The 497391-nt window shown below is 42.4% G+C and overlaps 2 protein-coding genes, 2 long non-coding RNA genes and 1 other non-coding gene across 9 annotated transcripts; 2 read left to right on the top strand and 3 right to left on the bottom strand.

The window, feature by feature from the left end:
• The first annotated feature begins 32460 nt into the window (after positions 1-32460).
• LOC122496323 lies at positions 32461-32567 on the top strand. The gene has a single exon (XR_006300767.1). It is a non-coding gene; the product is annotated as a U6 spliceosomal RNA (small nuclear RNA).
• Positions 32568-34220: 1653 nt separating this feature from the next.
• Positions 34221-34876, bottom strand: LOC122479896 (apolipoprotein C-I-like). The gene is given in 3 exon segments (XM_043573707.1): positions 34221-34337; positions 34566-34724; positions 34726-34876. Coding segments are annotated over 3 exon segments (375 nt in total). The 5' UTR covers positions 34825-34876.
• Positions 34877-60010: 25134 nt separating this feature from the next.
• Positions 60011-489497, top strand: MCC (MCC regulator of WNT signaling pathway). 2 transcript variants are annotated; one of them, XM_043588824.1, is made up of 19 exons: positions 60011-61159; positions 146451-146698; positions 176114-176328; positions 378688-378801; positions 391904-392046; positions 401257-401399; positions 417741-417904; positions 420770-420976; positions 438160-438306; positions 439246-439335; positions 440437-440585; positions 444949-445089; positions 447902-448005; positions 451329-451512; positions 461592-461826; positions 466623-466829; positions 471309-471409; positions 485192-485314; positions 487085-489497. In XM_043588824.1, the coding sequence occupies exons 1-19, from the start codon at positions 60675-60677 to the stop codon at positions 487263-487265; spliced, it is 3381 nt and encodes a 1126-aa protein (XP_043444759.1). In that variant the 5' UTR covers positions 60011-60674; the 3' UTR covers positions 487266-489497. The 2 variants fall into 2 exon arrangements, with proteins under 2 accessions (XP_043444759.1, XP_043444851.1); XM_043588916.1 differs by lacking the exons at positions 60011-61159; positions 146451-146698; positions 176114-176328 and adding an exon at positions 216126-216501.
• On the bottom strand, positions 177978-194338 carry LOC122488121. Its single transcript, XR_006298581.1, has 3 exons — positions 194135-194338; positions 192856-192979; positions 177978-178172 (listed from the first exon to the last, which is right to left on the bottom strand). It is a non-coding gene; the product is annotated as an uncharacterized LOC122488121 (long non-coding RNA).
• LOC122488010 lies at positions 201765-216001 on the bottom strand. 4 transcript variants are annotated; one of them, XR_006298549.1, is made up of 3 exons: positions 215891-216001; positions 213585-213837; positions 201765-201860 (listed from the first exon to the last, which is right to left on the bottom strand). It is a non-coding gene; the product is annotated as an uncharacterized LOC122488010 (long non-coding RNA). The 4 variants fall into 4 exon arrangements; XR_006298576.1 differs by lacking the exon at positions 201765-201860 and adding an exon at positions 205219-205323; XR_006298538.1 differs by lacking the exon at positions 201765-201860 and adding an exon at positions 211453-211683.
• Positions 489498-497391: the final 7894 nt, after the last annotated feature.

Here is a 497391-nt window from a genome sequence, read left to right as displayed (position 1 = left end):
ATCACTAAGAAGACGGAATAATGACATTAGCCTAATTAATGGGAGCAAGGGCTATTTTGAGAAGCAGTGCTACATGGCCTTGGAGCTTTCCTTAAGTGCCAGGAACCTAAACGAAAAATACTTCATCTTAGGTGGCCAGGTGGCTCATTTGAGCATCTGACTCTTGATTTCTGCTCAGGTCACAGTCCCAGGGTCTGGATCAAGCCCCTGCCTCGTGCTCTGCGCTGAACGTGGAGCCTGCTTGGGATTCTCTTTTTCTCTCCTTCTGCCCTTCTCCCTCACTCTCTGCCCCAAAAAAATGAAAAAGAAAAAAGAAAAATACTTCATCTCATTATGGGGATTAGTGCCATCATCAAAGATTTGAAGAATTTCAGGGTGATTCCCACTACATCAACATGACCTCTTAGTTTGGACAGAATAGAAGCTAGATACTCTTTTTCCCCCCCATTTATTTATTTTTATTGTGGCAAAATATGCCCAACATAAAACTTAACGATCTTAGCCATTAAATTTTTTTTAAAGTGTTTTATTTTATTTTTGAGAGAGAGAGAGAGTGAGCAGGGGAGGGGCAGAGAGAGGGAGACATAGAATCTGAGGCATGCCACAGGCTCTGAGCTGTCAGCCCAGTGCCAGACACAGGGCTCGAACTCACTGATGGTGAGATCATGACCTGAACTGAAGTTGGACACTTAACCAACTGAGCCACCCAGACACCCCCTAATCTTAGCCATTTTTAAGCATATAGTTCGGTGGTATTAAGTACATTCATATTGTATGCAACCATTACCACCATCCATCTCCAGAACTCTTTTCATCTTGCAAAACTGAAACTCCATACTTGTTTAATAATTACTCCTTATTCTCCCCTCCCACAGCAGCCCCTGGAAACCACCATTCCACCTTAAAAAAAAAAATCCCTTTTTCTCCACACCCCAGCCTCTGGTAACCACTATCCTACTTTCTGTTATGAGTTCAGCTTTTTTTTTTTTTTTAAATACTCCACATATAAGTAAGATCATGCAATATTTGTCTTTTTGTGACTGGCTTATTTCACTTTGCAAAACGTCCTTCAGGTTCATCCATGTTGTTGTAAATGGTAGGATTTTCTCCTCTTCATCCTCCTCCTTCTTCTTTTTAAAGTTTATTTATTGACAGAGAGAGAGAGAGAGGGAGAGAGAGAGAGAGAGAGAGAGCACAGAGCCCGCTCTGGGGCTGGAACTCAGGAACCATGAGATCATGACCTGAGCCAAAATCAAGAGTTGGGTGCTTAATTGACTCAGACACCCCAGGATGTTTTTCTTTTTTAAGGTTGAATAATGTTCCTTTATATATGTATATGTGTATATATATACATATATATATATACACACATATATATGTATATATATATACATTTCTGTACATATATGTATATGTATATATATACATATATATGTGTGTGTATATATATGTATATATATACATATACATATGTGTATATATGTATATATACATATACATATACATATGTGTATATATATATGTATATATATACATATACATATGTGTATATATATACACACACATATATATGTATGTATGTCTTTTTATACTTTTTTACATGTATTTTTCATGTGCCACATTTTCCTTATTGATGGAGAAGATAGATTGTCTTGAAGAATTACAGAGCATTATGGCAAACTTATTCTGGTAAGGACTCCAGTTGCAGGCACTTTTTCAGAGTGGTCATTCTTGGATCATGTGGGTGCAGTTGTTGGCCTCTAATAGACAACTGTAGGTCTAGTAAGTGCTTTTTCTTCTATACCAAACCTCAGGAATAGTTTGTGTTCCTCTGGCAGGGGCAGCAGTAAACCTTTACTGTTTTGCTTCAGGAATATGTCACTTTCTGAACACACTTACTTTACAGGAATTTTTGACCAAATCACCATTCCATTGGCTATCAGGGTAATCTACTGTGACACTGATGACATCATTCTGATGGGCCTTGAGAACAGGAGGTAGGAGATACCCTAGATAACTTGGTAAGCATGATGTGTGTGCTAGAAGGCAGATAATAAATCTCACAAATATACAGTGGTCTGTCCACTCAGTGTACTATCCAGGGGTCTGGGGTGTGTTGAGATATTCCCTATAAAATTAAGGACAAGTTGCTGTACATCACACTCCCTATCACTAATAAAAGAGGTACTATACTTGGTGGGCTTCTTTAGACTTGTGTGGCAAAATATACTGTATTTAGGTATATTACTTTTACTTATTACTGGGTCACTTGAAAGCTGTCAACTTTAGGGGGGAACCATACGAAGAGAGAAGGTTTTACTGGATCAGGTTGCAGAGTAAGTAGTTCTGCCTTTGGTCTTTATATTCAGGCATTGAATTTTGGAACAAAGTTATGCCCTCCTTTGGCAAGTAGCATCTCCTTTTGAGATGCTCCTGACTTGCTCCAGGAGTCTGGTGAAACTGGTTGTCTGACCGTGGCATACCAGGTTACCAGGTGACCTAAGGTACCATGTTATCTGACCTACCCAGGCATAAAGTCAGGGGTGGCCAGCAGTACTCTATTACCAAGAGGAGTGGCATATATGGCCTGGGTCCAAGCAAGCCCTAAAGGCACAAGTGCAGTAGGTTGTCTGAGCAAGTTGTTTACATTCCTCTCCTGTTACTGATATTCATGTCTCATGGGGAATTGTTTACGATATAAGTTGACTGAGGAAGAAAAATCTAAAGCCCATTTTATAGATGGCTCTGCACAGTGTGCTGGCTTCACCCAGACTTCCTCCAAGAGAGCCTAAGGGACCTAGGAAAGGGAAATGTGCCCGGAAGCCCTGAAGTACAGACACACTGGTTCCTGGGCATTGGATAATGGTTTAGTCTATTGGTCAGAAACTTGAATGGAAACAGACTGAAGGTTAGTGATAGTAAGTTTTGAGCAAGACAAATGTGCATAAACTACCCAGAGTGGCTTCAGAGCATTAAGTGATTTGTGTCTCAGGTGGACATTCACCAAAAGGGTCTCACTATGGAAGAACCTCTTTTACCTGGTGGGCAGTATGACACCTTCTGTGACTATCAGGCAGTTCCCCTTCCTAGCCATTTTGGGATTTTCTCAGTGGGTTTATGACAAAATTGGCCCAGCAACATGGACTGCTCCCTCCCACAGCTAGCCTCGCCACTATCAGTGCTGAGTCTGCCAGTCAAGAAACCAGCCTAAGCCCCTGGGGTGGAACCTTACTTTGAGAAGACTGGCTAGCTATCTTCTGGTAGAGATTGCGTTGGATTGTGTGTTAGTTAGGGTTGGCCTCTGGCTGTAACCAACAATCCCAACGTGTTAGGGGTTTAACACCATAATAGTTTAGTTATTTTTCATGTTATAGTCCAATGCCAGTCAAAGGGGATTTGCTTCATGCACTTATTCAGGAATCCAGTCTCCTCCTATCTTGTGGCTGTCCCTTCATCTAGGTTCTCTCCATTCAACTAGAGGATGGGGAAGAAGACAGAGTGAGGGTTGCATGGGATGTTTTTATGAGCAACACCCAGAAATGACTATACATCATTTTCACTTCACGTTCCCTTGGTGAGATGTTAGCCATATGGCTCCACCTGATTCTAATCCATCCCCTCTTCCCAGGCAACCGCTGATCTGCTTTCTGTTTCTATGGATATTTTACATTTCATATAGTATGAATTGTTTTGCCTGAGTTCTCTTCCTCAGCATAATTACTTTGTGACTCATCTATGTTGTGGTGTGTAACCATAGCCCATCCATTCTTACTGCTGAGTGGTAGTCCACTGAGTGGAAGTACCATAGTTTGTTTATCCATTCAACAGAGATGAGCTGTCAGGACAAACATTTCTCATACATTAAATTAACTTTTTTGCCGGGCGCCTGGGTGGCTCAGTCAGTTAAGCATCCGACTTCGGCTCAGGTCATGATCTCGCAGTCCGTGAGTTCGAGCCCCGCGTCAGGCTCTGTGCTGACAGTTCAGAGCCTGGATCCTGTTTCAGATTCTGTGTCTCCCTCTCTCTCTGACCTTCCCCCATTCATGCTGTCTCTCCCTGTCTCAAAATTAAATAAACGTTAAAAAAAATTTAAATTAACTTTTTTGCTGCTCTGAGAACTGGAAGAAAATATTTTTTATGTCATATTATATTATATTATGTTATGTTATTTATTTATTTTTAATATAATTTATTGTCAAATTGGTTTCCATACAACACCCAGTGCTCATCCCAACAAGTGCCCTCCTCAATGCCCATCATGCACTTTCCCCTCTCCCCCAACCCCCATCAACCCTCAGTTTGTTCTCTGTATTTAAGAGTCTCTTATGGTTTGTCTCCCTCCCTCTCTGTAACTTTTTTTCCCCCTTCCCCTTCCCCATGGTCTTCTGTTAAGTTTCTCAAGATCCACATGAGTGAAAACATATGGTACCTGTCTTTCTCTGACTGACTTATTTCACTTAGCATAATACCCTCCAGTTCCATCCATGTTGCTGCAAATGGCCAGATTTCATTCTTTCTCATTGCCAGGTAGCATTCTATTGTATATATAAACCACATCTTCTTTATCCATTCATCAGTTGATGGACATTTAGGCTCTTGCCATAATTTGGCTATTGTTGAGAGTGCTGCTATAAACATTGGGGTACAAGTGCCCCTATGCATCAGCACTCTTGTATCCCTTGGGTAAATTCCTAGCAGTGCTATTGCTGGGTCATAGGGTAGGTCTATTTTTAATTTGTTGAGGAACATCTACTCTGTTTTCCACATCGGCTGCACCAGTTTGCATTCCCCCATCAGTGTAAGAGGGTTCCCGTTTCCTCACATCCTCGCCAGCATCTATAGTCCTGATTTGTTCATTTTAGCCACTCTAACTGGCATGAGGTGGTGTCTCAGTGTGGCTTTGATTTGTGTTTGCTTGATGATGAGTGACGTTGAGCATCATTTCATGTGTCTGTTGGCCACCTGGATGTCTTCTTTGGAGAAGTATCTATTCATGTCTTTTGCCCATTTTGGAAGAAAATATTTTTAAATCAAGTATACAGTATACTGGAGCTACACCTTCTGCAACTGTGTATTTATATGTATATTTTTACATGCTAACTCAAAAGTGTATGAAAGCAGGACTAGCTTCCTAGATGCACAGCCTGTGTAGCCACTCAGGGCACCACCTTGAGAAGGGCTGTGAGCTTGGCTTAATGCCTTGCCTTTGTCTTCTTAAAATTTTTTAAAAATTAAGATTTTTAATTCCAGTATAGTTAACATACAATGTTATATTAGTTTCAGTGTACAATATAGTGACTCAACAATTCTGTACATTACTCAGTGCTCATCATGGTAAGTATACTCTTTAATTCCCTTGAACATCTTTTTTTCTTTTTAATGATTATTCATTTTTGAGAGACAGACAGAGCCATGAGTGGGGGAGGGGTAGAGAGAAGGGGAGACACAGAATCCGAAGCAGGCTCCAGGCTCTGAGCTGTCAGCACAAGAGCCTGATGCAGGGCTCAAACCCATGAACCATGAGATCATGACCTGGGCTGAAGTCAGACGCTTAACCAACTGAACCACCCAGACACCCCAATCCTCTTGAAATTCTTAATAAGATTTGAGTAAGGTACCTATGTTTTCATTTTGTGCTGGGTGTTACAATTTATTTTGCAGGTCCCATGGGGCGCCTGGGTGGCGCAGTCGGTTAAGCGTCCGACTTCAGCCAGGTCACGATCTCGCGGTCCGTGAGTTCGAGCCCCGCATTGGGCTCTGGGCTGATGGCTCAGAGCCTGGAGCCTGTTTCTGATTCTGTGTCTCCCTCTCTCTCTGCCCCTCCCCCGTTCATGCTCTGTCTCTCTCTGTCCCAAAAAATAAATAAACGTTGAAAAAAAAAATTTTATTTTGCAGGTCCCATGCAAGAGAGTGTGTAATTTTTCAAACTGCTTTCAAACAGTCAAAAGTTTGAAGACCACTGGCTTCATCACTTAGGTCTGTAAGCGCTTGGGCATGGAATACAAAATCCAGGATAGTTTGCCAGTTTTACCTTGACTTACTTTCCTTCCCACCCAATGTGGTGGGTACAGAACTAACTAATTGCTTGAGTGGAGAGGGGGACAGGGGAAATTCTAAAGGCAGTGCAAAGTGGATTACCACCTTGGCATTGTTTCCATCTGCACAGGTCATGTTGGACATCAGTGGGCCTTCCACAGATGGGAAGCCAGCTTCAGCTTCATCCAGCCCCAATGCAGTTACTGAGCCTCACCAAGCACACCACCCTCATCCTGGCCAGCTTCTGGGAAGAAGTGATTCTACCAGAGGAAAGCGGATCAGGGCCCCTTCCTCCCCTTGAGTCCTGTAGTTGTACCTCAGGCTAACTAAGGACTTTCTTAGCACTTTTTGATGGAGGTAGCCAATTTTCCTTCCCTCTCCTTCAATCCAACTCCCTCTAAACTTGAGAATGGGCTTGCACCTTTGGGCAGGAGGGCCTGAGGCTGACTCTCCCCACTTCCCCCAAGAGGGAGAGGGGGGTTAGAGGAGAAGAAATAAGGTTGGAGCGGATGAGAGCTAGGGTCCAGTGTGAAAGGTCTTGAAACCCAGGGTGAGATTTGGACCTTCTATGAGGGTGGTGGGGTCTAGGCACAAGGGAAGAATGAAAAAGGGCATCTAGATGAGGTGCTCTGGAAGGGGAAGTGTGTTGCTCTAACCTTTCTCAAGCCCTACAAGCCCCACTGGTTTGTTTTTTTTTTAACGTTTCATTTATTTTTGAGACAGGGAGAGACAGAGCATGAACAGGGGAGGGTCAGAGAGAGGGAGACACAGAATCTTAAACAAGCTCCAGGCTCTGAACTGTCAGCACAGAGCCCAACACGGGGCTTGAACTCACAGACCGCGAGATCATGACCTGAGCTGAAGTCGGCTGCTTAACCGACTGAGCCACCCAGGCACCCCTACAAGCCCCACTGTTACAGTGACTCTAGTACAGTCTGAATGGTACAATTCTAATATGTTTTTTTCTAGGTAGTAAATAGAAAAAGTCTTTAAGTAGGTTGCTTTATTAGAGCAATTGGTTATTGTTCCTAATCATTAATTGAGTGGGTAAGAACAGTTGAATCTATGTTACAGGGCCATGAGAGGAGACCATTGGGGGGAGGCAGGAGAACTTTGCAGACAGTATTGAAGAACCTGAACTAGCCTGGGGTGTTCAGGAAATAAATCTCTTAAATGGAGGAGAGACTTTCTCCTCCTCACCACCCCATCATCCATCTGACTTCCAAGTCTTGTTGATTCTGCCTTCAAAACATCTACTCCAGCAAGGAGGAATCTGTCCATAAATTCATCTGTGTAAGAAATATAATTAAAGTTTTCTTTTAACTCAACTTAATTTCTATTTTGAACTCCCATTCTGTTGGAGTGGCAGAAACTTAATCTCAGCTAATTGAGGGTTTTACCCCTTCCCTGGAGGTTGTTTTGGGGCCCTGGAGCCTTATCTAATGTGTGTGTGTGTGTGTGTGTGTGTGTGTGTGTGTGTGTGTGTTGGGGATCTAGTTCTCAATGTCATCTGTCTACATAGACATTCATGGAGATGTCATTGGTGCTGCTGGTTGCTGCTGAGACCTGCCTGTTCCCCAGCTGTCTTCCAGCTGCAGGCCACTCTTGCCTGTGGGATTAGCTAGGTACTTTTTTGCCTAGATGTGCCTCGGAGCCATCTCTATGATAGGTGTTGCTGCTTCCCAGGGCAATGTTCCTCTCTGCCCCTGGGTTTTCTGCCCTGTACTCCAGCCCCTGTGTACTCTCATCACTTCCCTCCATCCTCCTCTTTTGCACTCCCTTTTCTCCAGACCTCAGAAGCCCTCGTTTTGGGGTCTCTGAAGGACCCTCAGTAGATGGCACTGTCTTCCTGACTAGGGTTCTAAACATACTACAAAATGAAGCAAAGGAGAGGTGGGTGAAGGCCGGGACATTGCCTAATTGCTGACAAAGACCAAGGTGGAGCATTTGCTCGGTGTGGGCAACTGAACCCCTGAGCTAGGCAGACACCTTCCTGTCCTCCAGTCATGGCAGTGCTCAACTGGGTGGGCCTCCCTCCCAGAGTCCCTGAAGGGGCAGTGGATGTGGCAGATCCTAAGAGGAAGAAAAGCAGAGCTGAGCAGAGCATGCACTGTATTCTTCCCAAATACATAAATCAGATGAGTTCTTCTCTCCCTCAGGCACAGAAGTATCCTATAGGCAGAGCCTCTTCTCCTGGGCCAGTTCTCCCCACCTCCTCTTACTCATGAATTTCGCAGAACTTTTCAGCTGGGTCTGAGATTTCTCTCCTTGTCCCTAAGTCCTTTTTGAAACCAAATCCAGTAATACTTGAAAATTTTCAAATAAAACTAAAAAAAAAAATGTAGACAGATTTCTATAATGAATCCCTTGCAGCCATCATTCAGCTTCCACAGTTATTAACTCATGGCCAGTCTTGATTCATCTAAAACTGTCACCCCCACCCTCAACTCCTGTATTATTTGGAACATGTCCAATACATCATACCAGAAAGATTTGTTTCTGTCCTGTCACATCCCACTCCCGAGGGGCAATGATCACATCATGGACTAGCTATTTGAAAGGAGCTGGGGGATGAATTACCAGAAAAAAGAAAAACAAAGGGTCACATTATAAAAACATTATCCTGCCATAGCAGTAAGGCTGTTTTCATTTTTCTTACCACTGTTGGAGTCCAGGACTCATCATTTGTCTCTGGCAACAACCTCATAATTAGCCTCCTTGTTGCTTCTCTCCCTCTGGATTACTGGTGTTTCTTCAAGTGATGATTCACATCAGAATCACTTGGAAAATGTTAAAATGCAGATCCCTGGGCCTCTTTCCAGCCCTGTTGAATCACACTTTTTGAGTGTGGGTTCCAGGTGTGTTTTACAAGCAGCCTGGATGATTCTGATCCACACCCATGCTGAGAACTGCTGTTCCAATTCAGCCTCCATGCTGTCCCCAGATTGTCTTGAAATACCAAGTCTGACTATGTCTCCCCAGCTTAGGACCACCCAGGAGGCCCTGCCCCCCCTGCCACCCAGGGTAAGTTTCAAGTCCCCAAGCCTGGTATTTAAGGGCCCTCATGAGCTGGACTTTGCTTGTAGCAGCCTCTATCCTCAGCACTGTTTTCCTTGAACCCTGGGTTTCAACCTTTCAACCCCATCTTACAACCTTGTTGTGCTCAAACACTGTATTCTCTCCTTTACTCCTCCTGGGTCTGATAAACTTATACTGACCATTCAACGGCCAGTCCAAGGGTGTCTTTTTCTTTGAAGCCATCTGTGACTCACTCCTCTGTACATTGTAGGCTTGGGACTAAATCAAACATTTAGATTTAAGTCCAAGCTCGACCACTTAATGGCTATGTGACCTCAGGAAAGGGCTTGATTTCTCTGGGACTCAGTCTTATCATATAGAGAATGGGGATAAAAGTAGTGTCCCATGGGATTGTGACATATAAACCAAGAACTTAGTACTCTAGGGAGGCAAAACTTTACCTCCATCCTCTTAGGGTCTCCAGCTGAGCCAGAGAACTAAATTGACATGGGACAGATTAATAGGAGAAAGCATATAGATTTTCACATGTGCATGGGAATCACCACAGGAAATTGAAGACCCACAGAGGTGGCCAGGCCTAAGTGTTTATATAGTAGGTTGAACAAAGAGAGGCAATTGTGGAAAAGTAACTAAAATGGCAAGACTAAAGATAAGAATTATTTTAACAAAATCTATTTGTACAGATTTCTCTTGGCCTCAGTTCCCTGTTTCTGGTGATAATAACATTTCTCTACTCCTGGTATAGGCAGACCATCTTTCACATGGGAGTTTTATCTCCTGCTTTCAGGAAGTAAAAGGGAGGTCAGAGTTCCTTTCTTGTACCTGCTGTTTTTCAAGGGACTATAGCTCAATAATCCTTATGCCAAAGAGGCATATTTTTGGGGTGGCATATTCTGCTCCCTTCAGCACAGAGCCTGGCACATATAGTAAGATATTTGTAAACAAAAGTGTCCTAACAAGATCTTGGCCAAGAGAGAGTTAAAGGCCAGAGTATTCTGAAATACTGTGATAACTAATATAGCCTGCCCTGTCAGAAGTCAGCTAATACAGTGATTTATCATGGAAACAACAATGAAGTCATCACCATTATGTTGGCCAAAAATAGCTCCACTGCAGTGCATTCTGACTCTTAAGTTTGTCCCTCCAGCCCCCTGCCACCCACTGCTCTAGAGAGAATTTTCTAATAGTATGATAATGTTGTAACTCCAGGTTTTAGTAATTTTTCCTAAGTGGCATTCCATGTCTGCACTTTTGACCAGTGTCACGGTTTTTAAATTCTCTGCAGACAGAAATAGTCAAACTGAAGTAATAAGAAGAATTCTTCTACCTCACCGGAAATGAGGAAGAGTCTCATCTGCACTCCTGAGAATACATAGTTGTGGTAGGAAATCATTCAGATTAGGGCAGAGTATGGATGGGGAGTCTTCAGGGGGCAGCCCACTCTCACACTCCCCAGTCCCACTATTATCTCTTGGCTTCAAGTGGGGCCAGTAGATGAGAGGACTAATAGTCTGCAAGAGATGTGAGCTCCAATGGGCTTGGAGCCCACACCCAGGGACCTGAATCTGTGGGGAGTAGGGATCCTACATTGCTCATATCCACAATGCCCATTACATTGGCTTCTTGACAAGTAGTTAATTCAGGGTGGCTTCTGTGTAGCCACACATTGGGTATGTGATGAAAGCTTCTATTCAGGATGCAGGCAATAAGGGGTGTGTCTGCAGAGAATTTAAAAATAATAACACCAGGGGCGCCTGGGTGGCACAGTTGGTTAAGCGTCCGACTTCAGCCAGGTCACGATCTCGCGGTCCATGAGTTCGGGCCTGGCGTCGGGCTCTGGGCTGATGGCTCGGAGCCTGGAGCCTGTTTCCGATTCTGTGTCTCCCTCTCTCTCTGCCCCTCCCCCGTTCATGCTCTGTCTCTCTCTGTCCCAAAAATAAAATAAAAACGTTGAAAAAAAATTTATAAAAAAAAAAATTTATAAAAAAAAAAATAACACCAGTTAAAAGTTGGCCTGTAAGAAGGTGGCTTCTTCAGAGTAGTTAATTGGCAAGAGGGACTGTTTTAGTAACAAATTACACTAAAACTTAGTGGCTTAAAACAAAAATAGACATTATCTCACATCATTTCTCTGTGGGTCAGGAATTTGGAGCAGCTTATCTGGGTGTTCTGGCCCAGGGTCTATCATGAGGTGTAGTCAAGATGTCACTCAGGGCCACATCATATGAAGGCTTTGATGGGGCTGGAGGATCTTCTCCCAGGATGGAGCCAAGATAGCTCATCACATGGCTATTGGAAGGAGCTTTGGTTCCTCACCATGTGGGCCTCTCCATGAGGCTAGTGGAATGTCCTCCTGACTTGGTGGCTGGTTTCCCTCAAGTAAGTGATCCAAGTGATAGCAAGGCAGAAATGCAATGCCTTTATGACCCAGCCTTGGAAGTCACATGTTCTCATTTCTGCAGCATCCTATTGGTTGCACAGATCAATACTGTTCAGTGTGAGAAGGGACTACACGGGACCATGGATACCAGTAAGGAAGAACCATTAGGGGTCATCTTGGAAGCTGGCTGCCACAGGGCTGCTGTTTCATGCATCCTTGGATTATCAAGATGGAGGAGAAAAGAAGAGGTCCCCCCACTCCAAACACAAAGTATTATATGAAATGTAGATACATTGTTCAGCTTGAGAAAAAGGAAAGTGCATCTTCAGGGTCAGGAGAAAGAGGCACATCATTGTAGCAAGTGAGCCTTGAAAGCCTGTGAGCAACAATGAGTAAATGAACTTTAGGAGATGGAGTGCACACATAACCTCATGATGCCATAAGATATATCCAGTCTCTGGGCAACAACTTAGTGCACAGCAACCTTCACCCACATGGTGTCATTATGATCTATTAAATGGATGACATCATGGTGATAGGAATAGCTTAGATTCCTCCCCATTCAAAAAAAAACCCCAACACATTGCATGTCTTTTAATGTTCCTGTTAACTGGGTTGGGGCCCTACTTACCATTCCAAGAATGTCTTCCTTCCCATGGTGGGTCCACAACTTTGTTGCCCTGGTCAGTCCTGGGTGAAGGTGTTTACAGGATAGGACCCTGGAAAGCTTGAAGAATCTCCAGAAGCACGTTGATTTCTCTGGATGTTGCTGCTTCCAGAACCCCACTGTATGGTGTGGGGAAGTCTGTTCTGGTGTAGCTGGAATGCCCTTAGGCCCTTAGGAAGCTGGGTCTCTGCCACCATCGCTCAGACTGTTATCGCTTCTGTATATCAGCGGCTCTGGGAGGAAGAGAGCAGTGGGTCCAGGAATCTGGCTCACCCTGGCCATCTCCTTGAAGAAGGAAGCAGTTCTCTGTTAGAGCCTCCAGAGACTCTGATTTGGGCTGAACCACACTGGTGGCCTTGAATTTGAGGCACTTCTTTTCCTCTGTTCCAAAGCCCACTCTCATTTTCTATCCAAGAGGTGGTACATCCCCTGGGGAGATGAGAGGAAGCTAATGTGGCTACATTCTTTTCTGTAGATAAGTCTTTGCAGTTAGTTACAAGGATGACACCCTCCCTTCAGAAATCTTCTTGGAGAGCACCTTGTGTTAGAAATGTCCTATGCTTCTAGCCTGGTCCTCCAGGGCTGAGGATTTCCACATCCAAGGTAGCTTTTCACAGAGCTTGGGTTATGGAGGGGGCATTTTCTTTCTTTCTTTCTTTCTTTCTTTCTTTCTTTCTTTCTTTCTTTCTTTCTTTCTTTCTTTCTTCTTCTTCTTCTTCTTCTTCTTCTTCTTTTTAAAATGTTTATTTATTTTTAGAGAGGGAGGGAGAGAGAGAGAGAGAGAGAGCAGGTCAGAGAGAGAGGGAGGGAGAGAATCCCAAGCAGGCTCTGCACTGACAGCACAGGGCTTGAACCCATGAACTGTGAGATCATGACCTGAGCCAAAATCAAGAGTTGGATGCTCAACCAACTGAGCCATGCAGGCACCCCTATAGATAATTTTTTAAATTTATTTTTTAATTTACATCCAAGCTAGTTAGCATATAGTGCAACAATGATTTCAGGAGTAGATTCCTTAATGCCCCTTGCCCATTTAGTCCATCCCCCCTCCCACAACTCTCCAGTAACCCTCTGTTTGTTCTCCATATTTAAGAGTCTCTTATGCTTTGTCCCCTTCCCTGTTTGTATTTTTGTTTCCCTTATGTTCATCTGTTTTGTCTCTTAAAGTCCTCATATGAGTAAAATTATATGATTTTTGTCTTTCTCTGACTAATTTCACTTAGCATAATACCTTCCAGTTCCATCCACATAGTTGCAAATGGCAAGATTTCATTCTTTTTGATTGCCGAGTAATACTCCATTGTATATATATACCACATCTTCTTTATCCATTCATCCATCGATGGACATTGGGCTCTTTCCATACTTTGGCTGTTGTTGATAGTGCTGCTATAAACATTGGGGTGCATATGTCCCTTCAAAACAGCATACCTGTATCCCGTGGATAAATACCTAGTAGTGCAGTTGGTGGGTCATAAGGTAGTTCTATTCTTAATTTTTTTGAGGAACCTCCATACTGTTTTCCAGAGTGGCTGCACCAGCTTGCATTGCCACCAACAATGCAAAAGAGATCCTCTCTCTCCGCAGCCTCATCTACATCTGTTGTTGCCTGAGTTGTTAATGTTAGCCATTCTTACTGGTGTGAGGTTATATCTCATTGTGGTTTTGATTTGTATTTCTCTGATGTCGAGTGATGTTGAGCATTTTTCCATGTGTCACTTGGCCATCTGGATGTCTTCTTTGGAGAAGTGTCTATTCATGTCTTTTGCCCATTTCTTCACTGGATTATTTGTTTTTTGGGTGTTGAGTTTGATAAGTTCTTTATAGATTTTGGATACCAACCCTTTATCTGATATGTCGTTTGCAATATATTCTCCCATTCTGTCAGTTGCATTTTAGTTTTGCTGATTGTTTCCTTCACTGTGCAGAAGCTTTTTATTTTGATGAGGTCCCAGTAGTTCATTTTTGCTTTTGTTTCCCTTGCCTCTGGAGACGTGTTGAGTAAGAATTTGCTCTGTCCAGGATCAGAGAGGTTTTTGCCTGCTTTCTCCTTGAGGATTTGGATGGCTTCCTGTCTTACATTGAGGTCTTTCATCCATTTTGAGTTTATTTCTGTTTATGGTGTAAGAAGGTGGTCCAGGTTCATTCTTCTGCATGTTGCTGTCCAGTTTTCCCAGCACCACTTGCTGAAGAGACTGTCTTCATTCCATTGGATATTCTTTCCTGCTTTGTCAAAGATTAGTTGGCCATATGTTTGTGGATCCATTTCTGGGTTCTCTATTCTGTTCCATTGATCTGAGTGTCTGTTCTTGTGCCAGTACCATACTGTCTTGTTGATTACAGCTTTGTAGTATAGCTTGAAGTCCAGGATTGTGATGCCTCCTGTTTTGGTTTTCTTTTTCAAGATCGCTTTGGCTATTCAGGGTCTTTTCTGGTTCCATACAAATCTTAGGATTCTTTGTTCTAGCTCTGTGAAGAATGATGGTGTTATTTTGATAGGAATTGCATTGAATATGTAGATTGCTTTGAGTAGTATGGGCATTGTAACAATATTTGTTCTTCCCATCCAGGAGCATGGAATATTTTTCCATTTTTTTGTGTCTTCTTTAATTTCTTTCATAAGCTGTCTATAATTTTCAGTGTATAGATTTTTCACCTCTTTGGTTAGATTTATTCCTAGGTATTTTATGTTTTTTGGTGCAATTGTAAATGGGATCGATTCCTTGATTTCTCTTTCTGTTGCTTTATTGTTGGTGAGTAGGAATGCAACTGATTTCTGTGCATGGATTTTATATCCTGCCACTTTTCTGAATTCATGAATCAGTTCTAGAAGTTTTTTGGTGGAATCTTTAGGGCTTTCCATATAGAGTATCATGTCATCTGCGAAGAGTGAAAGTTTGACTTCCTCCTGGCCAATTTGGATGTCTTTTATTTCTTTGTGTTGTCTGATTGATTGCAGAGGCTAAGACTTCCAATACTATGTTGAATAACAGTGGCGAGACTGGACATCCCTGTCTTCTTCCTGATCTTAGGGGGAAAGTTTTCAGTTTTTCCCCATTGAGGATAATATTAGCATTGGGTCTTTCATATATGGCTTTTATGATCTCGAGGTATGATCCTTCTAGCCCTACTTTCTTGAGGGTTTTTATCAAGAAAGAATGCTGTATTTTGTCAAATGCCTTCTCTGCATCTACTGAGAGGATCATATGGTTCTTGTCCTTTCTTTTATTGATGTGATGAATCACATTAATTGTTTTGTGGCTATTGAACCAGTCCTGCATCCCAGGTATAAATCCCACTTGGTCGTGGTGAATAATTTTTTCAATGTATTGTTGGATTCAGTTGGCTAATATCTTGTTGAGGATTTTTACATCCATGTTCATCAGGGAAATTGGTCTATAGTTCACCTTTTTAGTGGGGTCTCTGTTGGTTTTGGAATCAAGGTAATTCTGGCCTCATAGAAATAGTTTGGAACTTTTCCTCCATTTCTGTTTTTTGGAACACCTTTAAGAGAATAGGTATTAACTCTTCCTTAAATGTTTGGTAGAATTCTCCTGGAAAGCCATCTGGCCCTGGACTCTTGTTTTTTGGGAGATTTATGATTACTAATTTGATTTCTTTACTGGTTATAGGTCTGTTCAAATTTTCTATTTCTTCCTGTTTCAGTTTTGGTAATGTATATGTTTCTAGGAATTTGTCCATTTCTTCCAGATTGCCCATTTTATTGGCATATAATTGCTCATAATATTCTCTTATTTTTGTTTTTATTTCTGCTATGATGGTTGTGATCTCTCCTCTTTCATTCTTGATTTTATTTATTTGGGTCCTTTCCTTTTTCTTTTTGATCAAACTGGGTAGTGGTTTATCAATTTTGTTAATTCTTTCAAAGAATCAGCTTCTGGTTTCATTGATCTGTTCTACTGTTTTTTGTTTGTTTGTTTCAATAGCATTAATTTCTGCTCTAATCTTTATTATTTCCTGTCTTCTGCTGGTTTTGGGTTTTATTTGCTTTTCTTTTTCCAGCTTTTTAAGGCATAAGGTTAGGTTGTGTATCTGAGATCCTTCTTCCTTCTTTAGGAAGGCCTGGATTGCTATATACTTTCCTCTTATGACTGCCTTTGCTGTGTCCCAGAGGTTTTGGGTTGTGGTGCTATCATTTTCATTAGCTTCCATATACTTTTTAATTTTCTCTTTAACTTCTTTGTTGGTCCATTAATTCTTTAGTGGTCCATTAATTCTTTAGTAGGATGCTCTTTAGTCTCCAAGTATTTGTTACCTTTCCGATTTTTTTCTTGTTGATTTCTAGTTTCATAGAGTTGTGGTCTGAAAATATGCATGATATGATCTCTATCTTTTTGTACTTGTTGAGGGCTTATTTGTGTCCCAGTATGTGGTATATTCTGGAGAATGTTCCATGTGCACTGGAGAAGAATGTATATTCTGCTGCTTTAGGATGAAATGTTCTGAGTATATTTGTTAAGACCATCTGGCCTAGTGTGTCATTCAAAGCCATTTTTTCCTGTTGATTTTTTGATCAGATAATCTGTCCATTGCTGTGAGTGGGATGTTGAAATCTCCTACTATTATGGTATTACTATCAATGAGCTTCTTTATGTTTGTGATTAGTTGACTTATATATTTGGGTTCTTCCACATTTGGTGCATAAATGTTTACAATTGTTAGGTCTTCTTGGTGGATAGACCCCTTCTTCATCTCTTGATACAGGCTTTATTTTAAAGTCTAGAAAGTTTGATATAAATATGGCTACTCTGGCTTTCTTTTGTTGACCATTAGCGTGATAGATGGTTCTCCATCCCCTTACTTTCAATCTGAAGGTGTCTTTAGGTCTACAGTGGGTCTCTTATAAACAGCATATAGATGGATCTTGTTTTCTTACCCATTCTGTTACCCTATGTCTTTTTATTGGAGCACTGAGTCCATTGACGTTTAGAGTGAGTACTGAAAGATATGAATTTATTGCCATTATGTTGCTTGTAGAGTTGGAGTTTCTGGTGGTATTCTCTGGTCTTTCTAATCTTTGTTGCTTTGGTATCTATCTATCTATCTATCTATCTATCTATCTATCTATCTATCTCTTCTCCCCTCGGAGAGTCCCCCTTAAAATTTCTTGCAGGGATGGTTTAGTGGTCACAAACTCCTTTAATTTTTGTTTTCCGGGAAAACTTTTTATCTTTCCTTCTATTTTGAATGACAGCCTTGCTGGATAAAGAATTCTTGGCTGCATATTTTTCTGATTCAGCACATTGAATATATCCTGCCACTCCTTTCTTGCCTGCCAAGTTTCTGTGGATAGGTCTGCTGCAAACTTGATCTGTCTTCCCTTGTAGGTTAAGAACTTTTTTTCCCTTGCTGCTTTCATGATTCTCTCCTTGCCTGAGTATTTTGTGAATTTGACTATGATATGCCTGGTGATGGTTGGTTTTTGTTGAATCTAATGGGAGTCCTCTGTGCTTCCTGGATTTTGATGTCTGTGTCTTTCCCCAGGTTAGGAAAGTTTTCCACTATGATTTGCTCATATAACCCTTCTACCCCTATTTCTCTCTCTTCCTCTCTCTTCTGGGACCCCTATGGTTCTGATGTTGTTCCTTTTTAATGAGTCACTGGTTTCTCTAATTCTTAAATCATGCTCTCTTGCCTTAATCTCCCTCTTTTTTTCTGCTTCATTATTCTCCATAAGTTTGTCCTCTATATCACTGATTCTCTGTTCTGCCTCATCCATCCTTGCCACCACGGCATCCATTCGAGATTGCAGCTCAGTTATAGCATTTTTTATTTAATTCTGACTAGTTTTTACTTCTTTCATCTCTGCAGAAAGGAATTCTAATCTATTTTCAACACCAGCTAGTATTCTTATTATCGTGATTCTAAATTCTTGTTCAGACATCTTGCTTGTATCTGTGTTGGTTAAGTCCCTGGCTGTATTTCTTCCTGCTCTTTCTTTTGGGGTGAATTCCTTTGTTTTGTCATTTTGAATGGAGAAAAGGAATAAATGAGGTATAAAAAATTAAAAAAATTTTTAAAAATATTAAAGTTAAAAAATTAAAAACAAACACACAAAATAAAATAAATGATGCTAGATCCTAGGTGTGTTTTGGTCTGGGTGTTGAAAGTGGCTTGATAGATTAGAGAAAAAAGGGGGAAAAAAGAAAAAAAAAGGAAATCGTTTGAAAATTTGAAAAAATGAATACACTGAAGTAGACTAAAATGAAATGATGGAAGCAAAATAGACTTTTAAAAAATTTATACAAAAGTAAAACATATGGTAAAAAAAACAAAGAAAAATATTTTTAATAAAAATTGAAAATAAATTGAATTTTTTCTCTTTCTGTATTCAAGAAAAAGAAACAAAAAAGAGAAAAAGAAGAAAGAAAGAAAGAAAATTGAATAGTTGGACCAGCTAACAGACTGAAATACAACTGAAATTACTTTGTTTCCCCTAGAAGTCAAACTATAAAGTGCTTTATAGTCCATAAACTAAGCAGGCGGTGAGACTTGTGTTCTTGAAGAGTGAGGTTGGCCCAGTTGGGCGGGGCTTAGTGTAATGGCTCCGTTCTCCACTAGATGGCACTGCTAGCCTACTGGGGTGAATTGTTGTGGCGCTTGTAGGTGCATATGCACATGCGTGGCAGTGGTGAAATGGTGTCACCCAGCTACCCAGCCTCTAGTTTCAGAACTCTGTTCTCCCTGATCGGCAATCACGCACCCATCCATCTTCGGCTTCTGTCCACTCCCTGCTTCCACACTGTCTGTGACCACGCCTCAGGCAGCACCTCCCTCCTGAGTTTTGTCTCAGATGTGGCTGACTTCCCCGGCCCCCCATTTCTGAGGCACTGCGGCTTTGACCTGCTCTGCCCCCTGCGGAGGATCTCACCAAGCAATGGCCCGGTGCCTGCCGCACTCAGGAACACTTGTGGGACCATGATGCTGCTGATGCCCAGAGACTGCAGCCAGGTGCCAGCCCACCCCAGAAAAAGTTCGCGAGACAGTGTAGCAGCAGCACCTCAGGGATTATGGAAAATCACAACACACATCTGGCACCAGGCTTAACCCCCAACAATCTTGTTCCAGCACCAGCGAATGTGGCCATTCTCTGGGGTCTGCTGGGCCCAGGTGGCCTCACAGCCTCTACCAAATGTCCTTCCAGCAGTGGAACCGCTTCTCCCCGTGTGGCCCAAGAACGTCCCGGACCCCACTCTGCTCCTGGGGATTCGCCCTTTCCACCAGAGCACTGCCAGGTATCGAGCTGCGAAGTTTCAGACTCTGCGTTCCCACTGATTACAGTCTTAATGGAATTTAAACCCTCTCCTTTCTCCTTTGTCCTTTTTGCCTTTTTAGTTCAGTCCCTGTGGCTGTTTCCAATTTTCTGCTTTCTCTCCAGCTGCTTTTGGGGATGGGTGCTTTTCCCATATTCTCCCCCAGTCTCCATCCTCTCTCTGCATGCAAAAGCGGCTCCCCACCCTCTGTGCCTTCTCTCTCCCCAAGTTCACCTCTCCATGCCACATACCTGCTGAATTCTGTGGTTCAGGTTGTGTAGATTGTTGTTAATTGTCAGATCAGTTTTCTAGGTGTGCAGGATGGTTTAGTGTATGGTATGGCTGTATTTCATTGACGGGAGACACACAAAAAACTTCTGTACTGTTCCACCATCTTGGCTCCTTCCCTCTACACTAAAATATTTTGGAGAGATGTTCTTCACTTGCTCCTTTATTTATCCTCTGTCTACGTCCCTGCCACCATGTTCTCCCCCCCTCCCCCCCCCCCGTAGATTCTTTGCCTATTCATTTTGTGGTCAAATTCTTCTTGGATTAGCTGTTTTCACAAGGATGGGGTTGGGGAGAAGCCAAGGTATTTGTACTGTCTCATGGGGAAGACAGGTACTTGTGCCTAAGGCTGCCAACCTCTTTTTTGCTGAGCTGATCAAGAGCTTCAGCTTTGGGGCTGTTACCTCCCCCAGACCCCTTTTCTGTTCCCCATGTTAGCCAATGTAGTGGTTTGCTGCTGTATGCAGTCTCTTATCTCTCTGAACACCGTGTCTCCTTCCACTCTACTGTATCAAATGTGATTGTTTTGTTGTCCCCCCACCCCTGCCTCTGCTCCTAGGTGGGCCATCGACCTGTATGGGTTTGTCCTGTTCTGCCCCTGCCTTGAAGGTCTCCCTGGATGGCCTGGTGTTCTCTGCCCTTATCAGTCTTTCTAATTTATTTTAGAGTTTGGAGTTACAGGTTTTCCCTCTAACTCCACTTAATCAAAGATAGGGAGTTGCTGTTTCTTATTTGCTTTGCTGCTTTTGGTGGGTTTGGGGACGAGGCAGAAAGGAAATGATGAGGAGTCTTTTCTCATATGTTCTTCTGATGCGAGAACTCCCAAGAGCAAACACTTAAGAAGAAGAAATGAAAATTTGGACCTTCCAATCCGTCCCTGATTATAAAATGAAGGCAAAATTAAATACATGTAAATTTCTTGGATGCCTGGCTGACTTGGTTGAATGTCCGACTTTTGATTGCAGCTCAGGTCATGAACTCATGGTTGTGGGATTTAGCCCCATGTTGTGCTCAGCACAGCACAAAGCCTGCTTGGGATTCTCTCTCTCCCTTGCTCTCTGCCCTTCCCCAGCTTGTGTGCATGCTTTCTCTCAAAATAAATAAATAAACTTAAAAAAATAAATACACATAAATTTCTGAATTTAGCTCAAAATCTGTACAGGAGTACATACCTCTCCCATACATACTTCAGTTTATTATAGTAAAAATATATGAAATGCTCCAATGCCTTTAAAACTAAATTTCAAGTGTATTATATAGTTCATATTTTAAGTCAAACTATGCCAAACATTGCTTCTGAATGTGGAGAAAATCCAGCCATCTCCATAATGTGGTAGCAAATAGTTGCCTTATAGGAAGGCAGAAAAACCACTTTATATAAAGGAACAATTGGTGTAAAATACTTGGCTAACTGTTGCTCCCATTTGAAATCAACACTGGGGTTTTCTCTCTGCCTCATCTTCTCAAATCATATCACAAACCTGTCCAGGTTGGATCTCTCTGGGGAAATGGAGATCTCCAACAGGACTGGGTCCTTAGAGGGTAACTGGGCCTCTTTCACCTGGTGCTGTGTTGGGCCCTTGCAGGGTCTGTGTCCACTTGCCTGTGATTTGGGCCTCTCTGGAGCATTATGACCTGGAAGGGTCCAGACTTCTTTATGAGGATACTGGAGGCTCATAATCCTTGAAGTCATGATCACCCAGGGCTCTCAGCCTTGGTGTTTTCCAACTGATCCTCTAAAGCCAGTTCACCAGGTCATCTGGCCTGTCTCCACTGGGCTTGGTGTTCTCCACCTCTCCCTACAGGCTACTGCTATCCTAAGGGCAGTCTTCACAGTCTTCCCTGGCCTAACTAAAACCTGGCTCCCTCCCTTGTTGACCCCCCAGTGTCCCTTGCCTAAGCCTGTAAAAGCCTGTAAAAGCTTCTGCCTGTAAAAGCCTTCCATTTTTGTGTAGCTCCCTAGAATTCCTTTCTGACTGCTAGATGGGATGCTGTCCTATTCATGAATTGTTGAATAAAGCCAATTAGATTTTCAAATTTACTCAGGTGTTTAAAACAGCCTAAGCTGAGATTGGAGTGTCTCGATGTTGCAGCCTCCTCCCTGCAATTTTGCCCTGATGTCCCTTTGAAATTCTCACTGTTTGGGCTCAGTACCCTCCCATGAGTGTATATCATGAGGATATTTCTCATCACTACCCTGGAAGCTCTGGATCTATGGCTCTTGGCTTCTGCTGTAGGTACAGGAGATTTCCAGAGCCTACTCTACTGTGAAGGGTTATCCCTGCACTTCCCCTGGATGCCCACAGCACATCATTTGCCCCCAGGCCCATATGGCCCTGATCTCTGGGCATAGTTCTGTTTATGCAAGTGTCTTTCCCACCCACTGGAAGTTCCTCTCCTAAAAGAGGGTCTTACTCATCTGTGTCCCATTGTCAAAGTTAGAGTCATGCCCTTGATCAGCTCTAGGTCTGTTTTAAGAATAAACACAAGACTGGAAGGCAGAGAAACAATCTCTGCTCTCCTCTGCTGTGCATCATGTCCCTGCCCCCACCTGGAAGTCTTTCTCCGTCTGCCAGTTCCACAGGGCACTTCCTTCCTCCTCCTTCCTTTCTCTGTAGCCCTCAACCACCAGGCCAAGTCCTCCTGGGCCTGCTTCCTGTTCTTTTTTCTGCTTAGATTAGGGGAGGTAGCTGGAGGCCTGAGCGACTGGTGGCCAGTAGAGGGCAGGCATCCTCCCATTTGGGCAAATTGTCCTTTCCCAGTGCCTGGCAAGCCAGGGAGGCACAGGTGAGATTAAGTAAGTGTGTGCTGCCTGCCTAAATAACCCAGAAAACTGCCAGAGGATTAGCAGAACGGAGTCGCCGGAGCCAAACGCAGACGAGAGGCCCACGGAAGAGGGTAGGAAGGGCGGCGAGGCGGTGCGCGCTCCACGAACTAGCGGGAGGGAGCCAGGGCGGAGGGGCGGCTCGCCGGCCAAGCAGAGCCCCCGAGTCTGGCTTGCAAAAGCGGAGGGGCCTGACGGACTGTGTTCCCACAACAAGCGCGACTTAGCGTCTGGGAGGTCATAAGTTAACAGCTCTGCTCGGAAAGCGGGAAGGCTGGAGGACAAAGGGAGGGAGAGCTGCTGAGCCCCCTGACGACAGAGCTCAGTTTGGTGGGGAACAAAGGCGCTCGCCAGCGCCATCTCCCCCGCCCATCCCCCAGCCAAAATCCCAAAGGGAACTGGTTCCTGCCAGGGAACTTGCTTGCTCTGCGCAAACACCCAACTCTGTGCTTCTGCGGAGCCAAACCTCCGGCAGCGGATCTGACTCCCTCCCGCTGCCACAGGGCCCCTCCTGAAGTGGATCACCTAAGGAGAAGCGATCTAAGCCTGCCCCTCCTGCCCCGGTGCAACTTGCCTACCCACCCCAGCTAATACGCCAGATCCCCAGCATCACAAGCCTGGCAGGGTGCAAGTAGCCCAGACGAGCCACACCACCCCACAGTGAATCCCGCCCCTAGGAGAAGGGAAGAGAAGGCACACACCAGTCTGACTGTGGCCCCAGCGGTGGGCTGGGGGCAGACATCAGGTCTGACTGCGGCTCCGCCCACCAACTCCAGTTATACACCACAGCACAGGGGAAGTGCCCTGCAGGTCCTCACCACGCCAGGGACTATCCAAAATGACCAAGCGGAAGAATTCCCCTCAGAAGAATCTCCAGGAAATAACAACAGCTAATGAGCTGATCAAAAAGGATTTAAATAATATAACAGAAAGTGAATTTAGAATAATAGTCATAAAATTAATCGCTGGGCTTGAAAACAGTATAGAGGACAGCAGAGAATCTCTTGCTACAGAGATCAAGGGACTAAGGAGCAGTCACGAGGAGCTGAAAAACGCTTTAAACGAAATGCATAACAAAATGGAAACCACCACGGCTCGGCTTGAAGAGGCAGAGGAGAGAATAGGTGAACTAGAAGATAAAGTTATGGAAAAAGAGGAAGCTGAGAAAAAGAGAGATAAAAAAATCCAGGAGTATGAGGGGAAAATTAGAGAACTAAGTGATACACTAAAAAGAAATAATATACGCATAATTGGTATCCCAGAGGAGGAAGAGAGAGGGAAAGGTGCTGAAGGGGTACTTGAAGAAATCATAGCTGAGAACTTCCCTGAACTGGGGAAGGAAAAAGGCATTGAAATCCAAGAGGCACAGAGAACTCCCTTCAGACGTAACTTGAATCGATCTTCTGCACGACATATCATAGTGAAACTGGCAAAATACAAGGACAAAGAGAAAATTCTGAAAGCAGCAAGGGGTAAACGTGCCCTCACATATAAAGGGAGACCTATAAGACTCGTGACTGATCTCTCTTTTGAAACTTGGCAGGCCAGAAAGAATTGGCACGAGATTTTCAGGGTGCTAGACAGAAAAAATATGCAGCCGAGAATCCTTTATCCAGCAAGTCTGTCATTTAGAATAGAAGGAGAGATAAAGGTCTTCCCAAACAAACAAAAACTGAAGGAATTTGTCACCACTAAACCAGCCCTACAAGAGATCCTAAGGGGGACCCTGTGAGACAAAGTCCCAGAGACATCACTACAAGCATAAAACATACAGACATCACAATGACTCTAAACCCGTATCTTTCTATAATAACACTGAATGTAAATGGATTAAATGCGCCAACCAAAAGACATAGGGTATCAGAATGGATAAAAAAACAAGACCCATCTATTTGCTGTCTACAAGAGACTCATTTTAGAGCTGAGGACACCTTCAGATTGAGAGTGAGGGGATGGAGAACTATTTATCATGCTACTGGAAGCCAAAAGAAAGCTGGAGTAGCCATACTTATATCAGACAAACTAGACTTTAAATTAAAGGCTGTAACAAGAGATGAAGAAGGACATTATATAGTAGTTACAGGGTCTATCCATCAGGAAGAGCTAACAATTATAAATGTCTATGCGCCGAATACCGGAGCCCCCAAATATATAAAACAATTACTCATAAACATAAGCAACCTTATTGATAAGAATGTGGTAATTGCAGGGGACTTTAACACCCCACTTACAGAAATGGATAGATCATCTAGACACACGGTCAATAAAGAAACAAGGGCTCTGAATGAGACATTGGATCAGATGGACTTGACAGATATATTTAGAACTCTGCATCCCAAAGCAACAGAATATACTTTCTTCTCGAGTGCACATGGAACATTCTCCAAGATAGATCATATACTGGGTCACAAAACAGCCCTTCATACGTTTACAAGAATTGAAATTATACCATGCTTACTTTCAGACCACAATGCTATGAAGCTTGAAATCAACCACAGAAAAAAGTCTGGAAAACCTCCAAAAGCATGGAGGTTAAAGAACACCCTATTAACGAATGAGTGGGTCAACCAGGCAATTAGAGAAGAAATTAAAAAATATATGGAAACAAACGAAAATGAAAATACAACAATCCAAACGCTTTGGGACGCAGCAAAGGCAGTCCTGAGAGGAAAATACATTGCAATCCAGGCCTATCTCAAGAAACAAGAAAAATCCCAAATACAAAATCTAACAGCACACCTAAAGGAACTAGAAGCAGAACAGCAAAGGCAGCCTAAACCCAGCAGAAGAAGAGAAATAATAAAGATCAGAGCAGAAATAAACAATATAGAAACTAAAAAAACTGTAGAGCAGATCAACGAAACCAAGAGTTGGTTTTTTGAAAAAATAAACAAAATTGACAAACCTCTAGCCAGGCTTCTCAAAAAGAAAAGGGAGATGACCCAAATAGATAAAATCATGATTGAAAATGGAATGATTACAACCAATCCCTCAGAGATACAAACAATTATCAGGGAATACTATGAAAACTTATATGCCAACAAATTGGACAACCTGGAAGAAATGGACAAATTCCTGAACACCCACACTCTTCCAAAACTCAATCAGGAGGAAATAGAAAGCTTGAACAGACCCATAACCAGCGAAGAAATTGAATCGGTTATCAAAAATCTCCCAACAAATAAGAGTCCAGGACCAGATGGCTTCCCAGGGGAGTTCTACCAGACGTTTAAAGCAGAGATAATACCTATCCTTCTCAAGCTATTCCAAGAAATAGAAAGGGAAGGAAAACTTCCAGACTCATTCTATGAAGCCAGTATTACTTTGATTCCTAAACCAGACAGAGACCCAGTAAAAAAAGAGAACTACAGGCCAATATCCCTGATGAATATGGATGCAAAAACTCTCAATAAGATACTAGCAAATCGAATTCAACGGCATATAAAAAGAATTATTCACCATGATCAAGTGGGATTCATTCCTGGGATGCAGGGCTGGTTCAACATTCGCAAATCAATCAACGTGATACATCACATTAACAAAAAAAAAGAGAAGAGCCATATGATCCTGTCAATCGATGCAGAAAAGGCCTTTGACAAAATCCAGCACCCTTTCTTAATAAAAACCCTTGAGAAAGTCGGGATAGAAGGAACATACTTAAAGATCATAAAAGCCATTTATGAAAAGCCCACAGCTAACATCATCCTCAACGGGGAAAAACTGAGAGCTTTCTCCCTGAGATCAGGAACACGACAGGGATGCCCACTCTCACTGCTGTTGTTTAACATAGTGCTGGAAGTTCTAGCATCAGCAATCAGACAACAAAAGGAAATCAAAGGCATCAAAATTGGCAAAGATGAAGTCAAGCTTTCGCTTTTTGCAGATGACATGATATTATACATGGAAAATCCGATAGACTCCACCAAAAGTCTGCTAGAACTGATACAGGAATTCAGCAAAGTTGCAGGATACAAAATCAATGTACAGAAATCAGTTGCATTCTTATACACTAACAATGAAGCAACAGAAAGACAAATAAAGAAACTGATCCCATTCACAATTGCACCAAGAAGCATAAAATACCTAGGAATAAATCTAACCAAAGATGTAAAGGATCTGTATGCTGAAAACTATAGAAAGCTTATGAAGGTAATTGAAGATTTAAAGAAATGGAAAGACATTCCCTGCTCATGGATTGGAAGAATAAATATTGTCAAAATGTCAATACTACCCAAAGCTATCTACACATTCAATGCAATCCCAATCAAAATTGCACCAGCATTCTTCTCGAAACTAGAACAAGCAATCCTAAAATTCATATGGAACCACAAAAGGCCCCGAATAGCCAAAGGAATTTTGAAGAAGAAGACCAAAGCAGGAGGCATCACAATCCCAGACTTTAGCCTCTACTACAAAGCTGTCATCATCAAGACAGCATGGTATTGGCACAAAAACAGACACATAGACCAATGGAATAGAATAGAAACCCCAGAACTAGACCCACAAACGTATGGCCAACTCATCTTTGACAAAGCAGGAAAGAACATCCAATGGAAAAAAGACAGCCTCTTTAACAAATGGTGCTGGGAGAACTGGACAGCAACATGCAGAAGGTTGAAACTAGACCACTTTCTCACACCATTCACAAAAATAAACTCAAAATGGATAAAGGACCTGAATGTGAGACAGGAAACCATCAAAACCTTAGAGGAGAAAGCAGGAAAAGACCTCTCTGACCTCAGCCGTAGCAATCTCTTACTCGACACATCCCCAAAGGCAAGGGAATTAAAAGCAAAAGTGAATTACTGGGACCTTATGAAGATAAAAAGCTTCTGCACAGCAAAGGAAACAACCAACAAAACTAAAAGGCAACCAACGGAATGGGAAAAGATATTCACAAATGACATATCGGACAAAGGGCTAGTATCCAAAATCTATAAAGAGCTCACCAAACTCCACACCCGCAAAACAAATAACCCAGTGAAGAAATGGGCAGAAAACATGAATAGACACTTCTCTAAAGAAGACATCCGGATGGCCAACAGGCACTGAAAAGATGTTCAGCGTCGCTCCTTTTCAGGGAAATACAAATCAAAACCACACTCAGGTATCACCTCACGCCAGTCAGAGTGGCCAAAATGAACAAATCAGGAGACTATAGATGCTGGAGAGGATGTGGAGAAACGGGAACCCTCTTGCACTGTTGGTGGGAATGCAAATTGGTGCAGCCGCTCTGGAAAGCAGTGTGGAGGTTCCTCAGAAAATTAAAAATAGACCTACCCTATGACCCAGCAATAGCACTGCTAGGAATTTATCCAAGGGATACAGGAGTACTTATGCATAGGGCCACTTGTACCCCAATGTGCATAGCAGCACTCTCAACAATAGCCAAATTATGGCAAGAGCCTAAATGTCCATCAACTGATGAATGGGTAAAGAAATTGTGGTTTATATACACAATGGAATACTATGTGGCAATGAGAAAAAATGAAATATGGCCTTTTGTAGCAACGTGGATGGAACTGGAGAGTGTGATGCTAAGTGAAATAAGCCATACAGAGAAAGACAGATACCATATGGTTTCACTCTTATGTGGATCCTGAGAAACTTAACAGGAACCCATGGGGGAGGGGAAGGAAAAAAAAAAAAGAGGTTAGAGTGGGAGAGAGCCAAAGCATAAGAGACTGTTAAAAACTGAGAACAAACTAAGGGTTGATGGGGGGTGGGAGGGAGGGGAGGGTGGGTGATGGGTATTGAGGAGGGCACCTTTTGGGATGAGCACTGGGTGTTGTATGGAAACCAATTTGACAATAAATTTCATATATTAAAAAAAAAGTCTGAAAAAAAAATAAAACAACGTCTGTAAGAAGAGATAAAGAAAGACACTGTATAATAATAAAGGTAATAATCCAACAAGAAGATATAACAATTGTAAATATATATACACCCAACATGAAAGCACTCAAATACATAAAACAGTTAATAACAAACATAGAGGAACTTATCCATAATAGTATAGGACTTTAACATCCTATCCAAACAGAAAATCAACAAGGAAAGAGTAGCTTTGAATGACACACTGGACTAGATGGATTTAACAGATATATTCAGAACATTCTATCCTAAAACAGCAGAATACACATTCTTTTCAAGTGCACATGGAACTTTCTCCAAAATATATCACATATTAGGCCACAAACCAAGCCTCAACAAATTCAAAAAGACTGAAGTCATACCATGCATCCACCAAGCTATGAAACTAGAAATCAACCACAAGAAAAAAATCTGGGAAGACCACAAATACATGGAGGTTAAATAACATGCTTCTAAACAATGAATGGGTCAACCAAGAAATCAAAGAACAAAAAGTACATGAAAACAAACAAAAACAAAACACAAGGGTACAAAACCTTTGGGATGCAGCAAAAGCAGTTCTAAGAGTGAAGTTTATAGCAATACAGACTTACCACAAGAAGAAGAAATATCTCAAATAAACAACCTAACTTTACACCTAAAGGATCTAGAAAAAGAATAACAAACAAAACCCCAAACCAGAAGAAGGAATGAAATAATAAAGATTAGAGCAGAAATAAATGATATAGAAACTAAAAAACAATAGATCAATGAAACCAGGAGTTTTTTCTTTGAAAAGATCAACCAAATTGATAAACCTATAGCCAGACTCAGTAGAGAGAGAGAGAAAGAGAGAGAAATGACTCAAATAAACAAAATCACAAATGAAAGAGGAAAAATAACAACAAACACCACAGAAATACAAGCAATCGTAAGAGAATATTATGAAAAACTATATGGCAACAAATTAGACAACCTTGAAGAAATGGATAAATTCCTAGAAACATATAACCTACCAAAACTGAAGCAGGAAGAAATAGAAAATTTGAACAGGAGGATTATCAGCAAGGAGATTGAATCAGTAATCAAAAAACTCACAAACAACAGTCCAGGACCAGATAGCTTCCCAGGTGAATTCTATCAAACATTTATTTTTTTTAAGTTTTTATTTATTTATTTTGAGAAAGAGAGGGAGAGAGAGAAAGAGGAGAAAGCAGGTGAGGGACAAAGAGAGAGAAAGAATCCCAAGCAGGCTCCAGAGCTGTCAGCACAGACTCTATGGAGGGCTCAAACTCACAAACCATGAGATCATGACCTGAGCCAAAACAAAGAGTCAGACGCTTAACCAACTGAACCACCCAGGCACCCCTATCAAATATTTAAAGAAGAATTAATACCTACCCTATTCAAACTATTCCAAAAATAGAAGAAGAAGGAAAACTTCCAAATTCACTCTATGAGGCCAACATCACCCTGATACCAAAACCAGATAAAGACACCACACACACACACACACACACACAAGAGAGAGAGAAAGAGAACTACATACAGGCTAATATCTCTGATGAACATAGATGCAAAAATCCTCAACAAAATACTAGCAAACAGAATCCAACAATACTCTAAAAAAATCATTCACCACATCAAGTGGGATTTATTCCCAGAAAGCAAGGGTGGTTCAATATTTGCAAATCAATCAACATGGCATATCATATCAGTAAAAGAAAAGATAAAAACCATACGATCATTTCAATAAATGCAGAAAAAGGATTTAACAAAGTACAACAACCATTCATGATAAAAAAAAAAAAAACCCTCCACAGTGTAGGTTTAGAGGAAACATGCCTCAACATAAAAAAAGCCATATATTAAAAACCCACAGCTAACATCATACTCAGTGAGAAAAAACTGAGAGCTTTCCTCCTAAGGTCAGGAACAAGGTCTCACGACTATTATTCAACATAGTACAGTAAGTTCTAGGGAAAGCAATTAGACAACAAAAGAAATAAAATGTATCCAAATTGGTAAGGAAGAAATAAAACTTTCACTGTTTGTAGATGACATGATATTATATATAGAAAACCCAAGGACTCCACCAAAAAACTAGAACTGATAAATGAATTCTCAGTAAAATCACAGGATACAAAATCAATGTGCAGAAACCTGTTGCATTTCTATACACTAATAATGAAGCAGCAGAGAGAGATTAGGAAAACAATTCCATTTACAATTGCATCAAAAATAAGATACCTAAGAATAAATCCAACTAAAGAGGTAAAAGACCTTTACTCCAAAAACTATAAAACACTGATGAAAGAAGCTAAAGACAACACAAAGAAATGAAAAGACACTGCGTGTTCATGAACTGAAAGAACATTGTTAAAATGTCTTTACTACACACTTAATGCAACCTCTATCAAAATACCAACAGCATTTTTCACAAAACTAGAACCAAAACACCCTAAAATTTAATGGAATCACAAAAGACTCCAAATAGCCAAAGCAAATTTGAAAAAGAAAAGCAAAGCTGGAGGGCATCTGGGTGGCTCAGTCAACTAGGCGTCCAACTCTTGATCTTGGCTCAGGTCATGATCTCGTGGTTCACGGGTTCAAGCCACACATTGGGCTCTGCACTGACAGTGCAGGACCTGCTTGTGATTCTGTCTCTCCTTCTCTCTGCCCCTCCCTTGCTAGTTCTCTCTCTCTCTCTCTCTCTCTCTCTCTCTCTCTTTCAAAATAAAAATAAATAAACTTAGAAAGAAAAGAAAAGAAAAGAAAAGAAAAGAAAAGAAAAGAAAAGAAAAAAGAAAAGAAAAGCTGGAGATATCACAATTCCAGACCTCAAGTTATATTACAAAGCTGTAGTAATGAAAACAGTATGGTACTGGCATAAAAATAGACATACAGATCAATAGAACAAAAGAACATAATAGAAAACCCAGAAATGAACCCACAATTATATGGTCAATTAATCTTTGATGAGGCAAGAAAGAATATCCAATGGGAAAAAGACAGTCTCTTCAATAAATGATGTTGGGAAAACTGGTCAGCTACATGCAAAAGAATGAAACTAGAACTCTTTCTTACACCATACACAAAGATAAATTCAAAATGTATTAAAGACCTAAACGTGAGACCTGACACCATTAAAATCCTAGAAGAGAGCACAGGCAGTAATGTCTCTGACATGGGACGTAGCAACACTTCTAGATATGTCTCCCAAAGCAAGGAAAATTAAAGCTAAAATAAACTATTGAGACTACATGACCTTTCCATCCTCACCACAGCCTCAGGATCTCCATGGTACCTTCTTCCCTACCCCAATACAATCCAGCACCTGTCCCTTCCCCACCCTGATCCAATCTCCTTCAGCTGCTCTCCACATCAACCTCTCAACTGTGCCTCTGGATTCCCTGGTTCATGGGAAACAAATCTCTGCATTCTCAGCCTCTTCAATGCATTTCCCTCCACCCCTGCCTGAACCACAACATGGAACTCCTCTAATGCCCCTTCTTCCCTGTGTCTTCTCAAGCTAGGCTTTCCCATCCCCCAACATCCATGGATTCCCAGGCCTAGAGAGGGATGTGCATTCTCCCTGATCCCCAGAGGTAAAAGCCTCTTCCCTTTAAGACCCATAGCACATGGCTCCACCATCTTCCCACACTCCTACTGTGGCTCTTGCTTCCCCCCAACAAAGGGCATACACAGGGCCTGGACTCTGGGTTCCCTGATTTTCTGTCCTCATCAGGCTCTGCTTTAATCCTGGAGGACTCTACTGTTCACTCTCATATTAATCCTTCCCTAGGGGCATCTAGGTGGCTCAGTCAGTTAAGTGTCTGACTCTTGATCTTGGCTTAGGTCATGATCTTACGGTTCAGTTAGTGAAATTCAGCCCTGCATTGGGCTCTGCACTGACAGCACGAAGCCTGCTTGGGATTCCCTCTCTCTGTCCTCCCCATCTCCCCTCCCCTTCCCCTTCCCCCACTCATACACATGTGCACATGCATTCTCTCTCTCAAAATTAAACATGAAAAAAATCCCTCCCTGATCACCCCTTCCCATCCTACACTTATCTTAATGCATCTAAATTCTGATTTCTGTGCTCACTTCGGCAGCATGTATACTAAAATTGGAACAATACAGAGAAGATTAGCATGGCCTCTGTGCAAGAATGACATGTAAATTCATGAAGCCTTCCAAATTTTATGCAGCTCTCCAGCAAACTGCCACCCTTTGTGGATTAACTTAGAGGAAACAATGTGAGTCAAAGCACAACGTGCAACACTGAATAATGAAATTGTGACATTTCATTAGAAAAACAAATAAATAAATAAATAATTCTGATTTCACACTCATATGCCCTTACTCACTTCCATATTCCCAGATCCCAGCACAGGCCTAGGTCACCAGTAGACACTCTTATATTTCATGAATGAATGAATGAATGAATGAATGACCACAGGGAGGAGCAAGGCAGAGAGGGATGGACACAGGTTTCTCCCACCATCTTGCTGCTCCAGCCAGACTCCCTTCTATAGCTGGACTGTTAGCTGAATGTAGGGCCTATGCTACTTTCTCTTGTCATCAGCCACATAGGCAGCCTCACCAACTTCCACTACCCATCCAGCAGGAACTCCCAAATTCCACTCTGACCTGGGGTGAGATGGGAGGCTATGATCAGCCCAGGGCAGTAAAAGGCAGAATTATCTAGAGACTGGACCTTCCCCAGCCCATCCCCATGCCAGGCCCTGAGGAGCCTTGGCCCCACCCAGAACAGGGCAGAGAAGGCTTTAGTGCAAACAGGTGAGCTGCCCTGCAGATAAGATTCTCCTTCTTTCCTATTACTAGATTTGTCACACTCAGTGACTCCAGTTTCAGCCACAGAGTCTGCTCTGAAGAAATGACTCCACCAGTCTAAACTGGGTACGTGATTACCAGTCTGAGGGCCAGCCTTGAACTAGGCATTTCTCCTTGCCCCATCCCTTGTGCCTGCAGGAAATCTTGGGGAAAGGACAAGGTACTTGGTGCTAAGGTGGCCTCTAAAGTTTAATAGGAAAAAGCAGATTATTTCCCCCCCTCTTCTGAGGTTGATGTACAATTCTGCCCTCACCTTAATCCCTGGGAAGCAACATGGGGCACAGAAGAGGGCTTACAGTGACATCAGCAACATAGTCCAGCATAGTCCAGTACAATATCCCTCACTGATATCTATGACTAACCAACAACTTGACATCCATCCACAGATGAAAATGCCTTTATGGGAGCTGTGGGGTCCAGCACCACATGCCAGGAGACCCAAGAGGAGTCTCAAACACTCATGTGTCAAGTAACAGACCTCAGTCCCACCTGTAACCCTGAAATGGCCCATGAATCAGCTCTAGCCCCAGTCAGCCATGGTTCAAGAGACCTTGGAGAGCACTGTCTTAGACAATCACTCTTAGAGAAGAGAGCCTTTATAGAAGTCCAGGTTTCCAGAGAACTTCCAGCACATAGTTGCAGCAAAAAGTGTGTGTGTGTGTGCACATCAAAGAAGGTAAGAGGTATAATTTGACTTTGCCCACATCACCTGTCCCCCAAGCAGCATGACTCAGGGCCAAGAAATCACCTTCTCAGCCCATGACTTCTCTAGCAGGGGGAAAGTGAGGGCATGCAAGTGAGCACCTGGCTTCCCAGGCTATGCAGAAATCTGGAAAACCGGCTTATTTCTCTGTTGCCCCATTCAGGGTACTGAGTTGTGTGCTGCATGACTGGGGCTGGGAGGAGCAAGTAGGACTCTTGGAGGGCATTAAAGGAACATGGATTCTATTAACTATATCATAAATTCTAATCAAAGGGCATAGAGTGGACTTACCACCACATTTACACTGACAGGAGCTCGATTTCCTCAGGAAATCCCATCAGGGAGGCATCACCCTGGCTGTGGTACAACTTGGAAACATGTCCACACTGACAGCAGCTGGGTTTCCTCAGGACCCTCTGTGGGAAGAGAAGGAAGTGGCTGGGAATCAATGTACCAGAGTTATAATCCAAAACAAAGATTTTCCTTCAGAAAACATCATCAATAGCCACTACTAAAATGACCCTGATCTATTGGGCAGCCATGGAACTTGAAATGTTGCCTACCCCAGTTCATTAACAATGAGCTCTGCATGTTTGTATATCTGAGAGCTGGTGTGTTTGAGGTTGGCTGTAGAGCTAAATCACCCTCATGAAAGACACAGGACCCTGACCCCAGTCATCCTGCAGATGAAAGAGCTGATCAACATTACCAATGTCACTCTGTTTGATGCTTTCAGTGGATTCCAGGCCCTTCTCCTCCAAGGTGTTTCCAAATTCCTTCAGCTTATCCAGGATGTGTCCACAAGGTGTTGGAGAGATCTGGGGCTGCCCAGGCTAGGGCTGGGCCTTCCAAAACCATTGACAGAACCACCAGCAGGACTGGAGGCAATAAGATGAGCCTCATGGCAGTGCCAGAGGGGCACTCTGGATCAGTTGTAGGACAGCATGGGTGAGCCTGTACATTTTACAGCTACCTTCTTCCCAGAAGACTCTTCAAGTTGAACATATTGCACCTTTGTCTGGGAAGATAAAGGTATTAAATTACTGTCATGCTATTAGCAGGAGCAAGACTGCACTTATTCTTCTTGTGGCCAGACTCCTCCCATCCTTCCATTCCAAAGATGTCTTCCTCTGCATCCCCTGGGGTGAGATTTATGGCAGTTTACCCACATCCTTTGGGTTGATTGAGGTTTGGGGTATACCACTTGCCTAGTTCTGGTGATTCTGGGACAAAGACACTTCTGAAACTTGAGAAGGATGGAAATCAGCTTTCTTTTTTTATTGAATTATGTTTCACATAAAACATTATGTGGTTGAAGTACAAAACATGTTGATTTGATGCATATATGTATTGTAATATGATTATCATTGTGGTTATAGTTGGTACCTCTATCATGTCACATAATTGTTATTTTGTTTTTGTGGTGGGAACAACCAAAGTCTAATCTCTTATCATTTTGGGTGAATATAATGCAATTTTATTGTCTATATGCTATATGCTATGCGTTGGATTTCCAGGATTTATCTGACTACTGGTTGAAGATTTGGACCCTTAAACAAAATCTCTCCTGCTTCCCCATACCCCAGCCCATGGTAACCACTATTTTATTCTTGGTTTTTATAAGTTTGGCTCTTTCGGATTCCACATGTAGGTGATATTATATAGTATTTGTCTTTCATGGTCTGACTTATCTCACTTAGTATAATGCCTTCAAGTTCCATCCATGTTATCACAGATTGCAGGATTTCCTTCTGTCTCATGGCTGATTAATATTCCATTGTATCATGGCACCTGGGTGACTCAGTCGGCTGAGCATCCGACCCTTAGTTTTGGCTCAGGTCATGATCTCAAAGTCGTGGGATTAAGCCCCACATGGGTCTCTGTGCTGAGCGTGGAGTCTGCTTAAGATCTCTCTCTCTCTCTCTTTCTTTCCCTCTGCCCTCTACCCCCACTCACATTCTCTTCCTCTTTCTATCTACCTCTCTCTCTACAATAAAATAAATAAATAAAAATTTAAAATATTCCATTGTATCTATATACCACAACTTCTTTGTCCATTTATCTGTTGATGGACACTTGGGTTTTTCCCATGTCTTGGCTATTATGAATGGTGCACTAAGCATAGGAGTGTATTCTTAAAAAGGCATAGAATGGCTGGATGGATTAAAAAAAAAAAACAACAAGATCTGACTATATCCTGCCTACAAGAGATTCACCTCAGCTTTAAGGACACACATAGGCTCAAGGTGAAGGAACAGAAAAAGATATTCCATGTAAGTGGAAACCAAAAGAGAACAAGATTAACTATGTTTATAGCAAACAAAATAGACTTAAGCCAAAACTGTAACAAGAGACAAAGAAGGTCATTATATAATGATAAAAAGATCAATTCTTCAGGAACATATAACAGTTGCAAATATATATGTACTCAACATCAGGGCACTTAAATATATTAGGCAAATGCCAACTGATCCGAAAGGAGAAATAGACACTACCCCACTTTCAACAAAAGGTAGCTTATTCAGACAGAAAATCAAGAAGGAAACGCTGGATTTGAACTATACTTTAGTACAAATGTACCTAACAAATACATATAGAACATGCCATCCAACAGCAGCAGATGCACATTCTTCTCAAGCACATATGGGACATTCTTCATGATAGAGCATGGTAAGTCACAAACAAGTCTTAGAAAATTTAAGAATACTGAATTGTACCAAGTATCTTTTCCAACTACAATGGCATGAAGCTAGGAATCAGTAACAGGAGGAAAATGAGAAAATTCACAAATATGTGGAAAGGAAACAACACTCCTGAACAAACAATGGATCAAGAAGAAATCAAAAGTAAATAAAAAATAACTTGAAACAAATGAAAATGGAAACAAAATAACCAAAATGTATGGGATGCATTGAAACAAACTCAAAGAGATCACAACCAAATGTTGAAGCTTACATGCAAAACAATAGTAAAAATACACTAAAAAATTCATCTATGAATTGATATCAGTTGACACCAAGGAAGCACTGTTAACTTTGTTAAATATAACAATGGCATTACAGTTATTTTTTTTAAAGATCATATTTTTAAAAGATGTATATATATCAAAGTATTTAAAGGTGAAATGGCAAAAATATCTGAGATTGCCTTAAAACACAAAGAAAAAGTGACAAAGCAAATACAATTTTGGTAATTATTCAGTCTAAAGAATGGGGATATGCAAGTCCACTGTTGAATTTCTGTACTTGCTTATGTTTGTAGATTTTCATAATAAAAGGAATAAATGGGTGGAAAAATTAGACCTGGTCAAACACAACTCTTTGACCCACCACCTACCCACTCTTTTCCAGTTCCAGGGAAGTTCCTAGACAGCTTTTTCCATCTGTGATACTTGGGAACAGAAAAGTGGACAGCAGGCAGCAACAAGCACCTGCACAGAGGGAACTACCAACCTGGGCCTCCCACCTCTCTGTCTGTAGCTCTTCCCATGCTCCTGCTTGGCCTCCATCAGCCCCCAAAGCCTTTCATCAATGGAGAGTCAAGTCACCCCACCTTCTCTGGAGCCTCATCCCTTCCCTGTCCTACCTGAGGCTTCCTCAGGATGTCAGTTGTCAAACCCTTCCCTGCGGAGGCTGTTAAGTAGGGCACCGGCTACAGACAGCAAGAGGGCTAAGGGCTCAGCACCAGCACACACGTACTTTTTTGTTGTTGTTGTTGTTGACTTTTTTTTTTAATTTTTTTTTATTTTATGAAATTTATTGACAAATTGGTTTCCATACAACACCCAGTGCTCATCCCAAAAGGTGCCCTCCTCAATACCCATCACCCACCCACTCCTCCCTCCCAACCCCCATCAACTCTCAGTTTGTTCTCAGTTTTTAACAGTCTCTTATGCTTTGGCTCTCTCCCACTCTAACCTCTTTTTTTTTTTTCCTTCCCCTCCCCCATGGGTTCCTGTTAAGTTTCTCAGGATCCACATAAGAGTGAAACCATATGGTATCTGTCTTTCTCTGTATGGCTTATTTCACTTAGCATCACACTCTCCAGTTCCATCCACGTTGCTACAAAAGGCCATATTTCATTTTTTCTCATTGCCACGTAGTATTCCATTGTGTATATAAACCACAATTTCTTTATCCATTCATCAGTTGATGGACATTTAGGCTCTTGCCATAATTTGGCTATTGTTGAGAGTGCTGCTATGCACATTGGGGTACAAGTGGCCCTATGCATCAGTACTCCTGTATCCCTTGGATAAATTCCTAGCAGTGCTATTGCTGGGTCATAGGGTAGGTCTATTTTTAATTTTCTGAGGAACCTCCACACTGCTTTCCAGAGCGGCTGCACCAATTTGCATTCCCACCAACAGTGCAAGAGGGTTCCCGTTTCTCCACATCCTCTCCAGCATCTATAGTCTCCTGATTTGTTCATTTTGGCCACTCTGACTGGCGTGAGGTGATACCTGAGTGTGGTTTTGATTTGTATTTCCCTGAAAAGGAGCGACGCTGAACATCTTTTCATGTGCCTGTTGGCCATCCGGATGTCTTCTTTAGAGAAGTGTCTATTCATGTTTTCTGCCCATTTCTTCACTGGGTTATTTGTTTTGCGGGTGTGGAGTTTGGTGAGCTCTTTATAGATTTTGGATACTAGCCCTTTGTCCGATATGTCATTTGTGAATATCTTTTCCCATTCCGTTGGTTGCCTTTTAGTTTTGTTGGTTGTTTCCTTTGCTGTGCAGAAGCTTTTTATCTTCATAAGGTCCCAGTAATTCACTTTTGCTTTTAATTCCCTTGCCTTTGGGGATGTGTCGAGTAAGAGATTGCTACGGCTGAGGTCAGAGAGGTCTTTTCCTGCTTTCTCCTCTAAGGTTTTGATGGTTTCCTGTCTCACATTCAGGTCCTTTATCCATTTTGAGTTTATTTTTGTGAATGGTGTGAGAAAGTGGTCTAGTTTCAACCTTCTGCATGTTGCTGTCCAGTTCTCCCAGCACCATTTGTTAAAGAGGCTGTCTTTTTTCCATTGGATGTTCTTTCCTGCTTTGTCAAAGATGAGTTGGCCATACGTTTGTGGGTCTAGTTCTGGGGTTTCTATTCTATTCCATTGGTCTATGTGTCTGTTTTTGTGCCAATACCATGCTGTCTTGATGATGACAGCTTTGTAGTAGAGGCTAAAGTCTGGGATTGTGATGCCTCCTGCTTTGGTCTTCTTCTTCAAAATTCCTTTGGCTATTCGGGGCCTTTTGTGGTTCCATATGAATTTTAGGATTGCTTGTTCTAGTTTCGAGAAGAATGCTGGTGCAATTTTGATTGGGATTGCATTGAATGTGTAGATAGCTTTGGGTAGTATTGACATTTTGACAATATTTATTCTTCCAATCCATGAGCAGGGAATGTCTTTCCATTTCTTTAAATCTTCTTCAATTACCTTCATAAGCTTTCTATAGTTTTCAGCATACAGATCCTTTACATCTTTGGTTAGATTTATTCCTAGGTATTTTATGCTTCTTGGTGCAATTGTGAATGGGATCAGTTTCTTTATTTGTCTTTCTGTTGCTTCATTGTTAGTGTATAAGAATGCAACTGATTTCTGTACATTGATTTTGTATCCTGCAACTTTGCTGAATTCCTGTATCAGTTCTAGCAGACTTTTGGTGGAGTCTATCGGATTTTCCATGTATAATATCATGTCATCTGCAAAAAGCGAAAGCTTGACTTCATCTTTGCCAATTTTGATGCCTTTGATTTCCTTTTGTTGTCTGATTGCTGATGCTAGAACTTCCAGCACTATGTTAAACAACAGCGGTGAGAGTGGGCATCCCTGTCGTGTTCCTGATCTCAGGGAGAAAGCTCTCAGTTTTTCCCCGTTGAGGATGATGTTAGCTGTGGGCTTTTCATAAATGGCTTTTATGATCTTTAAGTATGTTCCTTCTATCCCGACTTTCTCAAGGGTTTTTATTAAGAAAGGGTGCTGGATTTTGTCAAAGGCCTTTTCTGCATCGATTGACAGGATCATATGGTTCTTCTCTTTTTTTTTGTTAATGTGATGTATCACGTTGATTGATTTGCGAATGTTGAACCAGCCCTGCATCCCAGGAATGAATCCCACTTGATCATGGTGAATAATTCTTTTTATATGCCGTTGAATTCGATTTGCTAGTATCTTATTGAGAATTTTTGCATCCATATTCATCAGGGATATTGGCCTGTAGTTCTCTTTTTTTACTGGGTCTCTGTCTGGTTTAGGAATCAAAGTAATACTGGCTTCATAGAATGAGTCTGGAAGTTTTCCTTCCCTTTCTATTTCTTGGAATAGCTTGAGAAGGATAGGTATTATCTCTGCTTTAAACGTCTGGTAGAACTCCCCTGGGAAGCCATCTGGTCCTGGACTCTTATTTGTTGGGAGATTTTTGATAACCGATTCAATTTCTTCGCTGGTTATGGGTCTGTTCAAGCTTTCTATTTCCTCCTGATTGAGTTTTGGAAGAGTGTGGGTGTTCAGGAATTTGTCCATTTCTTCCAGGTTGTCCAATTTGTTGGCATATAAGTTTTCATAGTATTCCCTGATAATTGTTTGTATCTCTGAGGGATTGGTTGTAATCATTCCATTTTCATTCATGATTTTATCTATTTGGGTCATCTCCCTTTTCTTTTTGAGAAGCCTGGCTAGAGGTTTGTCAATTTTGTTTATTTTTTCAAAAAACCAACTCTTGGTTTCGTTGATCTGCTCTACAGTTTTTTTAGATTCTATATTGTTTATTTCTGCTCTGATCTTTATTATTTCTCTTCTTCTGCTGGGTTTAGGCTGCCTTTGCTGTTCTGCTTCTAGTTCCTTTAGGTGTGCTGTTAGATTTTGTATTTGGGATTTTTCTTGTTTCTTGAGATAGGCCTGGATTGCAATGTATTTTCCTCTCAGGACTGCCTTTGCTGCGTCCCAAAGCGTTTGGATTGTTGTATTTTCATTTTCGTTTGTTTCCATATATTTTTTAATTTCTTCTCTAATTGCCTGGTTGACCCACTCATTCGTTAGTAGGGTGTTCTTTAACCTCCATGCTTTTGGAGGTTTTCCAGACTTTTTTCTGTGGTTGATTTCAAGCTTCATAGCATTGTGGTCTGAAAGTAAGCATGGTATAATTTCAATTCTTGTAAACTTATGAAGGGCTGTTTTGTGACCCAGTATATGATCTATCTTGGAGAATGTTCCATGTGCACTCGAGAAGAAAGTATATTCTGTTGCTTTGGGATGCAGAGTTCTAAATATATCTGTCAAGTCCATCTGATCCAATGTCTCATTCAGGGCCCTTGTTTCTTTATTGACCGTGTGTCTAGATGATCTATCCATTTCTGTAAGTGGGGTGTTAAAGTCCCCTGCAATTACCACATTCTTATCAATAAGGTTGCTTATGTTTATGAGTAATTGTTTTATATATTTGGGGGCTCCGGTATTCGGCGCATAGACATTTATAATTGTTAGCTCTTCCTGATGGATAGACCCTGTAACTACTATATAATGTCCTTCTTCATCTCTTGTTACAGCCTTTAATTTAAAGTCTAGTTTGTCTGATATAAGTATGGCTACTCCAGCTTTCTTTTGGCTTCCAGTAGCATGATAAATAGTTCTCCATCCCCTCACTCTCAATCTGAAGGTGTCCTCAGCTCTAAAATGAGTCTCTTGTAGACAGCAAATAGATGGGTCTTGTTTTTTTATCCATTCTGATACCCTATGTCTTTTGGTTGGCGCATTTAATCCATTTACATTCAGTGTTATTATAGAAAGATACGGGTTTAGAGTCATTGTGATGTCTGTATGTTTTATGCTTGTAGTGATGTCTCTGGGACTTTGTCTCACAGGGTCCCCCTTAGGATCTCTTGTAGGGCTGGTTTAGTGGTGACAAATTCCTTCAGTTTTTGTTTGTTTGGGAAGACCTTTATCTCTCCTTCTATTCTAAATGACAGACTTGCTGGATAAAGGATTCTCGGCTGCATATTTTTTCTGTCTAGCACCCTGAAAATCTCGTGCCAATTCTTTCTGGCCTGCCAAGTTTCAAAAGAGAGATCAGTCACGAGTCTTATAGGTCTCCCTTTATATGTGAGGGCACGTTTACCCCTTGCTGCTTTCAGAATTTTCTCTTTGTCCTTGTATTTTGCCAGTTTCACTATGATATGTCGTGCAGAAGATCGATTCAAGTTACGTCTGAAGGGAGTTCTCTGTGCCTCTTGGATTTCAATGCCTTTTTCCTTCCCCAGTTCAGGGAAGTTCTCAGCTATGATTTCTTCAAGTACCCCTTCAGCACCTTTCCCTCTCTCTTCCTCCTCTGGGATACCAATTATGCGTATATTATTTCTTTTTAGTGTATCACTTAGTTCTCTAATTTTCCTCTCATACTCCTGGATTTTTTTATCTCTCTTTTTCTCAGCTTCCTCTTTTTCCATAACTTTATCTTCTAGTTCACCTATTCTCTCCTCTGCCTCTTCAAGCTGAGCCGTGGTGGTTTCCATTTTGTTATGCATTTCGTTTAAAGCGTTTTTCAGCTCCTCGTGACTGCTCCTTAGTCCCTTGATCTCTGTAGCAAGAGATTCTCTGCTGTCCTCTATACTGTTTTCAAGCCCAGCGATTAATTTTATGACTATTATTCTAAATTCACTTTCTGTTATATTATTTAAATCCTTTTTGATCAGCTCATTAGCTGTTGTTATTTCCTGGAGATTCTTCTGAGGGGAATTCTTCCGCTTGGTCATTTTGGATAGTCCCTGGCGTGGTGAGGACCTGCAGGGCACTTCCCCTGTGCTGTGGTGTATAACTGGAGTTGGTGGGCGGAGCCGCAGTCAGACCTGATGTCTGCCCCCAGCCCACCGCTGGGGCCACAGTCAGACTGGTGTGTGCCTTCTCTTCCCCTCTCCTAGGGGTGGGATTCACTGTGGGGTGGCGTGGCCCGTCTGGGCTACTTGCACCCTGCCAGGCTTGTGATGCTGGGGATCTGGCGTATTAGCTGGGGTGGGTAGGCAAGTTGCACGGGGGCAGGAGGGGCAGGCTTAGATCGCTTCTCCTTAGGTGATCCACTTCAGGAGGGGCCCTGTGGCAGCGGGAGGGAGTCAGATCCGCTGCCGGAGGTTTGGCTTCGCAGAAGCGCAGAGTTGGGTGTTTGCGCAGAGCGAGCAAGTTCCCTGGCAGGAACCGGTTCCCTTTGGGATTTTGGCTGGGGGATGGGCGGGGGAGATGGCGCTGGCGAGCGCCTTTGTTCCCCACCAAACTGAGCTCTGTCGTCAGGGGGCTCAGCAGCTCTCCCTCCCTTTGTCCTCCAGCCTTCCCACTTTCTGAGCAGAGCTGTTCACTTATGACCTCCCAGACGCTAAGTCTCGCTTGCTGTCGGAACACAGTCCGTCAGGCCCCTCCGCTTTTGCAAGCCAGACTCGGGGGCTCTGCTTGGCCTGCAAGCCGCCCCTCCGCCCGGCTCCCTCCCACCAGTCTGTGGAGCGCGTACCACCTCTCCGCCCTTCCTACCCTCTTCCGTGGGCCTCTCGTCTGCGCTTGGCTCCGGAGACTCCGTTCTGCTACTCCTCTGGCGGTTGTCTGGGTTATTTAGGCAGGTGTAGGTGGAATCTAAGTGATCAGCAGGACACGCGGTGAGCCCAGCGTCCTCCTACGCTGCCATCTTCCCTCCTCCTCAGACTTTGTTTTAAAGTCTTTCTTGTCTGATAAAAATATTGCTACTCTAGCTCTCTTTTGACATCCATTTGCATTATAAATGTTTCTCTATCCCCTCACTTTCGATCTGCAAGTGTCTTTAGATCTGAAATGATTCTCTTGTAGTAAGCATATAGAGGGGTTTTGCTTTTTTATCTACTTTGTCACCCTATGTCTTTTGATTGGAGCATTTAGTCTATTTACATTCAAAGTAATTGTTGATGTATATATATATTTATTGCCATCTTGTAACTTGTTTTGTGTCTTGTTTTGTGGTTGTTTTGTAGTTTTTCTGTGATCCTTCTCTTTTTCTCTTTTCTGGTTTGCTGGTTTTCTTTGGTGATATACTTGGATTCCTTACTCCTTATTTTTTTGTGTATCTATTACTGTTTTTTTTTTTTTAATTTGTGGTTACCATTCAGTTTATATATACAATCTTCTGCATATAGCAGTTTATATTAAGCTGATCACTTACTTTTGAACCCATTCTTTACTTCTCTCCACTCCCTCCATGTTTGAGATATTTGCTATCATTTTTTACATTCTTTTATTCTGTGCTCATCTTGGTGGATTTTTACAGATACACTTACTAACACTGTTTTTGTGCTTCCTATTTTTCTTACTCTTATGGTTTTTGTTTTCCACTCACAGAGTCCCCCTTAACATTTCTTGTAGGGCTGGTTCAGTATTCATGAATTCTTTTAACTTTCGTTTGTCTGGGAAACCCTTTACCTCTCCTATTCTGAAGATAGCCTTGCTGGATAGAGTATTATTGGCTACAGACTTTTCCCTTTCAGCACTTTGAATACATCATGCCATTTACTTCTGGCCTGCAAAGTTTCTGCTGAAAAATCATCTTGCTTTAGGGCTTCTTTATGTGCTCTTTCTTCTGGCCAGAATAGTCTTCCTTCAGCTAACTCCTATTATTAGTCAAAGTTCTAAAAAAGCAGCTTTCTCTGACCATCTAGATTAGGCTAGGACTCCTGTCATGTCACCCCTGGCTTCTGCCCTTCTCAGAAATATGATCACCCTTATGTCTTGTTCAACCTCCTGCCTCATTTGGTGTCAGACCTCACGCTCTGTGGGCAAGAATGTGCCTATCTGGGTCACTGTGTTTCCCCAGTAGTGGAGAGTAGAGCACCCCAATTTCAGCTTTAGGTGAAGGAAATGGACCCTAAGTTCATATTCTCTGATCAGAGTTTACTTTCCCATGGTTTCCACCACTCTATTCCACCCAGCTTCAATTAAATCCCATTGATACTTTCAGAGACCAATTGTAGCCAGACCCACAAATAAGCAGCATCCCCGAGGTTTGCAGTCATCCCTCAATAGTATCCCAGGGGAAGGTGAGTCTATTTCAGGAGCCAAGAGGTGAGGGATGTCATGGCTCACCCTCTTCATGTGGAGTCTCCCTTTAATGACATCCTTGGCTTTGACAATTTGGACTTGATTTTGTTGAAGATGCCAACCAGTGAATTTCCTTATAACATAAAATGTCAAATTCAAATAAGAGATGATTATATTCCAAAAGGGCAACCAGCACAAGGCTTGGTAACATGTGGATGAGATCAGGCAGAAGCAATGGGGGCATGGGTGCCTGGTTATCACCTGTGTGCACATGTAAAGATTGAGTTACTGGGCATGCTGAATATGATGGAAACAGTGACTTAGAACCATATAAAAGCAAACATCTCCTGAAAAAATTTAACCAATGACATCATAGAGACCCAGATTGACTGAAAAATAGGAGGAAAACCAACGTGCTCATGTGATCTCCTGGAAAAACCCAGACGTCAGGGTGATTGGAATGGAATAGCACATGAACCTGACTGGAACTCAGAGAGAGGCATAAGATCATCACAAGCACTCAGGTTATCCAAAATATGAGCCCAAAGTGGACTTTTCTGGAAAGAGCTCTCCACATGTTGCGAAGGCTTCTGGGGTGCATCTCTTCACCCCAACCAATTTGAGATCAGTCCCCCGCCAATGCATGCAGGGTTTCATGTTAATATCTGGTTAGACACAGAAAACACCAGAATGAATTGCAGAGTAGGAGGCAATAAACGTTTAGGTTAGAAAGTCTGCAGTTTATTTTCACTCTTATTTCTCCTTCTTGGGATAGTTCATCCATCCTGTTTAACCCCTTCCTGCTTAGCATGATGAATCACAAAGGAGTCTACATCTTCTCTTATCCAAGCATCTCCAACTGGAAACCCATTCTCTCCCCAGTGCTGGCCAAGAAATGAGTTCTGTTCCCCTCCAAATAGCAAGGAAACCTTGTGGGGTTGGGAGCGGTGGGGAAAGCCAGGAGATAGACCAGGCCAGGCCATTTCCCACCAACCAGCAGAGGGTAGTGAGTGGATGCTAGGTCTCTTGGACCCATCTACACAAGCTTCTTGGCTTTAAGGAAGCTCTTGAGGTACTGTATCTGCCAGATGCCAATGGCCACAAGGATTAAGGTCCATAGAATGGACTACAATGGCACCCACTGATTGGTGCTCTTGCTGGCCTGCCAGAAGCGCTCCTCTTGCCTGTGGTAAGGGAGAAGGGAGAAGGTGCCTGGCTAGACTGAATTTCTCCCCTCTCTCAAGAGGTGGAAGACTTACTCCCTGGGAGGTTACACATCCCTCCTCCCAACTGGGCCAGCTGAGCCCCTCACCCTCCAGTAGTCCTGCTCCTTCTTGATCTGCTTCATCTACTCCACCTGCTCCACCAGCTGCTGCATGCACAGATGCTGCCAGGTTAGCTTGTTGTTGGCCCCAAATTCTGCAAAGTCATTTGTATGTCCACCCAACTGCATGTCCAAGTGAGTGACCTGGGGAACAGGGAAGCCGAAGGTGGGGGTCAGGGACCTTGCCTCTACATAGAGCCTGAATGGAGCTTGCCAGAAACCCAGCTCCCATGCCCCAATGTTGGCCTAAACAGGCAGTTCAGTTCCTTACACTCACTGACTTAGGGACTGGCCCTGCTCCGGGTGCTGAACACCAGATCAGGACTTGCCTGCATAGAGTTCCATGTTCAAATGACAGAAGGGATGGGACAACATATTCAGAGAAATAGAGGTATGACTCAAGTGTTTGAGACAGACTGTTACTAGAAGTACTGTGTTGGTGAGAGGTGACCACGGAGAGCCCGGGAGCGCTGAGATACAGAACAGCTCTGAGTTTCACATTATGAAGCTTGGTCTTTACCCTAGGGATGGCAGGGAAACAAGGGATGATTTTAGGTCGCAGTGATTCCCTCACAGGGTATCCTCTCATCTTCATCCCCTCTCTGTATGCTTACTTTCTGTATCCCCTTACTTCCTGTATCCCCTTGTTTCCCCAGCCCCCATCCAGGCACCACCTGCTGCACCCTTCTTACCCCAGGGATAGAGATGTTGAGCCCATGAAATGGTCAGCCTCTTGCCTGCTGCACTCACCAGCTTGCCAACATAGAGGAGGGTGAAGTGGATGGACTGAAGATGAAGGCAGATTTGGTGCTCTTGGGGAGGCTGGGAGGTAGGTGATGGTGAAGCTTCCCTGAAGGCCATACTGATGGACCAGGAATTTCTAGAGGACTCAGCTTCCAGTGAGCATATGTACCTGCTTCCAGGAGAGGAAATCTGAGGGTCTAGGTCCTAGACCCCCATCGGCCAGACCAGAGGGGAAGGTATGAGGGAAATGGCATTAGTTTGGGCTGGAAAGTCTCAGATCCCAGCATCTCCAATACACAGTATTCTGCAGTTTGCAAAGAGCATGATCCTCCTTGAGCTTTCCTGCCTGTGAGGAGACAGGCCCTCCTCTGAGAAATGGAGGACTAGGCATTGATGCTGAAGGCCGGTGTGGCTTCAAGGAGTCAAAGCCCACTTTACCCTGTTCTCAGTGTCCTTCACAAACATGAACAAATTGATCTACTGTGAAGAGGGCTGCTACTTTTCTATAAGGGATCTTATAGTTACTTAATGGAAAAACAGTATGGAGGCTCCTCAAGAAATTAAAAATAGAACTACCATATGATCCAGCTTTCTCTCTTCTGGGTATATATTAAAAGGAAATGGAACCATTATCTGTACTTCCATGTTGATTGCAGCAATATTCACGATAGACAAGGTATGGAAGAAGCTAAGTGCCTGTCAATGGATGAATAGATCAAGAAAATGTGATACATATATTATCTCTCTATATAATAGAATATTATTCATCCTTAAAAAAGAAGTAAATCCTGTAATTTGCTACAACGTGGATGAAACTGGAGGGCATTATACTAAGTGAAATAAGCCAGACAGAGAAAGACAAATACTGCATAGTAAAAAAAAAAAAGGTCAAACTTATTGAAACAGAGTAGAAGAATTGTTGCTAGAGGCTGTGGGGTGGGAGAAACAGGAATACTTGGGAGAGGAAGAAGTCAGGTACTAATATGCCTTTGAGTTGCTAAAAAGAAGCCCTGAGTCCTGCTGTCCTAGAAGAGAAAAAAACACAAACTCTGCATGGTTTGGGAGATCCTAGAACAGAATGACATGTACTGCTTCCCCAGGTGGAGCTCCAGAGAGGCAGCCCAGGAAAAATGGTGGTGTTATGTGCCTAGGCAGGTGGGGCTCAGTGTGGTGTAGAGCAGCAGGAGAGATCCAGAATCAGCACTTATATACCAGACCTGAAGCTGCCTTGAAGCTGGGAACAAGCAACGAAAGACTCAGATATGACCTATGTTATTTGACAGCCAAAGATCAGAAACTCTTTCCCACACTTCCTGATGACTTGACACCCTTTAAATCCCCGAGAATTTAGAAGCAAGCCTAGGGATGGACTAGGGGACCCCTAAATTAATGGAGATTAGGTTAATTAGAGAGAAATTAAGTCCACGCATCTGTGGAATGAAATCTGTTCTTACCACCTGAGGTTTAAGTAATTGTAAAATTTCTTCCAGCTCTATCATTTGTTATATACAGAATTATACATACATCCAAAAATACATATTTTGCTAATACTCTATGTATCTAGTTAGTGATCAGCTTAAAATGTGTATTAATATGTTAGCCACAAGGTGGTACCAGAAAGCTATCTTTGGCTTTCGGTCCTCGGCTTTGAAAGTCGCTGATTTTACTATACAACTGTAAACTACTGTAATAATGGCACGAATCATAATAAAAGTTGAGATGGAAGCAGTTGGGTTCATGTGACGCAGTGTTTGTATTTAAAAATCATAAAAACAGGCTCTCTAGAAGATGCTGCCAACTAGTTTGTACTCTTCCTCTTCCTTACCCACTGTCATGTCATCATAGAATAACCCGATCATTACCCAAAGCACCAATCACTAATATATTCAGTAGTCATACAGAAAATGTAAATAGACACACTCTCTTAAGACTTAGAGTTTAACATTTAAATGGATATTTTTATAAGATGTGCCTCAAAACCATCTGGAACACCCTTTAGCCGTCTTCCAAACAATAAAAAGCTCAGCCCCCAAATGTGAACACAATAGGTTGGCAAATGCATCCTGTAACTTCTGGAGCCCTTGCTCTCATACTATGAATGACTAAGAGGAGGGAAAGCTCCTTTTCCTGGTTTATCTCTCTTTCTCTTTTTTTGGTCTTTGTTTGCTATTTTTTTTTCTTAAATTCCTCACATTAGTGAAATCATATGGTATTTGTCTTTCTCTGCTTGGCTTATTTCCCTTAACATTGTACTCTCTAGATCCATCCATGGTGTTGCAAATGCAAGATTTCATTCTTTTTTTATGGCTGACTAATATTCCATTGTATATATACATATACTACATCTTCTTTATCGGGCTCCTAACTATAGAAAACAAACAGGTGGTTACCAGAGGGGAGGTGGGAGGGAGAATGGGTGAAATAGGTGAAGAGGATTAAGAGTACACTTATCTTGATGAGCACTGAGTAACATATGGAACTGCTGAACCACTGCATTGTACACCTGAAACTAATATAAACTATATGCTGACTACACTGGAATTAAAGTAAAAAAAAAAAAAAAAGTAAAATATACCTCTTTCAGGCAGTCTTGCTAAGTTCCCTTCTCCTATCCAGTAAATGTAATTTGTTTTTTTTTTTAAGTTTATTTATTTATTTTGAGAGAGAGCACAAGCAGGGAAGGGGCAGAGAGAGGGAGAGACAGGATCCCAAGCAGGCTCTGCGCTGTTACTGCAGAGCCTGATGTGGGGCTCAAACTCACAAACCATGAGATCATGACCTGAGCAGAGAGCAAGAGTCGGACGCTTAACCGACTGAACCACCCAGGTGCCCCACCAGTAAGTGTAGTTTTAAAGGGATGTACAGTAAAGGGGAAAGAAGAAGTTTGGAAAAGGTCACAGGAATAACTTTCTGATTATAGGGTTGGTAAAGAAGAGCAAGTACCATGTCACAACACTGAAGATCACTCACTGGGAACATGAAGAGGTATCTGGAAGGAAGCAAGAAATAAAGCAGTGACCCAATGTAAGCCATGGGAGTCTAGTCTGTGGTCTGGTAGCAGAGAAAATTTACTTTCCTTGGAATTGGAACCACTTTATGGATTTAAAGATGGAAGTGACATACATATGTCCTTGTAGAATGTCAAGGAAACCATGCTGTTAGGATGCTAGTCAAAGGTAGGCTCTAAAAATCAAGTGTGGAAATTATGACACTTTAGGGATTTAACTGTGTTTGTAAAAAGAATCAGATGGGGATCTATAAGAGGATGCAGTAGGGTTGGAGGAGTGATGTCCCTAGGTTTCTCTTTCAGGAGACTGCTAAGATGGACTTGGATATGAAAAAGGGAAGTCTGTCTGTCCATGGATCCTTCTCCTGGGAATCCCTTCCTGGGGCCCTCTGAAGAGAAGAAAACATAAAAAACCTGCTGAAAGAAAAAAGGTTTATCCCTGAATATTGAATGTTTCCATTTTATTAAACACTCTAGTTTTTATTTTTTATTGAGTTTTTAATTTTACTTCTAGTATAGGTAAACATACAGTGCTATATTACTTTCATGTGTGCAATGTAGTGGTTCAGTACTTCCGTACATCATCCAGTGCTCATCATGAGGAGTACACTCCTTAATCCCCATCATCTATTTAACACGTGCCCCCACCCGCCTCTCCTCTGGTAACCATCAGTTTGTTCTCTACAGTTAAGAATCTGTTTCTTGGTTTCTCTCTTTCTTTTTTCCTCTGCTCATTTGTTGTTAAAGAATCCAGTTTTATTTATTTATGTATTTATTTTAAAAAGTTTATTTCTCGGGGCGCCTGGGTGGCTCAGTCGGTTAAGCATCCGACTTCAGCTCAGGTCACGATCTCGCGGTCCGCAAGTTCGAGCCCCGCGTCGGGCTCTGGGCTAATGGCTCAGAGCCTGGAGCCTGCTTCTGATTCTGTGTCTCCCTCTCTCTCTGCCCCTCTCCCATTCATGCTCTGTCTCTCTCTGTCTCAAAAATAAATAAACGTTAAAAAAAAAGTTTATTTCCCTTTTTTTTTGAGAGAGAGAGAGAGAGAGAGAAAGGGAGCGAGTGAGGGGCAGAGAGAGAGAGAGAGAGAGAGAGAGAGATAATCCCACACAGGCTCTGCACTTCCAGTGTGGAGCCCAAATCAGTGCTTGAGCTCACCCGATGCGGGACTTGAACTCACAAAGAGTGAGATCATGACCTGAGCAGAAATTGGATGCTTAACCGAGTCACCCAGGTGCCCCAAGGATCCAGTTTTTAAAGCTTAGGTCAGATTTACCCTTGCATGTGGTTGAGGAAGAATTAGACACTTTCTCCTGTAGCTCAATAGTGTATTTATATCCCACAAAATAATGAGTTTATTTCCCCCATGGCACATTTAGTACTTTGTAGATATAATGCTTTGTCTCTCACTGGCATTTTCCTTTAAAATCTTCACAGGCAATCACTGAATCTGAGTGGTGAATATATGGATGCTCTTTGTACTGCTCTCTTTTTACTTTGGAGTATGTTTGAAACTTGATAATTAAAAAATAAATCATTAAAAGTCTTTCCAACTTTTTCAATACCTAGCACGTTGGTAAACCTATTTCTCATGTGGGATAGGTCAAGAGGGAGGTTCCTTTAGGAAATGCAACCACCTTGTCTGGTTGGGTCTTCTAAAAGTAGTCAGAAAACTTCTTGGGGTCTGAGAAGTGCTCTGGATTCATGTAAAAATAGCACCAGCCTGGTAGTCTCTGGGAGAGGAATAATGTTTAAGAATATTCCCTTGCCAGGGACATTTCTTTCATGCCTGATTTGGCAAATTGACTCATGGCTAACACTGGAAGGGAAGGGGGCCATGTGATTAAAAGGGGATTGTATTAGTCAGCTCAGGCTGCTGTGCCAAAATACCCACCGGCTGGGTGGCTTAAACAACCAAAGTTTATTTTCTCACAGTTCTGGAGGTTGGAAAGTCCCAGATCAATGGCTGGCAGCATCCAGTTCTGGAGAGAGCTCTCTTCTTGGCTTACAGATGGCTGCCTTCTTGCTGTGTGTTCATATGAACTTTCTTTGGAGTGTGTGTGTGGCCAAGGGGGAGAGAGCAAGCTCTTTTGTGTCTCCTCTAATAAGGCACTAATCCCATCATGGGGACTCTCATAGCCTCATCTAGCCCTAATTACCTCTCAAAGGCCCCGTCTCCAAATACTATCACATTGGGGCTTAGGGTTTCAACATGTAGATTTTTGTTGGTGGTGTGGAGACACAAACATTCAGTACTTAACATAGATGTAAGGAACTTTGGAATCATGTGCTAAAATTCACGTGGACTGCTACTGATTCAAGTCCCCTCAAACTATTCCCCAACTTTAATCCTTTTGTATTTCATTTCCTGCAACAACTGGTCTATTCCTTGGGGTGGTGGAGTCCAAGTGCACTAGACTCACATCAGTGCCTTCACACTCTTCTTCAGTCCCTTCTCCTACTGCCCACAAGACCTATTTATCTAATGGACTATTTCTACAAAGTTTTAAATGAGTGCTAAGGGCTGAGTAGTCTTCCAGGGGCATTTCCATTTTAATAGGGATTCTTAAAAAGAACCTCCAAAATTCAAAGAAAAAAAATCTCTTCTAGTGTAGTTTCAGGAAATGCTATAGCTAGTGAGGAGTTTGCAAACTTGGGATTTCATCTCCTTATGCTCTAAATCACCACAAAGTAGTCACTATTCTCTCTGCTTGTGAGACTGACCCTTGTCAAGAAATAGGCGACACATGAGCCAAGGGCAATTCTACCTTACTGATAACTTGCCAATAATGGATGAATGAAACCTTTCGGCAAATAAATAATGGAATTTTAGAAATACCAGCCAGATCATGTTACAGATGAGGAAATGAAAGTATAGCTTAGCTGGGTGGATTGCCCAATATTGCATAGTAACTTGAAGATCCAAGATTAGAACACCTTTCTACTATACCATTTCATGTTAGTGCTCCAGTTCTGTCTCAGATCATTAGACATCAAGACCAGCCTCTGGCAGCACACCCTCTCTCTGGGCCTGTTAATGAGGAGGTAGATGAGGGGGCCATTTCCTCATCAGCAAGCCTTTAATTTCATAGCCCTGAGCACGTAATTCTGTGAGTTTCATGCTGTGTTAGGCCTCAAAGATTAGTTTGCGATTTCCTGTTAAAGCAAACCACACATGTTGAATTGCCAGCTGTTGCCACCTCACCTACTCTATTCATAATTCAGAACGTCTGGCACTTTCCAGGTAGACACAAGTCTTGTTGCCTTAATTATCAGTGCAGTGAAATAACAAGCATGAGTCTCTTCTATCTTTACAGGTTCCTGGGAAGATCTGACATCACAGAGCCCTGTGGGTTGGAGACGTACTGGATTTAATACATGTTTCAGACACAAAGCCACCATCTCTATCTCTTATATTCCTTCTAAATCTGGCATGACTATAACCTGGTGTGACTATGGCAGATAGGCTGCTCCTGGACCATCTGGTCTATAGCAACTTCAGGACTTGGCTGTTGGGAGCAGCCAGAAATGTGGAAACAGTCAATTCATTGCTTCCATGTTGGTGAGAGGTTATGGAGAAAAGGCAATATTAGCCTTTGGATAGATTAATAACAAGGAGGAGTGTTAAAGACATTTTGAGGCCTTGTGGAAAAATTTCACATACAAAGTAAATAGAGTATAATGAATCCCCATGTACCCATCACACAGCTTCATTCTTTTTTTTTTTTTTTTTAGGGATTTTTAATGTTTATTTATTTATTTTGAGAAAGAGAGAGAGAGAGAGAGAGAGAGAGAGAGAGAGAGAGAGAATATCCCAAGCAGGCTTCATCCTCAGCATGAGGCCTGATGTGGGGCTTGAACTCATGAACTATGAGAATGTGATCTAATGGACTGAGTCACCCAGGTGCCCCAACAATCTGCCATTCTTGATCCATCTGTACCTTTACACACTTCCTACTCTTAATTATTGTCATTTTTAAAATTAAAATATATGTACATTGAAATGCACAATTTTTAGCTATATAATTTGGAAATGGACATACTCATGTAATCCATACCCCTGTCATCTTCTTTTGGCACATTTAAAATATATAAGTTGGTAGATAAGGTAATAGTTGGTATGTTTTAGCTTTTCTCATTTTCAAATCATGAAACATTGCTGTGGATGTTCCTCATTCTGGGGATTCTTCCCTTTGCTCCTGCCCTCCCATTTCAACACTGCAAGATCAACCCTTCCTCCTTCACCCTTATGTCTCACACTGTTTGCCTCTGCACATTGGCTTTGGATTTCTGCCTCATTCCTTGGATTTGAAGATCCAAATGATATTTCTAGTAATTTCTTCATTGGCTCCACCTATCTCAGATAAGAAGACTGTTCCAATCCCTTCCCAGAACCCAACAGCCTAGCTCACTCTTGATTATTTTGCCTGCTAGGAGAGAGAAATGGAGGAGTCCAGCCTTCTTAGCCCACCCATGTCACCAACTGGAAGGGAAAAGGGGCATAGAAGGAACAGAAATAAGGTGCGTTCTTCTTGATCACCCCAAGTCTAATGAATACAGGATGAATGAAATGGAAAGGAGTAAGAGAGATGCCTCAAGCTATTCATGATCAAAAGAAAGGAAAGCAAAAGTAAGGCTTCTAGGCTGAGTGTCAGGGTGATAATTCTAAATTTAAGTATATTCCCCCTAAGGCAGTATATTTTAGCCAGATACACAACCAGATACACACTCACTTTATGCTATACCCCAGAAAAACATACATTCACAAATGAAAAAGTTTTCTGAAGCTATATATATATATGTATGTATATATATGTATATATGTGTATATATATGTATATATATGTATATATGTATATATATATATACATATAGCTTATATATATATAGCTTATATATATATAGCTTATATATATATAGCTTGTATATATATATAGCTTATATATATATATATATATATATATATATATAGCTTCAGAAAACTTATGTAATATATTTCTCTAGCTCATTAAAAAAAAAAAGCTTGTCACCATCCACTAAAATGATTTTGTAACCCTTAGATAGGATATAGACCTGCAGTTTTAAAACTATGCCTAAAGTCTTTGAGATGTTGGGTTGATGCCCCTCTCTCTGGGGTTCTTGGACTCACCATTTCCTTCACTGGCGGCCAGTTTGATCCCTCACAGAGTATGGTTGCTCAGCTTGAATCCAGGATACCCAGACTCCTTACAGGAAATGATATTTAGCTAGGGATTATTTAAATCCAATCAATACTGAGTACCTGCTACATAGAAGGCTCCTCTTCACAGCCTGCCAAAGTTACCACAGTTGGAGTGGAGGCAGCTGCGGAGTCAGCCATCATCTGAGGTAGCCATGCAAATGCTCAGCCTGCCCCTCAATTTCCTGTTGTGTTTGCCACACCCTTCAGCTGCAAGAAGAAATGCAAGCCTCTCACTGTGTGCTGTGTGTGCAAAGAAAGTACCAGGCCCATTTTAGAGAAATCTGAATCTAAATCCTATATAGCTGACTTCCTATATCTGAACCCAGAAGGAAAAATATGAAAAAGAAAAGGTCTGATATCAGCTATCCAACAATAAATTTTTTTAATTTTTTTTATTATTGAAGTATAGTTGACATACGATGTTAAATTAGATTCAGGTGTACAACATAGTGATTTGACAATTCTATACATTACATTATTACATTACATTATTCAATATTCACCACGAGAAGTATAGTCACCATCTGTCACCATACAACATTATCACGATATTGTTGACTATATTCTCTGTACTTTCCATCTCTGTGCCTTACTTATTTTATAACTGGACTTGTGTACCTCTTAATTACCTTTACCTATTTCATGCATTCCTCTACTGTCTCCTCTGGCAACTACCAATTTGTTTTCCGAATTTATGAGTCTAATCTAAAAAACAAAATCAATGAACAAACAGAAATAGTTCTTTGATTTTTAGATTACACATATAAGTGAAATCAATTTATCCTTCTCTGTCTGACTTATTTCACTTAGCATAATACCCTCTAGGTCCATCCATGTTGTCACAAATGTCAAGATCTCATTCTTTGTTGTGGTTGAGTAATATTCTATTGTGTATATACACCACATCTTCTTTATCCATTCATCTATCAATAAACACTTGGTTTGCTTCCATATCTTGGCTATTGCAAACAATGCTGCAATAAACATAGAAGTACATATATCTTTTTTGAATTAGTGTTTTTATTTTCCACCCACTGGTCATACTACATACTGCACCACAAGAAGCTGCTGGAAAGAGTAGAACAGCCCCCTAGAAGCACAGCTAATTTGTCATCTTGAAGATGATACTTTATGAGGATGGTGAACCACCTTCCAGGGCTCAGTATATATGTTGAATCAAAGACTTCATATAGTGCTGCATCCCCAATAAGAGGTTTCCATGGGTCTAGAAACCAAAAGGTAGAAGCAGGAATGACCACACTTGCCTCAACTCACTATTGGGAAATTATCCAATTGGGAAATTTGTGCCTCTTGTCCCCAAAGCTCTTGCCTCTGCAGGGTTACGAGGTCTGTTCTCCAATGGAAGACCACTTCCATCAAGGGATACAGACAGCAGCAGGCAAGAAGAGTCATTATCTTGGCTGAGGTAATTGACACTGATCATCAAGAAGAGGCAGTGCTACAATTACATAATAGAGGCAAAGAGGAATAGGTTTATACCTCTTTGTTCTCCCGTCAGTTTAACAGTAAATGAACAAGTGCAGCAATCAGAGATGAGAATCTGGGTTGTGTCACCCAGTAAACAGCCTAGGCCAGCTCTTGAGGGTGAGGAGATCTGACTTGCTAGTGGAGGAAGGGGACAATGAGTAGCATTTGGGACCCTAGGACCTAAAGCAGTGGTGGCTATTATAATTTTCCCACTAAACTTCCTCTTCTAAGATTCCCCCTGAAAGAGAGGCTCACCAGAATCTTGGAGGAGAGGCTCCCCAAATATATATGAAGGAGTAGATCCAATGGCTCAAGAAGTGACCTGTGATGAAAAAGGGAATGTACCACACAGTTCTCCCTTCAAGAAAGGACTTGTTGGGGCACCTGGGTGGCTCAGTCAGGTAAGTGTCTGACTCTGAATCTTGGCTTGGGTCATGATCTCACAGTTCATGAGTTCGAGCCCCGTGTCGGGCTCTGTGCTGGCAGTGCAGATCCTGCTTGGGATTCTGTCTCTCCCTCTCCCTCTTCCCCTCCCCCTACCAAACAAACAAATAAATAAATAATAAATAAATAAATAAATAAATAAATAAATAAATAAAAATTAAAAAAAAAAAAGAAAGAAAGGACTTATTGCCCAGCTTCTAAGAGTACTGTCAGAAAACAACCTTCAGCTGTCAGTCCATCGGGAACTGACTCTTTACTTGGGCACACTGCTATTAATTTTTTGGATTTACTCCTCTTCACTTACCTCCCTCCACCCCATAAATAGGGATGATAAGTACTTTCCCCCACTCTATAGCATTAAATAAGGTATTTAAACATTTATTTTTTTTTTTAATTTTTTTTTCAACGTTTATTTTTGGGACAGAGAGAGACAGAGCATGAACGGGGGAGGGGCAGAGAGAGAGGGAGACACAGAATCAGAAACAGGCTCCAGGCTGTGAGCCATCAGCCCAGAGCCCGACGCGGGGCTCGAACCCACGGACCGCGAGATAGTGACCTGGCTGAAGTCGGACGCTTAACCGACTGCGCCACCCAGGCGCCCCAAGGTATTTAAACATTTAAATCAGTACTTACTGATTTGTGATAAGGGCTCAATAAATGTTCATTGAGCTCCCTCAACTCTACCTTACTGTTTTCTCATTTATTTCTCATTTACAACCTCATTTATTAATAAATAATTGGTAATGTGGGTAGGGAAGGCAAATCACCATTAAACTATATGATTCTGTCCTCAAAATGTGTGCTTCAAGCTAAGAGAGCTCTGGGACATCATTGTGACCTGGGGAAGTAAAGGAAGGCTTTTTGAGGGATATAGGAACTTAGCTGGGCTTATAAAAACACCTTAGAGAGAGAAGGGTGGGTAGAGGGCACCAGGGCAGGTGTGTGAGTGTGTCCTCATTCCAACTCTAACATGTGGTCCTAGTTTAGGTAAAGAGAATTTGGAATGGCAAGCACCAGGTAATCAAGTTTTCACAACTCTGCAATGGTTTTATTTGTTATAACTGGTAACTTTGGACATAAAGGACAGTATGTCTTATAATATACATGGTGTATTTTGAAATGTATGACATAAATGTGAAGTGTTATTATAACCAAAAGGAATCCGAGAAGAAAAAAAAAACTGGATAAGGACGATGTTGAGCTATGTACTCATCTTGGATAAATACATAAAACCTTTGGAATTATGACATAACCAGTACTGTTAGATTTATGACCATGGGTATTGCTCTCATTCCAAGCTCCTACTTTACATTTATCATCTTTATATTCATCTGGCATCTCTATTTTCAATGTCTTACAAATTTCTACCTCTCCTAGTAACCTTTTCAGCTGAAATTTCATATGCTTCATATTAGCTCAGAAGCAAATTCTTTTCTGGAAGGTTGAACCTATCTGTTCAGCCATTTCTGAATTACCCAAGCATGAGCATAATGTTGCTTAAGAAATTTGTCAAGATCCACTTTTTTGTATGTTCGGATTTAATTCAAGATGGTTTAAATTTAAACCTCCAGAGCTGTCATGCACATATTCTCCCAGGAGAAAAACATTCTTTGCTTTGAAATATAATTGGTTGAGGTTTACACTCTACTTTCTGTAAAAATGAAGTGTGGTTATAAAGAGATCTACTCAAATCCTGGAAAATCCTTTGGTTTCCAGACCCTCCATACATGTGTATTTAGAAAAATGCCCTTTTTTTTTTCCTTTTCTTTGTGTGTTTTTTTTTTTTTTTTCTGGCCCCAAACCATCAATTGTCTAGGAGGATTTGAGGGTAACAACTCCTGTCTGGCTGTATTCTCAGACAGTAATAAAAGTTTTATTCTGTGAAAAATGAGAAAAAGATTCTAAATATTCATTTATTTTTTAGAAACTTGAACATTGGTCCTTGCTCTATTGTAGACAGGAGTATTTGTGTTGAGAGTAGCATCTTTTAGCAAATACTGTTGGATATACTGACAGAATTTTTCTAAGATGACATTTTATTCAATGTACAAATTATAAGTGCCCTGGAGTCCTGGGAACATAACAGAATTAAAAAGAACTGAAGTCGGATGGAGTGGATGGGGCACAGAAGGGCGAAAAGAGAGCAAAAACAGTTTCCTTCTGACCTGGTAGACAATTCCAAGACATATGGATATCTTCTGGTTTTATTGCTGCATGACAAATGACCTCAAAACTTAGTGGCTTAAAACCACAACAATCCTTTAATTATTGCCATCTTATCTCTGGGGGCTGTCAGGGCTCAGTTGGACAGTGTTTGCTCAGGGTCTCTAATGCAGTTTCAGTGTCTAGGTCTAGCATCATCTGAAGGCTCTCTCATTCACTTGTGTCTGGCACCTGGGCTGAGAAGACTGGAACGTCCTAGGCTCCTTGGACATCTCTTTCTGTCTTTACACGGTCTCTCCAGCATGGAAGCTTAGTGTGGACAAATTTCTTTCAGGGCAGTTCAGGGCTTCCAAGGTCCCTGTCCCAAGTGAGGGAGCCAAATGGAATCTGTAGTGTCTTTTCTAAACCAGCCTCAGAAGTCAAGAGAATCACAAAGGCCCACTCAGGTTCAAGGGAAGGCAAACAGTCTCCACCTCCTGATGAGAGGTGCACCAAAGAATCTGCAGATGTGTTTTAAAACTACCACAGGAATTCTCAGACCTCTGGCAGAAAGTCTGGGACAGAATAATGAGTCATTCCCTAAACCACAAATTGGTTCATTGTGGTTCCTTTTCTGCTGTGGTGGAAGGATACTGTTGTGTTTAAGGCCTCCTGCTCTGGAGTTAGACTGCCTGCCTGGGCTTGCCTCTGCCCTGACACTTACTAAGCCTGGAACCTTAAAGCAAGTCTGGGTGCCTTGGTTTTCTTATCTGTAAATTGGGGATAATGAGAGCTAACAGTTATTAAGTGCTTAGTAGGTATCAAAATATACTATCTTATTTTGTAATCAAGATACTATATGAAGTAGTTACCTACCTCCTAAAACACAGGGTTGATAATAAAGAGATATCTTTCAGGTGTGTAGTGTGGGTCAAATGAGACCATCTATTATGTTCGCTCTTGATGGTATTAAAACTGTTGGGGCAAATTCTAGTGACGTCAGGTCAGGAGCTGTTTCCAGAAATGGACCAAACGTTCACAATGCCACACAGGAGAGCAGATTATTTCCAGTATAGTGTTGACGATCAGCCGGAGTTAAGGAGGGTCAGATTTCTTGACAGGTGTTAAAAATGCACAAAACCCTAGACATTAAAGGGTCTCATCTGGGGCTATGGGTTCAGAATCCAGCGCAGTCTTGCAGCCTGGGACTAGAAGAGCCGCTCTGAGTTGGCAAAACGGGAGTGTTTATCTTTTTCCTGAAAAGAAATCCACGACTCTGGGCGGTTGGAGGAGTTCCGCCGGGAGCACACTCCCTTCTGCTTGAGTCCCCAAGTGTCAAGGGCCCGCGTCGAGGTTGGATGCACGGAGTTGACACCCTTCCAGGAGACCTCCTGTGTACTCTGCCCCCCCTCGCGTCCCCTCGCGTCCCCTCGCCATCCCTGGCTCCCCGACTCCACGATCCACCTTCCCCTCCTCCCTCTCCGCTGAGGTGCCTACTCCCGCGATTGCAGGGCGCCCATCTTCCCAGCCCGGGCAAAACCCGGAGAGCTGGAATCCCGCGCCGGGAGCGCCCCGGCGGCCACTGGGCATGCTCCGTTGTCAGGCAGGTTCGGGGCTGCGAGCCGCTTTTGCGCCTCGCGGATTCCTCCCGCGGCCGCGCGTCCTCCTCTTCCCGAGCAGGCAGCGGGCGCATGATGGCGGCGGCGGGGAGCGCCAGCGGCGGTGGCAGCAGCGGCGGAGGCGGCGGCAGCAGCAGCAGCGACACATCCAGCACTGGCGAGGAGGAGCGGATGCGGCGCCTCTTCCAGACTTGCGACGGCGACGGCGACGGATACATTAGCAGGTACTCGGGGAGGTACGCGGAACGGGCTGGGGCGCGCGACCAGCCTCTCCGACCCTTCCTCTGCCCCCTCTCCCCAACTTCCAGCAAGTTGCTCAGAAGCTCACGGGGAAAGTTGGCGGCGACTCTGAGAGCGCATCGCTGGCTCGGCCACTGAAGCCTAGGGGCTGATCCGCTCGCCTTCTGGTGGTGCTAGTTGGTCCAACTTTTCCCAGCGCTGTCTTTGTCTGGGCGTCGGGAGACATCTCTTTAGGATGCAAGCCCTTCCCGGGTCGTGGAGCGTTCGTGCCTGTGGGGAGAGGAGTTCTGGCCGCCTGTCCCAGGTCAGAGGGGTTGCTCGGCAGTCTCGGGCTCCTGGGTGTCAAGATGCTTTGGCACCAGGGAGCGATCAGTCCGGCTCCTCAGTGGACAGCCCTGGGGCCAGACCAGGATAGGGATGTGCTCCCAGTGACAGCTTTGGACGTGAAAACAAGCTGCGAAGAACTTTCGGGTGGTGCAGAGCCTCTGTGTTCCAAACTGGGGAACCCACAGAATGGACATAGCTTGCCACCCAGTACTGATTTAAACCTGTTAGCCTGAGGGGAACCAAGTGCGTAGGCACCAATTGGGGGTTTAGAGGTGAGTCTGTAATATAGACCCGACTCCGTACCTCAGCTCCAGAAGCTAACCAGGTGAGTGGGGTGTCAGGACACCTCTGAGTGACCACTCATAACCCTCCCTGTGTTTGCTTCTAGATTCCGTATAGAAGCTGTGTTGAGGCTTCAAGCCGCAGGGCTTGGCGAAATGATTACTTCTGCCCACATTTTTTATCACTTATCATACAATGATGGTGAAGAAGGCAGTGTAATGTCTTGTGGTATGCTTCTTTGAAAGGTTGACATAAGGCACTGAAGACCTTTCATGCTGAAATTTGAATTGCCTTCTAGGAAGAAGTCCACCTAAGTTGTATATGACATGTTAATTTAGCCTTTGTCTTGGAATAGTAAAGATCTCTAAAAAGCCCGGCTGCCTCCTGCTGATTATCCTTGCCTACTTAGAGAAAAAAAGAGTGGGGAATTTCCGCCCCCACCCCCCAATTTTTATAAGATCTCTGAATCAGGTAATTTGACATGTAAGATTTTGGCAATTAAAAACATAGTTTATTTGGGACTCCATTCAATTATGATAATTCTTGGCTGAATTTTATTACTTTTCTAGAGTTTCATTAGGAACCATTGAGAAAGATACCAGAAAACTTTGTGGAGTAATTCTATTCTGAAATGGGGGAAAAAATGTAATTCCAGTTAACCCCACATAGATTTTCATCTGGAAGTCTTTCCCTGTTTTGGTTCTGTGATAAAAAAATTTCATCATATAGTGTAGATTTTTTTCCTACTTGAAAAGCCTACGTGAATTTCCTACTCGAATGGCCATTGTGTTATTTACAATAATAAAAAACAGTCTACATTCTTCACATTAGGATGCACAAAGAGTTTAATTTCACATGGGCAAGGGTGTATGTAGAACACTAGTAGAATTCTCTCCTTCCCTTCCTTAGATTTGGCCTATTAGTATGTTGCTTTATCTGAACTACGCTTTTTGTACAAATGTTCATTTTTTAAAAAAAAATTTTAATGTTTGATTTTGAGGGGGGTGGGGTACAGAGAGAAAGGGAGACACAGAATCTGAAGCAGGCTCCAGGCTCTGAGCTGTCAGCACAGAGCCCAATGCAGGGCTTGAACCCACAAACTGTGAGTTCATGACCTAAGCCGAAGTCGGTCGCTTAACCGACTGAGCCACCCAGGTGCCCCTGTTCATATTATTTTAAATGGTGGCTGTCTCTACCCCAAAAGATAATGAATTCTGGAGGCATAATTTGAGGATTTTGTTTTGGAGGCTGAGGCATTGTATGTAAGGGGGTAGTAAAGAGGAGATTTCATATTAAAGTAGAAACCTACTAAGGCAAAAGTGGAAAAAACTGTATCATTCCTTGAGTCATATCATTTTAATATATCTGCTTGAAAGATGAAAGGTGCGTGCAATAATGAACCCTAAGCCATAATTTTGCCTGTGGGCAGAGTTGCTCTTGAAGTTATTTTATGCTATGACCAAATTCCCATTTAAGAGGAGTTCAGGGATAGCAATCTCATTGAAACGAGGCACCAAGGATCTTCTCTAGAAGTATGTTTACATAGCAAGCACAGTTTTACCTGGAATATATGTTTATTTGATGTGGCATGGGAAATGGGGTTAATGAAGTTAGGTGGCATTAAATGACTCCCTCTCTGAAGTTGCTCCTTTGTGCTCCCTTTGTTTAATGACCTTTACTGACCACTCAACAGTAGGTGATAAGGAGTGGAATGCTGTGAATTTTCTCTTTTATAAACATGAGAGTTGGACTTTCTACATTAAGACCTTAAAAATCTTGGATTCTTTAAAAGATGTTAAGTTTATGTTCGTAGTACACCACTGTATCTGTTAGGATTTCAGTTGGCTGTATATAATGGAAAACGAACTATAGTCAAATAAGTACAGACTTTCTTACCTAGAGGTCCGGAGGTGGTTCATTCAGGCTGGGACAGCCATTCCACAATGGCATTAATGCCCAGCTTCCTTCTATCTCTCTACATCGCTATTCTTGATATAAAATATTCATCCTCATGGTTATCTCATAGTCTTAAAAAATGATTGCCCTGTCTCCAGCCTCATGTCCAGGTTCCAGGCAGGAAGGTACAAAAAGAAGATGAAATGAGTAGAGCATATATCATTAAGGCAGAGCTTTCTCAAATCCCTTAATTGAAATCTTATTGGTCAAACTATATCACCTTACCATGGTGACTTTCAGTAGAGTTCAAGGAAGCATCTAATTTGATTAGTCACATTGCCTCCTAAACAAAATCTGAGTTCTGTTACTAAGAGCAGGGAATGGATATTGAGTAGGCAAGAAGCAACCAAAACATATAATAAAACTTCCATGGTAACCCTCATTCAACTATATTGGCTTTGGTCCTTTGCTTAACTCTCATTCTCAAACAGGAGTGGGCTGGAGGTCTCATGTTTAGAGGAAGGCTAGTGGAAGATAGATTGAGACCAGGAGGGGAAATGTCAGGGCACACCACTTCAGGAAGAGGGAAGTAAAGGTTAGGGCTTTGAATCTTCAATATTCTCTTGGCCCAAGCTTCCTTAGCTGGCTGACAAAAAAGGCACCAGCTAACTGGAGATTCCTGGACTTGCTGCCTCTGCCCAGGAACTTCCAGCCTGCTACCAGGACCCAGAATAATCCCCATGGATAGTTAAGCTGGAACTGACAACTACTGTTAGGTGGAGCCAAATTGCAGCTTGGACAGGGTAGGATTGGGACTGTATAGTGTCATTTCATTAACTACGATGACTTAACCCCACATTTTATGGTATTGAATTTTTTGGACCCTATTTATCATGGTATAGGAGGTGGTAGGGTTACTCTATTTGTTGAGATTAATTTCCCTTTGGAATTGTAAAGCTTCTTATTTTTACCTTTAAGTTTTAAGAAACCATCTTGAACATTTGACAAATATTAAAAACCACCATTTACCTTTGTATCTAGTTGCCAAGCCTCAGCTGAAATGTTGGTGTCTTAGAGAGAGCTTTCCTGACCACTGTATCAAAGGTTAGCTCTTCCCCACCAATATCCTCTGTCATAGTACCAAGGGCTTTCTTCCAAAGTACTCTTTACAACTTGTAATTGCATTTCTATTTCCTACTTGTTTGCCTGTTCATTGTCAGTCTCCCACTAGTTGTAGCTTCATGAGGGTAGGAATTATGCTTATTTTGTTTAAACAGTACAGTCAGGGGGTGCCTGGGTGGTTCAGTCGGTTGAGTGTCTGACTTCAGCTCAGGTCATGATCTTACAGTTCGTGAGTTCAAGCCCCGTGTCAGGCTCTGTGCTGACAGCTCAGAGCCTGGAGCCTGCTTCAGATTCTGTGTGTGTGTGTCTCTCTCTCTGCCCCATCCCACTCATGCTCCGTCTCTCTCTCTCTCTCTCAAAAAGAAATAAACTTTGAAAAAAAAACCAGTACACTCAGGATCTAGTGCAGTATTTGCCATACAGCATACAATCAGTAAATTCTGATGAAGAAATGACCAAGAATAAAGATTGGTATGTTCATGAATTTTGAAAAATCTTCCAAGCATTTTCATTTCCAAGCATATTCCATGTTTATAAAGTACTTTAAATGTAAGTGTATTTTATTAAAGAATATTTTCCTTTAAAAATAACTTCTTTCTGGTTATATAAAAGATATTCTTTGTTGACAAATGGGAAAATACAGAAATGTTTAAAAATAAAATAAAAATTATCCATTATCCCATAGCCAAGGAATATCATTTCTATTTTCCTGGTGACATAGCTACATCATATTATTCCTCTAGTACATTAAAAAGGATTGGATAAAAGGAAAGACATCCCATGTTCACAGATAGGAAGATTTAATATTGTTATGATGTCAGTGCTTCCTCAAGCTGATCTACAGATTTAATGCAACCGTTTTCAAAATCCAAGCTGCCATTTTATGCAGAAATTGACAATTTGATCCTAAAATTCATATGGAAATTCAAGTAACCCAGAATAGTCAAAACAACCTTGAAAAAGAAGAACCAAGGTGGAGGATTCACACTTCTCAATTTCAAAACTTACTGCAAAGCAACAATAATCAAGACAGTGTGGTAGTAGCAAAAGGATAAACCTATAGATCAATGAAATAGAACTGGGAGTCCAGAAACAAACCATGTGTCTATAATGAATTTATTTTTATTTTATTTTATTTTTTTAAAGTAGACTCCATGTCCAGGATAGAGCTGAATGTGGGGCTTGAACTCATGACCCTGAGATCAAGACTTGAGCTGAGATCAAGAGTTGGATGCCTAACCAATTGGGCCACCCAGGCACCCCACTATAGTGAATTTATTTTTAACAGGAGTGTGAAGATAAGGGTTTCAAATTCAGGGGTGAAATAGGGAAAGAATAGACTTTTTGACAAATGGTGCTGGGGCAACTGGTAGCCACATGTGAAAGAATGAGCTTGGACACTTTCTTCACATACAAAAGTGTATATATTCCTCATATACAAAATGTATATAGTCCTCACATACCTCACATGCAAAAATGAACTCAAAATGGATCAAAAACAAATGCTAAGAGCTAAAACTATTAAACTCTTTGAAGAAAACATAGAACAAAATCTTTGTCACCTTGGATTTGGTAATGGATTCTTATATATGACACCAAAACACAGGCTACAAAAGAAAAAAATAGATAAATTGGGGTTAATTAAAATTTTTAAAACTGGTGCTTTACAAGGCACTCTCAGAAAAGTGAAAGATAACCCAAGGAATGGGAGAAAATATTTACAAATCATATATTTGGCAAGGAATTTGTATATAGATTATATAAAGAACTCTTATAACTCAATAATAAAAAGATAAATAACCCAATTAAAAATGGACAAAGGGTCTGAATAGACTTTCTCCAAAGAAGATATGCAGATGGACAATAAACACATGAAAAGGTGCTCAACATCATTAGCCACTCGGGAAATGCAAATCAAAGCTACAATGAGTCACTACTCTGTATCCAGTAGGATGGCCATATCAAAAAGTCAGATAATAATATGTGTTAGCAAGGATGTGGAGAAACCAGAATGCTCATACACTGTTGGTAGGAATGTAAAAAGGTGCAGTCACTTTGGAAAATAGTCTAGTAGTTCCTCATAAACTTAAACATAGAATTCCCATATATATATTCCAGCAATTCTACTCCTAGGTATATATGCAAGAGAACTGAAGACATATGTCCTCACACAAACTTACGCATGAATGTTCACAGAAACATTATTCATAATAGTCAAAAGATGTAATCAGCCCAAATGCCTATCAACTGATGAATGAACAGGCAAGATGTGATCTATCCATATAGTGGAATATTACACCGTCATAAAAAGGAATGAACTACTGACACCTGCTACAACATGGATGAACCTTTTTTCTAAATTTTTTTAAAATTTATTTTTGAGAGAGAAAGGGAGAGACAGAGGGTGAACTGGGGAGGGGCAGAGAGAGAGGGAGACACAGAATCTGAAGCAGGTTCCAGGCTCTGAGCTATCAGCACAGAGCCTGATGTGGGGCTCAAACTCACAGACTGCAAGAGCACGACCTGAGCTGAAGTCGGATGCTTAACCGACTGAGCCATCATGGTGCCCCAACATGGATGAACTTTGAAAGTGTTACGCTAAGTGAAAGGGTCCATTCCCAAAGACCATATAATATATGATTCCATTTATATGAAATGTCCAGAATATACAAATTTATAGAGACAGAAAGTAGATTAGTGATTGCTTTAGGGCTGGGGGAGGACGATAGCTAAAGAGTGCGGGATTTCTTTTTGAAATGATGAAAATCTTCTGAAGTTGGTTGTAGTGATAGTTCCACAATTCTATGAATATACTAAAAACGATTGGATTGTACACTTTACATGGGTGACTTTTATGGTAAGTGGATTATATCTCAATGACGCTATCATCAAAATAAAAAAGATTGGAAAATGTGATTTGTAATGATAATATCCCATTATTTATTCAATTTATTTGATTATCCTTCAATTGTTGGACATTTAGATTGTTTCCAGTTATTTGCTTTGGAATTTTGTTAAATCTAAGATGATACAGGTTGGAACACACATTGTTTTCTGTATCAGTCACACTATGATAAGATACAGATCATTGAATAGATTTTTAATTTTATTTATATTGGAAGTTCTGCCTTAAACTTCTTTAGTCATAGATTTTATATTTTACTCTTGTGCATACATAAAAAAAGGAGAATAGGCTATCATATTGTTCAAAATGATCCTAAAACTTCTTCACAATTAAAGTGCAAGTCTTCCAAATCACTTTTTGGTTCAGAGTATTGATGTTGGGTTTTAATATCCAGTATCAGCCTCAGCGGCATCAAAACATTCAGGGATGCAGCATTTCTTTAAAGGAGGCCCCACTGTTTGCTACAGGATTGTCATTTAAGATGCTGACACCTTTTGGGGCACCTGGATGGCTCAGTCAGTTAAGTGTCCGACTTTGGCTCGGGTCATGATCTCGTTGGTCATGAGTTTGAGCCCCACATTGGGCCTGTGCTGACACCTCAAAGCCTGGAGCCTGCTTCTGATTCTGTGTCTCCCTCTCTCTCTGCCCCTCGCCTGCTCACACTCTTTCTCTTTCTCAAAAATAAACATTAAAAAAAAAAGGTGCTGACACCTTTTTGCAATTACTGACATTGGTATTTCTGGACTTACCAGAAGGTGTCAATGGAAGTAGCCAGGACTTGAATTCTTAAGGAAGCATGAGAGTTATGCTTCCTTAAGAATTCTTACTGACTTATGCTACTCATGTTACCGGGAATAACAACATGATTCACACTACACAAGCAATTATAACTGTGTCAGCGCCAGGCCAACAGAATTATAAGAAACATTCAGATTTCACAATATTAAACTATGCATCTTAGAAGTTTGAAATACAGTATTTTATATAATGCTAGAATAAACACCTTCATGGTTCCATGTACTGTATTACTAAAGAATGAGTCAAAAGTGGAATTATCAGTGAAATGTATGAACTAGAATTGCTTTGCAAACATTTTGCTTCATCTTCTGTGAACAATAACAGCAACTACAACAAGAGGATTTCAGGTCAAATGGAGACTACTGTAATGTTTAAAGAACCACAGACTTGCAAATAAACAGACTCTATTATTCTTTCCCCGGACAGTTAGCAGAAATATGGTTTAGGGAGGGTAGAGAGAGGAGTCATTTGGCTTTAAAAGTTACAGGAGACACTTAAACAGATGGTAAATGGAGTAGAAAGACTATGCCTTATAGATTCCTTGTGTCATGGCCAGGTAGATCCCATGATATAAGGATTATTCTTAAAGGTGATAACTCTGGAACACAATTTTTTAAAAGTTTTATTTATTTATTTATTTTGAGAGAGAGAGAGAGAGAGGGAGCGAGCGCCAAGTAGGCGGGCAGGGGAAGAGAGAGGGAGAGGGAGAGAATCCCAAGCAGACTCCAAGCTCAGCAGGTAGCCTGAGGCAGGGCTTGATCCCACAACCGTGAGATTCTGACCTGAGCCCATATCAAGTCAGACGCTCCACCAGGTGACCCGTTCCCACAATTTTAAAAAGAGAGTCTTTGGTGATATTCAAAGAACAGTATAACCAAAGCCAAACTTTGAAGAAACTGAATAATATTGAAAGCTTTAAAACTATAATCAAACCATAACATCACTCGGAAAGGCACAAACTGAACCTAAGTGAGGGGAAAAAAGGAAATCCATTATAATTAATATGAGGGAGAAAATTTTGAGTGGGACAAATTTTGTACCCAGTCATCCAGAAGAACAAACTCTGATACACAGTATTTCCTGAATCACAATTTTTTTCACATGTAAAGATTCTTAAGAATCATGTCACCTAGAACTTCCCAAACTTGAGTCATTTGTCTACCACATTTATGATCTTTCCATATCACTGGCCACAACCTCTTCCTTGAATTTAAGAAAGGAATATGCAGTAACAGCATATTTGACTTACATGTCTGAAGACATCTCAAACGCAGCATGTACAAAACAAAATTCCTGACTCCCCTCCCCAACTCTTCCTCCCTCTGTTTTCTTGATTACAGTAAATGTCTTTTCCCTTGCTAGTTGCTCAAATCAGAAAATAAAGTCATCCTGCATTCTTCTCTTTTCTATCAGTACATTCAGTCCATCAACTAACCCACCAATTCTGCTTTTAAAATATAGCTTCTTGGGGGCACCTGGGTGGTTCAGTTGGTTAAGTGTCTGACTTTGGCTCAGGTCATGATCTCACAGTTTTTGAGCTTGAGCCCTGCATTGGGCTCTGTGCTGACAGTGTGGAGCCTCCTTGGGATTCTCTCTTTCCCTCTCTTTCTGCCCCTCCCCTTTCTCTCTCTCTCTCAAGAATAAATATATAAAAAATATATGTATAGCTTCACCATGACAGTTTTTCATCACCTTCCTACTTAGGTACAAAATATCACCCATCTCACACTGAGATTAGTACAACAGGCTCCTCCTTCTGCCCTTGCCCCCTCCACCCTCCACACACTCAGATTATGCATACTGCAGCCAGGTGACTTATTGTCAGTCAGATGATGTTATTCATCTGCAACATAGTGGAAAGGGCCCTGGATCTGAGTCAGGAAAGTTGGGTTCACCCCAGGCTCTGCTACTAAGTAATTATGTGACTTAGTACGAGTCCCTGCCTCTGTCTTAGTTTCCTTACCTATAAAGTGAGATGATAAAACACTCATCTGTGTTTTCTCTTGCTTGGGGTTTGTTGAAATTCTTGAGTCTGTAGATTTAATTTTCATCTAACTTGGAAATTAACCAGCCATTATTTTTTTCAAACATCTTTTCTGTCCCTTCTCTAATTTCTTTTTAGGACTCCAATTATGCACATATCAGATTGCTTGATATTTGCCCACTTCTCATTGAGGTTCTGTTAATTTTTTCCCCTATCTTTTTTCTTTCTGTGCTTCCTTTCGGATAGTGTCTATTGTTATATCTTCAAATTTTCTGATCTTTTCTTCTGCAGTGTCTAAGCTGCTATTAATCCCATTCATATTTCATTGTATTTTTCATTTCTAGGAGTCCCATTTAAATATATGGAGAGTATTTAATAGCTACTTTAACTTCCTTATCTATTAATTCCATCATTTCTGTCATTTCTGGGTCTGTTTTTTTTTTAAATAATTTATTTATTCTTTGGGAGAGCACAAGCCAGGGAGGGACAGAGAGAGGGGGACAGAGGATCTGAAGTGGGCTCTGCGCTGACAGGCTGACAGCAGTGAGCCCATGTGGGTCTTGAACCCATGAACCACAAGATCATGACCTGAGCTGAAGTCAGACGCTCAACCGACTAAGCCACCCAAGTGCCCCTCTGGGTCTATTTCTATTGATTAATTTTTTTTACTGCCTATGGGACATATTTCTGTTTCTTTGTATACCTGATAATTTTTGGTTGGAGATAGGACATTATAACTTGTTGAGTTCTGGCTTTTGTTGTGTTCCTTTACCTTGTTCTGGCATGCTGTTGACTTTGGATCTTTTGGGAGCTTACCTTTAAGCTTTGTTAGGCAGTATCAGAATAGCCTTTAGTCTAGGATTAATTTGGCCTCTCCAGATCTCTGGAGCTCTCTTTCTGAGACATTCCCTCATCTTCCCTCTGTACCACAAGTTCTATCCACCTTGGATTTCCTGAACTTTGTTCTTTATCTTCTCAACTCAGTGGGACCACTGGGTGATGGTTTCCCTCTCCTATTCTGCAGCCTGTAAATTGCCCCCAGGCAGTAAGTTGGTATAATTGTAGACTCATCTTGCTGGTTTACCTTTACTCAGGGATTGTAGTCTTGTGCTGTTATATAATGTCTGGAAATTATTATTTCTTATATTTTGTCTGGATTTCCAGTTGTTTAGGTAGGAAAGTAAGTCTAGTCTCTGTAATTATCTAAAGACCTGAAGTGGAGTTGTGATTTTTCTTTTTGAGTGTCTTAAAGTGGGCTTGCCTATTTGGAAGCACTCTGTTTATTAAGTTTACATATAAATAATTTTATATAACATTTACAACAATATGTTACTATTTTTAAGTTACTACCTACAGGCCCACATATCTTTTTTTTTTTTTTTAAACAGCTAACATTATTGAGTGCTTACCATGTGCTAGGCTGTACGCTAAGTCAGCACTTTGTATATGTGACCTCAATTACTATTCATAATAGCCCCTTTGAAAAAAGAATTATTATTACATGCAATTTAAAGATGAGAAAAACAGGCTCAGGGATATATATTACTATTTGCTCAAGATTCCACACTAGCAAGACCCGAAATTCAACTGATATCTCTGGTTCTCAAATGAGGGCTTTGACCACTATTTGGTGCTGCTTTTCACATGTGTGTCTTTCAGATATTTTCTAACAGCTTTATTGAGCTATACCTTGCATGCTATACAATTTGCCCATTTAAAGTGTACAATTCAAGGGGCGCCTGGGTGGCTCAGTCCATTGAGCGTCTGACTTCAGCTCAGGTCATGATCTCGCAGTCCGTGAGTTTGAGCCCCGCATCGGACTCTGTTCTGACTGCTCGGAGCCTTGGATTCTGTGTCTCCCTCTCTCTCGGCCCCTCCCCCACTCATGCTCTGTCTGTCTGTCTGTCTCTCTCTGTCAAAAATAAATAAACATTAAAATTTTTAAGTGTACAATTCAAGTGGTTTTTGGTATATTGATAGTTATACAACCATCATCATAATCAATTTTAGAAGATTTTTATCACTCCGAAAGAAGCCCTGTATCGTTTAGCGGTATTCCTCCATCTTCCCCCTGATCTTCCCAGCCCTAAGCAACCATTAATCTACTTTCTGCCTCTAAAGATTTGCCTACTATGGACATTTCATACAAATGGAATCATACATTATGTGACCTTTTGTTGCTTGGGTTTTGGTGACATATCCAAGGAGACTTTGCAATCCCAGGTAACCTATGTTTTCTTCTAAGAGTTTTATAGTTTTAGTTCCCACATTTAGGTCTATGATCCATTTGAGTTAATATTTGTAGGTGGTGTGAAAAGATGTCCAGGTTCATTCTTTTGCATGTGGATATCCAACTGTCCCAGCACCATTTGTTGAAAAGACTACTCTTTTCTCGTTTTCTTGACACTCTTGTCAAAAATCAATTGACCATATATGTAACAGTTTATTTCTGCACTTTCAGTTCTTTTTGATTGATATTGATACCTATTCTTGTACCAGTACTACACTGTCTTGGTTACTGTTGCTCTGTCATTAAGTTCTGAAATCAGAAAGTTTGAATCCTTCCAACTGTTTATTCTGTTTTTCTGGATTGTTTGGCTATTCTTAGGCCTTTGAGTTCCCACACAAATTTTAGGAGCAGCTTGTCAATTTCTTCAACCCAAGCAGCTAGGATTTTTTATAGAGATTGTATTGAATCTATAGATCAAATCTGTTCACATGCATTTTTAGCAACTTTATCTTTTCAGGGTATTTTTGGTTTTTTCCCTCTAGCCCACATTTTTATTTTACAGTCTTTTTATTTTGGTCAGTCAGTATATTAGTGAATGTCTAAATAACAGGGGCGCCTGGGTGGCTCGGTCGGTTGAGCGTCCGACTTCGGCTCAGGTCATGATCTCGCAGTCCATGAGTTCGAGCCCCATGTCGGGCTCTGTGCTGACAGCTCAGAGCCTGGAGCCTGTTTCAGATTCTGTGTCTCCCTCTCTCTCTGCCCCTCCCCTGTTCATGCTCTGTCTCTCTCTGTCTCAAAAACAAATAAAACATTAAATAATAGCATACATTTATGGAAGACTTTATAGTTTATAATCAGTTAGTCCACACTTTATCTCATGTAATCCCTGCAATAGGAAGTCACATCTCTATTTTAAGACAAGGGGCTATGATAACAAAGCCTCTGGGGGAAGGATGAATCTGTGGCCCTACTTGAGGGCTTTTCCATCATACATGCTGCCAGGCTAACACAAGAAAATGTATTTTCCCCAAAGCTTTAAATTTCTTTACTGTTTAATTTACCCAAGATCTATGGTGAGGATGAATTTTCATTTTATAACTGGCTTCTTAGCATAAGTGGGAATGGCATTTAAATACTTGGTACAGAAGGTGAGACATTTGCATGCTAAATGAAGTTCCATGGGAGTCTCAGCTGGGGAGACTCTCTGTTGTTCCGCAGATTGAAAAACCCCTTGAAGTGTTAGTCCCAGAGTAGAAACCATATGGAGAGAAAGGGCATTTCCTCAGAGAACGGTTAATTGTCAGCTTCTCATTGTCATTTCAAAATGTCAGTTTAAATATGCAAATGAGTAATTACTCAGTTCATGCCATTGATTATTGCTGACTTTACCTGATGGGAGAAAAAAAGTTGGGTAAGCATGCCTGGGTAAAGAATCCTGGACCTAGTCATTTTTCAAACATTTGGATTCCTAATGAGGTGACAATGTAAATGGAACACGTTTTGGGATTGATCAATAAGCGTTACATGTGTCTGTCTGATGGGACAGGTGTTAGTTGAGTTTAAGTGTAGCCTCAGTTGAATATGTAGTTGTGAAATTTGTGCTCCAAAAATTCTAGATAGATGAACTTTGTGTTCATTACTATTATTATTTTTATATTCACAACAGCTAATATAAATGTAGAAAATACTTGAAAACACATTTTATTTTAGACTTGGTGTTAATTAAGCATCTCTTCAACATAATGGCAAGTGCCTTTGGTTATACATGTTGTCTATTGTTTAAAACATCAGCGTATGCAAATATGAAAGAATGATACAGATGAAAGAATTAAGAAAATAGGTGGGGTAAAGGGCGGTATTTTTGTAAAAATGTGGCTGCGTTTCCTTAAAATGTCAGATTTTTTGACTTATTTACAAAAATTTAGAACTTCTGCCCGGGAAATAACAAGCGTAACAGAACATTCTACATTTGAGGTTAATGCCTTTAGGTAATGGCATTACCATGACAATTTTATGTATTATAGATTCTTAACCTGAGTTTATTTTATGATATTAAATAGGATGAAAATCAATGTGAGAATATTGTTGGGAAAGTATTTATTCTTCTAAAAAATGTGTTGGCAGTTTTATATGTATTATAAGCAAAATGCCACTCAAAGTGACATCAGTGCCACTCATCCTCCTCCACCTTCTTGGTTCCCAAGTTCCTTCATTCCTAATCACAGTTATTGTCCTAGTGTTCTAACCTGTAGGCTCAGCCTGTCCAGGCCTCTCTATATGGACACGAAAGTCATTTTTCTCTAACATTTTTCTATAACTGAGCAGGAAGCCCTTCTTAAAATCCCTCAACAGTTGCCCATTCCTTATGGATGAGTTCAGACTCCTTCTAGGGGCATTTAATTTAAGGCCCTTGGCCATCTGGCACAGTGACTATATCTCTGTTCAGCATGACCTGCCACAGTCCACCTTCCAGCATGCCTGCCCAGCTGTTCCAAGGATCATGCTTAGCGCACACAGCTCCTTCTGTAAGTGTCCTTCTCTCTTCCTTGTCTACTTAATGAGCACCTTCTTATTTTTTTCTAGACTCAGTTTTTGTGTAGCTCTTTCTCTGGAAAGTTCCCTGATGCCTCAGGATCTTACACACATTACTAGGCCAGCACTGCTCACATTTCATATTTTCACTGTTTCCATTTCCTTCCTCTCGATACTTAACATGCTTAAGGCAGAGACTGTATTTTTCTTGTCTTTTGTCTTTGTAACCATAGTGCCCAACATTTAATAGAAACTTACTAAATAAATAAATAAAAGTGTTCATTGGGTAATAGTAATTATAAACACTTAAGACTTTTTAGAAAAAAGATTAAAAAATTTTTTAAATGTTTATTTATTATTGAGAGACAGAGAGAGAGAGACAGAGCATGAGCATGGGAGGGGCAGAGACAGGAGAAGACACAGAATCCGAAGCAGGCTCCAGGCTCTGAGCTGTCAGCACAGAGCCTGACGCAGGACTCAAACTCACAAACTGCGAGATCATGACCTGAGCTGAAGTCAGATGCTTAACTGACTGAGCCACCCAGACTACCCTAGAAAAAGATTTTTCAGGATTTGTCCAGTTCAGAAGAAGCTGAGGAATTTATATTTGAAAATGCATATCATGTGCATTTTACCATACATATTCTTGCATTAATCTAACATACCAGTGTGATGGGAATTCAGCACCCCTGCCTCTAACTAGTTATGAGATGTTAGGCAAGTCACACAATCAGTTTCTAATCAGTTTCTTCTTCTGTAAAATAATTTTAACATCTTTTCCAGGACAGAAACATATTCATTTTGTAGACTAAAGGTCCCAGTTAATAGAATTTTAGTGGTAGCATATTCATGTTGCTTAAATTCGTCTCTGTTGGGCAACTGGTGTTTGCTTATCAACTAGCCCTGATGAATCCATAGTTTCTCTACATTAATAGATGTTTTCATCCAATAGCCTTTAATACCATCTAGTAAGTAGTATTTTCAAAAGAAATGAACTGTTGGTTAGGTTTTTTTGTCCATCCCTAAGTACAGGTTATGAGATGAAGTGAACCTAAAAGCTATTCTTACTTTTGTTTCCTAGCTACTAAAAAGTTGATGGATAGTTGTCCTATGGTACTATCCTGACTCTTTCAGGGTATATAAATGCTTAGAAAGAGAAGATTTTCAAATTAATATTTATATCTCACTTTTCTTAGGCTATTCCTCTCTGGTTACTGGGTATTCACAGTAAACTAACATTTTAAAATAATGATAGAGGGGCACCTGGGTGGCTCAGTTGGTTAAGCGTCCATCTTTGGCTCAGGTCATGATCTCATGGTTTGTGAGTTTGAGCCCCGCATTGGGCTCCGGGCTGACAGCTCAGAGCCTGGAGCCTGCTTCGGATTCTGTCTGTCTGTCTGTCTGTCTGTCTCTGAACCCACCCCCCCTAACTTGCACTCTGTGTTTCTCTCTTTCAAAAATAAACATTAAAGTAATGATAGAATAAAAATAAGGGAATTTGCCCAATCCTAACTTGTATTATAGTAATTGCAATTTAACTCTGCTTGCCTACCAGATTGTAAGCTTCATGAATATAGCAACCGAGCCTTTGTATCTCTCACACCACCCAACACCATCCCTTTGTACATAGATGCCATATGTACATAGATGCTAAGTCAATGTTGAATGAATGAACTGATGGATTATTACTACTTTAAGATAAAAATATGTTGCTGCTGCCACACTCACAAGATAGGATTTTGGTTTTTGTCATTCCTAAAATAGAGAAACGCTCCTATGCCCATGTTAACCTAACTGTATGCTTCCATGCTTCCAGTGTTACCATCTGTGAAATAACATGGGATAAGAAAATCACAGAAGATTTTGTCTTTTGATCTTGTAAGCTAATTTGTTACAGCCCCCTCCCTGTTTTGATATAAAACACAGGTTTCCTTAAAGGAATGATTACTATTCACAATGGTTTGTCACTTTCTAGATTTCCTTGTGACTCTTCAGTACTCATAGTCTCTGAGAACTAGCATAGGAGAGTGAATTTAAGAATAGTGATTTTTAGGGGCTCCTGGGTGGCTCAGTTGGTTGAGTGTCTGACTCTTGATTTTGGCTCAGGTCAGATCCCAGGGTGGTGGGATTGAGTCCTGCGCCGGGCTCATGCTGAGTGTGGAGACTGCTTAAGATCCTCTCTCTCTAGGGTGCCTGGGTGGCTCAGTCAGTTAAGCATACAACTCTTGATTTCGGCTCAGGTCATGATCTCATGGTTGGTGAGTTGGATGTCCGCCCCCTCAACCTTGTGCACATGCAGGTGCACTCTCTCTCAAAATACATAAATAGGCTTTAAAAAAAAAGATTCTCTGCCCCCTCCCCCGTTTGTGCTCTCTCTCTCTCTCTCTAAAATATATCATATATATAATATATATGATATATGATATATAATAATATATATATATTTTCATTTTTAGACATTCATTGAATGCCTGCTGTATGCATGGAGGAATACAAAGATGGGTGTGTTATAATTCCTGCCCTTAAGGAGTATTTGGTCTCATGTAGTAAGTACACACATGACCAGAAACAAGGAAAAGTACAATGTGCTTAGGAAGTTTCCAGAAAGGAGAAAAACAACCAATTGGGCTTTATAGGAGGATAATGTTCTAGTCAAGGCTGAGTTTGTTGCAAAGAATATGGAGAAGGCCCTGAATGGTCACTTACCTTCATTTTCCCTTCTAGATCATGGCCCCTTTCTTTACTTCAGCCAGGGTGGCTCTAGTGATTGCTCACATTGTTCCCTGCTTCCCTTCTCCCTCTGCAGACCAAAGAGCCCTCTGCAGCACTGACATGAGGGGAGACCACCATGCAGAGGCCCTGGCTTCCTCTGTGCTGCCTGGAAGAGTCAGGTGCACATCCCTGTATTATGGAGGTCACACCCTGAGGGGCAGCAATGATGAGAGAGAGGAGATGGGAGGAACCAGTTGATAAGTTACTCCTCCTTCTCCCTGAGAAACTATTCTGAAAGCAGTAGCTTTCTCTGGCCTCTCTGGAGACATTGTGTAAGACCAAATAACCAGCTGTTTCAAAGCTATGGCCAACTTGGTTGTGCACCCTCATGTGTTGGTTCTCCCAGCTTTGTTTCCTCACTTACCGAAATTTTCCCCTCACTCTTGCTTCCCTGCGATTGCATCCCCAGTAAAATATAAGCACGTAAGCTTAACATAGAACTCATATAAAGAGCTCATGGAAAGGAGATTATTGTTTAAATACATTGGGCTGCATATGCCCTGAGCCTAACTGAAAAAAAAAAATTCAGGGGCACCTGGGTGGCTCGGTTAAGCATCCGACTTCAGCTCAGGTCTTGATCTCATAGTTCGTGGGTTCGAGCCCCGAATCGGGCTCTGTGCTGAAAGCTCAGAGCCTGGACCCTGTTTCAGATTCTGTGTCTCCCTCTCTCTCTGCCTCTACCCTGCTCACGCTCTGTCTCTGTCTCAAAAATAAATACACATTAAAAAAATTAAAAAAACTTATTCACTAAGGAAAAATAAAAAGAAAATGAGATTATTCTTAATTTCATCCACTCAAAATAGTAAACACATAAAGAGATACACACACAAATGTGATGTAGTGCCCATTAATAGCTGCCCCCATGCCTTCTATCCTCACTTTTCTTCTTCCCAACAGATCCCTAATATAAGTTCAGGCAGCCACTCCCCCTACAAGAAACCCTGGTGTTGCAGGGTTCCACTTCCAAATGTAAGGGGAAGCCTGATTGATCTAAGGTGATCCCAGCCTCTTAGCAACAGTTGTGTTAGGATTGGGCATCTGATGCGACTTGGACTAATGAGTCTCTAGAAAGTTTGCTGGAGATTTCTGGAAAAGTTTTCCACATCCTTCTGGTAGAGTTTCTGGAAGCAACTCCTTTTCTCCCTCCCTTCCAAGTGGGACATGGACATGAAGAGGGTACAAGTGCCCTTGATTGTTGGTAGCAGCCACCCACAAATCCAAAGGGAAGTTAATACTAGGATGAAAACCACACTTTGAAAGGAGAGAACAGCATAGAAAAAGCTAGAGCCTTGATTGTGATTGAACCACTGAAACCCACCCTGAGTCTAGCTTCCCTATTGTATAAGCCAATACATTTCTTTAACATTTTAATGTTTATCTATTTTTGAGAGAGAGAGACAGAGTGTGAGCGGGGTAGGGGCAGAAACAGAGAGGGAGACATAGAATCCGAAGCAGGCTCCAGGCTCTGAGCTGTCAGCATAGACCCTGGTGCGGAACTCGAACTCATGAACGGTAAGATCATGACCTGAGCCGAAGTCGGACGCTTAACCGACTGAGCCACCCAGGCGCCCCTCAATACATTTCTTTATTAAAGACTGCGTGAGTTATGTCGTTTTGACTTAAACCCCAAAGCATCCTAGAACACTCATGTGTTTATGTAAATGGGATTTTACTATGCATGCTATTTCTTAATCTGTTTTTTTCATAAACTATATCATATAAACTTTCTATGTAAATATAGATATATCACCATTTTAAATTAATTATTCTATGGTGTGTGTGTTGTGTATATAAAACTTGATATATTATGCTAGTTATCTCTCTATAGAAATTTAATTTTACTTTCTGTCTTAGTTATTTGCTGCTTACCCCAAAACTCAGTGGCTTAAAACAACACGTATTTATCATCTCAGTTTCATGGGTCTTGAATCCAAGCACAGCGTAGCCGGGTCCTTTGTTTTAGGGACTCTCATGAGGCCGCAGTCAAGGTTTGAAGAGCCAGACTTCTCTAGGCATTTGTGCCTCATCTCTCCTGTTCCGGCTTCAGCTGTCATTGTAGATGCCAGTGATTCCTCCAGTAAAAGTCCAGCTCAGACTTCCCTTCTGAGTCTCAGACCTACATAACCAAGGAACTCAACTGCGTATCTCAACTGCCTGTATATCATCTCCCACCAGGTATTTCTAAAACATCTCGAATTCTACAGATCCACTATTGGATTCATGGTCTCTCACCACAAAATCTAACCTTCCAGTTTTGCTGTCTCAGTGAATGAGACCACTGTACACTTATATACACAAACCAGAAGAAATCTTGGCATCACTCTTGACATCCTTTTCATCTCCCATATTCATTTCATTACCAAGTCCTATTATTTTCCATCTTTATTATTACCACCCTAATTCTCTCACTTACAGTACTGAAATACCGCTTGCTGACGTCTTGTGTCTCCTTAGGAACTCCTCCAATCCAGTCTCCACACTGTAGCCAGAGAGTTCTTCCTGAAATGCCAGTCTGCTCGTATAGCCCCTGCTTATATCCCTCCAAATGAGGCAAAATCCTCAACTTGGCCAACAAAGGCCCTAAGAGGTTCCACCTCTTCCCTCCTCTCCTGCCTTATCTTGTTCTGTCTCCTCCTGGCTCTCCGTCCATGAACCACCCTAGTTGTTGAATGTCAGTTTCTCCAGTGTGTTCTGGTCTCAATTCCCAGCAGATTCCCATGCAGCTGGATATATCCAGCTATTCCTGAACTTGTGTGCTCAGCTTGAGGGGCTGTCTTTCAGCCTTCTTTGGGCCTCTCATCTTCTTTGCCTTCAGAGCACTTATTTCAGTTTGTAATGGTATGTTTATTTGTGGGAATTCTTTTTAAAAAAAATTTTTTTTTCAACGTTTATTTATTTTTGGGACAGAGAGAGACAGAGCACGAACGGGGGAGGGGCAGAGAGAGAGGGAGACACAGAATCGGAAACAGGCTCCAGGCTCTGAGCCATCAGCCCAGAGCCTGACGCGGGGCTCGAACTCACAGACCGTGAGATCGTGACCTGGCTGAAGTCGGATGCTTAACCGACTGCGCCACCCAGGCGCCCCAATTTGTGGGAATTCTTGATTAACGTCTTTCTGGCCCTCTCAACCACGAGCTCTGCGAGAACAGGGACCGTGTCTGTTTTTGTTCACCACTGAATGCTCAGTCCTAGCTCAGTAACCTGGCACATTGTAGGTATTTAGTAAATATTTGTGGAAAGAAATCAATGTAACCCCTTTTGCTTAGAATTATACCCAAAAGGTACATGTTTTGTATAACTGGCCACCAGTACATTTATTTTTATTTGCATAAGCAATTTATTTCCATAAACATAAAAAGTACCCTTTTTGAGAAGTTTCTCAAAACTCTAGCAACTCTGGAGCTGCTAGAGAAGAAGATCTGCTGTAACTGCCCTTTATCCTCTGTGTGTACCGCCTAGGCTCAGGATTGAGTAAATGCAAAGAGTCTGTGCTGATAGTTATCCAATACTGTTAATGCTATTTCCAGATATGTTAAAGATATTGTTTTGACTCAGGTGAAATCCACTTTCTGGAGACTTCAGGAAATGATTCCAGCTCCGTGGATGGTCCACAACTAGTTTTAAAGTATTTTGACCTGACTTTGACAAGCCAAGAAAACTACCAATTTTTAAATCTTATTTACTTCTCTCAGTTTCTAATGCCTTGTGTAGGCATTAGCAGGGGAAGGTTCTCATGCATGTGGGTTAAACTTTTTTACTTTACTGTTCAGACTGAACTTCGTTATAAAAAATATTTTTAAATGTATCACTAAAGTGTAATCATTTTTGTTATTTAATTGTATGCCCTCTGTTTAGTAAGCTGTCACTCCTGCTTATCTTGGATGCCTGATTGTCTTTTTTTTTTTTTAGAAGGGAAAAGTAAAACTATATTATTCTTAGATGACATGATCATTTAGGGTAGAAATTCCAAAATAATTGACAAAGAAAATTTGAAATTAGTATGCATTTACAGCAAAGTTGTAGGATATGTGTTTAATATATATTCATCAAGTGCTTCCATATGAACTATTATTGAACAAGTGGGATGTGAAATAAATAACACTATATCATTTACATTAGCACCTAAAAATGGAAATACTTAGGTATAAATTGAATGTAATACATGTAAGATATATATAAGGAAAACTACAACACTCTAATGAATGAGCTCAAGGAAAAAGTAAATCAAGAGTTATTCCATATTTATGAACAAGAAGACTCTCTCCCTCTCTTCTTTTTTAAATTTAAATTCAAGGGGCGCCTGGGTGGTTCAGTCGGTTAGGTGTTTGACTTTGGCTCAGGTCATGATTTCGCTTTGTGGGTTTGAGCCCCATGTGGTGCTCTTTGCTGACAGCTCAGAGCCTACAGCCTGCTTCGGATTCTGTGTCTCCCTCTCTCTCTGCCCCTCGCCCCCACCTCTCTCTCTCAAAAATAAATAGACATTAAAAAAATTAAAAAAAATTAAATTTAAGTTAGTTAATGTGTAGTGTAGTATTGGTGGATGCCTGATTGTCTAATGGAAAGAAGCTTTTTCTTCTTGCAGCCCTTCCTGAATTAAAAATCCTTTTGGAGCAAAGAATCTTTCTGGGATTCTAGTATAATTTGTAGCTTCCAGAATAGTTGCTATTTTAAACACCTGTGGGCATTTTTTTTCTGATGCAAAGTGTTTATTCTTTAATATCTGTTCTAATTATTTCTTGTATGTCTCCAAGAGGCAGGCAGCCTATGTCATAGGATTATGACATACAGAGTGGATTCTGGAGTTCTAATCCCAACTCCATCATATACCAGCTGTGTGACCTTAGGCAAATACTTAACACTTTCATGCCCAGGCTTCCTGATCTGTAAAATGGGGGTATAATAGTACCTATCTAGTTTACTATTATAAATGGAGTTGTTCAGAATGGAAAATGAGTTACTTTTCAAAAGAGTGAGTTACTGTTTTTAAGAGTGCTTGGCTTAATTATGGAAAGAGCCTAAATGTCCATCAACTGATGAGTGGATAACGAAATTGTGATTTATATATACAATGGAATACTACTTGGCAATGAGAAAGAATGAAATATGGCCTTTTGTAGCAATGTGGATGGAACTGGAGAGTGTTACGCTAAGTGAAATAAGTCATACAGAGAAAGACAGATACCATATGTTTTCACTCTTATGTGGATCCTGAGAAACTTAACAGAAGACCATGGGGGAGGGGAAGGGGGAAAAAAAGTTAGAGAGGGAGGGAGGCAAACCATAAGAGACTCCTAAAAACTGAGAATAAACTGAGGGTTGATGGGGGGTGGGGGGGAGGGGAAAGTGGGTGATGGGCATTGAGGAGGGCACCTGTTGGGATGAGCACTGGGTGTTGTATGGAAGCCAATTTGACAATAACTTTCATATTAAAAAAAAAAAGTGCTTGGCTTGCAATAATTACTATGTTTCTTAAATAGGATAAATGTGCTAAAGTTCCAGAAACCAGTACTTGTTAAATTTCAGTGTGCATAGAAATCATTTGGGGAGATTGTTAAACTTCAGACTCTGGCTCTGCAGTTCTGGTGTGGGACCTGAGATTTGGCATTTCTTTCTTTTATTAAGTTTATTTATTTATTTTGAGAGAAAGAGCGCGCGCACGCGCATACATGCACAAATGGGGGGGGGGGGCGGGGAGAGGCAGAGAAAGAATCCCAAGCAGGCTCTGGGCTATCCATGCGGAGCCCAATGCGGGGCTCAATCTCACAAACCGGGAGATCATGATCTGAGCGGAAATCGAGAGTCTGCCGTTTAACCCACTGAGCCGTGCAGGAGCCTCGCAGGCGCCCCAAGATTTGGCATTTCTAACAAGCTCCCGGGTGTTGCAGATGCTTCAGGTCCAGAAGCCCCACGTGTGGGGTAGCAGCAGCCAAATGTAAGGCATCGAGCTCTGTCTCCAAAATTTTGCTCGGAGGTGACAAGCTACATTTATAAGAAGCAGGGGCTTAAAAAAGGATCCTTTCTTTTGCAGCTCTGGGCACACTGCACACAGTGTAGAGCGGGGGGGCTGTTAGAGGGGCCTGGAGCAGCGTGCAGCCTCCCACAGTCCTCCCGCAGGTCTTAATGGGGTGAAGCCATCATCCTTGGTGCTGGAAGTTAGCTCTGCGAACCACTAGGGGTGACCTGCTGACACAGTGTGTGTGTTATGTGTTTCAGGGGGAAGAGAAGGAAAAGAGGAAAGAATGCTGATGAGAAAATTCACAGGAAAAGAGACTCCGATGCAAATATTAGTTGATTCAAAAATGAGCACACCCCCGTAGAGTTCCTGTGCCTCTTCCCTTGGGGGAACCACACTGACAGGTGCCTCGGACGATGTGTCAGAGGCCTCAGTCTTGCCTCTTACCTGCCTCCAGATTGTAAGAATTTCCAATGGAAAGAAGGTTCCCTTCCCTGAAGATACTTCTCAAATCTACCTGTGGCAATAATGAAAGGCTAGAAATAACTTAAGCTACAAACACTTGGGAGGCTTCTTTTTTTTCCCCTTTTATCCTTTCTTTATCATTGAGGTATAAACACTATGTCTGGTTTCATGCAAAGGACTCTTAGGTAACTTGGTTAATCTCTCTGGCTTTAGTTATTTTCCCTTTTTTTCTCAGCCTTCCCAAATATCCTGTGAACAGGAGCACATGTTTACAATCCAGTTCCCTGGCCCAGGATGTGTAGCTCTGCTTTGTCTGTACCCACAGATTAGAACCAAGGTGGATGTGTGCTTGTGTGTGTGCGTGTACAGGCGTGTTTCCCGTAGTGATTCTGAGTTTTGTTTTGTTTTGTTTTGTTTTTTTGAGTAGATGTCTGAGTCCTCCAGTTTTGTTTGAAGCACGTCTGCCTTTTGACTTCCAGATTAGTGATTGCCTTGCGGTAGCTAAGGTTGAATGGTCAACAGCAACACAGGTTTCTGAGGTAGCCCATGATTACCAGATACTTCTACAAAAGGTGCTTCAAAATCCTCCCCACCAGAGAGCAGAAGAATGTAGGTCAAACAAGTTTCTGCGAACACAGAATTCTGATTTTTTTCAAAAGATTTATTTTTCTGGAATCTTCATTCATACACACACACACACACACACACACACACACACACACACACAAACAGACACAACACAGCACACACAGCCCTGGTCTTGGACCTCTCAGCTTGCCCGAATCTTCTTGAGCAAGCTATCTGGGACCCGCTGGTATCTGACAACTTTGGGATGTTTGTTTTCAGGATGAGGGTCCGTGAATCAGTAATTTTCTCACAAAGGCAGTTCCACTTTGCTGAAATGAAAGCTCTGTCATCCTCTAAACTTTGATGTAGGTGAGTTGAAGATTCCTCTGGTCAATTCCTGTGCACAGGCCCCTGAAAGTGAGATCTTATTAAGCCGGGCCACTTTGGGTTTGTCTGTGGATAACCACACCAGGCCCTCACTGGTCAGGGCTGGGGCACTCTTTCTTTGGGTAACCCCTAGAGCCTTCCTCTCTAATTCCTTCTAATTGGCCCAGCAGCTTAGATCAAGGAACAGTCCTGGCTCCCAGTATGCTGGCCTACTTGAGCAGCACATATCAATCTGTTCTGGTCTCACAAATCGTTAGATATTTACCTGCGGTGCCTTGTAAAAACCCTCGTTCATTTATACCTCAAATTGCATCATTTTTACATCTTGGAAGCAGTATGATTTTGTTCCCTCCCTTCTTCATGGGTCCCTTGATATTATAAAAAGGACTTAATTTCCCTGTTGTGATCTCCTGGCCCCACCCGAGAACATGACATTCAAAACCATTAAAATTCAGCCTGTGTAACAGCTGTATAAATAACTCAGCCTTAGGTTGCCCAGGGGTGCTGTGCCCAAGGGAGGTGGTAGTTAAGATCAGGATTCATCTCTGTAAGTTGGGTAGCAGGTTAATTTTCATTTTGTTATTTTAATTATTAGGCATTAATTTACATGTATCACTTGTATTATTTTGTGTGTATCAAATACCACATCATTTAACCTTTTTACAAATTTTAAGTGTAGGGTTCTGGAGTTGGGCATTGAATTCTAGTTTATTAGCTGTATGATTTGGGACAAGTTATTTAACCCTTCTGTGGCCGTTTCTTCATTTCTAAAATATGTAGAGACCATTGAGCAGCTCCTACTCCTCTATTAGTATTTCTGAAATCTAAAAAGCTCTAAAACTGACGACTTTTTCATAAGGTTACTGCAAACTCACTAGGAAGCAAAACTTAACCTGAACTGACCAGAGTCTATTTATTGTCCTTATTTATATCACTTAGTGTGATTATTCATATGTGTATGAATATGATTCTGATTGTTTGTAGGTGATTATATATGTATGAGTATCAGTGCTGGCCAAATCTCTGGGGCTATTATATATACTCTTCAACACAACATACTGCCTTTCTAAAATTCAAAACTTTCTGAAATTCAAACCATATCTAACTCTAAGAGATTTGGAAAAAGGCCTTCAGAGTTGTACTTTCTGCCTCAGAGGGCTGCTGTGAGGATTAAATGTATTGTAAATGCCTATCATATACATTATGTTAGTTGTAACAGACCCCTGACATATGACCTTATTTGCTAAATAATATCTATCTATCTATCTATCTATCTATCTATCTATCTATCTATCTTTTATTAATGGTTACTTATTTCTGAGAGAGAGACAGAGCATGAGCAGGAGAGGGACAGAGAGAGAGGGAGACACAGAATCTGAAACAGGCTCCAGGCTCTGAGCTGTCTGCACAGAGCTCGATGCGAGGCTTCAACCCATGAACTATGAGATCATGACCTGACCTGAAGTCGGACACTTAACCAACTGAACCACCCAGTCACTCTTGCTAAATAATATTTATTGAATTCTTACCATGTGCCAAGTGTGGGTGGAGGGTGATGGTGATGGCAAGGCAGGATAAAAGATGCCACCTCTGTCCTCGAGGAGTCTGGTCCACTGAAGGACAAACATGCAGGGTGAGGAAAGCGAGGCAGGATGGCAGGTGGCCTTGCAGGGTTGGCTTGTTAAGGAGGGACCTGGAGCCTTCTAGCATGGGGTGTCAGCTGAGCCAAGTGCTGGGCACAAAGAAGGCTTTTCTGAGTAGAGGATAAAGGATACCAGAGAGTGGGGTTGCGGTGCTCTTGGGGACTGCAAGAAGTCATGTAGGACTGGAGCCGTGGCAGTGTGGAGAGGAGGCAAATGGGTGGAAAGCAGGGGGCAACATGAAATACTTGGTTTGTCTAGTGAAAAGGGTTTGGATTTTACTCTGGAGGCCATGGACACATAGTGAAGGATGAGTGACAACTCTGAGTGTGTATATGTCTACATCCTCAGGATGTAATTTATTTCAGTCAGTTATTATTTGCTTCATATTATTCAGTGTATAAATCTATGTGTGTGTGCATATTATTTCCTCTCCCAGATTAATACTTTTCATATATTCTGTGTAACAGCATATCTATCCCTCTCATACAGCAAATTTCAGTATTTCCAGTTGATGAGGATGGTGTAGGAGCATCTTTTGAATTTATATGCTCTTATAATTTTGTTGATGATCCTCCCTTTGAAGTCAGTTGATATAGTTAAAGTAAATTAAAATGTTGGGGCACCTGGGTGGCTCAGTCAGTTAAGTGTCTGACTTCGGCTCAGGTCATGATCTCACGGTTTTTGGGTTTGGGCCCCACGTTGGGCTCTGCGCTGGCGGCTCAGAGCCTGGAGCTTGCTTAGGATTTGGTGTCTCCCTCTCTCTCTGCCCCTCCCCTGCTCACACTCTGTCTCACTCTGTCTCTCAAAAAGAAATAAATGTAAAAAAAATTTTTTTAATTTTATTTTTTATTTTTTTAAATTTATATCCAAATTAGTTAGCATATAGTGCAACAATGATTTCAGGAGTAGATTCCTTAGTGCCCCTTACCCATTTAGCCCATCCCCCCTCCCACAACCCCTCCAGTAACCCTCAGTTTGTTCTCCATATTTATGCGTTTCTTCTGTTTTGTCCCCCCCTCCCTGTTTTTATATCACTTTGTTTCCCTTCCCTTATGTTCATCTGTTTTGTCTCTTAAAGTCCTCATATGAGTGAAGTCATATGATTTTTGTCTTTCTCTGACTAATTTCCCTTAGCATAATACCCTCCAGTTCCATCCACGTAGTTGCAAACGGCAAGATTTCATTCTTTTTGATTGCCAAGTAATATTCCATTGTATATATATATACCACATCTTCTTTATCCATTCATCCATTGGTGGACATTGGGGCTCTTTCCATACTTTGGCTATTGTTGATAGTGCTGCTATAAACATGGGGGTGCATGTGTCCCTTCGAAACAGCACACCTGTATCCCATGGATAAATACCTAGTAGTGCAATGGCTGGGTTGTAGGGTAGTTCTATTTTTAGTTTTTTGAGGAACCTCCATACTGTTTTCCAGAGTGGCTGCACCAGCTTGCATTCCCCCCCACCAAATTTTTAAAAAATGTTTAGCTCAGTTAGTCTTCCTTAAGGTTTTATTATGACTGATATCTAGCTAGAAGAATGACGTATTATCAAGGAAACCACCCATCTGCCTTGGGCCCTGGATTCTGCTACAAAATCTATTGAATTACATGAAAACAAAAACAAACAAAGCAATCCTTTTTATTTATTTATTTGTTTGTTTGTTTGTTCGTTTGTTTATTTTTGTAATCCTTTTTAAGTAAGGAGGGATATGAACAGCTTTTTAGGTTGTTCTTTAAAAAATATTCTTCATTTTATATTTGGTGCTTACTGCTTTAATAATTCTTAAATTAGTCCCTGCACCACCCCTACCCCAGAGATCGTCTCTTCTGTGTCTTTCTTCTTGTCCCATCCAGTTTAACTGTGGAGACACATAAAACACCTGGGAGGCAACTGTAAATTTCAGTATATATATATATATATATATATATATATATATATATATAATTTTTTTAAATTTTTAAATGCTTTTGAAAATTTATTTATTTTGAGAGAGAGAGCATGTGAGTAGAGGAGGGACAGAGAGAGACACACACACACACAGAATCTGAAGTAAGCACCAGGCTCTGAGCTGTCAGCACAGAGCCTGATGTGGGGCTTGAACCCACGAACCATGAGATCATAACCTGAGCTGAAGTCAGTCACTTAACTGACTGAACCACCTAGGTGCCCCTGTAAATTCCCTTATAAATCAGGCCTGCTTTCACACAAGAGGAAAACACCTTTTGTGATGGTTCATAAAAACAGAAAGGGCATCGTCAGGATTGCCCTTGGCTAAGGAGGTGGAAGAACCACAACCACCGTTGCTTGGTGACTGCTTGTGAAGCACCAGTTGTGACAGACTGTGGAACTCCATGGTGGCTCTGGTTACTTCCCAAGCTTTGTGAAAATCTTAGGGAAAAAGTGTCAACTTTAATTTTCACCTATTTAAACTAGCTGTTCTATAGCATTTTTAATAATTGAACTGTGTGCATTGTGTGTGTGTGTGTGTGTGTGTGTGTGTGTGCACGGGTGCGTGCAGGACTGGGACAAGTGGGTGTGTTAGGTGAGTTAGACACTGGAGGAGTGTCATGCCTAAAAGAATCTCAGCTGTGACAGTGTGTCTGTCAAAGGAGAGGGTTTGATGGGATGACTGCTAAATGTGTCTAGAAGCTAGAAAATTCAATAAGGCCATGAGTCAGTCACATAGACAACCTTCTTCCCTTGATTTGTGCTGCCAAGTGGCTCTTTGTCATTAACATTCATCAGCGAGTAGCCATTGTTCGGCCAGTTGTTCGTCACTGAGAACATTAGCATTTGGCACATTAAGTCAAATCAACAGACAATTACATATGGGCCTTGTTTAATCTCTGCCTTCCAGATAAATGACATATAAAGGCATAGTTGCAATGATGCCAGGACCACCTGAGAGCAAGTGGGGAACTACTCCCCTGCACGTGTGTATGGGTCTGTAATGAAACCATAACCCTAGACTTGAACATAATGGCATCCTTACTGATCTTTCTGAGTCCCAGCTATGCCCCTCACAGTGTGGTAAGTTGTCTGCAAACATAGCTGCCCATGATTCTTCCCATTCCTGTGCATGCATGTGGCTTCTGTCTCAACAGACTGAGTCTACTTCCTTCCCCTTGAATCTGGTTGGCCGTGGCTTGCTTTGACCAGTAGAAGGCAGTGGCAGTGATTCTGTGTGACTTCTAAGCCTACCTTTAAGGGACCTGACAGGTTCCATTTTTGTCCCTCTTGAGTCCTGCCATGTAAAGAAGTCTGGGCTATCCTGTTAGAGAGACTATGAAAAAAGAGATCTTGGAAGAGAAGAGGCCAAGTGGAAGAGAACTGGGGTGCCCTGCCAATGGCCAGCCATGACAGTGAGGCCATCTCAATTTTTCCAGCCTCAGCCAACCTCCCAGTTGATGCTTTGTGGAGCAGAAGAACTGCCAAGCCAACCTGGTTGACCCACGGAGTCATGAGTAATTATAAATTGACTTTTTAAGCCACGACATTCTGGGGTAGTTTGTCACATAGTAGTAGATAACTGAAACACTTGGTATGTAGCTTGAGCAAATGCTTTGACAGTTACAAACCTCAATTTTCTTAATCTGTAAAATGGACATTACATAGGTGATACCTGCCTCACAGGGTTGTCACAGTGACTGGTAAGATAACATAAGTAAATGTTCTGGATAAATTATAAATTGAATTTAAAAAGCTAGTTGTTGAATTGTTACTCTTTTTCATCTCCTGAAGAATCCCTTGTTTTACCTTAGGGCCTTTTGTTATAGTACAGAGGGAAGGAAAGACCCTGTGGAGGGTCTACATGTAAAGAAATACAACCTCAGTTAAGATATTTAAAACATTTTTCTTGGTGTTACTTTTCTCTACCTTTAGCCTTTTTTCTTTTGACATTTTGATATGTATATATGTCTGTATGTGTTTACTTATTTGAAAATATAGGAACATGTCAGTGTTTGGTTGGGAAGAGGCTTGCCTCTAAATTTCTTCATGCAGGTCATACAAATGACAGGGTTTGGACGTGGAGCACAGTCAGTTTTCTGCTTTGAAGTATGCAGCTGAAAAAGTATTAAAGTATGGAACTTTACATAAATGGAAAGCATGTAGAACAGTGTTTGGAACACAGTAAGTGTTTCATAAGTGTTAGCTGTTGTTATTATAATAAATGCATATTCCCTCACTCTAATCTCTCCACCCACACTCGAAGCCCTCCACAGACACTGGCTTCATCTCAGGGGTCTGTAGAAGAGGTGGAAGGGCATCAGATGGTCAGAAGAATGCCACCAGCTAGGAGTTCTTATTTTACTTCCTCTGTGGCAGCATGTGCTGGCCTACGTCATAGGTAGGAAAGAAGAATATACAATTGTGGACAAGGAAAGATGCACGAGAATAAAAACGGCAGAGAGGATGTAGAGCAGAGAGAATGGAGGAGAAAAAACAAAAAAAAAAGCTTAAGTGCTGTCCTCAGAAAGGATGAATCACAACCTACAAGGCCCTTCTGTTAATACATTTTGATTGCTAAGAATAAAGACGAACTGTCCTCCTGAAGAGAAAGATGAGTGTTTGTAAAAGTACTTCAGGAATTTGCATTGTGTAGACTTCATCAAAGATGCTGATGGTGCATTACGGAAATGCTGCCTCTCGAGGCTGACATTCTCTCTGGCGTGTGTGTAGAGGTGTACTATGGGTCAGTTTAAGGGGAATGTGTTTCAAAATGCTTAGGAAAAGAATTTCAAAATCATCTTTAGAGAGAGTTGTGGAAATTCTGAACCACCTTATAAGCACTTCTTAATGTAGCATATGCTATGAGAACATCTGTTAAGTGGCTTCAGAAGCAGTGCTAGGTCCCATATGGGTCATGATAAGTAAATGATCCTAGCCAAAGTGCTTTATCTCCTGGGGTTTGCAGACATCTCTGTTCATGATGTTGCCGGTTTGGGGGCACCATGTCAGTCAAAGACCATTTGTTATATTTGCCAAAAGAACTGTCTCAGGCTGCGGGGTCCCCAGCAGGGCCAGGCCCACACCTGACCCCATGGTAGCATGGAGTCATGCTACCTCCATGGAGGCCTCCTCCCAGAGACCCCTCAGGACCCTGAACACCTCTGTGGCCTCTCAAGTTCTTAGAGGCAGTTTTTCAGGCTTAAATTAATAAACTAATTCAAAGTAAGGTATTAATAACAGGGTAATATTTAATGTTATTTCTTCCTGACCCAGTATTTGATTTTAACTATGAACTTTAACTCAAGGAAAGAGTCTAATGAAAGAATTTCATTCTTGGGGACTTGTGGGAGGGTGTATACAGGGAGAGACCCTTCTAATGTGTGTAAAATCGTATTTTAAACAAATTCACTAAAATATTGGCAGTGCATTCCTTAAATTGTACATAATGAGCATGTGCTCCTTTTATGAAGGAAAAAGTAAACTTTTCTGTAATAGAAATAAGTCATACTCCAAAGGCAGCCATATTCTCTACCTACATGTGAGACCACCCAGGCCTCCCCATCCAAACAAAGGTGATCTTTTTTTTTTTTGTCCCATGCAGGACTATAAATTTTTAAAAGTTTCTAATCTGGAAATACATACATTTTAATATCATAATTTATTTGTTGTGATTTGCAGATACTTCTTGGATCAGTTTAGACGTATGTGACCAAAGAGATAAGCTCATGGCTAGTTTTTGTCTTCTTCCATCTCCCAGATCCACATGTATCCTGTCCTGGGGCTTAGCACTTGTAACCCATGGGCAGTTTCACCTCAGAGCCTACTCACTGACTGTTCCAAGCTTGAATACTGCTCTTTTCCTATTTCACTTTACCCTGCTCTGCTTCCCTTAAAAAGAAAATACGAATCTTAAATAAGCTAACTCCCATTTTGTCTTTAAAGTCCAGAGAAATCATCACAGGAAAGAGGGCTACTGGCCTCTGCTGAGGCAGGTATCTTGTTGACAGTACATACCTAGTGCACACTGTGGAAGGAAGTGGGGGAGGGTGGGGAAGGGAGGAAGGGAAGAAAGAAAGAAGAGAGGAAGGAAGGAAGGCAGGGAAGAAGGAAACAACTCTTTCTCAGTTTCTGGTTACAGTGTTGAATCCCTGACATCATTATATTGGTCTCATTTTACTCTTGTTCTTTCTTCCTTGCCTCAATCATCTTTTCTACTTTTCACATATGCAGGAATATCTTTATTAGAACATTTTTCAGCTGTGTCTTTTCCAGGCTAAGTAACTTGTTTCTTTTAGCTTTCCTCATAGGTCCTATTCTCTAGCTTTTACAATTATCTGTTTTTCTCTCACTTAAATCCCTGGTGCTGAGGGATATCAAACTGGCTTTTTGTTAAGTATCCTCCCTGACCTGAAAGTAATTACACAATTTATTAGTTCATGAACCATTTGTGCTATTTCATTCCCAGTAAGCAGGCGAGCTGGCCCTTTGTAGGATTTTCCTGGTGATTGTTAGAGATCAGGCTGGCAGTGATGAATGGTTGGACATTAATAGCAAATTAGAGCATGGGACAAACAGTATTAACTTTTATTTGTTACATGCAATATATGTGACATACTATATATAATATATATATATTTAATCTATATTGCAAGCCTTCTTCATTTTTTTTCAAGTTTATTTATTTTGAGAGAGAGAGTGAGTGTACAGGCATGTGTGAGCTGGGGAGGGGCAAAGAGAGAAGGAGAGAGAGAAACCCAAGCAGACTCCGTGCTTTCAGCATGGGGCTTGAGAGATCATGACTTGAGCTGAAATCAAGAATTGGACACTTAACCAACTGAGCTGGCCAGGTACCCCAAACCTTCTTTATTGGAGAGGAAAAAATCAAATATGAGTGACAAGATCAGAATCAAATGTTATACCTTTATTTGTGTAGTTGCATTGGAGAATTCTTTGAAGATCATCCCTCCTTGTTTTAAAATACCTTCTCTTTCCCCATTGACATTGAAATCTCAGGACTTTATAGTACTGACGGTTTTGTTTTTGTTTTTGTTTTGAGAGAGAGAGAGAGAGAGTGAGAGAGAGAGAGAGAGAGAGAGAGAGAGAGTGCACACGTGAGCTGGGGAGAGGGGCAGAGGTAGAGGGAGAGAGAATACTAAGCAGGCTCCATGCTCAGCATGGAGCCCAGTGCAGGGTTCAATTCCATGACCCTGGGATCATGACCTGGGCTGAAATCAAGAGTCAGCTGCTCCACTGACTGAGTTACCCAGGCACCCCAGTACTGATGTTTTTAAGGTGACAATTTTATAATGCTAGGGAAAAAAATATTAAAGAAGAAATTCTTAATATACAAAAACAGAGTATTTATTCCTAATATCAGTATAAAGGCTATTTTTTTAATGTTTATTTATTTTTGAGAGAGAGAGAGAAGAGGGGAAGGGCAGAGAGGGGCAGGGAAAGAGGATCTGAAGCAAGCTCTGTGCTGACAGCAGAGAGCCCAATATTGGACTCAAACTCACGAATCATGAGATCATGACCTGAGCCAAAGTCGAATGCTTAACCGACTCAGCCACCCAGGTGCCCCTAATGGCTAATTAAAAAAAAAGGGGGGCGCCTGGGTGGCTCAGTTGGTTGAGTGTCTGACTTCGGCTCAGGTCATGATCTCGCAGCTTGTGAGTTCGAGCCCCGCATCAGGCTCTGTACTGACAGCTCGGAGCCTGGAGCCTGCTTCGGATTCTGTGTCTCCCTCTCTCTCTCTGCCCCTCCCCCTCTCACACTCTGTCTCTCTCTCTCTCTCAAAAATAAATAAATAAACATTAAAAAAAATTAAAAAAAAAGCTGGGTCTGTATGCATTACAGATGAAGGCAGTGTATCAAATCTGAAAACCAAAAGACCATAGGGGGTCCCTGGACCTAAAGCTGCCATTCTGTGTCAGTAGGGTTTGTCAGTCTGGTGAAACATGTATTAATTCCCTTTCACTTGAGGACTTTGCTGCCTTTCTTTGTTATTAAGACTGTATTCTTGTGTCTGGCTTTACTTAAGATTAATATTTAAACAAAATGTTTACCCTGGAACGATTGTTCTGATGTAAAGCCAGTTGTGTCTGGAACTATGATATTTTCACGAGTTATGTGTCCTTACCAGACTCAAAGCTCTTCCACATATGTTCCTCCTTCAGAGATTATGGACCAAGAGGAAAGGAGAGGCAAGACTGACTGACTGACTGACCGCACTGATAGAACAGCCCCCACCCCTGCCCCGGGGGTGCTCCGTCTCTCAAAAAAGGGCTCTCTGTCTTGGCATAATTAAAAAATTTTGGAAACTGAAAAGAGGCAGATGATGGAAATGGGATGTAATTCTGTTCTATTGTGAGATGTCATACGTGTTCCTTATTTTATTTATGGTGGTGGTAACATTCACATTTCGAGTGTATTGTTTTCAAGACAGATTTCATTTTCCTTTTTCCTCCTCCTATTCCCTTTGAATAGGCCCTGCCATCTCTCCCCAAATAATGGCCAGATTCCAGCCCCATAAGACTCCTGAAGAAGGTCCACAAAGCCACAACTATTTGCTGGCTCTCTTCCAGAGATTCCCCCGGAATGAGGCAGCTGGCCCTCTGTCTCAAAATGCTCTCCCTCGGTGGGCTGCCCCTTGGCAGTTCCAGACACTGCTGGACTTTTGGCATGAGCACAGAGGCCCCATGTGTTGAACAGTCTCAGAGGTAGCGCCTTCCATCTCTGAGAAAGCCGATCTGGAGAGAGAGAATGTGGGGAGGACGTGTTTATTTGAACTCTAGCCAATTTAATAGTGTCTCCAGTTAAAAAAGAAAGATATATCTTTTAAAAAAATCCTTGGGGGATGAGCCAACTATAAATGAATGTCAAAATGTATTCACATTGAACATGTGTTCTTCCTCATCTGTCAAAGGAGGTGGTTGGACTAGGTATTTCTAAGACCTCTTCTAGCTCTAAATTCAGCTGTTGAAAAATCAAAGTGGGATCTTAATGTACACAGATACCTGCAAACCCCCAGGGAGAGAGGTTTAATCAGAGCTGAGGAAAGGTGGATGCAGAGAGGGCTGGACCAGTTACTACAAATTATAGGAATGTCATGTTCCCAAGACTCTCCAGACTTGGTACCTGGAAACCGATTTAGCTCTCAGACAAAGAAAGCTGCTCCAGCCTTCCTGGAAAGTGGAGATGGAAAGTCAGACAGGGGACCATATTCCATGATAAAGAGAGTTGAAGTGCCTGGGCTGGATCTGAGGTACAGATTTGTGATCATTCAGGGAGACTGAATGATCTAAGATGAAGAGACTGTATTGTATTATGTTTAAGCATACAGCTCGGCCCTTCGCTGGCTCTGAGCTTGAATAAGTTACTTATATTCTTTTAACCTCAGCTTTCTCCTCTACAGCAGTTACTTCCTTCATAGGGTTATTTTAGGGATAAGTGACCTAAAACAATGTAAAGCCCATTTTACATTACTATTGTTATTATCATTGGGTCATTGGCCCAGAAACTGATTCAATACAGAGAATTAGAATACTAAATGAGCCACTAACCTAAAAGAGCTGTAATAATTGATGAACAATAGAAGCCTTTTCCATTAACATAACCAACAGAGCCAGGAGTCAGTAGCAGCAGTAAGAAGGAGACAGATGGCCTTTTAATCCCAGTAATGAAACCAGACATTGGCTTGAGGGCCAAACCCCATCCTTCCTTGATTGTCTTCAAGGACAATGGCTACCCACCCTTCGCTTGGTTGTCTTCAGGGTTGTATGGTCTGGATCTGGACTATACAATTGTTACCCAAATAAATGTGGTGTCCACATGACCCAGTCTTGCTTCCTTCTTGCTTGCTTCAAAGAAAACTCAATCCAGTAACTCTTGAGAATAGCAACGGACATCCAATTCATAACCTACAAATGTAATTTTAATAATCCCAATATCTCTTTATCTTTTTCCTTGTAGCTACCTAGTATCTCTCTTCTCATCTCTTGCTTTCAACTTTCAACTGAAACCTTTTCCAGATTTTCAAGCTGTTTTGGTTTTTTTTACCCTGCTTTCCAGGGATGGGCAAACTATGGCCTGCCAGCCAAATTTGTTCTATAACCTACTTTTGTATAGTTCTCAAGCTAAAAGTGGTTTTTGTTTTTAAAGTGTACAACAACTAAAGAATTTGCGACAGAGACCACATTCAAACCTCAGAGCATAAAATATTTACTATCTGTCTCTTTATAAAAAATGTTATGAACACCTGTTCTACACCATTCTCTACTGCAAATATAACTTTTTTTTTTCTAATTCCCTCTCTATCTTTGTTGGCTATTCATCTGCCCTATTAACCTAATCTGCAAATACACAGTGGGGATTGAGGTAGAGAGGAGAAGAAGTTATGAACTCTTATACATTAACAATTAACAGTTTTTGTCCCAGTCACACCGTGGTTGCAGAAGTAATCTAAAAAATCAGGTGGTGTCTTTCATTATCAACCAGAGCAGTTATATGTCATTTTCTAACTTCTGATATAATCTCCTATTTCTTTCTTCCTCTTTTCTCTTTCCTGTTCCCTCTTGTTCCTCCTCTGTCTTCATTTGCTGATTTACTGAAAAATTTACTATAAATGAGTTTCTTACAGTTCTCTTAAAGGATCTAGGCTTCATCCATTTCTTCCTTCCTTCCTTCCTTCCCCCCTTCCTTCCCTTCCTTCCTTTCCTTCCCTCCTCCCTTCCTCCCTTCCTCCCTCCCTCCCTTCCTTCCTTCCTTCCTTCCTTCCTTCCTTCCTCCCTCCCTCCCTCCTTCCCTCCCTTTCTCTTTCTTTCTTTCCATTTCTTTCCTACTTTCTTGCTTCTTTCCTTCTTTTCATTATACAAGTCTCTATCGAGGACCTATAAACCACTGCACTGGGACTCCAGGGACAAATAAGATGTGATATTTGCCATGGAAACACTTTGTTGGGGAGACAGATAAGTAAATGAACAACTACACCGCAGAGTGTTATGTGCCCATGGTAAAAATGAGATCAAGGTGTTGTGGTCTGATTGGGGATGAGGTAAAGAGGGAAGCCAGGGAAGGCTGAAATGAAGACACAGCCAGGCAGAAAAGGGGGGACGAGGCAATCTAGACAGTGTTGACAACACATGCAAAGTCTCAGAGATGAGAGACGTGGAGAATGTAGTTAAAATATAATATCTGAGAGTCAGGAGAGAATAGCAAGAACCAGATGCTGAAGGGCTGGAGGTTCCAAAGAAATCTGTGGGAATCTATTTAGGAATTTGAAGCAGAGGAATAAAATATCCAGACTTGGGAGCACCTGGCTGGCTCAGTCAGTTGGGCATCCAACTCTTGATTTCAGCTTAGATCATGATCTCAAGTTCCATGGGATAGAGCCCCTGTTGGGCCCTGTGCTGGCAGTGCAGAACCTGCTTGGGATTCTCTCCCTCTCCCTCTCTCTCTCTCTGCCCCTCTCCCTACTTGTACTTTCTCTCTCTCAAAAATAAATAAACATTAAAAAATAAAATTCATTCAAAGTAAAATTTTTTAAATATTTATTTTTGAGAGAGAGACAGAGTATGAGTGGGGAAGGGGCAGAGAGAGGGAGACACAGAATCTGAAGCATTAAACATTAAAAAATTATTTTAAAAATATTCAGATTTGTCTTTAAATTAAAAAAAATTTGGGGCGCCTGGGTGGCTCAGTCAGTTAGGCGTCTGGCTTCGGCTCAGGTCATGATCTCACGGTTCGTGAGTTTAAGCCCTGCATCGGGCTCTGTACTAGTATCTCAGAGCCTGGAGCCTGCTTTGGATTCTGTGTCTCCTTCTCTCTCTGCCCCTCCTCCGCACGCGCTCTCTCTCTCTCTCTCTCTCAAAAATAAATAAACATTAATTAATTTATTAATTAATAATAATTAATAATATTAATAATAAATAATTAATAATAAATTAATTAATTAATATTAATTAATTAATTAATAAGGGGAGCGCCTGGGTGGCTCAGTTGGTTAAACGTCCAACTTCGGTTCAGGTCATGATCTCACAGTTTGTGAGTTCGAGCCCCGCATCGGGCTCTGTGCTGACAGCTCAGAGCCTGGAGCCTGCTTCGGATTCTGTGTCTCCCTCTCTCTGCTCCTTCCCCACTCATTAAAAATGTTTCTTTATTTCTGAGAGAGAGAGAGAGAGAGACAGAGAGAGAGAGACAGAGCACAAACAGGGGAGGGAAGAGAAAGAGGGAGACACAGAATCAGAAGCAGGCTCTAGACTCTGATCTGTCTGCACAGAGCCTGACACGGGACTCGAACTCACAAACCGTGAGATCATGACCTGAGCCCAAGTTGGATGCTTAACTGACTGAGCCCCTCAAGTGCCCCCAGATTTGTCTTTAATAAAAGAACACCAAGGCTCCATTGAGGAGAAGTGCCAGACTGGAGATAAAGAGACCAGTCAGGGGGCTGTCACAGCAACAGTGTGAGGAAAGATGAGGGGATACATGAAGGCAGCATCAGCAGCTAAGGCCCAGAGGTAATAAAATGACCATTAATAATAATAACAACAGCCAGCACTAGTTAAGCACCTACTGTGTGCTAGCCTTTTGCTCAGCATTATCCATCATTGTTTATTGAGTCCTTGCAATAATCCTATGGGATAGATATGTCACTGGCCCTATATTACAAATGTGGATACTGAGGCTCAAGGAGATTGAATGAGATGATTGATTACCTGTGGCCCCAGCGTGGGATTTTGCTTCTGCATCTATCATCAATGGCAGGGATCTCTAACAGAAAATTTGTTACTGACCATTGGATTTTTCTTCCTAGTCCTGTCAGTTTGCGAGGTGTCCAGGGCACTGAGAGACCTTGTGAGGGTACCTGCCATGTTATATTCACCCCTATCTCCCCTGGGGTAATTTTCATATAATAAGGGTTTGTTCTTTACTATATCTCACTGTGATTTATTCAGACACTGTTTCTCTTTCCTATTCGATCTATATACGGCTACCTGACTCCTCCCCTTATTTCAAGCCTGCTGTCTCCTCATCTCCATACGAGCCTCCATCTGCCCCTTGTCAGCCACTTTCAATGCATCAGCATGCCTTCACAGTCAAGTCTAGGACTTGGCCAAAATTTTACTCTGAGCCTGTTATTTACCGCCAGTCTCACACCTGCACCCCCTGGGTCTGGTCTGCTCTTTACGACTTCTCCAAATTGAACTTTGGTTTCCATTTTTCCATCTGATCCTTTGTGTTTTTCAACTTGCTTTTTTTACTGTTTCCTTAGCTCAGACCTTGGCCCTGCATTGCGGAATGTCTACCCAGAGTGATCCTTGACCCCTAACAATTATGTCTGTGGTATCTGTTCCTTGGTTTCAGGAACTGTGTTCTGAGAAGACACTGCCCCCACACTCAGGGGATGAAGCAGCTCTTACACCTTCCTGGGCAACCCCTGCTCTCTGATTCCTGTCTTCTCTCCTTAAGATTAAGGAAATTTGTTATAAAATTAGCACTTCTCCATCTACTTAAGTTTAATGTTTTCATATTATAACATTCATATATATTCTAGTGATTTCCCCACCTAAATGTAAAAATTTCTTAAAAGATTAGGCCATACCTCATCTTTTTTTTTTTTTTAGCTTCCCCACAGTGCCTAATAGTGTTGAGAAAAGTGCTCAATAGATACTTGAAACTTACTAGTTTACCTGGTCCCTTCTAAAATGCTCTTAAGGTGTATATAAATGTCATTTTGTACATAACTTGGGCCCAATATAGTCTAATAGCTCTGGTTTAGACCATTATGACATAATGCAGTCCCAGGATAATAAGAGGTAATTTTCTGGGAGTTACCATATGTAACCCTCACAATAACTGTGTGAAGTGCATCCCCATTTCACAGATGATATCCAGAGAAGGATGTAAGTTACTTTCCAAACATCATCCTGCTAATAAGAAGGAGCCACTGGGGTTTAAAACCAGATTTATCTGCTCCATATCTGGTGTTCTTAACCTAACTCAGCTCATGGGCCTTACCATGTGGCAGATGGGGCCCTGAGAATGCACCTCTTTAGATATGGAATCACAAAGTGTTAGATGTGGAAAGAACATTAAGAATTTCTAGTGAAAATACTTTTTTTCCCCCTAAGGGAGAAGAGGTACAAATCTCTTGCTTAAGATCACAAAATAAGTTGTCAGAGCTCTTGGAATAGGAGTCAGGTCTCCTTTTATGCATTCCACATAGGATACCTGTCTTCCTGTCCAGATCCTGAGAGTTCTGCTTTCTCTGTCACTAGGTTTTATGGACTGGTGATGGCCAACAGCTTTCGTGTTGATTTTAGGACACCTTCATCAACTGTGGGATGGTTTCCACAGGGAATCCCACAAGGCACTGAAGGATGAGACGTTCAGCATGAAAGCAGCAAAAGTTGAGGGGTTTCTTGTCCCTCGCTGCCCCCGACTCCACCACACCAAAATTTACAGAGTATATTTACCCATTTGTTCTATACCCAAGAGCAACCTAATCAATAATAAAATGCCTTAGTCAGGGTTCTGGAATAGTTCTATTACTCTGGAAAGTAGATAAGGAACCCTTTGTACTGAAAGCATCTAAAGAATCAAAGCAGGACAAAAATGGGGTGGGGGAGACTGGGGAGTTGAATTTTGAAGTTTGGCTCAGGGAATTTTGAGCAAAAACAGATATCATCTGAGTGCTGAACTATTTCTGCTTTATCTCCAAGTGTTGTGAGTGTATATGTCTACATGCAAGCCTGTGTGTGTGTCATCTGTTGCCCAGATTTTTGTGAAATGCAAATATTCAATGATCCCATCAATTTAGAATTTTAGAGGTGATGTTCCTGCATAATCTTAAGGAAATTACTTGTATTCTGTGTGACTACCTCATACCTCCCTGCCTTTATCCTTGGACCACATAGAACACAAAGAAGATAAAGGAGTAATAACAAAGAATGGGCTTCCCCCTCTCCCCTCCTGGGCCACAGTTGGTTGGTTCAGCCAGTGTTTATTCAGCACACGGCTGTGTGAGGCTCTGTGCTGAGGGCAGCCAGGGGACACAGATGAGAAAGCCCAGTTTGCAAGAAGCTGGCGTCCTTGATGCTCTCTTTTGTTTGCCTCTGCTTGTCTTTCCCTATTTCCTCTGTAAGATAACAGCATTGGGACCAAAATAAAATTGTCTTAGCTGTTTTATTCCTAAGGGTAAACATAACATTGGATGTTTGTCATTGTAGACAGCAATAAAGATAAACTTTTAAAGAAGGCTTGAAAAATATTTTTAAAGCATTAAGCTGACAGAAAGGCTGGAAATATCTTACCCCATATATGCTTCTTTCAATATTATCTTGGATTCTCAGGGGTAGCACAGAGACTGGAGAAAGTGGGAGGGAAGAGAAGAAGAAATAGAAGCCAACCTAACCTCTGGTTTATTCAATTTTTATTTTCTTATCTCAGTACTCTCTCTCCTATTGAAACTCTAGTGGTAATGTTTTAGGAAGAGAATATGGAAATTTTATTTCCATTTCTAATTCTTCTGTATTCTTGATCCTTCTTTTTGTAACTGATATTACAACTACTTCTTCTCTGTCATACTCCCCAGAAAAAAACTTGCTAAACTAAGGGAAGGGTTTTCTTTTTCTTTTTCGTTCATATACTTTTTATTTAAATGCTAATATCAACTCAATGGGAAGCAATAGGACAGAATTGTTATGAGCATGAAGTTTTGATTTCTGTACGTTGTTATTACATGCGTGATCCTGGGCAAGTTAGTCAACCAGGATGTGTCTCGGTTTCTTCATCTATAAAATGAGAATAATAATGTTAGATGTGCTATTTATTAATGCGTTTAGTTCTCAACCCTATGGGATAGGTCTTTTATAAATAGGAGATTGGGAAAAAGTCAGTTTTAACATCTTGCCTCCCCCTGGTCACATGGTAAATAAGTGGCAGAGTTGAGCTTAAAACCGTCATGCTCCAGAGCTCACATTCTTAATTTCTGAGCTGTTGCTTCCAAGTGTACCCCTTGAAGGCCATATCGTCATGGATTGTTGCTGCTGAGTGCAGGAAGAATTCAGAGTCAGTGCCCAGGTGTCTTCGAATAGCACCTCTGTTTCCAGCTTTCCAGTGCCTCAGAAAGCCCTTCATCCACTGTCATGACTTGAATTGTTGCCCTCCCTCCCAAGTTTATATGTTGAAGTTCTAACCCCCAGTACTTCAGAACATGACCTTATTTGGAAATAGGGTCATTGCACCTGTAATTATTTAGGACAAGATCATGTTGGAGTAGGCTGAGCACCTAATCCACTAACACTGGTGTCCTTGTAAAAAGGAGAAATTTGGACCCAGACACACACACAGGAGAGACTGCCATGTGAAGTTAAGAGTTACACAGCTGTGAGTCAAGTAACTATTAGCAGCAAAGACAGAGGCCTGGAACAGGTCCTTCTCTAGAGCCTTTAAAGGGAGCATGGTCCTGGGGCATCTAGGTGGCTCAGTCGGTTAAGCATCCAACTCTTGGTTTCAGCTCTGGTCCTATCTCACAGTTTGTGAGTTTGAGCCCTGCATCGGGCTCTGCCCTGACAGCATGGAGCCTGCTTGGGATTCTCTCTCTCTCCCTCTCTCTATGCCCCTCCCCTGCTCGCTCATGCTCACATGCTCGCTCAATCTCTCTCAAAAATAAATAAACTTAAAAAAATATTATAAAGAGAGCACAGTCCTGTCTACACCTTGATTTTGGACTTCTAGCCCCTAGAACAGTGAGGCAATAAATTTCCATTGTTGAAGCCATTCTGTTTGTGGTACTTTGTTACAGTGGCCCCAGCAAGCACCAACAAATATCGCTGCCGTGGTTGGTCCCTTACCACCACTCAGTCAGCCTGCTTTTCACCTCTTCTCAACTCTGCATCTTAACCCGCTGCACTGCTTTCCCCCATCCTTTCACCACCTTGGACTCATCCCCTTCCTTCATGTGTCCACAGAAGATTGCACTTTCTACTCCCTTGAGGCCGTAGCTGCCTCTTGTGAGACCTTCCCCCTTCCCTCATCCTCCTTGGGCTGTTGCGCTTCCCACCACACACATGTTAGCTTTCCATGGCTTGGTTGCTGTCCTTCTCTCTCTCCGCGTGTTCCGCTCATATTCATTTCCATAATTTCCAATATCAGCCTTGCGCCCTTAACTCCGAAGCTTATTCCTGTAACCCAGCTTGTCTCCAGAGCCCATGGCTCTCGTTTGCAGCTGCCTGGTGGTCAGCCCCACCTGCAGCCTCTTCTGTCCCGACTGCCCTCGCCCTGTAAACATGGCAAGTCATCTGACCTCTGTGGCAGCTTCTCTCTTCTCTCGTTTCCACAATCAACCAGACCCCAAACGTTCTTTCCCATGCCCTCCTGCCAACAAAGTTGCCAAGACATGGCCAAGACATGTTGATTCTCTTTGCAGTGTCTTCCATGGGCATGCTTCCAATTTCACTTGACTGTTTTACATCCCCCCCCCCCCCCGAGCAAGTGCACCAGCTTGCCTACTGTCCTTCTTGTCTACTCGCGCTAGCTTCCAGCCTGTCATTCATACGCTGCCAGACATACAGTTATGCTCACATCACTGCCGTACAGGGTTAGGCCCTGGCTGCATACAAAAGTAAGGCCTATCTTAAATTTGTCATTCAAGGCACTTTTTTTTTTTTTAACCGTTATTTATTTTTGAGAGAGAGACAGCATGTGAGCAGGGGAAGAGCAGAGAGAGGGAAACACAGAATCCGAGGCAGGCTCCAGGCTCTGAGTTGTCAGCACAGAGCCTGATGTGGGGCTCAAACTCACAGACTGTGAGATCATGACCTGAGCCGAAGTCGGACCGACTGAGCCACCCAGGTGCCCCACTTCTTTTTTTTTTTTTTAACTTTTTTTTTAATGTTTATTTTTGAGAGAGAGAGAGGGAGAGAGAGAGAAACAGAGCATGAGAAGGGGAGGGGCAAGACAGAGAGCAAGACACAGAATCTGAAGCAGGTTCCAGGTTCTGAGCTGTCAGCACAGAGCCCGATACGGGGCTCAAATTCACGGACTGCAAAATCATGACCTGAGCTGAAGTCAGATGCTTAACCGACTGAGCCACCCAGGCGCCCCAAGGCCCTTCTTTAATAGGGTCCCAGCTTACCTCAATATTGTCCCCTAAAATAACCAACGAAGACCAATAGCCCAACAGGAAGAGCTTTACTTGGACCATCTGTTAATGGAAACTTATGGTGTGAAACTAGATTGTATCATTCTGTCAGAGGTGACCTGGCTCAGCTGAGTTAGTTCACATTGACAAAATTCATGAAGGACATAGCATCTGTTGTGATTGTGTTTCATATCTGAGTATACAAAGATGTGGCCTTGATTGGATTTTAGTGTTTCCCTAACCACATGATTGTCTCACAATCCTGTTACTTTTGTAGGTTGCTAACCTCATTTATAGTGTTGGTTCCTTTGTTCATTCATTTGTTTATGTTTCCTAATTTAGAAAAGAAGCAGTCTTATCTTCAAATTCTAAGGGCTGCTTACTATTGAGCTCCTCAGAATTTCTCTGAATAAGTTTTAGGCTACCACTTAGCAGTCTCTGAAATCCTGAAAAGAACAACACCAGCTGGTCCAGCCAGGGCAAGAAAATAAAAATGTATGGTATTATTGGGGCACCTGGGTGGCTCAGTCTGTTAAGCCGCCTACTCTTGATTTTGGCTCAGGTCATGATCTCATGGGTCATGAGTTCAACCCCCGTGTTGGACTCTGCACTGACAGTTTGGAGCCTGCTTGGGATTCTCTCTCCCCCTGCCCTCTCTCTGTTCCTCCCCCACTCACTCTTTCAAAATAAATAAACTTAAAAAAATGTACAGCATTCATGAGTTAAGGGCACTGACACTGAATGAGAAGGGGAAAAAAGGAACTGAAGAAAGGAAGTTGAGAGAAAGGAGAGAAGCAGAGCTGAAAGGGAAAACAAGTGGTGCCTTTGTGAGGACTAGCACCATGCTGTAGTTTACTCATCTTACATACCCCTCACCCCCTGGAGAATCTTCACCATAACAAAAGACCATAGGTTGAGTAGCTTAAATAACAGAAATTCACTTTCTCACACTTCTGGATGCCAGCAAATCCAAGATCAAGGTGCCAGCTGATTTGGTTCCTGGTGAGAGCTCCCTTCCTGGCTTGCAGATGGCCACCTTCTTGGTGTGCTCTCATATGGCAGAGAAAGAAATGTCTCTCCTTCTCCCTCTTCTTAGAAGGCCTATTGGATTAAGCCCCCACTTTTATGGCCTTATTTAACCTTAATTACCTCCTAAAGACCCTCTTTCCAGATACAATTACATTGGGGGTTAGGGCTTTGACATATGAATTTGTTGGGGGGGCGGGAGACAATTCAGTCCATAGCACTCTCCCTCACAAAAAGTATGTGTAAAGGTTTTTGTCCCCCCATTGCTTTAGTGAGGGAGAGCAACTGGATAGTGGGATACTCAGGTATTGTGTGATTAGGGATACAATAAGTTCTGACCAACAGAACTGCCTAAGGGATCTAGGTTATTAGCCAGACCGGGAAGCAACTCAGCTTGATACCGCCTGTTATGTTAAGATAAGTGAGCCTGGGGGCTTCAAAGGCAGTTCTTCTATTGGGAGGTCTAAATTGTATTTAATATATTTTCGACTATGAAGGATCAAACCCGTAATCTAGAAAGTTCAACTGAGTTTGGTTGGAATTAATTTATTTCTTTACAGAAAGCCAAACTATGCAGATAGATTCCTCTTAAGTCCTTCTTTGAGCTTGGGTTCTTCAGGTAAGGATATCATAGTTCTGGTTTCCCAGGAAACAGACTTGGATGGGGATTTGGGTGCAGAAGGCTTGCTGGGGAGCACTCTGGGGTCAACACCTGTGAGGGAGTCCCAGGAAGCAGGATTAGGCAGATAGAAAAGTTGAACTGTGACACATTTACAAGAGATGTCTCAGCTGATCTTATGGGAAGCTCTGGAAGTAAGATGGCCCTTTAGCACCTCTATGAGTTGAAGAAAGGGGGTCAGGCCTTTGCACCTCCTTGTCAACCAGTCATGAGCTGGTTGACATAGGTTGGCTGCCTCTGGGGAAGGGGTGTAACTTTGGGCAAGGTGACCGCCTTTTGCAGAGGGCATTTCCCAGAAAAGGACTTGGTCATGAGCCTTCAGCAGGTAACATTCCTCACAGCTTTAGCCCATAAAGAGGGCATCTGGTACTGTATCACTGCATCCACTCCACAGGATAGGAGCTAAGGCCAAGGAGCCCTTAGTTATGCATTAAAACTGTTGATAGGGGCACCTGGGTAGTTCAGTCGGTTAAGTGTCCGACTCTTGATCTCGGTTCAGGTCATGATCTCACAGTTCATGGGATTGAGCTTGGCATTGGCCCCTGCACTGACGGAGCAGAGCCTGCTTGGGATTCGCTCTCTCCCTCTGTCTCTCTCTGCCTCTCCCCTACTTGCACAGGTGCTTTCTTTCTCTCAATATAAATAAACTTTAAAAAATCTTAAAAAAAAATCTGTTGAATATTCCTGTAGTTGGGATTCAATGTGTGTGTGTGTGTGTGTGTGTGTGTGTGTGTGTGTGTGTTCGCACGCATGTGTGGTTAAAAGATCACCCTTATGCTAGAGGCTACAGATTTTGTATGTAGAAGCCCTCTGAAAATGCTGGTTCTGGCCAGCTAAGAGTAGTAATTAATTGTAAAACTAAAATGCACAATAATTCCAGTCATGTCATTACAAGCATAAGGGAGGGAGGAGCTAGAACTAGTTGTGCACTTAACTGAAAATAACCAATAGAGGATGTGACGAGGAGCAAGTTCTAGACAAGCCTGAACATTTATTTTGAAGGAGCTCATTTCTGCAGAGGTACATGTGGTTTCAGTAACCTTCCTGGACTTTTTTTTTTTTTCTGAGAGTGTTTATGTTCATTTGCTAGAATTAGCAGAGGAGTTATGAATATGGAATATGGCTCAGTGCTGTATAAGTGTTCCTCAACACTTGACTGTTAATTAGTGTGGTTAGGTCTAATGAACTCATTTAATAACAATATTCCTGCTGAGAATTTTATTGGGTACTAAATTCTTAAATTTAATAATGCAAAACATATTTGTGGAGTGTTAATAATGGTTGCAGGACTTTCAGAGAATGAAATAATGGAAGGTTAAGTGTAATGGATTAATTAAATAAGAAAGCCCAAACTACCTTTCAAAGTGACTCCATAATGCTATTCGCTTTGTTTTAATGAATAAAGCAGGCCATATCAAATGCCATTTGTGTGCATTTATTTCAAAGCAGCATTCAAAGCTAGCAAGTTTAGATCAGAGGAAATTCAAACACAGCAAAATATTCTGCTTGGCAAACAGAGTTTTGTTTTCTGTACTGATCCATTAAATTGAATAACTTGATTTTCTTGCAAGATGGCAACAATATGTTTCTTCCATGTAGAGAAATCAGTGGGAACTTTCCAACCAACTCCTCAACAGCAGCAGCTTGTATCAGTGGTGGTCCACATAAGCATTTGGGAAATGTTTTTAATTGCTTTAATTGCATTTCAGTGAAGTGACACAAACTTCTTATACCCCTTTCAAAATCAGCAATACATTTAAATTGCCTAAGAAGTTTTAAACTGGTTATAAATGCCCTTCATGTGATATATTCAAGATTATTTTTAGCAAACATTTCAGGATAAGTGTCTTTTGTAATTCATTATCCTAATGAATTGTTTGGACCTGGAGAAGGTGTGCCCCTCAGTTTTCCCATCTGCACAAAATAATGCCAATTAGGATGTGATAAGGCAATGTGTGATTAAGTGTGCACACTTTGAGTTCTTCATAGTCCTCAAGGGCAATTTTATTTGAGGATGAGTTTTGTGGATTTTGTTTGTGGAAAGGTAATTACTCCAGATAGGAGTCCTGGGGGGAGAATATTGAACTCATTTTCTACTCCTAGTAGATCATACAGGAGTAAATTTTGAGTTTCTGAAATATTACAAAAGCCTAAAAATTGTGGTTTCCAGTCAAATCCATTCCCATCATATTGGGAAGGCACACCAGTTAGGAATGTGTTCAGGCGCCAAGAATTTTGGGGTAGGTGGCTCAATTATGCCTTTGTTGACTTCCTTCCTTTCTCTTTCTCCCTTCCTTCCTTCCTTCCTTCCTTCCATCCTTCCTTCCTTCCTTCCTTTTCTTATCTATCTATCTATCTATCTATCTACCTACCTACCTACCTACCTACCTAATCTGTCTTTCTGCCTGCCATCCTCAGAATGCTTGTTGCTGCAGGGTTGCAAGATTCCCTGCCCATTTTCAGGTACCATATTGCAGGCATCAAGAGGATAGAAAGAGGAATAGGACATGGTGGCACCTATATCAAGAAAGAAAAGCTTAGCCTGGAAATTTTAACATTTGTTTCATTGGCTGCATACCATTTCATTGTATGGATGAAGCACAATTTAACTAGTCCTGAGGTTAGGTTTTGGGGGTGCTTTGTATGGCACCCAGTTGGGGAATAACAGACATTTTAAAGGAAGACAATGATCTGTAGCTCTCAGATCTAGTAGCTGTTGTTGACTTTGTATTTGTCAGGCCACACAGGGTTCTAGTTTTGCTTTCTTTGTTGCTCTCATCTTCCACTCAGCCTGATCCCAGTTCTGAGCTCAGGCAAGATGGAGATAAAGAGTGAGCCCCGAGTACTCTGGGCCTCAGCATCTGCTCACGTTGGCTGCCAGACAGGCTCCAATGTGGTGTCCCAGTTCTGATACCCAAGTCCCCACATTACCTTGTTTCCTGGGCCTGACTCGCTGCCTTGAAAACCCAGCAACTCTCAGTCCTCTCACTGGAGGACCTGGCCTGCCTAGATCTCACTTGTTTCCCTCTAGGGAGAGATATTCTATCTTTGAGCTTCTGCCTAATGGCTAGGGATCTGCCCCTGCTGACAAACTCACTTAATGATGCCTCGGGCTTCAGAACATTGCCAGGCTCCCATGACACCACATCCCTGGCTTGGCCTCCACCTACCAGTCCACCACCACCACCACCACACATGTATGCATATACACATATTTGATCGAAGTTATCATGGTTTAAAAAGTCAGATAGACATTGGGGGCACCTGGGTGGCTCAGTCGGTTAAACATCTGACTCTTGATTTCAGCTCAGGTCATGATTTCAGTTCATGAGATTGAGCCCTGAGTCAGACTCTGTGACAACAGTATGGGTTTCTGTCTCTGCCTCTCTCTCCGCCCCTCCTCCACTTGTGCTCACTCTCTCTTTCTAAAAATAAATAAACACTTTAAAAAAAGAAAAAGAAAAAAGAAAAAATCAGATAGATATTCAAGATTCATAATGAGAAACGGCACTGTTTTGTCCACCCCTTCCTACTTCTAGTTCCTTTCTGTTTAACAATGTAACACTTTTAGCTGTTTCTTCTCATTTCCCTCTATAATTATGATTTGTTTATATTGCTTTTCTTCCATTGTTATATTGCTATTTACTTCAATTTTAGATATTATGTACTGATTTTCTACAAGGAATATGTGAATCTGGTGCCCTCTCCAAATACACACCCACTTCCACTTTGCCTGTTCTCCTAATAATAAATTTTGGTTAGGTCAATATTCAGATTTCTTGTTACATAAGAGGAGAATCAACTGTCTTGCTTATGCCGCTTTTACTTGGTCATTGCTTCTGTGCAACCAAAGCCATATACCACGTTTCTGTCTTTCTTGTGAACAGCCTGTTTTTGGTGTATCCTTCCTCTAGTAGCTTCCTGAGAAAGCATCCATGACAGCTCAGTGTTTTGAGAAACATCTTAGTTCTGCCTTTGCATTTTATTGATAGTTTGGGCATAGAATTTGAAGCTGGAAAGTATTTTTCTCTAGGGATTTTGAAATGATTGTCCCAGTATCTTTCAGTACCCAGAACTGCTAGTGAAAAAGTAAGTGCTATTACAATTCCCAGTCTCTTGCATGAGACCTGTTGTTGTTTCTCTTTTTCTTTCCTGCAAGCTTTTAGACTCCTCTTTGCTTGTGTTCTGAAATTTCATGTTGATGTGTCTTGTATAGGTGTAGGTCTTTCTTTTATGATTTTTTTAATTTTATCTTTTTAAATTTACATCCAAATTAGTTGGCATATAGTGCAACAATGATTTCAGGAGTAGATTCCTTAGTGCCCCTTACCCATTAAGCTCATCCCCCTTCCCACAACCCCTCCAGCAATCCTCAGTTTGTTCTCCATATTTATGAGTTTCTTCTGTTTTGTCCCCCTCCCTGTTTGTATATTATTTTTGTTTCCCTTCCCTTATGTTCATCTGTTTTGTCTCTTAAAGTCCTCATATGAGTGAAGTCATATGATTTTTGTCTTTCTCTGACTGACTAATTTCCCTTAGCATAATACCCTCCAGTTCCATCCACGTAGTTGCAAATGGCAAGATTTCATTCTTTTTGATTGCCGAGTAATGCTCCATTGTATATATATATACCACATTTTCTTTATCCATTCATCCATCAATGGACATTGGGGCTCTTTCCATACTTTGTTGTTGATAGTGCTGCTATAAACGTGGGGGTGCATGTGTCTCTTCAAAACAGCACACCTGTATCCTGTGGATAAATACCTAGTAGTGCAATTGCTGGGTCATAGGGTAGTTCTATTTTTAGTTCTATTGAGGTAGTTCTATTGAGGAGCCTCCATACTGTTTTCCAGAATGGCTGCACCGGCTTGCATTGCCACCAACAATGCAAAAGAGATCCTCTTTCTCCGCATCCTCTCAACATCTGTTGTTGCCTGAATTGTTCATGTTAGCCATTCTGACAGGTGTAAAGTGGTATCTCATTGTGATTTTGATTTGTATTTCCCTGATGATGAGTGATGTTGAGCATTTTTTCATGTGTCGGTTGGCCATCTGGATGTTTTCCATGGAGAAGTGTCTATTCATGTCTTTTGCCCATTTCTTCACTGGATTGTTTGTTTTTTGGGTGTTGAGTTTGATAAGTTCTTTATAGATTTTGGATGCTAACCCTTTATCTGATATGTCATTTGCAAACATCTTCTCTAAGGGGCGCCTGGGTGGCGCAGTTGGTTAAGCGTCCGACTTCAGCCAGGTCACGATCTCGCGGTCCGTGAGTTCGAGCCCCGCGTCAGGCTCTGGGCTGATGGCTCGGAGCCTGGAGACTGTTTCTGATTCTGTGTCTCCCTCTCTCTCTGCCCCTCCCCCGTTCATGCTCTGTCTCTCTCTGTCCCAAAAATAAATTAAAAAAAAAAAGTTGAAAAAAAAATATCTTCTCTCATTCTGTCAGTTGCTTTTAGCTTTGCTGATTGTTTCCTTCACTGTGCAGAAGTTTTTATTTTGATGAGGTCCCAGTAGTTCACTTTTGCTTTTGTTTCCTTTGCCTCTGGAGACGTGGTGAGTAAGAAGTTGCTGCGGGCAAGATCAAAGAGGTTTTTGCCTGCTTTCTCCTCAAGGATTTTGATGGCTTCCTGTCTTACATTGCAGTCTTTCATCCATTTTGAGTTTATTTTTGTGTATGGTGTAAGAAAGTGGTCCAGGTTCATTCTTCTGCATGTCGCTGTCCAGTTTTCCCAGCACCACTTGCTGAAGAGACTGTCTTTATTCCATTGGATATTCTTTCCTGATTTGTCAAAGATTAGTTGGCCATACGTTTGTGGGTCCATTTCTGGGTTCTCTATTCTGTTCCATTGACCTGAATATCTGTTCTTGTACCATTTTTTAAAAATCTGTTATGTTGGTACCATGAAGGACCCTCTCCTATGGAAACAGATAACCTTAAGTTCTAGGAAATTTTTAAAAAATGTATATCAATGATAGTTTCCTCCCACCCATCTTTTCTGTCATATTTTGGGAACTCCTATAATTTGGATATTAAATATCTCCTCATAATTTTACTTTATCTCTCATATTCTCTACTTCTTTTTACTGTTAATGTTGCTATTCTATTTTCTGGGAGATTTACTCAACTTTACCTTTTAATTTTTTAATTAAAATTTAATTTCTGCTTTTAATTTCCCAAGGTTTTTTATGTTGTTAGTCTCTGAGTGTTCTTTTTTTTTTTTAATGTTTATTTTTGACACAGAGAGAGAGACAGAACGTGAGTGGGGGAGGGGCAGAGACAAAGGGAGACAGAATCCAAAGCAGGCTCCTGGGTCTGAGCCGTCAGCACTGAGCCCAACATGGGGCTTGAACCACCCCCCATGAGATAATGGCCTGAGCTGAAGTCGGATGCCCATCCGACTGAGCCACCCAGGCGCCCCTCTGAGTGTTCTTTTAAAAATTTTCCTGTTTTGAGGAGAGCACCTGTTGGGATGAGCACTGGGTGTTGTATGGAAACCAATTTGACAATAAATTTCATATAAAAAAAAAGACATTTATCCATACATTAAAAAAAATTTCCTGTTCTTGTTCCATGAATATTATACCATTGTTTAACTCTCTGTGGGTACCCATGGTAATTTTGTAGAAATTTTCTTGAGGCCTCTAGGTGGCTAAGTCAATTAAATGTCTGACTCTTGGTCTCAGCTCAGATTATGATCTTGTGGTTTGTGAGATTGAGCCCCACGGTCCAGCTTTGCTCTGACAGCACAAAGTCTGCTTGGGATTCTGCCTTTCCCTTTCTCTGTCCCTCTCCCCTCCCCCAACCCCTCAAAATAAATAAATAAACTTAAAAAAAAATTAGGAAATTTTGTTTTCTTATGTTCCAGCATTTTTTCTCTGTTTCATCTGAGTTGTTTTTCCCTTCTTTGTTATTTGTTTTTGTCTCTCCCTTTTATGTTAGATACTCTTTTCAAATATGTAGTTGTTATTATATATCTCTTCATATTTAAGAGTAAGGCACAACAAAACTAATTAGAAGGTATGGGAGTGTGTGTGTGTGTGTGTGTGTGTGTGTGTGTGTGTGTTTAGGTGAGGAGGACTGTTTGGTCAGTGGGCTTCACTATAGGATGATCTTAGAGGGCTGTTTCATTCGGTGATCCATACCTCCCCTGCCCAATATATACAGGTATTTTCCTTTGGCCCAGGTAGTATCTCTAGAGAGACATCCTTCAGTCTCCTGCCTGGATGTTATAAAGCTAGTAGCAAGGGTTCTCAGAGCTGAGTGGGGGAAAAGGAGCCAATGGTTTTATCATTCAACATGTGGGCTTTCCCTTAACTCCCCAATTTCAGGCCCAGAATCGAGAATCAATTTGGAATCAACTACTGTAGAGGATAAACCTCTGGTTTTCTTCCTGGGTTGGGAAGACTTGACTGTGCTGGGTTGGGGAAGGGAACTGGGGATCCAATGATCCTTACACACTTTCAACTAATCCACCGTTTTGAGCTGAATGTGTACTCTCTGGCTCCCTAGTTTTTGAGCCGGTCCAAGGTGTTGCTTCACTCTTTCTCTGCTGTGCTAAATCTACTCATTTGTATGCTTTGCAGCTTCTGAAATTTCGTTCTGATCTTCCCTTCTGTTCTTGCCATTATAGAATAGCTGTCATTATTTGCAATAATTATGTTCTATGAAGTTGCTTCAAATACTAATTAATTAACACTGAACCATTGCTCCAAGGAAATGCAGGGTTAGGTACCTGCAAGCCTCATCAACTAATCAATACATAACCTGTTATTATGTGTATTTCTTTCAAGAAACCTTATGTAAAACACATTATTGATTCATTAATATCAAAGGCATGGCCCACAGTACTGGAGCTCACGCCTGAGTGAAGCTTATCCAGCACATACATTTTCTCCATAAGGTGCCTCACAGCTTTCTTGCGCTCAGGAACACTAGACTGTGCTTCTGCACTGTGCTCAGGGAACGGTTTTAACAGCAAAATCACCAGCAAAAAGCACAAAAATACAAAAAACATGCCACTAAGTAGACTATGAAAAGGATGTTTGTTTACAGTGTGAGAGCTGAAACAAGAAGTTAGAGGGTGGCCACGTTCAACCTCAGGAACAGGAGCATCAGGAGTCTCAAATTTTTCACCGCTTTGAGCATGTCCACAATGACTGTGGAAACACTGTCAGTATTGATTTTGGAATAGAAATGAGTTTTAGAGAATAGGTAATTTCACAGACATAGAATGTGTAGGTAATGAAGATCAACTGTAGTTTTATGCTTTTTAAAATTCCTTTATCTGTTTAGGATGGCTTCAGGAAGGATCGAAAAGAAACGAAATAAATAAGCATATTAAATCCACCATATTTAGCTAGAAGTCTCTGTCATCCTCCTTATTTTGTATAGGACCCACTGATACCTACTTGTCTACAGTGACCTCTCAGATTTCTTCTGGCTCAGTCTGTCTCTTCCATCCTTATGTATCCCCACTGGGCTCATCTAGGCCTGGACCCCAATGCTCCTCAGGTGATACAGGCCTCTCCAACAAGCCTGGCTGTGCCCAACCATGCCACAACATATTGATATAATGTATAGGTTTTTAAAATATCCCAGGATCGGTGGTGTGCTGGAGCTGGCTCATACTGGCTAACAAAAACCAACTGCGAAATTTTTAGGAATTTTGTCAGGCCATTGTTAAACATAAGCACGGTTAAAAACTAAATCACATAAACTTGCAATCAAATATATTACATTAACAGCATAGGTAATGAATACTCAAAACGTGTCACTTCCTAGTGACTATACCCATGTTCTTGAGGTTATTTGTGTCTCTTGGATCTTGGTGTGTTATTGCGTGCCTCTCTTCCAAATTCACATTCGGTGATATGACAGTGATGGTTTAAAATCAGCAGTGGCAGAGGTATTTATACTATGGAAATCAGCAAATGCTTCAAATCTGGGCTTCTTCTCCCCAGAGAGCCCATTGTGAAACATTCACCAGCACACCCCTGTAGCCTGAAAATTTGTGTGAAACTGAGTAAAAATAGAGATTAACTGACAGAGGCAATGGGGAAGGAGAGAGTAGTTAGAACCAAAGACCCAAAGGTATGTATTAGCTACCTGGATTTTATTAGGCAGAAATAAAGAAGGAAATGAAATTAAGATAGAACTGAGTCACAGAAAAAAAAATCTGGGCCCTTCTAGCAATGTATTATGAAGGGTATGACCAAGCTGAGCCAAAGGATCTTGTATATGTAAGCTTGAAAAAGCTAAAGCTTCTATAATTAAGAGATGGAGATTAAAAATTATTGATACCAAGTTGGAATAATACTGCGCAGGAAATCTTTAATATGTTTGAATAAGAGATGATCGACCTGTATGACATGTTCTTTCTCTGACCAGTTACTACTGTTGTGAAATTAAAGAGTTGTGTTTGCCCTGAGCAGTAGCTCAAGGGCAGTTTGTTGAAATAATTACTCCAGAAAAACCCGGGAGTAGAAAAAAATCATATTTAAAATTCTTTTACAAAATTTCTACTAATTGTAGATCTTTGGAAGTTCAGGTTACTGACTTATAATGGAAAGTCAGTAATTATTTTTAGGAGACTTAAAATGTGTTAGATTTAACTCTAGTGCTTAGATGGTGCTTTAACTTTAGGTGGATTCCCAAAGAACAAAAAGATCTGACTGATATATGTCTGGAAAGACAGTGGAGGGAGAAAACCTCGACATAGGAGGTAAAAATAGAAAATAGTAGGCTACTGTCCCCCATGGGTATCATTGCCATGAAAAAACTGCTTATATTTAAAAAATAAAACATTCCTCTTCAGAGTCACAGGAATATTAGTGTGCAGTGGAAGGTGCACCTCTAGGCCTCACATCACACTCATTCTTTGTTTTTGTTCCAAACTCTGGTTTGGGGACCCTGTAGTGTCCTGTCTTTGGTGGAGGAAGAATTGCTGTCCGGTTTATATATTAAAATTTGCTTCACAGAGAAGTGTTAGCCCTTGAAATGAACTGAAAGACTTCATAAAGTTGCTCAGGAGATGAGGCAAAAATGTTTTCCAGGGTTGTTGGGTATAATCTTAATATAACAGAGACTTTACAAGTAGTCCCATCAGATGACTTTTTTCCTTTCTTTTCACTGTTACTAGTTTGTGTTTAACTTGGTTTTGGTGGTGTTGTTTCCTCTGCTTTCTTCCCTTTCATGGACAACATGAAATCATTCTTTTAGTTAAAAAAAAAATTTTTTTTTTTCCAACCTTTATTTATTTTTGGGACAGAGAGAGACAGAGCATGAACGGGGGAGGGGCAGACAGAGAGGGAGACACGGAATCAGAAACAGCCTCCAGGCTCTGAGCCATCAGCCCAGAGCCCGACGCGGGGCTCGAACTCACGGACCGCGAGATCGTGACCTGGCTGAAGTCGGACGCTTAACCGACTGCGCCACCCAGGCGCCCCAAATCATTCTTTTATTTATTTTAAGTTTATTTATTTATTTTGAGAGAGAGAGCACACAAGCCGGGGAGAGACAGAGAAAAGGAGAGACAGAATCTGAAGCAGGCTCCACGCCATCAGCGCAGAGCTGGATTCGGGGCTTGAACTCATGAACTGTGAGATCCTGACCTCAGCCGAAACCAAGAATCAGATGCTTAATGGACTGAGCCCATGAAATCATTCTTTGAATCTTAAATATGGGTAGCCTGTGGCACAATCCACGACTTTTCCCCACTTTTCCCCAATTGAGATATAATTCATATAATGTACAATTTACTATTTTAAAGTGTACAATTCAGTGGTTTTTAATATATTCACTCTGTTGTGCACCTATCACCGTTATCTAATTCTGGAACATTTATTTCCATCACCCCCAAAAGAATCCCCATACCTCTTAGCAGGTATGTTTTCAGTTCTCGTGGACATACACCTAGGGTGGAATTGCTGGCTCACGTGGTAATTCTGTGTTTGACGTTTTGGGGAAATGCCAAACGGCTTCCCAGTGGCTTCATTTCGGTTAGTCGCTTACTCTTATGACCTTCATTGTTCAGTTCTCCGACAATGTGCATCCCTCTCTGGTCAGTTGTGCCAGCTGGGATGTTCTGTGGGAGACGTGATACAGCTGACTTCCGTGATGAGGTGCTGCCTGGTGTCACTTGCAGAATAGCTGCGTTCATTTTGCTCTGTTTGCTACTTGTAGGGAAATATTTATTTAAAGACCCTCATAGTCCCAGGACCGTGGCGTGTAGATTCCTTTGTGGTTTCTGTGTCTATTCTGCCTTCACCTTGATAAATGGCTGCATTCTTGTGTTCATCTGCTCGAGGAGGATGATGGTGGTGGTGATGGTGATGACATCACAGCTTATTGGGTGCTTGCCCTGTGTAAGGCCAGTACCAAGAGCTTTAGGGACATTACTTTATTTAGACCTCACAATACACCTCCGAGATGGATATTTCAAATCCCCTTTTCACTTACCCAGACCAACATTTAAATTGATAATGATGTTTCATGTGACTGGAGCTTGGCAGATGGGCGAGAAGGTGCTGCTGTGCCGGGGCCTCCCACTTCTTGGAAGGGTTAACATGTGTCTGCTCAAATGTGGTTCTTTTGATTCTAGTTTGCCCTACTGTACTTGCAACAGACATCACACCTGAAGCCTATATCAAATAGAAAAGAAAACGGAAGGCCCTAGACAAAACCACCATGTGGTGGGGTCCCTGGGTGATTCAGTTGGTTCAGTGTCTGACTTTGGCTCAGGTCATGACCTCATGGTTCATGAATTCGAGTGAGTTCTTCACTGTCAGTGAGGAGCCTACCTCAGATCCTCTGTCTCCCTCTCTTCCCCTCCCCCACTTGTCCTCTCTCCCTCTCTCCCTCCTTTTCTCTCTCTCTCTCTCTCTCTCTCAAAAAAAAAAAAAAAAATTAGAAAAAAAAACCTGACAACCCACCATGTGGTTTCAAATCCTGTATCTGAAAAAATACGTGAGAGATGGAATGACCACAGAAGCAGCATGCAATCACCTTGTAAATTCTGTATTTTTTTTTAATGTTTATTTATTTTTGACAGAGAGAGAGACAGAGACAGAGCATGAGCGGGGGAGGGGCAGAAAGAGAGGGAGACACAGAATCCAAAGCAGGCTCCAGGCGCTGAGCTGGCAGCACAGAGTCTGACACGGGGCTCGAACTCATGAAGCGTGAGATCATGACCTGAACTGAAGTCGGCCGAGCCACCCAGGCGCCCCGGTAAATCTTGTAATTTTTAAGTCTACTATCCTTCGTAAGTGTCACTAGGGAGATTATTTCTTATTTTCACTTTGGTGTGGTATTTTACACATACACATCATAAACCTAGAAAAGTGTACACTAATCATTATTGGCTTTTGATCCCCAAGATGAAAGTTCTTTCTTCCCAACATTCATCATGGTTGTAGCTTTTCATATGTGGAAACTGTCTTGTGCCTCAGTGGACCTGCCTTACTGTACTGGTGCTGAGGGAAATCACTGCTTTCTTAGTGAAGCACAGTACGAGCTGTAACAGCATTTCCCTAAATGAGAGCGTGGCCCCTCATAGTGTCGTAACAAACAGCTCTGCTTTATGAAATCTAGATGTTCCTAAAATGCTTGTAGATTTAAAATCTGTTACCGGATTTTAGAAAGCATCTTAGGCAAGAGTGTATAAAGGTAATTCACTAGATAAGAGATAGAAATGGCCAATAGGTGAATAAAAATCTAGCCAACCTCTAGTTCAATAAAATATAAATCAAAATGAGGTATAAGTTCTACCTATGTACTTATTCATTATTGAACAGGAATATCCACATGGTAAAAAATCCTAGAATACAAAATTATGTGCAACAAAAAGTAAATTTTTCCTCCCATGCTGTTCTCCAGCTACCACATTCTCCTCCCCAAAGACAATTACCATTACCATTTTGGGGGGCCTCCTTTGTGGTTGTCTGGGAACACTGGTATACACACATATATTTTTGTATCTGTATATATATGTGTGTGTATATATGTATATATATATATATACATATATACACACACACACATATTTATATAACACTACAACACTGTTTTTCTACACCTTTCTTTCTTCTTATAACAGTTATTTTTGAAAGTATTTCCATATAATACATATAAGCAGTCTTTTCTTTATTCTCCTAACACATTTATTTATTTATTTATTTATTTAAAAAAAATTGTAATGTTTATTCATTTTGAGAGACAGAGAGAGACAGAGTGTGAGCAGGGGAGGGGCAGAGAGGGAGACACAGTATCCAAAGCAGGCTCCAGGCTCCCAGCTGTCAGCACAGAATCTGACGCAGGGCTCGAACTCATGAATTGCATGATCATGACCTGAGCCGAAGTCGGATGCTTAACCGACTGAGCTACTCAGGCCCCCCTATTTATTTATTTTTAAATGTTTATTTATTTTTGAGAAAGACAGAGAGTGTGAGCAAGGGAGGGGCAGAGAGAAGGGGACAGAGGATCTAAAGCAGGCTCCACGCTGACATCAGCGAGCCTAATACAGGGCCCGAAATCAGGAACCCCAAGATCATGACCTGAGCTGAAGTCAAATACTCAACTGACTGAGCCACCCAGACGTCCCTCCCCTAACATTTTTAAAGTAAAAATTTCCAAGCATACAGTAAAGTTGGGACATGACTCTTTTGAACAGTTTCATAGTATTTCATTATGTAGACACCACAATTTCTTTTTACCGCTCCTGTAATGACAAATATCTAAATTGTTTCCTATCATTTGTCTTTAGAAAATAATGCTGCATTTAAATCTTTATGCATAGGTAATTTGGCATATCTGAGAATATATCAGCAGAGGAATGCTCTAAAAGCAGAATTGTTAGGTCAGGGGAGTGTGTATTTTTTAATTTCATAGATATTGCCAAATTTTCTCCATAGAGATTGTAGCAATTTACACTTACACTACCAATGTATGAAATTGGCTGTTACTCCACAGTCACCAAAAATGTTATCAGAAGTTTGATTTTTGTCAACAGTAATGGATGAAAACCAAGAGACTACCTTTTTCCTATTGTTTTGGAAAATATTTTAGAATATGAGAATACTCAGTGTTGGTGTAGGTGTGATTTTTTTACATATTGGTAAAAGTAGTATCAATTCAGCTTTTCCTTAGGGCTGTGAAAGTCCTTACTAAGTATACTTTTTTTTGAGCCCATCCCATTTCTACCAGTCCTACCTATAACCTAAGGAAGTAATCAAATACTCAAGGATGTCCATCACAGCATTTTTATAAGAGAAAAATTATGGAAACAACCGATGAAATAGATTTTTAAAACATATTATGCTATATCTATACAATGGATACCAGGCAGGTAGGTATTTAATTTAAAATTTATTTTTTTAATAAAGTTTATTTATTTATTTTTGAGAGAGAGAGAGACAGAGATAGCATGAGTGGGGCACGGGCAGAGAGAGGGAGAGAGAGAATCTCAAGCAGGCACCACACTGCCAGAACAGAATCCGATGTGGGACTCGTACTCACAAACTGCAAGATCATGACTTAAGCTGAAACCGAGAGCTGGACACTTAATCAACTGAGCCACCCAAGCGCCCCCATGCAGGTACTTTAAAGGTATGTTGTGCCACATATATATTATCATGGAAAGATGTTCCTGATTTTTTGTTTCATGAATACACAGATTATAAAACAGTACATCTAGCATTATTCCATTTAGTGGGAAGATATGGGGAGGTAGAAACATAGATGTGTAATTTGAGAAATAAATATCATTGCATAGATGATACAATCACATAAATGAAGATCTACATATCTATATCTATGTGTAGATACACCTGAGCAATGTCTGTAAGAATGCACAAATTTGTAATGGGAAGTATGATCATAGCATACTACCAAAAATACAGATAATTTTTCTTTGCTTTTATTATTTTCCATATTAAAACACTGTATGTAGCAAGCATATTGTTTATTTTTTATGACAAAATAATAGAATGGAAAGAAACTTTCATGTGCAATCCATAGCACCAAATATAACTGTTAAATATGTTAAAATAATTTATTCAGGTGACATTTATTAAGTGCCTGCTCCATGTGAATCTTTGGTCTAAGTGTTGGGGAAGGGACAGAGACCAGTTAAATATCCCTATCCTCCCAATATGATGTACACATTTTGAGTTTTGGAGTGGGGCAGAATTGAGTGAGTAGCACAGGATTCTTATGTTTCTTTAAAATTACTGAATCTCAATTGGTAAGAATTATCTTAATGATTTAGATGTAATGCTCAAGTATTTAACTGTGTTAATAGAATTTGGGTTTTGCATTTCCATTGTCCCTGAAAAGAGGGCTTTGTGGCAAGACTTAACTTATCTTGGGGCACCTGGCTGACTCAGTCAGTGCAGCATGTGACTCTTGATCCCAGGATTGTGAGTTTGAGCCCCACATTGGTTGTAGAGATTACTTAAAACTAAAATCTTAAAAAAAAAAAAAAAAAGACTTATAAGGAGGCTTGGAAATGAAGATCAGAGCCCAGGTCCAGAAATGCCTCTTCTAGTTAGCCACATTCCAGACAAGTGCAAATACACATTTTTAAATTCTCAAGTGCAGAAGAAGGGTAACTACAGGGTTATGCGGTGAGAATTTCGATCCCTGTTTTGCTGTGCGGACTCCATGTGCTGCCATTCCAGCCTAAGCCATCAAAGGACCCCTTGACTAATTAGCAGGCACTACAATTGATCTAGGTCCTGAACTCCTTAAAATCCTGAAGCTCCTTAATAGTGAGCTTCAAACTTTTGTTTAAGCTGTGAAAACTTGCATTCAAATAAAGTCTTAATCTGTAGCCTAATATACAAAACAGACAAGCACAGTGATGACAGGGTGGATATCTGCCCTGAAACCTGGCACACTTTCATCCATCTCTTGCTCCCTTGTTCCTTCAGGTGAGAGGAGAGGTTTGAAGGCACTGGCCCAAGGGAACCCCCCCAAAACAACCAGTATTCATGATAAAACAGCCTTCATGGTTTGCCTAGATTAGTGGTTATCAAACTTCAGCTCTCACCAGAATCCCCTGGCAGAATTGGTAAGACACCCCAAGAGCTTCTAATTCCATGGGTCTGGGTTTGGACCTGGCAGTTCACATTTCTAACCAGGTCCCAGGTGATGCTGGTGGTCTGGGGACCACATTTTGAGAACCTCAGGTCTGGGTATATGGTATGGAACATTTGTTTCATACCTAGTGGGCCATTGTCAGGTTAAGATTGGAAAATGTTAGGTTAAGAAGATTAAACAGGTTTCTTCTAAATTTGCAGTGTTTAGTGATACAGTACATTTTATATCCCTAAGAGAAAGATTTAGTATTCTTACCACAGAACACCCTCCCTCTTTTTTCTTTTAAAAATAGAGTAAACATGGTAAATAATATAGTATGTCAAAGGTGGAATTTAGAAAAATTGGAACACAATCAGGGCAAAACTATACTTGAGGTTTACTTTTGTTGCCCCAGAATTTGCCTTCTATGTCTTAGACCACTGTCCTAGGTATAACTTTTACGTTAAGAAACCAACCTAATGGAAGAGTTGGGAGTGAGCATTTCTCTGTCCAAGGCATATTTCTTTCAGATGGACCTGAGGTTGTTTGCTAGAGTCATGTTAGGAGTTTGTGTTACTACATCTCCATTTCCTTTTCCTCTGCTCCCCTCTCCTAGCCAGGCCTCTTGATGAACTGGAAAGGGCACTGGACTGGGAGTTAGGAGACCTACTTAAGATCTGCCTTTAGCCACAAACTCAGCTCTGGCCTCAGATTTCTAATCTGTTAACTGAGGAGGTTTAACCAGTTGTATGCAGCGCTCACAATCCTCATATTCTATAGCTTGCAGGTGATGTTGGCCAAGTGAATAATGGAATGTGCAGAATGGATCGAATGTAAGGACCCTGCTGCAGGGGAGGCCCTGGACTCACCACTTTCTCAGATTTTATCCTGAATAGAAAGTGGCTATAGAGATTTGACAGAGTTCCTTAACAAAGTCACACAGCTAGTATTAGTAGGATCTCAATCTATCTCTGAGTCTAAAGAATGCTTTTCACTCTGTTTGCTGCCATAATACTCGTATTGCTTAGCTTTTCCTTAAACAGTTTTCTTTTTAAACATTTCCTGTGTGTCCTTTGAAACCAGGTAGATTTTGGCCAAAATCCCAGCTAACAAGTTACTCAACCTGCATGATCCTTAGTCTCCTTCAGTTTAAAAAGAAGATAATAATATCTTCTTTGCACCTTTATCATGAGGATTATGTCAAGTGCTGAGCACAAAGTATGGCTCAATACTTAATAATTATATTAATTTATTCTGGAGTTATAGTACTTGTGGGTAAACTTTTGTATTCTGCCTTTTTCTCTTGTACAGTTTATTATAAGCATTTCTTACGTTGCCCAGGATCTCCATATTTGTATTTCGAGGCTGCATCTGTTTTCACTAAGTGGAGAAGTAGTATTTACTCATCTATTCTGCTGCAGTTGATATTTAGGTCCTATTGCTTGTTTTATTACAGTGGATGAATACAGACCTTAAGAATCAGATGTAGCTGAATTAAAAAAATTTTTAAGTTTATTTATTTTGAGAGAGAGTGTGTGTGTGCACAAGTTGGGGAGGAGCAGAGAGAAGGAGAGACAGAATCTCAAGCAGGCTCTGCACTGTCAACCAAGAGCCCAACGTGGGGCTCCAACTCACAAACCGTGAAATCAAGACCTGAACCCAAATCAAAAGTCAGACACTTAATTGAATGAACCACCCAGGTGTCCCCAAGTTTCTTTATTTTTTAAAAGTTTATTTATTTATTTATTTATTTTGAGATAGAGAAGGAGAGAGAATTCCAAGCAGGCTCCGCACTGTCAGCACAGAGCTAAAGCGGGGCTCGATCCCATGAACCATGAGATTATGACCTAACGTGAAACCAAGAGTCAGACACTTAACTGAATGAGCCACCCAGGGGACCCTGAGTTAAAATTTCTAATTCTACTGCTCTTTGGTTTTGGATTAGTTGCTTGAATTTTCTGGCAATAATAAAACTTACTTTGCAGCATTGTTGTGAAGATTAAGTAAGGCAAGCAAGAGCTATAAAACTCTTAACACTTTGCCAGGTGCATCATGCACTCTCAAGAAATGCTAGTTCTTTCTCCCCTTCACCAGATGGGCAAGGTTCAAGGTGGCTTTTCAGCAGACCTAATGATGGCATTTGCCCCCATCTGTGGAAGCTCTATTCATGGATCCATGCAAACCTCACTGAGATTCCCTGCAGGCAGGTCATCTCCTTGAACCTGCTGGTAGGATAGCAGGGATACTCAATTCTCTATGTAAGATGCATGACCTCAAATTTAAAAATAATCTTTACTTCTTTGGGTGCCTGGATGGCTCAGTCGGTTAAGCATCTGACTTTGGCTCAGGTCATGATCTGACGGCTGGTGGGTTCGTGCCCCACGTTGGACTCTGTGCTGACAACTCAGAGCCTGGAGCCTCCTTTGGATTCTGTGTCTCCCTCTCTCTCTCTGCTCCACCCCCTCACACTCTGTCTCTTGCTCTCTCTCAAAAATAAATAAACATTAAAAATTTTTTTTTAATAAAAATAATCTTTACTTCTTAATTTCTTTCTTATTTTCTTTTCTGTGAATGAGTTATTTTCAAATATTATTCTGAATGAATATCCAGCTATATGTAGACGATTTAAAAAATGTGGTTTAATTATGCTTTCACTAGTGGGTACAGATGTAGACTACCAATGAGATTGTAGAGGATTATTTTTATTACTGGTTCAGAAGAGAGGTCAAAGGACCATGATAGAGTTTCAGCTTGAGGAGACTTTACATTACATTTACATAGGCAAGGGTTTATTATGTCCTAGCAGAATGGGTCTGATTTGGGTAGTTTTAGAAAATTCCCCAGTGAGACTAGAGTCATCACTCCATGGTGCAAGTGAATTTGTGATTCCTCTGATTTTTTTGATGAAAATCAGATATGCACATGCAGAATGATCTTAAGGTGGCAACTCCTTTCCTTCCTTTGGAAGGAAAAAAAAAACGGCCTAGAGCTGGATTCTAAAATGTAAATTGCAGGGAAGATATCTGTAATTAACTTAGAAAGTACTGTTTGTGTTTAACTTCACCATAATTTTTCAGGATGAACAAATTGCACATTAGTGCAGGCAAGAAGTAAGGCTTTTAACAAGTGTAAATGTTTTTTTTTTTTCCAGTCTCAATTTCTAAGATGAACCTGTGAACTTTTAATTTATACATTGGTTTGGAGTAATTAGCCCATGAATTGTCTAGCTTTTGAGACATAATTGTTTAGAAAAGAGGTGGACCATGAAAGCATCCTGATTTTCTGGAATCTTCAGAAGAAAAATGATACCCTTCACTGAAAATCATACAATGATGCTTAAAAGGAAAATATAGCATAGTCATGTAGACTTTGCTATATACTTGAAATATTTATACTTTTTTTTTTTTTTTGCAAAATTTTGTATGGCTCTTTTCCCCCTAAATCACTTTGCCTGGTAGGTTTTGAGCACTTTTTTGTTTTTATCTTTACAAAGTTTGGAGAGTGAGAAGAATTCAAATCCTCCCCAACTCCCAAGTAATTAAATCTTTTAAAAATATCTTATATATTGTTGTCCATATTACATAAGTCACCTACCAAAGATTAACTAATGAGTTTTGGACAATCGAAGTGAACTATTGTCAAGGCCAAGTGTGAATTGCAAGCCGCTAAAATCTCTTGGCAGGATAATAACTGGAATAACCTGTAAGCTGATACATCACAAGGAGGCATCTGATTTTCCCCTTGGCAAGGCGCTGGATGCCAAAGCTAATCTTGGCTCACTTTTCTCTGACACTGCTCTTCAGATACCAGGATTCTGTCATTGTAGACCTGTTATGTAGCTTGAAAAAGAAAAGCCTTGTATGTGTACATGAATAAAAATTCACAATGTGCCAAAAAAGGGCAGGTGGCAGAATCAGTTTCTGTCCCACCCCTGTTCTCCAGATAACGGTGCCACCTGCCAGATGCAGTCCCTGGTAACAGTTTCTTAGATGTCCTTCCAGAGATAAGCTGTGCATATCATGGGCACACGGACACACATTCTACTTCTTCTTTTAAACATGTGGTCATATAACATACAGACTGATCTGCATCTGCCCTTTTTAAAACTTGATATATTTTGGAGATTATGCCATCATTATATAGAGCTGCCTCATTCTTTTTATTTTTATTTATTTTTAATCAATTAATTTGTTTTGAAAGAGAGACAGAGAGAGAGCACGGAGGAGAGGCAGGAGAGAGGGAAAGAGAAAATCTCAAGCAGGTTCTGTGCTGACAGCACAGAGCTCAACATGGGTCTTGATCCCACAAACTATGAGGTCATGATCTGAGCCGAAATCAGGAGTCAGATGCTTAACTGACTGAGCCACCCAAGCACCCCTTTAAAGGCTGTTTAGTATTAATTTAATTGTATGATGGACTTTATTTTATTTACCACACCCCCACTGGTGGATGTTTATATGATTTTCAGTCTTTTGCAAATACAAACGGTGCTGCATTGAATGACTCTGTACATTCATTGCTTTGTGTACATCAGCATATCTGTGGGGTGGATATTTCTAGAAGTAAAATTGCTGGTCAAATGATATATGCATTTTTTATTTTGACAGATGCTGCTAAACTGCAGTACACCTTGTATAAGTTATACACCCACTGGCAGAGTATGAGAGGGGTATGCTCTTTTTAAATCCTAAACCTGACCTTTGTCACTGAAGGTTGTATTTTTCTGAACCTGGTCACAGTCCAGAGCTTCTGGCCTTACTCATGTTACATTAGTGACTTTCTGTCTGTGATCAGTGCTCATTTTCCAACACTCCAAGACACTGTATTTTTTTCCAACCATTTGAGGGCATTGCTTACGGCCTTAATAGGAAATAGACATATTTCTCTATGTTTCCTCATAGATGAGGGAATTAGGGAAGGTGCTGATGCTTGAGAACCCCTGAGTTTTGGTAATGTGGAGGCATTGGAGAGGTTGGTTTCTTTTTCTTGATTTGAAAATCACCCTAGGAGGTGAATCAGCCCAACCTTCAGTAAAAGAAACAAACAAGTTTTCACCTTTAAAACTAAAGTGTTGGTTTTACAGTTACCACTTCACCACTGAGCCACTGTCTCTGCTAACCAGACATCACATGCTCACTCCAGGGTCTGCCTCCCTACCACCTCAGGGAGTGGGGTGTTGGGGGCTATATCCTTGTCCCTCTGCTACTTCCTTCCTTCCTCTTCCTCACCTGCCCATCTCCTCTCCTCTTTCTTATCCAAACAACTTTCTATGACTCCTGTTGGGACTTTAGCACCTCACCCTAAGCCATTATCATTACATAGCAGGTCCAGGCACAAACCAGGAGGAGCTCTCTTTGATTTTTAGATCTATAGATCTCCCTCCTGGGCTTGCTATTTTATAATCTGTGATATAGTTTGTATGCCAAACTTCTAAAACATAAAGAACCTTTTTGTACAGTTCACAGCACTATATTTTAATATTTATATTTTTAAATATAAATATAAATGTTTTTTAGAACTGTGGTTCTGTACACAATTTGAGTAAATTTAATTCAACAAACCAACCCTAAATGCTTGAATTCAGTCGAGTAAGTATAGTTTTTTTCTTCTTTTCCTTTTTTTTAAATGTTTATTTATTTTTGACAGAGAGACAGACAGAGCATGAGTGGGGGGGGTGGGCAGGGGGGCACAGAGAGAGAGGGAGACACAGAATCCGAAGCAGGCTCCAGGCTCTGAGCTCTGAGCTGCCAGCACAGAGCCCGACACAGGGCTCAAACTCACGGACCATGAGATCATGACCTGAGCCCAAGTCGGACGCTCAACCGACTGAGCCACCCAGACGCCCCTCTTCTTTTCTTTTTTTAAATCTACCTTCTGATTCCAAGCAGCAAAAAAAAAAAAAAAAGTATTTTAACCTAAATATATTATAACTATAAGATTATGATGGCTTTTCTGTGGGTTATTTCCCCAATATGGTGTTCACTAAACCTGAATATAAACTTACATGTTGTTGCACTGTATACTTGCTTTCCTTAGAATGATCTGTCCAAGTGAACAAAATGGAGAGCTATGAAGGATCCTGGTGTTATTGCTGTTTGGTACCATTGCTTCCGACATCCATTTCTAGGGACTAAGGAATTGCTTTAGCCACATGCACAATACCTTGGACAGTGTTACTCAAAGAATGGCCCACAGACTAAGTGTTTTTCTTACCTGACTGCAATAAAGTAAGTACAAGAATTGGAAATAAGTACAGGAATTGGAAATTTTTAAAAGTTCAGAAACTTTTAGATCAATTTGGAAGAATTGAATCTCATTTTTAAAATTGAGCTTATATTTTTTATAGGTCCTTTTAAAATCTTTTTTTTTCCTGAAAACTCATTTTATTTTATTCTACCAAATGTCAATCTATCACAGATTAGATTTTCTACAATAGTCTAGAAAATTCCTCAAATTTCCATGACTCTCTCGCTTATAAGGCAGATGCATTGCTCTAAAAGTCGTTGACTTGGCTTGCTTTCATAGTGTGACAAGTGATATATACCGTGTAAAACTTCAGGAAATGAGACACAATGACAAAATTCCTCGCCTGCGGCTGCCGCGCACACCAAGATTAAATCTTTCCCTTCTCATTTCTGTCATCAGACTACAAGGCCTCATCTGCTTTTCATGTTAAGATATTTTAATTAGAATCTGAGAGAGTGAGTGGAATAAGAGAAAATTAGTCATGAAAAGAACATTGCATTTTTTTTTACCCTTCAAAGAAAAGTGTAATAACATTTCCTCCCATATTATTTCTACTTTAGTGCCATTTTCTAAAAGTAAAGTACTCTGGAAGATATTTAGGAGAACTTTAACATGATGGGTTTGCACTCAGAAATGTTTTTAAATGCTGGTGAAGAGTATATAAATAATAAAATTTGGGGACATTAGCAAGAGTCACAGTGTCAGCCTCAGGGAGAGGTTTGGGTTTCTGTCCCAGCCAAAGTACAACCACAGAGCCAGAGTAAACATTGACAACACCACCTTGTTCTGAGTGGCAACATTTGTCTAGGCAGCAGGCATTAGTAGTGAGAGCAGGGTTGATAGGGATTAGGGGGTCAGGCGTACAGGTCTAAGTTACGGGTGAAGCAAGAAGAACTGAGAGGGATATTATATGGTAGAAAGAAAGAGACCAAAAGAGAACTGAAAAGGATGGGGATAGGTGGGAGGCTTCCAGGCTGGCTGGGCTTTGAGGCTCCTGGTGACAGGCTCGGTGGTGCACCACTTACATTTATAAAGGCCAGGGATCAAGTATACATTTGGAGCCTAGCATAAAAAATTTTATTAGCCTTTGTTATTCAACTGAAGAGCACTTGATGAAAATTTCTGCTTTATCTTCTGTTATCGCTTCTAGCTACTCCTCTTTTACATTGGAAAAAATAAATACAATTACAAGTTTATCATTCACAGTAGGTTATGAGGTCTTTTATATGTCAAAAACATGTTGTAATATGAATCTTTTTGCCTTGGTGAAAAAATGTGGGTGCAATTATCTTTTTATAATTATGGTGTTATGTGTGTGCTGTAATTTCCCCATAAAAGTGTGACCTAAAATGATCTGAAAGGATAACTATTCTGGAAGTGTTGTTAAAATACACTTAAAATCATCTTTAAAAAGTGGAACATTTCCCCAAATCGTTTTTGCCTCCACACTGAAATCCCTCCAGTCTTTTCCCAGTACCCTTTCATTCTATTATCTTTCAGATATGATTGCCTTGCATAATTTTGGGGTCTGGGAGGACCATTTATATATTAGGAACCACTTATCTATTTGTCATACTGACCATTATTGCTGAGTGCTTACTGCAAGGTTCTAGGTCTATTGCTGGGATTACAAAAGAGGTGCCCTCTGTTCCTTCATTCATCCACCAACCTGTTTAAATACCTGCTGTGCCAGGAATTTGGGACAGGTACCTCTTATAAGGAACTGATATACTCTGTAAAATGGAGAGAATACCTTTTAAAGGTATTATGAGGATTAAATGAAATCATATTTCTAAAGCACCTGAAATAGGTACTCTGAATGAGTATTTTCCCCCAGGAATGGCAGAGATTGAATGGCAGTTTTTGCAGGTCATTGAGAAGATAAGCTGAATCTTGCATAATATCTAATGTTAGGGGCACCTGGGTGGCACAGTCGGTTGAGTGTCCAACTTGGGCTCAGGTCATGATCTTGCAGTCTGTGGGTTCAAGCCCCGCATTGGGCTCTGTGCTGATAGCACAGAGCCTGGAGCCTGCTTCAGATTCTGTCTCCCTCTCTATCTGCCCCTCCCCTGCTCACGCTCTGTCTCTCTCTCTCTCAAAAATAAATAAACATTAAAAAAAATTTGAATGTTAATTTACTGATCGGGGCACCTGTGTGACTCAGTCAGTTAAGCCTCTGACTTTTGATTTCAGCTCAGGTCATGATCTCATGGTTCATGGGACTGAACCCCCATGTGGGGCTCTGCGTTGACAGTGTGGAGCCTGCTTGGGATTCTCTCTTTCTCTGTCTCTACCCCTCCCCTGCTCACTACACACACGTGCTTGCTCTCTCTCTCTTAAAATAAATAAATTAACATTAAAAAAAATAATCCAAGGAAAAAATACATTAAAATATTTTCTTCTATTGGGGTGCCTGAGTGGCTCGTTCATTTAAGCATCTGACTCTTGATTTCGGCTCAGGTGTGACCTCACAGTTCATGGGATCAAGCCCCATGTAGGGCTCTGCACTGGCAGTGAGGAGCCTGCTTGGGATTCTTCATTCTCTCTTTCCCTCTCTCTGCTCCTTCCCCCCTCTCTTTTTCTCTCTTTCAAAATAAATAAATATAAAAAGTATATTATAAAAAAATTTTAAAGTATATTTTCTTCTTTTGGAATATCAATAGGAAACACCAAATTGATAGATTGCCAAAACATTGAAGAGTAAAAGTATTAGAAAACAGTCACGTGTAAAGGAATTATAGAAGAGCTTTTTAAAAATATGTAAAAGTAATACTTCAGTTGTCTGCAGATGCTTTCTTCTTGAATGTTGACTTTTAGTCACTCTTGACATTTTACCTGGAGAAAGGGAGACCATCGTGTCAGTGACTGATCTTGGCTATTCATCATTTCCGTGAACTCTCAGGAAGTTCAGTCTGAACATCAGAAAGAATTAATATCACAGTAACTCAAGTCTAAGAAGACAAAGCTGGTGCTTCCTCTGGAAACACATCCTTCCACCTGCCCCCTGAAGTCTGATAAATCTTTCAACTCCAGTTTTGTGTGTGTGTGTGTGTGTGTGTGTGTGTGTGTGTGTGTGAGTGGTAGTGTATTGGACATGAATTTGAATCTGATCAGATTTCCTTATGTAAAAAGTGGGCATTTTTGTGTGTGTCTTCCAAATAGGGGTAATTCCAAAATTGGAAAATCAGCTGCAAAGAAAACCAACAGATTTGTGATACGATGGTTTTTTTCCCCCCTATATTCAGGGGAAATGCCTCCAGTTTCATTGTTCTTTCTTTACCTAGAAGTAATAACTGACATTTGTAACAATTTCCTTGCTTGACTAATACTATTGCCTGAAGCTTTTTAAGAATATTGTACTCTATTTTTTTTCCTAATGCAATTCAATAGAACTTTTTGCTATGACAGAAATGTTCTATATCTGTACAGGGCAGGGTGGTAACCACTAGACACATGTGGCTTTTGAACATTTGAAATGTGGCCATTAAGCTTGCACAACTGAGAAAATGAATTTTTAATTGTATTTAATTTTAATTAATTTAAATGTAAACTTAAACAGCCACCTGTGTGTAGTGACTACCCTATTGAACAGCACAATGCAAGACCATAAGTATTAATTCACAAGAGTTAAAACAGGTTTCAGCATAGACAATATTGAGAAGGTTAGTAGTTGGAGATTCTGGTTTTACCAAAAGTTTTATCTCAATGTTCCACTGGGTGTGGAATTTATAAAAAATGATCTCTATAATATAAATTAGATAATAAAGTGTTGTTTCTTCTTTCAATCTCAACTTTTATGTTGTCTTCCCTATTTTTCCATATTTATTTTCAATTTGGTAACCTCAACCAAAAGCATTTTTCAGATATAATAAAAATTAGGTCAACAGCTTTATCATTTCTAGCTGTATGTTTTTATGAGAGAGAGAGACAGGCAGACAGACAAGGAGAGGGAGAGAGAGTGAATATGTTAAACTTTGAGCCAGTCTCAGATATTTATTACTTTTGCTGACTTGGCTTTAAGACCATAGTGGGAGGTCCAAGATGATTTCAGTTAATTTCTTAGGATGCGTGTCATATGGTGTTTTGTTTGTTATGGCATTTCTCTTTCTTTCATGGCTTTTCATAATCTCATTCCATGTGTTTGCGAACTACAGCTGACCTTTCCAAAAAAATTTTTTTTTTAATTTTTTTTTCAACGTTTATTTATTTTTGGGACAGAGAGAGACAGAGCATGAACAGGGGAGGGGCAGAGAGAGAGGGAGACACAGAATCGGAAACAGGCTCCAGGCTCTGAGCTATCAGCCCAGAGCCTGACACGGGGCTCGAACTCACGGACCGCGAGATCATGACCTGGCTGAAGTCGGACGCTTAACCGACTGCGCCACCCAGGCGCCCCACCAAAATTTTTAATTAAAACCGTATTTTTTAATTAAAATTTTTTTATTTTAAAGAGAGAGAAAGAGAGAGATTTCATGAATGGGGGAGAGGGGCAGAGGGAGATAGAGAGAACTTCAAGCAGGCTCCACGCTCAGTGTGGAGCCCAACACGGGGCTCGATCCCACAACCATGGGATCATGACCTGAGCCAAAATCAAGAGTCAGATGCTCAACTGACTGAGCCACCCAGGCACTCCCCCAAAATATTTTTAATTGAAATGTAATTAACATACAGTGTTATATTAGTTTCAGGTGTAAAATATAGTGATTCAACAATTCTGTGCGTTACTCAGTGTTATCACAATAAATGTACTCTTAATCCTCTTCACCTATTTCACCCATTCCCCTCCCACCTCCCCTCTGGAAATCACCAGTATGTTCTCTGTATTTAAGTCTGTTTTTGTCTGTTTGTCTTTTTTCCCTTAGTTTGTTCATTTGTTTTATTTCTTAAATTCCACGTATGAGTGAAATCATATGGTATTTGTCTTTCTCTGTCTATTTCACTTAGCATTATATATTTTAGGTCCATCCATGTTGTTGCAAATAGCAAGATCTCATTCCTTCTTATGGCCAAGTAATAGCCATATGCATGTGGTATATATATCTATAATGGAATACCGTTCAGCCATGCAAAAGAAGGAATCCTGCCATTTGTGACAACATCATCTTCTTTATCCATTCATCTATCAGTGGATACTTGGGTTGCTTCCATAATTTGGCTATTGTAAGTAATGCTGCAGAAAACATAGGGGTACATATATCTTTTCAGATTAGTGTTTTTGTTTTCGTTGTGTAAATACCTAGTAATGGAATTACTGGATCATATGGTATTTCTATTTCTATTTCTATTTCTATTTCTATTTCTATTTCTATTTCTATTTTATTAATTAATTAATTAATTAATTAATTTAAGATTTTATTTTTAAGTAATTGCTACACCCAACATGAGGCTCAAACTTACAACCCCAAGATCAAGAGTCATATTCTCTTCCAACTGAGCCAGGCAGATGCCCCTGATATTTCTTTCTTTCTTTCTTTTTTTCTCTCTTTCTTTTTCTTTCTTTCTTTCTTTCTTTCTTTCTTTCTTCTTTCTTTCTTTCTTTCTTTCTTTTCCTTTCTCTCTCTCTCTTTCTTTCTTTCTTTCTTTCTTTCTTTCTTTCTTTCATTCTTTCTTTTTTAATGTTTATTATTTGAGAGAGAGGGAGAGAGAGACAGAGAAACAGAGAGCAAGCAGGGGAGGGGTAGAGAGAGAGGGAGACACAGAATCAGAAACACGCTCCAGGCTCTGAGCTGCCAACACAGAGCCTGACGCGAGGCTCGAACCCATAGACCACGAGATCATGAGCTGAGCTGAAGCTGGCCGTTCAACCAAGTGAGCCACCCAGGAACCCCTGGATGCCCCTGATATTTCTATTTTTAATTGTTTGAGGAACCTCCATACTGTTTTCCACAGTGGCTCCCCCAATTTACATTCCCACTAACCGTGTACAAGGGTTCCTTTTTCTCCACATCCTCACCAACACTTGTTATTTCTTGTCTTTTTGATTCTAGTCGTTCTGACAGGTATAAGGTCATATGTCATTGTGGTTTTGATTTGCATTTCCATTTCCCTAATGATTAGTGATGTTGAGCATCATTTCCCATATCTGCTGGCCATCTGTATGTCTTCTTTGAAAAAATGTCTATTCAGGTCCTCTGCCCATTTTTTAATTGGATTGCTTGTATTACTGACCTTTTTTAAAAAATAAGGATTGAATTTTTAAAAGGAGCTGGGATACATTTATCCATAGCAGTTTGTCTTTGCCTTCCCCAAAGCACCATTTTAAATTGTAGAACATTGGGGCACCTGGCTAGCTCAGTTGGAAGAGTGTGTGGCTCTTGATCATCAGGGTTGTGAGTTCAAGCCCCACATTGGGTATAGAGATTATTTGAATAAATAAACTTTAAAAAATTATAGAATGTGATTGTGACTCTAAAGAAAGTTGTCTGTTGAATAACTGGAGACTATTTGCTAATTTGCCTTCATATGTGTGTGTGTGTGTGTATATATATATATATATATGTAATTTATATGTATGCAATATATGTAATATTATATGTAATACATATTATATGTACGTATACATATTATATATTGTATATATACATATACATATATGTATATATACATATTATATATTGTATATATACATATACATATATGTATATATGTTGTACATATACATATATGTATATATGTTGTATATATACATATGCATATTATATATAATACATATAAAATATGTAATATATGTATAAAATATATGTAATATATATATAATTTCAATTAAGTGGAATATTTCCAACTAGGGGCTTCTGGTTGATCAAAAGCAAAATGAAAAAATCATTCATACACTTATCATTTATTTATGATAACCTGTTATATCCCAGGTAATGTTCTCGATATTGGGAATACAACAGTGAACAAAACAGATAAAATTCTCCATCCTCATGGAGCTTAAATTCTAGCAGAATCCTTTTTGTTCCACTCCCATAGATAATCTTTTGAAAATATCTATTTCCCTTCATCCTGCAAGTACATGAATTATCACAACCTAGTGTGTTTGGTTGATTTCGATTACTAAGATTTCTGGGTTGCCTTAAAGCCCTCATTCCTTAGTACTATTGGTATAGAACCAAAGTTCTACTCTGAATCACTTAGGAAGCCTTTTAGCAAATACTGATGCTGCCCAAACCTGCCCCATTCTGATTTAGTTTGTCATGGGGCACGAGTATCAATATGTTTTAATCACTCCAGGTAATTATGCATGCTGCCAGAGTTGAGTGCTACTAGCATAGAAAGGCTTAAGGGATATGGAGCCAGCATATATACAAGAAGATACTTTTAAATCTAATGATATCAACTTATTTTGTTTTGATTTGTGATTGCAAATTGAGATTTACAAGAAGCAAAGGAGAAATGGGATTGAAGCTTCTTTTTACTTAAAATTTAACATTTTATTTATCTACTTATTTATTTATTTAGCACTTATTATATTCCAGGTGTTAGGGATTGGAAGATGAACAAAGAATGAGCCCTATCCTCTACAAATTTATAATCTAGTAGGGGAGTTCACAAACTTTTTCTGGAAAGTAAATATTTTTGGTTTTATGAGACATATAGTCTCTGTTGTAACTATTCAATTCTGTTGTAGTGAGAGAGTAGCCATAGGCAATATCTAGACAAATGGGTATAACTACATTCCAATAAACTTGATTTACAAAAACAGGCAATGGTCTGGATTCGGCTGCAGGCCTTAGTTGCCAACCTCTGGTCTGGTAGAAGAAAGAGAAAATAAATAATTACTGTAGAGTAGAGTATGTGATCAAAGTGAGCACAGGTGACACAAGATAAGGGCCATCAGTACCTGAGAGACTTAGGGAAGATTCTGAAGGAGATGCTGTTCAAGTGGATTATGAAGCACGGGTTGGGGTTTGGAGAAAGGAAAAGGAAAGGATGCTCTAAGCAGAGGGACAAACGTGCAAAGCATGGGCATGTAAAACAACACTGCCTCTTCTAGAAACTAAAAGCAATCCAGTGGGGCTAGAATGCAGGTTGCCTACTTGGGCAGAAGGATGGGGCTAGAGAGGCTGGGCCATATTCTGATGGGCCTTGGTTAGGAAGTGAGAAGCATGGGTGTGGAGCTAACAGTCTTGGGAGGAGCAAATAAAGGATTTTAAGCAGGGAAGAGTAATTCATTGGCTGCCCGTTGGAGAGGAGGAGATGCAGTCATTGTACTACTGTGGTAAACCAGACGGAAAATGGTTGAGTGGCAAGCATGACCAGGATGGGATGCATGTGAGCACTGTTTAGACTACAGAATCTCTCGTCTTGGTGACTGCTTGCACATGAGGATAAATGAGAATGAAACATCTTAGACACCTTCTAGATTTCTGGCTTGGGTGAATGGGTGATGTAATTTATGTAGACAGGAGAAATAAACCTGGGGAGGGGTAGACGATGATGAATTTGTTCAGGAGTTTGAGTTCAGGATAAATACATGGCACCGAAGTGTAGCTCCCCAATAGAAAACGGATTGCTACTAAAGTGGACGTGGAGATTCGGGAGTCAGTGTGCCCAGTGATAGATAAGGCCACACATTTAGATTAGGTCACCCATAGAGAGCCTGTAAGGTGTCAAAATAGACAGGACAGCAGTGGAGAAAACCTTGGGTAATATGCATATATGGAACCAGAATTCTGAAGGAGCAGTTAAATCGAGGTGGGAGGGAACTGGAAGACAGGGCTGTTACCCAGGCTGAAGGGAGGAGTTTCAAGACGGCAGCAGTCAGTGCTGAGAAAAGTGTCTCTGGGGTTCTGTGGTATGGATGCCTTTGCAGAGAAGAGAAGCAAGGCCTTAGAGATCGGAATGAGACTATGCTCCCCAGAAACTTAGCTGAAGTATGGGCAGCTCAGACACTGCTCGTGGGGCTATAAATTGGTAGATGTTTCTCAACGGATGTTTGGAAAACTGTATTGAGAGATACCACCATTTAACAACAAGTAATTTCACTCTTAGAAAATCGTGCCAGGAACATAATCATATGCTCTGTAGTAGGTAACAGTGAACAAAAGTTCCAAAATGACATTTTGGATCATTTAATTTGATCAATTCCAGGAAACATGCCCTGTAAGTGCTTACTGATACGAATGACATAGTAACTGTTTTACCCTTTAACCATGGCCTCAGACCAAATTTGTCTTGTTTGCATTAGCTTTTATATATTAGAGCTTTTAAATTAAGAAATATTTAAAATACTGACCATTACAGAGTATACAAGGAACATGCATGTACCCATTACCCAGATTGAAAAGATGTTAACATTGTACCATATCTGCCTGTGATTTTTTAATATATTACAAATCCATGTTAAATCCCCTTTATACCCTTCCCCAATCCTATTCTCCTCCCTCCCTCCCCACTTTACAGTTGTTATTTATGCTTCCTGGCTTTTTTTTTTTTTAATGACTTGCTTGTGTGTAAACCCATATATAATTTATAGTGTTGTTTTGCATATTTTTAAACTTTAAATAAGTGCTATCCTACTATTCATATTATTCTTCAATTTGAGGTTTTTACTCATCACTGTTTTTGAGATTTATTTATGATCATATATGGTACCTATATTTCTTTCAAAAATTTCATTCTGTAGTATTCTGTTACCTGACAAAACCTCAATTTATATATTCATTCTCTGTTGGCAGGCACCTAGACTAGTTCCTGCACACCTCTGTTCTTTGAACTCCTCAGTTATTAAATGGAGCTAGTAATAGTATCAATCTTGTAGGAGGTTTGAGGATCACAGTAATTAATATATGTAAAACACTAGTCAGGCCTTGAAACACAATAATCATCCAATGCACATTAGCTCTTCTTATCAGTATGACCAATAATATTATTATTAAGTTCTTTCCAAATCTTTGCTGTCACATTCTGATATGACATGCTCACATATTGTGAAATGTTGTGTTTCTTTCCTTATATCTATGCATAAGTTTCTTTATCATATCTAACTAAAAGTCAAATTTCTGGTGTGTTTAACACCAGAACACCAAATGTGTGTTTAACCCTACCATTATAAATGTTGCATACATCCTTTCTAAAGATGTGGTACCAATCCTTCTTCCACCTACGACACATGAAAGTTTCTGCTTCCTTGTCAACACTTGTTATTGTCAGACAATCATTTTTGCCAATCCTTGGTGTTGAAATGGTATCCCATTTTTTAATATTTATTTGTTTGTTTGTTTGTTTATTTATTTATTTATTTATTTATTTATTTATTTAAGAGAATGAGCAGGGGAGAGGGACAGAGAGAGAGAGAGAGAGAGAATCCCAAGCAAGCTCCATACTCAGTGTGGAGCCCAACATGGGGGTTGATCCCATGACCCTGGGATCATGACTTGGGATCATGACACTCAAACAACTGAGCCACTCAGGCACTCTAGCCCCCATTGTTTGCTTTAATTTGCATTTTCCTTGTGTGTAGTGAGGTTGAGAATCTTTGCACATCTTTTTTGACCATTCAGGTTTTCTTTTATGTTAATTTTCTGCCCATTTTTCAGTGGGGTTGTTATCTTTTTCTTATTCCGTTGTAGGAATTCATTTTATATTTAAATACTAATCTTTTAGGGGCGCCTGGGTGGCGCAGTCGGTTAAGCGTCCGACTTCAGCCAGGTCACAATCTCGCACTCCGTGAGTTCGAGCCCCGCGTCAGGCTCTGGGCTGATGGCTCAGAGCCTGGAGCCTGTTTCCGATTCTGTGTCTCCCTCTCTCTCTGCCCCTCCCCCGTTCATGCTCTGTCTCTCTCTGTCCCAAAAAAAATAAATAAACGTTGAAAAAAATTTTTTTTAAATACTAATCTTTTGTCTCTCATATCTCAAATTAAATTAATGACTTATTTGTTTTTTTTTAAATTTGAAAACATGACTTATCAAAGCACTTCATGCACGTGGTAAAAAAAACAAAATAAAATGGTACAGAAGAGCTTGTGACAAAATGCAAGTCTTCTGCCCTCCCTCCCTCCCCACGCCCACACCACTCCCTAGGGTAGTTTCTTTCTACCAATTGTGCTTTTAGTTCTCCTGATCATTTTTTCCACAAGTACTTATACCTTGTATCCTGATATATCAACGTGAACAATATCTCTGTATTCCATGCTATGAAAGGTAAGGCCACCCCGCTGTACACAGCTCTAAATATTACCATTCATCATCCTGGCTAGCTGCTCCCATCTCTCTTACATGTTGCTGGAATTTGTTGAAATCCCTTATCTTTGATAAGCTCTTCTCTTTTTATCTTAACTATGGGTTTGTTTCCTTATTTCCCTATTTGTTTTGTTCATCACTTTAATTATTTCACTTGGGAGCAATGATGAAAGGCAGATGTATTCATTCCATCCAACAGCTATCCCCAGAAATTACCAACAGTAGCCCAGAGCCTGGCTTTTTTAATGTCTTATTTATGATTTTTCACACTTTGAATATTTATAGAACTGAAATTAGAGTCTTGTAAATTACATTTTTTTGTGTGGCTCCAATTGAACAGTTAGGGGCAAAGTGAACTTTCAGACTTTTTTTGAGTTCTTTCATAAGCAACTCTTTCTGGCCTACCTACAAAGGTGTCTGCTGAGAATTATGAATAGAGGCATCTACCTCTTACTCAAAGTAATGATTGCTTTTGCTCAGCCTTCAATCCAACTGGGTTTGGGATTTAGTATCATTGTGGGGAAGAATAATGTTTTTCTCTGCCTCTGAGCCTCTGTAGATGTAAGCCCATCTTTTCCATTAGCTATTCCTGATGTTAGGCTGTGAATTTCCCTGAATGATAAATAGCTTCATTGAATTTCCACTTCCTACTCAATTTCTTTATAAGTTAAAGGAAGAAGAATAGCCAAGAGACAAAAAGGCTTTTATATATAAAGTAATAGCTGTACATTGCAAAAACATGCAGTTTTGAGCTAGAGTCATCGGTCTTCAGTCATATTTTAATTTTGCTGCCTGGTGACTGGTGTTCTCTACAGAACTAAATATTATCTGACTTGCCAGTTCCTCTTTTATAAACTGGAATCCTTTCTTGCTTATGGTAACATCTTCTGAAGATAAGATATGCATACATGAATATGAATAAATATGAAAAACCTTGTAGAAATGATGAAAGTAAAAAACGGGTTTAGAGGACATTTATTTATTTAGAAGAACTTTAGAGGTAGAAATGTTCACCAAAATTTTGTGAAATTAACCAAAATGTTCACTGTGGTTATTGCTGGGTAGAGTGACTGCATGTAATTCGTATTTTCTTCTTTTTGTTTGTCTACATTTTCTATAATGAATGAATGTATTTTCTGAAATAATGTACAAAATTTTGGTTGAGTTTTGGATTGAATGCAAGTGTCTTCTGTGAGATGTTGCTGCTACTGAAATAGTACTTCACTAAATGATCTTGGTCTGGGACAACTGCTGTTTAGTATCTCTTCCTCTGAGAGATGTTCCTGGCCTAGAGCAAAGAAACTGTCATGCTGCTCTGTCACTAAGGCTACAGGGCTGTTGTTTTTATGGTGCCCATTGGTCATTCATACTTACTGAGCATCCGTGTGCTGCCTTATGTGAGAAAATACCAGGAGAGGTATATGTGGGGAAATATCAAATAAATTGGGAACTCCCTTCCAAAGAGTGATCATTTTTAACTTCTGAGAATTTTATAAATCAGTCCATCAAAACAAATGTCATGGAGCTCTGCTATGTATAGGGCAATGTCCTAGGTGCGGCACAGATCTTAAGGGAGATTGATGCATGGCCCACACTGGCGTCCAGGACCTTGTGGTCACATTGGGAAGGTTAGACTCGAGCATGTGAAAATAATAACAAGAGAGGGAGAGAAATGCAAGTTTCCAAAATTGCATCCAAAAGTTGTCATGCAACTGTGTATAGGCCCTGATTGAATGGTGCAGGGGCTAACTGCTGTCAGAAGGAAGAGCTCACCTGTGGGCCTGAGTGGGCTACAGGATTGCCTGGATTGGACGGACTTGTGCTGAAAGTGGAAGGTACAAGGCTTCCTAAGGCCTGTATTCAGCAATCCTGAAATATTCTTTCTGGCACATGCCATTGGTCCAAGTAAGTCACAAAGCCAACGCAGATTCAAGGGCAGGGAAATCGCCTCTGCCTGTTGAAGGGAGGGATAGTCAAGGCACATTGTAGAGGCGCACAGTCACAGGAGAGTATAATTCACCGAGAGCCATTTTAAACAACCTAGCACAATGGCTCATGGTAAAACTCTGTGATCCAAGTTCTGTAGGCTTAGCTCCTGGTATGTAAAGGAGAGCTTTGGGAATTTTTTTTCTTCTCGTGTAACTTAGTTTTCTCATCATGTTGATAACAAAAAGTAATTTATTATTCCATCCATATTTAACATAGTAGGTAATAATGTATAGGTATATATAGTCTTTCTGGTTTAATATAAAAGTATTATTAATTAATGATATTGAATCAAGCTGTCCTCACTTGTGTTCACCTGCCAAAATTTAGGTATCGCTGACATTCAAGATGGTGGATGATAGAAGGGAAAGGGTAAGAGCGTTGGAATCAGACTGATTCCAGATTTAGGTTCTTGGCTCTGCCACATAATAGTGCTGTGCCTCTTTCAGCCTTCACATCCTTACCTGTGAAATGGGGATAATAGCACTGCCTCTGCAGGCATGTCGGCTGTTATTGCTAGTTCTGAAGAACTAGCTGAAAGAATTTAACTTTCATTTAGTTTTTAGAAACTCATACTTCTGGGGCTCCTGGGTGGCTCAGTCGGTTGAGCCTCTGACTTCGGCTCAGGGCATAATCTTGGAGTCTATGAGTTCGAGCCCCACATCGGGCTCTGTGCTGACAGCTCAGAGCCTGGAGCCTGCTTCAGATTCTGTGTCTCCCTCTCTCTCTGCCCCTCCCCTATTCACGCTCTGTCTTCTCTCTGTCTCAAAAATAAATAAAAACATTTTTAAAAATTTTAAAAAAAGAAAGAAACTCGTATTTCTATTTAAAGATTACAATTTGACTATATTTAGTTGAGGGCAATGTATTTTGTTTTTGATCTATCTTTATTTAAGCCACTTTTTGTAGACTGGAGCTTCACAAGTCTGGACAGAGTTGGGTTTCTCACCAGGTGCGCCCATTAAGTGTGCCACAGGCAGAGGAAAGGCATCCTCTGCAGACAGATGTCTCCTCTTAGTGAGGTAGTCAGTTAGCACTTGTTTTCCCCTGAGAAGTTTGTGCTTAATTACTAAAGACTTAATCATGAAACTGGGGCATTGTGAAAGATGTACGATCAATAGTTATAACGTAATCATTAATGGATACTATTTATTGAGTACTTAATATATGCCAGGAACTGTTAAGTGCTTTACATGCATTATGCCATTTATTCTCAGAAAACTGCTCTGAGATAGGTGCTTTTATTATTCTCAGGTTTTTTTAATGTTTATTTATTTTGAGAGAGAGAGAGAGACAGAGTGTGAGTGGGGGGAGGGGCCGAGAGACAGGGAGACACAGAATCTGAAGCAGGCTCCAGGCCCTGAGCTGTCAGCACAGAGCCCAACACAGGGCTCTAACCCACGAACCGTGGGATGGTGACCTGAGCTGAAGTTGACTCTTAACCGACTGAGCCACCCAGGTGCCCCTATTATTCTCATTTTTAAAACCTGAAAAATGACATAGGAATTTATGAAAGTGGTGGAGTATGTTATAGAAAGTTACAAAATACAGATAGGCAAACGTAAAAGTGAAGACACCATTTTCCTACCATTCAGAAAATGTTAGTGACATCTTTTTACATGAACTTCTGGAATTTAGAAAACCTCTTTATTTCCTACCAAGCCTAACTGTTAAGACTATTATCTGAAAATATAAAAAAGAAATTTCTATATTAGAATATAAAATTTTTATATTAGAACATTGACCCTTGCCTTCTATTTGGATTACTGCTTTAGCGATCCTAACATCCTGAAGTCTTGGATGAATCCAGCTGAGTATTAGGTTGTATTCAGGGAAGGGAAAAAAAGATAAGCATATGAATGCACTAAAACAAAACAAAACACTGTTCCAGTGTTAGTTATTGCTGGGGAGGAATCACAAAATCTCACTGGCAGAAACAAGAACTTATCCTTGATCATACATCTTGGGGTCAGCTGAAGTGGCTCTTTTTAGGCTACGGGTCTACAGGTTGGCTGAAGTGAGGCCCAAATTAGAGGGTTAATGGCTACTGTGGTTTGTTCTTTTCACAATGAAGGGAAAAGTGGCTGGGGACAAGCCCAACTGCATAAATATATATATGCTAACATCCCAGGGAACCAAAGCAAGTTTGATGTCAAGCCTAAAGTTAAGGGAAGAGGAAAGACATACCTACCATGAGTGTCCTTAGCCCTGAGGTCAAGGCAAGGGTATGGATGTATAGCACTACTCCAGGGGAATGAAAAATTAAGACTAATAATTTAATCTGCCATTCCTACTTTTATGTGTATGTTTATTTATTCATCTACCCATCCATCTACCCTCCAAATAGATACAATTAAATGTACATAGGCATATACATGATACACATATGTACACACACATACACACAAGATAAAATAAAACATGTAGCTATGTGTAAAAATATTTCTAAAACATGAAGATGGAATGACATATGGGAGCAGGGTGATTGGCTAGAGAAACTAGTGTAATATAGCAGAAAACCCCAATTAAGAGTAAATATAAAAGCATTCCAAGGACAGGAGCAACAGAAATTTGACAATAAACTGGACACTGGGAACCAGGGAGGGGGAAATTAAGGGTAAGACGGAGTGAAGGAGAAGAAATTAAAATTATCTATCATTCCGTGAGCGTCGGGAAGGTGGGGAAACTGTAGTAGTACTGACCAGGAGCAGCAGTGGTGAAGGGTGGCTGGAAGACAGCAATTGGTCTTACTTTGCATGGTTAGGTTTCAGATATCAGCAAACATCAAATTGGCCATGTCCTCAAAATAATTGAACTTTGGTGGTGTGTTGAGACAGGAGCACAAGTTAGCTTTGTTTGTGACCATGGACGAGTTTCTTATGTCTCTTCCAGCTCTTAAATTCTGTAATCCTTTGACCTTCATTGAGACTTCTAGTTGGAGCAATATGAACAATATGTTTCCCCAAGGAATGCAGATAGAAAAGAACAAGACTTATGTGTCAGGGGTCAAATGATGTCCTCTAGATAAGTGCTCTTGGCCAGCATCATGTTGTTGTTCTTATTGTTCCTTTTTAATTAGTTTTATTTTTGATTTTTAAATTTGAGGACATACAGGCTGGGTATCCTTCTCTAGTCCAGCCCCAGACTCGACCAGCCCCTCCTGTCTTAGATCCATCCACTTCTCACATTTACATAATGTCCTAGTCCTGGAAGATGTGTGGGATTTTGACTCCTGCTCTAAGTCTTAGGGCTAGTTGATGGTGAGAAGATGGAAAATACTCAAAGAAGATTAAGAAAAACCAGAGGTAGGCCAGGAGTGAGTCATGCAAGTTGAGATTAAATAGTCTTTGAAAGAAGTGCTGAAGTTTGCTGATTGGTTCAGAACAAGCTTGTTAAAATCTTTGTTGTTCTTTTACAACTGGACTAGATTTTAAACTCTGCCAAAGGGAGAAACAATGTCTTTTCTATGTTCTGAAACTTTATCTTGTAGTGAGATTACAGGGCTGCACTCTACAGGTGCTCCATCAATTTCAAAAGAAAGACAGGGAGGAAGAGGCCTGGAGACAGGAGGGAAAAGAGAACCAAAAGATTCTAAGTTGCTCTACTCTTCCAAATAATTTTTTGGGTTTTTTTGAGGAGAGAGAGAGAGCAAGTGAACACAAGTGAGTGAAGGGCAGAGAGAGAGAGAGAGAGAGAGGCAGAGAGAGAGAGAGAGAGAGAGAGAGAGAGAGAGAGAGAGAGAAAAGCAGGGCTCACCTGAAGCAGGGCTTGTGTTTTTACCCAAAGCAGGGGTTGTGCTCACCTGATGTGGGACTGAACTCATGAACTGTGAGATCATGACCTGAGCTGAAGTCAGATGCTTAACAACTGAGCTACCCAGGCACCACACTCTTCCAAATAATTAGAGTTCTTGCCTAGAATCACCCAGATGAAACAGATCTTTTTGCACACTTACCACTTTTCTAGAAGCAATGAGGAAGTTGGAAATAGGTTTCCTGTGTGTGGATATGTTCAAGAAATGCTCTTTCCACCCCTCCCCCACCCCCATTGACCACGTTCTCCAGCTCAAATGTCTCTCCTAATGAGTTTTCTTCTGTCCAACCCTCCTGTAGAAATGACTTATTGATGGTCTGCCGCCAACTGAATATGGAAGAGTCTGTGGCTGAGATCATGAACCAGTTGGGCGCAGATGAACATGGGAAGATTTCCTTTCAGGATTTTACAAGGTGCCGCATGCAGCTCGTTCGAGAAATTAGGAAGGAGGAAGTAGGTCTTTCTGAGAAGTCAGACAACTCCTGTAAAAAGAAGAAGCTGAGGGATAGAATTGCGTCCTGGCCCACGAGCAGCGACAACAGTTTGGGTAGGTACAACCAGGTGACAGTTTGGTAGTGCTCCACTAGCCCTGCTTGGTGACCTCTGTAGATGAGAGTGGCCTGCCCAGCCTGCTGCTGGCTCATCCGCAGGCTGTCTTCTTGGCCACACTTTCCCTGGGTGAATGTTCCCTACTTCCCCCAATTCTGTCTTACAGTTTCAGTTCTGAGCTTAGTGCATTCTTTATTTTAGTTCTTCCATTTTCCAAGCGTAATAATGCATAGCTATTTAGCTGTTGGAGAAGAAGGGGGCACATTGGATGGGAGAGGTGGTGACTGCACCAGTAGGCCTCAGAAGCTATTTGGGGACTCCTTCAAAGTTTAGTGCAGCTCTGTGCAGTGTGGTTTTAAAAAACCCATCTCTTGTTTGCTTAATCTTTAAAATTTTTTCTACAGAGTTTTCCTGTTCATAAGTATTATTGTTTCCTACTAGTGCAAGATAAGCAAGTAGAAAAAAAGGCCCCACAAATGTTGATAATTATTGAAGCTGGGTGATGGGAGCATGGGGTTTATAGTACATTTTTTGAGCACTCAAATGTTTATATATTGTTAGTATATTTATAATTTTTCACAATTTTTACAAGATTTAAAGGGAAAAACAAGAGGCATCTGAAAGGGTAGCCTGAACAAAGGGCCAGATGAAAGTATCTGAATTTTCTATTATATTTAAAGGAATTAAAAAAAATTTTTTCCTTGAAAATGTCTCCTGGATCTCTCTCTTTCTCTGTTTCTTTTTCTCCGAGGTAGATCTAGTGGCAGGAAACAAAGCTCCATGTTAATTGTCCATCATTTGTTAAATATATACTAATTAGCATAGATAATTATGTAGTGCCCCACAACACACACACACACACACACACACACACACACACACACACACACCCTGAACAGTGCTCTTGGCAGTGAAATCATTTGGAGCATTATTATTGAGTAATTGAAATAATAAACGTGTCCTCATATCCCCTATGCCTTACTATCTTAATGGATTCCATTTTAGCTTCAAATCAGATGTCTGGTAATGCATGTGCTCTCAGCATAATAGGTAGAAATATTTAATTTTTAAAGTAACATTTTTCCGAGTATTAAAGTAATATATGTTCATTATAGAAAAATAAGGGGGGAAAGGCAATCAGAAGAAAATAAAAATCATCCTTAATATCTCACATCCAGAAATAATAGCTACTGTTTAGATTTCTCTCTCTTTCTCATGTGTGTATATGTGATTTAATTGTTTTTTACTATTTTTTTCACATACTTTCTATAGTTTTGTATCCTGAAATTCTTCCTTTGCATTTTCCTCATGCTTTTTAAAATGTTTATTTATTTATTTTGAGAGAGAGAGAGAGAGAGTGAGAGAGAGAGAATCCCAAGCAGGCTCTGTGCTATCAGCACAGAGCCCCACATGGGGCTCGATCCTATGAACATGAGATCACGACCTGAGTTGAAATCAAGAGTCAGACACTTAACCAACTGAGCCACCCACGTGCCCTTCCTCATGCTTTTAAATAGCATTTGAAAGTATGATTTGTAATACTTGCATGACCTAAAATGCACACACAGTAATGTGTATTAAATGAAAGAATGAGTGGAATTCTTTTTGTAAGCTGTATTTTCTAATTTTTCTGCCAAGAACATGGCCATCTTACATAAATTAATAAGCACACACACAGACACATTTGAAGTAAACTGTGGTATATCCCAACGAGTGAATCCCATGTGGTCACTGAAGTAATATTTACTGTGTATATAGGAGGAATGCTTGTATGGAAAACAACCTATACAGTCAAAATTTTTATTTTAATGTGTAGTTTATAAATATTCTAAAAGGGACAGTTTTGATAGAATTGCTGCCCACATCTAATTGAACGGTCCATTTCATAGGATTGCCCTAACTAGAGAAAGAGTTGAAAAACAATTCCTTTCAACCTTTGTAACTGTATGACTTGGAGAAAAAAGAGGTAATTGAGGGCTGGTGAGTCATAAAACAGTTTGTGAACTGAGGAAATGCCAGCAGATGTGCAACCCTGTGCCAGTTTATCCTGGTAGTTAAAGCTTCAAAGTCAGGTTATTTGAGTGTGAATCCTGGTTCTGTCACTTCCTGCCTCCATGACATCAGACAAGTTACTTAACTCTCCATATCTCAGTTTCCTCATCAAGTGTAGCGTGAGAACAATAATTGTTATTTAGAGGAATTTAGATGTTAAATATACATATGAAAAGCACATAAAACAGTGCCTATCACATAATTAGCCCTATATACAAGTTAATATTATCGTTACTGCCACTCAGTTTCATTTCCTATTGATTGTCACAGTTGCAACTTGTATGTTGGAAAACAGTCTCCTATTCAATCCAATGTGAGACAAATACATTTAAAACTCTACAATAATTAAACAATGAGTTATGAGTCCCTCTCTTTTCCACATTGCAATCTTCCCTTCTGACTCCATGTAGGTAGAGTCTAGTACTTCCCATCTTGGGATCAGGGGAGCCCTTTCCTGGCTCCGCGATCCTTCTGGCTCCTGTCCCACTTCTATGCTCCTCTTCTCAGCAGAACTTTATGAAGAGTTTGTCTACACTGAGTGTTTACCAGCCCTCACTCTGCCTTCAACCCACTCTTCCCAGCTTTGGTCATCACTGCTCCAATGGACCCGCTCTGATTGCCTCCATGTTGACCAACTTGGTCCTCTTCTGGATCTTTGCCAGCCATTTTACTCAGCTGACTACTCCCTCACTCCAGCTGCACTTTATTCTTTTGGACTTCTCAACACCACATTCTCCTGGGTTTCTGCCTGCCATTTTGGCTTCCCTTTCTCAGTCTTGATCTCTAGGGTGCCTTGGAGTTACGATCTCTCCCAGGATGATTTAGTGCCCATGACTTCAAATAATGTTTTTTGTACCAGCGACTTCAATGTATGTATCTAGCCCTGCTTTTTCCCATGAGCTGCCAAATCAGGTAAAAATGACACGTATTCCTGGATGTCTTATAGACCTCTCACGTTTAACACGGTCAAAAGGATTCTTGACCCCCTTCCTTAGTCTTCCTCTCAGGGTCACTGATCTCCCAGATATCCCCATATTGACAATATCACCACCCTCTCATTTGCTCAAGCCAGCAAGTCCTGTTGTCTCTTTTGTCAAAATACACCCAGATTCTGTCTACTCTCCTTTGCTCCCTTGCCACCACCCTTGCCTAAATCACCATCATGTCTTGCCTTAATTACTAAGATAGCCTATAACTGGCATCCCTGATGCCTACCTTGACCCCCTGTATTCCATTATTTATCCTGCAGTCAGAGTGGTCTTCTTAACATTATGGAAACATGCTTAGCTCATTCCCATGTCTGCAGCATTCCATGGCTTCCATATCATCTAAAATGACGTCCAAATTCCATACTGCAGTCTGGCTCATAACCACCACTGTAAGTGTTATCATGCTGATTGCCCTGACCTATTATGCTTGTTCTAGCCACACTGACCTTCCTGTTTTCCTCTAACTTAGAAAATTGAGCCAGACTTCAGCCTTTGCCCTGGCCCTTTCCTCTTGTCTAGAACACTCTTCTTTTTGACTTCATTTTCGGTTATTCAGATTTCATCTTAAATATTCCTTCATTAGAGGCCTTTTCTTTTTTTAAAAAAAATTTTTAACATTTATTTTTGAGAGACAGAGTGAGCAGGGGAGGGATAGAGAGAGAGGGAGACACAGAGTCTGAAGTAGGCTCCAGGGTCTGAGCTGTTGGCACAGAGCCCGATGCGGGGCTCAAACTCATGAACCGTGAGATCATGACCTGAGCCAAAGTCGGACGCTTAACCGGCTGAGCCACCCAGGCGCCCCTAGAGGCCTTTTCACATGCCCTGTTGCTTCATACCACTTATTCTTATCTGACATTACATTATGTACTTATTCTAAGACTCATTTATGTATCTCCCCTAGTACAATGAAAGTTCCACTAAAGTACTGACAGCCTTACAGGGGTACTACTATACCCCAGCATCTGGAACAGAGCTTGGCATATTAGAGATGTTTAGTGTATATTTGTTGCATTTGTTGAATGGGCAGTGCACAGTGTTCATGCTTTTTCAGGGATAAATGGCAGCACAATGCATGGTTCCAGACACCAAGGAACTTATAATTTAAATGTGAAGTTATAATCACATGGCAATTTAAGTAGCAATAAAATTTATGTTAGAGTCAACAGAGGTTTAGAAGCAACTGAATGGTGCAGAAGATAAGAAAGACTGTGAGCAGGAGTTTCAGGCAAGTTTTACCTGTGGTTGCAATATGGACAGAAGTAGAAACAATGTTGTACTGCTGTAAGAAAAGCCTGAGAAAAAGTTAGGTTTAACAGTAAAGTGTCAGAAAGATTTTATTGTCAGTCCTGACATTCCACACCACATCCACAGCAGGGAGTTGAGTTGGCAGAAAAAGAAGAGTTATCAAAACATTACATGCTCAAGTTGGAAGAGGAATTTCGAAAGATTGATTTTTCTCAAATGTTTTCCACAGAACACCGATTTCAAAGGGTAGTCATAAATATTTTGTGAAGAAAGAATTACTTTTTTAAATACATTTGAAAGCTTTGGGTTAAACTAGATTAATAGTTTTCTTTATTGCAAGACATCTCTGAGTCTTTAATATGCTAATATTTCTTGCGACTCTCCAGGAGAAGAATAAAATATATAACATTTCACACATTTAATTGACCATAACTTTTATTTACAAATCTTCTCTTTGTCCTTACATTCTCTGCTGAAATATACTTTGGGGAAAAATTAAGATATCTGAACAACTAGATCATAATAGATTTTTATATCTCTTTTATGTCCACTTAGAAATGATATTAAAAATTTTTAATGTCTTTCAGACAACAGTTATATAAAACTTAAGTTATAGAAATAACAATATTAAAAATGGTTAAAAATTACTAATATTTACTGTGCACAAGGCAATTTGGTAGGCACTTTACTTGTATTATATGCTTAGAAAGAAATTCCAGGTTTACCACTGAGTGGCTATGGGATTTAGGTTGCATTCTTGATTATTCTCAGCTTCAGTTTTCGTATCTGTAAAGATAAAGTGGTAATACCTGCATTAGAGGATAATTGGAAGGACTTAGTGAGATATCATTTGTAAAGTTCCTACACAGTGCCTATTCACATTAGGTTTTCAATAAATAATAGTGTTCTTATAGTAATTATCATTATCATCTCTAATCCTTGTGACTACCTTCCCAGTTTAGAATAGAATCCTCCATAGACAGTGGAAGACACTGAGACTTGAAGAAGTTACTTGCCTTGCTCTAAGCCACAGAGCTAATAAGGAGTTGAGAACACTAAAACGTTGATTATTGAAAAAGATGATTCTCGAAGATGCCAACTAAAAGAATACTGCCATCCAGAGGCCACTCCCAGAAATTGTCGGCACATGGTCCCCAGGGTCTTGAGAAGGGATCTGAGAGGACAATTCCTGCTAGGTAAACCCATCCCTTTGACAGTGAAGTGATGGCATACATTACATCAAAATAGTTATGAGGTTTAATGTGTGCTCCCTAATTTCCCAGTGGAAAACAAGTGATTTAGGTTTATTATAATCACTTGTAATTTTCATTTAAAATTTTGTGATTTAATTTTTTTCATTTTGAAATGTAAATTTTAAAAATTAAATCACATTTTAAAAACCATGATTTAATTTTTTTCTATTTTCTTTGTGATTAGGAAAGACTGGAGTTAAAAAAAAAATCCTAACTTTAGATATTTATACATGTTCACCATTCCATTGAAGCCTTTATTTAAACACGCCCTTTTAAATAAATAGTTTTTTACTTCAACCAACCTGTAAACTTTACACATGATTTCCACATATTTTTGTCAAATGTGTGAATTTTGTGAAAGAGATAGTGCTTCAGGGTGAGGACCACTGAAAAACACCACTGAATTGCCTGAGGAGAATTGATAAAACCCTTCAAGTTTGCCTAATGAGGTTGTTACAAGCCTATGCTTTTCAGATCTTTGAGGGCACTTGTTTTTCTTCCTTTGGTCAGACCTCGGAGAGCCCAAGAACTTATTTGAATCAAATCCCTATAGTTTTTTTTTTTTTTTAATTTTTTTTTTTTCCAACGTTTTTATTTATTTTTGGGACAGAGAGAGACAGAGCATGAACGGGCGAGGGGCAGAGAGAGAGGGAGACACAGAATCGGAAACAGGCTCCAGGCTCTGAGCCATCAGCCCAGAGCCCGACGCGGGGCTCGAACTCACTGACCGTGAGATCGTGACCTGGCTGAAGTCGGACGCTTAACCGACTGCGCCACCCAGGCACCCCCAAATCCCTATAGTTTTAAAACATTGTTTAAGACAGCAGACATTAAAACCTGTTAATTAATACAACTAAGTTTAATTTATGCTAAGATTAGAACACTGGGCACATTTTCCAATAACCTATATCTTCAAAGATACTTTATTGGTCTGGCCTTAAGTTATATTCCCACCTGATGTTTCAGACTTCATTACTGCTCTGGTAATGCCCCTGTGGTCCAGCAGGAACATACAAAGTACTGAAGTGTCTCAGAGAAACCAAAATAGCAAGGCTTTTACTTAACAGGAACTCAAAGTAAAAAAAATAGATCAAAGAACATATAGTTTAGGCAGAAAGGTCTCCAAACCCCACATGTAAGGAGATACTGATTGCTTATCAGATTTAAAGAAATAAATAAGCAGCTCCCTGAATGTTGGTTTAGTATCTTGCTTTCAAAAAATTAAAACCACAATTAGTTAATATACATAAAACCTGTCTAGTCCTGACACATCCCAATTTTTTCCAGAATGAATGTTACTCTTAAATATTGTTGGAGTTTTTTTCTGTGTATATAAAAATTCTTCTAAACTCTTGAAACAGGTTAAATTAAGTGAGACAAGAAGGCATTTTCCAATTCAGCTCGGTTATCCCTAGTATGTAGGTTTCTGGCTGGTGAATTAAGAAAATAAAAAAATGTTTTAAATCCCCTATGGGTTCTGTGTGAGCAATTAATAATTAACACAGAGCCTTTTAAATAAAATCACTCATGAGAGTGATTCAGTGTTAAAAGTACTGCCCAACTAGCATAAAACTAGACTGAAATCACAGTAGATTTTGGTCCCACTTGAAGGTTCTGGAAGTTTGTTTTTTTACTGGCGGTAGTGGTAGTTTTTTTTTTTGCAAACTCTAAGCTCTATGTCACAGAGTGAACAATATGTTTATTTAATTTATTCTACTCCTAAATCAGGAGTTAGAATAGGCTTTTAAAGTCTTTAAGTAATAGATACCATTTCACATTTTTTTTTTTTTATGATTCCAACAAGTACAACATAGTTTTGTTGCATTACAAGGTCCTATATTGGTTTGCCAAAATTTTGCAGTTTGGAGAAGGAATTGCCTTCTTTCTTTTTTTTTTTTTTAAGTTTTTATTTAAATTCCAGTTAGTTAACATACAGTGTCATGTTAGCTTCAGGTGTACAATACAGTGATTCAACCCTCCATACATCACCTGGTGTTCATCACAAGTACACTTCTTAATCCCCATGGCCTATTTAACCCATCCTCCCACCCACTTCCCTTCCAGTAGCCCTTAGTTTGTTCTTTATAGTTAAGTGTCTGTTTCTTGGTTTCTCTCTTTTTTCCTCTTTGCTTATTTATTTTGTTTCTTAAATTCCACATATGAGTGAAATCATATGGTATTTATCTTTCTCTCATTGACTTACTTCACTTAGCATTATTCTCTCTAGCTCCATCCATGTCCTTTCAAATGGCAAGATTTTATTCTTTTTTATGGCTGAGTAATATTCCATTATATATATGGAATATATATATTCTATTATATGTATATATATATATATATATATAATCTCACATCTTCTTTATCCACTCATCAATTGATGGACACTTGGAAAGAATATCCAATGGGAAAAAGAATGTCTCTTCAACAAACGATGTTGTGGAAAGCTAGACAGCAACATGAAAAAGAATGAAACTGAACCACTTTCTTACACCGTACACAAAAATAAATTGAAAATGGATTAAGGAGCTAAATGTGAGACCTGAAACCATAAAAATCCTAGAAGAGAACACAGGCAGTAACTTCTTTGACATTGCCATATCAACTTCTTTCTAGATATGTCTCCTGAGACAAGGGAAACAAAATAAAAAATAAACTGTTGGGACCACATCAAAATAAAAAGCTTCTGCACAGTGAAGGAAACAATCAACAAAACTAAAAAGACGACTTATAGAATGGGAGAAGATATTTGCAAATGACATATCTGATAAAGGGTTAATATCCAAAATATATACAGCAATTATACAACTCAACACCCAAAAGGTGAATAATCCAATTAAAAAAAAAGCAGAAGACATGAATAGACATTTTCCCAAAGAAGACATACAGATGGCCAACAGACACATGAAAAGATGCTCAACATCACTCATCATCAGGGAAATGTAAGTCAAAACTACAATGAGAATCACCTCACAACTGTCAGAATGGCTAAAATAAAAAACACAAAAAATAACAGGTGTTGGTGTACTGTTGATGGGGAATGCAAACTGGTGCAGGCACTCTAGAAAACAGTATGGAGGTTCCTCAAAAAATTAAAAATAGAATTACCCTCTGATCCAGCAATTGCGCTACTAGGTATGTACACAAAGAATACAAAAGTGCTAATTCAAAGGGATACATGTATCCTTATGTTTATAGCAGTATTATCTACAATAGCCAAATTATGGGAACAGTCATTTCACATTCTTGTGTTGCATAATAATAATACTGTCAAGCAACTGTCTGTAGTTTGATTGGTCTTTAGACTTAGTTTGGGTAGATTTGGTCAGTTCTCTGATTAATTTAGTTGACTTATATCACTTTTTATTAATCATTGCCTTTGCTATTTTTGAGCAGTTCCTAAACCCTCCTGATTTGTCTGCTCATACTTCTCAGAGCCTAGGCTTCGAAATGCTTTGTAGCTTCCTGCTTCACTCCTTGGAACATTTTTTTTTTCTTTTAATTTTATTATTATTATTTTTTTAGTAAGCTTTATGACCAATGTGGGGCTTGAACTCACGACCCGGAGAGCAAGAGTCACATGCTCTACCAACTGAGCCACTAGGCACCCCCACTTCTTGGAACATTCTTGCAACCATGAAAAGAAGTCTGGGCTAGACTAACAACGGTGAGGGACCACACAGAGAGGCCTAGGCAATAGGTAGCATCATGGCCCAGGCACATATGTGTGCATGTCTTAGTTCTTCCATCCCCAGTCGAGCTACCAGATGACTGCAAGTTATGTTAGTGAGTCTAGATGAGATAAGATGGAGAACTGCCCATGTAAGCCCCGCCCAAATTATTGACCAATTATTGACAGAATCACAAGAAACAATGAGTTATTGCTGTTTCAAGTCACTAAGTTTTGTAATGGCTTGTTATGTGTCAGTAGATAAGTGATACACATAAAGAATTACCCTTAAGTTTGTGAAATTATTATGAATATGAATGAAAACAAAAGGCCCAAAGCCATCTGTAGATTCAATGCAATCCCTATCAAAATTCAATGCATTTGGGGTGCCTGGGTGGCTCAGTCTGTTGAGCGTCCGACTTCAGCTCAGGTCATGATCTCGCGGTCTGTGAGTTCGAGCCCCGCATCGGGCTCTGTGCTGACAGCTCAGAGCCTGGAGCCTGCTTCGGATTCTGTGTCTCCCTCTGTCTCTGCCCCTCCCCTGCTCATGCTCTGTCTCTCTCTCTCTCTCTCTCTCTCTCTCTCTCTCTGTCAAAAATAAATAAACATTAAAAATTTTTAAAAATTCAATGCATTTTTTTCACAGAAATAGAACAAACAATCCTAAAATTTGTATGGAACCACAAAAGACCCAAATAGCCAAAGCAATCCTGAGAATGAAGAACAAAGCTGGAGGCATCACACTTGCTGATTTCAAGCTATATTATAAAACTATAGTAATCAAAACCATATGGCATTGGCATAAAAACAGACTCTAGACCACAGGAATAGAATCAAGAGCCCAGAAAAAAAGCCCATGCATATAGTATCAGCTGATATTTGACAAGGGAGCTAGGAATCCTGAATAGGGAAAGGATTGTCTCCTCAATAAATAGTATTGAGAAAACTGGATATTCACATGCAAAAGAATGAAATTGGACCCCTGTCTAACACCATTCACAAAAATTAACTTGAAATGGATTAAAGACTTAAATATAAGACCTGAAACTGAAACTGTAAAACTAATAGAAGAAAATATAGGAAAAAGCTCCCTGACATTGGCCTTGGCAGCAATTTTCTGAATATGACCCTAAAAGCACAAGCAACAAAAGCAAAAATAAGTAAGTGGGACTACATCAAACTAAAAGTCTTCTGCACAGCAAAATAAACAATTAGCAAAGTGAAAGGAAACCTATAGAATGGGAGAAAATATTTGTAAACCATCCATCTGATTAAAGACTAATATCCAAAATATATGAGGCACTCCTGTAACCCAATAACAGGGAAAAAAATGCAAATTGAAAATGGGTGGAGGACTTGAATGGACTTTTTTCCAAAGAAGACTTACAAACGGCCAGCAGGTACATGAAAAGATACTCAACATTACTAATTATCAGGGAAATGCAAATCAAAGCAGCAATGAGATATCACCTCACACCTGTTAGAATGTCTACCATCAAAAAGACAAGAGATAACAAGTACTGGCAAGGATGTGGAGAAAGGAAACCCTTGTACACTGTTGGTGTAGATATTAATTGGTGCAGCCACTGTGGATAGTAGTAGAGGTTCCTTAAAAAATTAAAAATGGAATTACCAAATGATACAGGAATCCCACTTCTGGGTGTATATCTGAAGGAAATGAAATTATTATATTGAAGAGGTATCTGCACTCCCATGTTCATTGCAATATCATTCACAATACCTAAGACATGGAGACAACCTGAGTGTCCACTGATGGATGAATGGATAAAGAAGATATGGCATATATATCTATACCAGAGTACTAGTCAGCCATGACAAAGAAGGAATCCTGCCATTTGTGACAACATGGATGGAACCATGAGGGCATTATGCTAAGCAAATATGTCAGAGAAATACAGGTACTGTATGTTCTCATTTATATGTGGAAGGTAAAAACGTTGATTTCAAAGAAATAGAGTAGAATGGTGGTTGCCAGGGGTTTGGAGGCAGGAGAAATGGGGACATGTCAGTCAAAGGGTATAAGCTTAGTTATAAGATGAGTAAGTTCTAGGGATCCAATGTACAGCATGGTGACTATAATTAATTACATTGTATTATATACTTGAAAGTTTTTAAGAGTAGATCTTCAATGTTATCACCACACATAAACACAAATAATAATCATGTGAGGGGATGGACGTGTTACCTAACCTTCCTGCAGTAATCGTTTTGCAATATATATGGTGTGTCAAATGATCACTTTACACTCCTTAAACTTACATGTGTTATATATATGTCAGTAACATGTCAATAAAGCTGGAAAAAAACACAAATATATAAATAGAACTAGTTCAGAGTTCTATATAATCAAATAAAACACATGTGAGGTGAACAAGGTATGCAAAGGAGATGAGAAAGGAAAATCATTGTTGGACAGAGAAACAAGACAAGACTCTTGTAAAAAATAAATAAATAAATAAAGCCCAAGCTGATCTTGGAGAATTGGAAAGAAGTAAAAGGATGTAGAAATAAGAAAACATACCTAGGTGGTGATGAGGTAGAGAAGAGTTCATTAGAGAGTATTTAACCTGTAATTGAGTTAAATGTCCTTGTACCTCACACTGAGTTCTGTGAACATTTGGGAAGCACATGGAAGTGGTTGGGGGTGCTGGGAAGGTTATTAAATGCCCCCAAACAAACATGGTGCATAATCTCAAGCATCAGTGTAATTGATTATTTGGAGGAAAAGTTGTACAACTTGATAAGTTTTAAAAAATTGTATTTAAGGAAATGCTGATATATGAGTAGTAGAATTCAAAATAAATATTTCTTTTCTTTCTTTTTTAAATGTTTTGTTTATTTTTGAAAGAGAGAACGCGAGCATGGAAGGGGAAGTGGGGGCAGGGGATCTGGAGCAGGCTCCATGCTGACAACAGCGAGCCCAATGCGGGGCTTGAACCCATGAACCATGAGACCATGATCTGAGCTGAAGTCAGAATTTCAACCGACTGAGCTACCCAGGCGCCCCTGAATTTTCAATGTAAAACATGAGACTTGAAAGAAATCTCTGGCTTGGGGTAATTACACACTTCTTTGCCCACTGCCTTTGGAGTACTTGGGTGAAGACTGAGAGAAGCACTGTATTAAAGGATTCTTTCACGTACAAACCTTAGAGCTTTTTTCCTCTTCTAGTTTGTCTTCTTGGGCTGTTTAGGGCTCTTGACATTTAAGCTGATGATCACTCTGTTATCAGACAGTAACTTACAGAGCCCATCAGGGTCAGGGGGTAAAAAGGATATAAGGTTGCCCAAACACTGTTAAGATTACCAGCAAAGACATTTTCTAGAATGACTATTCCAATGGCTTTGCTATTTAGAAGGAGGAGGAGGAGAAGAAGGAGGAGGAGGGGGAGAAGGAGAAGGAGAAGAAGGGGGGGAAGGAGTGGAGGAAGGGGAGAAGGTGAGGAGGAGGAGAAGAAGAAGGCTCAAGGGAGCCTTGTCACAGGGACATAATCCTACAATGAAAGTGTATTAATGCAGAAAAATCTTGGTTATTACAGCAGCTTATATGTGGCATATCTTGCTTTCAAATTATGAGCATAATTAAGGATATAATATGATAATCTCCTTAATATATCTCAGATCTAGTAACCTACAGATCAGCAGCATCCACTAAAACTAAATATTTTCCTTTTTTCTAACTCAGGGAAAATAGAAAATATTGAAATAGAAAGAAAATCTGTTTGCGTTTAGCCTGAGAAATCATGTCATTTGCCATGAAGAGGCCAAAAGATCTTCTGAACAAGGGAATAGGAGAGGATATTGTAAATCACTTCACCTCAAACCCCTACCAAGTTATGACCTCACTGGTTATTTGAAGTGTTGTGGGATCTCAGATAACTGAGCCCGTATATTAGAATGTAAGTGCTAAACAGCTAATGAAATCAAAGATAACAAATGACCTTGACACCATCTGAGAAAGTGAAAATAATCAAGAATCAGATGTATATTATTTATCAGGCTGAAAATGTTTCTGTATTGGATATATTTGGACTTTGATTCTTTGTGTTTATTTGGCTTTTCATAGTCTGAACTCTGAATTCTGCACTTAAAGATGTCAAATCTATTTGTAGTACATTGACTATCATCTGTCCATTTTGCAGTCACTGCAGGCAAAAGGAAACAATAAAGGACAATGTAAGAAGGAAAGAACAGGGTGCATTCTTTTTTTTTTTTTAATGTTTATTTATTTTTGAGAGAGAAAGAGAAGCGAGCGGCAGAGGGGCAGAGAGAGGGAGAGAGACACAATCTGAAGCAGGCTCCAGGCTCCAAGCCATCAGCACAGAGACCGACGCGGGGCTCAAACTCACGAACCATGAGATCGTGACCTGAGCCAAAGTCAGATGCTCAACCAACTGAGCCACCCAGGCACCCCTGGTGTATTCGTTTTTAAACTTTTAAGCAAGCATATATAAGATCACCAGATTCTCAGGTATTTTTTGAGATATTTTTTTAAATGTTTATATTTGAGAGAAAGAGCGAGAGCAGGAAGGGGCAGAGAGAGGGAACAGAGGATCTGAAGCAGGCTCTGTGCTGACAGCAGAGAGCCCAATATGGGGCTGGAACTCAAAAACCATGACATCATGACCTGAGCCAAAGTCGGATGTTCAACCGAGTCACCCAGGCACCCTTATTTCTTGAGATATTAAATAGTTTATATTTCTTTTGCAGGTCATTACCTCCTATAAGTCACTATGCTGTTCTGTGGTGGTCGAAATTCTTGGAAAATGATGTTTCAAGTATTACACACTGGTCCTTCTTACTTTCTGATTTAATTTTTTGCTGTTTTTTCTGGCTATTTGGTGCTGCTCTTTTTGAATATATTATTTTAACTCACTTCCCAATGGTATAAATTACTTCATTTTAGTCAGCAAAAAATAAAAAGTTCATGGGAATCCAGATGTGCCTATCTCAAGGGTAATCCTGGCATGAAGGGCGCCCCTGATTACCTGTGTTGATTGTATCTTTTGAACGACATATAACACAATAAGATTGTTCATCTATTTTCCCTCCAGCATGATTTAACTGAAGCAATTCATTAAGTGTCACTGTATTTATGGGATGTTGAAGCCATTCCAATTTCAGTGGCAGTGGTACAACTTGGCAAGATTTTAGATATTTTTCATGGAGTAAAAATGATTTCTTGGCTGAGATAAAGGCTCGGTCTGCTCACAGAAAGTGTTTAGTTTGGCCAGACTCTTTCATTGTCCATTGTTCATTCTAGAGAATCTGTCACTCAACCTTAAAATCACAAAAGACTCAGGAAGGCTTATTTTGCTTCCTGTTTTATCTCTCTCAAGGCTACTGCAAGTTCATTGGAGAATATTAATAAAAGAACATTAGTAAGTGACTGTTTAAATCAGTTAAATTTTTATGGTTGTTTTGGAAGCGTTTTGTATGGTTTCCAGTGGATCCATTTATGTTTGCTATCTACAAGAAAAACATTCTCACTTCTAGTTGAAGCAGAATTTAATCTGATATGTTGTGTATTTATTTAGCTTTCATTTTATGGATGTGTATAAGTCAGTTCTAGATAAATTTTAATGCAAACTAATTATCATGTCAGATTTGTCTCTTGGTATTTGTAGTGTTTTCTTTGATTTATCTGACTTAAGATTTAGAGTATTTTGATAAAAGTTTGCCCTTGAATTATAGTACAGCCCAGAGGGTTTGTTACATATCATCTAGTTTTACTCTACATAGTATAGATGAGGAAATGGAGAGGAAGTGTTAAATAATAATAATTCTCATGTCACAGAGTTAGCTGGTGACATGGCTGGGGCTAGACTATACCTCTCCTGACTCCTGACTTAATTGTTTTTCTAACAGTTCACACCGCTGTATTCTTTTCTATTTTTCTCCTGCTGTATTAACAAAAACTTAGAATTCCAATTTCCAAGATGGTTTTCATTTTCTTGTTAAGAATTTCTTCATCGAGATTTAGGTGTGAAAATGCCACCCTGGACTCCTAAAGAGTTAATTTAATTACCATTGCCACCTATTTCAGTTGCTTTCATGCCAAAACCAAAACACTCATAATGTTTAGATTTTTCTAGCACTTACACAATGCCTTTTTCTTTTTACTTAGTTTGTATTATCTTTCAAAGGATTTTTCACATATATCTCATTTGGGTAACAGTAACTAGACCCAGAATCTCAGGGATGTAAACATCAACATTTTCACCTTGCTGTGTATATGTCAACACAGTACTTAGTGAGATTTAATCTCACTAAGGGTGTGTTAGTGTTTAGTGAGATGGTACTGGCTTTTGGGCAAAAGCCCTCTTCATAACAAAAGCACCCCATTTTAAGTGTATGCCTCTTATATGACTATCGGGACTATAATATGGTGCATACTTAGGTCTATGAAGCCACAGCCCTGAGAAGGGTGGGGTGTCCTCTGAAGGGGAAGGTGATTGCTAGTAGTTCCTCCCAGTCTGTCACCTGAGAAAGAGAAGGTCATCAGACGCAGACCTGCAGTTCATGAGGGTTGCAAATGTTTACCGAAGGCAGGTAGACAATGTGAGCAAGCAAAGTTGACTAGATGGAGGCTCCAGCAAACTGGAAGGCATGTGCCTATTTGCCAAGGGTAGCTAATGCTCAACTGTAGCCAAATGTTGCCCTGTGGGACAAGGGGCCACATGTTTCCAGATCTTGTGTGTGTGTTTCATGCCTGTATGTGTGTGTGTGTGTGTGTGTGTGTGTGTTCAATGCCAGAACATATTTGCCTTTATTAAATATGATTTCTCCATATTCTCAATGTTGATGGCTAAAATTTTAAAAGAGGATTCTTTTTTTTTTTTTAATTTTTTAACGTTTATTTATTTTTGAGACAGAGAGAGACAGGGCATGAACGGAGGAGGGTCAGAGAGAGAGGGAGACACAGAATCCGAAACAGGCTTCAGGCTCTGAGCGGTCGGCACAGAGCCCGACGCGGGGCTCGAACTAACGGATCGCAAGATCGTGACCTGAGCCAAAGTCGGACGCCTAACTGACTGAGCCACCCAGGCGCCCCTAAAAGAGGATTCTTAAGTAGAGCAGAACTGACAAAATATATCTGTGAGCTAGATATAGTTCATAGCCCACCAGTCTGCTACTTGTGCAGGAGATAGCTTCTTTCTCAGTCTTCATTACCTTGCTTTTGGGATGAGAGGAATTAGATTATCTGGTCTTATGCTTGTAAATATTGGGAACTGTGATAATACCCGATAGATAGGGCTGTACTGGGAATTACGATGGGGTAGGGCTAGTACCCACGAATGGTAAGTCACCTCAGATATGCCGTAGTAGTTTCTTGCCACTCCTATGTTGATTCTCTTTAGACATTTGCAAAATCTTCTATGAATGCTGCCACTTTGCTTTGTTTGGGGTATTAAGGAATTAAGAGTTGTCCATTCTTGGGCCACCATACCAAAGGGAACTAGTTCTACCTCTTTATGGCCTGGGAATGGATTCAGGCATAATTAGATGGAAATCCTAAAGGGGAAGGTGAATCATAGAGGACAACAGTTAAGGTTATGAGGTTCTTCTTCATCATCCATTGTGGAGATTCTCCATCCATTGCCGGTCTTGTAGAATAAGAGGTTTGTTTTTATTAAGGGAGTTGGCTATTTTCATACACCTTTCTGCTGATTTGCTTTGATGTTGGCTAATTTATATCCTGAGAGTCTATTCCTTTGGTATATCCCCAAGAAATGCTTTGTCCCCATTTTCTAAAAACCAAATACCAGACAACATATTTAGTCTTATCAGTCATTCATACTGTATATTAATAATATAACCAGATTTTTACTTGAAGTGATTCTATTGAGGGAGGAGCCACAGGAAAGGTCTTGAAGGACAACAGTAGATGAAGGAAAATTTGAGTTGTGGAGAAAAATCTGAGGAAGGAAGGGGGGTGAGGCTTATGAAAACCATTTTGTCTGTGTTACTCCTGCCTATGCCTGGTCTGATAAAGTTCCCGTTCATCTAAGATGGCAGAGATCAGTGTTTCCTGAACTGGACCCAATAAACTATAGTCATTTTGGGAATGTTGATCTGAAATCTGGAATACGTCATATGGCCTAATGGGGCAAACAACCAAGGAGCACCAGATGTCTGAGAAATTCCTCTAAAATGAGAAATAGAGACCAAAACAAGAAGAAAAACTTAATTTAAATGGAATGGAGACTCTGCAAGTAGAACACTCAAAATAATCCCACTTCATGGGTGCCTAGGTAGCTCAGTCGGTTGAATGTCTAACTCTTGATTTTAGCTTAGGTCCTGATCTCAGGGTTGTGGGTTTGAGCCCCACATTGGGCTCCACGCTGGGCTTGGAGCCAGTTTGAGATTCTCCCTCTCCCTCTCCCTCTGCCTGCCCCCAAATTTAAAAAATGGAAAAAAATCCCTCTTTAATATATTATGAAATACAGGAGAAAATACGTACACACACACACACACACACACACACACAGAAACACACACAAAGAATAGGATAAAAAGAAACATTAAAATGGGGCGCCTAGGTGGCTCAGTCGGTTAAGCGTCCAACTTTGGCTCAGGTCATGATCTTGCGGTTTGTGAGTTCGAGCCCTGCGTCGGTCTCTGTGTTGACAGCTCAGAGCCTAGAGCCTGATTCAGATTCTGTGTCTCCCTCTCTCTCTGCCCCTATCCCTCTCTTCATTAAGATAAGTTGTAAAGATATATGTCAAGCAAAATGGTAGTGGTTCCAGACAGAAGTTCTGAGTTGCAAGAGAAAAAGAAGAATAAAGAAAGTAGTGAACATGTGGATAAACATAAATAAGCAGAGTAAAACAATAATACTGTGTTCTGGAGATTTTAGGGAAAATAAATATAAAACAATAGTAGCCTATATGTTGGGAGTGGGATGGATAGATTTCAAATTTTCTAAGGTCCTAATATGGTCCAGAGATAGGTAAATAAATTCATAAGCTTTAGATTTTAATAAATTAAGGATGCGTGTTGTAATTTCTAGCATAATCACTAAAATAGAAAATATTTTTGTTTGTTTTTGTTTGTTTTGTTTTTGTTTTTAATTTAAAAAATTTTTTTTTATTTTTTAAATTTACATCCAAATTTGTTAGCATATAGTGCAACAATGATTTCAGGAGTAGATTCCTTAGTGCCCCTTACCCATTTAGCCCATCTCCCCTTCCACAACCCCTCCAGCAACCCTCAGTTTGTTCTCCATATTTATGAGTCTCTTCTGTTTTGTCCCCCTCCCTATTTTTATATTATTTTTGTTTCCCTTCCCTTATGTTCATCTGTTTTGTCTCTTAAAGTCCTCATATGAGTGAAGTCATATGATTTTTGTCTTTCTCTGACTGACTAATTTCACTTAGCATGATGCCCTCCAGTTCCATCCACGTAGTTGCAAATGGCAAGATTTCATTCTTTTTGATTGCCGAGTAATACTCCATTGCATATATATACCACATCTTCTTTATCCATTCATCCACCGATGGACATTGGGGCTCTTTCCATACTTTGGCTATTGTTGATAGTGCTGCTATAAACATGGGGATGCATGTGTCCCTTCGAAACAGCACGCCTATATCCCATGGATAAATGCCTAGTAGTGCAATGGCTGGGTCATAGGGTAGTTCTATTTTTAGTTTTTTGAGGAACCTTCATACTGTTTTTCAGAGTGGCTGCACCAGCTTGCATTCCCAGAAAGAAAATATTTTTTTAAATTTTTATTTATTTTCAAAAGTTTATTTATTTATTTAGTTAGTTAGTTACTTATTTAACTAATCTCTACACCCAAAATGGGGCTCGAAGTCATGACCATGAGATCAAGAGTCTCATGTTCTTCTGACTGAGCCAGCCGGGCACCCCTAGAAAGAAAATGTTTAACAGTCAAACCTATAGATTTAAAAAGTGAAATGAGAACATTTTTCAAAGGGCAAGAAAAGAGAAATAAATATAGAACAAATTAGATGTATAGGAAGAAGAAAATGAGGTGAAAGAAATTAATCCTTGTATTAGTAATTCAATTGAAAATAAATAGATTAAATTCTATAGTTTAAAAACAAATGGCAAGAATGGATTGTAAAAATCTGCCTGACAGGGATGTCTGGGCGGCTCAATCAGTTAAGCATCCAACTCTTGATTTTGGCTCAGGTCATGATCTCATGGTTTATGAGATTGAGCCCCATGTTGAGTTCTGTGTTCAGAGTGCAGAGCCTGCTTGGGATTCTGTCTCTCCCCCTCTCTCTACCTCTCTCCCCACCTCTCAGAATAAATAAACATTACAAACATCTCCTTGGCAGTGTTATTGATCTATAGGTTCATTGCCCTGCGTTCTACATATATTGGAATGAACCTATAAATCAATAACACTGCCCAAACCCCATATGATGGGAAATTAAGCAACATACTCTGAAATAGCCCATGGAGCTAAGACAAAATTATGACCACTTAAAAATAATTTGAATTGAAGGATTATGAAAATATTAATTGAAATGCAGCACTTAGAGGAAATGTGATGGCTTTATAAGAAAATAAAAAAGGGCTGAGTTGAGCATCCATTCCAAGAATTTAGAAAAAGAACGGCAAAATAAACACAAAATAGAAAAAGGGATATAATAAAAACAAGAAATATTAATGAAATGCAAAACAAGCACACAATATGGAGGCACAATAAAAACAAAAGATGAGTTTTTAAAAAGATTTATGAAATTGATAACTTCTTGGCAAGAATGCTAAAGTAAAAAAAGAGAAGGCACAAATAATTGTTAAGGACAACAAATAGAGCCCATTAGAGACCTAGGACTGATTGCTGAGTGGGGAAACCAGCAACTCAATCAAGCATGGAGTCCAGGAAAGTTCTCTAGGTTGCAGTTTGGGGGAAAAGAAGACCACAAACTGTCTAGGTCCTTATCAGAAATGCGAAGCCCCTGGGCACTGTTGATTGGCAATATCTGGGTTTGTTGGTTGGCTACACACTGGGCTGGCCGAAGGTAATATGCTATGTAGGTGAGGCATGTATGTAGCAGGAATAGGACATCCAGGGGCCTCTGATACGCACCCATAGCAACTAAGTCAAGACTGTGTCATCCAGCCAAGCCTAGCTGTTGGCAGGTTAGGTGGCCAAGTGAGGGTTTGTTATAACTGATATCAAGAGTACAAAGATACTGCAGAAATGAACAAAAAGAAAACACTATGAACAGCTCTGCCAATATATTTTAAAAATTTAAAAGAAATAAGGAGCAGTGCCTGGGTGGCTCAGTCTGTTAAGCATCTGACTCTTGATTTGGCCCAGGTCATGATCTCAGTGTTTGTGGGATCAAGGCCCATGTGGGGCTCTGTACTGACGGCACAGAGCCTGATTGGAGTTCTCTCTCTCCCTTGCTCTCTGCCCCTCCCCCCGCTTGCACTCACTGTCTCTCTCTCTCAAAATAAATAAATAAACTTAAAAAAAATTTTTTTAAGGAAAAAGGAAACTTCCAGGAAAATGTAACTTTCTAAAACTAATTTATTAAGGAGTATAACATCTGAATAGTTCTATAACTAAGAATAAAATCAAAACAGTAATTTTCAAAATGTCCACAAGGCCCAGATAGCTTCACTGTGAGGCCTACTTAACATTCAAAAACAAATCATTAGACTCACATATAAACTTAATACCAAAATGTGACAAGGACAGTATATGAAGAAAAAGTTATAAGGCCAATTATGCTTTTGAACAGAGATGCAAAAATAGTAGACAAAATACTAGCAAACCAAAATCAATAATAAATAAGATATCACATATTTTGACTATGTTGGGTTTGTCTCTTGAATGCAAGTTTGGTTTAACATTAGAAAATTAATATGATCCAACACATTAAAAAACTTAAGTGAAAAGTAGCAACTTTTTAGGAATAAAGCATAATATAATTCTATTTTTTGCTAAGAAGCTGGAATCAGAATCATTTTTTAAATTCCTGTTTGTGTATTTTTCCTGCCTGGCATTTTCCATTTTTTAAAAAAAAATTTTTTTTTCAACATTTATTTATTTTTGGGACAGAGAGAGACAGGGCATGAACGGGGGAGGGGCAGAGAGAGAGGGAGACACAGAATCGGAAACAGGCTCCAGGCTCTGAGCCATCAGCCCAGAGCCCGACGCGGGGCTCGAACCCACGGACCGCGAGATTGTGACCTGGCTGAAGTCAGACGCTTAACCGACTGCGCCACCCAGGCGCCCCAAGCATTTTCCATTTTGATTAGGCTAATCTTCAGCCAAGAAATATGACAAACCCTATGGCCATGCCAATCAAAGGATCTGTGTGATGCTTCTCATTACAGAGCATAGGCCCAGATTAGCATTATCCTCATTCAGTCTGGTACTTAAAAATTAGTGACTAACAAGGGCTTACTGAATACATGGCCCATTAATATGCCTTGTAAGAGGAAGTTGATCCAAAATACAGTCTCTGCCTTCTAACCAAGAGAGACAAGTCTTAAAAAAAAAATCTTAGAGACACCTGGGTGGCTCCGTTGGTTGAGAGTCTGACTTCGTCTCAGGTCATGATCTCCCATTCATGAGTTTGAGCCCTGCATTGGGCACTCAGCTGTCATCACAGAGTCTGCTTCTGATCCTCTGGCCCCATTCTCTCTGCTTCTCCCCCTCTTGTGCTCTTTCTCTCTCTCTCAAAAATAAATAAACATTAAAAAAAATCTAATAAAATCTTAAACTTTGTGGACCATGAACATTAGCCCCTTTAACCCCAAGCCAGCCTCAGGTTCAAGTGAAATTCAATTAATACTTCTTTGCTCTAATGTTCATTTTAACACTTTGCCTAAACAATCCTTTGAATTCTTTAGCCCTAAATCAACCCTCTTGCTTATCTCCTTCATATATCTAGTTTAGACAAGCCAAGATAATAAGCTGCCAAATATTATTTTTAATTGTCTTTTTAGAGTTAAAGATGCTTGCCTCAGCTGTGCTTTCATAACTAAATTATTAACTGCCTAAGGGCAGACAGTTTCTCCTTTATATTAAATTTAACCAGGACAATAGAATCTGGGAATAATCTAGAGCTGGAGAAGAATTTTAAAGGTTATTCATTCTTGCTTCCTTTTGGTTGTCTCTGAACTACCTTCCATTAGACGTTCTCAAGCCTGTGCTTAAATACACCAAGGATCATTGAACTTCCTTGTAAAGAGTGCAGCATTAAGAAATAGCCAGTAGGGGTGCCTCAGTGGCTCAGTCGGTTGAGCGCCTGGCTTCAGCTCAGGTCATGATCCCACGGTTTGTGAGTTCAAGCCCTGCATCGGGCTCTGTGCTGACAGCTCAGAGCCTGGACCCTGTTTTGGATTCTGTGTCTCCCTTTCTCTCTGCTCTTTCCCCGCTTGTGCTCTGTCTGTCTCTGTCTCTGTCTCTGTCTCTGTCTCTGTCTCTCTCCCTCTCTCAAAAATAAATAAACATTTTAAAAAATAAAAAAAAAAAAAGAAATAGCCAGTGATGATGATGTTGGTAAGCACACTTCAGTAAGAAAAATGCATTTTTTCATTTCTTTGCTTCTTGCCACCTATCAACAGTCTTAAGGCAGGGAAAGGGAATTGCATTTCAAAATACATCTTCCTCTCTATTCCCAAAGTTTCATTGAAATTCAGTACATTATCCCTAGATAGGACACATGTGACATATATTCAAAATAGGACACTAAAAGGCTCACTTCCTGAAGATAGCCAAAGGCCAAAGAATTGAATTTTATCATTGGGAGCTAATATTATTTATCTTCCCTTGGTAGGTAGGACATGTGCTTTGAATTGCTCTTGGTTTTTGTTTTTCCCAGAAAGATCGGTAGGCTCTATTTATCAATCCTTTACCACCCAGTTTTCCTTGTGATCACAGACCAGATTCTTAAGACAATTGGCCTGCATTTGCAATGTAATCTGTGCTAGAGGAAGCTAGAGGTCCTCATGGGAGTTGCGCTCCTGAATTTTGTACCAAGCATTGACATTAATAAATGACTAAAGACTCAAACAGTGCTTCCCTTCTGGACTAAACGATTTACTGCTGCTTCTGTTGATGTCACTATTATCTGGGAATAGTAAATGTGCTATGACAGGGAAGGCTGACACCTGGAAGCTGATTTGTTCAAATTCTCCCATGCTTCTTTCTATCGGTGTGGTATGTCTAAATTCAGAAAGGTAGCTGCCCCTGGTGTTTTGAAAGGAGTATTTTCTCTCTTGCCATTGAGGGAATAAATTAGGTAATGTTGTCTAAATAATCCACAGAAATGAAAAATTAACGATCACTAGATACAGACAGTATCATAGGACGCTATTAATACAGGTCTCGGGACCCCCTAACCACTCTGCATTATCATCTGCCCATAATGTGATGTGAGACCCCAACATTCAAATGAAGAATAGAAAAGAAGGAAATGCAGGTAGAAAACAGAGGAGTAGTGAGAGCAGCCAGAGCACAGATCTGATGAATAACTCATACTTGTTCTGCTTTTGAGCTGCTGCCACCAGTTTTAGGAAGGTGGGTTGTCCTCTGGAGATAAGAGTAGGCCAAGTAGAATAGGGAAGCAAAGTCTTTCAAACCCAATAACCAAAGACTTTGAGTTACTAATGGAGTATTCTTTACTCAGAGAAATATAACTTTGGCTCTGACTTAATTGGCTCTTTTCTTTACAATAGCCCTATTATTAAGTATAAAATCATTGATGAAATTTTAGCCACTGGTTAGGTGCCAAAGGTTTGTTTTTCAACAGGTAACCTTTAAAAGCTGGGAGAGAGTATATATTTCTCCCTTATGTTTGTCCCTATGGAGTTATTCAAAATGGATTCCAAATAACTAAAATTGTGAGATGTGACCAGATGATTGCTAACATTCATTGATCAGTTTACTGTGTGCCAGGGATTGTCTAAATTTTCTACATATTTTTATCTTGTTTAATTCTCACAACACCTCTGTGAAGAACGTGTTATGATCCCCATTTTAAAGATGAAGAAACCTGGGCTTAGTTTAAATAATTTGCTTGAGGTCACGTAGCTAGCTGGTCATGGTGAGTCTTATCTGACCCCAAGCAACTTGACTACAAAACCCCAGCTCTTAACCGCTATCCTATGCAAAAGGGCAATGTCTACAAAATGAAGCTGAAAGAGAGAAAACATCCTCTTCTAAAACTGGGAAAAATGATTTTGTCATTCATAGGCTGTGGGTAGAACTAAATGAGATAATATATGGAAACTACTTAGAACAGTGCCCAGCTCCTAGTGGCTTTGTGTAGATGTTAGGTATCTTGATTATTGTTGCTTTTTAAAAAAATTTTTAAATGTTTATTTATTTTTGGGACAGACAGAGCATCAACGGGGGTGGGTCAGAGAGAGAGGGAGACACAGAATCTGAAGCAGGCTCCAGGCTCTGAGCTGTCAGCACAGAGCCTGACACGGGGCTCGAACTCACAAACCATAAGATCATGACCTGAGCTGAGCTGAAGTCGGAGGCTCAACCGACTGAGCCACCCAGGCGCCCCAAATTGTTACTATCTTTAAGGTGACTTCTAGGTGTTTTTTTCTTAATTTTTTAAAAGAAGTTTATTTATTTATTTTGAGAGAGAGAGAGAGAGCAAGCAGGGGAGGGGCAGAGAGAGAGAGAGAGAGAGAGAGGGAGAGGGAGAGAGAAAGAATCCCAAGCAGGCTCAAACCCAGGAACTGCAAGATCATGACCTGAGCCCAAATCATGAGTCAGATGCTTAACCTACTGAGCCACCCAGGCACCCAACTTCTAGATGTTTTAAATGCTTTGTCCTGCCTTATCCTCATGGGGGGTTTGGCCTACTAGGAAGGTCTCATAATGCCTTTGGTGAATAGGCACAGTATTTGCAGGCCTCGGACCCGAAGCTGGGTGACACTTTGAAGGTGGGATTAGAGCACTGGCTCATAGCTGCCATGTACCCAGCAGAATAAAGGTCTCATGTGTGGCAGGTTTTCTGTTTCATCATTTCTCTGAGATCAGGGTTTCTGCAATGATGTATTTTATAAACATGTTAAAATGCCACTTGTTTTCTGTGCTTTTCTGATCAGGGAAACATTTAGAATATGTGCCTGCTGCCTTTAAACATTTAAAATAAAAGAATACACCTCATCCCTTACTTCAGATTGCCCTAAAGAATTATCATGGCAGGGGCGCCTGGGTGGCTCAGTCGGTTGAGCATCCGACTTCGGCTCAGGTCATGATCTTGCGGTTTGTGAGTTCGAGCCCTGCATCGGGCTCTGTGCTGACAGCTCAGAGCCTGGAGCCTTCTTTGGATTCTGTGTCCCCCTCTCTCTCTGCCCCTCCTCCACTCATGCTCTGTCTCAGAAATAAATAAACATTAAAAAAAATTTTAAAGAATTATCATGGCAGAAATGATGGCATTCTTTGATTCTGTGTGTGCAGAGACTTCTAGGCCCAGGCTGTGGTTTGGCCTTTGGTCTTTAAAGGGATGCCATGCCGTCGGTTTCCTAAGTGACCCAGCCAGCAGCTCATCATTGGTTGTTGTGGACTGACTCTTTGTGTTCCCCTGGAATTCATAGGTTGAAGCCCTAACTCCTCAGTGTAATGGGGTTTGGAGATGTTTCTTTTTGGAGGTAATTAGGGTCAGACGAGGCCATGAATGATGGTGCCCTCATGATGACATCAGTGTCCTTATTAGAAGAGACCAGAGAGCATGGTGAGCACAGGGAGACAGTAGAATTGTAATGGTATCCATGTGAAGGAAAAGAAGCACAGCCATCTCCCTGAGGTCAACAGGCTTTTCTTGAGGTTAGCAAAGGAGTGAAGTGGGGCCAACAAGAGGCTGAGTGTGAGCCTGGAAACATCAGGCATCATGATATTTCAAAGGGCAAAAGGAAGATGAGGGTGCCTGGGTGGCTCAGTTTGTTAAGCATCTGACTTCAGCTCAGGTCATGATCTCACAGTTTGTGAGTTTGAGCCCCACATCGGGCTCTCTGCTATGAGTGCAGAGCCTTGCTTTGGATCCTCTCTCCCCCTCTCTCCCACTCTCTCCCCTTTCTCCCCCTCTCAAAAATAAATGAATTTTTAAAAAGGGAGGGAAGGAAGACAGTTATCAGACCTACACTGTTGATGGTTTTCAGTGAGATCATCCCAATTTACTAATTTTGTCTCCAGAATGTTGGTTTTATATCCAGAAAAATCAGGTTGAAAGAGAATAATGGGAATAGTGTACTGTATTTTATTTAAAAAAATTTTTTTTAATGTTTATTTTTGAGACATAGAGAAAGCATGAATGGGGGAGGGGCAGAAAGAGAGGGAGACACAGAATCTGAAGCAGGCTCCAGGCTCTGAGCTGTCAGCACAGAGCCCGACGTGGGGCTTGAACTCACAGACCATGAGATCATGACCTGAGCCGAAGTCAGAAGCTCAACCGACTGAGACACCCAGACGCCCTGTGTACTGTATTTTAAATGTGCGCTTCCTTTTCTGGGGTCCATTTATGTGGATGCTAATGTGATTGACTTGACTTCTTAGCAGAAGACCTGAGTTCCTCAGCATCACTTCAGCAAAAATTGTTATGGTAATAGTGTGAGGGCCTTTTGATCTTGCTGATTAACATGGAGCTTGGCTAACCTGATTATATGACTCTGTCAGAAACTGGGTTTAGGTCTGTTAGTACAGCATCATAAATTCAAATGAAGCTTCCTTGGGCCGTCTTATCCCACAACTGCTGTATTTTATTATTTGAAAACGAGGCTCCCTGTTTGCATAGAGATAAAGTTTAAGTGTATAATTTATTTTGATTTTAAAAATTAATCTTCATGTTGCTTTTCCTGTTAATAAGTGAAACCCTATGGTACCACAACCATGGATAATTCAGCCATCCACTCACTAAATGTATATTAAATGCCTGCTGTCTCAGGCTGTGTGTGTGCAAGGTACTGGGTCCTGTGGTGGAACATAAAGGCAAGGGTCCATGCCCATGCTTGTTTATATAGGAGATAGAAGGCCCTCTGTGATTCAACCCACTTTTCAGCTCTGACCTCTGTCAGTCCTCTTGCCACATGCTGCTGGGCTGGGACAGAGAATGAGAGGCGCTAGACAAATGGCAGCAATCACTCAGAGGAGCAGGCGGAGGGAGGGCAGGCCTATTGCAGTCTATGTTGAAGGAAAACAAAACTGTCCTTGCAATACAGCTGATAGAGTTTAATATTAAAAGAAACTTTAAACAATTGCAAACGTAGTGATTGCTTTGATGGTCTGCTTTGATACAAAGACTGTCGCTCCAGCCATACAGCACTGTACAAAAGAAGTGTTGGGTCTGGGGCGTCTGGGTCAGTGTCCATGCTGGGCATGGAGCCTACTTAAAAAAGAGAGAGAGAGAGAGAGAGAGAGAGAGAGAAAGAGAGAGTGTGTGTGTTGGGTCAAACTGACTGAAGAAGATCAGAACATGAACCATAGGGGTGGTTCCAGACAAAGACAGTTTACCCAATCACATTGATTAAACTCACCAATACCTATTAAGGGAAGATTGGATGTTCATATCAGAAACCAATGAACATAATTTGTAGTTTGCTATATGTAATTACACTCAAATAAATTATAGAGTAATCTGTATATGTTCTCATTTCATAGTACAAATTAAATCATTTTAATGAGTCCCCCTCTTTTTGCCATTAAAAGTCATGTATTGAAGATGCACCAATATGAAAACTTTACGGGCAGGAACAACAGTTTGTTGCGCTCACTGCTTCATCCCCAGTACTGGGCACAGTGCCTGTGTATAGACCTTTGTCATGTTTTCTATCTGCCCAGGCATTTTGAATCACTCCTATGTTTAGGAAAGGTCTCACCTTACAAACCCTGCCTCCCCAGAGTAGAAGCCAGGAAACAAATTTCCCAGCCTCCCTTGCAGCTGAGACAGAGGCACGTGACCCAGACTCCACCAGCCAGCTGCACCCAAGGGTCTTCTGTTCAGAAGTGAGCAACACAAAGAAGAGCGCTTTGCCCCAAATCTAATTTTTCTAGCCAAGGTGACAATTGAAGCATCAGGCTTTCTCCTCCAGAAAGCTTTCCCTGAACATCCCCACCCCTTTCCAGGTCTACTTTGTCATTCTATCTTAATTATTAGTATCTTTTATTAGGTTTAAATCTGTTGTAACAGTTAAGGTCACACTAACTGTTCTGAGAAACAAATAAAAAATATGCCGTGACTCAAACACCAAAGGAATTTCCCTTTCCTAATCACATGAAGTCGAAGCAGGGTGCCTGAGACGGGCAGCCAGCCCTGCTGCCAGAGATAATTCAGGGACTCGGGCATCGTCCATCTTACGGCCTCACCATCTGTACCACATGGCTTCCAAGGGTGTCTGGCCATTTGCACCAGGCCGGAAGGCAAAGGGCATGGAGAGTCGCATGCCGGTGGTTTTGGGAGCCGGGCCCTGAAGCGATGCTTGTCACTTCTGCTCACCTTCTGCTCAGGACTCAGCTGCATGGCCACACCTAACTGGCAAACATGGTTCAGCTTCCTGTAGCTACTTCCAGGAGAGAGAAAATCATGATAAAGTGCCATATCTTAACTTTTTGTCTTCTCACTTGCTCCCTTCTTCCTCAACCAGGAGAAAAGGTTTACAGTAAGAAGGCTGATCACAGAGGGGCACCAGGGTGGCTCAGTCGGTTAAGCGTCTGACTTCAGCTCAGGTCATGATCTCACAGTTCGTGAGTTCAAGCCCCACATCGGGCTCTGTGCTGACAGCCCAGAGCCTGGAGCTTGCTTCAGATTCAGTGTCTCCCTCTCTCTCTGCCCCTTCCCTGCTCACACTCTGCATCTCTCTCTGTCTCTCAACAATAAATAAATGCTCAAAAAATATTTTTTTTTAAAAAAGAAGGCTGATCACAGACAGAGGTGGCTTTGCTCCGGATTCCCTTTTCTTGGCTCTCTGGTGCTTTTTTGCTAAGTAATTCTGTTTGGGGGGCACAAAGTCATTGGATAGTTATTTCTGAATGATTTGCCTAAAACCACTTTTATCTCCAGGCTCCCTGGGTGTCAATTTGAAAGAGAAAGCACTTAGCCTGCAGTCTGGGCACCGCGTGTGTTCTGACATGCTGGCACGTGGAAGGCTTAGGGGGTTCCAAATCATTGCTTATTGGCCACCCAGAGACTAATGAAGGAAATATCTTTTTATTTCCCCTGCCTCTCCTGGACGTAGGTGCCCTGTCAGCAGCCAGGGAGAGCTGGGAGTATGACTCCGGTGCCAGGGACCTCCAGAGCCCGGACTTGCAAAGTCAGTGGGCCCTGCAGAAGCTTCTCGAGTGTGGCGGACGCTCTTTGCATCAGCAGGCTGCTGCCCTCCACAAACTGCTCACACAGTCACGGCATTTTGGCAGCTCTGTAGGAGGAAGCTATCTGGAGCTGGCCAACACAGTGAGTACTTTCTGGTTCATAAAACACATCTTTAGGCCTGAATGTATTCCAATACAGGTATTTTAATTTTGACCTCTGGTATTATCTTTCTTATGAAGCTAAACAACCATATACTGTTTACAGCATTGCCAATAATGTTAAGTGCTCCACAAACACTTGTGATCAGTGACTTCACTCTTGTCAAAGGCTTTTCAATGAAGTCTGTAACTTGCATGGATTTAATTACTAGAGTATTGACAACAGCTTTTCCATGACCAGAGTGCAAATTGATAGGATGTAATCCTTTCTGCTCCCTAATTTGGATGTTAATCCTTTAAAATGCAAAGAGGGAAATATTTCATTGAAAGTTTGATTATTGTTTCTGCTTGTACTTTAAAAGCATTTTCTGTTGGGGCACCTGGGTGGCTCAGTGAGTTCAGCGTCTGACTTCGGGACATCTTCCATGTGATGTTAGAGCAGGGGAATGCAGGTGGGTGGCTGATAGTCTGGGCTGTTTTGGGTGACAGGCAGACGGCTTATAAATTAAGATTACTAACCAAACACTGCGAGAATGGTCTGCAAACCTACATTGCTTTTTGAAATTGAAGTTTGAATGGTAGAATAGACATCTTGACAACTTTACTTATGTATACTTATAGTCTGCTTTGATGTAGACAACTGATTTTCAAACTTTTTGTGTTTGAGATACTTTTCTGATTCCGACACTTTTGGTGACATGTTCAAAGGAGCTAACAATTCTAAATATTCCAGCAATAATTAAAATACAGTTCTTAGATCCCAATTAAAAGGGCATTGTATAAAATACCTGACCAGTACTCCTCAAAACTGTCAAGGATATCAGAGGCAAGGAAAGTCTCAGAAAAAGAAACTCTCACAGCTCAGAGGAGCCTGAGAAGATATGGCAATTAAATGTAATATGGCACCCTGATGGGACATTAGGTAAAACACTAAGGAACCTGTATAAATTATGGGTTTTAGTTAATAATAGTGTGTCCATATTTGTTCATTAATTGTGACATCTATACCATAATAATGTAAGGTGTTAATAATGGCAGAAACAGGGTATGAGGTATATGAGAACTATCTTTGCAACTTTTCTGTAAGCCTATAACATACAGAAGTGTTCATTTTACTAAAATTCATGAAGTATACCCTTACAGTTTGTACACTTCTCATATACATGTTTTATGTGTATAAAAGCTTGTGACAGGGGTGCCTGGGTGGCTCAGTTGAGCATCCGACTCTTGATTTCTGCACAGGTCATCTTCTTGAGGTTCATGAGTTCGAGCCCCACATTGGGCTCTGCGCTGAGGGTGAAGAGTCTGCTTGGGATTCTCTCTCTCCATCTCTGCCCCTCCCTGCCATTCTCTCTCTCTCTCTCTCTCTCTCTCTCTCTCTCTCTCTCTCTCAAAATAAATAAACTTAAAAATTTTTTTCAATAAAAAGCTTATGAAAAACATAATAAAAATGGTGACTGTTCATTGGACTACAGTGAATAAGTAAAAAAAGAAGGGGAGAGAGAAACAGAGAGAAAGAAAGAAAGAAAGAAAGAAAGAAAGAAAGAAACTATAACTCCACAAACAAAGAGGTACACGCTCCCTTAAGGCGATTCCTTGGTGAGAATAGGACCATAATGCAAATGCAGGCACTGAAGTTCTGTGACTTCATTATCACAATGTGATCACATTATTTATTTTCTCACTGAATTGCAAATTTCAAAATACCGTTTAAACTTGCAGACCTTTGGTAATATCCCTGGACCCTGTGGTAGGGTGCATTTTTGAGCCTTGATTCTTCACCCTTTCCTGTATCTTCACCATTTGTTGTGTGACTTTGGAGTCTTCCTGACAAACATGAGAAATAATAAATGATTATGGTTTTAACCATTATTTTTAGGGTGGTTTGCTTCACAGCAATAGTGGACTTGGGGTCTGTTCACAGGGAACCATGGATCCCATTTTGAGGATCACCTCGTAGAGGTGGCCAGAGAAAGCAAATAGCTTTTCTAAACTGCACACCTGGGTGATCCCTTCTCTTATGCACTCACATTACACATAATTTATGTTCCTTCTAAAACAAATCCTGAACTAATAAGATTAAGTTTTATTTCTCTAATAGCTACTAAGAGCAAAAGACATTTTATCAAGCATCCAAAAAGCACACAGTAATTCACACGGGGGAAGTCTGACATAAAAATTATTAACTAGTAGCAGATTACCTACTAAGGAGTAAAGAAAATTCTAATGAACACACGAGTAGCACGTGTAAACAGTACCCACTCCCTCTAAGGCTGAGGCGTGGTGCTCAAGGAAGAAACAAATTTAGAAGAGGGCCCTCTCTTCACCTGTCTCCATTGAAAGGGAGTGGCTGGGGACCACTGGATGGCAGAGAAATTCCCTGAGATGCTACAGGAGGGGGCTAGTAAGTAGGAAACTTGCTGGAAGCTACCCATTTGGGCATCTGCCAGACTCACTGAGCATCACTAAGAAGGTGCCCCTCAAGGTGCTAGAGGAATTCATTGGGAAGCTGCCTGCTGCAGTGGTGGCAAAACCCACTGGAAAGTCCCCCAAATGGTGCCATCAAACTTATTAGGGGTGAGCACCACTGGATGTCCGTCCACTTCTGGCCTCCATCCACCCCAAGAGCAAGCAGGGGAGAAGAGTACCACAAAACCAGGATGAGAATTCCCTTCTTCCTCCAGTGTCCCTCCAGTGCTTCTTATGGAATAAATGTTTACAGGGTCAGGTTCAGCATCACAAAGCAAGGCAAGGAAAGGTGGATTTGGAGATGAGAGGAAATCAGTAACTGGAACAGGCATTTTTAGTGTTGAAAAGCTTCTGGGAGCTTACTCTACAAACTTTTACCATTCTAAGCATCCCTTCCTTTTCTCCTACAACCAAATACCACCTGTCTTTGCCTTCTACCGAAGACAGTGGATGTTATGAGTTTGAGGCTCAACACACTATTCAAAATGCAAAGGCAACAAGATGGTGATGTACATAGAAGCTTATAGCAGTTAAGAGTTTCATCTGAGAAGCAGATGGCTGCACTTGACATAGAATAAGGGATTTATTACAAGGGGTAGATTTTACACAAATGTGGGAGCTGGTGGAGTGATCTGTGCAGGCTGTTGACTCTATGTCTAGGGTTGAGCCTGAAGTTACTCTAAGTCTGTCAGATCAGCACACCAGAAGGAAAGCTGGGTGTAGAGGAGGCAAAGACAAGCCAGCATGCATGAGGACAACTTGGAACCCATAAGGAGACACTGGAACCCACTTCTATCTCTTACTATGACCAACCCCAATGCTGTGGGTGACCCTGCAGGGGAAGTTGGCACCCATTATCATGGAGCTGCACACATACCTGGCCCAGGACTCAGAGAAGCAGGAAGAGAAGACCCGGGGGACCTGGAGCTGCTACAAGCCTGATACACCAGTAAGTTAGCGGCAGATTAACAATAATGTCCAGGGCATAAAAAATATGACTTCTTCACTTCTACCTTCTGGATTTCACACAGAATGTCTCTCGTGGCCATAAAGAATCACACAGGAAAAAAAAAACAAACTCTGGGAAACATTCCAGGTTAGCTAAATTGACTTAGCACCAAGCTACCACAGGCCAGCGGCGAAACTCCCAGTACCGTGTAAACCTAATTCATATGGCTATCAGCAAAGCAAGATGAGACCCTTGGGGAGTTTAGTAAAGAAGAGAGGCAATGGGAAAGGGGTACCATCTGTTCTCTGATGGATTTTCTCTCCAAAGATTTGTATTTCAGGGAAGAGGGTATTAATCGTGATGCTTTAGGTTCTGAGTAGTGACATATTTAAGTATAGGACATAGAACAGGAGCACCTGCCTGGCTCACTTGGTAGAGCGTGTGACTCTTGATCTCAGAGTCGTGAGCTCAAGCCCCATGTGGGGCATGGTGCCTACTTAAAATAAAAAACATAACTGAAGTTTTATTTTCTAGCTACAATACTGATAAACCTCTCAAGAAAATACCAATTTCTTGATAGATTCTTTCAGCCACGCTACTTGTTTCAAATATTCATTATCAGCTTTATTAATTTTTACTAATAAAGACATTAACTAATTGATGTTAATGAAAAGTAATTATACTATAAAAGAAGTCATGCACAAGATATAAAGTGTTTGAATCAATACAGAAATTTAATGAAAAGTTAAAGTCATCATTTGTCTCCCCATATTCCCTCATTTAAAAGGTCTTCAGGGGTGCTTGAGTGTCTCCATCAGTTAAGTGTCCAACTTTGGCTCAGGTCATGATCTCATGGTTCATGGGTTAGGGCCCCATGTCAGGCTCTGTGATGACAGTACAGAACCTGCTTGGGATTCTCTCTCTCTCTCTTTCTCTGCCCCTCCCCAACTCATGCTTTCTCTCTCTTTCAAAATAAATGAACAAACTTTAAAAAAATTAAAAAAATAGAAGGTCTTCACCAGTTTTGTTTATGTATCCCTGAATTGCTTTTAATTTAGGGAACTTTCCATTTCTCCTTTTGTAATTTTAAGATGCTATGATCATTATGGTTCTTGCCTAATTTGGGATTACCATATTGAAACCTTTGGTCGAGAGGATGTATCCTGGCTGTGGTTAAAGCAAGCAGATTGTTCTGTGAGCACCCTCTTCTGGGCTCTGAGTGATTGCTCAGAATCAAAGAATAAGAGATTCTTCAGCACAGGGCAAGCTTATCACCCTTTAGGTTTTCAGAGAATTGGGACAGTACAAATAAAATATTGGATTTCTGAGAGGAGCTACAGAAGTGTCTAGAATATAGGGTTGATAGAAACTTATCAGAATCTTGAGCCATTTACTTCCAAATGATTGAAGCTGAATTAGAGTAAATAAACAAATTAGTGGGTTATATGGAGAGGCAAATAATCCAGTTGACTTTGTGTTGTTTGTTATTTGAAAAGCCAGCTATCGCTGTTTCATGAGTTTTCCCTAATATTTCAAATGATGACATTATAAGCAGAGTTGCCTCATTTTGATGCAGATGGAGTAATTCTGTGCATCCTGTTGTCCAAGGCCAGCTTCCTTTAGAATCCTTTGGACAATTTGGCTTCAAATTTGCCCGTTTTAAAGATTTAATTTCATGCTTAAAGTCTTTTTGCAAAAGTGGTTTACATTTTCCCCTGTGTTAGAAGTCTAGTGAGCTATGCATTGTGCCAGTGTCTGCTGTGATTTACATTTTTAAAGGAGAAAAAAAAAAGACAGTTATGAGTTGTGCAAATACAATTAGTGAATTTAAAAAAACGGGAGTAACGGGTCTCCTGGGTGGCTCAGTCAGTTAAGCATCTGACTCTGGATTCCCGCCCAGGTCGTGATCTCACGGTTCATGAGTTTGAGTTTGAGCCGAGAGTCAGGATTCTCTCCCTCCCTCTCTCTGCCACTCCCCCACTCATGCGAGTGTGTGCGTGCATGACCACTCTCTCTCTCTCTCTCTCAAAATAAATAAATAAACATTAAAAAAATGGACATAACAAGTTTTGCTACTCTGTTTATCCAACAGTCCAAGCAGCTTTTTTTTTCTTTGGTGATAACATACAGGTGTTGGAAGTTGAGTTAAAATGCTGTCCATTATCATGCAAATCTTCTATATGGTCATAATTATTAATATAATTCACTATTAACTCAACTTTATTTGATGTAGAGTTCAGAGTCATATTACTTTGAGGAATACTCCAAATCCACTTATTTCAGCCAATACAGAAAAATTTTCAAAATGTATGTAAATAAATAAGGAATTTATCAGTAAATAAGGAAATAATAAGTAGTGGTGAGACAGATAAGAGTTGCCTTTTTGGTTTAACCACTTGACCAACGTCTCATGTTTCATGCTAACTTTTGATTTGTTTCCCTTTTCTTTATTCCAAGTATGGGATACTGACGTTTTTTGATACTTTTCAGCTGCCACCATCCATATCCTATCTCCCTCTTGTTTGGATCAGCTGCCTTGGTGTTTTAGAATCAAGGGGTGTGAAAACTGTCAAGACGTTGTCAACATTTTGGAACAGAAAGATTACTGGTGGCCCTTTCAAAGTCCTATTAGAGCCCCTTACAAGCCATCTCATGCTACAGGAGATGGAGCTTTGTTGGGCTTACTGTTTACAAATGAAGGAGAATAGAAAATGCCACCCCAAAATATGAGTGTCAGAGTTAAGGACATGTCACCTCCAGATGTGCCACTTTGGTATTTTGATTATTTTGAGCTTTAGGCCTTGAAAAAACAGCAAGTTCAGGGAGAGACTTTCTCTGAACTCCCTTTATCTGACTAAAGGAGTTTCTCCAAAAGGAACTCAAATTGATCCCCTCCCGGAAGTTCATCAACTAGAGCAAATTGACTCCTATTACAGGAGAGAAGACTAGAATTTGACCCCACACCCAAACTTGATCACAAACTGCCATTCTTTCATCTATTCTTCTAAGAGCCCATTCATCTTTCCTAAAAGTCGTTTACTCTCCCCCTGAGAGTCCTATATCCCCCTACCCTTTCCCTATTAAGATAGTACTTAATCCTGAATTCTAAGCCACCTCAGGGAGGTATTCATTTTTTCTGGGCATCTCCATTTTATACATGTTAATAAACTTTTGGTTCTTTTCCTCTTGTTAATTTATTTATTATAGACGTCTCCACTAAGAACTCAGAAGGGTAGAGGGAAGGGGCACCTGGCTGATTCAGTCAATGGAGCATGTGACTCTTCATCTCTAGGTTGTGAGTTCAAGCCTCACATTGGGTGTAGAGATTACTTAAAAATAAAATCTAAAAAAAAGAAGGGTAGAGGGGAAAATTATTTTTCCCCCACTACACTATTAATTAGGATCTAGACTCTATAAATCTGGATATGAATTTGCAGAAGATTGGTAAATTATCAAATGATTTTTGTCTAGGTAAAGATGCAAATTATTTTTTTTCCAAGCAGAAAATATAACCTCAAATGTCACATTTTATTTGCTCTAATAAGACATTAACCAGTTTTTTTTAAAGTAATCTCTATACCCAATGTGGGGCTCAAACTCATGAGCCCGATATCAAGAGTCATATGCTGAGTCATAATGGCGACTGAGCGAGCCAGGCGTCCCCATTAACCAGTTTCGTAACTAACTTTGACGTCTTATTCCAGCATTTTTCCCATTGTTTATATAGCTTCTCCTATCCTTTGTGTTTGTTTTTGTTTTAATTTTAATGTTTATTTATTTATTTATTTATTTATTTATTTTTTAATATTTATTTTTGAGAGACAGAGTGAGACAAAGTGAGACTGGGGGAGGGGCAGAGAGAGAGGGAGACACAGGATTGGAAACAGGCTCCAGGCTCTGAGCTGTCAGCACAGAGCCTGACGTGGGGCTCGAACTCACAGACTGTGAGATCGTAACCTGAGCCAAAGTCGGACGCTCAACTGACTGAGCCACCCAGGGGCCCCTAATGTTCATTTATTTTTGAGAGAGGGAGAGACAGAACGCAAGCGGGGGAGGGGCAGAGAGAGAGGGAGGAACAGAATCCAAAGCAGGCTCCAGGCTCTGAGCTGTCAGCACAGAGCCCGACATGGGGTTTGAATTCACAAACCATGAGTTCATGACCTGAGCTGAAGTCGGATGCTCAACCGACTGAGCATGGTGACTCCTGTCCTTTGAATCAGCATTACCATCCTGCTAGGTTCTTCAATAAATTAAATAAATCTTAGAAAAATATAGAATGTTCATTCTATATTTATATGAATGTCATGGTTTTTCCTTTTATTGAAAATTATACTTTGACACTTTAATCTTTTTTTTTTTTAAGTTATTTACTGCTGGATAGGATAGGATAAGGTAGGAGTTAACAAATGCAGCACTTACTGGTTGCCATGTAAATTACCCCGTCATTACCTTTAGATTAGGCTAGACCCAGTCAGCCTCGTACTAGCTTTTTCCTTTCTTATTTCTTATAGGACTTTGAATCATTTTCTTCAGGGGAAACCTCTTGCACTGGGGTAGAAATTCAAACTGGTGCAGTCACTTTGGAAAACAATGTGGAGGTTCCTCAGAAAATTAAAAATAGAATTACCCTACAACCCAGCAATAGCACTACTAGGAATTTATCCAGAGGACACAGGAGTGCTGATTTGTAAAGGCACATGTACCCCAATATTTATAGCAGCACTATCAACAATATCCAAATTATGGAAAGAGCCCAAATGTCTATCAACTGATGAATGGATAAAGAAGATGTGGTTTATACATACAATGGAATACTACTCGCCAATGAAAAAGAATGAACTCTTGCCATTTGCAACAATGTGGTTGGAACTGGAGGGTATTATGCTAAGGGAAATAAGTCGATCAGAGAAAGACTAACATCATATGATTTCACTCATATGTGGAATTTGAGAAACTTAACAGAAGACCATAGGGGAAGGGAAGGAAAAATAACATACAGAGAGGGAAGCAAACCATAAGAGACTTTTAAATACAGAGAACAAACTGAAGGTTGATGGGGGTGGGGAAAATTGGTGGAGGGATTGAGAAGGGCACTTGTTGGGATGAGCACTGGGTGTTTTATGTAAGTGATGAATCATGGTTATCTACTCCTGAAGCCAAGACTACACTGTTTGTTAGCTGACTTCACAAGAAATAAACACACAGACACCTACACACACACACACACACACACACACACACACACACACACCCTTTTATTCTTTGTCTATTATACCTACCTCCACCCCACCACCCTCAACTCTCTTCTTGAGAAAAATCTCCCTATGTGTTTTAGGTCCTGAAGCTGGTGCTTCCTGGAAGGGAATAGAAAGAAATATAGAGTCCTGTAAATCCCTTAGTCCCAAAGAAATTCTTTACATCTCCAGGAAAACTTGGAACCAGTGGTGGCAAGCTCTGCCAGGTTTTACAAACGAGTCACCTTAGCTCAATCCTTGGTCAGTATAAAAGATAACATGGATGTATACACAAACTATCATTGCAGTTCATGCTTTTCATAGCATGGAAGCATACAGAAGTTGCCACAAAAAAAAAAAGGCACTAGAGTGGAAGAGTTATTTCTCTGGATATTTATTTGCCTTTTGGGAGATCTCCATAATTGTACAGAGATTATTTATTCTGGTGTATACTAATTCTTCGTAAAGACTGAGTTATTAAAAAGCCCTCAAAGTACTTTTTAATCTCTGAAGTACTCCACAGTGATAAATTTAAGATTAAGTTCTAACATCCTATTGAAATTACAATACTTGTTATAGGAAGAATTTTAAATTTGACAAAGGCCTTTATTTGTGAAAATGAAGATGCTCTCAAAGGATGCTTCACTATTATTGCTATTGTTAGCATAAAATCTACAAATACAGGAGCAGTGGTGTAAGTTATTGGTTTTCTCTGGGGAGGTTCTCTGTTCTTATTTAGCAGAATCTGAACTTATTCTTACTTTCCCCCCTCTGCTCTTAGTTTAGCTTCTGTTTCCACGTCTTTGTCACAAATGGAATGACTGACCAACTTATAGGGTGGCCGAGGAATCCTCTTCTTTCTCCCCTCTAGTTTATTTGGATTGTGAAGAAATGATAACCTGACTCTCCCTATCAACAAATTATCACCAGTAAGATGCACAAAAGACAGGCATACCATCCTTTTGAAGATTTTACTCTTGGGAATGAACAGAGTCCCTGCATAACACATGTTCATTCTAGTGGAGAACAATTACTCCCAGATATTGCAAATCCATGGACCAGTAACATTTCAAAAACTTGAGACTTGCCAACTTTGTATGTTGCCAAAAATCAAAAGCCACTCTAAACTACCATCTAATACCACCATCATTCCATAAACGAGAGGACTTTTTTGGCACAAAGGTAGGTAGGCATCTCTAAATAATACATGGAAAAGGTAAATTTAACTTCATGGAGGAATTCACAGTTGTTCTTGTTTTTCCCATTTCTCCATTTACCAGTGGGAACTTCGGCATGGATGACGTTCTCTAGCAGAGTAACTGTGGATGTGGACTTCAGCCACATATACTGTGCTTGTATGTCTGACATTGGGCAAGTCATTTAGCCTCTGCCAGTATCTGTGTTCTCACAAAATAGGAATAATGATACCCTCCTCATATGGTGGTCCTGGAAATAGGACAAGGTAATGCATAGAAAGGGCTTAATACAATGTCTCATGCAAATAGGTGCTCAGTAAATATTCGTGGTTGTTATTGCTGTTTTCCCCACCTAATTATCAGAAATAAGCCTCAAGAGTTACTTACAAGTGGACAAGTTTGGGGTGGAATTTGGAAACAAAAACTTAAAACATTCTGAAGAAATGACATCTCTCAAGATTTTGAGATTTCCAGATATCGAGCACTTTTTTATGAGCCACGAGCTGTCTCAAAGATGTTGTTAAAAATTATGCCGAGTAATCTTGTATGTAGAATTCACTTGAAAATATCAGATCATGCAAAAAGGTAATAACTCCTGCCTTTGTCCAAACCCTCCATTTAAAAAATGGAGGTGTAGGGGCACCTGGGTGGCTCAGTCGGTTAAGCGGCCAACTTCGGCTCAGGTCATGATTTCACGGTCCGTGAGTTCGAGCCCCGCGTTGGGCTCTGTGCTGACAGCTCAGAGCCTGGAGCCTGTTTCAGATTCTGTGTCTCCCTCTCTCTGACCCTCCCCCATTCATGCTCTCTCTCTGTCTCAAAAATAAATTTTTTTTAATAAAAAATGGAGGTGTAGAGGCCCAGATCAAAATATCCTTTTAATGTCACATAGAGAGAAGTAGTAAAACCTAGACTAGAAGGTGGGTTTCCTCACACCCCACCATGCCCTCCCTAGGACTAGGAGATGTCCCTCACCACTGGCAAGACAAGGGACAGCTGCCGGTGGGTAACGAGGGACCCCTGCGTCCTCTCCTTCGGATCTTTGCTACTGGGCTCTGGGTCACTCTTCTGCTCTGCTGTGTGGTGCTGGGTTGTTCTTATGTCCTCTACTCTCCTTTATAGAGCTAACATTCAGCCAGAACTCCCTAGTACAGACAACCAGTTATTAAAATATTGGCATACTTCTGTATCAGGCCCCCACTGTCCTTGCTACCTGGTGCTGTCTCCCAGGACCCCGCAACCCCCCCCCCCCCCATGATTCAGCCTGTAAGGGGTAAGGACTGCCCTGCAGGCGCCCGGCACTGCTGCCACCTGGCATCTTGCAGGCATGTGTTCTAGATTCTGCTGACTGTGCCACACCAGTTGTTAAATATTTTTAGTATCTCTTCTGCCCTTTGGCAACCTGTTGGACTGAAACAATAAATCCACTTTTAGGGCCTGATAAGAGTGTGGATATCAACAGATAGCGAGGTGACAGGCAGCCATTGGATCTTACTCTCTCAGTAATTTTTAAAAATGATTCTGTGGGAGGGGCGCCTGGGTGGCTCAGTCAGTTAAGTGTCTGACTTCGACTCAGGTCGTGATCTCACGGTTCATGAGTTCAAGCCCCATGTCAGGCTCTGTGCTGACAGCTCACAGCCTGAAGCCTGCTTCAGCTTCTGTGTCTCCCTTTCTCTCTGCCCCTTCCCTGCTTGCGCGCTCTCTCTCTCTCTCTCTCTCTCTTACACACACACACACAAATAAGTAAACATTTAAACAAAAATGTTTTAAATGATTTTGTGGGAGGGGGTATTTGGCTGGCTCAGTGTGTGAAGCGTGTGACTCTTGATCTTGTGGTTGTGAGTTCGAGCCCCATATAGGGTGTAGAGATTACTTAAAAATAAAATCTAGGGGCGCCTGGGTGGCTCAGTCGGTTAAGCGTCCGACTTCGGTTCAGGTCATGATCTCGCAGTTCATGGGTTCGAGCCCCGCGTCAGGCTCTGTGCTGACAGCTCAGAGCCTGGAGCCTGCTTCACATTCTGTGTCTCCCTCTGTCTCTGCCCCTTCCCTCCTCATGCTGTGTCTCTCTCTGTCTCAAAAACAAATAAACATTTTTTAAAAATTAAAAAAAAATAATAAAATCTTAAAAAATGATTCTGCGGAATAGTTCAACAGGGGTTCATGTTTTATTCTGTTTTCTACTGCCTTTGGGGTAAGACCTCTCTGGTTTGCCAGGATAAAGGAATTTTGTGAATTTTAAAGTGTACACTAGAGGGCAGTGGCCCCATATGTACACACCCGACAATTACCACTGTCTCCACATCTCTCTGCCCTTCTTTTGTGTAGGGGAGGAAGGGAGGAGTCTTCTCCACATCAGACAAACCATTTATGTCTGAAGTGTTTTATGAATACAAATCAGCTGCTTGGCAAGCATCCTGTCTGTCATTCCGTGTAGTTTCTTTTCCATCCTTCTTCCTATCACTTCTCAGTGGGGCTCTAACAATAGAGTTAGTTGTTCACATCTTAATGTCCTCTTTCTTTTTTAAAGACAAGGTTAAGGAAAGGTGGGAAATATACACCCCTAATTTGGGGGGAATAATGTTTCCTAGCTTTGCATCTTTCCATTTGCAAATGAAGTCATGAGTTAAGAATGAGGGAGAAAGGGCTCCTGGATGGCTCAGTTGGTTAAGCGTCTGACTCTTGATTTCAGCTCAGGTCATGACCTCAGGGTTTGTGGGATTGAACCCACGTCAGGCTCTGCACTGACAGCAGGGAGCCTGCTTGGAATTCTCTCTCTCTCTCTCTCTCTCTCTCTCTCTGCCCCTCCACCTCTCTCTTTCTCTCTCACAATAAAAAAACTTTTAAAAAAAGAATGAGGAAGAAGAAAAGTACAGTGAGTGAAGGGTTCTTGTATTCTGCATATGCAGAGGCAAAAATCATTTACCCAAGTCTACAGAGCTGCCCCCTGGGCCATGATCACTAAGGAGAATCATGTTTCAACTAACTCTGTTTACCTCTCTTTCAGCTCCTAAGTAGTAGGAGCCCTGCTTGCTGACAGAAGTGGAGCAGGTCTGTATGATAAAGAGAGGGGGCTGGGGGAGCAGCTTTAGAGACCATGCAGCCATGAGACTATGTGTTTGCAGAGTTCTGGAGTATTGAAGACAGAAGTTCCAATGACACTGAATCATGGCATGGAGTTCAAGAGGAAAGCAAAGGGACGCTGAGAAGTACATCAGTGTATTATTTATGAATCTACTTAAGACGGAATCTGAGGAACCTAAATAAAGAGTTTGATTTACTTTAAATTACTTCTAGTCATCGTTTCTTTGAAAGGGATAACCTTGTGAACCTGGATTACGTGAGTCCCTAGATTTATAAAAGGGACATAGAATAAACATCCGGGGCTTGTTTCTGAATTAGTGAGATCTATAGCAGTTGTGTTCGTATACATACATATATATATTTTTTAAGCATTTGAAGTGTTTGTTCACTATGTTTATTTTTAAGTACTTGTGGGAGATAAGATGCTTTTTTCGGATTCACCCAACCAGAGGCCTGGGTGGGAGAAAGGATACCCGGACCCTCATGACAGCCTGTGCTTTGCCCCACGGGGACGGGGGTTCCCTCTGCATTTCTCCTGCTGTTGCTAATATTTATTTAGCACTTACTGGACACCTTGTATTGTGTTCAGTACTATGCATAGGTTATCTTGCTTAATCCTCACAATAACCTTATGCCTTATGTATGGTTATGATCCCCGTTTACAGATGAGGAATTTGAGGGTTAGAGAGGTTGCCTGCGGTGAAACAGTGAGGATGCAGTGGACTGAGATTGGAACCCAGGTCTTCTGACTCTGCAGCATGAATTTGTGACCATCATTTATGTGCCCCAGAGGAAGGAAGGATGCTGCAGGTGGTGCCATCACAAAATCCTCCCTTCTCCTGGCCAGACCTACAGGGCGTGCTGCTGTCTCACATACCCTGAACTGGGTAAAGGTTTCTGACCTTCTTCCTTCCAAGTACAGCACAGATAATCTGGCTGTTCTAGGGATAGACTGCACCATCTCTTTCTCTCTCTCTCTTTCTCTCTCTCTCTCTCTCTTACACACACACACACATACACACACACACGCGAACACGCACATGCACACACACACATTCATTGGTTAGGTTTTCATGTGTCTGATTTTGTATAAGACATTGTCACTGGAGAGTAATTAAAACCCCTGGTGGATTTATGGTGGGGCCTCCTGACATGGTTGTGTAGTTATTTATACCTAGATGACAGGGAAGATTAGCATTAAATGCTGAGAGAAATGCACCTGCCACTGTGATGCAGTTACAGGCATCTATCAAAGATGCATTTGGAACGCAGGGGCCTCAGTCTAATTGCTGGGAATGGCACAGGCTTTCTTCAGCTAAACTTAAAGGCGGAGAGAAGAGGTAGTAGTGAGAGAGGTGGACCCTCACTTTAACTTGTCAGTAGATTCTTCGGGGGCAAAGGAGAATCTCTTCCCCAGTCCTGTGTCTCTTGGGTCTTTGAGGTAATTATCCTTGTGCCATGGATAAGGGCCAAACTTGTCGCTAGAGACAGAAGCAGGCAGAAGGACTAATGGCTCCTACTATTGCTACTACTACTAATCGGTCACATTTGTTAAGTGTGTATGATGTGCTGGATATTTCTGTGCTGGATCTTGCCTGGATCATCTCCTCTAAACCTTAGATGGCCAGCCCCTCCCCCTGACCCTCTCCAGCCCTCCCCCAACTTGTTATCACTTATTGTGCCATTTGTTTCTCTGAAGGTTGGGGGAAGGCACTGCCTGCTTGTAAGAGTGGCATTCATATACACTCAAGAGGAAATAAACACTGCCAATGAATGAGGCAGAAAAGGATTAGCGGGTCCATGAAGTATGCATCAGTTTTACTTCTAAGAAGAATCATTTTGTTGTTAGATTGTATTCTGTGTTTACAGATGTCAGTGTAATGTGTTTCATGTTAAATATAATAATAATTAGTAGTAGTAGGGTTATAATAACCCAAATGTCAACTGCCTCTTTGTCCTTCAGTTTCAGGATCTGTCTGTGCTGTCTCTAATTTTGTCCTCATTGAAACTCTGAATTGGAACTCAGAGAAGAGGAATCTATGTTCACAAATGAGTAGGTGAGCCGGCCCCCTGCCTGGCTCAGTCAGTAGAGCATGGGACTCTTGATCTTGGGGTTGTGGGTTTGAGCCCCAAGTTGAGTATAGAAATTGCTTAAAAATAAAATCTTACAAACAACAACAACAAATGAACTGGTGAGCAACATAGATTCTGTAAAGGATGAGGACATGGAGAGATTTGTGTCACATGTAAATCTCTCTTTCTCTCTCTCTCTCTCTCTCTCTCTCTCTCACAAACACACACACACACTCTGCCCATACACACCTCTTCTTAAGCAAGGAGTTTAAGAGTCCATATTAGATACTTATGTCCTCTGGAGACCATCTCCATCCCAGATCTGAGGCTTTTCTCTCTATGTTCTACACCCTTTTCCCCAGCAGAACCCTTGCCCACTCTTCTCTATGTCCTTCTTTCACAGGAGGGATGCAAATTCTGCTCCTAATACTATATGTTGTAGTGTAGAAACCATCCTTTGTTACTAAACAGGTCCTTAGCATCTTACATTTCCACCCTTTGTGGTTTGTCAAAGTATTCTTTTCAAAGAAACTCTGCAGGAAATTATATGTGAATAAAATTGTTTCATTATAGAAATAGGCCTTATTAAGGCAGAATTCTGAAATGAGGGACCATTTACAGAATCTTGACTCTAAATGGTCTGACATCCCCCACCCCAATTCAGATATCTTATGTTTAACAATAATTGAAGGGGTTCATTAACACGGGAATTTATGAAGATGATAGTATCGGAGATGACTGAATCCATACTCTCTAGTGAGAACCACAGAAAATTCATTGTAAACTTAATGTAGCACCATGGGGTGCCTGGCTGGCTCAGTCAGTAGAGCATGAAACTTTTGATCTTAGGGTCATGAGTTCAAGCCCCACATTGGGCATAGAACTTACTTAAAACAAAACAAAACAAAACAAAACAAAACTTAATATAGCACCAAAACTATACATCAGTTATATATATTGACTTTTTTGAGAGACAGGGAGAGACAGAGAGAGAGAGAGAGAGAGAGAGAGAGAGAAAGTGAGCAAGTGTGGGGCAGAGGGAGAGGGAGAGAGAGAATCTTAAGCGGGCTCCATATCCAGCGTGAAGCCCAGCGTGGGGCTCAGTCTCACAATGGTGAGATCATGACCTGACCTGAACCGAAATCAAGAGTCAGATGCTTAACCAACTGAGCTACCCGGGTACTCCACATATAGTGATTTCTGTTGTGTGTCCTAATTTCCCCTTTACCATGAAACCATATATAACCTTTAACCAGACAGTCCTGGTTCTGTTTCAGTTCTTCCGTGTGCCTCATATTACTCTTATCCCTAGTTCTGATTCATAGTTAGATGTGAAAAATTCAAACCATATCACATTCAAACACATTTTCTCCAATTGTAACCACTAATGGCTTTAATCTAGACAAAACATCTAATTTACAACCAAAGGTGTAAATGAAACCCTAATTCCTGTATTTGCTCATTGCCTTCCCCCTTCCCCCACGCCCCCACCTAGAATCATCTCAGGTTACCTTTTTACAATGCAGTCCAAATTCCTGGCTTTCACCATGGCTTTCTAGAGTTCAGGTACATTAAGATTATGTCTCTGTCAGAGCTTGTTGGCTAAAACCGTTTCCAGTGAATCCAAAAAGGTAACTGTAGTAACAGAGGGGTAAAACTATATCAGGGTTGGCTATGGTTGGATAGTTTAAAATTCCTATGAAATTTAACTTTGGATTGGCTCCTTTTATAAGCAAATACAGGTTTACACTCTTGAAATTCTGCCTTCAAATGAATTAAACCCTGATTGGAATGGCATCATGTATTGTAATACTTTCCATCAAGTAAATGGCTTTTAGTTGTTCAATAAAATATGCAAGATTATCACTGAGATTTAAGTTTCTCTGAGCCCACAGCACTTGTGATTCTGGGCGATTGCCTAAGACAGCAACAAAAGACTTTGCAAAGGATGTCCAGGGAATCATATGAAAATAAGAATGGCTAATGTCTAGGAGGGGAAGAATTTTTATTTCAAACTTGAATTCAGGTGATTAAAAATATGTTTTGAAATATGTTTTGAGAGAAACTTAGACAACCAGGACAACCAGAATTTAATATACCAGATAGATTACTGCCCTTACAACATGACAAAGGGGAGTTGTTCTTTAGAATTTGTAGCAAGAAGAAACCTCTTTTCTCTACCCACCCCCAACTTATTTATTTCAATGGGAGGTACAAAAAATGGTGCCAAAATCCTGTATGTAATAAACAGTCCTCAACTTTCATTTTCCTTTACTAATAAGCTAAGGAGGGAGGCTGAAATTAGGGAATTGAATATTTGTAAAATGGCAGTGCTGAATGACAGCTGCAGATTTGAATGGATTATATCAGCTGCCTTTAGATTCTCAGAAAGAAACAGAGGTAACACTATTGGTGCTACTTATTTTCTTCATTATATTTTCTGTATCTTCTGAACTACCTAAAATCAGTACTTATGGCTTTTATAGTAGAGAAGGAAAAAAACTTAAAAATCTTAGTAGTAACCAGTATATGTTACATATAAGCTTGGAGTTACTAGAAGGACACTTACAACATGAAAACAGTGTCTATCTTGGAGTAATTGGGGTGACTGGAAGTTTTGAGGTTTCTTTCTCTTTTGCACATTTGCATTTCTTAATTATTCTACAGTTCACATTACCTGCATAATAAATGAGCATTTTTCTATAGTAAGCATTATCCATATAATAAAACATTCAGTTTATATTTAAAAAAAAAACATGCCCATACCAAAATGCAAATATTTGTACTTACTGTAAATTTGTTCTTGTTCCACATCAACATTTTAGGCTTAGCAAGTAGATAACTCTCTCCTGTGTTTGGAATTGGGTTCAGTGAGGTTCAGAGACTGCTTCAGAAAAGGCCCAGAGGGGGCACCTGGCTGGCTCAGTCAGTAGTGACTCTTGATCTCAGGGTCTTGTGAGTTCAAGCCCCACATTGGGTGTGGAGCCCACTCAAAAAAAAAAAAAAAAAAAAAAAAAGAAAGAAAAGAAAAGAAAAGAAATGCCCTGAGGTCCTGCAGAAACCAGCAGAGACCCCTGTTGCTCTCTCCCCTGCAACAGCCCAGAGGCCACACCAGGCCAGAGTCTGGAATAATGGCGTCAGTAATAGTGACAGTAATTAGGTCTTTTCATCATTCCTAATGCTTTCAAACCATTCCTGATCATTCTTGTTTGAGCTTCTGAATAACTCAAGAGTAGATGGCAGATGAGGCATCAGTATTCCTCACCCATACTACAGCCCCATGGAGGTTTTTAAAACAGAGCAGATCACATTAATCTTCTGGTAAAGACTCATCAAAGGATCCCCAATGCATTAAGAATATGATTTAAACTCTTTACAAGAGGCCCTTCCGATTTGGCTAAGACGGCCTCTGTGACCTCATCTTTCCCACTTCCCTGTAGGAATAAGCTCTGGCCACACGGCCTCCACATACAGCTCAGGATCCTCACTTGGTGCCCTTGTTCTGCAATGCTATTTATTCTTCATCCTGCTACCACTACTGCCACCTTCTACTCAGTGCTGACTCCATTTTATCTATCTCAGCCTAGCTATCTCCTTCTCAAGGAGGCCTTACCTGACTGCCCTGTTTAAATCAGCATGTTCTGCCTCTCACCTGGTCTCTTCTGTAGTAGTTACCTGTGGCTGCATGGTAAATCACCCCAAACTTTAATGGCTTAAAACAACAAGCATTTGTTGTCTCACACAACTTCTGTGGGTCACTAATCCAAGTGTGGCAGGGCTGGGTGGGTCACCCTGGGCTGGGGTCATCTGAAGGCTCGACTGGGGCTGTGGGCTCTGCTTCCAGAGTGGCTCACTCACCTGTCTGCCAAGGCAGTGCTGGATGTTTTCTATTTCCAATTAATTGTTTATTTGCTTGTTTGTCTCTCCCTACTCATTTACTCTCTGTCCTCTGCACCAGACCGGTGCCTACTGCATTGTTGGTTCACAATAAGTATTTATTGAATGAATGGGAAACCTCTACCTTCTATCTCAGCTGATTGCTTAAAACAGGAGGTATAAATTGGGATTAAATGAACCTTGCTGGTTAATGTTGACTTCATCCAAGAAATTTTAATTGAATAATTGGATAGAGGCAAGAGGAGGTGATTTCCTCTTTACTTACTGAAACATTCTCATTTATTTCAGTTGGGAAACTTGTACAATTAAAATTCTTTTTCATAAATGATTTCCTTGATTTTTTTTTAAGTGAAACTGTTCACAACAGATTTGTTATTTGTGTCCTTTTCTGTGGGATCATTTTACTTACAGTTGACTCTACAAAAACACAAGGTTGAACTACATGGGTTCATTTATACACAGATCGGTTTTGTTTTTTTTTTTTTTTTTGGTAAATACAGTATTACAGATGTATTTTCTCTTCCTCATGATTTTCTTAATAGCAATTTCTTTTCTCTAGCTTTATTTCTTTCTTCTTTTTTTAAATGTTTATTTATTTTTGAGAGACAGAACATGAGCAGGGGAGGGGCAGAGAGAGGGGGAGACACAGAATCAGAAGCAGGCAGGCTCCAGGCTTTGAGCTGTCAGCACAGAGCCTGACGTGGGGCTCAAACCCACAAGTCGTGAGATCATGACCTGAGCCGAAGTCAGACGCTTAACCGACTGAGCCACCCAGGTGCCCCAGTCTAGCTTGCTTTCTTATAAAAATACAGTATATAATACATATAACATGCAAATATGTGTTTTCTGTAGGGCTCCCCATCAACATTAGGCTATTAGTAGTTAAGTTTTTGGAGAGTCAAAAGTTATCTACAGATTTTTAACTGTGTGAGGGTCAGTGCCCCTAACCCCAGGGTTGTTCAAGGGTCAGCTGTAGTTTTTTCAATCCCATCCATGAAAAGAAGTTTTAATGCAGAAATAATTCAAAAAATTACGACCATCATGTGAGAATCAGTAGGTAGAAGTGATTTAAAGGCAAACTACAATGGTTACTTGTTTACTTATGGGTTTTCTCCACTAGATGGTAAAGTTGGGTTTTATGTTCTCTATATCCTTGCACTCACATATGGTGGCTAAATCAGTAGCATCCACATCACCTATTTTGTTAGAAATGCAAATCTTGGGCTTCACTCCAAACCCTAGTGAATCAAAACCTACATTTTAACAAGTTCTCAGGTGATTCATATGCACATTAAAGTTTGAGAAGCACTGCTCTTTAATACATAACCTGGGGCTTCACATTTAAGAAAGCCTTTTTACTTAACAAAAATGGAGCATATGCTTTTCTGGAATCAAGTCCAGGAATAAAAGTCCCCATCTTCTAATAATTGAGATGCTTCTAATTAAGAAGATATTTTTATGTGTTCTAGGCGTCAACTACAAAACATCACTGTCCTTGGGTTTCCTAATGTGGCCTCAGCACCTGCCTGGTGCAGTTCCTCCCTACATCCAGAAGGCTGAGCTCTGACTTAGGTTTTTACCTCACATTAGTAAACCGGTTTCGGTTCCCAAAACCAAAGTTTGATAATTGAGGTCAAAGTTATTAAAATTATGTGACCCTGAGAATAATTCTTTTCCATATTGTTTTTTTTTTTGGAAAAAATTTCATGTTTGCTTTATTTTAGAAAGAAACATTGGTTTTTAGAACTCGGCTATGAAAAGACATATTCTAGTTTAGTGTCTAGACTTCAGATTAAAAATAGACATTCTGTATTTTCAGATTTCAGTAGAAATGAGAATTGCTTATCATTCTTATTTTCTTTCCTTTATATTTTGCAGTTTCAGTTGCTCTGAGGGTTTTTCATGAAAACAGAGCAAAATGACCACTGAGCCACAAGTGTACGATCAAATATTGTTTCATGTCTGTGTGTGTGTGTGTGTGTGTGTGTGTGTGTGTGTGTGTTTTATTACGTGAGCTTTATGCCCAATGTGGGGCCTAAACTCACAACCCTGAGATCAAAAGTTGCATGCTTCTGCTGACTGAGCTAGCCAGGCGCCCCTGTGCTTTTTCTCTTAAATAAAAATTTAGCTTTAGAAAATGAGAGCAGTTGAATTTCCTAAAGCTGTTTATATAATTGTGTCAACTATGAAAGTACAGGATATTACATCAAAAATATTTGAGAAAGTGTCATTAGTGCTATATTCACACCCCACAGAGAAGCAAAAGGACTGACGTTCACGTCAAGCTTCCTGTCACGTTTTCAAAATCTGGCCAAATTATATTTAAGAGCGAGATCTCATCCATATACTGATTTGACCACTGAGGTTTCATTCAGCAATAACCGCATGCCAGTGACTGGGTCCAGCCTTGGACTGCAAAGAGAAGGGTGTAATCTGTGAGGGAACTACCTTTTTTGAAGCAATAGTTTGGTCAGGGAACTCTGTTAATAATCAAACTAGTTACTGACTAGTGGAAAGTTTAAGATGTAAGCAGTATGCTTTCCTAATGCTAAAATAAACATGTATTTCTCCAGAAATATAAATATTTGGACCGAGTAGAGGCTTATAGGTTATCAGGCTTCTTTGCCAGTAAGTACTCTGTTCCTCCCAGACATTTACTTTTTTTCTTTTTCTTTTTTTTTTTTGCAGTGACTCTGGTGCATTTTCTTAAATAGTCTTGTCTCGTGTACAATTTTATCACCATTGGAAAATCTGTTTCCTGACATGATTCTGAATTTGCATTTCTTTCATTTTCAATGTATTTCTCACTTAGGATCTATTGCCATATCTGCTATTGACATTCAGTTTTTTAAAGACAGCTTATGTGTGTATGTGCATGTGTGTGTATGTGTATATATATTATTATATATTAAGTTTGGTCCACTTATGAATGTGGGTTTTTCTGGGAAGACAAGTACATGCATATAAAAATACAGAAAGCCAAGATATTGTGGGGGGGTTTTTTGTATGTTTGTTTGTTTTTGAGAGAGAGGAGAGAGAGAGAGAGAGAGACAGAGACAGAGAGAGACAGAGAGAGTGCACAAGCATGGGAGGGACAGAGAGACAGCAGGACAGAGGATCTGAAGTGGGCTCCACACTGACAGCAGAGAGCCTGATGCCAGGCTCGAACTCATGAACAATGAGATCTTACCCAAAGATAAGAGCCAAAGTCACATGCTTAACTGACTGAGGCACCCAGGCACCCCTGTGTTTTTGCAGAAGTTTATATGCCTTGTTAAACATGCTAGTGAGTCAAATTACAGAAGATTAGGAAACAAAATACTTAAGAAACAAGGATGTAGATATCTTCTGTTGGACATATGGAAGTGATGATGGTGATAATCTTGGTACTTTAATAGCCATGCTGCCATTCTGTACTGTTTAGAAAAGAAATGGGAAGGTCAGGACAAAATGATGCTGAGAAATGACTTTTGGGCCCCAAGTGGCCACTCTTTGAGTCAGGTTTGCCCTGGAATAGGCAAGGTATGAGGAACTTCTAGCCTGACTTCTCCAAGTTTTGTAAGACGGAGGGGCCTGGTGATGCCTTTTATCATGATGTCCTGCAGTAGTTTAACCAGGAACCATGGTAAAGGATACTCAATAGTTCCTAGATCCAATGTGCTTGAAGCCTGTTGAATATCAGTATTTTGAAAGAATTCAGCCCTATGTTTAATTTTGAGTTTGGTCTCAGATTTGTTACATATAAAATTTAATTGAGGGGTGCCTGGGTGGCTCGGTCGGTTAAGTATCCGATTTCAGCTTAGGTCATGATCTCACCATTCCCGAGTTCGAGCCCTGCATCAGGCTCTGTACTGACAGCTCAGAGCCTGGAGCCTGTTTCAGATTCTGTGTCTCCTTCTCTGTCTGTCCCTCCCCTGCTCGTGCTCTGTCTCTCTCTCTTTCTCAAAAATAAATAAAGAAAAAAATTTTAATAAAAACTTTTTAAAAATTTAATCAAATTGTATATGGAAGCAGAGATTAGTTTATTTCAAGTTGAATTTTGATTTGAAAAAGATAAGATGCAATCAACTCCCTTCTATCTTCCCTTGCTCCAACGCAAAAAATGCTCATCCAATGACGCATCATTCCCCAAAGTGTGGCTAGCATGCCACAGGTAGTAGGTAGGGTAATTCCAGTTGGTACCTCCACATGTTGCACATACGGTCATCAAATAAAACTATACCACAGTAGAAAAATAGAATTTCATTTTAGTGCTCTTTCAGTCCTTCTGTTTATCTCAAGAGAAAAGCCTCATTTTGGTGCATGGAGGTCTTTAATACCTCCCTAATTTTGCAAGCCCTCCTTATTTAAAATTTTTTTTAAATGTTTATTTACTTTTGAGAGAGAGAGAGAGAGAGAGAGAGAGAGAAGTAAGGGTAGAGAGAGAGGGAGACACAGAATCTGAAGCAGGCTCCAGGCTCTGAGCTGTCAGCACAGAGCCAGACGTGGGCCTCGAACTCATGAACTGCCAGATCATGACCTGAGCCAAAGGCAGACACTTCACCAACTGAGCCACCCAGGCACCCCTATAAGCCCTCCTTATAAGAAAAAGGCAGGCCCCAGGTTCAGAGCTTTGGATGGGTAACACTGTTTAGATAGAATTTATTTTTATAGTTGCCTTCTGCAAATGATAATTATTTTCTATCAATAATAGTATTATACAATTTTAATTTTATTATTTTTAAAGTAAGCTCTACACCCAACATGGGGGTTGAACTCATGACTGGGAGATCAGGAATTGCATGCTCTACTGAATGAGCCAGCCAGGCGCCCCATAAATTTTTTATTTTATTTTTTTTTCAACATTTATTTATTTTTGGGACAGAGAGAGACAGAGCATGAACGGGGGAGGAGCAGAGAGAGAGGGAGACACAGAATCGGAAACAGGCTCCAGGCTCTGAGCCATCAGCCCAGAGCCTGACGCGGGGCTCGAACTCACGGACCGCGAGATCGTGACCTGGCTGAAGTCGGACGCTTAACCGACTGCGCCACCCAGGCGCCCCAAATTTTTTATTTTAAATAAATATTTAAAAATATAAATCTATGAATTAGAGAAAAGTATTAAATATAATATAACACAGATGGTCCATGGTATGGCAAAAGTTACAAAGGTGATACATGGAAGACAGCCTTGTAAATACTTGTGTTCACATATCTATTGGGGTACTTACTTTGTGATTTTGCAGAAATTATTTCATCTTTGAGTTTTTGTCATCTTTATCTCAAAATGGCAGTAACTTACCATTTATGTAAAGTACGTAGTCTAGTGCTTTAAAAAAATCAATGTACTAAAAACGTAGTCCCTCCCCAGCTAACTAAACTCTTCAGGACTTCATCATTTATATCTGATTTCCTTCACAGATCAATCTTGAGCCATCTCCCTACAGTGCGGTATCAATAATTGGAAATCATCTGGCCTCCACCTCTTCATAATTGATTTGCTTCCCTTTTGTCCTTGTATGATTTATAAAGCACTTAAGTCTCCTGATGCATCTGATGATATTTAAGCGATGTAACATCTGAAGTCTGTAAGACTGTAAAGATCAAAGCTGAAATTGTATTCTGATCAGGTTTTTCCTTTTGATATTCACAAAATGGCTCTGGAATTTCTGGGACATCTGGGTATTGTGAGGTCGCCAACTCCATAGTATGCCCTTCCCCGTTTGCATCTTCATGAGCCCATCGGCACTGGCATTGTTGAAGACATGTGGATTGCATGTACAATTTACATGGCCATATGCTACAATTCCATTTTTTTAATTCTATTTGTGGAATGAAGTTTTTATGGAAAACATTTTGCTACAGAGTTGTGAATGTATTTAGGAAGATCCATGTCGTACATCATGACAGCTCTTTCCCTATCATCACCACATGCACTCGCCTCCTTATTTGAAGTGCCTTCTTTAGCATCTGGCCATCTACATCCCTTTTTGGTGTGATCACTCATTAAACAACTGCCGGTACACCTGTATATATTTGAGTGATGGCACATCTGATTAAGTAGACATCCCTATTAGAGTGTCATATGCTCAAATAAATCTCCCAGTGTCCATTTTAATACAATGTAATAAACTCACTTTCCCAGCAAACTCAGAAATTGCAACCCAAGTCCCATGTGGACCCAAGAGTCTGTTAATTCCACATATGGCCAGTTCCCTGAAGGGAGATGTTAAATACAGTTGTTTTTTGTTTTTTGTTTTTTTTTTTTTAAGTGAGTTAGCTAACAGAAAATTTAATTCATATGCTAAAGTGTGTCAGGCAGCTGAGTTCCAGCATTCGGTTCATCATCATCTTGAATTGTGGGCTTAATCAAGTTCCTTCACTTAATGTGAATGTTTGTGTTCAAAACCTAGCATCCTGCTTTAAGGAAAATGCTCACCTTTTATTTCTTTTGGATAGTCCTCAGTGTTGTGAAACCTGATGAAAACAGCCAATGAAGTGAATCTAATTTGGGTGGTTGAACACGAGGAGGAATCAGGGAGGTTGCACAGAATGTCGCTTTCATTAAAATAGCTTTGTCCGAGAAGACGTTCTTATTAGACTTCTGCATCTGTTCCAGTGTTGTTTCCATTTTGCTTTGCTTAAGTTATAAAAGAATGTTATTAAAATGAAAACTTGGTTTTAGAAATACAGATATACATAGGACCAAGTCAGTGGGTTGGACTGAGTGTTGTGTTAGCTGAAGGATTTTGTATGTCTGCCCCAGGATGGGAGAGCAGTTTGGTTTCCCCTCTTAGATACAAAGCCAGCACATAAAACGGAGTTTATTTGTGCAGAGCTGGGCAGCAGGTGTAATAAGATGATGCACTGTGTTTGTGTGACCCTGCCTTTAATGTCCCTGTAGTGGCTCATTCATTCATTTTCCAGATGTAAATTAAAAGTGGAGGTTGCAGATTAGATGTGCCAGGGCTCACGTGGGCTGTGTGAAATGTAGTTTCTCTCACTCCAGAACTTACTGGATCATGACAGAAATATTAACGAGCTCTAGGAGAACATGCAACTCTTATGAGAATTCATTTCCGTCAAGAATAGGTAGTTGGCTTTGCTAGCAGATGTGGCCTTTAAATTTATTTTTCCCTTGTTCTTATTATTTGTAATAGTTATTTTAATTCAGTTAGCAATACAAAGGAGTTTAAGCAATATTCTCAAGTTATCTGTATAGTCTTTCAATTTTGAATATGATTAATGTGAAGTAGATTCTCCTACTTATTAAAAGAAACATCTCTTGAGAGTCTACTTTGTGTCCAGCAGCGTCTGGGTACTTTGTAAGGAGAAATAATCCATTCATCCCAATCTTTTGCTGTCATTAAAAAAAAAAAAAAAAAAAAGGTCAAATGAAGAGCATTTGACCTCTCTGGATGCTATTAAGATTATTTACATAACAATTCAAACTAGACTTTCTAAACTGGCTTTGTGCCACAGAACTTAGTATTAAGTTGAACTGTTTAAAAATCATGCTGTTTACCATTTATGTTCTATGAACATTGTCAGTCCCATCAGGTTCAATCTAATACCTGCAAGTTGTTGAGCCCCCACTAGATAAATGACTGTGCTCAGTATATGGAGACTATGCAAATTCTATCAATAAAAGAGACAGAGCTTTGGGAACTACTGTTGAAGAAGAGCTCACTGATGTGGCTGTTGTTAGGAATTTGGGGATTTCCTAGCAGGCATGAGGATATGTGCATGAGAGCACGGCACTAAATTTGGGATTTATAATTTAACATCTTATAATCCTCACCTTAAAAGAACCTCATCCAGTAGTAAAAAATCACCAACTTTATTTGCGGAGAACATGAATACTAAATAGAGCTTATAATGCATTTCCTTAAAAAAATCCTTTCTTGTTGCTTGAGAACAAAGCTCCCGGGCAGATTAAATCTGCAAACAGAGTATGCAAATCAGAGGCCAGAGTCCAAGGCCCTGAATGATCCAGATCCTTGGACGAGAAATGAGAAGGTCCTGCTGAACCTCAGCTGACCTGCCGAAATGAACATTGTGGCCCAGTGGAGCCCCAGCAAGGCTCTTTCTTGGTCCATATCACACTGGCTGCATGCTGTGCGGAGTTGAGCAAAACACCTCTCTCAGGTGAGACCGCAGTAATGGTGCTCGTGTGCCCCCTTTCTAGTACAAACACCTCAGGACTGGCAGGAAAATAGCATCCCCATAAAAATCTCTAAAACAGAGGGCTAAGTTCTCCAACCCTGACTCACAAGTCCAACCATATTGTAATTGGAAAAATGAGCTTTTGTATGCCTATCATTTTTTTTTTTAAATTTTTTTTTCAACGTTTATTTATTTTTGGGACAGAGAGAGACAGAGCATGAACGGGGGAGGGGCAGACAGAGAGGGAGACACAGAATTAGAAGCAGGCTCCAGGCTCTGAGCCATCAGCCCAGAGCCTGACACGGGGCTTGAACTCGCGGACCGCGAGATCGTGACCTGGCTGAAGTCGGATGCTTAACCGACTGCGCCACCCAGGTGCCCCATGTATGCCTATCATTTTTAAAGGCCAATAAAGGCAAAGTGAAACCCCATGACCTTTTGATTTTATTCTACCATTTTGCCTATAAAATGGCAGATTCTTATATGGCCTCTCCAGGAGCTTTGAGAGAGCGTACAATATCTATTTTGAATTCAGATATCTTCTCGGACTATGATTTCCACTAAAGGATGCACGAAAAACACCCCAAAACAACAGGAACCTAAGAAAATAGCTGAGTGCTGATACTGACCTGTGACTTCTGGATTAGGAGACACACTTCCACAGAGGAAGGTGCCCTGGGACATTCCTGTTATTTGCCTATTTCTCCTATGTCTCCAGCCCAGCTGCACACTCACCCACCAGGGTCAGATAGGACAAAAACTCTTACGCCGGAATAGGAGCTCTAATTTCCCCAAACCCATTTTTCTTCCAGTGTGTAATTTGGCCCTCGCAGACTTTGATGTTCCTTCTCTATGCTTTTATTTTTCATTTTTCATTATTGAGAGAGAGAAAGAGAGAGAGTGAGTGGGGGAGAGGCAGAGAGGAGGGAGAGAGAGAATCCCAATGAGGCATGATGCTGTTAGCTGAGAGCCCAACTCGGGCTCAGTCCCATAAACTGTGAGATCATGACCTGAGCTGAAATCAAGAGTCGGATGTTTAGTCGACTGAGCCACCCAGGCACCCCAACACTGGCCTTTTTTTTAATTATTATTTTTTTAATGTTTATTTATTTTTGAGAGAGAGACAAAGTGTGAGCAGGGGAGGGGCAGAGAGAGAGGGAGACACAGGATCTGAAGCAGGCTCCAAGCTCTGAGCTGTCAGCACAGGTTCTAACTCACCTGAGCCAAAGTCAGACACTTAACCGACTGAGCCACCTAGGCGCCCCTGCTGGCCTTATTAGTAACTCACTGCCTGTATTCCTTCCCTACAAAGCCTTTGCACATGCTGTTCCAGTGACCTAAATAACTCTTTCTCCCGTTTTTTACCTAGTTAACTTCTGTACATCCTTTAGATCTTAGCCCACACATCTCTTCCTTAAAGAAGTGTTCTTTGACCTTCCCCTCTCCACTATTGTAGGCTAGATGTAGCTTTCATGTACTCTCGTGTTTCTATACTCCTGCCCTTCAGAGCACACACTGCAGCTTCTAATTTTGTGTTTCCTTTTTATGGTTAAGTAATGTAGCAGTAATCTGTTGCCACATATGCTGTGTGATAAAACACCACAAAATCTCAGTAGCACTCAACAGTAAGTGTTTATGGCTCATGTATTTGGGGTCAGCTGCAGGTTGGCAGGGCAACTGTTGATCTTGGTTGGAGAGGCTGGGCTAACCCATATATCTGAGGATGAGCTGGCTGACTGCTGATTGAAGACTGGGGCATCGGCTCCCTGTGTCTCTCATCCTCTAGAATGGCCCAGGCACGCTCTCATGTTAGTGGCAGATGTTCAGGAGGACACATGAAAGGCTCTTGAGGCAGCACAGGTACACCATTACCTCTGGCTCATTCTACTGGCCAAAGTAAGTCACGCGGACAAGTCCAGAATCAGAGTGGGAGGGCACTGCAAAGTTACAGACAAGGACATGTTGACAAGGAGTTGTGAAGGTTGGGGGCATCTTGGTGTCCTCCCACAATATGATTCTAGGATCAGTGGAAGGCAATGATGGTATGTCTTTTTATTCATCATTACATCCCTAGTCCCTAACAAGATGCTTGGCACATAGTAGTTGATAAATATTTCTTGAATGAAGGAAGGCAAGGCTACATCTGAAAAGGCATCAATCTGATACTGTTGTCTCAAAAATCTGGAGGAATGATCACTTTTGAGGAGGTTCCTACCTTAAGAAAAGTAAAAGAAATTAGTTCAAAATTGTTTTCCATTTCTTGTTCTTCAAATTTCCAAATTCACCTAAATGACAGCTGTTTGCCTCTTGGGGCTAGCTTTTATTTCCCATGAGATACATTTCTCTCTCTTTATCCTTGTTGCCAGTAATGGAAGGTGTTTGAAAAATAATTTCAAATGAAAAGATTTAAACATGAGTTGTATGAAGAAAGAGGGCGAAAACTTAATATTTGGGATATGAAGGAAAAACAGGGTAGCTTTTGTTAGTTTGGATAGTGGCCTGTGCACACTTCCTCATATGCCACAGACTTTCACAAAACAGACTCTGAAGGGCCAAGAGGAGGCTGACGGTGCATTCAAATGGCTTTGTTCCTAATAACTGAGAAAATAAGCCAAATATTTTGGTTAATTCAGGAATATGAAACCTAAAAAGATCCTGGGGGTATGAGACACAAACAGAAAGGAACTTGAGCTGGAAAGCAAAGATGGATTGGCATTGTAAAGAATATGGAACCTTAAAAGGGTTTCATATTTGGAGAGTGGTAAAGGCGCTGGGGAAGATGGGTTCACATGCTGTAAGGAAATTCTGTGCGAGTATGAGGATGATTTAACCGAACCATGTAACTGCGTACCTTTAATAAAGAAAAGCATTCCTTGATTCTGTCTTCATGTAAGAAATAATACCTCTTTTCTCCGGGGGTGATTTACGAAATACTTGATACCAGGGAGTAGCCACAGTAATGGAGGAAGGTCCAAGAGTCCTTGATTGTGCCAGCTGTTAGTCTGATGGCAGCTGAACTATAGAAAGTTCTGGGAGTTTCTGGAGATAGGAATTGGGGTAGCCTGGGCAGTGACTGGTTAGGGAGTGGGCACCCTCTGATTTGGGTCGATGGTTATTTACCAACTGGACCCAAACTGCTTCTGTTCTCTAATATTGACACAGCCATTAGATAGTGGTAATGGTTGTGCAACTCTGCAAATATACTGAGAATCACTGAAATGTACACATTAAAAAGTGAATTTTATGTTGTGTGGATTATATCTCAACAAAGCATATAAAAATATCTAAAAAAAAGATTTACTTGTGCAATGATATGATCGAAAGCTGTATTTTGGAGAAAAATAGCTGGGCTAGAATATGCAGAATGATTTGGAGTTGAGTCATATTGCTAAGTTATAGTTACTAAAATATAAAGAGACAAGGCCTGGAAGATGCTGCTAACAGTACAAATGGAGACCAAGTGGAGAGAAAGGCCTAAATGACTGGCAGAGGAGATGACGGAGGAGGGGGCTGAAAATGACTCCAATGTTTCTAGACTGGAAACTCTGATTCCACTAACAGAAATTTGCAAGCTGAAAATTAAAGCTGGTTTTTGGTGGAACATGACAAGCTCAGTTTTAGACAGGCTTTATGGTGGTGATGGCAAGACTTAATGAAAGTATCTGGTAGTTACCTGAAAAAACATTAACTGGAGCACAAGCAAGGGTCAAGGCTAGAGTTGCTGATCACACAGCATTTGCTTGGAAGGGAGAGTTTGAGCTCATGTGTCAAATCATGCAGAACAACTGAGGAGGGCTGGGAGGAATGGGCAGGAGCCTGCTCCTCATGCCTTGGCTTGTCCCTGTGGGAGATCTCTTCCATAGCAGCCCATCCATTGGCACTTGTGGACTCAAAGTCTGGGAATGACTTTCCCTGCCTATGCCCGAGATCTTCCTTCTTCACCCATCAGCTTGGTATGATGCCAAGTGAATTGCCTCTTTTGTCATTAGGTCTATGAGGCATATTAGATTAATTATTTCTCTACTCCTTTTGGGCAACTCCTGTAGCATATTCTAGCTAAAAGAGAGTAATGGAATAATGCTGTTTTAGCCTCCCAAAGAGCCCTACAAATAACAGTGGCAGGCATTTGGAATTCATTTAATTTCAGCATGCTCTCCAATTTTACTACATCTATTTTCATGCATCTATTTAATATCTATTTTTTTCCTTTTCCTCTCCAGGAGATTGACCATATGCAAGTACTCCTGGGAAGATTTAGCCTCCCGCACCCCCGCCCCCCCACACTTTTTAAACTCCTTTGGATTTCCAAATCCCTAATCTCCACTGATTATATTTTCCTTTCTATGAAGAACCTTATATATTTTAAAGACATTTGGACAACAAATGAGAAAGATTTGGAAAGATACTTTGAATATTTAAGGCAAGATGACATAGATACTTATTGGGCTCCAAAATATCTTATCAGATGGCAAAGAGGTTTTTGAAGCATCACATGATGCTTGCATAAGGCGGTGAATCTTAGCTAGGATTTCCCCACTAATAATGTCAGGGGTGTCTATGCCAAACGATTCTGGGTTATTTGAATGCCTAGTCTGGGTGTGAGGCAGACCATGAATGCAGTTAAAGAGACAGACAAACACCACAGGGGTGCTTTCTTCTCTTGAGTTGCATTTGCCATTGGAAAAGGCTGGGTTTGTGTGTTCTATGTGTGAGATTTAATCTGGAAATAGTTTTCAAGTATTTCTTTTCTTAGCAGATTTTTAAACACAGACAAACCAAATTATCTACTGCATTCCATCTATTTCACAGCAGTAAGTCACTGGGTCTAAAAACAATGTGACTGATTTCATAAACAAAAAGGTGAGGACCCAGCATGACGAAACAGACTTCAAGTACCAGTTTAGGGAGAGATCCACCATGGTAACAACTCAGAGTTTCTAATCCTGGCCAAGAACGGATTCCAGGATAACTTGACTGAAGGAGCCTCATGCAGGGAGAGAAAAGCTCAGAAGTAGAAGTTACGATTTTGGTTCAAGATCTCATCTGATAGTTCAGTAATAGTGAGACTTTGGGCAATAAGCTTGTTAAAAGTTCTCTCCCTGTGCTCTCTCAACATTTTCCTTCCTAGTCACTATTCAGTCCACACAAATCTAGTTTCTATCTCTCTCCACCATTCAATGAAATTGCTTCTCTCAAGGTCACCAGTAATCTCCAAAACCAAAGGACATGTCAGTCTGTTTCACTGAAAACCCCACCTATATCCTTGTCTCCTCTCGTATTTTTTTTTCCTCTAGTATTTTGACACAAATCCAAGACATTGTGTCATTTCACACCTAAATATTTCAATATATAACTACACAAGGTAACGACTCTTTTTAAGGATAACCTTAAGACCATCAACACATCTAAAAAGTAACTTTTAAAATCATCAAATATCTGAAAAGTATTGTTTCTGAATGTCTCATAAATATCTTCATTTTTTACAGTCAGGTTGTTTGACTCAAGATCCCAGTGAGGACCACACATTATAATTGGCTGATATGTCTATAGGTTTCCCCTTCCATTAATATTTTACTTGTTCACTTGTGTTTATTCCCCTTGCAATTTATTTGAAGAACACAGATTGTTTGTCCTGTAGAGTCTGCACCCTGTGGTTAATTTAACATGTTTCCTCATGTTAAACACTGCTGAGATGTCCTCATAGGTGTATTCTTCCATCAGAAGTCATGTGTGTGGTGGTGTTATGTCGTTTTGTGATGTTAGTAGATGTGCTTTATACCTAAATCTATCAATTCTTTAGTGGCTGTAAAATAGGGATATTCCATTTCAATCAATTCTTCACTTATTCACAGGAATACTTCTAGGGGACGCCTGGGTGGCTTAGTCGACTAAGGGTCCGACTCTTGATTTCAGCTCAGGTCATAATCCCAGGGTCGTGGGATCGAGCCCCATGTTCGGCTCTGCTCTGACAGTATGGAGCCTGCTTGGGATTCTCTCTCTTGTCTCTCCGCCCTCTACCCCAATCACGTGTGCACACACATTCTTTCTCTCTCTCTCTCTCTCTCAAAATAAGTAAAATAAAACATTAAAAAAAGGAATACTTCTATAAAGCAAGAACTTTCTTTTGTCTATTTTTTAGGTTGCCCAGTGGTAAAGTTTGTATAGGAATAGATTTACCTTTTAAAAATGTAAATTGGAACATGTCTCTGCCCCACTTAGTCTTCCTGTGGCATCTTCATGTACACAGAATGAAATCTATGGCCTACACATACTCTGCATGGTCTGTTTCCTCCATCATCTTTTTCATCATGTTCCTTCACACTACTTTTTCTCAATATTTAAAATTAAATAACAGACTTGAAGTTTATTGAAATTTATTGGAAAAGTCAAGTCCTTTCTTGCCCCTGAATTTTTGCGCTTGCTGCTCCCACTGCTTGGTCTTCTCCCACTTTCTGCCTAGTTGGTTCCTTCTTGACCTTCATGCTGAAATGTCATCTCCTCATTGAGACCATCTCTGATTGCTTCGTTTAATGGGCCTGCTCTCCATCATCACAGCTCCTGTTTAATTCCTTGATAACACCCATCACAAGCTGTATTCTTTGTTTATAATCATTTTCCACCAAGCAAGGATTTTTTTTCTGCCCCATATACTGCTAAATCCCAAGGCATAGCACCATGTCTGGCACATAGTGGATGTTTTTCTTTTTTTGAATGAACACAAACTTGCTGACTCTGCATATCGTCATCTAGGTAAGTGGGATGCAGGGCGGAGCTAGGTGATTATAGGATTTCCTCCAATTTTTTAATGTTGTTCTCTGAGGGCACGGAGACCAAGACAAAGACTGTCCAGTGCAATGCTCTCCGAATTCTTTATGTTGTGGCACCTGGAGCAAATGAGGTCTGTGATGAGGCAGGCCATCAAAGCTGTCTGGAGGTTCCCAACCTGGGACTCACGCCTGGCCCAGTGCCTGAGAGAAAAGCTGGCTTGGTGATTGAGCAGGGGGGCCATAGGAGTTGGGTTATGGAGAGCATTTCTGGAGTCATGAGGGTGGGACAGTGGGGTAGGCTTAAAGATTTAGGGCAGGAAATTCTTTTGAGTGTACAGTTTGACTTTTATGACCCTCAAGGAATTAGGGGTTTGGGACTTCCTGAATCCCCACAGATCTGAAATCTCCCTTTCCCCTGAAAAGTAACTTTCTTTTTCAAGAAATCCCACCTTTTAGCATCATTAAAAAGCATTCTCTTTCTCCAATGCAAATGCTTTGGGCTTGGTTGAGAAGATTAGGATGTATTTTTCACCTTTGTGTGAATTAGCTTAACTACTGCTTTCTTCTTAAAATCTGAGGTATCAACTGTTGTGTTTGGGTTGAGTGACTCAAGGGGGCACGGGACAGTTTTGGAGTTTGGGTTCTTGTGTGGGCTGGAGGAGGACAAGCCTGACCCAGCACAGAGGACTGCTATGCAAGCAAGGGTGGTTTGGATACCCGGGGGTAGAGACAGAGGGCTCAGGTTAGCCAGCCCCCAAGTTTCAGTCAATTTCCTTAATGCTGGAGGTTCAAGATCTTTGCCTAAGGTTTCTTTGATTAATCTGATATTCATTACCAGTAGAGAGTACAGACAAGACCCAGAATATTATCCCTACTGTATAGAAACTCACCAAGGTCAGCAGCCATACATAGAGGGGTCAGACTGCCCCCAACAGCAGAAAGCCAGTGTGGCTACAGTGTGTGATCAGCACACAGTCCCATCCACTCCTGCAAACGGCAACCTCTGCTTTCCCAGAAACTTTCCTAGGGCTGTGGCTGCCTCTTATCCCAGAGACCAGATGGGAAGAGATTAGCCTTTAGGGAAGACAAGGCCCAGGAAGGAAGGGAACTCAGGGTCTTGCCCCATTAGAAAGCAGGTTTTCCTGCTCCTCCCAGCCCTGCTCTCTGATGCTGATAAACACCTCTGCCACCTCCTACCCACACCTGACTGGAGCCGACTCTCTGCTGAAGCAGAACTTGGAGAAGCTCTTCTAGAGGTATCACGTTGAGGTGGCCACAATGTGGAAGGATTTGTAGGCATTCAGTTATATACTTGGTAAACTATGGTGAGTGCTAACCTTGAGACCTTTCTCTTATTATACTGGAAATGCATTTGGGGCTTTATTCCCCTCCGGTGTGCTGAGATGACATGCTGGGCTGCTCCTTGCATTTCTCAGGTACTTAGGATGTTGACCCAGTTGACATCTTGTGTACAGCACTTATCTTTAGCTTTCTTGATGGTAGAGATTCCCAGCTTGATTTCTGACTAGACTAACAGGTTAAGAAAAATAACAAAATGTTTAAATGATAGCAAAAAACAAAACAAAACAAAAAAACACTTCATTTCATGGAATCTTAGATTGAGAAAAGCTCATTGCATGAAACCGTTCTCCACATTCGAATGACTTTCAGTGTGTCCCACCAGCCTTCCCCCGTTCTTGAACAATTTCAGAGGTCAAGGTCACGACTATTCTATTCTTGCATCGACAGGTCTTCCTTTCCTTAAAGTCAAATTTAATTACAAGTTATTAGTCTTCATTACCCCCTCCACAATCACACAGAGGGAAGTTGGATGGCTCTTCAATAAGTGCTATTAGTTAGTATGTATGTCTGAAGTCTTCTTGCTACTAGTCTGTAAAGTCTCCAGCTCTCTCAACCCTTACTGCTCTCCTGGGAAGAAGCATCAGAATCCTCTGCCTCCTCAAGCCTATCCAAAGCTAATCTCATGGTCCTTGGCTCTGTCCTTCCCTCCCTTCTCAGGAACTTTGGTCCATCCGCCTTCTCTCTCTGTATCTCCAGACTTCACATATGCCCCTCCTATCCTCTACTCAGTACTGCTTACCTACTCTAAGAAATTATGCCATCTGCCGAGTTCCTGTCAGCATCAAATTTATGGAAAGAGTAGTACACGGTTACTCATCACAGGTCCTTTTCATTTGCTCTGGTAATCTGCATTCCGTCTCCTTAGCTTTGTAGAAATTTCTCTTCGATGGACATTAATGTCTTTGAAGTGCTCCTTTATCAGTTTTCAGGCTTCTGCTCTCTCTGTAGCTTATAATATAGATGCTGCCCTCTTGCCTTGACAACATCTCCCTTAGACTCCCAGACCAGAGTTTCTGGTTATCTCCCTAGTTCTGCTAACTGGCCTTCCCTGCCGGTTCCTCTTTTTTTTTTTTTTTACCTTCCATGAAAAGACCTTCCTTAAGATAATGAATGTCCTCAGACCTCTTTTCCCTGTCTTTTCTTCCTTGGCAACCTTACTTGATTTCACGGTTTTATTTATTGTTTTAATAGGGGTAACCCCAAACCTTCATCTCCATCTCAACCCTGATTTATCCCTGTAGCTCCCCTGCAAGCTTCTGGCTGAACAGCTCCCCTTGAATATCCAGTTGTCACTTCAAACTTATGATATCTCAAACATAGTTTCCTCCCTAACCTATTCCTTCTTTGGAATCCCTGTTTTTGTTGAGGACATTGCCTGAAACCACACTCAGCCACATTGTAGATCTACAAGTCACATTTCAGATCTCCTCCTTCCACCACAGTCTCTGTCTACTTTCTTCCTTATTTATTTATTTACCTAATTAAACATTTTTTAATGTTTATTTAGTTTTGAGAGACAGGGAGACAGAACATGAGGGAGGGAGGGGCAGAGAGAGAGGGAGACAGAATCCGAAACAGGCTCCAGGCTCTGAGCTGTCAGGAAAGACACGCCTATTTGTTTTATTTTTAGAGAGAGTGAGAATAGAGCAAGGGAGACGGGTAGAGGGAGAAAGAGAGAGAGTCTTTAAAAAATTTTTATTTTAAGTTTTATTTATTTTGAGAGAGAGCACGTGTAAATGCATGTGCAAGTGTGCATGAGCAGGGGATGGGCAGAGACAGAGGGGGGGGACAGAGAGAATCCGAAGCAGGCTCCACATGATCAGCATGGAGCCTGATGTGGGGCTCAATCCCATGACTGTGGGATCATGACCTGAGCTGAAATCAAGAGTTGGATGCTCAACTGACTGAGCCACCCAGGTGCCCCTGTCTACTCTTTTCCTATAGAATCTCTTCCATCTGTCCCCTCCCATCCATTTCCATTGCTCCAACTTAATTCAGGCCTTTGTAGCCTCTTGCTGGACCTACTGGGATAGTCTCATTGGCATGTCCAGGTCCCACTTTCAACTTACATTCTCTGTTGCCAGATTGTCATGGAGTTGCATCTTCTGTGGTGGTTAAGTATTCAAGTCACTATTTAAGAAGAAAATTCCATATATTCAACTTTCCTCTTGAAAATGCCTTATATTGTCCATAAAGTAGAATCTGCAGTCATACTGCTTCTTAATAAGTTCAACACTGCCAATTTTTCCTTCAGTCTTGGAACAGACCATTTTCTTTTGGTTGAACACCAGATGAAGTCATCTGCTTGGTTTTAGGGGCCATCTAGTATGAAAAATGTTTCTTTAAACACCAGAAGCACACTCAACACTAGTCTATTTGAATTCATGTGAGTTGCTCACGAGTGTGGTACAAATCCACTGGAATGTCTCAAAGCAAAGCTCTGATCCTATTATTTCTGTGCTCAGAAACCCTTAGTGGATCTCCATTGCCTATCATAGTCCCATTCCTTTAGCCTGTCACTCAAAACTGTTCATGATCTGGCTGTAACTCACTTACCTAATCCAGGTTCCACTCCAAAATAGAACACCTGCCATTCCTGTCACACGCCTGGCACATTCCATCCTGCATCCATATTTTCTTTCACATGGTCCCTCTGTCTGGGGTACCTTCACCTTACTCCCCATCTTTGCTGGACTTCGCCCTCCAGAGATCAACTCACATGCTGCCTAAGATTCTTTCACAGTTCTCCAACTCAGTCCAGCCAAAATCCTATTTCCTCCCCTGAACTGCACTAGATCTTCATTTGTGTTGCTTTCATGGTAAGTTTCATTTTCTATCCAGAACTGTTATTTATGTTCTTTATGTTTTATGACACTATAAACACCTTATGGGCAGGGCTAGTGTTTGAGTCTCCTTTATATTTTTATAGTCTTTCACCACCATCTCCATCTTCAAACACACATTCAGTTCTCAATAGGGTTTTTTTTTTTAAATGATTTTTAAAGATTTTATTTTTAAGTAATGTCTACACCCAACACAGGGCTTGAACTTACAACCCGGAGATCAAGAGTTACATGCTCCACTGAGTCAGCCAGGCACCCCAGTTCTCAATAGGTTTTAATGAGTAAATAAGAAAAATAAATGTGGCTTCCTAGCCTCTCCCCATGCAGAAGAGCTTCTCCCAATGTGCTCTAGTCTGGCAGTGCCCCGAAACTTGGGACCCAATGCTCCCCCAAAGCAGCAAACTTTTTTTTATCCCAATAGTGCCTCTATCAGGCAATGAATGAACTCACCAGGAAGGCAGCTGGGTAAGAAGATAAATGCAAATGGTCAAGCTCTTTGCTCCTTCTTAAAGAGCAAAATAAACATCCTATTTGAGTTGAAAAAAAAAAAAAGACCTTGGAAATTAACAATACAATGGCTTTTTCATAGAAGGCTCTAGGAAATGCCAAGTCTGTCACTGGAGATGGAGACATTTTGTTCCCATTGTGTAGAAAGAGACTGATGCGGCCTCTTAAGCAATCCTGCAGACCTACTGTTGGAAGGATCAGAACATTTTTTCAGTGTATTTCAAGTTCAGAGGGACTTTAACCTTTAAGGGGAGAAAAATCCCTTCCCTGTCACCTCCCTACACAGGGATGCTTTTACTTCAGGGAAACTCAAAACTGAGGGGAGTTCTGATTCCACCAGTCTACTGGATATAACAGTCCATTGAATCTTTTCTGATTCATACTCCAAACCCCAGAAATACGGACCTAGCTCTGCTCAGATGAGCAGTGAGATTTTTAAGGAGGGTATGGGGGTTGAAGAGGATGGAGAATGTAACATTTAAAAGGACAGTCTAGCGTTGGGGAGGATGGAAAATTTAAGCCTATTTTATACCTCAAGGAATGGGGCATCTTCATCTTTATTATCGACATGCAGAAAATGTAATCTGCCCCAGCGACAGAGAGGGAGTGTCACAGTGAATTTACACCCTCGGTGTTGACTTTAGACAGATCAGGGGAAAATGACCGTCCTACACTCTTGTAAAATCTTAATGTGCCATGAGAAGTGCACAGCGCTGCCTGATGTACAAGTGGTCAGATTTGTCTTGACCTTATTAGATCATGGAAAGGGGCTTCTAGGAGGAATTTTGAAAAAAAAAATTCTGCACAAATACTCAGGTGGCCTTTTCTGTTTCTTCTCTTCCTCCTGGACTTGGGTCCTGTAATTACTATCGCAGAGAGCTGGAAGGATGCCTGCTCTCCCGGCAAGGTCCCCTCTACTCGGCCTCCTCCCCGCACCCCCCCCCCCCGCCTCTTTTCTCTTTCTGGCCCCGCCTTCTCCGCGCACGGAGCAGCTAGACAGCTGTGTTCAATCAGAAACCACTTACAACTCCAGACGATTCAAAAGGGAAACTTCAGCGTGAAGCGCAGCCCCGCTCCGGCTTTCTGTAGCTTTCTTTCCCTCCCTGGAGCCCGAGGCGCGGGTCTCGCTCTCCCCGCCGCCCTGGTTTCTTCGGGAGCTCGCTGAAGCCCTCCGGGGTGCCGGATCCTACTGGGAGGTGCCCTCCAGCCTGGTAATGGGGGGCGGCGAGGCCCCGTAGGAGCGGCTCGGCGGCTCGGAGGGTGGCAGTTCCCCGGGACCCAGCGGTGGGAGCGCGCGGGCGGGTCCCCGCGCCGGCTCGGCCGCTGCAGCAGCTGCGAGCGCGCCACACCGCCGAGCCTCCGCAGCAATGGCTCGTCCGTGAAACGCCAGCCGGCTCTGTGCCTTCCAGGAGAGCTTGCATCCTTCCTTGGGGCTTCCCCACTGTCTTGGGTGAAAATGGCTGTCTAGACTAAAATGTGCCAGAAGGGACCAAGCGGTGGCTATCGAGCCTGGTAAGCCCAACTCAGAAGCTCCGAGACCTGGAGAAGGAGGAGGAGCTCGGCTCTGAAAAGTGCAGTCATGAATTCTGGAGTTGCCATGAAATATGGAAACGACTCCTCGGCGGAACTGAGTGAGGTAAGGAACAGCTGAGGTCGCGAGCTCTGGCTTCTCAAGCATTTGGTTTCCGACAAACGGCCGGTCCCTCCCGATCGCCCCCAGCCCTACACCCCTGCGCCCTACCCACCTCGTGCTCCCAGGAGGGAGGCAGCGCAATTAAAGATTAATAGATTTTTTGGATCTTGTTTTAACTTGTAGTGCTACTCAGGAAATGACCTGAACTGGCTTGATATTTCAGTCTGAAATCAGTGGCTCAAAAAAGAAACAAGCTCTCACCGCGCCGCCAAGACCTTCTGCTCTCCGCGGATATGGGTCCTCCGTCCCTTCCTACCCCGATTCCTCCAGTTTAGGCTCAACATTCCTTTTCTTAGCAGTCGGGGATCCCAAGCTGAGCCGAAGCCGTTGGTAACTAATTTGGTGGGGCTGCGGAGCTCGTTGGATTGTTAAATCTACCACTTGGCTCCCACGTGTAATGCGTTTGGTTAAGTTCGGGCAAGGTGGTCTCTCGTCGGCGGAGATGAATGACCCACGCTGGGGAGGGGAGTGGGGAGGAAGCACATCAAAGCCGCTTAGAACTTTATTTCCTGCCCTGGACTGGACTCCTGAGTCTTTGAGGCAAGCGCATTTGCAATTCCTGGCTCTCACTGTAACATACCCACTTGAGTGTTTGAGACTGTCTTTGAAATAAAAGCTACATCAAACGGTATGCAAATATGTCAGCGGTGAGATGCTCAAAGCCACCTTTTTTTTTTGATGACTTTAGGGATGCCTCGGGCACAACCCCTCTTCCTCCCCCCATGCCCCTGAGCGCCCCCCCCCCCCGCTTTGAATACCTGAAAAGTATTCTTTTGAGTGGATGCTCAAAAGAGAGGAGAGGAGGATTCTGTGTGACCGATGTCTGCAGCAGGAGTTTTGGTGGCTGTAGGTTTTCCTCCTAACATCATCACTGAGCTATTTATGGGGCAAAAGTAGAATAAATAGTCTGTGCTTCTTGAGTATGGCTGAAGAGAGGAAAGGGGAAGAAAAGGAGACCAGTGTAAAGACAGCCGGAAGGCAGACAGAGGTGATATCAGATTACCGAGGATGAAGGAAAAATGAAAGGATGCAGCCCTGGCTGTGGGGAGAGGGCTGGAAATGGGGAAGGGGGGGGCATAGACCGGGGAAACCTGAGTGGGTCTGCAGCTGGTATCCAGCAGTGAATGCCCTGGGCCCTTGCCTGGTGCTCTGTGTGCTCCGTGTGTTGTCCCTGCTAGGGTTTAGAGTAGCATTTGGAGGTGTTGGTGAATGAGGTAGAGGCATTTCCTAATCCTGGTGGATTCTCTTGTGGTTTACAAGGTGAGGAGATGCTAAGAGGGGGAGGACGTAATTTGAAAACAAGAGGTTAAGGAAAGAGGCAGGAAGACCTAAGTGATTTTTGCCAATTTTACAGGCAGAGAGAAGTTCACATCAAAAATAGAACCTAGGGCCCTGCTAGGACCAAGGACCCAGGAGAAACCCTATTTAAGGAGAAACCTGTGACTTACCTTGTAAGGTCACTTAAAAATCAAAAACTTAAAGGTGTTTGTCCTGCAGAAAGTCTTTTCCTGGTCTTTCACATTATTTCTTTGTGGCAGCATTAATTCTCCTTACCTGAAGTGTGTTGTTGTTACCTTTTGTTTTCAGAATGAATTCCAGGTTTAGGATGAAGGTGGCTAGGATACTGGTTAGAGAGAGAGAGGAGGTCCTAATGGACTTTCCTGGTGTTGGGGTGATCAGGGGAGGGCATTAGTTGAACCCAGAGTTAGGGGGGTTCCTTGCCTACTTGTATCCACTCCGATATACTCCTTAGAAAACTTGTGGCCAAAGGGAAGGGTGGAGGGTGCTTCGTGGCCCCCGCGTTAGTTAGAGCGGTAATACTTGAGCATTATGGAACACCGTTTTGTCCCTGAGGAAATAAGCTTCTGCCCAATCATATCCTTGAGCAGACACTGAGAAAAGGGAGAGAAAATCTGCTGATCATATCTTAACTTCTCTGGGGTCTTCTTTCTAGGTTCAATGATTTAGTTTGCCCCTCTGTCTCCCCTTGTCCCAGTTTCCCTGCAGATCTGGTAGTTGCCATAGACAGTAAGGGTAGTTATTTTTTAGTTTTTGGACATGTTTTCAATTAGGGTATGTGTAAGAGAATTTGTAAGGCAAGGGGGTATGTGCGGGTCATACTTGTGGACCCTAAATGTCAGGTCAGTTTATCACGGGCAATAGTTGGAGGATTGACTTTTTTTTTTTTGTAATATGAAATTTATTGTCAAATTGGTTTCCATACAACCCCCAGTACTCATCCCAACAGGTGCCCTCCTCAATGCTCATCACCCCCCCACCCCCCCGACCTTTTTTATAATACCTCTATTTCTGAATACAATTCATTTGTATTTCTCACAACTAGGTCTCTGGTGTAAAGGAGCGTTTGTTTCTTCTTTTCACGTAATTTTTCTGTTAAATGCTAGCTTTGCTTTAACGTCTTGGGCGGCAAAGTTGCCAGCCCCTGTTGATGGTTGGTTCCTCCTCCTCACCTGGAAGCAGAGCTAATAAAATCCCCTCAGGGACCCCTTTAGTACCACGTCTTTATTGCCCAGGAGCCTCTAGGCTGTCTGGAGGTCACTGTGGGGTCAGATTCAGCCTGTTGTTCACCAGGCATTTCAGGGGCAGGAAAAACCCTGAAAGAGCCCAGGATGCTGGGGGTCAGAAACAAGAGGCCTCTCTCGGCGTGGACTTGTGAGCTGACCCCTCGTACAGGGGCCCTGTGGGCCCAGGAATCGCTGACCCTTTGGCAGTAATATTGGCGTGGACTCTATCACATCTTCAACAAGGGGAGTGACTTGCATCAGTTTTCCAGCTATAATCTGCTGGTCCCTTCTGTGAGAGCAGCAAGCTTTGGTCAGCTGCTGAGGTGCTGACCTCTGCCTACAATTACTCCAGGAATGCTCGGATACTTGAGAGGCAGGAGGGATTTGGGTGTGAGGGCTACTTGACCTAGAGCTGGGTGTTGGGCGTGAGGTGTTTTGCATGTGTAAGAACTTTTAAGGTCGAAAAACAGGAAATTCATGAATGTGTTCCTTTTGTGTCTTTAGCTGGAACAATAGCTGTTTAAGATCCTGTGAGATGATTCTAGGAGATAGTGAAATTACCCCTACCTGTGGGCATTCAAAACATTTGTGTTTATCCATGACCACAGATGGCTTATATCAAGTCTGAACACTTTAACTAGAGCAAACTAATCCTTAGCATTAACCACAGTAATGCAAAAGGAAAATCTGAGCGGCAGGAATTGGCTGTTCTCTTTTCTTGGCTCTTAGCTGACCCTATCAAAGAATCAAAGGATGTTTTTCTTTTTCTAATGTGAGGTTAAAAGGAAGGACTTCAACACCAGCCAAATCAAGAGTCCTTAGAAAATCAAGTACACGGTCAGCAGCACTGGATTAAATTCTCCCAAATCTCGTCAAGGGAAGGCTCTTAATTCTTCCTCCTCACCATGGTTTTTTGGTTTGCACTCAGTTATGTTTGTCTTGATGAAACTTGTGGGACCTGTATATAGTTTGACATTGCTGCATTACCACGGTTGCGTTTCCTAGTTCTTAGAATAGTTCAGATTTGGGGAGAAGGAGGTCTCAAGGCACAGTATTTGCAAGGTATGATTTGAATTCACTAAATCTTTACAGGAGAGCTGTCTACTGGATCTGCTTGTCTGGTAGAAAGCTGCTTATTTATGCAGCAAAATAAAAATTTATCTTTAAGGGTTCTTTCCTGGTGATCATTAAAACCCCTGGGGAATAAAAAAAAATACTCAAGAATTTGTCTGAAGCAATCAACTTACATATTTTTTGCCTTTTAAACATTAAACAATGTTTACCTTAGTTGCCCCTGGAAATCCTACTTCCCTTACTCTTTCCTTATCCCTTTATTCATAGCTGCTTTCATGACATGATTCCACTCCAGAACATAGTCTATAGAGGCAACTCTTCGTGTGCTTTCACCATTTACTTGTTGGGTAGCTATGGAAACTCCACATCTTCGTTGATACTCTAATTAAGAAGTGGATTTGTATAGGAGAAAGTTGTTCTCTACATGGATAATCCTGTATGACTGTCTCTCAGGGGCCATCTAACAGATAGATGTAGGCTTCGTCATCCAGTTATGAAATATCAGAGTTGGAGGGGCCAGTGAGATCACCTAGTATTCCCATACCCCTTTATACTCCTTTGTCTTTATAGAATCAACTTCGCTGTAACGAGTCGTTTAATGTCTCTCCCAGCCATAGACCATCAGCACCAGAAGAACAGTGTGAAGACCTGTTATAGAGTCTGGAACATAGTAGGTGTTCTGCACACATTTGAATGAATGAACACCTTGCCTCTCCCTTTCCATTTTTTTTTTTAATTTAAACTTAAAAAAAAATTATATCCAAATTAGTTAGCATATAGTGCAACAATGATTTCAGGAGCAGATTCCTTAATGCCCCTTATCCATTTAGCCCATCCCCCCCTCCCACAACCCCTCAAGTAACCCTGTTTGTTCTCCATATTTAAGAGTCTCTTCTGTTTTCTCCCCCTCCCTGTTTTTATATTATTTTTGTTTCCCTTCCCTTATATTCATCTGTCTTGTCTCTTAAAGTCCTCATGAATGGAGTCCTATGATATTTGTCCTTCTCTGACTAATTTTGCTTAGCATAATACCCTCCAGTTCCATCCACTTAGTTGCAAATAGTTGTTTTTGTTTTGTTTTGTTTTAATTTATTTTTGGGAGCAAGAGCTTGTGAGAGCGTGAGTGGGGTAGGGGCAGAGAGAGAGGCTGACAGGATCCAAAGTGGGCTCTGCATTGACAGCAGAGAGCCCTATGCGGGGCTCGAACTTTCAAACCATTAGATTGTGACCTGAGCCAATGTTGGTCACTTAACTGACTGAGCCACTCAGGGGCCCCTCCCTTTCCCTTTTTATACATATGGAATTTGAGGAACTGCTTTAAGTGCTTGGTCTGAGGCTTGTGTCTGTGTGTGTGTGTGACTATATATGGCTGTGTAACAAACTGCCCCCAAATTAAGAGACTTTAAAAAAATCTTATTTGTGCATGATTTTGCAATTTTGGGAACAGCTCATGGAGGGAAGGCTTGTGTCTGACTGGACCCAGACGATCCACTTCCAAGATGGCTTAATCACATGGCTGGCAAACTGGTGCTGGCTGTGGATGGGAGATCACCCCTATTCTCTTCCTCTCTTCCATGTGGGTGTACCCCTATACTGTTTGAGTTTCCTGTCAACATGGCAGCTGGGTTCCAAGAGGAGAGGTGGAGGCTGGCAGTTCTTTTTTTTTTTAATTTTTTTAGTGTTTATTTATTTTTGAGAGACACAGAGACAGAATGCAAGTCAGTTAGGGGCAGAGAGAGAGGGAGACACAGAATCCGAAGCAGGCTCCAGGCTCTGAGCTGTCAGCACAGAGCCCGACGCAGGGCTCAAACTCAAGAGCTGTGAGATCATGACCTGAGTGAAGTCGGACAGATGCTCAACCAACTGAGCCACCCAGGCACCCCTGGCAGTTCTTTTATTTTATTTTATTTTATTTTTTTTAATGTTATTTTTTATGTTTTTAAATTTACATACAAATTAGCATATAGTGCAACAATGATTTCAGGAGTAGATTCCTTAATGCCCCTTACCCATTTAGCCCATCCCCCCTCCCACAACCCCTCCAGCAACCCTGTTTGTTCTCCATATTTATGAGTCTCTTCTGTTTTGTCCCCCTCCCTGTTTTTATATTATTTTTGTTTCCCTTCCCTTATGTTCATCTGTCTTGTCTCTTAAAGTCCTCATATGAGTGAAGTCATATGATTTTTTTCTTTCTCTGACTAATTTCACTTAGCATAATGCCCTCAGTTCCATCCACATAGTTGCAAATGGCAAGATTTCATTCTTTTTGATGGCCGAGTCATACTCCATTGTGTGTGTGTGTGTGTGTATATACACATATATATTCATATACATATATATATATACACCATATTTTCTTTATCCATTCATCCATCAATGGACATTTGGGCTCTTTCCATACTTTGGCTATTGATAGTGCTGCTATATCATGGGGGTGCATGTGTCCCTTCGAAACAGCACACCTGTATCCCGTGGATAAATGCCTAGTAGTGCAATTGCTGGGTCGTAGGGTAGTTCTATTTTTAGTTTTTTGAGGAACTTCCATACTGTTTTCCAGAGTAGCTGCACCAGCTTGCATTCCCAGGCAGTTCTTTTAAAATGTAGGATTGAAACTGGCACAGAGTCATTTCTGTGCATCTGTTGGTCAAAAACAGCTATATGCTTAGCCCAGATTGAAAGCTGTGAAGAAATAGACTTTACCTCTCCAAGGCGTATATAACAAAGAATTTGCAACTTTTTTTTTTTTTTTTTTTTTTTGCAACCATTTTTAATCTACTCCAGAGGCCTCAAAAACACAAAGCCTTGTCTAAAACCCTCTTCTCTTAATTCTCAGTGCCTGGTAATAGTTTTTGTTTGGTCTCTTAGCTGTTAATTCAGTGGTTTTCCAGGGTATTGACCTGCTTCATTATCAAAACCCTGTGAGAGACATTCTGTTAGGCCCATTCTACAGGTGTGGAGATTGAGGCATAAAGAGGTGAAAACACTTACTGAGGTTTTACAGACTATTAGTGGTGGAATCAGGTTTCCAGCCCTAGTAGTCTTTCTCCCAGGTCCATCATTTGTACATGGTTTCCTTTCATCAGTTTCTCTTCGTGCTCTCAGCTTGTGATCACATGTTTCCAGGAGGGAGCATTCTGTATAATAGGCCTTTTTAACTTGATGTGTATTGTAATCTCCGTGCAATACACAGATAAATATTTTTGATAAAAATGAAATGAATATGATTAAAGGGATATGGTCACTGCCATCACCTTCAACTGGCTGAGGAATTCTATGCATTGATTTTCCCAGAGCCCTAAAAGCAGATTTGTCAATAAAGAATGGGGTGATCCTCATCCAGGAGGGCCTTCCTTTCTGTCCTTGTTTACTGCTAGGGAGACGGGCACGGCGACCTCTGTCCCCCACTAAGAGGTCCCACTGGCTGTGTACTCAGAGGCGCCTGAGGGATTAGTCCTACCTACCATATTTGAGGTGCCAGAATAAGGCTTCCTTTGTCACAGAATGGGTGTGCTCCCACCCTGCAGGTGGGGCTCTAGGCTCCTACTACAGTTTGCTAAATCACTGTGGCACTGCAGAGGGCAGAGGTTGGCAGAGAAAGCCAGGAAACACAGTGAAGTTGGTGGCCAGGGCCACGTGGCAAGGCAGCTGCTGGTGGTCAGGTCCTGAGGAAGCATGTGCTGAATGTGGCAGTGAGGCTATGACTCAGTCCCAGCTGGCCAGGGGAAATAGATTAAATAAATGTGGCTGGAACCAGGGGGTCGCCAAAGTAACAAGAAAAAGGAGACATGGGATAGGAGGGTAGGAGGTTAGTCAAAGACCAGGCAGGTGATTGGGGCTGAGGTGGCCATAGACGTGAAGGCCCAGAGAGAACATTGATTCCAAGGGTGTGCTTTGTCCAACTGGGTAGTTGTAAAATGAATCCCAAGACTTCTCCGTATTAAGGAAGTACTTACAGGATGTGTGGCTACCGGATTTGAGGCACCAGAGCTTTGAGTGGGTGGGGGCACCCATGCAGGATAGGGAAAGGGGTGGCAATACTCAGGAGGTAAACTCCAGGGTGCTTTAGTAGCTGCCCGAAGCTCCTTTACCCCAGCACAAGCCATGTGGAACACTTCCTCCAAAATGAGACTGGAACGGAAGATAAAAGCTGCATTTATGGCAACATTAAGAAGATGCTGCTGAACAAAGACTTCAGATTCAGGTTTTGATCTAAGGAATCAAATTTCAGAAAACCAAGATTACATTTTAAGTAATTTCTCGATTCTGGGAAAGAGGTTTGTATTGGTGAGATTGTGGAATCAGATAATCCAAAAAACTCTGAAAACTGACAGTACTGAGGATGTGGACTTGTGCATCAGGGAGGGCATGTCAGGGCAGAGATAGATTATATGCAGTTATTTTCTCCATCCCTTCACTTGCTTCCCCCACCCCCAACTACACCCAGATTCCTAACATTGGTATCTTTCACTTTTGAAAGAAATAAGGAGAGAATAACCTGGATTACACAGATAAACAGAAGTTCAATTTATAGAGTAAATATTTACTGGGACCATACAGCTGTTCTCTTTCTAGCAAATGTCCTTTTCTCTCGCTGAACAGAAATAGCCAAAATTAGTTCCTGGGGGAAGGAGGACACCTTTTGAAAGGTTTGTGTTACCATAAGGAGTGATTGAGGTTGCAGAGTACTTTATATGTGCAAATCTTTTCAGATATTTCTTAAACTCAGCAAAGAAGTTAAACCAAATCAAATCTAGGAGAAACAAAAATCCCAAATTAGCAGCTGTTGATTCCACTTGCTATATAAGAAGCTGTAGGTTAGGGTTTGTTAACTTTGTAAACAAGCAATAAAAACCTGTTGGGCTGGGAACATTGTGTGCTAAAAGCTACTTGAAGCTTTGGTGGGTGGGATATTTTGAGGCAGATCCCTTGTCCTGAGGTTTGATCAGTGCTTGGAACAACCCATGATGGGGCATATGGGACCAGAGATGGAAATGCATCTTAAGCCAAAGGCTGTAGTGTTTGATTACCTGAGAACAGAAAGTTTCATGAAACCTCTGTGTGTATGCATGCACGTCAGTTAACGATTCCAGCTGGATTTGTGAAAAATATTGAAGCAGTTGTCAAGGGAAGAATGCCAACATGGGAAGAGATTGCCTGGAAGTTAGAAAAAGCAGTGGAGTCCTCTGGTTGGTTGCATGGTAAGAGTGGGAGTAATTGCTTGTCCCTGTTTCCTATGGGCTGTGTGGACTTGTGCACAGAATATGTGGCACACTCACTTTGGGCGGTTTCTGGCCTCCCACGTTGGTTGTTCCTGCCCTCACCTATGTTCACAACACTTATTATAATTATCCACAGCTTTCATGTGAGACCAGGAGATCTTTGAAGGCAGGGACAGAGGAAAACCCCTCACTATTGCCAGCACTTAGTGTGTGACATGGTAGAGCATCCACATCAACAAATTTTGAAGCTACTTGTTTGGACCAAACTGCAACGTGGCATTAGAGTGTGACAGATGTGTTGGATTGACCACTTCTATAATTGGTTGAAGGGCACATTTGGGGGAATTTAGTTTGGTCATTATTATTATTTAAAAAAAATTTTTTTTAACATTTATTCTTTTTTTTAAATTTTTTTATTAAAAATTTTTTTTTAACATTTATTTTTGAGAACGAGAGAGACAGAGCATGAACGGGGGAGGGTCAGAGAGAGGGAGACACAGAATCTGAAACAGGCTGCAGGCTCTGAGCTGTCAGTACAGAGCCCGACGTGGGGCTCGAACTCACGGACCGCGAGATCATGACCTGAGCTGAAGTCAGACGCTTAACCAACTGAGCCACCCAGGCGCCCCAACATTTATTCATTTTTTGAGAGAGAGAGCATGAGTGGGGGAGGCGCAGAGAGAGAGGGAGACACGGAATCTGAAGCAGGCTCCAGGCTGTGAACTGACAGCACAAAGCCTGACACGGGGCTTGAACCCACGGACTGAGATCATGACCTGAGCCGAAGTCGGTCGCTTAACTGAGCCACCCAGGCGCCCCGTTTAGTTTGGTCATTATTACCATAACTTACCCTCTATTCCCCATTGGTTTATTCAGTCAGCAAATACAGTGGGTCTTCTACATGCTAAGTGCTGTTCTTAGGTGTGGGGGTACAGAAACAAAACTGCTATAGTCCTTGTTCTGATGGATCCTACATTCTAGAGGGAGACAGACCATACATGTGACAGGTGTATGTCCACTGATGGTATGTGCTGGAAAGAGAAAATTCACAGGGAATGAAGGAGGGAGGATGCCATTGTAGTGATCAGGGAAGACCTGTCTGTGGGAATCTTTGAACTGATGAGACCTGAATGAAATGAGGGATAGAGCCACGCAAAGATGGGAGATGATCATTTTAAGTGGGGGAAGAACAAAGGCAGAGGTCAGATACACATCGTGTGTTTAAACAAGGGGTTGAAGCAAGGGGACAGTGGAAAGAGAAGATGTCTGAGAAAAATGGTTCTGCCAAGATTACCTATAGCCTCCTAGGCTATGGAAAAGAATTTGGATTTCTCTGGAGAGTTTTGATATGCCTGAACTGATATATAAACGTGTGTGCATGTGGATATACACACACATACATATATGTATTTACATAATTTATTTACATAATAATTAGAATAATTTATTTACATGATTTATTTATTTGTGGGGCAGGGTGGAGGAAATTTTGGGAAGAGGAGGTGTTAGCAAAAAAAGGCCAGGAAGATTGTGTCCCAAAAGCCAATTTAAAGAAGTTATTTTCAGAAGAGAGTGAAGTTCACAAATGCCCCATCCCTCCCTTTTGTTTCATTCACTACCTTAAAGCCTGGGCATATTCCCAAATTTTCAAATTGTGTGATTTTAAAATTATTTTTGGACATTTTCAGAATATTTGAGATCATTTTCCTCTTGAATGATTTAAAGAACTGAGTGGCATGGTCACAAATGATTTGAAAACTGCCTTCCCTTGATGGATGGTTCAGTGTTGATGGATGATGATGATGTAGAATATAGTTGGGTTCTGAATTAGGAAAACTGGGCTCTCCTTTCCACTATCACTTGGACCAATTTCCTTCCACTGTTTAGAATCATTGACTTTATTTTTTATGAAATTCAGTATCAGTTCTGAGGAGCCTGGAATGCTGACACTTTTTTTTCCTGTTGAAAAGTTGTTTGTGGGGGCAACTGGGTGGTTCCCTTGGTTGAGTGTCTGACTCTTGATTTTGGCTCAGGTCACAATTCCTGGGTCAGGCCCTGCATTGGGCTCCATGCTAAGCATGGAGTCTGCTTAAGATTTTATCTCTCTCTTTCTCTTTTTCTGCCCTTCTCTGCCCCTCTCCTACTCACATGCACACTCACTTGCACACTCTCTCTCTCCCTCTCTCTCTCTCTCTCTCAAATTAAAAATGTGGAGCACCTGGGTGGCCCAGTTGGTTGAGTGTCCAACTTTGGCTCAGGCCATGATCTCATGGTTTGTGTTTGAGCCTGCATCTGGCCTGCTGCTGTCAGCACAGAGCCCACTTTGGATCCTCTGTTCTGCTCTCTGACCCTGTCTTGCTTGTGCTTTCTCTCAAAAGTAAATAAACATTAAAAAAAAAAAAAAAGTTATTTGGTAGTCAGATTATACCAGAAAGTTGTCTGGTAAGCATGGAATTGGACAAAGGAGATTCTTCAATTGGGTGGTACCATTTAGCCATTTTTGATTGGAGATTTATCTTATTCAAGCCATTTGCATGACTGATGAGGAAACTGAGGGCTGAATAAGGCAGGCTAGGGGCAGAGGAGGAAGTGTGGAACCCAGATTTTTTTTTTAAACTCCTAGGGATAATACTTCCTCTTGTGCCTCAACTTACTTTGTTTCTGTATCACAGGATTTGCTGTAAAGTATGTGTCTTCTGTTGTTCTGTCATTATCTTAAAAAGAGGAAGCATAATTCTTTAGCAAATCTTGTTTTATACATTACTACTAATCGTACTATTAAAATAATTAGAATTTAGTTTTTGCTCTGATCTTTGGGTATATTTTAGTAGTCTCCTCTCAGTGGGTTCTTACTGGCTGAGATTATTGGGGCCTAAAAATCTTAAAAATCCAGAGGGGCAGTTGTGTTCTGTTTTGGCGAAATGAGAGATGTGCTTAGTGTTGGGCTGGTTTGCCAGCGGCTCTCTGTTGATGTTTGCATGACTTGGTCAATATTATCCTTTTCTAAAAATTGTGGTAAACTATACATACCATAAAATCTCCTATTGTAACCATTTTTATTATTTTTTTCATGTTTGTTTTGAGAGAGAGAGCGTACGCACACAAGTGGGGGAGGGGCAGAGAGAGAGGGAGAGAGAGAACCACAAGCGGGCTCTGTGGTGTCAGTGCAGAGCCTGATGCAGGGTTTGATCTCACAAACAGTGAGATCGTGATCTGAGCCAAAATCAAGAGTTGGTGCAACCGACCGAGCCACCCAGGCGCCCTCAACCATTTTTAGATACACAGAGCTGTGGCATTAGTACATTCACACTGCGGTGCACCCATCCTCATTTTGCATCTCTGGTACTTTTTCATCTCCCCCAGCTGAAACTCCGTTCCTGTTAAACACTAACTCCCCATTTCTACCTTACCGCCCTCTTGGCAACCACTCTTTGACTCTCTGTGAATCTGGCCAATCTAGATCCTTCATGTAAGTATAATCATAAAACTTGTCCTTTTGGGACTGGTTTATTTCCCTTAGCATAAGGTCTTAAGTACATCAGTACTGTGCTAAAGATTCATCAGTACAGTAGCATGTCAGTTTTCTTCCTATGTAAGGGTGTGTACTGTATGTTCATATCCTATTTTGTCTATCCATTCATCCATCCATCAGTGGACACTTGGGTTGCCTGCGCCTTTTGGCTGTTGTGAATAACACTGCAATGAACACAGGTGTGCAAATATCTGACTCCCTGCTTTTACTTTTTTTGGGTATACACCCAGAAGTGGAATTGCTACACCATATGGTAATTTTGTGTTTAAAATTTTGAGCAATCACCTTCACATTTTCCATAGTGGCTGCTGTACTTTCCATCATCCCCACCAGCAGTGCCCAAAGGTTCCAGTTTCCCCACATTCTTGCCAGCACTTGTTCTTTTGGTTTTGCTTTGCTTTTTATATAATAGCCTTCCTAATGGCTGTGAGGTGGTATCTCATCTATTTGCATTTTCATAATGATTCCTGAATGTTGAAGATATTCTCACGTGCTTATTGGCCATAGCATCTTTGGAAAAATGTCTGTTCAAGACCTTGTCCTTGCCCCCCCCCCCCTTTTCTTTAAATTAAGTAGGCTTCATGCCCAGTGTGGAGCCCAGCTCGGTACTTGAACTCAGGACCCCAAGATCAAGACCTAAGCTGAGATCAAGAGTCCCTTGCTAACTGATTGAGCCATCCAGGTGCCCCCTTTGCCTGTTTTCAAATTGAGCTGGGTTTTTGTTTGTTTGTTTGTTGTTGTTGCTCTGTAAGAGTTCTTCCTATAATTGGGATATTCATTCCTTATCCCTTTCTCCTTTGGGCAGATCTTGTGTTCTCCATGGTTGGGGCTTTGCAGGTGCTTATGCCTTGCTTAGTTCCAGATGGATAGACAGTGAGTGTGAAGCCAGGCAGGAGAATGGAGGTTTCCCCACGGAAAACAAACAGGCTCCGCCCAAGCCAGGAGGCTCCTTCCTCCTCGGTGTCCAGGAAGAAGGTGCTTCCGGACACATTGTGGGGCCAGCACGCACTTCATAGGTTGGCGACCAGCAGCTTTGCCTGTGGACTGGCTTGACGCTCTCTAGCAGTGTTAGGTAGGCACCAGAGCTACGAGTTTTTTGTTTTTTTTAGGTTTTATTTATTTTTAAGAGAGAGGGAGAGAGAGAAAGTGGGGGGAGGGGCAGAGAGAGAGGGAGACACAGAATGTGAAGCAGGCTCCAGGCTCTGAGCTGTCAGCACAGAGCCTGACTTGGGACTTGAATTCACAGACCGCAAGATAATGACCTGAGCTGAAGCCAGAAGCCAGATGCTTAGCTGACTGAGAGTTACAAGTTTTATGTCCCTGGCATTTGAAGAGTTACTTTGCTCCACAACATGCTGTGATTTCACAGTATTTAAAGAGTTTTAGGAAAGGCTTTTAGAAAGAGGGGCCTGTGGAGAGTAGCCAAGAAGTCTGAGACTGGCCTGTTAGATTAGATAACTGTTACTTTATTTCTTGGTGCTGTGAATATAATCCTGGTTAAACCAAAATCTAATTTACTTTCATGCTTGATTGAGAGCACTTTTGATGAAGTGTTTGGATGAGAGTAAGCATCATATAGGAGCGCTAGTGCTGCGGGAATGAGTGAGTCCAGGGGCTGCTGGCCCAGACTGATTATTAATAGAGCGTTAGTAGTCAGTAGGGGGAAAATAGGTGAGCTGGACCCCCAGGACAGGAGGAGTTTTTACTTGCAGCTGAGAATGGGTAGGTTTTAACTTGAATGTCGGGTCCCCTCTTTTCAGGATGCCTTGATGTACGTGTGGGGCAGAAAGCCACACACCTTCTGGTATGACTGATAATGACTTCCAAGACTGTGTTTTCATTTGGGGCTTCTGAGTTGCTTACGAAAATGCTGTCTGGACACACATGTGATTACTGCCGATGAAAGTGTGTGATGCTTAGAAAGAAAGCTGCCTTCAGACCCTTTAATTCCTCAAGTGTGAAAGATGGGGCATATCTCTTATTTGGCATTAAAATGTCCCCAGCTAATACAGGGGTTAGAGGAATATGTCGAATGATGAGGAAAGGCTGTTTGTTTTTGTTTTTGTTGTTTTGTTGTGTTGTGTTTTCTTTGGCCACCTTCTGTACTAACTTCTTTCCTGGGTCAAGTTACTTGATCAGTCACCTCAGTTGGTGTGTGTGCAAAACTGTGTGGTGTGAAGTGCGATCTGAAATCCTAGCTCTGCCATGTCCTGGCTAGGTGATCTGGGAAAAGTTGCTTTTTCTGGGCTACACATTCCCTATTATACAGTGGTGATGATAAGAGTATCCACCTTCGACAGATACTTGAAGGCCAATGAAATAGTCTATGCAGTGCTTATCAAAATGGTAAATACTGGGGCGCCTGGGTGGCTCAGTCGGTTATGGGGCCAACTTCGGCTCAGGTCATGATCTCGCGGTCCGTGAGTTTGAGTCTCGCGTTGGGCTCTGTGCTGACAGCTCAGAGCCTGGAGCCTGTTTCGGATTCTGTGTCTCCTTCTCTCTGACCCTCCCCTGTTCATGCTCTGTCTCTCCCTGTCTCAAAAATAAATAAACGTTAAAAAAAAAAAAAATGGTAAATACTATTTGTTAGCTCTTGCCCTAATGCTAACAACACAACAATTGTGTTGTTACTTGCTACTACAGTGCTTACTTGATACAGTGAAGGTGCCAAGTAGAACAGAAACATTTATAAACAAAACATTAGCGGTTGTTATTTGTGAGCACTGAAATAATGTAGAAGTAGTTCTTAAGTGTAGACAAATAAGTCATGAAGACCATATCCAGGAATCCTGAGAGTCTTCTAGCCTGCTGGTAGTTTTGTCTCTGGACCTTAATGCCAAAAGCTACCTGGGGAAACTGTTCTTCCAAATATTGGCAAATCTTAGAAAAGAAAGGTGGCTAATTTCTTTTTTTTGGATTCATAGAGCGAGAATGTTAATGAGCTAACAAATGGCAACACTAATTGCTTTTTCAATGTTACTCTTTTGGCTTCTCATCTCTGTTAATTTTGTTTTTATTTTGTCTGGGCTGTAGTGTCCTCAGCCCTTCGTATGCCCAGGAACTGACCTTAGGACAACCACAATGGTTAATGGTGGGGGAGGGAAGGCCTCCCCCCCCCCCCCCCCCAGCCTAGAATGAGGACGCATTGCAGAGAAATGGACTGTGATGGTGTATTGTGTAACTGCTTATTTCATGAAGATAAGGCTTTGTCAGTGACACATACTTTGTGAATTCCCTTACAAGTTTTGATCTATTAACTGTGGGAAGATAGCAGCGGCACCCTGGGAGATTTGCTTGGGTTAGCCATGGCGCTGGAGGGGCACGTCTGCTGGAGGTGAGAGAGGAACTGCGGTCCATGGGTTTGGGAGAGTGGGAGTGTGCCCCACAGCAGTGAAGGCCACTCTGGTACTGCTTATGGCTGGCTGACTTTTCATTTGAAAGACTTTTTTTTTTTTTTTCCTTAAGTCTCTTCATTGCAGTTTTGTCTAAAGGTCAGAAAGGAACGGGGCGCCTGGGTGGCGCAGTCGGTTAAGCGTCCGACTTCAGCCAGGTCACGATCTCGCGGTCTGCGAGTTCAAGCCCCGCATCAGGCTCTGGGCTGATGGCTCAGAGCCTGGAGTCTGTTTCCGATTCTGTGTCTCCCTCTCTCTCTGCCCCTCCCCCGTTCATGCTCTGTCTCTCTCTGTCCCAAAAATAAATAAACTTTGAAAAAAAAAAAATTAAAAAAAAAAAAAAAGGTCAGAAAGGAGGAAGTAAGTGGTAGAATATTCTGTCTCATCTTTTGAAGTTGTAAGGTTTGGTCCTTTGCTGATGAGTATATACCTGAGGGCAGTAGGAAGGAGATGGCCGGGGGCTGTAGACCTAAATAAGCCTGAGGTTGTGAGTCTCGCTTTTTGGTTGTCAAGTTTTAGATTCCCTGAACTTTGACCTCTGTAGACACCCATTCCCACCGCTGAAACTAGTCTCTAGCCAAGCTGTTGCCTCACAGGTCTGTGTCTAATGATGGGAATGTCCAACTGGGAAAGCTGGAGCACAGGTTGTGTGTAATACAAAACTTCCTCTTCCTCCCGCTTGCCCTCGAAAACAGGATCGCACACCAGTCCCTCTTCCTGCAATGCTTTTCCTTCCTTGGGGACCGCAGCTCATCCTAGACCCTACCACATGTCACCTTCTTCAGGAGGCCTTTCTCAACCTGCAGTCAGTGCTTGCCAAGTACCCCCTGCAGTCTGGCAGCATTACTTGTTCACTGACGCCCCCCAGTGCTCCACCATACGGTGTATTCACGTATTTCTCAGAAGCTTAGCTGGCGGAGGTGGCCTGTGGCCAGAGAAATGCTTTCTTCTCAGAGCACATTCTTGCAGCGTGGCAGACAGGATACATAACAATTAATAATCATGAAAAGGAATTAAAAGAACCCCCCCCAAAAAACGAACAAAAAAACTACAGAAAGGACAACTACTTATGTACCAGCTAGTGGTGTAAGCCCCACCCTCCACCCTCAGGTTCTCTGTCCCTGAAGATGGATCCTGGCTATACCCGCCTGCCTTCTCATCCTGAAGGCAAACCCTGGTCTTGGCTTCAGGGGCGCACCCAGTACAGCTGGGGTTGGAGAGATGTGCTTCCATCTGTACTCACAGGAGTACCTGAGCCTGGCTTGGTGTTCTGTCTTAGGAAGAGAGATCGGAGTGGAGGCTGGCTGGAGGTAGGTTCTGGTCCTGGGATGGTAGGAGTAGCTCCAGGAGCTGGAATTGGAGTGTGCTCTATTGTATTAGAAATAAATGTGAAGGACAGCAATACTAAGATTTTGTTGAAATACTTGAAGCAATTACTTCTGTTTCATCTTGCAAGTTTTTTTTCCCTATGCATATCAAAGTCTAAATCTATATTTTTTTAAAGTTATTTATTTATTATTTTTTAACATGAAATTTATTGTCAAATTTGTTTCCATACAACACCCAGTGCTCATCCCAACAGGTGCCCTCCTCAATACCCATCACCCACCCTCCCACCCCCCATCAACTCTCAGATTGTTCTCAGTTAAAAGTTACTTATTTTGAGAGCGAGAATGAATGAACGAACAGGGGAAGGGGGCAGAGAGAGTGGGGACAGAAGATCCAAAGCAGGCTCTGCATTGACAGCAGAGAGTCCGATGTGGGGCTCAAACTCATGAACCGTGAGATGATGACCTAAGCCAAAGTCAGACACTTAACCGACTGAATCACCCAGGTGCCCCCTAAATTATGCTTTCTAAAACGCATCACTTTGAGTACAAGAAAGCTCTTATATTCAAAAGCATCCCATTAGAAATTTCTGTTGTTCATTGATACTATGATTGACCTAAAGTGAAAATGTAGAACTCACAAGAATGGCTAATCTGATACCTCTAACCTCATCAGGATTTTTTCCCCCCTGCAAATTAGAAATGAATATGTGGTATTTAAGGTTGAGGATGTGGAGGGTAATTCTATATATTATTGTGCCCTACATGCAAAAAGACATCCTTTCTTAAAAAGGTAGGGAAGTCCCTGCAGTTAAGCTTCTGTATTCATTTGCAAGTGACAGAAATATGTTAATTGCTTTTCTTGGATGAATGATTCGTAATCTGGTGGGAAGGATAAAGATTTCAATTCATTTCACTAATTTTAAAAATATCAGTATTCGTAGGTTACTATATGGAGCTAATAAGGCATTCCAGTGAGGTCTGAGTTACCGGGGTGGATTACCTCCAGAATGTGGCATTGCAGTATTCCTCAGTGGTTGAATGAAGTTTTCATCAAAGCAGAGGGCAGATGATACTCTGGGTGACTGAGTGCCCTGAACCACTGGAGCTGATGTGGGTTGGATGGGAAGATGGGCATGTATTATGCCTTGAAATAATGAGGCCGATGCGGTATCTTCTAAACACAACTTAGCACAGCAGGTGGAATTGGGAAGTTAGTGTGATCAGTTACAGAGAGAGTTCTGAGGTTTAGGATAAGAAATTTACCTTTTCATGCTCTTCTGACTGTCAAAGAGTGATGAGCTCTTCCCTTTATATTCCCACCGTTAATTTACCAAGTAAATTGCGGAAAAATTCTAAAATGATTTTTTTTCCCTAGCAATCTTTATAGAAATCTCCCAACATGGGGCTCAACCTCATGACCCTAAGGTCAAGAGTTGCATGCTCTGTTGACGGAGCCAGCCAGGTACCCCTGAATTGCTCTTTAAAAATACTCTGACATATTAATAATTAATAGGAAGAGGCCAGCTTAAGAAAAAAGACATTAGGTTATATATTTGCAGAAAGCGTAAAGCAGACTAGATCGTGGTAAAATTGAAGGAAGTTACATACAGTATTGAGGAGTAGCATTCAAAAGTGTGAAGCACTTTGCAATGCATTTTTTATGCCCATTCTTTGCTTACAGCCCTTCATTTCAGGTTACCCTTGGTGACTTCTCTAGCTCCATTCTGGCCACTTCTCATCCTCACATCCTAGTCTCCAGACAACTCAGCTACTTTCCGTACCTTCAAGGGGCCTATCTCATGGCCTTAGAACTTCACATCTGCTGTTCTGTACAGTCCATATCCTCAACTGTTGTGTATCTACTTTCTGTTTGTTCATCTCCTAGGACTTAGTTCAAGTGTGTGTTCTTCTGAAAGTCTTCCACCATATTCCCACTCTGGTCTAGATGCTATACTGTCCGCTGGGTTCCATTAGCATCAGCTATGTCTGCGATATGGCACTTAATATACTGCACAGGACTGTGGACTTGGGATTTCTTACCAGAGTGGCTCCTGTTCACTGCCCATCACTAATACTCGCACAGAACTTAGCCCTCCACATTCCCTTTAGAGTGAATGACCTTAATTTAAACTTTGCAACAGCCCCGTGACACAGGTCCTATCTTAGGGGCATTTGGTAGTGAGGGAATGGAAACTCAGATGGATAAAGGGGCTTGCGCAACGTCACACATCTAGTAGGTGTGTTGGGCGAAATTTAAAATGGGGTCTGATTCCAGAAGTCCCTATTGTGTGCATAGTCCCTACAGTCTTCTCAGGCTGTGTGGCCATGGTCTCTAGAACTGGCATCTGTAGGACCTGGGGTTGGTGGGTGGGTTGATAGGTTGCAGGGAAGGAGCGGCATTGGGGATGATGTCCAGCTTTCTGAGCAGATGATGCTGATAGGTGAGATTGGAGATTTCATGTAAAATCTAATTTGTAAGGAATGATGAGTCTGGATTTGGGCATGCTGAATTTGTGCCGAATTTCCTCTAGGTGGAAATGTGCAGGTGTGGCCTGTGGGATAATAAGGCTCAAAAATTGGTCAGGATTTGGGAATCTGGCCTTCATGGCTATTAGCTCCCAATACAGAGGGGCTGATGTTGTGCTCTGTTCTAGCCACTGCCCAGTAGATGCCTATACCTCATAGACGTAAATAAGGAGTAGAATGAAGCAACAAGGTACTTTGTGTATTCAAATGCAGGTCAAAGAACTATGATCTCTGCTTTCTAGCATTTTATATATGTATGTACTCTTTTAAAAGAATTTTTTTTCAACTATTTATTATCGAGAGACAGTGCATGAGCATGGGAGGGGCAGAGAGAGGGAGAAGCAGGCTTCAGGCTCCGAGCTGTCAGCACAGAGCCTGACGTGGGGCTCAAACCCACAAACCACGAGATCATGACCTGAGCTCAAGTCAGTGGCTTACCTGACTGAGCCACCCAGGTGCCCCTATGTATGTATGTATGTATTAAAAAAAAATTTTTTTTTTAATGTTTATTTATGTTTGAGAGAGGGAGAGAGAGAGAATGAACGAATGAGCTGGGGGAGGAGCAGAGAGAGAGGGAGACACAGAATCCAGAGCAGGCTACAAGCAGCTCCAAGCTGTCAGCATAGAGCCTGATCTGGGACTCAAACTTGTAAACCCCGAGATCATGACCTGAGCCGAAGTTAGCCACTCAACTGACTGAGCCACCCAGGCGCCCTGCATTTTATGTATTTATAATATATACGTTGATGCTGATGGTTCAGAATCAGCATTATAATTGAAATTATGTTTTTTTTTAAAGTAATGCTTTTTTAATTAAAAAAAGAATCTGATTAACTCACTACGAATCACGTGAGCGTTTCTACCTTTGATTGGTCCTTAAAGGGCAGGGAAAGCAATAAGGGGCATGTGGGAATGATCATAAAAGTAATATATATACATACTAAATTTGGAAAATAAATGGGTAAACAAAGTCTCTTAATTATACTGTCAGGTAACATTTTAATATATTCTTGAAGTAAAATTTCTTTAAAGGGATCATACTTGGATTTTATAGTGTTAGATCCTACTTTTTCTCAAGTTTTCCTTGATATGTTTTCTTTTTTAAAAACTTGAATTTTAATAACTCTAAAGCATTTTATGGTATACGAGATGGACTGTTAACTATGGAATAAATACTTAGGTTTTCAATCCTTGTTCATGTAAGTAATGTACGAACACAATTTCGTGTTTTCTTGTATCTTGAGGGCAGATGGAGGGAGGGAGAAGGAGAGAGATTGAGAGAGCGAGAATGTGTATAAATGGAGAAACTGAACAGTATATTGTACAGAGTTGGTGTCTAATGTTAAAGACGAAAAAACAAGGGTGCCTTGAGGCCTGGGATGGTCTTTGTAACAGAATCCAAAGACTAAAGAGGTCAATTTAAAAAAACAAAACAAAACCACACATGGGCTTTAATAAATTGGGACCATGTGTTGTTCTACCTAGGCCCACTTACGTAGTTTTCTGCCTGTTGCTTATTTAAGAATGTCTCCACAGGGGTGACGGAGTGCTGACCAGTGTCAGATGGCATGACGGACGGAGTGCAGAACAGCCAGCAAGGCTGGGCAGCAAGTCTGCAGCCAGAATGGGTTACTGTATAGTTCCATCCGATTACCCTTTGGGGCCAACATAACTGGCTACTGTGGCCTTGACATTCTGATCCATGGCAGTAGGATGGGTGTAACCGGGCAGGGAGATGCAGGGGTTAGGGAGTGAGCTAGCCTGCCTTTTTTTTTTTTTTTTTTCTTTCAATTTTAGAATGGTGTTTTTTTATTTTTTATTTTTAATGTTTGTTTATTGTTGAAAGAGAGAGACAGAGCGTGAGCAGGGGAGGATCAGAGAGAGAGGGAGACACAGAATCCAAAGCAGGCTCCAGACTCCAAAGCTGTCAGCACAGAGCCCAGCAGGGCTCCAGCGCATGAACTGTGTGATCATGACTTGAGCTGAAGTCTGTCACTCAACTGACTGAGTCACCCAGGTGCCCCTAGAATGGTGTTTTTAAAGAGACTATTTCACATGTAAATCTAATAATGTATTACTTCCCTCTTACATGTAGGTTGATACTAACCTGTCTCTGCACGATCTCCTACTAATCTATTGTTGCAGAGTCTTCTGAGAACCATTCTCTTTGCAGGATGCTTAATTCCTGTGGTCCAGTGGAATCCTTTTTAATTATAGGGGCTGCTGAAATTTATTTTCTGGCCAAAGAGTGTTACCATTATGAATCGCTAGTGTTTCTCTTTATATATATATATATATATATATATATATATATATATATAAATTATATATTTTTTATATTTTATATATTTATTACATATAATATAACGTATTATATATAAATATATATAATATAAATTATATATAATGTATATATACTCCCTATATATTTGTATACATTATATATTTATATATTATATATTTATGTATTTATACATAATATAATTTATATATAATAAAATTATAATATGTAACATATATAAATATATATATTTTTAATGTTTATTCATTTTTGAGAGAGAGCATGTGCACACGAATTGGGGAGGGGCAGAGAGAGAGGGAGACACAGAAACCAAAGCAGGCTCCAGCACAGAGCCCGATGTGGGGTTTGAACCCACAAACTGTGAGATAATGACCTGAGCCGAAGTCGGAGGCTTAATAGACTGAGCCACCCAGGCACCCTGGTGTTTCTCTGTTTTAATGGTGACTTCCTATAAATAACAAAATGATTACTTGAAAATCCCTAAATTGAACTATGTTGCTAAGTACCAGTCTATGGTTAAAGGCTTTACTTAATTTTTGTTTAAAGTGGATATGACCAAAATGCTAATGTAGAGCAACATTTAACCTACTAGCTTGGCAAACTATGCCAGGTAGTCGGTTTAGCTCTTGGAATCAGAGTAACTATTTTTTTCCCCCTCCAGAGTCGCCATTTTTGTAGCTAAAGGGCCTGCTTGTATCTTCAAGTTGTTTTTTGGGGGGGGTTTATTGTTGTTTTTTAAGGAGCTCAGTAATCCTGTGACAAACCTCGGATGACCTGTCTGGAGGCTTTGGTTGCTAGGATGGTGTCAGGTCTTTGCTGCTTTTAAGAAGCGAAGGGAAGGTCGCAAGCTGCAATTTGGCCTTGCTGTCCTCTGTACCCCAATTCTCCTCTTCTCTGACATGTTGAAAGCCAACCTGGGAATATAGGCAGGGCGCAGGGAGGTGTCAGAGCTGGGTTTCCTGCCCAGAGATGTCACTGAATGTAAACATACTTTGTTAAGCACAAGACAGAACATTCAGAAATGAGTATGCAAATAGAAAGAGTTGATAGTGGGAACTTGAATGACGGAAGCCTTCATACTTGGTGATTCCAATAGCCTAGTATTAGGCCTAACAAAGGATTGGAGTAGAAACTTGACTGAATGATTGGAAGTAGTTTTCTGAGTGCCAGTCTGGCCTCCATTTCAGTAGCCCTCAGAGTATCTTTAGTCAAAATGAAATGATCCCAGCTTAGTACAGATGCTTCTCTATTGGTTTCCCTCTTTTCTGGAAGGAAGTTAGTTTATTAAGAATTACCATCCTCCGCGAGGTAGGAAGGAACGGACTAATCCTGGAATCTGATTTGTGCTGTGCTCGAATTGCTACTACACACTGGGACAAGAATTCAGGCCATCTTAGGAAATAGGTATTATCTGATTGCATGACTGAAGTAAGTCAGTCCCTATGTGGCACTCATCGGTGACTTCCTGGAAGTCCCCCACCCTGCTTCATATGGCTGGTGGGTGTACAATGTTCAGCAATTTGTGTGTACTGGAGAAGCTAGCATTTCTCCATGTAGAGATAAAACTCTCTTCCTCTGAATGTCAGTAGTACAGATAAACCTGTGAACTGTACATAATTAGGAGTAGAATTTAGAGGCAGAGCAAGATAGGCAGGACTGGGAGGATGAAGAACGGAAACAGGGAACAGAGCATATTTCGTGGAGGAAGGTTTTATTAACTTATCCACCCTTGATATTACTGTGTTTCTTTCATCATCTAGTTTATTATGGATGAAGAGATTCCTGATCTTTATTCCTGTGGCTATTTGCATAGTGTTATTTGCATTTCTTAATCCGAATTAATCATGAAGATGCCCTTATTTCGATCCAGCTGACTCAACTTGGCACCACTACATGCCTACTCTCACTGCTTTTCTAAAAATCTTACTGGATTTAATCTCTACACGCACATGTTAAGGGCTTTACAATGTGTGGCCTCATCCTGCATCTCCTGCGGAAGTTTTCCCTGCCCCACAAGCTTGTAAACACCTTCAGTGGCTTGGAATGTCTGGTACTTGCTGTGCTCTCCTGCTGACCCCCTGTAATACCTAACACAATACGGGAAAATCAAAGACCTGTTTGAAAAGACTGCACGTTGAAGGCATGACTCCAAATTGAGGCCCGAATCCCTGACTCTCAGCTTTGTATAAACTCCCCAAGATTTCCTGGCTCATCCACAGGGTTTTCCCTGCAGGCAGCTAGAAAACCCTGAGCAAGTGGGAAAACTCTTATCCCTTTATGTAATGTGCTGTAGCCGATAATGGAACTTTGCCAGAAGGGGAAAAGGACACACATTCATGGCATTCCTAGTGTTTGCCAGGAACTGTGCATTGGTTCAGTCATTGGTATTGAATCAATTTCCTGCTTTGGAGGAAATGCTGCTTTTCTTTCCGCTCCAAAAGTTTGTCCAGTGTCGCTCTCAGCCCCTTAGGTACTGTTCTGATAAATACAGTAGATAGAGAGTTTCTTTTATTTTCTTCTCTATTATCACGGGACTAATCTCTCTCCTTAGTTCATTAACGTTTTCACATTGGTGAAATAGTAATGGTAACTTCTTTAAACTATTGCTCGCCCCATTTCTGCAGTCCTAGCAGCCCCAAGAATCAGCAGCCATCTTGTCAACATTATTACATTTTTGTGATTCTGTGCTGCCTACTCACGTGATAGTCAGTGGTTTTATTAGCTCGAGATTGAAAATTCAAATGAATAAAGGGACAACAAAGTAAAAGAAACATAGATATGAGAGTAATGTCCCTTAATTCATTCAGTGAAGTGTTTCTTTGCAATCCGTGCATTATCGTATTCATTTTTAAAGAATAATTACTGTATTTTGTTGAAAGAATAGGCTCATAAATTCCAAGAAGCTAATTATATTTTGTTACTGGTGTTGCTAGAATTCTAATAAGCTTGTTCCTATTTCTAGCTTAGCTGTTGGAAAAGGGAACATATCCTAAAGTGGACAAGTGTATTCTGGTAATTAGAAATTACTCAGAAAGAAATAATGATATTTTGTCATTATAAGAGTTTTCTAACACTTAGTTATGCTAAAATGAGCATGGTAGAGCCTGATTTTAAATTGAAGAAGGAAATCAAATTGCATCTTTATTCTTTATATAGCTCTGTCAGGGAAAAGGGGAGGAATTAAGTGAGAACACATTAATTGATTGTACTTGTAGATTCTTCTGAGATTTAAGAAGGAATCCACAGTATTTATACAGATGATGACGGCTATCTAAAAGTTACCAGCAGGACTGACATGGCTATAGCTATAGCACCAGGCCTCCAGTGTTAGAGGTGATGATGCTGGCTCGCATTTGAATGCTTACTGTGTGCCTGGCCAGATGAGGAACTGGAGACCGTGGTGAAATAACTTGCTGAAGGTCACAGGGTAAGTGGCAGAGCCCTGGATACGTAAACCCACACCTAGTTCCCTTTAGGTGAAACTGAAAAAAATCAAGAGACAGAGAAGATATACACAAGCTAAAGCTAGTCAGGCTCCAATTTTTAATGCAAAAAGACCCCGAATTAAAGTAACTATATTCAGTTAGTTTTCTTTGATTAGGCAGATATTCTTACTCATTTGAATTTCTGTTAAGGTAACCAACTGTGTCATGAGAACCCTTGTTCTTGGGGCTCCTGGGTGGCTCAATTGGTTAACTGTCCGACTCTTGATTTCAACTCAGGTTGTGATCCCAGAGTTGAGGGCTTGAGCCCCCCAATACTCATGTCAGGCTCCACGCTGAGCATGGAGGCTGCTTAAGATTGTCTCTCCCCCTGTGCCCCTCCCTCACATGCGCATGTGCTCTCTCATTCTCAGATTAAAATTTTCTTTGTCTTTTTTGTTTTTGTTTTTAAATGAGCTAGGTCTCCAGCCTGTGGGTTATGTCTGTCTTCTGTTTCAGATTTGAGCCTGGGGGCACCTGGGTGGCTCTGTCAGTTAAAACTCTGACTCTTGATTTTGGCTCAGGTCCTGATCTCACGGTTTGTCAGATTGAGCCCCACATCTGGCTCTACGTAGACAGCACGGAGCCTGAGTGGGATTCTCTCTCTCCCTATCTCCTCCTCTCCACTCTCCTCTGTTTCTCTCTCTCAAAATAAACATAAAAAAAAAAAAAAAAAAGATTTGAGCCTGGAGACATCATTGCCTACACTGTGCTTAGCAATTACCTGATAACTTGTGAATCCAGCATTCTGAGTGGTTAGTGGAAAAGATAACTATGCCAGTGTTAGTGATGGGGAAACAGAATCAAGGAAAAGCAAAATATTGCCATAAGAATCCACAGTAGCCAAGTAGTAGCATTACATGCTTGTGAGTCTGTGCTTGGAAATGTAAACAAAGACCTCTTAGATAAAAATCTTTCCTTCCATTAAAGTAAACTTGTTTGATTGTTTAAAGATCCAATTCTAAATAGTACAGCTGCAATCACTGACTTGGTTAAATTGCTTAGTTAAGTAGACTAGTTGATCGAAAATTTCATGAAGCAAATGTTTTTGTCCTTGTCACAGCAAACTTAATTTTCTTTAAGGAGGGATTAAATTTTAAGCCCATGTATGCCAACATTTTACTTGTAGATTTGTTTAGTTTTTGCAGGGAAATTGAAGAGGTAAAGTGAAATAGTTATTTTTCTGTCCAAGGCTTTGCTTTTTTTTTTAACTAAAAGAAAAAAAAAATTTAACATTTATCTCTGAGAGACAGAGTATAAGCAGGGAAGGGGCAGAGAGAGGAGGAGACAGAATCCGAGCAAGCTCCAGGCTCTGAGCAAGCTGTCAGCACAGAGCCGGACACTGGGCTTGAACCCACGAACTATTGAAATCATGATCTGAGCCGAAGTAGGACGTTCAAACTGACTGAGCCACCCAGGCGTCCCCAAGGCTTTTCTTAAACACCTATGTTGGTAATATTTGGGCCCTTTAATTGAAAGCAAAGACCTTCCAGGCTACTTGGAGGACCACATGTGTGGGAGTTAGTGGGGAGCTCTGGTTGCATGGGGCTTGGTACTGGGATTTCTGCTTCTCTACTTTCTGAGCAGAGGCCCTGTTAGCATTTTCTCTGCTTCATCTGGTAAACTAAAGAGCTACAATGCTCCTTGTATCAATCAGGCTGGCTGGCAAAGAGGGTGACAAGAACATCTTGGGAGCCTGGAATTTTTATTCCATAGAGGTCAGTCCGTGGGGACTGGACTGAGTGCTTTATTTTCTTTATCCTTTGTTTTGTATGATTCTCCTTTTTCATGACACTCATAATGAATTTGATATGTCCCCATTGTAAATTTTGGAATTCTGTCAGTGAAAGGCTGAGTGAGTCCAGCCCCTCAAATCAACACACATGTATGGGCTCTCCCTGCCCACCCCACCCTTCCGTTGCACTTAGCTTAAGTGAATGCCTCCTGAGCTTGGACCTCCAGACATCGATGACCTAAAGGTGAACAGCCCTATTATCCATTACCGACGCTTAACAATGATTATGTTTGTTACCACTTAACACTTATTTAGGAAGGGATAAATTGAACTGGCTAAAGAAGAAATCTCTTTTTATTCTGTCCTGATTAAGTCATTAGCAGATTTTTTTTTTTTCCAGTGCAAAAGTGCTGAAAGCAATCTAGATCTAGTTCCTTTAGGTACCCTTTTCTTATATAGCATCCTAAAATTCGTTGTAAACTGAAGCAAATTTTGTTCAACTGCCCTGCTCTTTCCATCTCTTACCCTGAAACATTTTCTTACGCTCTCTTCCTTCTATAGTTAAGCTTCTTATACCCTATATGTTTAAAAATCTCAAAAATGTAATTGTACTTCAGACAAACTTCATACAAGCATATGGAGTTATGCTTTGGTTCTTAGCTCTTTGTACTCCATTGCCTTATCTCTGAACTAAATCTTGCAGTGGTGAAGGGAAAACACAAGCAGTCTATCAGTGGGGTATTCTTGCTACCCTGCTAGTAATCATCTTTATCGCCATACGATTCTCCTGATTGCTACTCTGACATTTCCATGCAAATTACCGAGGGCAGCTGAACTAGATAAATTAGGCCCTTTCTGACCAAATAAAAAACCATTGACATTTTGGCAGTGCTAAACTCATTAACAGTATTAGCCAGGAGTCCTGCTTTTAGCAAAGCTCCATCCTGGGCATGTGACTGTAGGTTGGGGAAGATAAAGACCTTAGAACTCCTAATTAGCAAGTGTAATAAATGGCAAACAGTTTGTGGGAGTCCCTGAATAACATTCATCAGATTTAGAAAGCGAATACAATTTAATAATTTGTTTCAAAGTCAGGGTGAAAAAAACATATTCTAAAGATGTGAAGGAAATGCTTTTTGTTGTTGTTGTTGTTGTTGTTATCATTATAGTAGTTAAGTTCCAGAGATAGGTGTTTAACCACATCTGCGTTCTTTATCATTCAGGCCTTATTTGAAAAGGCTTATGGCTAGGAGTCCATTGGCCTCTGGTTCCCTGCATTAGAGCCTGTTGGAGTCAAAGAGCCCAGTCCCCACCTGGAGAGAGATCTTACGGCCCTGACCCCAGGAAAGGAACTTGCCTGCTGGTGTTCCTTGGGTTTTTGTAAGCAGGGAATTATTATGCCTTGTCTCCCTCCAGCTTGCAAAGCTGGTCTGACTTCTGTTTCTTCATCCCTGGCTTCTCTGTCAAACCTCACCCACCCCATGGCCTTGTTATTTCTGCATTTACCTTCACTATTTGTGATTTTTGCTGCCATTTTTCTTTTGTCCCCTTGGTCCCCGTTACTTCTTTCCTGCATTCCTTTGAGAAGCAAGTCTGGCCTTTGCAGATAACACCAGTCAGTGTTAATATTCCTGTCTTTGTGTTCTGTACTAACCAATCAGGACACTAGTGGGTAAAATCCTTAGCTTCTCCAAGCTGGTCTGCCTTAGCTGATGTTTCTCTCCCCCTCAAACCCAATGTTGGGAACCATTCTAGAAGCCAGTTGAAACTAGTTCCCAAATAACCAAAGATTAATGGATTAAAAAAAAAAAATCTAGGGGCGCCTGGGTGGCGCAGTCGGTTAAGTGTCCGACTTCAGCCAGGTCACGATCTCGCGGTCCGTGAGTTCGAGCCCCGCGTCGGGCTCTGGGCTGATGGCTCAGAGCCTGGAGCCTGTTTCTGATTCTGTGTCTCCCTCTCTGTCTGCCCCTCCCCCGTTCATGCTCTGTCTCTCTCTGTCCCAAAAATAAATAAACGTTAAAAAAAAAAAAATCTAGGGGCGCCTGAGTGGCTCAAGTCGACTGAGCGTCTGGCTTCAGCTCAGGTCATGATCTCACGGTTTGTGAGTTCGAGCCCCGCGTCGGGCTCTGTGCTGACAGCGCAGAGCCTGGAACCTGTTGCGGATTCTGTGTCTCTCTCTCTGCTCCTCCCCTGCTCATGCTCTGTCTCTGTCTCTCAAAATAAATAAATAAACATTAAAAAAAAAAAAAAAACCACTCCCCCCCCCCCCCCAAAAGTCTTTCTTTTGCCAACAGCTTCTGGAGTGTTATATAGGCAGTTATTTCATGGTATATAGTGTTATTTCATGGTATTCTTTAATGGTCGATAAATTGAGGGACACTGTATAACAGTGTTCTGTTTTAGGTCTGATGGAGGGAGGACACAAGAGATGCGACTCTAACTGCCTGAGCTGCCCTTTGATGCTCACTGGGAGGCAGAACACAACATTGTGTCCTCTTGTTATGTAAGTGGTCATTTGAGTCCTAGAGATTAATGGTAGGTGTTGAGAGAAAGACACTTAAGGTCTAGAATGGTTGGGAAACTGATGAAGGTGTACATCCTGGACAACCTCCTGTGAGCAGGAAGAGAGATTTCTGGTGGTGCTTGGTGCTGTGAGAGCGAGGCAGAGAGAGACCCAGGGAGAGCTGAATGGACAAGTACGACTCGATGGGACTCCAGATGGAGTGGGAAAGGCCAGGTTCAGCCAGGCTCCCGAGGGCCTCTGTATTCCAGGTGGAGTTAGATACCAGCATCTGCTGGCCACTTGAGGAGAAACCATTGTGGAGTGGGGGAGCAGGGCAGAAAACGCTGCTTGGTGGTAGATGAATTTTGAACATCTTTGTGTGGATTGTTGGACAGGGAGATGCCATTTGGGTGTGAGGCAGAACGCTTGGGGAATTGTCTCCATAACCCATGTTTGTAGAGACTGGGCCTGGACTGAGAAGAGGAAGTGCTGGGTACGAGGGTGATAGGACCGAGTGAGGATTGTGAAGGAAAGAAGCAGAGAGGGGTTGAAGATGGAGCTGGGGGGTGGTGGTGGAAATGGTTTTCCATTGTTCATTCTACTTTATTGTCATTCTACTTTAAGACCAGTTCTGTTTCAACAGACATACCTTATTTATGCGATGTTACTGATAAATACAGAACTTATTTTGGGGCATCTGGGTGGCTCAGTTGGTTAAGTGTCTGACTCTTGATTTTGGTTCAGGTCATGATCTTACAGTTTGTGAGTTTGAGCCACATGGTGGGCTCTGTGCCGACAGTGTGGCGCCTGCTTGGGGTCCCCTCTCTCTCTCTTTCTCTTTCTCCCCCCCCTTGCTCTTTGCCCCTCCCCCACTTTCTCTCTCAAAAATAAACTCTTTGAAAAACCAACTTATTTTTAGTAGCTCTATTAAGATCTTCATATACTATATAATATATCCATTTAAGTGTACAATTCAGTGCTTTTTTTTTTTTTTATATACACAGGATGTGCAACCGTCACCACCATCTAATTTTAGAACATTTCATCATCCCTGAAGGAAACCCCATTAGCAGACGCTCCCTGCCTCCCCAGTCCTAGGTGACTACTAATCTACTTCCGTCACTGCGTATTTCCCTGTTCTGGGAATCCTACAGCATGTGGCTTTTGTGACTGGCTTCTTTCACTTAACATAATGTTTTCAAGGTTTAGCTATGTTGTAGCGTGTCTCATTATGAAGCTGGGTTTTGATTTGGCTGTCAGATGGATGGGAAATAGTGCCCCAAGAGAAAGAAGCTTGGAGGTTGAGTGGCCTATTACATGGGAGTGATCACAGCACCTTCCAAAGTTACTGTGAAGACCAGGTAACTTGTATGAGCCTTTATTTATTGTATATAAACGTAGGGGTTTTCATGACCTATCTTGCTGAAGAGAAGGTGAATGTTAGGGGTAAGGGGGTAAAATTTAGGCCTCCTCCCATTTGGGTTGATAGCAGGTCATGTGTGAATTGTTGGCTGCAAGAGCCTCTTGAGAAGTCATGCTTGTTGAGTCAGTAGTTGAGTCCATGAGAGCCAATGAAATTCCCCGGGGCAGAGGTTAGAGAAGGGAGAGCAGAGGGCTGAGATGAGGAGAAGGCCTGCTGGTGGGGGAGTGTGGGAGGAAGGAGCTCCAGAGAGAGAGCCCTAGGATACATGGTAACGCTAAACCTGTTCTGCTGAAATGGTTTAATAATGCAGTCATTGCTCAGTTCTCTTAATTAGCTAACTGTTGGCCAAGTCATGTCTGTGCAGGATTCTCTGACCCAATTTATTATTGGCCCAGGCCCACATGCTAACTGGTCAGTAACTTAGGCCCTTAGTTAAAACACAGCAAAACAAAACAATAAAGTGCCCTGGGCTGGAAATGTGACCTGAATCTTGGGGCCAAGATTCCACTAGATAGTGTGTTGTCTTGAGCTTGACACCCAATTGCTTTGAGCTTTAGTTTAGTTTAGTTTTGTTTTTTTGGTCTGTTCGTGATCATTAGCTTCCTTGCTGGGGTGTTGAAGATCGCCTCACATGCAGCAAGATGTGCAAATGGGCTTTGTAAGTGCCGAGATGCCTTTAAATGTGAGGGACTGGTGCTATCCCATCTGCTGCCCATCCCTCTCCCAAATAAACAGAAATAAAGCCAGATGTAAGATAATGGGAATTTCCCAAGGACTGACTGTGGTTGCGTTTGCAGGAAGCCCTGCTCTGTTGTGTAACACATTTGTAATTGGTGTAATTGATTGTTGCTGGGTAAATAAGAGTCCCATTTTGGGAGATGGAACATCAGGCTGAATATTTTTCCTGTTAGGCTCTCCCCACTGAGCCCCCAAGGAGAGTTGGTGAGGCTTCCCTGGTGGGAGGGGGTAGTGGTTGGTTTGTGTGCCTGGAGGGAGGGGAGTGTGGAGAAGGTGCAGTGAGACAGGGGAAGAAAGTTAAAAAAGAAATGTAGATGGAAGGTAGAGGTGGTGGTCCTCTGAGCTAGGACCAAAAAGTGTAGATAGTTTTCAAATTTCCAGAGGGAATGAAACAAAGGGAACCATAAAGTAGAACATCCATTTTTCCTAGAGTTTGGTGTGGGACCCATGGTTTTAATAAAAGTTGAAATCAACTGCCTGAGACTTCCCCATACTGTGAGAGTCTTATTAAACTTGGCTTTGTAAGGAGATTTATGGTCTCCTTTCTTAAATGCACGTAGCTTATTTTTTCCCCCTGTATTTGGTAGGCAAGGTGGATACTTAAAGTATTGTTTGTCTAGGTCTCTCCTCATTTTCTAGGAACCACCCTGCATTCTATTTATACTGCTACATTAGGCCCTGTGCTCCACCTGGCTCCTGGGCATTTGGAAGCAGAGTATAATTTCACTCCTAGCTTGATTGTCTCTGAAACGGGAGATGCAAACCCTGGTGGCCTATGAACTGGGAAGGGGGGCCGGGGTTGGTCTGCAGTGAGGAAAGAATGGCGGAGATGTGCATAGAAGGGCAGAATTAAAAGATGTGCTCACGTTTCTGCATGGTACCTGCAAGCTCCTGGGGACTGTTGTGTACTGATAACAAAGAAAAAGGGGAGTTGGTTCAGTTTTCTGCTTAAATTATCTCAAGTGGTTTTGGGAACTTGAAACCAAAGGAGCCCTAACTAATACAGTAGTTAAAAGCAGTCTGAGATTTTTATAGCTGCTTTAAGGACCTATTAGAAGGTAAAGTAGAGGACAGAAGTAGGGACTGAGTTACTGAAAAAGTGGCCTCATGGAGAGAGCTGCTCTGTCCTCTGAGTACAGACATTGAAGCTGGGGCACACCATAGCCTTGCTGTTGATTAGAAGGAGAAGCATTTGTTAAAGATTCCACGTTGGGGTGGGATAAAACAACTACCTTGCTGCTTTTCATTATAATTGTGTGTCTCCAGCATTAATTTTCTAAGGGTCTCAAAACCCTGAGAGGCATGTAGGACTTGGGCCCAGAGCAAGGCAGACATTTTCTATGGAGGGCCAGATAGTAAATATTCTCTAATTTTTGTGGGTCATATGATCTATGTCTCAGCTACTCAACTCTGTCATTATAGGGTAAAAGCCACTATAGACAACATGTAAACAAATGGGTATGGCTGTGTTCCAGGACAACTTTATTTACTGACACAAAGACTTGAATTTCATAAAATTTTTGCATGTTAGGAGATGATGTTTTTAAAATAACCATTTAAAAATGTAAAAATACTTCTTAGCTTGTAGGTCCTGCAGAAGCACACGGTGAGGTGGATCTGGTCCATGGGCTGTAGTTGACAGACCTTAGAGCATGACAGGGAAGCCAAGGGACCCTTATTCTATAATAGCTCAGGTGGGTGAGAACAGCTTTCATCAAATGTGAGTCCTGACTATTTTAACCTTTTCATTCACCTCACCAGATCTCTGTAAGATTGCTGGCTAGTGTCGTAACTAACCCTGGAGATAGAGGAAGGGTTTCACGTTCAGTGAGCTAGTTTTAGAAACGGGAGCTAATGATTGCCAGGCCAGTCTTTGAGGTGCTTGACCCGTGACTGAGGCCCCCTGTGCACTGCAGCAAGCTGGAGCCCATGCAGTTTCCTCATGCTCCTCGAGTATTTGTGTAATGCTTTATGTGCAGCCCAGATTAGAATTAGAGTTTAGTTTTCTACTCTGTAGTGTAGCTGCTAAAATTCATGCCTTCCCTTACTCAATAGTTGAAAGATCTAAAGTATGTTGTTTTTTTAAAAAACCTGTTTTAGGGCACCTGGGTGGCTCAGTCAGTTAAGGGTCCAACTATTGATTTCAGTTCAGGTTGTCATCTTATGGTTCATGGGTTTGAGCCCCAGTTTGGGCTCTGTGCTGGCAGTGTGGAGCCTGCTTAGGATTCTCTTTCTCTTCTCTTTCTGCCCCTTCCCTTGCTCTCCCACACACGTGCTTGCGCGCTCTCTCTCTCAAAATAAATAAATAAAAATTTAAAAAACGCTGTTTTGTTGAGGCAATAATTAACCATGAATTGCACATATTTAAGGTTGTATAACCTTACAAATTCTGAAATATGTGTACATCCATGAAACCATGACCACAGTCAAGAAACTGAACATATCTCTCATCCCCCAAAGTTTTCCTCTCTCTACTCCCCATCCCCCTTCTCTTTCTTAGATAATTGCAGATTTGCTTTCTGTCACTATAGATGAGTTTGCATTTTGCTGAATTTAATGTAAATGGGATCTTATAATATGTTCTGCCTTTTTTTTCTTTTTTTTTGTCTGACTTCTTTCATTTGGTGTAATGACTTTAAGATTCATCCACATTGCATGTATCAGTGATCCATTCCTTGTGGCTGAGTAATGTTTCATTATATGAGTGTACTACAATTTATCCTGTCATCTGTTGATGGACATTTGAATTGTTTCCACTTTTTGGACACTTCAAATAAATTTGCTGTTGACATTTGTGAATAGGTCTTTTTATGGTGTCATTTCTTTGGGTGTAAGTATCTGGGAATAGGATAGCTGGTTACATGGAAAGCCTATGTTTAACTTTTCAAGAAACTCTGACTGTTTCCCGGAGAAGTTGTGACAACTTGGCGTTCCCACCAGCATGTAGGAGGGTTCTAGTTCCTCTAAATCCTCACTAAGTGTGCTGGACTTAGGAAGGCAGTGTTAGTGGGCATTTGCCTTATAAACATTCTTAAATACAGAAAATCACATCCTTGTGGATCACTTAATTTTTGTTTCCAAAGAGCGCTAATACCTAGGCATCTCTTTTCATTCACGGGACATGGACATTCCTGTAAACTGAGCAAATAAGATGCATGACAGAGGCAAAGTCCGATTGTTTGGCTTCCAGTCTGACCAGGGTTGTGATTTTTCTTTTTCTCTCTCCTTCCCCTTAAATATAAGCCCACTGGTATTCTTCCTTTCCTTTTTTAGTCCCTTCGGTTATGTTGCTTTTGCCACGTTGACGTGTGAGATTTGTGTCTTGATCTGTGTGGAATTGGCATCTGCGAGTCAAGCTGTTGTCGGCCGCACCACGGATGTCTCCAGAAAATTAAGATGCTCCTGGAGATAACCCCTTAGGTAATAGCTGTATTACAGCTTTTACTTTTCAGAGTGGCTTCCCTGCAATGAAATTATTGCCGTCTTTTTGCCCTGTCCTTGAGTTATGTTACTCTGAGAAATGAAATGTTGCTGAAAATGTGTGCATCTCAGTAGGCGAGTTTTAAACAATTTGAAAGAGCCATGTTTTAACGGTGCCAATTTCGCAGCTTACTAGGGGGAGGTTTGCTACGTTGAACCTGTAGCTCTTCAGCTGTCCAAGTGAATCAGGGCCACTATTGATTAATCAATAGGAACCAAGCTATGATTCTTGGGTATAGCAGCCAATATCTGATCCAGAGTTAATGTACCGAGAAGATGTCTGCTCTCATGCGTCCCATTTCCTTTGTCTTTTGCCTTCAGCTTCCATTCCCTTTAAGGGTCTTCTCCGTCACAGTCACTTAGATTTAGCTGCAGTCCCCTGCCCGCCCTCCCCTCCCCCCCCCCCCCCCCCCCCCCACAACTAGTCAAATTGGAAGGCTGTCTGCCGTCTAATTCCAGCAGATGCTGCTGAACTGTTGCTCTAGAAGAGACCTGAACACTCGGGTTGTTAGGGCTAGTCTCTTTGTTCTTTCCTGACTTGAGAACACTCCCCGTCTACCACGTGGAGGACTGGATAGTCACGATTTCCTATCAGCTCTTCTCTACACGCTTGGGGGGCAGGGGGAGTGGTTGTTGCTCTGCAGACTCGTTGATGGTGCCATGAGGCAAATGGAAACCAGAAGTAGGTTTTCTTGAAGGGCATAAATAGTAGAAAAATACACAAGTATGAAAGTTGAATTTTGAAAAATGTCAGAATTCTAACCTTTTTATTCTGTATAAACTTGTGTTGTTACCCTGCGTTTGCTTTCTGCATACACATTGAACCCTCCGCAAAGTCCTGTTGGCTGATGTGGTTTACAACAACAGTTGTCAAAGTGTGATCCTTGGATGAGCTGTGTGTGTGTGTGTGTGTGTGTGTGTGTGTGTGTGTGTGTGTGTGTGTGGCGTGGGGTGGGGGGGTGGGGGGTGGGGTGGGGGAACTTGTTAGCAATGCAAATTATCAGGCCCCACTCCAGACCTACTGAATTAGAAAATCAGGGGGCAGGCCCAGGCGTTTTTTTTTTTTTTTTAGCAGGACCTCCAGGTGATTCTGATGTACACCAGAGTTTGAGAACCATTTGTTTACAGCCAAGCCTGTGTTTGCATCTTAGTTGTGTTACCTAAATGCTAACTGGGGACTAGTTTTCCTTCTATAAAAAAAGGGCAACCATCTCTACCTTCCACAGTCACTGTGGGATTATTAAGCTGATATGTATAAATACTTGTACATGAGTACTCATAAACTGTAACTGCTGGTACCATCTTTTACAAGGTATGGTGATAGACAATGGGAAGATAAAGGACTAAAACATGGGCTCAGCCCTGGTTTTGCAGTCAAGAAGACATGACATACATATATATGTATGTATGTATATATATATATATAAATGTATGTGTGTGTATATATATATATATGTCTGTATATGCGTGCGTGTGTGTGTGTATATATATATATATACACACACACACGCACACATACATAAATGATTTTCTGACCACCTCGCCCCTACCCCCAGAAGCTAATCTTTTTCATAAAATCCAAGCCAAGGGTATTTTCCTTGACTTTCCCCCTTTTTACCTGATAGTAAATGTAGTAGTTGAGGTATAAATAGTAATGTGACTCTAGAGTCATGAAATTGACATTACTTTTGCTGGAAATCTGTTGAGTTTGAATTCATAGCCAAGTGCTAAAAGATTGAAGGAGTCTGAAAGTACAGGCATCCCAGAGGGTGCCTTTGTTTCAGGGAACTTTACACAACAGGCCTTAAGTTCTGCATGAACCTTGTATTGTAAAAACAAAAAAACACAAAAAAAACCAAACAACTGTTGAGACAGACATGAAGAAGTTAATGCTTTTGAGTTGGTGAGGGATTGGTTAATCCAGTCTTTTTTTTTTTTTTTTTTTTTGTAATGTTTGTTTATTTTTGAGAGAGAGCATGAGCAGGGGAGGGACAGAGAGGGAGAGGGAGACAGAATCCCAAGCAAGCTCTGGGCCTGAGCTGTCAGCACAGAGCCGGACGTGGGGCTCCAACCCACTAACTGTAAGATCATGACCTGAACTGAAGTCGGACGCTCAACTGCCTGAGCCAGGCACCCTGGTTAATAAGTCTTTATTACCAATTTTTTTGTTTTAATGTTTATTTTATTTTTTTTTTTAAATTTTTTTTCAACGTTTATTTATTTTTGGGACAGAGAGAGACAGAGCATGAACGGGGGAGGGGCAGAGAGAGAGGGGAGACACAGAATCGGAAACAGGCTCCAGGCTCTGAGCCATCAGCCCAGAGCCCGACGCGGGGCTCGAACTCACGGACCGCGAGATTGTGACCTGGCTGAAGTCGGACACTTAACCGACTGTGCCACCCAGGCACCCCTTAATGTTTATTTTATTTTTGAAAGAGAGAAGGGGACAGAGGATCTGAAGCAGGCTGTATAACCTGTTATGATGTGGGGCTCGAACCCATGAACTGTGAGATCATGACCTGAGCCAAAGAGAGATGGTTAACCAACTGAGCCACCCAGACGCCCCTATTCTTTATTAGCAGATGGCTAGATGGATGCATGGACCCTTCAATTAAAAAAAAATCACTTCAGGTAACATTAAATGATGTCAAATTATTCATAGTTTAAACATAGCTTTCAGGAATTCTGTAGCATTGTGTTGATTCTGTAATAGAAGGAAGTGATTAGCAGAAATGTCTTGGATTTTGGACAACTCATTTGTTCTGTCAAAATTACACGAGGGCAGTCTTTGGGGGAAAAGACATTTGAAATTACGCTGCTTTTTTACCTCCTGTGCCAAAAGACAGGGCTTCACTTCTTTCATGTTGGATGGGATGGAATAGGATTTGTACTTCATTCTTTTTAGCTTGTATCAGTGATGTTGAAGTCAAGGTTTTTTTGTTTTTTGTTTTTTAAATTTGAAGATGATAATATTGGTAAGGCTTCCCATCAGTGTTAAAATTTGGTATTGATGAGTGTTCATTTGTAAATTATTTCACAGGAATGATCTCTGCCTCTGCTTAAGAAAAGTTTCTGGGTTTGGTTTTGTGGCTGTTTTGTCTAATACAGAAAAACTGCAAGAAATACAAACTTCTTAGAGCATACCTGATACCATAATCAGCATTTTTTGTTCCATTTTTCCACTTAACATATCATGAGCCTTTTTCTATACATTAAATTATTTGTCAGCAATGTAATGTTTGCGTAATTCATCAGGACATATCCTAACTTTAATCTTTCTAAGCACTTAAGCTGTTTGACAGGCTCCTCATATCACTTCAGGAAAAGCCCTGGACAGTCTATGTTGCCAATCATAAAATTTGAGCCGTCAAGTAAGAAGTGAAAATTGTCGGAAAATTTGTATTCACAACCCTGTACTTGACAGCTTCCCAACACTTTAAAGACATCTTGCTAAGACTGACGGTAATCTTAAGGAATGTGATTTTTTTTTTTATATGTCCTGAAGAAATGTGTCATCATTTCTCAGTGAACCAAGATTTTTCCTAAATCTGGCAGAGCCCTGGACCATTGGATTTTAATGTAACAGTACAGTGAGTTTATCTGTTTCAGATTCCACATTGCAATGAACTTTTAAGAAACTACCCTGACCAAAATGTATGCACTCCTCAGTTGTATACATTATGTACAGCTTTTTGCATGTCAATCCTATTTCAATCAGGAGGTTAAGAAAGAAAAAAAGGAATTACTACTTGGTGAATTTTAGGGACATACCAAAGAAGAGCATCCAGTTATCCAAAAAGGCCATTAAAATATCCTTCCATTTTCTTTTTTTTTTTTTTTAATTTTTTTTTCAACGTTTATTTATTTTTGGGACAGAGAGAGACAGAGCATGAACGGGGGAGGGGCAGAGAGAGAGGGAGACACAGAATCAGAAACAGGCTCCAGGCTCTGAGCCATCAGCCCAGAGCCTGACGCGGGGCTCGAACCCACGGACCGCGAGATCGTGACCTGGCTGAAGTCGGACGCTCAACCGACTGCGCCACCCAGGCGCCCCTATCCTTCCATTTTCTAACTAAGCTGTGAGGCCGGATTTTCTTCATGAACTTGAGCCTGTACAGCCTTTCCCAACAGGATGCATGCAGAAGCAGGCAGTAGACTATTTTCTCCTAATCCAGGTAGTGAAGAGATTTGCAAAAATGCAAAGCAATGCCATTCTTCTCACTAAATCTTTTTTCTTTTGGAAGATCTATTTTTCATTAAAAGGATTTATGCTAACATGCAATTTAAAATAGTTTTTTAAAATTTTTTTTTTCAACGTTTATTTATTTTTGGGACAGAGAGAGACAGAGCATGAACGGGGGAGGGGCAGAGAGAGAGGGAGACACAGAATCGGAAACAGGCTCCAGGCTCTGAGCCATCAGCCCAGAGCCCGACGCGGGGCTCGAACCCACGGACCGCGAGATCATGACCTGGCTGAAGTCGGAGGCTTAACCGACTGCGCCACCCAGGCGCCCCGCAATTTAAAATATTTTAAAATCAGGGCACCTCGCTGGCTCAGTAGAGCGTTTGACACTTGATCTCAGGGTCGTGAGTTCGAGCCCCATGTTGGGCATAGAGTTTACGTAATTAAAAAAAATATTAAAAAATATTTTGAAGTGGATACATATTTTAAAAATTTCTGTTAATTTTGAATACGGTGATTGGTGATAGTTATAATCTACATGACTAAAGTCTGTGAGGTCCTCAGTAATTTGAGTGTACAAGATTCCTGAGACCAAAACGTTTGAAAACCATTGGGTTAGATAAATTTTTGAGTTTTTTCCAGAGTTGGATGTCATTGATTTCCTGTTTCTACTCATGAATTTGTGTTAAAAAAAAATTTTTTTTTCAACGTTTATTTATTTTTGGGACAGAGAGAGACAGAGCATGAATGGGCAAGGGGCAGAGAGAGAGGGAGACACAGAATCGGAAACAGGCTCCAGGCTCTGAGCCATCAGGCCAGAGCCCGACACGGGGCTCGAACTCACGGACCGCGAGATCGTGACCTGGCTGAAGTTGGACGCTTAACCGACTGCGCCACCCAGGCGCCCCCCTACTCATGAATTTGTAATCAATTCAGGCACCTTGAAAGATAATGTTCATTAATCAGCTAACTTGTTCATCTTTTTCTATCTGTTTGAGAGTCATTTTGTAGAGAGAGCTTACTTAGACATCTTGGTTAAGTTGAGGCTTAACTTTCCCTAGAAATAAATATTTACCTGAAATATTGCATTCTGTGGTACCCAAAATAGAGTCACACATATAAAATAACTTTTATTCACTTTTATTGTGATGATTAATATATGCTAGGGGTTGGAACCCTCCTAGAGGGAGGAAGCATAGCCATGTCTTTGACCCCACCTGCTCCAGCCCCAAGGTTGAAGCGGATTCCTGGAGATAAGAAACAAATGCTTCACAGTTCTTTGCAAATAACTTTTGAAGCGTATTAAGAGCAACATGCTTTCCAATTAATTTTGTTTTCCTGTGGTAAATAATGAGTCATTAAATGACTTGGAGGTGGGAGTAGAGGCCATTACCTGGCAACTTTGTTTTTTCCAAGGATGTCTGTCTTTCTAACCTGAGAAGTAGATACATGGAATTAGAAGTCCAGGCTGAATGATTTTGAAGGACAGCTTTGTTTTCTGAATAGTATTTGCTATTTGGTTAAATGAGAAAGCAGTATTCATTTTTTGATTGTTTCAGTTGGGATTCATCTGTGACAATGAGGCATCTCACAAATGACGGAGGTTGGAAAAGTAAATGCATTTCTCTCTAAAGGAGTCATTTTTACTGTTCCTTTGGGGGCGGAGAAACACCTTTCTAAGAGAGGATTTATTTGGCTTCATTTATTAGAGAGTATTTAACAAGAATGGGGTTTCTGTGGAGTTTTTTTGGTTTTGCTTTTTGGTATTGTAAATCATAAAATGTGGGTGGTTTTAAAATAAAACATCTTTTAACCTTTTTACTCCCAGCGCATGATCTATCTTACAAGTTAAATAGATCACTTAAAGATCTTTTGATAGAAGAATTTTAATGGATAGCAAAGAGCATAATTACGTGGTCAAGCAGAGAAGTACAGTCTCTTAATTTACTGTCAAATTACCATAAAAATTTTAATTAGCATAATTAAGTAGAATAAGTTATAAGATCTATTACTTTATGTATTTTTATATGCTTTCTCTCCCTGAGTCACTGCGTTTAACAGGAGCCTTCCATTTAATTATGTTCTCTAAGGCAGGCCAGGTGTGAGGCACAAATCGTAACAATGTAGCTGGGTATAGCCACAAATGGAATTCTTTCCAACATCACCAGGTCTCCCTGGTGCTCACCCTGTGCTTCTGAGCCTTTCCTTCTGTTTATGCTAGTCTGTTGGCTTTTCTTTATTTTGACTCCCAACTGCAGAAAGAACACTTTCACATCATGATTCAGTATGCATATAAACATGTTATATTAATTTTTATTATATACAATGACTGCTTTTACTGTATGCAATGTACTGTCTTTAAAAAAATTTTTTTTAATGTTTACTTATTTTTGAGAGAGAGAGAGAGAGAGAGAGAGAGATGGGGACGGAGGGTCAGAGAGAGGGAGACAGAGAATCCGAAGCAGGCTCCAGGCTTTGAGCTGTCTGCACAGAGCCCCATGCGGGGCTTGAGCCCACGGACCGTGAGATCATGACCTGAGACAAAGTCGGATGCTCAACTGACTGAGCCACCCAGGTGCCCCATACTCTCATTTTTAAAATACCTTTGTAAAAAAAAGAAAACAAAAACAAAACTGATTTCAGGATCCCTTGCAACCAGCTCACTGGAAAACACTGACTTGGACAACTCTGCCATTCACCCCAATGGCTATTTGCTATCTTCTGTACTCCTAGCTGATCACTTCTGTCAATTTCAGCAGCTGCCCTGGTCTCCTGCTTTACGGAGCCATTGAGTTGTGACTTCCTCAGGTTGTCACCAACCTGCAAGTTTCTGCACTAGTACCATCTGTCCATCTGTCTCCTCTCCCTCCCTTAATGGGAGAGGTGCCCTTTGTCCACGCAGGCTCCAGGTATCACCATTTGAACCATAGTCTCACCCTGCTGGGCCAGGATGACTGGAAGTGGTGCCTGGATGGAGTGTTTGCCAAATCCCCTGAATCTTAAGATTGAACATGCTCAGCCCCACAAGACCCAGCTGCCTATGTATCTTGATACCACAAAAATCTGGTCATCTCCACCAACAAGATAGAAGGTAAAAGGCAAAAAAGCATGATTTTTTGACACTGGCTTGGTGCCGACAGATCAAGGAAGAGGGGTAATGGAGCTTGATAGCCTCCTGCTGGGTCTCACCTCTTACTCAAAAGATTAGCTGAAATTGGTTACCTTGGAGAAGCCAAGGAAGGTTGTAATCTGGCTCTTGGGATGATTGCTGTGTATTGCTTTACTAGCATTTCCTGAAAAATAAGCAAAAAGCTGGTATGGTGTAGAAAGAAAGCAAAAACTGGCATTATCCGGGTTTGAAGGCCACAGTGACTCATCTCTGATTTGAGGCTATGCTAAGTGTGTCCGGTTGAAATCTCGAAAGAGGTGGAGTCTGCAGTAATTGTACAACTCTTAGGTGACTACCCATTGGAATCCTGGTTGAATATCTCAAACCTGCTATCTGCTTAAATACACAGGTAGACCAATTCCTTCAACTTGAACTTTAGATTCGTTGACTATATCATGTCCTGTCTTGCCTCTAGACTTGTGCATTTCCTAGTGGAAATGGAGACCCCATCCTTAGCATCCCATATTTTTTCTAGGGCTCCTTTCCTGACTACTCTCCAAATCCCTGCTCTGTATTAACCTAGTACTCTTTAATTTCCCCTTTCAGTATATCATAATAGCTTGGTGACTTTCCCCTGTCTAAACTCTTACCCTGCTCCTGCCATCTGTTAGACATAAGCCCTTTGAAGGCGAATATTGTCTTACATTCTAGAATACCCACAACACTTGGCAGAGCATCTGACACAGTAGGTGCTCATTTAATATTGCAAAATGAATGAAATAAGCAGTGCTAGGATGAGGATAGAGTGGTGGTGTCAGCCAGCCGCCTCTACCGTGGAGATGGGGGAGAACCAGGAATAACTCTACTAAGGATAATAGGGTTGGGACATCATGCTGGTTTCTTTTGAATTGGACCCTTCCATTTGGATTCAGTCTATTTGGGGTGTGATAAGTTACCAGAGCAGCAGACACACCCAGTTTAACATATACATTCGTTCAAGAAAAACATTACTTTGGCTTTTCTATGGAATTGTTCAGTAAATTATTGAGAGTTTACTGGTGAATTAAATGTTGCTGTGACCGAATCAGACCAAACAAGCACTCCTGAATTTGAGAATTTGCTATGTTTTGAAATATTACTAGATTGATCTAAATTACTCCCTTCACTTTGCTAGCATAACATAATCCCATACTCTGGCAATGTTTCGTGTGTTTGTAAACTCTGTCCCGTTTTACTGGGTCCCACGAGGACAAATGTGTCTTGTCAGCTTGGTGACAAGAATTTGGTGTCCCAAATTCAGCATAGGAATTAGCCTGTGCTTGGAACCAAGTAGGTATTTAAATGAAAGCTCTGTGGAAAATCCTACATAACATCCTGTTCCTCTCAAGGCTAGGGTAAAATATTTGGTCTTTGTGATGCTCTTTCTTTGCATGTTGCTCCAAAGGAAAAAGAGCCTGTATTAGTTAGATCTTTCTGGCTCACAAGTAATCCAACTCAAACTGGGTTTTATTCAAAATGGAAACTGAGTTCTTGTTTCAGTTAGGAATGTGATCCCCAACAAAAACAGATAACATCTTAAATAGACACAGGTTACTCTTCTGTGACATGGAGCCCAAAGGAAGGCCATCCAGGGTTGGTAGAGGCGCTCATGGAGGTCATTTTGGACTCTCTGATCTCATGCCCACCATTCTTTTTGTTTTGTTTGTTTATTTTGAGAGAGCGAGCACATGTGCACGCAAGTGGGAGAGGGACAGAGGGAGTGAGGGGATCCCAAGCAGACCACATGTTGTCAGTGCAGAGTCCACCTCGGGGCTCAATCTCACGAACTGTGAGATCATGATCTGAGCCGATATCAAGAATGGGACGCTTAACTGAGCCACACGCATACCCCACATGCCCGCCATTCTTAATATGTGGCTTTCATCTTCAGAAGCAAAATGGTGGGAAAAACAGGGAAGGGAAAAGGGCAAGCCATTCTCTTTAGCAAGTCTTGGCCTTTTTATCCACCCAAAGACCTTGGCTCTAACTGTAGTCACATTCAAAAGGAGGTTAGGAAATCAAGAATGGGAAATGGAGGTTTCCTCAGCCAACTAATAGTACCTTTCACACTCTTATATTAGGAAAATGCAGGAGACAGTTTGCTTTTTTAGTTGGTTAGATCCAACTAAAATGGTATCCAAATGGACTAGAAATGTAGAAATCTGTTTTACAATGTAGGCCATTTGAAAGGAGATAGTTTGATCATTGAAGTCAAATTCTCTATCAGTTACTCAGGATCATGGCACACCTTTGTTTGCTTCATGTGTGGGCCATGACATTCTTGTGCAGCTTTGTTCTCCCTGGACCTTCTTATTACCTGTTTTTCCATGAACAGAAGTAATGTGTTTTTCTTTCTTTTGCTGCTATAAAAACGTATTCTCTTAATTATACAGCTTTTTGGATTTTTAAAAAAAAATTTAATGTTTATTTTTGAGAGAGACAGAGCACAAGCAGGGGAGGGGCAGAGAGAGAGAGAGACAGACAGACAGACAGACAGACACAGAATCTGAAGCAGGCTCCAGGCTCTGAGCTGTCAGCACAGAGCCTGATGTGGGACTCGAACTCACGAACTGTGAGATCATGACCTGAACCGAAGTCAGATGCTTAACTGACTGAGCCACCCAGGCACCCCTGGATTTTTTTTTTTTTTAATTAACTAACTGCTTTCTAGGCCTGCTTATATACCTGTCATCCTGAAGTTTCCTTTTATTCTTGAATTCTACTTTTTCTTGGATTCTATATCTTCCTCTTAGATATATTTTTAATTTGGCTGGAGTATATTTTGAAGTAAGTTTTCAGAAAGAGTGCATGGCAAGCATACTTTGAACTCATGCTTATCTGCCCTCATACTTAATTGGTAATGAGGCTGGGTATGAAATTCTAAATTCAAAATAATTTTACCTCAGCATATGAAAGGAATCTCTTTCTAGCAGCCAATGTTACTAAGTCTTGTGCCTTCATATGGACTTTTCTTTGGAAGCTTAGAAATGTTTTCTTTCTCCTTGATACTGTAAACTTTCATGAGAATCTTTTTCCATTTATCCTGCTCAGCACCTGTGGACTCTTGTAATGTCAAGACTTGTGTTCTTGAGTTCTTGGAAATTTCTTATTTCTTTCAATACTTCTTTTCCATAATTCCCCCACGCCCCCATTATTTGGGGATAAATTCAATGGATTGATAGTACATCTCCTGGATTAACTCTCAAGTCTCCTTAATCACACTTTGTGTCTTCTCTCCTTCCCCCTAACCAGTTTTCTGAGAATGTCATCACCCTTTCATTTTGCCCTTCTATTGAATTTTTAACTTCAAAAGTCAAATTTTAGTTTCTGTAGTCTTTTCCTTTTCATAACGTGTTTTATTTCATGTGCGTATTTTGTGTTTTCTGATGTCTTTGACTATATTCGGATCCAGCCCGCCCCGCCCCCATTCTCTTCTATTTCATGAATTTACTGTCTCTCTTCTCTCTGGATCAGTTCCTTTTCATACTTGTCTTTCTCTTTTATTCCTTTAGCATTCCTCAAATCTGGTGATCCTTGGTTACCCGTCCATATTCACAAATGAAGGACAAAGTTATGGTTCTAGGTAGCTCACTTAATTTCCCTTTTCTTCCAAACATCTGTCCCTGCTGACCTTTTGCTTTGTTGGCAGGGCTGGCTGTGAGTTCTGAAACTGTGAAGGCACGGTGTGTCAAAGAGTAGGTTTCAGTTTAGGGTGTAACAATTTAGGGTGGAGCCAGCATAACATGTTTGAGGTTCCCTCAGTGCCAGAGAAGAGGTCCCTACTAAGGGGTGCCTTCCTTCCTGGCAGGTCACTTGCTTGTTTTGGAGAGTAGATGTCTGACTTCGGACAGGGAGCAGTCCCTACCCTGCCCTTGTAGGCTAAGGAAGGGGAGCTCAAGCTTGGCCCCCATTCTGCAGTCAGTGCTTCAGACAGACTCTCCTTTTAGTACCTACACTTGCAATCTCAGTTCTTGCCAGCTGCCGGCTCTGCTCTGGCTTTTGCTTGCTTGTGTCCCAGGCTCTCCTGTGCTTTACTTCTCAATATGCTCTGATCTTATTAACATCGTTAGTCCATGGTTGTGTCCCTGTGGGTTAGAATGGGGCAATGCCTTCTTAATCTAGAAGCCCTGGAATATTACATTTTTAAAAACTTACTATATTTAAAAAAAAAATTTTTTTTTTTTTTTACATTTATTTATTTTTGAGAAACAGAGTAGACAAAGAGTGAACGGGGGAGGGGCAGAGAGAGTAGGAGACACAGAATCTGAAGCAGGCTCCAGGCTCTGAGCAAGCGGTCAGCACAGAGCCTGATGCGGGGCTCGAACCCACGAACTGTGAGATCATGACCTGAGCCGAAGTCGGACACTCAACCGACTGAGCCACCCAGGCGCCCCAAAACTTACTATATTTTTGAGAAAGTGATACATGCTGAAAACAGAATTCAGAAAGTACAGAAGGAGGTGCAGGGGCAAGTAAGACTTCCTCAAACCCAGGCTTTCCATTCTCCAGGTCCCCTTCCTGGGAGCAACCACTGTTAGCAGTTTCCTTCCTACTTCCAGAGGATTTATGATGTGCACATTGAAGAAAAGTCACTTTGGTAGTTTTGTGTAGAATGAACCAGGGTTGGAGAGAGGCAGGAGGAGAGAAAAACTGGAATTTGGGGGTGCCATAGTGACGGCAGTGGCCTCATGGGAAGGGAGTGAGGGACGGGTGCTTGTTGGTGCTGGCCACTGGCTGGGTGTTAGCAGCATGGTTGGATGGCTGGAGTAAATGGGGGCATGGAGAGTGGTAAAGGAGAGCAGGACTCTTGGTTGACTTTTGCAGTGGATGAAGGGTGGGGTTTTATTTGCATTAACCCAGTGACTTTACAGAGAATCGGAATGCTTTCATTGTCCCCTAAGTCTATGAAACTTTAATAATTTGTCGTCTCTGCTCGTGTTACTATTCATTTTACACATTTCCTTAGCCCACTGGAGGGTTTCTGAGAGTGACATTCTTTTTATTGTATTTTATTTTTAACGTTTATTCAATTTTGAGAGACAGAGACAGAGCATGAGTCAGGGAGGGGCAGAGAGAGAGGGAGACACAGAATCTGAAGCAGGCTTCAGGCTCTGACCTGTCAGCAAAGAGCCCGATGCGGGGCTTGAACCCACGACCCATGAGAATGACTTGAGCCTAAGTTGGACGCTTAACCGACTGAGCCACCCAGGGGCCTGAGACTAACATTCTAAAGGAATTTTAACACTGTTGTAGTCACTGAATAGATATTATTCCCACTTCCTATAGCAAACTGGAAACTCAGCAACCAAGTCTAGCCCATGGGCATGTTTAGTTGGGCACAGTGTTTTGTTTTCATTTTGAGTTGACATTTTAAAAAATGGAGACCTCCCTCCAAACCTGGATTTGTGGCTTCTGTTGACAAAGAGGAAGATCTGGCTACACTGAAATGGTCTTCCTCACAGTAGTAATGAGATAAGCCTTCCTAACTGCTGCCCTTGTAGACAGGCTGTCCCTTCTCCACTTGGCAGGAGCCCCTACCACTCTGTGCATGTGAACTTGGCCTTGACGTCTTGACTCATTTAGTTACCTGCCAAGCCCCTGTGGTCCTGCATTAGTCATCCTGGTTATAGAGATAAATCTGCAAAAGATTCCAAACTACCAGGGAAGCTGTCTGTAGCTTAAAATTTCTTTTAGTACACTTGGTGGTATTTTTTTTTGTCTCTATGCACAAATGAATGGGATCGTATGGAAACTTTAATTCTAAAAGTTGAAATCTAACCTAGGGAAATCCAGTGTTTTTGTTGAAAAAGAAAAGAGCAGGCAGCACTGATTAAAAGTTATGAAAGGGAATACTTACTAGCCAGACTGATGTAAATATTCTTGACGGTGTGGTTAGCACATCTGCTATTCACAAGGCGGTGAGGTGACAACTGGAATTCTCCTTCTGAAGTTCATAAGCTAAGAGATGGGATAACTTGATTTTTCTCAAGACAATAGCCATGTGTTTGTTTTAAAATTTTTTTAAATGTTCATTTTTGAGGGGGGGGGGGTGGGAAGGGAGGGAGGGAGGGGCAGAGAGAGAGAGGGAGACACAGGATCTGAAGCAGGCTCTAGGCTCTGAGCTGTCAGTACAGAGCCCAATGTGGGGCTGGAACTCATGAACTGTGAGATCCTGACCTGGGCCAGAGTCTGATGCTTATCCGACTGAGCCACCCAGGTGCCCCAATAGTAATGTATTAACATGGAAGAAAGTGGAGCTGAATGAAACGGTTTTAATTGCATTGTTGAAGCAGTACCTTATGAAATCCTTCTGGATAAAATCTCTGCCCGTTCAGTTAATAAGGAAAAGATATTCATCCTTTGTTGTAACAGTTGGAAAGAACCTTGTCACTTGAGATAGTTTATTGGATTGATGTGCCCTAAATCTACCTCTTTTGGAAGCCATATTTCCCTAAGACCATCCTAGGGAGTTCCCTTTGTGCGTGTAGGTCGACCTTGGACTAACTCCAAGATTTCCAGTCACAGGACATAGGAAGTAGAGGGAGTAGTATTACATACGCTTGGAACCCAGCCCATTAGAAAAAGTCACATGTGGTTTCCAGTGTTGGCCCTCCTTGTCTTCAGTTTTGAGTCACTCACTGAATACTTGGTCTGAATTCCCCACGCTGCTTACATAAACAGTTCCATGCACTTCTCAGGAAGTGTGTGACATAACTTTGTGATTGATGTTAAGATTCCAGTAGCAACACACGATCACAGAAAAGGTCTGATAATCTAAGTAACTTTGATTACTTTACAAAGGGACATGTCTCAGCATGTAAGAAGACTGACATGGGGAGGCCGTGGACTGTGGTAACAGGATGAATTGAGATGGTGACTCAAGAACCATGGGTTCCAGTCCCAGCTCTGTCTCTGTCTTGCTGTGTGACCTTTGAGCAAATTTCCTCTGCATCTCCTTTTCCTTTTGTATAAACGGAAGCAGTTGAACTATGGATGGTCTTCCAGTGTTCCCGTCTCTGACATTCGAGCAGTCATTTACTCCCATTGTCTTTGCTTGAGAGATTGAGAATCCTGGGCAAGACGCTCCTCAGTTACAGTCGGATCAGTGATCTTGTCAGCCTCTTCTCTGAGGTAACAGTGTCCTGTGTAATTTCTGATGTTGGCGAGTCTTCATGACCATCTTCAATTCCTGCTGTATGCAGTGCATCTGGAGATCCCGTGGGAAGCAAGACTGGCTTCATGGAGAGACCATCTTTTCTGTCTGAGTTTCAGAATGCCAGGGAAGTTCTATTCCTTCTAGATGTTTCTCTTACTCTTGTGTAGTGGTTTCTGAAATCCAGCAATATTGTTTTCTTTAGTCTTCCCCCTCGCCACTGCCCTGGCCCTCTTGAAGACTGTTTTGGAGCCTGAAGAGGCTAGTAACATGGCAAGTCTTAGAATCAGAAAAGATTAGTTTAGTGGCTGGCAACACTGAAGGATTGGGGGTAGACGGGGACACCAGAATAAGGGATAATGGGTCAGAGGGCCTGAAGGCCACGTTCACCACTCTGATAGATTTGCCCACCCTGGTCCTGGTTGAGCAGGTATGGAAGTGAGATGAGGCCTGCTGCTATGCACCAGCTCTGTTTTCTGCCCCTGACACCCAACAGTGACAGGTGTATTGTACTTGCCCCGAACACACAGACACAAACAGAAGCAGCCACGTCCCCCTGAGCATGTTTGTGGGGTGAGCCAAGAGGAGGGGAGAGAAGATACAAATGAGAGGAAATCGCTAATACAACCACAGCTGGACAGAGGCTGGAAAGGATGGGATGGGAAAGGAAAGGATGGGATGGGAACGTAGGTAGAGTGTAAGGGTTTGTCAGACGTGAGAGGAAATCTTGTTATCACAGAAAGCTGTGAAATAAAAGAATAGTATATGGTTTGAACACAGGGGAGATGGGGCCTTCAGGAATTGTTAATCTGACTCGTCCTCAGTAAAGTAGGGAAGTCTTACCGTCTTCCTCTCTCCGCCGACCTCCTGATCTTTCTGTGTTTTATTTGGTTCTAAATGGACCTTTATGCTGTTGGGATGGACATTTGAAGGAGAATAACTGTAAACAACAGGACTCGGCTCTGTTGTACATCTGCTAACTATTCCCTTTCCGAATCTGCAGAGTGTGGTGTCTAATCAGGCATTTAAACAAGAGAGGGATTGCCTCATGTGCCCTCAGAACCAGAGACTGTCATTCTGTCCTGTTCCTGGTGCAAAGAACTTTTTACTATTAGAACCCTGCTGTGACCAGGGAATAAGAGGGTGGCAATAGCTTTACTATTCAGAACCCTGTTGCTAAATATGTCAGCCCAAGAAGTCTTGACCCATGTCCCTTTTAGCATTTAGAAAATCACTAGAGTTTCTGTCTTTTAAAAAAAAATTTTTTTAATGTTTTTTTATTTTTGAGAGAGAGAGACATAGAACCCAAAGGAGGCTGTAGGCTCTGAGCTGTCAGCACAGAGCCCAATGTGGGGCTGGAACCCACGAACTGTGAGATCATGACCTGGGCTGAAGTTGGACGCTCAGCTGACTGAGTCATCCAGGCGCCCCTAGAAAATCACTAGAGTTGCAATGCTGAGGAAATTCAGAAAGCAGCCAGATCATCTCTTAGGCTATCCTCCTATTTCTACTTTAGTTACATATAGAATTGATTTTTATATTTCCCCGGGCCCTGAAGAACGGTCACATGTAATAAAACTGGGTATTGTACTTGATCTCCTTCACATTCTCATGTGTGACTCTGATCTCTAGCTGCTTGTTAAAAGCAAGGAGAAGGCAAGCTGAGGGTAAGTCACTCTTTTGGGCTCCTGGCTTAATTGTAAATAAAGCAGCCCTTTGTTGAGATGTAAAGAAGCCAGGAAAGGGAAGCTGGGTATTTAGGGAAGACTTTGCAAAGATGTTCTGTAACACCAAGCCTAAGAGTCTCAGGACGTTAAGGCTAGAAATGTTGCATATCAGTGAAGTCGAACCATATGTGTTTTTTTTTTTTAACTTTATTTTAAAAGAGACAGTGTGCACACACGCATGAGTGGAAGAGGGACAGCGAGAGAGGGAGAGAGAGAGAGAATCCTAAGCAGGCTCCGGGCTGTTAGGACACAGAGCCTGATGTGGGGCTTAGTCCCACAAACTGTGAGATCATGACCTGAGTCGAAATCAAGGGTCAGACGCCCAATGGACTGAGCCACCCAGGCACCCCCCTAACCATATTTTTAAAGTGAGAAAGCTGAAGCTCAAAAGACCTGCTCTTGTCCAAGGCTACACAACACCTGGAGGAGAAGAGCAGTGAGTAAGGTGCACTCAAGGCTTCTGACTTAATAGTCGGTGCACTTAACGGCTGTGTCCTTGGTCAAGTACCTTTTTTTTTTTTAATTAAAAAAAAATTGATTTATTTAGCGAGTGGGGGGAATGCAGAAAAAAAGGGAAAAAGGGAGAGAGAGAATCCCAAGCAAGCTCTGTGCTGTTGTCACGGAGCCCAACATGGAGCTCAATCCCATGCACTGTGAGATCATGACCTGAGCCAAAATCAAGAGTTGGATGCTTAATTGACTGAGCCACCCAGCTGCTCCCTTGGTCAAGTTCTAGTACTTCTCAGTGCTACATTTTATGCCGTTAAAAAAAAAAAAAGGAACTAGTAGGGTTCACTTTGTGGGTCTATTGTGAAGATTGACTTCATTAACACAGATACAAGGCTCAGTGCAGCGCATGGCACCCTTTCATGCTCAGCACCTTAGAGCCGGTGTTATGGTCAAATCTCCAGTTTCTCTGCCTTTCAGATTTTGCTAACTTCATATTATTTACTTAAAGATAATTAATGTAGATTGTTCAAATTGTCATATCCCCTTTTGGACCATTTTATTGCTTAGCATCAGCTTTCTTTTTCTTCTAATACCCATGATCTCGTAGTCACCTCATCCAATGTGTTCATGGACTTTGATTCTTTGGACATTTAAATGCTGATTTGTGAAACTTCCTCCTGGCTTTCTCTTACACTCTGTCTTCATTCTTAGCCTCCTCTTGAGGCTTTTTCCTCTCTGCTTTCCTGACATTTCCTGCTTCCTGCTGCCCCCTAACAATGGGGTGTATGCCAGGCTGAGTTCTGGAACTCCTTGGATAGCTCATTCATCCTTAGGGGTTGTCATTACTTCTGTGTGGTTCCCAACATTTTGCTTCCTAGTGTTTTTCCAGAGCTGCAGTTCAGCATCTGATCTCTGCCTTTGGATCTGTCTTCCATCAGTGTGCTTGGACCAGCACACTACCCCTGCTGCCACCTGTTGGGGTCTCCCTGACGTCTTTCTCTCTGGTCACGGAGACACTATCCTCCCATACCTGTACGTGAAGATTTGGAGCTTTGATTCCTCCATCTGTTTTTCCTGCCCCACATCCAGTCGATGGCCATATCCCACTGATCATTCTCTGAACGTTCTTTCCTACACCTGTTTGTCTTCCTCTTTTGACTACCCACCGCCCGCCCCAACCTCACACCTGAACTGCTGGTCTCCTCTCAAATTACCGACTCCAGTCTTTTCTTCAGTCCACCTTATACTGCAGTTCCACCTTTTACTCCTTAAAATGCTGCCTTGTATACATCACTTTTATTTCCCCTTTTGAAAGGTTTACTTATTGATTTATTTAAATATTTGGGGAGAGAGCAAGTGGGGGAGGGGCAGAGAGGGGGACAGAGGATCCAAAGTGGCCTCTAACAGGCTGACAGCAGCAAGCCCGACTTGGGGTTCGAACTCATCAACTACGAGATCATGACCTTAGCAGAAGTCAGATGATCAGGGCCACCCAGGTGCCCCTAATTATTTTTTTTTTTTGAGAGAGACAGAGAGCATGAGCAGGGGAGGGGCCCAGAGGGAGGGAGCGAGAGAGAATCCTAAGCAGACTCTGCACTGTCAGCATAGAGCCCAAGGCAGGGCTTAAACCCACATACTGTGAGATCATGACATGAACTGAAACCAAGAGTCAGACCCTTAACCGACTGAGCCACCCAGGTGCTCCTACATCACTTTTATTTCTATTAAAACTTCTATCTTTACCAGCAGAAATTTTTATTAGCTGCCTGGTAAATAAAGTTGAAATTCCTTAGCCTGGCATTGAAAACTTTCTATAGTTTTTTCTACTCCCTTCTCCTCCCTGTTTACATTGTTCTGTCATCTGAAATATGTCATGAGCCATTCCAATGTGTTTGTGTGCTGGGGATGGGACCATATCCCTACCGTCCTCCCCCACTTAGAGTGCTCTCTTGCCCTCACCTGTGGTCTACTCTTTCCACCAAATGCCCCTCATGGTCATTTGCCCCTGCCCTGCCCCTGCCCTTGGCAAAGACTCCCTCCTCTGGATTCCTGTAGGATTTTTGCTAACCATATTATCACCTATGTTTTCATGTGTAAGCCCTGTTTTCCTCAGTGGTTGTAAACTGTTCCAGGGCACTGATCATGTCTTAAGAATGTAACCAGAGCCCAAGGGTACAAGAGCATCTGGCTCCAGGGGTCCCAAATAAACCAGATTTGGCCACTTCTGGCTGACAAAATCCAAAAGCAGATGAGTGGTGGTGAAACCGGACAGGGATTTATTTCAGTGAGGCAAACACTGGGAAGACTGAATACTTTGCCTGCAAAGTGCTGAAGATACTTTTAGGTTTATGTAGGGAAATGTGGGACAGAGGTTGGGGGGGGGGTGGTACATGTAAGTGGGCAGGAAAGGTCAGGTCCATCATTCTCTTGGGGTCAATCATTCAGGGTCTTGCTGGCTCAGGGTAGTCAGTTGCTTGAGAGGGGGTATTTTCTGTTCTCATCAGGGGATGCTTTGCCTACGCGTGCTAGGCTAGAAAGAACCTCATCAGTTAGAAAGTATAGACTAAGGTTGAAATGGAGATTCAAGATTTCAAGATTACTTCTTTAGTATCTAACACCTTCCTCTTCATCAAACAGTGTGAGGACAAAGAGAGAAAAGAACAGGTCCCCAAATGGACTGAACAATGAACTGAGTGAGGAAAACTGGGTTAGAATCTCACTTCTTCTAAAAGTCACAGAGAACCTTACCATGTCTCCTGATCTCTCTGGGCCTCAGTTTTTGCTGAAGGGAAGGGAAATAAGTCCTTTTTCAGGTCCTAAACCTAATGTTCTATGAATGGCTCCAAAGATTGGATTTGGAAACAATATCTGTGTTGCAGCCTTCCTGTCCCTGTTACAAGCAGTGGAGTAGAGTGGTTTGCAAAAGCAAAAGCAATATATAACTTAATAAAGACAATAGAGAGTTCCAAAATAAAGTGGGAGGATTTTTTCTTAGTCACAGAAAATGATGAGACAACTTTCAGAAAATAATGAAAAGCCCAACTGGAGACAAAAGACAGTATCTCCTCTTAGGATTCATTTACTTGGCTCTCCGCCTCAGGCTGTCCTAAATAGGATTAGCTACCCCTTCTTTCCATTCCTGAGTTCCTGGTTGAATTGGCAATAGCAGGCACTTACCAAACCATTAACTCGGCTTTCCTGTTCTAAAAATCAAATCCGCCCCTTCTTCCCTGCCCCACCCCTCGATCTGGAAGACATAATCAGAATTCCTTTTAGTTCCACAATACAGCACTGCTTTTTTTTTTTCTACTTTTCTTTCCCCTTTATATCCTTTGTCCTCGAAATGAAGATGAGACTACTTTGTACAAGAAATTGCTCGTGGAAGAATGGGCGGACTTCCCATTTACCAATTAAAAATGTTTCCATGGGTAAAGGAATCTCACTGGACTAAATCTCAGACTAGGAGCAAGCAAGTAGAAACATTTTAACTGTCTCTGGAAGTCTAAAACTTCTAGAATCTGAGTTGTTTGGGATAGTCTTGAAATTCTGGCCAAATACTCTCTCCTACCATTGTTTATCAAATTTTCTTCTAATATAAACCATTTTTGATAACTGAATCCAGATGTTTCTCTTTTCTGCTAAAACTTCATTCTTTTTGTTCCCCATCTTCCCCTTGGGGGAATATTTTTGGTTAGGACCTTATCTCAAAGCCATTCTAACAAGATCTTTTTCTAAAACCTCTGAAGTAACACTGTTCTCTTTGGCCTCTGTGTCATTGACTGCCCAGGCTTCCAGACATTTTTCTGATCCCATTAGATGTTGATTACATTGTTGGCCTTTACTCCTGGTGACTTTTTTCTCTCTCTCTTTCAAAGTGGCAGTTGCTGTGATTGAATGAGTTTTAAATTGTCTCAGTAGGAGTTCTTTATGGCTTGGATCCCTTTGGATTTTCCATCATTTCAGGCAGGGGAATGAAAATAAAAAGTATGAGGCTTTGTCAGATAGGTGTTACTGGAGCTGAGAAGCTGTACCTCCTAGGACGGCTGCAGGGTGATAGCACAGCTTCAACATTAATCGCTAGGAGTTTTGTTTCTAACACTGAATTCCAAACCACCTATTATCCTGGTGGTACACGTCTTACTGGCCTGTGTCGTTGGTTGCTCTAAAGCTTTAAAATTCGATTCTGCTAACCCTTATCTTTGACTAGTTACATGGTTCCTGACTTCAGCACAGTTAAGTTAATCAACATAAAATATTCAATTGGGTGAAAAAAATCAGATGATTTGGAGAAAACAAAAGAGAGGATATAAGAGATTTCTTTGGTTTGCTCCTTAAGGGTCTTTGGGTTGAAACTCCACGGGAAAAAAAATTTATGTTCTTCCCAAAAGCAAGAGCTTACCCAAGTGACTTAATTGAACAGGTTTGTGTGACTTTTTTTTTTTTTTTTTTTTTTTTTTTAATGTTTGCTTATTTTTGAGAGAGAGAGAGAGTGTGAACTGGGGAGGTAGAGAGGAAGACGGAGGATCTGAAGCAGGCTCTGCACTGTCAACACAAAGCCTGATGCGGGACTTGAACTTCCTAACCTTCTAAACTGTGAGATCATGACTGAGCCACCCAGGTGCCCCTGATTTTTTAAATTTTAACAAACATTGACTAATGGATACTAATTTTTGCATACTTTTGGGCAACATTGCTGGTGGAACAATGGAGAAACTCTGATTTTATCTGACAAATTTATTGTCACAGTGGACTTACATTTCATATATACTGGGGGAGTGTTCTACTTATAAGAATTTATAGATGTGGTGGTGGAGAACAGTAGTAAAGTGAAAGAAACATTGTTTTATTAGTTACTTTAGGGAGGTGTTTCTTCGCATTGCTATCTGTGTTACCAGCCTCCAACAGCAGAACTCGGTAAACTAAGTGACATCATTTCTTCAGTGTGAGAGTGGGTTTGGATTTGCTGTTATTTTTTTTTTCCCCTTCCTTTTGGAATCTGACATTTCATCTTTCAGACTAAGTAAATTCTCAGTCACAAGAGATACTCCTAGTAGCCAAATGTATTTAGAAATGTTATTTAAGTCTTTTTTTTGGTCTTTTTTTAAGCTGAGATGACTAAAGTTTCATAATGTATAGGCTAAACGTCAGAGCAGATGTTAAACACATTCCCCCTCCAGTTCTAGAGATTATATCAAGTATTATATAATGCAGAGTATTTCCTCCATTTACTTAGAGTCTAACTATTGAAAGATAAAAATATATCATGGTTGTTCCTAATAGCTTTGATATTTAAGTCTCCTTACAGATTACTTAACTGTGGGTATTTATTTTGTGTATTTATATTCCATTGAAATATAGATGGCCATTCCATGTGTTAAAAGTGCATACATAACTGAGACCCAAAGTATATTACAGATGTAGTTTGGGGGTAACAGCATGTTCCCATTTAGAAATCTGTTTATTACATAAACCAAATCTGTCAGAATCAATTATTTTAGATTTAGATAATTTTGATATTTCCATATATACTATACAAGGAAACTTCTTAACCAGATTTTTGTATGTTTACTTTTTAAGTTTTTTGCCCATTCTGTAGAATTGGATCCTATTACCTGCTTCCTGCTGCTAGGCACTTAGTGTTCTGATCCACTTGCATGGCATCATACATAAAACTCAAATCTGGGTCAAGCTGAGTGTTGGATGGTTAGGAGAAGCAGAGGATGATGGTAGTAGAGCCCGAAGCTAGGAGAGGAAGTAGGTAAATGCCGGATGTATTGAGAACTGTCATAGTGCTGGTTGGCTACGACGTGGGGCAAATGCAGGGCATCACTGAGAGCTTGGCCGGAGAGCCATGAGTCTCATTGCCAAGGCCTTGAATGCCAGGCTGGGTTGGTGACTTAGTTCAGGAGTCCTAGGGAGCCGATGGTAGTTTTTAAACACGAAGAAGGGTGAAAACAGTAGGTGTGGCCAGTACTCTTGAATTATTTTCCACTAACCAACTAACTTGGCTTTCATGAGTGTTTATATTTGCCAAAGCTTTGTTGGCATGTGAGTTAATACTTGTTTTCTTATTTTTATTTTTGTTTTTGAGAGAGCTGGCACAAGCGGGGGAGGGGCAGAGAGAGAGGGAGACACAGAATCTGAAGCAGGCTCCAGGCTCTGAGCTGTCAGCACAGAGCCTGACACGGGGCTCCAACCCACAGACTGCGAGGTGACGACCTGAGCCGAAGCTGGAGGCTTAACCTACTGAGCTACCCAGGTGTGCCTGGTTTTTTCTTTTAATTTTAAATATAAATCTTTTTTTAAAACCTCCCATTTATATGTGTTGATGATTCATTACTAGAGAAGGGTTGGTGTAACTGCAATAAAATGCTAGATCATGCCATTACTTGATCCCGTCCTATTAAAGAGAAAGAAAAACCTGGTTATAGACTGCCATTTCTAGACCTGGGCTTCTGGAATATATGGATTGCAAGATGTAGGATGCAGAGGGCATGGTTGTTAGTTTCAGAATTCAGTAAACTGCTTGACTGGGTGTTTTGGCTTAAATTCTTTTTATAATAAGTAATTCACTAGAAACAAAAGACTCTGTCTGCATGGCACCTCATTGTGAATTGGATCTATTTGATGGTCCTAGTCAGAATGAGGAGTGGAAACTGGCTCCCACTGATTGTTCCACCCTGGGATTGTTCTCTTGTCTTGGTCTTGTTTGACCCCTATTATTGTGAAGTCACAGCTTTACTTTAAGTTTCCACAACATCATTTTCTTTTTAAATTTAAATTTTAAAAATTTATTTATTTTTGAGAGAGCAAGAGAAGGGGGGGAGAGAGAGAGAGGGAGACACAGAATATGAAGCAGGCTCCAGGCTCTGACTTGTCAGCACAGAGCCCAACGCAGGGCTTGAACCCACAGACTGTGAGATCATGACCTGAGCCACCCAGGTGGCCCACCACAACTCTGTTTTCTATTCCTTTTGGCGAGATGGGAGAGAATGGCTTTCTGAGCAACTGAAGTGGCCGGCACTCAGTTGTTCCTCCTGCATCACCTTGAGCCTTGTCAATCTGGTAACACTCTCTGGTCATGTTCTGCCCTGTTCACCACCCTCTTGAAGTGTGATGCCTGTACATCACCACAGCTAAGTCCAGAAGTTGCCCAGTGTCTTGGGCATTCTACTTCTGCTGCTGCCGTCTAAGACTGGTAGTCTTCTGGGCAACTATTTTTGTAAAAGAGTCACTGAACGTGTATAGGAAACTCAGAGTCTTGACGTTATATTTTTCTTTAAAATTTCTTAATAAGTCAGCCTTACTTAAAGCTCCCTCTATTTGTATAGCTTTTTTTAAAAAAATTTTTTTTTTCAACGTTTATTTATTTTTGGGACAGAGAGAGACAGAGCATGAACGGGGGAGGGGCAGAGAGAGAGGGAGACACAGAATCGGAAACAGGCTCCAGGCTCTGAGCCATCAGCCCAGAGCCTGACGCGGGGCTCGAACTCACGGACCGCGAGATCGTGACCTGGCTGAAGTCGGACGCTTAACCGACTGCGCCACCCAGGCGCCCCTATTTGTATAGCTTTTTAAAAAATAAGAATATAAGACAATTTTTGATCCAGTCAATTTTGTCCTTATTCTGCCTATCATTTCAAATTGTTTGGGTGGCATCCTGGTTCTGTCAGCCTACGTTTTTGGTGTCCCAGCTGGAGTGACATCCTCTCAAGTTTGAGAACCATACCACTGACATGCTTGTCAATAAGTGTTGAGAAAGCTGGAGTGGATGCTTTGTAACATCCCACAGGAGGCCATCTCCTCCCTGAAGTTTAATCTTTCAGCCTGGCCATCTCTTGACACAAGAAACTCAAGTGATCTTTTGGAGGAATTTGTTAATACCTTGCTAAAGCCCAGAGTATTGTGAATGAGTCCAGGCATACCAGGCATATTGGTCTGCTGCTAGAGATGGTTATGGTGAGGGATTCGATTAGCTCTGGTAAAGGAAGGGGTGAAAGAGTCATGGAAAAAATTAAAGTGTGGTTTATGAGAGGGAGAGCTCTCATTTTATACTATCTTATTTAATTTGGTTTCTCATTTCTGTTGGAGTAATTCCTCAAATGTGTGGTGCTCTTGGTCATTGGCTCTTGTTTAAAAGAATATGAAAAAGCTGATTGGAGGCTCTGTGGGAGTAGGGTGGCCTAGCTGACAGGTGGGCTTTGGAGCCAACCGCTTTGCCAGTCTGAATTTCCATACGATAACTGGAGGTCTTGTCTAAGTTTTTCCAAAGAAGCCTCCTAATCTCCTACTTTGGGGATCTCTATCTGGCTTCTGACATTTGTAGGAACAAAACTTTGGAGAAGAAAAGGAGCAATTGAGTCCCATGGCTCAGAATGCATATTTTTATTTAATGCCTTTTCTTTCCCCCTCATTCCAAACCTTACTTGTGTTGGCTGTAAGTGCCTGAGGTGTGCAGTCCCTCATACCGTACATTGTCCAGGGCTCTCTAGTTGAGGGAAGTTGGTCAAAGTGAGAAGACACCATGCTTTTACCTATGAAGGGTTAAAGCAGAGACCCGGGAGTCCGGCTTCTTTCTAAATAAACTTTCAAACAATCCTTAGGGTCAAACATGACCCTAAGTTTGCAGGGTCATGTCTTACTTCTGTCCTCCAGGTACTCAGTGTCTCCAAACCTGAGCCTCTTTGGCTTTTGTGAAGGCAAATTATTCTTGATATCTCCTCTGCAGGTTCTTTTGGCTATAGCAGAGTTGAGGAAGTTAGGTTAGGCATTGCTCTGTCTGCTTTGTCTTCCTGAAATTTGTTGAAATTAATCTTCTGCTATTTCCTTTCCTGTTCTCTAGCTCTCATCGATTTCTTATATGTGTATATATATACACACACATATATACATATATATACACACACATATACATTATAAATACATACTTTAAAAAAAAATTTTTTTTTTTAACGTTTATTTATTTTTGAAACAGAGAGACAGAGCATGAACGGGGAGGGTCAGAGAGAGAGGGAGGACACAGAATGGGAAGCAGGCTCCAGGCTCTGAGCCATCAGCCCAGAGCCCGATGCGGGGCTCGAACCCACGGACCGTGAGATTGTGACCTGAGCCGAAGTCGGACGCTTAACCGACGGAGCCACCCAGGCGCCCCCTATACATACATACTTTGAATATATAATACATATAATGAATATATAAGCAGTACATAAGTATATAATATATACATACACATGTTTGTAGAATAAATGTCTTGCCATCATTTAGGTGGCTTTGGAAAGGAAAGGTGAACAGTGTGTGGTCAATCTGCTCCGTTTAACCAGAGGCCTATATTATCACACTGAAAAGAAAAGACTGGAAGTTAGTTGAGGTTTTATACAGTTATATCAATATATCAATGTCCTATAACTCACCCTGTTATTACTATGAGATTGAAGATGTGGTTTATTTATTTATTTATTTATTTATTTAACGTTTATTTATTTTTGAGACAGAGAGAGACACAGCATGAACCGGGGAGGGGCAGAGAGAGAGGGAGACACAGAATCGGAAGCAGGCTCCAGGCTCTGAGCCATCAGCCCAGAGCCCGACGCGGGGCTCGAACTCGCGGACCGTGAGATCGTGACCCGAGCTGAAGTCGGACGCTCAACCGACTGAGCCACTCAGGCACCCCTGGTTTTCTTTCTTAATTTGTTCTTTCGTTCTTTCGTTCGTTCGTTCGTTCTTTCGTTCGTTCTTTCGTTCTTTCGTTCTTTCTTTCGTTCTTTCTTTCGTTCTTTCTTTCGTTCTTTCTTTCGTTCTTTCTTTCGTTCTTTCTTTCGTTCTTTCTTTCTTTCGCCATGAGGGGCACCTGGGTGGCTCAGTCCATTGAGCATCTGACTCTTGATTTTGGCTCAGGTCATGCTCTCCCAGTTTGTGGGTTTGAGCCCTGTGTCGGGCTCTGTGCTAACAGCACTGAATCTGCTTGGGATCCTCTCTTGCCTCTCTCTGCCCCTCCTGCTTGTGCTTTCTTTCAAAATAGAAAATAAATAAACTTAAAACCCACAACATTAGCCATGATTTTTTTTAAATGTTTATTTATTTTGAGGGGCACCTGGGTGGCTCAGTCGGTTAAGTGGCCGACTTTGGCTCAGGTCATGATCTCTCGGTCCGTGAGTTCAAGCCCCGCGTCGGCCTCTGTGCTGACAGCCCAGAGTCTGGAGCCTGTTTCAGATTCTGTGTCTCCCTCTCTCTGACCCTTCCCTGTTAATGCTCTGTCTTTCCCTGTCTCAAAAATAAATAAAACGTTTAAAATATAAATAAATAAATGTTTATTTATTTATTTAGAGAGAGAGCATGCACATGAGCAGGGGAGGGGCAGAGAGAGAGACGAGAGAGAGGGAGAGAGAGAGAGAAAATCAGGCTCTGCACTGTCAGCACAGAGCCCAACTCAGGGCTCAGTCTGCCAACCATGAGATCATGACCTGAGCTGAAATCAAGAGTTGGATGCTTAACTCACTGAGCCACCCAGGCACCCCAGTAATTGAAGAGATTTCTAAATGACCTAGTGATTTTCCTCAGTTTCTGATTTAACCAGTCTATAGGGCAACTGAAGAATATGGCAGTATGTTGGTGTTTGTGTGTTTGAGGCTGTGTGATGTCCTGGAAGGGCAGTGGCGTGGGGCTAGGCAAGGATCTCTTCTCACCTAACTCTGTGGTGCTGAGAGTTGAATTATTCCCCACTGTAGGACCCAGTTCCTTGTTTTGTGAATAAAGGGTCTGGTCTTCAAGGTGACTTTTAGGGTAAACAGTCTGTGATTCTCTGTGCTAATGGCTGCAAGGGAGGATGGCTTGTCTGTGTGTGCCTCACTGCAGGGTTGTTAATGTGGATCTTGAGACTCAGGCCCAGAGAAACTGAAATACCTGGGAAATGTCATCGTCTCGTCTGGAAAGTGGAGCACGGCGGCCCACCCTGGCTCCCAGCTCTTCTGGTCCAGAGGCTCTAGTTCCTGGAGCAGATTCTGGTCGGCTATAATGCAAACTCCCATCTGCTCTTCTGTGGCAGCTGGTGTATTAATTGTGTGAGTGAAATCACCCAGCTTGCTCTCTGCTGAGTAGAGGCTAGGAGGCTAGAAACTATGTCATAGTTAGCATTACACTTTCTGAGGAAGGTCCATGTGATATGAGTGCAATCTCCATTGAAACTATATTCCTGTAATTAGTCCCGCTGATGTATTAAACAAGCCATACTGTAGCGAGGAGGGAAGGATTCAGTATGGTTAAGCTACATAAACTAGAGAGTGGAGTTCATGGAGCATGTTATATGCTCCTGCCTTGTTGAGTTGAAAGATCTGGACATATTTGTTCCTGTAGTCTTATAAATAGACTACACGACTATTGTAGGCAGGGCAGTTCAATATGGTCTAAGTTCTAGGTTTAGATCAGTTAAAAAGTTAGAAACTTTTCCACATTAGCTTAAAACAACAACAAACAAAATTAGCTTACAAAACTTACAGGTGCAGGAGTGACTTTACCCATAGCCAGATCCTGAGGCCAGGTATTTACACCTTACTCTCTCTTCATGTATTAGTTGTGTTTGTGCATATTGACCTCAGAGAAGACTCCCTTGGATCAGGTTCCAACCCCAGGCCAGTCACTATGCTGGGGAGAGGGTATCATGACTGTGTTTTCTGAGGCAGTAGACCTCTCACAACCACACAGAAGAGAGGAGCTTTTCCCAAAGGACTAGGGTGGGTAATAACAATAGCCCCACCACCACTCTGTTTGATACATGGGAAGTACAGTCACTTGTAAAAACTTAATTTGCAGAATAGAAAACCAGAAAGGAGCAGGATTTAGATTTTTAAAAGTAGGAAGGAGCCGTTGGAGGATACGAATGACATACGAACACTCTGTTGAGACTTGTGTCATAAAGCTGGATCTGGGCCCTGTGTGGAGAATCAGTCAGTTAAACTGAGTTGGAAATAGGAGACCAGGTAATGATCAGAAACTGGTAGCATCTGGCACAGAACCAGGGATCTGTCTTTTTCAGTGTTTGGATTTCACCCAGAGAGGAGTTGGCAGTTCACTGTGGGAAATCTGACAAATGAGAAATGTGTGTGTGACAAATGAGCGTATATACCATGGTTGATGATGATAAGCGTCTCAGATTTGGGCTCCATCCACACAAGCCATTTCCCACTGGAGAATTTGCCACGAGTGTGCTGTACTTTGATGGGTCAGACCTCAGGTCCCCTCCCTCATCTTGACTTTCAGCTGAAGGCCTTTCTAGTTGTGGCTGAATCCACATTCTGCTTCCTACAATCATGGTTCCGGGGATCCATGGAAGGGTGTCAGCAGGTACATCAATCAAACCCCTGAAACTGTCTGAGAAGAAGGTCTGTTCTACTTAGCAGATTAAGAGGGGGCTAAATTGAAGGCGATGAAGAACCACTGCTTTCTGAGAGTCCCCCTGGAGAAATGAAGTAGCCTAGCTTCCTCTCAGAGCCCCTGTTCTGGGATTCCAAACTCTCATTACTCAGTTTATTTATGTGAGAGACCCACAGTGTAATGGGATGTTGCAGTGACAGATTTATTCCTGGGACTGTCCCGGTTGAAACGTGGAACATGGTTTTATAAAGAGATCTTGTTATTAATATGGTAGCAAACATGAGGAATACTGGTGTTACTGCTTGGACTAATGGTCTCCAAACCTCTGTGTTTAAAAGTAACAAGTCAGAGCTTTTACAGCTTATATTGCCAATTTCTGTATATTTAGAAATTACTTTTCCTACTGTATTAATGTTACATATCCTATAAGATGTGAACTAGGCATTAAAAAGGTGAGAAATAAACAGATGAATGTTCTCACACTGCAATGAATTGTCACAATTACCTTGTCTTGGAGAACTTCGGTTCAAACTACATGGATTAGATTTTGCAGAGTAAACTGGAAATGTGTCCCACCCCCATTCTTGTACTATTTCCCTGGAAATGTGTTGGGTTTTTTTTTTTTGTTGTTGTTGTTCAATTTTTTAATTGAAGTATAATTCACGTACAATGTTATTAGTTTCAGGTGTACAACATCGATTTGACAATTGTATGCATTATTCAATGCTCACCACAATAAGTAGAGTTACCATCTGTCACCATACAGCATTATTACCGTATTATTGACTGTATTCCCTATGCTGTACTTTTCATCCCTGTAACTTACTCACTTTATGACTGGAAGTTTGTACTCTTAATCCCCTTCACCAATTTTGGCCTACCTCCCCCCCCCCCCCCCCCCCCCCCCCCCCCAGCAACTACCAACTTGTTCTCTGTATTTAAGAATCTGTCTGCCTTTTTATTTTTTTGTTCATTTGCTTTGTTTTTTAGATTCCCCATGTAAATGAAATCCTGTGGTATTTGTCTTTCTCTGTCTGACCTAGTTCCCTTGGCGTAATACCCTCTAAGTCATAATGGCAAAATCTAAACCTTTTTTTAAATTTTTTTAATGTTTGTTTATTTTGAGAGAGAGAGCATGTGCAAGCAGGGGAGGGGCAGAGAGAGGAGAGTGAGAATCCTAAGCAGGCTCCATGCTATCAGCACAAAGCTCAATGAGGGGCTCAATCTCAGAAACCATTAGATCATGCATGACCTGAGCTGAAATCAAGAGGCATACACTTAACCGACTGAGCCACCCAGGTGCCCCAAGGTCCAGTCTTTTTTTATGGCTGATGTTGCTGTGTGTGTGTGTGTGTGTGTGTGTGTGTGTGTGTGTGTGTTTGCGCGCGCGCACGCGCATGCATGTATACGCACATACCACATCTTCTTTATCCGTTCATCTATTGAGGGACATTTAGGCAGCTTCCATATGTTGGCTATTATAAATAATGCTACAGTAGACAATACATGCACACACCTTTTCAAATTAGTGTTTTTGTTTTCTTTGGGTAAATATCGAGTAGTGGAATTGCTGGGTCAGATGGTAGTTCTATTTTTAATTTTTTGAGAATCCTCCATACTGTTTTCTACAGTGGTTGGACCAGGTATACAGTCCTACTAACAGCACTCAGGGGTTCCTTTTTCTCCACATCCTTGCCAACACTTGTTTCTTTTCGATATTAGCATTCTGACAGGTGAAGGTGATATTGTGGGTTTGATTTGCATTTCCCTGATGATGACTGACGTTAAGCATTTTTTCATATGTCTGTTGGCCATCTGCTTTTTTTGGAAAAGTGTTCAAATTCTCTGCCTATTTTTTAATCAAATTATTATTTTTTTCTGGTGTTGAATTGTATCATTCTTTGTATATTTTGGTTATTTAACTCTTATCAGATAATGTCACTTGCAAACATCATCTCCCATTTAGTAGGTTGCCTTTTAGTTTTGTTGATGGTTCATTGTGCACAAGCTTTTTATTTTGGTCCCAATAGTCTATTTTTGCTTTTGTTTTCCCTTGCCTCAGGAGACATATTCATAAATGTGTTACTAAGGACAATGTCCAAGATACTATTGCCTAGGTTTTCTTTTAAGAATTTTATGGTTTCAGGTTTCACATTTAGGTCTCTAATCCATTTTGAGTTTACTTTTGTATTTGGTGTAAGAAAGTGGTCCAGTTTCACTGCATGTAGTTGTCCAGTTTCCCCAGCACCATTTACTGAAATGACTTGTCTTTTTCCCATTGTATGTTCTTGCCTCCTTTATCATAGATTAATTGACCATAGAGATGTGGATTTATTTGGGGGCTCTTGGACAATGTGTTTTAAGTTGCAAACAACCACTTTTGCAAAAATGGGAGCTGTAACTTTGTTGTATATTTGATGCCCCAAGTATTTCCCTGCTGCCATGTTATATCACCTTGAGACTATGAGGTAAACTGTAGTAAGGAGGAGATGTAAGCATCCTCACTCCCTCCCCTTGGAGTGTAGGAGCACAAACACAAAGCCCCTGAGTTCTTCAAGGTGTTGACGGGTTTTTTCCCTAATCTCCTGGCTCTTTGTCTATACTTTTAACTCTTAGATTTAACAGCCTTTCTTTTTTTTTTTTTTTTTTAAGATTTATTTATTTTGGGAGAGACAGAGAGCATGAATGAGGGAGGGGCATAGAGGGAGGAAGAGAGAATCCCCAGCAGGCTTCACACTGTCAGCACAGAGCCCGAACAGATCTCACGAACTGTGAGATCAAGACCTGAGCTGAAATCCAGAGTCGGATGCTTAACCGGCTGAGCCAACCAGGCTCCCCAACGGCCTTTGTTTTTGAAGTAAAAACACCACCACCACCACAAAAACTTAAAATTGGGAGAAATCTATGAGCAAAATTTGTTTTAGCTTAAATTACTGGTTTTTTAAAAAATGTTTATTTATTATTTTGAGAGAGAGAGAGACAGAGTGTGAGCAGAGGAGAAGCAGAGAGAGAGAGGGAGACACAGAATCTGAAGCAGCCTTCAGGCTCCGAGTTGTCAGCACAGAGCCCGATGCAGGGCTCAAACTCATGGACTGCGAGATCATGACCTGAGCTGAAGTCAGATACTCAACCTACTGAGACACCCAGGCGCCCCTGGGTTGTTTTGTTTTAACAGCTTCAGTGAAGAGTTTCTTGAGAAGAGAGAATAAAATGCAAGACTTTGTTTCTTGTGTGTTACCATGTTTAACTGCCAAATAGGAAAATAGGGAAAAAAAAACAAGCCCAAAATATTAACAATTAGTTGTAGATAATGATAGTGTAGGTGGCTTTTTTTCTTCTCAGTTTCCAGTGATAAAATCGCTTTGTTTACAAAACAGAAAAAGAATTTCTGAATGTTATTGCCATTCTAAAAGTGCCAAAAATGCATCAGCCTGATTTAAGATGTGTACATCTATAGGTAGTGATAGGGATGGTAAGGTATGTTAATGTCTTACTACATTTTGTATTCTAAACTGCCCAGGTGCCCCTAACCCCAAAGCTTTGTAATTCTTGCAATACCTCCTTACTGAATTTAAGTGACTGTAAGGCTGAGTGTGTGTTGTTGGTGTGGCTGCTACTTAGGCCATGTGAGAAACCAAATATGGCTGCATTCTTGATGTCTGTCTGGTACTAGTCTAATAGCCAGAAATATCTGTACTCTCCATTATTATTGAAGGAGGGAAAATCCATGAGGCACACTTCCTTCTCTGAATTCCTACTTTGGTTTTTGCTTTCCTTCTCCCCACCATACTCAATTCATGGAAATTATTTTTCTGCTGTTGCTGAAAAATAATTCAATTTGGGTAACTTCAAGCATGAGATGACCCAGATTGTTTTTCACTGCTCTTGCCTTAGAAGAAATTAAATCACCAGCAATATTTCGCATCCAGCCAACACACATCAAAACCCCTGTCTGTGTTTTGCTTTGAGAACCTTAGAAATTTCAGAATCAGTTAGAAATTATGATAGAGCTGAGACCAATCCATGAGGAAGCCTGGTTTTATTTTTCAAACACAGTCTTTCTTGTAGCCCATGCATATGCCGTTTTTTCTCTAAAATACAACTGGTTCTTATTCTCTTACTTGTTTGAGATCTGAAGTCTCTGGGTTTTCCTCTCCGGCTCCTTGGTGGACAGCTGTCATTTTAAAGTAAATGACTCTTCTGTAGATTTGAACTTTACTTGGATTTTTCTTGGCATAAATAAGATTAGATAGTTTTATGACCTCTTAATCCTAGAGGCACCAGTTTTCCTAGTGTGCAATTTTATTATTGGGTTTCTCTAGAAAAATATTGTAAGAACATTAAGATAAATGAGCTGTAGAAGCAGGTGGCAGTTGCTTTCCATGGAGCATGCCCGGTTATTTCCCCATAATGTGGTGCATGATGTCAGTGAAAATCCCTAAATCACAAAGTGTCTTTGAGCTATGAAACTCAAATTTCTGAGTTGAAACATAATGGCCAAAACTGTACCCATTAAAAAATAGAAATAAAATAGACATTTTCACCTCTGTGATCTCAGTAATATATTTATACCAATTAAATATTTAACTTAAATATAAACTGTATTTTGTGGTTACTATCAAGAAGCAAGGGGTGCTTGAGTGTCTCAGTCAGTTGAGTGTCTGACTCTTGATTTTGGCTCAGGGTCATGGGATCGGCTCTGCACTGAGCATGGAGTCTGCTTAAGATTCTCTCTTTCCCTGTCCCTCTCCCACTCATGCATGTACATGCACGCTCTTTCTCTCAAAAAAAAAAAAAAAAAAAGCGAGCTGCTTAGTGAATTGTATATACCAAGATTTGTTCCCTGAAGGCATATACATTTCCAACTTCTCTTTGAACAGACAAGTTCAGTCAATTAGCAAGTATTTATTGAATACCATGAGGGCTTTTTAGTACATGAGGAGCTCTTTTTAACCATCCTCCCCAATTTTTAAAAAGCCGTCAGAGTGAATGCAACTTAACTTGAGGCTCTAATTTCTTTGCTCTCTGTCTCTGTCTCCTTTGCGGTTTTATTTTTTTATTGAAGTATAGTGAACACACAATGTTACATTAGTTTCAGGTGTACAACATAATAATTAGACAACTCTATAGGTTATGCTATGCTGACCACAAATGTAGCTAGCATCTGATAAGTCTGCCACCAGCATTTCTAGGATTTGTTGAAATTTGCATTCCAGATTATCAGTATCCTTCTGGGTTTATGCAATAAATGTAGTGATGTCATTTCAAACCTAAAGTCATGTGTACTCACCTACTAACTGCCATCTTGTGCGCTCTTAGGAACATGGCTTAGTTCAGAGAATCAGAATCAGAGAATCAGAGAAAACCTGAGAATGGGATACTACATCCATCATCTTGCCCTATTACAAGATTTCCACCTTTGAGGCACTCGAGGGTCTGACGTGAACATGGGGAATCTGGACTACTTAGGTTGGGAAACCAGGGATGTGATAGCAGGAGCACCACTAATGCTGCCTTGGTCTTCTGAACTCCCAAGAGGTATGGCAGACCCTGACAAAATGCTGTGGTTCTCAAAATTAGGCCAAGTAAGCAGAATGTTCAGATTCTAGCTATTTCTGCTTCTGTAGAGTTGGAGCTGTAGAGCTGGATATAATGAAGTTAAAAGGATGTCCCCTCAAAATGGTTTTGTTTTCTGGAGAAATGTAAGTTCTAAAAGTTTTTAGGTTTTTTGTTTTTTTAATCAAAATGGAATCTCTATAGTAGAAATCATACCCAAAGTAACTTCCTTACCCCTGTAGTGAAGATGTGCTTCTCCAAGCTCTAAATCTCCTTGTATGGTTCTATCACGGAAGGGATGGGGATCAGGAGAGTTGTTTCCCAGGCACTCTGCCCTCCAGTGGCATGACAGTTAAGTCAGCATCTGATTTTATTATAACCCCTCTCCCCCACTTCTCTAAGTATAATTGGATCTTCTTAACTCTCAAGTGCTAAATTCCATTTAAATATACTTTTTATCTGTGGCTCATTTACTTTTCTCATATTAAGTGGGTTAAAGAAACTAATCCACTTGCACCCGAATCAGATTAAATTTTATTTGGGAATTTCTTTTGGGAAAGACTGTGGTATGTGTATGTTTGGCTATTGGCATCTAAGTTAATAAGGAAGCTGATGTTTTTACTCAGAGGAAAATTTTTCTATGATTCATTTTTCTTGTCTACTGAAATGAAACTTTTGGAGAACCCAAGATGTGAAGTGAAAAGAAAGATAGGAGTTTTGTGTTGTTGCCTGTATTGATATATTTTTAAATCAAGCCCCTTTTCATTGTGGAACAGTCTAGAATTTATATGGCACCTTTCATGTTGGGCAGCTCCTTGAGCAGAGTTATCTCATCCCTAAAGTTGTAGAAAATCTGTCAGGCACAGCCTGGGAGAAGCAGAAGTTCAAGGGAACCTTTTAGGAGTATTGTTGGGAAGGTGGCTGAAAGTTAGAAGACTGAAGTTACTGCCTAAATCTGTGGCCGGGAGCTCAAGACTCCTGACTAATGGATCAGGACCCTGGTTTTGTCTCCTTTTCTTCAGACATTTGTCTCTTTCATGTATCTTTGGGCTGAATTGCTAGAACCCAAGAGTTTGTTATTCTGTGAGAAACCTGTAGCTGCTTTTAGCAGCTTAGGTTTTATTTGGAGCCTGCATATCCGGGATCCGTGAAGTAGTATAGTATTATGTATGAGGCTGGGTGGGGCGGTGAGTTTCCTTGAGGAAATGGGTGGGAAGAAGAGTACTATTTTAACTGGTTGTTTTCTATATATAATATTTGTACTCAGTGTTGCTTTCTACTTTTCTATGTTTTTGAAGGAAAACTGAAAACTATGGGTAGAGATAGAGACCTTTTCTTCAGGGATTTGGTATTGTAGAAAGCCTATCTAGGGGGACCTGCTCTGGCATCCTAAAGCATAACACGGTCTTAGAGTTTGTTCCTCTACTCTGATCTGATGCAGACTCCCTGCTTCTAGTCACATTTCACAAAGGAGGAAATTGGTAAGCTTACTTGCATTTTATTACTGAAATGTTGCTCTCGGAGGCCTTCCTTTCTTGGCAGGTTCATAACACTTGATTTTATCCAAACCTATATTTGTATGAGACCTTGGACTTTTTCTGGTAATGTGAGTCAATGTGAAGAGTTGATCTCATGTATGTTCGCTGTTGAAAGTGACCATGGATCAAAGTAGCAGCTTTATTTAAAAGTAATTTTCAGTATTCTGGCAGTATATTGTGTGATAGGTTTCTTCACATGTTTAAATGTCTTTCCTCATCAAAGCAATGATGAGGCAATTTCATTTTCACGAAGTATCAAAATGTTCCTGAAAGTGGGTCAGCACTACTAAGTTCAGTTAGTCAACAAATATTCAGTGCCTATTATTCTTTTCAATGCTAGTAAGAATGGTTCTTTATATTTACACTGTATGTTAGCATCACGCTGTTGTGCCAAGTGGCTCAGAACATTTCCCCCTACTCTTAATGGTAGAATGTGGAAGAATTTATTCTTTAGCATATATACTTTTGTCTCTCTATTCTTTTTTCCACAGGGTCTCCCCATCCTGTGAATTCTTTTCTGTTTGGGAGCAGGGGAGGATCAGATAAGCAGAATTGGTTCTGACAATCAAGGTCCTCCCAGGCCATCTGTTAGTGTGACACATTTCATAGTAGTTAAGATTGAATATTATTTGTAATCTAGGGATTTGGGGCAGCTAAATATATCTTAGGTGACTTGGGATGGATTTGGGTCTAATTCTCAAAATGTTGATTTAATGGTAAATGAAATGCCACTTTCTACCCCAAACTGACAGATGTGGAATGGGGGAAGGGAGGACACTCGAGGGAGGGAAAAGAGAATGCACACACATGCAAGTTAGCATCACCTCAAAACTCTAAACCGCAGAGAAATGAGAATTTTGAGCCTATTCTATGTTTATTTATTTACTATTTTTGAGAGAGTGAGAGAGACAGAGCATGAGTGGGAGAGGGGCAGAGAGAGAGAGGGAGATAAAATCCAAAGCAGGCTCCAGGCTCTGAGCTGTCAGCACAGAGCCTGACTTGGGGCTCAAACCCACAAACTGCAAGATCATGACCTGAGCCAAAGTCGGACAGTTAACCGACTGAGCCACCCAGGTGCCCGAGCCTATTCTAAATCACTGGAGAGTCTCTTGGAATAATAAGACTTAATACCTGGAGTCTCAGAGAATGACCAGTTGAGACTTAATTGCATTCATATTTGTGTTTGGAGCCAGTAGCATGATTACTTTGGTCACTTTTTCTTAAATTCATCACTGGAGGTACTTCCTGGTCTTGAGCCATTGAGGATAATTTGGGATCTAAGTTTAATGATTTAAGATATTTAAGGGAAACATTAAAACCCTTTTGGTTACTCCCCCTCCCCTTCCCTGAATATGGGTATTCAGCCTTTACAACTCCTATGGGAACTTGTGTAAATAAATATTCTATCTGTCCTCCAAACTATTTGTTTCAAAGGAGCCTCTTCCCTTTGCTTTAATAGTTGAAGATAGGGACGCCTGGGTGGCTCAGTCGGTTAAGCCTCTGACTTTGGCTCAGGTCATGATCTCACCGTTCATGGGTTCAAGCCCTGCGTTGGGCTCTGTGCTCACAGCTCAGAGCCTGGAGCCTGCTTCGGATTCTGTGTCTTCCTGTCTCTCTCTGTCCCACTCCTGCTTGAGCTCTGTGTCTCAAAAATGAATAAATGTTAAAAACAAAAATTTAAAAAGTTTAAAATAAAGTGAATGGGCTTTTACCACCCATTTGCTCTCTTGTTCAATTTTGTTTCATTAATATTAGTGATAATCAAGTTTACACAGCACTTACTGCATGCTGGATGCTTTGCTAAGCACTTTGCATGTGTTATTTAATCCCTATAACAAGCTTCTGTGGTTGGTACAGAGGTGTATTTACTATGTGGCTATTCCTCACTTGAATGGCCACTTACAAAGTTCTGGAAGAGCCTAGCTATGGGTTCATACAGTCATACATCTTGGCAAAGAACTACTCAACTCTATAAACTTCAGCTTCTCAAAACCTGGTTCTGCTCCTGGGTAGATAGTTTTAATGGTCTACATTTTATAGTTGAGAAGACAGAAGTTAAGAAACTTGCCCCAAGTCATACAGGAAGTGGAAGAACTGGGCTTGAAGCCTGGATTGTTGGGCCCCAAACCCCTAAAGCACTCTGCACACGGATAAGAGTCTGCGTTTTTCTGAAGATCTATATGAAAGTTCTGCTTCATGTAAAACGTGCATTAATTATACTTAATTTGCAATTCTAGATTTCTCTTAGTGTTCAAATTGGTCCTTTCTTTAATCAATTTTCAAAGTACCTTTCTTAAGAGTTAGAGGTTTAAGTGTTGACATACTGAATATATGTGTGTATGATTACTCATTAATCTGAATTTGAACCCAAAATAAGAAAACCTGCAAAATAAACTGACAGTTTCTCAGGTCTTAGCTGTTTGGAGCTTTTTGGGCCTGTGACTCCAAAAGAAGAAGGGAAAAGGAGCATTTGGGGTGACCTAAAGGCCGATGGATGTGGGCAAAAGTGTGGACTTGTTGACTCACACAGATATCGCTATTGTGTGCTAGAGTGACTCCAGAAGTCAACTAACTGAAGCTCTCATTTACACACTGAGGCCCAATCTTCCAGCACTGGGAGATGAGATATGGTTATTTTATATTATATGGTTATTTTATATTATATGGGTTAAGTATTCACATCTGAAAAAAGTTTCTGAGTATGTTGTTTCCCTACCTCATGTGCATAAGTGGTGTTTTCACACTTATTAGGTCTTTTTCCCCTGGAGTTTAGAAAATCCAACATTAGAAGTGGTAAACTTTATTTTTGTTTGCGTGTTAAGAGTTTTATGTAAGATGAGAGTTAGTGTGCAATCTTTGTGCTTGAAGTGGCGATAAACTATCTTGGTAACTGTATTTTGTAGCTTAAGAATCCAATATTTAGTGCATATAAACCCAAAGGGTTAAGTACAAAGTCAGAGTTTTGTAGAACTTAGTCTCAGGTAATAAATTGTTGGATATAGTAAAAACTAGGGATTAGTATAGATAAACAGTTGAAGTGTATGTACTAAAGAGTAGATGATGATTTGGATGTTTATAAGGAACACTAACTATGTGAAGTAGCCTTGAAATAAATATGAAAGCTCACAAAACACATTGAGGATCATCAAAACCATGATATTCTTTATTGTTTCAAAATTCAATCCAAATATTCCATATCTTTTACACATCAGCAAATTGGTAATCATGGTAATCTTAGACACGCTACTTGTAACTTTTCATAGCTGTCAAGAAAACTTGTGAGCATTTCCTTTCTAGGAGAAAATTCCAGTCTGGAGGTGTTATAGTGGGGGAGGATTAATGAGAAAGCTCCTTAGCATATTTGGTTACACGGAGAAAGCAAACGTGGAAGACCGCCATGACAAATGAAGGAAACCTCACCTACGTCCTGTGGTCAGGTGAATATTCCGGGTGAGATCTGGCTTAATAACAGGTTTCATTCATTTTAAGTAAACAGGTTAAGAATATCTCATTTGCAAAACTGAAAAAGCATGATTCTTTTTAAGGATTTGCACTCTAAGATCGTTTTTAGGTGGGAGCATCTTTACTGGTGATATGTGAGAGTACAATACAAGCTGAGCTCTTAAATGAAATTAGAGTTGGAAGTGTGACAGAATTTTAAAACTGGGAAACTTCTCTTATGAGGAAGTGGTGAGACTCATGAGAAACACTGAAATAGGAAAGCATTCCTGTACCTTAATACTCCCTTTAAAAACTAAGACTTAATCTCTGCAATTTTCACCAGTGTTTGAGGGCTGGGTTCTTGAAATTTTTTCTGCCCCAAGGAAACATTTCTGGAATTAGGTAAGAGTTTTGAAGAATAGGGTTTGCTTTTCAGAATGACGACTTGAAAATTTTGATTGCAGTATCCAAGGAATTTCTGTAGCTGGCAAAATGCATGTGTTGGGCTCATCTCTTCAGAATTGGGAAATAATTCCTTGCAAGGTATAGGAAGTATATGGGAGCTTGCTAATCAGAGGTGAAAGGTAATGGTCCATTCTTTTTTTTTTTTTTTTTTGAAGTAATATGGCTCATCTGCTGGAAGAGAGAGTCAAGGCAACTATAGTTTTTGTTGGGAGAAACCACAATGAGGAGATGCAGTCACATGGCCAGGTTCATGTACCTGAGGTGGAATGGACACCAGGGTTCTTCGCTAGTTGCACCAAATATTCTTTTTTTTTTTTAATCTGCAAGTTAGTAATTTGTAGCTTCCAATGAGGAAGAAGAGTAAACCTTTTTCCAAATTAGGCTACATTAGCATGTTCTCTCTGCTTTGGATGGACTAGTTACTTAATTCTTACTGGATCAGAGGCACAATTTTGCCAAATTGAAAAATTACTGTGAATTATTCTCTCTAAAAGGAAGAAATGTCAGATTACTGTAGCTTTCTATTCACCGTGCCAGAAGGAATAGTAAGATGTGCAGTGTCGCATAGAAGAATTTGATTAGGGCCCTCTTAACATTTGTGATATCAGATAGATGAGTTTCTGAAACTACAGTGGTGTTCTGTGTTCGTGAGATGGAAGTTCTCTTGCCGCGTCATCTAAAATTGGACTCAAAGTCATTTCTCAAGGACATGGACGTGTTCGTTGCCTTAAGTGTCTTCAGGTTGAATTTTTAATGAAGAGATTTTTAAATGGTGAAAGCAAGTTTTAAAATCCAAGACCAATTAAAAAAAAATCCTATCGCCACTTTAATTTAGTAGGAAAAAGGATTAGATAATTGAACGATTGAATGGCCATTTTTAGCATCCACTATTTATCTTCTCGGACTGAGAATTATCGAGGTGATATGAAGACAGCAATGTACTTTCCTCCTTCAATGACACATGAGCAGAAAGAATTCTCATGGAGCAGAAATGTAGCGAATATAGTAACTTCCAAAAAGTTCTCTAGTTCTCTAGGTTACTGCTTAGCCCTGCATGGAGTGTTGTGTTCACACCAATATAGAGGGCACTAGAAAAGGCAGAGTCAGACCTGTGGTCCTCAAAAGTACTGTTTTGCTGACTTGAGAATTTTCCATCTTTTTTAAGTTTAATTATTTTTTTTGAGAGCGAGAGCATGAGTGGGGGGCGGGGAGGGGGAGGCAGAGAGAGAGAGAGGGAGATAGAGAATCTGAAACAGGCTCCACACTGTAAGCACAAAGCCTGATGTGGGGCTTGAACTCACGAACTGTGAGATTAAGACCGGAAGTTTAACACTCAGCTGACTGAGCCACCCCAGTGCTCCTCCATCTTTTTTTAAAACCAGCTTCTCTGTCTGTGTACAAATTGAAATCACTAATATTTTACATTATTAGGCACTTAGAAAAAGACATAGTTGCAATGTCACCATTATGTATATACTCATGAGGTATTTACCTGTACACTCCCTAAAAGAATAAGCAGTCTTTTTATCAGTTTCTGCAATTTTATTTTTTTTAATGATTTTATTTTATTTTTTTTTTTCAACGTTTATTTATTTTTGGGACAGAGAGAGACAGAGCATGAACGGGGGAGGGGCAGAGAGAGAGGGAGACACAGAATCAGAAACAGGCTCCAGGCTCTGAGCCATCAGCCCAGAGCCTGACGCGGGGCTCGAACTCCCGGACCGCGAGATCGTGACCTGGCTGAAGTCGGACGCTTAACTGACTGCGCCACCCAGGCGCCCCAGTTTCTGCAATTTTAAATTGGCTTTTAGTTCACATGTAATAATGTGGCCAGAACGCTGCTTCTTTGGGCTCTTCTCCCTCCCCACTGGCCACCCTTCTTGAGCTTTGTGACTGGTCATTCCATCCTTCGCCAGCTCTTCACGTTAAGGTATCCTAAAGCCATATCTCCTGGCTGTAAAACGATCTAAACAGGGACTTCAAAGTCCCTGCCAGCCCACACCTCTCTCCTAATTCTAGATCCATGTCCAACTGCCTCTTCCTCATCTTTATTGAGTATCTAAGAGGCATCTCAAAATAAATATGCTGAAGTCAAATTGCACTTCACACAGTCTGTCCCGTGGGTATAGATGGGGACCCAGTCCTTCCATTTGCTCACGCTGGAAATGTTGGGGTTTGCCTTGAGCCTTCTTTCTCATACCTCCAGGTCCTATTGTGTCTGCCTTTCAAAGCTCCCCTGGAATCTAGGTAGTGTGTGTACACACAGCCAACTCACTGTCCCCTGTGTGTCTGTTTTTGTTTTTGTAACTGGTCTCTCTGAATCCTCCTTTGCCTTTCCACAGTCTGTTTTCACCACAGCAGCTGAGTGATCCTTTTAAAAAGTGAGTCAGTTCATGGTATTCCTTTGCCCCAAACGCTCTTTTTCCATTCGTTCAGTATAAAGGCTGAAAGTCCTAAAAGTGAGCCATAAGGCCCTATGTGGTCATCTGCCGCCACCACCACCTATAATTTCCCCCGCATTCTCCCTGCTCCAGACACATTGGGTGCCTTGCTGTCCCTCTGGCATGCTGACAGCTTCTCTCTTGGGGCCACACTTACCCACATAGACACATGATTTGTTCCCTCGCTTCTTTCAGGTCCCTGCTCCAATACCACCTTATCAATGAGGCCTTTTGGATCAGCCTATAAACATGCTCCCTGTGCCTCCATCCCTGCATTCCTAGCACCATCTGAGTTTTTAATGTTTATAACTTGTTTACATACATGTTTTTATTTACTTACGTTCATGTTTTCTATTAAGTGTATTTATGAATACATTTATAATATGAACAAATATATACGTATAAATCTAAAAAAACCTAAAATCTTTCTTTATTGTCCCCCGACTAAAGTACAAGTTGCAAGGGCAGGGGCTTGTTTTCCCGGCAGCTGGTGCAGTGCTGCTGGGTACGTGACACCCAAAGATACTAACAGAATGAATGGAGTTTGTATCCTTTTTTTTTTTTTTTTTGGCCTCTGCCAGAGTTGCATGAATACATTTTATGCCACTTTTGATAGTTAAATTATCAGTAATACTTTTCTATTTTCCTGAATAATTTCCTTCTATTAAAAAGCCTAACTATCCATATTATAGTTTTATTGAAAAATGTCAAAGCTTGCAAAAAGTTGCAGGCATAGTTAACACTTGTATACCCTTCACTGACTCTAACATTTTGCCACTTTTTAAGAAATCCCTCTATCTCTACCTGGGTTTATAATTTTTTTCTGAATTTGAGTTAGTTGTAGACATCATGACCCTCATGCATAAAACCCTTCAGGGTGTATCTTCTAAGGACAAGGACATTCTCCTAGATATCCATGGTATAAGTATCATTTCCAAAAAAATCTAACACTGATATATTACTACTACCTAATACGGTCTATATTTGAATTTCCCAATTGTTTCCATAATGTTTATTTTAACTGTTTTTAAAAATCAAGTTCCATCAATTGCATTAGTAGTCATGCTTCCTTAATCTCCTTAAATCTAGGTCACAGTTCCCTAGATTTTATTGTTTTTTTATAACTTAACATTTTTTAGAATCCAGGCCAGATGTTTGATAGGATGTCCTTCAATTTGGATTTATCTGATTGTATAATTGGAGTCTAGTCATGAGAAAATATTTTTGGCAGGAGACTAACCCAGGAGATACAGGTGCTACTCAGTCCATCATCAGTAGGGCACGTGAGGTCACTTTGTCTCATTGTTGGTGATGCCAGTTGAGGTCATTGGTTAGGATGGTGTCGACTAATTTATTTACTGTAAAGATGTCTTTCTTCCTTTCCTAGTAAGTGGTCTCTGAAGTGACACTTTGAGACTGTGTGGTTATTCTGTTTCCCAACAACCTTTCATGCAGTGGTATCAATTTCTACCAATGAGTCTTGTCTGAAATAATTATTGTGGTGGCTGTAAAATGGTAGTTTTCTTTTTTCTATGATTCTTTCCATATTAGGCGATATTCTTCTGTAAAAAGCTTTCACTTCTGTCTCTCCATTGTTTTAAATCTTGTTCAGTGTAAATATAAATTAGTGAATTAGTTTCTATCATGTGTGGTATAATCATTACTGTCATTAGTTTTGATACTCAAATTGTCCCACATTTGACTAGGATGAGTTCTGTATCCCAGTTTTGATGGGGAAATAATTGAGGTACCTTTTTTCAATATGGTTAGATATTTGAGGAGATTTCTGCCAGCTACTCAATAAATGCTGTTCAGGCTGAGGCAGGTCTGGAACTGGGCTCCTTCTCTTCTGGAGTCATTCCCACCCTGAGTAGGACAATTTGGCAGAGTCTGGGGAGGCTTGGGTCTCTCACTTTAGCAGTGGTTTCCAAATGTATGTGATCATCAGGAGAGAGATTTTGGCTTGTTTTTATTTTATGTATTTATTTAGCCATTCATTCATTTGTTCATTCATAGTTTTAGTGCATCAGGTAGACCTATAGAATCTAACTCTTTGGAGGGCTCCATACCTATTCTGAATGTTTAAAGGTTTTTCCCCTGGTGATCTTCTTATCTTCAGTTTGGAAATAGGTTTTTTTTCTTTAACAGGGACTTGAGTAGTCAGATATTCTGGTCTTTTGGGTTTCATTGACACTAGACTGACTGGGGCTAAAAGGCATAAACCTGTGGATTGATTGCAAGTGGCCTGGCATCGACTCCGTTGTACTTAATACCTTTAACTGGTTTTGGTTAGCCCGGACTAGTCTTTAAGCAGAAGGAGGGGTTGACTCAAGAGTGAACGATGAGGAGCATAGTTGATGAGCAGTCTTCCTTACAGGTTTCTTCTATAGGATTTTCATAACAGGTGCTAAAAAGTGGGGAATAAGAGAAAGTAATAGATCTAATGGGAAAAGACTGCCTCTTACTTCACTTGTATGATAGGAACAGAATATGTTTGACATCCACCTCCTACTTTAATAGCTATTATAGTTGTAGAAAAGTAGTATATGCCCATGAGGATTTTATAAGCAATCTCAGTGTTGTTTCATCCAGACTTAAGTAAACTCTACCGTCTACTAAAACATGTAATTTGACCTTTGTTTAAGGATAAAAATCACTGGGGTAGTAGAAGCCATATTTACTTAAAGCACAAGATTAGTGTATGAGTGAATGAAGCACCACAGCTACAGGATAGGAACTGAAGTCAAATTTGGGAACCATGTTCCCTACCTGGAAGGCACTGTATAAACAACCTGAGTTGCCACGAAGTATGGTTCGATTGTGGAAAGAAAGATTTGGAAAATGTATGTCTGAGTTATTTGAGATATACAATATGCTATCTTTTAGTGAGGTTTCCTATTCTATTTTCTCTAATGTTTTGATATCTTTTATAGTACTTAATATGAAATTATTTGACAAAATTGAGAATGCTTACATTTTCTGGTATGTGGTAGAAAAGATAAAATTTATTATTTGAAGATGAAGATGGTATTGGGACACGGGAGACACTGGTTAACCTTGAGATAATAGGCAGAGACCATTGTAAGAAGTTAAAATGTGCCTTAGAGCATTATGGACAATTTTTGTTAGCCATCCAAAGTTTTATAATGCTCTAATGCTAAACCAAATTACTCAATTAGTTCCTTTTAGGAGTAGGTTGTCTTATCACTTTGGTTGAAAAGTAAAATGAAATTTGAGGCTTGGTTTTGTTGCTACTGTTAAATATATCTGATAAAACTGCATTGCTTTATCCTTAGCACATAACAATATACATCCTTAATTTTCACAACAATATACAATATTATACAGTTGCAGGTGCAATTGTCCCCATTTTCAGATGCAAAAACCAATATTAAGATAGAGTAATCCAGTTGAAGTGACTTAGTGGGCTAATAGCAGAGACAGACTTTGAACTCTACCAAAACTATTCTAGAAGACTTTTCACCTGATGACAAATAGTATTTGCTGCAAAGAAAACTGTTGTAGTTTTCACATAATTTCATATCCCAGTGATAAAAGCTTTTAATATTTTAGGGGATATTGTTCATTACTGGTTTGAGGCAGCGTTCAGTTAGCTTAATTTAAAGCTTATGAAAAACATATAGAAATTATTTAAGTTAAAACATCTTCTCTTCAAAAATGGGGTTTAATGACCTAGACCTTCACATTAAATGGTTAGTTACTTGCAAATGTAGCATTTAGACATACATATAATTTAATTTGAAAATAAAAGCTGTTATTTGAAAGCCTGTTTTGTCCCATGCATGGGTGCCAGAACAGTGTTCTCTGAACTTTTTGATAGTGTTGCATCTTATACAGAAGTGTTTATGGATTTCCTTTTGCCTGCAAAGTAATGTTTGAGCACATGTCATTTTTTTGTCTCCTGGCTCTTGGCTTTCCAGTGACATTAGTCCCTTATAAGTCATTGTTTTTGGTCCTTTCTGGCTGTTAAATATATTAGTAAAACTTTTGTTTCCTCTAGTAAAATTCTTGCTCAGCCTACTGGCTGCTAGCACTCACCTTAACACCATTTTTTTCATCTCTACAGTTAAGACATTAGAGGAGTCATTCAATATACTTTCTAGCTCTGACATTGCATGATTCTCACTGCTTCTCAGATGACAGTGATGACAGTCTGTGACTGTCCAGCACACACTAGTGACCCAGGAGGAAGTTGGTGCCTGTACATGTTCCCTGGGTTGTAATCCACAATCTTGTAATTATGTGAGAAGATCAAGGAGGTGAAGGACTGGGTGGGCCTTGTAGTCATGAAGTACTCATTGGAGTGGAGGGTTGATAGAGTGTGAGTGTGCAGAGGAAGTCACTGGAAGAACTTAGCCAAATTGCACCAATGTTCAGTAAATGCCTAGAGGGAATTCTTGAGGCCCAAAGAAAGTTCAATAGGAGTAGGGTGGGACAAGTGGAAGGGTGGCCAGGAGGTTTGATTCAAGAAGGGAACCTTAGTAGTGAGCTTTCAGAGGTAGAGCATTCTAAATGGTGCAGGGTCTAAATGGTGACTGCCGGAGTTGGATTGGGATGGAGATCTTTAGAATGGCGGCCATCAGAACACCTCCATTGCAAATTTCAGAAGGAAATTCATTGATAATGTTAGTTCAGTGGAACACAGGGGAAAGCATGTAAGGTGTAGTATTAGGGCTGGGTTCAGGTCACAAATTCAGGTAATAACCAGCTCAGTGATACTGGTATCTTTGATTCTATACAAATCTGTAAATACCCATCTGAGAGGTTATTGCAGAATCAGGCAGTGTATATAAAGGCCTTAGGCAATCAAGAAAGCACTGTGTAGATATGTCGGTTGTTGTTTGGTCCTTCTGGATGTGACCTCGTTCTTAAGCCCTTCCTCTCAGTTCTGCAGACTGTGAGCTGGGAGCAGGGCCACCACTTGTACATCTCTTATGTCCTACCAGCTTATTTTCACTCTTCAGCCTGTCTATCCTATGTAATTGATGTCTGACAAAAAATTTTCCTAAAGAGCCACTTGATATCCCCTGGTTGATTTTTTTTTTTTTTTTTTTTTTTTTGTCTCTGAAACTGGGAACGTCAACTTCGATTTCCCTCATTGCCTCTGTAAGAGATTTGGAATTAGTAGCTACTATGCATAGCCATTGTTTGGACTTCAGAAAGGTCCTTTTTATGACCTTTAAGCTGAGGTTTTTCCTCTATTTACTCCCATTTGAAGAGCCGCCGTTTGGATTAGTGGTGGTACTTTTGGAATTTACACAGAAGAAAACATACTGTTGACTGAGCCTGGGGAATGTTAAAAGGCTTCTGTTTTTCCCACAGTGATGTTAAAAAATTCAGTGTTGTGTCACTGTTAGAAAATCCTTAAGGATAAGGATATTTCCTCTGAGGAAAAAAAAGCATTTTTAGTTTTAGGCCCCTCTAATTCAGACTTGGAATAGGAAAAATAGTTGGCATGTATTCAGTATATAAAAGCAGGCTGTTTTAAAAGAGGGTGGGGGGGAGGGAAAACCATTAAGGGTCAAAGGAGAAATAGCATACAGGTGTGCCCCATTAAAGTCCCTCCCATTATAGGGGTGCCCTAGTGACTCAGTTAAGTGTTGGACTTTAGCTCAGGTCACGATCTCGCAGTTCGTGGGTCTAAGCCCCACGTTGGACTCCCTGCTGTCAGCATGGAACCTGCTTCAGATTCTCTGTTTCTCTCTCTCTCTGCCACTTTCCCAATCGTGCTCTCTCTCTCCTTCTCTCAAAATAAATAAACATTAAAAAAATTAAGAAAGATTCTTACATTGTAAAATTTGAACTTTAAAAGATAATGGAGGTAGAGGGGAATTCATGGACTTTGAAAAAGAATTGTTAATAATTATTTCCAAGTCTTTTGTAGATCATTAAATTATTTAAAATACAAGCTGGTGGCAATGGAGCTTAAAGCTTAAACGTTAGAAGTGAAAATTAATTGAAGATCAGAAGTAGAGATTAAACATGTATGATACCTTCTTGTTTGGAAAGGCATGAGAATTTGACTTGCATGTAATAGTTTAGGGACCCTATCCATAGAGCAGAAGTAACTTGGAGAAGAAGAGCTTGAGGATGGTAGCTGACTTGAGGTTTTTGAAGGATGCTCACATGAGAATGGCATCTGGTCTGCCTTTCGAGATTTGTGGGACACTTGATTGAACTTGTAGGATCTGTAACTGTAAAGTAAGAGATTGTAACCCATGTGCTCTACCATCCAGCATGCTTGCAGAGTGAGTCCGGCACTGTGGGGCATCTGGTGCCCCAGGCTGAGTAGCCAGGGTGTGTAGCCAGGGGTGTGGTGTGTGTGGGGTGGGGGGTGGGGATCCCAGGTCTTCCAACATGGCTTTTTTCAAGATGAACTTGAGATCCGTACTTGTAAACAGTTCTCTAGGAGAATGCGGTGAGCCAGGCTTAGAAACCACAAGGCTAGACAGTGTCTAGGAAGGGGGTGGTGATAAATGTGGAGATGATCAGCATATTAGCCTATAAAGTTGCTTTATATTTTGAGTTTTCTGAGTCTGTTGGTTACAGATCATTCAAGTACAGGGTAAAATGTAGTTAAGAACATATGGTCTATCTAGAGTCAGAGTGCCTAGATTCAAATTCCATCTTTGTTACTTACTCACTGTGTTTCTTTGGGCAAGTTGATTAACTTCTCTATTTCCTTACCTGTAGAAAAAAAATATTAACAATACCTACTCCAAGCATTGTGTATTACTCGAGTTACTGTTTATAGAAGGCTTAAAATAGCGATTGGCACATAGTAAGCTCTCGGCGAGTGTTGCTGGTATAGCTGCAAAGCAAGGAGCTTGAAGTTCACATGAAGGCCTCAGGAATCCTTGGCCTAGAGACCTGAAGAGCATGCCAGTATGTCAGGGCTTGGAAAGAGTGCCAGTTTTCAAGTGTCATTCTCTTATCTAGGTTAGGAACGTTGACTTCTGTCTTGATTGAATCACCATTTTAACCCTTGCTTTAAAAAAAAAAAAAAATTCTCCTTCTTCTCTAATTCCTGCTTCCACTGCCCTAATAGAGGCTTGCTGCCTCTTCTGCCCTGTCCTTAGAACCAGTCATCCTGTGCCAGGCTTGGCACTGCCACCACAGTGATTTTATCTAGCACCTAGTTCCACAAACTGAAATGCCTTGGAGGGCCCAGGCTGGGTGGGGACCTTGGTGAACTAGGGGGACTCCAAGGGGAACCCATGCTTCTCGATTCTGGGGGTCACAGACTCTGTATGGTCAGATCTTCTTAATAGAAGCCAAAAATCCCAATTTGCATATAAATCCCCAGAGTTTTAAACTTCTGTGATTAATTCAAATGTTTCACAAACAGGACATGCTTGTGGGCCAGTAGGTCTACAGCTGCTAGTTTGCAACATCTCTCAATGTCCAAGTCTAGGGACACGAGACCTTCCGTGTCCACTCTCGTGCTTGCCTTCTATCCCCATCTTGTGGCACTCCTTGGATCACACTTGAAGCTGGTCTTAACAGCTGGTGGTTCTTCTTTTGCACCCCCATATTTTACCTGTGCCTCTGCCCCTATTAGTAAAATCCTGGCTTCCCGGAATGTGTGTTTTGACATCCTCACACTTGGCCTGGCAAGTCTTGCTCTTACATTTTGGGGAAAATACCTGAGCCCTAGGCACTGTGCTGAGTGCTGGGTGGGAAAGTCCTCCCCCCTGAGTGCCTTTGTGATTTCTGGCTCAAGTATCATGCCCTCAGGGGGTCTTCCTGGGTGATCTCTTCTGCAACCTATCCCAGTAAGATTCTGCACCCAGTTGTGATGTGTGTGTTTCCACACCACCAAGCAATTCTCAGATACCAGCTGTGTTGTCCTACAATTCAACTAAGTTCTGCTGTTATCTCCCCAGAGAGAGCATCAGATCCCACAAGTTAAGAGCTCAGTCCCGCAAGACTGCCCTCCGCTTCAGATGCCAATTGCAAGTCCATGTTGTCACCTGAATTTCTGATGGACAGGCTATAAATCAGAGGTTCCCATGATCCTGTCCTTGGGTACGATTAATTTGCTATAGTGGCTCATAGAACTTAGAAACCAGTTTACTCGTTAGATGACTGATTTATTACAAAGGATCTCAAAGGATACAAATCAACAGCCAGATGAAGAGATACATAGAGCAGGCTGTATTGGAGGAGGAGTACATGCCACAACCAACGTGGTTGCATCTCAAAGTAGGCTGAGTGAAACAGGACAGAAAAAGTAGAGTGTATGATTGCATTTATATGAAAGTGTAAAATGCAAAGTAATCTGTAGTGACAGAACGCAGGTCAGTGGTTGCCTGGGGCTGGGGAAAGTGGGAAGGGACTGAGGAATCTTCTGAGGGTCATGGGTGTGTTCAATCTCTTCATTGTGGTGATGGTTTCACAGGTATATAAATGTCAAAACCGTTCTGTATACTTGAAATATGTGAGGTTGATTATAGGGCGATTATACCTCAAAACTTGAATAAAAAGGGCAGGATCTATATTTCTTTGATCTTGTCTATTTGTCTAGAAAACACCCTTGTTAATAAGAGGTGGTTGTTAATTATTTCCTGAATTTTTTTTTTTTTTTTTTTTTTTTTTTAAGTTGGATGTGGGAGAAAGTGGGTTAGGAAAACACATGAGGAAGCACTACAGAGTCTACAAGTCAAAGCTTCATTTATGGCTGGGACCACCGGTCCTTTTAAACTACCCCAGCGTTTATGTTCTTGTCTTTAATAGACTTGTTTCTGAAAGAAGGACTAAAATAGAACTGTGTTTGGCTCTGACAGAGCCTTGAGCTTGTATACCTATATGCCCAGAGGGGCCTGAGGTATAGGAAGGCAATCTTGGTTTTTATAGGTGAGTAAACTGGGCCTGAGTAGTTCTAGAACACAGGCTGGTACTGCAGTGAAGGCTTTGCCTAAAACGGTTTCACTTTTATGAGCAATCCTGTTGATTAATGAGTTCTATGTGGCCGATGCTTTCTGTAAGTCACACTGACACTCCAGTTAGTTTCCTGCCTGATTCTGAGAGAGGATGGTCATTCTTACTTCAATGAAACCTGAGTAAACACTGGGTACAAATCATTCTCAGTAATGTACCTTGGTATTTCTTCTGTAAAGGACCTTGGTCACTTTGTCTTTGGATCCCCATATGGATGTTTTTAGAAACTCCAAGTGAAGGGGCGCCTGGGTGGCGCAGTCGGTTAAGCGTCCGACTTCAGCCAGGTCACGATCTCGCGGTCCGGGAGTTCGAGCCCCGCGTCAGGCTCTGGGCTGATGGCTCAGAGCCTGGAGCCTGTTTCCGATTCTGTGTCTCCCTCTCTCTCTGCCCCTCGCCCGTTCATGCTCTGTCTCTCTCTGTCCCAAAAATAAATAAACGTTGAAAAAAAAAAAAAAGAAACTCCAAGTGAAATGAATTGGAGAGAAGGCTTGTTGCTCAGTTCAATTGGTTTTATTTTGGTTGTTCACCAGGAGGGTGTGATGAACCAGGTACTTGGACCTGGGCGGTCAGGTTCCATAGCACACCTGGGTGTAAAGCAGAAAAGGAGGTGAGAACAACAACCAGAACCAGAAAGGCCAGTTTTTAGGGGGTTGGAGCTGGATCAATACTCTCATCAGAGCAGAACCCAAAAACCCTCTGGACTGTGTTCAAGGGACATGAAGATTACCTTTAACATAAACAACATCTGTCCGGCCTGCTGGGATTTGAGAGAAGTCTCTGTTACGTCAAATTTTAGCCATATGTAAAAGTCAAGAAAATAGATAGAAGGGGATTCATCATATTGTCCCTTAGCTGGGACTTCTTACACATTGTATTTTATTTTATTTATTTTATTTTATTTTATTTTATTTTATTTTATTTTATTTTATTTTAATTATTTTTTTTCAACGTTTATTTATTTTTGGGACAGAGAGAGACAGAACATGAACGGGGGAGGGGCAGAGAGAGAGGGAGACACAGAATCAGAAACAGGCTCCAGGCTCTGAGCCATCAGCCCAGAGCCCGACGCGGGGCTCGAACTCGCCGACCGCGAGATCGTGACCTGGCTGAAGCCGGACGCTTAACCGACTGCGCCACCCAGGCGCCCCCACATTGTATTTTAAAAATGAATGACTATCAATAATAGGCTACTACTAATAAAATGAGAAACGACTTATTCTAGGAGACATTAATGTTGTAACCTCACATTTCTTCAGATAAACTATTTTTGAAGATAAAAACACCATGTTAAAACCATTTGTAGATAAATTTGTGGATAAAGACAACAATTGATCATTGTGTGTGTGTTTAATTGCTGATTCTTAATGCCAGTAACTTACTATTGGAAGTCACAGCAGGAGCTGACGGCCCAAGGAAAGGCCGCTGGAGTGAATTCAATGCCAAAGGCTGTTTCCTCAAACTTCTCTGTGCACAGACTGCTAGGCACCTTCCAAACAATAGTTTCCAAACTGACTTGGCAACGGAACTCTTTGTTCAAATGAAATCTTCAGCACCCCACCATTGAAAACAACCAGAAACATTAAAAGGAACTAACAAGTTACCTCTCCAGGCATTTTGGGTTTGACAGCAAATACCTGATTGTTTGCAGGAAGCTGTGAACCCTTTCAGGAGGCAGAGGACAGTTTAGAAACTGCTGTCTTACTACATTTCTCTCTTGTATAGGGATTTGTTTTAGACTCTATCCCTACTCCCGTTAAAAACACACAAATTACATATTGTCCATAATATGTCAGCAATTTCTATGGATAATCTTCATTCTAGGTTATTTCCAAAGCCATTCTTAGAGTGTTGCCTCTCTATTAGAATGATAGTTATTAATTTTTTATTTGATGAAGTAGCTAAACATTTAAAACTGAGGCTTCTTCATGTCTGAGCGTATCTTGACTTGCCTGGAATAATCGCCAAACACATTGTGTACAAATCAAAGGTTTCATGATGGAAAATGCCTGAGAAGACATTTGTATTCTAACAGAATTCTACAGTGAGTTCATCTGTGATGTGAAAAAATAGCTCCCTAACTTATTGGTGGGTAACTTACTTTTTGACTTGCGTGAATCAAAATGCACCCACGCTTTGGTGTCCTGAAGTTCATTTCTACCTCTAGGCATTTTCTCATTAGTTGCCCATGTGGGATTTGTAAGAAAGAAGGGGGGGAAACCCTAATGCACTTAACTGATTATCCTGACCTACCTTCTATCCTCCTGTTTGAGTGGATGGTAATGTCAGTAATAGGGAGAAAGCAGAGGCACTCAGCAGATCACACAGTGCCCTTTGCCCTTGTCTGACATTCACTCTGCTTCTGAAACTGTTCGGCCCAGCCCCCAACCTTTCAGCTTAGTGATAAAACTACCCGCTCATCACAAGAGATGCAAATGTTAGAGATGCAAAAGAATAAAATTAATAAAAGCCAGGGTATGGATCCACCTACCCAGCATACATTTTAGAAGCTATTTATTATAGATGAAGTGTTTATAAGCCAGCCTCACTCAGGTCGGTGAGTAAGAGAAGCCCCTACCCTCTTCCCTGCCCATCTTCTGAGGAGCCAGATGCTCAGTTAGGAGTTGTGGTTCCTTTCTAAGCTAAGCCATTTGCGAAGTCTGGTCAATAGAGAATAGGTCAAGCTGCAGAAAATAAAAATACTGAAGAATTAGGTTTGCATATCTACTGCATACTTCCCTGGCTCCCAGAAATGTGCTCTGTTGCAAGAAGAGTGAGATGTTTGGGCATGGTGCACACATAGTGCACATGTCCTTTTTGACCTTTCAGTGTTTCTCCTGTCTCCTGGGAATAGATAGGCTAATACTTCCATGAGCAATGCTCAGTGAGCTCTGCCTGGATTCTCCGGTTTCACTCTGGAAGATAAATGACAGTGCTATGGCCATCCATCATAGTCACATGATGGAACCAGAGCGTCAGTTTAGGGGTAGAGGTGGAGGGCAGAGCTTTTCCCCTGATTAGCTTAAGACTCCACCCTTCTCCTTAATTCCCAGCCTCTCCAAATGTCTTAATATGCTTGTGGGATATCTGTGTGTTCCCCTTTTGGTGCATTTGTTAGTATTACTCCCTCTTCTTATTTTGATGTGTCTGTCCCATGTATGTCTGTCCCAATGCCCGTATGACAGCCTTTACCTTAAAAAAGATGAAGTTTCACATATATTCATTGATTTAGAAAAAGTATCTTGACAATAAATGTTAAAAATATTTAACTTAAAAATAAGTGTTAAAAATTCACTTAAAATTGTCCTTTTGAATACCTAAATACCTACTTTTAAAAATTGGCAGCTTGAGGGGCGCCTGGGTGGCGCAGTCAGTTAAGCGTCCGACTTCAGCCAGGTCACGATCTCGCGGTCTGGGAGTTCGAGCCCCGCGTCAGGCTCTGGGCTGATGGCTCAGAGCCTGGAGCCTGTTTCTGATTCTGTGTCTCCCTCTCTCTCTGCCCCTCCCCCGTTCATGCTCTGTCTCTCTCTGTCCCAAAAATAAATAAACGTTGAAAATAAATTAAATAAACAAACAAACAAACAAATAAATAAATAAAAATTGGCAGCTTGAATTCCAAGGCACGTGTTATAGCTAAAAAAAAAACAAAAAACAAAAAAAAAAAACAAACAAAAAAAACAAAACCATAATGGTAAAACCTATCTGGAAAAGACAATTTACAGAATATTTTGTTGATTCCACTTAGCATGAGCAGTCTTAAAAAAAAAATTTTTTTTTTAAATTTTTATTTATTTTTGAGAGCACGAGAGAGAGACAGAGCATGAGCAGGGGAGGATCAGAGAAGGAGACACAGAATCCGAAGCAGGCTCCAGGCCTTGAGCTGTCAGCACAGAGCCCAATGCGGGGGGATTGAACCCAAGAACCACAAGATCGTGACCTGAGGTGAAGTCAGACGCTTAACCGGCTGAGCCACCCAGGCACCCTGTATCAGCACTATATTTTTTAAGTTTATTTATTTTGAGAGAACGAGTGAGCAGGGGAGGGGCAGAGAGGGAGAGAGAATCATAAGCAGGCTTTGCACTGCCAACCCAGAACCTGACGTGGGGCTTGAACTCACGAACAATGAGATCATGACCTGAGCTGAAATTCAGAGTCAGATGCTTAACCGACTGAGCCGCCCAAGTGCCCCCAGCACTGATGTTTTGTACCTGATGAAGCTTTATGGAAGAGGGTGAAAGGCTCTGCTCCTATAGTTGGAGGTTTTATTTTATTTTATTGCTCTAAGACCCAAATGCTTGTCATATGTTAAATATGAACCAACCACCTGAACCTGGGCTCCTGCTATGAAAAACTGAAGTGTGCTGCTGGGACACACAGATAACGATAATTCTAGCCATGTTCATTGCCAGTGTACTTGGAGCCTTAAAGCAGAAGAACTTGTCCATAAAAATAATAGCCCCTGTTGATTAAGCACTGAAATAGCTTGACAAGGTGGTGGGTATTTGACACATATTCTTGGTTTCACAACCACCTACTATCTAATTATCTTCATTTTTTGGATGAGGCAACTGAAGGTCCGAGAGTAGACACCTTAACTGAAATTCTACAGCTAGTAGATGGCAAATGGAGGCTTTCAACCCTTATCTCAAAGATAAACCTTCTAGTAGGGGTTCCATTTTGTCACCCACCTGTGTTATCTATAGACACATCAGAACTGATAACACAAAAGAATAAAAATTTTGTGAATTGAACAACTATTGTGTTTTTCCCGGGGGACTATGGCTGAATTTTTTTCAGAGGCTTATTTTTTCTTATTGATTTTGAGAGAGAGAGAGAGAGAGTAGGGGAGGACAGAGAGAGAGAGAGAGAGGGAGGGAGAGAGGGAGAGAGGGAGGGAGAATCCCAAGCAGGCTCTGCAGGGTGAGCACAGAGCCTGATGTGGGGCTTGATTTCACAAATCGTGAGATCGTGACCTGAGCTGAAATCAAGAGTGGGATGTCCAACCAACTGAGCCACCCAGGCACCCCTTCAGAGCTTTTAAATATATTTATCCTTGTAAACACTTGTCTGTCTCGTTGACATTTTTGAATGGCTACTGTGTGCCTTGTAGTATGCTGAATTATGGCTGTAACACATGGGCCCTGTCCTCAAGGAGCCTAGTCTGCTGGGGAAGACAGGCTCACGGAGAATTACCCTCCAGGTTTGTGATGGAGGGATGTTTGGGTGCTGTGGGAACTATGATGGAGGGATGGAGGGAGAACGTGTCAGGTGGAAAGACGGACAGATCCTGGGGACACCAGCTTACACTTTCACTGGGCCACAGAATGACAAAAGCCTGTGAAGACACAGTCACTAAGGTAGGGAGGAAACAAAAAGGAAAAGTTAGATAGAGCAGGGCTTGACAAACTTTTTCTGTAAGGGCCAGATGGGAAATATTAGAGGTGTTGTGGGCCATATGCCCTCTGTCACAACTACTTAACTTTGCCCTTAAAACAGCAAAAGCACATCCTCTCCGTGTCAGTGAATGGGCATGGCTGTGTTCCAATAAAAGTTTATTTATAAAAATAGGCAGCAGGCCAGATCTGGCTTATGGGCTGTAGTTTCCTGACCCCTGGAATAGAGGAAGGAGAGAGGCTTGTTACTAAACAAGGTATGACTGAAAAGTAACAGTTTTGACTGAACAACAAAGAAATCGGTGGCTACTTTGAGAGAGGAGTGTGGTTATTCTAGCCCCTACCTAGCATATTTTAGGCATTTAGTAAGTGTTTGTCAAATGACTAAACTATGGTTTCTGTTTAGCCTATAGTTAAGTAATTGAGGCAATATGATAGTGGAGGGAGAGAATTTGGTAGGAGTATGAGTCAAGTTCTAACTGAATTATGTATAAAATACTTGATGTTTTATTCTAAAGAAAAAAATAGCCTGTGTGAAAGCTTAGTCTTACTTTTAAATTGATTTGTAATGCTGGCCACCTGTCTTGGGCCCAGCAGGCATTCTATTGTTTTTGGTTTTATTTTATTTATTTCTTTGTTGTGGGGGTGGGGGGGGGTGGGGGGGGGAGAATGGAAGTGCTGGTACTTAGTGTCCAAAAATATTCAGGTAATTAATGAAGAAAGTTTTGATCTCTTACTAAAAATGTGAGGATTGGGGTGTCTGGGTGGCTCAGTCACTTGAGCATGTGACTTAATGTCAGCTCAGGTCATGATTTTTCATGGTTTGTGGTTTCAAGCCCCACATTGGGCTCTGTGCTGACAGCATGGAGCCTGCTTGGGATTCGCTTTCTCTGTCGCTCCGCCCCTCCCCACCCAATAAATAAATAAATGTTAAAAAAAAAAAAATCTGAGGATATGTATTGTCTGCAGGGCACAGGAAAGATTTTTAAATATGGCCAGAGGTTTGGTGAGGCTTAAGCTTAAAGGTATCCATTTATTTGTTGCTTTGAGGTGATTTTAGTAACATCTCATTTGATGTAAGAATATTTGTGATGCATTTCACACTATATTCTTACCTCTGAACATAAATAATAATGTAACAAACCAGCTCTATCATCTGAGTTACAGTTGTTGAGTTATAGTTGTCCACAGGTCAGTTGTATGAATAAAAATTAGTCTTAGTAATTCAGCTTAGTCATCTTTTAGGGTGTACCAAAATGAAGTGCTTTGTCTTGTACTGGGGAAGACAGGGCCCGTTTCTGGCAGCCATGATTGATGTGGGAGCACAAGGTTAATGGGAAGTTAGGCTTTGCCTTTGTTTTAATATGAGGATCTCCTAGAATGACAGCCACCAAAACCATAATCATAACTGGGTCTTCCCAAACCTTGGGTGAACCATTTTCTTTCTTTCAAGACTCAGACGATCTCTTCCTGTTTAAAGCCTTCCACTGAAGTCTCCAGACAGAGTTTGTCCATTCCATAAATGGTCACCTGCTTCTGTCAGGCACTATGCTAAGGACAAAGATGCTGGGGCGCCTGGGTGGCTCAGTTGGTTAAGCGATTTCAGCTCAGGTCATGATCTCACAGTCTGTGAGTTCGAGCCCTGCATCGGGCTCTGTGCTTGCTGACTTCTCAGAGCCTGCAGCCTGCTTCGGATTCTGTGTCTCTCTCTCTCTCTCTGCCCCTCCCCTGCTCATGCTCTGTCTCTCTCTGTCTCAAAAATAAATAAAAACATTAAAAAAACCAAAATCTAAGGACAAAGATACAAAGGCAACCAAGTCCTAGTTCCTGGTCTGTGATTTTTTACTTGTAACAGATCTCAAGAGACCATGGGAGGTTCTGTTCTAGTCCCCTTGGGTTGCCTGACATCTGATAGAGGAAAGAGTTATGCTACCAAGCATTTGTGATACAGGTATAGGTTTTATACCAGGAGCTTAAAGGAGCAGCACAGAGGAAATATCCAAACTCAAACTTCAAAGGCCTGAGTGCAGCTAGCCAAGTAAAGGGTGTGGATGTGAGGGGAGGTGGGGATTGTGTGCTGGGAAGGGTTTGTGTGCCAAGTCACAGGGGTGGTGTTGAGCATGGTGATTGGGGAGTACCACTGGTGTTTCAGTATGGCTAAGCCAGATGCCAGGGGGATGTGGAAAGGCAAGAGGGGTTATTACATGGCATTGTGCTATGGACTTTATCCTGATGGTAATGAGGAACCACTGACTGATATTTTTAAGGATTGGGGGCAGGGCACTGCATTGAAGTAGAGGTCTGAAAGATGTGCCTGGCTGCCATGTGGAGGTGAGAGCAGAAGCAGAAAGAACTGTCAGCAGACTGAAGTGATCCTGGAGGGAGAGGCTGATGAACTGAGTGAGTGTTGAGTGGGGAAGTAGAAATTCCTCAGAATTTAGGGGCTGGAGTTGATAACACAGGTTACGGGACTGACAAAGTGGGAGGAGTCAAGGTACAGACCTGGCTTGCTACTGGATCTCATGTGTGTCTTTATCCTAGCACATGTCACCTTGTATTTTAAGTGTTTACTTTTGAGATTCTCCACTTGGACTGAAAGCTACTCAGGGATTCAACGTTGCATCCACTGAACCCAGCATAAGAGAGCAACATGAACATGCAAGGTGGCCTCAGTTTATGGCCATGGGTTGAATGGAAAGATCTGTGGGTGTGGCTGACAAGAAGGGACCCATGAGCACACAGGATTGAGCATGGGGTGGTGTCTCCCCATCCTCCACACTGGTGCCTTTTGTGGGCTTTGAAAGCAGGCTCAAGGGAATGAACAGGGGGCATGTCAGGCCTTGGCCACAACCCAGGGCACTTTTCAGAGCTGCTTGGTGTGTGGCTTTGAGCCTTTGTGCATTCACACCATGGTGCATGGCCTTGTATTCAAAGTCTAGAATATGGAGACAGGGTGGGAGGAGAGATGCAGAGAGACAATACCTCTGCAAAAACTGCCAATCCAACAAATTCTGACTTGGCTGCCTGAGTCCTCTTGTGCTGTGTCTTGTGCCTGAGGAGGATTTAGGAAGTGGCAAGCAAATGAATGATGCACCCTGTGGGGAAACGCTTTAGTGCTCAGCAGGACTTGGGGATTAGCTGGTGTGCCCTCTTCCGGACAGAGTAGCTTCTGGGGAGGGAAATACAGAATACTGAGTGACAAGGGTAACAAAAGGAAGTGGCCGGTCCACTGTGAGTGTGTGTGAAAGACAGCACGTGTCTGGAATTAGAAATTGACCTTACTTTTTTTGTCCAGCGGCTTCTGAAACGTGTAAGCCTGGTAACTGTTGCCACCCTCTCTTCCGTGCACTGGGAAGGACCTTCAGCCTGCCTCTGTCTCTTACCAGACACCCTTTGACAAGACCATCAACACCATGGGCAGCCTGTTGGTGTAGCTAGCCTGGCCTCCTTCGTTAAGGGTCTGCACGTGCTTCAGTTGACATTAGTGTTCTCCTTATGACTACATCTTTCTGTTAGGACCCTGCTTGCTGTGCACTGCCTGAAGGGTTATGGTGGTTATGAGCATTTCTGAAAAGCTATGGATATTGTGGCCATCATGCTTTACTTGTCACACGGCTTCTGGAATGAGATTTAACAGATTTTGTTCATTGTCCCTTCCGAGCCTCTGTGGCACTGTGTAACTCTTAGGGCCATGCTCACAATCTGTTGACTGTTTGAATGCCTCATGGCCTATCTTATCAACTAGCTAAACCCTAGCTCCCAAGGACTCTGATTTTTTGCATATTTATTCCTAGTTCCACGAGTTTGCTTCCTCAGCAGAAGATTAGGGAGGTGTGGGGTGGTCAGTAAGGAACAGAGACCCCAGGATAAAGTGGCAAATAGGAATAGTGATGACACGGCACATGAGAGCAGCAATCAGTTACTGCAATCTTACAGAAAACAATTTTGGTTAGGTTATTCTAAAATACAGGTCAAGGAACCTTTTCACTGGAAAACAAGACTTGCAGAGTACAATTCTAAAATGCAGAAAAACTTGGGGCTCTTGGGTGGCTCAGTTGGTTAAGTGTCCGACTTCAGCTCAGGGCATGATCTCCCCGTTTGTGGGTTCGAGCCCAACATCGAGCTCTGTGCTGACAACTCAGAGCCTAGAGCCTGCTTCAGATTCTGTGTCTTCCTCTGTCTGCCCCTCGCTGCTCGTGCTCTCTCTCGGTCTGTCAAAAATAAACATTTAAAAAAATTAAAAATAAAATGCAGAAAAACAAGTACACTTCAGAAGGAAGAAGGAACACGACAAACAGAAGAGTGGGAGGAATTAAAGATGAAAATGATTAGTGTAAATCAAAGGTAAAGAAAAACCAGAATTGAGCGGGAAAGGGAAGCAGCAGCAAGGAGGAGGGTAAAGCTTTGGAGCAAGGTGGGTTTTGTTTTTGCTTTTTCTTGAAGCAACAGAGCAGACTGACACAGTAGAAATTGTGCAATCTGGAGAGTATGAGAAGGTCTCCCTCCCAGCGCCGTGCAGGCAGGAACTGCGTTCTGTCCAGTTTTGTGCTCTGTGCCTGGGATTCTGTGCCTTGGCATTCAGTGTGTGTTGGTGCATGACCAGTAGGAACAGTTTTTCAGAGTAAGGGGCTGGGAATTGAGAATGAAATTGCAGGTGGTGATAAATGTTTCCCGAACCGGTAGAGATTTTGTGTTTGAATATTGGCAAAGTTAAGAAAAAAAAAAAGATGGTTATATTTTGAGGCTTACATTTTGTTGTGTAAGTATAACAACTGCAAGCAAACACAGCAAAGCTGTCTGCGGTGTGGGATTCTTTTGGTTTTAAAAGATGAGGCTAAAAGATGAGGCAGTCAAAGTACTTTCCAAGAATGGTATGAAGGCTTGTCTCTGGCCTTCCCTGTGGAGGAGTCAGGTCATAGAGCTCTGTCTGATGGTGGCTGTCAGCAACCAACATTCATGCTGAAAATATCTAGGGATTTAACTTTAGTGAGAAGGAAATGTATGTGTACCATGCTGCTCGGCAGAGAGAGAGGTCTGGCTTTTCCTGCCTTTTAGTACTGGATATGTATGTATTGTTAGTCCCCCCCCCCCCCGCCCGGCCATATAAATATAAATACTTGTGTGTGTGTGTATAATGAATTAGTAAAGATTGGTTATGTATGTAATTTATGTACCAACATAATTTTATTTGCTGATGTATTCTTATTGAGAGATCTAGTAGAGTGTTAGTTATCAAATACCCACTGGCTTTTATTTTTAATTTTATTTTTAATTTTTTTAACGTTTATTTATCATTGAGAGACAGAGCATGAGCATGGGAGGGGCAGAGAGAGGAGGAGACACAGAATCTGAAGCAGGCTCCAGGCTCTGAGCTATCAGCACAGAGCCCAATGTGGGGCTCTGACTCACTGCGAGATCATGACCTGAGCTGAAGTTGGATGCTTAACTGACTGAGCCACCCAGGTGCCCCAACCCACTGGTTTTTAAATGCCAGATGTTAGCAAGGGGTTCCTTGGTGGCTCAGTCAGTTGAGTGGCCGACTTCAGCTCAGGTCATGATATCATGGCATGTGAGTTCGAGCCCCACATCAGGCTCTATGCTGACAGCTCAGGGCCTGGAGCCTGCATCAGATTCTGTGTCTCCCTCTCTCTGCCCCTCCTCTCTTGCTCGCAGTCTGTGTCTGTCTCTTAAAGATAAACAAACATTAAAATAAAATGTCAGATGTTAGCAAAATGCACTATACTAAACTGCAAATATGTATTCTTCTTGGAATCATTTGGAATCTTACAGCATTTAGGGACATTCTCTTGGAGAAACCATGAATGAGTTTAAAATTTAGAGAGTTTTATTTTTCATGTTTAGGTTCTGATTTTAAGGAAAATCCATTTAGTTTGCAGTATCCATTTTTCAGGCATGTGTCACACATAACTACTCATTTTCCATGATTTAAAAAATGTTAACTTTTAGGGGTACCTCGGTGTCTCATTCAGTTGAGGATTTAACTCGATTTCGGCTCAGGTCATGATCTCACAGATTGTGAGTTCAAGCCCTGCGTCGGGCTCTACAATAGCAGTGTAGAGCCTGCTTGGGATTCTCTCCCTTCTCTCCTTTGCCTGCTCTCTCTCTCAAAATAAGTAAATAAACTTTAAAAAATGTTAGTTTTTATGATAACGTTAGTTTCTAATAAAACGTCTTCATTCACGTGTGCTGCAAACTGACCTCTCAGCTAGTTTGGTTATGTTTGATTGAGTGGGGTTTGGGGTGGCCATCACTAACCTTCAGCAGTCAAGGTAGATGAGGGATAGAAGTCTTACTCTTCTGTCATGTTCGCAGTGTGAGACTGGACTCCTATCCACCCTGCTGCATATGCAGACGCTGATTGGCTAACTAAGTAGGCATGAAACAGCCACTGAGCCTGTTCTCTGAACTTTCAGATGTTCTGTCAATACCGTATGTGAGAAGTTACTGTGAAGCAAATGTGACATTTCTGGGGGCAAAATTCTGCCAACCTATTCCAGATCCGATGATGAGAAGCCTCCAAGCCAGTGGCTGTATGCAGGATTGTTCATGAATCTAGAGGTGGGCACCATTACACAGGGTAAGGTTGGGCTTGTTAGATTCCCCTATCTTGTTTGTCCTTGGGTAGAGTGCCTTACCACACTTCTAGCCCACCTACATCTCTCAAACACCACTACTTTCACCAATGAGAAATGTTTTCTGACCTCCACTGAGCTAATTTACAAAGGCTTCAGGGTCCGGAGAGAGGTGAAGTAGCTGCCTCTGGTGTGAGGCTAGCTTGCCAACGCTAGCCGCACATTTCTGGAATATTGGGAGTATGTGTGCCTGGTTGGGGTGGATTAAAATGAACACATCCCTATCCTATGGTCTGTGCTAAATTATTGTTCCTATAGCTCCATGTTCACTGGAGATTAATTTCGTCCTTTATGGAACTTCCGTAGTACCAGTAAACCTTGGTTTCTCCTCCTTACTGTGTTCACTCAGGTCAGATCCTTCTTTTTGCCTGTGTATTTATGTTCCTGTGCCCCCACACATCCTGTTTGCTTTCACCTCTGCAAATTCCACCTTCGGATTCCTCACCACACTTGTCTTCCTACTTGCCAATCTCCTTCTGAATCCCAGCCACATTGAGTCTAGGGACATACATTCATCAGATACACTGGCTGGCTCATAGTCAGTGTAAATTTTATGTGTGTGTTGAGTGGGGATGTGTGTTAGTCTTATTATATTCCTTGCATTCCAGACTAAAATAGAATTTTATGATGAGGGCTTCATACGCGTTTTCTAAACTACTCCCACCCGGATTTAACAGAGCACCAAGTGCCAATAGGTGCTGGATGAATATTTAAGAGGGAGAATTGGGGAGCAGGAAGGGAGGATATGGACAAATAATGGAAAGGTATATTTAGATGCCCTCTAATTCCTGGTCAGAGTCTGGGCAGAAAAATGTCCTGTTGTACTGTTGAGGGCTTAACACTTCACTCTTTGCAGCCACAGCTTTGTCACCACATTCCTTGCCCTAATTTATCCCTCTGTTAATGTCAAAATATGTGCTACAAGAGCCTACTGAATGTAATAGGTGACATCTAGTTGTGGTGCTACAATAAAAAGAAAAAAAACCCACTCAACCATATGTCCTTTAAGTCAGAGAGTGTATCTTACAAATCTTTTAAGTTTTTTATTTTAATTCCAGCATAGTTCACATACAGTGTTTAGTTGCTGGTGTACGATATGCTGATTCAACAATTCCATACCTCACCCAGTGCTCATCTTGACAAGTGTACTCTTTAAACCCTGTCACCTCTTTTACCCATCCCCCCACCCACCTCCCCTCTGGTAACCACCAGTTTGTTCTCTATAGTTAAGTGTTGGTTTCTTGGTTTGTCTCCCCTCTTTTTTCCTTTTGCTTGTTTTGTTCCTTCATTTCCACACATGAGTGAGATCATACGGTATTTGTCTCTCTCTGACTTATCTCACTTAGCATTATACTCTCTAGATCATCCATACTGTTGCAAATGGCAAGATTTCATTCTTTTTTTGTGGCTGAATTGTGTGTGTGTGTGTGTGTGTGTGTACACACATGCCACATCTTCTTTATCCATTCATCTATTGATGAACACTTGAGCTGCTTCCATATCTTGGCTATTGTAAATAATGCTGCTATAAACATAGGGGTGCATGTATCCTTTTGAATTCTCGTTTTTGTATTTGTTGCGATTACTGGGTTGTATGGTAATTCTTTTTTTTTTTAATGTTTATTTATTTTTGAGAGAGTATGTGTGTGAGAGGCAGGTAGGGGGAGGCAGAGGGGGGCAGAGGATCCAAAGCAGGCTCTGCACTGACAACAGAGAGCCTGATGGGGATTTGAACTCACAAACCACAAAATCATGACCTGAGCCGAAGTTGGATGCTCAACTGAGCCACGCAGGTGCCCTACAGTAATTCTATTCTTAATTTTTTGAGGAACCTCCCTGTTTTCCACAATGGCTGCACCAGTTTGCATTCCCACTAACAGTGCACAAGGGTTCTTTTCACTCCATATCCTCACCAACACTTGTTGTTTATTGTGTTTTTGATTTTAGCCATTCTGACATGTGTGAGGTGGTGTCTCATTGTGGCTTTGATTTGCATTTTCCTGATGGTGAGTGATATTGAGCGTTTTTTCATGTGTCTGTTGGCCATCTGGATGTCAACTTCAGAGAAATGTCTGTTCATGTCTTCTGCCCATTATTTAATTGGATTATTTGTTTTTTGGGTGTTGAGTTTTGTAAGTTCTTTATATATTTTGGGTACTAACCCTTTATAAGATATGTCATTTTCCCATTCAGTTGGTTCTCTTTTAATTCTGTTGATTATTTCCTTTGCTGTGCAGAAGCTTATTTTTCATGTAGTCCCAGTAGTTTAGTTTTGCTTTTATTTCCCTCGCCTCAGGAGACCTATGTAGAAAAAGGTTGCTACAGCTGAAGTCAGAGAAATTACTGCTTGTGCTCTCCTCTTGGATTATTATGGTTTCATGTCTCCGTTACGTCCATAATCCATTTTGAGGGTTTTTTTGTGTATGGTGTAAGAAAGTGGTCCAGTCTCATTCTTTTGCATGTTGCTGTCCAGTTTTCCCAACACCATTTGTTGAAGAGACTGTCTTTTTCTCACTGTATATTCATTCCTCCTCTGTCAAAGATTAATTGACCATATAGTTGAGGGTTTACTTCTGGGTTTTCTGTTCTTTGTGAACTTTTGTGCCTTTTTTTTTTTTTTTTTAAATGCCGGGACCATACTGCTTTGATTACTACAACTTTGTAGTAGATCTTGAAATCAGGGATTGTGAGACCTCCAGTGTTGTTCCTCTTTTTCAAGATTGCTTTGGCTATTTGGGGTCTTTTATGGTACCATATAAATCTTGGGATTGTTTGTTCTAGTTCTGTGAAAAATGCTATTGGCATTAAATCTTACAAATCTGATCACTGTTGACAAAAATGGCTATAAGTATGGACACCATTTTTATAAGCAAAAATGAAATAGCCTGTAGACACATTCATTTACAAATTTAACAAAAACATTCTCTACTTCTCTCTACTTCCACTTTTGTGTGTGTGTGTGTGTGTGTGTGTGTGTGCGCGCGCGCCAGATTTGGTGTTCCCTCCCACCCCCGTGGAGAATAGGTAAGATGAATGTGGAACTTAACCAAAACATGATATCCCAGGAAGTAGATGATTCCTTATAGGAAAAGCCATGGAAGGAGAGTGTTAGTAGATGAACAGACACCAGGGGCTATGGTCTAATGTTTGAAAGCAGCTCCTTTCCTGTTCTGAGTGCAGTGGTGGCCTTGAATGAGAAAAAAAACATACCTTGCTTTTTGCTTGACAACTTAATATAAAACTTTTTCCCAGAAGAAATTTCTGTACTGGGCCTTTATAATAAAATTATTGCAGCCATAAAGGTAGTCATGTATCCAAAGCCTAAAGGAAATCAGGATAGGTCTAAAATAACTGTACATTCTGTCATCCTTCTATTTCCTTTGTAGTCTTTATGGGCTCTGTTTGGAGGAACCCAGTGGAATTGCCTTAGGCACAGTCTGGTGTTTTCTTGCATTGCTTAAGCAGAGCATGGCTGATTGGGAACCGTTGATATATGACAGTTGGGAACAATAACATTTTGGGAATGAAAATAATTTTTGAAGCCTTACTTTCTCTACTTCTAAAGCACTTTAATAAGTTTGTTCTTTACGACTTCAGGTAAACATGTCAAGTATTCCCTAAAATCTGAATAAGTTCTGTATGCATGAGTTAATGAATTACTTAAAACATCAATCTTGAGATGTAAGAACCTGTCAGGAAAACCCAGACCCTTGATACAGAATATAATCTTATTCTGTTGGATATACTGGATATACAGCTTCTTTAAAAACCCTGGTTATAAGAGATGATATTTAGAGGAAGTAACTTAAGAGGCAATCGTATTCACTTCTTGAAGTATTTTAGGATCTGCTCTTGGATAAAATTAGATCACTATAGGATATGGATGTACACCACATCCCTGAACCCCTCACAGAATGACTTCAGAATCTGACCTCAGTTTTAGGCCTCTGAATTTTATGGTGAGTTTGTAATACATTAGAGCATTAAACACAGGCCAGCATTTTTGTGGCCATGTTGTTGGTGACATTGTGTTTGGGTAATACAGTAGGGACCTCTATAATTCTTCAGGCAAGAGATGTATCTGTAAAGAACTGAATCTTTTGGGGCGCCTGGGTGGCTCAGTTGGTTAAGCATCCGACTTCGGCTTAAGTCATGATCTCATGGTTTGTGAGTTCGAGCCCCGCGTCGGGCTCTGTGCTGACAGCTTGGAGCCTGGAGCCTGCTTTGGATTCTGTGTCTCCCTCCCTCACTGCTCCTTCCCAGCTTGCACTCTGTCTCCTTCAAAAATAAATAAACACTAAAAAAAAAAAAAACAAAAAAACAAAAAAACCAAAAAACTTAAAAGATTCAGTTCTTTAATTTTTTTTTAAGAAACGGGTGTTTTTACTTTTTAATGTGGTACTGTTGTTTGCTAAAATTTCTGTGACTTCCTCTTTGTCTCCATTTCTGGTACACTTAAAAGCAAGTGTTAGCTTCTTCACGGCAATTATATTTGTTATGGTTAAAAACTTGTGGGTCTTTTTTTTTTTTTCTTCTTCAGTTCTTTCACCTCATTTCAGAGGAGAAGGAAAATCTCCCATCTCAAAGAATCAGGTTGAAGAAAGTTACAAAGATCATTATCCAAAGGATTTGGTCCCTCTTTTTTTTTACAGGACTGCAGCCTGAGACAGATGAGAGCCATCTGGGAGGCAGCTATAAATAGCTTCTGGGTATTCTTGAAAGTTGGTAGTTTTTCTTCTGCATAAGATTTAGGAACTTTGTAGAAAGAAGTTAATCTTGTCCATTGGGTTAAAGCACAGATAGATGCCAACTTCCTTCTCCTAAAGTTGGCCATGCAAAGGATTGATTTATTATGAATATGAATTATCCAGCTTAAGAATTACCATACTTTGTGACTTTCTTATATCTTTAGTAGCAGAACTTTTTTCTTAAAAAACAATTCATAGGCTAGCCCATTTTGTCCTTATCTTTACTACATCCACGTTAGCTTCTTTAGATACCAGGAGCAGGTGAGTTGAAATGTATAAATGGGGAGGAAGTTGAAATCATAGCACAAAGTGGAAACTGTGGGATTATTATCTACGTTACCTTTGGTAAGCAAATATTGCCTATGTGTAAGCATTTAGCCAGGTAAAATCTCTTCCTTCAAATGGAAGGTGAGGTTCAAACATGACTGAACTCTCAAACTTCTCAGGCTCCACCTCTGCTATGAGAGTAACGTCCTCTTTCAGCAGGTCACTCTAATGTCGAGCCTTGGGGGTGGGGGGAAGCATTTTTTTTTGTATTGCTAACACAAGTCTTTCGTTGAGGTTCTTTTTATAGGTGTCTATCTCTTAAGCTATTACCATGCAGCTATGCCTCATTTCACCCAGTAGGTGTAACTCTGAAAAGTTGTGAGTATAACTCTTATAAATGAGCTCATATTTTAAGTATTCTAGGAAAACGCTTGTTCAAGAGAGCCCTGCTGAGAATCATTTTGTAAAGCGCTGTGCTCAGAGTAGGCACAGGATAGCTACATGGATGGACAGATGAAAAGAAGAACCTTTTATATGACAACCCTTTCATTAGAGCCATTCTCTAAGATTCATTTCCTCCAGAAGCCCTGTCTCCCAAATCAAGTATGGGTGTCCTTGGGCCCTGCTCCAATAATGACCTTTGTATGTTGTACTATGCTAATGTTAATTAAAACAGAGTGTACCTGATGCTTTACTGTGAACTGGGCCCTGTGCTAAATATCTCTCATCTGTTAGCTCCTGTGATCCTGGAGGCAGGTCCTATGAGAGGAGGAAACCTCAGTTTAAAGATACTTGCTCATGGCTTGCCATGTTGACATAACTGGTAAATATTGGAGTCTGGTTTCAAATGTGAGTCTGACCCCAAAGCTTCTAGCCCCCGAAGCCATGTGTTTTTAACTTCTGTGTGTGTCCACTAGATGCCAGCTCCCTGAAAACCTGAGCTCTGTTTTGTCCACCTTTGTCCCGCTGTGCCTGGTGTATAATAGGCTCCCAATGTGGATGAATGGAGAAAGAAAGGCCAAGGTTTTGGTTGGAGGACCTGGGTCTAACTCTGGTTCTGGTACCAGATAAATCATTTGACCTCTCTAGAGCACCACATAAATTAGGGAAATAATCCTTGCCCTGCCTACATCACAGAGCTATTGTGAGGGTCAGGTGAGAAAAAAGCTTATGGAGGGGCACCGGGGTGGCTCAGTTGGTTAAGCATCTGACTCTTGATTTTGGCTCGGGTCATGATCTCACAGTTTATGGGTTCAAGCCCCATGTTGGGCTCTGTGCTCAGAGCTTGCTTGGGATTCTCTTTCTCCCTTCTCTCTCTGCCTCTCTCCCCCTCTCAAAAATAAGTAAAAATAAATATTTTTTAAAAAGAGGAAAAAAAAGGAAAAAAGTTATGGAAACCACAGGAGCTATATAGGAAGGATTCATAGACTAATTACCTAATTTACCTATTTTATAAGTTCAAAACTATTCAAGGCTCTAGGGCTCCTGAAAGCACCTGAAATATATTTTTTAATTTTTTAATGTTTATTTATTTTTGAGAGAGAGAGAGCCCACGTGAGTGGGGAAGGGACAGAGAGAGGGGGAGACACAGAATTTGAAGTGGGCTCCGGGCTCCAAGCTGTTAGTACATGGGTCAGTGCGGGGCTCGAACCCACAAGCTGTGAGATCATAACCCAAGCAGAAGTTGGACGCTTAGCTGACTGAGCCATCGAGGCCCCCAAAGCAGCTGAAATATTTAAATATTTAGAAAATAATTAAGGAAAGGATAAGGGAACAAAGATTTTGATCAAGCTGGGAGGAGAAAATGCCTTAAGATAATTTAGGGTCTTTTGGTGTGTATACACATATTGGCAAGTGGGCAAACAGTACAGTTACAGCTAGGTGACAATAAGCATCCCAGGTTAGTGGAGTGGATGGGGAGGGTGCTCAGTGGAGCTGGGATGCTACCTTTCCCAATAAAGTGCCTTCATTGTGCTGCCAAGCCTCAGTTTCCCTATCTGTAAAACGAGATACTCGAACTGAATGACTCCAGGCTCCAGTGATATCTGTCATTCTAAACTTGAGGGTCTAGGGCAGTCCTGCGGGACTGAATGAGTTCTCCAGTTGTGTGGTTGTTTGTGCTGGGTGCCGGCACACGGTGTCTGTGTGCTGCATCTGGCCTTTCTCCCTGCTGGCAAAAGGGCTGGATAGAACCTCACAGGCTGGGACAGCAGGATCCCTGTGTATCCTTCAAATGTCTTGTAGAACAGTGCTGGGTTCCACAGCTGGTCTGTGTACCACGTCAACTGAGCTTCTCTTCACACCTCTAGTTCTAATGCAGTAGTTGTACTTGGGAGAATGTTTTATTCCCCACCCCCACCCCCACCCCCTTAATCCATCAATTTGAAACTATTAGATTTCCTTTATTTAAAGCAAGTGCATTTTTTTCCCTTGGAGTACAATATAAAAATATTCTTTAAGACTTTATTTCAATCTTAGAACTATTTACTTATATTTTAAAAACGTAGAGTTTTTAGGACTGATAAGAATGTGCCCTGTGATAGCATCTTGTTTTGTAACATTCATTTTCAAGTGCTTGTTCAAGCTCCATGTTGACACTGGCAGGTACACAGAGCAGGAATGACAATCCACGCTTTACAAATGGCCTAAACGGGAAGAAAAGTGCACAAGGGACATGGCAAGCTGGGTCTCAGGCTTTGTCTCCTTTATCCTGTTGAGGCCCTTTCTCGATGATACAAAGCCATGTTCATGGACTTGACCCATAGAGGCTCCAGATCAGTCCCATGAAGGAAGCAAGCAGGGCAGGTAATGTCATTATAGCTGAGGAAATGAAGTCTCAAAAGTCATACCCCTTGCGCACAAGCCTGTGGCTGTTGACTCTTCTGTCTCCAACCCCCCCTCTTCTGACTCTTTGCACTCTATCAGTTGATTTCCATTTCAGCACTTAATGTAAAAGCTTCAGGCAGCGCCTCCATCTCGCCAGCATAAAACACATCATGTTTTAGGGACTCGTTGAGGAAAATGCTAGTGAGGCAGGAGTCAGGAGAAAGGAGAAAGAAAGAAAAAGACCAAGATCGGCACTTGGATTGCCTGCCTCCTTAACCAACAGTGGGCAGCAACCTTGTGATGGAAACCCCTGCTGCTTTGTCTGTAAAACCATACGCTAGCCCCCGACTGCCTGTGTCAGCCTCGACTGCCTGTGTCAGCCTCGACTGCCTGTGTCAGCCTCGTCATGTGTTTAGGGGAAAGTTAGGGACATTTCCACTTTCCCACTAAGTATTTGTGGATCTATCATTACCTGTTCGCATTTATCTGTTGGTGCATATAAAATTAAGACTTCAAAACGGATTCAATTTAAGTTTCCAAATTAATCCACCTTGAATCCGAGGTCTAATATCTGACAAAGTGCAGAAGGCATTGTGATCAGAAAGTCGTTGGAATTAGCTTCCCTTCTGGTAGTAATTGTCAGACAGAAAGCAAACCCCTTTGGAATGAATCTCCCCTTAATTTCTCCTGGTTTCTTGGCATCTCTGCTCTCCCCTTCTGTTTTCCTGCCTGGAGAGAGCGGCTCTCCCCCCAGGCTTTCTCCTCTGTAGTGTTTGCCCCAGCACCCCTCAGAGCCGCCCCACTGGTTGGAATAGAGGCTGGAATATAAGCTTCAGGTATTTCTTTTTTTTTATTTTTTATTTAAAAAAAATTTTTTTTTTCAACGTTTATTTATTTTTGGGACAGAGAGACAGAGCATGAACGGGGGAGGGACAGAGAGAGAGGGAGACACAGAATCGGAAACAGGCTCCAGGCTCTGAGCCATCAGCCCAGAGCCCGACGCGGGGCTCGAACTCACGGACCGCAAGATCGTGACCTGGCTGAAGTCGGATGCTTAACCGACTGCGCCACCCAGGCGCCTCTAGCTTCAGGTATTTCAATAGTCAAAGTAAATTTTTATTTGGTGCATTTTTTTTTAATCTTTGTGTATTTCTGAGGAAAAGAGGTTGAATTTTGAATTGCTATCATCACAGTTTTAGAGCTAAAAACGTTTGTGTTCAAGATCAATAAGTAGAGCTTTTTTGAGGGAGAGAGCTCTGTGTGCAAAGAGCTTCATCTGCCAAGCCGGCTTCGTAACTTAACATTGAGTGCTGGAAAAATCCTTTGTGACGACTTTATATATGGCCTCACATTCTTGTTCTTACGCGTAATGCTGATTAAACTGTTCTTACAAAATCTCAAGACTGCCTCTCCAGGCACGTATGTTAATGGTTCTCTGGGAACACCCAGAGATCTCCCTGACAGTTCGTAGGCTGTGTACTCATCCCTCTTATTTATCTCATCTGCTCAAAAAGGCTGTGGAGAGAGACCAGTGTTCCCCTGTGCCAGCCATCATATTTTAAGAACAGGATAAAAATTGCTGGAGAAAGATGAGAAAGTAGAGAAGATTGATCTGTACTCAGTTTGGTTCCCTGGCACTTTCTCTCAAGTTTAGTTTCATTTACCTCTGGTTAAGGAGTGCTTTAGACTAGTTTGGATATGAAAAATCTTAGTAATTGTTTTAACATTCTTTAACAAAAATGCATCGTACTTAGTCTAGATTAATCTGAGAATAAAATGCCATGTTGCCTTGCCTTGGGTCTATTGTCAAAGAAATCTAATAGCAAAGCCCAGACATCTGGTGGTTTTGAGCCCCTCTTAACCTGCCATTTCATATGCAGCTTTTATTACGTAATCTTTTGATCTGGTGGTAGTGGTGATGTATGTACTCTTTTATGGAGCCCAAGAACGATTTTTATCACTGCCTCTGTGTGAAACCCGACGTAGTTTTCTCATCCTGGTGGCTTGCACAGTGCCTGGTTGTGTGGTTGAATATTGGTTGCCGAGTTGCTTTGTTAAAGCCACAAACTTTGGAAGTGAAATCATCACACCAAGCGATCCGGCTTATGTCGACTCTTCTGTAAATAGTACGCGCTGGGGGAGTATTCTCTGGCCCCCGGGGAAGGTCAGCAAAGTGGTTGTGAGACAGAGTAATCTGGTCTGGGTCGTGCTGAAAGCTCTTATTGATATGGGATTAGTCTCGGTGGAGACAACGCGCTGTCACATGGGCATCACTGCAATTGAGTGGAGTGAGGTGGGAGGCCAGTGGGGGGAAGGGGACGCTGCTGAGTCACTGAGTTCATTAAAAGGCTACTGCACGGGCAGGCAGCAAGGCCAATCCCTGGACTGTGCCGACACCACACCCACACCTCTGGGTTGGTGAAGACTCCACTCCACGCCAGGCGAGGAGAATAGCAGCCCTTGACAAGGTAGGAACCTGAGAAGCTAATCTCTGTCCCAGGCCCCAGGTACACACAGCTGAGAGCCCCTGGGCAGATCCATGGGCGTGGAAGAGTGAGGCCCCAGCTGGAACATAGGACCTCAGCCTCTGGTCCTGAGTGCGGGCTTCTCTGTGCAGATGCAAAGGGGGTTGGCCACCAGAAGATCGCCTTTCTTGGTGGCTCAGAAATTCTGAAAGGGAAGAGAGGAAATTGTATATGTGTTACGAGTAGCCAGCAGTCACAAATACTATTTCTCCAGATCGGGCATCATTTAAGGTCCCGTTTAAAGTTGGCAGTGAGCAGGCATTGTTGGTGTGGGTGAGAAAAACAGGGTTAAGGATGTTAAGTCACTATTCTTTCATGGGCTCCATATAGTTAGTCTGGAGCTTCTATGCTACTAGAAAAAGTGCAAAAATGGCCAATTTTTGTCTGAATTGGGACTGGGGGTATGGGAAATGGAGGGTATTTGGGGTGGGGGGCAATGGGGACAGAAGTCCTGAAGTCTCATCTCTCTAGGAAAGGAGGGTAGTTTTCTGGTCTTTGCCTTAAGTTTTGTCCCCAGCTTTAGATGGCAGCACTCGGTGTATAATGAAGGCGTGCTGCGGGCCAGGTGGACAAGGCATGTGTGTTTGTGTGTCTCCACCACAGACACTGTAGATACATCTGAATGACTATTAATAAGTGAACATGACCAAAAAAAGGAACTATAGAGATGAATCTGTGGACCAGTTCTGTGTGTACATTGTCAATAAAGATTGGAAATTGATGGTGGCTGCAGAACACCTTTCAAGGTAAACTCTGAATGACGGAACTCTCCACTGTAGGTTATGAGTCCTGGAGAATTCATTTGGGCAAATCTTGATTGAAAAAATGGCTGCTTGGACTAGACGAATCTTTTTTTTTTTTTCTTTTTTTGAAGTAAGAAGTCATTTCTTCCTGAAGCTCCCTGTGCTTTTAGGTGGAAGATAGAGGTTGCTTTATTTTTTTAATTTCTTCTCCAGCTCTCCCCTTTTTCCCCCCTCTTGCAGAGCTGAACATTGAGTTCTATTCATCTCAATTTGTTCAGAGGTGTCCAAGGCAAGGAAAGCAGACAGCAGATGTTTGGTGGCTTCAGTAAATGGGGGATATTAGTAATGGAGGATAGAGGTTGTACAGGGTCAGGGAAGAAGGAAAGCTTGTTTTGGTGCAAGAAAAGTTTGCTGTTTAATTGGTTGTGTTGGCAGCCAGTAAGGATTGGGCAGGAAAGAGTGCAAAGATGAAGAGAACAGGGTGTATGTGTGTTGGGGGGGGGGGGGGAGTCCATTCCTTGCCCCTGTCACCTCTTTCCTGGCTGGCGTGAGTGTAGCCTGTCTGATGGCATGTTGCTTGGATGGCCCGTCAGGAAACCACTTCATTCCTGGCTCCCCTGGTCTCAATTAGCTTGAGTGTAAAAACTTGGTTGGTTTAATCTGTCCCTCTAGCAGAATAAGACTTTCCCTTTTTAAAGAGAAAGGAATGTGTGTCTTGGGCATTAATGAACCTCTATTAAACTAACCTTCCTGCGTAATTAAATTACTCACTTTGAAGTGAAGGAGCACCTAAAAATGTTGAAGTATGATCCAGAATAGAGTTGAAATATTTTTTTTCAAATTTTAATAAAAGTTCAAAAAAAGGAGAATGTCAAAAGCATCAACTCTGAAATAGAAGACATTTGTTTAACAACACTCATAACCGGGGAGAAAAACAAAAGCTAATCGGTTCTTGGATTTTGTAAGTCACCAGCAAGGAGCCACAAATGCAGTTTCACCTAACTTGGAGCTCTTGATTTATGGAGGGGCGTGGGACGCTAGATTGCAGTGGGCCAGTCATTTCTAACTCTAGATCTGAGCATATGTAACGGAAGATGAATTTTGGAGGGATAGATCAGAAGCTTTTTCCCATGTGTAGTGGTTAAAATGAGAATTGAAATGTTTGATCTCAACCTGCCATACTCCAGATGACCTGTCAATGACCCAATGCAGAAAAATTAGCCTCCCATCAACTGCATGGTCAAGTTGGTTTGTGTTGAAGAAATGCAAATATATTTAAAGATTGAACCTGATAAAAGTCATCTCCCTCTCCTGGGTTTATGGAGGACAGCGCTAGTTCCCCGCCAGCTAAGAGGTCTTCATACCTCACCCCTGGACACATCTGACACATCCAGATAGTTCTGGGGGTGCTGTCTAGCTTCACACCCCTTCATTGCTCTGTCTTTGAAATTCTGCTTTGTTTCTGGGAATTGACCCTCTTGCTGATGAGGTTGGATAGATTTTTTTTTTCTTAAGTTTTATCTAAAATTACTGTATATTTGAAATAAGTAAGGGGCTTTCTGTGTCAGCTCAGTCTGCTTTATAGACCCAACGTCTAAACTTAGGTGGGCTGGGAAGTTGAAGATGGTAGAACATTTCTCTAAGTTGAACCAGTAAGTGTTAGTGTTGGAAGGAACCCTATTAGCCCCTCCTTTGTACAGTGTTCTAGTGGGGAGTGGATCTGTGGGCATGTAGGCAGTGATGTATTCTTAGAACAACAAGTGGTTCCACTGTGAAGTTGTCATCTTGACACACAGCTGCTTTCCTATGCGCTTCTCTGGATGGCTTTCTTTGAACAAGATGCCCCTTCCTATTCTGTTGCTTCCACCAAGGCTATATTTGTATGAGATCACCTTTCCTTCATATATTCAGGTTCATGGTGTTTATTACCCATAGTCCATGCATTTATGATGGCATTCCAGCTCCCTTTTATTCTTTCCTATTGGGTTTGAATCCCCTGTTATTCTATCTTCCTTCCTTCCTCTGTAGCTAGGTTTTAAGTTTCACCTAAGTGTCTTTCTCCACTTCCCATATTTCACATTAAAATTTGTTCACTGGGTCAGTTTGTCATTGTAAATTTCTTTTCACTCGAGCTTGGGAGGTACCCTTTTTCCCCGTTAGGGGTCTTTATTTTAGTGCCTTATACATTGCCTAAAATATAAAAATCCTGTTGGGCATCATCACAAATGTTGTTACAATCCATGTCCACTTTATCTTTGAAAATCAATGACCTTCACCTGAAAGAAGCCAGGAAAATACCTCCCTTCGGTTTCAGGACTGTTCTCAGAAAGTTCAGGAAGTTTTAATGGTTGTTCCTGCATAAAAAAGCAGATGAGGAGAAGAGAGGGTGGGATCAGCATTGGCAAGCTGTCGCATCCTTCTCTGTACCATTTATCATTTTCTTCAGGAAGTCTGCACCTTTGGGGAGTAATGATGTCATCCATGAGGGTCTCCAGCAGCTTCCCCCTCTTCCCCTGCAGTGTCCCTGAGACTCCTTTGTGCTCCATGGTTGCAATCCCTGCTGCCAGGCTGGGGCTTCCTTGCTTAACCCGTAGCCTGTTTGTGACTCGTGTTAGATAATGAATCGTTTCAGGAGTCTGAAAGCTGCAAACCTTCCTCCCAGAGGAAATACACACATGTTCAATTTGTGTCCAGTTTCAGGGGATTTGGCAGATCCTGACCAAGGTGTGTGAACTCCAGGTGAAGGATCCTTTGCATAAGCCGTACACATGGTGGCTTTGAAACTTGGCAATTTATTTTTACTACAGTCTGTGTTACAGATCGTCTGTTCTGCATGTTGTGTGGTTTCGTTTATGATTTACTTTCAGCCCCGGGTACACAGAATAGGGCCAATCATAGCTCATGTCGTCCTCTTTACTGGTCCACACAGGGCCCTCTTGGATCACTTTTATTTCTGTGTAACAACTAACACTTGTGAGCCCACCCCCAGCTCAGAAACTAAAACCTGACCATATTTACCTCCACCTGTGTTGTCCTACCAACCCAAGCCAGTGTCACCTCTCTTCTGAATCTTACACCAATTGTCGACTTGGTTTCTTCAGAAATAATTTTGTCATGTATGTACGTTTCTAAAGGGTCAGCAGGGATACAGTTTTAGTTCCTAATTCCTCTCAAGAAACCTAGGAGTTCTCTGAGGTTTTTTATTATAATATTTTGAATATATTTTAATTTTTAAAAGAATTTAAGTATTAAATACTTTAATATTTATTTTAAAATACCTGAACACCTACTAGGTGTTAGATACTGAACGGTAGGGGAAGGTGGAAGAAGATGCCAAAACCCTTTATGTTCAAATAATTACACCAGCAGAGACACAAACAAATTGAATCACCTTCTCTGGGTGATACCATTTCTGTATGGTAAGAGACCCGTTTTAAGTCAGATGTACACATATTATGAACAAGGAAACCCACAGTGCCCCTACTTCCCTTGGGTCTGAACCTGTATCGGCTCACGGTGCAGCCAGCAGCCCCCACTTTCCTCCTTAGACCTGTGCTGTGCCTCCAGCTCACACGGCATTTGGTGATGCGCCTTCCTCTTCTCACATGACTCTCCTTCCCCTTCTTCCCACCTCAGTTTACAGAAGGCAGCATAGTGTGGTATGAAGACCACAGGACTCAGTATCTGTGGCCTTGGGTTCAGGTCCTGACTTCCCAGGTGGTCTGTGTTGAGCAGATTACTTAGTGCCCTCTCCTGTCTTCCCTTGAGGGCAAAGCGACGATGGTGATAACTCCCTCATAAGGTGCTATGAGGATTGAATGACCCAAATGCCCATATTTCATTAACCCATGAAGTAAAGTGCTTTAGTACATAGTATTCAGTAAGTTCTCAATATTTGATGTCACTTCTAATTGGTTTGGGCTGCCATGGCCCAAGAAATAGGAAGTGAAAATGAAAGAGATGGGTTCTGTCACCTGTAGTCTGAGATATCAGACTTCCTGGGTGCTAGAAGGGGTCTAATAAGAGCTTCTTTTAGTAAGAAAGGAGCCTGTTAGGGTGACCTCTGGCCCAGGACAACCTTTCTCACTTCAAAAAGTCTAAAGTCCTGTTTCCATGCTATTAACACATGCTGCCATTTCCTGTTCCTGTTACTACACAGACATGTTATGTGTTCAGAACTAAGGTTCAAGCTTTCTGAGGGCAAAGACTGTGTCTTTTATTGTCCATGTTACATGCAAGATGACACCCTTAATAAGTAGTTGGAAAGAAAATCAGTAGAGGTTCTAGATCACTGGACCCGTTGAAACCTGGAGCCCTAGACATGCTTTTTTAAAACATTTTTTTTAAATGTTTATTTATTTTTGAGAGAGACAGAGACAGAGCATGAGTAGGGTAGGGGCAGAGAGAGAGGGAGACACAGAATCCTAAGCAGGCTCCAGGCTCTGAGCTGTCAGCACAGAGCCCTACGTGGGGCTCAAACTCACAGACCGCGAGATCATGGCCTGAGCCGAAGTCGGATGCTCAACCGACTGAGCCACCCAGGCTCCCCCACAGATTTTTTTTTTATTAGCATTGGGAAATAGCCCTTTGACATCAAAATATTTCATTTAAAAATCCAGATTTTTGGATTTTCTTAAAAAATTGTCTAGCAACATGGGGTCCACATTCCCATTTGGCGATGAATGCTGGTGTTGAGAAGCACATGCCCAGTAGTAAGCAGGGCACGCCTGTCCCGTTTGTCACGGACGCCCCTGCTCGGTCACGTTCACCCAGCCTGCTTCCCTCGTGTCTCATCTGTCTGTCCTCCTGGGAATGGAGTTTGTCGCCTGTCCGCAGTGTGTTATGAGAGCCTGATACCAGGAAGGAGGGTGAGTCGTCCATTCAGTGCTGCTTCTAAGACCTGGCACTGGGTCCTGGGGGAGGGCGAGGGAGATGGGAATGAAGAACAGGATTAGTTCATGTATATCACCGATAGGTATACCCGTAGTAGGACAGTGGTCCACGTTTGGGTGTGACCGCTGTAGAAGGTGACACAGGTGCCAGGTGAGTGGTGGAAACAGAATTGAACGGAGTGGTGTGTAATTTTGCCTGAGCTGCTTGGGGCGGGGGTCTCAGGAATGAGACTTTGCTCTTGAGGGATAATATTTCAACATCTAGAGGGGAAAATGGCCTTCTCCCTGGAGGGAGTGACATATGCAGGAAAAAACAGCTGTGACATGACCAGTTTGACCCACACATGGAGGAGCAGAGGGAGCTGGAAAGGGAGGAGGGGTCAGACAAGGGACCTTGAAGGCCAGACAGTGGCATTTGGAAATAGGCACTAGGAAGCTGCCAAAGATTTTTGAGAGTATTGTGATCAAAGGAGCTTGAGAAATGAACATTCATTCTTTTCAACTGCCAGCAAACATCGCAGGGGCAGAAATGGCTGTTAACATGTTTGCCTGACTGGCCCTTGTACCCTCTATTCCTGCTTTTTCTTGAAAACCATGTCTTCACGCGGTGCTCCAATGATGTGGGAAGGGTCCCTTTTCCTTCCGGCCTGTGGCTTCTGTCAGGTTGGCAGAGCCCCAGTGACCCCAGGCCCAGAGACAAGTGATAAATTTCACATGCAGTTTTAAGTACATCAAAGGGGGGTGGTGATAATTGGAAAGGAGCTTACCTGTCTCTAATAAAGAGATTGGAAACATGTTTGGGGCTGCTCTAGGTGATGTCACGCCTATTCGGACAGTCGTCTCTGTCTGGCTCCAACCAGACTGTGGGTTCCGTTCTCTAAGTGGGACTGGTTGGGATCTGATGGTTATAATCCGCTGCCTGACGGCAAGTGCTGGCTGAGATGCTCTGTCTTCTCCAGTGATGGTGAGAAGTGCCGCAGCTGAGTAATTACTGATTGACATCCGCACAAGTCTGCCGCTGTCCTCACGCCAAATGAGACCCACCTGCCATGTTGGAGCTGGCTTATTCTGCTCCCGTTGATGAATGCTTGGCTGTGTCTAGTCCATTCTGTGCCCTCAGAAAGCCTATGGTGCAGTCGCCATTAGAAACGCGTACAGATGCTTCTTAGCTGGGATGATCTGGTTTCACTTGGAGTTAACGTCACTGCTTCCAGAGATGACACTGCCAGCCTGGCTGGAGTGTCCCCACAGAAAGCACAGAAGTGAGGCCTGCCCTTGGAGCTGCAGAGGTGCACTCTCCTTTGTTGACTTGGTGACACTTTGAGGTTTGGTTTATTTTGTTGGCTTTTTGCACTGCATCTAAATTCGTTTCACAACGGGTCCTTGAGAAATGATTGTTAATAAAGGAATTCGAGATTGCACAGCTCTTCCTAATGAGTGGAGTGGTGATCACATAGCAACCATGTGGCATCAGGAGGCCTTTCAAATAGTGTCCAGTTTTCTCTTCTATGGGGCTCTGCTGGACTTGTTTAACCCATTTATTCAACTTAAGTGTCTTGAGTGTGTTTTGTGTGCACTAAGCATCAGGCAAAGCTGTGGAGGTGTCAAAGTGAGTAACAGACAAGTTAACACCATGCATGCCTGCTGGGTGCCCTGATTGCTGTGACAGATGATAGGCAGAATCATTGACTTGTCAGGTGCAACCATTTCTTTTTCCCTTAGCCATAAAACTAGAAATGTGATGGTTGTCACTTCATGTGCTTGGGTTACAAAGTGAGTTCTCTGGACGCTGGTTAATTTTGCCAAAGTGCTATTTCTGTAGTTTGTGCAACTGCCACCAGGTGCCCAGTGGTACCTGCAGACATGGGGTAGAAGTGACAGGTGGATGATCGCCAGGTGTGAGTAACCAGGGGGAAAAACAGGAATAGCCCGCCGAACGTGCTTTCATAGAAAAATAGCACATATTACTTAAGTGATGCTTTGGTTAATCATTCTTAGGAAACAAACAAATGAGAGGAGGAATCCTTAGGTGTACAGCATTCATTGAGGAAAATCCCAGGTGGTCTGTAGACAGAGGTGTGCAAATTGGCCCCACAAACAGATGGAGATGCACATGTGTGTGTGATTGAAGAGCATAGGCTCCTGGACAGTGGATCCTAAGCTATTAAGTGGTTTCCTATAAGAAGCAGAATTTACTCCTACTTTCCCCATCTCTGTGGTGTTTGTATTTGTAACAATGCATAAAATACGTGCAGATGCATGCACACACACACGAGTACTAAACTGACTGGATATGGAAGGAATTTCTAGGCTTAAAATTAGTGGGAGAAATAACAAAAGACTAGATCTATAGGATTTGACAACAAACGTGTTACTTTCGTGGAAAGAATTTAGATAAACTAGAGAAAATATTTCCAACAAATCTACGTTACCATCCTCAAAGAGCTTAATACAGTAAAAACATCTGGTAGGCTGAATAGAACGTGCACCCCACTAACCATGTCCGCATCTTAATCCCCAGAATTTGCGAATAGGTTACCTTGCAGGATAAAAGTGACTTGGTATATGTGATTAAGAATCTTGAGATAGAAGTGTCATCCTGGATCACCAAGTGACCCTAATATAATCAAAAGGAGCTTTTATAACAGGACGCAGGAAGATGGGAAGTGGGAAGAGAGAGATGGGATGAGGAAAGCAGAGGGTCAGAGAGCAATTTGAAGAGCGAGGCTGCTGGCTTTGAAGATGGAAGAAGGGACCTCAGGCCAAGGAATGCCAGCAGCCAGTAGAAGCTGGGAGAGGAGAAGAGAGGAGGGGACTCTCCTTTAGAGGTTCTGGAAGGAGCCCAGTCCTACTGACACCTGGATTTTGGCCTAGTGAAACCATTTCAGACTCATGACCACTAGAACTGTAAGGTAGTAAATGTGTGTTGTTTAAAGCCACTAATTTCATAGTAATTGGTTACAGCAGCAACAGGAAACTAAGAATCTGAATGGATGAGAAACTTCCCTAATGATGTCTGCTGTCACTCAGCAAGTGCTTCTGTGTCCAGGCTATGTCGTGTGTCATCTCTGAGTCCTCACAAACCTATGGGGAAGGTGGTGTAACTCTCCTTTTTGCAAATAAGTTCAGTATAAGGCTTAAATTGTATGTCACACTGGGACGCCTGGGTGGCTCCGTCGGTTGAATGTCCGACTTTGGCTCAGGTCATGATCTCGCAGTCTGTGAGTTCGAGCCCCGCATTGGGCTCTGTGCTGACAGCTCGGAGCCTGGAGCCTGCTTCGGATCCTGTGTCTCCCTCTCTCTCTGCCCCTCCCCTGCTCATGCTCTGTCTGTCTCTCTGTCAAAAATAAATAAACATTAAAAAAAATTTTTTTTAATAAAAAAAAAAAAATCTTATGTCACAATTGTTAGTGTCAGGGCTAGGATTCTCTCTGGCCCGCATGACCCCAAAGCCCATGCATATGTATGTGTCTTTAACCCTTACTTCTTAGAAGTACATGCAAAGGACACATGTTAAATTGTAAGCAGTAGTTGGGGTTACAAGTGACATTTTCTGCTTATGGTGTTTTTTGCTTTTTTAATTTACACATTCGTTACAGAGAATATAAAATCTTATGTTCAAGAGGAGGGGAAAACACTGTTAGTAGAATACTGGTACCTTGCCTCTTAGGGTTTATCGTCCCTGACAATAAAGTCTCCCAGAGAATGTTTCTCTTCTGGATCAGAAGCCCTCTCCAAGGTGGGTCTCAAAGGGTGCTCTGATCTAAGAGTGTGGCCTTATCAAAACATCTCCAGGTTTTGTCTTTGATGACTCTCAGGTGTGGGGTCATGTCCGGGGCCAGGTGAGGAGCACAGATGGTGGGACACATGGCTCCGGGCACAGGCAACATGGGATGTGTGCCACTGGGCACGTTAGTTGTGTCACTTTAACTGTCACATAAAACAAAATCTCAAAAAAAAAAAAGTTACCCCATCCTCAGCTCCATGACCTTGCTTCCTTTCTCTTCTCCCTCATGCACACAGAGGTGTAGTTCAAGGAAAAATGCTGCTGAAGATAGGGAGGAACTCTCTACCCGCATCACCATGAGACCAGGGAGCCCCCGTGGTTGTCCTCTTCCCTCTCCGTGGGCCCCACTCTCTCCTGTCTGCTGGCCTTCCTTTGTTCAGCTGAGGGTGACAGGCCGGCTGTGGGGACACAGGCCCAGCAGGAAGACCTTCTGGGTGCTGCCCAGGTGCCATGACGTCATGCTCGGGAACGGCCCCATTTCCCCACAGTGCGGTCTGGAACATGGTCGCCCCAGGACCACAATGCTTCTGCACAGGCTAGGGCCAGAAGAAGAGGTTAAAAAAGAGCAGGGACACCCTGCTCCTCTGAAGGGGTAGAAGGGGAGGAGAGTGGCAGAAACAAAGCCCAGTGGGTCTGGAATGTGGAGACTGCGAGGCTGAGAGGATGGAGGATGGGATGGACACCTCAAGGAGTTCTCAAAACCCAAAAGGCCAGGGAGCTAGGGTCAGAAAAATGTGTGGCCAGTCTGCTGTGGAGGCTGATAGGGGCACACCACCCTTCTTAACTCTCCCACCTCTGACTCGTGTCACGTCTGGATGGCAAGAAATCAGGAGCATGTACAGGTAAACAGCCTCTAGCTTCTGCTCAGAGACCTTTGGGAACCTATATGCAGTGTGGCGGATAATTCCAAACGGGGGGTGACCGTAGTTTTTGTATTTGATGATTTTCTGTTGTTGTAAAACTCTGTTCATATGATCTGGAGGCCCTGGTCCTGCAGGCTGGCCGCTCAGGTCCTGGCGTTCTGATCCTGCCTGCTGTGTGCGGGCCTCCCCGCCCCCACCCCCAGCTCTGACCTTCCCTTCATCTCCCTTTCCCACCTACTTCAGGGTACTTCTGTTTGGCCCTAAGCACAGTTGTGGATGTGGTGAGGGGGCTTGTTTCTTGTTTTCAAGGGGCATTTCCGTTTCTGTTCTGAAACTTGAAGATGTTTTTTTTCATTGTCTCTCAGAATGAGGCAGATGCTCGGAACAAGCAGTCAGCTCTGAGGGTGTTTTCTCACACTGCCTTTGCCTCTGCCATGGGGTCCCTTGGCACACAGCCTCTTTGCATCTCTAGATGCTGTAGTTCTCAACCAGTAACCTATTTCTGTATTGTACCAGCTCCTGCTTTCACCCGACTACACCCTAAGTTTTGTGGTGGTTTTGTCTGTTTGTTGAGTTTTATCAGAAGGGAGAGCTCATACTGGCCAGCTCTGCATTCTTCAGCTGTGATTCTGGGGTAAGATCCCTCCCTGCAGTGGGGATCTTCTGTGTTTTGATTCAGAACCCTTTCTTTTTTTAAGTTTATTTATTTATTCTGAGAGAGAGAGAGGGAGAGAGGGAGGGAGGGAGAGAACCCCAAGGAGGCTCTGCACTGTCAGCAGGGATCCCAATGTGGGGCTCGGACTCAAACCGTGAGATCATAACCTGAGCCAAAATCAAGGGTTGATGCTTAACCAGCCGAGCCACCCGGGCACCTGATCCAGAACATTTCTCCTCTGTGTTCCAAGGGTGTCCTTTTCTTGTGGGGTGCATCACTTGAAGTTCTCCCACCTTGGAGAATTCTGATAGCCTTCCTTTTCCGCCAGATTTTGCCCTTGCCAGGTAGGCCAAGCAGCCTGGATCTGGGAAGGCACAATTAGCGGTCACCTGTTGGTTCTCATGGAAATGGAGACCAAGCAGCTAGTCAAAGCCTTTGGGACTTGGAGCAGCCTTGCAAATGCAAGCGGAAGACTGCTAGCCCCCTTACCTCTTGTCACCTGACCTGTAAGCTGTGGAGCCAGACCACTTTACAACAACAGTTTGGCCAAATTGTTAGAACAGCTCTCAGGGCAGGAAATAGGGGATGCCATAGGCACTTCGACACCTGATTGGATGCTAATGGAAGACCCTGGGCGGAGGAGTGGTGGGGTGCTGCTGCAAGGTGGCTAGACTGGGTACAGCTGACTGTTCAGGCCAGGGTCTCCAGAGGCTAGTGCTGCCATATTGGTAACCCAAGCAAAGAAGGAACCCTGGGGTCCCTCCTGCGGGAAACATTCTACAGCTGTGGCGGTTATAGGGCTTCTTCTTTCTGTGTGACGGTCTAATTAAGATTGTGGCTGATGAATAGTAAGCAGCTAGCCTTGTAAAACTTAATTTGGTAGTCCCATCCATGTCCTTGAACACAAAGTACTTCTCTTTTCAAAGCTGAAACTGTGATTCTACCAAACTCTGATCACTGCCTCAGCACTTGGAGGCTCTTGTTTGCTCAGTGGGTTTGTACTCACTCTTGATTTATTCTCTGTTGTGCGGCATGATTACAGAGGGATATGTGAAGCAGTGTGGTCTAGTGGTAGATGGGGGAGCTTGGAGTCACCTGATTCCTGGCTGTGCTTTAGCAAATCACTGATTCTAGAGGGTCAGTCCAGTTAAGTTTTCAGACTCTGTTTTACCACCTGTAAAATGGGCTTATACCTGAAGGACAGGCTTTTACTTAGAGACTTTTTTGATGATGATGATAGCAACTGACATTAATTGAGAACTTGCTTTGTGCCAGGGATATTGTATTAGTTGCTTTAAGTACATTATATAACCATAATAATGCCTCTGAGGAAGATGCTATTTTTATACCCACCATGTATGCTACATGCCAGAAAACCAAAGTTTAGTGAGGCCAAGGAACTTTACTAACGTCGCATGAGCAACAAATGGTAGAGCCAGAATTCAAAGCCATGATTCTGATTCAAAGGCTCAGATTCCTCATCACATTGAGATGTGAACGGTGTAAATATTAAAGGAAGGTTTCAACACCCATTTATCAAAAATTAAACTCCAATTATATGATTTGTATTAGGCTGAGAAGCAGTAGCCACTCTCATGCAGTGCTTATGGGAGTGTCAATTGTTACCATTTAGAAAAGCATTTGGGGGGGAGCCTGGGTGGCTCAGTTGGTTAAGTGTCCAACTCTTGATTTTGGCTCAGGTCATGATCTCATGGGACCAACCACCCCATATAAGGCTCTAGGCTGATAGTGAGGAGCCTACTTGGAGTTCTCTCTCTTCTCTCCCCTCTCTCCCCTCTCTCCCCTCTCTGACCCTCCCCTGCACTCCCGTGCACACACACGTGTGTGCTCTCTCTCAAAATAAATAATAAAGTTTAAAAAAATGAAAAACATTTGTGCAGCTTTCCAGAAAACTGAAGGTAGTCTAACAGATCTGCTTCTGGGTGTATCTGGGAGATGCTTCTTCATGAGCACAAGGAGACAAGTAGAGAACACTACATCACCATGCTGTTCATATCAGTAAACAAATGAAGGGCACTGAAACTTCCAGCTTGACAAATCATGGAATCACCATATGATGAAATACCATATGGCACTTGAAATGAGCACTTTCTGAAGATTGTAGCTAGGGAAAAGGAAGCAGTTAAAATGCATACTGGTGATGAGGGAGCGGTGTCATGTTGAAGACTGTGTATAAGAGAACGCCATGTATAATATTTAGAGCAAGATAAACAATTTTAGAAATTTATGGAAAGATGTGTTATATGAAAACCTGGGAGGGCAGGTTGGCTCCAGCTTCGGTGGGGTAGCTGTCTTTGAGGTAGAGAATGGGATCGAGGACGGGCACAAAAGAGGGCTTCAATGTGTAGCTGTAACATACTTCCTTTCAAAAACTCTGGAAGCAAATATGACCAAAGATTGACATTTATTAAACTGAGGTAGTCAATACATAGTACAACTCTCTACTTTTGTGTATGTTCTAAATATTTTCTGATAAAATACAGTGAGACGACACTCAAGGGACTTTTCCTTTGGAATTCCTCACAAAGATTGTCACACGTTCTTGCTGTGACCTTTTCTTCGTAGCTACACATCTTCATCCTTTGAGGGCAAATTGGATTATTTTAAAAGTAAAGGGCAATTGGCATTGAATGTGAGTGAGGTAGATAATAAATCAGGAGAATGCTGTTTTTTAATTAAGAATTTGGTGTGGCAGTCAGGGAGAGAGTAAGTGTCTGAGTGGCAGCAGCATTGAGAAAGCAAATGCCTGTCCTCCGGAGCAGACTTCTCAGGACAGAATGCAACCACATCAATGTGTAAGTTAGGCCTACTTGTTAATAGGTCATCCTTGTTACTGACCTGCCTCACAGCCAGTCTGATATGTTTTCCAACGGACCCTCGTGGTCTGTCTCTGCTCCTGTCACTGGATCCTTCAGGCCATTCTTTTCTAAGTGTAAAATTAAGCTAGAACTTCAAAGGTTCTGTCTCCTATCCTATGAAATCAGGGGATGTCCTATAGTGAGTCCCTCCACCAGAGCCACACTCTAGGGCCCAGTTGACTGTTGGTCACCATATAGGAGATCAGCCTCTTCCAGACAGGACATGAGAGCAAGTTAAGGGCTGTGGCTGGCAGTGGGCTCAGGGTGGACACACTGGATTGTTCTTGAACTCTGGTTAGAAGCCTTTGGAAGCAAGCAAGCAGTGGGCAAGTCAAGTCTGAGGTGTTAGGGATTCTGTCCAGGCACATCTTCTGGATGCGTTCCAGTGATTGCTTTCACAGGGCTGGGTAGACAGACATCCTGACTCTTGAAGGTGAAACTGTCTCTAGGCTTTGCAGTCAGAAAATCTGTTGTACAAAGTTCTACTTTGTCCTGTGGGGTAACAAGCATTTCTCTTCTCACACTTACTTATTTAAAATTTTATAAATGTTTGTTTATTTTTGAGAGAGAGACAAAGCACGAGGTGGGGAGGGGCAGAGAGAGAGAGGGAGACACAGAATCTGAAGCAGGCTCCAGGCTCTGAGCTGTCAGCACAGAGCCCGACAAAGGGCTCAAACCCACAAACCACGAGATCATGATCTGAGCCTAAGTGAGACGCGCTTAACCAACTGAGCCACCCAGGTGCCCCTCACACTTACTTATTTAGTATCCATTTCTCATCCATGCTATCTAATACTGGCTTTTGATATTCTTTTGTTTTAATAGTTCATTGAACTCAGTTTACCTAAGTAAAAAGTATGGCTTTGGAGTCAGGTATTTTGATTCCTGGCTCTGCCACTGACCCAGCTTTGCAACCTTGGGCACGTTATTCAGCCTCTGTTAACTCACACTTAGGAGGATATCAATAGCGCCTTCTTCAAAGGGCCATTGTGATGATTGAATGATCCGATGAGTGTGTAATACCTTGCACATGACATTGTGACATTCAGGTTAAATGTTGAACAGCATCTTCCTACCTTACTCTGATTAACCATGTGTGTGCCCTCAATCTTGATTTCCCCCTCCTCGCCTCTGTGCTATTGGGCTGTTTGTAATACATCTTTACTTAATGATCATGTAAACATAAAGCCTTCAGCCTCTTGTTCAAATTTATTTATTAAATAATAGAAACTTTGCTGCCTGCAGTCACTGTGGCTGTCCTTTTGAAACTAAATTTGGACTACAAGGTATTCTATGGCAGAACACATGATTTTGTGTTTCTTGGTTACCTGTTTGATGAAGATGCTAGAATAATTTTAATCTTTTTTTTTTTTTTTGGCCTCCTTTTGGTAACCAAAAGAAATTTCGTTTGTCAGCTGGCTCTTGTCTTTTTCGTGAAGCTTAACAATGTCCCATCGTGGCTGCGATGAATTTATAATGGAAAAATGGGGCATCCAGAAACAACCAGAGGCTTGCCTGTAATATGGACAAGCTGGCTCTGATATCAACTATATCTGTTATTTCAATTCCCATCTGAGATCTCCGCCTCCTTAATTCTAAATCTTGCATGACCCCTTTTACATCCCCTTTGCAAACCCCTGGGAATGAGAGAGGCTTCTTGATGGCATGGTTTACTTGATTCTACTTCTCCATCTCTAGAATGGTAATGGGATCATGCTCCAGCAGGTCCATGCACTAGACATGTTTATGCCCCTGTCATTACATCTTTGTCCTTCAATTTGTTCTGAGTATGTAACAGAACTGTGAGGAGCTTGGCTTATAATGTGGGGTCTGGCTAACCTGGTGTGGCTCACATTTGTGAGAAGTTACCTCTTGGGGAAAGAGTTAAGGTTTTTCTGTTCTCATCATGAGTGTACACATTTGCTTTTGTTGGTGTGTTTCATCACAACATTCTCTGCCAGACTAAATGATACTTACAGGTTGATTGGGAGCTTGCTGAGTGTTTGCACAGCCAGTGTAGACTCTAAATGTTGTAGTAATGAAATGGCATTCAGGGGTGTGTCATAGTAAACTATGAATATCTATTTTAGGAATTGTGTTGAAGACACACAACAGGGACTAGACTCTTTGCCCTTAAATAAGGCAGGCTTAGAAACTGCCCTCCTTGCAGGAAGCAAGAGTGCTGACGGTGCTGACCTTCCAAAGGATTCATGACTTGAAAGTTCTTCAACATCTCAGGGCTAATAGAGGTTTTTTCTTGAATGCATATGTGCTTTACTTTGTTCTTTAATATATCCACACCAATCTTAATTTTTTTTTTTTTAAAGTTCTGGTTAAATCAAGTACAGTGTTGCTGTAGGGCAGCCTTCCACAAACCCAAATGCCAAGCAGGTAGGCTAAATCAATAAAGTGGGCTTTAGAAGGTTTATTTGTTTTTGTCTAAAAGATGGTGTTAATTATGGAGAACCGTGGTCAAGAGGGAAAGCTGTCTTCACTTCAAGTCCATTGTCACCACGCCTGCTGCAGGCCCTGGGTTACTAGAGTTCAGGTCATTTAAAGAAATCCACAGGTTTTCATGTTAAATCCATTAATATTTAAGAGAGGCTTAAATAAGGAAGACTGTGCAAACCAAACACAATGTATCTGAATGGCCAGCTTATACCTCCTCTTCCCCCCAGAGCCACATATGTTGTGGCTTCAAGTGCCTACTGACATGCACCCTGTAACCCACAGTTGGGTCCCCCCAGTTTGAGAAGTACAGCCTCTGAGCCAGGGAGACCAAGCAGATGTGGTCAGAGCCCTAGTAACCTGAGAGGATCATTGTAGCACAGGGGTGTGCTGGGACCTCTGGGAACCCCAGGGGACCCTTACCCTGCTTTAGCAGCAGCTCTGATTCAATCCTATGTGTTGGGTTTATGTATCACCCCTCCCTCCAACATATATGCACCATCCCTCCACTAAAAAAAAAAAAAAAGCCCCACAAACTTCCTTATATTACCCATTTCCAAATCTCAGTGTGCTGGTGCCTCTCATTTGAATGCATGCTTATTTACGCTTCCTTCTTGAGTCAAGGATTCCAGAAATGAACTCATCTGACCAGTGTGGGGTGGGGAGGAATTAACTCGTTCTTCATACTCCCCACACAGCCTCTGTTACCGTGTCCTGAGACTGCAGAGTTCCTTGGCAGCCATGGGCACGCTTAATTCACCATGAACTTAGTATGAACTAGAATTTGTAAATCTCTTTTATATATTCTGCTACCAAGCCGTATTTCTCTCCTACAGTTGTAATAAATTATTTTAGCATGCTTGGGGATGGTAATTACTTGAGCGCCTGAAGTTGGTAAAGCTGTTTGTTCCCCTCAGCAATCCTGGGCTGCTGCTGAGTGTTTAAATATGTTTGCTTTTTAACATAATTGTCCTTCTTACTTTCTCATCAGTTGTCAGCATGGCTGTCACTGTGTGGCTGTCTCTGGTCCTTCTTATTTGCTGCTTCTAATCTCCTAGTGTTGGGAATTCATGCATCCAGGAATTTTAGAATCATATAACCAGAGTTTCTAGAATTTCAGACAAGATAGATGGTCTCTGTGTGTGGACCCTTAGTATGGGTCAAGTATCTGAGCACAGGTTTGACGTTAATGTCTCCTTGGCTGGTCAGAGCCATTTATTTTGCTTCCCAGTTTTCAGGTCTGGGGAAGAGTTGTCCCTTCTAGGACTTCTATCTTGTCAAGTAAGACTTGACAACTGAGAAACTCTTCCCAAACAGCTGCCCTTCCTCACCGTCTTGTCTCTCCCAACTGCCTGGGGAGCTGGGGCCTTGTCTTGAACACCACATAGACAGGACTCGATCATGGATGCATTCAACTTCTTAATGCCCACCCTCTCCTTATAAAGGTGAAGTTTCAACCATCATGGAAAAGCCATTTACACGTGGAATGGTTAACAGCCTTCTGTGGCCTAACATTTATTCCATGGTTTTTGACCAATGTGCTGTAGTAGATGCAATGGTACATGGTCATTAGATCCTCCATGGGGCCCCCTGGGCGTCTTTGTCATCCTTCTCTCTTTTCCTTTCAATTAAAAGGTGGAGGAGATGAGATTTGAGTTTGGGGACAGAAGTTCTCAGAACAAATTTTCCTTTGACTACAATGTATGTCTGTAAGTCCTTTAAAAAAAATTAAGATTGCCTATTTTAGAGTATAATCCTAGAATTGGAGATGTGAAGTTCAAGCCATTAGCTGTCTAGTACACTTCTGTCAATGGAATAGAGAGTTTTTACATGGAAGTTCTGCCTTTGGACAGACTCATTTGACTTATACCTGTCCATTTTTTTCTTCTGATACTTTTAATAAAAACAAGCCTGGTTGACCTCTCTTCCTATAGGATTATAGAAGCTGAACCACTATAGAGGAAAGCCACGTGCTGTTCCACAAATTAGCAAAATAAAGTTTTACAAGTTTGTTTCATTTTCTTCCAGCATCTCTCTGACCAGCCCAAACAAAAAAAATTAAGTTATGCCTAGAAGTTAAGGAAAACCAATTGAGTTGGTGGGAGAGTGGGTGGCAGAGAATTAGAAGCTGATGTTGTAGCTTTTTTAGACTATCTTAAGTAGAAACAAAGCTTTGGGTTAAGAACCTGAATTATCCCATTATGTTCTGCCAAAGTATTGATACTTTGTATTGCCAAGTTCATCTCAACAAATACATGGTGCTAATAAGTGGGAAAACAATCTCATAAGAGCAAACTGTAACATGAAGAGATGACAGTTGTTTGGAAGATTACTAGAAATTAAGCGCCAGCTCTCTCCTCTAATGAGCTTTGGAGCTAGGTGGAGATGGGTTTTGGCGTCAGACGTTTGGTCTGCTCACAGCTTTGTGACTTTGGATAGTTCCCCTAACCTCCATGGGCTTCAGTTTGTGCAAGTGGAGAACAGAATTGGGAATTGGGAAGATAGAGGGGCGGGTGTTGGAATGTTGGAAGGGGGGAAGGTAACAAAGGAGCTGGAGTGGCAGGAGCTGGATAATGGTAGTTCTTTACCCTCCCTCCTCTGCATATCTTGTGTCAGGCAGAACATCAGAGAGTTTGGGCAATTATTCCTCACTAGTGAGGGTTTCCAGATAGTTCACGTCCCTCTGGATGGTCGGGTTTCCCTTTGGCGCTCTTAGGATGGGGTTTTTGCATGTGCGTACTTCTCCAGGCGTCTGACTAGCTCGGGGTCGATATTCTCGATATTGTGCTGGATACAATATTCCTATTAATGCAGCTAAGGTTGGATTGTCATTTGGGGCAGTTAATACAGTGTCCCCTCCAGGCTTACTTGGAACTGTGAAACCCTTGGGTGAGGCCAGGCCCCTCCTGAAGAGGGAGATGTCTGAGGGGGAAGGATGCTGCTGGGTCTATGACCTTGATGTTTTAATCAGGGCTGAGGACCGACCGTGTACTCTTCTGAGATAAGAAAGGAAAGAAGGTGTTTGTTTTTTTTTTTTTAATTAACGTTTATTTATTTTTGAGACAGAGACAGAGCATGAACGGGGGAGGGGCAGAGAGAGAGGGAGACACAGAATCGGAAACAGGCTCCAGGCTCCGAGCCATCAGCCCAGAGCCCAACACGGGGCTCGAACTCACGGACCGCGAGATTGTGACCTGAGCTGAAGTCGGACGCTTAACCGACTGAGCCACCCAGGTGCCCCAGGAAAGAAGGTTTTTAAAGAGTAGTTTTGTAGGTTTTCTCTAACCTGGTACCTAAAGGAAAAAAGATTTGAAAGGAGTCATATATTGACAGCATTGGAATTTAGAGATACTTATTATTAAAAAAAAACTTTCTCTTTCTGTCATACACACACAGCTTAAACTTTTTAAACCTCCCTCCACTTTGAATCAGGAGGCTAGGGGGCCTGCATTTTGGCTGCTAGAGCAGCCTCTAACCTTCTAAATCATAACAATAAGGAGCAGCTGGGGCTGCTGAGCGATCCAGAGCCCCAGCTGTGTAAGGCCATCTCCCTGCAGCTAGGTACCCAACATAAATCATAAGATGCTTTCATTTAAGCTGTTCTGCCCACCTGGACACCTTCCCCCCTCCCTCCTTCTTTATACCTGTTGAAATCCTACTTCCAGGCTTAGCCCAAATGCCCACTCTCCAATAAAATCTTCCTAAATCACCGCAGGTGGGAACTGCATGGAGTCCCCTTTGCTGTCTGATGGCAAATTATTGGGACTTGCACTATGTCCTATCGTAAGCCTCTGTGGTAGTGTGGACAGCACTGTTACTCGGTGTACACCTTCCTGTTGTCTAGATTGTGAGGTCCACACTGGCTAAAGGAGTGTTGCAAGGAGTGTTGACTACCAGTCTTTGTGCTGGGAACTAGACATAGCTTAAATTTGGGTGCTCACCATCATATGTGGAGCTGACATGTAAATACAAAACTCACCGTGATTGATATATATTGTATGGTGAAAGGAGGTAGCAAGTGCTTTAATATTTATTTATTTGTAAAGGTTTTTTATGTTTATTTATTAGAGAAAGAGAGAGAGAGAATGAGCAGGGGAGGGGCAGAGAGAGAGGGAGACACAGAATACAAAGCAGGCACCAGACTCTGAGTGGTCAGCACAGAACCCAGTGTGGGGCTCGAACTCATGAACTGCGAGATCATGACCTGAGCCGAGGTCCGACGTTTAACCAACTGGGTCATCCAGGGCCCCAAATGCTTTAATATTTAGAAGTGAGTGCCTCTCTGTAGCCTTTTGAGGTGTTCCCTTTTGAAGTTGGGGACTGTCTTATCAATCTTGACTTACATACCTAACAGAATGCCCAGTGCCTGATAGGTACCCAGAATGTGCATATTAAATGAATCACTTACCATTTAGTTAGCAGACAGCATGTGTGCCCAATTAACTGCACTAGAACAGCGGGTCTGATTTGAGTGCTCTAATAGAACAGACATGAAGAGTGCCTTTCGCATAAGCCGTTTGGTAAATGCTAATGGAATGAAGACATTTTGTATAATGTATAGAAGGCAGTTTAATCCCTCCTCTCCTAGAAAAACCTCCTTAAGAGCATTTCAGTTGTGGGGAGCTCCCCTGATACAGAAACAAAACTGACGGGCAAGGAGTGACCCCAGTGAAGAAGAGCCCTGTGGCTGTTACCTTAAAAAAATACACGAGAACCCTTCCAGTGGAGCCCAGAGAGCTGACACAGAGCACAATTTGGCTCTACCTGGCGGGAGCAGCAGGGCCTCTGGCTGGGTGGTTCGGGGAAAAACAGATGATACAGGGAGCTGGTCCTGTGGAGAGTGCTGTGTCTGTGTGGGGACTGTTACAAGCACCTGGGCAGGACAGGCACTCGGAATGTAGCAGGGGTGGCTGCAGTCACGGCTGAAGAAACTCGCTTGTCCTTCAGAATTACCAGTTTCACGATGTTTTTGGTATTTTTATGCGGTGTTGGTTTTGGAGCTGTGACTTTTACATGAGAAGAAATGAACAATCCAGGTCTAAGATCTTCATTTTGGTTTGAGATGTGCATTTTGTGGGTAACACTGGAAGCCCAACACCTTGCACGTGTCAGCGCTGTCACCACGTCCACTCATTCATACTCATCCTTGGACCGCACCGTTTCCAGTGGGCTCATTATCCTGTGGCTGGAGAAACTGGGGCCCAGAGAATAAAGTCAGATTTGACCCCACTCTTCTGACTGCAGGGCACAGTGCTTTCTCTCCGGTTATATTCCATTTTGTAGTTAGAGATGCAAGGGATTTTTGTTGGGCGCTATCAGTTTAGTCTATGAAGTTCATATATGTTACCTTTTATCTCCTTAAATACTGATTTCAGCTATTAGAAACAATACAACAGCCAAGCTAAGTTCCTTTAGAGTCTCAGTAAAAGTGTAGCTCACCAGAATCCATTTCTGAATTCTGATTCGGACATTTTAAGGCTGGCCATGGTTTTATGACAAATTGTGTTGGTCTAAAATTTGCCTGATTTGGTCTTTAAAAAGGCCCGTGTGCATCCACGTGTATTTTGTTAGCAGTAGAACCAAGAAAACTATTTCTTGGGAATCAAGGCTTCCCATCAAAATCCACCTTTGGGAATTGTCTACATTTGGCAACTGTCTAAATTGTCTGTTTCTTGTGATTTAAGTTATCTTAAATGGGTGTTGCTAGCTCATGAAGATGTTTTTTGGTCTTAAACTTGGAGCTTAGAAGAATGCATGTAGGTTTTTAGGGCACTACTCCATCAATATAATCAATTTGGCTAGTCAGAACTCTGGCTCTTCAAAATTAGAAGTGGCTACTCAGGATTATTTCAGACTAAATTGTAAACAGTTAATTATGGTTGGCAAAGTAGGGTGCTGAATGGGGATAGGGCATCAATGACTTCACATAATTACAGTTATTTTCTGATAAGAGAAATAATTCTACTCTTCATTGTAAAATATAGGAAGTCAGAAAGATACTAAAACCAAAATTACCTAAAATCCCGTAGTCAGATAAACTTAACATTTATCTTTTTTTTTTTTTAAGAGAGAGAGAGAGAGAGAGAGAGAACGCAAGCATGCATGGGTCTTGATCTTACGATTGTGAGATCATGACCTGAGCCAAAATCAAGAGTTGGATGCTTAACCAACTGAGCCACCCAGGCACCCCTACCATTTACCTTTGATATTTTCTATTGTATAGAGAAAAAGTTGATCTTGTTTACATTGTTGAGATCCTAACGTGCAAATGTATACTTGTTTTGGATAAGAAGGGCTGGAATGTAGTATAAGCATTTGTCATGTCTGTAATGGGAATTTCTGTTAAGTAGCTTCTCATGGGCCACCCCTCCCTGCCACACGCACCTGAAAGGTGAAGAAGAAAGAGCCAACAAACTAGAATACTGTTCTCCTGCCTGTCTACTCTTTGTTCACCAATGTAGCCTAAGTAGGGTTGAAAGCAGAGAGAGGAGGAGGAGGAGGAGGGGGAAGAGGTGCGGGAGGAAATCAGTGACCCTGTCTGTGAGGGATAACAAGTTTTGCAGGTGGGTTCTCTATGCAATATATTCCATAAATCTGAATCATACCATATTTATTTTTCTTCATTAAATTTCTGAACTGGAAAGGACTATACTGAAAACTTGAAATGTATAAGGTTATTAAATTGAAAACGTGGGAGATAGATGATGGAATTGAAGAAGAAATAGAAATAAGACCAATTGAGGCATTAGGAAAGAGAAAATGGCAAATTCAAAAACCAGGTCAGGGGTAAGCAGCGGAAATGGGCCAGTGGAGTCCAGAGCCAGCAAAGAAATAGTGCTCAGGGAGGACAGTGTGATGAGCTACATCTGTGCTAAAATGTTGGGAGGAGGGTGTCAGGCCAGTATTGTGCTCCCTGTCTGTAGACGTCCTTTTTGGCTACACTTGTGAGGTGGGAGTAGAACTATCTAGCAAATACATAGTGCAGCATATGAAGCTACTTTTCAGGTAATTCAAAATCAAGATGTAGGTATGCATAACAGTAGCTTAAGTGAACACCCCCAAAGTCCTTGGGTAGGGAGAGTATGGGGCTGGGTGTTAAATGTGCTAAATCATTTGATACAGTACCCATGGCAGCTGGGCACAGAGGTGAAAGATGGTGGCGCTGGGATTTGAACCCAGGTGTTGCCTGTATCTAAGGCTCATGCTTTTGTCAACACCAGCAGACCTTGGGTCTAATGCTCCCCAGTGTAAGCTGTAAGTAGGTGGTATATCCTTGTAAAACACACATGGTTCCTGAGTTGCCCAATTTTATAGTCAAGTCCTACTGAATTCAGCCTCATCCTTTTGTCTTTTAGAGAACTTGCATACAATTAGTTAGTAAATGAGACAGTACACTAACATCTTAAAAGAAATCAATAGTAACCGATTCAATTTGCCTTAATTGAACAAAATCCTACTATCTAGTGTTTTTAAAGTCTTGAAGCACAAGCACAATGGCAATCAAAAAGCCTTGAACCAGTTTGGGGAAGAATTTCCCTTGGATTTGCTCTGTAAGGAATGTAGAACCAGTCACTTAAGAGTACTGAGCATTGCCCTGAAGTAGCTCTTGTGTTACTAACAGCCTGTGTACTTGCCTCTAACAGCATTTGAGAAGACAAATGTACCCAGTGCTAGGCTGCAAATGGATTAAAGCAGTGTTGATCCTCATCTGTCAGAACAATTAACATGAGTAAAATACTTGCCCTACTTAAAGCAGATGGAGGGAGGGGAGGAGAGGGGGAGGGGATGGTGCTCTCTAGTACTGTTCATAAGATTAATGTTGCTATATGGGCAGAGAGAGCACTGGATTTATTTTCTGAACATTACATGGATTTACAAGGATGTCAGTTATTGCTGAAAGCACAGACTGTGTTCTTAAAGGGTCTCTGTAGGGTATTGAATGAGACACAGAAGAGGTGTGGGGGTGGGGAATGGTACATGAGATATATAGCATTTTTAACAGTAAAGTATGACTTGTTGACCATTTTGTCCTCTTATTTTTAAGCTCTGCTGATTCAAGGCTTAACAGTAACCTGGCTTCTTAGAGGATATATAAATATTGTTATAAGATTTTTTTTTGATAAAATAAATAGAATAGACAGACCTAGGACTGTAATGACTTGAGACCACAGCTTGGTGTTCGCACGGAGACTTGAGATCCCCCTTGCCTTCCATTAGAGCTGGATCCGCGCTACCAGGGTGGGAGGAAAAGAAAACAGCACATTCATTAAGAATGAGACATCTAGGAGGATTTTATTACTCTTTGACAGTGGAAGTGGAGTGGGAAAATTGTTGAGGTTAGCACAAGAATGATAGAAGATGACAGTTGTGTGAGAAATAATATTTACATGAGTGCTGAATCAAATTTTAATTATAGGAAGCCTATTGAGGAAGGGATCGGGCTGTTGGCAGAAGTTCAGCTGTCACTGGCAGGACAGGACGTGGGGGTGAGGAGGGAGTATGATAGAGTGACCACTGGTTATGGGCAAAGTGGGTAGAGATTCTGCTGTTCCTTTGGATATGCTCCCCACAGTGTCCCTCATAAATACATTTCTGCCCTGGTAGCCACTTTCTCCCTTGTTGGCTCTTCCTGCCTCCTAGCCCCCAGCTACTGGAAGAATTTCAAAGTCCTCTGCTGTCAGTCATGGCTTTCATGTTTAAATTGGATACCTAGCCATCTTGATAGAAAAGCTGCTGGGCGCTGAGATGTCAAGATGGTCCACTCACTACTGGGATGTGCTTTTTAGGGACAGCTGAAAGGTAGCATCTTAGTTAACTAAGAATGGAGAGTAACTCTAGAATTGCCCTTCTCCTGTCTTTCAGGAACATACTCTGCTTGGCACCTTGCCTGTCTGAATTCCTGCTTCTCCTTATCTGTTTCAGCAGCATCTCTTCCTTTCTCTGGTCTTTGTCACCACTCACAGCTTCCTTTCTTGCTTATTCCTCTTTGTGTACCACGCACATGTTTTGATCTGCAAGCCCTCTTTTCTATAATTATGTTAGCCACTGTTATGAATATTGTTTGTATGGACAGTGTCCAAGCAGGCATTCTTTTGTGGTTCTTTGAGGTGGTGAAATAGTCCTTTAAAATGAGAAAAAAAAATCTACTCTGTTCTAATTTGAAAAAATTTTTATGTGTGTGTGTTTAAGTTTGTTTATTTTAAGAGAGAGAGCGAGCGAGCATGTGCAAGTGGGGGGGGTGGGGGGTGGGCGGGGAGGCAGAGAGAGGGCAGAGACAGAAGCCCTAGCAGGCTCTGCACTGACAGCACAGAGCCTGACTCCTGAACCGTGAGATCATGACCTGAGCTGAGATCGAGGGTCAGATGCTTAACTGACTGAGCCACCCAGGTGCCCCTATATATATGTGTTTTATGTATATGTTACAGTATTTAAATTAGTAAAGATTAGAAATTTCCTAAATAAGATTAAGAAAATTGTGCACTTACTTGATGGCCTTTACTCAGTCATTAAAAACATGAATATTAATACCTACTTGGGAAAACCTATACAAAATAACACTAAATTAGCAATACATGTATACGATGATGATAGCCATTTAAAAAGACCAAAAATATGTGGTTAAAAAAAGGAAAGGACCGTAGAAAAATCTAATAGCTGTTATAATTGTGATTTCTGAATGTAATTTCTTTCTACAAAGTAGTTTTAAAGATAAAACATAGTTAATGTTAACATTGTTTATAATCCCAAGCAGACTTCCATAATTGATTTTCATGCTCCGGTTTGTTTTGAGATTGTGTGGCAAACATACAATCCGTCCTTGTGTGCCTGAGAGGCTTTGTGGCTTCCCAGCCACTGCCGAAAGTCCACACTGTGTAACTGTACAAATCACACGATGACTCTCCAATGCCTGGTTTAACTTTTCCATAGTTTCCATTGCCCCATATAGAGAAACTGAGTGATGTTAAATTTTAACGTACACATATTTCATATTTGCTGCCAGCCAGGCATAGTGCTGGGTGTTGTAAACCAGTCAGACACGAGCTTGCTCCTCAGGGGGGATCTGGAGGAGGAGACCCAAGAAATGGAGCCAGTGGGTGGTGTGATAGGTGCTGTGGTAGGAAGGAAGAAGGGCACGTGGGGGTGGTGCCCACCAGGATTCAAGAAGTCTTTCCAGAAACCACCTGAGTGAGATGTGCAGTTAAGTGGCATGGGGTGGAAGGCAGGGATTGCAACTTATCTGGAGAACTGCAATGTGTTTAGTATGGCCAGAGAACTTAGGTTTTGAGGGGAGAGGGGAGAGGAGAGAGGGATGGTTCTTAGGCCACCTTGAGAAATTTGGATCTACCTAAGGGCAAAGGAAAGTCGTTGAAGGGTTGTTGTTGATACTGATCTTGTAGCATGACAAGTGATACACAGTGCTTAGAATTGTGTGTAGACTGTTGGCTCTGGCTTTGGAGAATAGTCTGGAGAGAAGGCCAGAGGCAGGAAAGCCAGGTAAAGCTCTGTTTCTGCAATCCAGGTGAGCAATGGTATCCTGAGCTAGAATGATGATAGTGGACATGGGGAGGAATGAACAGTTTCCAGAAAGATTTATGAGATAAGATGAACTGAAACAGATGATAAGAGGTGCCTGGGTGGCTCAGTCACTTAAGTGTCTGACTCTTGGTTTCAGCTCAGGTCATGATCTCACAGTTTGTGAGTTCAAGTCCTGTATCGGGCTCTGTGCTGACTGTGCAGAGCCTACTTGGGCTTCTCTCTCTCCCTCTGAGAGATGCTCTGCCCCTCCCCTGCTTGTGCTCTGTCTCTCTCAAATAAATAAATCAACTTAAAAAAAAAAGAGAGAGAGAGAGAGAAAGAAACCGATGATAAGAGCAAGGAGTAGGGAGGAATAATTCAAAAAAGGACGCCAAAGTCTTTGGTTTAGGCAAATAGGCATGTAGAACCTGGCTCTTGGCACTTACTTGCTCACTTAGTTGAACAACCAACCTGGCAGCCTGGTGATGTGTGGGATGGGTTGGCTGGCAAGGGAAGAAGCCAGGTTGAGTTTGAAATACGTTGAGTACGTCTCTGGGTACAGAGGTCAGGTAGGCTGCTGAACATACAGGTCGGAGGTACAAGGAGCTATATCCTCCTGGCTATTGGGTTTGAAATCAGTATTTTACTTTTGTGAGGCACATGGTAGAGCTTCAACAGGAGATGTCACTCACCCTGAATTCTGCTGACAACAGCAGTCTTGGGAATTCCAGGTGCCAGCAACACATTGCGAGAAGTAACTTTTGAGATTTGAGAATTTAACTATTAGCTGTTGCTCCCAGGGCACAGTTCCTGTGCTCTTGCTGGTGCTGGACTGTTAATGCAATCCTTAGGAACCTAGCCTGATCCCAGCCTTACAACTTTATTGTTGTAACCCCCTCATTTGTATGTGGCATTTTAATATATAAGGGGAATTTACGAATTATTTCTCAGGGAGAAATCCAAACGCAAAGCACTTACCCATTATAATAAACACTTTGTTGTGAGGTGGAGAGAATAGAATTATCTCTTTAATTTTCTGGTGGATACTGGAATTTGACTTTTTTTTTTTTTTAATGGCAAAATCAGCTCTTTGAAAATCAGCACAGGATGTGGCCAACAGACTTGAAAGTGTTTTGCTCCTGCTGGTTGGGAGTAGGAATAGGGATGGGGGTAGGGAAAAAAAGAATATTTATTTAATGCAGTGGTTTTCTTTTTCTTTTCTTTTTTTTTTAATACAAAATTTATTGTCAAATTGGTTTCCATACAACACCCAGTGCTCATCCCAACAGGTGCCCTCCTCAATACCCATCACCCACCCTCCCCTCCCTCCCACCCCCCCATCAACCATCAGTTTGTTCTCAGTTTTTTTTTTTAATTTTTTTTAAACGTTTATTTATTTTTGAGACAGAGACAGAGCATGAACAGGGGAGGGGCAGAGAGAGAGGGAGACACAGAATCTGAAACAGGCTCCAGGCTCTGAGCCATCAGCACAGAGCCCGACGCGGGGCTTGAACTCACGGACCGTGAGATCATGACCTGAGCCGAAGTCAGACGCTTTTAACTGACCAAGCCACCCAGGCGTCCCTGTTCTCAGTTTTTAAGAGTCTCTTATGTTTTGACTCCCTCCCTCTCCAACCTTTTTTTTTTTTCCTTCCCCTCCTCCATGGTCTTCTGTTAAGTTTCTTTCTCTGTATGACTTATTTCACTTAGCATAACACTCTCCAGTTCCATACACGTTGCTACAAAAGGCCATATTTCATTCCTTCTCATTGCCACGTAGTATTCCATTGTGTATACAAACCACAGTTTCTTTGTCCATTCATCAGTTGATGGACATTTAGGCTCTTTCCATAATTTGGCTATTGTTGAGAGTGCTGCTATAAACATTGGGGTACAAGTGCCCCTATGCATCAGCACTCCTATATCCCTTGGGTAAATTCCTAGCAGGGCTATTGCTGGGTCATAGGGTAGATCTATTTTTAATTTTTTGAGGAACCTCCACACTTTTCCAGAGTGGCTGCACTAGTTTGCATTCCCACCAACAGTGCAAGAGGGTTCCCATTTCTCCACATCCTCTCCAGCATCTATAGTCTCCTGATTTGTTCATTTTAGCCACTCTGACTGGTATGAGGTGGTGTCTGAGTGTGGTTTTGATTTGTATTTCCCTGATGAGGAGCGACGTTGGACATCTTTTCATGTAGTGCAGTGGTTTTCAAACGTGTTTGTTTTGTTTTGATTGTTTATCTAGACCTATACTGATCACAACATACTAAATTTATTTCTAGAGTGATTCATGGCTCAAGACCCACAGGTTGAAAACACTCATGAAAAGTACTCTAGGGATAGTTGACTGGGGATCATTTTATCTCTTTCTTGGATTTAACTATGTTTTAGAGTATATTAGAAGGAATGTCATATGATTGTTAATTTATCCCCCAGTTCCTCCATAGCAAATTTGCAATCGCATACAGCTTTCTTAATATTTTCCTGAGCAAGTTGAACGAGGCTTTCAAAAGTCCAATAAATTATGGTGGATATAGCATCATCTCTACTTATCTGTCACTGCTTTTCCTCCAGTGTGAGAGGCTAATTGAACACCAACTATAGTAATCTGATTTGCATTTTCCCTGTCAAATGTGCCATTCTCTGAATAGCTAAATTAACTAGTCTTCCTGGAATATACCCAAATGTTGAGAACCATTTAAGACTTTTCAAAACCATTTGGTCTATTAGCTCTGTCTTGAGATAAGCAGAATAAATGAGTCCCTGAAATCAAAGGGAAACTAATTGTAGTACCTCTTTCCAGCTTTGAGTCATCAAAGCTTGACTGTCTCAAGTATGTTCTAATGGGGTTCATTATTTTGTTTGTTCTACATTTGATAATTCTGAGATAATTTTACATTTGCATTGTTAATATCCATTTTTCAAATTTTGTTGACATGTCTTTATTTTCAGGAATAATAATTTATTAGGCTTCCCTTTCAAGGCACAAAAGCTATGCATGCCCATTGTAATAAGTCAAACAACATAGAAGTATCCCATGAAATAGCCAACTCAGTCCCTTTTCCTCCATATATTTCCATCTTCCTCCTTGATGCGTGTTAACAACTTTGTGTTTATTCTTCAATACCTATCTTTCCTCATATAAAATACACAAATATGGTGAACATTTTTATAAAAATAGATCAGACTATATATATCCTAATTTTAACTTTTTTAAATGAAATATTATACCATGGTTTTCTAAGATCTCCAATAGACCTCATTTTTTCTCAAAGACGCAAAATATGGGGTATGCCACAGTTTATGTATTCACTCCCTTGTAGATGATCACTGTGTTTTGGTTGTTTAGTTCAGTTGTTGTCATCATTACATTGCTGTAGCACCTTTGTAAATATATCCTAAAACCAGTAAATTAAGTCAAAAGAGGTGCTCCTTGGATATCCTAAATAATGAATGTGATCCTGTGATCCTTACCGGAAGACTGAACATGATTCACATCATTCCTTCCAGGCTCCACCAGTAGGTTGATTTTTCTGAGTTGAGTTCCTTCAGCAGCACATTGGGAAGAAGATGGGTCAGGAGCACTGAGTCAGGCCATCTTTTGGACCCAGGTTGCTTCTGTCTCTACCTACCCATGTCCTTGGGCTATCACTCTTTAAGTGTCCTAAATCTTTCTTAGCATTGGCTCTAGGACTTTGTTTTTGTTTTTCAGCTCTTAAGACTTTTTTCCCCTTTTATTTGAGAGAGAGAGAGAAAGAGAGAGAGAGAAAGAGAAAGGATCCCAAGCAGGCTCCATGCTCTGCACAGAGCCCAACACGGGGCTCAATCTCATGACCCTGGGATCATGACCTGAGCCAAAATCAAGAGCTGGATGCTCAACCAACCGAACAACCCAGGCAACTCTAGGACTTTTAAAAAGTAGTTCTCTGATCTCTCTCCTCCTCTCTCTCTACTCCTCCATGGCAATGATATAAAAAGGACCCCACTCTAGTAAGGTTTCTGTGGTTCTCAAGCATACATTCCTAATCTGTGATTTTAGTTCATCTTACTATACCCCATTGCTCCCCTCCTCTTTCTTTTGCCCTTTGTGTTGCTATTGCCATAATTTAGAGAGGTCCCCATCTTTGGATTCATTATGCCATTGGTCAGAGTTGGGTGCAGTGGCCTGTAACTCCCTTGTACACCTTTGCTCAGTTTACACACAACAAGTGCAGAGTAAGGATGCTGTTTTAGCCACTTTGGGTTAGAGCTACTAACCCAAATAAGATATTCAAGACAAAAAAAAAGTTGTAGGTCACTTTGATTTCAGTCTTTCAGTAACTGTATGTGTGCTTGCACTGTACTAGCTGTTAGGAATAGAATACACTGAGGATAAAACAGACGTGTTTTTCCTCAAGGAATTTGTGTCTAGTAAGGAGAGCCACTACAAAGAAAATTGCAATTGATAAATGTCCATGTTTTCAAGTGGCATTCAGTCTTATACTTGACTTCACTGACTTTGGGAGAGGTGGGGATGGGGAGACTGGAAGTTCTGATCCAAGCCCTATGAGATTTAAAAAAAAATCTTCATAGTAATTTTATCTGAATAATAAATAGCTAAAATATTTTTGAAAAACAAAGGGAATATTTTACATTAATGTAACATTAAACATTAAAATACTGTCATTTAAAATAGCATAAAAGGATTTAGTTATATCATAATGGCTGCATTAAGAACAGTACAAAGGGCTTAATTATTTAGTAGTACTAGGATAATTATTAAGTAAAAACAAATTTGGATTTGTAATTTATGTATACAATGCAATTCCCCAATGGAGTAAAGTTTTTAAAAACAACTGCATTTTTATTTTTATTTTTTTTTTATTAAAAAAATTTTTTTTTCAACGTTTATTTATTTTTGGGACAGAGAGAGACAGAGCATGAACGGGGGAGGGGCAGAGAGAGAGGGAGACACAGAATCGGAAACAGGCTCCGGGCTCTGAGCCATCAGCCCAGAGCCTGACGCGGGGCTCGAACCCACGGACCGCGAGATCGTGACCTGGCTGAAGTCGGACGCTTAACCGACTGCGCCACCCAGGCGCCCCAACAACTGCATTTTTAAAATGAAGAAAATACACATAGCTATCTGATTAGAGTGGAGAAGGAATTTCTAAACAAAAGCAGAGGGAAGAAATCTGTAAAGGAAAAGACAATAATATAAAACACAGATGTAAAAAAATGCTATATAAGTTAAAAGGTGAACAGCCACTTAGGAAAGAATATTTTCAATACATATGGTGAACGATTAGTATCTCTAATACACATCAAACTCTAAGAAGTCAACATCCTGTCAAAATGGGCAAAGAACATGAACAGGCAATTAGAAAAGTAAAGCCACATGTCTAATAAACTTCTGAACAAAGTTTAGCCTCAAATAACCAAGGAAATGAAGACTAGAAGTCATTTTGGAACTATATTGGCAAAAAGAGTATTTAAATGATGTGTCTAGATTTGTTGGCAGTAAAGCAAAATAGATACACCTAACAGAAGTATTTTATAACAGCTGTTGTGGGGAAGCAATTTCATATTCAGAGGCTTTGGCCAAATAATTCAATTTCCAGGAATTTGTCCTAATGTTCTTCACTGCAGCGTTATACGACAAGGAAGATTGGTTACACATCCAATCTATTGGTTGTTGGTTAAAGTATGGTACGTCTAGCACATAGGTAATTATGTTAAGATGGACAGATGGCCATGGGTGAGGTCATCTTTCTTGTAGCCTGATTTGTTCTGGGTTCTGTCAATGTGTAAAAAGTGTGGAGAAAGAGAAAACTCTTGGATCTGCCACCCTGGTCCCTTTTATTCAAACAAGATTACTTAGAAGGGGAAGATATGTATATGGAAAATAAAGATTTCTCAACTATAAACCTATAGGAAGTATGCGACCACATATGGAATGAAAAGAAAATGAGGCATATTCTGTATCCGAATGAATTGCTGAAGAAGCAAAGAAGCTGTGATAACCTCCAAAACCTTACCCAGGCTATTCAATAACCTTAAAGAGGAGATGATTTTGACACCTGAGATACTTACTTGTGTTGTTTTGTGGTCCAATGGAGAAGCTGTGCCAGTCAGCTCTGAATCCTGTCTCATTTTTTTTTAAGTTTATGTATGTATTTTGAGAGAGCATGCACATGCAAGTGGGGAAAGAGCAAAGAGAGGGAGAGAGAGAATCTCAAGTAGGCTCTTGCTGTCAGCACAGAGCCCAACACAGGGCTCAGTCTCATGAACCGTGAGATCAGTGACCTGAGCTGAAATCAAGAGTTGAATGCTTAACCACCCAGGCACCCCAGAATCCCATCTCATTTTTAAGTGGAATTTGGTCGTCAGTAATAAGTTAGGTACCTGGATTGTTTGAACTGAATTATGTGCTTTGGTAATAACTTTCCACTGGTATCTGTCTCTACTCAATGAGTGGAGAAAAGTATCCTATGTGTTTTCATAAAGAATCCTTTCCCTAAATACTTTTCTTTCTAAGGCTTACGCAGTGCCTGAAGTCAGTCAGCCACATCTGGATAGCTTTCCATTTTACTTTCTCTAGGACAAAATGTTCAACTGATGCTAGATCAGTCATGGAGGCAGGGAGGGGAGAGCCTTCCTTAGGCGGGGCTTCCTGCAGTAGTGTCAATTACTGACGAGTTCCATGACTCTTTGGTTGACAAACAGATCTCTCTGAAACTCCTTGTGCTTTGATACCTCACAATTTCTGGAGAATTCCTTCTCAATAACTTCTTTTCTTGGAGGCTGCCTAAGAACCACTGTGAAATGATGTGGGACACGGAGCTACCACGGAGCTACATTTTTTGGGTTAAGGGGGTTTCCACCTTCTGCTTGTCTGTGCATTTTTGCCCTTGTTAGCTAACTGCCAGACGAAACCTTAATACGTTTGGGGCAGGAATGCAGACTAATCGGTACCCACGTGATGAAACAGCTTTATTTTCTGTGCGTCCTCCTTTAGTCTCCAGAGTTATGGCTCCCTGTCTGATGGGAAATTACCTTGTACCATGCTATGGTTATGCCTTGCAGAAATTGTCTCTGGAACTTCCTTATGGATGTACGAAGCTGTGATAAGATGTTTTGTGCTGAAAGCAGATATCTGAGTGAACTTGCAGTAACTCACTTTCTGTGATTCATTGAGGTCATGGCCAAATGCCCCAACAAAGCAGAAATGCTCCACGGAAGCACCAGACATATTTAAAAGCCAAAGCTTTTAGGGACAGTCATTCCCAACACTTTAGTGAAGTGTCAGTTCAGGATGCAGAAATCCCAGTATGGGAGCCAGACGCCTATCCTTGACTTTAGGAGACCATTAGTGTAACAGTAGTGCAAGTAATTTGGAAATACTTGGATCCTGACTCTCAAATTTCAAGACTTGCCCTTAAAGATCCATTCTCCTTAAGGCTTCTTTGTGGGCGCAGAAAACATCAGAGGTGCTTGCTTATACTGTAACTGCTGACTCCATTAGCAAAGAGGCTGTCATCCATAACATGACTTGTTTTCAGACTTAATAAACAGAGGCAGCATAAAGTGTGTTAGAGATGAATTTTAAAGACCCAAGTAAGATAAATATAAAAGTCAGTAAATACCCCCTTGAACTGTATCGTATATTTTTATAACATTTTAATGGTGCTTGTAACCTACAACATTTATATAAACTTTCCCTCTCTCCCCAGTATCCATGGGAAGTAGATAAGGTGAATATGAGCTTTCACAGAAAAGTAAACAGGAGTGGGTGGGGGTAGACAGAGTTTGGGCCCTGAGGTACTTTAGTTACAGGCACACACAAAAACAGTGAGCTTCTCATCATTCATGTGGTTGTGTTTTATCAGAAATTTTCAGGAATGTGGCTTCCTGCCTGAAAGGTAGAAAATTGCATATTGCCCAATCCTACAAGAGAAGGATGGTTCTGCCATGGGGTAGAAATAAAGTACATTGAAGAAGAGGAAGGAAAAAAATGAAAGAAATAATGGAACCAGGTACATCCTGTGGCTCCATTTGTCCTTGTTCCAAAGAAGTAGTTGCTGGAAGGAAAGAAAGAAAAAAAAAAAAATAATGTGTATACCACATTAATTAATTATTTCTTTCCATGAAGACAAGACCTGTCAATGATCTTGTCCTTTGACAATAAATTTTGTGCTTTTTTTTTTTTTAAATTTTTTTTTTCAACGTTTTATTTTATTTTTGGGACAGAGAGAGACAGAGCATGAACGGGGGAGGGGCACAGAGCGAGGGAGACACAGAATCAGAAACAGGCTCCAGGCTCTGAGCCATCAGCCCAGAGCCCGACGCGGGGCACGAACCCACGGACCGCGAGATCGTGACCTGGCTGAAGTCAGACGCTTAACCGACTGCGCCACCCAGGCGCCCCAAATTTTGTGCTTTTTATTAAAATTCCTAATTTTACACTGGAGTTGAGATATGGGGTAGATTCATCTAATCTATCACAGTAGCTATAGCCAAGGTATCATGCATTTGCCATCCCCAGAAGAAAGTACGCTATTTAACCAAAGTGAAGTTGGACAATGCATAAATGCTGGGGCAGAATAGAAACATATCATTTATGCCTATCTCCCAAGCAGTGCACTTTGCTGGCTGGTCTCTGAATTGCCTCTTGCTGCGTGAATAGCTACTATTAAAGAAATGAGGCATTTTGTTTTCCAGACAGCCCTCTGATTGTTCCCTACACTCACACAGGAGTGCCTGGCTGCAGAGCTTTCTATTTTTCTCCTAGGTCATCCCACAGCAGTTCAAAAGGTGATCTGTCACGGGGAAGAGTGCAAGTCAATGCATTTTAAGAAACCACCCTTGTTTCTCCCCACAGCCAGAATGTGACCTGCACAGAATATCTGAACTTGAACATTAACCTCTTTGGCTCTGCACCTGAGCAGTTTGACCAGGTCTGAATGAGAGAATTATTTTTTGAGAACAACCTCGAGCTGTTTCTTGGTCCACAACTCAACTCCACCTAATTATCTAAGGATAAATGCTCCTTGGTGTGCTTGGCTGGGAAGGTGTGGGCATGGTGTTATAGGAGATGATGCAAAATGAAGGCTTTGGCACATTTAGGTACAGGAGTGAGTGGTCCTTCAAGAAGTCTTTCAAACAGCCCATTAAAAAAAAATGAGGTATAATTGACATATAATGTTATGTTTCAGGTATACAGCATAATGATTCAATATTTGTGTTGCAAAATGATCAACACCGTGTCTAATTTAACATCCATGATCATGCATAATTATAGAATTTTTTTCCTGTTATGAGAACTCTTAAGATCTCCTTTCTTAGCAGCTTTCAATATGCAATACAGTTTTAACTACAGTCATCATGCTGTATACTACATCCCCATGACAATTTATTTTATAACTGGAAGTTTGTACTTTTTGACTCCTTTCACCCATTTCACCCATCTTCTCCTCTCTCTCTGGCAACCACCAGTCTGTTCACTGCATCTGTATGCTTGGTTTTGTTTTGTTTTCCCCAAAGAGCCCACCTTCTTTTTTTTTTTTTTTTTTTTTAAACCTACAATGTTAATTTTCATCATTGTTATTTCCTTACTTTCTCCTTCTGGATTTCTTGGCTTCCTTCAGAATTAATGGCTGCCTCCTTGTATATGGCATGTCCATTTCATTTCTCCTTTCCCCCTGTCCTTTGGTTTGAATTCCTTCCCCCTTTCTCTCTTCCCTTACCTACAAAAGAGCAAGAGCAATGCAAATCAGTATCTCTTCCTCCCCAGCAGGCATCTGGGATGGTGACAATTCCAAAATTTCTATACCGCAAGGACTCAGTATACTCTGGGGCAGGGGTTTGGGGAGGGGGAGACACAGAGGTCTTACCTTGTCTATTTCCTTAGCCAACACAATCTCTACCTGGATTGATTGCTTCTATTAGATGCCTGCAGGAGAGCTAGCGGGTATTATGGGGGCTGAAGCTTGCCTAAGTTATTGTTACTAGTCTAGCCCAAATTCAAGGGATCTTTGCTTTACAGACTTTAAGGGGTAAAATGCAGTACATGGAATTAGCATTGCCCAGTCCTTTGTCGCTGCCTTGCTCTCCCCTCCCCACCTCCAGTCTGTTTGCCCTCTTCTTCCCCACCCCCCAGTCACTAAGAGGGCTTAATAAAAAACCACAGACACAGCAGAAAAGCATGGGTTGCTATGGCCTGCACCCCATTCAAACTTAGAGATCCAGAATTCCATAAACCACAAGAGTTTTGTGCATATGATATATTTTGGAATTTGAACTCACTGTAGGAGAGGTCTGCTTTACATTATCATCTTTCATAGCACAGATTTATCATTCTGTATCTCTATGTATTTCTGTGGAAATCATTTAACTTATGGGGCATGGCTAATCTTTTTTAAAAGTTTTTTTTTTTTTTTTAAGTACATGAATAAACGTTGTTTTTGTCCATAAAATGCAGCGGGAAAAAGAAATGCAAGTATGTTTTTTCAGAAGGTTCCAAAGAACAGATCATTTAAAGCACTGGTCTGAATGGATATGAAGCTACTCTTAACATCTGGAATTTATTAGGAAAAAAGAACACATATTCAGCAAAATTGTAATGCTCCACATTTAAGTTATCAATTCCTTAAGGCTCCCTAGCTGCCATGTTGGTGTGAGAGGGTACTGCATACGCTCTCTAAGCTCCAGATAGGCTTGCTGGGGCATGTCCACAGTTTAATGCGCACGAGCTATGTGAAATGACTAAAGAAAAGTCAGCTTAACCTTGTTGCTTTACGAGGACACTCTCAGGCTCTGTGTGTCCTCCGGAAATGATGTGCTATGTTCCCACTTTTTCTCTGTGAACGTAAATCTATTGCCCAAAAGAATATAAAATCTGGAATGAGGTGGGTTAAGTTTGTAATTTTAAAAGTTTTGAGACAGTAGGGAATCTTTGAATAATTTTAGTTTCTTTTAAGATGGCAATTGAAAGGGCAAACCCATACCACACATTAGGTGTGCCTCCCCTAGGAGAGATTGTTTTAAAGGTGTGAGGGGAGATTCCATCTCTTCCATTGCCATTTAAGGTGGAAGCTCTCTGTAACTTTTTCACCCTGTCATTTTGGGAGAGGGGGAGCTGTTCCTTATGTATCAATCACTTTAAATATCCAGTTCCGTTTCAGTCATTGTGTGGGTAGCTATTGCCCCTGCAGGTATGTAAATGCCATAGTTCTCTGGCCACAGTGCAGCAGGGAACGAAGTGCACCAATCCTGTGTTCCTGTAAATGCTGTTCTGTTAGCAATCGCTATCGCTAGGGATTTTAAAAAACCCAGAGAACAAACAAAAGGCTTACTTTGAGGTGCCTGTGCTTCCCTTGAAATAGCCTCTGTTTTTCTTTGCCACATAAGAAGAAATGTCCTCCATAATTGCTCTGTATGTTGACTCGCCTTTTTTTTGCCCCAGCTAATCTATTGGTGTAAAATGAGAGAATCATCAGACAGGAATGAATTTCAAGAGGCTGTAGACTAAACTCCCAGGCAGGACTGCACCCACATTAGCCCAGAGAGCTGAGACTCGCCCCTATCTTGAAAGGTTTTCTGGGAGTGAAATTCCACAGCCCTTGTGGCACCTTCTAAGACCTAACAAGCCTCAGTGTCAGGAGAGTCTTTGGGAGCAAACCCGAATCCTCATGCTGAAATGTAAATTCTTTATCTCAGCTGTATGCACTCTGGTGACTCTCCACATAAGAGCTCATCATATGCCTCTCAGCTAGTGCTAATTTGCCTTCATCCTTCTTGCCTCAGAGCTAAATAATCCCATTTCACATTGGTGATATATTTCTGGGAGCCCAGAACGAAGCTCACGATTTTTTATAAAATGATGTCCTGGATTGAGATTGATGGGAAGATTATCTCACCGTGTCTTTAGATTTGTAATCCTGTTCATCCATCTCAAAATGGTATAATAGAATCAACACAGTTTTATAGTTAGCATTTCAGAGTTGTGACTGCACAGGGCAGTGCACGCCAGCCTCTAAGGAGAGTGCGTCTAAATATCAGGCAAAATCTTGCTCATCGTTTTTTCCACCCCTGCGTTTGGGCCTATGCCTCATGACTGACAGCATCAACTTCTTTAGCAGTGAGGCTAAGCTTTGGGTAAATAGTTTGGGTAAATTTTGGGTTTTGTATTGTTGAAACTGCAGTATTTCTAGTTGCTGCCAGATTTAGGCTTTCCTTTGACACTTTTATTTAGATTGGAAATGTTTCATTCTTAAACCGCCTAGGAATCTTTAATATGTTTTCTGCTCACTGCCTTTCTGCTCTCAGGAAACAAAATAAAGCAGTTTTAGGGAATTTTTTTTCTTTAATAGTGCTCTGTCTATAAGGAAGTAAGTCAGGGGCATGGAGGAAGTAAACATTGCAAGAAAGTCAAGGGTTAGATGTCCCCTTGTTTGGCTGTGGCATGTTTGAACTCATATCAGGCCAGACTTCTTGGGCTTGGGAAAACACAGTTCATCCCTTATAAGCACAGGAGGAATGTAGTTTGCAGGTGAACCTGTGTGATGGGAAGAAAGCGATGCCCTATCCAAAATACGTGATAAAAGAACACCTTACCTCTAGGAGGCCCTGTGCTAAAGCTCCCCACCTCCTGGGCAACCATTCTCTGTCCCCATCATGGAGCTAAGTCCAGAAGCATGTTTGGATTTGTTGTGAGCCATGCCTTACAGGCTGGGAGACAGTGCCTTCTTCACTAGGGGCTCCTTTCACTCGAGAAAGTCAGAAACAGCTCATAGTATCTGTGCCCAAAGGAACATTGCTTTCACCAGTCCTCTGGTATGGCCACCTCTTTATCCTTTCTGCTGCTTCGCTACCAGGTTGTTATAGAAGTGCCAGGACAGCAGAAGGGCAGAGATGGGCCCTGGCGCAGGAGATTTCACATCGTCCTTAATTCCCCACCTGCAGTCAGTGAGTTCTGCCACGACTCCCACTGGAATTTATTCATTTCAGAGTTAGTCCGTGAAACAGAGGGTCCAGGAAAGGGGAATAAACCAATAAGAAAGTTGTCCAGGCATATGTGATGAAATGTGCTCCTTGTAGGTAGAGGGGGGAAAAAGGAAGCTTTGTTTTGTTTTTTTTATTTTATTTAAAATTTTTTTTTTTAATGTTTATTTATTTTTGAGACAGAGAGAGACAGAGCATGAACGGGGGAGGGGCAGAGAGAGAGGGAGGCACAGAATCGGAAGCAGGCTCCAGGCTCTGAGCCATCAGCCCAGAGCCCGACGCGGGGCTCAAACTCGCGGACCGTGAGATCGTGACCTGAGCTGAAGTCGGACACTTAACCGACTGAGCCACCCAGGCTCCCTGAAGCTTTGTTTATTAAAATAACGCCAGGCTGTGATGTACCTGTTGGAATTTCTATTGTGTTGTGATTTCTAGAGGCAAAGGAGGAGGGTCGGGTGCCTTTGAAGGATGAGGGCTCCTTACAGGAAAGGAGCAGGAATGCTGTCAAGCTGGACGCAAACCACAGTGTTTCATATTAGTGGCTCACTTACTTGTGTCAGAGTTTTGAGCTGCAGTCGTGACATCTTTGTGATTTGGCAAGTGATTGTGCAACACTCACTGACCCTGGCCAAGCTGGTGCTGGCAGATCGGGCGGGGGGCACCCCCGCCTTGGTGGGTTAATGGCTCACTTGCATGCACAGGGTCTGTGTGGGTTTGTTTGGCCCCTCTCCTACCCTGTAGCTCCTTCCCTTCAGCCCTGAACACAGTCAAAGCAAGTACTGGGGATCTCACTGAAACTCCCTTCTGGTACCAGCGGCTTTTCCAGTTTGTGCAGCACTGCTGTAAACCATCTGGTGCTGGACGCCATCCAAGTCTGCAATCTTGACGACTCTGATTCTCTCCCTTGGCCCAGTCAGGTCGAGGGATCTGGGAATGTGCAACCCTGGATAGCCGTGATAGATGAGGTGCAGTAATGGTAAATGGGATAGGTCAGGTTGGGAGTTTGGGGTTTCAAGCACTAGAAAAACTGACTGTGCCTTGGTTTTGTTATCTGCAGAATGAGGTAATAATAGCTTCTATCTTGTTGGGTGAGAATTCAGTGAAACCTGTGGAAGGCAGTTGGCATGGTCTCTGGCTCATAGGAAGTATGTTGGTCAAAATTCATCTGGAGTGCTGTGCTTGGTACTAGGTAGTACTTATCAAAAGGAACATTGACCTGCTGGAGGGATAGAGAATTGTCCTAGAGGTTTGATAACCTGGAGAGGAGTTAACGATTTGGTGAATTACCTGGAGAATTTGATATAGTAAACATATTGTTTAAAATAAGCTATTTTAAGTATATATTTACATGTAGAAAAATATCTGACCTATATTTGCGAGTGGTGCGATCTCTAGGTGGTGGGGTTTTCTAAATTTATCCATTTAATAAATATTGTCTGAAGTTCCATCATGGGCCAGGCTTAGTTCATCTTGTGTATTGACTGTATCCCTGGTATGTTGACTTGTGTGCCTCCCGGGAACTCATCGTCTCACGAGGGAAATGGGTCAGCAAAAAATCTATATGATACGTTGTCAGGTACTAATAAGTGTTATGAAAAATAAAGAGGAGTAAAAGGGTAGATATGGGGTAGGGGGAAGGAAAATTTGTTCCAGGTGGCTGGTGGGGACAGGTAGAAAGCAACCTGAATGAACCAAAGGAATGAACATACATACGTGAAATAATGAATACCATGTTGATTATTATATATATATTTCTGTTTTGCTGACAGCATAGTATATTATTCATATCATGCAGTCTTTTCACCTAATCTTTTTTGTTTTTTCTACTATCATGAACAGAGCTTTGTGCACATCCCTGTTCACAGTAACTTGTGTCTTTTTACCATTCAGATATATTTTCATGAAAATTCATTTTGGGGTCGCTGTATGTATCCCACTTGGTTCTTGATCATCTCTTACCTTGTGATATGAGGAGCTAGGAAGTCCGGGGGAACACACTGGGCATGAGGCTAAACCCAGTTTCTAGGCTGCTGAGGATTAATGTGTTTGCGTGCTTTTCTGCAGGACCAGCCCTGGTGCAGGAGCAGTGGATTCAGTTGCACAAGGGGAAATCAAAGTGTAGATTACTGTGATTAATGTGTTCTAGGCCTCAGTGTGATGAGTCATTCTGATTGCTTAGTCAGGGTTTGTGAAAACAAGAAGATAGAATAGTAACCATCACTGTTTTCAAGGCTCAATTTTATCTTAACGCTTCTTAGCAAGCTCAACGTGTGGCATAATTAAGACGATAATGGTCATTATGGCTCACGTTCAGCCAGGCAGCACTGTGGTTAAGTGATTGACTTATAGTATGTTCGTTGAACCTTTACAACTCTCTTTGGTTAGGTGAGTGGGTATGGTTTCCATTTTACAGGGTGAATAAACTGAGGCTTGGAAAATTGTAAAAATGTACCCAAGGTTGAACTGGTACTCAGGTCTGGGGTTTTTATTTATTTTTGTTTGTGATAAAGCTTTGTATTTAATCATGAACATTTTTTGCCATCGTTTTCTTCCCTCTTCTCCTCCCATTTTCTTCCTTTTCAGAGAGCAAGATAATTCTGGTTGTGGCTGATATTGGCGGGGTTAGGTGATTTGGAAAGGAGAGAGGATTCAGACCTTTTCTCTGTAGCTGAACGCACTGTTCTCTGAACAATCAGCAGGACCCCTGATGGGAGAGAACATTTGAGCAGATTTGAAATGTGTGTCTCCTGCTCTTTCCTGGTGCTTTGGATTAGATGTAACAGTGAGTGTAAAATGGCCCATCAGTCAGCAGCCTGTGGTGAGGAGGGAGAAGTCAGTGCCTTCTCCTGCCTGTGCCTTTGCTGAAATGAGAGCTGGCATCAGACATTTTAAAGGGGTTTTCTTTAAATGTAGTGCATATTAAAGTATTTTATTAATTTTTTAAAATGGTTATTTTTAAGAAAGAGAGACAGACAGACAGACAGACAGACACAGGGTGCGAGCAGGGGAGGAACTGAGAGAGACAGAGACACGGAATCTGAAGCAGGCTCCCGCGGCCCTGAGCTGTCAGCACAGAGCCTAATGCGGGGCTCGAAGGCAACAAACCATGAGATCATGACCTGAGCTAAAGTCGGATGCTTAACCGACTGAGCCACCCAGGCGCCCCTCAGTAATTTTAATGGCTAGGTATGCACTTAAAAATGATCGTATCGAATATTTCAGTAGTCAACATCTTAGCTGTGTCCTGTGCTTTAGTGAAAAGTCTGAAAGCACATGCCTGGAGTTTTGTATACTTAGAAATTTCGCATGTATATATACATGTGTTAGTGTTATATGTATAAGTATGTATCTGTGTATGTACGCACACAGACACTCAAATCTAAGTGTTCAGTAGTTTTCCCAAAGAAAAAACACTGTCCTCAATCCAGTAAAAAATAGGGTCCTTCCAAAGCAGTTCAACTATTGCTATAAACATACCTTGTCCTTTGCTGATCTGCAGAGTTTATTGACTGTTTCGCCGTTAAAGGTACTTGGTTTCCCTAGAATGGGGAATTCAATACCTGCTAAATTGGATCAGTATAAAAATTTATGAACAATGCAGGCCTTATCAGGGAACTCTTTTACTCCTGTTCATAGAATTCTCTGTGGGAGTTTCTGCCTCAGGGATCACATCAGTATTTAGTGCACGCTGAAATCTTAATGTCCTCTGATTAGCAGGATTTCATTGTTACACTGTCATCTCTTTCATGATGTGTCATTAGGATGCAACACACCTTGAAATTTAAGTGAGTGCTACCAGTTTATTGCAGTGTCTTTATTTTGTCTGTGTTTCTTTCCAAATATCCTTGTATATACATGTAATTTTGGTTTTCCATGAAAATAAAATAACACTACAAACAGTAAGAATTTGTTAACAGAAAGTAGTAAGCAACTTACTGGCAAATATTGTACTATAATACTTGTATAGTAAATTTTAAAAATCTATTAAGATTTTTTTTTAATTTAGTAAACTTAACAGATTTTTTTTTTAATTTATCATTTTTTTTTCAAACAAAAGGTTTCACCTATTACTGAACCAACCCACCAGTGCGGAAGTACAGGAACAGAAAAATCATTTTTCCAGGAACAGAAAAATCATTTTTCCAGCAAAAATGTCAATTACTCAGGTGGTAGTGATACTTAAAGCGATAGGTATGAGCAAATGAGCTTGATAGAGCATGAATATGGGCGCCATCAAGTGCGAGCTTGATAAAGCATGAGCATATGCACCATCTCACATGACCTTGATAGGGCATGAATAGGTATGCCATCTCATTGTGATTACTTGTAGACCCAGCTTGGTTTTTCTCCAGTGCCTCCTTCTGGAGCTGTACCTGATTTTATCACCAGTTTTTTTTTTTTTTCAACGTTTATTTATTTTTGGGACAGAGAGAGACAGAGCATGAACGGGGGAGGGGCAGAGAGAGAGGGAGACACAGAATCGGAAACAGGCTCCAGGCTCTGAACCATCAGCCCAGAGCCCGATGCGGGGCTCGAACTCCCGGACCGCGAGATCGTGACCTGGCTGAAGTCGGACGCTTAACCGACTGCGCCACCCAGGCGCCCCTATCACCAGTTTTCATCCAGATCCACAAGGGGATGGCTGGGGTGGGGGTGGAGTTCAGGTTCTGCTTTTGTTTCTTGGCCAGGAATCTCTGGATCCTCAAAGTCATGAGAATACACAGTGAGGAACAGTTAACTGCACATACCGCAATAATGAAGTTACATGGAGAGAACTCAATTTTTTTTTATTTTTGAAGATCAGTTAAAGTAACCTTTTCTCCTATGTTCTGTTTATTTAGCTTTTCACCTACGCTGCAGTATTTTCCTCTTTACCTTGTAGGGTGTGGAAATAGCTGGAGATTAATTTCTCTCTGATAACTACCTGCGTGTGATATCAGCTGAATGGTCTTCTATTTCTCAGTGTTGGAAGTTTTAAAGAATTGATGTCCTTTTGCCTGTGCTAATTTTGCAATTCTGCTTTCCCTTCTTATAAAAAGAACCCTCTGTCAAGACCTTATCTTCTCAACAGTTTCATGGGTGTCTGGGAGGATCTCAGAAGGGCTAGGATAGTCTCTTGCAAATCAGGAGGCATGGCAGTTATGAGCCGGGCTCCGGGATTAGACAGACCTGAGCTTTCATGCTAGCCCTGCCACTTCCTCGTTTGACAAGGTGCTGAACTTGTAAGCCTCAATTTCTGACCTCCTTAGATTGGGGCTAACAACGAAGCATACTCATAAGGCAATGTGAAGAATGATTGAGAAAGTGCATGTTACATGCTTAGTGTAGCACCTAGCACATAGTAAGTACCCACTTGTTAGTCATGTGATGTATTTTTACAGAAGTATATGTTCATGGATGGGTAGGACGGAGGATTGCTTCAAAGCTGGGATGCCCAATCTTGGACAGCTCCCCTTTTTTGAGAGCCACCTCCCTGACCATTTATTTGAGACAAAGAAAGAGTGGCTTTAGGTGTGGCCACCTTCACGGTTAGTACCTGGGCCCTGCTATTGTGATTTGGTGCCATCACCTATGTCAAGCACCCTTGGATGGGGACAGTTTTTCTTCTATGAATGATACTCTCGCGTTACCATGTTGAAGAGGACTTAAATGATGTTTTCAACAACTGAATTTCAACAGAGGTTTAAAAAGTAACTTGGGCCACTGATCTCTCAGTGAAAGTATCAGGTAAAAATGAAGGACAAAAAGCTGATGCTTTCTGAGTTGATGGAGGGCAGCAAAAAGTGATTTGCATGCAGTGAGCAAAATCGTAGATGATATTTAATGAGTTTTGAGTTTTAAGGCCACGAGCAACCTTTTTTGAAGTTAATACACAGCAGGCACTCCTAGCTGGAGTTCTAGCAATAAATCGGAATGTTCTAGCCCTGGAAGCCACTGAACAGGCCTGATTGTGTCCATCTGGGAGGCAACATTACCCTTTTGCCAGGGAATTTGTTCTTTGTGTATCTGAATTAGAGCACCCGGGATGTGGGGAGTCTTGGAGTGGAAGCTGAGTGAGGCTGCTTTCTCGTGTGCAGATGTCTTCTGCTATTTCCAAGGACAGGGCTGGGATACACACACTTACTCACTACCCGGGAGCTCCTGGATTGCCATATGGGAGAGTGGGAAAGAGGAAATGTGGATTTGATGAGCCTTGTTTCTCTGGGTCTGTTTCATTTCTTTACAGTGAGGGAATTAGACTAGATATTCTTGATTTCCCTCGCCAGCAGGAAGATTGCGTGTGATTCTGCGTGCTCTTTCAGTTTCTACGAGAACGGTCTTTGCTGATCAATTCTATGTATAGTGAAGCTTCCTTATATGGTGAGCTTCAGCAGATTCTTTCTGGGACTAGTGGGCAAATAAAGTACGCAAAGCCCCAAGTGCAGAACTCAGCATGAGGCCTGGTCAGGTGGAACGTGCCAGGAACACATGCGTATAGGTGTAAACCCAGAAGAATCTTAGAGACCATCTGGTACAAGCCCTTCTCAGAGGAGTGTAAAAGCTGAGGAAGTTAAGTGATTCCCCCAAATTCACACGGAATTCAGCTGACCACCAACCCCAAATGTCATCACTGCTGCTCAAGGGCTTGCCCTGCCGCCTCCCTGTGCTCCTCCCATCCACGGAGATCCTGCCCCTGCCAATGCATGCATTTGGCCTCTGACCTCATATCCACCCACCCACATACATGCACACATACAGGCACAAGCATACGCATCCCACGAGCAAGGTTGAACGGTGACGTAATGATTTAGAAGTGCCAGCGAGGCCCATGGCAGAGATTAGAGCACCGAGTGCCTTTGCATTAGCCTCTGTTCCACTTTTTATCGGTTTTCTGCCCCTGACTGATTTTCTGCCCCACTCCATGCCTGCGTTTCCTCATTTGTCAAGAGGTAACAATACCTGTTTCCCAGCATTGTGGCAAGGATTAAATGAGATACTGCATGAAATGCACTTAGCCCAAGCAGCAGTTCCCAAGATAGAATTCTCAAAGTATGCCTAAAGATTGGCATTGGGGTTTTGACACTGCCCTTTCTTCTGCAGGGCTCTGCAGCCGATTCAGTTGGGGAATGTGTAGAAAACAGCAGAACCTGTCAAGAGCGTGTACGTTCAGTAATGTTGAGTTGTGCTGGTTTCTTCCTCTTTAGCAAAGAAAACAGTTCACTAGGTGAAAGAAGTTGGCACTACCTGTCGTCATCACTCAAACCTAAGCAAAAATGGGGTATACCTTGTATTTGGAAGGCAGGTGGCTCAATTAGGACAGAATGGTAATTCCCATCATCACGTAGCAGAAAGGAAATAGAGGTACCTTGGCAGGGAATGACTTCTAGAACACCTCAGGTAGCACCAGAGCAAGTAAGAAAGAAAGAACAGGCACAGTTTGCCCTGGATGAGCTTACCTCCCACCAATGCAGGGAAGGCCGCCTCTGCCATCACACCATTAGTGCTCCATGGTGCCTGTGTCTGGATGGAGATTCTGGAATGAATTCATTCCTCTGTCTCAGGTGTGGCTATGGAAGACTTTGGCCCCTTTGAAGACAGTGTTGTTAAAGGGTAAACCAGAGTCCCAGAAAGATGGGTTAAAATGGCGGGTGTAGAATTTGGCAGCCTAGATTCAGGTCCTGGATGTCCTTCACCAACTGTGGACTTTGGGAAAAGTACTTGTTCCTCAGCAAACGGGAAACCCTGGCTTCCCTGCAGGCCACAGAGCTCGAGTGTGATGGCGAAGGTCCAGTGGGCTGATGCAGGGGAGGGTGCTGTGCAAACTGGATAGTGTAGGGACATGCTTGTTGCTGTTGCCAGTAGTAGCAAGGTGGAGAAGCACCTTACAATTGTAAATACACAGAGATGCTTTTGGAGACTCCTTTGAGTCACTGGGCTGCTGGCTTAAAAGGGCATCTTAAGAAGTGTGAAGAAGCCCTTTGTCACACAGCTAATATGTAACAGGAGAAGCATCTATCCATGTAGCCCAGGAGGAACTGTCACAAAGGCACTGCTGGCTTGTCACCCGGGCCTCTGGCGTCTGTCCTAGGCTAAGTAAGCCTGTTCTTAGAGCTAGTTGAATGATGAAATATTAGCGAAGTAATGTTTCATCCAAAAATAACAGCCATTTTGACAGTTATCTTGCAGTCAAATTTCCAGGTGGTTTAGTCTCATTTGGACAGACACTATAAAATGAATGTGAGGCAGGTCTCAAAGCAGCCTGGGGACTTAGTGCCTCGTATCTCCAGAACGATGAAGTAAGTATGGATTTATATCCGTCAAGCACTAGACCCACATTTGTTTAGAAAGTGTCAAGGTCCCATCCCCACCTTGCTTAGGCCTCAGGTAAAATTTTCACAGAGATTTAAGAGCCTTGGCAGTCAGTTCCTTAAGATAAACCTTAGGACTTCAGCAGAATCAGACAAAGCACCTATGGTCTCTCAATCCTATGATGATACCCACAAGGAAGTAAGCTGCTCCATGACAGGACCGGCTTACTCACTCATCTGAGTGTCCTACCCACTACCTTTGATGGGGCTTAGTTTGGGAAGCTTGTTGACTTGAAACTTGTTGACTTAAAGCTTGGCTGGGAAAGGGGAAATGGGCCTTTGTTGAAAGCTTACCTGGTTCCAGACACAATGTGAGTTATTTTTTTTTTAAGTTATTTATTTATTTTGAGAGAGAGAGTGTGTGTGAGAGCAGAGGAGGGGCTGAGAGAGAGAGAGAGAGAGAGAGAGAGAGAGAGAGAGAGAATGCCAAGCAGGCTCCATGCTGTTAGCACAGAGCTCGACACAGGGCTCAATCTCAGGAACTGTGAGACCATGACCTCAGCCAGAATCAAGAGCTAGACCCTCAACTGACTGAGCCACCCAGGCACCGCTGTGCGAGTTATTTTACGGATGCTGTCTCATTTGTCTCTATGGCAACCTTATAACAAAGCGATTAAATAAACTATCTAAAGGTAGTCCACCTACAAGTGGCATAAATGAGATTGGAATCCAGGCTTCTCTGGTTCTTTATAAATTAGGATTAGATCGACTTCATTTGCTAGAATACTTCAGCATAGTAGTGGCCTATACAACAGAAGTCTGGAGTCAACAGTCCAAAGGTGGTAGGAGCAAGTTTTGGCTCTCTGGAGTATAGACCTCATCTTTAAGGAGGAGGATGGCTGCTGGGACTCCATCTACCACATTCATGTACCCCAAGCAGCAAGGATAGGAGGAAAAAAAAGGGTATGACTTCTCTCAGAACTCCCACATAATATTTTTGCTTATGTCTCATTGGTCAGAACTTCATCATACGGCTACTCCTAGCTCCACCTGCAAGGGAGGCTGGCAACTGGGATGTTTTAGCTGAATGACAATATGACCAGCCCAAAATTAGGGTCTCGTTCCTGAGTATGAAGAGAAGGATGAATTGGGGAGGACACTAGCACAGACTCTGAACGTTACATATGTTTTTTTCTCTTTGGTTAGTGAAACATCTTTTAATGGTACTTTATGGGTCATATGTCTGAAGCTCTGAGTCAATGTAGAGGGCATTTCCAAACTCAGAAGACAAGTAAAGAGATCTCAAAAAATGGTATACGTGTAATTTTCCTATTACAGATATTTAACAATTTTGGTTACTTTCGTTAAATTTATCTTTCTAGAATTAAAACCCACTGTTAGTCCTTTTAAAAATTAGCCAGATAGGTGCACCTGGGTGGCTCAGTTGGTTAAACATCTGGCTTTTGAACTCAGGGTGGTGAGTTGAAGCCCCATGTTGGACTTTGAGCCGGGTGTGAAGCCTACTTAAAAAAATATACCCAAAAAGACCTCTCAGCTCCTTATTTTTTAATACTTGCCTTGGCAGGACATAGGTTGTGTCATAATACTTGTAGTATTGCTCTCAAACCCTCTAGCCTTTGAATTTGCAGGGATATCAGGAAGTCTGCCAGAATGAAGGGGAACAAAACCCAAAAAGAAGGGAACCAGCTTTTGATTACCGAGTTATTGATGGGGGGTCTTCTTGTAGTGACAACTTAGCGTACCTCATGCTCAGTCATCAGGCAGTAAGGGGGTGCCGTCAGCCCGATTCTAAGCAACATGTCTGTTTTATCCACTCTGCCCCGCACTCTGTAGTTAGTTTCTGTTGAGTAACTGTCAGCAACATTAAGGAACATGTGTATATTCTACTTTGTTGTTGTTTTTAATTTTTATCTTCTATCAGAAGAGCTGGTTGATGGGGAAAGAAGATGCAGCCAGGAAGAGAAAGAACCCTTCATAGTTTTTATGCTACAGCCATCATGTGCAGAATATATAGCCACAACTCTTTTGTTTCTTCAATACAAAAGCCTCTTTTAAAAACAACACTTGGGGTGCCTGGGTGGCTCATTTGGTTGAGCTACTGACTTTGGCTCAGGTCATGATCCAGGGGTTTGTGAGTTTGAGCCTCGTATCAGGCTCTCAGCTGTTGGCATGGAGCTGGCTTTGGATCCTCTGTCCCCCCCTCTCTCTGCCCATCCCTCACCCATTTGTGTGTGTTCTCTCTCTCCAAAATAAACATTAAAAAAATTAAAAAATATATATAAATTTTTAAAAAACTTATTAAACAAGTCTAACTAATTCTAATTCTTATTAAACAATTCTAATTCTAACTAATACCTTAGAATGTTTATTTTTCTGTTACATTTTTTTTCTTTTATAATCAGAGGGAAATACTTTAAGTAAAGTTTTCATCCACATAAAAAATTGAAAATTACTATCACATACAACATCATATAGCGGGGAAAGGACACTGGTGGCCTTGGTGCTAGTGTTGAGTTATCCATAGGATTTTGAGTAAGCAAGTCAGTCTCTGGGTTTTAGGTCCTCACCAGCAAATGTGGAATGGGAGATGTCAAGTACCCAGGGCCCTTTCCCCAAACAACTACGATTATGACCCATGAGAGAGTCTACAAAACTTATGTGGCATCTGTGGCTTCTTAATTTGGAGTTTATGGAAAGAGTCCAGACTGTGTTATCACCATAATTAGGTGAAATACATGCATCAACCCCAAATTTATATTCTTCTCTAAGAGAAGAATCTGTCACCCGCATGGATTCTTAAGGAATTTGTGACCCAAAGAAGGTGAAGAACAACTGGTCTACTCTCATTTCATAGAGAGGCATCTTCCATCCAGGAAAACAAAGAGACTTGGCCCAGATGCACATCGTATGGATCTTCCTGGCAATCTGGAGAGCTGATAGGCCCAAAGGTGTTATCTGCTCCAAGCTGGATACTCTCCCCAGTAGGGATGACCCCTGGACCCTCTCTGCCTTGTGCTTTGATGGAAATAACTACTCTGTGTGTCTCCTCATCTGGCCCAGTTTATGAAGTTAGTGTGGAATGTAGAGCTTCCTCTGTCAACTTTTCCCTCCTAATTCTCCCCCAAGTCCTTCAGGTTGTCCTTCCCCCAGAAGTAGGAGGGAGATGTGGGAGAGAGGAGGCATGTCTAGGTTTATATAGTTGGGATCTTTGTTTCCACTCCTGTATTTCTTAAAGAACATTTCAGCTCCCCAAGTATTTTATCCTTCTCTCCAGAGAAGTGGTAAAGCCTCTCCCAAGACTCGACAGAATGTGTAACAGACCACAATGTCTGACACTGAAAGAAAATTCTCAGATTGACAGTTCAGAGGCAGAGGGGGCAACCCAGCTGTCTAAAGGAGTGAATTTGAGTCCCTCTCCACCCTCCTGGAAGCAGAACAGCCTCAAAAAGATTGTACAATGGGAACACTGTGGTATTTGTGCTGAGAATTCATCACATAAAACCTTGTATCTGAAACCCAAAGTGACCTTTTCCTGGGCAGCCGTAGCCCTACACGAGAAGGCAAATACCACCAGATTGCCTGACATTTCTTTTTTTAAATTTCAAGCATTCCTAATTTCAAATCGGCTATTGATCTGTTGGTTTGCAGCCCTGATGCAATTAAGCAAAGTCACATTCACTGCTGTTCTAGTCTAACATAAACAACTGCTTTGATAGCCCAGACTCTGCCCTGTACATCCTTGTCCCGTACTCCCCCTCGCCCCCCAACAAACCTACCAGCCAACATGCAGTTGCAGAAAAGCATTTTCTAAACCTGAAATTAAAATCTTCAAAGTTGAACTGTGTACTGTCGTGCCACGTCCATCTTTAAAGATCATGTTTATTTGCTCACTCCTTTAACTCCCTCTTGGCAGAAGCTACTAAAAACCTGCAAGGAAGGAAGGTTTGTTCTGATTGCAGCTACTCACCTAAACATAGTGTACAATTCAGCTGGGGAACAGTCTGAGTTCCCCCCTGGAACTGGTGATGAAGACCGATGAGAAGTAGTGACTCAAAGGGCCAAGAAGGTTGAAAGGTGTTGCTCTGGGATCAGTGTGTTGAACAGATCCTAAACAGATCTGTTTAAGCCATTGGCCTGGAAGGCCACAAAAGGCAGGTGTGGTAGCTGTTGGTGCAGCTGCAGCTCAGTGTTTGGGCTTGGATGTTGAGCAGATTGAGATCCCAGAAGTGCAGGGTGGTACCCCTTTGCTACTGCGCTGAAGAACATCACTTGTAGCTCCTGTTAACCTGAGGATGTTGGCTGGGGACAGAGATCTGGAGGGGTTCTTTGTTTGTCTTTTCCTAGCATCCTTATCAGCATTCTAGTTCTCCTACAAGAGGGTCTACTTGCCCAGAAGGAGCATCTAGTCAGGGTAGTCTGTGTGGGGGACAATGAGGAAAGATGAGCTGGCAAGGACCACTTTAAGAGGTCCTGGGGGGAAAAAAAAAGACCTCTCCCAGTTTTCTTAATATTCAGCCCCATGGTCTGTCTGTACATGCGGCAATATGGGTGATTGAACTGCCCTATTCACCTTTCATAATTCCCAAAGGTAAAAAGCTAATTTGGTTCTCCCTTTTCCTTGCTGCTCAGGTTGAGAATCAGGCGACCCCACACCAGCTCTTAATCTCATTCTCACTGAGTAACTCAGTGAAAGCCCTGAGAATGAGAAGCGTTGCTCTCTGTCCTGATTTAACCACCAAAATTAGGTCCTGCTGCCCACGCATAAATCTTCTCCCTGTTACATTTAGGGTGACCATATAACCTGGCTTGCCTGGAAGACACCTGATTTAATAGCACCCATTGGAGATGATGCATTTTTTTAATATGATCACACTAATTACAAGGAATGAAGGGAAGGAATGTTTCTGCCAAAGGATCTAACTAACCTCGTGCTCCTTTCTTTCTGTTGCCACAGCTCCACTTGGCAGCCCTGGCATCACTCAAGGGAGATATAGTGGAGCTTAATAAACGTCTGCAGCAAACAGAGCGGGAAAGAGACCTTCTGGAAAAGAAATTGGCCAAGGCACAGGTAAGGGATCTGGAAAGTTTTTAGAAAACATTTGTATTTTTAAGATAAAACACAGAGGGGTGCCTGGGTGGCTCAGTCAGTTAAGCATCTGACTCTTGATTTTGGCTCAGGTCATGACATGTCCCATTATCCTTGATTTGTTGAAACCATGGTTTCGACAAATGAAGAGCAGAATGCTTCATCTTTCCATTAACATTTTTCAAGTTCATTAATTACCTATAATCCTTGGAAATTGCCCAGTGAATTTTTAAAAATATTATGAAATTGTAGATTTAAACATATTTGGGTTTTATTCTGTTGTAATTATTTTCCTTACAGAAACTCAAATCGTATTATCTTTGGCCAGTATGAATGTCTTGATGTTGGCTTTGAGTCTTTTGACATGAGTCTGGTAGTTACTCCAGCCTCATCTAGTGTATTTTTTGTCCCAAATCTGGTAGTGACCATTCCCCAAGTAGCTCTTGTTTCTCTCTGCAGAAAATGATACTTCAGTACCACAGTCTGGGTGCAAAGGTTGCTTACTGCTTCTAGGTTAGTCATTGTTTTCAAGCTTCCTTTATTAGACACAGCCAGGGAATTCTTTATTCCTTATTTATTTAGATATTAATATTAAGATAAAATACTTTAGGTGTTCATACTAATAGCTGCAGTTTAAATTCGGATTACAAAGGCACTTTTTATTTAGCTTCTTGTATATTTATCTGTATCTCCTTCCTTTCACGCTAAGAATCCTGGTTCTTAAGGTTTCAGAGGATGATTAAATTAGAATATTCTGTAATTACTTACTTGCTTCATTCCATAGTATATATGGTTTCAGAATAGGGGCGCCTGGGTGGCTCAGTCAGTTAAGCGTCCGACTTCAGCTCAGGTCATGATCTCGCAGTCCGTGAGTTCGAGCCCCGCGTCGGGCTCTGTGCTGACCACTCAGAGCCTGGAGCCTGTTTCCGATTCTGTGTCTCCCTCTCTCTCTGCCCCTCCCCTGTTCATGCTCTGTCTCTCTCTGTCTCAAAAATAAGTAAACGTTAAAAAATAAATTAAAAAAAAAGAATATTACTACCACTGTGACAAATGTAGTTCCTGAGAAGAATTTAATTTGGTTTTTTTGTTTGTTTTTGGTTGCATTATGCTCTCTTCACTCCTCCAGTTACTTGCAGTTGTCCTCTATCCACCCTGCCTGACCATATGGCCATTGCAACTCATATTCTTCCCTTCTAGTCCTCATTTGGTCTTCGACAAGTAAATATATATTTCATGTTTACTATGGTCCTTATGTCAATGTTCCTCTGTTTATTGCCTGAAGCTTATTTTCTAGTAGATTCCTCAGGGAGGGCTCAGGGGAATAATCTTCACCAAGCTCTTGCTCATTAATGATGGCGCGTGTGTGCCCTTTGTACTCAAAAGGCATTTCTGCAAGATATAAAACTCCTGGCCCATCTTTTCTTGACTATGTCTCCTTATTCTTTTATTCAACACAGTGTTGCCCTCGAAGTCTGATAATACAGCTTTCTTTGCCTCACAAGACACTTACTCTAGACATCCATGGCATATTTTTTCTTTTTTTTTTTTTAAGTCCAGTAATTTTACTAGAGTAACTTTTTAAAAAGATTTTATTTTTAGGTAATTTCTATGCACAGTGTGGGGCTGAAACTCAACTCTGAGATCAAGAGTCATACACTCCACCAACTGAGCCAGCCACAAGCACCCATACTAGAGTAACTTTTTTTTAACCATGTGTATTTATTTTTTTAAATTTACATCCAAGTTAGTTAGCATATAGTATAACAATGATTTTAAGAGTAGATTCCTTAATGCCCCTTACCCATTTAGCCCATCCTCCCTCCTACAACCCCTCCAGTAACCCTGTTTGTTTTCCATATTTAAGAGTCTGTTATGTTTTGTCCCCTTCCCTGTTTTTATATTATTTTTGCTTCCCTCCCCTTATGTTCATCTGTTTTGTATCTTAAAGTCCTCATATGAGTGAAGTCATATGATATTTGTCTTTCTCTGACTAACTTCGATTAACATAATACCCTCCAGTGCTATCCATGTAGTTGCAAATGGCAAGATTTCATTCTTTTTGATTGCTGAGTACCACATCTTCTTTATCCATTCATCCATCGATGGACATTGGGGCTCTTTCCATACTTTGGCTACTGTTGATAGCGCTGCTATAAACATGGGGATGCATGTGCCCTTCGAAGCAGCATACCTGTATCCCTTGGATAAATACCTAGTAGTGCAATTGCTGGGTCATGGGGTAGTTATATTTTTAGTTTTTTGAGGAACTTCCATACTGTTTTCCAGAATGGCTGCACCAGTTTGCATTCCCACCAACAGTGCGAAAGAGATTTCTCTTTCTCCTCATCCTTGCCAACATCTTGACAGGTGTGAGGTGGTATCTCATTGTGGTTTTGATTTGTATTTCCCTGATGATGAGTGGTGTTGAGCATTTTTTTCATGTGTCAGTTGGCCATCTGGATGTCTTCTTTGGAGAAGTGTCTATTCATGTCCTTTGCCCATTTCTTCACTGGATTATTTGTTTCTGGGTGGAGTTAACTCTTAATTTTAGTCATCCTGGTTTGATATTATTAGATTTTCTGTGTATTCTTTTGATTATCTCTTTTAATCTTCTAATGTCAGGGAAGTTTTAAAAATTTATAGAGTTGAATATTAGTTCTGTTCTCTTTGATTTTTTTCTTCAAGGATGCTTATTATTTGTATGTTAGATTGTTTTTTGACTGTTTTCAGTATCTCACTATCCATATCCTATCTCTCCCTTTGTACTTGTTTTTTCCTGTTGTCCATCTAATATTTGTTTTGGGACATTATATGTTGTGTTTATTCTCTCTTGTGTGCCTTCTAGTTTAGTCTTTACTCCTGAAATGCGTTTTTATTTATTTCTGATTTTTGTCTGTGTTCTGTTACTGAGTTTTTCTAACTCTGAATTACATTCTTTCATGTTTTATGTCATTTTATTTCCTTCAAGTCTTTTGGCTTATTTTGAAATAGTAGGCTATTGTTTGGGGCTTTTGAGGGTGGGGGGAGATGTTCCATTTTTGTGGTATGCTTTCATGGTGTATAGGGATATTATTCTACTCTTTTTTTCTTTCTTCTTATAACTTTATATGGAATTTGACCTCACTACTTTTCCATTTTTTATTTTTATGTGAAAAATAGTTTCCTTCAACTTTTAGGAGGAAGGATTTAAGGTGGCTTTATAAGTTCACAAGGCTTAGTCTCCTGTTGTTTTCATTTTGTCAAAAATAAGGCAGACCGCTCTCTGACGCTTCCTAGCTCTTTTCCCCTCACCTACTTCTATTTGGATTTATTCCTTCTTTTGTCTCTGTTACCCCATTCTGTTCAGTCCTTTTTTTTTTTTTTTTGAAGTTTATTATTTATTTTGAGAGAGGGGAGAGACAGAGAAGGAGAGGGAGAGAGAGAATCCTAAGCACGCTCTGCACTGTCAGCACAGAGCCCAGTGCAGAGCTCAATCCTGAGAACCGTGAGATCATGACCTGAGCTTAAATAAGAGTCAGGTGCTCAACTGCCTGAGTCAGTTCAATCCTGTTCAATCCTGATCCCACTGTCAGCAGTTTCTCCTCCTAGAAGCAAGTCCTGGGGCCAGTCTTGCAAGTTCTCAAGGACTAGCTGCTTTAGCTTTTTCAGATCTTAGTGTGGACCCCTTCTTTATTTACTCTTGGCTCAGGCAGAAGCTTCCTAGTGTTAGCTACTGTTCTTTAGTTGGCCCTCATCACTTTCCTATGTATACTTACTGATTATTTTGGGGTTTTCCAGTTCTCAAGTCCACCAACCTTGTTGCTTCCCTCTGCTTCTGCCCACTCAGACACCCTTCCGGGCTTGTGGATAGTGTGGATTTGTCCTTACTTACTTGTATTTTGTTGCTCAAGAGGATACCTTGCCTCTAAGCTTTAGTTGTGCTGCATAGGTGCTCTGTTTTCACGTGGGAATTCAAGAGAGATCTAAAAACCAGGCTGCCAGTCAGTGGTCTAGATGACCTATGGAAAGTTTTGAAAACTCATGTCTCATAATTGTAGATGGTTTGAGTACGGAGGAAAGACCCTTTATACTTGAGATCATTTACTTCCACATTTGTCAGGCATCCCAGAGAGGTTAACTTGCTTAGTGAAGGTCAAGTGAATAGCTTAGCACCAGAGCTAAGACAAGGTCCCCAGTATTCTTTCCTCATATAGGCTGTTATTCAGATCAAAATTGTCAGTTTGTACTTAGGTGAAGACTTAAAATATTTTCCTTCTGATAGTAAAAGTAATAAAAATATGATAGGAAAAATTGGAAAGAAAGCATTGTAATGTTTCAGTAGTGGGCCCTGGTGAATTAAAACATGTTTTAATGTTTGTTTGTTTGTTTCATAAGGGTTTTTTGAGAGAGTGATTATTTTTGTATTGAAGAAAAATATAAAATAGTGTTAAAGTGACCATGTTTTCTAATTTACAACCATCCAAAGTCAACTATTGTTATTAGTTCTTATCAGTGAGTATTTTTTTTAAGAGGAAAGAAATTATGAAAGCCCTTAACTGGAAGCTGACATGTACTACAGCCTTGGATTTTTAAAAGATGACCAGGAGGGTATTTATTAAAATGTAAGACTACAAAGACAGAACATCTTGTGCAGAGGATGGTAGAGGATAATGGAAAACTTTTTTCTTTGCTAGATCAAGGATTGAGTCAGCTCCCTTTTAACTTACTTATGGTTAAGATAATCTTATGTAAGAGTTTTTGGTGGCTCATTATATCATAGTGCCATTAGTTGACTTTATCCTGTTTGCATTCTTATACTAAATATACTTAAAAATTATTCTCTGTTCCTTTCAATGGAGATGTCTCCCCAGTTCAGATACTGGGACCCAGAAAGAGAACATGAAAAAAAGGTCAGACTCGCCAGTCTCATATCTTTTATAAAGTTAAGATTTATGCAAGAAAAAATAAGAACAATGAAATGGCTGTGCCACGCTTCCTTTGTTATATGCCTTGGTGAGTGATTGATGTTTGAGGCTTGACCAGATTGTGGAAGAGCAAGTTCATGCATACATTTATGCTCTGTGGCTTTAGTAAGTTTTACCAGCTCTCTAAATACTATGGAACCATGATTAAACTAAAATGCAAACAGTGGCTGTATTCATTAGTAATTTGCAAAAAGAGCTTCAACATCTGTTGAGTCACTATTGATGGTGACACTGGAACTAGATGAATACAAAAATGTTTATTATACGTGGTCATAAAGTCAACCTGCCAGTAGGATTCTAAGAATAAGGAGCTTATATCAGTGTGATGGGGAAGGCAAAGTACTTCTGTGTTTATTTTCTATTGTTGTGTAATAAGTTACCACAAAAACTGGCTTTAAAGAACACACATTTATTAGCTCACAGTTCTGTGCATCAGAAGCTCAGGTATGGCTTAACTGGGTTCCATGCGTGTTTGTAATCAAGGTGTTGGCCAGAGCTGAATACTCATCTGAAGCCTCAACTTGGGAAGAGTCCACTCACCCATGTCCTTGGCAGAATTTATTTCTTTGTGGTTGTAGGATTCAGGACAGTTTGTTTTTTCAAAGCCATCCATGCAGAGAAAGATTCTAGAATAATTCTGCTGATAAGACAGTCTTACATAATGTAATGGGAGTGATGTCCATCACCTTTGCCACATTGTATTTTGTTAGAAGCCAGTCACTGGACGGTCCCATGCAGGCTCTGTAAGAGGGTATCACACAAAGGAGATTCAGGGATCATAAGGGCATTTTGGAGGCTGTTCATCACAACTTCCTGGGGGATTTGATTAACAACACCACTATTAGCTTATGCCAGTAGTGATAATCACCATACTTCTTGAGCTATATTTGTGCCAGGCGTGTGCCAAGCATTCTGCATGCTTTATCTCAGGGAGTTCTCATAGTGACCTATGGTGCAGGTACTAATAACATGGCTGTTTTATGAATGAAAGAATTAAGGTTTAGGGAATTTGAGTATCTTGCCTGAGATTATGTAGCTAGAAAGTAACCAAGAGTTAGAATTTGAAGCCAGGTTTTGTGGGAATCCACAGCTGTACTGATCCCTGTATGTCTCTTAAGCTGCCCAGGCTGCTCTTAGCATCCAGAGGGGATCTCGAAGTCACGAGGAGGGGATGATGCACAGGTCCATTTGGTTTAAACATCCCTTCCATCCCAATCAAACAGGCGCATAGACACATGCATGCATTTGCACCAACATTAAATAGCCTCATAGGGAACAACCTTGTGGGAAGCTGGCAAAGATCATATATAGTACTAGTTTGATGCTTTCAGCATATTTGCTATTTATTTAGTACCAACCATTTTATTTTATTTTATTTTATTTTCAACGTTTATTTATTTTTGGGACAGAGAGAGACAGAGCATGAACGGGGGAGGGGCAGAGAGAGAGGGAGACACAGAATCGGAAACAGGCTCCAGGCTCTGAGCCATCAGCCCAGAGCCCGACGCGGGGCTCGAACTCCCGGACCGCGAGATCGTGACCTGGCTGAAGTCGGACGCTTAACCGACTGCGCTACCTAGGCGCCCCAGTACCAACCATTTTAAATTGCTGCATTTTTAAGTGCTATAAAATGATAATTCAAACAAGCTTTTGAATCCCTTTGAAATGAAGTCAGTCAGTAGTAATAGAGACACTTTCTTGTTTAAAGTTTTTTTTTTTTGAGTTTTTGAAAGAAAGAGCATGCACGTGTGTGAGCAGGGGAGGGCAGAGAGAGAGAGAGAGAGAGGGAGAGAGAGAATCCATGCTAACAGCATGGAGCCTAAAATGGGACTCGATCCCACAAACCATGGGATCATGACCTGAGCTGAAATCCAAAATTGGACACTTACCAAACTGAGCCAGCCAAGTACTCCATAAAGATTTTTTAAAAATGTTTATTTTGAGAGAGAGAGAGAACAGGGGAGGTGTAGAGCAAGAGAGAGAGGAGAATCCTAAGCAGGCTTCACATTGTCAGCATAGAGCCCAGCATGGGACTCCATCTCACGAACCCATGAAATCGTGACCTGAGCCAACATGAAGAGTCAGACGCTGAACTGACTGACCCACCCAGGCGCCCTCAGAACACTTTCTATTTCTAAGCCCTCTGTCTTTGGAAAACAAGTCTTCTGAATTTTCTGCCTCTTGGCTTTTAGGAAGAAAACATAAATAGTTTTCATTAAATGTAATGGAGAGAATCCTTTCTTATCTCTTTTTCTCATTGTATGAAATACTTACAGATGTGGTTGGCAAGCATTCTCTGTGTCAGGAATGTTCTCTATTCCTTTCTTACTGGTTTTAAACTTTTCTTTGGTAAATTGCTCTTGCTGTTTTGCTCATCAAAGGCATTTCCATTTGTGCTGGGCCTCTTTGTTTAGTTGGCCTTGTTCCTCCCACCTTCCCCTTGGGAGGACCTGGGCCAGGCCTTAGAATGAAGATGAAAATACCCTTAGTAATATTACTGAGACCAATCCATTGTGATCCTGAGAGAGTAGCATTACTTCTTTGGGTATTTTAAAAGGGAGTGGTGCTGACCCCCTTCCCCAGGACGGTTGAGAGGGTTAACAGATGAATGATGGCATTGCAGTTTTCAAGAATGGAGTTCATAATGCTCTTAGGTTTGACAGCTGAGACTAATGTGATGATTAAAGATCAGTGGCCTCTGTGGGGGTAAGATAAAACCCAGTGAAGAACATTAACAAAACCATAAAGCTCCTTAGCATCAGCACATTGCACAGGGTTTTTCCAACAAGGGCTCAAGTTCTCAGACCAGTCTGTCTCAAGGCTGACTCATGGCTTTATCCCTGGATTGCACCAATAGCAGACATGAGACTAAAGGGTTTTATTCTTGGTGGTTGTAATGATACTGCTTGTTTTTAATAAACATTTTTTGCATATAGGCAATTTCACCAATATATGTGGCTAGACATAAGTATTTATATAGATTTTAAATTTGCTTCATCATCAAATAGGAGAGCTGATACCTAGGGAAAATGCTAAGAGTATACGTTAAGTATCAGGATGAAATTCAGGAAAAACACAATTTCATCCTATCCAACCTCAGTCTTTTTTTCCTTGCCTTTCAGACCAACAGTTGGTAGTTGTAGGAGCAATCCTAATGATTCTGACCTCCAGAAACTTATGGCAGGCAAGATGCTGCAACCACAGGCTTGCTTTCTCTGCTGTATCACAGGATCAGTCCAAAAATTGATGAATACAGGGTGGGAGGAGGGAGAACCCTGGATGCAATTCCCTGGGATCATAGGCAGCATGTTGTTTGAGACCATTTCTTACTTTGTTCGACTGAAATCATATGGAACGTTTGTGTATGGTGAAGAGAAGAAAATAATTTCTCACTTGGAAGTTTTGCAGGAAGAAGCTGCCATTCCTCCCTGTTAAGAAAGTCATCGCTGAGTAACTGACTTGGGCAGCTAACGCTGGCTTTATGGGAACTGGAGGGATCTAGAATGTCCTGTCTTACAGCCCCGTGTGTCTGCTTTTTTATTTCGGTGCTCCAGGGGGTTGAGGAGAGAATTGTCTGGGTTTTCTACTTCTCCTCTGATATTGGAAGGCATAATACTTGGTGTTTCTTGGAGTTCAACAGAGGCAGGTCAGGGAAGGGGACCAAGGAGGGCAACTCTGGTGCCCCTGGAGATCTTTAGGCAAATGGTACAGAGACCAGCCCACAGGTCAGGGATCTGGGAGGGAGTTGAGGGGAGAAGATTGTGGCTACAATCGCTTTAACCCTTTGATGGCATGAACAGGAATCAGAAAGATTTTTCAGAGGGTTCTGCTTGTCTGGGATATAACAAATCAGTAACTTTACATTTAATTTGTTTTCATCTGTAAAATGGTTATATCATCAGAATATGCAGTGATAACACATAACCGCAGATTTGCAGTGGCTTAAGATATGAAAGGTGTATTTCTGGTTCCTTGCTAGGAGCTCAGTAGTGCTGGCAGAAAACTCTGTGTGGCATTGTCCTCAGCCAGCCTCCTAAGCTGAAGGGCTTCCACCGTGTGGAACATTGCCAGCAGCCATGGCCTGGGAAGGGAATGTAGCAAATGCTGAAGGAGCTGGTAAAGGCTTCCAGGCGCAAATGGTATCAATTCACTGAGATCTCATTGGCTGAAACAAGTCACATGGCCATATCCAGCTTCATGGGAAAGGGGAAGTATAATCCCACCATGTGCAAGGGTGGAGGTGAACCAGAGTCTTGATGAGTGCCCCTGCTGGGTACTGCAGGGGTGCTGGTGCTTATGGGATGCACATCCCACATGGTGGCTCCGGCAGAGCCGCATATACATAAGAAAATACTGGAGAGAAATGAACACCATTTGAAAAAGGGTTTTATTCATGGATTATGGAGAAAGTGGACATCTATCATTTTTTAATGTGTATAAAGTACTTGTAAGTTAAAAGTCAAAAAATTGTAATCATAGAGGTAATGCTCCTTTTTCCTGCTTAGTTGTCATTGTTGTATTACCTTCTCAATTGAGGGTTTACTGGGCTACCTGACCCTGGGTGATTCCTCTGTGGTGGTATGATATGCAGCTTGACCTCGCCTGTGCCCCTGTGAAACAGAATGCCTGAAATCACACACCCTCCCAGGCTAAAAAAAATTGCTCTCACAGATCATGAAAACTGAGGGTGGGGAGAGGCATGGGTCAGTAACAATACTGGAGTGTGATAATAAACTCCGGCATGACTTGAACAAACCAGGCTTGCCCGTGCAGGAGCTTGCCAGGGCAGGAAGGGCATGATCGTGCACAGAATGGCTGTGTCTGTCCTGGGTGCCGCTACTCCTCTTCTACTTTTCCTGCACCAAAGTGTCCCTTGCTGGGGTTGGTCTTGTGCAGCTTTATGAGGACTATTTAACAAGGGTGTTTTGTTGGGTTCTGTTGGCTCCTGCAGGTCACGACTTGTTTTCTCCTGCCCTGTTGCTCTCATGGGAGTTGTGGTGCAGGCACTGCAGCTTGGAAAATCTCAAGGGATTTTCACTAAGCTTGGAGATGAGTGCCTCAGTATATCTTGGTCTGGTTGCAATGAGTGTGGACAGAATGGGTGAAGTGTGTTTAATGTGACACCTCAAGGACACATACAGATGGGGCTTGGGCAATGTCTTCTCCAGCCATTCATTCACCTTGAGGCTAAGAGGATAATTATTTTCCAGTGTTCTCTTGTCACTGTGTAAAGAATCCCCAGAGTACCTTTCCACCATCTCTCCTCCCCCCAACCCCCACTTTTGTCCTCCAGCACAGAATTCCACCCGGAAGCTGTGTCTACAGTTTGCTTCAAAGTATGTGTCATAGTGACCCCCACTGTGGCACCCAGCACACCATCTTAAATGTTATAGGAAATCGAGACATATCTATTATTTGTAGAGGAAGAATTAAATTACAGAGGCTTTCCACTATTTTAGGAAACCATACTTACGGAAAAAAATATAGGAATGTAAACCAGATATCTTTGCCTTCAGCTAGGAATTTTTTTTCCTCCAATATATTCTTGTTGCTACTCCCAAATGAACCCGTAAGTTCCAAATATACATTCTGAGTCTTTTGTCTCCTTTTAGCTACAAGTGCCATTCTGTCTGAATCATCAGGCTTCCTGTTGTCTCTTGTTCATACTCATACCCTCTAGGCAGACTCCCCAGTTAGAGGCAGGAGCGAAGATGCTTTAGTCCCAGATAACATGCTCTCATTATCTGGGCATTGGCCATCTGCTTTTCCAGCAACCCGGATCTTGCCTGTGAAGTAGCTCACAACAGTCACCAGGGATGCCCAGAGTTGTCTTGGTGGTTATCAGTTGATCGTGTGCCTTTTTCTTGTATGAATATTTGCACACCTTCATTTTTAAGTGAATTTGGCAGTTTCTGGTCTGCCTTGGTGATGGTAGTGGGCTGTTGACCTCTGAAGACTGTGGAAGAGGAAGAGTGAGTGAGGAATTGGTGGGGAGGGAGAGCTGTTAAGTTTGTGAGGGGAAGCCTTTCACAGTGATTTGTAGCCCTACAGAGCTGAATATGGAAAAGCAAAGAGGAGGAGCTAGCAAGATGGCAGGAAGAGTCATGGTGGAAATGAGATCCAGGTCAAACTGGGCATGATTTTGTAATTATTTTAAGATCTAGAACTGGTGATCTTCATGAGAGTGCCAGCTACACTGGCACATGTACATACCACATACACACACGTGCACACACGTGCATGCACACACACGCAATTTGAAGGTGGGAATAAAGACTGATAACAAAAACTCACAGATACTTTGTGGGGATGGAGAAAAACAGTATTCTGCTGTGGCTATGTTCCAAAGAAATGTGAGCCTTTTTCACTTTTTGACAGATACTGTCTTTGACACCCTGTCATTTTGTGGACTTCTGTTGTCCCTTGTAAAATATGGTGGATCATGGATGAAAAGCATAATTTCATGCAAAGAGTACTTGGGGCCTGTTACAGTTTTGTTCTGTTTAGGAAAGCTTCCCTGTAAATGGGACTTAGACTCACCCTTCATTCTTGCCTCTCCTTCCACTTATTTCCTGAGCGTGTGACCTTGAGTGGACATTATTTGATGTTGCAGGTTGTCCCTAAGAACAGAAATTCACATCACTATTTCTGTGAAAGCAGCTGTCGCACCAAAGATCTGTGATACAGCTTCCACAACCTCCTTGCCTTCAATCTTGCTCCTGGAGCTCTGAGCAGCCCCCAGGAAGTTACCACATTAATACTGATCAAGTCGTTCGTAGGTGTGGTCCCTCCCGGGATATATACCACCATATTTATCAGACTTCTTTGCTGTGTATTTCTGTTTCAGTATTGAGTTGGGCTTGGTGTAGTGTTCTGCTTATCTTTGAAGGCTTTTGTCCCTGCCTGATAGCTTCTGGGTTACACCATGGGAAACCACAGATTTAGGGAGGTAGGAGGACAGTGGGACGTGGTGGGTGAGAAGTCTTACCATTTTCCGTCTGCCACTAGCCCTGAAGGTGCAAAGCTGGCAAGTACATATGGCTCTTGGCATTAGGAAAACCTTGCTGAAATGAAATTAAAATTCCTCTGCTGGACAGGAAATTAATCAGCGCTGAACGCAGTAGACAGGGACAGAAGCTAGATTCCTTATTCCATCATTGATGAGTGTTTTATTGTTATGCAAATGAGATCAAATGCTCGGTGACTGGTAGGGCGTTGAGGAGGGGTTAGAGAAGTGAAAGAGATGAACAGGTTCCTTAGGATTTAAACTCTAGCTTCAAAAATGTTTTTATAGCATCTGCTGCCTCTTACACCATCAGATGCTGAGCAAGGGAAGCGCCTCAGTTTCTTCTGTCATTGTTTCTGCAAAGCAGCCTCCTTGACAGTGTGATATATTGCGATTTATTCATTCCATAACGCTACTAGATCACCCACAGTGAAGCAAGCCACATGCCAGGTGTTAGGGCTAAATTAAAGAATCACCTAGTCTTTGCTTTGCCAGAGTTCATAGTCTGGTAGAAGAGGATATTGGAAAAAATTAAGTCTGCAGATAACTGGCCAGATAGAAATAATTGTCACACCACTTAGGACTATTTGGTTGAAAAGCAGCTGAAATGTACCCTAGCAAACATCAGCTAAAAGGGTACATAGAAACTGAACAGCCATAAAGGAATGTGGGACGACAGCTCAGGGGTATAGGTCTCAGGAACTAAGGGACAGTCTTTTCAGGACCCTCAGTCAAGTGAATCAACTCCACGCAATCTTAAGTCTATTCACTAAACATTCCCAAAAGAAGGTATCTGATGGATCCAGCTCAGACCACTTGCCCACTTCTTGGAGGGGGGTGGAAAGCAGGAGACTTGGATAATGCCACAGAGATTGCGAGCAATGGCAGAGGGACTTTCCCTCTTAAAGACAGAATGAATGCTACAAAGGCAAAGAATATGATAAAAGTTAGCTGGTGTTGTGGCTTCTGGGATTCCAGCCAATGAGCGGGCATATGTTTATTTGGAGTGTGCTCAATGTTGAGGCTGTGGTGGCTTGAAACCATAAAACTTGGAATCATTCACCCATAGGTGCGTCAACTCATTGGCCCTTCTGTCTTGTTCTCTTGATCCCAGTGTGAACAGTCCCACCTCATGAGAGAACATGAGGACGTCCAGGAGCGAACAACGCTTCGGTACGAGGAACGCATCACGGAACTCCACAGCATCATTGCTGAGCTCAATAAGAAGATAGACCGTTTGCAAGGCACCACCATCAGGTAGTGGGCTCCTAGTGCAGCTTTCTCTCTGCCCTTCTGGGCTCTGACCTGGCTCCTGGGGTTGAAATCATCCTGATGAAATATAATGATGTTTTATTTGCAACCAAGATTTTTGCTGTTGATAACTACTTTCTCTTTACATTGATAGTCGGTCGTGCACTTTCCCCTCCACTGTTCTGTTCTCATCTTGATCGTCAGGATAGTCCTGGAAGGTAGCCAGGGTGGGAGTTATAATCCTCAGGTACTGATAAGAGTGTGGAGCCAGAAGTTGGTGAAATGCTTTATTAACCAGTTCTGGATGGAGCCCCTCTGTCTCCCTACCAGCACCCCTACCACTGCTTGAATCTAGGTGGTCTTCTCTAGATGGGCAAACTGTGTGCCTCCCTTGGGGATTTTGAGAGCTCTGTACATATGCTTCTAGGTAATCTAATATTTTGAGCTCACCTAGAGTTGATCTACCAACGTTGATGTGGCCTTATAAAAACTCCTAATGTGGGGGGCAAGATTTGATACATCATTTTACCTAGCAAAAAGGCAAGAGCTTAAAAATACTAAGTTGATGACTTTGAAGTTAAATTTAGCAGAGGGTAGAAGCAGAGTTAGAACCCGCAGTCTCTCTGCTTTTACTTAATAGTCTTTCCATGAAAGTGACTTTTGGTGGTCCTGCCTTCCTTATCAATCAGTTAGCCCCAAAGTCTCCTGCACGCAGCACAATTTTAATTGGCGTGTGTCTGCCCTGCTTTCCAGAGGAGGGATTTACTTTGAGTGACTTAGCCAAGGATGAGAGCTTTTTATCATGCTGCTTGTGCTCAGGGAACAGACCTGAGGAAAGCAAACAGTTGGCACCTACCTTTCTGGAGAAAAGAGCTTTGTTCACTGAATGTTTGTACAAGCCACAATTATGGCCATTTAGAGGCAACTACTTTAAACTGTCCCTCTAGAAGTCCTAGTGGGTTAGAAGAAACTTTGGGTGCATTTTGTTCTAACTCTGAGAGTTACAGGAATGACAGGGCTACTTGGTGAGAGTACTGACAGCCTCTGATTTCTGGGCAAAATCATGGAAAACTTGACACTGAACTGGAGCCACACGATAAATTCCATATTCCAATGTAGAACCTCAAGTCTTTTAAATTGTATCCTGCTCTTCGGAGTGATTGTAGGTTAGAAACGCATGAGCAGAGAAGAATTTTCAGACCAAAGAAATGATTAGAGCCGACTTATAGGAGGCTGGCAGAGTACATTGGTAAATTTGTAATTTCCATTAAAACATGTTGCACTTTTAAACCCTTGAGAAGGTGAGGGAAAATGGGCTCAGTGAGTTGTGAAAAAAAGCATCACACATCACCTGGAAAACTCAATTTCAGGATGTTTAAATTGAATATAATGGCCAAATGGCTTCATGTTAAAATATAGTGAGCTTCTTGACCATAAACATTTATTGGTGCCTTTTATTTAAAGGGAGATTGCATCTGTGCAGATGTCACATTAAATTCTGCCAGTTTTCATCATGTAATGAGCTATCCCCCGCCTTTCGGGGGTCTCCCTGCAGACTGTGGGCCAGTAAGACAAGGCTCTTCCTGTCCTCTGACTTCCATGGCTAAGGCTTGTCTCCTGCTCCCAGCACTGCCAGAAATGGGTTTGCCCTCATGTGCTGAGATGCTGTGCTAGATCAAGTCAGGGAGGGGTGGGAGTGGTAAGGAGGCACACACCTACAAGGAACTCCAGATGCCCTAGCATATCCAGGGTCTAGAGAATTGATTGTCATACTAGTACCTTCCAGACTTTCTTGTCCCTTTAGTTGGGCCTGAGTTAGAAATTTATTGGAGGGATGCCTGGGTGGCTCATTCGGTTAAGCATCCGACTTTGGCTCAGGTCATGATCTCACGGTTCGTGAGTTCAAGTCCCGTGTCAGGCTCTCTGCTCAGAGCCTGGAACCTGCTTTAGATTCTGTGTCTCCTCTGTCTCTGCCCCTCCCCCACTCATGCTCTGTCTCTCTCTGTCTCTCAAAAATAAATAAATGTTAAAAAAAAATTTAAAAATGTATTGGAAATGCTGAAAAATAATGGAATAGTTTATGTAAGCTATGATATATCTGTACATAAGCTATCCATAAGCTAAATTGCTTAAGTAAGAAAAATGATAATCTCATAGTTTTAAACTTTTATGTCAGGTCACAGTCAGAACTGGGACCTTCTGTGACTATCCTACATGACACTCTCCCATCTCCTATAGCCACAGGGCTAATGTAGCCAAGAATCAGACACTGCAGGTGGCTGAATTCCAGTGTAAGTTGAATTCACGGCCACATCAGATCTTTTAGGTAAAGATTAAGCATTGATAGGAAAAGATGAAATGGTGAGAATTTGAATGGAAACATTGGGGTAGATTTCAATGAATCACAATTCCTAGAGCCTACAAACTCCACTGAGTTTACCCTTCTGCAGAAGCACTTCTCCTCCTTGTCTGATAAAGCTTGGAGACTCTACAGCAATCTGATCCCAGGTAGAGGGTGCCAGGTATATACACTCAGGTCCCCCAGGAATAAAGATTTATAATTATTTCACTAGGTAAAGAATTCTAACTAATTAAGATGCTGGCCAAACACAAAGGAAATAGGGATTTCCTAGTGGAAGAAGGAAGTTAGAAACATCAACTGTAGCCTCATGGTCAGTTGCAAAAAAGATGCAAGGCTGTGCATATTTTCTTGCTTGTTTATGCATGTATCCAATTTCCTTTTTTTACCTTCTTATTCTCTCCTATTACATCGGGTGAGCTGGTATTGGTGATGAAACTTGTCTGATGGTTAGGTTAGATGGTATCTAGGTGGATTTGCCCCTGAACTAGAGGAGAAGTGGTTACCTGACAATGGATACAATAACTGCTGGGACTTTGGGTCTCCCATTTTGGTGAGAAGGTGACTTCATTTACATTTGAATGAGAGATAGTTAGAGAAGGTTGGAGTCATTGCTGTTGCAACTGGAAATGTCAGTTTGGAAATTTCAACCATGTGTGTGGTTGTCAAGTAGCCACAGAATGTGGTCTGTGACATGTTATCTAGCACCTGGTACCATTCCCACTCCTCCTCTCTACTCTCCCGGGAATCAAAGAGGCTGGACATTTGGGACTACTTCCCAGATTGCCTTAATAGCTGTGATCTGGATACAGTTTGGGTTCTGTCTGCCAGTGAGGTGCCTTCACGTGGATTTGGAAAAGGAGGTGGGAGTCATTATTACTCAGGCCAAGATGACAGCAGCTGACATATAAGCTTTGGTGGGCATGAGGTCCTGCACTGACTGGCCAGAGCCTGGGGCTGTGGGCAGGTGTAAAGGCAGAGGTAGTTACCTGACTTTTGGGGGGGTCCACAACTGTGATGGCAAATGTGACAGCTCCTGGTGGCCTCCACCCACACTTTTCTGGTTCTTCTAACCGTTATGCAAGCATGGAACTGCCTAAATTAAATTTCTTCTACTTGAAACATCCACTGTAGTTTATGTTCCTAACTGAACCCTGCCTAATGCATCCTAAATCCCATCTCCTAGGAATAAACACTGAACATTTTGTATATATGGCCTTCTAAAAAATTTTATTCATGAATATTTTAAATAAATTGGATCATAGCACACACAATGTTTTGTAATCTATGCTTTTTCACTTAACTGTATGTTATGAATGGCTGTTTTAAATGCTCATCTGACTTGGAGAGGTTATATAATGGGATGGGGAAAATGGAAAAATACATCAGTAGCTCACTTTGGAATGGAGGGGTGGGTGGGTTCTAAGCAAATTAAACATGAACTCTTGTTTCCTGAGGAGATCATTTTCTTTGCCCAAAAGCTACTCTCATAACATCACCCTTTCACTGCCGGCTCTCATGATCAGTCATGTTTTCCGCTTCCGTTTCCTGTTGCTTGTTAGCCCACGGCTGTCTGGCTTCTGAGTGCAACAGTTTGCTGAAGTTTCTTTTGCCAGGGACTGAATTATGTCTCCAAATTCATATGTTGAAGCCCTGCCCCCTCAATGTTATAGCATTTGGAGTTGGGGTCTTGGGGAGATAATTCTGTTTAGTTGAGGTCAGGAGGATGGGGACCATATGGTGCTTGTAGTGAGTGCCCTTCTAAGAAGAGACACCAGAGGGCTTGCTCACAGGTACACTCTCTCCCTGCCGTGTAAGGACACAGTGACAAGGCAGCCATCTGTAAGCCAGGAAGAAAGCCCTTACCAGAAACTGACCATGTGGGCACCTTGATTTTGTTTGGACTTCAAACCAAAGTCTAGAACTAAGAGAAAATAAGGTCCTATTGTTTAAGCTAGTCCACAGTATTTTATACAGTAGCCTAGGCTACGATACTTCTTTGAAAACTACCAGTGACTTCTTAACTGAAAACTCCAGTGACCTTTTCTTGTTTCTGGTCCTTTTCTGCAGCCTGTGCCCCTAAATCTTCTCTCCTTCCTGGTGTGTTCTTCTTGAACTCCTAGGACCTAGATCATTTCTTCTGTCCCTAAGATTGATCCTCAGCCTTGGCTCTTACCCTGGGTGCTCTCTCCCCACCTTTCACCTTGAAGGGCTGTAGCCCTAAAAAGCTGACCCCGCCTATCTGTGTTACCTCCCTCCCACTTCACTCTTCTGCCTCTTTGTCTGCAAAATGCTCTTCATTTGTCAACAGAGATAATATCCAAAGTCTCCATCTACTCTAACATAATCTAGCCTCTAAAATCTCATGCCTGCTCCATGAGCCTGACCTTTCCATTTGCCCAATTATTCACCAAAAGATTCATAGATGAGACTGATCTTGCTTTGTGCTAGATGGAAAAATAGGGAGAGATGGAATTGCAGGAAGAATCAGAGCTCATCACTGATTTCCTGCTTTAGATCTTCTAAAAGAGCTAAAAGGGATACATTTCCTCCTTGTATCTAAAAAAATCTTTGTTCTTTAAAAGAATGATGGCATTTCAAGGCAAGTCTGCCTTTACTTATAAGGAAGAATGTAGTTCAGCAAAACCCCCCACCGGGTCAGGTAGGCTGGGGTAGCTGGACATAGTTGACTGACAGGTGTCAAGGCAGGCAGATGTCCATCCACGTCTTATTCACAAATCAATCCAGTGACAAGGCATGAATGTGCATGCCAAAATAAAAAGGCATGGGGATTGCTAATGAAATAATATTTATATCAAATACTACTAATTCCATAGTACTTCAGCTTAAGGTCTGGAAAGCAGGATAAGAATTATACTTTCATTGACCATTCCCTTTTCCGAAAAGGGATCATTTCATCCCTAGCCAATAATGAGAAGGAATCTTTAAAAATCATCGTCAACAACAACAAAATCTTTTCCATGGGTCACCATATTTGATTGTTGTTTCACTGGTCCTAAATTTAGGAGTGACGCTGTACTGCTCACTAGTTGTAGAATCTTGGGTAAACTGCTTAAGCCTCTTGAAGCTTCACCTGCCTTGTTCGTAAAATAAAGGTATTGATCCCAGTTTTGATGAGCCCTGAGATCTCTGCCAGTCTGGGACTTTTCTGCCACTGCTTAGTTACACAGGTGGTGGGGACAATCTAATGCCTGCCTCCTTGGGAGCGTTTTTCTTTTGTTTTGTCGTTTAAGCTAGTAGCAAGCACTAATCATTGCTACTCTAAGAGCAATTTGGAAGCACTTCACAAATGCTTCTAAGTGAATGAAATGAAACAAGGTACATTTAGAATTCTGTGAGATGATTCTTGATGTTCCAAAGAGAGACACCTGAGAACTTTGTAATTCCGTAATTGCGAAACTACCACAATAGTGTCTAATTATCAACAGTTATCAGTTTATCAAAGCTTCTGGGGTTTTTTTGTTTGTTTTTGGCTTTGGGTTTTTTTTTTTTTTTTTGGCTTAAAATGGTCACTTCTTGGATCTTTTCATGTTTTCTTCCTTTTCACCAGCATCATTGGCAGCTGGTGTTCTTTGGGGAGGTTCTCTTCCTCCCCCACCCCCCCCAAAATAAGTTATCGTTTGCCAAGAGCGACTGTATACATAACAGAAAGAAGCAAACAATGAAGTCACTTTGAGGCACTGATGCTGTGTTGTTAACTACACATCTTTACCAACCAGAAGACTCCTGTTGCACAGAGAAGCCTTGAAAACACACCTCATATTCTTGCTTTTGTAAAACTGCTGGCACCGCTGGGATGTTTCTGATTTCTCGCTCTATTGCTCTGGGTGAACCATGCTCCCGAATAACACAGTAGAGAGAAGACCTCAAGCATGAGTGTTCTACATATTCTGCAATCACAGATTGACTATCAGCTTACAAAAGGCCCTGAGCGAATTGGCTTTTGTTCTTTCTCAGTCCCAGAGTCCAGCCTCTTTTCAAGAATGATCCCAGTCATGATGTTCAGGAGATGATAAGAATATGCAGCTCTATGAATTCTTTAACCAAAGTCAGTGGGAGAAATAGCAAGGTTGCGCAAACTTTAATATTTAGATTCTGTGTAACCATTTTTATACCTCGTTCTTCGTGGTACAAAGCCTGGCCTGATCTCACAAGGTTGCTTTCTGCCTCTAATTGCTATTTACTTTGTTTGCACATGCTGGTTTGTACTATAGTGCTCAACACGATTACCATAAGGAGGAATCTTACCCAGAGATTTTGTGTGCTCAGCTCAGCCCCTCCCTTTGGGGTCGAGAACCTAGACCTTCCACACTTCTCTCCTGCTTGTTCTGTTTCCATATGACAGCTCAGCAGCACACACTTCTTTCCGAGTTCCTGGACTTCACTCATTTTCTTTTTATTTCTACCATCTAACCCTCATGATTTGCCTCCTTCAGTACAGTAAGTTCTCCTTCTGATCAAAATTGCCCACTCAACATGCAGCCTGAGTGTCCCTCCAGCCTCATGTTGCTATCCTGCACCCCATGTGGTCTCAGCTATACTGGTCACTTGTTCCTCTCCGTTCCCATCGTCATTCACATTCAAAACAAACGGTGAGGATGGAAAACCCGTAGGTGTCTGTGAAGAAAGCCAGGAGTCTTCCCTGGTCACTACTCACCTGCAGTGCCAGACGCCCCTCCTATGCCCACACACAGCATCCTTCTTAGGTTAGAATTTGTTGTGAACACATTTGACTCCTGGAAGACAGCATCCATCTGGTCTTTGCTTTCCTGTCCTTATTTTAGTGCTCAGATACATTGACCAAGGATCCTTGCTTTACATTTCATGACCCTGAAAGTCTTCTGCCTACGGTAAAATTTCTAGTATGGTGTGATTCTCCTTCAGAGTGTGCTCTGACCTCGGTAAGGAATGGCCCCTGCAATCAACAGCCTCCTTTTCCTACCCCTTCCCTCTTCACTGCTGTATAAAGTTCATCCTAATAATCCCTAGAAGTAATTCCTTACAAAGCAGGAGATTTGGCAGCCACTGTATGTTTTAGAACCTGCCAAGCCAGAAGTGTTTAAGGTGGCTATTAATGATTTTGCAAATGCCATTTATACCAGAGATACAGCAGCATTTATCTGGCTTTCTTGGCTGTAAAAGAGTCTCAGCCAAGCTGAAGCTGATTACATTGGCCATGCAACAAAGGTAATTTATTCATCACACACAAAACCTCCCGTTAACTAAAATCAGATTTCTAAGTGCTGATTGAAAGGAGAACTGATATATCAGGACACAATTACCCTCTGGACCAAAAAGGCTACTCTTAAGGTACTTTTTAATTGTTTTCATTCCTAAACCTAATTATTGTTAGCTTTGCAGGTGGCTAATAATTAACTTATTCATAGAACATTAACCTATATTTTTTGCCTTCACTACTCCCATTCTAATTCATATTTTGCATGTCTGGGGGCTTAATATCTATTCAAAGTCTCCCCAGATTTCAGGATGGCTTTTATTAAAAACACCTTATAAAGCAGGGGCTCAGCTGAATTCCTTCCCTGTGAGGATACTGATTTCTGAAGTGAACTAAGAACTCTGGAGAGTTCTTCACATTCTTTAATTTATAGATGTGTCTCCCCAGCTTAAAATGGCAGTTGCCTCTTCTGCAAATTCCAGTGGTCACCCATCACCATCTTGGTCCACCCCAAACCCAAGACTGTAAGATTTTGTGCCCTCCTGCTGTCAACTACTTTAAGTGAATGCCAAGCCAAGGGGACTTCTCTTCTTGGCTTTCTTCATAGACACCTATGGGCTTTCCACCCCCGTAGTAAATCCCCTGACAGTTTTCTCTTCTGGCTCTTCTGGCTTTCTCTTCTTTTCTCTTCTGGCTCTTCTCATCTACTTGCAAAGTAGATGCTTCAGAGGGAGTTAATGTTGTGCTCTCCATGTCTGTGTCCGTTGTGTGTGTAGTGATGGTGGTGACGTGAGGAAGAGGCATGCATGTGCTTTGAAAGACTTGGTACAATTTTAAGTTTCCTTCGCTTGCTCATAGCTAATTCAGGAACCAAAGACTGAGGGACTGTGAAGGGCTGAGAAGGGGTGGGTGTGTGTGTGTGTGTGTATGGCAGCATTTAAATGTTGTCTTCCTGTTACAAGTGCTAACTGGTGGAAACAGACTACTGAGAGGGGTGCACTCACTCACTGTGTCCATTTTTCTCCTCTCCCCACCTTTTCCCATCCCCTAATGCCACTGATTTACTTTGGGGAAAGTAAGTGTGATATTTATTAGACATACCTCTCAAAGCATCCAGTTTGATCTGCACAGGTGAGGTACTGGTTTTCTGGTAGCTCCAGCCCCAACACCTTTTTACATCCCCTTCCAAGGAGAAAGCCCACCAGTGGGACTCTCCAGCTGATGGGATGTGACATTCCTGTGCACCAGACTCCTGCTTATTTTGCCCACTGTAGCCTCCATACTCAGACTAACACTGCTTCGGATCTTGGGTTCTTTTGTATTTCAGAATTTGAGGAGGTGAAGAAATCTAATTTCTTCAGGAAATCTTTAAAGGAAAAAAGTTTCTAGTGGGCTGTTAGATGAATCTTGTTCAGTGTGTGTGTGTGTGTGTGTGTGTGTGTGTGGACACAGAAGCAACCTTTCAGTTTCACATACTGACTGTGGATGTGACTAACCATTTATCTGCCTGAAAAGAGTCCTAGCTAGTTCATATGGCTGAGGGGATAGGGTGGGGAAGATCTATTTCTCTCTGAATTTCTTTCCTGCCCTTCAAAGCCATGTTCTCTAGGAATTTGTCTTCTATCTCTGTCAGTGGTAGCTGACTCTCCTTTTTTCTCAGGGAGGAAGATGAGTACTCAGAACTGCGATCAGAACTCAGCCAGAGTCAGCACGAGGTCAACGAAGACTCTCGAAGCATGGACCAAGACCAGACCTCTGTCTCCATCCCTGAAAACCAGTCCACCATGGTCACCGCTGACATGGGTGAGTCTGCCTGCCATTGCATGAAACCAGAGTTTGGTTTCTGGATTGTATTGGGAATTTTAGAAATATGAGGCAGCCTGAATTAAAATTTAATTAGTCAAGGAGTTTGGTGAGTAGATGAAGGCATATCCATTTGAAGGTCCCTCATATGCTCCTTTATTGGAACTGAAGAGCTGAATTAGCTTTCTGCCCTGATATTTGTGATTCAAACATATGCCACCTCTATTTGAAAAATCTGGAAGTAAGGAAAAGGCTATTGTAGTGTTCCAATTTCGAGTAAAATCTGAACCATGATGGCAGGGATGGGAAGGATGGAATGGGTGGCAACACATTATAGTGGAAGAACCAATCATTTTTAGCAACTGTTGGGTAAGAAGAAATCTGAAATAACTCCAACATGTTGATCCTAAGTGACTAAGGACATGCTCATATTTCTTAGTCAGGAAATTTGGTTGAGAAATGAGTTGGGAAATAGATACATTATGTTTGAGGTTGTAGAGAAATGCCCATCTGGGAATACCTGGTATTTTAAACTGCAGGTCGTGACCTGATAGTGGATCTTGAGATTATATGAAAAATACTTTTAAAGTGAAATCATATAGGAAAAAAATAGAATGACAACGCTGCTTCATGAGACTTATTTGTTGAGTGTGTGTATGTATGTAGTAAGTTGCCAAATGAAATGTTTCAGCTGTGGGCTGTAGTCAACCCACAAAATGTTGCAAAACCACTGGTCTGCTTGGAGATGCTTAACTGGATCTTTGGAGAGATTGGGGTTGAGGATAAAGCCTTTGAAGTTACGAGGTAAGGTGATCTCTGTGGTCCAAAGCGTGTGGGGTCAGAAGGAGGAGGAGCACCATATCTTAGGAAATGGTCACATATAGGGGGGAGGTGGAGGAAAAAGGAGAAGGAGGTGTAAATATAGTATAACTTTCTTGGAACCTAAAATTTCACTGGGGAGAGACTTTAACAGTACACATTTATATTCATTATAAAATTTAGGAACACAGTACCATGAGAGTTTATCAAAGGAATTTGATTCAGTTTAAGATTCTAGAATAGCTTCCTCTAGGAAGTGACATTTGAGCTGGGAGCTGGAGGGTAAGTAGAAATTAACCAAGTAAATGAAGAGATGCATTCAGGGGAGGGTGGGGGAAGTGGATGCATTCAAGGAGATGAAAAAAGCTCATCATGTATGGAGGGTCCAGAGGTGTGAGACGGAGGCTGGAGAGATAGGTAGGGGCCATAGCATGCAAGATATTATAGACCATGTGAGGAATGTTGACCTATATTCAAGGATGCACAAGAAACCACTGAAAGGTTTTAGTAGTGTGGGAAGGGGATGAGATGATCAGATTTGCATTTTGAATCCATCATTCTGTAGTAAGAGAATTGGTGGATCAAGAATGAATGGGGCCTGGGTGGTTCAGTGGGTTAAGTGTCTGACTTCAGCTCAGGTCATGATCTCACGGGCTGTCAGTGCAGAGCCTGCTTTGTATCCTCTGTCCCCGCAGCCCCCCATCCCTTCCCCCACATGCGCTTGCATAACTGTGTGCTCTCTCACTCTCTCACTCAAAAATAAATAAACATTAAAAAAAAAAGTGGGGCGCCTGGGTGGGTCAGTTGGTTGGGAAACCAACTTTGGCTCAGGTCATGATCTCACAGTTTGTGAGTTCGAGCCCCACGTCGGGCTCTGTGCTGACAGCTCAGAGCCTGCTTCGGATTCTATGTCTCCCCCTCTGTCTTCCCCCTCCCCTGCTCACACTCTGTGTCTCTCTGTCTCTTAATAATAAATAAACGTTAAAAAAACAAAAATTATGAATGGGGGAGGCCAGCTAGGAAACCATTGCTAATGTCTCAGTGGGCACAATTATCTCTAGGATCAGGGTGGTGGTAGTTGAGATCCCGAAAGGTATAAAACTGACAAGATCTGCTGAAGGAATAGAAACAGAGGGTAAAAGGAGAAAGTGTGTGTATGGAGATGTTCTCTAAGTGTCTGGATTGTACAATAGACGGATGATGCTGCCAGTCGCCAACACGGGAGCACAGGAAAAAGAGCCAGGTGGTTTTGCTTCGAGTTTTGTTTGGTTTTCTTTTACTTGAGGGGATGGGAGTGTAGGGTGGAGGTCATATGTTTTGTGTGGGCATAAGTCTGAGGTGTCTGTCTCGAAGTCTGTGGGTGTAGATGCTTCAGAAGGCAGCAGGTATACATAAGAAGCCAAGAGGAGAGGTCTAGGCTGAAGGAAAGCAGTTAGGAGACACTGGGTTATTGCAGATAGTTGCTGAAGCAGTGGGAGGCCATGCATAGAGCGAGGAGTACAGAGAACGGGAGCCTGGGCTTTGGGGGCCGCCAGCTGAAGAGGAGACTCTATAGAGCTCCTGGCAGGGACATGCCTCTCATCATTTTAGTCTCAGTTTAAATGCATCTCCTCTGAAAGCATCTTGTGAGCACCAGTCTGTGCAAGTTCCTGAGTTGACTCTTCGCTGCCCCACTTGTCTCCTTCTATTGAATTGAAATTAAAAAAAAAAAGTTTTTTTTATGTTTGTTTATTTTTGAGAGAGAGAGAGAAACAGAGCGTGAGCAGGGGAGGGGCAGAGAGAGAGGGAGACACAGAATCCGAAGCAGGCTCCAGGCTCTGAGCTGTCAGCACAGAGCCTCATGTGGGGCTTGAACTCATAGACGGTGAGATGATGAGCTGAGCCGAAGTCAGACGCTTAGCCGATCGAACCACCCAGGTGCCCTTCGAATTGAAATTTTAAATGATATATTTCTAGTTCTTTGCTTGACTGACTCTCCCACTAAACTCCACTGGGCAGAAGTATATTTAATCTAATAGAGTTCCAGAGCCCACCACCAGGCCTGGTACACGGAGTGTGTCCAGAGATACTTGCTGGAATGAACAAGTAAAGCAGTTGGTGAGTCCATCAAGCAGTCGGCCAGCCAAAGGTGTAGGAAGGAAACGAGGAGAGCCATGTTTAGGAAGCCAGCGGGGCAGAGAGAACTCAAAAAGGAAGGAAGAGGTCAGCAGGATGGATTGCTCCTAATGCCAGCAAAGTCACTGAGAGCTGTAAACTGAAACCGATGTGACCTCAACAGAAAAGGAGTGAGGAGTGGAGACACCTTCTAGGTCCTCAAGCTCTTGGCTTCAGGCTGAAACTGCCTCTCTAAACTCACCTGAACCCATATCCCAGGCCTTAAGTTAGAACACACACAATCTCCTGGGACCATCCCAGCTGTGGGCTCAAGTCCCACGTGCTGCTCTATCAGCATCGGGGTCTCAAACCTTTGTGGTCCCAGGCTTCTGGACTCCGTCTTCCAGCCTTGGGAGTGGGACAGGTGCTGACGGCCAAGATGTTCCCATTCAAGCAAAGAGATGTGCCTATACTGATCCCTCCATTCATGTCTCTGAAAGTGTTTTATGAAATTAAATCAGTGCCCAATACTCCAACAATGTTGCTTAAGCAAAGTGGGGGAGTGGGGGGATAAACCTGCCTGAGTGGACCGGGCATCTTTCTGGTGGGGCTTCTCGGGGCTCCTGATGGAGCATTCGATAGCTCAGGCTGTCTGCCCAGGAACCAGTATCTGCCTGTCTGCGCTATGAGCTGGCTTCGTTTTTCCAAATCATTAATCTCAAATCCTTTCTTTCCATCCTTTTCCTCATTACAAATATATGTTTGTTATAGCCAGGGATCGTACCTTTTTTGATTGGGACTGAGCTCCTGGTGGAAAGGACCCTGTCGACGCAATGCCTGTATGTGTTCTCTGCCCACACAGGCGGCCCTTATTCATCTGTTGAATAACTCACTGGGTGCTGTGCAAGGGGGATATGAGTCACAGGATCTGCCCTCAGATCTCTGTACTCTCACACTTTGTTCTCTCATACCCAGAGTAACATCCCGATTCCTGACCATTGACAAAAGGCCCCCACAGAGCTGAGCATCTCCTACCTCAGGCGGCCCCCTCCCTAACCATCCCTCGTTTTCCCCCAGCTGTGGCCACACTGGCCTCCTTGCTGCCCCTCACGGCTGACCAGCTCATCTTGTCTCCCTGCTCCTTCTGCCTGGAGTGCTCCTTCCCAGAGCCAACCCTCGGCTTCCTGCGCATGGCTGCTGGCCAGCCCCAGTCAGAGGGCCCTGGTGGAGCACTGTGGCCTTCCCTCACCCTCACTGCCAGGTGCTGTCCTCCTTTTCTGCCTTCATTTCTCCTCACAGCACTTAGTGCTTCCTGGTGACACATTGTATGTGCATTTATTTCACTGTGCATTACCAGTGGTTACCAGTCCCTCACACTGGAATCTAGAATCCAGGCACCACGAGGGCAGGGACTTCCGCTGTCCTGTGTGCCAGTATAACAGTGCCCACACAGAGGAGGCCCCCAGTACTAAGTGTTAGGGAATGCCATCTTGGAGCTCACGGCTCTTCAGAGGATGCACGCAAGGAAACAGGGAATGACCAGCACTGAGGTAAGGGCCACAAGAGGAGGTGGACAGGGGCTCCTAGCAACACCCTTGGGCAAGAGCATCGGAAAATACATCCCAGAGGTCACATCTAGCAGAACTCGGGGGACAGGCGGGAGCGATGCAGATAAAGAGCAGGAGGCAGGGGGAGAGCCTAGGAGGCAGAGGGCTGGCACCCGCTGGGTCCCTGAGGAGGGCAGGCACAGGGACATCAAGGAGGAAGAGCGCATCAGGGCTTCTGCAGAGTGCCGCCCCTGTGTGCGTTCATCAGAACTGGATGGCTGCCTCTTCTTACTCCTTTGCCATTTTCCAATTAAATGGCTTCAATAGGGGAAAAAGCTTCCATATATAAACACCGTTATAGGAAATCATTAAAAAGCAGCCATTTCATTATGGTTGCTATATTTGCAAACCTGCATTAGCAACCCAGAGGTTTTCTTGAGCCGGATTTTATAGGCAGAGTTTGCTGCAGTATATTCACCAGTCTTCATTCAAGATAGCAGGAGTTAAGTCCAATCTGCTCCCTTCATCAGAAGCACTTTTCTTGTTTTCAGACCCCACCCATCAGAGCCAGGCTGCCCAGTCAGTGAGCTGGCTCCTAGGTGGTGTCCTTGGGCCCTGAAGGAGCAAACCAGCAATTTAGAAAGTGCTTCGACACACCTAACCAGTCCTATGAAGGAGACAGATCCCAGCAGTGTCACACGGCATCTTAAAATAAATTGCTTTACCTCTGTTCAAACCTGGTCACGCAGTTGCTTGGAAAATAAAGGTAATTAAGTAGACAAAGACAAGGTAGGAATTACGGCTTGGGAATTTTATTCCCTCAATTTGGCAAAGAGCTCTAGTTAGGGAGAGGCTGGCTAGAACAGATAACGTGTTTTGCTCACTCTGTGTCGAGCATTTACATGCATCTTCATGTTTAATCTTCAGCCTTGAAAGGAGGCCCTGTAAATCTCCTCATCTGTAAAATTGGGCTAACAGAGTTCAGAGGGGGTGAGTCATTTGTCCAAGGCCACACAGCTAAGCAGTTGTTACTGTTGTTGGCGCCCGTGTTTCAGTAGATGGCTTTGCTCTTACGTGCCTCTGCCTAAATCGTGAAACGTGCCTACGGTTAGTGTGTTCCACTTAACTGCGATCCTTTGAGGTCTCTAGTGCTGATGGGGGAATTTAGGGAGCAGCTGTGTGATCACAGCACCTGGCTTCGTAGCAGAGTATTTGTTGTTAATCGAGATTTTTGCAGACCTCCATCTTAGAAACAACACTTTTAGGCCAAACGATTCTGGCTCTTGCCATAGAGCAGAACACAGATGTGTGTGCATGTTCGTGCATGTGTGGCACACTCTCCAGCAGGCTGCTCTCCCAGCTCTGCTAATGGAACAGCAGAGCTCATCTGGAGCAATTGTTTGTAAAACAAAATCCTTGATCCAGTGGACCTTTGCACAGCCTGCGTTGGGTTCTGCTCCTTATTTTGAGATCTCTTCTGTTTTAGGTGAGAAATTCTTCTTTTCTGGGATCTAGCAATGCCCAACTATTCCACCCTTAGGGATGAAAGGAAGCATATGATACCTTGTTTGCTGGTGGGATCATTTAGATAGAGATTTCCTCCTTATGCATAGTTTTTGGAGGACAACCAAGGAAGAATTTACACATGAAACCTGGCTCTTTGGCACAGCTGTGACTATGAAATATGTTTAACGTTAAAGCCAGATTTTCCCGGCTTAATGGCCGATGAGGCTTAATGGCTTCAGGAAAAATGTTCCAAAGTGTCAAGCAGCCACTCCCAGTGAGGAGAAAGGGGGGTCGGGGCAGGGAAAGGCAGCCCTGCCTCCTCCAAAAACGATTTCTGTAGGGTTGGAGAGAAGTGTTGACAAAGGCAAGGGAGCCTGTCTGGAGAAAATTTGCATGTTATTAGGAATGAGGGTGACTAGAATGGATCCTGCAGCAAAAAATGTTTGACAGTCCAATCATTTATAACCTGATTATGGAACTTTGAGGAACCAGGCCACAGGTTGGAAAGGTTAGATGGGACTGAAAATAGCATCTTGAGTAGTTGATGGAATAGGCCAAGCCTTTTGTTGCCTTTTTGTTTTTCCTTCTCCTCACTTTAACTGGGCAGCTACATTTCCCCTAAGCCGTGCACAGTGTTGGTCATCCCTGAGAACCAAGCCTAGAGGAGACTTTGAAGTTCTGAACATTGACTCACTGGAGGACTCTTTGAGGTGGCTGTGTGCTTTCTCCATGGGATCTGAGCCTGGTCAAATAAGACCTGTCTGCGAATGTCAACAGGGCAGAGTGACTGAGGAGTGCATCGGAAATCATTCTGGAACTTTCCTTACAGTAATCAAGCTTGAAAGCAGGCAGGGTCACTGCTCTACTTCAGTTTACGTGACTTGAGTACAATTTGAGGGAAATAGTTTTTTAGCCCCCGAAAAGACACTTTTCGAAAAGACTCCACCACATTCATTCGAAGCGAGTTTCCATAAATGTTGGGATTCAGGAACTCCTTTTATAATATAAGTTGTCTCAGTTTTTTAAACAGGCTGTGTCTCTTCAGGTGAAATTGTTTTTTTGATTGTTGGAAACGCATGACATGTTTTTCCTTAAAACCAGCATCATAAGGGAGTGTTCGCTTCCAAGACCAGCCTGTGAAAGCCTGCTTTAATCTGTAATGGGAATAAAGTACGGGACCCTCATCTGTGTTACTATAACCCAGACCAGCACTGTGGCCATTGTTCCTGGGAGAAAGGATTGTGTCAACCATATTTGGATGTCAGAGGCACATCTCCTCCCTTCTCCTGGAAGCTTTGGAAATTTTCCCATCCCTACCACAGTGAGTGCCCCGGGGTCTGGGACTGGTACTGACAGCCTGCTCCGCACTGCCACTCTTGGCTCTTGAGGCTTGAGACGGGCCTGTCTGAAAAAGGCCCTTGAGCTGAAATGGAAGATCCAGGCACTGAGGAAGGACCATTTGGACCAGAGGTTAGTTAGTGAGCTTGGGGAGAGAGTGATCAGAGGTGATGTTACAGAGAAACAAAGCGTGTTAAAACTGCAAAGTGACATTAGCAAAAATGAAAACAAATTCAGGCGCGTACATTTGGGCTGAAATAGAAGTCCTGAAAGTACAGGGGCGCCTGGGTGGCTCGGTAGGTTGGGCATCCGACTTTGGCTCAGGTCATGATCTCACGGTTCATAGGTTCGAGCCTCGTGTCGGGCTCTGTGCTGACAGCTCGGAGCCTGGAGCCTGCTTTTGTATCTCCCTCTCTCTGCTCCTCCTCTGCTCATGCTCTGTCTCTGTCTCTGTCTCTCTCTCAAAAATAAATAAACATAAAAAAAAAAAATCCTGAAAGTATAACTTGGTTTCTTTTGGGAAAAGAAACACATCCCTTCCAGCTAAGTTAGGACCCAGCCGGCGTGATAGCTGGTGGCTCCCAGCCTGACTCATGTCTGTGGTCTTGGGGGATAATTTGGGTGTGGCAGTGACACTTTCCAGAAAGCATTCTGGTTCTCATAGCTGCACGGAGAAATCGAACATCACAGGGGTCCCTACATTAAATCTAGACTCAGTGTGTCCATGCTCTGTCGTACCTTCTGGCCTTGAATGCTCAAGTATTTATTTCCCCCTCAACTTTTTATTTTGAAAAACTTCAAACTTACATAAACAGTAAAATGAACCCCTATAAACCCATAAACCCATTGCCTGTATTCACTAGCTGTTAATGTTATGCGATTTTTGTTATTTGATTTTTGCGCACATGCATGAATTTTTTTTCTGAGCTCTTTGAAAGTAAGTTGCAGACAGCATGCAACTCACTTCATGCCTCACCCTAAATATATCAGCACAAACCTCTTAAGAACGGGGAACTTCTCTTTTTTAACCATAGCACTTTTATCATACCCGAGAATTTTAACCCAGATGGAATGATATATATAGTCCATATTCAAATTTTCCCAAATGTACCATTAATGTCTTTTGTTGCTTTTGTTTAATCCAGGATCCAGTCAAGGCTCACACATGATATTTAGTTACCATGTCTCTTTATGCTCCTTTAATCTAAAACAGGTCCCCCACCTTTCTTGTCTTTCATGATATTGACCTTTTTGAAGAGGCCAGGTTAGTAGTGTCTTAGTAGAGTCCCTCAATCTAGATGGTCTGATTGGTTTTTTTAGTGTTAGATTTGAGGTTAGCAGTTTTCGCAAGAATATACATGGGTGATGATGTGCCTTCACTACTACTGTGTTGCCACAGGAAGTTCATGATAATCAGTTTGTTAATGGCAATCTTGAGGTGCTTTTAAGCTATCACAGCACTGTTCTTCTGAGTCTTCCTGTCTTCAGGAGACACAGGCCCTGTGTACATTACGCAGCGTGCAACCTTTATGGACACCGTCTTACTCCTTTCTTGCGGACATTTCTGTTGTCTTCTGTTTCTTCCTTTTCTAAAGTCTTGCTTTGTTCTGGTTTTGCTTACTCCTTGCTGCATGCTGTGTGAAGGGGACTGCTTACAAAGGAAAGCCACAGCCCTCCTGGTTTCAGCCTTAGAGCCACGACAGCAGCCGAACTGTTACATCCTTAGGAATTCACATCTGGCCTGTTAGTGGAACGTCTAGGTCAGTGCTGAAAGAATCTGTAGCCCTTTGCTCCACTTGACTTGCCTTACAAGGCACAATGTATGCCCAGGCGAAACAGCAGTAGGGGGGATGTGTGCTGGCCCTTGGAAGGCCGTGGGAGTTATGATTATGCCCTGGGCTGCTGCACCACACAGGTAAGGCCTTTGGACTGTTCACAGCAGGCCTTCTGATGCTTTTCTCTCTAAGACTTGCTCAAATTCACTGTGCCTAGCATCTGTAACTTGAGTGGACACATCCACCTTAGGGATCCACCCGATTGAAAGCTTTCTGCCTTTTTAATAGGGTGTGGTATGCCACGTGATAGGTCTTAGATCTGATGATTCTTTACCAGTGAGCCGACTAACAGAAACTGGATACTTGTAAAAGTTGATTTACAAAAAAAGTCTTTAATTTCTTTTACACGTTCAGCTCAGGTGGTCTTGTTCGAGCACTGCTCCATGCCTGCTGTTGTGAGCATCTGGGAACACAAGGACTAATAAACAGTCATTGGTCCCCAGGGCTGGACCTAGTAGGGTCGATATGTCAGTTAATAAGTAATTACAGGGAATGCGATGCCTCCAAGAAAGAAGTAAATACAAGACTATAGGTGGGTAGGGTGTGGGCAAAATGCATGAAGGGGGTGGGAGATATAGGCTTCCACTTTTGGAATGAAGGAGTCACAGGGATGAAAGGCACAGCACAGAGAATATAGTCAGTGACATTATAATTGCGCTGTGTGGCTACACTTGTGAGCTACACTTGTAGCTACACTTGTGAGCACAGCATAGTGTATAGACTTGTCCAGTCGCCATGCTCTACACCTGAAACTAATGTAATGTTGCATGTCAACTACACTACGATTTAAAAAAATTTTAAGGAATAATTTTTTTTTTAAGACCATGGGTAATCAGGGAAGGCTTTCTAGAAAAAGGGTATTTCGAGGCAAAGCCTAAAAAACAGCTGCTAGGAAGAAGGGAGGGAGAAGCATCCAAACAAAGCCGGCAAATGACCGTTAACTCTGGAGCAGAAGCCCTAGGAGCGTGAGCTCTTGAAGCTGCAACCGTGTTTTGGAGCAGAGCCGTTCTGGTAAAGGTGCACAGCTCAGAATCGGGCGGACCAGGGGAAGTGTTTCTAATGTCTAATGTTTTATCAGGGTTAGGGCTTTTACAGGGGGTTAAAAAAAAAAACAGAGAACAGGCAGCCTTTGACACCTGATGCAAAACGAACTAACTCTGGGATAGTTTCTTGTATGGAACTCTAGGGCTAGGCTTCATTGATCCTGAGGAAGAAAGAAGAAAACGTGTGTGTGTGTTTAACCAAGCAAGAATGCTGGTCTGGGTTAGCTTTCATAGCCACGAACACCCTCTTACCCTCTTTCCCGATTCTCCCAGTACTTGGGTCTTCCATCAGACAGCAATGTAAAAACCTAAGCCTCTGGGTTCTCATTGGAAGATGAACCTGAGCTCTCTTGTCTTCAGCTCCTCTCCGAAATCTAACTGGGAAAAGTTGTATCTAGAACTAACAGCAGAGGCAGGGCTGCAGACTGATGGAGGGGGGGGGGGGGGGGTTGGGACGTGGCAGGTGGGGTTCAGTGTGTGGCTGTGAGGGAAGCAGAGGAGCACCGTGGCCGTGCTGAGTCCAAAGCGGCCAGCTGCTGGCCACTCCACAGATGGTTGTCGTGTGAGGAGCTAGGCCCAGTATTGCCAGACCTGATTTTACAACAATAGCCATAAATTCTAATGACTTTCAAATGTTGACAATTAATTCAAAACTGTTTTCAAAAAAACCAAAAGGGCTGTGCCAGATACCAACCCCTTCTTGTCCAAACACAACACATCCTGGACTGCAGGTGGCTAGTTGCCTCCTCTGGCCAAAGGGAGATGCTCATTCCATTTATTCATCTGTGTCCTCTGTTTCGTCTTTCCAGCAAATTAAACAACTAAAAGGCACAAAGCCAAGACTGTGTGAACTTACGCCTTCCCAGAATTCCCTTCACATTGTACTTTAATGGCCCACAGCTTAATTTTAATTGAAGGTTAGTGTAAGAAATCATGAAATTCGTCTGTGTTTGAAAGTGTGTCTGAGGAGACTGGCAGTCACATCGCTTTACAGCACATGTGAAGTCCCTTTTACCTAAATTCTTTTAGCATTTGTTGCTAAGAACACATTGTCTCTCTTGTGAAACTGGCATGCTTCCTCCTTTCTGACAGGACATGTTTCATTTTTGCTCTGGCTGCCAGGAAGCTCAGGGCTAAGTGGAAGTGTCCGCCCCAGCAGCTGTGTGAGTCTCCATTTGCATCCTCAGCCTTTCCCTGGTTCCGATTATTGTCCTTCCCCCTTACATGTGGTGTTTGCTACGTGCTACTTCAGATTCTTCTTTGGAAAGAGAAAAATAACCTCCATTAACTCCATTAACAGAATGTGTATTCGGTATGAAGGGCCTTTCCTCTTTGTCCTCTAGACAAGGGACCAAGCCATCACCTTGTGACATAAGGCACAGCACAGCCTGAGGTACTATAGCGAGTCTGCCTCAGTGTGGTCCTCATGCTGCTGTCCCATGACCAGCGTGCAGTTCAGTGGCAATAAGTACATTCAGAGTTGTGCAACCCTCACCACCACCCACTTCCGGGACTTTGTCATCCTCTCAAACTGAAAGTGTGTATTGCCCTATTCCCCCCAGTCCCTGGTCACCTCTGTGCTTCTTTCTGCCTCTACTCTAGGTACCTCTTATAAGAGGAGTCCTCCACTTGCCCTTTCCTAACTGGCTTACTTCACTTACTATAATGTTCTCGAGGTTCATCCGTGTTGTAGCATGTGTCCAAGTTTCCTTCCTCTCTAAGGCTGAATGACATTCTGTTTTGTATAGGCCACATTTTGTTGACCTGTCCGTTGGTCAGCGAACTTGTGTTGCGTCCACCTTTGACCGTTGTGAATAAGGTTGCTATGAACATGGGCATACAAGTATCTGTTTGAGCCCTATGTTCAATTCTTTTGAAACTGGATTGAGACATGGGATTGCTGGATGATAGGCTAGTTCTAGTTTTAACTTTTGAGGAACTGCCATACTGTTCTTCACAGCGGTTGCGTCCTTTTACATTCCCACCAGTGGAGCACAAGGATTCTAATTTTCTCTCCACATCCTCGCCAACACGTGATTTTCTCCGGTGGTTGTTTTAAATAGTGGCCAACCTGATGGGTGTGAGGTGATCCCTTGTTGTGGCTTTGATTTGTAAATGAGGCACCTTTTGTTCAGTCTGGAATATTTGGTCCCTGTCTTATCCTGCTCCTCTGGTCCCTTAACAAGCAGTCCCTTCATCTCGTTCGCCTTTTGTAGAGACTCTCAGTGGCAGGAGCCAGATTACGTAGGGCACTGTAGGCCAGGAGAAGGGATGGAGAGTTTATTCCAAGTCAGTATCTAGAGGAATATACCACAGACTCAGAAAGATTACTCCACCCTGTATGGAACAGCCCCAGTGCTCAGGTGAATGGTAGTGAGTGACTCGTGCTATGGGGCGGCACTCAGCTATGGGGCGGTGGGGGGGGGGGGGGGGGTGGAGAATATCTGTTTCTGCCCGCCTAGCCACCTTGTCCTCCTAAACCGAACAATAGCAAGAGACAGCCAAGTGTCCCCTGATTCGTGTAAAGCCATGGTGCAGAGCTCTGCGGATAACAGGCAGGAGTGTGTGGCGTTCATCTTCCAACCTTTGCATTACACATTTGGCTTCCTAAGACCAGAGAAAGCATTTATAGCTCTCTTTGGTTTGAAGAGAAAAAACGCTCATCTGCTTTCAGTCTGTATGTTAATATACATCCCCTCCTCAGCTCTCCTGACTCTCCATCCTGTACTAGCACCATGTTCCCTATGGTCACTTTCCCCACGATGCTGGTAGACAGCTGAGAGAAGGGACCGTGGCATTTTCTCGTACATCTGTGAGCCTCTCAGGGTTGAGGAGAGTCTCCTATTCATTTTTGTATCCTGTTTCTAGCTTGAGGCGGGGCTCAGCAACTGTTTGGTTAAGCAATAAGAAAGACACACTGGCCAGATTTATATACCCTCCTCCTGTTCCCTATGACCCAATATCATTGGCATACAGCCTGGTTCCACCTCTCAGGTCCTGCCATGAGAGAACATCAGCAGACGTGTGATACCTTGCAACCACTGTATCAAGTGCAGCTGTGCTAGAGAAACCCATATGGAATGGCTGAATAGCGGCGTCTTTATTCCTCATCCTACTTTTAAGCACTTAATAATACAAATCATGCAGGGGTACCTGGGTGGCTCAGTTAGTTTAGCATCTGACTTTGGCTCAGGTCATGATCTCGTGGCTCTTGAGTTCAAGCCCCGCATTGGGCTCTGTGCTTACAGCCCAGAGCCTGGAGCCTGCTTCAGATTCTGTCTCTCTCCCTCTCTGCCCATTCCTACTCATGCTCTGTCTCTGTCTGTGTCTCTGTCTCTCTCTCTCAAGAATAAGTAAACATTTAGGGGCACCTGGGTGGCTCAGTCGGTTAAGCATCCGACTTTGGCTCAGGTCATGATCTTGCGGTCCGTGAGTTCGAGCCCCGCGTCAGGCTCTGGGCTGACAGCTCAGAGCCTGGAGCCTGCTTCGGATTCTGTGTCTCCCTCTCTCTCTCTGCCCCTCCCCTATTCATGCTCTGTCTCTCTCTGTCTCAAAAATAAATAAACGTGAAAAAAAATTAAAAAAAGAAAAGAATAAGTAAACATTTAAAAAAGTTAAAAAAAAATAATACAAGTCACTCGGGAGTGTGTGTTACTCCATCACAGTGGAGCAGGAACCCTGCACCTCGAGGTAAAAGATGATTTGGAGAAACTTCTCTGCTTATTACTTAGAATGAAGTGTGCTCCAGAGACAGTTCTATTGGCATGCTCCGGACCTCCTGGCCTTGAGTTGGTGGTAGGCACCTGTACTCCCATCTCCAGAGAGCCTTCTACAGTGAGAAGTGCCTCTCAGTTGTCAGCAGCTTAGGGCATGGTCTGTGATGAGGACAAAAAGAGTAAGGTTGATAGAAAACATGATGCTACAGGCAGCCTGTGTTTGTAGTCTGTCTGTCTCTTAAATATATGATGTGAGGTTCATATTTGCCCACTTAAAACTAATTCTTGATCGCCTACACTATTCATGTTGAAGAATAGTGATCTATTCTTGTTGATCTATTCTTGTTCTTCCACACTGGTGAGGAAGATCAAAGTTTCTTCTTTTCACATTTCAGCAGAGATAAGATAAGAAACACCTAAGTCAGATCAGATAGTGGTAATTGGCATGAAGGAGATAGGATAATAGGGTAGGGACTGAACTGGGAGAGGAGCTGGAACCCCAGGCTTTAGGTAGGGAAGAGGCTTGATGAGGAGGTGGCATTCGAACTAAGAACTGAGTAAGTGGAGACCTGGGTAGAAATCTGTCTTGGCAGAGGAAACAGCAGAGGAAAAGGAAGTCCTGGAGCAGACAGGAGATTGGCATGCTCCAGGGATGGAGAGAAGGTCAGGAGTATGAATGGAGTGAGGGGGTAGGGAAGTTGGGCAGATGAGGCAAGGACAGCATCAGCGGTTCTCACGCTGGCTGCACGTGAATGTGATCTGAAGAACTTTAAAAATGTTCCCAGTACCCAAGCCCCACCTCCAGAGACTGTGATTTAATTGGTCTGGGGTGGGGCCTGGACATTGGTAATTTATAAAAGCTCTCCAGAAAATTCCATGGTGCAGCCTGGGTTGAGAACATCATCAGTCCTGATGATGCAGAGTCTCACAGACTCTGGTGAGGAGTTTGGACTTTCGTTGAATGACAGCAGGAAGCCATTAGGTGGTCTGGGCTAGGGGAATAACAGCTGACTTATGTCCTTAAGAGGCTCACTTTGGCTGCAGTGTGGGGAGTGGAGGTTGGAGGTTGTTCAGGTGGTTCCATGGAGAAATCATGGTAGTTTGAACTGTGTTGATATCTGTGGAGATGGTAAGAAGAACTCACTTTGGGGATAAACTTTGGCGGTTGCACTCACAAGATGGATTGGGTTCTGGACGTGAAGCAAAAAGAAATGAAGCTTGCCTGAGAGTTAACCTGAGTAACTGAGTGGATGGTGATGCCCTTCCAGAGATGGGCAGGAACGGGTGGGAGAGGAGGGTGAATAATTGGGTCCATTGGTTGGTGTGAAAGCCTCAGGCTGTCTTCTCTCTAGATTGAGGTAACTTGGAGATCCGGGCAGTCAAATAAGGTTGGCCAAAATATTCTGATAAAGCCCACTGAGTGTTTTGAAGTCTTCCAAAGGTAAACACCAAAAACAACGGACTGTTGTAGTGCATGTACTGAGGAAGGGGGTGGAGGATGGAGAAGAGAAACTGTAGACGTTGAGCTCCTTTCATGCAGGAGGCAGACTGGCTGTAGGGGAAGAATGTACCCTGAGAGGCTGCTTAGAGCTAACACCTGTCTTGAAATAAGAAAAGAATCCAAAGTAACAGGTTATTTGAGTTTGGCTTTAAGGGGATTTTTTTTTCCCCAACAAAATTATCTTATAAAATATTTGTAGTTCACATTAAATTATAATTAATTTTTCTTCCCAAACCAGGCCCTAGGTGTCCAGAATCAGAATCAAATTATTGGAATTGTCAGAATCAAATTATTGGAATTGTTTACAAGACCTTGACATGGAGAACAAAATGAACTTTATTAGAACAGTTTACTTTTCCCCTGATGGAAAAGGGGGTTAAATTGCAATGGTAGAAGACGTTCAGTGGTCATATCAGAAAAAAAAATCCTGATTATAAGCTCGTTGAAGGCAAGGACTGTCTCTTAACAGTTTTTATTTTTTTAAATGCTTGGTGTCCCTGTTCACTCTGGGCCTTTTTGTTTTGTTTATTTAATAAAGTTATGAGATCTCAGCTGAAACTCTTTGTGAAGTCTGCTCATCTGAATGGCTGAGGAGGAAGTTGACCAGAAGGCTTCTGAAGTCCCAACAGCCCCTTCTGGGACCCTTCTTCATTCTTACCAAAGAATTTGAACATAGCTGTCTTCCAGGGAAAGACGAGAGCATTGAGCATGGCATGGCTATCTCGAAAATGGCCAACATAAGTTAAGGCTTTATGTTGGCTTTAAGCCTCAGAGGCAGTGCCAGCAGCCTGTAAGATGAGGCCACGTGGCATGAAAGTTGGAAATATGAAGCTCCGTTTTCATTCCATTTTACGTGACTGGGTCCCTCACATAAGTGAAACAGAGAGCATTCATTGTTACCCACCTGCCTACTTAACTCCTCGCATCCACATTTGCTCACAGATAATTGCAGTGACCTGAACTCGGAGCTGCAGAGGGTGCTGACGGGGCTGGAGAATGTTGTCTGCTGCAGGAAGAAGAGCAGCTGTGGCCTCTCCGTGGCTGAAGTGGACAGGCACATTGAGCAGCTCACCACGGCCAGCGAGCACTGTGACTTGGCCATCAAGGTATCCCATCCCCACCCTTTGGCCGGCTCTTTGAGAGCATCCAAGGGAAATGGTCACATCTCTCTCCCTTTTGAAGTGTGATTTTTGCAAGTATTTGTTAGGAATGAGTGTTTCTAAGAAGACCATACTATACATTGGAGCAGGGAGAAGTAGGAGTCCTATAAATTTTTGTTGGGTTGAGTCACATTAAAAAAAAAAAAAGTCATGGGCGCCTGGGTGGTTCAATTGGTTAAGTGTCCGACTTCGGCTCAGGTCATGATCTCACGGTTTGTGAGTTCAAGCCCCTTATCGGGCTCTTTGCTATCAGCACAGAGTCTGCTTAGGATCCTCTGTCTCCCTCTCTCTCTGCCTCTCCCCCGTGCTCTCTCTCTCTCAAAAATAAATAAATGTTAGAAACAACTCGTTATTTCAGCAAAGTCACTGGCTTTGCAGCAGAAATGATTTCCTGGGGCGCCTGGGTGGCTCAGTTGGGTAAGCGTCAGACTTGGGCTCAGGTCATGATCTTGTTTGTGAGTTCGAGCCCCGTGTTGGGCTCTGTGCTGTCAGCTCAGATCCTAGAGCCTGCTTTGGATTCTGTGTCTCCCTCTCCCTCTGCCCCACCCCTGCTCAGTCTCTGTCTCTCTGTCTAAAAAAAAAAAAAAAAAAAAAAGCTGGGGGGTGCGGAGATTTCCTTGAAAACTCTTAGACTGCTAGTATTGAACCACATCATTTTACTATGGCCCATCATGTAGCACTTGCAAGTTGTAGGATTAACTTGGAAGTTTTATTTCAGCTTTAAGGCTCCTAGAATATTATTTCAGAAGTTACCCATTCATGGTGCTAATTTAGGGTCTGAATGAGTCCTCTATCCTGAGCATGCTAGGCTAGGTGTCAGCCATGCCTGTCACAGCCGTTCGTCTTCCAGCTTAGGAAGCACCAGTGGAAGGTGCTGCATCTGCACAAACTCCTCATGAGCGATGGGAACTCCAGGTCCTGTTGTTACTGGGCTTCTGGCATCTTTATGGGCCTTCACCAGAGCTCAGTAATCTGGACAGCAGTTCACACTGAAAAGTCTGGGAGGAGCCTGTGTAAAGGGAAAATGTGACACGTTAATTGAAAAATACCTTCGATGCTAGGCACAGGTTTCTGTCCACAGGAATTCTGGATTTCACAAAAGAGCTGTGGTATTTCCAGGTAAACCATGATTCATGTGTGTAACACAACTGGTTTTCCATCTTATTCATCTCAGTTATGAATATACAGTTGATGTGGTTTGGGGAAGCAAACCACAGATGTTTCTTTCATATTAGTCTCCAAGGCCCTGTATTTTTTTTTTCTTTTTTTAATCCTTGAGAGACAGAGTGTGAGTGGAGGTGAGGCAGAGAGAGAGGGAGACACAGACTCTGAAGCAGGTTTTAGGCTTCGAGCTGTCAGCACAGAGCCTGACACGGGGCTTGAACTCACAAACCGTGAGATCATGACCTGAGCTGAAGTCAGATGCTTAACCAACTGAGCCACCCAGGTGCCCCTCCCAGGCCCAATATTTTTATAAAACATTTTAAGATTTTATTTATTTATTTTGAGAGAGAGAAAGAGTGAGCAGGGTAGGGGCAGAGAGAGAGAATCCCAAGCAGGCTCCACACTGTCAGCACAGAGCCTGATGCAGGGCTCGAATTCACGAACCATGAGATCATGACCTTTGCCAAAGTTGGATGCTTAACCGATTGAGCCACGCAGGAGCCTCTCCTAGGCCCTAGATTTGATTGTAATGTCAGCTTAGGTGCCCAGCCCTAGCCTCAGCCTGGAGAGGGCAGGAAGGGGCTGAGGATTTCTGCCAACCAGCAAGAGCCTGGAGCCGGGCTGACAAGGAAAAGAGCATCAGATTTGAGAGAAAGGATGAAGCCCTACATAGGGAAAGTGGCAACGAGATTTGGGTAACTTTTCATCAAGGAACCAACATGGGTGTCCAAGGGAGTCATCCCCTCACATTCTTGAAATTTTGACACCACCTGTTTCTCCTCACATCTTCTCACTGCCTTCTATGCTACATGGTAATTCTCCCTCTTTTTTCCATGTCCTTTGGTTTATGCTTCCTATGTCAAAGGGCAATGGATGTGAACAAATAGTTTCTGAAAGCAAGCGGAATGAGTTCTTCCTTTTTTCTAATTTTACGCATTTTTCTTCTCCATTAATACTGTGTTTTAAATGAATTTGTGGGGGGAAAAAACTCTCCAAGTACTATTAAGATTCTTTTCTTTTTTAGCTCATAGCTGTCTTATTAATTAATTAAATCCCTACTGTCTTAGAAGCATCCACAGTGAGCTTCATCTTTTCTGTGTCACTGAGGTTTATTTTTATCTTTCACATCTTGGGAGTGAACCTCATTCATACCTTCTGAATTCTGATGTGACACTAAAAGCTAGAAATGGTGATGTGACCCCTGGTTATCTTGGAGTTGGAATGTGCAAGGCCTATAATTTGGGAAACTTCAAGTTAGATTTTGTATGCTGTTTGCAACTTCACATTTGCAACCATGATGATCATCAACTGGCTTGCTGTCCAGTTATGTGTATTCTCTGACTCTAGAACATGGGCAGAGAAGATAAACATTTGTGTGGACATGGTAGTTAGAGCCACAGATAGACCAACTTACCTTGGAGGGACTGTGTTGTTCTTACTCTGGGGACTATTGGGAAACACAGACTATGACCCAGGCAAGTTATCTGAAAACGGGGAGGGGATAATTTGAGGGTAGTCACGGTTACTGCTTGCAGTGAAAGAGCTGTGGAACCTACTCTTCTGTCAGTACTTGCTCCCATCATGCCTGTTTTCTTCCCCCAACCTTTCTCCCAGGTAACCCACTCACCTTGTCTTTGTGCTTTTCAGACAGTCGAGGAGATTGAGGGGGTACTTGGCCGGGACCTGTATCCCAACCTGGCTGAAGAGCGGTCTCGTTGGGAGAAGGAGTTGGCTGGGCTGAGGGAAGAGAATGAAAGCCTGACCGCCATGCTGTGCAGCAAAGAGGAGGAGCTGAACAGGACCAAGGCCACCATGAACGCTATCCGGGAGGAGCGGGACCGGCTCCGGAGGCGGGTGAGTGCACCAAATCCAACATGGCCAGGCCTTTCCCCTAGGCTGTGGGGCTGAAAGACAAATGAGCGTATACTGCCAAGGGCAGCCCCAAGAATGTTGTGGGATTTGCAGTTTTGGGAATCTCCATCCCCTTCTGATCATGAAGTCATTCTGCAAAGGGGGGGAGTATTTTAAAGTGCTGAGGTGTGCAGGTAAGATTTTAAAAAACACCACTCTCTAGAATCACACATCTAAGTAGATGCTAAAATTATATCAACTCAGTGATTCTCAAACCATTCTCCAGTGTATGCACATCTTCCCCAAGCTCAATTAAATTATCTTCTTTTAAGGTAGACTAAAAATGTTTTATAATTGGCTAAAATTTATAGAATTTCCCCCTTTGCAATTTCTTCTATAAAACTTCCTTTCAGTTTATAGTACTTGCTCTCACTTATCTACACTGAGTCTAATGTGAAATGTCATTTCCTCTAGTGCACGTATTAATGTTACAATAATCATATGTGTATATGTGTGTGCATACACATGTTCTGTGTGTTAAGTGTGTGTATGTGTGTGTGTAATTCTTGGCATTCACCCCAATGTACCCCAACATACCAAATGGCTCTATGGCCTGAACCAGTTTTAAGAGCAACTTGCTTAGGAAATACATCCATTACTAAAGGAGCTGATGTTTCAGGAGAGAAATGTTTGGCAGAATTGTTAAAGCACTTGGTTTTTCAGAGATGGAGTTTTTTTTCTCAAGAACCTACAAGTATTTCTTTGGCTGTGATTTTGATCTGTGATTGGTCTGGGGTAAAGCAATGGATTCTTCAATCAGAAACACATTCCCTCTGAACTTCACTTTCAATTACTAGACGTACTTTACTCTCTTTTTCAATCTTGGCAATATTAGAAGCTTGCTTTCTAGTTGTGCTCTGACTGGCAATTGTGCACAAAGATAAAGTTGACTTAGGTAAAATACATTTAGTAGATCCCCTCATCCTTCACCATTGCTTTTCCTCCTTTTATTTTTTTTAAGTTTATTTATTCATTTTGAGAGAGAGAGAGAGAGGGAGAGAGAGAACCAGCAGGGGAGGGGCAGAGGGAGGGACAGAGGATCAGAAGCAGGCTCTGTACTGACAGCAGAGAGACCGATGAGGGGCTCAAACTCACAAACTGCGAGATCATAACCTGAGCCAAAGTCAGATGCTTAACCAACTGAGTCACCTAATGCCCCTCTCTTTTACTTTTATTTATTTATTTTATTATTTTAATGTTTAGTTACTTATGAGGGAGAGAGAGAGCGCGTGCACGCACGTGAGTGGGGGATGGGCAGAGAGAGAGGGAGACAGAATCTGTGGCTGACTCCAGGCTCTGAGCTGTCAGCACAGAGCCTGACACAGGGCTTGAACTCACTGCAAGATCATGATCTGAGCTGAAGTCAGACACTTAACCAAATGAGCCACCCAGGCGCCCCTCGTCTCCTTTTTTTTTAAACGCTTATTTATTTTGTGAGAGAGACAGAGTGTAAGCAGGGGAGGGGTAGAGAGAGAGGGAGATGCAGAATCTGAAGCAGGCTCCAGGCTCCGAGCTGTCAGCACAGAGCCTGACGTGGGGCTCGAACTCCCGGACTGCAAGATCATGACCTGATCCGAAGTCTGAGACTTAAATGACTGAGCCATCCAGGTGCCCCTCCTCTCCTTTACATTTAACTTGTCTTCACTAAGGTCAGCATGTGTACATCATTCTGACTTTTTGTTTGTTTTTAATTTTTTTTAATGTTTATTTTCTGAGAGAAGGACAGAGTGTGAGTGGGGGTGGGACAGAGAGAGAGAGGGGAGACACAGAATCTGAAACAGGCTCCAGGCTCTGAGCTGTCAGCACAGAGCCTGATCTGGGGCTCGAACCCACAAGCTGCGAGATCATGACCTGAGCCGAAGTCAGATGCTTAACTGATTGAGCCACCCAGGCGGCCCCCATCATTCTGTTTTTAATCCACAGACAAGTTTTCTTGGTTGCCGTTACATACGAATATGGAAGAAATTACTATTTTTAACCACGATCAGCTCTTGTCCTCATTTCTGGCTCATGTCATAATTAAAAGGCCCTCATTCCTATCTCCCGTATCTGAACGTGTTTGTCTGAACTCACGTGCCTAAGCTTATTTTCAGTCCCCAGCTGTATGGGATGCCATTCTCTGCACTTGCATCAGCAGGTGTAAATCATCCCAGTCAGCAAAGACTTTATCTGGGCAAGCTGGTGAAATTTACTTAGTGCTGAGGCCCACACCACCTGGAGCTTCCTGGGTTACACTCCCTGATCATTATGACTAATGCCCTAATTAGGCATGCCTGCTCTTAGTGTGCACGTTCGGATGGTGCATGTTTTGTGAAGGAAATGTTGGTCTTAGATGTAATTACATATTGTGTATTAGAATAAATTTTCTCCTCTAAACTTGAGTTACTAAAGTACAAAACATCCCTGGATTGTGACAAACAAAGGATGAAAAGCCAGTCCCCCTTCTTCAAGTATCTTCTCCAACTCTGGAGGTTAGTGTTAAGAACAGCGTACTGTGGTGGTACTATGTAGTACTATGTACCTGGGGTCACAGCCTGACCTGCCAAGTCACCATGAACCTTTAGCAAGTTACCTAACCTCTCTGAGCCTCAGTTTACTCTGCCACGAAGTGGGAATAAGAATAGTATCCAATGTAGTATCCAAAATTAGTTAATACTCATAAAGCACTTAGACAATCTTAATTCTTTTTTCTTAATTTTTTAAAATATTTTTTACTTATTTTTGAGACAGAGAAACAGCATACAAGTGGGAGAGGGGCCGAGAGAGAGGGAGATACAGAATCCCAAGCAGGCTCCTGGCTCTGAGCTGTCAGCACAGAGCCCGACACAGGGACCTGAACCCACAAACTGTGAGATCGTGACCTGAGCCAAAGTCAGACGTTTAACCGACTGAGCCACCCAGGTGCCCCAGATAACCTTAATTCTGATCACACGTGATATCTTTGAAGGTTTGCAGTTAATATGATTTTATATAATTTATATATAATATATATATAAATATATATATAATTTATATTTCCATTACATCCCAATCATAAAATGTTGAGGAGCCTTGTGTCTCTTCGTCAATGGGAAATGTCCTCAGAAATTTGTATACCTACCCACAATTAATTTCTCTATTTCAAAATAATTGTGGGTCTCACAGAATTTGCCAGCTGTGTTAGAATGCCAGTTCGCTAGACTTTAAATGCTGGATGACTTCCACCCACCGCCACCCAATATATTTCATTTCCCTGAGGAGGAATCTGTCTTTTGTGGTTTGTTTTCTTCTGTTCCTGCCTGATGTGTCGCTCTTTGGAAAGATTAAGCTACAGTTTTGTTTCCATCTCTGCGATGCCACATCGCACGTGGCTTGTTTGCCTTGGCTGTCTTTAGAGCAGGTCTGAATCCACAGTTCATCAAAGTTGCCTGAAAAGCAAGTGGGGCCACATTTCTTTTCACTGCTCACATTCATCGTGTAGAATTTGAACTGACCAGATCGATAGGACTGGTGCTTGCCCCCTGCCTGTAATTAAACAAAGTGCTCTCAGTAGGTTTTCTAGGCCTGATTCAAGATTTAATTAAATTAGAGCTTTAATGTCAGTTAACAGATTGGGCTACTTGGCAGAGCAGTAACTAAGGAACAACAGACAGACAATTTTTATTATTGGGCCCAGCTCATTATTAAATGAGATAATCATTTATGTCTGCATGCTCAATAATATAACTACTCATTTCCTCACACTTTAAGAAGTGGGCTTAATTTAGGCAAGGTAGGATTAATTTCTCTAGAAAGGAAGCTCTTTGCTCTTCATTCATTTATTCATTTCATAAACATGATAGACCATCTTGTCTGTGTTGGGCAGAGAGGTTATAGTGACAAATAGGACAGAGTCCTTGGCTTGAAGGGTCTTGGAGAGACAGGCAAGCCAACAGGTTGTCACAATGGTGTATGTCATGTTGTAGGGAGGGATGAACACAGAGGGCACCCTGGCAGTCCAAAGGAGCATCATTGGACAGTAGGTCCAGCCTCACCACACTATTTGCATCTTTTACCTAATTGTTTAGGTCAACTGCCATGTAGCAAAAATCATTAGTGCTTTCCTCAGATAGTTGGGCAAAGCAAATTGGATATGACCACGGGCTCAGGAATCTGTATCCCGTTGAGTCATAGGCTTAAATCAAAATCAGGCCATACAGTTCCTTCTGAGATTTGGTACAAATTCTTCGGAAAGTTCTACAAATTCATGGCATAAAGTGGTGGTAGGAGGGTTTCTTCTGTGTACCTCATGCCCCACCTGGGTATTTCCAGTGTGTCTGGAAGTGAATTTCATCAACCTCTCCTGAGCTTCCTTCATCCTTGGGGTTTGACTTCAAGTTTGAGTCTCTGGTTATCACCACAGTAAATTCAAGAGACTAGAAGAGACACTGTTTTGAACTAAGTAAAAGTGACGCTAATCTCAGGTTTCTCTCCCTCTACTTTCCCTCAAAATGTCTTAAAAACCCTTAGTGTTAGTTAACTGACTTGGCTGGGCAGGGGGGAAGGGCAGTATTTCCACTAGTGCTAAGAAGATACAAGTGTGTGTCTTTTCCAAACCAATTACTCTTGATTCCTAAATGTAGTGTTGCATTTGTGAAGGGATTTCATTGTCTTGTGTTCATAGGGCCCATGTAATACAAATGGAATCAGTTCAGCTAAAGTCTTTTAAAATATAAATGGGGTCTCAACTTCAGATTTTTTAATGGCTGCCACTTGGCTCCTTGGCCAGGAAAAAAGATGAGTAAATTTCTAGAATGCTGCAATGCCCATATCCTTCCCCCTTACCTCATCCCTCCTAAAGAAAGTAGCCTCAAGTTCCTAGTCATATAGCCTTTGGGGAGGAGGGGAGGGGACAGCTGGGAAAGGAGGACCACAGGTAAAAAGAAATTTCCTTCACACATTGTACTCTCTGTGGACCATTAATTCTAAAGCTTTTCAAAGTAATAATCCTGTCATATATTACTTTGGACCACTTTTTTTAAACTTATGATTATAGTTTTATTATAGCAAAAATCAGAACGAGCCAGAATAAAGACGCCACAGGTCTGGAAGGGGTCCATATGCAGAAGTTCCTGTTGTCTTCCCTAAGTAGAATCCTGGACGGTGTTACTTCCTTTTCAGACAATACTCACAGTATTGCCAACCAGGGAAGTTCACCCGAGCTTCGGTATCCAATGTTTTTATTGAGGTTTCATGATGTAGGTGTGATTGCTTGAATTATTGGCCATGTGGCTGACCTCAATTCCCAGCTGCTTCTGCTTCAGGGAGATGAGGCTGATATCCTTCAGGCTACTTTTAAGTTTGTGCTAATGACACATATGATAGAGGTGCACTGTGTCTGCCACTGTCATTATCCTAAAGTTCCAGGAGGTTGTGAGGGTCCAGGGCTGTTCTTCTTAGCCGGGTGTGCATGTATCCCATGAACTCACCAACTGGGGCCATTTACAGAGCATCATCTTCTATGACCACCAGGTCCTCCTCTAGAGCCATTAGTTCTAAATCCATTGGTGCCAGCTTCTGAACACTGAACTGGTTCTAAACACTAGATCCGTCTTCAGTATTCACCTGTGTTATCTCCAAGGGCACTTGTCCATCAGTGGTCATGCTTAAAGAAGTTGGAAAGAAGAATCCGTATTAAGCCAAAGAGCCTGTTAAAATAATTACCTTATAGGTTGACTGTGTATTTTATTACATACTTTTGTCTACTAATTAATCCATTTGCAATGCATATTTACTAGTAGGCTGCCCACCTCTACCAGGAAATGAGATTTATAGTATCATACGGATGTGTCTAGAGCACTGTCTGTCCCTGAAACAGCCATTCACTTTGTCTGAATGGTCTCCTGTTATATGCTAATTCAGTATCTCTTTGATATTTTTAACTAAAAAATCAGTTACAGTGGAATATTTCTGGAAGTGAAATTGTTGTGACCTTATGTAGGTTAAATAAAGATTCATCTCCGATTTGCCTTATTTGGCTTTAAGCCCCATCTGAGCTCTTTCCGCTCTGCCTCCCCCTCCATGTTGCTTTTCTTGACCACAGTGTCTGTATATGGAAAGTGCAACACTGCAAAATGGTACTTTATATTTACTATGAATTTATATATGCATAAACTTACATTGGCTATGTGTGCATGTATTTAAGATAGACCAGAACAATATAAACCAATCTCATAATAGTTATGGCAAGAAAGGGAAGCAAGCACCTAGGAGTGTAGGTCAAAGGGTACTCAAACTTTTCCACGATGTTCTAATTTTATTTTTTAAATGAATGTGTTCTTTTGTATAACTTTAATAGGTGGAAATATATACATAGAAATAGAATGAGGGGTGCCTGGGTGGCTCAGTTGGGTTAAGTGTCCAACTCTTGATTTCAGCTCAGGTCATGATCTCATGAGTTCGTGAGCTTGGTCCCTATGTTGGGCTCTGTACTAACAGTGAATTTAAAACTGAAATTCAAAGACAAAACATACTTTGAGCATTTACTTGTGATGAACAATGGTTTATGCATGTCTTGTTTAATCTGCACCAGAATTCTACAAGATAGGTACTAGTGTTATACCCTTCTTAGAGATGAGAAAACCAACGCCTGCAGAAGTTTGATAATCTTGTCCTCGTCTACACTGACATTAATTCTTAGCACTGAAACTTGGGCTCTCCTAGCCTTAATATGTGATGCAGTTTTTCTTGTCCTATTGTTCAAATGCTTTTCCTGGGTCCTCTTCCGCCTTTTCCTCATCCTATCTCCTGCTTCCACACAGATTAGAAATTAATAAACCATCCTTTGTGACAGTAACAGGGACACCAGATTCCTTAGGCTTCTATAGATCAATCTTGCTAGCATGCTAAGACAATACTAAATGAAGGCAAAATGAGTTTGTTTCACAGAGAAGAAGTTAATGGTGGGTGTGTTTATCTTGATTTGAGCCCAACAAAGCATTATTGGTAAAACCTATCACCCCTCCTTTCTGTGGCTTGAGGAAGTGTGAAGTGGGATCCAAGATCGAGAATTCTCAGAACTATGATTCTTTTCATGTCTTCTTTAAAAACAGTTCCACTTACTCTAAAAACACTTCATGCACATTTGTGCCATGGAAATTGTGAGGTAACTTTTTTAGTTGTGGGCGCCAGTGTTTACTTACCATTTCTCCAACCCCGACCCCTAAATCCCAGGTCAGGCTGTTTAAAGGCAAACTCTTGGCTATAAGTGAAATAGCTGACTCCCTTTTTTTGGAATGCTGGTAAGAAATTAAGATGGCAGCCAAAACTCTGCCCCTTTCCCTGATGGAGCCATTTTGATAATCTGGTCTAGGTTCTTCGGTGGGTTGTGGAACACAAAGAAAACAATGCACCTATCAAATCTTCAGAGAATGGAAATGCTGTCGGGTTTGTTTTCCTTCTTCTGTCTTGTGGTCCCCTTCCTCTTGTGTTTCAGCCTACACAGAATTGCCATGACCCGTAAAATACAACTTTCCTGAAACACTGTGGAAATGAGATTAATAGGAACAAATGTGTGTCTTTTCTGTAAGTAAATTCGGATTCCTCATTTGTTTAAAGACTCCAAGAAAAGGCTTCTAAAATCTCCAGTAAGAGAGTGATTCTCAGGGCGCCTGAATGGCTCAGTCAGTCGAGCTTCCGACTTCACCTCAGGTCATGATCTCATGGTTCATGGGTTCAAGCCCCGCGTCGGGCTCTGTGCTGACAGCTCAGAGCCTGGAGCCTGCTTGGAATTTTGTGCCTCCCCCTCTCTCTGTCCCTCTCCTGCTCGCGCTCTCTCTCTCTCTCTCTCAAAAATAAACCAACATTTAAGAAAAAAAAAAAAAAAGAGAGTGATTCTCTGCAGAATACCCACAAATCTGGACTTGGAGGAGGCTGCTCTCTGAGAAGCACATGGGACCAACTGCCTGAAGCTTGTTAAGTAGAGTTTCTGCGGCCCAGCGGTTCTGCCCTTCTGCAGAGTAGATCCTCTCCTCTCAACGAGCTCTATTACACAGTGAAATTATGAATTACACCCTAATTGCCTGAAATTACAACCACCCAGCCAGTACTGCTGCACATCGTAAGTGGAACAGACTCCTCCTTCTCTGGGTGATGATGGTGCTTCTAATCCTGCTCAGGACTCCCAGGCCACCTTTCATTCCTGCCTGTCACTTGTCTGTGGACCACATTCACAGATGACTTCATCAACAGATGCAGTGGCCTTGTCTTTGTTCCTACAGTTGTCCTGGGAGATCAAAGTGTCCAGCAGCTGACCCATCTTACACTTGGCCTAGCGTCACTTTTTCAGGGGACTTCCCCTCACTTTGGAAACCCTCCCCTGTGCCCGCCCCACCGGATGTTTGCCTTTGTCAGCTCCAGCACCAGATTCCTCATCACCAGCATCTCGCTGTCTGGCCACCATAATCTCTTAGGCTCCTGATCTCTCATCTTGGTATTTACCTTCTTGCATTTGTTTGCTTTCATTTGGCCTGCAAGGGAAGAGAGATAAGCTAATTACATTCGTCTGTTAAAGGCACACTCACTGATCTGTGAAAGGTTCCTTGCTTAATTTATTTATTCCTTTTATATCCCATTTCTTTTCCCCATTTTGTATATGTTTTTATACACAGTGTTTTGTGTATTGCTTTTAACTTACATAAATGTTGTTGTGCTGTAGACTTCTTTCTCCTGCTCAGCACTCTGGGTCTGTCCATACTGCTGCACATCCATCTGGCCTTGTGAGCTGACAGCTGCCTCGTGTTCTGTAGAGTCACTTGCCACATGGACTATACCTGACAGCCAGACTTCACTACCACAGACATCGTTGCAGTGCCTGTACCCTTGTATCCTTCAGGCCTGGGTGGGAAGTTCTCTGCAGTACATGTCCAACAGTTAGGGTGCAGAGTCCTGGGTCTCCATATTCTTATTTTGGCCACGCCCCACAGCATGGCTTTGCAGAACGGCTTTCCAGTCCTTCCACTCATTGGGCAGCTCAGGAGGGTTCCTCCTGCCCCTTCATCCTGCCATCTACTATGCTCACTGTGGTCTCTTTCATAGGGTTCGTTTTTAGGGTTCGGTTTTCTTGTTACTGAAAGCATATATCCTTAAAGAAGTTCTTTCAGGGGCCCCTGGGTGGCTCAGTGGGTTAAGCATCTGACCTCAGCTCAGGTCACGATCTCACGGTTTGTGGGTCACCACGTCGGGCTCTGTGCTGACAGCTGGGAGCCTGGAGCCTTCTTCAGATTCTGTGTCTCCCTCTCTCTCTCTGCCCCTCCCCCATGCATGCACACGTGCTCTCTGTCTCCCTCTCTCTTTCTCTCTCTTTCAAAAATAAACATTAAAAAAATTTTAAAGAAGTGCTTTCAATAAAGGTCTGCGCTGGGTAAATTCTTAATCTTTGAGCATGTCTTTGTTTTTGCCCTTGCTCTTGATGACGATTACATAGCTTCCTCTTGCTCCTGTAACAATTTACCACAAACCTAGTGGCTTCAAATAACATGGATTTCGTATTTTACAGTTCTGAGGGTCAGAAGTCTGAAGTGCATCTCACCCCCTAAGATCTGAATGTTGTCAGGGCTGCATTCCTTCTCAGGCTCTAGAGGATAAGCCGCTTCCTTGCCTTTTCCAGCTTCTAGAAGCAGCAGGCCTTGTGCCCCTTCATCCTGCTTCTCTTGCAAGGAGCTTCTCTCTGCAAGCAGCTTCCAGCTGCTGGGCCCACCAGATAATCAGGGATAATCTTCCCATCTCAAGATTCTCCCTGATCATGAGATTCTTAGTTATTCCTGCAAGTTCCCTTGGGCTGTGTAAAGTCACATATTCACAGCTTTCTAAGACTATGATGTGGACATCTTTGGAGGCCATTATTGGGCCTATCACAATAGTCTAGCTATGTTTTAAATTTTAGGATGACAGTTTCTAGTTTTTTAGGTTTTTTTTCCTTTCGCCTAAGTGGCTAGGCATCCCACCAGACAGCCTTAAGATTATCTCTTTATTCCTTTTCCCCCCTACGTTTGCACTACATTGTTGCTACATATTCAATTTTGACTTCATCCTCACTTTCCAAGTAGCTCTAACTGTATAACAAACCACCCCAAACTTAAAGACCTAAAACTGTGATTCATTACTATCTGCATGGTTCTGGGGAACCAAGAGGCTCTGGTTGACAGTTCTCACTTGGGCTCACATGTGATTGCAGTCAGATGGTGGCTAGGGCGGAGTCATCTTGGAGGCTCCTCTTACTCCTATGTCTGTGGAGCGAGGCTGGCTGTTGTCTGGGACCTTAAGCTCTGACTGTAGGTCAGAACACCTGCAAAGATCCTCTCCAGGTGGCCTGGGCTTCCTCATGGTGGAGTGGCCAGTGGCTTGTAAGGCCAGCATCCCAAGAGCGAGTGGGCAAGACTGATTATTCTTTTCTAATCGAGCCTCAGAAGTTGTGTGGTCTAGCTTCTACCACATTCTGTTCATTAGAAGCAGACCTTCGGGCCAGGCACAGGCAAGGGGAGGGGAATTGGACTCCACCCCTTGATGGAGGGAATATCAAAGAATTTGCAGATGTATCTGCAAATGACCACACCTGGCTAGAACCTAATGTGATTCTTCAGTGTCTGGACTTAGGTCTGCCTCCATGTCTGGAAAACCCATCTATTTTCTTTTCAAATATTGCTTGTCTGTCATGACATTGCATGTCATATTCTCTTCCTCTGGAACTTCTTTAAAAGTATGTTGGAGCCTCGGTGGCTATTTGTGGTATCAGTGACTAGTGCATATTTTGTATCTCTTCAGCTCCCTGTGCTGGGTTCTGAATTAATTTCTCTGTTCCAGGTCACTAATTCTGTTTTCACTTTTATCCAGTCTAGACTTTAACCAGTACATTGATTTTATTTATTGGCTACATTTTCTCCTGGCTTTTTTAATCCACCTATTCTTGTTTGATATTTTCCTGATTTTGTTTCCTAATTTTATAAACTTTTTTTTTGAGAGAGAGAGTGTGAGCGAGCATGAATATGTGCGTGAGTGCTTGAGCGGGGGAGGGTCAGAGAGAGGGGGACAGAGGATCTGAAGTGGGCTCCATGCTGACAGCAGAGAGCCCAATGCAGGGCTTGAACTCACGAACCTGAGATCATGACCTGACCCAAAGTCAGGTGCTCAACTGACTGAGCCACCCAGGTGCCCCTGTGTCCTAATTTCTGTTTTTTATAGAAATTATTCCTTTCCTCTCTCGAAGGGCCCTCAGTAGACTGATTGTGACATAGTTTGCCATTTGCTTTATTTTCATTTCTTCTTGGGTGGATTCATCTCTGCTTTAGATTGCTTCCTCTCTTGTGTCATTGTCCCTTGTCTGCAGTCATCCCTCCATGTCCAGCAGCTTCTGGTCACGGGAGCCTTATGTCCCCCAGAGATAATGGGTGATTTACAAATAAGGTCTCTGAGGCAGTGCCTGGCTGGCAAAATCCAGACCAGTGTTCACTCTTAATTTATAAGATTGGGGCCCTGCCATACACAGATACTGTAGATTCGGATTTAACACCTAAATGCGTCCTGGGTCTGGGATTTTGGCTTCTTACAGTTTACCCCTGGGCACAGTTCTGGGGCTTCTTTCTGGCTTCTCCAGCAACTCCCTTTGTGCTAGTGCACTGGTCACAGAACGGCGGAGCAGGAAAAGTTCCAGGCTTATAGAGGAGGATCGGCTCAGACAGCCTGACAGGGGTGCCTCTCTGCCCCTCCTGGCCCCACATGCTATACCTTGTTCTCAATTCCCAGGGCTGCTGTGGCACCACCTCCCCCTAACCTCTGTAGTTTTATTTCCCACTTCATTTCTGGCACCTGGAGCTCTCACTGCCTTTCTTTTAACCTTGGCAGTAAATTTCTTTGTCATTGTTGCTCTTTTATGCAGCATTTCTCTGCATTCTTAGTAGGAAGAATGCCTGTTTACTTTAGCTGAGGCTGTCATATGCTGGAAATTGTCATTTCTGTATACAGACAGTCTTATTCCTGTTTTCAGCCTACTTTTCATTCTCGTCCTTCATAGTACCTGCCAAGGCTGCGTCTAAGCCCTGCCAGCCTTCTTGGGGGTAGACAGGCCGCCTTCCCTCGTGTATTTGATAGAATTTGGCGTTTCCATTCTGTTCCTTCCATCATTACTCTTCCTTCTACTTTGCACGTACAGAATGTGCCCAAATCTTTCTGCTAATGCCCTAAGCATGTGCTTTTCACTGTTTCGGTTTTAATCTGTTCTTTTTATTCTTCACTATTATTTCCATGAGGTCTCCAGAGTTTGAAGAGAACAATGCATTGACTCAGTCTACTGTCTTGAATGAAAGAGCTCAGTGCATTCTCAGTGCTGACGTATTAGTTTGCAGGTTTTTTTTTTTTTTTTTTTTTTTTTTTTGTCCTCAGCTTCCTTTGTCATTTCTGATACCTGCTATTCCCTCCCTCACTCCTAGCAGAGGACTTTAACTCTTTTCTCTTAGAGAAACATCCCATCTGATGGGAGCTCTTCTGTTTCCCATCCTCCTCCTCTTATCTGCAAACTCCCCTTTCTTACTGCCTATCCTCACCTCTTTTCCATCCCAGAGCAAAAGCACCTTCTCGTCAGTCCTCCATTGATCAATTGCCTGTGTATGGGCTCTCCTCCCACCCCCATTGCTCTGCCTCTTCCCTGGGCAGCCTCATCTTCATGTAACATTCCTAAACTGTATACCCAATTCTGCTCTCCTTCCCTTGGGTTCTATTTCTAATTGTTGACTGAATCACTTAGATACCCCCATGGTTTTCTCAAATTCAGCATGTCCAAAGCTAGCGTCTTTATTTCTCTTTGAAAAATCTGCTCCTTCTTATGTTTTCGCCATTGTGCTAAGTAGCACCCTGATTCACTAAATCACACCAGCCACCAATTTGTGTTGTGTGTGTGTGTGTGTGTGTGTGTGTGTGTGTTTTTAACTTCCTAGAATAGTTATAGAACTGCACTGACCAATACAGTCATTACTGACTACATCTATTTACATTTGAATTCAAATTGATTAAAATAGAATGCAGTTAAATATTTAGTTCCTTGGGTCTAGTAGGCACATTGCAAGTTCTCAGAAGTCACATGTGGTCAGTGCAGCTGCACAACATCAGCATTGGTACCAGAAGTTGTTGGGTAATGCTAGTCTAGGGTGTATTTTACCATTTTTGCTTCCATTGTGATGTTTGAACCTTATCTTTTTCTTGAACTGTCAGTACATCTCTTGACTTACCTCCTTTTTCTTGTTCATTTAGTTCATTCTCTTTTCTTTTTTAAAAAATGTTTGTTTGTGGGGCGCCTGAGTGGCTCAGTCAGTTAAGCGTCCGACTTTGGCTCAGGTCATGATCTCACAGTCCATGAGTTTGAGCCCCACGTCAGGCTCTGTGCTGACAGCTCAGAGCCTGGAGCCTGCTTCAGATTCTGTGTCTCTCTCTCTGCCCCTCCCCCATTCATGCTCTGTCTCTCTCTGTCTCAAAAATAAATAAAAACATTAAAAAAAATTTTTTTAAATGCTTGTTTATTCTGAGAGAGTGAGAATGTGCATGCTTGCGAGCAGGAGGGAGGCAGAGAGAGAGGGAGAGAGAGAATCCCAAGCTGGATCCACACTCAGTGCAGAGCCAGATGCAGGTTTCTATCTCATGACCTCGAGATCACGTCCTGAGCCCATATCAAGAGTCAGACCTTTACTGACTGAGCCACCCAGGTGCCCCTCATTCTCTTTTCTAATCAAATGATTTTTATAAGACCCTTTACTCTCTGTGGGAGTCAGAGTATAAATGAGAAATGCAGAGTTCTGGCATTTTAATGTCAGTTCCTTATTTGAACCTTTCACAGTCCTCTCCACCCCACCCCACCCAACCCCATTCCACCCTGCCCCCATTGCCTTTTCCTTTTTATTTGCTTGTTGAACAACTACTTGACCTTTTTTTTTTTTTTTAAGTTTATTTATTTTGAGAGAGACAGCTCAAGTGGGGAAGGGGCAGAGAGAGAAGGAGAGAGAGAAACCCAAGCAGGCTCCTTGCTACCTTCGCAGAGCCTGATGTGGGGCTTGAACTCACAAAACTGCAAGATCCTGACCTGAGCCCAAACCAAGAGTGGGATGCTCAACTGACTGAGCCACCCAGATGCCATGGTACTTGGGGGTTTAGAACTTGGCCTTTTTTTGGGGGGGGTGGGGGATACATGACACAATCTCCTATAGTGGGTGAGAATAGGAATGAGGACAGAGCTGTGTCTCTCCCTTCTCCCAAGCCTCATCTGTGCTGAATCAGCAAATTGATTGTAGCCTTCATTTCTGTGCATTTATTCATTTAAATTAATTAAGCCCTACCCCCCCTCCCCCAAATCAAGAAAAGAGAGAAGGCTGTTTAATCCAACTGGCTGTCTATCTTCATAACAAGCTCACTTTACTCCCTTCAGCTGGATTTTTTTTCCACTGCCTAACAATTATCATTAAATGATAAAGCGTAGACCAAAAATAAACATGTTTATCATTCTGTGCTTTTCAAAGACATTCTCTAGGTCTAAAACTTTTTCAAGGAAAATGGATATTTAGATTTAAAAATGGTTTTAAGCATGCATGCCTGTGCGCAAACAAGCCATGGAAACGCAGTAAAAAAAGAACATTTTCTGTTATTTTTCAGTGCCATCTAAATTTTCCACAGTGGACATGTTTCACTTTAGTGATTAGAAGAAGAAACTTTTTTTTAATAACATGGGCAGGTTTTTTTAATGTTTATTTTTGAAAGAAAGAGGACATGCACATACACGCATGCACAGAGGGGAGGGGCAGAGAAGCAGGGAGACCAGAGGATCCAAGGTGTGGCAGCAGAGCCCAACTCAGGGCTCGAACTCACGAACCATGATACCGTGACCTGAGCTGAAGTTGGACGCTTAACTGACTGAGCCACCCAGGTGCCCCAATAACCTAGGTAGTTTTAATGAAGTTCTTATAAATTTGCCCAAGGAAATTAATATATATTTATAAATAAATTTATATGTTTGTGTGTATGTGTGTGTGTGCGTGTGTGTGTGGCTTATTTATTTAAAGCGAGAGGGTGAGAGAGGAAGGAACAGAGAGAGGAGAGAGACCAGGCAGGCTCCACGCTCAGCGCAGAGCCCGATGTGGGGCTCAATTCCAACAAACGTGGGATCATGACCTAAGCCGAAATCAAGAGTCAGAGGCTTAACCAACTGAGCTACCCACATGCCCCTTACGTATATATTTTAAAAGTAAGATGAGGTGGGCCAATTGGCATTCTGGGAACAGACCATTGATTGCTTTGTGAATGATTCAGATACTCTTTAGATTTTGGAGTGGTGTTAACATTGTTTGTTATTAAGGCCCTCATCAGACTTAAACAGCAATAAGTAATTGAAATCCATGGTCTCCACCAGGGAGTTTTCCCAGGTGCCAGGAAGCCAGCTTGATGGGAAAGTGGGCCCTCTCCCTTTGCCATGCAGCATAAAGAGGCCTCCACGCTATGCCTCTTCTTGATTTGTTGGGGACCAGTCTAGAATGAGCCCTGTCATCTTTCCCCAGCAATACCATTTGGCTTTAACAAGCATATGTTTTTCTAGTCTTTAAACTATTTTGAGGTCAGCTCTGTGTCTGGTGTACTATGAGGACGACCCACATTTCCATCAACCCACAGTTACTGGAAGCTTCAGCAAAGCATTAGGCACTTTGTAGCTGTTACCCTATTGAATGCAATTTGCTCCGAGGGAATTTTCCAATTTTGGCTTCTAATATGTTGATGAATTATTGAAATTTCAATTACTTTTGGTTCCCAAGTTAGCAGGATGGAGACATCCAAGATATTTAATATAAAAAGCTTTCCAGTCGCTTTTAGAAAAGGGTTTTGGTGTCAGAGATGTGGCTGAGGTGCTGTGTGGCCCTGGGAGTCCCTTAAGACTCAAGGTGTGAGCCCCCAACTGGGGCATCTGCAGGTCCTGGGAGCCTAGTAGATATGCAGATTCTACCTACTAACTCAGAATCCCTGGGGGTGGGACCCTGTACTCTGTGTTTTAACAAGCCTCCCTGACATTCTGGTGCACTGACAAGTTTGAAAAGCACTGCCTCAGATGTGCCAGGGATGATTCTTCCCAGCAGGACCTGATGCCCATTTGGAAGGTCCCTCGGGTGCCATAGTCCGTTTGCCCTTCAAGGTAGACACTGTACCCGATGATAAAGCTGTGATCCAGGTCATCAGGAAGACCAATTTCAAACAATTACCTTCACTTACTTGGAACACTTCTCACTTTGGAAATCGCTGAGCCATAGTCCTAGAGAAGGGAGTTTGGACATTGAAATTCTGTGCAGGTAAATGTATCTTCTAAATTCAACTCAAAGGGCCCCGTGTTTCTCTTTTATACAGAAAGACTGTTGACACACTCCACTATTCCCAGGATAAGCCCTCCTTGACGTCTCTTGGGGAAAAGCTCAGGTGCATCTGTGTCTTCCCCTTAGGCTCCCTTCTGTGCCAGTGCATGCAGCTCTTCAGGCCTAGGGTGTCACCCGGCTGCCTGTGCTCCTGTGCATGCTCTTCTCCCAGCTACACTTCAGCTCACCCATAGCACCACGAGAGCCAGCCCCTACTCTTGTCTGTTACAACCAGGTCACCTCGAAGACTCTGTTCCAGCACCCCCCCTCCTTCCCTGTCGACTTCAGATGGAGACACATTCTTCCTCTTTTTTGCTTCCTACAGCACCTTAGGTGGCTATCTATAACATTAATGTGCACTTGCATTGAAATTATTTGTTCTCTCATGTTTGAGTTCCATGAGAGTGGCGATTTCATCCCAGGTTCTCTATCTGCAGTGCCGTTCAGGCCCATGAGGTTCAAGGAATAAACATTCCTTAAAGATGGTCCTTGCAGCTCTGTTGGAACCTTCCAGAGCCTTAAAAACCATTTTTACATCATACTTGTGAAGAACAGATGATGGCCAGCCAGTGGCAGTTCTAGTTAAGAATACGACAAACTTGTATGTGGACTTAACCAAGTTAGCTTTTCAGTGAAGCTGATCTCTTAATGTAAATGAAAACTCAGCCATCCACCCATCTGGCTATTTTGCTCTTTGGCCAGGGAAACTACAGACTGTGTCTAAAGGCATTATTATTTCAGGTTCGAGAGCTTCAAACGCGACTACAGAGTGTTCAGGCCACAGGGCCCGCCAGCCCTGGCCGCCTCACTTCCGCCAACCGCCCGGTTAACCCCAGCACCGGGGAGTTGAGCACGAGCAGCAGCAGCAATGACATTCCGATCGCCAAGGTGAGCTCCAGGAGCGGGTGGGAGCACCACCTCTTTTATCTGGAAGCACCAGCCCCTCCCAAGCATGGCCACTGCGCAGGCATGTGATTAGTGCACAAGGCTGCGAGGGGCTCTTCCCTAGCATCTCACACAGGCCTCCTATGCTGGGGCTGCAGGGAGAGATAACCCGCTAGTAGTTTTAAGTCTCTCTCAGCTGTGACCTGGATGCCAATTCTCATTAATCAACTAGCAGGAGCAGGTCATGGCTGTCAACTTGTTGTGGAAAGTAAGATGTTTTGTTCTACAGTAGAAGGGGTGGATGGATAGTTGCTCTTGAGGACTGGGATTCAGCCCAGGAGGGGACCCTGAGTAATAAATCAATGATCTCCCTTCTCATAGGACCAACAGCCCTGCCTGCAGACAGATAGGCTCTGCTAGGCATGCCATGTCAGTTAGAGAGGCAGCCTCATGCCTGCTTATATGTTGAGTCTGCCCCAGAGGGACTGGTCAGATGACACATATTCTCTTCCCTGGTAATCTACCAGTCTCCACAAGAAGGTTAGTTCTCAATCATCAAGTTGAATAAGTTGGGTCAAACCAGTGTTTCTCAACCAGCAGTGATTTTGTCCCTTCAATGGGTATTTGGCAATGTCTGGAGACCTTTCTGGTGGTCACAACTAGAGTACTAGTGGCATCTTGTGGCTAGAGGCCAGTGATGCTGCTAACCGTCCTGTGGTGCACAGAAGTCTACAGCAAAGAATATCCAACCCCAAATGTCGCTAGTGCTAAGGTTGGAAAACCCTGAGTTAAGCAGATGGTAGAAAAATTGGATGAGTAATTTTTAAGAAATTCATTGATCAGTTTAGTTTCCATGGCTAAACAAGAGCCCTGTAAAACACAGTCTCAACAGTGTATCTAGAGAGTGATATGTCATTTTTCGATAATTTTTTGTTTTTCAAGATTGCTGAGAGGGTGAAGCTATCGAAGACCAGGTCCGAGTCTTCATCATCTGATCGACCAGTCCTGGGATCAGAAATCAGTAGTATAGGGGTGAGTGTTCACAAGAAGCAAGGCAAGAAAGTGCCCAGTAGAGCTGCACAGGCCGCAGCTCGTAGATGACAGAACTTCCCAAGTTCACCTCCCATAAACCAGTTAATTATAATAATAAATCCTACCCCATTTCCTTCCAGAGGATCAGATTAAAATGTAGAGTGGTTTCTTCATCAGGGAATTACTCATTCGGCTTTAAGGGAATTTTTCTTTTTCTCTACTTGAAACCTTTCAGAAAGAAATGATTTAGGTCTCATTACTGGTGATGTAGATGAAAGTCTTGAAGTACCTGCTGTATATCACCCTGCTACCCCAGAGACCGAGTAGGTCAGGAAGCTCTAAAAGAATTTTACCTTTTGCACATGGCTCTTAAAAGGGAACGTGCTGTCCAGTGAAGATGAGTGCTGCCTTTGAAGTGTAGCCTGATGCCAGGAAAGACTGGAACCTTCCCGCTTAGTTATCAGGGTTTTCATCTGGAGAGCCTACAAACCCCTTGGGCCCATAACAGCTGATGGATGGTGAAAAGGGAGTAGTTGGAGTTCCCTAAGGATTTTTTTTTAAGATGGGGGTGAGGCTGAGAGAGCCAACTGTCTGATCCCCAGCGGTGGGGGAAAGCCTGAATAGTATTTTTTTTAAGGCCCTAAACTTAGAATTTTGCGCTGAGAACAATTGCATGCATCCAGATTTGGTGCAGAAGCCAAACTGTGAAAATAAAGGAACCAGCTGCTCTGTTGGGCTGCAGCAACCAGAGACGAGGACCTGGAGGGACAGGGAGCTCAGGAAGGGGAAAGGAGTCCACACTCTGTTCAATATCCCCAAATTTAGGAACTGTAAAGCAGCATGCTGCCCCAGGCCTGCCACCCAGCAGTATATGCCAGGAGGATACAGCTGTATTTTGATTCTGTTTATGTACTGTTTTCACAGTAGTTAGCTTATTATCACAGAATCGTATCATACAAACCGAGAAAGATCGGGGTAACCATCTCCTGGTGCCTGGTTGTCAAGGGATATCAGCTTTAAATTCTCTTGCATGCAAAGCATGCCTGAGGACTGGTCCCCCAAGCAACGTGTCTAGAGGAGGATTTGTGCTCACCTATACAGGTATCCAGCAGTGTGGCGGAACACCTGGCCCACTCTCTTCAGGACTGCTCCAACATCCAGGAGATCTTCCAAACACTCTACTCACATGGATCTGCCATCTCAGAAAGCAAAATTAGAGAGTTTGAGGTGGAAACAGAGCGGTTGAATAGGTAAGGAGAAGTCCTATATATTGGAGTGGTTGCTTTGGGGCAGGGGCGGGGGATGGGGAACGGCCCTCCTTTCCCTTTCAAAAATCAATTCAAGTTGGCTTATGAATTGTGACACAGAGAGATGCTCTCAGGCTCGTGGGTGGGGAGTTCCACCTTCTTGTGCATTGCAGGAGTGCTTACAGCAGCTGGGGCTGGCTTCAAGGGTGTTGTGTGACCTGTGTTTTCAAATGTGCAAACCTCATGTTTGGGAAGACCCCACTCTTGGCTTTACTGCTCTAGTGTTACCATTTTAAAGTCTTAATAATTGATGAACCAGGGCCTCACCTTTCTATTGAGCACCGGCCCTTGCAAATTATGTAGCAAGTCCTGGGAGCAGTTGTATAGAGTGACGAGTGGGTCAGAATTACAAGATGGCTACTTAGCATGTAGGCCGGTGCTGCCAGGAACCACAGAGAGAAACTCTGGAATGCTGAGTCAGCATCCTAGGGGCGCCTGGAGCAACCAGGAAGTAGCAAAGGCGGTCTGATGGAGGCATTCTGGGATTGACCAGGCATGCTGGTTTAACCCTCCCTGCTTCTCTTGGAAGGCTGCCTAATTTTATTTATGCTTTTTGCAGGGTACACAACCCTCAGTCCTTACATTCTATCCTACTTAGGCCTACTGAGAATAATTTTCTAAGTAGGTCAAACTGTCCTACTTAGAAATTTTTGCCAGTTTTATGGATTCTTCTCAAATCTCACAACAGAGGTAGTTAAAGTTTGCACTCAAGCCTCTCGGCAAAGATTGGCTGGTAGGTCATCCTAGCAATGAGAGTTGCTGAAAAAGCAAAGGAGAAGGACCAGGGCCAAACTGTGGTAAACCACCCTGGCTCAGAATGAGTCCCGCAGGGACAGAGTGCACTGCTAAATCATATCCAAGTATGGCATGGCTGCCTTGACCTACCAGTCTTCAGTGGGAGACGGTATTTAGAATTTGAAAGGCTTATGAACTGACCAGGAAGAAATGTGGATGCCAGTCCCCATCCACCGTTGCTTAATGCCATTCCCCTTGTGTCTGGCAAACCTAAATAAATTGAATTATCATATTAGCATTCCCTGATTTGAAGCTGTTTAATACAGTGCTTGAGGACTAAGGAAATATGGCAATCTAGGTTATTTCAAATCTGGAAATTAAATGGTTTCCTTATTAAATCCAAAATACTTAAGAGTGACAATCCCGATGATTACCTTGTAGCAGTAAAGAAGCCGCCATCTCAGTACCACTGCCAGGGAGTGCTTAAGAACTGAATCAGATATGCCCTTTGCAGTTTAATGAAGTCAGATGCCTTCAGGGACCCTCTGTTGAGTGAGGATCTCCTCTCCACAGATTCTGGGATTTAACAAGCCTGCTTTGTGGTTGAACTTGGGGGAGGTTCCTTTCTCCTCAGTTCTGTTTACCTAGGAGACACCAAAGGAAGGGGAAATATTTGGTGCTTGTAACTCACGTTATTACAGTGTTTAACAGTTTACAAAGGGTTCTCACAAACAACCACTTAATCTTCAACTTGGGAGGGAAGAATAGTCTCATTTTGCAAATAAGAAAACAAAGGCTTCGGTGTTGAGTGACTTGCCTTGAGTCCAGAGCTGTTAAATAGCCTAGCTGTAATTCTCCCCCTGCCCTTGGACTTCCCCTCCAGTGTCCTATGACCGTAGCTATAGCGAGAATACGGGAATAATCTTAGAAATGATCTATCAGTGTATCCTCATGTTAAACTACCTATGTCACAGTTGGAGGCCCTCTTACACGTCCAAAAATGAGAGCTGTAGCTTTGTGATAGTGTGTGGGTTGGGAGGTCATACTTCCTCAGAAGTATGTCCTTACTTAACAAATCTGTTTTAAGCACCTCCTCCATGCTAAACTATTTGTCATGCAGGGGAAAGTAAAAGAGATAAGGTGTCCACTCTCATGGAGTTTGTATTCTGTTAGGGAAGCTATATAAGAAGCAAACAAATGAGATCATAAGAAAACTCCCAGTAAATAGGGCACTGTGATAGAGTAAGAGGGGAGGGGGTTGATTTTAGATAGGTAGCCAGGGAAGGCATCTCTGAAGATGGGGCTGTAAAGTGAGAGTTTAAGGGAAAAGGGAAGCAGCCATATGACAAACTAAGAGTCTCACAAACCAACTTAACAACCTTATGGCCAAAAAGAAGGTTGACATGAAGTAGGAGCTGTTCGAAGGCCAATGGAACTGAAATGGGGTGGATGAAAGAAGGAGTCACATGTAATAAGGTGGCAGAGTTGGCAGGGCTTGGTGGGATGTGGATTTTGAGGCCATGGACCAAGTCTGCTCTTTATTCTAAGTATCAGTGGAAGTCATTAAAGAGTTTTAAGTAATAGAAGAACAGACCTGATTTAGATTTTGAAAGATGACTCAGGTGTGAAGAATGGAAGGGGGTGGGGGCAAGAGTGGAAGCAGAGCAATGATTGCAGTGGCCCAGTGTGGCCAAAGTGGAGGTGATGCGAAGCAATGGGGGTCAGTGTGTTTGGTGGTATAGAATCAATGGAAACTGTAGTTGTAGTAGATCTGGATGTAAGAGGAAGGGATGGTCTCAAAGAAGATTCTCATGTGTCTCACCTGTATCGTTGAGAAGATGGTGGTGGCATTTACTGAATGGAGAAGATGAGGGAGGGCAAGGTTTGGGGGAAATAAGTCTCATTTGGTAATATTAAATTTGAGGTGCTGGTGTGGCACCCAAATGGAAGTATCAGGAAACAGCTGGAGATGTGAGACTGGCACTCAGAAGAGAGGTCGGGGCTAGAGAAATTTGGGAGCCATAGGAACATAAATGCCTGTTAAAGTCATGAACTGGATAAAATTACCCTGGGGTAGGGATGGGAACTGATGCAGAAGGGCACCCTGGACTGAGTCCTGAGGGAATGCCAACCCTCACAGATTTCATAGAGAATAAGGAGCCAGCAAAGAAGACGGAAGAAACGTCCTTTAAGGCAGGAAGAAAACCAGTAGAGACCTGTCATGACCTAAGTGAGAGACAACATTTTCAGAAGGAAGGAGTAGCCTATTAAGCGGGGTTGCCTGAGAAGGGCCCTGAGATGTGATTGGTCGCATGTAGGTCTGTGAGCTGGCTAAAAGAGTTTCGTCTAATTGGTGGGGTCCAAATGTACATTGGAGCAAGGTGGAATGTAAAGGAAAGTGGGGACTGTCTCAAGTCTTAATCTCAACAAGAACAGAAAAGTATGTTCTTGTAGCACCTTACACTGACTTGACCTTGGAGTTGCCAAAGTCTCACAGTGGTCTTAATTATACACTCACCAGCCATCTCCAATGTTGGTGAGTGTGTCCACATTCTTCTCTTAAGATACGTGGTCCTAAGATTGATCCACAAAGCAAATGGCTTCCAAGCCTGTTACTTTTTCAAGAGTCACTTGCATTTTGTAAAAGGCGAAAGATTTATGCGATCTGAAGAGAAACCAGAGCATTGAGTCACTTGCATTTTGTATGCGTGCAACCCTGTGTCTTGAAGGCTTGGTGGTCAGAGTACTATATATGGGTGTGTCGATGGGAAATGAATCATTGCATTCAGAGCCTCTGTCCTAGGACAGAAAACAGAGAAGCTGAATGCTTATGTTTTTCTGACGTTGCCATTAACTCATTTGTTCTGAATTTATAGTTCTGGTTCCTATAAAGTGTAAAGTTCCTGCTGCTTGCCCTACAGGTAGTTAAAGTTGCAGGAGTGTCCAAAGTGGAAGGAGCTTTGGACATAATCCACGGTTCCTGGTCCACTGCCCATTCAGAGACCCTTAGGGAGAGTTTCGTACTCACTCCCTGATTCATCTTTTGCTTCTGCCTTGAGTGGTGAACAGTACAGGATCTGAGGTCAAACTTCTTGACTCAAATCCCAGGGCAATGTCCTTAACCCCTCTGTGACTCTACTTCCTCCTCTGAGAATGGGGATAATAGTACTTAAGTCAGAGGGCCATTAGAGGGTAGCTATTACTATGGCACTGATATTTTGTTTGTCCCTGTGGAGGGTGGTTTATTGAAGGGCCTGAGGTCACACGGTTGGCTTCTTTCCTTGGTGTATGCTCAGAGCCTCACCATACATGGCACATGGTGTGTTGATGGCTGAGTAGGAAATAATCAGGGGACTTCCATGTATTTCTGATTCACACAGAATTAAGTGATTCTTGTGCTCAGAGTTGCTTTCTTTAAATACTTCATGTCAGTTCCATTTGCTAAAACCTCTGACAAGCTCACATCCTAATGCACATGTCTGGCCTGGGTCTACAGGAGATGACTCAAATACTGGCAAATGAATTATAATCCCAGCGTGAAATCGTGAAAGACATTTTTCTTCCTTTGTAGCCGCATTGAACACCTCAAATCCCAAAATGACCTCCTGACCATAACCCTGGAAGAATGCAAGAGCAACGCTGAGCGCATGAGTATGCTGGTGGGGAAATATGAATCCAACGCCACGGCGCTGAGGCTGGCCCTGCAGTACAGGTGGGGAAGTGAGGCTGCACAAGGGTGGTGGGGGGCATTTCAACTGAGAAATGCATTTACAGTAACCCGCATAAAAGTAGAAAACAGGCTTTTAGAACATATACAGGGGGTTGGGCCAGCAAATACTAACGTGATATGTATGGAAAATCCATTAGCACTCTTGTGGCAATTAAGAAAATAAGAGAAATGAGTATGGTGTTAGAAAACCATTCTGTTAGCATCTTCAACTTAAATATTATTCCGTCCAAGCAATATCACTGAAAATATTTATTTTTGCATTTATATTTTCATTTGTTGCTCTTTCCAGTCTTTATTCATGTTTGTGTGTATTTTACATTGTTAAAACCTGGGATATTCTGTTTCTTCAATCTATGGTAGTTCTGTAATGCTGGTCAGTAGTCTGCATGCATTTTGAATGACTGTATCCCTACATCAAGCTTACATATTTTATTTACTCATTTCTCTAAAATACGTTTAGATTTTTGTAGGCTTTGGATATTGAAAATAATTTTATGGGAAATAATTTAATACAGATAATATCTTCCTTCTTTTGAATATTTTCCTTGGGATAAAATCCCCGAAGCAGGAATTATAGGTCAAAGTATATGAATATTTTCATAGTTCTTCAGGCATGCTCCCAGTTTTTTCCCAGACAAACAAGTCATTTTAAGTGAATACAATTCATTCATCAACGAGCAAGGGGTATATGAATGTACCACTTTTTTTCAGCCTCATCAGCTTTGGAATTAACTATTTTTAAGAAGATTTTTTTTTAAGATTAATTATTTTGGGTGGAGAGAGAGAGAGAGAGAGAGAGAGAGAGAGAGAAAATATCCCAAGCAGGCTCCACACTGTCAGTGCAAAGCCCAATGTGGGACTCAAACTCACAAACTGTGAGATCATGACCTGAGCCGAAACCAAGAGTTGGACACTTAGCCAACTGAGCTCCCAGGTGCCCCAGAATTTATTTATTTTTAAATTGCTATTTGTTTACTAACTACAAAGCTATGCATTAGTGTTTTCAGAGGTTATTTTATTAGTGGCACCACTTAGGCATATTTGCCAAGATCCCAGAGTAGTGACTACCCTACTCTTAGCATCCTCTGAAAAGATCAGCATGTTTCAAGAAGCTTTGTTTCTTCAAAAAACAAAATCAAACCAAATCATAGGAGACCACAGCTAAAACACAATCATGCTAGTTTACAGACACACCAAAGCAAACAGACAATCCACCTACGATAACTTTTGAAAGAGGCTGTTCTGTGACACAGGTCTGCCTTTGATCTGTATGGATAAAGCAGTGTCACCATGTCTCTAACCTGAAAGATGGACTGCCCTTGAAAGGAGGAGCTACCGGCACCCGGAACTAGTGATGGCTCCTGATCTCTTAGGGAAGGAAGATGAGAGCAGAGAAAATCGAAAAACAGATGGTCTGATGACTAAATGTTGAATAAAGCAACATTTCCCCTGCTTAGCTTAGAGAAGCTAATCAGTTATTTGCTTAGCAGGGAGATTTCTGCACTGCAGGCATCTTATCCAGGACTACTCAGGCATTACTCAGGACTACTTGTCAGGACTACTCAGGAGCACACGCTCCACCTCCTGTGCAGGTCCATGTGGGTCACGGGTGGCAGTGTGGAAAGGGTCACTCTTAGAACCTATACCTGGTGTGTTCACTGATGATCAAAAGAAGAGAGACTAATATCTTCCTCTTAGAAATCCAAACTTGTCAGAGATTTTGTGTGATTCAAGGGATAGTTTTACAAGCATCTAATAGAACTTTCTGTGATGATGGACCTGTTCTCTGTGCTGTCCAATATGGTAACTGCTAGCTACATGTGGCTCTTCAACATACGATATATGGCGATTGCAACAGAAGAACTGAATTTTTCATTTTACTTAAATTCTTTTTAATTAGCCACATGTGGCTAGTGGCTCCTGAAGGTTTAGGTCAAATAGTCTTCTTTCTGGGGCTTCCTTCCTCCCTCCCTTCCTTTGTCACTGTTTCTTGTGGCAGTTTCTAGGGTCAGGAAGCTGGGAGTGGTGTAGCTAGGTAGTGTTCCAGCTCAGGGGCTCTTAGGAGGTTCTGCTCAAGCTGCTAGCCAGGGCCTTGTCATCTGAAACCTTAACTGGAGCTGGCGGATCTGCTTCTAAGAAGGCTCATTCACACAGCTGTTGGGTGGAGTCCTCCATCCTTCACTCACTGTTGGCTGGAAGCCTTAGTTCCTCACCACATGGGTCTCTCCATGGGGCTGCTCGAGAGTCTTCAAGGCATGGCACCTGGCCTTCTCTAGAGAGGGTGAGCCAAGAGAGAAAGTGAAGGGAGAGAACAGATGGAAGTCACCATGCTTTTTAATAACGTGATCTTGGAAGTGACATCTCATATCCTCTTAGTCACATAGACCAACTCTGGTACAGTGCAGAAGGGGATAACACAAGGGTGTGGATACCAGCGTATGCCATCAGCGGGGGCCATCTTTGAGGCTGGCTACCACAGGCATATTACATTTCCTTTTTTGCTGATCATCAAAGAGGCAATGAACTTAACTCTCTCACTTTTATTGATACTCTTGTATTTTTCTAGATGCTAGTTTAAAGTAAAAGTTTAAGTGAAGTAAAAAGGGAAGGAGGGGCAACATAGCAAAGCACGCCCTTGGCTTTGTGCAGGAATATTTGTGGATATTTTCTTGCTTACGTGGACAGCAGTGCTGAGATGCAGGTCCGGAGCCACTTCGCCCAGGGGGACAGTGCTGCACTGAAGAGGCTCGCTGTCCTCTGCCAGAGTTGAGGACACTGTGTGCTTCTGTTTCAGTGAGCAGTGCATAGAAGCCTATGAACTCCTCCTGGCACTGGCTGAGAGTGAGCAGAGCCTTATCCTGGGGCAGTTCCGGGCAGCCGGCGTGGGGTCCTCTCCTGGTAAGTGTGCCTCCCTCCCTCTTCCTTCTTGTCCCCTGCCTCTTCTGCTCTGCGGTGCCCTCATTTTGCTGTTGGCATTGGAACACCTCCCAAAAACATGAAATTCGCTTGTCAAGTGTGTTTTTCGTTTTTTCCTCATGACTGAGTGAGTAAATTGTTTATGTTGAATGCAGCAAGAACTGGAGTGGAAACAGAATTACAGACAAGTTAAAACAAACAAGCCCTCTTAGGAAACATACTCTCCCGGGCCAACAGGAGGACCAGATGGAGCAGGAGGCCCACAGTTTGTGATGAAAGGGACCAACTTTCCCGCAGCCTCTCTGTGATGCTGATTGTTAAGGGTCCCTTTGCTGCCCTCGTGGCCTTTGATGCGACTCACTGCTCTGTTGTCTGTGCTTTTCCCCCAGGTTTGTTTTTTTGGGTAGTTTTGAGGCATGGGTCCCCCCTACCTCGTCTCCAGGTGCCTTGTGAACAGAGAGGAAATGGTTTCACACCCTGCTGTCTGCTTCAGAGGCTATCCCTGGAGTCCAGCCCTGTGGGGGAGCGGAGGTGTCTGCTGACCCACTCACCTCCCCCACCCTGGGGTCATGTCATGTGTCTTATTGGCCCAATCTGTCCCTCTAGATCTGCAGTACCCCCCACGAGTACCCGTTACTTTTGAGTGACTGGAAGGGATATATAATTGAAAAAGGCACAAATGTGGCATTCTGGTTAGCAACATTTGCTAAAACTTGGCCCGTGATCATGGCTCTGGGCCTTGGATTAATGTGAGGAGGACACAGTAGAAATAGTGCTTGAAAGGAAAGAGAGATCAAGGGAGAACGTTGCCGTATTTCAGCACTGAGGCTTGGACGTTACCTCAGCCTGCACTTTATAGCAGCAGCTTCTTGGGAGAAGCAACAGCAGGTAACCAGAACATTGTCTAATGGCAGAGCCAAACTGGGTGGTGTGGGTGAGCCGGGAGTCCTCGGCCATGGGAACCAGGCCATTGGTCAAGGACCCGCTTCTGGGCAAGGGCTGGGAGCCTCCAGGAGGGCCTTCCTTCCAGGGTACACCTGGCAAAGAAGGTCGACTTCATGGCACCTCCCAAGTGCATCCCCACCCCGACCCTGACATTCTCACCAGCTCCTCCCCCTCGCCTGGAGTCTACCATTCGCACTGAATACTCACAAGTTTTTTCCCCTTCAGTTTTGACCTGTCCAGGAATCTGAAGCAAATCTGAAGGAAAGGAAGTATCCTGGGCATTAATTTCCTGCTCTATATCCAAGTTACCAGGCAAGGGAACATTTGTATGGGTGGCCACCCTCCTTTCCTCTTTCTGCTTTTTATTTTTATTTTTATATATATATTTTTGTAGTATTAACATCCCAGCCCAGAAGTAGAAACTCTGCCAGCATTTCCATTAGAAACCTCATTTTTCAGGATCTTTTCACTAGACCATAAAACTTTATACCTCATATTAAACTGATCCTAAAATGATCTTGGCCTGCTGTCAAATTTTTTTTTTAAATATATGTATTAAGGAAAATGATCAATTAACGGGAAAAAAATCAATCCTCTTAGTTCCAGTTTGTATCATCAGAGGTTGTCTTAAACCATCCTGTCCTGGAAAGGTACCTTTTATTAGGCTTGTATCTACTTGGCACAGTTACTGGGTAAGAGCTGGAAGGGCTTATACAAATCTGCATTTAAAATACTTAAAATCAATAATGAAATGCTTTGTATTAACATAATCCTGGGTAGCTCATGATATATTTATAAAATGAGCCAATCAGTAATATTATGCATACTTTAGAACAGAATTCAAAGAACAGTCAATTGGTGAGATGTATGGAAAAATATATCGTTTGTGGAAGGAAGTAAGGTATGAATGTTGTCCGAGAAATGGCCAGAGGGAAGCTGGCCTGGTAAGCTTAGCCCTGCAGGACGTATACACCCACATTTCTTCCCCACTCTCCATAAAGCTGTGAGTTGGCTTATCATGAGCAGTTCCCTATTAAACCTTCCTTACATTCTGCTGACGGCAGCCGTTGACCTGCGTTTTGCTCTAGCGGGCCCTATAGTTGCACAGCAGAGCACGTACTGACATTTACCCACAGTACCAGTCACTGGTTCTTTTCTGTTTCTTTTTTTTTTTTTTTTAAGTTTATTTATTTGAGAGAGAGAGAGAGAGAGAGAGAGAGACCATGTGCATGTGCATGAAGGGGAGGGGGAGAGGGAGAGAGAGAATCTCAAGCAGGCTGGCTCCAGGCTCAGCACAGATTCCAACATGGGGCTCGATCCCACGAACTGTGAGATCATGATCTGAACCGAAATCAAGAGTTGGATGCTTAACTGATGAGCCACCCAGGTGCCCCTTTTCTGGTTTGTGTTGACTACACAGGCATTCATTACATTCATTCTAGATGATTTAGACCAATGATTTTCAAACTATACCCTGGGAAGCTGAAAGAGTGTCTTTGGGCCTCAGCAGTGGGCTTAGGGTGGGGGAAACTGAATGTATGACCTCCACCCTCGCCCACTTCAACTGTTTTGTTTTGTTTACTATTTTTACCATTTTTGTATCTTAGGCTTTGGTATATAATTTCACTGGAAAATATTTGGAAGACTAGGGATCTAGGCTGCAGAGGTAGCAAACTGGTAACCTGTGTGGCCAGTATGGTTTCTAAAACACAACAAGAATGTGTCCATTTTAGGCAGGGAATTTGCTGTCTAGCTCTGTGTTGGTGCCCACCACTCTTGAGGTCTTGCTCCAGCGCAGCTACCTGGCTCATGGAGGCATTTGGGCTCGCCACTGACAGTGCCCAAGCTGAGAGAAAAAGGGATAACACTGGTACAGAAAATACACTGCCAAGCTGAAGTTCTCATTTTAACTATTAGGTTTGTTTCTCTAGCCTACACGAAGCTCTGAGCAAAGTTCTGGATGTGTGGAGGAGACAGTTGAGCCTCATTCACAAGGAAGTGCTGACACAGGAAAGAATGGCCTAGTGGTAGATTGAAACTGAGTGGGAGAAGTCAGGAGCCTGGATAATTAGAAAATCATAGCATGTTAGAGCTCGAGACAGACCTCAGAGATCACACTGACCAACTCTTCATCAGTGAGGACAGTAGAGCCCAGAGCAGAGACATGCCATGCTAAGTACAGTTTCTAAGTGATGGAGCCCGGCCCAGCATGTGGATCTCTTCATTGGCCATCCACTGCTAGTTTCTCTCCAGCAGGCCACCTCTGCCCTGAGGAACTGAGAACTGATGATCCAAGCTCACTCCCAGACTTGGCTCGTGTAGACCTGGTTGACTAATCCTTTGGCTTCTTTGCGACATAGGAGACCAGTCAGGGGATGACAACATCACTCAGATGCTCCAGCGTGCTCACGACTGCCGGAAGACAGCTGAGAATGCTGCCAAGGCCCTGCTCATGAAGCTGGACGGCAGCTGCGGGGGCGCTTTTGCCGTGGCCGGCTGCAGCGCTCAGCCCTGGGAGAGCCTCTCCTCCAACAGCCACACCAGGTAATTTGCAGCCCTTCTGCCACAAAATGGCCGTGTGTCCACGTGTGGTCTGCTCACTAGGCTTGACGTGCGGTGACCCAGCTCTCAGAGATGGTGAGGTTTGGGTGAGGGCGGAATTGTCCCCCTGCTTGCAGCCTGCCCCATCTGGGGGTCAGTGACTCAACACAGAAGGGCTGGAAAGGGCCTTCTCTGTGGCCAGCATGGGAACCACAGCCCAGAGAGAAGGGGAGAGTTGCTTGAGAAAGTGTCACCTGAAGATGGAACCTGAACCTACCTTTCTGTCTGGTTCCCTCTCTCCCATTTTGTTCCGTTTCCATTTCTTCATAGTTCTTGATTTCCAAGAGTATCTGGGGGTAGCTTAAGGCCCATTTGCTGCAAGTAGTTCCTAAGCACCCACGACTCACTGCATCCTGTTTCTAGGCTCCATTCTCTCCCCTCCTCCCCTTGGGCTTCTGCCCTTTATAAGCTCTTCTTGGGCAATAGCCTCCTCTTTTCCCATCTCTTTGCTTCCCAGAGTGATACCATATTCACAGCAGGTACTTAGCAGACGCCCAATCATGAACCTGAGTTCAAGTTCAGTGTCTGTGAATCAAGAACTGAACTGGGTACATGAAAAACAAGGGGAGTAAAGTAGTGAAGACCTTGCTAAGCATAATTTGCTGAAGCCATTGAATTTTTCGGAGGCGGGTAGAGGATCAGAATGAAGCCTTTTCTAGTGATCTCATTTCTTACAACAGAAGCACATGAATGCCTTCCCTTTATATATCAGTTCTCCATCTAGAAAGTACTTTGTTAGAGATTCTCATGTGGTAGCCAAATCATAAAAGACAGGACGGGTAACTTACCCACTCACACAGGTGAGAAAGCCTTGGCTCAGAGATCTCTAAGTGACTTGCCTAGATAAGGTCTCAGGGCTGATAGAGGGAAATCAGGACTGGGACCCAGCACTTTGGCATCAAGCGCATTATTCTTTCCACTATACCAGGTTGAATATCATGACAGTAAAAAACAGTGTCTACTTGCAAATTAAGTGACAAGAACCACATAAGGGTGGATCGAATCTCAAGCACCAAAGGAGAAGGACTGATGTTTTCTTGGTGCCTGAAAGCAATCTAATGTCCCCATCTCCCTTCCCACTGGCAGGACCCAGCCATCTGTCTAAGTGCATCTTTTTTTTTTTTTTAATTTTTTTTTTTAATGCTTATTTATTTTTGAGAGAGAGGGAGACGGAGCGAGCATGAGCAGGGGAGAGGTGGAGAGGGAGACACAGAATCTGAAGCAGGCTCCAGGTTCCAACTGTCAGCACAGAGCCTGACACAGGGCTTGAACACACAAACCGTGAGATCATGACCTGAGCCAAAGTCAGACACTTAACTGACTGAGCCACCCAGGTGCCCCTGTCTAAGTGCATCTATCTACCTGTCCCAGACCTGGTGCCTTAGGAGAGGGGACATTTCCAACAACGTAGCTGTCCAGGTGCTCACAAACTCAAGGGAATTATTTCCTTGTGACTCCAGCACCGACTGTCTTATTCCATGAAACACAGATCATAATTTATTTTTTTTCTTAAAACCACATTCTTCTGTTTTAATACAGCAAGCAGATGCTCTTCTTAATGACTTTTCCAGATGTGTATGATCTATAATTTCTGTCATTTAGAGTAGAAACGTAGACCTCGTGTTGTCAGCAACATTGTTGAATTAGTGAACATAGAAGTAAGTTGACAGGGAATATATGTTATTTCAGTAGCTTATAAGGGACATGTTATGGATCTTTTGCTCACACCTCCCCATCCCCAGAATAACTTTGTTTTCATCCAAATCAGGGATACATTTGGAGTCAGTCAAAAGTAAGAACTCTAACCATCTATTTAGTGGAGATCCTGGTTATGAACATTTGTTAGAAATACTTTAATGTGTAGATGAGCTTTGATTCTAAGACAATTTCCTTAGGTAAATTTAATTTTTGGGGCGCCTGGGTGGCGCAGTCGGTTAAGCGTCCGACTTCAGCCAGGTCACGATCTCGCGGTCCGCGAGTTCGAGCCCCGCGTCGGGCTCTGGGCTGATGGCTCAGAGCCCGGAGCCTGTTTCCGATTCTGTGTCTCCCTCTCTCTCTGCCCCTCCCCGGTTCATGCTCTGTCTCTCTCTGTCCCAAAAATAAATAAACGTTGAAAAAAAAAATTTAATTTTTGGTGATGTAGTAACTCGGGTTGAGATCAATTCAGGACATGGCCTTTATTTTTAAGGATGACCTCATGAAAGAATGGCCCTTGAACTAATTTCAGTCTCAAATAGGTCTATCAAAATACAGAGGACTTTAGATTTCACTCTATTGTCTTTCTTAAAAATTCACTTCCACACTCCGCCCCCTCACCTCCCCCCCCCCCCCAACTCAGAACAGCCAGGGTGGGTACAAAGAACCACACACAGGCCATTTGTGTGGCGCACCACATTCTGTGGTCGTGACACAACCAGACGGCTTTATACTAAATGCGAGCTCCGAGAAAAAGTCCCAAACCACCAACCCTTTTTATAATTACAGTGATTAATTCTGTGTGTACATCTTGCTGTTCCAGCTCAGACATTCCCCCCTGTTGAGTTTATGGGAGAAAGAAAGCTAGTTGTCCTCTTTCCTCCCACTATAACCAACTGGCACAGAGCATTCTACTCCATGTCAGCTCTTCCTCAAGGTCTCAGGAAAGGAATGCTGAGTGTCAGGCTCCCAGATGCCTTGCTGGCAGTGGGCAAATAGCTCCTGATGACAGGAGGGTCATGGTTTGGGAAAGGAGCAGAAGAAGAGTGGTTACCAGCAAGGAGAATAAAAATGGTAGCCAGCCTCTCAGTTGACTGTTGGCAGGAGCCCAGAGACACTGCTCTTTTACTTTTGAAAAATATGGCCATATCATAGCTTTGTCAGGAGGTGTAATTGTCTCCATGGACTGAGTAGCTAAGTAATGTTGATTTCCTGGATACCTTTATCAGCTTCTCACGACAGAGGGGCCAGTGGACTAGTTGAAGTGGGAACAGGGAATCCTTAATCAAGCCCACCCTTTCTGTCAAACATCACGATATCACTTCATTCCACGGACGCACAATCATTGATCTAAATCTACAAAAGGACATGTGGCCAAGACAGAGGAAGCCTCAGCAAATCTGCCCTCACAGAGACTAGAGCTAAGTCCTTTTTGTCCCACTGTCAGGTGGAGATCATGGTGAGCCGTGGGAGATCTGTGACTATAACCTTGCGGGTGAGCTGCTGGGCACCTCCTGGGAGTCAGGGTCCCACCAGACTGACCACTCACCCCCAAATTGGAATAAGGGCAGTGGAGCTCATGATGCCCTGCTTTCACCTTCTAATCCAGACATGGGGGCTCAATCCCACGACCCTGAGATCATGACCGAGCTGAAATCAAGGGTCAAATGTTCAATCCACTGACCCACCAGGCGCCCCGAGTTAGGATTGTATTTAGGTGTCTTTAGTCCTTTGTGACAAAGAATTGACAGAGAGGGAGGGGAGTACCACAACACGACACTAAAAGATGCAGGCAGGTGACAAAGCCTACCTTCAACTTGGAAGAATGGGACCACTTAGGAGTGGCTGACGTGGCCAAATGTCACCTGGCCTTGACCACCTCCTCCAAATAAATCTAAAATGCTAAGCAAAACAGAAGGCCAGCCTGATGGCTTTTTCCTTCTGAAAATGAGTTGTCCCTTGGTGGAAATGAGATCTTAATTTAGGGTGCCAGGTTAGGCATTGATTGATAAAAACTTAGAGGAAAAATCCCTCTCTGGTTTTTGTGGCAAAGAAGTGAAATGCCATTCTAGCATTTAGCCAAGACAAGACGAGGCTGAAGAAAAAATGGATTTTTCTTCTAAATAGGAAAGGGGGTTATCTTGAGGACGAGGCTGGGACATGAAGGAGGGGGACCGAAGAGAGGTATTTGAAATCCATGACTACATGACCAAACCTGAGTCTGTGTCCCATTGTTCAGGGCAGGCAGAATGGTGGGGTGTCCCAGGCCGCCAGCGTGCACCCCGCTGGCTGTAGATTGCTGGCAAGTCATAGCCGTGGAGTGAAGCCAGCAGGAGGGGGCTCCAGCAGAACATCCCGGAAAGGAGAAACCCATGTGACCTGCCCCAGCTTATTGGAAAACCAGAGCAGAATGCAAAGATGTGCTGCTCAGCCATTCTGGGGTGGGCTGGGGCTCCCCACCTGCAGCCCTCCCCACAATCCCTCTCAGAGAACAGGCCTCCCATCCTGGAGACGGGGAGTAACTGGCCTATGTGGACAGTGATTCATTCCCCCTTGACAGCCAAGACCATCCAGCATTTCAAGCTGGGAGAGCTAATGGATGACCTAACCCGGGCCCAGCAGCCAGCGGCGGGCCCCCGGGAGACCAGCAGTGCCTTTGTCTGCAGGAGGCAGAGGAGAGGCCAGCGGCTTCCCTGCCTTTTACACTTGTCATGATCATATTCTGTACTGGAACATTAGGGCACAAAGCAGAATTGTAATTAACCCTGGTCCGCTCCTCCCTGGCTTCCCAGAAGGGAGAGAGGGAGGCCAGAGGGGCTGTGGGGACGAGGTGCTTATCTGGAAATCAAACTTTATCCCGGTAAGAGCATTTTAGAGTGCTGAGCTTCCCAGAAGGGTAGATCTGTGGAGGGGTCTTTTTTCTTCTTTTCTGAAAATTATACCCATGGTAGAGACGGTGAAATAAAGGCCCTCCCTACCTGGCCTAGTATCAGGCCCCAGACACCCCTAAGGGGTGTTCAAGGGTTCAGGGAGACCCCTAAGCCTGTCAGCCCTGCCCACTCACATTGGTGTTTCCTAGACAGTTTTAGGTGGTTTCTCAAGTTTGGTCAAGCACTTGCTGCATTGCTTCTTCCTCAGCTGAAGTATTCTGCCTGACTTGCTAGGTAGCTAGAGGGAGCCCCTAAGTCTGTGTAGGGAGGTGCCAGATGTTGGCACAGCTGTCTCTCCTCCTCCAGAAGGAGTGCTACACTAGCTGGCCCTGCCTGCTTCAGGACCCACTGTCTCCTTTCCAACAACCTGGTGATGTGGGAGCTATTCGTATCCCCACATTACTGCAGCCCAGGAAGGATGGGTTATTTCATCTGGGCCATAAAGCTAGGCAGTGTCAGAGGAGGCACAGTTACTCAGGTCTGTCTGATACCAGAGATCCCATAATCCCTGGCACCGGCCAGATCAGCCCAAGAGTGTAGTGGCCTCTCCCTAGAGAATTTCGGAAGGGTCCTGTTACCTCATAGGCTACTGTGCAAATGCCTACTTACCCTATGGGGTAGACCAGTTGTTCTCAAATCTAGCTGTGCCTCAGGATGATGAGAGGGTACATGAAAATACAGATTGCTGGGTTCTGCTCCTTCCCCATTCTAGAGGTCTTGGGAGTGGAGCTGGGAATGTGCATTCCTAACAACTTCCTAGGCGAGGCTGCTCCAGTTAGACCAGCAACTACTCTTTGACAACCACTGGGGTACGCCAGTCCTGCTAAATGGAAAATCTGCCAAAGTAGTATCATTTCAGTGCCTGCAGGCTAATTACAGAACTCTAGCTTCTAGTTCTCTTTGAATTTTGAAAATTCTTTTTTAAGTGAAAGATAACAAACATTACCTCAAGTCTAAGGGTTCTAGTGCTAAAAAATTAGGCCAAAGACAATATGACAAAAAAGTCATCTGGGTGGTAGGCACATGGGTGTTGGCGAATCTGTGTGTTTTTCTGTGTGTTTAAAATTTTTCAAAATAAGTGTTAATGTAAGGAAGGACGAGGGTTGTAATGCGAACCTCTGGTCCAGAGCCCCATCTTCACGGGAAAGGATCTCATACCTGAAGCCTCCTCCCGAGTCACTGGAGGAGAAGTGTTGATGTTTCCCAGCGCCGCGCTGTCCAAACATGCCGCACCTGCAAACACTCAGCCCCGTGGAATGCTTTGAGAACAATGCCACCACTTCAGTTTGCTTATTTGTCTGTGGGACATTTGGATGTCTGTCCCTCCGTGTCCATGTTGAGGTGAGCCCTGAGCCCTACTTGAATGGTTTTGTTCCAGGCATGCCTGCCCCCACCCCTTCTGGCTCAGGGAGGCAGTTCTTTACTGGAGAAGGCTGAGATGCTGAGGGAGGCTGTTTCCTCCCTTAGAAGGAGGAAGGCTGTTTAGAAAGGTCCCTCTCCTTCAGAAGTCCCACCGGCCTCCCCAGCGCCCTCTGCTGGGTGTACTGTTAGCTTGTTCCCTTCTCTTGAGCTGCTTCATTTCTCAGGGAAATTGTCCCTCAAGTGTTCCAGCCAGAGGCTGTTCCTGCCTCTCCCTTCTCATCCTTTTTAAAATGCAGGTTGAGGGGCGCCTGGGTGGCTCAGTCGGTTAAGCATCTGACTTCGGCTTAGGTCATGATCTCGCGGTCCGTGAGTTCAAGCCCCGTATCAAGCTCTGTGCTGACAGCTCAGAGCCTGGAGCCTGTTTCAAATTCTGTGTCTCCCTCTCTCTCTGACCCTCCCCCATTCATGCTGTCTCTCCCTGTCTCAAAAATAAATAAACGTTAAAAAAATAAATAAATAAATAAAAAGTGCAGATTGAGGGTGCCTAGATGGCTCAATCAGTCGAGCATCTGACTTTGGATTTCAGCTCAGCTCATGATTTCATGGTTTGTGAGTTCGAGCCCAACATGGGTCTCCATGCTGACAGTGTGGAGCCTGCTTGGGATTCTCTTTCTCTCTGCCCCTCCCCCAGTCATGCTGTCTCTGTCACTCTCATAATAAATAAAATAAAATACAGCTTGAGAAAACAAAGTAGTGGTAATTGATAATAACAATTTTATCCTCTTTTCTGCCTTCCCAGCGTCCACCATCTCTTCCCGAGGTTGTTGCAATAGCCCAGAATGGGTCTCCCTACCTCTCCCCTTGCTTCCCTGCATCTCCCCTCAGCACAGTGGCCAAAGGGAACCTATTAAGATGTAAGGCAGATCACATCACCCCTGTTACAAACCCTCCAATGGCTTCCATTCTAATTCTGGAGAAAAAACCTGATAAAACCTGACATGACCTGGCACCCTGCCACCTCCCCTACATAACTCTCCTCTGACCAGTTCTCTTCCTCCCTCTCCCTTAGCTGTCTCTGACTCAGCCACAGTCTAATTGATGGCCACACCCACTGCCTCAGGGCCTTTGCATTCAGTGTGTCCTCTGCTTGGATCACTCTTCCTCCAGAAATCCACACAGTTGCCTTTCTCACCTCCATGAGGTCTGCTTTATGTAATTTTATCATGCAGGCCCTCCCTATAACCCTGTTGCAAAGAATAATTCCATCTTCTCTTTGTGCTACCCATAACTGCTTCCTTTTTCTCCATGGTACTGCTCACTGTCTGATCTACTGCTTATTTTACTTGTTTGTCTCCCCTATTAGAAAATGAGTTCTAGGGGCGCCTGGGTGGCGCAGTGGGTTAAGCGTCCGACTTCAGCCAGGTCACGATCTCGCGGTCCGTGAGTTCGAGCCCCGCGTTGGGCTCTGGGCTGATGGCTCAGAGCCTGGAGCCTGTTTCCGATTCTGTGTCTCCCTCTCTCTCTGCCCCTCCCCCGTTCATGCTCTGTCTCTCTCTGTCCCAAAAATAAATAAACGTTGAAAAAAAAAAAATGAGTTCTATGAGAGCACAGATTTTTCTAGGACCTAGAAGAGTACCCCATAGTGGTACTCCAGTATTATTTAAACGAATGATAGCTACATTTGTCGAGTGCTTACCATGTGCTAGGCACTATTCTAAACACTTTACCTTTTATAGCTGGGGAGATAGGCACAGAGAGGTTGAGTCAGGCTACCGGTAAATCTACAAAGTGTAGAAGATGCCTGGGTCACAGGTAAAGGTAGCACCTCTGAATTAGGTTCTCCAGAGAAACAGGACCAATAGGGATAGGGTGGGGGTAGGTCAATATATGAATAGAGTGACTGACTAATTTTAAGGTATGGGCTCATATGATTATGGCGGCTGGCAAGTAGTAAATCTGTAGGACAGGCAGACTGGCTGGAGACCCAAGGAAGACTTGATGTGGCAGTCTTGAATCTGAAGGCTGTCTGGAGGCAGAATTTCTTCTTTTTGGGGCGGGGGGGATATTGGGTCTTTTCTCTGAAGACCTTCAACTGATTCGACAAGACTCACCTACATCATGGAAGGTAGTCCGCTTTACTCAAAGTCTGATTTAAATGTTAATCACATCTAAAAATACCTTCACAGTTACATTTAGATGGGTGTTTGGCCAAACAACTGGGTACTGTAGCCCAGCCCAGTTGCCACACGAAATTAACCGTCGCAGCCTATGAGGAGGAGGTGTTGTATGTTGATCAGGCTGATCTTGCTCCCTTCATCTATGAGATACATCCTACCTGTCCTGATGGGCTGAAGAGAGTGGGGGGTGGGGGGAGCAATCCCAGAGTCTGTGGTCCTCAGGAGCTTCCAATCCCAGCAGGAGTTCTCTGACTTGAAGATCACCCAAGCCCTAGGGGGTTCTCTTCCTCCTGTGCATGGCCAGCTGAGTGGGGGAGCTCTAGCTTATCACCTCTCCTCACCTTTGTCTCCGCAGAAGCCTAGTCTTCTAGATAATGTGTCTAGATATGTATGTGTCAATCCCATAAGAGTGGAATGGGCCTTGGTCACACCTAGGTTATAGAGCAATTGCATCTGCTGAGTTGGGATCCCAGGCCTGTTACCCCTGTTCTAGGCTGAGGTGAGGAGGGCAGGCCTGGGCCTACGGCAGCCAGCAGCCCATGGAGACCGCTCCTTGTTCCTGGCACAGCTTCTACAAATTCAAGCTGTGTGAATGCCGGCCTGAGGCATGCGAAGACGGTGGTCCAAGTCCGGTGTCTGGCCTCATGACCGAGCAAGCCACCTAATATCTCTGAGCCTCAGTCACCAAATTGGTAACAACGGATGATAATGCCAAACTGGCCTGTTTTGATGATAGTTAAATGGGCCTCTGCCTGTTTGTCTGCCATTGTGCTAAGGCCAGAGCCACGACGACTGCATCAAGTGTAGGTAAGTCTAGTGTAGATCCAGAGAAACTGTAGGTCCACAATGGCCTCAATGCTTGAGGACTGACAGGGTGCAGAGGGCCTCATTCTGAGCCAGTGGGGGCAGCCTGCCCACTGCCAGAAAAAGCCAGAGCCCTCTCTAAGAGCCAGAGCCTGAGTTTTCCTATGATGCTTGTTCCTGCATGGTGGTCTGGGTCCCACACAAACCTTCATGGGCCACCATGTTCTCAGGGTTCATCCTAAGTGCTCCTCAGATCTGGCAGCCATCACCGTTCAGCATGAGCATCCAAGGGCCGCTTGGATGGCCCTGAGTCCCTGTGGTGGATGTTATACTCAGCCATGATGCAGGAGGAATGGCAGGGAGGCCAGGGGCATCCTGCGTTTCTAAGTTGTCACAGTAACAGCACACACACGTAGGGGTTTGTTTCACGGTACAGCACTCCCCTTTCTCTACCACACCTTCCACTGCCACCCCGAGGGGATTGCTTTCAAAGTCCTGGACGTGTGTTTGCGCAAGTGAGTATGTGCACACACAGCATGTCTATAGATCACACCATAGGCATTTTGTTCTCCAGCTTTGTTCCTTAACATCTCCCCTTTTTAGGTCCTGTCCACACATACACCGATTTTTTTTATTATATACTTTTCATCCTATTTCTCCACTTAAAATATTTCTACCATTGTTATAATTATTACTGTAATGTCCACATCACTTATGGCCTTTTGGAATGTACCACAACTAACTACACCCTCTATGCCATGAAATATCTTTGGGTGTATCTTGTTGCTTCTGTGGGATTATTTCCTCAGAATTCATTTTTAGGGTCCACATGTTGTATTAAAGGGGGTAAGCATTTCTGTTACTCTTCAGACTTATTTCTCTGTTAAAAAGTTGTATCAATTTACCATGCCATGAAGAATGCTTTTTTTTTCTTTTTTGGAGGTGCAGGGAGATTACCATTTAAACACCTTTGGAGAGATGGGTCTGGGGAAGAGTCAGGAAAAAGACCTGTTCACAGTGGCTGGGGAATGTGACGGGTTTTCTGTCTCCTCAGCACAACCAGCTCCACAGCCAGTAGCTGCGACACGGAGTTCACTAAAGAAGATGAGCAAAGGCTGAAGGATTACATCCAGCAGCTCAAGAATGACAGGGCCGCAGTCAAGCTGACTATGCTGGAGCTGGAGAGCATCCACATCGATCCCCTCAGCTATGATGTTAAGCCCCGGGGGGACAGCCAGCGGCTGGATCTGGAAAATGCCGTGCTAATGCAGGAACTGATGGCCATGAAGGTACCGTGGGGGTGGGGCCCCCTGGAACCCTGTGCCCATTTGCTTCCATGTCATCAGAAGGAGACAAGAAAAGGCCCTCTGAAAGCAGGTCCACGATGATGATATATGAACCCCGTCTAGGTTCAGTCACCTCCCTCTGGAGGACAGCCAGAACCTCATTTGTAGGCAGGAATAGTATCAGTGTGTCTGGGGTCACTTGAGCTGGATATGTCCCTAGAGGGGTCAGCTGAACTCAGGAGAATGCCTAGGGGTGTCCCAGCTCAACTTTGGAACACCTCGTTCTCCAAGAGAAGCCAGATGAGATCCCTCCAGGTTGGCCTGTGTCCACATAAAAGGACCCCTAATCTCCAGAAGCTTATGGTGCTTCTTGGGTTGAGGCTGATGTTAATGTGGAGTGGGGGAGAGGATAGGGCAAGGGCAGGTGCATAACTTGGACCAGAGCCCCAGTTTCCTGATGCCCTTGCCCCTTTGGTGCCATGTGTAGCCTGCTTGCATCATTCTGCTCTCTGGTGAAGTTTCCCAGCGCTGTTCAGGTCAGTGTTTCTGACAAGATCTTGGGCTGTTTGCCCAGCTGGCTGAGTTATCTGCTGGCATCTTTAGAGCAGGGGGAGCTTTCTTGGAAAGCTGGTGCCCCTCATTGAGAAGTGGTTAAACTGCCATCCCTTCAGCAGCACACACTCTGCATGTTTCCGGCCAGGGGTGCCAAGCACTTGGCCTTACTCTCCTGAGTGCTTTCTCTGAAGACTGCTGTGGTGCCGGAAGACTGTATCTGGTGTCTGTTCCCAATTCAGGCCAAGAATTTGCAAACCCTTGGAATTTCCAGAGTGTCTTTGTTATGCTAAGGAGGCAGGCCCCCTGGAAGCTGCAATACCAGGGCTGTCCCTGGAAGGATCTAGCTTGTGATTATAGAGTTGGGACTTCCAGCCCCTTGACCCCCAGTGAGGGTAGGGAGTGCTGCAGATTGAGTTCCACTGAGTGGCCTGCAATTTCATCAATTGTGCCTAGTCCTGAAACCCCAGTGAAATTCCTCGACACTGAAGCAGAGAAGATCTGCATTCAGCACGCTTCCAGGCACACCCTGTGTACACCCTTTATGGTAAAACTAGATATAGGTAGTGCTTTCTGGAGTCTAGCGAGTTACTGATCATGAGTGGATTGTGGAAACCTGGTTTTTGGAAGCAGTTGGTGGGAAGTGCAAGTGACCTGGGGACAACCCCCTCCCCACCTCACCCGCCCCCAGCACTCATGGCTGGTGTTTGAAGTGAAGGCAGTCGTGGACTCTATCCTTACCTTGTGGGGCCTGGGAGAACTCCAGGAAGTTCAGGTCAGAGTGTGTTGTATTGTATACACCCAATTGGAGTGAAAATGAAGAACCACTTGCCAGGACCGAGCTCCTATATGGCTGCAACCAGCTCTCTGCCTGTGGCAGAGGTGGGCACGGGTAAGGGCTGCTCCTGCAGGTCTTGGTTCTGCACAGGACTCTGCTGCCAGACCTGCTAACATGAGGAGTCAGGGCCAGGAGCCGTGTTCTCAAGCCTGCTCTCCAAACTCCACTCTCATCTGCACAAAAGTGTGGTTCACACAGCCTTGGATTCCGCAATGTCTCTGCTTAAAACCATAGGCAGGTCCACTGGGCCAGGTAGGTCAAGGAAGTGCTGAATTAATAGCTAGTAACTGGTGTCTCCTGTTGGGACCAACACTGTCCTCAGAAAAGAGCAGGGTCCCCTCTGGTTAGCTCACCTCTGGAGAGCAGAGAGGAGCTGCCAGCTGTGGTCAGCCCAACACACTCGGGTCACTTGCTTAATGTGTCCCTGTCCTCAGCGACTGCTCAGTCTTGAGTCTAACTGAAGCCTGGGAAGACTTTGGGCTGTGGCAGTAAATTAGGAATCAGCTTCTTTGCTTCTAAGCTGATTTATTGTGTCCTTCCCACTCAGCTCAGACCCTGACTTCTGTTCCCTCTGGGGAATCCTCATGCACCCTTGGCTGATGTCTCTGCTCATTGCCCATGAACCAGGCATTGGGTCCATCATCACAGTGCCTTTTTCCCCAATCAGGAGCCCTCTTTGTGGGCCTTTGCACCCCACAGCATGAGCTGTGAAGCTGCCCTTTCGTTATGTGTTCCAAACACGTTTCCTTTGGCCAAAGACTAAGGATTTCCTTTTTATGTTCAAGCCAACATGTTGTGTGATAAATTCCGGGTTACTCTGGCCAAGAAAGACTTTTTTGGTGGAATAAAGGCTCTAATATTCCCTTTGCTATTTGAAAATAAAATGTGTATACATCATAGAAATTATCTAAAAGAGCAGAAATTATAAAAAGCTGGGAGAAAATAACCCATAATATGATCCAGAGGCAGCCATTGCCAGCCATCTGGCTTGGTTCTCTTCCTCTGAGGTTTTTGAAGGATAAATATCAGAGTCCTCTCCCTTCCCTACACAGCATGTTCAAGGGTATGCGCACCATTCCAGGGCCACTAGCAGCAGGTTATGTTGGATTTCACCATTTCACTCTAGGATACAATTGGTGAGACACTCAAGTTTTCTGAGTCTTTCACTTCCTGTACATGAACTTTTTGTCTCTAGACGATCTACTTGGTTGCTTTTCAAATCCACTCTTTTTTGAATAGCCTTTCCTTCTGTTACAACTCTTCTTTCTCTCTTTGTTTTAAAGATTTGTTTTCTAGTGTTTGGCCTGTTATTTCTGGTTCTTATAACCAGTGTCTCTGGTTTTAAAACCAGTGGATTTTATCTCATCATGATTCATTTCCATTTTCTCTCCGTGTGGGTTGGGAGAACACCAGCTCATCTTCAGTGGAGATTGTATCTTCTACCAAGTCCTCTTGGGTAGTAGATGTCCCTACAGAATAGTTCTGTGCGTGGATCTGTTTGGACCCATGGCTTTCAAAGACTGAGAACTAGTTTCTGTTACATTCTTTGCTTAGGATTCCTGTTTTACATCTTCACATGACAAGTTTGTGGTTCTGGTTCCTCAAAAGAGGCTCTTCCTTTTCCCACCCAGACCTTGAGGGATAAGTTCCCTCACCACATCTCCAGAAAATAAATCTAGTCTTTTACTCTAGGCAGTACTTTGACAGTCCTGGCTCATGTAGAGGGTCTCTGTTCTGGCACTCAGCCCTGCCCTTAGCACAGGTGCCAAAAGCCCTAGATCCTAGGGCCTTCATCCTGGTCCGACACCTCCATTGGCCTGTACTATGGCCACCTTGCCTTTCCTCTTGGGCAGAGTTCCACTCTTCGTTTCTGGCACCCATGGATTCATTTTTCCTTCTTTTGAGCTTGCATTTACTTATATGTTTGTTCTGGGTGTGACTGTCCCCATTAGCTCAGTATGCAGTATTGCCAGAACCTTCAGAATTCTGCTTCTAATGGCAAAAGATGAGAAGGCTCCGGTGTATGGAACCACCTTTCATTCTGGTTTTATAATCTCATCTTTACGAAAGATCTGGAGTCTTCTTTTGAGTAGCCACTGAGCACCTTGCCCTCTGCATGTCTAATGCCCCCTCCCTCTACCCTGATCTGAATATTATAAGCCATAGTGGGTGCCCTCTAGGTATTTCCCCACACTGGAGGGTGAGAACATCTGCACTCCAGGTCTGGCTTATCAAGAAGAGCACACTAGGCCCGTGGCTTATTACCTCGAAGGGTCCATTCAGGGATAACTAGAATCAGTGACCTAGGGGAATCCTTCTCAAGGCTCAGACTCAGTTATAGAAACTCAGTTATAGAGAGTCTATCCCAGAGATAGGTGGGAAGACTGACCTGGCAGTCATGTACTGGTGGAATCACATGACAAGAGTCATGCATGGGCCCACCTTGAGGGAGGGACTGTAGCTTAGTGGTTAAGAGCCTGGGCTCTGAGCCAGACAGCCTGGGTTCAAACTCTGGCTACCAATTTATGCAGTAATTGTGGGCAGGTGGATTTCTGTCTGTGTGCCTCAGTTTCTCATCCAAGTATGGAGATGCTCATAATATCTATCTCAGGTTGGAAGAATTAAATGGGTTACTTTGTATAAACCTTTAAAGCAGCGTTACATGCTCAGTAAGTGCTGGTGGCTATTGTTTTCTGGCTGCTGGTCCCAAGGTAGCATTTCCCTGTTTTGGAGTTACTTGTTTGTCTCCCCAGAAAACTCTAATTTGAGTTCTCTAAGACACTTTGCAAAGCTATCTAATGAGTAGTCACCTCTGAAGGACTCAGTTTCTAGTGATTTTATTTGGGCTTCCTGAGGTAGACAAGAGCTGAGGTGATACCCTGGCTCAGCTGCAGGGTGCCAAGGGTGCCACCAGGGTTCATTGAATATGTGGATTGGTGCCATAGAAAAGGGAAAGGGAGTGGGAATTGGTGGGGAACTAGCCAGGCCCAGCCTTGTGTGGATGCCCCTCCCTCACAACCTCTTTGACAAGCGCAGCCTGTGCGTGCCGGAAGAGTGGTTTCCAGCAAGACTGGTGTGCCCACTGAGGGGGGTGAGGGGCAGCAGGGGACGTGTGTTCCAGTTACTAGGTTCTTAGAATGAGCCAAAAATCTGCTTGCCTGTAACTCCTTCATTCATCTCAGTTCTGGTCTGTAGAATGACAAAGCACATGGCTTTGTCCCCACATCAGTCCTTCAGATGGTAGAGACAGCTGGCTTATTTCCTCCCAGTCATCTTGTCCCAGCTGCAAAGTGGTAACTCCATTGCAGGGCTGGGGGTCACACCCTCAGGGCCCCTGTCACTCGCCTGCTTTCCCACACCTGGCCCTGCTCTCACAGCGTGGGTGCCTCACACCATGTGTGCTCCGTAGGAGGAGATGGCCGAGCTGAAGGCCCAGCTCTACCTCCTGGAGAAGGAGAAGAAGGCGCTGGAGCTGAAGCTGAGCACGCGGGAGGCCCAGGAGCAGGCCTACCTGGTGCACATCGAGCACCTGAAGTCCGAGGTGGAGGAGCAGAAGGAGCAGCGCATGCGATCCCTCAGTTCCACCAGCAGCGGTGGCAAAGACAAGCCCGGCAAGGTAGGACGAAGGCACGGGGACCCCTGGGGCCCTTCCCACCCAGTGACCGCCACCACCCCTCACTGCCCCACAGCCTCAATTTCCTTATTTGCATGAGGACTACAAGCTATTCTAGATACCTTAAAGAAGGTAACGTTTTGGGTGCAAAAAAACCAAATCCACTTTTTTTTTTTTTTTAACGTTTTATTTATTTTTGAGAGAGTGTAAGCAGGGAGGGGCAGAGAGGGGACAGAGGATCCAAAGCAGGCTCTGCACTGACGGCACAGCACCTGACCAATGCGGGGCTCGAACTTACGAGCCATGAGATCACGACCTGAACCAGAGTCAGATGCTTAACCAACTGAGCCACCCAGGTGTACGTCAGATCCACGTTTTTAAAAATTGCACTTTATGTACTAGTGAAAGCATTTTCATATGCCATAGTCTGATGAGCGGAGTGATCTGTGCTGGCGTCCAGTGGTCTGGTACCGGGCTGCCTCCTTGGCTCCCCCACCTCGCACAGCGGCCATCGCCTGTTGGTCACATCTGAACTGATCATTGCATTTGCTGCCTCCTGTAAATCTCATCTCTGAAGGAGTAGGTACCCCCATTTACATGAGGGAAATGAGGCTCACATGAAGTCAGGGGTCTCACAGCTGATAAGTGGCAGAATTGGGATTTAACCCAGATTTGGCTCACCGTCCTCCCCCCTGTCATCCATGTTGCCACCCCAGCTTGGCATTTCCGCCGTGGGTGAGGCGGGAAGCCGGAAGCAGCTGAGGCAAATGAGTAGGAAGGCAAGCACTGGATCACGTAGAGAGTGTCACAGAGTGTGGGCGGTCAGGTGGTGTCATCTCTCAAACTCGCATTCCCAGAAGTCTTTTTCTCTAGAATCCAAGCTCATTCCATCATCCTGTATCTCAGAATTATTCCAAATATTGCATTGGAGAAAAAAATACTCTGGACCCTAAAGAATTACATCCCTCACCCCAGGGTAGTGAACCTCTGTTTTCTACGTCCTACTTTCTATTCCTAATAAATGCTAGCTTCTCCAGACCCCAGTTTGTTTCCGGCCCAGGACATGGAGACATATGTTGACTTGTCAGTCTAATGAATGGCATCTCACAGCCCAAATGGAGGGGTGTCCCTGAGAGAGTTAGTACCTGGAAAGGAAGCAACTTGCTGATTGGTGTGGCAGTGAATGGTCCCTGCCTAAACAACTAAGAACTTTGGAGCATGCTTCACAAAGGGCCACCACTACACTCTGCCCACCTCTCACCTAAGAAGGGAGCGAAGGGAGTTCATGGCCGTGGCACCCAGCTGGGCCACCTCTCCCAAGACCTGGCTGCTTTCCAGTCATCCCTTCATGTGATAGATGTGAGCGGGTCCTGATGGGGACTGGAGGCAGTTTCAGGGGGTTACATTCCAGAGAGGGACACAGGTAATCGTCACACGGTGACCTAAGGCCGAGGATCAATTCCCAGTGCGATGGAAGGGCACAGACCCAACACGGAACCCAGATGTGGAGATTTGGGACAGGTTTCCTGAACTGGGACCCAGTGGACAGTGGGCGCTAACTTGAGGAAGAGGGCTGGGGCCGAGAGGTCGGTCCACTGTAAAGTCAATGGAACGCCAAGGACAAAGACCCCCAGGGGGAAGAGGATTTGATTTGGCTGAAGCCTACCGTGCTGTCCTGAGGACAGTGAGAAATCACTGGAGGCTTTGCAGTAGGGTGTGATGTACACAGGCTGGGCTTAGGGAAGGTCACTGTGTGGATGCCCCAGGAAACCATCTGCCCAGTGCCTGGAGAGTCGAGCCTGGGGAGGGCAGTGGCCTGTGAAGAGTTTCATATAGTAATATCTGGGGCTCAAGAAAATGGGGTTCCCCATTCTGTGTCAACACCTTAAAAATCTTTGTAGAGCCGTTTGAGTTTGTCACCAGTCACTTCGGGACGGAGCTGACAGAGTTCCAGTGTTCGCCTGTGTGTTCTTAGGGTGTGGTGGAAATGGACTTAGCGCGTTCTTGCCAGAAGGCCCATGAGCTGAGCATTTCCTCCTAGTTCTTGGTGTTTATTTTGACTGAGGGAAGCACTATATTTTGTGGAATGGCTTCAAAGTACAGAAATCTGACACAAAAAGGCCAGATGGTTTTATTTTTAATTCTCTTTTTTCTTTTTTTTTTTTTTACATTGGAGTAAGAAGCTTTATCCAACAGTACCTTGTGTTGTTCAGGTAATGCAATTATTGTAAGCTGATTATCTTGTCTTTCAAATATTAGATCCATTTACTATTTCAGTGAAATCTCCCTTCTGGGCTATTGATTTGGTCTTGTTTGTCGGTAAATGAGGTGGGCGGTCTATAAGAGGGGTTGCCTAATTGTGAAGAGCCAGAAGTCACTATTTTACAATTTTCAGGTCACACAGACTCCTCTGCAAGTACTTAACTTTGCCGTTTTAGAACTGCAGCGTGAAAGCAGAGAACACGCAGACACAGAGGGGTGTGGGCTGTGTTCCAATAACACTTCATTTATGGGTATTGAAATTTCCTGTAATTTCTACACATCACAAAATACTCTGTTTTTCATGATTTTAAAAATAGAAAACAATGCAGAGTGCCTGAGTGGCTCAGTCGGTTAAGCATCCAACTTTGGCTCAGGTCATGAACTTGTGGTTCGTGGGTTCAAGCCCCACATCAGGCTCTGTGCTGACAGCTCAGAGTCTGGAGCCTGCTTGGGATTCTGTGTCTCCCTGTCTCTCTGCCCCTCCCCCTCTTGGGCTCTGTCTCCCTCTCTCTCGAAAATAAACATTAAAAAAAAAAAAAACAACTAGAAAACAACGCTTAGACTGCAGGCCTTATAAAAACAGGTGGCAAGCCAGGTTTGGGTCTAGAACATCCATGCTGGCTACGTAGGGTGGGTGTTGTGCTTATTCTAAAACTTCTCTCCAGCCAGCAACCTGGGTTCCAAATCTTACTAAGTTGCAGATTTGGAGCGGGTTTTGTTGGGGGCAGTTTTAAGTTGCAGTTTTTGCAGCACTTGTCTCTCTCTCTCTCTGCAACAGAGACTAACTACCAAACATGTTCAGTGAGAGGCACCAGGTAGTCTTATGAAATGTTCGCGTGGTTGCTGATGCACGAAAAGAGAGGGTGTTGGAATCTCAAGAGCTCCCAGGGCTGGTAGATGGAGGCTTGAGTCTGCAGGAGCAAGGTGGAGAGGGGCAGGGAAGGCAGTGCAGGTGGTGGGAATCGATCAGAGGCTGGCGGTGCCGCTGCAGAGGCCTTCTGGGTGTGGTCCCTGTGCTGGAGAGTGCTGAGGGGACCCTGTGCCCTCTGGTCATCTGGACTCCTAGTGCCCAGGTCATACTTCGTTGTGGTTCACCTCCAATCATGATATAACTTTGTTTACGTGCCGTCCCCTGCAACAGACTACAAGCTTTTCATTCTCAGCCTGGGGTGCAGTAAAGGTCTGCTGAGCAGGTGGTCAGATGAGGGCCTTCCAGGCACTTGGTTATGCAGCTGCTAACCTCTGTCTCCACACAGGAAAGTAGAGTGCTCAGAGGGTGTGATGATTGCTTTGTGAGTAGTCCTAACTCAGTTTAGCATTTAGGAGTTCTGGCTCTTGTGCTTCCTCATCTATAAAACGAGAGGATTGCGTTTAGATGACGCCAAGTTTCCTGTCTAAGGTTAAGATATGAGTGGGGTCACAGCTGAAACTAATGTAACATGTTCCAACTGTACTTAAATCAAAAAAAGAAAAAAAGGGACGGGGTGCCCGGGTGGCTCAGTCAGTTAAGCATCTGACTTCGGCTCAGGTCGTGATCTCATGGTTTGTGAGTTCGAGCCCTGTGTTGGGCTCTGTGCTAACAGTGCAGAGTCTGCTTGGGATTCTCTCTCTCCCTCTCTCTGTTCTCCTCCCCAACTTGTACTTTCTTTCTCTCAAAATAAATAAACTTAAAAAAAAAAATTAAAAAGGACAAACATGGAGGGTGCACTTTTGTGTTCTTCCTTTTTTTCCTGGGTTTTCTAGGTGCTGACACTGAACCCACTAAAGCCCCTAAATCTAGAGAAGATTGGTTTTCTCCCAAGAAGTGGGTTGGGGGAGGGGAGCAAGGAAACTCAGGTGTATTTCCCACTTGTCTTTTACGAGCCACCAGAGGCTTAACCCGGTGGTGAAGAGCACGGACCTGGAGCCAGCTGGCCTGGGTTTGCTGCTTCCACCACGTCCTAGCTGGTTACTTGGGGGCAACGTAACTTCTCCGTGCTTTAGTTTTCTCCTTGGTAAATGGGGATAACGACTGTATCTGCCTCAAAGGGTCACCACGATGATTAAGTGGGAGAACATGTGTGTGGAGTGCTCAGAGAACACTGGGAGTCCCCCTTGCCCACCGACCAGCCTACAAAGGTCCCAAGAAGTGGGGCAGAGCTGCCTTGTGCTTCCAATGTGTGCTCAGGCTTAACTCCAGGTCTAACCAGAATGTGTTTACTGCCTCCCTCCTCCTCCCAGGAGTGTGCTGATGCCGCCTCCCCAGCTCTGTCACTGGCTGAACTGAGGACATCATGTAGCGACAGTGATCTGGCTGCCGAGTTCGCCAATGCCATCCGTCGGTAAGCACCCTTCCCGTGACCCCGGTGAGCAGTTTATTCCGGAAGCAATGGCTTTCTTCTGAGTTCTCTTGGCTGCTCATGTCAGCTCTTCGTGGGTCATTACAGACTGGCCCGGGAAAGAGTATGTGCTGGTATGTCCACTTTTACCCAGGCCTTGGAGGCTCAACATGGAGAAGCCCTGCTGGTGCCAGGCCTCTGGAAAGGGGGGTGGCAGGGGACAGCATATAGGCAGTCATTTCATCAGCGAGTAGAAAATGTCTTTGCTTTTTTGTTGTGCTGTTGTATTGACTAGAATCTTCAGGACAGTGTCAAATGGTGATGATCAAACAGGCATCGTCAGGGGGAATACTGCCTTTCAGCATCATTGGCTCTTTCAAGAAGTCTTCATATGTGTATTTATTCAGTCCTGGACATTTTGTCTCTACTCTTGCAGTGTTTCTACCCCGCCCTTCTTCCTCTCTTCCTGCAAGGAGGGTGCTGACTCCTCCAGATCTCTCTCCCAGATCGTAACGTTGCATATTCCCGCCATCCTTTTGCAGCGCTATCCAGTAGGCAGGGAATGCAAGCCACCTAGGAAATTAAACATTTTCTAGTAGCCACACTCCAAAAGTAAAAAGAAAGCAGTAAATCCACTTTATTTAACCTAGTGTATCCAAAATATTTCAACATGTAGCGTATTTTTTTAAAAGATGTATTAAGATAGTTTTCCCTCCCCCTCCTCCTCCTCCTTTTCTTCTTCTTCTTCTTCTTCTTCTTCTTGCTCTTCTCTTTCCTCCTCCTCTTCTCCTTCCTTTTTCTTCACTAAGTCTTCAAATATAGTATCTATTTTACACTCACAGCACATCTCAAATTCAAACCAAGTGTCAAGTGCACAGGAGCTCACGTAGTCCTTCTGAAGAGGTTCTTCCACTCAGTTTTCCAGCTCACAAATGGATTCTAAGCTACACCCATTGTGTCTGGCTTCCATACTGAGTTTTCCTATTTGGGTGATGAAATTGATAATCTCTTTTTTTATTTGGGTGGTGAAAACTATCCTCTCTTTTTTAACAAGATGAGGCTATCTGAGGATATTTATTAGACATTCTAAGACATTATTTTGTCTGCTGTATTAACTCTGTTTCCTCACACGTAAGTTCTTTTTAGAGTGGAGTTTTGCGACTCTCCGTCTGGGGTCACAAGCCCAACTTCTGGGCTTCCTGTTCTCCCGGCTGACAACAGCTGTCTGGCTGCATATGTGGCCCGACTGTCTGGTCCCCTCCTGTCCAGATGGCTGGCGCTTCCAGTTGGAGCACCTCAGAATCCCCTCCCTCCTTTTGTAGCAGCTTTTTTTCTCTGTGCATTTTGCGTTGTTTCCCTTTCCAATAAGGAAAAAAACCTGCCTTTCATTTTTTATGATTGCTCATGGTTTCTGGTATACAAAGAGCACTCCTTGCTTTCTTGACATGCATGAGGACTTTTAAAAAATGGGTTTCCCATCATTTCTGGGGACTTGGGGGTCAGAGGGGATGGCTACAGTAGACTTTCAGGCTGCTGTGCTGACCCAGCTGGGACTGTTTATGTTACAGTGTGGCCTCCAAGCATGGGGCGTGGGGGGGATGGAAGGCTGCCTTGTGGGGAACTTCACTACCCTCCTGATTTATTCACTATCCCGTTTCGTCTCCCCTTCCAAGCCTTAATGGCTCTGTTTTCACATTGCCAGCCCCTCTGGCCATGAGGTGAAACTGTAATTGCTTTGCTTGAGGCGGGAGGAGAAAAGCAGCCCAAGGAAAATGCCCACAACAAATCCTAATGACTTGACTGTGCCAGAAACATGGGATGCGAATCCACTCCCTGCTTCCAACTGGGAGCCATTTGGATATTGTATTCTCAATTTTTCACATCCCCCAAACCCCCAAGGCCTTTGCTGGCACAAGGAGGATGCAGGTTCTGCTGACTAAACAGAGAGAGACTTCATTTGTTCTGTCAGTCACGACAGGCTTCCAATCACCAGCCGAAAGTTGGTTAGCATGGATTTCTAATCAAGACCCAGATAGATGGAGCCAAGAAAGAACCCACAGGACTACAGGAAAAAGGAAAATAACGTCATTATGCTGTAAATATAGCTTAGGAACTGGAATAATCATTTCATGAGGGTATATAACGCGAATAACCTGAGAGCTGAGGTTTTGGGGGTGTTTTTATTTTTAAAAATCAAGTGGAAGCTCACATCTTCTTTGCAGCTCTTAAATCACTGCCGAACTAGTGGTGGAAGTTAGCTGAGGGAATCTGCCCTCTATTTTCAGCAATATCTCTCCCTTGGAAGAAGGATGGTTGCAAACAACAAAGTTGTGGGCCCAGGCATCCAGGCTGCACAGAGCGGGGGTAGAGAGGGGCTTGGGAGACGGGCTAAGCAGCGGTCTTTTTTTGAGGAGAAACCTCTCAGGAAGGTAGGTGCCTTGCTGGTTCTAGGTCACTGCCCCAGGCAAGTCTCCCTGCCAGCCACCTCGCTGGGTGTCAGCCTCCATCAGTCCTTCCCCACCCAACCTCCACCCTCTTGGGTCTTCTCCCAACCTTCTGTTTGGAATCAAACCAAGACTCCAGACAATCACACGTTGACTGTGTAACTCCCATCTGGTCTGATTTCGTTCCCTCCACTTGCACGAACATTCATTGTGCTTTACTGGCACCAGCATTACCATAAAACCCCATCTGGATGACCAGGTTTCCAGTCTTGCACAGAAGTTTTCTTATCAGGGCACCTTGTTTTTGCTGTGGTCCACACAAGCTGTGTGCCACGAAACCCTGCTTCCTCTCAGATCCCTCTCTTGCTCTTGTCCTAGTAAAATGGAAGTGAATGACCTTTCCACCGAAGAAGTGAACTGTAAAAATGCAGTCAAGAATGTATTTTCAGAAATGACTCTCTGTACTTACATGGTGTTTGCGTAGCCTGCCTTCGGGACCTGAGCACAGCTGAGAAGAGAGGCTGTTTCATCTCCATCATATTCTTGGGAGGCAGTGAGGAGCAGGCATTGCTCTCCATGTGATGGGGGTGGGCTGGGGACTAGCACAGCAAGGCTGAGTAGTTTCCCAAGGTCACACAGGGAGGCAGTGGGACATTTGTGTGCTTTTACCTTCTCTGCTGCCGCCCCCTCCCCTCCCCAGCCGTGTGCTGGCAGAAGTGCTAACAGATGAGTGTGAGCTGAGCTCACATGTATGGGCTCACTTGAAGACTCTGCCCACTGTAGTGTGCATGGTCTGGCCAGAGAGGAACATCTGTGCCCCTGGTACATGACTGTGCATCTGTCTAGCAGATGCTGAGGGCAAATGAAGTGCTGGGGTCCGGGGGGCAAACTTCCTCAAACGCACAGACCCTGGGTCCTGTTGGTTAAAAGGTAGGGATACGGTGCTCTTCAGTGCTAGATAACAAGAATGGGGCTTGTGACATGGTGACCACCTCAGACGATTGCCCCCAAGCAGGGCAAGACCCCACCTGGGGAGATCAGGACCTGGCTCCGGCTCCGACACAGCCACCTGCGGAAGCCGGCCACCCTGCTGGGGGCATCTAGTCCCAGGCCCCCGAGGGGCTCTGCTGATCCCTGTAGGGAACTGGAATCTACCACCTGTGCATGCACGTGTGCCAGATCATTCTGTAAAATGCCACCTAAATGTTTCATCCACACATGACCGTGGCCACTCTGTCCAGGGACCAGATGTGCCTGACTCATCAAGCAGAGATGCACCTAGACATCCTTTTCTCTCTCTGATGAGTAACGAGCCCACTGCAGTTTGGAGAAGAGCTGCATATCAGATCCCTGAGAGGAGACATCTAGGGCAGGTGGGCCCCACCTGAGTGGTGTGGTCATGAGACACCAGATCTGGGGGACCTGGATGTGTCCCAATTGGGAGTGGAGCTGGCAGGAAGGAGTGGATGCAGGAGGCAATGTCTCAGAGTTCATCGAGATGGAGCGGGAACCCCTCCTATTCTCTCTGGCCCGTGGGCCTGCCAGTGTGCATGCAAGGCAGGAGGCAAAGAATTCCAGATGACAGACCTCGACACACCTACCTGCAGGAGTGACACAAGAACCAGGAAAAGATGTTTGAAAGCAAGGTGGCCAGTCATTCAAACTGGAGTTGGTTGAGAATGGGAGAGCTGGCTGGAGAAGGGTGCTGTGCAGGAGCAGATCCGTGAGGAACGGGTCCAAGGAAGGAGACTCCGGAGCACGTGTGTGTGCTCGAGAATGCCGCAGCGGAGTTGGGCGGGGGTCTTTGGGCCTCACCAAGTGACTTTGTGAGATGCAAATCTGATGGTTACCCTGCATCAGCGTTCTGTTGCCATGTAACAAATCATCACAAGCTTAGTGGTTTAAGACCACACCCATTTATTAGCTCGTGTTGTGCGTGGGTCAGAAATACCAGGCACAGTATGACTGGCTACTCTCGCTTAGGGCCATGCTCTCATCTGAGGCTCTCGGGAAGAATCTGCTTCCAACTCCTGCCTGTTGGCAGGTCAGTTCTTTGTGGCTGTAGGGCTCACCTCTCATTTTCTTGCTGGTTGTTGGCCAGTGATAACTCGACTCCTAGAGGCCTCTGAAATACCTTCTGCACTTCCATTCTGAAAGTCAGCAAGGAGAACCTCCCCACTCATCAAATCCGTTTCCTGCTTTAAATCTTTTCCAGGAAGAGCCCGGCCCCTTTTGAGGGCTCACCTAATTAGGTCAGGTCTACCCAGAATAATCTTCTTATCTTAAAAGATCAGCTGTTTGGGGTCTTAATTACATCTGCAAAAATCTCTCACAGCAGCACCTAGGTTAGTTTTGATTGAATCACTGGTGTGTTGAAGGTGTGTCTATTCACGCCTGTGATCTTGGGGGCCATTTTAGAATTCTACCCAGTTCTCCTGGTGACTTAAAACCTTCCAGTGACTCACAGTCGTCGGTGTCCAAATTCCTTAGCCAGTGTGTGATCTGACCCCTGCCTGATTCTCCACCCTCACCTCCTATCATCTGTACCACCCCCCCACCCCGCCCCCACTGCCACCCTGAGTCACACCAGACCACTTATTCTCTGTTGTGCCTCTGGGACTTCACTCCTGCTGCTGCTCCTGCCCTCACATCACCTAACCCCACACCCCAAGCACTCAAGTCACTGTGCCTCTACCCTGTCTATAAAATGGGTCTGTTTTTTGTTTTTTTGGTTCCTGTGCCCTGAATTTGCTTCTATCACAGAACACATAATTGCTCTGCTTCTCATGTGCCTGGTTCCAACCTCCCCTCCCCCTGTTTCACCTGCCACCCCTTGCAGAAGGAGAGTCCCTTTTGGGCAGGGATCATGGCTTACTCACCCAGGTATATGACCTCAACTCGGATGCCTTTGTTCCTTCTAAATGGTCCCTAAATTCTCTCAGCCTCATTTCTCTCTGCTAGAGAGAAAATGCTAGAGCCTCAAAACACAGCATGTCCAGAGGCATCTGTGTGGCTCAGTCAGTTAAGTGTCCAACTCTTGATCTCAGCTCAGGTCATGATCTCAGTTTGTGAGATCGAGCCCTGTGTGGGGCTCTGCACTGACAGCATGGAGCCTGCTTGGGATTCTCTCTCCCTCTCTGTCCTTCCCTGGCTTGCACGTGCGTGCTCATGCTCTAACTAACCTAACAACAACAACAAAAGTATTAAAAAAAAAAAAAAAAAAAAAAAAAAAACCACGGCATGTCCAAAACAAATTGTAATCTGTTGGCTCCTGCACTTTGAAATTGGCCTCTTCTTCAGAATTCTTACTTATTACAAATTATATTTTTCTAATGATCCAGGCTTACAACTTTGAAGTTTCTCTCTCTACCTCCTGTTAGCATAGGTGGTTCTTTCCCTTAAAATCCTAGCCATTCCTGACCATTTGCATTGTCTTCTCCTGAGGTTAGCCCTCGACTCCTCAGGACTCTGGGAGTAGCATCCTGATTGGTCATTCTGCCGTTAGGCTCACCCTGCATTCTGCCACCAAACATGCCTTTGAGCAGCACACTTCTGATCAGGTTGCTCTGCAGACATCTTCAGTGTCTTGGCATCCGAGATCGTCTATGTATTAGCTTGCTAGCCCGTTTTCAGGTGTTTCTCCTGTACAGAGTCTGTAATCCAGGTTCATCTGGACAATCATCTTCCCGGGAGCATCCTCTTCACTTTATGCCCCTGTCTCTCTCAACCTGTGGACCCCACCTCTCATTCTCTCCAGTAGGACACTTACCTTCCTGAAGCTTTCCTGTCACCTCCACCGTGTACCTACCTGCTCTTCTCTACGCCCCCACAGGTGCTGACCAAGAGCCTTCTCAGTTCAAAGCCAAGTCCAAGTTGCAAAAATGTGCCCGGCTCTAGAAGTCTTCCAGACTTGTAGGAAGCACGTGTCCGTGAAAGGACAAAAGATGGCACCAGTTGACCTCTGTTATTAGCAGCTATGGATTAATAATGGCTTTGAGCCATACAAAGAGTAGAATAAATGAAGATGGAATTAGCTGTGGTCCTTTTTAGAGCAGGAGCCCCCGTGAGCAAAACAGCAGCAGAATCTTCACTATTTTGTCAGTAGGGCCACTATTTTAAACAGTGCTATTTTATTAAACTTGTATCTGCTGATTCTTCATATTTGGCTGATTTAGAATAGCAATCAGATAACAAAAGTTGTGCTTAGAATTCTGTAGATGCACGTGGATCTGCAGGATGTTAATGGGGTACAAAGTGCACCTGTGAGTTGATTAGCATGTAAATAACTTGCTGAGCCGGGGCCTCAAAGGGCATAGGTAAAAACCAATGTTCACCTCACACACACACACACACACACACACACACACACACCCGTGAGGTGGGCAGAGCTTGGGTAACTGACATTTCTTTTCATTTCTGTCGTCCCCTCTGTCCCCTCCACTCCCAGAGCCCAGACAGAAGGCCTTTCCCCAGATCTCCTAGAAGCAGAGTGCCTCGCAGCCGCAGGTAAAAGCAGTGGCCCGCCTGTGGACACATAGCTGCATTTCCTGGGCAAGAAACATGGTCACGGGAAAGTCTGGGCCAGAAAAGATGGTTATGCTCATCTTGCTGCTACTCCCAGCAAAATGTAGCCACGCTCCAACGTTAACACCTGCAGAGCGTCATTACCTGGGGCCACCTCATCCTCAGCGCCACAGGCATGGGCTCTTCTCTAGAGGTCTTTATCCCCCTGCCCCATGCCTCCCTTTGTGACCCACAGCGAGGTGCTGAAGAGCACAGGCTTGCACACAGACCGTGGGGCACATGCCAATTCCACGGGCATACTGGCAAGTCACTTAAGTGGGTCTCAAGTTCCTCATCTGAAAAACTAGAAGAGTACTAATAGCACTGACCGCCAAGGGTCGTTGTGAGAAGTAAATAACTCCATCTGTGTGAAGGACTTAGAGACTGCTGTTAGCGCTGCCTGGCTTTTCTCAAAGGTCAGTGCAGTTACAGACTCTGATGATGACCATGAGGGAAATAACTAGAGTGATGTGATACAGTCACTATGGAGATGGGTTTTTTTTAATTAAATACAGATTGCAATGCATAGTATGGAGGAAATGACAAGGTACTGTGACGGCATACCTCTGGGACGTATGTTTAGATGGGTAGGCAAGGTGGGCTTTCACAAAGAGGTGACATTTAAGCTGACATGAGAAAGAGGAAAGGTAGCCAAGTGGAAGAAGCACATGTCGAGCAGGGGGAACCTAGTACAGGGTTGTGTGGTGGGAAACAGCATAGTGTGTGCTGGGAACTGAGAGGATTCCAGGCTGCAAGGGGGAGGGTGATACCCAACACTGGGTAGGCAGAGGTCGGGTCAAGCAGGGCCTCTGAGATCAATGTGAGACCGCAGACTTGACTCTAAGTGCAGGTGGAAGGCACTGAAGGACAATAATATGATCTGATTTGTCCTATTAAAGAATTAGCCAGCGACTGTGTGAGGACCAGTCCAGAGGGTGCAGAAGTGAAGCAGAGACCCCAGTTAGGAGGTGCTCATAGTCGGCAGTGAGGGCAGCCTGGACCTCTAGGCGGTGGGGCAGAATTTTCACAAGGCTTGGTGGATGGGGATTGCCATTGAGTGGAGGTGGAGGACAAGGAAGGGGAGGAGTTGGGCTGATTCTAGACTGGTGACTGCAGCTGGGCTGTGTTACTCTCTGATGACAGGGCAGGAAGGGTGGATTGGAACGATGATCTGGAAGGTCCTGCTCCAGGCATGATAAATACATGCCTTTTGAGTAGAGATGTCAAATAGACAAGTCCAGAGATCCAAGGAAGGGCCTGGAAATAACAACTTGGAAGCTTCCAGCACGTAGGTCACTTTTAGGAACGTAAATGGGAATGGAGAGAGGCAAGTAAAGAAAGGGTAGGACGCAAAATACGGCCCAAGTCCTAAATACTCGGGGATTTCGAGTCGGGCAGTGAAAGAGGAGTCTGTGCGGAACAGGGAGGGACGGCTGGGACCACACGGTGGAAGGCCGAGTGGGCTCAGGGCTCCCGAGTGAAGGATGAAGGTGCGCGTGCACCAGGAAGAGGGGAAGGGGTAGGCAGCTGAGGTCCTGGGTGACCTGATGAGTAGTGGCAGTGGAGAGGAAGCCTGCTGGGGTTCACAAGTGGAAGGGGAGGGAGAGAGGAACCACATATGCAGACGATTCTCGCTATTGAGTAATTGTGTATAACGAGCAATTACCCAGAGATTGCAGGCCGTGTGGCTGTGTGGCTGCAGTTCCCCGCGGTTTGGTCTGATCGCAGCCTGTGCGGAAGGTCTCCTGATGGCCTCACAGCCTCTCGCCCTGTTGCTCCCCTGGCGTGCCCAGCACATTTGGGTTTGTGATTATAGTGCCCACCGGCCTTTTTGTTTTGGAGACAGCGTACCCCATCCCTGGTGGCTGGTGAGCCCTCCCCTCCTCCCGGGCACTGCGGCCCTCTCTGGACCACACATGTGCTGCCACTTACAGGTGCTCACGTTGAAAAGAAAAACCGCCCCTGGCTCTGTGGTGAGAGGCTCACAGGACCCTCGGGGAGCAGGAAGGACCATCGTTTTGGGTGGAGTGGGGGGCCCTTGACTGAAATGTGTGCGCAGGCAGGTGCCACAGGCTTGCACAGTGAGAATGCTACCAAAAAGAGAGACTTTTCACCTGGTGGGGGACGCTCGCATTCCTGAGTCAGGAAACCAGGAAGAAGGCAGGGATGATGATGTTCTGGGCATTCCAGAAAACACCGTATTGGAGGGGCAAAGGGAGCATGTCGTGTTTAATGTTTACTTTCTTTTCTGTGTGGAGCCAAGAAAGTGGTGTGTTAGCCTCATTATCTTATCTAGACACAGTATAAATTCTTTCTCGGCTAAAGGCCAAGAAAAATTTGAACCAGAAACTAGAGGGAACAGGACGTGAGTGATTGAGGTTCCAAAGTGACTGGAATAAGAACTTCCAGAAACCGAGGAAAGTGGTAGACTTAAGGAAAGTGTGCCCCACTGCGTGTCATATCGCATTCAGATCCAGAACCTTCTGAGACCGCGTGAAGTACATCATACATCTGGTGAGGAACACTTAGCCTTACCCATTTCGTAAATTTGCTTGGTAGTTAGAATCACCTGGGTGCTCTTGGGCCTCACCCCAAACCTACTGACATGGAATCCAGGGTGAGCCCTGGTGCTGTGCTGCAAGCACGTGTGCTGGTCCCCTGGTGACAGAACACAGGTCACAAATGGAAGTCACGTGGGCAATTTAAACTTTATTAGTAGCCACGTTTAAAACTTAAAAAAACAAAAGATGAAATTTCCTCTAGTAAAATGTTTAGCTCAATATATCCAAAATATGATTTTAACATATAATCAATATTTTTTTTCAATGTTTATTTTTTTTTTAATTTTTTTTAACGTTTTATTTATTTTTGAGACAGAGAGAGACAGAGCATGAATGGGGGAGGGGCAGAGAGAGAGGGAGTCATAGCATCTGAAGCAGGCTCCAGGCTCTGAGTGGTGAGCACAGAGCCCGATGCGGGGCTCAAACTCACGGACCGCGAGATCATGACCTGAGCTGAAGTCGGACGCCCAACCGACTGAGCCACCCAGGAGCCCCTCAATGTTTATTTTTAAGAGAGAGAGAGAGAGACACAGAATCCGAAGCAGGCTCCAGGCTCTGAGTTGTCAGCACAGAGCCCGACATGGGGCTTGAACTCACGAACCATGAGATCATGACCTGAGCCGAAGTTGGACGCTCAACTGACCAAGCCACCCAGGCACCCCAATATATTTTTTTTAAGTTTATTTAGAGACAGAATGCATGCACGTGCTTGAGCATGCAAGCAGGGGAGGGATAGGGAAACAGAGAATCCCAAGCAGGCTCACAGATCCCACGAACCATGGGATCATGACCTGAGCCGAAATCAAGACTTGGATGCTTAACCGACTGAGCCACCCAGGCACCCCGCAATATTTTAAAAGTTGTTGAAATATTTTATGTTTTTTCTTTTTTTTTCCACATCAAGTCCTGAAATTTTGGTGTGTGTTTACACTCGCAGCATATCTGGGTTTGGACCAGCCATGCTTCAGGTGCTCAGATGGCCGCGGTGGCTAGTGCTGCCGTACTGGTGGTGTGGATGTAGAGTTGTAGCTGGGGCGCAGGGGTGCAAGAGCACCTGGTGCTGGGGGTCACACAGACCAAGTTTGGCCACTCACCACTGACAAAATCCAAAGGCAGAGAGGTGAGTGGTAGTGACACAAGAAGGGAATTTACTTGAGTGAGGCCAACACCGGGAAGACGTGGACTGTTGGCTTAAATACTGCCTCCAAGTGCTGAAGATACTTCTAGGTTTATGTAGGGAAAATGTGGGACAGAGGTCAGCGGGTGCATGCAGGGTTTTGCTGGCTCAGGGTGGTCATTGCTTAAGGGGATAGTTTCGGTTCCCATCAGGGGATGCTTTGCCTGCACGTCTTTTGCCTGAGTTCAGAGATAAACTGAAAGAAAAACTTAATTGGAAAGTGCAGACTAAGGTCAAAATGGAGGTAAAGTCCTCTTTCATGGTCACTTCAAAGTGGTTTCGTATTTCAGTCGATGAGTGACACTTGGAACCATGACTCCTATGACAGGTGTCTGCCTCACTCAAATGAAAACAGGTAAAGTAACCCATGTTCTAGGTTTAGGTTTGAAATTTGGCCTCATCTTTGTATCAGTAAATAAATCAGCATCCTGGTTCTGTCCTGGAATCTGTACAAACAGGTGCACTCTCTTCTCCTTCCTGAGGCCCAGGGAAGGTCTTAGAGGCAACTCGCAGCTCCCAGTGTGCCCCTGCCCCTCAGTTGGGCAGGGCCTCTCCTCTGTCTTCCCAGTCCTGAAAAGCCTGCCAGGTCCGGAAAAATTCCCTCCGGTCCCCCAGGGGCCTGGGTATTGGGGCACAGGAGCCCTTTGTTTTGTGGTGAGCCTGGGATTTCCATATTCTCTAGGCTGGTGGGGCAGGGGTGTGGATGGAATTGGGGTGGGAAAGGGTATCGCTCTGGGCAGTTTTTTTGTTTTGAATTTATTGAGTTCATGGTGACATTTTAAATTCACTTCATGATTTTTTTTCCCCTTTACACTATTCATCAACTTTAGAACAAAAGACAAAAGAATCGGAACAGTAACAAAAAATGTAGGACAAATAACCCCCTCCCCATTCTTAATAGCCAGAAGGAAGGGGGAGAAATCTTTCCTGTTGTCCTCACATTGCCTCAACTGACAGAGGGCTGCCTGTCACCACCCTCCATGACACTTCTCACTTCTGCTAGAAAATTGTCCGCTCTCTGCATTACAGTAGTAAATGCAACCAGATCTGAGATCTCCTGGGGGCTGCTAGGGCCCCTAAGACACTCACATTCCTCAGGAATTGCTCTGCAGCCGCCCTGGCTCCAGTTCCCTTAGGGTGGGTGCGAGGATTCACTGAGTAGTCATCGGGACTTAGGGCTGGTTGTTAGGTTTCCTTTAAAAAGACCTTTCCCCTTCCATCCTCACAAAAGCAAGCCTAGATTTTTGTGTCGCAGTTCTTTCATTAGTGAGCTTGTCGGAAAGCCTGACTTGCGCTTAGAGTAACTGGAGGCAGAAACGTAAAAGATATTTGAAAAGCCAGGAAGGGCTAGCCCATCTGTGCACCCTCCCACAGCCCTCCTACAGGAAGCGTTACCACTGAGACTGGTTCTCACACACTTTACAAAAAGCATACAAAAAATTACAAAAACTTTAAGCAATGCAGAAGTGAGTAAAGTAGAACATGAGAGCCTTCAGTCACCCCTTCTGGGAGTTACCCGTTGTTGAGTGGTGGGTAGCTCTCTGGTCTGTTAAGAGTGTCTGGTCTGGTAGTTGTTAGAGTGTCTGAGCCGTTCCCGCTCAGATTTTTAGTTGTCTTTGCAAAACTGGCATCCAGTAGAACTTGTCCTTTTCACTTGACGATATATCAGATACCTTTCCATGCCAGTGCACGATGATCTGCATTTTTAACAAATAGTTGCAGGGCATTTCAATAGAACCAGTATACCTTAATGAACTTACCCAGTCCCCTGGTTGGTCCCCATTCTTAGCTGTTGTAACCAGTACTGAAGTGAGTCCAGCTGTAATCTCATGTGTCTTTAGGCACCTACATGTGCTGTAAGAATAATTCCTTGAAATCAGGTTGTCTACTCAAGGAGTATGTTCACTTTTTATTTTGCTACATGCTTCCAAATTGCCTTCCAGAACAGTTGTGCTCATGTACATTTGTTGTCCACTCATGCATCATTTTTAGAGGAATTTCTCCCGTAAATCCTGGTTTCTCATTATACTCCAAGGAATCTGATACCTTCAGTGAGTTGTTATGAAGCTATTTTAACAACTTTTGTCCCGGAGAAGCTGTCACCCAGGCATGGTGCTGGGTACCACCAGAGTATATTTGAGTAAGGTCTTTGCCACCTTAGAGCCTACATGCTAATGGGGGAACCTGGTGAGTGAATTCAAATAAAACAGATCAGATGGTGCTGCATGTGACACTTGGGACTATGTGGTAACACTGTGCCTCTTGAGGGAAGGTCTCATTAATGCTTCCCTGCCCAGGTCTCACGCTCTTGAAGCAATCACAGGAAGGCAATATGCACATTGGACACCAGAAACCTCCCATAACTGAACCCTAAGTCAATTACTTTGAGTTCCTCTAGCAGGAAAGAGCCCAAGGAACTTGAAACCATAGGGCAGGGAGTTTTCAAAGTGCAAATCTAATTTAAGTACTTTAAAGGGGGAACAAGGACCTTTAAAATGAGAATATTGATTTCCACTCCATCAGTACTGCTTTTTGTGTTTCTGCAAAAGTAGTACATGTTGATTTCACCTAGTAGGGACTTGTCCAGGGTAGGCAGCCCAGACCAGAGGTTTTGTACTCAAATCAGGGTGATTCAAGAGATGCTTCAGCACACTTGGAAAAGAGGAGTGCGGGCCCCAGATAAGGTTTTGTGGTCAAGCTGTACTTGTGGCTGAGCATTTGGTATGCCCAAGCAGAAACTTCTAGACTGGCTTACTTCCCATAGCTGGAAGGCTACAACCTCCCGCCTTATTCCTTTGTGACACAAGACGGAGAGCTGAGATCTCTAAGGGGCTCTTCTCATTAAAGAAAGCAGTGCTGAGATGTTCTGGTTCTGCTGAGCGGAAGGTGAACTCTTGAGCCCTCTAGTAACTTCCTCTTCGTAACTGCCTTTTGACTTCACAAGCTAAACCTTCCTCTCTGCCACCACTTGCAGGGTAATAGCCACCGCCCCCATCATGTCAAGTTACTCAAGGCGTGCTCTGTCTCTCCTTTGATACAGAGAAAAGAAGTTAAAGGCCAGAGTGCAAGAGCTGGTGAGCGCCTTGGAAAGACTCACCAAGAGCAGTGAAATCCGACACCAGCAATCAGCAGAGTTCGTGAATGACCTAAAGCGAGCCAACAGGTAAAATCTCCATTTGTGGATTCTCAAGGGTGCCTGGACTCCCACACCAGGAAGGGCAGGTCCATAATTACTGCAAACCAGTACTGGAATGAAAAGTCCTCACCTGCCCTCCCCCACTCCCCCAGCCTGGTCTTCCCTAGAGCATTACATAGTGTTATGTATGTTACATAGATGACTAAGAAATAGTAAAGGCCTGTCCTTGGGCCACATGTTTGGGAAATACAGCACACTGTGGTCCCCTTAACAATTAACACAGTAAAGGTTCTGAGAAGTCCTACAATGAAAAGATATGTTTGTGTTTAAGCCAACGTCTTCCAAACAAAATTGGCTACAGAACCTTTCTTGAGCAACATTTATTTTGTATTTATTTGTCTTAAGTAAACTCTGCCCCTGACGTGGGGCTTGAACTCACGACCCCAAGATGAAGATGCTCACTCTACCAACTGAGCCAGCCAGGCACCCCTATTTGAGCAACACTTTACAGAGCACTGCTCTAAGGCAGCAGTCTCAAACTTTTTGGGCTCAGGACCCCTTTATGTTCACAAAACTTGAGGAACTCAAAGAACTTTGTTTTCAAATTATTTATTGATAAATCTCACTTTAGAAACTAAAACCGAGACAAATGTCTGTAACTTTTTATTCATTTACGAGAAAATAAAATAAATTTACATATAATACAACTGGCACTTATTTAAAAAATAACTATTTTCCAAAAAGATAATTAGAAAAGTGGTACCGTTTTTACAATTTGGAAATCTAAGGTCTGGTTTAGGGGCGCCTGGGTGGCTCAGTTGGTTGAGCATCCGACTCTCGGTATCTGCTCAGGTCGTGATCTTACAGGTTGTCGAAGGAGTGCGTCCACGCTGTCAGCGCAGAGCCTGCTTTGGATTCTCTCTCCCTCCCTCTGCCCCTCCCCCCCCACCTGTTGCACACATGCGCGGTCTCTCAAAATAAACTGGTGTAATAGGACACACATCCATTTCTACAGGCAATATATTGTTTTGAAATAAATCCGGAATATCTAGCTTCACACAGATGTGTAGTTAGGAGGTAAAGGACCTCCAAGGCCTCTCCTGAGGGGGTTTTGGGAATCTCTGGGAGTCTGTTCTCAGACCACACTTGGAGGACCTCACTGTACGTGGAATGGACTGGGGTGCTATTTTGAACCAGAGAGGGTATTAGGACTTGCTCACCCCCTGTTCTCTTCCACCATGCTCTTTATAAGTTCTTTGTAAGAACTTTGTAAGTTCACAAAGGCTTATATTCCGTGTTTGGCTGGCAATGTTAGTTTATGGCCTCGTGCTCTGAATCCCACCAGCCCAAAGTGTAAAGAGAAGTCATCAGAGCCTCTGTGCCTGCCTCCTAGGTGAGGTCACTTAGACTGCAGGGCTTGAGGAACACTCTTGGTAGTTTACGCTCGACCATCTGTTGTAGGCAGCCGTGGAACAACAAAAAGATCCAGATTCACCGTTTGTATTTAAATGACAGATTTCTGGAATTCAGCTGCCTTTTCTGTTACTGATTTTGGATGTGGCTAGTCTGGGTTGTTGGTTTACATTCCTCCTAACAGATTAGGGAGAAGTCTCTAGCACGGAAACTAACTACAGTTAAGCCAACAGGTGAATGGCCATGAGCGCCGAACACCTGACTTCAGATTCCTACTTTAGAGACCGAGGGACCTCTCTCTGGACCTGGTTACCCAGCAGACAGTAGTGTGTGCCCCAACACTCCTCAAATAATTCTTCCTTCTCCTCCCCTCTCCTCCCACAGCAACTTGGTGGCTGCCTATGAGAAAGCAAAGAAGAAGCATCAGAACAAACTGAAGAAGTTGGAGTCTCAGATGATGGCCATGGTGGAGAGACACGAGACCCAAGTGAGGATGCTTAAGCAAAGAATAGCTCTGCTGGAGGAGGAAAACTCAAGGCCACACACGAATGAAACTTCACTTTAATCAGCACTTGGGCACCAAAGCTCCTTCCATGGAAGCTAAACTCTAGCAGTTCACCGGGGACAGAAGCACCCCGGAGGCAGAGCACCTGGTGGGAGAGTGACAAAAAGGAAGGTTGGCAGGTAGGTCAGCACCTGCATAGTGGAGTGCCATGGACTCATCAGCCCCAGGGGTGAGTGGCCTGGTGACACCGTGTAAACTATCCAGAGGCTCCCGCCCCTCCCCTTCCAGGCCCACGGACAGCCTGTAAATACCTGCTCTGTGCGCCATGCTCAGTAGGCCTTGCTTCTGCTCTCAGCCCCGGCAGTCACTCTCCCACCTGTTCTGGAGCTTGTGCATTGGTGGTACCCTCGGCATTTGTTTTACAAGACTGTCCATTCTTATCTTTGACATCCCATTTCTCCTCTTTCTTCTTCAGGGATAAATGCTGACAACACATGGGAGTGGGGAGGGGTTGTCTTCAGCCTCTAGAACTGATTTGCTTATTGCAACCAGGCCTTTGGTGTTCAAGTCCCACTACCAACCCCAAGACAGACGGTCGCTCAGAGGTGCTCTGGAAGGTAGATTATAGGGGGGTGGTGCATAGGCATCGCTTCTGGTCCCTGATACATTTGAAGTTACGGGGGAGCAACCCCAGGGCTATGCCTGACAGCTCTGTTTGGGAGAATGAGCACTTCTTTCACCTCTCACTGTGGATGTAGGGATGGGAAGGGCACCTTCTTTTGACTCTGGGATTTTCCCTCCCAGTGGAGCCTTATTAAAGCCAAGACTTAGAGCTGAGATAGTCCTATTGATACATATAGTGGAACTAAAATTTTACCAGGAGTTTCTTCAAGAGCAGAGGAGCATTAGTACTTTTGCCCACCCCAGGGCACCACATAATTGCTGTTCTGCGTGAATCAAACAAAGCTCATGCACAGGACGAGAAACATAGCTCTGGACCTCTCTTTCTCTAAAGGCAAGAGGCAGGACATGGAGTAGACTGAATGTTTTGCAGGCTGATACCACCTATTGAAGAGACTGCTACTGAACCACCAGTTCAACTTCACTTCTGCTGTTAGGAAGGGCAGGGGGTGAAGAAATGGTTGTTGAGACCTCCTTTTATCCTCCTAGAGAAATGGCGGTTAGTATACGGTACTTAGTCCTTAAACAGGTTAAATCTCAAGAAAAATGCTGACAGGGCTGGGCGGGGACCAAAGTACCTGAATTCTTTCAGGAAGGCCTCCACCATCTTAAATTCATTATTCCATTCCTGTCTTTCAGTTCTTCTGTAGTTACCCTACACTGACATTTTCAACCACCACTTGCCTTTCATTCTGTAGCACCTGAAGGTCCACCCAGTCTCCTGAGAACTGTATCCCAATGCCACAGTGCACGAAGTTTTGTTTATGACCAGGTCACATTACAGCCCCAATATCCGTGAGTTACTAAAGGTCTGTTTTCAGACAAGCTGAGTTCCTCAAGCCTTCTTTGCAATGGCGAAGGCCACTCCAGCCACCACCTTGGAGGGCAGGGCAGTTCTTTCCCAAAAGCGATCACCCTTCTTTCTCAGGCCAGCAGTGAAGCTGCCTGCCTTCAAACAAAACAAAACAAAAACCAGTGTAAGTCTGGAAGGACCAGCTTTTGGCTGCTTTGATCACTGTGAAAGTGCCCACTGGCTCCTGTTTCTGTTATGTATCTACTATTTAGCAAAGATGGTTCTTGTGATTTTTTTTCTTAATTTTTATGCGTGTGATAAAGTTTCATTTTGTCATAAGGAAAATTTTATGGCTAAAAAAGTATGTGCAAAAGGGGTTTAAAAGGCAAAATGCTGGTTTTCCCCATTTTTCCAGTCTGCCTAGGGGAAACGGCCTCCCCTTAGCCAACTGGGATGTCCAGGGTGGGAAACCACTCATGGCTCTTCTGTTGACTGAACAGGCATCAGAAGTTTTAATTTCACCAACACTGAAAGTAATAGCTGACACAGGAATAAAATCGTCTGCTGACCTCTACCATTCTTGGTCCAAGTTAAAAGAGAACTCACTCTTTTAGGTGAGTCATATAGGGTCATGTAACTCTTTCAGACTCGGGAGGTCTCAGCTCCTCCATTTTAAGCCCAGTATTACCCTACCTGGTCTCCTTTGAGTTTATCCTTCAGCATCATACTTTTTAATATGTGGTGACTAGATCCAAACTATTTCCCCAGAAAACTGTTACTTTTATAAAGGTGTGGAATAAAAAAGCAATTAAATAGTTGATTTCCTTTCCTTGTGTTTTTCAAATACTCCTTAAGACAAGATGCTGGTTGAAGGTGAACCAAGAGGCACTGATTTATTCTAATCATGAGTCCCACTAAAACCACATTGATTAAAAGTAAAAAAATTGCAGGTGCCTGAAAACCTGAGTTTTTCTTTCTAAATAGAAGCTGGTTTATTGACCTCTCCATAAAAGGTAAACAATGAAACAGATTTGACTTTCGTGTTTTTGTTTTCCGGCTTCCTCAGTGGTTACTCCTTTTAGGCAGTCACCTTCTCTGTTCAGAGTTCAGTCTCTGGCTCTCAGAGAAATAGGCACAGGAAGAAAGGATCCATCTCACAGTTCCTTAGGGTTGTATTTCCCACTGCCGAATTAAGGCAAAAATCAGGCAAAAGAGACTGCAGTCTGTGGCTGGAGCGGCATCCATGTGTGGGTCCGCCAACTGATCTGATGTTCTGCCAAACCCCATCTGCACCAGCTGCCAGAACTTCAATGGACTTGCAGGTGGGAAGATTCCTCTTTGAGACATACCAGAAGTTATTTATGATTAAGTATCTTGTGTGATCAGACAGGTGAGATTTCTCATGCCCTTCCTCCAGCTCATGCTCCAGTCCCAGCGGTACACACTAGATGTTTCATCACTGCCAATGCAGGTAATTAACTGTTTCATATTCGCTCTCATCTGCAAGCATGTCAAGTTCCTGAAGTTAATATCCATGTTGCCTGAAACTGGAATGTTCAGTTAATAAAAAAATTAAGCGCCAGTTAAACATAATTGCTTAATTCTCCTTGGAGATGCATGCACCTGTTGCTAAGTCCTCCTCTGAGCCTGCGTCAGTACTTTCTACAGGGATCTCAGAGAACTTAATTAGAGCCCTGACATTCTACTCCAGAAAGGCAGTCCCAATTAGACCCAATGCGATTTTTTTCTCAACGGTTAGGATGAGGCTAGTAAGGATTTTACTGCTCTAAGAAAAACTTGAAACTATTTGAAGATCTCCTAATTCCCACCTACATATAGATCCAATTATGTTATTCTAAATGAAGGAAAAAAAAAAAAACACCCCATAGTTTTAGCTCATCTGGACTGGAGTCTGTCAATGGCATGAATTTAAGAACCTCTATAGTATCCTAAAAATTCTTAATTCTATCAATTACCTAACTCAAAGCTCTCACGTGTTTGGAATATCATGTTCATGTTCTAAGTAAAGTAGTGAGAAGAGACATCAGGAGTACAGAAAATGACCAAAGCTTTTATTAATGACTTACAGAAATCCTAAGGATCCATAAAACTTGAAGCCATTTGCAAATGCCTAACTGGGAGTTAGGTCTCATCTGTGAAACTGCAGAAAGTGCAAAGATCATGTTTACAGCTGTACGTACATTTCTTGATGCAGCAGAGACCCAAAGGGAAAGAATCACCTGAAGAGTGAAATTTCACTGAATTCAACAGGGTGCAGTCATAGGGCTGCCAAGGCATTTTGGGAGGGAAGGGAGCAGAAGCAACATTTTGGAGGTTTTTTTCTGAAATGACAGCTTTGTAGAATAGTATTTTTTAAATCTCCAAAAAAAACCACACAGCAAATGTTTTTTGATTTATCCAGTCCAATGGCCTATTTGACACAATCATCACCTCTCACTGAGGCTTGCAAACTCTACCTGCTGCACACACAGTTCTTACTGAAGTTTATCCAAATCCTCTTCTGGGTCGCTGAAACCTGTGTTCATGTCAGCCGGGCTCAAGTGAGCGCTGACTCTCTGGCCTTCTCAAGTTCCCCATTTCACACACTTGAAGTTACTTTCTAATTAATTTCATGTGACTCACTAATAGAGACATGCCTTAGGCTGCCAAGCATGGACTTTTTAGAATTGGAAAAAGAACTATTAATGATGGTGGCTGCTGCCACCGTATCATCACTGAGCACTCCATGGCTATTAAAAAAATATATAAACAAGTGAAAAGGGTACAAACTGAAAAGCAGCTATACATGCGTTCTCATTTTACCAATTCCTGTACAGAGGAAGACAGTTTCACATAGACAATGGTTGCATTTGTGATTAATATTTGATAAATTCTCTTATCACATTGCATCTAAGATCTTACATATGACCAAGAAATCATTGCCCAGTAACAGCAACTGCTACTGGAATAACCAGACCCTAACCATACCCTTGACTTGATTTTTTCCATAGTCGAGGTTGCTACAAATCACCCACTAATCATTTGAAATCCCAGCTCAGCAGAATAAAGCAAGCTATATACAGAATTCTCACCCTCCATTCACACAGATGACCTGCCTTTAGGTAGTTCTTGCTGTACTGTTGTTCACTTTGGCACTTTTTGCAAATCAAATCCATGTAGAAAATATTCTGTTTGTAGAACTCCTAGAATTCATGGAGAGTGTTCCTGTCAGGACTGCCAAGTGAGAGCCCCTAATAAGAATCTGCTTTTGTTTGAACCTAATGCAAAGATAATGAAATGTTCACTTTTCTATTTCTAATCAGTTTCTTGACATATTATCAAGACTTATTTACTTTGCATGAGATTTCAGTTTCCTATTTGAAAATGTGCTTTTTAAACCACTTGAATTAGAAAAACCTGCTTGAATGTACTGTCAATTATTAAAGCACATGTGACTAAGTTTGCATTTGTCAGTATTGTTCTACTGTTTGTACTGAGAGTCTCATTTTAAAGTTGCCACTTAACACTGTACTATACCTTGTAATTTTTTAGATTCTTCACTTGTATGCTTTAAATGTTTCCAGATGCCTTTAGTTTTAGCTGCTGTAAAATAGCTACTTTGTGTTATTTGATATAGAATTTAAAAAAAAAAAACTCCATTTATTTATACAGAGACATTTATAATATTTTACAAACATTCTTATATTCTGAATAAATATTTCTAATTCCATGATGTACTTTAACTGTGTTCATTAAAGGGTAAGGCTGTCCTTCTGCAATACTGTTTAATTTTTTTTTAAGTTTATTTTGCAAGAGGGAGAGAATTCCAAACAGGCTTTGCAGCACCGTCAGTGCAGAGCCCCACATGGGGCTCAAACTAACTAGCAACCCCGAGATCACGACCTGAGCTGAAACCAAGAGTCAGACACTTAACCGACTGAGCCACCCAAGTGCCCCTCCTGCAATACTGTTTAACATGTAAATATCAAACCTGTGATGCTTTACATTAAATCGAAAGCCCGGGTCAGAGCTGGGGACTAGAAAATAGTATATTAGGTCAAAACAGCCAAAGAAACCTCATTTATCGCCAATTTCTATTTAGCTGCCTTTTAAAACTTGGAATGAATGGGAAGTTATCTAACAAAAAATCAGGGAAATGGAATATAATTTAGAACTGGAGGGGGCACCTAGGTGGCTCAGTCGGTTGAGCGACCAACTTCGGCTCAGGTCATGATCTCATGGCTTGTGGGTTCAAGCCCCACGTCGGGCTCTGTGTTGACAGCTCAGAGCCTGGAATCTGCTTCAGATTCTATGTCCCTCTCTCTCTCCGCCCCTCCCTCGCTCATGCTCTCTCAAGAATAAAACATTAAAAAAATAAAAAGAACTGGAAGAGCAAGGAAGTCACACACAAATACAAGAAAGGATGGCAACACGTCTGTTAGAGAAACACTCTTCCTGGAAGTGTGTGGTTAGCTCTCCGTATGAAAGCTTGGGCCGCCTCTTAAAATTTTAAATAAAAATCATACAGCTGAGGTCTCTAGTGGAGAAGAATAGATTTTTCTGAAGATCCAAGGATTGTCAAGCATTCTATTTGGGACTGTCAAGCATTCTATCTGGAAAGCCTGGTTCTAGAAGAAATATAAGGGATTGTATGTATGTAACTGTAATTCTGCTTTAAAGCAATAACCAAACTGTTGAGATGGAGAATACATACCAGTTCTTTATTTTCACTTTTGCAGACACATTCTACCTTTTAAGATTTCTTCTCATCATGTAAGCAGGTCTTTATCTCATACTTGTCATTTTTTATCAGTCCAAAGAGACACAACCAAAATATAATAAGTAACAGTAGCAGAAACCAGGTTAAGGTAGTAATTAAAACTGCTGGAGCAGCAAAATTTATTGATATTGCACTACAAACAGTCTAAATGTAACACGATAATATTTTTACAGAAAGCCAATATTTGAACAATCAACCATAAAAATGTTTTAAAATACAAAGGAAACTTCCCTTCATCCAAATTGTATTCTGTATGATAAAAGATTTTTAATTTCTAAACTGATGTTATTTACATCAAAAAGCTTTCAAAAAAGAATAACTGTTAAGACAGGTCTTTGTTCATTTTCTCAGTGGAGAGTGCAGCTGGCATTTCTAGTAGACTTTATCCGGCAAACATTTAAACTCATTGGAAATTCTTAATTTATAATAGCCACATCCAAATTAAGTGAAAATCAGTCCTCATCCTTCCATTAACACAGAGGGAAAGAGACCAAGCTACTGTTTAGCCAGAATATAATAAATCCAGAAACACAAATCCACTCTAAAGGTCTCAATTTGTAGAACAAGGTAAACCCCACAGGTGTTTCAGAGGGTACCTTTTCTGCTCTAATTGTTTGACAACCAAATCAAGCACCAGGAACTTCATTACTACCATAAATAGAATTACTCCAATGGTTTACTGAGAGTCTTTTTCCAAACATTAAAATGCCCTAGAAGGTAAAGTAATAAAATGCTGTGATAATTAAGGCAAAATTAAATGTTAAATCATTCCACATAAGACAAATGATTACTGAATAGTTTACAAACCTAGTTATCACATTTATTCTAAAGTCCAGTTCTCTTAATATCCTATTTAGTGAGACCACTTCAATTGTTTTCTGCCAGCTTTTTAGGTCCCACATAAAATTTAACATGACTCAGCATAAATAGCTTCACCTTGTATACACTAAAACCTACTTCCAAGAAAACGGTTTTAAGACTACACATCTTCCATGAACATTACCTAGTCTCCACAGCATAAAAGACACTTCAAACCCTTGTTTTGGAAATAGCAGGGTTAAAAAAAAAAAAAAAAATTTCTTATCCCCTTTCCCATCCAAACTAAACTGCATATCCTTATTTTGATTAGATGAAAGACAATCTCATATATAAGAATATCTCACCTTAGTTAATCCATGAACTACAATTCCATTTGATTATTTTATTCTGAAATAAGATTGTTTTAAGTTTTCATTAAAGCCAACAGGTAGGGGCGCCTGGGTGGCGCAGTCGGTTAAGCATCCGACTTCAGCCAGGTCACGATCTCGCGGTCTGTGAGTTCGAGCCCCGCGTCAGGCTCTGGGCTGATGGCTCGGAGCCTGGAGCCTGTTTCCGATTCTGTGTCTCCCTCTCTCTCTGCCCCTCCCCCGTTCATGCTCTGTCTCTCTCTGTCCCAAAAATAAATTAAAAAAAAAAAAAAAAAAAAAAAAAAAAAAAAAGCCAACAGGTAAAACTTATAATCTGAATTGTGTCAATACTTACCAAAGACGATTTTTTATAAGGTATTAAGCTAATGCATTTCAAACACAATCATAAGAAAATATGTGTGTGTGTATATATATATATATACTATGTGTGTATTAATATACACAAATATATATATACAATATAGTTCAGGGTTTTATTTTCCTTCCCTGTTACTGAAAAAAAGTTTGTAAGAAAATGGAAAATCAGTTGTCTCCTGTCCTAACTTTGAAGTGAGATATGAGCAAATAAGCAAAATTAAAGACTCCATTCTTTGGACACTTATATTTGAAATTAAACGGTACTCGTACAACATCCAAACACAAACCTAAATTGAACAGACAGCAGTGCCCCAGGACAGTAGTGAAACGCACAGAGAAACTCTCGTAGATACACCTTTTGTGCTTCTCTATCAGTGCACATGATATATACAGGACATGAAGAGTGTTAAGTCCACTGCTACTCATTCACTGCAAAAAGTATTAACACCTAACCGAACGACTGAGGAATAGTTACTACCTTGCTAAACTGCATTCTGTTGAAAACCTTTGCTTTCATTTGTTGTCATCCGTAGTTGATCTTAAAATATCACAAAAGAATATTCAGCCAAGGTATTTTACAAAGAACTAACTTCTTAAAGCTTGAGAAATGATTAACAATGGTAGATTTGTGCCCAAAATGTTTCAACTGTAGTAGCTATAGACTGTTTTAGAACCTCAGTCAACGAATTAAAAGCAGCTTAAATTAAAATATTACATTCTACCTCCGCAAGTCTACAACCTGTTAACTAAAGTCCACTCAAGGACTAAAGACTAGCAGAACACTGCCCATTTTACCCTAGAACCACACAGAAGTTTTCTTTGTTCCCAAATCCAAAAGACAAGCTAAATGCATTGAGAGACCCAAAACAGCACAGGTGTCCATAGCCTGCCTGTCTGCTTACAGCCCAAGGGTCAAGTGAGATCATCTGTAGAAGGCAAGCAAGATTATGATCACTGCATGTAAATTCCCACTGTGGCAGATTTACCACCATATGGATGTAGCACAAACTATTTTCCTATAGAAGGGATGAGATAAAAAAGGAGAGGTGGGGTGGGGTGGAGACTCATGGCCTCTTCCCGGCCAGTCACACCAAGAAACAGAATTAAGAAACAACCAGTCTTCAAATGGCATTCAACAGATAGAAGCCAAGAACCAAAACAACACCCAAACCCCTGCAAGAGCCCTCCCACCAAAAAAAAGCAGCACATATATATGTTCAGGGCCTTATTCTTCCATTGGATAAAAGAAGTCTACTAAGAGGAGGGCTGATATGGGATGAAGTCACAAACCAAGGCAACTGACTTCAACTGATTTCTGCATCCAATCCCTTTCTCCCAAGCACCCTTGGCCAATATGACACAGCTAATGCAAGCACTCTTGTCACGGTTATTTTCAGATTGTGCTTTCAAGCTGCTACTAGAGCTAGACCATCCCCTCTGCTAACCACAGAAGACACAAGACAAATGGAATCTCATTAGTTGTGATTTCATTAATCTGGAGACCCAGAGTAAAGATTCAGTTATAAACATCTCTCAAAATAAAACTTCCATATTTTACCATAGCTTTTTATTTACATTTCTTTGTACTTTAAAGTCTGAGCAACTAAGCTGGTGGCAGCCAGCCTTCCAAGTCCACTCCCATGTATGAGAGGTAGCTTCATTCTTTTCCTTAGCTTTAGACTACTGTTTCAATAGTAATGTGGTTTGTCACAAGAAAACTAGATGGAAAGGAATGGATCACCATTCAGGACAAATGTATAGCTACCATATGAAGTGACTATGACACATGCCTGACCGTGGCTGTCGGTGCTCTGAGTCACATTCCTGTAAGAAAGTAGAGCACTTCAGTGCAGCTGGAGTTGTAAATTATCAGCACAGGAAGGACTGCACTCTCAAATACTGGTCTCTGAAGTGAGAAAAATTACTTAAGATTTACTGGATTGCTTGGCAACGGTAAAAAAATAACTTTACCCAGAGCTAGGAAACACCTGGTAATGGCCATATATATTAGACACTGCTTGGCCTAGGCAATGATCATGTTTCTAGCCTAATACAACAGACAGCACTCAAGAATTGATTTATCTTCTAAAATTTCTTCCTTCCACTCTTTGCCCAACAACTACAGCTATCTTCCCCTCAGAGCATTTTTGTTCTGTAATAATTCTCTATACTGGACCTTGAAACTGCAATCCAGAACTCTATTTTGCAAGCACGGGAAAAAGCCTTTACTGCCTATTTGCAATCTGCCATCTTTATGACACAGGAGTATAAACTTCAAGAGCAACTCAATTCTAGGGAGAAAAAGCTGCTGAGAAAGCCCATCATAATCTCATTTTTAGAGTTTTCGGCAACTATACAAATGCACTTTAAAGGCTTAGGACAGAACAT

This window comes from Prionailurus bengalensis, chromosome A1, assembly GCF_016509475.1.
Source record: "Prionailurus bengalensis isolate Pbe53 chromosome A1, Fcat_Pben_1.1_paternal_pri, whole genome shotgun sequence".
NCBI classification, from domain to species: domain Eukaryota; kingdom Metazoa; phylum Chordata; class Mammalia; order Carnivora; family Felidae; genus Prionailurus; species Prionailurus bengalensis.
The sequence above is the reverse complement of the archived record's forward strand: the minus strand, read 5'-3'. Positions and strand labels throughout refer to the sequence as shown.

What these genes read in the sequence shown, in the direction of transcription:
- MCC (XM_043588824.1), top strand. Translation starts at nt 60,675, where the DNA reads ATGCACGGAGTTGACACCCTTCCAGGAGACCTCCTGTGTACTCTGCCC. An exon ending in ACTGTGACTTGGCCATCAAG is followed by an intron (nt 417,905 to 420,769) that starts GTATCCCATCCC and finishes TGTGCTTTTCAG; the next exon opens with ACAGTCGAGGAGATTGAGGG. An exon ending in ATGACATTCCGATCGCCAAG is followed by an intron (nt 438,307 to 439,245) that starts GTGAGCTCCAGG and finishes TTGTTTTTCAAG; the next exon opens with ATTGCTGAGAGGGTGAAGCT.